The following is a 576,716-nucleotide window of genomic DNA, read 5'->3' as shown; positions in this document are numbered from 1 at the left end:
ACTGCTGGAGAGCCCAACAGCCTTTTTGTATTCTGCATATATCTTCCTGAGAGAAGTATATGTAGCCTTTTATTACTTATAGGGCACGGGCTCAACAGATGCCAGTAGATATGACTTACCTATACATGATAAAATCCAGGAAATAAGCCACAAGTTAAATACCTCAGCCTTCTCCCTCTGCCGTGCCTCATGATCATAGGAAAGGCACTGGAGGTAAGGGATTAGTAAACTGAGCACACAGAACATTATCTTGACATTTCCTCCTAACCATACAACACAAAGTCCTTCACAACTGTAAAAGCACGTTTGGAACTTCCCAAGCAGGTTCAAGGTAAATGTTTGGCTGAGGCCTGTTTAGGGTTTCTATCAGCGACTTGAAGAGTAATGTAAAAGGTTCACAGATTCTTCAGGGGACAAAAGCTGGGTGGCGTAGCTAATAGCTGTGTGTAGTTACAGAGAGGAGAAGCAGCCATGTCAGGATGGGCGACCTCACATCTCGGCCGCTTCCGTATCCATGTGGATCACCCATCCGACGCGCGCAGCCCTCAGGTCCTCGACCGGCCCATTTCCAAGGATTTCATCTTCTTCAGTATCATTCTGGACCTTGCTGTTCCTCAGGGCTACTCCACGTCAGATGCTTCCAGCATCACACTCTCTAACCACTGTCTTCCATGACTCCAGCGCTTGCTTTCTTCCTCTCCCACTACACCTATTCTCAACTCATTCTCTTCCTATTCCTTCCCACTTTGTTTCTCTCTGTGTTAGGGAATGCGACCACTTCTCAGCCAGTCTCCGAGTCAGAACCTTGGGCATGTTCCTCCCACTCTCCTAACCACCCCGGACTGGAATATTGAAGGGGATCAGGATTTGCTACCCCCAAATATGCCATTATGGCCTAGGGATTGTTTTGAGCTGAGGACAGTTAAGAAGCCGCTAATGCAGAGAGAGCTCTGCAGCCTCCTATGAGCCTAAAAGCAGGACGTAACTTTCCCTTCGTAAAGATGATCTCCTCACCCTTCCCATATAAGGGAGAACAACTCTTATCGCTAGAGACAGAAAGTTGGTACTGAGATAGGTCTGTACGAACAGGCCTTACTTGTTTCCCCTGTGTAGTTACCCTTCCACAATTTACTGCCTCTAGAAGCCCAAATCCCATTTCCTTTGTCTTGTCGCTTCTCCAATTTGTGTCAGTTTTCACAAATTTATCACGTTTGTTAAAATGGTATATAATCCCCTGGGTCTAACTGCCTCTTTGGGTCTTCATTTCCTTTCTATTAAGGCCTCTGAAGCATGTAGAAAAAAAATTAAAATATTAACATCAAATACAATTTTTATGCATTTTCTCCTGTTAATCTGTCATTTGTCAGTTTAATTCAGAAGCCCCAGTCACTGAACTAGAGGGTAGACGAAAATCACTTTTCCTCCCCTACAATACGAAATTTGTGTTTATCAGGTCCTTTGCTCACCACCCCAATTGGTTACCAGATTCTGCAGACGAATCTATTTCCTTTCCCTCGTCTCCATTCCCATGACACTCTATTTCAACCCTTGAAATGTAACTGATGCATCTACCAGGCCTGCTGGAGGATCTCACCCTAAGCTACCAGGAGCCTCTTCTATGACGTTTAGACTCTCTTGACCTGCTTCCTGCCTTCCGAGTTCCCTGATCTCTCAGCTTTGATTCCATCTAGCTCTTGGGTATGACCTTGGCATCCCTCAGGGGAAGGGGACTGAACACCTACTAGCCCTGCCTGGATTATAGCAAATATTCTCTAATCTTCCTGTCTGCATCCGATTTTTTTCCACCTCACTCTTCTGCCTAAAACACCAAGAGTCACTGGAGGTGGAGGAGCCGACTGAGCCGAAGCACAAATTCTGAGCATCAGGAATAATCAGAATGGAAGAAAAAATCATGGAGCCAGGAGTCTAGCAACAGAGAAAGGAGGTCAGGAAATCAGAATATTCCTGGAGTCTAGCCATGCAGGTGGACCCACCTGTCTTCAAGGGGGCAGAAATGAGTTAAACAGGGAAGCATGATAATATGTGGAAATAGTAAGAAATGTGTTTATTTTGCAGTCTTTTTATCATTTGTGGGGACTGTTTTGGAGAGGAACTGATAAGTGAGTAGACAGGGTGGGTCTCTGATAAAAGGGCACCTGGCAGCCTGTCCCTCCGTGGGGCTCAGCCTTCCTTGCAGGACCCATGTTAGGAATGGCTTTGAGGTATGTTGAGTTAGGGGCTCACTTGGCCTCCTAGCACTTCCCATGACCCCCTGAGAGAGGTGTGGAGACAGGGAGATGGGCTAGGGGTTAAAACATGGAAAGAAGGAGGTAGCGAGGGGAGGAGAGAGAGAATATCAGACGTTCAGAGCCCTGTGGGAGAGGGGAAGAGAAGGATGGCTCAGCAGATGTTATGTGCACCAGAGAAGCTGACAGTCAGCTCGATAGATGCAAGAACAAGCAGATGACAGCAAAGTTCCAAGATCTTTTTCTGGATGCCTCTGGAGACTCCCTAGAACCTAGATACAACCCAGGGAAAGAGCAAGGGGAACTCAAACTGACTGAAGTTGAGTTTCTGTCAACTGGGGGATCCTACTGGAAATTAAATGGAGATTGAAAAAAAACACAAAACAAAAATCCAAAGAATTTTGTTTCTTTTATTACGGAAAGAGCTTTGTACCCTCCTCAGGAATAACTGATTTACTGACAGGAAGCCCTCCTGAGAGCAGGGAGTGTGCATTACTTCTTTTCAAGGAAGTGCATTACTCCCGAGACCCAGCAGGCTACTGGCAACTGTAGGTGATCGCTGACTTTGACCGTGAACAGGAGCTGCCCTCCATCCCTAGATGTATACGTGCCCTAGGCTGGTCTCACCAGTTCTGGACACTTGGTTTCTAGAGGCTGAGAACATGCAGTGTGTTCAGAAAAGGATGGTTAGGATACTGAGAGGTTATGAAAATTTCTAACTCCAACCTCCCGCTGTCCCCTGAGCTCCAGAAACTTATATCCACTGTCTTCTGGACAACTGTTTTTGAATGTCTTACCCTTCCCTTAAACCTAAGAGGTACAAAAATAAACTCAACCTTTGATCGCAGGCCCGTTCCTCTTCTTGTGTTCCTGTCTCAGTAAATGGTTCTACCTTCCACTCAGTTGTTCAGGCAGAACCTTCAACATCATCTTTGATGGCTTTCCTTCATATAGAATCTTTAATTTCCCAAAAATAATAATGGCAATAAACATGGATGAATTTCATGGAGTCCTTACTGCCAGGCACTGTGTAGAGAGCTTCACATGTATTAATCCACTTAATCCTCCATGCCAGTGCTATGAGGTAGGCATTGTTTTTAACCCCTTTTATGAACGAAGAAACTAAGGTCAAGAGACGAAATAATTCAAAGAAAGACACAGCTCATAAGTGGGTGAGATGGGATTCAAGTCTAGGCAGTACAACTGTATTTCCTGTGCTCGTGGCCTTGGTACTCAATTGCCGGTTTGTTGCACTCGTCCTATTGGAGAGACTTTTCCTTATCTTTTTTCCCATAAAGCATAAACTCACGCAGCAGGAATTGCCCTGTTTATTGTTGTGTCCCCAGAACCTAGTTAAGTACCTGGCCCCAAATAAATGCTTAATAAATATATGATGATTATATGAATAAGTAACTTATATGAATAACTTATATGAATAAGTTTTTGAAACAACATCACGTAAAGATCCAGGAATCTGTCAGTGTCATTGAATTGTACTGTTAGACAGGGACTTAGAGTTAGTTGCCTAGTCCTAAGGCTATTGGGCCTGGAGCAAACAAGATTTAGGGACGGTAGAAAAAGTTGTCAAATATTGAAAGAGCTGCCCTTGAGGAAGAGAGATACATTCCCTGGTGCCCCCAAGCAGCAAGCCTTGGCAGTGGTCTAGGAAAGGAGATGGGAGAGAAGGTGTGTCGCTGGAAAGAAATTACAGGAAGGCTGAGTTACAGGAAGGCTGATCTGAGCTAGCTGGCAATGAGGAAGAACTTCTGCACCTTCCAGGGAAAGGGTCATTCTACAGACGGCAGGCTGTATTGTACTCCTTGCTTTTGGGTAGCGTCCCATGTGGGGTGTGGGGTTGTGGGGTTGGCCCAAAGCTCTATCAGTCTCTTCCAGCTCTCAGAGCTCTGTCTTCTCTGTTCGTTCTATCTCTTCCCTGCCTCCGGTTCTCTTTCCAGTTAGTGGGTTCCGAAGAAACACGCTTCTTGCCTGTGGGCCCCTGAGCCCGTCACAAGCTCAGACAAAATAACCATCAGTAATGGGCATTGTGGTGGTCCACCCAGCTCTCTCCTCTGGCCAGAGGTTAAGAGAGATACATTCCCTGGTGCCCCCAAGCAGCAAGCCTTGGCAGTGGTCTAGGAAAGGAGATGGGAGAGAAGGTGTGTCGCTGGAAAGAAATTACAGGAAGGCTGAGTTACAGGAAGGCTGATCTGAGCTAGCTGGCAATGAGGAAGAACTTCTGCACCTTCCAGGGAAAGGGTCATTCTACAGACGGCAGGCTGTATTGTACTCCTTGCTTTTGGGTAGCGTCCCATGTGGGGTGTGGGGTTGTGGGGTTGGCCCAAAGCTCTATCAGTCTCTTCCAGCTCTCAGAGCTCTGTCTTCTCTGTTCGTTCTATCTCTTCCCTGCCTCCGGTTCTCTTTCCAGTTAGTGGGTTCCGAAGAAACACGCTTCTTGCCTGTGGGCCCCTGAGCCCGTCACAAGCTCAGACAAAATAACCATCAGTAATGGGCATTGTGGTGGTCCACCCAGCTCTCTCCTCTGGCCAGAGGTTCCTACCACCCCAAGCCCCCAGCTGCTGGTAGTGCTGGAAACTGATGGCTCTCAGCTAAGGCCCTCTGGAACTTGACCTCAGCAGAGGGAAGCTGCCTTACTCAGGGTTTCACCCCATTCCCCGGGCAGTCCTAATCCAATGACAGATCTATGCTGGAGACACAAAGGGCATTTGCTTCCATTTGGTATATTTCCGTAGGGTCTTCCCAACTCCAGAGCTCCTTAAGAACTGAGGATACTTTGTAGCTACATCACAGTCCAACATCTCCCTCTGCCAGGTCCTGCTTTCCTTAATCCCTCACGTGGAGTTCCTGAGAGCACTCCCCATCTGTGTTCCTTTCCCAAGGCTGCCATAACAAAGTGTCACACACTGGGTTGCTTAAAACAACAGAAATTTATTCTCTAATAGTTCTGGAGGTTAGAAGTCAGAAGTCAGATTGTCAGAAGGTCTAGGGGAGAATCTTTCCATGCCTTTTCTTGGCTTCTGGTGTTGCCGGCAATCCTTGGTGTCGCCTGCAGATGCGTCACTCCCATCTCTGCCTCCATCATCATGTGGTGTTCTCCCTGTCTGTGTCCAAATTCCCTCCTCTCATTAGGACCCCAGTCATATTGGGTTAAGGGCCCACCCTACTCCAGTATGACCTCATCTTACCTGATTATACCTGCAAAGACCCCATTTCCAAATAAGGTTATATACACAGGTATGGGGTTAGGGCCTCAATTTATTTGGAGGGAGGGGCACAATTCAACCCACAACACCAAAAACTACCCGCTACGAAGCTCCGTCTCAGAATCTATTTTCCGGATAATCTGATCTGTGACACTATGTAAACCCTAGTGTTCTTATGGTTCTGCGTTCCAGACCCACAGCCATTCTTCCACAGTTTCATGGCTGACCTTCAGCTGTCCGCCTCTTTAGTACCCTTGGGAGCTCCACTTCCTCCAGGATATAAAAATCCCCTCTCCCCTTCCACCACTGCCTGCCCTTTCCCTTTCATGTATTTTTCAGGTGATAACTGCTAAGTGCTTCCTTTGAGCTGATGGCAGAGCGCACTATAAGTCAGCATTCACAGCCACCGATTTACAGAGCATGTGGTTCATTAATGTTTACATAGTCACGCATACATATATTTGTATCGACAGATAAGTCTGTCTGTTGCAGTGGGATAGAAGAGTCCATGCGTGCATACACTCTTGAGTGAAGGTTAGGGTGGAGGATGGGATGGGGAAAACATTTTAGGAGGGGCAAAGCAGAGATGAGAGAAAGGACTATTTTATTTAAAGGCTCAAGTTTTGTTTTTTTTTAATCATAAAAGTAATTCATGTTCATTAAAGGAATTTTGGAAAATAGAGAATAGATAGAAAAATAATTCTACTCACAAAGACAATTATTTTAAACAGTTTTATATTTCCTCTTATTTTTTCCTATTTTTTAAATTTCTGTGTGGCTGAGATCAATTTAATATTCTGCTTGTTTTCATTTAGCATTATTCCAACTATTAATAACTTTATTGACTATATTATTCTCAACAAATGGATATGTTGCAATTTACAGAACTGCTCAGCTAGTGTTGGACATTTAAGTTGTTTCTATTTTTTCATTATTATTAATGATGTGCCTAAACACTTTGTTCTTCATTCCGAATTTCATTAAGATTGATGCATACAAATGTTAAAGAATCTGACTTTCCCCACCATGTATTATAAAGTAATACATGATCATTGTGAACACTTGGGAAAAAACATTGACTTTCTTTTTATTCCCAGAAGCTGCTAGACTTCTTCCTGCCTCAGGGCCTTTGCACAACTGTGTCCTCTGCTGGGCGTGCTCTTCTTCTTGATTTTCCCATGGCTGGCTCTTTCTAACCTCTCAGACTTAGCTGTCACCACCTCAAAGGGGTCTTCTTTGATGATCAATCCAGAGGAGACACCAGTGAATTGTATCAAATTATACTATTTAAAATTTCCTTAATGGTCAGCATCTGAATTTTTTCTCATTTATTTGCCTATTTTCTGTCTCTTCCCAAGGCAGCACGAAACTGGTCTGTTTTGTTGAACATCCTGGCCTCAGCCCCTGACATAATGCCTGGTACACAGTAGCACATAGTAGGTGCTCGATAACTATTTGCAGGATGAATGAGCGTGGGTTCCAGATCCACAGGCTAATCATTAGAGGATCTCCCTTTTCCCTTCCTTCTGGGTGGGACTCGAATCAAAGAAGTAAGTCTTATCTCAACATTTCCACCTTCTGCAAGTTCGCTTTGGCCACACAGAGGCTGACTCACTGAGGCTCTAGAAGGAAGAATACTATATCTTCAGAATTTCACCTGATGAAAAAGAAATGTAGAATATGAGGAATTGTTCAAGGTAGTAGATGGCCGTGAGCATACTGACATAATGAGCATATGCTTTAAGATTAATTAAAAGTTAATTTGTAATTTTAATTTAAGATTGACTATTTTCTTCCAACAATGGTTGGAGTTGGTGGGGTTCCGACTCCAACCTGGTTCCTGGTTCTTGTACAGGCTGGTTCTTGTACAGGCTGGTTCCTCTTCATTGAACTGCTTTGGTCATGCACATTTCCGAGTCTGCAGAATGACTTGGTCAAGTTGACTAAATATAAGTTCTGAATTCTGCTATGACTGACTGTTTCTGCTGTACCCAGTCTGTTCAAAGATAAATTCTAAATGAGGTAAAGACTCAATTTTGACAGCTTAATAAATGCTTAAGCAGTATAATAGTATAACATTTGCTAAAAATGTCAAATATTGACTAAAGCTAAGGTAAATATTACTTAAATTAGGGCAGTCATAAGAACTGAATAACATAAATGGAGATTATAGGAAGATTGAAAAGTACAGAAGAAGAAATTTAATAAACCTTCAACCTGAGAATTGACATCCATTAATTTTTAAAAACATCTTTTTAGAGGACTAGGTTTCATTCCTTGTTTTCTTTACCAGAAGGAGGACTTCAGGAAGGTTCTAGTGAAAAGATGGATTTCTTTTCAAAATCCTCTAATGGATAGCATTAGATATGGTAAATATGTAGTAGTGCTGGCATGTTTATAAAATTAGATGACTTTTGTTATACACATTTCTGGGGTCCCTTAATAAAAATCTTGCTTCCTTATTCAAAGTATTTGAAGGAGTTTATTTCTGGACTATTTAAAGAAATCACTCAGCCAAACTTACAGTTGACAGTAAATTGGAAAGTCAGATTGGCTGGTGCTGTCATCAAAGATGAAGGCTGGGTGAAATCTCAGCATTTAGTTTGTCTTGAGGTTTCATGAATTATGCTCACTTGGCATAGTATTGTAAACACAAGCAGCATTCAAGAGCATGTTTTAAATGAATAAATGCTTTATACAAAGGGTGCCTCAAAAATGTACACACATTTTAAGTAAGCAGAAAACTATTAAAATTGTAATACTCAATATATACCTATAACAAACGATGAATACAAATCACGTTTGACTTCTGCAATTACGAGAGGTGCTCAAAGTGGTTACCATCAGCGTAATTTTAATATAGTTTTTTCCTTTCTTAAAATATGTGTACTTTTTTTTGGCACCCTCTGTATGTGCACTCTCTGTTGATATCTGACATGTGGAATCATGCTGTACTTTAAGATTTTCATTTTTGTAAGTCATTGCCATAAAAATCCTTCTCTATCAAACCCTTGCATTAAGTAACACTACCTCCTTATCATTCTCTGGATACCCACACACACTTGCTCTCCGTCTCTTTGCTCATGCTGGGCCGTCTTCCTAGAATCCTCTCCTCTCTGTGCACCCTTATCCACCTTTCAAGATGGTAGGTCAAGCCCGAGATCATATGAAACCCTCCTCTGTTTGCGGTGATTTGTACGAGTTATGCTTGCCTTTCTTGCTTTCCATTCCCTTGCTGGTCTCCCTGCATTGGTCAGGAGAATCATGTACCATTGATAGCAATCCAACTTCTCATCACCCAGGAGCGTCTACAGAAAGTGGCCTTATGAGTTTGCTAGGCTGCCCAAACAAAGTACCATCACAAACTGGGGAGTGTGTGTAAATAACAGAAATGAATTGTTTCGCAGTTACTGAGGCTGGAAGCCCTAGATCAAGGTTGTTGACAGGGTTATTTCTTTCTGAGGCTGTGAGGGAGAATCTGTTCCATTCCCCTCTCCTAGCTTCTGGTGGTTTGCTGGCAAGCTTTGGTGTTCCTTGGCTTGTGGATGCCTTACCCCAATCTTTTTTATTTTTTACATTAGTTTCTGGTGTACAAAGCAATGTAATAGTTAGACATTTACACTCCTCAAAAAGTGGTAACCTCCTCCCCCCAAGCTACTACCCTCTGACATCGTACATAGCTGTTACAATACCATTGACTCTATTCTCTATGCTGTAGTCCACATCCCGTGACTATATACTGGAAGTGCCAAAAAATATATATACAAGTGGACACTTTGGTCAACGTTGCTCAAGAAGTAGTTTTCCTTAATAATAAGTAGTTCACTCATGGTAACCACTTTGAGTACCTCTTGTAATTGCAGAAGTCAAATATGACTTGTATTCATCTTTTGTTATCGTTATATATTGAGTATTAAAATTTTAATACAGTTTTCTTTTCTTAAGTTGTGTATACATTTTTTGGCACCCTCTGTATGTGTATTTAATTGTAGTTGATGTTCAATGTTACTCAGCTTCAGCTTCAGGTGTACAGCATAGTGGTCAGGCATCTACACCGTCCCTGAAGTGGTCTCCCTAATGAGACAAGTGTCCATCGGATACCCTGCAAAAATCCTTACAACATTATTGATTATATTCCCCAAGCTGTATTTCATATCCCCATAGCTGTATTGTGATCACTAATTTGTACTTTCTAATTCCTTTACCTTCCCCCCTCCCATCTAGCAACCCTCAATTTTTTTTCTCCCTATATCTCTGAGTCTATTTCTGTTTTGTTTGTTCGTTTATTCTGTTCTTTAGATTCCACATATAAGTGAGATCATATGGTATTTGTCTTTCTCCATCTGACTTATTTCACTTGGCATAATACGCTCTAGGTCCATCCATGTCGTTGCAAATGGTAAGATTTCATTCTTCTGTATGGCCGAGTAATACTCCATTGTATAAATGTACCACAGTTTCTTATTTATTTATTTATGTATTATTTATTTACTTTTTGTATTTTTAATTGGGAAACAGTGTGTTTCTCCAGGGCCCATCAGCTCCAAGTTGTTGTCCTTCAATCTAGTTGTGGAGGGCGCAACTCACTGGCCCATATGGGAATTGAACCGGCAACCCTGTTGTTAAGCGCTCACGCCCTAACCAACTGAGCCATCCAGCCACCCACAATACCACAGTTTCTTTATCCAATCATCTATTGATGGGCATTTCAGTTGTTTCCATATCTTGGCAATTGTGAATAGCGCTGCAATAAACATAGGGGTGCGTATATTTTTTCGCAGTAGTGTTTTGGATTTCTTTGGATAGATATCCAGGAGTGGAATTCCTGGGTCACAAGGTAGTTCTATTTTTAATTTTTTGAGGAAACTCCATACTGTTTTCCATAGTGGCTGCACCAATCTGCAATCCTACCAGAGTGCACGAGGGTTCCCTTTTCTCCACATCCTCGCCAGCACTTGTTGTTTGTTGATTTATTGATGATAGCCATTCTGACAGGAGTGAGGTGGTAGCTCATTGTGGTTTTTATTTGCATTTCCCTAATGATTTGAGACGTTGAGCATTTTTCCATATGTCTGTTGGCCATCTGTATGTCCTATTTAGAGAAATGTCTCTTCACTCTGCCAATTTTCTAATTGAGTTGTTTGTTTTTTAGGTGTTGAGTTGTATGAGATTTTTGTAAATTTTGGATACTAACCCCTTATCAGATGTATCATTGGCAAATATCTTCTCCCATTCGGTAGGCTGCCTTTTTGTTTTGTTGATGGTTTCCTTTGCTGTGAAAAAACTTTTTAGTTTGACGTAATCCCACGTTTATTTTTTCTTTTGCTTCTCTTGCCCAAAGGGATATATCCGTAAAAATATTACTATGGGTGATGTCGGCAAATTTACTTCCTATATTTTCTTCTAGGAGTTTTATGGTTTCGGGTCTTACATTTAAGTCTTTGATCCATTTTGAATTTATTCTTGTATATGGTGTTAGAAGGTGGTCAAGTTTCATTTGTTTGCATGTGTCTGTCCAATTTTCCCTGCACTGTTTATTAAATAGATTGTCTTTCCCCCAATCTTTGCCTTTATTATCACATTATGTTCTCCCTGGGCTCATGTCTGTCCCAATTTTCCCTTTTTTATAAGGACACAGTTATATTGAATTACAGTCCACTCTAATAATGTCATTTTAACTTAATCACATCTGTAAAGACAATTTCCAATTAGGTCACATTCTAAGGTACTAGGGGTTAGGATTTCAACATATCTTTTTTTGGGGAAACAATTCAACCCACAACCGTGGTCCATGTGAGAAATGTCTCCATCACAAATTTACCCTGGGGCAGCAGAACTTTGTCCTCATGGCTTTTGGTTTGGGGTTCAAAAGTAGAAAACATTGTAGGTCTCTATGGCTTCCTAGTACCCATGGCCTCAGGGAATGAAGACCTATAGCCTTGAGGTGACCTTCCTGGGGCCCCAAGAGTGATTTTGTGTGTACTTAAATAAAATGAGGATATTAACATCTTAATTTTATTTATAAAGATTAGTCAATGCTACTTGATAGGCCATAGAGTATAAAAGTTAAGAGTGTGGGCTCTGGAGCTAGATAGCCCAGGTTCAGATCCCTGGTCTCCCTCCTACTTGGTGTGCATCCTCAGGGAACATTCTTGACCTCTCTGTGCCTCCGTATCCCCATCTACAATAGAGATGTTTGTAGCCCTAACCTCACAAAATTGTTGGAACAATTAAAAGATTGAGCACACATAGGGCTCTTAGCACACATCTGGCACATAGGGAGTGCTCAATTAATGGCAGCTGCTGGTATTGTCACTTCTGTGTGTCCCTCCCTGAGCTTAGTGCTGGGTCTACAAAATGAAAGACATAGTCCCTGTCCTTCCAGAGCTTATGGTCTGAAGAAGAGACCACCACTCCGTTGTCACACGGTAAGAACTGAATGTTCTAACTCCTCTGTTACTGGCACTTGGCTGGTTTGCTTTGTAGTTGCTCATGGGTGAGGGCCTGCTGCTAGGAGAGCTGGGCAAAAGCACCCAGCAAAGGACGTCAGCCAGGATACTGCCCAGGTCCAGGGGCCCCACGGGAGCTGAGTCGTTGCCTGCCAACTGCCCCGCCTCCCTTTGCCGGAGGCCAGGCCTCTGCCAGCTGGTCCCCCCACTGCTGCCAGAGAGGACTCCCTTGGACAACATCTAGCACTTCACCATGGCTGCCGGTCGGCATCGATGCCTCAGAGCGTTCTGACTCCCATGCTGATGTAGACGGGAGTTTCCTCACATCGACACGACAAACAATTCTTGGACATTAACTGGGTGTCCTAAAATGTCACTCAATTCTGACACTACCTTCCTGGCGATAGCACCAGATCTCACACGTTGAGGGCTCAATGTTGTAAGACTGCCATCTCCCATTTCAGATGCCAGTCACAAGCCTGGATCGTCACCTGTGCTTCTGACCAACTGGCTATAGATCAGAGGTTCTCATGACCCTCTCCTGGAGTATAATTACTTTGCGAGAGTGGCTCACTGAACTCAGAGAAACATTTTGCCCATTAGATTACTAGTTTATTATAAACGGAGATAACTCAGGAAGAGCCAGATGGAAGAGATGCATAGGGCAAGGTATGCGGGAAGAGGCCGGAACATCCATACCCTCTCCACTCTCCTCACGCCTCCACGTGTTCACCAACCTGTCCGTCTGGGTTTTTATGGAGGCTTTATTAGGGTTCTTATAGGCACAATTGGTTAAGTCATTGGCTGTTGGCGATTGATTTAGCATCCAGCCCTTCTCCCCAGCGGTCCAGTGGTGGGACTGAAAGTTTCAGCCCTCTAACCGCCTGGTTGGTTCTCCTGGCAACCAGCCCCCATCCTTAGGTGAAGTCCAAAAGTCACTTCATTAAATAACAGAAGAGACCTTTATTTCTCTTCATTTAGAATATTCCAACAGTTTTAGGAGCTTCATCCCAGAAAAAAGGATGAAGATCAAATACATATATATTTCTTATTATAGATCACAATATCACAATGCCTGTCTGTGTCCGAGACTTGGTTTGGGATCTAAGTGATTACTTTGATTGGCACCCCTCTTAGAGTGTCCACCAAACACCAGAAGCTCCCCCAAAGCAGGGTGGGAACCTCGCACACTTACTGGAGGTCTGGAAGGGAACTTTGTTCTGGTGTGGTTACTGATATGGGACAGTAATGGCTGACAGTTTTGCTCGGAAGAGCAAAGGTTAGAGGCACAAACTTGTACAGAGATGGCTACAGAGAGGGACTGAGCAAGATTGAGGGTACAGGCCCAGAAGCTGCTAGGGACAATGTGTCCCCTAAATTCATATGTTGAAACCGCAATCCCAATGTGCCAGTATTTGGAGGTGGGGCATTTGGGCTGTGAATAGGGGGTGGAGGCCTCATGAATGAGATTAGTGCCCTTACAAGAAGAGACTTGAAAGAGCGTGTTCTCTCTCTGTCCCCTATGTGAGGCTGTCTACAAGCCAGGAAGCAGGTTTCCACCAGACACTGGATCTGCTGTCTTCTTGATCTTGGACTTCCCAGTCTCCAGAACTGTGAGAAATAAAAGTTTGTTGTTTAAGCCACCTGGTCCATGGTATTTTTGTTATAGCAGCCTGAATGGACTAAGACCAAAGGCTTCCCAGAGGAGGTTCTTGAGTAAACCTTAAAGAATAAGGAGGCATTAACAGGCAGATGGTGGGGAGGAGCAGAGGCCCAATGTCAGTAAAGAGTTGAGAGAAGAGGTGAGGCTTGGAAGGGACGACGTATCAGGGCTCAGTGGGCCTAAGAACCTGGTGCTTTGTCTTATACTTATTGGGACTTACTTAAAAAGCTCTGAAGTGACAAAAAGCTTTTTATTTTTGACAGATCACGTAGGCTTCTAAGTATTGGATGGCTTGGTGGTAGAGGAGGGAGTGTAGTGAACAAAACAGAGAGCCAAAACTGGAGGTAAAGAGCTAATTTAAGAGGTGTCTGCAATGTCCAGATGTGAAATATTAAGAATCTGAGCTTAATAGGTAGGTCACCCTAGGATTGGAGAAGGGACCCATTTAAGAGACATTTAAGGCGTAGTCCTGGCAGGAGTTAAGGGATGACTGAATATAGAAAGAAAAAATATGTCCTGGATTTCTGGTTTGGATGACAGGGCATGTGGTGATGTTTATAACCCAGACAAGCTATATGGGGAAAGGAACCAGTTTAGGGAATAGGGAAGGAGATACGAGCAGGCAAAGACAATGAATTGTCTATTGAAGTTCTTATACTGCCTGTTATAGGTTTAATTGTGTCTCTTTGAAATTCACATAATGAGGTCCTAACCATCAGTACATCAGAATGTGACCTTATTTGCAAATAGGGTCTTTGCAGATGTCAGCAAGTTAAGATAAGGTCATTAGAGTGGGCCCTAATCCAATATGACTGTGCCCTTATAAAAAAAGGGGAATTTGGACAGAAACAGACAGGCACGCAAGGAGAACACCATGTGAAGATGATGGCAGAGATGGGGGTGATGCATCCACAAGCCAAAGGACCAGAAGCTGGGAGAGATCTGGAACAGATTCTTCCTGAGCACCTTCTGAGGGAGTATGGCCCTGTCAGTACCTTGACTTTGGACTTGTAATCTCCAGAACTGTGAGATAATAAATGTCATTATTCTAAGCTTCCCGGTTTTTGGTATTTTGTTATGCAGCCCTAGCAAACTAACATAGTTCCCAACACCTGTCCAACTGCAGATGTCTGGGAGCTGGTTGACGTACAGGTCTGGAGTTCAGAAGGCAGCACTAGGCCAGTCATGGAGGCTTCCATCCATAGACAGTGTGGTGGGCAGATGACATTCCTATCTGCCAGTCATCCCTTCTTTTGCAGAAATATTTCTCTACCACTCCACGTGGTCTATGTGGGACTGACCAACCATGACAGTGCCATTTTGTCCCACTTGTAGACAGAGTCTATCTGTGTCAGGAAAAGAATGCAGCAAACACTCAAAGAGAAACCCAAAGCAAGTAGAGATAAGAGGTGGTGAGAGATAAAATGTTGAGTCCTGGGTTTCAGTCCCTGGGGCCCAAATTCCTGCAGATCTCTTAGGAATTCTGTGAGCTATTACAGCCATATTTTCCCAACCATATAAGGCAATGCATTCTTCACCCAATTCTGAGAGTTTGAGTTGTCACTTGCCTTCAAAAGAACATAAATTTTCATCAAAATTTTGAGAATGGATGAGGCAGTGTATGTAGAATGAAAAAAAAAATAGGGTAAAGACATAACTCTGGGAACCCCACGGAGGAGGAAGCCAAGAAATATTGATGAGAAAATTGGGATTATAAGATAAGGGAGAAGGATGCTGCATGATTCTTGGAGAGAATATGGAAAAGAAAAAGAAGTGTCACATATAACAGAACTTGAATCAAGTAAAGGGTGAAAACACAGTCATGAGCTCTGTCTCCTAGAAAGCTGTAGTCCTATAAGGAATCACCCCAAACCTTAGCAGCTTAAAACAATAAACATTTATTATCCCACATAGTTTCTGAGGATCAGGAATTCAGAAGCATCTTAACTGGGTGGTTCTGGCTCAGAGTTTCTTATGGGTTTGCATTCAAGTTGTCAATAAGGGCTTCAGTCTCTGAAGGTTTGGCTGGGACTGAGGATGGACTTCCAAAATGGCCACTCACATGGTTCATGGCTGGAGGCTTCAGGTCCTCCCCTGTGGGCCTCTCTAAGGGACTGCTCAAGACATAGCTTTCTCCATGGCAAGTGAGCCAAGACAGACTGTAGTCTTTTTACGACCTAATCTTGGAAGTGATTACCCATCATTTGTGCCATAATCTATTCACTAGAAGTGAGTCAGTAAGTACAACCCACACTCAAGGGGAGGGGAGTTATACTCTACCTTTTTAGGGGAGAAATATCAAAAAATTTGCAGATGTATCTTCCAAACCACTTCAAAAGCCTTGGGTGATTTCTGCCAGAGCCATATCAGGGAAGTGGATGGAGAGAAAACCTGACTGAGTGGGCTACTGAGTGAGGTGAAGGCAATACTACTCTTTAGAAACTTGGCTATAAAAAAAGAGAGATATATCTTCATTGTTGGAGGAGAGAGAATTTCTAAACTTCCTATAATATCTATTTGTTAGCATAGGGTCTGTATTTTTATATATTTATAGTTCCCCAAACATTAACAGGTTGAATTCAATATGGGTTAAATAGATTTGGAATTTTGAGTGCACTTTCCCACAGAATTGCCTTCCACAGGAAATGGGGCAGTCCCACAAAAATCTATAGAACCCATACTGTATCTAGAGTACAGTATGGTGCCAGCTACTGTAGAATCTACTACCATGTGTAGGAACTCACTGTCACAGGTAGGATCTATTGCCCATTTCCACCAGGATCCCCAAGGGCACTACTACAGGGAATGCCAAACACAAACAGAACACTTTACAGGTGGAACCGTTCATCATGTAGACCTCAATGTTATGTAGTCTGCCAACATTTTCTATGAGAAAATATCCTCCTGGCATTCCAGCTTCTGTCCATTAGAGCACTTCTCATCTCCTGGGCTCCAGATAGCACTTCCCTGGGCCTGGGTCCTTGCTGGGGTTGTGCCTTTGCAATGAGGAGGAGGAATGAAGGTGCAATACGGGAAGGGAAAGAGGTGAGAGACGCAGGACTGACATGAATTGAAAACTTTATGTGCCTGTCATTTGGATTCTCACAACAATCTGGAGAAATGTTTTTTTGTGTGTGTGTGTGTGTGTTTTTTAACCATTTTAAAAAACAAAGAAAGAAACTGAAGCATGGCTATAAGGTATTGGTCAATTGTAGAGCTACTTACCAAAATGATAATAATAAACTATAATAAAAGCATTACAGTTAGTGGCATGGGGGAACCTGCTCAAACTAGCTCGTGAGATTTGATTGTGCACGTCATTCCCCAACTCTGCATTCAGTGACATCACACTGGTAGCTTGAAGTTGGCCATAGTGAAAGTATTTACACCATAGAAATCAACAAATGATACAGATTCTTTTTCCTCATAGAGCCGGTTGTTAAACATGTACCAGAACACTACTGGTTACAGTCCAAATGTGGGGTGAAATGTTAATTAATCTGATTAACTGAAGAAACAGTTGCACCCGTCGGCAGAGAGGGCAGTGGGATGGTGCAGAATTCCAACAGCCTGAATCGGGCAGCAACATCTGAGTAACATCCCTCAATACAACTGCAAGAAGTAATGTTCTCTTCCACCCCTGCTTCCTGCCCACTTTCAGCACATGCAGGTTAAATTGGGGTGTGAGACTGAGGAAATGGACTATTTGGGGAGCAGGCTGGGAGACCTTTTCTTTGGACCAGCTAACGTGGTCGTTTGCTTGGGGATTGAGAGCGGTGGTCTCCATTTGAAAGGACTAAGTGGGACGTTTGTCTTAGGAAGAGATTATGAATAAGAAATTAACATGTTATTCCCATTTGGGGTCTAGACCTACAAAGATTATATACCCAGTCCTCTTACAAAAAAGAGAAACTCTAATTGTTCTTCTGGATTCTGGACCCTGAGAAGTCTACGGTGTTCTAGAGGGTTGGCGAGGTAAATGACTGTTTGTTCGGAGCCCTCTACCCTCACCAGCCCCTCTGCTTCTTCTAGTCTAATCTTAGGGATTCAAGGAATACAGAAAGGGCTTCTGGACTTATCTGTTCGGCCGCTCTGAGAGGAGAGCATCTTGGTTTGAACTGGGAGGAAGCTGTGGGTTTCCATTACTAACAGTTTTCACGCCCTTTGCTTAAGACTTTACTCTGCATTTCAGACTTTATTGTACTTTGTATAGTGCAAATTACTCAAGAGGCTCTTCTTGCCGTCTTGTTAACACCAGCAACTTCACTTGTTTCCCCTGGGGGTGTGCTTGCAGGCTCTTTGTTGCTTTTTAAATGGGGATTAGAATATGCTTTCAAATACTAAGATAAAAAAATGTGGAAGGATATACAAACAATGGTGGGGTATTGCACTGGAGATCCAATATATTTTATGTGTTTCTGAACTTTTTCAATTTCTTTTTCCTTTATATTTATTTCCTTGGTTATTTAGACATTTTAAATTTTGCAATAAGTGCCTCTGAAGCCACCATCCTAAACAAATGCTAAGACCTTTCTCATAACGTACATTTAACCATGTCATTCCCTCATTCCCATTTCATCGCCCATGAGAATCATCCTGAATTCATCGTTCTCTTGCTTTATTTTTTACAGTTTTATTGCAGCAAATGAATTCCTAAGAATTCTATTGTTTTTTATTGTAGTTGTCTTACATTTTATAAAATGTTTATATTTTATGTGGAATTTTGACACATATTTTCCAGTTACCATTTGTTAAATTGTTAAGATTCATCCAATTGTTTGGTCCATTTGTTTTTCATTGTTGACTAAATGTTTTACCAAGAGTATTTCATACATTTTTAATAACAACTAGTGTAAATTCTTTAAAAATTAATATAATTATCAAAGGGAATATCATGTATATTAGCAGATTATACAATAGTATTTATATAATCTTTCAATAAGAAGCGAGGGGGAACAGTTTGCCACCCCAAAATATGCATTTTTGGGGGATAGGGATTATTTCAAGCTGGTTGTTTTTAAGAAACAAAAGACTCAGAAAGAAACTTAGACCTTCCCCCTAAATGCCTAAAATAATTTAGATAGAGAACCTGCTCCAGGAAGTCAGCTAGCATCGTAGATAACTATAGTTTAATATGAACTAAGTGTTATAGACACGAGGAACCTAGCAAGGCCCATTTTTTTCAATGTTCTCTCTGTGTTCCATTGTTAAAGAAGGATTTTGCCAAACATTTACTTCTCTGTCTCCATGTAAATTGCCTTCCTCCCCTTTGAAGTCCAAACCACCACCCTCCTGTCTTCTTAGCTCAAGATGGCATATAAGCCTCAACTGCCTGTTTTGTCCTACGCCCCATATTCTTACAGATCCCCATATGTACATACGTAATTGAATTTGGTTATTTTCTCCTGTTAATCTTTCTCATGTTAGTTTAATTCTTAGGCCAGACAGAACTAAGAGGGGAAAGAGAGGAAATCTACTCCCCACCTCACCACAGAAGTAATGTTGCCCCTCTCCTCTGCATGCACACTACACAACCTTTTCAGATTCTGGACTTTTGATGTCCAGTCTTAACACCTCAGTGCACTCAGTTTTCTCTTGTTCTGCTTTCTAATCAAGAAGTCAAGCTTATTGGAGGTATTATATAAAATTGAACATACCAGAAATAACTAGAAGGGCAGTATAAAAACATTAGGATTTGTGTAAAGTTTACATTTTAAAGATAGCAAGGGACCTTTCAATTTTCTACTTGCTTATGCATTGCAAAGTATTAAGAATGTTAGAGTAGCTAAGCATCCAGCATTTTCTCTCCCCTTAATCTACCTTATATTCTGGTCAGGGAAGAAAAACGTTTCTTCTCAACTCTTCGGTTTAGTATTTGGATGCCTGTGAATTAAACTGACAAAACACATTATCAAGAGACAATTTAATTTTAATCACATATTTTTATTAACGTATGTACAGGAGTTCACAGAAAAATGTGACTCAAAGGGACAGTTAAAATTTGGGACTTAGATACTATCTTATTTAGGGAAAGGAATGGAGGGAAGGGCACTTACAGGGAAATAAATGATTTTCTGAAAATATAAATGAGCCCTTAGGAGAATATATGGGAGTTATGATAGCTTCATGGCAATGTCTGTTTAGGTGTGATGTGGAAACTTCTTATCTTCAGTTACTCCTGAGGAAAGAATTTATGACAATTGAATATTTTGGAGTTCTTTGGGGAGGCTCTGCTTTTCGGCAGATAAGACCTTTCCAGAACTCAAATGTCTTCTGGTCAAAATAGTTTTCATGCCACAGTGGTGTGTTCTGGACCCCTTTCTTTCAACCCCAACCTACAGTAATAAATTGTTCACCAAATTATCACCAAAATTTCTAAATTATCTCAACTCTTCTCTTGCCATTTTTAATATGTGTTTGGTAAGGTATAGGTAAACAAGAATGCTCTTTTTCACTTGTAATTCAAAACAGCATTTGACAGAGTCTCAGGCAGATTAGTGCTAATGAAACTATTTCTGATATCTATGGCAACAACGGGAGAACTGACTGGAAGCTCTTTCAAGGGCTTCTAGGCTTTTCCCACAAACCCAATTACTCTAGGTCAACTGTCCTCAGGATCTCTGTCCAGGGTAAGGCCAGCCCACTCCCAAGGCACCGTTCTTCCCAAGGAGACACATCCATGTGACTTGGAAATTTTGGGTAGATGCTCAAAGGTGAGAGCTGGCTCTCTTTTCTTGGAGGGGGAATTGGGGGATGGCAAGAGATAAGAAGTTTCTAGGAAGGAAAGAAGGAAAAAGGGAACAGTTAGAGGATAAAAGACCTCAGATAAGGGGCAAATGAGAAAAGCATTTTCTACCAACATCATGAGAAGTGGAAACAATAAAAGTAAGCTTGCTTTAGGGCCAGGACTAAAAACAACTGGGCTAAAGAGCTTAACTTCTGTGGTAGAGGTTTTGTAACAATGAGGAAACACCCAAAAGTGTAATCCATGATTTTGGTTCAGGAATGCTGAACCAAATAGAACATGGTCTATTGTAGGTAGCCAGAGAAGACACACACCTCTGGGGAGTGGGAGGTTTTCAGAGGCACCCAGGAAGCTCCCTGACCCCCAAATGCCTCAGTTGTTTTTTGTGACCTACACAAAGGCCAGCTGAGGGGTGAGTGGGGCAGAAATCCAGCTTGATCATAAGGCTGCTTCCAGCAGAAGGAGGGAGGCAATCTTTGCCAGGGGGGTGTGTGTATACCCAGAGGAGGTGTCTCTTTGTGATCCCTACAAAGCTCCCCAATTCCTGAAGGACAATCCATAGAGAAAGGGCCATCCCACCCTGCAGGGCACCTTTGTGCAAATCAAAAAGTGGCTCCCCTGCAGGTCTCCTAGTGTGGCAGGCACACGGGAGACAGTGACACAGCAGGTGAGGGCTGCGGTGTGGTGGGCAGGAGTGTTTCTCAGAGGTGTGTTTCCCCAGCACCTTCAGATTTACTCCTGTAGTTCAGGAGAGAAGTTCAATTTGAAGCTTCCAGTCTTTTCCACTTCACTGTGAACCAGTTTTAGAATCTGTCCTGTGCTTTGGGAGAGGACTGGGTCAGAACCAAGAGAAGTCACTGAAGGGGAGCAATTTTGCCCAAGGCAGCCTGGGCGTGGATCAGGGAACTGTCAGGAGTGGAAATCCGGAGGCCACAGGCCAGGTAGGGCCTGTCACGACTAAGCTGAGGAGACTCGTGGGTCAGCTTCCATTGGAAAGTTGAGAAAACACAGCAAATGAGGAGATCTGACCGAGGCAGATCATGGGTCACCACTGAGAATGGAGCGGACCGAGGCCTGGGAGGGAGCCAGCTGTGGGCAGACGGGGCCAGAACCTCCCGAGCCAGCCTGTCTGTACTACTTGTTCTGTGTTTATTTCCCTTTTACTGTCTCTAATGTTCAGTAAGGTTTTCCCAAAGTCCCACCCCGTTTCATCTTAGCAGAGCAATAAAGAGTGGAGTGTTGTGTCATGGTGGAAGGAAGTGAACAGAGGCTGAATTGAGGCTCGTTGGTTCTACCGGCTTTCCCTGTCCACAGACGCTCGTCTGGCATTAGTTTTTATTAACGGAGATGTTATTGCAGCTCGCTCCTCACTCTGGGGAATGCCTCTCTTTGGGCTCCAAGGTGCTGTGCCACTCAGTACCTCCAACCCAGGACAAACATTGAGCAATGATTTCCCGCAAAAGTTTAGGGAAAAAATACTTTTTGTTTTTTTTAAACAAGCAGATACATTATGGAGTAGAATATAAAGCTCATATGAATTTTTAAAATATTCAACACAGATTTTAAAATACATTTCTAAAAAAAGAAAAAAAAATTTTACATTTAAATACATTTCTAGCCTCTAGTCCTCACACTTGCTCCCCAGGCTGTCTGAGAATAGTAAGTCGTTCACTCTCTTCTGCTTTGGGGGGCATGTCAGCAGTAAATGTCTGAGAAACAGGCGTTCGCAGAACCAAACGAGGTAATTAGGCAGAGAATCACGGAGAAGAAGGCTCTCAAGCTCAGTTTGGGCCTGGAGTGTTGAGGACAGTTGGCTGAGATCACTGACAGGAGCCAAAACTTCCCATCAAAGCAAGTTTTGAGTTTAAATGAGTTATTTAAATGGGTTACCTCCTAGGACTTCAAGCAAGACCTGGAACACTTAGACTGAGAAAGGTCCTTATATTCCTTCAGGTCCAGCTTCCTCTTATTACTGGTGAGGACCCAGAGCCCAACACATTGAAGGATTTGCCTGAGGTCACACAGCTATTAGCAAAGCTAGAACTAGAACCACAGTCTCCTGCCTCCTAGTGCCCTAATTGTGGTAATAAGCAAAGCTCTGTCTCTTATTTTACTAGTCTCCAGGTCGGAGGATAAATGTTCTTACTGTGTTTCCCCAAAAATAACACCTACCCTGAAAATAAGCCTCAGTTAAAATTGTCAGCCAGACGGATGCATTTAGTACATTATGACGATGTTCCAGAAGAAGATGACATGACTGTATTTGAATAAATGTACATTGTTGTACATGAAAAAGTAAGACATCTCCTGAAAATACGCCCTAATGCATTTTTTGGAGCAAAAATTAATATAATACCCAGTCTTATTTTCGGGGAAATCTTGTAGTTACATTTACTCCTAGGTTAAAACAAACCCGTCAGGGCTAAAAGCTGCTTTGGAATCATGACTGGGCAGCATTCCAAGCACGGATGAAGTAAGATCTTCACATTTCATTCATTCATTTATTCACTCATTCAACAGGTATTAATTGCTTCCCTGTTGTATACCAGACACTGTGTAAGTGTGGAAAAGATAAAGATGATTTATTTCCTGCTGTCAAGGCGTGTAGAAATTAGACTGGGAGACACACCAGCTTAACAGAGTTGGTGACAATCCATCGCAGCCCCTCACAACGACTGTGGGACAGGATTCTGGGGAAGTACAGAAAGAGGTTATCGAGCTTAGGTGGCGATGTGGGTCAGGAAATTGTTTTCAGAGTTGTCAGTTTATTAAACAAGAAGGATACAGTTGGTAGACTGGAATTTACCTTTGGATATGATAAAGGTCACTCTGCCAGAGTCCTTGAACCATTGTGAAGAAACTTGACAGCGTGCTGTCCTTGTATGGGTCGTATCACCCAGTGTTAGATTCGTTGGCGTCTCGTGGGCCACACAATGGAAACACCCATCACATGTAGCAACAAGATCATTCGGGATAATTCTCTTCTCATGTTACTCTCTTCTTGTTCACCCTGCTCCAACCACACGCCCAACTCACTCCCACCTCAGCGCCCCTGGACTTGTTCCTCCCTCTGTCCCTTGCCCACATGTCCCCATGTGCTCTCCACCTCATTCAGATCTCTGCTCAAATATCCTTTTAATAGAGAGCGCTTTCCTGACCTCCTAGGAGAAACAGTCACAGCAACCTGTAGTGGGTGGAATGGTGGCCTCCCAAAAGATATCTGTGCATTCAAATGCCCAGAACCCCCATATTTGGGAAGAGGGCCTTTGTGGATGTGATTAAGTTAAGGATTTTGAGATGAAGCCATCATCCTGGATTATCTGGTGAGCCCTAAATCCAATGACAAGTGTCCTTATAAGAGACAGTCAGAGGGACACCGGAGACAGTGAGAAGGCCATGTGCAGATGGAGGCAGAGATAGGAGTGACGCAATCATGAGGAATGCCGACAGCCCCCAGAAGCCGCTGCGGCAAGGAAGGGAATCTCCCCGAGAACTTCTGGAGGAAGTGAGGTCCTAGTGAAAATCTTGATGCTGGAAGCCTGGCCTCCAGACCTGTGAGAGAATAAACTTCTGTGATTTTCAGCCCTCAGGTTTGCGGTAATTTGTCATGGCAGCCACAGGAAACTAATGTACAACCCTAACCCTGACACGCTACCCCATTAACCTTACCCTTCATTATCAGCATCTAACATCACCTATTAGCTAGCTGGCTATATGTAAACTTGTTTACTCCCCATCTTGAAAGGAAACCAAGGGCTTTGTCTGGCTTCACTGCTATATTGCCAGCATCTAGAACAGCACCTGGCACATGGCAGATGGTCAGTGGTCACTGAATGAATGGATGGCTGATATGCTGGGTTACGGGGCTCTGCAAACACTTGGAGTTACTTTTTCATCCTGTGTGTAACTGAGACAAAAGGATCCCAGTTCTGGTGAAGGACAGAATTGAGAAATGGGGAGTTTCACTGATGGAGAGACGTGGATTTCAATCATGGCTCTGCCACTTTTAGCTGGTGACTTAAAGCTCTGAGTCACCATCAGTTTTGTTAACAGTAAAAGAAGTCCTGACTTTCCAAGGGTGCCGTAAGGGCTGCAGGGAAAGAAAGTAATAGAATGGTGGGCTTAGCCCCTGCGGAATGGTGCTCAGTGTGATTCTCTTTCCTCCTCCATTCATGGTCCTAAGATTCACAGTAGAGGCAGGAAGACTTTCCTCCCTTTGGCCATTTTCTCTGCATCAGCCAGGTAGGTTCCTGAATACATCAATATTTTATATCAATTGTAAAATTTACATGTGGTAGGATCCCAATTGTGTTTAAAACAAGATCACACACACACACACACACACACACACACACACACACGTGGATCTAGCTCTTTTTCTTAAAAATATTGGCTGGAAACACCTGAAATATTAGCAGGTATTATATCTAAGTTCCTGGGTTTTTGGATAAAGCGTGGTTTTAATATTTTTGATACTTTCCTTCATTTTCCAAAATGTAAGTTGAAGATGTTTATAATTCATTTTTCCATCAGATAAAACACTAGACTTTGCCTTTGAGATTTCATTCCTAGAACTGGCTCAGAATAGAAATGCTAAGGTTAGTTTCAGTGCCAGTGGCTGGGGATTTCCTCTAGTTTCTGGCTGATCATGTAGAAGTTGTGTTTCTCGTTTTTTTTTCTTCAGCCGTCATACCAGACTTTCATGGTGAAGAATTCTAGGTTGTTCAAGTTGAAGAGTGTAGGAATACAGTGGATGTTTCCAAAGTTATCATTTCTTAAAGAAGTTTAACACCCATCTTTGGTAACTGTGTGGACCTGAACCAGTTAAACTTAATCTAATGGAGATAAATTTGATTTTGCATGAGTAGGGCAGCATTTGCAAAAGCTATTAATGGAATGTTTCATCCATATTCAGTTCCAGCATCTTTTGCTTTTCTTTTAAGGTTGGGAAGAAAAGGTTTTCAACCACGCGTTTTAGGCAAATGTGTTATATGCTTTAATGTGGAGGGAGCATAAGTTGTTATGATAATGTTAATAACACTTTTCATGTATTACATTTTGGTTGACATTTAGTCCTAATTGAGAAAAATCTAAAATTAATCTTTGTAAGAAACAAGCCCAGAGTGGCTAATCAGGTTTGGAAGTGGGACTAATTGTACCATAATCAGATTGATGGGCTGTTAAATATCTGATGTGAAAACCATGTCATGAAACAGTAAGAAAGAATCTGTACAAAAGTCCCCTTCAATTTTCCACTTGTCCTTTATGTTGCAGTTTGTTCAAAAAACTTATTACCTCAGCTTAAAAGCACAGATCCATGATTTCTGCCAGCTGGTTACTTTTATTTATTTTTTAATCAGCTCAGTTTTCCTGGGAACGATGCAAAAGGAGGCAAAAAAAAAAAAAATCATTCTTTATCACGTATTTGTCCAGAGTAAGACGCTACAGTGATGCTGCAGTGGGGACTGAAGACCTGGCTGGTTCTGATGTTTTATAGTTAATTTTCAAGTCTGCTTCTGGTTATATTATTGCTTATATGGAGGGTGGCAGGGAGAGAGACAGCAGAAATGGGACTGGGAACTTTGCAGAATGGGATAGGTCTGAGCAGCGACAGTTAGGTCTTTCACTATCGTTAAATCTCTCCCATCATCCTTCCGCTGGGAGTCGGCTTGGTCCGAGCAGTGGTCCTTAGGATGCCCCAGCCCCGTAAGGGTCCCACCAGGAGATGCCAGACATGAAATACTAGTGCAATTTTTGTTTTTCTCCTGGAAGAGGCCGTCAGAGGTAGGTGTTCTATAGAAGGACTCCATGAGTTGGTCTCAGAGACCGTCTAAAAATCCCAAGACCGCCCAAACCCGTGAAGAAAGATGGTCAATGTCATCAATGTGATGACACTGATGAAGTCAACAGCCAAGGGCTCACTGCTCCAGAGTCTGTTTCAGAACAGACTGTTGAAGTACAAGGGTTGTAACCCCGGACTGAAGTTTTCAAACAATACTGAGGGATTGGGCATCAAGTTACAGAGCTACCTAAAATATCCAGACTCAATGTATGGGTGCAGGATGTGAGGCTCAAAATAGTAGAAGCAGTAGGAAGCGATGAGAAAGGAACAAGAAGCAGGGTTCCCCAGGCGATAGGAACATTGGAAAGTCTAACCCAGAGGATAATTCTGTGTATTTGTACATACAAAATGCACATGCTGAAAATGTCCACAGATAATTTCATTTTAACTTGTGGGAGGGGAAATGTCACAACTTAACTATAGGAGAGATTTAAATCACAAAAATTCCACTTCTCTCTATCCTCCTTCCCTGGCAGGTGAAAAAAATTGTATGGATGTCACCTTTTAACACAGAATTTTGAAAAGAGACTTAATGAACTAAAACAAAAAACAAACAAAAACCCAACACCTGTTAGCTGGGCAGGAGGATCCGTGAGAATACTGCTCAGTTGCCCAGTCCCTGGGGGCTGGGTCAGAGACTTATCTTCACCTTGAGTCCATCTCAATGCTCTTTTCCAGGGCTGGTATCAAGACCTTCTCTCATTTCTCTTAGCAAGAAATCTGCTGCATCTCTGAGTTTCTCTGGCTTTTTGCAGGGGAAGCCCTCCCAATTGTCCCCCACCCCCCACTCTCCTCCCAGCACCCCTCCCTGCCCCATGGGTTCTCACTCACCTGGAGCCAGCAGACATCAGAAGCTCTGGTTAGAGAATTGGAGACAATTCTGGCCAAACCCTCCTCCCCAATGCATTGTCACAGCACCTATTTGTTTCATAGAGTTCAATGACTCAATGAGGTCTTTTAAAATGTTTTTGAAACATTTAAAGGGAATAAAAATATTATAAAAAGTAAAGCACATAGAAGTGGGTAAGAAGTGAAAGTGTCCATTCCTGTTCGCCCCCCGGTCCCAGCCTCCTCCCCCAGGGAAAGCTTTGCTAGGATTTACAATGAGCCCTTCCAGGCCGTTTTCTGTGCAATATGAATGAATAGCAATTAGGTCTTTGAGTGCCGAACTGTTATATCCACAAATGTAGAATCTAGTAACTTCTTGGACAACCAGAATATGCTATCGGGTTATTAATACCAAGACCTCTAGATACTGAATGTGAAAGCGTTCAGAACAAGCCTCAGAAGGCAACTGAAACCCTGCAGGCTCAAGATAAACTTTTACTTTTCCCTTAAAGAATCTAAATTGGGGCCTTGCTCATACTAAGAGTTATCAGCAGAGATAATTTTTTATGATCTATATGTGGGGCAGGGCAAGCTTCTAGTTACCTGAATAGCTGTTCTTATCATCCTGTGAATAACCTTCCTCCCCTCTAACGCCCCAAGGCTCTTTCTTATCTCATTCCTTAGCTTAGTGCGTATTTCACTTTCCCTTTCTATTGGATTCTTTCATGTATGGGGGAGTTCTCATACATCTGTATATAATTAACTTTGGTTACTTTCTCTGGTTAATCTACCTCATATCAATTTAATTATTAGACAATGCAGAAGAGCCTAGAAAAGTAGAGGAAAATGTCTTCTTCCCCCACTAAGGCTCACTTCTTTTTTTCCTTTTACTTCTCTATAGTATCTAAAAATGTAAAGTCCTAATGAATATGTCTAAAGAGAACCTGCACTTGCTCTGAAAGTCACATACATCAAAATTCATAGTATTTAATGCTCTCCATTCCCTCTCCGTAATCCCATTTGTATCTGTGCAGCCATTGAAGAAATGAACTCTTAGCTAGACTCGTTCAAGTAAGACTCTGGGCTTCTAATTTCAGCTTCTGTTGTGTGTGAAATGTGTGCTTCTGGATGCCTAGAAAACAATCCTAATTATTTAAAAGAAGAAAGAGAAGGAGAAAAAAAAAGCAGTAATCTTTCCCATGCTCCAAATTTTCAACTCCTCTTGTGAAATAACTTCTTTAAGAGCTTCCTCCTGATTTGGTTGCTTCAGGGTGGAAACAACTGTCACCTGTATTCTGCACCCTTGGCTGGATCACACAGCCTGCATCCAAGGCTCCCCGAAGTGGCCCCTTTTCATTATCAAGAGATGAACCCAGAATTTCCTATTTTTTAAAGGTCAAATGCTTTCCAGAAACCACACATGCTCATGTCACTCAGTTGTAGCATCTTGGCTGAAAAGAGAAGCTTGTTAAGGCTGGGTGGCTACTGTAATTTACTGTTTCTTTCAAAGGGTAAAAGCCAAGAAGGTGGGAGACTCTATTAGTTTCATGAGAAATTTTTGAAAAGGCTTTTGAAAATAATGACAGCATAAAGGAGGGGCTTTATTCTAGAGTCCTGATCCGAAGCTTCTGGGGCAAAGCAGAGGCTAGAGATCCTCAGAGCATGAGAGAATCTCACCAAAGATTCCGTGGGAATTGAGAAAAAACCTTGGAAAAAGGCTATAAGGCAGTTCTGAAATCTCAAGTGTTACTGCTGAAGGAAACACAGGCTTTTTCTAGCATAATCTCCATATTTTATAAATCAGAATGGGAAAACAGAGGCGAGACTTGTCGAAGGCCCCACAGCTGAAACAAGAGGCCAGGGCTCTGGCTTTTTTTTTTCACCCAGGACATTTCGTATTAGATTCAGCTGCCCCTTGTTTATGACACCCCCAAATTCCTTGTCCTTTAAGTTTGTGCTTCAAAACTGTGAATGATGTTGTATAGACTGCTTTTCCCACATCCTTCACTGTGCTCATTTTCGAAGTGATGTTTTCATTAAGAGTTTTAATTGTGGCTGCCAAATAGTAACACCTTAGGAGCCACCTCAGGCTGGTGGCGTGGAGCCCGAGTGAGGAGGGCGTAGGGTGCCCCAGAGATGCCGCTCCTTCAGAAAAGGAAGTGCCTCGCCAAGAAGGGCAACTTCCTTTCAGAGTCACGGCGACAGCGGAGGCGTGTGCTGTTTCCCAAGTTCTATACCCTAATGCTGACGTTGTTTTGGAACTGTGGCAGCTTCTATCAAAACGTGCTTTCACTCAGTAGGGAACAGGTAGATATTAGTCAATAAATGGTCTTGGGTTAAATGACTAACCATTTCATTAAAATGCATCGCTGTCTTCTTATTCCTTACACCAGCATAAATTCCAGATGGAGCACAAACTTAAGTGTAAGAAAGTGAAATCATGAAAACTGTAGGAAAAAAACATGAAAGAATTTTAGAATTTAATAATCTCACACTGGGACCAGACTTTATTGTGTAAGACACAGAACCTAGACGCCATAAAATAAAAAAGACTAGTAAGTTTGACTGCATAAAAACTTTAAATTTCTGCATAGCAAACATTAAAGAAATTATAAAGAAATTCAAAATTATATGTATTATATGTATTATAAAGAAATTCAAAATACAAACAAAAATTAAGGAATATGTATCAAAGAGCGAATATACTAAACGTGTTTTTAAAAAGTTTTACAACTCAATAAGAAAAGGACCCACAACTCAATAGAATAACGGGCAAAGGACATGTAGAGGCAGACAAAAAAAATACAAATGATTTATAAACATAAAGAAAAATGGCCAAGCACATGCATAATTAAATAAATGCTAACTAAAACAACAGCAAGATAATATTTTTCACTTATTAGACTGTCAAAGATCAAAGTGTTTTTATAACAAAGAGCTAAGGCGAGGCTGCAGGGGAAGAGGCACTCAAACACAGTTGGGAGTCATGGAGGTTGGTGCAACCTGTTTGGAGGAAAAATCGAAAATATTGACCAAAATTTAAAATTCAAATACATTTTGACCTAGCAATTTCTCTGTAAGGAACGACTCTAAGAGATTTATGTACAAGGCCGTTCATTATAGTACTGTTATACAAAAAGTTGGAAATCACCTAAATGATTTTCAATGGTGAGTGGGCGAAATAAATTACATTCCTTTTCCTGATGGAATAGAGTGCTGGATATAGATATACATCCAGCTGTGAAAGGACATTACACATACGTGAAAGGACATTTATATAGCCATAGTTATCGCAAAGTTGTTTGTACATTCCAAAAGATGGAAGGGACAACCCACGTGGCCTTCAACAGGGTTCTGGTTGAGTAGGTTCTGGTACAGACCTGCAGGGATGGGAAGCCACTGCCACGATGAAAGCAGGTGTGCAGTGCTAGCTGTCAGTGTGGCAATCACAGGTTTGTATGTGCTTCAACCACTTCAGGAAGAAATCACAGGAAAATGGTGACGTGCCTGCCTGTGGGGAACAGGGCAGAAAGGCAACTTGTACCTGGGACCTGTATGTTACAGTCTTAAAAATTATTGTTTATCCCAAAGAGCTTTAGTTCATACAGGTTCTCTTTATTGATATTTACCATATTAACTAAAGCTGAGAAATTCTGAAACCACAAGACAATACAAACACATTCTCTCATCCATCTGGGCACTGATGATGTCAGAGCATTGTGTAGCCTCTGGAAATCTCCACTGTCCACTAGCGAGAGATTTAAAAAACAAAAACAAAAACCAGAACCCTATAAAATACACTCGCGAGAGCTTAAGTGTGAAAAGAGCGAGAAACATCTTAATATTCTTAGGAAAATAGTTTTGACTTCATGACCTCCTACTCCAGGGATCCCTGGACCACACTTTGAAAACCACTGTCACAGAGAATGACACAGGAACTTGGTAGGTGGTGACAGAACCAAGCACACCGACCAGGGCTCTTGACACCAGGGCAAGGCTTGTGTCCCACTTAAATGCTATTGCCTTGGGTCTCCCCTCCTCCTAAATGACAACAAAGAACAAAGGGCACTCTGGTCCCCTCCTGTCACCTACCTCCTCCCTGGGCTGGGTGCTTGCATGTGACTGTGAGTAGCAGCCTAGGAATGCGGCTTCACCCAGCTGCTTTGTGTCCTGGCTTCATAGGCACACATGTGACCACCTGGCCTGGCAGCCCAGCCTCAGCCTCCTCCTCAGGTGATGCTGACAGGATTTGTGGGAGCTGGCTCTACAGCACGTGTTATTTGGAAGTGGGATTTGGGGCCCGAGACTTTTGAGAGGCTCCACCTCGGCGGCCTGGACAGTAGTAGAGCTTAGGAAAAGCATCCTGCTCCATTAAGGGAAGGGCTCCGCGGCTGCCTGTCAGGAGGGCTCCCAGGCGGTGAGCTCAGCGGGAGCCCAGCCAGGCTCCTTCTGCCTTTTATCTTCAGCATCCCAGTTTCTGCCTCAAGTTGGCTGCGTTACAACAGGGCAGGTGAAGCCATTCCTAAAGGTCTGGACCAAGATTTGAAGGAATGAGACCCTAGAGAGATGGGTTGGAAAGAAGTCTATCCTTGACTGAATTTTACTCTAGGTACTTTGCAGTCGTTCGCCTCACAAGCACACTGTGGGATGGCTATTATTATCATCTCCACTTAATAGATGAGGCAACCGAGGCTCAGAGAGGTTAGTTCACCTGCCCATGGTCACACAGCTAGTAAGTTTTGAAGCCACACTCTGTTCTGACTCAATGCCTATGATCTTAACCAGTCAGCAGTACTGTCCAGGAGCCCTCACCCAGAAGGTTCTCTTTGAGTTTGGCTTCCTTGCCTTACCCAATTTTGGAAGAAACCATCCAGAAATACCTTAAAAATGTGATGAGGCAGGAGATAGCACATGTGCCTTTCTTTGAAGTCTTGATGAAGTTTTATTTGTGGGTAATCCTAACAAAATGAATCAGACCTCATCTCACCACTCCCATTATCACCTTTGGGGAACTAAGGAATTTAGCTCGTTACTAGATATAGATTCCACATTCAGCTCAGAGACATGACAGAAAATGTTAAATTGATTGATCTCAGAGTCTCTGGGATTGTGTCTTGTCTGCACTTTGCTGTGTGACCTCAGCGAATCACTGACTCTCTCTGTGACCTTCAGTTAGTTCATGTGTAAAAAGGTTTGGACTATGAGTTTTTCTTCATACAAAAACGAAAATTCCCCAGTTAATTCCACACTCCATTTTAAATTCCAAATTTAATATGAGTGGTGAGACTAGGTCTGATTCATTTTGTATAGAACTACCTGCAAAAAAGTCTTCATCCAGAATTCAGTGTTGACTAGTGGAGTGTTCGTTGTTTTTCTTGGCATAATTGCTTTCTGACCAACCTGTGCAGGTGGATGACACAATCTTTCACTGTGTGTTTGGTTTTCACAGTATCTACATAAACAAGGTCTTTTATTTTTTTTGCAAAAGTATTCCAGGACTTTATCAGTTATCCCACGAGCTTCAGCTCAATCCTTTGATATTTAAATTATCTCTTTTGAAGCACCTATCTCTTGTCATCACCCCCAGATTTTCTCTTCTTCATATGTTAGCTGGTGTCGCTTTCCCAGATTCTCATTTGTTAATGGCTTCATGTGTCTGATTTAATCAGTTTTCCAATAACACTTTCACCCACTTCACAAAAAGTTTGTATTTCCCAACGTCGGTCATCTGTTTGCATTTTTGCATGTATACTATGCATAACAGTTGATAGAGCATAATATTTTTCACCTCAGGGGAATTGCCTAGTGTAAAAAGGGGAGTGATGGCTGAGGAGGTATGAAATAGAAAACTGGTTCATTCTTTTAGTGAATATTTTTGTGTAATGATGACTTTTCTTTCTCTCTGCAACCTAGTATCTGAAACTTGGATAGTTTTCTCTATAACAAGGACCATGGGAAAGCACTCAGCAAATAGGTTTCACCCAGTGTGCCAACTCTGATTGATTGCTAGTAGTTATCTAAAACATTGTGTTCAGAAGGATCCTGAGGCTCTTCTCAGCCTTATTAGGGGAAAGTATTATATGATTGATTAATGATGTCTGACGAGGTGTGGGAAGGGTTGAGTGGCAGTCTGTGTGCTGACATAGCCCATACTAGATGCTCAGCAATTGACAATTTTTCTCTTACAATGTGGCCCTGTTGGGAGGGATATAAACGTGAAAAATTATGATCATTACTCAGAAGTAGTTCACAGTCTGAAAAAAGATAGAAAGAAACCAGAGTTGGTTGAATATTTCTTCTGGTGATACCTGCTTGGCTGCTTAGCCAGCCAGATGGTAAAAAAAAGAGGCCTAATGGTTATTGGGAACATACATGACATTTTTGTTTTGATGGTTTTTGTTTCTCTCTGCTCTCTTGCAATTGTGGAATGTAAAACAAGGAAGTGAGATAAGGCAGAAATGTTACCTCTTGTATCTCAGGCTCTGGAGACAGAAAGATTTGGACTCAATTTCAGCTCCAATGTTTATTGAATGGTAATGGGAAAGTAACTAAATCTGTCTAGACCTCAGTTTCCTCAGCTGCAAAATAGGAATAATAATAGGTGCCCCATTGGATCGTTATGAGGACTGGTGTGTGCTTACAGCAATTCTCCCCCACTTCCTGATAAGGGGATAGCAAATTTCTCTCCCAGGAAAGGGGTGTGATGCATTGGTATGGATAATGCACGCCTAGTACTAGGGGCTTGAGCAGCCACCTAACCCACACATCAAAGTCTTGCTCCTAGGGTCACCCGGATGTCACAGAAGCCAGAGAGAATATACAGGTGCAGAAGAAGCCAGCGAGCCAGTGGGGTTACGTCTCAGGATTCTCAGCTCTCTCCTTCCTGCTTCTCTCCAGGAATGTGGTCCTTGCTCAAGCAATACTCCCATTTCCACTAATTATCTTAAAAGCTAATCAGAAGATACCAGGAAATACAGCATTCTCAGCATGCCTCAACTTTGCTGAACTTTCTTAAATGCTTTTGTTTGAGACAAAGTTTTTTTAATTCAAATCTATTCCATCTTTCAGTTTCAACCTTCTCGGTTTCACTCAAGCTAAGGGTGTACTTATTCTCCAGCCTGGGAGGGAGCCTGAAGCTCACTTGGTTTCACTTGCACTAAAAAAAAAAAAAAAAAAAAAAAAAAAAAAGAAGGCAGGGAGGAGAGGGAAGGGGGGCGTGGAGAGGGAGAGAGAGTGGTTAGTTATTTTATAGTCTGAGAACGAATGGGATGTTTGATTTACCATCTCATTTTGAGATTTTTTTCTTGTTGACACGAAGAGTTAGATTTTTCAGGGGTGAACAATCAAATGATTCAGAAGTGAAGGAGAGCGAAGATTGTACAGATCACAATTGAAAATCTCAGTAATGACTTTTGCAGTCAAAAGGGTAGTAAGATAAATGATGTGAACATTGATTACTCTCCTAACATAAATTGTCTATGAGTACCCTTCGTAAACCTGATTCACTTGTAATTCCATCTTCAAGTGTGGGAGCATTAATTACAGGGCAGAGTAGAGGGAAGTGGGAGGGAGAGAATGCCTTTAGTGCATCAAGGTGATGGTATCAGGTTTAACCATCTTCTGCACTCTTGAGAGACAGACCTGGCATCTCCGTACCAGTCAGGGCTTTGCCACTTTCTAGTAGGACATTGAGCCGTAACTGTCAAAGGTTTAGCCTTCTCACCTGCAGAGCTAATAGTGGAGCTGTTACTAGGCAGGTCAGGCTAAGCTATGCTGCTACACTTCCACTCAATGATGAGAAATTAATTATAATTAACACTCAATATTTTATACTTTACTATCTCCACTTCAGGAAATAAGAGACCTACTTGCCTAGGGTCACTGTTAACTAGAATAGCAAGAATTCAAGCACAGCTTTGAATGAACAAAATCTCTTTCTTGGTTCGGTGCAGCTCACTGATCTTACAGGTGGGGTTGTAAGTACCATGAACAATTGCAGTGTAACCAGGCTGAAAGCAAAGTAATTATCTTGGATAGTCCTGGTGCAGCCTCTTTGGAAAAGGAAGCAAAAGGAAAATTACGTATGTGGCATATACCACCAAGCACAATTTTTAGAAGGTGCCCAATCCCCCTTGTTAATCGGAAAAAGAAATGTTTTTTTCTCTTTTGCATTGCTTAGCCTTCTTTTGCATGATCTACGTTACTCTGGGCCTTGGCTTTCTATGGATAAAGGCTGAGAATGTATGACAGCACCTAGAGGGGGAGGTACTTGTGTTGTTCTTTTAGCCATGAGCTGTCTTTCTCTACCTCTCCGTTACTCACCAGCTTGCTGTGGCCCAGGGGCTGTTGCTAATTCTCCTGGGGGGGGGGTGGGGGAGTGGGGGGGAGTGGAAGTGGGCACTGAGCTGGCTATAAGGTTACCCCTTGCTTAAAGCAAGCCAGCAGATTCTCCAGTGGTATCAGGCTCCTGGGAGGTGCCAATGCACCTGAGCCTCAGACCATACTTGGATTACGAAGAACATTTACCACCTGTTCTGGCCAGGGCAAAATGGAGCGTTTGGAGCCGTGTAGTTCTAAAAGTGATTTTAAAAAACGATAATGATAAAACCTGCAACCATGTACAAAATAGTTTACTAAAACAGTTTGCTTTTTAAAAATACTGCCCCTCGCCCAGTATTCAAAAAATGCGTTTAGAGTCAGCTGCCGTGACAATTTTTTTTCTTGACTCTCTCACTTGTGTTTTATTTCCACGTGTGCTTATATTAGCTTTTACCTACTGCTTCAACTGTGGGTTTCTCAGAGAGCAGTGCCTCTAATTTGACCTCCAAGTTCACCATCGGCTGCTGATGGATGGCAAATGAGGCTGACATTCTCCTGTCTGTGCCTTACAGTGAGCTCTGGCCTGGGCCGCTGTCTGCAGTTGTGAAGTCTGGCTCATGGAGCCATGGTTCCCTCACCAGGGGCTCCGCGTCCTGTCTCCTTAACATGGATGACAGGCTCCATCCAGCACTTGACAGTCCAGGATCTCCCACTTACAGCTTTCTCTATGTGGTAGTTTCTGTGAGTCGAGGGGCTTTGGCTGTCAGCAAGCACTCTGGAACATTAGCCCCAGTGTTTTTCATAGTTTCATTTCCTTCCCAGCAGATCTAAGCAACGACTGGCCTGCTTCTGTCAATCAGACAGGAACGTCCCTTCAGGGGGAGGTACGGGAAGTTCAGTTACTTCAATCATTTCTTTTAACCGCATCCTCTCTCCTGCCACCCTGGCTGTGAACAGCTGAAAGCACAGCAAGAAGTTGGAAGGACCTCAGAGAGAAATCCTCTGCAACATGGCTTTATGAACATTATCCAGGTCTTACTTTCTGACTGAGTCTCAAAGCCATAATCAAATGCTTTCTGCCAGCATTCTGATGATACCTACTGTGCGGATTTGAGAAGCTTTGTGGGTCTCAGTAGCGCACAACACAGGGATGAAGAAGGAAGGTGTGAGGTGAACTCTCCATTTGGTCTTTGTGCCCCTCCCACAAAGCTGGGTGCCATGGTAACCACTTGACCCTTGGAGATGGATCCAGGAAGGGCTTTCCTGTCAGCCAGCAGCATCATTGATGGGCCGCTACAGGGACGAGATAATTAAAAAAGAGTTTCCTGTTAATCACCCAGACCTGTCACTTCTTCAAAATGCTTTCCATGCACTGGCTCGCCCCTCCATTCGCTCAGCCTTCTCCCACTTTTGTTCAGCCCTCCTCCCTGCATCTCCTTTCCCCGTGCCTTGAGGCCTGCCACCTCTTAGCACATGCTTGCAAGAAAAGCCTCCCTAAAGTACTGCTCTCCTTGTGCTGTTCCTCCACTTAGAAACATAAAATAGCTCTGCATTGCCTTGGAGATCGAGTGTGAATACTTCTGCCCGTTTCTAGGATCTCTGAAATCTGGAGTTCCCAGGTTGTCGGCCTCATTCCCACCACTCTGCAGTGGGGCTCAGGTCAGTTTCTCCATGCTCTCCGCCCATCTGGGCTGCTCTCTGGGCCTTGGGGTGCTCCCTGTACTCAGTTCCACTCTTTGGGTGCTCTCAGAACCTCCCTCCGTGGCTTGCCGATGGCCGCCTTCTCGCTGTGGTCTCACATGGCGGAACCTCTGTGTCCACGTGCATCCCGGTGTCATCTTATGTGTTCAAATTTCTTCTAAGGACACCAGTCCCATTGGCCTAGGACCCACCCTAGTGGCCTCGTTTTAATGTAAGCACTGCTTTAAAGGCCCATCTGCAAACATTGTCACATTCCGAGGTCCTGGGGGTTAGGGCTTCGCTAGATGAGTTTGGGGAGACACAACTCAGTTCTAACAGGCATTATCTTTCTCTCTCACTAGCGTGTCCCCAGCACCTATCCCCAGGTCCGACTCATGGAAGGCAAGACTCAGCATAGGTTTGTTGCTGGAATGATTGTGTGAAAGAAGCTACTGTCTATCCCTGAAGCATCCTGCCCCACTTCCCCCATCATTTGAGGCCCACTCCAGCCCTGCCCAACCTGAGAGGATTTCCCACGCCCTGGCTGACTTTCTTCTCTGACCTTCTTTAGCCTACACTTATGCACAGGCACATGTTGTTGACTTTTTCAGAGTTTTAGCCTTGACCCCTTAATTAGAGTGGATGACTGAAGCTGTGCCTCCATGGATAAGACACAGAGAGCCTGCTCTAAAACAAACACCCTTCCCCAAAACCAAAGTGTGGGTGATTTTTCCTTAGGAATGATCTGGATTCACCACAACTGAAATCTTTGTTGAGATTTTCCTTGAGGGAGCTCCAGCCAGGTCCAGGGACACAGCCCACTCGAACTCATCCGGCTCCCCCGAGCAGAGGAAGGACAGAAGCTGTGGATTCGGGCACTTTAACAGATAAACTTTTTCCTTTGTCCTGGAGATCATCACAAACCAAGGTGGGACACACCACATACACCTCAGCTTGTCTCACATGGTGGATTGACATATGTTACTACCTTGAAGCATTTCAACTCTGTGTGGATCTTGTTTTGTTTCCAATCATTCTTCTCTTCCCAGCTCTGGGAGCATGTCTTCTGAAATATAAAGAGTTAAGGCCGGTTATGCGTTGTACACATTCCCCGACAACTTAATTATTGACCCAGTTTGTAAATCATTCATAGCTTTCCAGAGGTATCCATATACCTCTGCTGGCAGCAAACGGGACCCTGGGCTATTTGCGGAATGGAGGCTGGGGTCAGGGGGAGTGTGAAAAATTAAGAATAACAACACTTTCTTTCCTCCTTGAACTTTAACTGCCCTTTTAAATAAAGCCAAAGCTTTCTTCCTTTGCCACCTGCTTTGAGAACCTCAGTTAACTGCCAAAACAGCTTTAGTTTCACTCACCATTCTCCACGCCATGCCGCCCCAAGGAAACCAGGTGACTTCGATTTCATCTAGGAGTGAAGTAGCTGGGACCAGCCATCTTGCCTAGAGTCCCTGTGGGGTACAGCCATGGCTTTAGGAAGGCAACATTCTGACGTTTTAAGTAACTCTTCTAATCATGTCCCTTAGGGGCTGGATAAGAAGCAACGGCTTTCAGCTGGCCTGCCAGTGAGGCGTTTAGGCGGGTTTGTGGTTAACCAAGGCCACACACCCAGTAAGCAATGAGATGGGGTTTAATGGTAGCAGTGTCTGGTGGGGGGCCGGCCCCTCTGTGGTGTCGCGTATCAGCCAGGCCTGCTTAGTTTCAAATGAGAGGAGAGGTGCAGTCAGGTCTCAAGGCTGGCAGCAGGGTTCAGCTTCAATGCCTGTGAAAACAGACACCAAAATAATCAAAGCGCTGCATTCCTGTGTCTAAATAGCAGCTAATCCCCTCTCTTTGGAAGGAGCAGAAACCACAGGTGACAGTCAAGCCCTTACTAGAATCAGCCATTTGTCCCTAAGTCCTGTAGTTCTCTGAACTGAAAGGAACCTTAAAGATGTCTCAGTTCAGCTGACAGCCGAGGACATGGAGGCTGGCCCGTGTTTATGAATTGTTTCTGGTGTCCCCAATGAGGCACCTGGAACCCGGCTCTGTAGTCTTTCCGTCTAGTGCTTTCTTTACCTCATACCATGAGTTGTTTTTCTCAAATGGGTCTTATAAGGCTTTTTTACACAAGAGTTTAATACAAGGTGAAAATGGGCCTATTTTATTCAATCCAGAAAAGAAATGAATGGCAAGAAGCTTGTTAATGTAAACAACTGAATATTTAAAATGCCAAAAGATGATGTCATAATTTCCCAAAGCTAGAGACAAATCATTCTCAACCTGTTCAGTGAACGTCGCCTGATTCCCAGTCAGTTCCAGCCAAGCATGTCTGGAAGCACGTTTTCGCCGCCTGGGGAAAACTACTGGGCGAGTTGGGCAGCTCCTTTGTGCTTCAGAATTGCTTCTTTGTTTCCCTCGCACGTGCACTGGCTCAGTGGGGTGGGGCGGGGAAGGAATCCAGGGGAAGAGATCTGCTGGGAATTTTTAATAAGCTTTGCGTGTTTTACAAGCATCCTTGCAGGCCGCACTACAAGATGCTGCTTTGTGACTACTTGTCCCCTTATAGAAGCTTCAAACAGACTGAGATTGCAAAATCAAACTTTTCAGACAGACAGCCCTCAAAGCCCCGTATCAACAAGCCACTGTCTTTCTCACCAATCTAATTTTTTGCCTTTGGAGAACATCTGCTAGAGCCAAGCAAATCCTTTTTCTAAATTCGAGTCTCTCTTGTTACCACTTCTGGCTATTGCTTTTTATGTATTCATCCGTTTAGTATTCATGAAAGGCCTACAAGGTGGGTTTTGTCATCCCCAATTTTCAGGTGAGAAAACAAGCTCTGAACAGTGGCTTCCTCAAGTTCATATAAGTAGTGGTATCATGGGACTGTCTTAACAAAGCATGGTATCCTAAAATTAAAAACAAAAACAAAAAACTCTCGACTTTAATATATGAAGTTCGGAAAATTAAGTTCGCAAACTTTCCACTGTGCGCTTATATGACTTAATTGTTCAGTAGAACTCTGCTGAAATAAGTGTGTAACCACAGACTGTTTTGGACCATCAAGAGAATTCACACCGTGTGATTTAAGAGTCCCGTGCCTACAAATTGTGTGTGTGTGTGTGTGTGTGTGTGTGTGTGTGTGTGTGTCTGTGTGTATAACGGACTGAATGTTTTGGTCTCCCCCCAAATCTGTATATTGAAATCCTAGCCGCAATGTGCCAGTATTAGGAGGTGGGACTTTTGGGAGGTGACTAGGTGATGAGGGTGGAACCCTCGTGAATAGAATTAGTGCCCTTAGAAGAAGATATAGGAGAGCTTGCTTCTTTCTTGCACTCTGCCATTTGAAGACACAGGGAGAAAGTGACTGTAAACCAGGAGGAGGGTTCTCAGCAGAACCCAAATCCGCTGGCACCTTGATCTTGAACTTCCAGCCTCCAGACAGAAATAAATGTTTTTATTGTCTAAGACACCTGGTCTATGGTAATTTGTTGTAGCATTTGATCAGACTAAAACTACATACTCATATATATCTCATCATCCCTTTCCTGCCGGGAGGAAAGCTTTGTCCGTTTGAGGAGGAGGTCAGAGACTGCTGGCTGCAGGGCTGCGTCAGCTTATTTGCAGGGCAGAGCTGTTTGCAGGGGACCCTGAAATATACACGGTGCTGAGTTGCACTGGTGAGCAGGTCGGGGGGCGGGGCATCTCCCCGGGTATGTGCATACTCCGCAGGGATATATGAGCTTTTATGTAAGGGAGGCCTTTCCCCAAACAGATGGAAAAAGCTGCCTGAATGCACACCAGAAATGCCACTTCAAGCTGTTAGGTTCCTGCTGTTCCTTCTCTCCACACCTTTTTGACTTCGAGTAGTTTGTTGGGGCTCTGACTCCCAGTTCCTTACCAGGCCTCTCTCCTCTGCCAGTTTTGATGCTTCTGCCAAGCTGTGCAGATGAGCTCAGCAGCCCTCATTCCTTAAGGGGTCCTGCCCTTCCCCAGTCTCCACTAGGATCAGAGAAGTTAAAAACCTGTCCCAGAGTGCATGTAGAATAATAAGATTTTACTTAAAATTTTGCCTTAGAAAACTATAAAACTGGCTTCACAGATGTTAGAACATTGGTATGGCCCTAGGAGCTGGCACAGCAGCTTGGGTTTAAGATGGATGAATTATATGATGTTTTCCCATGCTGGAGTTAGGGTGTAACCTTTATATAAGTGAGAACATTGTTTTATCTGGCCCTTCACCCCCTGCAAATTATATAGCATGGAATCTCTATTACACTGTTAAGAGATGTCATTGGATACATATCAGCATTTATAATTTGTTACAGTTATTTTTATTTGTTGCATTTATTAAATCCAGTTTTATGTTGCCTCACCTTAATTTTCAAAGCATATGCTATTTAATATCTTATATGTACTCTCTTACAATAAAGAAATAATACATCAACCAACAAAAGACGGTTGAAAGGTATTTTTTAATGATGCGAGACTCTGGATTAGTTTCTATCTCTGAATTGGGTTTCCTGCTCTTGATCTCAGTATACATTAAGTTCTCTTATCACCATATAGCAGGGAGGTTGCTCAATGGAATAAAGATTGTTCTGTGGGAGTGTCTGCAGGTAACCAAAAATAATGCTGCAATGGCCTCCTGCCTCATTTCCTCCCTCCTTTTTCCACCTAAAAAGGAAGTGGTTTATTATTTTATTTTTTAATCACTGGGAGAGGGGTTGTATTAATGTACACAATCGAGAGGTAGAAAGAAGAGAGGCAATAAAGGGAGGGAAGACACAAGTGTGGAGCTCAGTTTGGTGAAAAGCTTGGGGGAATCGTGGAGAGAGACGCTTGAGAACAAATGTAGGCGATATGAGTGAAATGGACAGAGAAGAAAGGAGAATTTATGCATGTTTCCATGTGCCATATATTTGCCTTCTTTTCCTGGTTTCCAAGAACCTCGAATAAAGAATGTGAGTCTTTGAAATTCCTTTTTTGTGGGGACTGTGTTCTTTAACCACCACATCACTAGGGGACTGAACCACGTGGAACCTGGCTTTATACAGATTAGATGTGAAAAGTAATCCCATGTTCCCTCCATTTTTAGGGCTTTCTACTACTTTGCTCCAGTTCAGAGGCATAATATTACGATCACACAGCGTCATGATTTGGCTGTCCTGAGGTTGACCACAGTCCTTTGGATGGGGCTACAATAAATGTAGACATAACTCATCTCTACTTTCATTAATCTGATGAGGCTGAGAGAAACTGTTTTATTAGCATGAATGAGAAACTTTCCAATCAGAATTTATTTAAATAGTGAGGATGTGTGGAACTTACGCCAAGTATTGACTAGAATGATATTTGTTAGATGAGCTTCAAAATATTTCGAGTTTGCTCCATCCTCCTGTGTGGAGAATCCTATGAGGACCACACCTGTCTTGTAGAAAACAGTCAAAACAATTTTTTAGAGGGAACAGTGATTTTGCTGGTGTCTTTTCAAACTATCTTTTTTTTTTAATTCGAGAAATCCCCATTGCCATAAACTGTCTTAAAACTGTGCTGCTATCTTTATTTATAACAGAAAGATCTTCAGTACCTTTTTCCCCCTGTGTGTTTTACTGGAGGAGTTGTCTATATTACCTATCAGGTTGAAAGATGCATTCTCCGGCGGTGTTCACCAGCTCAGCCTGTCAGGAGAGCTCACATAGCCTGGAAGACGCACCGTGCTTCCCTTAGCGAGCTGCCAAAGCCTCAGAGTTGGGACTTTTCTCCCATCCTCCTGAAAACGGTGCACCCTTAATTTGGGGGCAACTGACTCACACATAACGTTCATCTGGATTTTCCTTTTTCACACGTTTAGGTGTTTGTCACCCCAACAAGAAGTTTGTGAAAGACTGGTTTTAAGCGATTAATGAACTGAAGATTTATTTTGGGTGTTTATAGTTTCCTTAGTCCTTTGTAGAACAGAAAATTGAAACGTGCCTGTATTTCCTAACCTTTTCTCTGCACTATTTTAATAATTTAATTGCTTTTTACCACATACTCCAATTCTCTGGCTGTCTCCATTATCTGAAGCATTTTTCCCTTCCTACTTTCCTCATGCATCTGGACCTTGAAAGATAGCTGGGGTTATGCTAGATTTTTACAAGTCCTACAAAGGTCATCTAATCCAGGCAGACTCCCCTGCTTACCTTGGGTTGGGTGTAAGGGATTGTGCTTTTCTGAGAACTTCTGGGAGGCTTACTTTGTATTTCTGTATATGGCTAACTCCCCCTCCAAATCATGGGCCCCTGAGTACGGTATCCAGAGATCAACTACCTCCTTCCCACTGGAAAGCTCCCTCCAGGTAGTCAAAGGTAGAAGGTGACTTTGGGAGGAGCTGTGGCTGTGAGCTCCTGCCAAGGTCGTGGAAGGTGGCAGGACCTGAAGGACCAAATCAAGCCAGAGTCCATAGGAAGACTGACATCCACACCAGGGTGCACATGAATGAATGTGAAACCTAAGGGTTCCTACGGCAGAGATCTGAGTCAGGGCCTCAGAACCCAGAGTTTAGATTTTAGGAGATAAAATTAAAGAAGACTCGGGCCAAGGTTAGGATGAGAGGAAGGAAAAGGCCTAAGCAAGCTTTTGGAGCTATAGCTACTATTATGTTTCTCCGAAATTAAGACCTAGCCAGACCATCAGCTCTAATGCGTCTTTTGGAGCAAAAATTAATATAAGGCCCAGCCTTATTTTACTATAATGTAAGACCGGGTCTTTCATATCATATCATATCATATCATATCATATCATATCATATCATATCATATCATATCATATCATATCATATCATACTGGGTCTTACATTAATTTTTCTCCAAAGACACATTAGTGCTGATGGTCCTGCTAAATCTTATTTTTGGGGAAACATGGTATGTATTTGAATTCAGTTGGAACATAGTGTGTGGGGCAGACATATCTGAGAGGTAAACAATACATAATTTGTCAAACGAATGAATGAGTTGCATCTGTAAAGCTGCTTCCTGGTTGGAGAAAAGGATATTTGAGTGTCCGAGTAGAAGGGCCCGACGTTACCTAGGATATGTTGTTCAGGGTAGAGAATACATATTTCCATGCATCTTCACACGGCATTTTTATTTCTTGCTCATCTTCTACCACTCCAATCAATATACAGTTAAAACTTGATCTTCTGTTCAGTCAACAAATTCCAAGTTCAGTCAGTTATAGCTTCACTGAGAGGTAATCAATACATAATTCTCTGTATGTCAGGGTTCAATCAAAGATAAAGAACCACTGTGAGTGACATAGAATAAGGAGTGCAGGTGTCCTGCCTTTGTACTCGTAGGAGTTGGGGGCAGGAGGCCTATGGGTGATGTTGGCCCTGCATCTGGTGTTGAGCCTGAGGTCACTATGGGTCAGCCAGATGGGCAGTGAGTAGGGAGCTGGGAGTGGAGAAGAACCAGGACGCACAGACACTGCAAAGGCAAACTGGAACCTGTATCTCCCTCCATCAACTCCAGCCTCAAAGCCGCTGTCACCTGCGGGAGAAGCTGGTGCTCTTTGCCATGGAGCCACACTTTCACCTGGCCCAGGGCTCAGAGAAACTGATAGAGGAGATCTGGCAGGAGCTGGAGGAACTGTGTGGTCTGGGTGTTGCCTTAGGATCACAAGCCAAGTCAGCAGGTCAGCGACAATGTTCGCCAGCTGCCGCCACACCTGCTGCCCTGCAAGTACCTTCAGGAAGTAAAAATATGGCTACTCCTTCACTTCCATCTTCCAGATCTGATGCAAAACAGCTCTTGTGGCCAAGTCTAACCTGGAACTCTACAGGGAAGGAAATTCTGAGAAACATAGTTACAGTTTAGCTCAGTTACATGGTACAAAGCCAGCACAGTCTATCCCTTGTCAACTTGGCAATCACACACTTTCCTTTACTTATGTTTAACTTCCAAGTAAAGACAATAGCGACATTGTTCTTTTGCCTACCATGATGCTGTTATTCATGTGCTACCTAAAACATGCTACCCTCTCCTGCAAAGAGGTTCTAGAGTCCTTGTATCTACCTTTGGTTAATTCCTCTCCAAAGGAGATGTTAATTCTCTCTTAGCTAACTCACACCTCCCTCCCCCACTCTTGCTATTCTGTGGCTTAAATACTGATGTATAAACTTAATTACCGTGAACACATCTCATGTTAGAGGGGAGGGGAATGAGAGAGGGGAATTATCTTCTTTAGACAATCAAATAGTTTTGACCAAAGGTAGACTTAGGAAAACCTTTTATTTTGAATGAGAATCTGGATGTGCTAAACTGATGACTTCGTCCCTGGGCTTAAATTGGCTATTTCATCATTTTTTAATGCCATCAAGTTTATCCTGAGAGGAGTGGGGGTTTGCAGCCAAACCTAAACTGTACTTTTGCAATTTAGTCTAGCCATAGCTAATGAACGTGTGTGCAGTGAATCTCCTGGGCAATCCTAGAGAAACTGAAAACTGATGAGGAAGCTTTGAACACAGGCTCCCTGAGGCCACAGGCTGATACCTAGAGAAGGAGGAAGGGCATTGTGTGCCCTGCCTATCCCCAGGGCTTAGATGTGACCTCCAAAGATAAGGGAACTGCAGTCGGAGCAGGTGGGGGGTGTGCTATGGGCAGGTACAATCTGCTTTGGGACCCAAGTGACAAAGTGTGACTGAACTGGAGAGTGGGCAGTCTCTCTATTTCTTACAGATCATCCTGAGTAAATGACACATGTCACAGCCCCATGTAGCATGTCTGAGGTTTGTCTGCTTGGGAATCCTGGAGGCAGTGTCCTGTGCAGTAGGGCATGGGCTTGGGGAGAGCGACGGCAGAGGGGCAGCCCTGGGCCTCCCTCAAGGGGCCTGTAGGAAGCTCCAGCATCACGCAGGCTTGAGTGGGAAAACATCTCTGAGATTTCTCTGTGAGACACCTCCTGGGGACTCAAAAATAAGTGGAGGACTGGGATTAAGGACGGTGCAAGGAGGTGAGGTAGCAGAAGGATCTTTGTGGTGATGGAAGAGAGTGAGTCTGTATCTTCATTGTGGTGGTGTTACACAAATCTACACGTGTGGTATAACTACACACATACACACACACACACACACACACGAAGGCATGTAAAACTAGTGAAATCTGTGGATTATACCCAATGTCGATGTCCTGGTTTTGTACAGATGTTACCAGTGAGGAAAACCAAGGGTTCACAGTGCTGTTCTGAACTCTTTTGGCAACTTCCTATGAATCTATAATTATTTCAAAATAAAAAGTATATTTAAAAAACCAGAGGAAATCATTGAATCAGAATCTTTAGGTCTGGGCCTGAGCATCAATGTGTTTTTCAAAGCTCACCAGATGAATCTAACTGAACCAGGACTGAGAATCATCACTTTCTGAGACCCTGTGGGTCAGTTTTTGAAGGATGTATGGTACATAAACCACATATTTTGTAACATCTCTGGGTAGTTCTGGGGCAGCACTCTGTGAGCAAGCATATAAATGCATAAATACTCACACCAAGTGAGATAGACAACAACATAAAAACTGGTGGAATCTGAAGACAGCGCCAGTGCCCGCCTGTGTGCTGGGGGAGGGGCCCGGAAGCTGTCACTCTAATTCAGGCAAAATTGCTCATTGATCTTATTGGACCCACAGGTTGTTATGAGACCTGAGGAAATGTGGGAACTAATGAGAGAAGTATATACACATTTATATATGGCCATATTAAAATTGGGAACAATTAGAAACAATCTAAATACACAACTATGTGGAAATAATTGTGTAAATTATGTTATAGAGTTATTGCGGAATATTATACAAGTATAAACGTTGTGTTTTAAAAGAATAATGATATGGAACATTCTCATATAAAATGCAGTGAAACTGCGTTTACTTTGATAAGTAAAATAATTGTTTAAAAGATAAGTTTGTAATAAATCAAAGTATGATTAGCGAGTATCTCTAGATGGTGGGAGTACAGGTACCTCTTATTTCCTCTTTTATACTTTTTATTTGAAAATACCCTACAATAAATAGGTTGGCTCTTATGATTAAAAATAAAAGTTCCTAATTTAAAATATGCCAAGAAATTGTAGTGTATCAAATATACAGATAGCTAAATGATAGTTGGGGATTTTCTTAAGTTATACCTTGTGGTTGTCAACATATTTAATGAACAGGCTCCAAAGGTATTTGGGAATACTACTTAACAATGTAAATCTATATTGAAATGATAGCAATAGAGAAAAATAACCTTATTAGGATTTCTTGGTCCTTCCAAAATCCATACATTTTTCTTGCGATGACTTTAATACCTACATGGTGCACAGTATAACTTATTTTGAAGTATAACTTTATTTTTCTTCTATGTTTCTGGAATTTAAGGAAAATAATCTGTGTCTATTAAGTAGGCAAATAAAATTAATTTTTATTGCAAGCTAATTATATGCAACACACTTTACTTTTCCCTCTTTTTTCTTTTTGTCATTGAATCCTCCCATCAATCCTGTGAAACAGATATTATGGTTATCCATTTTACAGATAAGGAAACTGAGTCCTGGTGGTGTTCAGGACACACAAGTAGGCTATGTGACTTGAGAGTCAGGACTTCTAAACTGCAGTCCCCAGAGAAAGAGGTTTCGATTGCGCTGGCATGGAGAATAAGACAGAAATGAAATTCTACCAAATTGCTGCCGCTGGACGCCTGTGCAGGAATGGATGGAGTTTGACGGCAGGTTCAAGTTCTCCGTGTGAGAGCAGCTCTCGGGTGGAGCCGGGCAGACACAGCCTGTGTCAGGGCCCCAGCTTTTGGTTCCAGATGACTTCCACCTCTTAAATGACTTGGGCTTACTTATGTGCACAGTGGAGAAAATAAGTTATTTCCCTCTTTGGGTGGTTGTTATAATAGAATTACATGAGGTACAACAGAGGGTTTCCAAATTCAGCCTTCTGGGAATCACTTTCCTTTCATATCCTGACCAAATGGCTCAAATCTCCATCCCAAATTACTTGGGGAATTTTGCTTCCTCCCAGTATTTTCAAAGCTTCCAAGGGTCTTTCCATTCCCATGGCCACCTTCTCCCTCTAGTTACTGCTCAGAACAAATTCCAGAGTGGGAAAGTTCAGCAGCCTTGTTCAGACAATGCAGGCACGAGAGGCAGGGTAAGGACGGCAGAATCTGCTGGACGCCCTTCAGCGCTATTCAGGCGCCACGGTGGGATGACCTCTTGATGTCCAGCAAGTCGTGGGCCCACTCACCCCTTCCTGGATGCTGGGGTGCAGCCCCTCCCTCTTAGCTGCCTCCCCAGGACAGGGTGGAAGTTGGGCCCAGCTGCTTCCTACCCTTCTGTTTCACTGGAGACTGCACTGCTCGAGTGTTGGTTACCGTGTCCAACAAGTGTTTTACAGTGTGCCTGGCACAGAGGGCTGCCTGCGTGCAGGAATGGGAGAGAAGGGCTTGCATGGGCACTTTCTCTAGTCCAGGAGATCACAGAGTAGCCTTCTCTCTAGCCTATGGCCCTCTATGTTCCCTGGAGGAATGGGGTGCCAGGTGCGGGGGCCCCATATGGAAATGGAGCTTGGAAACCTAGCTGGATACAGAAATGGAGCTGCCCTGTTGGGCAGGGGACTCAGACAAGAGAGGGAAGAGCTCTCCTTTTTCTGGGGGGTCTGGGTGCTCCCAGGTGGCCCGTAGAAGAAGGGAACAAAGCCCCCCTGCTTTCCCGTGGGACTGGACACCGAACCCTCAGGTCTTACCTGACTTAGGAAAGGGAGGAGGGAGAAGAGGAGAAGGAAGAAGAGGGAGAAGGGTGCTGTTGGCCACCTGCTCTGGGCCAGTTGCCATGCTGGGCTTTAAGGAGATTGTAGGAAACACGGGATAGCACTTGGCACACACAAATCCCTCAGTTGTTAAGGCTGTGCCATTACTGCTGGCTTTTCTGCCCCATCCTCAGGACCATGCCGTAGGTCGGCATTATTATCTCTGTGTTTATAGATGACCACATTGAGGTTCAGAAAAGAGAAGTGATTGGTGTAGGTGGAGTCAAAATTTAAACAGAGCCCGTTGGACTCTGAACCCTGCAATAGGGAGAGGTGCAGGTCCTCTGCCAGGCCTGGCAAGGCCACAGCTGGCGTGGGTAAAGGGCCAGCTTAGCACGGAAGGTGGGGAGGTGGGGCGTGGAGGCAAAGGAACCCTCTCCCTTGAAAAGCTCCCCAGGGTTGGGCTGCCTCGTGAAGCTGCCCACCCAAGGAGTAGGGGACCGAGGGAGGCCAGAGGTAGGCTTCTTCCTCCACTCCCAGCTGCCCCACAGACTTAGAGTTGGGAGCCAGGCGTAGGGCAGCTCTGCCCAAGAGGCAGGGCTCTGGGCCTCAGCGGGAACATGCGCCACTGCAAGAGAGAAGCAGCCTTGGCACCTGGGCAGGCTGCCGACCAAGGCAGGCACAGCCTCTGAGTCATCTATGAACCCGTCTGGGATGGCGCTGGGGTTCCGGTGGTGCTGGGCTCCCAGGAATGATGCCAGCAGTTGCTAAGCCCGAGACTATAGGTGTATTTATTTGTCGTCGTCGTCGTCAGCATTATGGTGGGTCACAGTCTTGGACGTTTACGTCTTTAGGCTAAAAGGAACCTAAGGGAACACATGATTCCAAATAAAAGTGGGTTTATCTTTCCAGGTCAAAGAGTTACAAAAGTGTCAAAACTCTCAGGCAAGATCTGTCAGCGGCCTCATGACCACATGCCTTTATTGAAATTCCTCTTTGCAAGGCAAGTGTGATGTGCTGTTCTTTCCAGCAGTGGAAACACAACTGATTCATTCCAGAAACCTGGGCTGTTTCACTGATAAGTAATTTATTTGCTGATAAATGAATACCCAGGAGCTGTAATGGGGACCCAGAAGTCAAACTGTAAATATCATTAAGTTCCCTCTGTGTTCAGACCATGGTGCTAAGTGGTTGGGGTGCTGCAAAGGATGTGGGGTGCAGACCTTGTCCAGTCGAGTTCATAGGATAATACCAGAAAGAAGTCGGGAAGAACAACTTGATCATGTATTACTGGGAAAGACGAGATCTGTGCTGCGTACACTGGCCACGGTATGACTAGAATAGGTTCAGAGACATCGGGGAAGACGTCTCAAGCCGTGAAGGAGGTGCTCAAGCCATGTTTTGGAAAAGAGACCTCACGGTCTGTCAGGGAGAAAGGAGGAGGCAGGCCGATACCGAAACTACTCGCACGTATTTTAAACGATGCCCTTGTTCTTATTGGTCCATTTAGAGCAGCCGCAGTACAAGAGGGTAAGGATAGTTGATTTAAGTCATCAAACAGGATCTTCTAAAATTAGGTCAGAACTTTTGCTCAGGCAGAGGTCAGAGGTGGGTTTTGGAAATGTTTGGAAAATTGTTAGTTTTGTTCCTAGGACCTGACGCCTTCGTGGTTGGATAGTCCACGTAAATGTTTGCTTTCTCTGCTCATGCAAATAGTTGATCTCCCTGACGAATGGCTCATCAGCAGATCCCAGGACCTCACTTGTCCAGGGGAGAGGACCTTGTGCTGCCTTTGTGGGCAATGTGGAACCACTGGAGGATTTGAAGTAGAGCAGTTAGACAATCACGTCTGCATTTTAGAATGACAATGCTACCAACAGGCTCATCACACACACACACACACACACACACACACACACACACACACACACACCCCTTAGACAAAGACATAACCTTGAATTCATTGAGATAAAGTTTTGACTCCTCTGGTGAAATGAAGGCTAATATAGAAGTTGTGTTACAAAAAAAGAAAGAAAAATTTACATGTCTGTATACTAAGATTTGTACTGCTACTGGCCGTCGCTAAATGATCAAGATTTTCTTCCAGTTAATTCATCTGGGGTTCTAAGTGACTTTCTAGAGAATTTTGGATAGAACTCTGGGAGTTTTTAATGTCACGGGTTTTAGTTCTGATGCTTTGTTTTGGGGTTAATGTTGCATTCTCACAATGCCTGAGAATATTATAAAACAATTATTAGAGTTTCCCGTTTCTGTGAAGAGCGGCTAGAGCAAAGAGTTGGAAAATCAGCATGTACTGAATCGTGGCCAGGCCTGCCCATGGAAAGCCCCTAAGCGGATGTAAACAGAAAATTCTTCAGTCCTGTAATGTATGTGCAGATGAAGAGAAGTTGCTTGACTAGTAGCAGAAAAAAAGAGAGCTTGCATGAATATTGTGCAGTAATTTTGAACCCCAAATCTGGATATAGGCTTGTGGGATGTGCCTTGTTGAGTGACAGAATTATTGCCTGATACAGTTTTATAAATCATCTTTGGGGGCTGGCATGGCCCTTCCAGAGGGGAGAGGATAAAAGCCAGGGAGCCCCTAACAAAGGGCCCCTGGGGCCCCTGGGGACAGGTTGATTCCTCATCTCAAAGGGCTGCTGCCCACAGTGCCAAACTAGCTGTGTCCAGTTGAGGAACAAAAGAGGGACCCTGCGAGACTGGCTGTTCTGCTGTGTTTGTGATCATTTATTTTTAAATATTCCAGCATGTGTCATGTGCTCTGGGTAGCAACCATTGAATCCTAATCTGCTCTAACTCTTTGGGGGTGGGTTAACTATTGGATAAAACAAACAAGTCAGTTCTAGTCTCTGTCAACAATTTAGGTTGCTTTGTTTGTATAACAAGTGTTAGAAGTAATTCTTGGTTTGGTAGAAGCTGCCGATGTCTTGGTCTGTGTGTGGTTACGAGTAATATAATAGGACTAATTGCCTTGTATGAATGCAGGATAAAAATCAGCAAGCCTGATAATGATGCCATCATTTTAGGGCGGGTTAGAGCCCACGGGTGTGATGTCTTCCAGGATAAGACTCCTCTTCTCTCTCCCCTGTCCCTACCATCTGACCGGAGGAACTCAGTCTTCATTTGCTTCAAAAAGCCTGCCTCCCTCATTTGCAGACTGGGCAAGAGTGCAAGTGGAGACCCACATACCGTGTCTCTAAATATTTAAAAACTAAATCCAGCCTAGAAACTGTACTATAGAATATCTTTTATCCTCTTGCCTTGAAAAATATATCATCGGAGGGACCCAGAATGCCAAGTCCAAACATAGAATTCTTGAACCCCTTAGAGTTCTACCTACTCTCCCAAACCTCTTTTCTCTGCCCACCCCTCAGCTCTACCTCACTTGTTAAAGACACAGCTCAAGTGTCCAGCTGTCTGTGAAGAGATGTCCCCTGGTCACTCCTCAAGCCTGGGCATGAGCACACCCCTGGGCCAATCCATCCTCGGGACTCAGACCCCAAGGAGAGGCCTATGGAGATTCTGAAGATGGGTTCAGGACTCCTGGGTAGGGCATTCTGGGTACCAACAGGTGGCCTAGAAGGCAAGGTACCAATAGGTGGCCTAGAAGGCAAGGTGTGGGCTTTGTATGGACAAGTTCTGGGCCCGTGACTCATCACCAGGTGGGGAGAGGGAGCATGAGAATGGCCAGAGAGGGACGCTTAAGGACAGGCCCAGGACAGTAAGCCCTCTGCCTGAGTGTTTTTGCTGTCTACTGTGTGGGGCTGAGGAGAGTTGCAGGCAGAAGAAAGAGAGAAATCTCTTCTGAACCACAAATGAGTTTCTTTTAGATTATTTTTTTTCTGCTCTCAAACAAAAGCCCCTGCATGAAATTTGGTGAGTTGAGAGTTGCTTTTATGGCATCAGCTCCACTTGGCAGCGAGCTTGTCAGGGTGGGAATATGTAGCTCCCATCTGTGTCCAACCACAGGATACTACTGGTATTTTCTACAGTGAAATCTTAACTTCCGGATGTGGCACCAACCATGGCTCGAGAGTTTTGTTCTCATCTGCTCACTCCGTGCTGGACTTAGCACGTGCTGAATTAGTTGGGTCCAGTAAGAGCTTTCATTTCTCTCCTTCAATTTGAAAATAGAGTTCTCAAGGGTATGAATTAAATACAGGAACCTAAGGCCCCTCTTTCCCACTCCACTAAGGACCTTTGGCAAGGACCCCTTCCCCACTGGTCTTCAAGCCTCATGTGGCAGCGGGGATGATAGCATCATCCAGCCCCAGCCAGGCAGCTGAGGAAATGAGGGTAGGGGAATGTGAGCTCTGGTAATTCTTGGGTCTTCAGAAAATTGCAACAAGCCAGGAAAAATGTCATGTTCTCTGGGGCGGCAACAGGGGGAAGGGAGCAGGGTAGGTGTAGGAGGCAGCTGGGTTCTGGACTCAACTCTGCTGAGATTTTACCAGTGAATTTGTACAAACCTCTTTCCCTTTATGGACCTCAGTTTCCCTACCTGTAAAATGATGAATGTGAATTAAATGATCTAAAGTCCCTTCTAGTGCCAACATTTTTAGGTCACATTGCTGTCATTAGTGAAGGTGACTTCTAAGGTAAGCAAAAGTAAACCTCTCCTTTTCTCCTTCATTCTGAAGGTGCCGCCGGGAGCCTGTATCCAGGAGGGCCTGAGGAAAGGAGCCACAGCCATTAGCTCTGAGTTAACAGGGACAGGAAACCTTCCACCCATCCCTTGGTGACAGGCCTGGCCTGCCCTGCTCAGCCAGGCAGCAATCCTGCAGGCGTCAGTGGAACAAAACAATTCCCTTTCTCCTCTCATTAATTGAATCGAGCATTCACTGTGTGTCTGCTCTTCCGTTGATACTCAGTGAATCATGCGGTTTGTAGAGGTGTAGATAGCATTTGAATCTGGAACTCCTTTCCTCTTACGTCCACAGCCTAGTGCTCTGTATGCCTGTCTTCAATGCTCTCTCTTTTCAGGAAAGGTAATTAAGAGGTAAAAGAAAACACCTTGAGAGGGAAGTTGCTAGAGCAAACTCTTCCAGGCTTTAATGTCCTCTCAGGCTCCCAGTCTGTCCCTGCTTTTAGAGATTGTTCCCAGATTTTTTGTACGTAGCCACTATGCCCAGAGGCAGAAACAGCCTGAGCAACAGCCAGATGAAAACATCTTCCCACTGCTTTGTGGCTTTCCTTGAGTATGGGTGTTACGAGGCTCACAGTTTGTGGGGGAAACTGCATGGCTTAATTGCTGGAAGAAAGATAAATTTCAGCCTTGTTTATAATGTGTCTCCAACGGGCAGTGGTGACCTCGAGGTGAGTTACAGATTAGGAAGAGGTTGTGTTCCTGAGTGGGTGAGCCCGAGCAGCTGCTCAATGGCAGAGGCGACACTGGTGTATTATGAGGCCCCTTCTCTTCCAGGAACACACCCCTCCTTCCTCTTTTTCTAGCGTCCCCATCAGTTTTCCTGCCCGACCCGCTCTCCCTCCCTCAACCTCCTTGGTTAGCTCAGGCCCCACAAGCATTTCTCCTCCCCAACTTTCTCCTCGCTGGGACCCCTTGTGATATATTAGGGAGCTCTTTGCAAAAAGACTGTAGGATGAAGACACCTTAGGGCCTCTTACCTGAACACAGGAAGTGAGCAATCATAGGAATTGGGAGGTGTGTTTTTTAGGAAGACAGGTAAGTGGAATTGTTTTAGTTAATGGTGGCAGCCTCCTTTTGACAAAGTTAGGAAGATCAAGAGTACTTTAGCCCCTGGCTTCCCTTTCTGAAACATCTTTCTCATTCTCTGTGCCAGCTCCAACCCTACCCTCGGCCCCCAGCCCAACTGTTTCCTATGGAAATCTCTTTCCATGAAAATATCCCCATCATTTCTTTTGCTAATATTTATAGTCAGTACTTTACCCTCTTCAGGAATATTTGGATTTTAAGCCTCATCACTAATTATGAAGCGAGTGAAAAGCTTTCTCCCTGTTAAAGGAATTTCAGGCCTATGTCAGCCCATGGAGGATCTGGAGATGGAGGAGAGTCCCTTCTGTGACGTTCAGATCACGCTCAGCATGGAGCCTCCCATGCTGCACAAAGTCAGTTGAACGTCTTCTAATTGGTTAAAAAGTTTTCTGGTCTAAGGATTTTTGAAAACTCTTTTTAACATTGTACTCTGGGATGCTAACCTAAGGGGAATAAATCCTCCATAGATTACTTTAAAATATCACTTAAAATTTATAAATGAAGGAAATAATTCCATACTCTATCATCACAATTTAACTTAGCTAGGTGATCTTAACTAAATGTGGACTATTTTTAATGGGTCATCTTATATCACATTATTCATTAGTAACTGATGTAATGGAGAATATTTAGCTGAAAGAGACTTAAAAGTCCTTTATTTCTGGCTACTGGGAATGTGCTTCATGGATCAGTAGCATTGGCATCAAAATCTATACCTTACCGAGATCGCCCAGGTGATTTGTGTGTGCACTAAAGTATGAGAAGCAAACTTGGCCCCCTGTCAGAATTACCTGACATTCTCTAAATCTACAGATACTTGGGACCCGCTCCCAAAATCTGTTTCAACATGTTTGGAGTGAAGCTCAGTGAACTCTGTATTAAAAAAAAAGAAGCTCCCTTGGAATAGCCAAATTTGAGAACAACCAATCTGGTCCATCTTCTGTTGTGATGAGAAAAATGAGGCCCACATTGGTGAGATGACCTATCCAAACTACCAGCAGATTAAAATCCAGAACCCCTGACAGTTCAGATCTTATGAAGCCGACCAGTTTGGTGCTATTTGGACCAATCAGATTGTACAAATTTGAATTCCTCATTTGCATAAAAGTGGACCAATCAGGGACTAGGGTGGAGCTTTCTCTATAAAAAGCAGCCTCCCCTTTATCTCTGTGGGGCACTCCTCAGGTTTCCACTGGAGGCTACATCTCCCCGTTTTGCAAACTGTTACATGTGAGGTAAAGTTTCTCCCCATATTGGGAATTCCTGTTGGCATGAAATTGCTGGCAGCGAACTTTTGTTGACACCATGGATAATATGCATTTCCAAAGTGGTGAACAAAGGTAAAGTTCTGAACAAAACAAAGCACAGTCTTCCCTGAATTTGCACAGAAGTTGAATTCCTAGAAAATTCAGTGTATATTAAAACTATGCAAGCAGTACTTTGCGTCTATATGTAAAAAGGAACTAGGTTTCAGGCCCAGATAATTACAAATAGGTTTTACACCTACCTGATTGCCTGGCAGCACTTTAGAAAATCATACGACTTATGACTGAAGTCTTCCTTATGTGGAGCTGCCCTCCACACTGCACGCACCCAGTATCGTCCCTGCCCATGGATGCCAGCAGTGCTCCTGCCCGGCAACCATCATTGTGACAACCCCCAAAATTCCCTCTCCATTTCCAAAACACCTGTGGGTAACATGACTCCCATTGAGAGTCACGAGTAGAAAAAGTAAGTGTGGATCCAGCAAGCCTTCTCAAACTTCAGTGTGCACAGGTATCCCTGGGGATTTTGCTAAAATGCAGATTCAGGAGGGCTAGGGTAGGGGCTGGGGTTCTGCATTTCCACCACGGTGTTAAATGATGCTCACACCACGCCTGGAGAGATCAGAGGAGGAAGAAATGACCTTGGATGTAGGCAGCAAAGACTTCACAGGAAAGAAGGAACCCAAACAGGGCTTTGAAGAATAAATGGATGTGGAGCCCATGATATCATGAGGCCCAGGCAGTGGGAGGTGGACACTGGAGAGGTAACAGCAGCAAGCGGTGCCCACCACGAGTAAACAGCCTCGAGCTAACAGCAGAGGTACCACTGACAGGCAGGGTAAAAATAACAACTCCCCGTCGGGGTTGGGCCTGCCAGGCCCTGGCGAAGTTCATTTCTTTCAATAAATCCGGCAGCTTCCCCTTTGATAAATACTGTCAAGGCTGGAACATGTGGTGCTAACAAAATATGGTTTTAATTTGGGGCCCACTGCACTCATGGTTAAATACTGTGCGTGTGTGTACAAAAGCAGACGCACAGTGAGTCAAGTTAATATGCCTGGGCTGAAAATGGCTAAACCCAGGAGGATTTAGTTATACAGATTTTGCTGCTCTGAAAGGCAACCTAATCACCATCATCAATTTTAATGCTCCAAGACTTCTTGCGAACATGGAAGCTTTTAAAGATCAGCCATTTGTGCATTTGCATCCAGTGCTGAAGCAGCACACATTTGTTTTCCTGATATGTTATGCCTGTTTTATTGTCATATGTTGTCTGACATTCAGAAAATAACACGCTGTTTTAATCAACAACTCAACACTGCATTAAAACTTGATGGTCCATAGCTTTGTAGCAAAAGGTGGGGGAGGGCAGAGTGGGGAGAGGAAATGAGAATCATAGTTTAGCAACAGACCAAGGCTTGTTCTGTGAGATTTATTCCTGGGAACACAGAAACTCTCAGTGTTTTTCTCAATCTGCGTGTGTCAGTCTTGGAACAACATAGTGAAAGAAGGAAACTGGCTAAACAAGTTTCTGTCTGGCCTCGGAGGTGGACACTGCTGGTAACTAGACCTCCAGCACATTGTGAATAATGAAGAAGTCTGCTCTGTCCAGAGTGTGGGTCACAGGAGCTGTGAGGCAATTGCCCAGCAAACCAAAGATTATAGCACCTGGCCAGTAATTTTATCAGGGAAACAAACAAAGCTGAAAATGAGGTCAGCGGCAGGTGTGCTCAGGGCGGTGGGATAAAAAATAAAGTAGTTGGGTGGGTGGTAGGAGGGCAGGAAGGAGGAAGAATCTACCAGAATATCTCTACCCTTCAAAAGTCCAGCTCATCAGGAAGGTGAAACGGAGGGAAGTGAGCTGGGTGGTTTCGTAAAACAAGTAAAGAATGGACTGATTTCCTAAAAAGACTATAAGTTTATCACAAAGGGAATATGGGTATGAAAAGAGCTGGCAGGAATTCTTCTTTCCAGAGGCATCTGCCATGTTAGATTTTTAAATTGGTCAAAAGTCTATTTCTCTTTTTATCATTATGTATAATTGTAGTGACAGAAAAAGCCTGACATGCTGTGAGCTGTAACCTCCCAGGTAGTCACTAGCTAGGAAACTTCTAAGGGAACAAAGCTTGGTGGGAATCCTTAAACTTTGAATAGCCATACTTATTTTAATTTTTTTTGTGGCAAAAGGGAGGCATGCTTATTGTAGAAAAATGTAAGATAATAAAAAGTGCAGACATGTTTTGAAAAATCAGGGAGAGTCCTCCAAATTACTGAGGGAAGTCTTTCCCTGGGCTATCTTAAAAAGATCAGGTTCAAGTTAGAAGGTACTTGGGAGCAACGAATGAGGCTGGAGTGAATTGGGAGACGCCCAAGGTATTCTTCAGTGGTCTCTGGGGTCCTCTATGTTTTCTTTGGTTTTCTGGATGGGGAGAGAAAAGGCAGTCTCCACTCCCCTACCCCAAATGCTGCTAGATGCTTTGGAGCCACGAGAGATGCAGGTGTTGTCCAAGCCTAGGGAACATTTGGAAGAGTTGCTATGTTTGGCACTGTCTTCTTTTTCCCCTTGGGTTGCTTCCTTACTAATAGAAGAGATTGACGGAAAGGCTGGGCAACTTATCTGGAAAAAGAATTCATACCCTTAATGGTATAGCGATTATGTACCATGAGGAAGGGCGGGGAGAGGAGGATTTGTTCCCGAGCCTTCACCCCAGTGATGTAATGGTATAGCGACAAGAGGTCACTGGGCATTTAACCCAAACCAAATTTAGCAAGTAGAACAAGACTCTAATTGGAGGCCTGGATTCCACATTAAAAGCCATTCTCCACCTGATACCTTTTTAAAGATACCGCTGTGGTATCTAAATTTCATGGATTTCACTCATTGCAGGTCCCCAAGCACCTAACTGTGAAGCAGTGATATGGCACAGCACCTGCTTCCAGCAGCCCTGAGCAAAGGGGATAAGTGGAAAAAGAGGCAGCTTTTCTCTTTCAGGCTCCCTGCCTCCACAGTTTGTAACCCTTTAACCCCCTCCATGTTCCTTGGTTCCAGTCTCCTCCAATAAACATCTTAGTGGGCTCCTGTAGTTTCTGTCCCAGTGTGCTTCTGCTCGTCCAGTGAATAAGGACCCAGATATGTATCAGGAGGACTACCCCTCCCCCACTCTCAGTCAGTTGGGGTCTGGTTAAACTGACACCCCTCTGACTGTGGGGCGGAACAGGTGAGCCACCCTCAGGCCAATCATTTCATCCCATTTCATGGCCATGTGATTGGTCCAGAGATGGGCACACTGCCCAAGCAGAAACTGTGAGAAGCAGGGAGATTTTCATTGGTGCTTCTGGGAAATAAGCTCTTACTTTCTCCTCTGTACTGCACATCTGAGAGGGGGCAGGGCTGAAGGTGCTACCATCCTCTGGCAGTCACAGGAAGCTGGGATTAATTCTATCAATGCCATAGGCTGGTCTGAAAGCTGCGAACAACAGCAACAGCAGCAACGACAACAACAAACAGCAAAAAAGTGTGTTACTATATGAGTGCTAAATCCATGCCTAAGCCAGCCCTACCATGGAATTTTAACCTAGGCCTGTCAATAAATTGTCCTTCTGCTTAAGCCAAAATTCTGGCAGCTTTTTTGCCACTTACAGTCAGAATCCTCAGCTGACTCTTGATCTGTGCATGTTCAGGGGGATGTACAGGAACCTCTTGTTCTTTCTCATTAACCCATATCAAAACATGCTTTCAGGAAAAAAATCATCCATTCTAAATTATGAATGGCTGATAATGCTTCAAAATATGACTCCAAGAGAATTTTCAGTTTGCAGCATTCATTCGGCAAATATTGAGCCTCTTCTGGTACAAAGAGACATAGAAAGTGTGCTAGGAGGAAAGGATAGCCAAGATTTCCCACCAAACTCAGTATTTTTATGTCTAATTTTGTCCAGTCAGATCAGTTTCAACTTCTGATAATGGCAGAGTAAATTGTATCTGATTAACATTCCTGCCAAAGACAATGATAATTTCTGGACCCAAACCAAAATTATAATAACAAAACTTGTTTTAAGGTCCTGGAAAGCAACCAAAATGGTTTGTTTCTGCAAATAAAAACTGAAGAAGATGTGGCCCTTGATAAAAGGGAGTCACACGGGATGAGATCCACGTTGATCAGACTTTTCCTCTGACAGCAATATCTACTTCCCATGGTGGGTGGAGACAGAGCCCAAGCAGAAAGTGGCAGGCCTATTGAGATGAGGAGTCAGAAGCTGGAGTTTGGGGCTTCCATAGCAACTGGAAATTGGGGAGGAGGGTATACCAGAATGGAGGGAACCTCAGAGGGGGAGCTCCTGAATCTATGTATAAACTTTTCTCAAATCCTCAGCTAATTCCTGATCTATGCATGTGCAGGGGGAGGCATGGGGGGGAAGCTCAAGGAGCCCAGGCGAAAGCAGCAGCTGGAGGGCTGAAAGAGCAGCTGTCCTGTGTCCGGAGATGGAGTTTTACGTTCAATTCCCTCGGAGTCAGAGAAACATGGTAAACACCTAAGACTTTCCATTGAGACTACAGGAGGGCACACCGTAGGGGTAAGAACGACTTCCCCAGACTAAAGGCTATGCCCTAGGAATAAAGGCAAAACCGAAATAGACCTGCCCTAAAAAGCCTAAAACAAATTTTTCACAGTTGCACTATTCAATATATTATAGTAGTAACCTCTGCGCACATGTGATCTTTGAAATTTAATTAAAATTAAATAAAATTTAAAATGTAGTTTCCTAGTCACACTAAGCACATTTCAAATGTGTATGACCACATGTGTTTAAAGACTATTGTATTGGACTGCAGATTATAGAACATTTCTATCATCACAGAAGTTCTATTGGATGGTGTGGCTCCGTAGAATACACCAATAATTTAACTGCTTGGTAGAACAATAGGAAAATCTGAGGAAGATAGCAGAATCCAAAGTCTCTTTAATTTATCATTCACAAGGCTTAATATACAATAAAAAAAAATTACTACGTGTACCAAGAAGCAGGAACATGCAACCCATAGTGAAGAGTAACAGTAGTCAATAAACACCGACCTGCATGTGACGAGGATGTTAGAATTAGCAAAGACTTAATAACTATATAAATATGTTGAAGAATCTATAGGAAAATTTGAAATAAAGTAGGTGAAGAGATGGGAAATGTCAAGAGAGATGAAAACTTTCAAAAAGAACCAAAAGGAACTCCATATCTGCAATTGGAAATTGATTGGTTGGGAATTAACAGCACAATGAACACAACATATGAAATTATCAGTGAACTTGAAAACAGGTCAATGGATATTATCCAAACAGAGAGGGGGATAAAAGATGAAAAGAAACAGAACAGGGCCTCAATAATCTGCGGGAGGGAATCAAGAAATCTAACATACATGTAATTAGAGTCCCAGAAGGAGAAGAGAGAGAGCATGAAGAAGGGAAAGTAATTGAAGAAATATTGGCTGGAAAATTTTCAAATTTGATCAAAGCCAGTAATTTCAGCAAACCCCAAATAGCATAATTCTGGCCATTTAGATGTCTTTGACCCAAATCCCAGCCTCATCCATTTACTGACAAGATACAGGAAAACTTCAATAAGTACAACAGGGCCTCAATTAAGGATAAAACTATTCAGAAGCAATGCTGGTGCTGACAAAATCCCAGAGGTTTCTTCTCAGAAAATTGCTGACTCCGGAAAATAACTCTAAGATACACTTTTCCTACCTAATGATTTGACATCCTCTTTCAGGCCACCCTGTGATGGGTTCTTCACACATTTTGAAAGTATTAGTTTGATTTGGCTCCAGCTTAAATTCAATTTGAAGGAAATGCTGTATTTCTGAGAACTAGAGAAAATGGGGTGGGAGTTGGGGAAAAAAACAAAGGAAAGTTAACTCAAAGCACAAATAAGCCCCTATCAGGAATCAGGTTGAGTAAGTAAAATGAAGAAAATATTGGCAGGAATTATCCCCAATAACTCACATATTCCTGCTTGGCCTTCCTATAGCTCCTAGGATGCTTTTCTTGGAAAACACACACACACACACACACACACACACACACTCCTGAATCAAACTGATTTAATAAGGAAATTTTTTATCTCACAAAACTGAAATTCCAAAGGTAGGGTGGACTCCAGGACTGGTGGATTCTGCAGCTTAATGAGGTCAGCAAGGACCCACATTCTCCCCTTCCCTGTTCTGCTCTTCTCCACAATGTTTTCATCTTCATGTTGGTTCCCTTTGCATTTTAGAGAGGCTTCTGGGGCACAGGCTACATATGTAGGTTAGTTCACATCAAGCAGGAGAAAAAACAGCAAGAAAACTCAAACAAGGAATATAAGTCCTTCACTTAGTCTGATTCAGCTAACTCAAGTTGTACCTATAAGGAGAAAGGTATTTATCTTAGACACTAGCAATAAGATTTTAGAACAGAGATGTGTAAGCTGACTTCCAGCCCGAGTTTCTACCCAGGTTCCTAAGAAAGGCCTCTGATATCAGCGAAGTTCTGGAGTTACATATCTCTATAATTTAGAAGTAAATCTCCCATACAACAGGAAACCACATTTTCATTTATTTTATGTCACTAAAGAGCAAACGGACGAGCCCATGAAGCTGCTGTTGAAACTCTGTCTGAGTGCCTGCACCATGGGGCTTTTTCTAGTGTCAGACATTTCTCCAGCCCCTTAAGACAGGTCTGATAGGCAGCAATTTCTGTGTCTGAGACAGTCTGTAAACATTTTAGATGATAGGTGATAATAAAAATAGAGCCAATAATAGAGTCAACCCACTCACAGTACCAGCGAGAAAATACTGAGGGCTCTACCACCACCACCACCACCAACAACAACAAATTAAAACAATAGAACAAAAGAAAATGGAAGACAGAAAACTGAACTGAAAATTATGATTAGAACTTTGATCAAAAATATCCAAATGACAATAACTTCTGTGAGTACTCTAAGTCATCCTGTTGCACAGTGAAGCCAGTTTGCTAAGTGTGTTTTTCACACGTATCTGGATGTGTGTTGTAGGTTGGCCTATCCGCTATAGTGCATGAGTATACTTCTGGGGAATGGGGAGAAAAAAATGACAAATGCATGTGATCTTTTCGTCAAGGTCGGGTCACAGTTTGCATTCTAAGAATCAGTAATCAAGTCATAATGAAAGGAAAAAGTCTTCCCGGGAAGGTGAAAAGGAAAATTGGTACTGACTTTTGTTTTATTTAATGATATCTGCAGAATTTGGTTAGCCATCCAAGGTACAACTAACAAGTCCCGACAATTTAGTCCATGTCACTTCTTTTATTAGTAACAAACATTGATTACACTGCCACCCACCTGGTGACCTTACAGGCACCCTGGCTGCCCAATAACCCCATTTGTTGCCCTGAGAATAGGTAAAGGCCAAGGGTGGATACCCAAGCAGAAGGGAAGCAGGGGTATAACAGCATAGAGAAATCACTGGAAGACAATAGCAAGTACAAGGCTGAAAGACGTGGTGAGAGGCAGACATGGAAAACCATCCAGAGACCACTGGCCGAAAGCAATCCTTGGTGGGAGGATTTTTTTTTTTAAACCACGGTATTTGGCAAACTAGGGAATAAGGAGAAGAGGTGAAAATCATGTCAGCCTCAGCAAACAGCAGCTGGAAGGCCAGAAGCCCAAGGACAGTCCTGAGCATGGAGAAAATATTGCTGGTTAGGCATTGTGCTCTAGAGCCAGACCACGCACTCAAGGACACCAAAGAAAATGAAGGACAATTAAAAGTTGGCATGTGTATGTCTTTGAAATGCAGGAATAATGCTTTCTGGGCACAAATTTATTTTGAAATCTTTCTAATGGCAACTCTTCTCGCAAGCTGGGACCCAAACATGCTCAAGTTGAAATCTGTGCTCTTCCTCCCTGGTCACTTCTGCTGCCTCTGCTCGTGTCAGGGATCTTGGTATCTCAGCCCCATAGAACTCCTCCATTTCCTTGCCTGAATGGAAACCCATCTCGATTGCTTCTTTTGCAGCTTCTTTTGCAATGGAAGTATTCTTCCACACTCTAAACACCCAAGAGAAGGGGATGGGAATAGCCTGCTCCTTATTCCTTGGTGTGGCATCCAAGCATTTCTGTGAAAATGGCTGCTCCTCTGGAGTTCTGGTGGTGGAGTCCTCCACTGACCTCCCAGATACTCCCTCTCATTCCCTGAGGACTTTACCTCCTAGCTCACAATCTTCCCTCATACTTCAGCCCCACTTCCTCCTAGGAGATGTTACTGTACCCGTGGATAACCTAGTCAATGGGGATGACTAGTCAGAGAGGATGACTCTGGCCTCTCAGATTCCTTAATCTACCCCTCCACCGTCGGCACACGCATCTCTGTCACACCTTGGACATTGTGACCTCTCCAATCTCCCACTCTGACTACAAGTCCTTCTTATTATAGTCTAGTCTGCTTACTCACTTCCCCCCTTATCTTACAGAGGCCTTTAGCCCCAGGGCCCCTCTACTTTTCCTTATCCATCAATCCACTCTGTCTTTGTTTGCCTTTGAAGCCACGTTAGATGTCATGGTCCATTATGTCAGCCTCTATTTTGTCAATACCCTAAACCTACTGACCTATTTTGTCCTTTCATCAAACTGGCCTGGGGGAAAACAATGATCCTGGAAGAACTCAACAATATACCTTCTTCACATGTCCTCCTAGGCAGCAAAGCACGACTGAAGAAAAGTCCCCAGCTTAGCAGTCTTTCCTGTCATTGCCACAGAATCTCAAACCACCTCCACCCCTTGGGAACCCCACTGTCCTCTTGTCCACTCACCTTTCAGTCTCGGAAATGACCATTTCAAACTTTCTTCTCAAAACCTTGAGTCCCCATCTCATCCCTCACTTGTGGGAGATGTCTGTGCTCCTGCTTCACAGAGGAAATAGAGGCGCTTGGGAGGGAATTACTTCACTTCCTGCCACCTGCACCTATAAACCAACTTGCACCTGTGTCCATTTTTCGTTCTTTCCTTCTGACGAAATGGAAGTGATGTTCCTTCTCCTAGAAAGGTCAACTCTTCCTCATGCCATGGATTCCAACCTTCTCAGGAAAGGTGTGTTACTAATTATCCTTCCTTTCTATTTTTGATTTCTTCCCCTCTAATGGATTCTTTTCATCATCATCTAAACATGCTCTAGTCACTCCCATTCTAAAAAATCCCATTTCTGGATCCCACATTTTCTTCATGGATCTATTCTTTTCCTCTCCTCCCCTTCACACCCAAACTGGTTGGAAGAGTTGTGCATAATTACTGTTTACCCTTATTCAACAACTTACTCAACAGCCTTCTCCAACTGGTTTCCTTCCTTCCTTCTCTGTTCAAACTATGTTTGCCAAACTATCCACAAACCTCCATGCCCTTACATACCACGGATACTCCTCAAACTTCATATTGTGTGACCTCTCAGTGGACTTTAACAAAGTTGACCCTTCCTTCATTTTGAGAGAAACTATTTTTCTTAGTAGCCAAACTCCCATGTGCTTTTGGATTTTCTTCCATCTCTGTGACTATATTTCTCTGTCACTTTGCCAGATTTTTCTCTCCTACTAGACCTTTAAATATTGGAATTGCTCAGGTTCCACTTTAGATTCTCTTATTTTCTCACTCTATTCTCTCTGCCTAAGTCGACTTAGCCACTTTCATGGCCTCACCTCTGTGCTGAGAGCTCTCAAGTATGTACAACTGCCCAGAATTTTCTCCAATCTCCAAAGCCATTTGACTCCCTGCTTTACATCTCTGCTTAGATACCACAGGCACATTTGTTTAGAACTAAACTCATGGCCTTTCTCACCATGCTAGACTAGAGATCTTGCACTTTCCCCTCCAGGTCCACTCTGCACCCAGGGGGCTGACTTGATCAACTATATCCACTGGCTCACTTGCCTCTGGATTCCACTTAGGTTTGGCCACTGGGATACCTGGCGCTGGAAATAGGGGAGGGAGTGAGTTCAAGGTGTTTATTCTCTTAGCTCACTCTTGGTGAGGTTGCCACAGGCTGTCTGAGTCCCTTGACTGGAGGTCAGTGCTCCTGTTAATGGGGCCTTCTCCACAGGAGGTAATGGGAGGTAATGCTCAGCGGCCACTAGCTCCTGCTCATTGCCTTCTCTCTTGTGATTTTCTGACACACCATCTATGCCATTGTAAATAGTTCCCTCTTTAAATTATCCTTATGAAATTGAGCACATCACCTGCTTCTTACTGGTCCTTTAACAGATACAGTAACTGACACTGGGAGTTGCACCAGGAAACAGATCTTCATAATGGGATTCTGGGATTGGGTTGATCATGTATGAGGAGTTGAAGGGATAACATTGTGGGGGATGGGGATGCTGAAAGGACAGAAATGGACACTAAGAATCCATGCGTGCAGTAGTATCACAGTCATTCAGGTCGTCAGTGGTCATAGTATGGGGCGACAAGCAGGTGGAAGGCAAGACTTTAGAAGCTCAAGAAGCTGTGGCACTGAGCTGCTGAGTCGAAGGGAATGAATTTAAAGATTGTGGAGTTACCTGGTTTCCTCTTATAGTTCCAGAGTGCAAAAAGATGAGTTAAGAGATATGACTGTATATGTGTTTAAGAAAACCTGTGGAGAATTAAGTCTCCATGGCAAGCTTGAAGGAATCCCTTGTCCTATAGTCCTACTAGTTAACGACCAAGCCCTGGGCCTCATTGTAAGGGTTGCAGAGTTAAAGTGCCAATTAAATTTCAAACTTTATTGCTAATGGGAAGAGGATAAGGCTGAGAACTTCGAACTCTAAATACCCCCGAGCCCTTTCTGCACTAAAGCTCTTTCATAACTATGTCTGGAGCAGTTTCCTGAAGAGCTGATGCCTACGCTCCTTAGACCTGCCCACTCTCTCTTTGCCTCCCGCTTTGTAACAAGAATTAGCTCCCAATCTAGTCCAGAATCCAGAAAGAGAAATGTAAAAGATCTGCTCCAGGATAAAATATTCTATTCTCGAAAATATTCTATTCAATGAAAGAGTTACAAGATTTTGACAAACGGTACCCACAGGAGTGAGAAAAGCATATGTGAAAGGAGATTCCAAGGTGTTAGGCCAACGGGGAAGACAGTGAGTCTCCATCAGGCTGAATTAATTGACATGAGACATCACCTAGGATTCAGGATTGGCTCAAGTTCTAGGGAGTGGTGTTAATAGTCTGTTAGATTGGCTAATTACGGCCTGGAGTCTAGGATAGCCTACAGTTATTTAGGTTAAAATTCTTTGACGTAATGTAGAAGAGTGGTTCATACAGAGTGGTGACCATGTCACCTGGGACCATCAGTATCAACTGGGAACAGGTTAGAAATGGAAATTCTTAAATCTTTCCCCAGATTTACAGACTCAGAAATGTTGGAGATGAGGTCTGAGAATTTGTGAATCCAAACAATAAAGCTGATACACATTAAAGTTGGAGAACCACTGCTGTAAAGCAAATTTTAATGTGCTTATGAGTCACCCAGGATCTTGTCCAGATGCAGATTCTGATTTGGCAGGTCTAGGGCAGGCTGAGATTCTGATGTGCTCTCAGGTAATGCCAAGGTGCCTCTGTGAACCGCACTTTGAGTAGCAAGGCTGGCTGTAAGAGAGGAAAAACTCTAGAGGCTCAAGGAAATGGGAATGTTGGAATGGATCAATTACTCTAACCTGTGCAACCATCACCTAACCAAATGCTCTGGGAGGGTCTGAAGATCGCTTCACCAAGGCAGTAAAAACACATTGGTAAGGAGGTGGGGAGGTACCAGAATTTTTGAAGAGCATGGAGGTGACTCCCTGAAGGCCAGAGATGCCAGTACTGATGCTGCAATGGAATGCTTTCCCTGGTCTCAACGGGGCCATCAGTGACAGGGTAAACACAGTTACCTTCATAAACCTCAGGGATGGAGAAATGGAGTTTTATATGCAGGGATCTGTGGCAATGGCTAATTGACCACCAGATTTCTAGAAATGAACAGGATGGGCAGTTTGCTATGTTACTTGTTTACATACAAAGGAGAAAAATTCTAGCTCTGCTGGGTAGAGATTTAACTTGCATCCCCATAGCAATACATGGCCTCTTATCCAGTTCCCAGACCTAAGCCAGTTTATAGAACCAGGGTCCTTTGAAAAAGGACCCTGCAACTTCCCCAAGCCGAGAGGGATCAGCAATCATTATCAGGGTGAGTGGGCACTGGAGAAAGGTAACTATCCAGCTCTTTTTTGTGGGGGGAGGTGGGAGTTATCATCCCTAGACCAGAAATGCTCCTACTTTCGCAATAGGGGCTGTGGAGATCAGATGATAGAATCTTGACTTGAATTCATCTGACGAGGGGTCCAGTGAGACTACAGACCCATGTGATTCCCCTGTCACAGAATGTAAAGTTCCAGGAGATGTGTTCAATATCTGGCAGAATCCTCATGTTGGTTCCCTAAGCGCTATTATGGCACGAAGAACCAAGGGGAAGCCCCTGGTAGGAGCTAGCTGCCACCTCCCTAATAAATGATAAATATCCTACCTGAAATAGCAAACCAAAAGCCGTATTTTATTCCTGTCCCCATTGGAAAACCCAAAAGGCATATCTCTCCAGCTTCCCTCTTACTTTCGACACTCCGCATTTCTTCCCCACAACTCCTCCTAGGATACTCTCCGTCTCTCAACCCTTCCCTCAGTCCTGCAGATCACCCCCCTTTCTACATCCTCCTGCTCCTCTCTGAGGCTCCTTTTGCTTCATTGCCTTCATGGAAACGTGCCTTTCCGCAGAATGCCTCCTTGGTCCCAGTTTGCTTGAGGAGACACTGCTCATACTCTAGAGCAATTGGTTAATGCTCATTATAGGTATATTTAACCTTGCCTTAACATTTAAAAAAATACTCAAATCACAAAAGTTAGACATACTGGTTGTACAACACTGCAACAATACAGAAGAAAATAGACTAAAAATTCTCTTTTCCCTTCCTCTTCTCCAGAGGCAATGAGAGTTAAGTTTTCTACTTACACACACACACACACACACACACACACACACACACACACCGATACATGGCATTGTTTATCACATATAGAATAATGCTCTACCTACTATTTTGTGACATGCTTTTCTCACTCAATGGTATAGCATAGACCTCTATTATATCATATAGATCCATTTTCTATTATTTTAAATCAAACTTTCCATTTTAAGACAATGGTAGACTCACATGCGATGGTAAGAAACAATACAGACAGATTCTCTGTACCCTGACCCAGTTTCCCCCAATGATGACATCCTACAGAGTTACAGTACAACATCACAACCAGGATATTGGTATCAATACAATCCATCAATCCTGTTCAGACATCCCCAGTTTTACTTGTACATATTTGTGTGCATGTATGTTCTATGCAATTTTATCATGTGCGTAGGTTCATGTATGTACTGTCGCAATCAAGACACACAGTAGTTCCAAAGATGAGAATTTCTTGTGTTGCCCTTTTATACCACACCCACCTCCCTCTGGCTCCCTCTCTCCCCCTAACTCCTAACCACTTCTCATCTCTTCTATTTGTACACATCGATCATTTCAGGTATGTTATGGTCACAGAATCACATAGTTTATAACCTTTTGGGATTGGCTTTGTCATTGAGCATGACTCTCTGAGGATTTCGAGTTGTTGTGTATGTCAACTTTTTATTGCTGAGTAGTAGTCTATGATATGGATGTACCACGGTTTATTTCAACACTCAGCTATTGAAGAGCATTGGATTGTTTCCAGTTTTTGGCTATTATAAATTAAATCGTTTAGAACATTCATGTATAGTTTTTGTTTGAACATAAGTTGATGTTTCTCTGGGATAAATGCCCAAGAGTATAATTGCTGGGTTGTATGGCAATTGCATATTTAGGGAAAATGGGCACTCTCAGATTCTATAGATGTAAGTGTAAAGTTGCACAATATTTTAGGAGAGTAACTTGGCAGCGTTCATCATTTTAAAAAATGTATGTAAATTTTAACACAATTTTGCTTTTGAAACTATTTTATAGAAATATTTGTGCATTTGCTAAAAAAGTATGGATCAGGATGTTCATTGCAGCATTATTTGTATTGGGAAAGATTTTAAAACAAGTGACATGGCTATATAATACTGTATGTTATGGCTCTTTTTAGTTTTTTGGCATTGAGTTGTGTGCAAACTGTTATCTTGTTTTAATCTGAAACTCCTTCAGTAGGAATTAGAGTTTAAGCATTTTTTCCCACAGAATTTTGATTATTTGTATTGCTTTTTGTGGGCAATCACCATGTTCTTTACACAAAACACACACTTGAGTGGTTGGTTTTTTATTGATTTTTAGGCATTTTTAGTTTATATCGTGGGTCTTAACCCTTTATCTGTTGGTCTGCCTCTTGACTTTTCAACATAGAACTTTTAGATTTCTGTGTAATCAAATCTGTCACATTCTCCTTTAAGGCAACTTTGCTTGTTTGGGGAGAGCTTTCCTACCTCTCGTTCTAGTTTTATTCCTATTTTATTAGAGTTAAGCTATCCATATTAGTTTGTAAGTTGTCTCAAATCGTTTTAGAAAGAAACAAAGGCTACATAGATCCCAATAATAGATACAAATGCTGTATGAGACATAGGAAATAATGTTTATTTATTCATAACTGTCATGTTCCTTGACAAATATAATTCTTGCTGTGCCATATACATTTTAGAGTGATGCTGGAAGGAGTAATTATATCATAACTTTAAAGGATTATGAACACCTAAGGGAAAAGTGCTATTTAAACATGTTGCTAATAATGTGTTTGCACATTTTTCAAACTGCTCAAATTACATTCATGTGGATCAGCAGCATGACTTATACTGCCTTCTCTGAGAAGGACAGAGAATAAAAGGAGGTCAGAATATTATTCCATGAGAGGTTGTTTAGGCAAGGAGGAACTCACTTACCTCGCTATGGAGAGAATGAATAGCTCACCAGGCAGCCACTGTAATTGATCACAATTATGGTGCAAAATGAAGGAACACATTTGGTCAAAGTTAAGCACCAATATCAGAGTGGTTAGTTAGATCCGCAATTTAAGTTGTTTTAGCAACAACAACAAAAATGAAATCATTCAGGAGAAATAAAACTGAAACAAAGAAAGGAAAAAAGAAATTTATTCCACATGTTGTGGGCTGATGTTTCCTTGGAAGGCGTGGTCAAGAATTTTTGATCCTTAAAGCAACCACATATTAAAGTAATTTAACTAATTTGGACATGTTTGCCGGTACCACAAAGAAAATAAATTATAGTGGGCTCTAGACTGATAGCTAAAAAGCCAATTCACTGAAAATGGAAATGTGTTGAAGGTACTCACATTATGTAATCGGTACAGTATGTCAGTCCTAGTGGTCTGCTTAACCAAACGAATGAACATTTAGTGAAATTCGGTATTATTTTTTCTTAGAACTACCCTGCTCAATTACAGCAAAATGGGTTTTACTGATCACAGGCTGCATAACTTGGAGACTGAGCATGGTTTTGGGGACAGAGATTCTCTTATTATACCCTGTGGTCTTCTGTGGTGCATGAGAGAAGATGTGTCAGCAAGGTTAACATGGTTCCTTTCTTTACTTCCTTTATTTAGGAATCTACTTAAGGGTTTAACTGATCATAGAACTTGAATAAACTTCAATGCTCATTTAGTCAACTCCTTTCATTTTACAGAAAAAGAAAGAAAAGAATAAAGGTTGTTGCTTGTCTGAGGTTACGTTGTTAGTTCATGACAAAGCCTGGAATATACTGACACCCAGACCAGTGTTCTTTCCATCGTAGGAGAACGCTGCTCCAAAAGTCCGGGCTGGATGGGACCTCTGGCCAATTTCAGGCATTTTCATAATCTTTCCTAGACATAAAGTTAATTCCATTGAACAATTGGAGAAATAAAGAAGGGATCCAGAAACTAGGTCTCTGAACCTGAGATTAGTTTTTTTTTTCTTCTTTCTTTCCAGAGCTGAGTTTGATTATTTGCTTCAGACAAAGATCAAGATATAGCCATTCATGATGGAGAAGCCAGGCCACTTGCCTCTTCATTTCTCTCTCTCTCTCTCTGTCTGTCTTTTTTGTTCTCTTTTAATGGTGGCTTTGTAATTTGGAACAATGCACATGCGCTGAAGTCTGGAGGAACTCTGAGCTGGGAGTAGAAGCATCACCAAAGAGGGAAAAGGGTGTCTAAATGCTGATTGAGCATTAAAAATGTTTTAATTTACAATTTTCTTGATATATTTTGGAACCTGTAATATCCCCCAATTCTCAGATAGTTTCTTAGGCCCCCGAGATGCTGTAATCTTCTCCACTCAGTTTTTGCAGTTGCCACCCCTCCCCACATCCAGGATTCCCTCAGTCAGGTTTGACTTCACTGCAAGAGGATCCTCGAGTGACTCAGACTTGCTGAAAATGACAAATTAGGAAACTCTGAGTCATGCGATCTCTTCTTATTCAAGTCATTTGCAAACAGGTTAGCAAATGGGTTTTATTATCACATCAAATTCTTTTTTCCTTCTCCCCCTTTAAGGTTAGGCCAGTTTTCTTTCATCTCCTCTATTATTATTAACATATACTGTGAATGTAATACTGTTGAAGGCAGGGCTGTAGTGAACATGTGGTATTTTTTTGACTACTCAATATCCATTCCACTTTCCAGATGGCATCATTTCTTTTAGGGCATTTCCTCCTCCCCATGTATTCAGTCTTAGTTGGGTATAAATCCAGGAACCTGCTCCCCACCGTGGAAGCTCTTAAAGAGACCACCAGATCCTACCTCTCCCAGCCTTGAGGGTGGTCAGGTGGTCTATGTGTAACCAATCAGCATTTCTGGGACTTATCAGACACAGGAAAACTGACACAGGACTTCAGGAACAGTTATCAGGGAGCCACACTAAACAGACTGACTTGCCTACTCCTGACCTTCTAGATCCTCCTCTGTTCCTGCCCATCTCTGGGCCTGGCCCTTTACTCTCCTATCAAGTCTGGGAGTACCCGGATCCTTTCAATACATTTCCATGTCATCATTTTAGCTCAAGCTGGTTTCTGTTGTTTGCAACCAAGAATCCTGATATAAGATTACTTTCCGGCTGGACCATCACAAATGGGTCCTTAGTGTTATCTTCAAGTTTACCCTGTCTGGAGTGTTCATTCTCCTAGAATTAGCCTTAATTAGCTTTCCTTCTCGAGATACAGCCCCCAGGATTGGTTTTCTTTTGGCTGGTACTGATAGAAAATATTTCTCTATAGCTTTCTAGCCTTTATGGTTTCTTATTAAAACAAACAAAACTTACCAGCACTCCATTTCCACATCTGTTACAAATGTGAGGTTCTCTATCCTCCTGCTCAAGACCCTGAGCTTAGGAATCCATCTCTCTCAGGCAAACGTACTGCAAATATTTCTCTACCAAAATAGTGAAAATGGCAAAGACTGACAATGCCCAGTGTTCACAAGAAGGTGGGACAACTGCAACTCGAACACATTTGCTGGCGGGAGAGCAAAATTGTACAGTCACTTTGGAAATCTGTTCAACCGTGTCTAATAAAGTTACATATATGCATCCTCTTTTACCTCACAATCCCACTTCTCAGTCGTTGTTGCTAAAACAACTTAAATGTCTTATATGTCCAAGAAAAAAATAGTGCATATGTTTTTGTACAAAACAGTTGTACAAGAACGTTCACATCAGCTCCATTCATAATAGCCAGAAACTGGAAACAACCCCAGTGTCCATCAACAGAAAAATGGATGAAAAAATTGTAGTCTATTCATACAATGGAACACTAAGCACAAATGGAAAAGAACAAATGACTCATACATGCAACAATATGTGTAAATATCAAAAAAAAATATATTGTATCAAAAAAGCCAGGATCCACATGATTCCATTTACATGAAGCTTGAGAAGAGGTCGAACTAATCTATGGTAATAGAAGTCAGAACAGTGGTTATATTTGGGGGAATATTGACCAGGAAGAGCCTTCTGGAGTACTGGAAATATATTTAATATACTCATAGGTGGTAGTTACATGGGTGTATACATATGTAAAAATTCATTAAGCTGTACACTTAAGATTTGTATACGTTATTGTGTGTATGCTATACTTCAATGAAAAAAAGAAAAAGACAACATAAAATGATTGTGTGGACATCAGAATTCTATAATTTAAATATGTTTTATTAATTTTGCACCCAGTCAAATTCAATTTATACCTTAATTGATTTTGCGACGTTGAGAAGGGTTTGGAAATTTTTGGTACGTTTCCCTTCCATTCTTTGTTTATATCCTGGCATTAGCAAGCTAATGTGCTTCCCCTTCCAGGAGTGTTTTAATGTACACAGGAAAACCATGGGGAAAAAGTAATGATTAACACAAAGGAATGACTGGCTTAATGGTGGGCTTTCAGGCATCAGTAGAGGAGGTATTTCAGGTCAAGGGAGGGTGAAGAGAAGTTCCCAGAGTATTCCACACAGAATGGATAGAAATGAGCAGTAAACTCCTAAAAGACATTTCTTCTGACCTGCTGGTGTGGCCAACAGCCTTTGGTGTTCCGCTCTCCTGGTGGAAAAATCAGCCTACTTGTTTCCAACAGACAAGAGAAAGGGTTTGTCTCCTGGGGCCAATCTTTTCTTCCAAAGCTGGAGGATGGGGTGTTTCCTGGGCAGCTTTCCCTCCCCACTGAGGATGAGACCAGAAAGCAGGAAAAGGAGAGGTGAGGATAGTGGAAGCTGAAGTGAGGGTGAGAGCAGAAAAGCCCAGGAGAAAGTGAGTATGGGACAGCACCCATGAGGAAGAGACAGAAGACACAGCAAGGACAAAAAGAGGGGAGGGGAACCCAGCAGGAAGTACAATGAAAACAGAGATGGTACAAGTGGAGGAGACCCCGAAGCCAGGGCCCCTGTGCCCTTGGCACCTGCAGCCTGTGACTCCCCTTGCTCCTTGAGGGACAACTGTGCAGGGTGAGTGGCCCCCTGGCTCCTTTCTTTCAGTCTCCAAGCTCTCCACTCCCTTACCTATGCTGACAATAGCAAAGTAGTTTTCTGGAAACCTTATCTGATCCCATGATTCCCCAGCTGAAAATTGTGTCATTGCTCAACATTATCTCCTTAAAAAGTTCCAGCTCCTGAACATGGCCTACGGAGCGGCTCCAACTGGTCCTTGGGGATCCTGCGGCCTCATCTAGTTTGTGAATAACGAGGGAATGTTTAGTGAATTTTAGTTGCAATCCTCTTCATGGATTTCGACTGTCTGGTTCCACTTGAAGAACCCTAGGCAGGTAGCAGGTGTATTTACACAACCCAACTCCAGAGGAACACTGTGGGTGAATACCTGTCTGTGCCACAGGGGCCCTGGCAGGACTTGATTCTTCCAGCCAGGACTACCCGCACCCTTACCTGCTGAGCGGGGACTGGAAGTTGGGATTACCTAGTTGAGATTGGAATAAAGAGGTCTCCTCAAGGCCCCTGGTTCTGAAAGAGAAAGTCTCTCTTCTACTGGAAATCCTGGCTGCCCTTCAAGACCCATCTCCCGTAGACCTCTAGTATAGCCCACTCATGCTGCAGAATGAGGCTTTCTGGTGTTTTGGCTGCAGCCCTGGTTTGTAGGGAGAAGGGAGAACTAGGAACCAGACGCTGACAGGCCTGGGGCCGGTACCATGAGTAGGTGTGAGTGGCCCAAGGGGCCCACTACAAACTGTGAGCTTCAATCAGTTATCTCAGGGGCCCCGCCTCCTGCTGGGACATAGAAGCAGACAGTTCTATCAGGGGACAAGAGCTGAAAGTAAGAAGCCTGGTTAGGGTGGTTCCAGGTGACCAGCCCATTTAGAGCAGGAGCCCATCTAGGGATATGGAATTACAGTTCAGGAGCCGGAGGGAAGAGGCAGGCGAAAGCAAAGCAGGAGGCCAGGGCCGAAGCCTGGACTAGGAAAGTCAATCAGATCCCAGACATGCCAACTGCGTTGACATCCCAGGGAGAGCTCGGCGAAGGCGGAAATTCTGTGGGTCTCTGTTAAAGGCCCAGTGGATGCTGCAGCAGTAAACTGTCAACAAACTATTGGTTCCAGCCGGACCAGCTGCGCGTCTCCCCAGCTAGAGCTCCAAACAAGTCTGGTTGAGCTGGAGGGAGAAGAGCGCTGTGAGCTGCAGCTGCTCTGAGCTGGGGAGGCTGGGGCTGGACTTCCTTTGGGAACCTGTCCTGCCCTCTTCCTGCCCCTCACCGCGATATTTGCTGGCACCTCTCCTCACTTTGTCTATGTTCTCCTACTGTAAATAACCGTTGCAGCACGTAGCAGAGGGCCAGGCACACACAGGAAATGAGAATTAGGTTGGATCGAATTGCCTTTAGCTACTTGGCAGTGCAGTTCTTGGTGTGGGCTATGTTCTCTAAACCAGCCCTTTCCCATATTTCTTATATCATTGATCAGGACCCCTCAACCTTCACGTGTAGTAAAAGGTAGAAACAGTCACTCTCCCTTCTCCCTGGAAGTAGCTGGGACCCCTAAGGAAATGGAGGGCCGTACGTGTACCCCACACCCACCTTCCTCTGCCATCTCAGGGTTCAGCCCCTCAGCAAAAGTGATCCATTCCTTCTTCCTTTCTGCCCCCGACATCAGTGGAAAAATTTGCTCTGGTTGCTATGGAGACCAGCCACTGACTTCAGAGTGCCTGTTTATTAAAGATGAAAGTAATGTATGCCTGGCTGATCTGAGCAGCTGTCAGGCTGTTGGTAAAGGAAGTCACTAATTTCGAGGCATGATCACTCGCTTAAGAGAGAGGCGGCCCCTTCATCTTCTGAGCGGAGCTGGGCAGGGTGGGTAAGATGTGCCCCAGCAAGCATGTCTTGTTCAGGTCATTTTTGTGTATGACTAGCACTGTAACTGTACTATTACCCCTTATTTCCTCCTGAAAATATATAGCCTTTCAGTGGTGTGATAGATTAATTGGGCTTTGTGGGTAGGCCCAGGAAACCCAAAGCCTCTTATGACGTTGCTTCCTTTGGAAAATGTATTCTGGATTTCAAGCCACCTACTTACAAATGAGGTTGTCTGTTTATTCATTCAACAGTCCTCACCAGGTGTGTGAGAGGAAAAGAGGTGGTGTTGAGAGCCACACAGAGCAGACTTGATGTATTTTGTGTGTGCTTTGACAGGTGGGAGAGAAGCAGGTACCTTCCGGGGGGAGGTAATACATTATGAAAAGAGGTGGGAAATCTCCCATCTCTCAGCCAAATAAGCTGTGCGATCTTCGAAAATGAGTCCGTTTGTTTTTCTTTCTAGTCTTTTTATCCCTTCAATAATAAGTTCTGAGAGAAAATGTGAATTCTGAGATTCATTGTTTTGATTCACCAAGTATTTTCTAAAACTGGCTAAGAACTGAATTAACCACTGCTGGGCTGTGAAGGTACAGTCCCCATGGCCGTGCTCTAAGATGAACAAACCAACGAGGGAGGTGCGTGGTGCAGGGAGGGGGCTGCTGGTAGCTGGCTCTCAAGTCCACGAAGAGAGATTTTCTCACAGTCCAGCCGAGTTGCTTCTCCTTTCTGACCTCGGTTTCCTCATCCGAACATGAAGTAGTGAGCAAGCTGATCCTTCCCAATTCTAACTATTCTTTTGTTCTTGGTGGAGAGTATAAGTGTAGGTTTCCATAGACAGAAAGGACTCCTAACCTTGGACAGCTGAGCAAGGGGTGGACCTGGTCATTGTTAACCAAATATAACTTGTGCCTCTGGTCAAAGATGTCTCAGGCCAAGGCAGGCAATTGTTCCCAGTCCTTCTGCATCCCCATCCAGGCATGTACGTAGTGGGCTGGGCAGCAACGCCCACCCTGTTTATTCTGAGCTGCCTGGTGTTTGGGAACAAAGACGGAGTATGCAGCTAAGGAGTGGAATTGGGCATTGTCAGTGCTGTCAGGACACGGGGCAGCAAGAACATAGATTGGCCTGGAGCTCTAGAAAAGAAGCTTCTAGGCAGGCAGGCAGGCCACTAGTTCATCTCCCTGAAGCTTTTATTTCTCACCCTCTCCATACCTAGGGCAAGTAGAAATGCTGTCTCATGTCACTGTAATGTCCTGATTTCATCCTGGAACCATGTTTTCTCCAAAGGACATGCATGGAGGGGTCCTTTAGTTTCATGTTGCACTAAAGGAAATTTGAATCCTGTTCATAGCATGCCCAGGTAGGTCATAACGTAATACTTTTTTTTACACATCTATATTTTAAAATTTTTTTGCCAACTGTACAAAACAGTAGGGGGAAAAGAAATAATATTCATTTATTCATCCATCCATTCATTTAACAATGATTTCTCATAGGCACTTACTATGGACTAGGTGCTGTTCTAAGCATAAATCTGCCCTCAGGGGGATATATTATTATTTATCTTAAAACCAGCTTTATTGAGGTTTAATTTCTACACAGTATATTCACCCATCTTAGGTGTACAGTGTGATGCATTTTGATAAATGCATAGGTTCATATAACCACCACTACAATCACACTACACATTTCCATCACCCCAAAAAGTTTGCTTGGCTGCTTTGCAGTCAATCCCCTCCCCACATCCTCAGTCCCTGGCAACCACTGATCTGCTCTCTGTCACTGTATTTTGCCCTTTCTAGAATATCATATACAGAACATACCTTTTAGTAGAGAATACAGCTAAAATAATAAATAGGTATTTGCCGTCCTAAGTGAGGCAAGAGCTTTGAAATGGGACACAGAGACTGTACTGTTGGAGCACATAAGTGCTGTCGGAAGGGAATTTTAACCTGGGATCTTACCGACTAATAGCAGTGAATCAGGTGAGGAGGACTGAGAGTGAGTGTTCCAATCTGTAGAGACGGGACACACAAGGCCAAGAGGAGAGAGAGGACCAGGCAGTTTGTCTGGGAACCGAAAGTTTTCACAGCACAAGGATGGGGTTTGAGGGGGTAGGGGTGGCAAGCCAAGAATCAGAAGAAATAAACCTGTTCACACACAGAAGGTCTTTAAAAGCCTTGTTAGGCCCTTGTTTCCAAACACTGAGGAGCCATGGAGCAGGAAAGTGAGGGGATCAGATCTGCATTTTAGAAGGATCACTCTCCCTGCATGTAGGAAACCTGGAGGGCGAGGCAGGAGGCAGAGCCCTGATTAAGAGGGATCCAGGTGAGAGGTGCTGGCAAACTTGGCTGTGGTAGTGGCAGGTGGTGGGAATGGAGAGAAATAGATAAATATGGGAGAGATTTATGAAGCAGAAGTAACAGGACTGAGCAACGTATTGGGAGTGGACAGAGTGAGGGGGAAATGCATCAAGGAGGATTCCTTGGTTTCTAGCTTGGATGCCGGCGAGGCAGACAGTGGCGGTCACTGAGATAGAGAGCTGTTGGTAAGCAGGGGGGAGGAGCGGGCAGAGGAGACCGTGGGTTCTGCTCTGGACACGTTGACGGTGGGGGCATCTAGGAAGATGACGTCCACAGCTGGAGGTGTGAATCTAGAGCTCAGGTAGGAGATCCGCACCGAGCTTACCCTTCTCCACTCTCTGAAAACTAGTTTCCGGGTTCTTCCATAGAATTGACCTACAGAAGACCAAAGGATTTATTCTGTCAAATGGACCATTTCCCCCCGCTATGAATAGGATTTGCTTCTTGTGTGGTTAGGTCTAGGGAGATTTGTTCCCATGTTACAAACCTTTGAAAAACTAGGGAATTGTTCCTTTTGGCGGTATTCTCTGTCCTCCCCTTTCCCACTACAACTGACCTATCAATACTTGAGTGTCTCTTAGATGAGGAAACAAATGGAGTGAAGTGAGCACATTGAGGCCAATCATTTCTGAGCTTTCTCATCCTAAATTGCCTGGGGCCTGGATGTTATGTGTTCAGTGATGCTAATAGGTTGCATTTGGTTGCATCAAGAAAATGAAGCCCATAGACGTGTTTCAATCAGCAGACACTACAAGGAGATTAAACAGTCAAGGGAAGTCCTTTTCTTTTCCAACCTTCTTTTCTTTTTCGAAATGAAAGATACTAAGGAAACTCATTTCAGTGATGTTGCTTTGTTTTGTTAAAGGATGACTGGAGAAAGCTCATTGTAGGTACGACCGTTGGGTAATGAGGAGCTGAGGCTGACACAGCAAGTTTTGGGTGTGGGGCAGAGCTACGTGGAGGGAAAACTATTGTCACGGAGGCTGAGGGAAGCCACAGCCTTTTAAGAAACTCATAGAAATTCCAATGGAAAGAACATGAATGTGGAATTCCGAAAGGAATTTCACTCCTTTCATAGAATTCACAATCTAAAATGTAAAAGCCCATTCTTTTATAGCCTTCCCATAGAGGTTTGGTGTGAGCACACAGACCAGACTTGTTCTGGGTCCCTTTCCTTGCCACAGAGGGGAATGAATCACAGATCCTCTACTCCCAAAGGCAGATACTGTTTTCTCTCATCTTAACAAGAATGCGGGCAACCGTGATTTCATCAGGCGGATGTCATTAGTCAGCTTATCAAAGTCTCAGGTGGGACTACCCTCAAGTGCTCTGTGTTTAAAAAGGACCTCTCTCCTATCCCTCCATAACTAGGAGGATGAAAAAGGGTCACTCAATCACCTATGTAAAACCTGTGAATCCTGAGCAGTCATCTTGCCTGCCTGAGAACTCGAGCATATTATATATTTGACTCTTTTTCTCTGCTCTCTTGTAGGCTGACAGTCATAGCCAGGTCTTACATTTATCAGCTGTTTGAGGCTATTTTAAAATATTTCTGCTTTCATTATAAGATAAGTCACATTTTTCTTGCATCCCTTGCTGCATTTTCCGAAGGGGTTATGTCAAAGGAAATTTAACACCCACTTTTCTCATTATTTGCTCATCAGCGTGCTCACTCATCAAAAGACCAATGCTATTTGATACTTCAGAAGATTGTTTTCCCTGCTAGGTGATGTGTCAAGGGAAGGAGAGCTGGCCCCTGTGTCAGGTGACTGAGTTTTGTTCCCCCTTCTACTGTTGACTCAATAAATGCCCTTGGGCAAGTCACTGAGCCTCTTCGTGCTGCGGTCTCTGGGGATGAAATCTGCCAACTGCATCATGTGGATCTGAACCTTAGTGCCCTCTGGGGTAAGAATAGGAGGGGGGCAGGCGTCCGTGTGGCCCTAAACCAATGGGAGGAGAATGACCACAGGACCTCAAAAACGTCCTTGAGTTGCAGACTCTGTAACAGGGTCAGGCCCCACCAGTGCCCTTGGACATTTGTCCAATCGCCTGTGGGGTCAATTCTAGCACATGAATTTTTCCAGAAAAAAGAAGGAACTTCTTAACCTACCCGTCCTGTATATTCTGTCTGCTCTATGTCCTCCTCCTCCTCCATGTACTTCCCCTGCCATAATACCACTGATTGTTAATACTTGCTGAATCACTTGCCTCTTGGACTGGAAGCTTCTTGAAGGAGGGGATCATGTTTGCTTCATGCCACATCGTACCCTCGGTATTGAGCACATTTCTGGCAAATAACAGTTATGTGAGAACTATTTGCTGAATGGATAAGTAAAGGAGGGTTGCCTAGCTTCAGTAGAATATCCCACGTTTGACTCACTGAGGTTGCCTGTTTCTGGCCAAGATGTGGTGGGATCTGATAAACCCCATCTCCTCACACACCCACTATGGTGTAATAACAAAGGCAAGCCTCAGACCACACTTTACATGAAAGATTCTCTTGAGAGTTACAGGACAGTATTGCAAAGACCAGATTTTAGTTAGCATCAGGCAGCCAGAATTGTCTAAATTCATGGCTGAACAGAGGGCAAGTTCTGAATCATGTCTCTGATGCCATTCTGACAGGCGAACCAGTGAAGGAAGGGCTGGCTAAAACCTTGTGCTCAGCTTAGGTGAGAGTGAAGAGGGTCCCTAATGTTTTAGCCGCTCCACTTGTTTTGAACACCATTAGGTTCAACAGTAAAAGCCCATTTTAAACATCCTTTATGTTAATAACAGATTGTTAATTTTGGCAACAGAAGCCGTTTCTAGCATTCATTTTGCTAATTAGCTAAGCTTCTGCTGTTGACTCAGATAAACATAGTTAAAGCACTTGGGGCAACCACCTGAATAATTTTTTCGTAGTGAACTAACAGAAGCAACAGAAGCATCTCAGACTTTTAAAGAGCGATTAAAAAGGCCCATGAGGCCCTGCTCTTTGGAAATGAAGAGAAGAGTACCTTAGCCCTACACCGTTTCCTCCTCACATGTTCTTACTAACCCGCAAGGGGATTTGGTCCACAAGCTGGCTTTCCTGGGTGGGCCTCAGCCTGTGGGTTGTAACTGGGAGTAATTTACCTTCTGGGTTCCCTTACAACCTGCTTAGCTATGGAGGTAATTTCGAGCCCAAGGGTACGATATCAGATGGGCCCCAGAACATTGTGAGTCTACTGACCAAAGAAGGTTCTTTACCTTCTTCCCTTTACTTCTGATACTTGTATCAAGGTCAGCTGAAAAATCATCTGTGATGGCTCCCATGATTTCTTACAAACTCCTCTCTGCTCCCAACTTCTGTAGCATTTCAGCTCTCCACATGGATGCCCTGCACAGCTGACCCCTCCATACTGGTTAGGAACCTAAGCCAAGTCTCAGGTGGAGGTCTTCGAGTTATTTGTGTTGCTACTGATCCTTTGTGTTATTGTGGCTGATATACAGAGGGTGCCAAAAAAATGTATACGCATTTTAAGAAAGGAAAAAACTATTAAAACTGTAATACTCCATACAGACTGACAAACATAAGACGAATACAAGTCATGTACATACATTTTTTTTTGGTATTTCCGGTACGTCCCTGGAGTTGTATCAGTGTTCTCCCCTATAAACACGCACTCCACGCACATTCTGTAAGGGTAGACCTCTGTCTTGGATGTCTGCTTAGCACTTCAGTTCCCCACTGGGATAAGTGGTTTGTTCTGAACTTCAGACAACGTGGAGATCCTGCCTAGCTCTTGTTGCCACTCCCTCTAGGACTAGAGCCAACCCCTAGTATGGTATATGCCATCACCCAGAACCATGTCATCCTGCCCGGCTGGCTGCCGTGAACCCTTCTGGATACAACACACAGAGTGAAGCTGTCAAACAACTCCGGATATTGCCCACCTAGCTACCCCTGGAAGAGCCAGCCTTGCTAACAAGAGATTCCCCAGACCTAATTCTACCTGGTTATGGGTTCTTTTCTTTTCCCACCATCTGTGCTGCCAAGCTTGCCCTATGAATTTAGCTCTTTGTCTTATTACAGCATAGGGTTAATTTTATGTGTGTCTCTTTCCATGGTAAACAAGTCATTCATACCCTGTCATTTCCACTAATCCTGCTAGGGGAACCCCGAAGGGGCAGCTTTAATTGATTATGCTTTGCCCTGTCTTACTCTGCCCCTAGAGCTGATTGGTTCAGGGTGGGCACCTAACCAACGGTCAGCCAATCAATGGGCTGTTCAGCCATTCATTTCATTACCTGGCACACACACACACAAAAGCTGGGTTAATCCCCATTTCTTTCTTGGAAATTTAAACAGGGAAATTGTCAAGAAAAAAAGACTTGGCAGGATGTTTAGAAACAAGAAAGTAAGAGTTGAGGTCACAACGGGTCATAAAAAGTCCAAATTACAAAATATTGAAACTATGAACAAGCTAAAGTGATGGACAAGAGGAGTTTCAAGCCAAGGGAAAGAAGAAGCTTGGAGGAAATTGAGCTAAGTCAGTCAATTGAGCTAAGAGTTGGTCATGGACCTCCAAACCCTGCCACAGAGCCCTGGAGTCTCCCACAACTAGAGTAGCTCTCTGGGCTGTGAGCCTGCCCCCTCCAATGCCTGTTTCTGGGTGAGCGGGGAGACCTATTCCATTCATGCCCCACAGTCAATTTTACGAAAAAGAATTAACCCTCCTGAATCTAGCCTCCTGAATCTAGCCTCCTGAATCTGCTCCTCATGACCAAGAAAACGCTCCTGTATTTTGACTGTATTTTCTCTGTGGGCAGAGACGGCGGCATGTATCTTTGCAGCTGTTTGCGTCCAATACAATGCATGGTAGGTAAGTAAGGAACGCATTTTTGAAAGCCCAAATGAACAGATAAGTTCATTCACTTACTGTCTTATGTTGTAATGTCTTCAGTTTGGCTCTCTCAAAGCCGAACAAAGAATGGCCACATTTCCTAGCATTTCCCCCTACCCCTATTCCATGACATTAGAGACACACTTCTAATTTTTTAAATCCTTGATCAGATTCAAAATCTCCCTCAAGAAGGTAAATTCTCCTATTCCCGTTCTCAACCCAGTTTATTGAACTGATCAACACACACGCACACACGCACACACACACACGCACACGCATATACGCTGAGGTATTAATCATTTTGATTTTTAGATAGTCCTCAATATTTTTAGTACCTGAGTTTGTGGTTCCAATTGTCTGATTCATCTAAAAACGAACTAGAGCTGGTCTGAGATCATCTTCCTGCTCGGAGGTTATTTATCAATTCTCTCTTTCGTAACTTTGAAAAGTGTTAATTTAATATGAGAAAGATACAGGAAAATGAGTTTGGTTATGAAGGAAACTTTTGAAGTTGGAACTGTTGAAAATGATTTACCATAGTCGGAATACGTATTGATCCCCTAATACAGTGATGAAAGCCGTGGTCCCAACTCTGGTGTCTATGGGTTGGCTTTTCCCCACCATTCTGAGAGCAATGGTAGTTTTCACTGCACAGGTCCTCAAGAGAGGGGGGGAGAGGGTAGGCTTGTGATGGACCAGAAGTCAGCAAATGTTTACTGGGAAGGGCCAGATGGTAGGTATGTTAGGTTTGGGGGGCCTTACAGTCTCCGGCACAACTGCTGACATCTGCTGTTGTACCACAAAAGCAGCCATAGACAACATGTAAATGAACGAGTATAGCTGTGTTCCAACAAAACTTTATTTATGATCACTAAAACTTGAATTTTATTTTCGTGTCACAAAATATTATTCTTTGGATTTATTTTTGGGTTCTTAGAAATGTAAGAGCTATCCTTACCGTGTGGGCTGTACCAAACAGGATGAGAACGTGGATGTAGGTTGGAGGTCCCTGCTTGCTGTCCCACCTGAGTGCTGGGGGTTCAGGGTATAGAATAGATGCCTCAGATAAATGTAGGGGCCCCAGGGTACAAAAGCCTTGGGCTCCCCTCCCAGGGCGAGTCCTGGCGAGACTATGAACCTCCTAGAGAAGCTTTGTATCCCCCATGGCACAGGAGCTTCAGAACAACAGTGGCCACGGAGGCAGCTGAGCTGGCTCTGTGACCAGCACCCAGAGTGGTGAGAGCAAAGCAGTCAAAGTTCCTGAGCCCCCATTTGAAGGGAGCCTTGGGGAGGCTGACCAGCGGCCAGCATATTCAGAGGAAGACTGGACTGAGAAGAGAGACCTGACTGGATCCACAACCAGAGGCCGTGGCCGGCCAGGGTCCCCTTGGCACAGGCAGCAACTGATGCCCAAAGAGTGAGTGGGACGAGGTTCTCTTCAGAGGAGAAGCAGCCGACCTCCACTCCTCGGGGTTCCTAGCGCTGGCGACACAGAGGGAAGAGGGGCCCTTTACGTGCTTGTGCTAGAGGTATGCGGAATCGCATGCAGAGCACACTCAGAGCTCCTCCAATGCCAGAACTGAAACAGAGCTAAGACTGAGTGCATCTTCTTAGCAGAATATTCCTTAGAGAATATTTCCTTAGAGAATATTTTTATCCACACACCGGAACGGATATCTAAAAGCCAAACCCACCTCTTACCATAGCACAAAGAGGGCTTTCCAGACCAGCTGCAGGATGGCTGACCACCCAAGGGGCTGCACATTCTGTCTGAGACGGGGTAACACCTGGCAGTGGCAGGAGACTCAGCTGGCCCTGCTGTGCAGTGACATCACCCTGGGGATAGGAGTCCAAACCGAAAAGCTCCCCATTCTGTAATTCAGCATCTTACACCTACCAGAGCTCTTGTGAGCAGAGCTGTGGTCTTGGGGGGAGAGGGGGGTCATTCCACAATCCCCTCAAGGTACTCATGTAAATTCAGAGCCAGAATGCACACTGGAAATGACACGATACTCCACAATTGTCTTTCATTAATTCACTTGGCTGAGTAACAAATCTTCTGGTTTCTTTATGCCTTAATTTCTTCACCAGCCTTACTATTGTTGTGTCATATTTATTTGTTTAATTCACCCAGCCCCTCCTTTCCAGATTGTTTTCTACTGCCGAAATCCAGTCTGCAGAAAGTAAAAGTGTAGAGCGGATATGAAATTTATATAACCACCATAGTTCGATATCTCAGGGGTTAAAAACTTGCCAGTATTTATCTCCACAAAACTGAACTTAACAATTGGAGATAACTTTGCTTTGAAACTCAGACTCCTCTGAATAAATAGTCAATTTCTGGATTCCTTCCCTGCCCCGCGCCTTGTCCCCGGATGCCACCCCAGTTCCTGTGCAGAGGGAGAGAGGGCGCTATAGCACCCAGGCGTTGGTGAGAGGGAACTCTGGCTCAACACTGTCCTCTGCCTTCTACTGCCATGTCCTCGTATTCATGGATTGGCGTCTCCCATTCGTGCCCCCAGTGGTCTCCAGTCAGTCAGCAGGCCTAAGAATTTGCATTCTTTCTATCCCAGTCTCAGGCTCCTTTGGCTCTGCAAGCCTGCAATGCTCAGCTGCAGGAGCACACTGGGCTGCTTTCTCTTGCCCCTGCTGGGGAGTCGGGGCTCACGGAGTCACTCCTTTGGCCCCTTGCTCTGTCATTGCTGGTGCCGCGCCAGACGGAGATGAGCTTGTCTGCCTGCATAGCCCCAGGCCCAACCCTGGGAAGCGAAGCATAACTCCCTCCGCTTCTGGTTCCTTATTGACCAACGTGGGGTTTTCATTGCCCCATCTCCCCAGACTGAAGTAAAGAGGTCAATGGTGAGAACAGAATTTGGGGCCCTCTCAAAGACATTCATTAATATCTATTTTACTCCCTTCTCTCAATTCTCTCCCCTCAGACAAACCAGCTCTTGGATTGTATGACTTAAATTACAAAGATGTTAAATATCCCCAAATTAATTTATAAATTCAGTGCAATCCCAATCAAAATTCTAGTTGTAATTTTTTTAAAGAAATGATATAGTTGTTGAAAATACATAGGGAAAAATAAGTTCCATAGATACCTAAATCGACCTTGAAATGGAAGAATGAAGAAGGGGGAATTGCCAACCAGACAGATATGGAGACACCTACACAGTTGTTTTTAATGTGGCAGTGAACTGGAATGTTTACTTGTAAACTTATCTAACATAGAGTTGTCACCACAGATCAATAAGGGGAGGATAGATTGTTTAGAAGATGGTGGTGGGGAAATAGGCAGAGAAAGGATGGAGAAAAAGTTGGATCCCAAGTGAACCCCACATGCAAAGGAGATTTCCAATAGATTAGAGACATAAATACAAAAGACAAAAACTATAAAGTTAACAAACAGGAGAAAAACATTGTAACCTGGGATGTGTAAACCTTTCTTAGACTTCAAAACTGCAAACCACAAGGTAAAAATGATAGATCTGATTACATCAAAATTAAGAGTTTCCATTAACAAGTGACATCACAGTTGAATTATTTAAGAGACAGGTGATGGATTGGGAGAAGAAATTTATGACGTCTGAAATTTATGACAAAAGATCAACATCTAGAATATACAAGGAACTTCTAAAAATCAAAAAAAGAAAAGATAGTACACGGAAAGAAAAATGTGTTATATATATAAACAGACAATTTACAAAAAAAGAAACCCAAAAGCTTTACAAGGACATGAAGGAAACTGCTCATTAGTAATCAGAGAAATGCAAATTGAAGCAGTGATAAAAGATCACCTTACGTTCTAAGGGTGTGTGAAGCTGCAAGGTTTACTTACAGTTATTAGCCTGGCAAAGTTAGAAAGTGGGATAACGCCAAGTGCTGACAAGTGTGGAGGGATGGAGATTCCTCTTGCTACTGGTTGGAGAATCTGGCACTAGCTAATCAAATTAAGTCTATGGACACATTATGCCCCAGCAAGTCCACTCCCGGCATAAGTCCTTTAGAAATTTTCACACAGGAACTTCAAGAGACTTACAGAAGCAGGGATCGATCAAGGATTTGTGGGGCTTGAAGTTTATATAATCTGGGCAGCCTAATTAAGAAAAAGAATACCAATTATGAATATGAAATTAGGTACGGAGCTTTGGGAAGGCCTTGTGCACGCGGGAGCCCCAACGCTTAGGTTTTATCAGTCTCTCTGTGAGTTTGTCTCTGTACTTGAGGAGATACACTGCCATGTTGCACACATACTGGGGACCTGACAGCTTCTTAGCCCACTTGGTTATCACACCTACTGTGCCTGTTGAAGTAAATAATGGGTAATATTATCTCAGCTTTCTCTTTAACAGTAAGACATTCACCTAAACTTTTTAAAAAATGTGACCCTCCAATAATGGGGATCCAGACCCCCAAACTGACTTAAATAATCTATCACTAAGGCTGAGGGCTGCCAGGTACAAATATGCAGATGGACCCATAGAGATAGAGTCAGGAAGTCCCTATGCGTCTGGCATAGCAGGAACATTCAGTTGTACTTGTAGAGAAACAATATTTTGCAGCACTTCCCAGCTTACTTTTAGAAATGCATTTCCACTAAGGAGAGTGCTTGAGGCTCCATGAGAGTCCTGGGGGAGTGGCTGGGCTTGTTCCACTCCGCAGGCTGACGGTCTGGGACACGGCCCTGGCAGCGTCCTGGGTTCATGTGCCCCAGCAGCTTTCTTGGAATGGAGGGTAGTGAAAGCTGGGAACACTGGGCATCCCTGTGAAGCAAGGTACTCAGAAAACTGGACAGAAGCTGGATGAGTACGGGCTTCCCCTGAGTGAAACCAGATCTAGAGACGCTACTGTGGGGCCACGGGGAGGTGATTAGGGCCTGAGAATGGAGCCCTCGTGAATGGGAGTAGTGCCCTTATACAAGAGGCCCAAGACAGCTTCCTCTCCCCTTCTGCTGTGTGATGACACAGCAAGAATACAGCAGTCTGCAACCTGGGAGAGGGGCCTCACCAGAACCCGACCACCCTGATCTTGGACTTTCAGCCTCTGTGAGCAATACATTTCGGCTGTTTTCAGCCATGCCTTGTTTTACTGCACTTCACTTTATTGCACTTCACAGGTGTTGTGTTTTTTACAAATGGAAGGCAAGACCCTCCACCAGCAAAATATTACTATTCACTTTATTGTAGTACTCGCTTATTGTGGTGGTATGGAACCGAACCTGCAATACCTCTGAAGTGTGTCTGTGTAAGCCACCCAGTGTACGGCACTTTGTTATAGCAGCCCAATGACTAGTACGCCACTATGGAGAAAGCTTCTGTGAGGGCTGCCTGCAGTGGACTCACTGGTCATTTGTGCCCTACAGCTAATAGCATTTGTGATGGAGCATGTGACAGAGCGCCGGAGAGGTTCCCCTGGCCATTCTGGATGGGGTTCAGGACAGAGGCCCAGTGACATGGAGGAAGGGAGTGCTTGGCCAGTGCTCAGGACAGATCGCCCACCCTTGTTCAAGTGCCATCATGGTGTGTTGTGAATCTATGGTGTGCATATGTGTGTGTGTGTGTGTGTGTGTGTTGTATTGGGAGGTAGCCATTGCTGCTTCAGCTCTCTGGGTTCACCTCAGGTTCAGAGCACAAGGCCAAAGCAACTCAACAAATTCTAGCTGCCATCTGCTGGTGCAGCTGAAACTTCTGGTCAGGAGCTCAGACTCTAACAAAGGAGAAGCTGAGCAGAACTGGACTGAGTTACTAGACCCTAGAGAGGGTATGAATTCCGGCATAGGAGCTGAGGGCATTAACTGGTAACACTGCACCTGGGATTTGCCTAGCAGGTATGGAGAAGGAGGAAACGCCATGAGTCAAAATGGAGGAGAGACATTTTGTGATTCCCTTGGGGAGCTCCCGACTGTGGTGTGGGCTGTATGGCTCAAAATGGTAGAAGAAGAACATGGAGGAGAAATTTGGGGTCCTGTTGGCAAGGGTCTTGAATACTTGGGGGCCACAGAGTTGAGGCAAAGAGGAGCAATAGGAGATTTTTAAAGAAAAAAAGGAGGAATTACATGTTTTAGAGCTATAACTCGGGAGGTGGGAAAGAGGGAGAAGTGGGATAGGAGAGGTTTATTGGAAGCAGGAAGGCCTGTTATGAAGATGCCTGCTGAAGTCCCTGGAAGAGATAACAAGGAACTGAGCTGGAGGTACAAGAATAAGAGGCCCAGATCCTCACAGTAACTAGCGTGGAAAAGGTGAGAAAACAGTTCAGTATAGTGGTCAGACAGAGCCATGGGGACTTTGGCAAGGTATAGACAAGCATCTCACCAAATGTTGCGCTCAGAAATATCATCAAGCGATGGTACACGTGCTGTGTTCTGGAAGGCCGAGCAGAAGGCATCCAGGTAGGAGGAACAGCATGAGTCAAGGCACAGAGGCCTAAGAGAACATGGGACTTTCGGGAAACTGCAAGGGATTTGCTGTGTATGGCAGGTGTATGGAGTGTGAGTAGGGAATTTCAATGGGGCTGGCTCACAAAGGGCTTGTACTCCCATGCTACGCGGTTTACAGAGTGCAAGGAGGAGCCACTGAAGGTCAGGATGAAATATGGGTCTGGAGCTGACAAGCCATATTGGGGCAGAAGATACAGATTGGAGGGTCAGTGTAAGCAAATACTGGTTTAGAATAGCTGGAGGAAAACTCCCAGATTGCTTCTCTCTGTGCTCCATTTTTCAAATTCTACTTTATGTGGCAATTGATTTACTGGTACTTTCCCCCAAGTCTAGATAATTACTAAGTGTATGGATTTTGCCAGTATGCAATTAGTCTGCTCTGTGGAGCAAATTGCTTGGGCAAACTGTTTTTGCCCTGGCAGCCCCCACCCCAGAGGGTCTCAGGATGTGCTGAATTCGACTGTTGACTAAGTCCCAGGTGGGCTACTAAGCCAAGGCTGAGGAGGGAGGCGGCTCCTGCCCTCAGAGGAGGCAGAGGACAGCGCTGCCCAACTTGTACCTAAGCTCTCTCTGGGCTGCTCAGAGGGCACAGGGTCCTGTTGCAGGCAACTTGTGGGAAAGCAGGACAGTGAGAGGGATGGGAAGAATGAGACTTCTTTCCTGCTGGTTCTGCAGTGACGGTTGAAAAACGATTTTTCTAGCCCACAGGAAACTGAAACGCACTGAAAGGGAAAAAAGCTTGGCATTGCTTTAGCAAATTTCAAGTAGACTCCACATTCCACCGGAACAATCTAGAATGCATGTGCTCGTTGCTCCTATATTGCAAGTCGCATTCTCTGGCAGGCCCGCCTCACTTGGCATTAATACATTTAAAGAGAAGTTGCTTCATCTCCAGATTCTGTACCCCAGCCTTGCCGAACAGAGAAATAAAATTAAAATAGGATTTGAACTTTGTAAAACATGAAAATTGCTGGCGCAGTTCAGATCGGCTTTTCTTAAAGTATTGCTCTCTATTCACCATTCTGCTGCTAAGGTACTCACAGTGACCATCTAGCAGCTTTGGATTAGGACAGAACTTTCTTTGGACTTCAAGGCTCTCCATAAGCTCTCTTCAATGTTGTCTCCCACTTCTGTGAACTTCTGTCCTATAATCTAGCCCAGCCCATGATCTTACTGATCCACCTAAACACCAGACACTGCGCTTGTTTCTGTCTTTGCATTCTATTGGGTTGCATTCTTTGCAAGCTAAAGAATGCAAAAATAGAATGCATTTCTACTCTTGATTCTGTTTTACGTTCTCGTTTATACAGCTTTCGCCAACCACCTCTCTCCTTCTCCACCAGCCCAAATATGTCAAGATTCAGATTTGAACCCCACCCTTCCATAGCTGACCATACTGGTGGCCTCCCCATATCCATGCCCCCCTTCTCCCTGGCAAACAGGACCTCAGACCTGTTCAAGGCTCCAGCTCTCTTCTACTCAATGTAGTGTTTCCTTCAATTATGAACGTCGGCAGCAAGCCTTAGCAATATTAGCAGAACCTGTGACTTGGTCCTAATAGGTATCATGGATATTTTCATATCACATTTTGGTTGTTGCAGGTATCTTGAATAGGGCTGCATTATGATTTTCACAGGTGCTAGAACCTTTGCCTTTGTGGGTACCTTGCTCTATGAAAATTATGTTTTGCTACTGCATCAGTATATATATATATACCTTTTCCTCAACTTAAAATTTATATTTTCTTTGGACTTCAAAAAAAATCAAAACATTTCCAGGGCCCCTTAGGCAGTGTGGACAGTGACTATATGGATACATCAGGTCTGATCTTAGATATCATTAATACTCTCACTACTTCAAAATGTGGGTATTTATTAGGCCACTGCTTGATCTTGTTGTTCAATGCATTAACTGAGAAGCACACATTCATTGTGTTATAAATTTTGTTTTTAAAATATTTTGATAGCTTTATTTCAATATAATTGATATATAATCATATCTATTGAATTTTTCTGCATTTAAAAAATATTATTCTGAGAGGGGTCCACAGGCTTAACCAGATTGCCAAAGGGTCCATGGCACAAAATTGGTAAAGAATGACGACACTAGCATTCTCTATGAGCATTTTTCCATCAAAACTCATAGTGTTGTGCCAATCATTTTGGAAAATGGTTCTAGTTGACTCAGTAGTTGAAAATATTTGCTCTCCCCATGAATGAGCTTCGTGTTTTATTGTTTGTGTGCATGAGATCTCCTCTTCCCGTAAGCTCTTTGACAGCAGACAATTTGGTATCTATTTCCTTGTACCCAGTAGTTCTAGCACAGTCCTATTTACCCCAGAGATGCTCTCAAATGCTTGCTGACTTGACTTTTCCTCTGAGCGTGACCCTGAGGTAAGTGACGTGGAAGGTATGGTTACCTTTTGTGACATGAATCAGCAAAGTCCACAAATGTTCTGGTTTTCCTTAATCTGAGTTGCAGGCTCAAAGGTCTTATTTCCCCAGAGCAAAATCGATTATAATTGAACAAAAGTTCAGTGTTTAGGATTATACAAGTAGAAGCAGGATGACAAGATGCAAAGAAAAAATAAGAACTCTCACTTCAGGGCGGCAAGGAGGAAGAGGTGTTACTTAGAGCTAAAAGCTACACCCCCTTTCACATAAGTGCTATAGGAATTCAGGTCCCCAAAGGCCAATTCCAGAGTCCAGCCCTACATGTTTTTAAATGCCAAACTCCAGCTAGAAAAATAGGGGGGCCCCTAGAAACCCTGGAAAAGGCAAACACAAAAGAAGAGGCTGAAAAGGAAGCTCTTTCTGCTTGTCCCCCATTTGTCTATAGCAAGGCCCCAAAAATGATGATGTACGCCACTCACTTGCACACACCTTTCTCACATTTAATCCTCGCCAACCCTTTGAAGTAGGTGTTATGTTCCCTACTATGTAGATGAGGAAACAAGTCCAGAGAGATTGAGAATAAGTTACAGACCTCCCTCCTTTCTTCAGGGTGTATCTCCTAAGAGATCCATACTTCATACAGTCCTACATAGCAATGGTACATAGTCAGTACAACGCTAACTCAGAAAGGCTAACATCGGTGAAGTGCTATTAATATACAGCTCACGTTCGAATTTCCCCAATCATCCCAATTATGTCCTCTGGACCTTTTTTTCTCCTGAGCCAGGATCCAGCCAATTGCACATGGCATTTAGTTCTCACATCTCTCTTCTTTAATCTAGAACAGTTACCCAGCCTTGGTGCTGTTGTTATGATTATCTTGTATAACAATGACATTTTAAAGGAATTCAATTCAATTGTTTTGTAGACTATCCTTCAATTTGGATTTGCCTGGTTGTTTCCTCATGATTAGATGCAAGTTAAACAATTATTGGCAGGAATATGGACAATTTCCTCTTGATTAACAAAGAAGGCAACTGGTATTTATGTCCCTGAGTCCTTTAAAGTGTAAGAGGTGCCACAGAATCCATGTTCTTGGGGGTATCTTGTTTATTCGTGAGGTCCCCAGATACATACCAATTGTGAGGATCCTGTGATTTTCGTGTTCCTTGATCCAAATTGGTGAAGAGTCTTATGTCAAGACAGGCCCTTACTTCTCCAGGCCCTTAAAAGTCCTGCATCATCCAGACAGTGTCTGCATCCAGGGCCCAGGGGCTGAGCGGCAGCTGCTGCCAGGGGACGGCCGTGGGTGGAGGTGGTCAGGGGGTGGCAAATGCTTGCGATATCGCCACAACCTCCTATGCAAGCTGCTCCAGGGATTTGACAGAGGCTCAACTTATAACCTCAAGGGCTCTTTGGTTCTGCTTTCTTTCTGCCTGGTAGCTCCCAGCCCTGGCCCTGAAAAGGCTGAATAGGGAAGGGAAAAGGCCACGCACCATTACAGCAGGTGATGTAGGTGCAGAATAAACATTCCAAGAGTCAACACTTTGCATATAGAAACCCCATCAACTCTGCAGATGGGAAAGAGTTTTAGTGATGGTTGACTGGCTGCTTTTCAGATCAATGCTGTGAAATAATACAAACAATGACAGTAAATTCAGTTGTTTATTATTTTGCTTACCAACATTCTGGAGCATTAGGCAAAATTGCAAAGGAGCTATTTTTATTCTTTGATTCCTTAAAGTTTCCCTTTCTGGTGCCCGATAATTGTCCTCTGTCAGATGCCAACGGCTAAAAAATTATTCCTATCAGAACTTAGTTTCAGTGTCTGTGTTCATGCTAAAATGTAAATGACTAATCATGCTTTAAAGTGTTATTTCTATGGAGATAGTGGCATTTTGCCAGGCTCAACAGCCAGTGGAAGAGATGGAGCTTAGAATGTTTTGTATCTACCAGATGGGGAAAATATCTGAGTTTGTGTGTGAATCCTCCTAAAATTAATTTATTTGTTCAGTAAATATTTTTGGATGCCTGTCATGGCAAAGCCTTAGGGAAATATAGGGATGGATATAAAAGCACACAGGAAAGAGTTCACTCAAATGGGGAACTGTGGCATGGAAAGTTAAATACATGTCTTGGCTGAGATGATCAAATTTACTTCTGCCAATCAATTCATAAATCACTCAAGTATTTGATTAGTTCAAGATGTGCCTTTCACTATAGAAAGAACCACAGGGGAATATTGGAGAAATGTAACTTGGTCTGTGACATGCATTTACAATGTAGTTTGGGTTGCAAAAATAATATGTGTGAAGCAATTCACAAATGAGGCAAAATAATCAGTAATTAGGCATTAAGTTGTATGATATAAAAAACAATAACTTCAGCAGACAGCAAAAGTAGGCTTTTGTGAGGACGTCCTCAGCACCTCTTCTCACGTACCACACATTGGCTTGTTTTGTTTTTGGAGGAGGGTACATGTTTTTTAAATTCTAGGAAGTACGAAGACTAATGTAACAAGCAGCTGTGTTCCCATTTCCAAGAAGTAACAAATGTTGGCAAGTTTTCACTTTTGTTTCATACATGGTTTTATATAAAATGAAGAAAATGTCTTCAAGTTGAGGCTCTTTGTTTTGCTCCCCGTTCTTTCCCCAGTGTTGCCCTTGTGGGACACATCAGCCGTGCATAGTGGATGTTTGTTCCTTTTCAGTGCTGAGTAATGTTCCACTGTGTGACCAGAACAACTTTATCCATCTGCTGTTGATAGACATATGCACTGTTTCCATTTTCTTGCTGTTGAAAATATCCCTTCTAAGAACATGTCTTTTAGTGACCAAATGCATTCATTTCTCTTGGGTTTATGCCTTGGAGTGAAACTGCTATATCATGGTGTATGTGTCTGTTCATCACCAGTTTTCTGAAATCGTTGTATTCGTTGTTCTACATCCTAGCTAACATTCAGTATTTTACATCTTTTCAAATTTTAGTCTTTTGATAGGTATATAGTGACATCTCATTTGTACTGCCCTGATGACTAATGAGATTAAGCTCCTTTTCATATATTTTCAGCCATTTGAATTTCCTCTTTGTGAAGTGCTTATTCAAGCATTTTGCCCATTTTTCTAGTGTGTTGTCAGTTTTTACTTACTGATTTGTAGGTGTCTATATAGCTTGGATACAAGCTTATTGTTATATGTGTCACAAATAATTTCTGCATCTCTGTGGCATGTTCTCTTAATGGTTATCTTTTGATGAACAGGCATTCCTAGTTTTAGGTTGTCCAAATTGTCAATCTTTTTCTTACAGTCAGTGCTTTACAATTTCTGATTAAGAAATCTTTGCCTACCCCCAAGGATGTAAAGTTATTCTCCTATGTTATCCTCTAGAATATTTTTGGATTACTTTTCAAATCCAGATCTGCAATCCACCTGGAATTAATTTTTGTGTATAGAGTAATACGGGGTCAAGTTCCACTTTTCCCCACAGGACTGTCTCACCGACCTAAGACCATGTATGGCATGGCCACTCTTTTCCTGCTCCTTGGGGCCACCTTTGTCACAATCAAGTGTCCATTCAAGTGTGCGTCTCTGTCTGAACACTGTTTCCTCGGTTCCTTTGGTCTGTTTGTCCTTGGGCCTTTCCTCCACACTTCAGATTTGTCCCACCAGGGGCAAAGGAAGCTGGGTATTTGTCCACCAACTCCTGTGACTCACTGGCTGAAGATTGCTCCTGGGGACAGTAACTGCCTAGCCCCTCTGCACTGCTCCATGCAGAAGCCAAGAACAGTCTTAGGACCAGGGAAAGCGTTAGAATCCATCTCCCCACTCACATGGTTATTAGCAGCACATAATTCTTGTAGTTGTAGAACTGAGAGCTTCAGTTTTTGGTTGGCTGTTGGCCCGAGGCAACCCTCAGCAACTAGAGGATACCCACCATTCTTTGCTACTTGGGATTGCCCAACATGGCCACTGACTTCCTCAGAGGGAAAGAAAGACTCTTGCAAGATGGGTATTGCAGTTTTATGAAACTTAGTCACATAATCACGTGTACTTAATCACATATGTCCTGCTTCTATTCTCTTCAAGTCACCAGTCCCCACACTTACAGGGAAGGGCAACCCACAAGAGCGAGAACAACAAGAGGCAAGAATTATGGGGACTACCGTGGGCGTCTATCTGCCAAAGCACGTATGGGAATTATCTACCACACTGAGGGGACCTCCAGGGTGTGCCAAATAGGTATTACCAAGACGTGGTCAGAGCCTGCCATATATCTCTATCCTAAACCTCTTCTGAATTTCAGACTTACATATACAACAGGCTACTTAACATCTCTTGGACAGCTAATAGGCGTCTTGTCCTTAATATGTCCCAAGCCAAACTTAATTCCACTCTTTTGTACCACCAGTAACAAATCCTGAAAATCCTGCATTCTTCCAATTGCAAAAATTCTGGAGCTGTCTTTGACTCTCTTCTTTCTCTTATAACACTGTTGGTTCTGTCCTCCAGATACGTCCAGGACCCGAGCACTTTTTACCGCCTCTACAGCTATCAACCTTGTCCAAGCCACCATTATCTCTGGCCTGTTCACTTAACTCCTGTGATCAGCAGCTAGAGGGGTCCTGCTCCAATACAAGTCAGAATAGACCGTGTTTTCCTGAAAATAAGGCCTAACCGGAAAATAAGCCCTGGCATGACTTTTCAGGATGACATCCCCTGAACATAAGCCCTAATGCGTCTTTTGGAGCAAAAAATAATATAAGACCCCATCTTATCTTCGGGGAAACACAGTAGCACTTCTCAGGTCAAAAATCTCCCAGTGGTTGCCCAAGTTTCCTAGAGTACAGACCAAAGACCATACATGCCCACAAGCCCTACAAGGTCCCCCTAAGCCCAACCCTCCTGCCCACCATCACCTTTCTCCCTTGTCCGCTCAGCTCCAATCACATTGGCTGGCTTGCTGACCTTTGAGCATACTGAGCACACTCCTACTCTACTTCCTTTTCCCTCTACTAGACCACTCCTCACCCCAACAAACATATGCGTTACTCCCTCTGCTCCTTCTGGTCTCTGCCTAAATGACCCCCTTCCCCCCACGTACTAGTGAGGCCTTCCTTTCCCACTCAACATAATACAGCACTCTATTCCCCCTTACTCTATTTCATTGTGCTCCACAGAAGTTATCACATAATGTGACGCATGGTGTATTTATTTTCTTATTTATTATTTCTCATCTCCCACTAGAATGTGAGTTCCATTAGGTTAAGAAACTGTGTCTTTTTTGTTCACTGTTGTATCCGTTAGATACAGCCTAGAACAGTGTTTCACATATAGGAGGTGCTCAATAAATAATTGTTGAAGGAATGAATGCTGTCGCCCAAAGAGACCTTACAGGTCACCTGGTCTCAATTCAGAGAAAGGACCAGGCTGCCACACATTAGTAAGTGGTAAAGCTGGAACAAGAACAACCCAGGTCCGGTCCATTGTTCTTCCTACTCCATTACTTCCCTCTCATTGATAGAAGCTCAGTACTGATAACTGATAAGTAAAATGGTGGGGAATAGCACTGAAATTGTTCCTGAACATTTTGCCAAGTAAAATGCTGCTGCTCTTTTAATCTATTAACTTGTCCAAAGCAAATGTCAGTGGTGAGTAGAAGGGGGTGGTGAGGCATTAGTTAGTGTAACTGATAAAGCAGCAGGTTACTGATCAAGTGAGCCATTGTCCTGCCCCAGAGAACAATGGTCTGAGTTGTCTGCAAAGGTAAATGATTCTGGTAAAGAACTCGGTTTGTTCCTTTGATGAACAGGTGAAGGAAGTGTCTGCTCAATGGCCCCTTTCACTCTCTTCTTTACCTGAGTAACGGCTCCATGAGCCACTATTAATAAGCTTGGTGTCTGCCTTGCAAAGCCCAGAAAGGGGATCCCCCTTCCACAAAGAGGCAGCGGCACAGGCTCCTTTTATAGAGAGGTTGCATGTGGAGAAGAATGCCCCTCTCCATCTTTTACCCATCCTTTCTTCTGTCCCACCTCTCACAGTCCTTTTTGGCAAACTGCATTGCTAAGACAACTTATTAAACTGAAACAACTTCCTAGGTCCCCAGGTCATTTCTTTTCCCACCTTGTTTTCACGTGCCTTCCTTTCTCTGTACTCTATTCAAATATGTTTTCTGTAATGGCTGGACATGGAGCTGGGATGCAAATTCCAAAAGAATGGTATTATTTTATTTGTAAATTTTCATAATTTCTTCAGCAATATGATGGATGGGAGTGGTGGAGGGGTTTTAGATGTCAAATTTGTAGATAGGATATGCGAGAAAGTTGTCTCTTTGCAATTTTAAAATAATTCATTCTATGTGACAACATGGATGGACCTGGAAGGTATTATGCTAAGTAAAATAAGTCGGACAGAGAAAGACAAATATCATATGGTCTCACTTATATGTGGAATCTAAAGAATAAAACAAAACAACAATAAAAAAGTCATAAAAGAAACACAGGAATATAAAGAATTACAGAGAATAAAAAGAGATACATTCATGGTGTAATTCTTAGTGAAGGCAAATAATTAGATTTGTACAACCAGACCAGTCAGAAATGAAGGAATGGAATGGTGGTGACAGGATGAGTATCTAAAGGAAAACTAGAGAGGGTAGATTTGAGAGGCTGCTTGAATATGAAAGAAAGCTTTCATTTCACATTTCTCTGTAATTATCAACAGAGGAGACATCAAAAATAAAAGTCACCTCCTCTAAATATAATAATTCCTTGTATACACAGTGATGCACTTATGTGTAAGTTAACTCCAGTCTTCACTCTAGAGGTCATGGATAGGATAGGAAGGAAACTCATCAGGAAACCATGATCTAGAAGTGGTTATGTAAGTATTATAAATATTTATGGAAAGCTATTCCACAGGGTGTGTGTCAATTAGCATAAGTGATGTAAGCAAGACTTTTTTATTGGCTAAATAGTCTTTAAGCTATGAATTTGGTTAGAAGACTGTACTAGGTCCTGCTATCCTTGCATGGGAATAGTGTACATTTCCAGGAAGCCTATGAGCCTTACCCATTGTGGCACCGCCCTAAGTCCAGAAATCCATCTGGCCCTACCTCCTTCCGCTGCATGGGAGGCTCCGCTGCCTGCTCCTGCCAGAAGCCCAACTGAGTTGTTGTCAGAATATTGGGGTATCTGCCTCCTTCTCATGTTAGAATACTTGTTAGTATCTGCGCGTGGGACTTGACCAAGATTAAAGGAAGGATTCAGTAATGTTTTTGGTGTTTGCTTGTTAATGGTTTCTATGTGTGGCAGAAATTGGCCTAAGATTAGCTTTCATCATAACAAACTGCCTGTGGGTAAGGTGGTACAGGAAAGGGATGTAAGAGGCTCCATCCTCCCCTTACCCCAGGTGTTTACCACAGGAACCAATAATAACTGAATGGTCAAATTGACTTAGGTCAGTTTACAACCCACATCTTGAGCCATATATTACAATTGTTCTTGATAAAGATAAAAAGTAAATATGTTCTAGTGGCTAGTGGAGGATGGCAATTATTAGATTTGGGATTCTGACATCCCAGATTTCTTGGTGCCTTTCATTTCCATCATCTCAAAACATGGTGGACACAAAATGGTGGAACTTGGGTTTTCCAAGGTAATAACTGCTGTTGAATAAAGAATTCTGTCAATGGTAAATGAAAGTCAGACTGAGGAGTCGAGGACAAAGAATCAAAATATTGCTTTCAATTGTGATTTTTTGGCAATGACCCTTTTGGTACCTGAGGCCAGGATGGGGCTACTGAAGGAAGATAATGAGATGAATTTTAAACCAACGCATCATCACAGAAAATGTTCTTCCTGGCCTAAGTGCCCCCTCAGTCGAGTGGCTGAGGCATAAATGGTTTGGGCTGATGAAGGGTGATTTGCAGAAGATCAGTGATGACATTTTAGGAGCGGCCAGGTTTCTGAGGGCCAGATGCAGATGGGACTGAGCCAGGTGGTGTCCATGCAGACTGACTGATATGTTTTTACTGATACAGATGACCCTTAAACACAGAGAGATAATTATCTTTGCCCTTATATTACTGGGAGGTTGACCTTCCCACAAACATACATTCAGAGTCCAGTGGTGGGTATGTACAAGCAAGGGTCTCTTCTGCCCGGTAAGGGCATGGAGGGAGAGAGAGCTACAGGCAGTCTTTGTTTTTTCTCTTTTTCCATTTGAAACATTTGGGGGCAGATGAGTTTGCATAAAGCAAACATAATTACATGTTAACTTCAAAGATGGAAAATAGCATGTATGTTAAATTCCATAACCTGCCAGGAAGGAAATTATTCATGTTGGCCTAATTTTATTTCTGATCTACCTACCATTGTTTAGAATAAAAATGTTGGTGGTTGACTTTATAATTCAATATAATTATTGGAAAACAATTTTTAAAATGATAATATGCTACAGAATAGAACATGTCTTGCTCCAATTACATATTTTGTAAGTAACATAATTATGGATAGTAGGTGGCCACTTGGTAGAGAATTTAAAATCTTTTTAAAAAGAAAAACTATATGATCAGCACTTTTTGTCTTTAATTTTTTAGTCTTTTCTTATTATTATTCATTTATCATTTTTCATCACTGTTTGTTTACCTTCCTGTTTTTAATGCATTGACTCAACCTAATTTGTGTCTAAATTGCTGGCTAGATATGGCATTATTTCACAAAAACTTTCTGGTTCATTTTATTTTAGTTGCTAAGGAAGACACTGAAAAGTAGAGATCAAAGGAATCTTAGTAATCATTCAATCCAGTTCCATTACTTTAAAGATGAAGAAACTGGTGTCGAAAAAAATGATACAGCTTATCCAAGGTTGTTTAGCTGGTTAATGGCAAAGATGGATTTAGAACCCAAATCTCGTGACTTCTGGGCCAGAGCTTCCCCTACACCATATTGCCCCTAATTTCCCTGTCCATTCCATGTTTTAAAATTCTGACTCTATATTCTGAATATAGACCTTTTTAATATTTTTGTGTCAAGATAGAATTTTCCTCAACCCAGTCTCTTGTCTTTCCTCCTTCCCAAATACCTTATGGGATCTTTGGGAAGAAATAAAAGGTGATTCTTCTTCTTTTTTTAATTTTTTTTGTATACCTAATAAAAGTCAGTGGAGGAAGATAGCCAACATAAGCAAGACCTGTTTGTCTTGTAGATGTGGCAGTTTGAGGAATCTGAAAGATACAAAGGTTTTAAGATGAGGTACAGGCTTCCAGGTGGAAGTCCCGACACTGAGGTAGGATCTTGAGTACAGGGTAGAGAATAATAACAGACCAACAGGATACTAGAGGAGGAGTCAAGGAAGGAAAACTAGAAAGAGAGAAGGGAACAGGCTACCCATCCAAGGAGGACCCTATGTGGACTGATAGAAGACACGGCACTGTCTTTCAGACTCCATGTGGTTGAGGAATTGGCTAATGGTAGGAATCTTTGGTAATAGGAGCTATGTGTATGGACAGTTATGGGACTATTTAAAGAGTTACATTGAAAATATAGGCATTTTGGCAAGTTCGGCTTTTCATACTCTGCTATTTGGAATCCTGCCCCTTCCTCCAGCTAACCTGGCCTTCCTCAAACAGCTGTTATCAATATGTCAAGCCGTACCATAGGGTGTCTGCTTAAGAATGGTTCAGAGAACTGTGCAGGATGTATAACTGGAGCGATGCTTGGGGAAGTCCACTCCCTTTTCATCAGTCCACTCCTACCAGCTGACTTCTAGACCGTTTTACCTTACACGAGCATGAGGTAGTATAAAGATTGTAGATTTTGGCATTAGACAGATCTCAATTCTAATCTCAGCTCAATACTTCCTAATTGAGGACAAAGGTTTTTTAACTACTCAAGTCTCAATTTTCTCATTTCTCAAGTGACAATAATAAGATGTGCTTTGTAGGGCTGTTGTGACAGTTAAATACTATAGATAACACACTTGGGACAGTGCTTGGCACGCAATTGTCAGTAATTGGTGAACTTGATTTTTCTGGCACCACTGAGGAGAGGAGGAAGGGAGATGATGTCTGATGGGAAAAAGGGCAGGCATTTCTTTATCCCTGACTAGAAGAGGGTTGAGAGTTGGCAGGGATACCTGACAGGAATAATGAGTCGGCCAAGAAGATGCATGAATGGAGAAAGGGAAAGCATAGGAAAAAAGAAGAAGAAGGTGGAAAAGACCGGCAAGATCTCCAGAAAGAAAAGCAAGCCATTCCTTGAGCAGTGATAGAAGGAGTTTTCCAGAGCCCTTTTCTACTGAAATTGTGGTTCTTGGGCCAGCATCATTTCCTCACCTGGGAGTTTGTTAGAAATGCAGAGTCTCAGGCCCCTTTCGAGACCTTCTGAATCAGAATTCATATTTTAACAAGATCCCCAGGTGACTCCTATGTCCACTAAATCTGTTGATGTCGTTTTCATCTGCTGGGGGTTGAGCAGATTCAATTCAACAGGAAGGTGCTGGAGCTTTGTGGTATCTCTGAATTTATCAGGAATATTTCCCAACTAAATGAGTGGTGCCCAGGATGTGTCACTCCCCTTGGCACACTGATCTGGACAGAGTTTCTCTAAGCCAAGTCAGGATGGAAGCTCTGGGGGATTCTTAGAACATTTTTTGTCTGGATCCAAAATAACATGAGTGGAGGAAATAGGAAGTGGTGTGGTTGACCTACTTTCTCTGAGGAAACAGGAAGAGAATTAGAATTGTCCTTGAGGCACATCTAGTAACCAAGGATGCCTTCCTGATTGGCATCCTGCCACCCACCCCTTCAACTCCTTGTGCCTTCCTTGCCTACTGCTCTTAGGGTCTTCATCACAGGTGCACGAGAAAGAACCATGAACTAATGGCTTCAGGCAAACCTCTTCACCTCCTTGTTCCCTGGTCCCTTAAATGTAATAAAGACTTTAAATTATGTTTGGTGCCCAATTTCCCAATGCAGTGGGGACCAGAACTGTGGCCTTCTGGTGACTCTTCCAACTGGATTATACTCCTAAGTTAGCGGCCAGGCAGGCAGGGGATGAAACTGAGAGATGATGTAGGATGTAAAACAAGAAAGCGTTGGGTTTGGGGCCAATGGGAGAACACTTGCCCCAACAAAACAGGGACAGTCTCCATTCAGTCCTGCCAGTTGTCACGGTTCAGGGTGACCAGACGTTTATGTTAATTTTCTAATTCTAAAGGCTGATGGTGAATTCATTAAACAACAACAACAAAAATGAAAAAAACCTGCTACTCATACAAAACACATCTGGGAATTGGATGCAGCCCCCAGGCCGCCTGTACGTGACTTCCTACCAAAGTCATTTCAAAGAGAAAAATTGAAATTTTCCTCAGACTGGACATAGGCAAAGACTCTTCAATTGCTGCTTGCCCTGGTGATGCCTGCCCAAAACAGACAAAGGTGCCTATTTACCTTTCTAGATAGGCACGGTTTGAATGAAATATGGTTGTTATACCCTTTCTATGATAACTAAATACAAAAATACAAAATAGTCAATAAGTCACGTATTATGTGATGAAAGAAGCCTGTCGTAATTAGTTGATTAATTATTGTAGGTCTCTTGTCATGTGCTGATACATGAGTAATGTATGTTCTTGGTATTGATTGCATTCAAGCTAGGATTGCTTTGAGGCCATCACCTGAAGGACACTGTGACCACAGAGGTCCACCTCAAGTTACTGCCTTTTGCAAAGTGATAATGGGGTGTACAGTCAGGTGTAATTTAAGCACATCTTCCTACAGGCAGTGGGTGGTTATAGCTGCACTGCTGTAGCTGTATTGCTTTCAGTTTTAATGGGAATCTTTATTGAAACAGAAACCTAATTCCATTTAGGTTAATAATATGCCCACTCAATCTTCCTTTCCAGAACCAGCCTGATCTTTAAACTTTCTGAGGGGAGACTGGCAGTGATTCCTCACTGCAGGTGGATATCTCATCAGATAAAGCAGGGTTAGGAAAGACTTACATTTTTCATTCCGAGCCATTTTGATTGCTTTTTTCCATCATGCAAGTGCAGTAACTCTCTCTTATCTCTGCATGCAGTGGTACTAAAATCATGGGGTAGAACCACAGTAGTTGGCATTTGTCTCCCAGGTGGACCAGCCTGAGGTTCAGCAGTGGTATGAGCTTGTATTCACATGTTGAACCAGGATGATAGCTTCATTCCAACCCTGTGTGATTAATGGCTATGGAAATAATTTAGGGGGACCAAAAGTGGGTCCTGGGAATATGGCAACCTGGATGCAATTTCCATCTTTCCCACTCTTAAACCCCAAATTTCTTCCTCTTCAGAGCCAAACAGCTGCTAACTCCTATGGGTGGCTAGGTGCAATTAAAGGCCTTGGACTATAGTGGGTTCCAAGCTGAGAGAATTGTGAGGTTCTTTCTTCCACTGGTCTGGGCAAGTGCCCAGAGAATAGTAATGTCAAAGTCCAGGAGTGAAGATGGAAGGCAGAAAATCCTGGGAAGAGTTGGCCTGTCAGGGCTAGAAGCAACACAGGCTCAGTGTGACAGTGTAACTGTGCTGGGTTTTCCTACCCCAAGAAGCTAAGGAAAAGCTGAATGGGAACTAAGTTCTCTACCCTTCGGCTGGGGCAGTCCTAGAAGTCTGGAGGGAACGGGTTTCCTGCAGGTGCCTAACAGAGTACTGGCACTTTTTATAATTCAGCCTTCAGGCACTGAGATTTCTTTACCTTCAGCCATCTGTGGGACTTCTGCCATTTAGGACACATAAACCACCATGCCCTGAGTCCTAAGGAGCTCACACAGAGAAGCACCATACCATTTTAAAGGGGCCAGCAGCCAGAAAGAAGATGATGAGTTAGAAAAAGCAAAACACATGCCCAGCAAAATGAAGCTGTGAGAGGAGTGTCTGAGTGGAGCAGGGCAGGGACAGGAGCTTAAATGAAAAAGGAGCAACTGTTGGTGGGTGGAAAGAGAGGGGAAAATAAACGAGCTTCCAAAGTTCCAAGGAAAGGAGGAGAGAAAGTAAAATTATTCTTAAACTCTCATCTTCTTAGTGTGAGGGAGAATCAGGAGGGAGCTAAAGCATGGCTGTGGGAAACCAATATATGTTGGTGAGGATAATAGTGTCTTGTTTTTAGAAAAAAAAATAAACAGATTAAAAAAAAAAAACCTATATAAGAAACAGGCTCCCAGGTCACCTCCCTTGTCTTACACAGATGAGTGGTCCTCTACTGCCTCTTGGCAGAAGGTTGTCTGAGAGGTTGAACCAGAAGGTTTCTGGACTCAAGGACACCAGGCACACTGAGGCAAGGATACCACACTGAAAATGGGAATTAGGAGGAATATTAGTTACAAAAAAGTGGAACCCCTGGGCCCTGGTCTTCTTCTGTTGCCTCACCTTCCAGAATGCTAGCAGCCATTCTTATTTCTCCCAGGAAAGGAATTAGAGGTTTCTTCTCTAGGGATCTGACCAGCTCAGGGGAGAGGACCTAAAGATACCGACAGGTGGAAACCCCCAATGAAACAGTGCTACAGGGAAGCCCACCAATCAACAGATTCCATCCATACCCACTAAAACCCTAAACTACCATTTAGTGTATCACTCTTAAATATGAGCAGACAACCAAGGATCACCAGATGTGAGAAAGTCCAACATGAAAGGCAGAGAGAAAAAAGAAAAGAGAAGGGGGAAAAAAAGCAATTTGGGGGAAAAAAAAGAAAAAGTATATGCAGCAAAAGTAAACTTAAAAAATCCCTCAACACTTCCAGAGAGAAAAGATAGGATATTGTATTCAAGAAACAAGAGGAGTGACTATAAAGGAACATTTAGAGAACAATTCAAAGAGATCTTGGAGATTAAAAATAGGATAGCAGAAAGGAACAATTCGAGAGAAAAGTTGAAACAAGTGTTGTCAAATATAGCAAATAAAAATACAGATACCCAGTCTGATTTGAATTTCAGATAAACAACAAATTATTTTTTAGTATAAGTATGTCCCATGTAATTCTTGTTTGAAATTAAAATGTCTCTGGGTATTTTATCTAGTAACCTTACTTGGAAAACAAAGTTGATGAAATCTCCAAGAATATAAAACCAGAAAGAGAGAGAGAGTTCAAGGATCGGTTGAGGAAGTCCAATATTTGAATGATAAGGAATTGCAGAAAGGGAGAACAGAGAAAAACAGAAGGAATAATTTATCAAGAGATTTCCCAGAACTAATTTAGAGAGTCTACTCAGAGCTAAGCACAAAGGATAAAATAATTCCTGGCAAAGCATGTCATTACGAAATTGCAAAGCACTGGGGACAAAACAGTGAAAGATCAAACCACATACGGAGGATCATGAATGAGAATGGCAAATTTTTCTATATGCCTTCTGAATTCCCAGAGAAAATTTATTTCCAGTTTAGAATTTTGCACCCAGCTAAACAGACCATCAAATCTGAAGACAGAATAAAAACCTTTTCCAGAACCTTTAGTATCTCAAAAAATTTAACTTCCCTGTACCCTTTCTCAGAAAGCTATTGAAGGATGTGCTCCATCAAAATGTGAGCGTTAACCAAGAAAGAAGATAAGGACCCCAGGAGGGAGAGGAAGGAAATCCCTGAGATGATGAAAAAGGGAGACCTTAGGATGACAGCTGTGCAGGAGGCCTATAGAATTATCAGTTCTGAATGCAGGACCAAAGGCTCCAGATAGGATATCTATTTGAAAAAGATGGATTTTATAGGCTTTCTGATGTTTGGAAATATTGAGATGAGATTTTAATTCTGTCTGAGAGTCTGGGTATGAATTAGTGATTGGTACATAGGTAAATTAAGAAAGTGAGAAAATTATTAACATTGGAAAAAACTAAAAGCTGTACAACAAGGTAATTTAATCCAAGTTCATTTCATGACTTAGTTGAGAATATTTTTTACATAGTCATAATAATGGAAACTGAATATTTATCAACCAGTATGGTGATGTAACTACATGGCCTGGGGAAGAGTGTGTATGTATGTGTGAGAATGCCTGTGAGTGTGTGTTTGTGTGTATGTGTGTAGAGTTTGTATAGGTGAAAAAAGCTAAATTCCATAATGCAATAGTCAGAAGTCTCTACAAGATAATCAAAAACTGAAATATCAAGAAGTAGCTGTGTAAGCATGCCATTTAGAAATGGAAAAGCAAATACCAGTAGACACAGATATAAAACTTGTAAGTGCTTTTCTTCTAGAGGGTGAGAATTGAGGGGTAGGTAGGGCAATGCAAGGACTATTATTTTGTATTGTAAGTTTAATGGAACCATTTGAGTCTTTAAACCAATTTACCTTAATAAAAAATAAAATTAAAAAATTTTATATGCAACAAATTTTATTTTACGTGAAAACTAGCAATAAAGCCAAAGAACACCATCCTTGACCATGCAGGCTTTATTCTAGGAAGTCAAAGGTGAGACAATATCAGGAACTCTATCAACATACTCTATCACATGAACAAACTGAATTTTTTTAACGATCAGATCAATAAAAATATTTTTATAAAATTTAGCAGACATTCCTAATAAAATTTCTAAGTCAATTAGACACAGAACAAAAAGGACGATTTATAAAAATTATAAAATATATTAAAGACTATAAAAAATAGGAATAAATGTTATCCTAAATGTCAAAAGGAGAATGGTAGCAGATTGTTTTTGAGAGGTAGCAGCTCCCACATCATAAAGAAAATTGCTTTGTGTAAAGTGAAGAAATTTAAACTATATCTTTCCAGTGGTCACCAAATTGGAAGGACTACCTGCCTTAGAACCATTTGTTTTAGGAGCCCCCATTTTAAACAAGAGCCCCAGGGAATTCTGTTCTGGATTAATTTTGAGAACCATTGCTTACGCCAACAGAGGTTACCAGAGGGTTCAAACAGAGGCAACAAAATCAGATTTTCAAAGGCCTCCTCCCTCCTCTTCTCCCCACAGCCCACCCACCCCACATCATTACAATGGAGGACCAATGGGGCGGTTACTCTAAGTCAATCACACCATTTCCTCCGGAAAAGTTGGGTCATGTTGCCTGCAATGCCAGAAAAGTTACTGGAAGTGGCCTTGCTTCCTGGAGCATCATGCTTTGTCTGATTCACCGTAAATAGCAAGATAGCATCTTCCTGGGACAGAGAGAAAAATTAATGTTGTGTCTTGTCTGAAAGTCTGAAGCTGTTTTATCTTGGTTTTGAAAGTTTTGTTTTTTTTTAAATTCCATAATAACAAAACTTAAAATAGTTCTCCGAGGTAGTCTGTGCCATTTTTCCAAGTGCTGGAGGAAGTAAGCAGGACAGAGGAAGTCCCCTGGGTGGGTGTCAGAGCCCAGTTGGAACTGTGTTCATTCAGAATGCATTGACACCAGTGTAGGAGGTGGGATGGGCTATCTATCTCTAGTGATCTGGGGAGAAACAGTTCCAGAGAACCAGCCCAAGGGCATCTCAGGAAACATAAATAGCAAAAACAGTCACAAACTGTCTTTCTGATAAGGTGGTTCCAAGGAGAGCAAAGGAAATGACCCAGGTGACTAGTGAAGCCTTCCCCAGCCCTGGGAGACTTTGTGAACAGAAACTCCAGGCAGTGGCTTTGAAACGTTAGCAGGCATCAGAATTACCGAGGGCTTGGAGAACACTGACTGCTGAGCCCCATGCCAGAGTTTCTGATTCAGCAGATCTGGGTGCAGCTTGAGATTTGGCACTTCTAACAAACTCCCAGGTGCTGCTGCTGCTGCTGCTGCACATGGGATCACACTTCCAGAACTTGTGCCCTGTAGAAAGCAAAGGAAATCCACTCAGCAACATTTATTTATGTGTTTATTTCGGGGCAATGGCCTTATGACTCTATTGAAGGGAAAAAGCTATGGGTCAATGGGATGCGTGCTGGGGTCACATTTAAAGGTCTGCAGGACTGTAATAAAACATTCTTTTGAGACCAAGGAACAGACTTAGCGTACTGGGACAGATAACTATTCACCTGTTTACATCAATCAAGCTGCAAACATCTGGTGAGTGCCTATCATAATTATAGCTATCATTTATTAAATGCTATCTGTATGCCAGGTACCTCGTACACATTTAATCTTCACAGTGGTCCTACAACTCCCTCCACGATGACCTTGCCAGGCATATCCTGCCTCAGGGCCTTGGCACAGCCTGGTCCCTTGGCCTGGAACGTGCTTCCCCCACACAGCTCTCTCCTACTCTTATGTCATCTTCTCAGAGAGGCCTTCCTTGGCCACCCCCACTAGAATCTCAACCCACATTCAGGGATTTATTGTTCTCCCCTGAGCACTTATCACCAACATTATATAGATTTCAATTCTTTTGGCTATTCTCTCCTCCCCTCACTAGCACCTAAGCACAAAGCAGGGACTGTGTCATTATTTCTCCAGAGCCTAGAACCATCTGGTACATAGTAACAGTCCATACTTATTGGTAAAATAAACAAATGAAACCTTCAGAGAGCCAAGCCTTGCTTTGCAGTGAAATGCAGAACTTGATGAATAGAGCCCATCAATTAAAAAGCATTCACATCTGGCATTATTTCAATGGAGCTGTTTTAATATGAGAGAAGAAACAAGTAGAAATTCAAACAAAGAGCAGGTGAGAACTAGGGATTAAGAGAGGCAACAGGCTGGGCTGAGTAGAAGCTTGAGCTGTGGCACCCCTCTCCTCAGCCCTGGGGGGAGCTTTTCCTCACGTCTCCTGCCAAGGATGGCTCTGAGGGGTGGGTGTATCCCCTAGGTTCTTACTGGGGGCAGAAAACAGCTGCTGCTGTCAGCAAGCATGGAAAACCCAGCCCAGCCCAGTTGCTAGAAAGCAGGAGTGATTTCTGAAATGACAAAGAAGGGTTAATTGAAAAGAGTAGCTTTCAAAGAGCCAAACCAGCTGACACGGAGGGAACCAGAACTAGGTTTTCACCCAGAAGTAGCAGCTGGCACAGCAGCATGGCCATATGGAATATGCGGAGTTAAAGGGAAGCCAGAGGCAAGCTAGTGAACAGACTCCTCAGGCAAAAGGAAGAACCTAGAGCTATGATTTAACCGCATAAACAGACTCAGTTAGGTTGGCAATACTGTCTGACAGAGTCCATGCCACATGGAAAATATTAAACATTTCCTCTCTTGGCACCTGTTTCTAACGGACAGGCTACAGTGCTGACTGTTTTGCAACAATATATAAATTCAGTTCCTTAATGAACTCCAGGGAGAGGCCATGTGCCCTGGCCAGCGGGGCTTGTCTCGGATTTGAATATGAAAAAAAGAAAGTGCCTGAATGCTTGAGTTCACAGTGCTCACAGGCAGGTGCTTGGGTCACGCTTCATAACACAGCACCCAAGAGAAGAAAGAGGAGAAAGAATATAAAATGATTTCAGAATCAATGAACAGACTTCACCCACAGTGATCAGCTGACCCACAATTAGATTCAATTCAATGTAATTCCACAAATACTAATTATAGAAGTCAACTTAGAGTGGAAAAGCCTTCTTTAAAGAAAAGCCCAAGTACAATATGATGATTGGGTCCCCGATGTTAAAAGTTGTCAAACTGTAGAGCAGGTAATTTGACAGACCTGACTTCCTGTCTCCATCAGCATAACGTTGAGAACCTACTACGCACTGCAGATTAAAGTCTGCCTGTGTGTGGCTGCAATCACAGTGCTAAGATGTAGTAAGTTAAGTGGAGCCAAAGGGAGTAGCTATCAGGCTGAGGGTCTAGGCGAGTGCAACTGTTATTAGCGGTTGTTTAATAAACAGTCCCAAGGTCAAATGTGTGGGGGTCATATCAGGTTAAACAGAATTAAGCCAGCTTCTTTACTGTACTCTTTTATAGGCTTATGTGCGCTGGGACTCTCTGAGAGGACTGCAGTATAGAGTGTTTCTGAAATACTTGACTATAGGAGACTTTTCCTTTCTTTTTCTTTTTTTATTTTAAAGAACCCACATTAGAAAAAACTCGAAGCCCATTCGTCTCCCTGCACCTATGTTGGGAAGAAGGCTACGGGCTAAGTATGAGTGTTTATAAGCAACTTCTTTTACCCATAGATGGGCAGGGAAAGATTTGGTCACCACCCTATTAGTGAGGTCTTGAAATGGACATTAAATTTCCTCAAGCCTAAACCTGACTGTGACAAGAAGTGACCTAGAGACTGAACTCCCTCCAGACTGGAGAACTCAAGGTAGGCCTTTCCTGATATGCTCTGCAAAGCTTTGAATCACACCTGCCATCGGAGTCAAGTTTCTTTCAAGTGCTGTTTGCAACTTACCAAATTGATTTTCTTAATCTCTAAAAGGTTGCAATTTGCCGTTTGAAAAATACTAAAGTCTACCTAAATTTTAGCATATTAAAATTTTTATACCTCTTTCTCCAAAGAATTTGTGCTCATTATCTCACATGGCAAAAGGGGGGCAGGGTTTTCCTTCAGGGGACGTAGTACCTAATAGAAGGTACTTACTTCATGCCATACAAGATCTTGACGAAGCCCCTGCATTTGGAAAAGAACTGGGAGAACTGTGGTCAAAACTGTTGTTAACACGGTGCTTCCCAATTTTAAATGTGATTCCATATTCTAATCTTATTCTGTAAACAATACACAGCTCTTCCGGCTCTTTGCTCTAATTGCGATCACAGGTGAGCGCCCAGATAAAGGGGAGCATGTGCGGCAGGGTGGTCTGCACGCAGCCCAGGCAATCCCAGGGCAGGTAGCCTAAGCTGGGGATGCTCTTTCTTCCCTTCACATCACAATTAGTGTCTTAATTTTACTCTTTGACACCCAGCCTGGGCTCAGACTCTGAGGGAGGGCGGACCTAACTAACCAGACCAAATTCAGGAAACCAAACAGTCTCCTGGTGCCTCGAGAAAAGTGAGAAAGATTAGCAATTAAATAAAAAAAATTCATATATATATATATATATATATATATATTCATATATATAATCTTAATACCTTTCTGCCATACCAGAAAGGCCTTCGCCTCAAGGCCCTCGCGCAGACTCCAGGGTGTGGTTCCCTAGGCCAGCCTGTGCCTCTTCCTCACCCTGTGGTGCACAAAGGGCGCCTCCAACATTTTTTTTTTTTTTTAATTTATTGGGGTGACAATTGTTAGTAAAATTACATAGATTTCAGGTGTACAATTCTGTATTACATCATCTATAAATCCCATTGTGTGCTCACCACCCGGAGTCAGTTCTCCTTCCATCACCGTATATTTGATCCCCCTGACCCTCATCTCCCACCCTCCACCCCTTCAACATTTTTTTTTTTAAACTAACAATTGAATGTGATATTTTGCAAAGCACTGAGGTTTTTCAAGCTTTAATTTTGTAGAAAATATTTGTGTTCTGATTTTTCTTTTTCCACTCTTTTGCTTCTCTTCTTGATCTGCTTGATTTCCTTTTGAGTGTTTTGGCTGTGGAGTTTCCCATTATTGTCCCTTGGAGTAATATCTAAAGTATAAAATACAATGTTGTTTGGGAAATTAAAAGAAAAATAGAAGTGCAGATAATGGGGCCTGAGGAGCAGCAGGAGAGAAGTGAGGTGGTGGCGGGGGCAGGAGACGGATGGTTGTCCAGACAGAACGGCAAATAATTCACCGTCATTTCCAGACTGAAACAAAGTGGATTCTACCACGCTAAGTCAATTTAACTGTTCAAATGGTTACTGCTCCCCTGGTGTTTATGAAAACATGAAATGATAGGAGACAGACTCACACAGACTTAAAAGAGTTTACAGAAACCATTCTATCCACAAAGTCTGTTTCGGTTTTGCCCAATGTGACGAAGCCAAACTTATTCATTACACTGTCGACAGCAGTGAGACATCAGAGCACAGTGGTCAACAGGGGGTTCTGCCACGGACCCGCCGTGGGACCTCGGGCAAGGCGCTTCACCTCCCAAGCCTCAGCTCCCTCAGCTTTAAATGGAGATCATTCACAATGGTACTTCCCATTTAGGGTTGTTGTCAGGATTTAATGAAGGAACGTGTAGGAAACCCTTCTGAAAAGGCTTTCATGTGGTGAATGCTGAATGAATTTTGTGATGAAATTCTACATGGATGGAGTTACTGCAAGTAAACCGAGCTTCAGGCATGGGCAGAGTTCCATGAAAGGCATGCAAAGGGGGTCCTCTAGGACTGTTGCTCCATAGACCAAGACCAGCATATTTCAACCAGGAGTGATTTGTTCTTCGGGGGACATTTTCAATGTCTGGAGACATTTTTGGTAGTCATGTGGGGTCGCTAACTGTCAGGGTCCAACTATATTCCCTAGTCATCTCATAAGAAGCAGTGGACAATGGATTGTTCTCTTTTCATGAGATGCAGACCTATGTACTACTTACTTCAGAGCCGCTCCTTACTCTTGTCTAGCAGAGAGAAGACCGGGCAACAACAGAACCTCTAGGTTGGCAGCCCTGTCAGGACCAGCAGCATTTTAGGCCACAGTCTCTTTGGCATCTAAGGGCCAATCCTAGGACTAGTGAAAGGGAGGTTGAAGGATGACATACATGTCTGACCAGAGTAGCAGATTCAAAATACCGCTGCGAAATGGCACATGACCATCCCATGTTAAACTTGGAAGGTCAGGGCATTACTTGAACTGCCATTATAGCTTATTTCTTTTTACGAAATCCTCTTTTGAAATTTTTCTCACATTTAAATTTCTGTTGAAGCTTAACCAAATGTATAACTTCTCCAATGGCAATTTAAAGTTAAAAACATTTCAAACGGACACAAAAATTGAATAAGCCTCTTGGTTTTGGGAGGGGGTGCTAGCCAGATAAGGGGCACACTGACCTTGCCACTTTATGGGCAGAAGGCAGGTGTGAGCTAAGAAAATAATGTTCCAGAATATCCACAGGAAGTGAATAAAGATTACCCTGTTGTCCCATTTGAACACAATGCCATTAGTAAGAGTGCCAAAAAGTTTAATTACTCGATCACCTTTGTTGCAGGAATGGAAGTTTGAGTGATCTTCATAACACTGACAGAAGTTGGTGCAATAAAATATTTCAAAGCTAGAATGCCCCTCAGAGCACTGAAACTTTGGGTCCTAGAAGGAAACATGTGCAAGCAAATGACTTTATGTTAAGCATTGTATTAGAAGGGCTCCCTAGCTGACCATGATGTAATAATGACCTCCTCGAAATACTTAGCTCCAGAGAGGCTCCTACAGAACCTGGAGATCTGTATGGTCAGAAAAAGTCTCCTTGAGTGAAAAAGACAGCATGGAAGAATGCACTGTGGGAAAAAGAGCACTGGACCAGGAACCCGAAGACCAGGTCAATTTCTTACTTCCTGCCCTTGTGATCTCAGACCTTCTGCAACCCCTTAGAGTTCAGCTCCATCAGTAAAATGAAGATGGATGCTTGCATCTGCTGTATAGCCTACTGGGCTGTGAACATTTGAGAAAGCTTCATGCACTGTTGACTAAACAACCTATGTCTTACTGTTCTTGTCAAAAAGTAATGAGAGTTAGAATCGAATTGTATCCTATTAAGGAAATATGTTTATAACCAGATTACTTCCCGAGAACTTCATATTTCCTGGCATGGTCTTTCATTTTTCTCCTAATATAAAATTTGTCAGGAAACCTATGTTTCACTGTGTAGAAAATTGCATAGCCAGTAAATATATTTTAAAATGTCTTCTTTTATGGCCATCTCCTTTGGTCATCTCGATGTGGTCTTTTGGAGGGGGATCTTTTGATTTCAGGGGACAGAAACCCATCCAAGTTAGTTCAAATAACAGAAAGCTTGTTACAAAAACGAAAACAAGAACAAAAACTCAGCAGGTCATATCACATGCATCCCAATCGAAGTATAGCCACTTCTCAAGCAACTGGGTTTGCAAAACCAAAATCAAAGTGGTGCCTTTTCTGGTTTTCAATGGCTTCATGGATTATTTTTCTCTTACACATACACCACATACTCATATACCACAAAACTGATACAGTCAATGTGCACAAGTCTATATGACCTTATCAATTCAATACCCATGGACTATAGTTTCTGTGTCTCTTAATTTAATCTCTTCTTCCTGGAGTATATGAGTCAGACAATTAAGTTAGTGAACGCATCCCAGAAAAAGTGCTACATACCTCATTGCTGAATATCACTACGGTCACCTTCAAAGTACTCCCCTTGGGAAGCTATGCATGACGCCAGTGCCTAGTCCACCCTTCAAAGCAATTTTAGAACTCTTTTTCTGGAATGACCATCAGAGCTGTCATCGTATTACCTTTGATGTCCTGAATGTCATCAAAATGTCTTCCTTTCATTATTTCCTTTATCTTCAGCTAAAGAGAAAGCCATTGGGGGTCAGATCAGGTGAGTAGGGAGGGTGTTCCAATACAGTTATTTGTTTACTGGCTAAAAACTCCCTCACAGACAGTGCTTTGTGAGCTGGTGCATTGTTATGATGCAAGATCCATGAATTGTTTGCGAAAAGTTCAGGTCATCTAACTTTTTCACGCAGCCTTTTCAGCACTTCCAAATAGTAAAGTTGGTTAACTGTTTGTCCAGTTGGTACAAATTCATAATAAATAATCCCTCTGATGTCAAAAAAAGGTTAACAACATCGTTGCAACAAGTTCTCGAACTTAATTGTCAGACCTCACAGCTACAACGCTATTCTCTCCACATCAGCCTCTTTTTTACTGTCTAAAGCTTAGCTTGCGTGTCACCAAAGCTACAGAATGACAAACAAATTTGGAAGTGTACTTTTTACAGAACTACCTTTGGGCAAGCTACTTAACTGCTTTGTGCCTCAGTTTCCTCATCTGTAAAATGGGGATAATATTATTTCCAATTATAGTTCCTGGTTCATGATGCTTAACATTATCCAGTATCATTATTAATTTTAAGGAGCCATTAATTTATGAAACTAACCCAAAGCAGGCATAGGGCTACAAGATCCAAGCACTGTATCAAGTTCTAAAATAAGATGAAGTAAACATTGTCAGGTACATTTCCAGAGAAGATGACTTGACTTAGGTCTGGAAGGAAATGATTGAAATGACTTGGTGAAGAGAGATGTTTTGGTTTTCAACGACTCTGTAACGAACCATCCAAAATTGAGTGACTTAAAACAACAATTATTTACCCACAATTCTGCAGCTTGGGCAGTGCTGGGCAGAAACGGCCTGTCTCTGCTCCACAGGGTATCTACTGGCTGGACCATCCACGATAGCCTTCGTATCTGCCTGGCATGTCAGCTGGTGTTGACCAAGTGTCATCCTCTTTCCAAATGGCCTTTCCATGTGGTTAGTGTGGGCTTCCTACCTTCATGATGGCCTCAGGGTGCTCAGACTTTTCACATTGTGGCCAGCTTCCCCCAAACACAAGAGGAGAAGTTTCCAGACCTTCTTAGTATCTGGGCTCACACGTCCCAGAATGTCATTTCCACCACATTTTACCAGTCAAAGCAGTCACAGGGCCAGCCCAGCTCAAGGGGAGGGCACAGCACCAGGCATGAATACGAGGAGGCCAGGCTCGCTGGGGCCACAGGTAAAAGAGACTGTGACAAGCAGTTAGTACAAAAGTTTTGGTGCGAGAACCAGTAGATGCAAAAATACCCAAAGCAAATGAAAAACGCAGCATAGGCCATAATAAGGGTAAGAATCACAAAAGACACTGGCCTTGCTGTTTTGGCGGGTAGGAATAGAATCTGAGGGTTTATTTGGATCTCAGACAGTTCTATTACATCACCTATACTGGTCCAAAGGTTCCAACTAGAAAGTAATAGACACCTCCAACCCCCACCTCCAAGTGTCCCTGGAAGCTGTCATCTTTGGGGAATGTGAATCATTTCTTCCTTCCAACTCCAGGTTAAATCCATTTAACTCCTGTCAAGGTTTTAAATTGGCACGCACGCCAGCAGAGCCTAACAGTGACAAAGGCTCTGGGCTGGGTCTCTAATGACATTAATTCCCATGGTGACTCTTTTTATCTCTCATCATTAGCATTTTTTCCTTTCAAATTTTCCCTCTGTTTATATTTCCTGAAGCAGTAAAGCCCTTCATTTTCTGTGGGCTGATTATATTCCAGTGGGTAGATCTGGAAAGTTTCCCAAAGAATCGGCCTTTTGGTTTGATTGATTCTGGGTGTTTGGGGATCTAGTTTCTGCTCTCATAGTTGGGGTTGGGGTTGGGGCGGGGTGGATATAAGAGGAGTCCGAGGTTGGCTCGGGTGACTATGATGACACTCAATGTGGCTGCTTAGATGGGGCTTGCCGTTTCTGTCCCAGTGCTGCTCTCTCCTGCCCCAGAAACAGGGAGCTCAGGTCCTTATAAAGTGACCTCTCTTCCCCAGAGGCCTGGGAGAGTCCCATGAACAGCAAGGCCTTCCCACCACAGAGAACCTCTCAGCATTGGTTCTGAGTGGGGGCCTGCCCCGAGGTGACAGCCTCTTCCATTCACCGAGGCTGCCTCTTCCTTAGCCGCCATCTCCCCATCTGCCGTCATCTCGGCCTCCTCATCCGCTCCTGCCACTTAGCTCCTGGGAGTTTAGACCTCTTCTCCCCATTTCTGCATTATGATCTCCACACTTCTCTACGGTGTCTTCAGAATGTGTGGTTTAAAAAACAAAAATGCACAACTTCATTTTAAAGCATCGTTAGACTCTGGGTTCATTAATTATGACGTCACCCTTACCTAGAATGTTAACTGATTCTTGGCTATGTCCTCAGTGTCTGGCACAGAACCTGACGCAGAGTAGGAATTCAAGCCCTAGGCACTGAATGATGCATGACTAGCACCCTGCAAAGAATCACCCCCTGCTTGAGAGTTTCTATTTTGTTTCCTAAGTTTGTCCCTTTGGACTCTTCTCCCATCACAGAGTGTATCCAGGGAAAACAAGAGATGAGTTTCTTAGAAACAGCTTCTGTCAACAGTCGTTCTCCCTCTGCCCCCTCCTCTGTCAAAAGTGGTGAGGCAGTAAACAGCTTGCACCAGAAAACAGGCACTTGGAAAATAGAAAACCAATTAGGGAGCTGGGAAGTGACTCAGGAGAGCATTATTAGAGAGCCGGTGGGGAGAACACATGCGTTATTGGACAAGAACATTTCAGATGTAACCTTTTGGAAGACAGCGTTGATTGTAAATAGTCAGGCTCTCAGTTTAATCATTTAGTAGTTCCTGGACTCCTTTATATATAGCTGCTTGTGCTTTGTGGAATTGCTGGACTGAGGGGATTTATCAAGGGGAACGCCTAGATAGTTCCTCCGGGAAATGTTTTGTGTGATATTCTTTTGCCTGTATAGTAATCTGTTTGGGCTGTCATAACAAAATTGCACAGACTAAGTGGCTAAAACAACAGAAATGTATTTTCTCACAGTTCTGGAGCTGGAAGTCCGAAGTCAAGGCGCAGGCAGGGTTGGGTTCTTCTGTGGCCTCCCTCCTTGGCTTGCAAATGGCCACCTTCTTTTGTGTCCTCACTTGGCTATCCCTCTGTGCGTGTCCCCCAGGACCTCTTCCTTCTCATAAGGACACCAGTTTTATTGAATTAGGGCCCACTCACCTCACTGAACCTAATTACCTCCTTAAGGGCCCTATCTCTAAATACAGTCACATTCTAAGGTAGTAGGAGTTGACTTTAACATCTGAATTTTGGAAGGACACAGTTCAGTCCATAACACTTGTGGAGGGGAAGAGTAGCGGAATATGCCACCCCGACATATACCACATTGGCATAAGGATTATTGTGAGATAAAGGCACTTGAAAAACAGGATATGCAAGAAGGGCATGATGACTTCTCCTTTTCTTTCTAAACCTGCCGTGTGAAAGATGCCCTCTCTATACCAGGAGGGAAAAAATTCTTATCAGCAAAGATGAGGAGTCGAAACTGAGAGCAGTCTGTACAAACAGACCTTGTTGAAATGGTCCTTAATATTCCTCTAGTCTCCCCATATATGTTTAGTTACTTTTCCACCATCAACCATATAAACACTTTGGCCTAACTGCTTTTGGCTTCTTCATTTGCCTGTGAAGGCTTCTATATTTCCTAGGTTGGTGCAAAAGTAATTACGGCTTTTGCAATTTTTTTTTTTTAACCTTTTAAACTGCAACTACTTTTGCACCAATCTAATACGTGTAAAAATATAAAGTAAGTTATGTGCTTTTCTCCTGTTAATCTGTCTTATATCAACTCAATACTCATGCTCAGCTAGAGACTTGTAAGAGGGTAGAAGAAACGTTCTGCCTCCCCTACAGAGGCTTGCTAAATACTTTGTGTTGGATGAAAAAAAACAACATCCTTTCTCCCTGTTACCCACTCTTTCTGCCAGTTCCTAGGATTGTTGAAACAGAAATCGACTAGAAACAAGGGAGGGGATTGTACAGGGAGCTCCAAGATCGAACGTGTGAATATGGATGCCAGTCCAGGGGTCCTTGGCAATATTTCTGCTTTGCCTCTGTCGCCCTTGAGATCATTTGACTCTTTCCTTGTTCTGTTTGTCAGAGCAAAAGAAATTAGATTTCAGAGTCATTTGATGGGAGGTGCAAGAAAACAATTACTTAATTATTAACCATTATTTCAGAAATCCTGTAGGTTTACCACTCTGGAAAGCCCATGGGAGGTTGCGTTACAGTATTTTCTTTTGAATGTAGGGCAAGGAATTGGCTTGCTAGCTACAGTTTCTCCACACATCTTGGGATGCATAACATTTCTAATCTTTTGGCTGAGGAGTGTCTTGTGTTGCATTGGAAGCCAAAGCCATGAACATAGGAGAGGCTAGAGCAAGTTGTCATGGGATGCAGCCAACCTGCTATGTCATGACCTGCTGGGTTTACTCACTGTGGCCCCACTGCCCAGTGGCTCCCTCCCAGGACGACCTCTTGCAAAAGGCTACCCTATTGACATGCAAAAACTGGACAACAAGCTTTGCTTTTCAAAGAAAAGGGATTACATCAGGACCTCTGGAATGAAAAATCAGATGATTTTAAAAGGACAGAATACAGTGCTATTTTTGTAAAAGTTTTTTCTTCCTATGTTATGTGCATATATTTTTTTAAGGTGCATAAAATTATATAATAACCAGAAGAATATACATTAAAAAAACAGATCATCCCTGCTTTCTCTGGATAGTGGCATTACAGATTTTTTCTTTTATTTATTTATTTAAATTCAAGTTTATTGGGGGTGACAAAGGTTAGTAAAGTTACATAGATTTCAGGTGCGGAATTCTGTAATACATCATCTGCATATCGCATTGTGTCCAGATTTCTTCTTTTAATTCACCTCTGTTTTCTAATTTTCCTACAAAGAGATTGATTTTCATAAGTAATAATAAAAATTTGTTTTATCAAAGGCAGGGGCATTTTCAGTTTATTTTAGTCTCTCATTTACTCCAGTAGCACTTGATAGGATAGAAATATTACCTTTATTTAATGAGTTTGCTCATCAACGCCATAGATTAGAAATTTAATGAACTATCTACGTGTCAGATGGGAGTGACTGGACAGAATGACTTTGGCATGGCTCTGGGAGATAGAGTTTTGGTATTGCCCAGGTTATTGGAGCTCTAAGTTTCACTTCCTGGTCACAGGTAGACTTCCTCATTTCTAAAAAGGAAACAATTTCTTGTTGGTTTAAAAGCTGATCAAATCTTACCAAACCAATATGCTTTATTTGAAATGCACTTGCTTTTACTTTTTTTCTTCATGAGAATGGGCGATGGCATCCGAGATAATTGACCTGGTATGTTTTTGCCTTTACTTTTACAACAAGAACTACTAAAATAATTTAGTTTCAGAATCATTTTATCTATAGGAAACACTATGACGACTGTCTTCCAATTTCATTCCAGGCCGCCTCAATACCTTTCTCTCCTATCTAAATAATAGCAAATGGAATTATTTGTGTAATTGAAGCAATTATTTAATACTAAATATATAAATTTATCAAGATTTACTTATTGACGTATTTCTCTCATGTTTTTGAGAACTAGGGACGTTTTCATGGAAAAGGACACATCCAGAGATCTTGGGGGGAGTATGTACATGATTTTGAATGAAAGACTTAACTTTTATAAATGGCAGTTTTAATTAAATACATGTATATACATATATATATATACAATTTTAATACAGTTTTTCCCTTTCTTAAAATGTACAGAGGTGCCAAAAAAAGTATACACATTTTAAGAAAGGGAAAATCTGTATTAAAATTGTAATATTCAATATATACCAATAACAAAAGATGAATACAAGTCATGTGTATACATTTTTTGGCACCCCTGTATAAATAAGAAAAAGCTTAAAGTTAAAAAAATATTAAAGAATAAATTTACAAACTGCTCCTTAAAGCTTCATTTTAACCTATATTTTATATGTTTGATTTCATAAAAACTTGCCAAGCTTACCTCGCAGAGGTATGTAAAATTTATTCTTGTTACCACACTGGTTCTTTTACTTAACCTGATTTTTTTTTTCTTCATAGGACTGTATTACTTTCCCAAAGACCAACAGAAAAGTAACAATGATAAAACTACGTGTTTTTAAACCTGCTTTCTAGTCCAGAGCAATTTCTAATTAGACTCTGCGAAAATAGTTTTAATTCCATGTAAATAAAAAAAAATGGGTTTATTAATGTGTCAAGGACTTCATGCAAGTGTTATACTTTCAAATGAGATGCAGTATAAGAGACCAAAATACACGAATATGCCCAAAAGCTCCCGTTGGCACACAGAGCTTTAGAGTGGTGAGCTCACCCCTGTGGAGGAAACAGAGTCTCTGCCTGAGAATAAATTAGAGCCTCCATTCTGCATTCTTAGACGTAGTTCATTGAAAACTTCTTTATTGCTGGCTTCCCAGGCTCCTGTCTGCTGATTCAGAGTAAATGCAGTAAATTCTACATTCTCTAGCTTCAGTCTAAGCAAACTCCACTGACCAGAACAACTGATGAGAAGTGCCATTCCTATGAAGAAAAAAAATCAGATTAAGTGAGCATGAAATGCCAGAATTGCCTTGGCAGATGGTGGAGGAGGATGTAAAAGACTCAGAGAAGTGGGCATGATAGAGTAAGTATACTATATAAGGCCTAGATGACTGTGCTCCACGGGAGGGTCCAGAGTGTACACGATTCACCAAAGCAACAGGAATGTGCTGGCGAGAGGGGCGGCAAAAGCTCCAGGATTTCAGTGGTAGTTCGTCTATTTAGACCAGAGATGAATTTCTGTTTTTGTAGAACAGGGCTCACTGACAGCACTGAGATTAACTGTGCCCTTCCCCTCTACCCCCACCCCCCGTAGAGGCCAGGTGGTAGTACTTAACCATCAGAAGGCAGGTGGATGCAATTATTGTGATGGATGTAGAGTTGGAGTGGCAGCCAAGTGGCCTGACCTACATAAAGTTATGGGTATGGTTAATAAATGTCGTGTTCCTAGGGACAAATACATGAAAAGTCAAAACATGTACTACTTAACTGTACAAACGAGAAAAATCAAGAGTGGAGGGTGAAGGCAATTATCCTAATGAAAAGTCAGAATGCCTTGCCCATTTTTCTGAACCCAGCCAGTTTTGGGACCCAAAACCCATCAACTGAAAGAGGCTAGGTGCCCAGGAAGGCACAAGTATTCACAGTAATGTTTTCCTGGACCTTCCCCAAAGGGATCCCATGGCCATTTACGTGGGTAATTCTACACTGGGGAAAAGGGGAGGTCTAACCATTACAAGGACTGTTGGACTCTGGTCCAGGTTGACATTAATACCCAGACCTGTGAAACATCGTCATGGAACTGTGTGAGAGTGCCGGGAAGGAGAGATTGTTGACCAATAGACTTCACTTAGGCTGTAGGGTGATCTGTCCAGGGCAATTCACTAAATCTGAATAGTAATAGATCTTTTTTCTTTTTGCGACTCCTCTGGTTGCCTACCTGGAAAAATATATATCTGAATGCCAGTGCTCTTCGACCCGTGTTAAGCAAAGAGCTCGATAGAACACCACATATTTTATTAGATTTTTATATAATATCCACATTCAGTATAGAACCTCATCCTCAGTTGTGCCAAGTTGGGGGTCTCCCACACTCAGCTTGTCCACAGAAGGAATCTCTAGTAGAGGGGATATGACGCGGCTAATCTCTCTCTTATACAGATCTTCAGCCAATCCTGTTTGCTGCCTGTGCCTCTAGTTCCTGAGCCTGTTGGGGTTCTCTGGCCAGAATAAGCCTGCCTCTGTCTGGACTGTACCTAGAGGTACTTCTAGATTTCTCATTCCCTGAATCAGTGGTTTTTCAACCAGGGGCAATTTTGCCCCCGGAGACATTTGACAATAATTGGAGATACTTTTGGTTGTCACAATTGGGGAGGGGGCACTACTGGCATCTAGCGAGTAGCGGCCAGGGATGCTGCTAAACATCCTACACTGCACAGGACAGCCCCTGGACAGCGAAAAGTTATTTGGCTCAAAATGTCAATAGTACCGCGGTTGAGAAAGCCTGCCCTAAACCATGTAGCGCAAATGCCTCCAGCTTCCAGTTTTTTGATGCTACCTCATTTTTCTTCTATTCACTTTGTTTTTGTGCCTTTATGTCCTTTACTGTCATTTAAGAATTATTTCCAGCAGGAATGATAGTAAACTAATTTAATTGGCACATTTAACCAGCACTTACATGGTGGCATTTGAATTTATATTTGTTGAAAGTATTTTAATTCCTGTCCCAAATGCTGGCATGGATGAATGTTTAGTGTTAGCAAGAATGTGTGAACCAAAGAGTGAAACAGAATGCCTGTGGAATTAGCTAGGAATGGATTTTGGGTCTTATGGAACATTCCATCCATTTGTTCTGAAGGTAAGCAGTTTTTTTTTTTTTTTTTCCAAATTAAAAAGATGAATAAATAAAAGCTGCAGACAATAATCGTTGCAGATTATTAGTTGAAATGTATAAATACTTTTTAATCTTCACAGGATTTGACCAGAATTTTTGTGAAGGACATTTAGCACTACTTGCCACTCCACACATCATTATTAACAGTTACAGTGCTTTGCTAGGAGTTATTGACAAAAAGCAACGTAGATCATTGCTTTTCCCTTGCCGTCTTCTTAGGGCCCTGTGAACAGCATGCTTGCACCATCTCCTGGGGTCCCTCCCAGAGTGGTAAATCCTGCATTCCAGGACAGTGCTCCCAAAACACACTTCAACTGTCCTTTTAGTTACCGTTTTCCCCATCTTGCTCAAATGCCTGATACAATGCTGGTGTCTTTGCTCCCACCAGTGAAAGTTTAACGACTGCACTGCTACCTTTGCTGTCTGTGCTCCCCCTTCCACCAACCAGGGGATACTGCCAACCCGATGGCAGGTGATCCAGCTCCAAACTTTCATCTTAGCATCTGCTTTCTCAGACCATTTTGGTATTCGCTGTCACGGGTTGGATTCCTCAGTAAGAGACTGGAAGACAGAGCTCGGCAGGTAGGAGGTTTATTGAGAGTACTCTTGGGATCAATACCTGTGGGAGGGGTGAAAAGCAAGGAAGCAGGATTGGGTAGAGGGAGAATTTGGCTGTGACAAAGGCCTTAGCTGACCCCACAGGGAGCTCTACAGCAGGACTGGCCCTTGAGAATTGTCCCAAGTTGCAACAAGGGCCTTTTACCTCCATGGTGAACAGTCATTGAATGACAGATGCCCTGGGAAGGGGTCTTGACCATGGATGAGGCAACTCTCAGAAGCTGAATTAGTTCCCAAGCAGGCTGTTAGCAGAGAGAGGTCTTCCAGCAGCTGGGGGAGAAGGTCTTCCGTACTGAAGAGGGAGCTGGGTGGCTCATCACCGCATCTGCTCTACCTTACTTGTAATAACGTAAACACTAAATTTTGATCTAAGCAAAAATTATGCTATAATTGAGAGAAGAAATGTGTGTGTTTTTGTGTATGTGTGTATGAGGCTGAAGAGTGTGAAAAGAAAAATCCTCTCTTTACATGATAGGAAGCCAATAAATTAGATCTCAAATTTTGTTTAAAAAATGAAAACAAACAAAAAAATCTACAATTAAATAGGTTGTACAGATGGTACAATTTACTCAGGTATTCCTGTCTTCCCCTGACTAAGGATGCTGCTTTATCCACCCACCAGAATAATGCTCTATTTCTAAAAAAAAATTTCCCAATAATTTTGTTATGATAAAGGCATTTTGCATCTAGGTTTTAAATTTTTGTTTTGCTGGACACAAAGCTAAACCACCATTTCAGTGCTGGACTCTTGGTAATTTTAGTGCCAGTGAAGAAAGAAAAAATTAAATCTGATATATTTAGAAGAAATTGATGACCTCTTTCTTAACAAGGAATGATAATGGTGGATTTAAAATTCTTTGACATCTTTCAAATCACTTTCACATCTTCCGTTCTCACAGCAATCCTCCAGTATTAGTAGGACAGATATTATTATCCCCAATTCAATGGATGAGAAAATTGAGGCTCAGAGGTTTCGCCAGTGAAATCTGTATACAAATACTGGATAATACCTTTAATTATAAATAGATTTACTTTATGTTTCAATTGGTTGTCTCGAATTTTAAAACCACAGCTGATAAAAACAAATTGTTAAATGTTAGATTGTGTTACATGGCAGATTTTTTTCTACCTAGGAGTTTTCTAGGGTAGTCTTTGACAGAAAAACTTGTTCTAGAATAATTTCTTCAGCCTTCAAGAACATTGTGTTAATACCCAGAAAAACTTACTCTGCCTTTTAAAAGATCTAAATTGTCTGAGCTGTCAAACAGCAAATGGTGTAATTAGATAAATGCATTCCTATAGGCCAATGAAGTATAATTTGTGTAGGAAATTGTTGGGTGTAAGTTTAGAAACTATGAAGCAAGGCACAGTGTTTAGGTAGGCAGTGGGGGCTGCCAAGCTGTAACAGGTTCTTAACAGTGGTGGTTGCCTATAGTGATATATATGCTAGAGTACTGGGGAGAACATTGGAGATTTCGTTCCACTCTATGAAGTGCTCTTCTATTTAGAATTCTTAGAACTCATTCCTCTTCCCATCACCATTTATATTTTTACACTGTGGAATAGCGACTATAGACTACATTGGTTTGGCCCTTCATTTTTGCTATATTCCAAAGTACCACCTTGCTAAAGAGTCTTCTTAAATAATATAAAATTCCACCTGAACAAGTACCTACTAAGTGCACTGATTGATATTGGGTCCTCCTTGCTTACTAAACACTCATTAAGCAGGTTGCCAAATCTTAACCTTCTAGAAAGGAGTTTACTGCATCGTAGCCTGAAATGACTGCCCATAGACCTTCTGCAGCTCTTATATAAGAAATTAAAATAAACTTGGGATGGGGTGGGAGGTGGGGGAGATGCAATCTCTTTCTAAATTTTAGGTTTTGGTTTTTACAAAAAATTATTTGATTTATTTTAAATATAGTTAATTCAAACATATTGTGCAAAATTCAATGGTACAAAAGAGTCATTGGTGAAAACAGTCTCTACTTACCCTTGTCCCAGAGCTACTAGTTCTCCTCTCCAGAGGAAACGGATTTCTTGTGTTCCCCCTTCCAGAGATACTTTCTACATTAAAAAGCATATATATATATATATATATATATATATATATATATATATATATATATATATATATATTCTACACAAATGGCAGCTTACTAGTACGTACTTCTTCCTACACATATACTCCTTCTAAGTCCATATAAGAACATAATAGAACTACAAATTGTCTTTTCCAATGGCTAAATAGTATTAAATTGAATGGATATGCCATGATGTTTTTAATCATTAAAGAGCATTCAGGTTGTTTCCAATCTTTTGCTATTATAAGCAATGATATAATATAGTTTTCTTTTATGTTTATGTCTTTGCTATAAATTAGAATTTATTTTGGAATAAGGAGTGAAATAGGGGTATAAAATTTTTTTCTAGATGGCTATGACATCCTAACATGATTAAATGAATAATTTGTCTTTACCACTGATTTGAAGTGCCTCCTTTATTACATGTAAAACTTTTATAGGTGTTGGAATACATTTCTGGAATTTCTATTCTTGTTTTATTTATATCTGTCTATTCAAACATTTTAATTATTATAGCCTTGTACTATATTTTAATATCTTTAAGGGCCATTCACCTTATTATTATTCTTTTCCAGGATTTATTTTAGTACCCAGCCACCTTACTCAATTCTTCTATTATTTAGAATTTTTCAGTTGATTCTCTTGGGTTTTCCAACCATGTAAATATATAATCTGAAAGTGATAATTTTACCTCTTTTCCTTCCAATTAATATAACTTCTATTTATTTTTGTGTTTTAGTTTTATGGAAACAATGGTACATTGATAACTTCAGATATTAATTAATTAATTCAACAAACATTGTATCCTAAATATTAGATCTTGGAGGATACAAAATAATTAAGACACATCCATTGCCTTCAAGAATTTGTAGTATGTAGATAGGACAGAGAAATATAATATAGTATAATAAAACCCATAATAGAAATATGCAAGAGTTTTGAAGGGCTAATGGCATAAAAATGCCTTGAGTAATGAGTGGTGTGTGTGTGTGTGTGTGTGTGTGTGTGTGTGTGTGTGTGTGTGTGTTTAGGCAGCGGCAGACTTTTGGAAAGGGGATGCCTGGGCCAAGTAATAAAGAATGAGTTTGAATTAATCAGATGAAAGGTGGAAGAGAAGATAAGAATTTCAGACTAAGAAGATAGTAACTTATCAATAAAATCAGTATTTTAGTATTATTTTTCTTTTTGACTTACTAAAAATGTCTACTCTTTCGATATGATCAAATATTTATACAATATATAGATCAGGTATATTTTGAAACTACACTTATGTTTAGAAAGTGTGAGGGGTTTCATAAAAATAATGCATGAAAAAAACAAGTGTTATTTACAACAAATGTTTAAATTACCTGTCTATAATGGTGGCAGTACAATTTAGCTGATAGACTATTTCCAAAGTTAATTTTATCGTAGTCCTGGTTTCTTTGTTAGTAATTATTTCATACTATCAATTCATTAAGACTCAAAATGTATAATCCTTTCCTACTGGATGTGCTCTTATACCAGGAGATTTTATGTTCTATATAGAGCCAAGGGGATAAACTTAAATTTCCTTTGAAACTGTTAGCTAAATTGTTTCTTTTAGAAATATTGAAATTCTAATTTTTCATCATCAATCAAAAAAAAATAATGTGTATTGAAACTCTTTGACATAATGCAACTCCTTTCTCTTTCCCTAATATTATCTGAGTTATGATTATAAAAGCTTCAGTATTATAAAAGCTCTAGGTCAAGATAGCAATTTCCCAAATGATCAATTTATCAAATTATATATACACCCACTTTGTTTATATTAATTGCTCATAGTTTATAACAATTTATATTTTGCTGAGGCCTCAATGTTCAGTGTATTTTGAGACTGGACACAACATGAATGTCAAGAGTTTTGTAAATGTCCACTAAACAGAAACATAGAAGGCCATGGAATAGATTAAAAATGGTAAATATGTATCAAATGTGGTGAATTAATTTCACATTTATTTATAGTGATCTTTCTGGGCTGTGTTGAAGGTATTGCCATATACTGAAAATTGGGGGGGGGGGGTTCTGTAAATTATTAGCTATCCAATGAAATTACATACATGTTTCTTGTACTTTTTATGGAAATGTTAAATTCCCAGGCATTTTACTTTTTGAACACCGGAGCACTTCTGGAACACTCAACTTCTACATACACATGGTGGGCTTACCCTAGAATGTAGTTGAAGTTGTCATGCCTATGAGAAGAGTGAATGAAGACATAAGTGTGAATTCATTTCAGACCCCATTTCTCATGCTACACCTGAAACCCTTCCTTTATCTTTGATTCAGGAAACCAGTGAATTAAGAGTAGGACAGTGATTGGTACGTTGGGTGGGACAAGCTGTTATACTTCATTAACTTTCTACTCAAAAATCTCAATGCCTTAAAACAAGGAAAGGTTTTTTGAAGTTCTGTTTCTTGCTCATGCTACCATCCACTGGGTTGACAGAGGAGCTCTGTTTTCCTTAGTCACTTAGGGACTCAGGCTGATGGAGCAGCTACTCAGAGAACACCAGCACAGCAAACTCTGGCCCAGGCACAGGACACTTCCACTCACAGTGCGTTGGCTGGAACTAGACACATGATCATACCTGACCACAAGGGGGTCTCAGCGTGGAGAGAACTGGAAATATTTGACAAACAACACTAATGATTACCATGATTGTATTGAAAATGTGTTGGAAGAACAGTTTTGGCAAGAGCAGAGATGACCTGAGCAGAAATGGAAACAATGTGAACTATGCTGGATCACACGTTGGCTATTCCGTGATTGTTCACTCTTTTCCTCCTGAAAATAATTTCCCAATTCAATTCAGTCCAATCCAATCCAATCCTCATTTAATAAATGCCTTAGAGTACAAGATACTTGGTTATACCTGGGCAGAAGCCAAACTGTAGGTAACACTATTTCTTTGGAATGCTACACTCAGGCTACTTCTGAAGAAAAACTAACAAAGCTTTGACAATGAACCAAAGTCAGACCTAACTCTATATATGTTATTTAGACTATAATAATGATGTGGACAGGTACTGAGTTAAGTAGTATTTTTTTAAAGTTAGATCCCTTCTTCATACCATTTACTAAAATATATTACAGACACATTTGACATATATGACAACAAAGGCAAAATACAGAAAAGCAAAAATAGATAAATTAGACTTCTCAAAATTAAAAATGTTATTGCTTCTAAGAAAACAATTAAGAAAGTGAAAAAACAACTCACAGAATCAGCAAAAATATTTACAAATCATATATCTGATAAGGGACTTGTATCCAAAATGTATTATTAAAAAATCTCTTAAATGCAACAATAAAAAGACAATCCAATTTAACAATGAGCAAAAGAGTTGATAGACATTTCTCTAAGAACTATATATATATATATACATATATATGTGCAGTAAGCACATAGATACTCAATATCATTAGTCATTAGAGAAATGCAAATCAAAATCACAGTGAGATATCACTTCACACTCACTAGGATGGTTGTAATAAAAAAGGCAGACAATAATGAGTGTTAGGAAGGATGTGGAAAAATTGGGACCCTCATTCATTGCTGGTAGGAATGTAAAATGGTGCAGCTACTTTGGAAAATGGTTTGGCAGTTCCTCAAAAAGTTAAACACAGAGTTACGATGTGACCCATCTATTCCACACCTAGGTATATATTCAAGCAAAATGGAAACACATTCACATAAACACTTGTACATGAGGGCTCATAGCAGCATTATTTATTCCAAAAAATGGAAACAATGCAAATGTCCATCAAATAATAAAGAAAGAAAATGTGATATATCTGTACATTGGAATATTATTCAGGCATAAAAATCAATGAGAATTTTTTTTTAGGGGAACAGGACATTATTGGGGAACAGTGTATACTTCTGGGACTTTTCCAAGTCAAGTTGCTGTCCTTTCCATCTTAGTTGTGGAGGGTGCAGCTCAACTCCAGGTCCAGTTGCCATTGTTAGTTGCACGGGGCACAGACCACCATCCCTTGCGGGAGTCGAGGAATCGAACCGGCAACCTTGTGGTTGAGAGCCCACTGGCCCATGTGGGAATCAAACTGGCAGCTTTGAGCACGGAGCTCCAAACGCCTGAGCCACCGGGCTGGCCCCAAAACAATGAGATATTGATACATGCGTCTTTAACAGGATTGAACCTTGAAAACATTATGCTAAGTGAAAGAAGCCAGCCACAAAAGGTCACATACTATATGATTCCATTTATATGAAATGTCCAGAAGAGGCAAGTCCATAGAGACAGAAAGTAAATTAGTGGTTACCAGGGACTGGGAGGAGAGCAGAATGGGGGGCCACTGCTAATGGGTGTGGGGTTTCTTTGTGGAATGAAAAAGTTCTGGAACCTAGTAGTGATGGTTACACAACTGTGTGAAGTATGACATTAATTTTATTAATAAAATGCATATATATCATATATATATACATACGCGTATATCTAGATGGTGAAACAATAGGTGATCCGTGCGTGTTTACGTGTGCACACATGCGCAATATTGCTCTTCTGTTGTTTCCTCCTCCCCATCCCGAGAATTTGCATTATCTTTGTAACTTGAAAACTACAACCTCTTAAAATTAGTTCAAATCAAATCCAAAAGCTGATATCTTGCATTTCTCTAATAATCTTTTAAGTGACCGAATACAGATTACACTAATTTGAAATTCTAGAATAAACAAGACTAAATTGTATTGGGGAGAAAAATCAGAAGAACAGTTGCCTCTAGAGGGGTGGGAGCAGGCATTGACTAGGAAAGGGCACAAGGGAATTATCTGGGGAGATAGAAATTATAGAATGGTCTATATGTTGTAGCAGTTTGGATTACACAGCTGTGTTTATTTGTCAAAACTCAGGGAATGTACAATTAAAGTTTGTGTGTTTCATTATGTATATAATTTTTACATTAAAAATACATAAACAAATATTGAACTCAAGTTAATGATAAGTATGCTTAAGTTGTCAGGGTAAAATGCACTTTGAGATATATATTTTAAAAATACAGTGAATTAATGGATGAATAGAAATAATAGGATAGATATGTGATATAGTAAAATGTCAATGGTAGAATATAGATGGTTGGTATGTGGGTGTTCACTGCTTTATATTTGAAAATTTTCATAATAAAACATGGGGGAAGAACGGACCCATATGAAGACTTCACTATTTTCTGACTCCCCAAACTCCATCTTCCCTACTTGCCTCTTTTCCCACTACCTGTGAGGTATTTCCACTTGATTGTGTAATTCGTCTTCAGCCCCTTCACATCATTCTTGCTTTCCTTGTTTTTATCAAAGGTAACATCATTCTTCTAATTGTGAACAATACTCAGGGTAAAAATCACATTTCCTTCCTTTAACCCATACCCTCTAATCCAATTGAATTCTTCTAATTTTCACTTTATAATATCTCCCTTCTTTTCCCTTTAACACAACCTTAATTCTGCACCAATTACGTGCATCCTAGTAGCTATTTCTATGGAGAAATAGACTGGTATCGCTAAGAAAATAATTCGCATGTTAATTTGATGCTCTATGTCTTTTTACATGCTTGCTATATTAGAATGGTTTCTGACAGAAGACTGCATTAGAATTTACTTGGTTATTGTAAGTCTTAAAACTATGAATTCCAGCCTCTCTTCCTTTTAACTTGTATGTTAATGACTTGAAATCGGTTTTGGTGATTTAGATGCATACACCCCATCACAGAAAATGGGCAAAAATTCTATACTACGATTGGCCTCTATAGACAACTGGTTCTGCTAAACGAAGTATGCCACAATTGTCAATTATCATGTTGGCAGCTATCTGATGTCAATTCCATCTATTATTCTGCAGGTCCATTTCGCAATTAATTCATCTTAGAAGATTCACCAAGGAATGAAATTGTTGATCATTAGATGCCCCATGGGTGGGTACTTCATTAACTTTTCGTTTTCCTGATGGCTATACTAGCTGGCCACTGGTAACATCAACCTTAAAATTTTCCCATGTTAAATTAATTGCACCTAAGATGTAGAATTTCAGGGCCTCAATTATCTATAGTGGAAGTGGAACTTAGTTTCATGAGAAAGAACTTGTCTCAGTCAAAAGCATTTTCCCCACAGAAATATGGGTTAGGCATATTTTGGGAGGCTTCTTTCTTAAAAGAACATCTTAGTCCTACTCCTCATTTGGTTGGCAGAAGACAGGGTCCTTTGGAAGACCTCCAGGTCTTTGAGCCCTCTGTTAGCCAGTTCATCAAGTTCATGGAAAGGGCTTTAAAAATATACAATCCATCAGTTCTTACAGACATGTTAAACTTTATCCTCAGAGGAAGCCAGGTTATCAGGGAGCTAGCTATGTAACTTGTTTCTAGTTTTCAGTAAATTGCAGTTTGGCCATATACCTTTAGTTTATCATGTATTTATAAGAAAATTACTTGAATTCATCATTGGATACATCTATTTATAGCTACAAATTATTGAGTGCTTATTCTGTCAAGCATCATGCTAGGTGCTGTCAGTGCATCATTTAAATTTAATCCTCCCATCCATCCCTTGGAGTAAATATCTTCATTTTATAGGTAAGAATACTGACGCTCAGGTCACACAGCTCAGAAACGGCAGTAAGAGGATTCAAACCCAGGTTTATCTGATTTTTAAATCTGGGAAATTTCTACTAGGAAATTCTAGGAAAGGATTTTTCTACTAGAAAAATCTAGGAAAGCTACTGGGTAATTTCTCATATCACACTATAGAGCCTTAAGTATCTGTATAAAAACCTTGACGAGCATTTTTATTTTTAATCTTATTCCTGGTTTTATCATTTCTCCCTACTTTTATCACTTCACTGATTTTCCTGAACTATTTACTTTTATACCATTGTAATAATATGTTTTTAATAAATTGCCTAAAATCCTTTTGGATTTATATCCCATTAAGATATAAAGAAAAAACCCCTCTGAAATCCTGTAGTAATTACTTTGATTAATGTCGGCTGGGTTTTCCTTGTATTATTTGCCTTTATTACATTGTCTGGTTTATGTTCTAGTGTATACACTGCTTAAGTTATGAAATAACTGAGGAAAGCCTTAAATTTTAAACTGTCCTCTGGTGCTTCTCAACACAATGAATAGTTTGCAGGCTTGCAGTGAACACACATTTAACCTTGGTATAGACAATCAGATGTTCGAGGAAAGGATAAAAAGTAGTTAATGAGTGAAAGTTCGTAATAGAAGCTATTGTGAAAATTCTGTTAGTTTGCTCTCCTGCTTTGAGGGCAACAGGGTGTGGCACAATTTACAGAATCCCTAAGAATCTTATTCGCACCCTGTAACTATCAGGTTGGTGCAAAAGTAATTGTGGTTTAAAAGGTTAAAAATAATTGCAAAAACCACAATTAGTTTTGCATCAACCTAATAGCTCTTTTCACTGTCCTTAAGATTCTGTTCTAAAATCTTAAAGATATTTCTTGTACACATTAGAAGGTACAAGTGATTTCCTAATAGGAGTCACCATTCTTTGTTATTTTCAGAAGCTCCTCTTCTGTACCACGCTGTCTTTTCTAGATGACCCAAGGTCCTGTGTTCCGGACAAGCTGGTGTCAACCAACCATTCAAAGAGAACATTCTGCCTCTCTGGTTTCAAGTGATTTTCTTGGTAAGGCTAAGTGTGGGCCAAGTCTGTGATCTCATCACATTTTTTCACTCTAGCAATGCTTTTGTTGTTGAATCTAACGTTTACTGTTTTGCTGAGTCTTACCAAGGAACTCATCTTACACTTGTAGCCACCTTCACTTTTCAGAAGTGCTCTGCTCTAGCCCCTCTGCAGCTAACAATTTCGGGGTTTAGCTGAGACACAGAAAACATTTCCCACTTAAATTCCCAGAGAGCAATTTGGCAAAATGAGATCTACTAGATCTAGGGTAAAGATGGAGAAAGAAAAACAGATTAGGTGTCATTTCCTGCTGGTTATGTGAGAACAATGTTTCACTTCCCTATTTCCAGATTCAAATCGTTAGTGCAGCTTAAGTAGAAACACAGGAATGAGAGATACAACATTAATAAGAGTCATTACATAAATATTCTTTGAAATTTTTTTATGTCAAATTATACAAACATAAAAGAAGACTGGGGCAAAGATTTGTTTATTTGCTTACTTTTTACATCATACCAACTCCTTCAACCAAGGTGATTTCCTCTTGTTATAAAAGTGATGCAATTCTCTCATGTATTTCTTTCTCCTTCAGAGATTCAGTCAAAATATATAAGGGCCTGCGGAGAAAGATTTTATATGAAGTATACTGATTATACTGATTGAGTATTTGGGAATAAGAGGATCCCAGTGAAGAGGGAAAACTATTAATGGAAGTTAACAGGCACGTTAAATTTCTACCATGCAACATCCCACCGGTTTTACCTTTTATATTTTTCCCTCATGTACTCCATATTTAGAAAAGATTTTTTTCTTACTAAACAAAGTAAATTTATTAAATAATTCAGCTTCCTACTTATACTTATCAACAACATACAGAGGGTGCCAAAGAAACGTATATACATTTTAAGAAAGGAAAAAACTATTAAAATTGTAATACTCAATATATACTGATAACGAAAGATGAATGCAAATCATGTGTATATGTTTTTGTGGCACTCCCGGTATTACTGCCAAATTAGATCAGCATGTGATGGCAATGGTGTTCTGGCAAAGACAAAAAAGTCCAATGATGAAACTTTATGGTGGGTAAATGTATGATTTTCATTATAGATTTTTTTTCCCTCCAAAGTTTGAATACAGATTCCCATTAATATCTCTTTGGGCTGAAGGAGCCCAAACAGAGAGCACTAGGACAGAAAGTCAAGAGGGCAAAGACACCATTAGGAACAGATTCTGGGAAAAGGGAGGAGCCATGGGCCTCCTCTCTTTGGCACCCTCACCAAATTATCTACAAGTTTTTCATATGGGATATTACTTGTGTATAGTAGTCCTCCTTCACCTGAGGTTTCGCTTTCCATCATTTCAGTTACCAAACATTAAATGGAAAATTCTAGAACAATTCATAAGTTTTACATTGTGTGTAATTCTGAGTAACATGATGAAATCTCGAGGCGACCAGCCCAGGATATGAATCCCTTTGTCCAGCATATCCACACTGTATATGCCACTTGTCCGTTAGCTACTAGCCCTCTTGGTTATCAGGTTGACTGACATGGTATCACAGTGCTTGTGTTCGATAACCCTTATTTTACTTAATAATACCACATTCACATAACTTTTTTTTTTTTTACAGTATACTGTTATCATTGTTCTATTTATTAGTTATAGTTCTTAATTTCTTATTGTGCTTAATTTATAAATTAAACTTTATCATAGGTGTGTGTGTATAGGAAAAAACACAGTATATATGGATTTAGTACTGTTGGCACAGTATGTATGGGTTTCAGGCATCCACTGGGGTCTTGGAATGTATTCCACTCAGATAAGGGGGGGACAACTGTATCTGGAAACTTTCTCACTATAACTAGTTCTACCAAGAACCTACCACGTTTCAAGTTGGTGACATCAATGAGCTTATTCGGGATTGGTTCATAGGAGAATGAACTCAGTCTAACATGGAGTTCTTTCGGTACCTTGGCGTGGGGCTCTGGAATAGCAGATGTAAAATTTCAACCTTTAGCATGCAAGTTAGAAAGTTCTCTGCCAGTGCAGGTCTATTTTTAGAGAAATAAAAGGAGTGCTTGCACCTGGGGAACCTCTCCAATGAAGCATACCCCAAATCTTATTTGACTCGGCCCCAGTGGGTTGCACTTCCTCCTGTGATCAGAGCTCCTCTTACACCTGCTTTGCTCAGCACTCAGAGGGAAATACTCGCATTTTGTTGTTTGTGTGCATTTGTAACATCCCCTGAGGCAGCCTCACCACATGCTGACTTGCTGGTCTGCGTGGCTGTCCAGATTCTCTCTGGAGGTACCAATGACTCTTTTCGTTAATGCTTTGGTTACAAAGATGTGTAAGTTTTGAGAGGTTGAACTCTAAACTTATTTTTACTGTGAACTATTCCTGCTTTCCTTTTTTAAAATTAAAATATAATTTACATACAATATTATATTATTTTCAGGTATACAACATAGTTATTCAACATTAACATACCTCATGAAGTGAATAAGCTCTGTTCTTTTTAATGAACATTTCTGCAAAAATGCATCATTTTTCAGGAACATGTGTCTTGTATTATAGTAGAAATCCTGTACTTTGCACTTAGCAGATGCTTAATAAATGCTGACAGATTATTTATAATTAACTGTATCACAAGAATTTTAAAAAGTGATTCCAAGGAATGATTATGTCGACAATGAATCCAATTATAAGAACTTAGCAAGATCACTCAACTTTTCTAGAATAGAAAATCTTTAAAAATCATTTTAATTTGCACAATATGTTCATCACTACTGTTTTAGAGAAACAGAAGTTAACTTTTCATTTTCGAAGATTGATGAACAATCATCCATTAATTCCTGAAGTTGGATAACAGGAAATTGGACTTGTTTTTCAAACCATTTGGCAATTGCGAGAAGCTGCTGGTCACAAAACGCACGTCCAATAAACTGTAGTCCTATTGGCAGGCCGTGGTTTGAGAGGGCCATAGGGACACTCACTGCCGGCAATCCTGAGTAAAACAAAGAAACCCATTAGTTGGTTAATCCTCCCGTCTAAGAAGCAGAAGCTTTTTCTACTTGCCAGTGCTAGTAGGTCCATGACAGGATAAAGTTTAAAAAGTAACACAAATTATATGATATCCATGCTTTTGTACCTTCCTTTGTTCACTTAACAATGTATCTTGAAAATCACTATACGTGTATCAGTTCACAGAGAACTTCTTCATTCCTTTTATAGTTGCATACTATTCCATTATGTGGGTTCACCATAATTTATCCAACCATTCTTCTGCGGTTAGGCATTTAGGCTGTTTACAGTAGTTAGCTATTTTACACCATGCCCCAGTGAATTTCCTTGTGTACATGCTTTTTGGTATTCTTGAAAGTAGTTCAGATGAAGAGGGATTGCTTCATCAAAGGATAAGTGAATATGTAGTTAGATAATGCCAAATTTCCTCCAAAAAGTTGTACCATTTTGAACTCCTATCAGCAAAATGAGTCTTTTTTTCCTACAGCTTTGCTAGTAAAATATATTGTCAAACTTTTGAAGTTTTGCCAATGTGTTAGGTGAGAAATAGTAGCTCAGGGTAGTTTTAATTCCAGGTTTGGGGCAGAGATAGTACAAGATCTTGGGACATCTTGTCATGTCATAAAAGGAAATTTTCAAAAACGAATGGGGACTGGTCTAAATGATACATGCAATTTGAAGGGGACTCTGTTGGCTAAATTTGGAACAATTTGAGCATCAAAAACAGTAATGACAGTAATTGTTTATAATATATCAAATTTTTAAAAAAAGCAATTCTTTAGAGAAGACTGTTAACTAATACATATAGAAGGAATGACAGAATTAGAAAAGTCAGCATTTTATAATTCTCTAGGTAATAATTCAGGCAACGGATCATCAGTAGATGCTACAACTCGCTTCAAGATTAGTGGGGTATGGGATATTCACATGGTCTGAAAGTATCGCTTTACCATTTCACCAATTGCTTATAACTGATAAAAGGAAAAACATCTAATTACAAGGAAAACATCTGGCAGTTACTTCCTTAACCAAGGGTTCAACCTCGTTTCTAAAAGTGGAACAAACTAATATTAATTGTTTCCAGACATGAAGAGTATGCAGTGGTTCTGCCAAAAGTGTTTAGCTGAACCCAGTCATGAGGAAGGAATCTGACAAATCCAGATTATGGATGGGACATCCTACAGGACAAGTGGACTAGACTTCAAAAAAGTCAATGTCACATAAAACAAAAAAATTTAAAGGTGGAGGATTTCTTATCAGAAACTAAGCAGGCCAGAAGAAAGTAGCACAACATTTTTTTAAGTGCTAAAGAAAAGAACTGTAAAAACAGAATCCAGCCAAAAATAACCTTTAAAAAATAAAAGGAAAATAAAGACATTCTCAGAAAGAAAGTGAAGAGAATTAGTTGCCAACAGACCTACCCTAAAGGTAGGAATGGCTAAAGTAATTTCTCTAATGAGAAAGGATATGATAAAACAAGGAATCTTGATACATAAGGGAGAAATGAACACAGTAAGCAAAAGTACAGGTAAATACAATAGACTTTCCGTCTCCTCTTGAATGTTCTACATTGTGCTTGATGATTGAAACAAAAATTATAACACAGTCGTAAAAAACCCAGAAAACTGAGGGGGCTGTTCTGGATTTTAAAAAAACATCATAAACAAATGTAATATATCAGGGGGAAAAACAACTTATAACAGACATTTTTGGTACAATTGATAATTTAATTAATTTAGAAAATTTATTTAAATTGAAAATGAGAAAATTTAAATATGGACTATACTTGGAGTATGATTGTACTTACGTTAGTTTTCTTAGGAGTGATAATGGAATTGTAGTTATGTAGGAGAATGTCTTCATTCCTAGAAGATTCATGCTAACGTATTTAGAGGTAAAGTAGCATGATGTTGAAACTTTCAAATTATTCAGCTAAAAACAAAGTGTGTGTGTATGTGAGAGAGAGAGAGAGAGAGAGGGAGAGGGAGAGGGAGAGAGAGGTGGGGAGGGCAGAGAGCGAGAGAGAGAGAGAGAGAGAGAGAGAGAGAGAGAGAGAGAGAGAGAGAGAGGAGAAAGCAAATGAGGCAAAATATTCATAAGGATGACTAGGCAAATGGCACATGGGTATTCATTATACTATTTTCTCAACTTTTCTGTAAGTTTGAAAATTTAAAAAATATAACTTACAAATATGCTATTAAGTGGATTGACTCTAAATATGTGTGTATGTGGTTAAGTATGTGTGTGCATACACGTTTCCGTCTCTCTCTCTCTCTCTCCTAATTCCAGAAGGACAAGTTACTGCCTTTAGAAAACAATCTAGCTAGAACCTAAGTTGAAGACCAGGGTGCCTGCCTGAAAATTAAATTAAAGAACGTTCTGGAGGGGCCCTCACCCGCCATATTTACGGCCTGTGTGAAAATGTCACCCTGGGCACTTCGCGTTCTGTTGTCTTCTTTGATGAACTCCAGGTATGGCACTGCCTCACTCAAGGTGGTGGGTGTTAGCAAAGCATCCACTCCAGAGTTAAAAACATTCACAAAATCATTAGCAATGAGTCGTCTCACTTTCTGTGCTTTCACAAAATAATTCTCATAGTTTCTGTGGAAAAAAACAGACATTTGAAGGGCGTCTTGTTATTTCTTTGAATCAAGTCTCACACATGAGGCCTGATTGTTGGCCTTTATGAGCAGGTACAACTAAGATTCTTCACAATACATAAAAATAAATTTTGTTCATTTGTGCTGTCATTCAAAAAGTTTGTACATCTGGAATTTAATCAATCAGAATTCAGTACGAGATGCAATTCTGCACATATAATCACAAGATATTAACACTTCCAGGGACACCATCATATCAGAACATTCATTTTCATGTGAGGAAAATCAAGTATAACAATTAAATGAGTTTCCAAAGGTCACAAAGGTAGAAGGGCTAGAACTAGGTCTCTGGAGGCTCATTCCGATCCTCGATTATAATGTCTAATTTCATCTATAGTATAATGACTACTAATTATTATAAGGACTCTGAAGTTTTGCAAAATTCTAACATGCTATCAGAATTAGACACTCGGAAACAGGCGCTGGAAAGAGAAATTGTGGAAAGTATGCAGTATTTGCAATTTTGTATTTTATGGATAGGCACAGCCCAGGAATGGCAATGTGAAATTCAAGAAAAGATGCTTTACTGAAAAGATTAAGGAATTAGCCAGACACAGGAGTGACTATATGTCAATGATGTAAAGAAAGGGAAAAAGAAAACCCTCTTTAGATCCTCCTGGAGATGCTAACTTAGACTGGCGAAAGTACTAACCTTCCAACTTCAGTTTCCTCACCTGTAAATATGGATGTAAGAACGCCAGTCTTATTGCAGACCACATACAATCAGATAATAATGTGACATCTTTTTTACCCTAAAATAATGCTATAGCAATATCAGATGTCCTTACTATCATTTGACCATAGGGTCTATAGAAATGAATGCAGGTATCACCTATAATTTATGCAACAATACAGTTGATGGACTAAATAATGTGTGGAGGAAAAAGGGGCCACGTATTAAACCTGACAAGCTCAGGGGAGACCTGCCTGGCAGGTTCTACAAACTGAGAGACCGAAATTAACCACATAGGATGGCTGAACATAAAATAAAAATTCCTAACTAAAAGCAGGACAAGGCCAGTAGTGACATTCTCGGCCTGTAGCTTCCTTGACAAAGGTCAATCTATCTGAAATGAGCCTGTCTATCGTCTTTTTGCATCTAAGATAACATACCCTTGGAATGTCAGAGTAATCCCTTTTTCTGGACCCCTCAGGGCACAACCCATCTCGCCAGATTATAGAACCCCTCATTGTTATCTTGTTCCCCAAATACCATCTTTATGTGCTGTAAATGTTGTTAGCTATCCTGTGCCTACCAATATAAAAGTATGTGTCTCTCCATTTTACCTTTTATCCTATCCTAGAAATTTCCCTGCTTTGCTTTCTCCCACCTACTTAGTCTACCACAAGTTGATTTCATGTAACCCTCTCACATCTCCTCCTTTGATTCTAATGTATGAAATACACTGTAAAACTGCCATTCTCCAGAGCATTTTCTATATCCGTTGCAGTTTTGCTTCCCAGCAATTGTCAGTTTGGCTCAAATAAACTCAGTAAAGTTCTCTACAGGTTTGAACGTTTCTTACATCAACAAATGTATTAACATCATTCCTCAAACCTGAATTTTATAAAAGAACAAATACTTCCCTTTTCCATGAAATTTCTTCCTACTTTTAAATATGGTTCAAAAGCAGAACTTCTGCTCCTATCAGTGACACAGTAATAGGGATGGGACTTACCCTGCCATCTTAAACAACTAGAAAACAAGACAAAATGACACCACCATTTTCAGACATTAGGCAACAGGCAGGCATTCAGGAGAGGGTGTCCTGAGAAAAGTGAAGCCTTTTGATTTCCCCAGAATAAGGCCGGGAGGCAGTTTCCAGGGCAGGCCCAGAGAGGGGGAACCTAAACGGAGTTTAAAAGTGGAGAGAGGGGATTCTCAGTAAGTTAAGGAGACCAAGACTGGAAGTTCAGGGAGGCAAAGACAGCCAGAATTTGCCAGAGCAGAGTACTGGGTGGGAGAAAGTAGCACACAGCGGGAGCTCCAAGGATTGCTTGAGTGGTGAGAATATTTAAAATCTGCGCCCTTAGCAACTTCCAAGTATATAATACTAACTCTAGTCGCCATGCTGCACATTGATCCCCAGGACTTGTTCATGTCATCACTGGAAAGTTGTACCCTCTGACCAACACCAGTCTGCCCATTGCCCCTGCCCCTAGACCCTGGCAACCACCATTCTATTCTCTGTTTCTATGAGTTTGGCTGTTTAAAAAGATTCACATGTAAGTGAGGTCGTACTCTATTTGTCTTTCTCTGACCTATTTCACTTAGGATAATGCCTTCACAAGATGGTTAGTAAACTTATATTGAAGACAGTCTAAGAGGGAGTCACAATAATTTGAAATTATTTCTTGAAGCAAGCATCCACAATGGAAGGGAAAACTAAGTTGATTCACTAAATTTGTCAAGAGACCAACGTAACTGCCTGCTTAAGGCTCTAAAAGCAATAAGCCATTGTGGCAATCATAGTCCGGGCACATGTAATGAGGCCAAAATGCTTTGAGGCTTCCTATACTTAGTTTGTACTAATCATTTAGCTAGTGCATCAATGTTTTTAAATAACCAGGAACCAAAAGTACCATAAATAGGCCTTTAATTTTGATTTTTAAATCAAATCATAAAGATTTTGCTTCTTTAGCAAATATTTCAACTTATGAGACCTGATAGACATATTACTTTACTCAAGTTTCAAGAATGTGGAAAATTCCTAAATGAATTATCTTACTCTTTTAATAAGAAAAAGTTTCCTGAGAGAATTCTTCCTCTCACCACATCATTAAACCCTTCTCGTCTGGTTGCAGCATACATGGCTTCAGTAGACACATCAATGTCACATCTGTGACCTGAAAACAAGAAAGAGATAAACATTACTTGAAAAGGAAGTAAAGTTTTGGCTGAAAAGCAGACCTAGATACACATTTGTGACCAACAGTAAAATTTCAGGAGATTGCCCTTAATGGTTTCTCGTCTTTGTCTGCCTTGTGACTGACTGACCAATCAGGAATCAAGGAGAGAAGGAAATAACCAAGAGGGAAATCTCCCTTGTTCACTTTCTCATTTGTTCATTCAAATGTTTACTGAGCTACTATATCCTGTGCTACTCACTACATTAGATGGACTGAGAACACAAAGATAAGGTGAACTGTACATACAGAGATATTTATGGTAAATAGTGTGAGTATAATGCTAAAATAACAAAGGTAAAAGGATTCACTGATTTACTTCCCTAAATCATTAACATCATCTTAGGCAATAAGTTTTTTTTGCCACTAATAAATGAAACTTTCCAATGTTTGAGACAACTACCTTAAAAATTCCAAACAAAGCCATCTTACCATATTCTAGTCCATCAAATCTTGCCATATTCGATGCCACTTCCGATGTACATAATACATGGTAGCAGACAATTGAATAACTGGTATGGGGCAGGGACACTTCAATCACTTTGGCCCCCTCGGACTCAAAGAGATTCGCAGCTTTGGACCAAAGAGAGTGTACTTCATTTGATAATTCTGGTACAAGATATTCCTTATTGGAAAAAGTTAAGATACAAAATTACAACATTGATATAGATTATTTTACAAAAATTTGTACTCCAGGACCTTTGGCAATACATTAGAAAGTCTGATTAAATTGCTAGTAGGTAGCTAGAAAGATTGAACTAATTTAAGAGTATTTATGGCATGACAAGCATAGCACTAGATATTATGAACTGGATACAACAATATTAAGGATTAGAGATCTGGTTGGAGAACTTTTATTTGTTAAATGTTCGTTATATATCAGGTATTCTGCTAGAAGCTTTTCAAAGGCTCTCTCAATTAATGCTTTTAACAATCCCATAAGGTATTATCATACTTAATTTTATTAAAAATGTTGAAACTAGAGAAGTTAAGTAACTGTCCTAATGTTACATAGCAGGTAAAGAAAGGATCTAGTATTCCAAAGTACCACGTTTCCCCGAAAATAAGACCGGGTCTTATACATATTTTTGCTCCAAAAGATGCATTAGGGCTTATGTTCAGGGGATGTCATACTGAAAAATCATGGTAGGGCTTATTTTCCAGTTAGGTCTTACTTTCGGGGAAACACGGTAGGTCCGTTTTTACAACCTGTGCTCTTTCTAAATCCTCAAAAGAAGGCAGAGCTATTACCTTTATTGAAGATTTTAAAGAAAGTAGTATTTCTCTACAGCAGTAGTTTCAACTGGGGGCAATTTTATCCTTTTGCTCTCAACCAGGAGACATTTGGTAATGTCTGGAGACATTTTTGGCATGGGGTTGTGGTGGTGGTGGTGGTGGGTGCTACCTCTAAAGATAGAGGCCAGTGAAACTACTAAACACCTTACAATGCATAGGACTGACTCCCACAACAAAAATGACCGCTAAGCTTAACATTTAAAAAAATTTTAAAGGTCAGTAATTTAACATATTTACTTTCATGTATGAATTACTCAGTTGCTACTGTAATAAATGCAGTAGTAATACTAATAATGATAGCAATAATGATACTACTTATTGAGCCTTCACTATGCAACGTTTGGCTCTGGGCTACAACCTTACATCAGGGATTAGTAAACTATGGCCCATCAGGCAGATGGACTTGCCAGCTATTTTTGAAAATAAAGTTTATTAGAACACAGTCACACACTTTCACTTACATATGGCCTATGGCTGAGTTAAGTAGTTATGATAAAGATTGTATGGCCCTCAAAGCCTAAAATATTTACTAATTGATGGTTTACAGAAAAAGTTTACAGATCCCTGCTTAACATGATTATCTAATTATTTTTATTGAGGTATAATTGACGTACCACATTATATTAGTGTCAGGTGTACAACATAATGACTCAATATTTGTATGTATTAAGAAATAATTACCACAATAGTTCTAGTTAACATCTGTCACCATACATAGTTACAGAGGTCTTTTTTTCTTTTGATGAGAATTTTTAAGATCTACTCTATTAGCAACTTTCAAATATGCAATGCAGTATTTTTAACTATAGTCGCCACACTATACATTACATCCCCATGATTCAAACCTCGCCACGCTCTGAGATCAATATTGTTATTATCCAGATTATTATTTTACAGATAGGGAAATTGAGCTTAGAGAGATTAAGCCATGTGCTCAGTTCACATAGCTAATAAAAGTGGCAGAGAAGGGATTCAAAACCAACTAGTCTATTTCCCAAGTCGGTGCTCTGTAGTTGACTCGACACTATTTCTGTAAAGTAATGAAAGGAAGAGTTACCTTCGGAATTCCTATACATAATTTGCTCACGTCTGTCAAATTCGGAAGCACAAATGGTTTAACAGGATCTTGTACTGTGGTAGAATCTTTGCAGTCATGCCCAGCCAGTACACCTGTAAGGAAAAGTACTTGTGAGTGACAGACATATTGTTTTCCAGTGAAACTGTAATGTTTTGAAGCTATGTGGAATCATATAAATACCCAACACAACTGCTGCATCATCCACACATCTGGTTAGGATTCCCGGCACATCCATTGAATTCACCAGGGGAATGAGACCATGACGAGAAACTAAGCCATAGCTTGGTTTTAAACCAACAACCCCACAGTGGGCAGCTGGATTCCTGGTCGATCCTCCTGTGTCTGATCCTAAAGCCCTGGAATTTAAATGGATTCTCTTTAGAAGAATGACATATCTCTAATTATATTTGGATCTACCTTTGTAAATGTGTATTTTTAAATTGTATTACACAAAAGTAAAACATGCTCGTCTCAAAGAATTCTTAAAATATAGAAAAGGGTAAGAGGTAACAAAATATTCCACCATCCTGAGGCAAACACTGTTAACATTTGGCATATTAACTTCAAGTTTTTCTTAAAATGCATTTTCTTTCATAGTTCAGGTCATTCTGTAACACAGTTCCCATCTCTTTTTTTGCTTATCATGAGCCCTTTACTATGTCATTAAAATTACTGAAAATTTAAAATACGTATACTATTCTATCAATTGGCAATTTCCAGTACTTTAAAGTCCATTCTCTCATCAATATACATACAAATCTTACACCTTTCTTTAATGGCAATTTTACAGTATGCTTTTAGCAACTAATCATACCCCATCCCTGAAATTCAGATACAGCCTTTCTGCTACCCCATTTAGAATCATGGATAGAAATGCACTTCAATTTATTTAAACATTTATGTTGTTGCCAACTAGGATAATAACTGCATAATAAATTACTTTGTAATAAACACCTTTAAACATAAATCTTTGCCCATATATCTGATTATTTTTTAGGCTACCTTCTAAGAAGTAGAGTTGACAGACCAAAGGGTCTGTCTATTATTATCAGTTCTTAATATATATTGTCAAATTACTCATCAGCAAGGTTATGCCAATTTATAATCCCAATCACAGTGAATCAGATTACATCCAATATTTCATTATCATCACTGAATACTAGTAGTTCTAAAAATATGGTTAATTTGATAACCAGAAAGCTCTGTTAGTGTGCATTTTTAAATAACTTTTCACATTTTTTTGTATTTGCATTACCCAGCTATGAAGTGTCTGCTCATTTCTTTGCCCAGTTACCTATAGAGTATATGTTTTTCTTACTAAAAAAAAAATAACTTTGAAGACATTATGGTAAGTGAAATAAGTCAGTCATAAAACCAAAAATGCTGCATAATTTCACTTACATGAGGTACCCAGAGTAGTCAAATTCATAGAAATAGAAAGTAGAATAGTGGTTGCCAGGGGTTGGAGGGACAAATGCAAAGTTGTTTTTTAATGAGTTCAGAGTTTCAGTTTTGCAAATGAAACAAGTTCTTCTGGCTGCACAATAATGTGAATGTATTTAACACTACTAAACTGTACACTTGAAAATGGTTAAGATGGTAAGTTTTGTTATGCATATTTTACCACAATTAAAAATTTAAACAAATTTTCAAAAATAGTTAAAAAAGGTTTTTCTGATTAGAAAAGTGTATATGCCTACTGCATTTAATTATATAAAATATTACATAACTATATAATATAAAGTGAAATTTATTATAATTACTGCCCCCATAAAAATCCAGTTATCAATATTGATATACATTCATCTAGGCACTTCCATGCAACTAACATATATACGTACTTAATCATTACTGTTCATAAAAAGTCATGCTATATGTACTACTTTGCAACTTGTTTTCCACTTAACAGTGGTTTTTGGATATCTTTCTATGTCACTAGTGCTCTAGCTCATTCTTTTTAGTGGTGTACAGCATTCCAAAAAATCTTCCCATTTTTAAAACTATTATAAAAGAAATGAATCAAAAGGGGATGAAACAAAGCAGAACACTTGACGGTTTGGTACTTATTCAATTCAGTACAAACTCTGGGTCTGTGCTTCTCTTGATTACACCCAGATGAAACTCTGGATTGAACGCCTTTTCTACCCATCACATGGCCCTTATGGTTTACAGACAATGCAAATTAGACTGCCTTTCTTACCAGGTCCGTGTGAACCACAAAAATCGAACTGTTGTTGTTTTTACAATTTCTAAAAGAATACATTTTCTTATTAGGATTTACTGACGGTTGTTTAAAAGTAAAACTTACATTTCCATAGGAATTATGTGTCAAAATGCCATCTTCTCAAAGCACCTTCAGAAAGATGAATACTAAGTGGGGTGATGAAGATAGAAAAAAAGCACCTAATCTTGCAGTCCTAACTTGTCAGAACTCTCATTAATATTAATGTGGTGCTATAAAATTTCACAGAGATAAAATGAAATAGTTTTACTTGTTAACAAGATTTCAGGGAAACTAAAAAAAATCGGTAGAATCTAAATCTAAATCTCCACAGCTCTAAAAAATATAAATGATTTATTGCTTGTAGTGCCTGTGAAGGAGCTTAGTTTCAGTGGATAATTAAGGAGATAAATATAATAACAGCAATATTTATTTACTCTTCTTTAGTTGGTTAAGAAATGCTTTATAAATGGGGCTTAAGACATAAAGCATGATTGATGCTTTCCAAATACAAAATATGACAGCTGAACAAATCAGCTCCCTTCGTAAACCTTTACCTGATAAACATTTTTAGTTGTGGGTTGATGGAAACACTATTTTAAATACCCTATTGATACCTATTAAGAGCATTTTTTTGTGTGTGTGGCAAAAATCAGATTTCGCTGAAGGATAAACCATAGCTAACAATTTCGCTCAGCAGCACTCATGGTATGTTAGTCCCTAAATATTTGTACAATCAGTAAGCTGACACTCAAATAAATTATTTAAAAAATGAAATTCAATGAAGTCCATTTATGCTAACTGGTTTATTCTGCAAGATACATAAAGTCATGTTTTTAAGAGAACCAGATACTGTACAGAAAGGCAAGTTTAAACGTTACTTTAAAGTTAAATGTATAAAACATACATAAGTGTGCTGTACAGTTGAGTGTATTTATAACATAATTTTGATACACCATTAAGCACAATAACTCACTGACAAGAAATAAAAATACCAAGATATGAAATTCCCTATTGTTGGATTTTGCCTGTGGTTTACGACTATTTGTATTGGGTTGGGTTTTAAAGTACAGAAGGAAAAACATCTTACGCAAAGCATGTGAAGGCTGATACGGCCGCTGCACTCCCTCCTGAGCTTCCGCCAGTTATAAGCCAATCTGAATCCTCTTTGTCACCATGGGGCTTCTGCTTCCTCTTTTCTCTATATTGTTTTGAAAAACTCCAGGGGTTTTTAACTGGTCCGAATATACCATCTGTGCTTCCACATCTGAAGTGAAGAAGTGAAGCAAGATACTTAATAAAATTTTCATTTTATGTGAAATTTTCATCTCCTGATTATTTGCTTCTGACACTGTATAATCCACTTAAGTTGAACTGAAAAAGATAGGTAACTTTCTCTAATTAAATGGTTGAGGAGGTGGAGGATGGCAAGAGCATTTGTGGTAGAAAGTAGAGAAAACTAGTCTGCTAAGAAATGAGGATTTTTTTATCCCATTTGATCATCTGATTTAGCTTAAGACAGTTTCCCTTGTAAATTAAGGTCTTCCGGTTGAACAGTGTTACAAACATTCAGTTAACAAGAAGTTTTTCCAAGGAATCCTTCTTTTAATCAGAAGTTTTAAGAAAAGCATTATAAATGGAATGCTAATAATTTATTTTTAAAATTTTGAAACAACTTCAAGCTTACAGATAAATTACAAAAATAAAAATAGTATGAAAAGAACTTTATACCCTTTACGCAGATCCACCTATTGTTAACATTTTACCTCATTTGTTTCATCATTTGTGTGTTGTGTGTCTGAACTTTTTTTTTTTTTTTCTGAACCATGTAAGGGTAATTATATTGTCATGGCCCTTTATCCCTAAATACTTTATTTAGTATGTATTCAGTATTTATTTCCTAAGACTAAGGGTATTCTCTTATACAGTGATAGTAAAATTATCAATCTCAGTAAATTTAACATCGAAGCAATACTTTTATCTAATGTACTAAGTAATCCAATTTTGTCAGCTGATTCAATAATGTCCTTTATAGCATTTTACTGCCCTCCCAGTACCGGATCAAGTCTAGAGTCAGATATTATATTTAGTTATCATTGTCTCTTTAGCCTCTTTTTTTTTTTTAACTTTTTAAATCATTCACCAGTCAGTGGACACTGACTTATTTTCAGTTTTTGGCAATCTGAATAAAGTCACAATAAATATTGTACTGAAAGGTCCTAGCCAGTGCTTTGCTATAAACCTAAGTCTTCCTCTCTTGAGAGAAGTTCTTCCCAGGATTGAGATTGCTGGGTCACACGGTAAGTGTACGTTTAACTTTATAAGAAACTGCCAAACTATTTTCCAAAATGGCTATGCCATTTCCCTACCAGCATTGTATGAGAGATCCAATTGCTCTGCATTCTTGTCAGCACTTCATATTGTCACTTTTAAAGCCATTCTAATAGGTGTAAGTATCTCATTGTAGTTTTCATATGTAATTCCCTAACGATTAATTATGTTAAGCATTTTTATGTGTTTATATGCCAACTATTTTATCTTCTTTAATGAAATGTCTCCTTCTTTTATCCATTTTTTTTTAATTGAGTAGTTTTCTTATTATTAAGTTGGGAAAGGTTCTATATATACTGGATACTAGCTCTTTCTCACACATGTTTTGCAAATATTTTCTCCCAATCTACAGCTTGTTTTCTCGTTTTTTAACAGTGTATTTCAAAGTACAGAAATTCTTAATTTTAACAAAGTCCAATCAATTTTTTATTTTATGGAGTGTACTTTATGTGTCCTAGGAAGTCTTTGTCGAACTCAAGGTCACAAAGATTTTCTCCTTCGTTCTCCTCTGTAAGTTTTAGGTTTTACGTTCTTTAGCCTCTTTTAACCTGGAACATTTTCACAGCCTTTGTTTTCTGATGTTGACATTTTAATACAACGTTTTTCAGATTTGTCTTTTGTTTCCTTGTTATTAGCTTCAGGTTATACATTCTCAGCTGGAATACTGCATAGGTGATGCTGTATTCCTCCCAGGGAATCACATCTGGAGGTACACAATGTCCACTTCCCCCTCACTGGTGATACTCATTTTGATCAGCTGTTTCAGGTGATGTCCTAATAACCTATGTTCGAGTTTACTCCCATGGATGAATCCATTCAACATAAATTTACTAAGTGCCAAAAGAATGACAAGACAGGCCAGAGCCTTGGAGAAAATATTTGCAAATCACCTCTATGATAATGGACTTGAATCTAGAATATTCGCTTGTATGTGAAAGAACTCTTACAATGCAGTAAGAAGACAAACAACCCACTAAAGAAAAAGGGTAGAGGGCAAAATATTTTGAATAGATTCTTCACCAAAGAAGATATATGGGTGGCAAAACAAACATACAAATGTTTAACATCGTTAGTCATCAGGGAAATGGAAACTAAATCAAAATGAGATATGACCATATATCTATTAGACAGCAGAACATAATCTCACAGAGGGACTGAGAAACTGGCATTAGAGTCCTGAAATCACTGGACTGGCTTTAGAGTAGTGATGATCTCACTACTTTTAGGTACCTATATTTAATGAAATTAAAGACACAGATGGAAGAAATACAAGAGAAGGAAGTTTCGACTTTACTTACCCCATAGCAAACTCATCTAAGTTTGTTTTTCCCATTAGAAGAGCTCCCTGATCCAATAATTTCTGAACAACTGTAGCATTAAAAGGTGGTACATAACCTGAAAAAAAAATCAGTTATTTTTATTATAGGAGAAAAAACAGTGAACATGTAAATCATATTTTCAAGAAACAAGATTTTAAGCTGCAATTGAACAATTTGTATTGACATATGTTCATTATTCCCAATTTGATTAATAGTTACTTTCTTCCAAAACTTAATTTTTTTTCAATTGCTATATGTTTTCCAAAGACAGTCTAGATATTGATTTTAACAGTACTTCAAAATACTGAATGATAGAGGTGTACCCAAATCATTTGAAACTAATCACAAATCATATTTTTGCTTATTGTGCTTGACTTTTTCTTCTCAGATGATGCTGTATCACAGTAATTTTGCTCCATTTCCAGTCAGAAATAGATTTTTATTGTCAGTTAAAATTTTCTCTATCTAGTATATATTCCAAAACAATTAACAACAGTCTACCTATCAGAGGAAACTGGGGGCACACACCTCAGAATATTTCTTTTAATGTGTAGTACTCTGAATAACCTTCTTCCATTTCATTTTCCTCCTAGGATCCAAACATCTTGATAAACATGATTCCTTTTTGACGTACTAAACTGTAAAGAATAAAACTAAGCATCACTATACTTAGATAAGTACGGTGATATAAGAGGCAGAAGAGTCAGGAAATAAAAAATAACAGGACCGTAGAGGATTCCTCATACCGTCCTCAAGAGCGGGATAATGACAGCCATTTCGTACTTATCCCCCTGTTATCAATGAGTAGGAGTTAGAGGTCGCTTAGTGTCTCTGGTGATCAATCACTAAGTCTTCCTGAACAGGACTGCTGAAACCCTAAATAGGATTCATCCACTAAGCTGGCCTACGTCTAAAGAATAATTCTGCATTCTGAAAGAGCAGATAGTAAAGAGGAAATATTCCATCCCAAGCATTTCCTTTGCAGATATAATTAGTCTGAGAATACCTTGGTGCTTTAATATCTTTAATGTAAACTGAAAATGCTTATTTTTATAAAACTATTAATGCTCTAATCAGTTAAACTCTACCTTTCAGCATGTTTGATGCACATGTTGTCTCAATGCCGGACGTGCTAAAGTTGTCTTTTACTGCAACAGGAATTCCGTCTAAATCCCCAAGTGAGTGACCTGTATTAAAACCCCAAAAGAATAGAAGATATATCTAGCACCCAATAGAGACACACATTAATACAGTTATTATAATAACGGTTTGCTTTTAGTAAAGATACTTCTTCAGAAACCAAATTTGTTAGAAATTATTAGCATTGAACAGTACAATACACCACATATCCAATCACCTCATTTTCGTTGTACCTCAGGGCAAGTTCTTTAAACAAGGGAATGTTTTGTTAACTCACTTGCCCAGTGGAGACTGCTACATCCACTAACACTTTCTCTAGTGACATAACAATTAAGTATAATTCGAAGTCATTTACCTTTCTTGTATCTTTTCTCTGATTCTTCAGCTTGCTTTAAGGCCACCTCTTCTGATACAGTAATGTAAGCATTTAGAAACTTGGTCTTCTTGATAAGAGAGAGACATTTCTGACAGAGCTCAGTTGGAGTAATTTGGCCTTGTTTCAGTGCCGCAGAAACCTATGTACAATTCAAAAACCCTTTGCTGAGTCTGCAGAAGTTGCAAAGATTACACTGACGCAGGCAGATAAAGTGGTTAAGTATAGTTTTGAAGTGCAGCTTGGATTCAAAGCCACGAGATCCGATCACGTCTGCACTTAGTGTAGTGAAGGAGGGAACCCACCATCAGCTTGAAGACAGGATGGAGGACAGCACATTCATAGCCCTGCCTAAGGAACTTTGTTTCTAAGTCCGTCTTCAACGAATGAGAGCGATGGTTTAGGTAAGACATCCTGCCTAGAAATAGAGGCCCTCCATAGGTGAACATGGGTTTGGGTGGACTGTGTACAGAGAGCAGCTTAGCGGCAATACAGGCCGGCCATAGTGAGAAGAAATGAACTACACAAGGAATTACACGCCTGTATGGATCTCAGTAAATGATCTTCATTAAAATAGAGCTTTATATCTATTGTAGAATTCAAGCAAAAGCCATTACAAATTGAGAGATACTTATAAAATATGGGTTCAAAAGCAAATTAAAAACCAACTTTTCTGAAATCTTGTCTTTGCTGCATTAGGAAGTCTAGTAAAGAGAGCATTAAATAACTGCACCACAAGTGACCAGAACCTGTCTATTGATAAATGAAGCCTGAGGTGGTGATAACTATTAATATTTAATACTTCCTATGGGGAGTAATAACTACTTTTCAGATAAAAGGAATGAACAACAAGAAGCCAAAGATAGTATCAAATCTTTGGAGACAATATGAAAAGAGCTGGATAAGATGGGAGCTCAGAGATGACAGGGGTGGGGAAGAAGTAATATTTGTCGAGTATTTACCAAGAGACAGGTACTGTTGTTGGCTACATGCATTATTACTTCATTTATCCTTAAAACCACCACAGAAGTGAGGTATTAACATCCTTTTAGAGGTGAAGAAACTGAAGCTCAGACAGGTAAAGTGATTTGTCCAAAGTCACACAAATAGTAAAGGGCAAGGTAACTTCTTAACATATGCCCCTTCACCATTTCTCGCTGTACTAGGGGATGCTTAGTGTGTCCTCTAAGTTGACTGTATTTTCACATAGCCTCTACATCAAGCAACAGGAGTTCGCATTTAGAGGAAACTCTGCGTATGATCTGCTCTCCGCTGTTGAATAAATCACCAAAGCAGTGGTACTCTTAGGGCTGAGGGTTTTAAATGAGGAAAGCTGTGGGAACAGGCCATGGAGAGGACCCCAAGGAGGAAAGGACTGCATGGGGAGCCTGGGGGGGATTCAGGGGTGGGGAGAGGCAGCTGGGCTTCACTGAAAGGAGATAACCCTGTAAAAAGAAGAGAGAGTTCTGTTCAGTGGTTTGGATAAAATGTGAACTCTTTAGAAGAAAGGAGCTGGAAAAAAAGAAAAGATAGCAATGTATTCTAATATTGTAAATAAGGAGTGAGAAAAAAGAAGACAGTGGTAGGCTGAGGGTAAGAGAGTCAGAACAAGCAAACACCAAAAGCTAGAGACAGAGAGGTATATAGGCAGGCCTATCCCACGGTAAAGTTGTAAAATGAAGAAATTATGTCTGCCACTTTCCTTCTTTGCTGCACGTCCCCTGATGCCTACGATCTATCCCTCAAGCTGCTTTCTAACTTGCCAACTGGTATGAGAATAAGAGATAAGGAGTTACGGTTGTGGTTACAAGGGCAAGAAAGATGATTGGAGCACTCATTTTAAATGGTGCTGATTTTTGTTAGGACCATTTTTAGGAAACCCAGATTTGAGAAAATCAGTAAGGGAACTGGAGAAGAGAAATGAAAGCAAAGATGCTAATTAGCTGGAATGGACTGAGCATAAGGAGTGTAAGATATAAATAGTACAGCTCTCCTGGGACAAAACTAAAGGTGTCATATCTGAACATAAAATGAAATCAAATGTAAAAGTTTTTGTTACAAACCAAATTCTCTCTCCCTGGCATTTCTTTTCTCTAATGGAAACTAGGCTTTTCCCTGAGGCCATTGCTTCTCCTGCAGCTTTCTCAAGGGACAGCTGTTTTAGCGCCTACCTACCAAGTCCCACAGCGCCCAGTGGGGGAAGAGAGAATGTGTGGGCAGGCGTCCTCCTCATTCTCTCAAAAACCCCAGCTTACCTGAAGCACGGGACTTGGAAGACATTATCTTACTCTCCCCATGTGTTAATCTAGTTTCCCTGGTGCTCCGTCATGCACTGAAGATTTTAGCAGCTAGCTCACTATAGCTTTCTTTGCTATGGCTCTTGTTGCTAATTCTGTTGCCTTCCATCTTCAAGTCCTGACACCGACCCCTGGCCTCTCTCAGTTCCTGACCTCACCCCAGTTTCCAAGTCTCACGGTCATAGCCCAGGCTACATCATTACCATTATCTGTCTCATCTCCCAAACCTCAATTCTAGTTGGTCCACATCTCCTGACCCCTAAAAAAGATGCTTTATATTTCACTTAATCTTTACATCCACACTCTGGGCAGATACTATTTCCATTTTACAGATAAATCATGAAGTTTCTGCTTGAAATCACATGGCTAGGAAGTAGCAGAGCTGGGATTCAAACAAGGCCAGATCTTATTTCCAAAGCCCATGCTCTGGACCACTATACTACTTCTCTATGCAAGGTGTTACAACATGTACTACTGTGCAACAGAGCAGAAAACATTTTATTAACTTTACAGAGAGCATCAAAGGATCACTTAGGGAAAGAACTGTCTTTAAAAAAAGTTGTGATAAATGCTGAAAGTACTGGAGAGCCCTGGAGGGTGCCATGTCCAGTTGACTGGTATCTTTAACACACTCATTTCATATTCATGTTTCTGTCTCCTTTGTTTCAAGAAATAGCATGTCAAGATCACCAGCAAGCTCCACGTTCCTAAATCCAACATCACCGCTCAGTCCAGCAGCATTCTACATAAGAGATCCCTCTCTCCTTGAAGCACTTCTTCACTTGTATCTCAGGACAGCAAGCCCGCCTGGTTTTCCTCACGTCTTACTGGACATTCCTCCAAGTCTCTTGCGGCTTTGTTTCCTATTGCTGACCTCTAACTGTTGGAAAGTTTTAGACCTTCCATTTTTACACTCAACTTCCCCAGGTGATCTCATCCGGCCCTGTAGCTTAAATTATCTTCCACATTGTTGCCAATTTATAGCTTCATACCTAGTCTCTTTCTCGATCTCCATACTCCTACATCCACCTACTTCACTGACATCTTCACTTGCATATCTAGGAGGCATCTTAAAGTTACCACATCCAGAACAGAAATTTTGATGACCTTATCACCACAAACATGCTCCCTTTAGTCTTCCCATTTTGATAAATGTTACCATTTCCCCAACTGCCCAGGCCAAAACCCTAGCCATCCTCCTTAATTCTTTTCTTTCCCTTAAACTCTTCCCTTAAACTATCCAATCCATCAGCAAGCTCTAACACCCACTTCGCGCGACATCTACTCCCACCACTCTATCCGTGCTGCCAATACAACAGCCATCTAAATGGTCTTCCTGCTTTCTCATTTGCCTTCCTGGACCATAATCCTTATGAGTAGCCTGAAGGAGGTTTTTAAATTTTAAATCAGATCATGTCCACGGACTGACAACTTTTCAGAGGCTTCCCATTACACATAGAATTAAATCCACACTTCTTACTGTGGCCTAAAATGCTCTCCATGATCTGACTCCTGCTTATCTCTCTAACTTCATCTCCCACTATTCTCCTCCTCATTCACTTCTCTATGGGCATGCTGGTTTTCTTGCTATTCCTTGAACATGTCAAGCCTGCTCTTGATTCAGTCTTTGCCTGAAACACTCTTTTCCCAGATCTTCCCAGGGCTCACCCTTTATTCCCTTCAGGTCTCTATTAAATATCACCCACCCAGTCAGGGAACCCTTCCCTGACCACTCTACCTAAAACCTCCAGCTGCCCCAACTAATTCTCACACTATAGCCTGCTTAATCTTTCTTCATAGCACTTAATACTATGTGAAATTATTTACTTAAAAAAAACCCATATTTAATGCCGGCTTCCCCACAAAAATGTAGGTTTCATGAGGGCAGGAGCTTCCGTCTGTCTTCAATGCTAAACCCCAGTGTCTGGATAGAGAAGTGCTCAATAAATGTTAGTTGAATGAATAAATAACTGAGCTGTTTAAACTGTGGAATCAATTTTCCTATGGAACAATAATTAAATGTTCTTAGGCTAGACCCCCAAAAAGCCCATTGGATATATAATTAAACTTCAGGATTAATAATATTAGCCTGGTGCCTGGCGCCTAGAAACACTGGGCTCGTCCAAAAAAAAAGGAAGGTAAGACTCCTCCCCCTTCCTGAATATACCTGGGTAAATTTTACAAATAAGAGCTTTACCTCCTATTTGGCACTTCACCTCCTTGCAGTGCTTTCTCCCAGGGCTCCTGTGTTGCCCTAAGCCTCCACTTACCATAGGTCTCCCAAATTGCCTCAAAACTCCATAGTTTCTTTCCCTTACCCTTATTTTATCCCCAGCAAATCTCCCCTTTCCTCAATTGATTATTGCAACTAGAGTGTGATAAATGAGAGAAATTTGATTGAACTATTATAATTTACAACACGGATGAGTAAATCATTTAATCTTTGCAGGCATCTTTACATATTTAAAATAGAATGTGTACTAAATTAATTTCTAATTGTTAGAATTTGGTTAGAATGATGCGCAAAAAGTACAGCGTGGCCAGAAGATATATTTTGGGTTTGGAAAATAACCACCAAATAATGTTTTGCATGTATTAGGTATCAATAAATATCTGTTAAAAGAGTGATTAAGTGAAAGTAATCATGCCAAGGCAACCTCCTATCTACTTTGGGTCAATTCCCCTAAAATTTTTTTTTAACTCCTTGAGGTAAAAGTCATTTCTCACAACGCCTCACTCAACAACATCAGGAAAGAGTGGCACAAAAAAGGTGGTGCTGAAGGGGAAAGGGCAAAAAAAGAAAACGCCACATTTTAAAAGTTGTATTTCATTTTAAAATAAATTTTCGATTTCTTTGTTTTAAGGAACGAATAGAATTTTTCACTGGCAGTATAGGCCAGATGCAATTTAAGATGGTAAAACAATAATTATTTTGGGGAAGAACTAATTATTTAAAGCTTGTGGACTTAAAAAAGTTCTCAAGATAATTCACAGTTTTCTAAAAGGCTACCAGCCGGTAAGAAAATAAAAGAACTTTCCAGGTGATGATAGAAGGCAGGGTAGGTCCTCAACCCCTACTTATCAAGCAGAATCATCTGGAGACCTGGTTAAATCTTACACGCTGGGCCTTACCACACAGATCTACCTCAGGAACACAGCTGTAGCTTTAACATGGGCGGGAGGTCATTCTGATAGCAGTGGGCCTGACTACGGTTATAATGTTTGAGAGATCTAGGCCAGGAAGCAAGGAGACCTGAATTAAAGCTCTATCAGCAGGGAGATAGCAAGAGAACACATTGCTTGAAATTAGAACAGACATAATTTCAAGGCAGAATTAACAGAGGTTAGTTACTTATTGGATACAACAGATCAGGAAGAATCTAAGGGCAACTAGGATAACAGTTTTCCCATTAATAAGAGACTATTAAGAATTCAGAAATCAGATTTTGGTTAGTTTTTTAAGATGGAGGTTGAGTGGTCGTCGGGTTACAGTAATGAAGTCAACTTTGGTTAAAGTGAGGTTGAGGTGCTTATGGGACATTTGCAAGAGATGCCCAGAGCACATTCACAAGTCTAGTCTAGAATTAAAAAATGATGTCCTGGAAACGCAGACAAGGGTAAAGGAATCATTGGTATCTTAATGGTAGTTAAAGCCTAGGGAATGAATATTTTTCAAGGAGGAAAAAAGCCGAAAATCATTAGTTTGGATTTTGCAAGGGACGGAGTTGCTGGGCTCCTTAGAACTGCATCAAATGAGTGTTGGGGACAGAAGAGAGGCTGAACGGGACCAGCAAAATGCCTCTTATGTGGCAGAAGCCCACTTGGGAGACCACCGGGGCCTGACCCAGCCTGAGCAGGGGTCTAATTGAGAAGCCGGCTGTACACTTCCACCCCACAGCTCCGCGGTGTTGAAGTCTCCCCTGCTGAGGTCCTAACTGCAGAACCGGTATGGACAGGACAGCCTAAGCACCCACTGGTCCTAGTTCCCAATCCTCCACCTAGTTCCAGGGAAGGAGTCGGCGAGGCTGACCGAGATGCGTGGTCAGGGCCGCGGACTCTATGTCAGGGACTCCGCCAATCTTCCCGACCCTGGGCCCTCAGCAGCCAGTTGTACTCACTTCTCGGAGGGTCCGGCCCAGCATGGTCCTCGTGCCCTGCCTGCCACCACAGGGCGCAAATGACAAGGAGGAAAAGGAAAGGTCAACAACAGCTACAGGTATTACATGGGCGCAGCCATCTTTCATCGTCACTGAACCTTGCAACACCGAGTACTTAGATTGGTCGGATTGCAGCCCGAGGAAATGATCTTTGTATGCGATTGGTTAGCGTCCCCCCTAGGCAAGTCCCGGGACGGAGGAGAGCGGGTGGCAAGGAGACTCCTGGCTAGGGTCGCGGTAGGAATCTGGAGGCATCTGATTGATTCTCTGTGGCGTAGGGATCTTGAGCCGAGTCAGCTGGTCCTGCCGAGTGCTCCCGGAACGGGGCCGAGTTCTGGGGGTTTTGTTTTTGTTTATAGGGGAAGGGAGTTGTAAGGGGGGAGGAGAATGGACAGAATACTGCCTGGAACGTTAACTGGAGCATTTCAGATGCGAACAGCCAAATAATTCCATATTGTTCTTCCTTCATTTGCTCCATTAGTTAGGCTAACTTCATTTTTGAATTTTCAGTTTTGAAATCGGCCAGTGTGTTTGGCAGAATCTGGCCGAATTTCGGGGTGACAGTTATCCAAGTGTATTTTAATTAGGGCACGAAAGTCAACCACTGGTTTACGATGGAATTTCTGAAGACCTGTGTACTTAGAAGAAAGGCATGCACTACGGTTTGCTTCTGGAGAAGACAAACTATACGAAAGCCTTCAGTTAGAAATATTAGTACTAGCTCTCCAAGGAGCACTGTCATGCCAGCTTGGGTGATAGATAAATATGGGAAGAATGAAGTGCTTCGATTTACTCAGAACATGATGATGCCTGTCATACACTATCCAAATGAAATCATTATCAAAGTTCATGCTGCGAGTGTAAATCCTATAGATGTCAATATGAGAAGTAAGTTTTTGAAAGATTCCTTGTTACTTTTTTTTTTTTTTTCCAGTTCTTCAGAGAATTTCACCAGGGATAAGTAGTTTTAAAAGATCAGTTCTTACTTGACTACACTTCTTTGGTTAACACGAAAGAATTGTTTAGGTTTTTGACAGTATCTCAGCAGGTATTTCCAAAATTTTTGAAATTGCAATATCCAGGATATACTTTAATCTTTTACAAAATATAAGTTTGAATTGCTTCCATGCTTTCTTAAAATGTTAATTGGGACTTGAGAGCTGTGTCCACAGCTAACTTTCTGGTGTACTTTTCTGGGAACTGTGATATTGGGAGGTACATCAGAGGTTTTAGAGGTATGGTTATGATTTCACATCAGTTCAGAATTTGCATTTATATAATAATTCTTTGCTTTCCCACTGTTCACAGCTTTCTTTATTGGTCCAGTGGACAAAGCAGCACGACAGGATGCCAGGATATGGTGGACACAGTGCTTTCCTCATTTCTGCTTTTTCATTCTGCCCTTGCAGTTAAAATGCACTTTTCCGTTATGCTGTATCCTAATTGGGAATAATGTTATCGTCTTAGTTTCTTCTGGGATATATTGACACAGCTTGGAGAGCACTATATTCCTTACATATATACTATGCAATTATTATAGTGCAGAAAAGATTGATTACTATTTGTGAATTACTTTAACTTTGGAAAATAATGACAAAAATATTGCTTATGGGAACTCATCCATGTCTTCAGAAAAAGTCAGAAAGCTTCTTCTGGGATGATTGGCTAGTTAACCTCTGTTCTAAGTAAACTGCCATATGCATTTTAATTTAATCATGCATGTGTTTTGAAGGCCTTGTGTGTAGACCTTCAGTTCTCATCAGATTACCTCAGTAACAATTGTTTTATTTGAACTATGTGTGATGAATTAAGTTTCTTTGCTCATATACATGTATAATTACAAAATTAAGATTAATGATAGAGTGAATCATTTTGTGGAATTTATAGAGAAATATGAAAGTGTTGATACTTTGACATCTTTTAATTTTTTCCTCTTTGTTTCCAGGAGCTGTGTGATAAATTAGAATAGCAATTCTCAATTTTTTTTGTCTTAAGATCTCTTTACATTCTTAACAATTATTAGGCTTTTGTTTATGTGAGTTATAGCTATGAATATCTACCTTATTAGAAATTAGAACAGACATTTTAAAACACTTAATTCATTTAAAAATACGGTAAGCTCCTTTTGTGTTAACATTACAAAATTAAATCAGGATAAAAATATAATATGACATAAAAAAATGACTCAAAGACAACTATGTATGTGAGCAATTGAAACAGGTAGTATTTAATAGAGCATAGGATCTACCTTTAAAATGCTTACAGTAAAAAATAACTTCCAAAGTAAGCAAAAAAAATAAATTAGTGCTAAAAGTAGCATTATTTACACTTTTACATATCTCTTTGCTTTTGGTTTAATAAGACAGAGGGAACTTCATATGTATTTCTGTATTTAGTCACAATGTGTTATTTGAAGTAAGTGGAGAAAAGCCTGCCTCACATAGGTAGTTGGGAAAGAAAGGACTTCTGAGATGCCTCAAAAAGATCTTGAGGACATAAATCTTGGAGAACGACTGGATTAGGGAAATAAAGTCTAGTTTCACTGTCCTTAGGTCTTTTGACTCCACTTTTTAATGCTGCTATTTTTAATATAGTGAATATATCTAGTAGCCACCAGCTGTCCGATACAGTAGCCACTAGCCACAGGTGGCTGTTGAACAATTGAAATGTGGCTGGTTTGAATTGAGATGTACAGTTAGTGTAAAATACACACTGGATATCAATGACTGAGAAAAAAATGTAAAATGTCTCCATTTTATACTGATTGCATAGTGATCTGATTGTATTTTGGATATATTCAATAAAATATTAAAATTAATTTCACTTGTTTCTTTTTACTTTTTTAAAGGCTACTAGAAAATTTTAAATTACATACATGGCTTGCATTATATTTCTTTTGGACAGTGCTGATCTAGACAATGCAAGGAATAACTATTACACATTTTTTTTGTGGGGGAGGGGTTTGGGGAATGACTTGGAACTCTTAAAATGTATGTAGCTAGAAAGCTCTATTAAGAAAAAATTGAAATGATTTACTATGAATGCCTCATGAAATCAACAGATGTACAGCTTGTCCTCAAATACTATTGTTTCATTCAACACTGGTTGATGAGATGCACGAGGAACCTAACTCTTGTTTATATCAAGTAGCCTATGGTTACAATTGGTTTTATTATACTCCGTACATCATTACACTTAAAGCTGTAGAATGTATCCACGATATTAAGTGAGGACTCACTGTATTTATATTTTATTTTTTTATTTTTTGCTATGAAGTAATAATTGCTACTACTAGTCGGGCATGTTGTTTTATTCCATTTACATTGGGCATGAAGATAATTTAGATTTTACAGGATAAGTTAGTCTTTAAGTAGTTGGTTTATACCCAGTGATCAGTGTGTTTTTTCATCTCCTTTGAGGATAAACTCTTTGCAGGTAGATCCTATGCTCTGTCAACTACTACCTATTTCAGTACTTCATATATGTAGTTGTCATGCAGTCATTATTTTATGGCATTTTACATTTTCATTCTAACTTAAGATTACAAACTAAAATTAGTGATATTTTATCCATGAATAGTTTTTACATTTTGTCTTCATTTAGATCTGTTAACTTTTCATTTCTTTGAATGCTGCTGTAATTTGTATTGTGTACATTTTAATTTCAGTAGAATGGCTGGATCTGGACTTTCTTTGCAGCTGTTTAATAATAAAATATTGTAACACATTTTACTTTTATATATAGTACGTGTATTCTTGAGACATCTTAGTTTTGTTTGTTGTTGTTTTTTGAGACATCTTAGTGTTTCATGACTTGACTGGGTAATATTTGTAAGTTATCCTCTTTATTTCCTTCTCATGGATTCTTTTTGAAGAATGTGTGATTGTTGTTGCATACGATATCTGAAATAGTAGCTTGAGGGAAAAAAATAATGAGTAGAAGATTGTAAACTATAGGAAGCAGATATTTCCCTTGACAAGAAAGCAAGGACATTATCTCTTTATTTTGAAAGATGAAGGTAGGCTGTTTTCATGGAGATGCCCATTATTGTTGGGCATAAAACCATAAATCATATAAATGGCTAAAGAAATTAATTAAAATATATATAGCCAACATAGTTTTACCAACAGTTTGATTTCTTTAGATGGGATTAAAGTCTTTGAAACTGATGGCAAATTTATGATTTCCAAATCGTTCCAACTCTGAATCAGTCAAACTGGCTTCCTCTAACAATGGGATGAAGCTCCTAGGTGCTACTACCAGTTACTACCAGCTGCATTCTGATTTGGGGCTAGTTTAGCTAGTAACCAGTGAGCCCCAGCTACTCAGTTGGTGCATTAGCACATCAGGGTGACCAAGAAAACTTGAAACAATCTTGCCCTGCAGGCTCTGCACCCCAGAGAGGACTGAAGCCTTTTTGCAGCTCTGAAACGGCAGCTAAAATGTGACATGGCTAGTTGTCCACTTCTGTTGCTCAAACCATGTAAGAATTTCAGTGAATAATTATTTAATTATTTTAGTGGTGGCAAAGGAATGTAAGACAGGATAAGTAAAACGTGACTTTTTCCCCTGATAGAGCGCACCCCTAACTAGCCAGATGGCAGATGTGTAATATTGGCATGATGGCCAACAGCTTAGATTTTCGTGGGACGATCCCAACTTTCACTTTCTCCATTGTCTCTTGATTTTTTATTAGAAAAACAACTTCTGCAAGCTACCCACCTGCCAGCATCTCTCCCTGTCTTCTTTTAAATTGTTTTAAGTACCTACAATGAGAACTGATTTACGATCAGTTGGAAGATTTGTACTTTATAAAACTCATATTCAATTAAAATGTGTTTCAATTTCTACCTTCCCTGTTCTCAGATGGATTAACTGTCATCGTTCCCATCTCAGGCCACTCCTCCACTGTTCTAGATTCCATCTCCTCCCACCTACTCAGGAGCGTTGTTTCAGCAGTTCTCTTCTGCATCTTCATTGTTTTCCTTTCTGCTGGATCACTGCCATTAGCATACAGGCTTGCTGTTATTTCTTCTTTCTTAAAGAGGAAAAAAGAAATACTCTGCAGTCGTCTTCCATCTTCGTTGTTCGCCTCCAGCCACCGCTCCATGCCTCTCTTCCCCTTTATAGCAAAACTATTTGACAGAGTTGAATGTTTTCACAGTCTCCAATTTCTTCCCATTCTTTGTCATTCTGCCACAGCGACTGATCCTGTCAAAGTCACCCAAGACCTTTGTTTTTGGATCCAGTCTTACGTTTGTGGGTGTTTTTCTTTGTTTGTTTAAAGCCTATTGGCAGCTTTTGACCTTATTTGAAAAACTGTCCTCCCTGTCAGCAGCATTCCACTTTGTAAATGAACTTCTCTGCTTGGCTTTCTGGACACCTCCTCACTGGCCAAGCCTCTTCAGGCTCCTTTGCTAGTTTCTCCTCATTCTTAAGCTCTAAGGTTGTACTGCCCCTGAAAGTGGGTGTGGGGAAAGGGGAGACACGCAGAGTGGTTTAGTGATTCTGGAGCATCAGTTGTACATGATACTGGAAAGGTAGGCAGGGTGCTTAGCTTGCAGAACCTCACATAGCAGAAATGTTCTCTTGGTACAGATGTCAAGCAGAAGAGACAATTACAGATACTTTTGTGTCTTAGAAAAGCCATTTTATATGTTGAAACTGTAATAAACTACTTGGGATTATTGTAGATAGAGTAGCCACTTTTATTTGAGCCAAAAAACAATTGTGGGAAGAATGTTTTCAGCTTCACTTAGCTGATATTTAAGTAAATATTCTTAAACAAAAGGGTATATATAATAAAGCAATTAACCTGACAACATATCAAAACAGATGTAGCCAAATGTTTTTTTTTTCCCCCCACTGGGGAATCTATGCACTTAATCTAAAGATGGTCTAGAAACATTTTTTTGGGAGGTGGCGACCATTACTTATAGACAGTGTCAGTGTCAAATGCTATCTCCAGGCCTTATTTATTAACTTCAAACAGCTTTAACATTTGTCTTCTTCACCAGACTGGGCACCAAATGACTTAGTTGTTTAAAAAGTTTATGAATGAGTAAATTAATAAAGAAACTATCTTTAAAGAACAAAGTAAAAGTTTTTTTATAAGACAGAAAATACTGAAAGGTCTGAAGACAGTTTCAAAATTGGAAATTAAACATTTGGAGCAACAGTAGCTTTAGTTTAACAAGTAATTATAATTTTCTAAGTAATTGTCTTTGAAAGGAAAAATGCTCATTGTTTCTTTACTTTCCTGTGTGATGGTAAGAAAATTATAAGGTTTATTACTTTATAATGTGCATCTTGAGGATGTAGACTTGTACCTGGCCTATCACCTTTGACCCTGGAGTAGTTTTTCAATCATTCCATTCCTTTGGAAGAAAGAGATGTATTGTATTTTATAGGTGGGTATGGAGCTGCGGCTTTAAATATGAAACGTGATCCTTTACACATTAAAACCAAAGGAGAAGAATTTCCCCTGACTCTGGGTCGGGATGTCTCTGGTGTGGTGATGGAATGTGGACTTGATGTGAGGTACTTTAAGCCCGGAGATGAGGTGAGTTACGAAATGCTGCTGTTCCTTTTCGAAATACGCAAATTTCATTCTGCTTCTTTTGGAAGTATATTCCGTATCGTTGACCTTTTTTCTTCTTTCCAACAAATATACTGAGCTTTGGCTGGACCCCTCATTTTCTTGGTTCTGTTGTTCTTGGTTCTGTTCGATAGCTTGACTGTACTCAAGCTTCCTAAATCTAGTGCTTAAGAATTGCGATATTCTAAAATATGTATGATTGGGACTGTAATTTTTTTTTCTTGAAAGAGTCTTTAAATGACAATTTCTACTGTATGGGCTAGATGGTTTTAAAATAGCTAAAGTTTGGTATAATTACCTGTCACTTGTCAGTTTGAATTTCCATATCAAGAAATGAGAGTGAGCTCATAATAATAGCTAACACTGTTCTGGCTGCTTTTCATAAAATAACTCATGTAATCCCTATGAAGTAAGTCCATTAGGCCCAGTTTATAGATGAGGAAGCTATAAAGAGGTCCCACAGCTAATAGGTGGTAGAGCCAGGATTCAAGCCTCAGAGACTGGTACTCTTAAGTATGTAGTGTAAATAGAGCAGGATTTACTGGCTTCTGCTTCCAGTGTGGCTTGACTTGATAAATCCAGAATCATACTAAGTAATATATTTATAGCATGTGAAAATAACTCTTTTGCTTGGCGTATTGCTGACTTGTGCTTTTTTCATAGGGTGGGGTATGTATTGGGGAATGCCTTCATGTTTAGCTTTGGTTAAAAAAGATCTGTTTCTAATGAAGTTGTGTGTTTCAGGTCTGGGCTGCAGTTCCTCCCTGGAAACAAGGCACTCTCTCAGAGTTTGTTGTAGTCAGTGGGAATGAGGTAACTTACCAGTTCTGTGCTGAAATGCCATTAGAAAGTATGAACGAAGACTGACAAATATCTCTGAAATGATTAGTTGTTTTCAAGATTGGATTCATGTTTAATGGGTAGTTTTGAAAGAGCTAAGATAGAGAATAGGAATTTTTGAAAGATTAGAAAAGTATTTGATGTCATTTAATAACACTGCCTGCCAAAGCAGCATCTTTGTCTTGTGAAGCAGGAATTTGGAGTGAGATCTGGAAACCCTGCTGTGTTTCTTGGTTTTACACAGTGTAAATAGTGGAAACCAAATGTACCAAATGGAGCGTACCGATTAATTATAAACCGAAGCATGGAAGTATCAAGCTGTTTCAAATAACTTTAAAAACAGGAGTCTAATCAAATACAGTCAGGAGGCCTGACAATTTGAATAGAGAAAAAGGGGTTAACATTGAGGAAATTGGCTACAGAGGGAGGGCAGGAAGGGAAGGAGGGGTATTACTGAGATTAGAGAAAGTCTGGAAAGATTACCTTCCAGTGAATGGGAGTAAAGGAAACAGCTGACTTCAAAAACAAATTAGAATGTGTTTATAAGAGCTCAAGGTTTATTTGGATTTATTTCTGGGTATAGTCAGGACTAATGGGATTACTGAATGTGATCTTTTTAGGAAGAATTAGCAGCTATGTCTGATAATGTGGCCTATAAAACATCATGAACCTCTGGCCCCAGGAACAGGTTGAATCATTTGGAGAGTGTTCCATAGGGATAATCTTCAAGTAGGGTATATAAGAAATACTGAACTTGGCATAATGTTACAGACTTATCTATGAAAATAGTTGGATTCCTATAAAGGTGAATGCACTTAATTGTGGTCTTAGGTTTGCAAGTCATTGCTTACTTCTGACTGTTGTCTTCAAATCTAGGTCTCTCACAAGCCCAAATCACTCACTCATACTCAAGCTGCCTCTTTGCCATATGTGGCTCTCACAGCCTGGTCTGCCATAAACAAGGTTGGCGGCCTGAATGACAAAAATTGCACAGGAAAACGGTAAGCATCAATGGTGGCACCTAAAGCTCCCTGCTTTCCTTCTGTAAGGTCTTTGCTGTAGATTTTTCAGAAGCATTAAAACCAGGATCATTTGCATGAGCAGAATTGTAGTAACATTTAAACATTTCCAGAGAACTCTGTTTGTGTCAGTTTGCACTTTCTTAACCTCATTCTGTTGATTCTTAGTCCAATCAAATAGGAATTTAAAAATTGAAATGTGTAGATGGACTTTGGAAGTGTGAACCTTCTAAAATAAGGCAAAATTTTATAGTAAATCTCTGGGAAGAAGATCCATCGCTTTTATCAGATTCCTAAAAATCTGAATGAATTGCCCCATCCAGTTTCTAAAGAACAATGTCAAAGTGCATGTGTTTTTTCCCGACCTCCTAGGAGTTGCTCTCATACTTGCAGATTTCTATGAAAACCAGACATTAAGGAACTGCAAAACACTGCAGAATATTCTTGAGTTCTCTTAGGCTCAATGCGTGGTATCTTTTCGGTCAGTTCTGGTGCTTCAAGGCCTTGAATGTATGCTCGTTTGAGTTGGAAACAACACTGAGTAGAAATGTCTTAGATGCTCTTGCAGTCATACCTGGATTCTGCTGCTTTCTCAGTCACTTCTGTGAGTTTTGTTTTAAGGGTTAAATGAGATACAAGTAAAGCTCGGGGCACAGGCTGTGGCACGGGGGGGTGCTCAGTAAATGGAGACCACCATTATTAGCGATGAGATTATAAGTTGGCATCATAGGGAAAACTGATGATTTTGTTTTTTGGTGAGAAAACTAAGTACTAAGAACCATTTCATGATGGAGGAGAGAGCTATAGGTCAAATTTTAATAAATTAAAATAACTTAGTTTTTTGATTGCTAAGGATTGTGCAGGTAAAAATAACTAAAGTCTGTGTCATTCCATACTCCTGCTGTAATGAAACATTGCACTTTACGTTTAATGTGTTGACTTACAGTGCATTGAATTTAATGAAAGCTTAATAGCTGTATTTCTGAAAGCAGTATGAAGGCTATTCGTCTAATGAGGCGCTACCCTTTAGCATAGATTTCAAGGCAAACATGTATTCTAAAGGTCAGCTCTGTTTATTTTTTGAACTTTGGGGCTTGTCTTTCTTGAGGTTGCCATTTTGGTCCAACACTGTTTTTAATTTAAACAATTTAAGTTATTAGTTTGACCACATAGATTTTTCTAATGGTTTGTCTTAGTTAATAACCTTGCAAAAATCTTATTCAGGATTTTTAGACCTTTATTATTATTGTACACTCTACATTGACCTTGATGCTTTGTTGTTTCGTTTTTCCTTAAAAACATTGGACTTTCTATGCCTGCATGACTATATGTGCACTATGGTTAGAGAGCTGTCGTTCCTTTTGCCAGTTCACGGTTCTCCAGGCATACTTTTTTTTCAGTACCCTGAAGAAAATAATTTAGAAACAGATCTAGCTGTCTCTTCTGAGCTACACAGATGTGTGCCCCCATTTTATTGTTGACTTTTTGGGTAATTCTTTGGGTAATTCTTTGGTACTGTGTTATCTTATGTTTAAGCAATGATGGCTTGGAACTGGGGGAGTAGAGCCCTGTTTCTATTCTCCACTCTGCTGCTAACTAATCAGGTGACTACATGCATGCTCTTTATGGTCTCTTTGTCTAGTGTAGGTTGTTAGGAGAGCGTTGAGAAATGGAAAGTTTTACACCTTATAAGGTGATTATATGTTATGTTGAGTTGGGTCTGTTCATTGAGTTAGCCACATGGTAACCAAACTGGAGTGACATCCATTGTAAAGAGCCTCACTAGTTCACTCCAGAGACTTCTGGCTCATTCCCATGTACCTGGTGACCATAGGACGCCCTTGTTCCAAGTAGCAGTGAGAGCTTGGGCCTCTGCTGCTCGAGGAAGTGTCAGTTTACTGAAATTACCACACAGGAGTGGTGATAATGGCCTCCCTCTCCAACTCCTTATTTGTGAGGATCCCATGAGAGATGTACCTTAAAATACATTTTTAAGAGATGTACTGTAAAAATACTTCTACATGAAGAAATGACTATTATAGGAGGATTTTATTTTATATAAACTCAGAGCTTCCAGTGTCCAAAGTGGCTTTTTTTCCAATTTGACTATTTAATGTGATTGGTGGAGCATATTTTGGCTTCTCTAAGCAATAATTATTCGTTTTCTGTTAGCTATTGGCATTAAGGTATTCTTTAGTCTTCACAAAGCAAATCAGTGTTTGTTATCAAGGACTAACAGTATGTTTGTCTAATCAGTTAATTAACAAAAAATGACAAAAACACCTGTCAGCACCTTAGAAGAATTTATAGGATTTTTAAAATGACAAACAGCTTTTTGAAATTAAGATAAAGCTTTGTAAAGTTTCGATAGTGTTTACCTTTTCCTTTTTTGTTATGTAATTATATTTCTGCAACAACTAAGCATTAGCGAACCAAGGGGATAATTTAATATTGATGTCATATAATATGTCATTTTTGCCCATACTTTGGTATCACTGCTAGAAAATGTGAGATGAAATGATTCCAATCTTACCTTCCATCCATAGTTTCTTCATAATTTATTCAGTAGGAACACGCAGATAACTTAGGGCTCTCAAGATGAATAGAAATTTTTTAAAAAGTGGTTACACCAGATATTTTTACAGCAGTCCAATCTGCTTTATTAGTAGTATCGTGGTCCACCTTGAATAGTTTGTGTTCTGCCTAAAATTCATCTCTTGCTGGGAAAGTTGTACTTTATCCTGTTACACAGAAATAATAGAAAGTGTTAGAAATTGAACCATTCCTCCTCCACAAAGTAAATTTCACTTTTAAATTGAGTATATTTGAAACTCAATGCAGTGAATTTAGGAATGCTTCATTGTTTCTTTTTTGAGATTAGGCTTTATGACAGTAATATTTTGTCATGTAAGGGTAAATTCGGTGTCTGATTCTGTTTATAGAATTAAGCTCAAATTGAAAAACCTTGGATTTAGCCCCGCTCCCCCTCTGTGCTTATATAGGTCATTACAACAGCTTCCTTCTTTCAGCCGCCATCACGTGCCTGTCCTTCACCCACCGCCCACCTGTTTCTCCTCTCAATCCCACCACCCTGGTGGCCTTTGGTTTTTATTTGCGCTTGACTAGGTTGTATGGGAAAGGAGAAAGAAGCCCCTGTAGTTTAACTTGCTTGAAGAAATTGTGGGGTCGGGAAGAGGAGAGGGTGGAGGGCCTGGCCTGGCTGCTGTGATGCATATGAGTGAGGTCTGCACCCCTGCACCGATTTTTCCGGGAGCTCCAGGAGGCACAGTTAAAGGAATTAGTGGGAAGCTCTTTGCTGACAAATTGTGTCTCACCACTTAGTTTGCTAGGTGACTGGGATAACTGTCTGTGGCCTTGAGAAGTCATCGACTCTTCAGTGCCCTGTAATGAGCCTACGCCTGGCCGTTCTAGTGCAGCTGTTCTCACCCCGGTCATAGCTGACTAAGTTGCCAACCCTATGATACTTTTCAGTTCTTATAATTTGACCTCCCTGAAGTATCGGACACCACTGACCACTTCCTCAGTGCTCACTTTTTCTATGGTTTCGGGGACACCAGACCCGTTTAGTTCTCTTCTTGCCTTTTTGACTAGCCTTGTCATTTTGAAAGGCTCCTCTTCTTCCTATAGCCCTTCAGCTGTTGCTCTTTTCAGAGGCCATCATTCCTCTCTGTTTCCCAGGCTTATCTTCTCTGCTCCCAGCTTCTGTTTAGGTTTTGGTCACTTGCAGATTTATGATTCTAACCCGAAACCTCTCTACTGAGTTCCCGTTACATATACACTTTGTATGTGAAATTCAGTTTGTGCAAAACAAGACTTACTGGCTACCGCCCTGACTCTTCCTCTGTATTTCCGATGTCAGTTAACTGTGATTCACCTTAAGCCAAAACCTGATAATTGTTACCAAACCCTGCCCCTTTCCGTTCCCCCGTACAACTCATTACTATTAACGTCATGTAAAATTTAGGATTGTTGTCAAATTTGGGGAAAATGTCTTAGGAGTTTCTTTACTTAGATGAGCTGTAAGATTGCGAGGCATTTGAAGTTTTCTAACGCAGTGAATGAGCCTAAAATCAACAACCTTTGCACTGTAATTGACAGCCCTCATTGTTTACTGTGTTATTGGTGTCTTCCCTATCGTGGTGTCAGATAACCAGAATCACACAGTTTACTAACCAACTTGATGTCCTGTATTCAAGGGAAAACAATCCCTGCGTTTGGGGCCTACGGTCCCTTACCAGCCGTGGAGCTCTCTTCCTGAGAGCGCTGTACAGAGTGTTAGAAGAGGCAACATGGAAACAGGGCACGATTGGCCAGGAGGTTGGGGATTTCCTTACAAGGCTAGCGGGTCCCGCTTTCTCGGGTAAGGTAAGCTAGCCAAAGCCAAGTTGGAGGGCTGTGATTGGTGTTAAGTTTCCTCGACAGTGAGGCATTTCCCGTAAGTGCAGGCTGACTTAGGTTTACATGTGTGATGTGGGCTGGGTCACTGGGGTGGCATCCATTTTGTGGGTCTTGAAATACAAGTTAACTTTATCAGCAGTGTATTGTAAGTTTTTATATGTCTTTTAACTGGAAGAATTTTCTACAGACTCACTTCAGGTTCTGTACATCTCACACCTTGTTTAACCATGTTTCTCCTTCATTACTCTCAGAATCCAGTGGCAGTTACTACGATGCTCAATCATATCATAATAAAATTTAATGATGCCTTATTGTGTTGTCATTTGTTACAGGGTAGTGGAAAAAGATATTTTTCCTCCCCTGCAGAGTCAATGAAGCTTAAGCTTCAGACCCCTCACTTATACAAGACCCTGAGAGAGGCCCCAGCAATATATTGGTGGGGACATATTGGTGGGGAGTAGGAATATTCCTGGAAGGCTTTGTGGGGGAGGAAGAAACTTTCCTCTACCCTTCTAGGTACTTCTGGCTGATGTAATCATCAAATTGCCGTGAGACAGATTAACATGAGAAAATAACCAAATTTAATTATTATACATATGAGAACCCCACATACATGAAAGGTTCAGAGACAGAAAGGGAAAATGAGGTATATATGAAGCCTGACAATTAAGTTCACGAACTTGTTGCAACGATGTTACTGACCTTTTTTGATATCAGAGGGATTATTCATTATGAATTTGTACCAGGTGGACAACCAGCTAACCAAGTTTACTATTTGGAAGTGATGAAAAGGCTACGTGAAAAAGTTAGATGAAAACGACCTGCACTTTTCACCAACAATTCATGGCTTTTGCATCACAACAATGCACCAGCTCACACGGCACTGTCTGTGAGGGACTTTTTAGCCAGTAAACAAATAACTGTATTGGAACACCCTCCCTACTCACCTGATCTGGCCCCCAGTGACTTTTTTCTTTACCCAAAGCTAAAGGAAATATTGAAAGGAAGACATTTTGATGATATACAGGACATCAAGGGTAATACGATGACAGCTCTGATGGCCATTCCAGAAAGAGTTCCAAAATTGCTTTGAAGGATAGACTAGGCGCTGGCGTCATGCATAGCTTCCCAAGGGGAGTACTTCGATATTCAGCAATGGGGTATGTAGCACTTTTTCTAGGATGAGGTCGCAAACTTAATTGTCAGACCTCGTATGACATTCTGAACTAAGAGATGAGGTATGGCACCTGGGGCTTCAGAGCGAAGCAAGGTCATTCACAGGATGATAAGAATAGCAAATGTTCAGTAATTAGAAGTTTGCCCTGGCCTACATATAGGTCATAAAAGTTATTTCTGGTGATAACTCATTTTGAGCGAATTCCCTAATTTAAATTCTTTAAAGGAGAGGTAAAAATTTATCTTGAGCCCACAGGATCTCGATCGCCTTCAGCTCAATCCATGTGCTAATGTGGCACATCCTGGAGAGGCCTGTTCTGAACCTCTTCAACATTTTTAAACCAGGACAGCCTGTAATAATTGAACTCTTCAGAAATTACTATGAACCACATCAGTATTGCCCACTAAACCCAAAGCAAATGTATTTTTAAATCTTCTTTCTTTCAGCCAAATCTAGTGTCACCGGACAAGAGGGGAGGTGTAATGGCGTGTAGGAGTGGAAAGAGACAGCAATTTTAACTGCTTGTGGTTAGTAGGGTAGGAAAACTAATTTTCCCTCTACCCGTCTGAGTTCTCTGCTGAGACCTCTGTAATAAAAGACATTAACAAGAGAAAAACAAATGGACGTTTATTAACGTGTGTACCTTATGTATACATGAGAGGTACCTGGGGGAAAATGAGTAACTTAAAGAAGTAGCTTAGAATTCAGACTAAAATACCAGCTTCAGCTAACAACACAAAAGAGAAAAATTCTTGGGGAAGGCCGGTTGTGAAGAGGTTACCAGGAAAAGCAAGAATAAATTTGTTATGTAGATTTAAGTTGGTGTCTTCTCTGTTAATAAGGGTCTAAAGTTATCTCCAGGGATTAAATTAACCTTTGTCCTTCCTAGTAGAGAGAGGAAGAGGTAAATTTACATCCTGCTTTTAGGGAAATTGGGGGAATGCAGAGAGCTTTCTTATATCTACTTCTTTTCAGCTTTACCTTCAGCTCAAAATATATCTACTTTACCTTCAACTCAAAATAATCCTTATACCAAAGTGATATATTTTTGTGTGGCATAGCCTGCTACCCTTTATAGCATATTCTACTTTTAAAATTTTACAAAGACATATGTCCACCCAAATATATTGCTGGGGCCCCTCTCAGGGCCTTGTATAAGGGAGGGACCCGAAGCTTAAGCTTTATTGGCTCTGTAGGCTTTTGAAGAGTGGCTCCTCCACTCTTCAAAATTCTTGGCTGGTGCCCCTGTAACAAATGACAAGAAAAGGACACAGTGATTCCTTACAAGTTTTATGTGACATAGGAACCTTCATAGGAAATGAAGACCTAAAGAAGTAAACCTGTGTGTTTGTATGTTACATTTGATGAAGAGTGCAGAGTTGTAAAAAAATGTGAGCTAAGTGTAAGTAAACTGGGGAAACAAGGCCTCCTTGTTCTACTTCCTCTCTGTGACCTTCCATCTTGGAGGTAAGGACGCTTCCTCATAGGGAGGACACCTCTCACGTGAGGATTTTTTATGACTAGCTTCAGGGGAGAAGGTCAGAGTGTCCTGCACATGCCATTTCTCAAACTCCTTCAGCTTAAAATATTCAATATGCCAAGGTGCCATATTTTGAGGTAGCATGTCGTGAACCGCATCAGCTCCCTGGTAAATCCTTCTCTGACCACACTACTGCTCTCCCATCCATCTTATTGTTACCCTCTTTCTTCTTTCCCTCTGTTCTAGATCAGATTGAAGGAACCAGTGACTTGGGATGGTTCCCACTGCCTATCCCCATTTGGGGAGATGTGTTCCCAGTACCCGGGGTTGAAATTCTGAATACATTTCCCACAGAACCATTGCTATACTGTGTAGGAGGTTCTTCGTGCTTTATGGATTAACTAAACCTTTTTAAACAGCTACCCTGGGCACCTTGCCAAGACGTATAAATAGCTTTGTTTTCATGGGAAAATGTGTTTAAAAGTTCTAAACAACTAATTCACACATGAATTCTTCTGTAAATTGGGGAATGTCTACATGAATTACAGAGGCTTAAAAGAAGGGGACACACAAATCCATGCTGTCTCGGTCATGTTTGGTTGATTTGTAGCTATATTACACTTACTCAGATTAAGTTTCTCACTCACTTTAGGGAGTAAACTTAGCATATTGTGATACACTTTGCTATCTTTCATCCATTTCCCTCAGTGATTTAAAAGTTGTGTGTGAAACTGAAGAGTGAGATTATACATTTTCAGCATCATTTTTTTAAAATTTAAGACCTTTAATAGGTGCTTGCAGTTTGTTGACTTTTTTGAAAAAAATCAAGTTGTAAACTTTTATTACAAATTAAAAATAAAGTTCTTAAAAATCTCAGCTTGACCAGATGTGAAACAATTTAAAAGCCTTTAAAGGTGTATTGAGAAAAAAACAGTCTTTTTCTCTTTTTTAATTAAAAAACACATTTGTCATTACCAAAAAAAGACATCTTTAGGTAAAAATAATAAAAACCCCATGTTGCATAGATAATGCAGATAGTTCCAGTATCTGGTAAATGAGCAGAAAGCAAGCACTTAAGGTCTTTAGCTCCAATCTTTTGTTCATTTCTTATTGCTGGAATTTCATATTCATTTCTTCTTGTTGGGTGACTACACCAGATGATGGTAGAGATGGTTAGCCAGCATTTGCTCAGCCCCACCCTGCTTCTGGAGCGAATGAATTCTCAGCTGATGGATCACTGCTTTTATCTCTGCTATCTTGTGGTTTAGGGTTTTCTGGGTGTCTGCATTGGTAGTTGAAATTATGGTTGTACCAATGTTGAGGTGGCTGCTGACCTCACGTCTCATTTCCTTGATTTTCCTTATCTCCTTCATTGCCATCCTCTCTAGGCTGTCTTTGGTGAGGAGATCTATCGTGCCAAAAAAATGTACTCACATTTTAAGAAAGGAAAAAACTGTATTAAAATTGTAATAATATATACTGATAACAAAAGATGAATACAAGTCATGTTTGTACACTTTTTTGGCACCCCGGGTATTCTGTCTCACCGGTCTACCTTGTTCTCCTGCATCTGGTTGTCAGACCCTCCATCTCTTCCTGCACAGCAGGGTTGGAATCCGGTGGTCCACGTCCATCGCGTCTCCGCGTGTAGTAAGGTGGGAACCGTGGCCTGTGGTAGGGCCCCCGCTGTTGGGCCTCGCCTTCGCGAGCGCTCTCCGATCCCTCATTCTTTCCCCCACTGCCACTATTCTGGTAACTCTGCTGGTAATTGCGTGGACTCTTGCGCCGTGCATAGCGTCTGTCACGGTTTACTTCCTTGCACTGGAACTCCACCAGGGCCTGTGCCATTTGCTGCCTCCGCCCCCTTTTCTCCTTCCACAACGTCAAACTCCAGTCTCTCCATCTCCGTCGCCGCGAAGGCACTTCCCGGGTTATTCTTTATGGCAGTCTGGTGTACAAATACATCTTCCATGGTGTCATTCCTGTTGAAGACACCATATCCGTTTCTTACTGAACCATTTTACTGTTCCCAAAACCTTCCTTGCAATGATCTTCTTGTCCCCCGGCAGGGGCCTGTGATGTAAGGCTGCCGGGCCGCTGCTCCCTGCGCCGCTGCGGGTGGTGCGGGGCTCGGCGTCTGTAGCGCTGCTTGGGTGGGGGGGGGAGGCTGGGTCTCAGCCTCACGGCTCAGGGTTACCCGGAGGGGGCGCGGGGGCGGGGTGGGGGCAGCTGCGGCCCCTCCCGGGCTGTGATGGTCACTAGGCCTTCGGCCATGGGGCTGCTCAGAGCTCTTTGGGGTCCGGCTTCTCTTCCGGCCACTCATCAAACTCAGCATCATCCTTATTTTTTAAAGACCAGTTGTTTCCACTGGTGGAAGAGTTAGCCATGTTTCAATCACCTTTGTTTCTGAGCCATTTACTGACGTAGTAAAGGGCACTCTGCCTGTGCTGTGGCCGTCCCCCCCCCCCCCCCCAAGTATGTGGTCTGGGGGAATCATGAAGGCCGGTCACTTCTGTGTTAGAAAGGTGGCGAGACTCAGTGTAAGCTTAAATTAGACTGAAAATGCCAATTCTCTTTCATTGACGCCTAGAGTATACCTCCACGATCGTTTCATAGGTAATGAATTTGAGGCCTAAAGAGTCATTTGGTGGGAGAGTTGGGACTAGAACCCAGGTGTCCACACCAGCCCTGGCATTCAGAGATTTCTGGGGCTAAGCCAGAATATAGAAATATGAAAGATGATTCCCTACTCTGGATCGCTTGCTATTTTGTTGAATGTTTCTTTTCTTTTTTTTCTTTTTTTTTTTTGGTAAGATAATTATGGTGTTGATGCCTCATAAGATTGTAATATTGAAAAATAGGATTGTAGAGGAGTTAGGTGCCCAAATGCTAAATAAAAAGTGACTCAGTCAGAAAAGAAAGCCAACTTTGTTTTAGTACCTTAATGTATTTTAGGGAGAATTCAGAGATTGGGCAGAAATGACATAAACGTAAGAGTTTCGGGTTTCAGGATACATAAGCAGTGTAATAATTATACTTTCCCCCATATTTTATATATCTTCCACAGTGCAATTCTCACTGACTTCAAAAAAAGCTCTATATGTGGACTTAGGAAGTAAGAGAGGAATGCAATTAAAAATCTTGGCAATTTTCAATTATAGTGCTTTTTACAAATAGAGTATTTTTACTCTGTATAAACAAATAAGCAATACAGCACACCTTTCTTTACTATAACAAATTGGCTTCTACTTCAGTGAGATTTGAATAGCAACTGGGTAGAAAGTATTCCCACTGTATAGCACATAAGTGAAGGGCCGCTGGGGGTAAGCGCAGCAGTGTTTTCCCTTTGTACTGAAAGTGCTTTGAAGAGTACAACAAGTATAGTTAGTTCAACCACAGGACTTCAAACCGTAGAGGACCAACCGACTGAGTGCTGGCTTGAAAATTTATTTTGCCTGCTGTCCCTTTGTGGAACTTTCTTTGTTTGAAGAAAAGTACCGGGCCTGGTTGAACCTGCACAAAACATGGAATTTGCTTGACCAGAGAATGATGTGTCCCCAGGGCTTCTTTACAAGCTGACTGGTGGTATGTAGCTTTTGGCTGGGCTTGCTCGGTGCGGTTTTTGCACTTGGGGGCGCCATCAAGTGGCAACATCAGGAACTGACGCGGCTAGTGCTGAACCACTCCCTCTTCTGCCAAGCGTTGCTGAGAAGCAATGCTGCTTTATTTGAGGGGATGAGTTTTGCTTCTTTATTTGGAGGAAGGAGGCTGCTTTGGATCAAGAGTTATGGGGAAGTGATGAACTGCCAGTAATGAGGTGGGAGATGTGTCCAGCCGTTGGATCCTTAAGCAGCCATTATATTTGGCATCCTCTTAAATCCAGCATTCTCAGAATTAGAAATTAATTTCAGGCTTTTCTTTACTGGAAAAAACTTTAATGTAATCTTTCAAATAACCAGATCATTTCCTCGTTTGGGGTAATAGCAATTGTTGCCTCAACTGTAGGATATACATAATGCTGGCTTAGATGATTTTTAAAGTCAAGAAACACTGATGAGGTATCTGCTGAATTCAAGGTAATATGCCCAGTGCTGGGCGTAATCTGAGGTCTCTGTCCTCGAAGCCCTACAGAGTAGCTTGGGAAACAAGCGTATGAATGAAAGGTAGCAATGTGCCAAATGCCAGATACGTGGCATGTGTATCAGGTTTGGGGCTATCTCAAGGGTATTGTGCACAAAAACTGGGACTTGAGCCTTCAAGGGAAGAGAAACCTTAGCAGGTAGTGAAGGTATTTGAGAGCCAGAGGAATGGGCCAGTATGCGTGGGACTTGGGGATAAGAAGTGAAGGGGCCAGGGTGACTGAGGGTTCTATTCAGGAAATAGCGAGTGGGGTCAGAGTTGAGATAAAGTTAGATTGGGAAAAACTGAAATGAGAGTTTGACTATATAAGAACGAGCCAAAGTAAGAGGGTAAACGATTCCATGGATGAATTACTCTTTGGATGTATCTGTGAGGCAGTTTTAATGCTTTCCCTCCCCTCTTTAGGAAGTAGTAAAGCTATTAAATGTGTGAGTTGAAGGATTTGGGAGGAGTCGATCTTTAAAGTTTCTTCTATTCACAATTTATAGTTCTGTGAAATTAAATGTAACTCTTCTAGAAGAAACACATGTACAAGGAATTACATTTAGTGGTATTAACTTCAGTGGAAACAGCTGGCTCAGAAATTATACTAGTAACTTCTAAGATCTAAAGGGTAACAACCAGACTTCTGTGATTTGGGTAAGAGAGAAAAAAATAAAATGAAACGAGGGTTAAGACTGTAGACAGAATGCATATTCCAAGACCTGGTGTACTTGCTAGCGAGATAGGTGGCAAAATTCTCTGCACTTTCTAGCTGCCAAGTCAAAGAGGGAACCACAACCAGCAGTCGCACAATTTGCAGTGACAGATAAATAGAAGCACAGCTACTCCCACACCTCAATCTTCAGAAACATGTCTTTCTTTAGGGACTCATACAGAGAATTCTCACAAAGAATTCTCTCAACAATATCACCTTAGTTGATGTAGTATCAAATGTCAAATAGTCATTATAACGTCCCCCAGCCTCGACTGGTAGCATAACAGCAAAATGCAGTTCAATGCAAACAACTTTGTGGGGACCTGAAACTATGCAGTCCAAGCAAGGCCATTTGCTGGAGCTCTAATTTAAGTCAGGAATAAAACGTAAGAGTATGTAAAGCAGTGATTCTTGTCCAGTGATTCTCTTTTGGGTCATACGTTTGTTTGGGAAATGGGTAATAGGTTTGGATCCCTCTCCTCCCCAGTGCACATATTTTTTATGTTATTTAATCACACCACATTTTCCCGTTAGTCCACAATTTCAGAGGGTTCACACCATTCTTCCTTCCCCGCCACCCCATTCCTTCGTAAACTCCTGGCTGCACACCCTTGGTCTAGAGTGGCAGGAGGCCTGCAGTGATCAAACGTGGGAGAAACCTGGAGTCCAAGGCCGTTTGTGCTGACGGGACAGATTCATCTGCTTTCACAGGAAGCCAAATTGAAGCTAAGATTGCTTTCCATTTATGAAAGTCGATGAGCTTGATGGGACATGTGTGAACAAAAGACGTTTATTCCACTTTGACAGGAATGTGGTCAGGAATGTGATTTTTCTTAGAGAGCGACTGAATCAACGCTATGCACTAAAAAGGATCCCAAAGCTCCCTCTTACAGGGAAAGCTATGGTAATTGTAGCCCAGAGAAATTCTAAGGCAGGTGTCAACCAACAACCATCTGCGCTGCTTTAAAAAATACAAAAATGTTGGTATTTTTGGTGTTTGGTATTCTTGGAAAAGAGCTCATAGAATGTCTGACTTCAAGCATGTGTAGCTTCTTGGTGAATTTAAAATAAAAATCATTGTGTAATAGGATCTTGGGAAGCTGAATGACTTTATTTGCTTTGGGGATTGTTTATCTTTGAGCCAGTTGCATGTTGAAAACATCTTGTTTATTTATCCAGTTATATTGCCTTAGTATTTTCACTAACTGTAGTTTCTTTTGCATTGCAGTGTTTTAATCTTGGGTGCTTCAGGTGGAGTTGGTACTTTTGCTATACAGGTAAGACCATTTCTTTTATTCTTTTAATTTTGAAACGTGATTTATACATCCTATTCTAGGGCTTCATGTAATAGGAGTAGTAATACATAAACAACAGAAATAATAAGACATGATGATGATGATAGCTTGAGACTTATTTTGAGCCACATGCTAGCACTTCACAAACATTAGCTTATTTAACCCTACTAGGCTGTGTTTTTTTTTTATTGTTTTTTTTTTTGAGGCAACATTGGTTAATAATACAAGTTTCAAGTATATAGTATTATAATTCAATATCTGTATACACTAAAGCATGCTGACCACCAGAAGTTTGGTTTCCATCTGTCACCATATGTTTGACCCTCTTTACCTATTTCACCGTCCACCATCCCCTCCCTCTCTGGTAACTACCATTCTGTTGTCCATATCGGTGAGTTCATTTTTATTTCGTTTTGTTTGTTTCTTTTTTTTCTTTTATAGTCCACATGTGAGTGCAATTATACAGTTTGTCCTTTTCCTTCTGACTTACTTCACTTAGCATAGTACTCTCGAAACTTATTCATGGCGTCACAAATGGCAATATTTCATCTTTTTTTATAGCAAGTCATATTCCACTGTGTATATGTGTGTGTATGTATATCTATCACATCTTTATCCATCAATGGACACTTAGATTGCTTTCATATCTTGGCTATTGTAAATAATGCTGCAGTGAACACAGGGGTATAGATATCTTTTCGAATTAGTGTTTTCATGTTCTTCAGATAAATACCCAGAAGAGGAATTGCTGGATCATATGGTATAATTCTTAATTTTTTGAGGAACCTCCCTACTGTTTTTCATAGTGGCTGCACCAATTTACAATCCCCCAACAGTGTATGAGGGTTCCTTTTTTCCCACATCCTTTCCAACACATGTTATTTCTTGTCTTTTTTATAATAGCCATTCTAACAGGTGTGAGGTGGTATCTCATTGTGGTTTTGAGTTGCATTTCCCTGATGATCAGCGCTGTTGAACATCTTTTCATGTGCCTGATGACCTATATGTTTTCCTTGGAAAAATGTCTATTCAGATCCTATGCCCATTTTTGCATTGGGTTGTTTGTTTTTTTGGAGTTGAGTTGTATGAGTTCTTTATATATTTTGGATATAATCCCTTATCTGGAATATCATTTACAAATATCTTCTCCCATTCAGTTGGTTGCCTTTTTGTTTTGTTGATTTTCTTTGCTGTACAGAAGCTTTTTAGTTTGATATAGTCCCATTTGTTTCTTTTTGTTCTTGTTTCCCTTGCCATGGGAGCCAAATCCACAAAAACATCACTAAGACCAATGTCCGAAGCTTTGCACCTGTTTTATTTTATGTGTTTTATGGTTTCAAGTCTTACATTAAAGTCCTTAATCCATTTTGAGTTAATTTTTGTATGTGGTGTAAGAGAGTGATATAGTTTTATTCTTTTGCACATAGCTGTCCAGTTTTCCCACACCATTTATTGAAGGGACTTTCCTTTCTTCACTGTATGTTCTTGGCTCCTTTGTGATAGATAAGTTGCTCATGGCTGTGTGGGTTTTTTTCCTGGGTGCTCAGTTCTGTTGCATTGGTCTGTGTGTCTGTTTTTCTTCCAGTATCATACTGTTTTGATTATTGTAGCTTTGTCGTAGAAATCAGAGAGTGTGATACCTCCAACTTTGTTCTTTTTCTCAGGATTGCTTTGGCTATTTGGGGTCCTTTTGGTTCCATACAAATTTTAGGATTTTTTTGTTCTATTTCTGTGAAAAATGCCATTGGGATTTCAATAAGGATTGCATTGAATGGAATAGATTGCTTTTGGTAATAATGGACATTTTAACAATGTTAATTCTTCTAATCCATGAGCATGGAATATCTCTCTATTTCTTTGGCCTTCTTAAATTTCTTCCAACAATGTAAGACAATTTTTCAAATCTTGTGAATAGGAAGATTGTTATTTTTATGAATTTATAAATTCACATAAATTATTTTTCTTTAAAAGCTGAAGGAAAGCCAGGTTTAGTAAATTCACTGTAATTTCAGCTTGATCTTCTAAGAAGGAAATTTTCTAAGTAGAAGGAAGCGTTGATCTTTCCAGTGGTTTTATATGTGAGTTTGTTTGTGGATGTCCTCTATAAGAAATACAGGAAATTTTTTAAGGAGGAAGATCATGGTTGGTACACGTGGATGGAGGTTTGCAATTTGGTAGGAACTGATAAGCTGATTCTAAAATGTACAGAGAGATGCCATAGCAATACTCCCCCAAAGTGATTTACAGATTTAATGCAATCCTATTAAAATGATAGCTATGCTTTTTTTGCATAAACTGTCATGCTGATCCTAAAATGCAAATGGAATTGCAAGGGATCCCAAATTGCCAAACAATCTTGAAAAAAGACAAATTGGAAGACTTGCCAGCTCAGTTTTAAAATTTACTGCACAATTACATTAATCAAAACAATGTGGTGCTGGCATAAGGATAGACATATAGATTAATGGAATAGAATTGAACATCCAGAAATAAACCCATACATCTATGGGTAATTGATTTTTGACTAGGGTGGCAAGGCCATTAAATGGGGAAAAGAGTAGTCTTTTCAATCAGTGGTGCTAGAACAACTACATATCCACTCCAAACAAAAAAAAAAAAAAAAAAAAAGAACTTGAACCCCTACCTCACATCATATATGAAAACTAACTCAAGCTGAGTCAAAGAGCTAAAACCATAAAACACTTAGAAGAGAGCATAGAAATAAATTTTCATGATCTTGGATTTGGCAACAGATTCTTAGATATGACACTGAAAACACAAGCACAGAAGACAGAAACGGATAAATTGAATTTCATAAAAATTAAAACCTTTGTGCATCTAAGAACACTATCAAGAAAGTGAAAAAGCAACATACAAAATGGGACCAAATATTTGCGAATCATTTGTCTAAATGAGGTATAATATCCAGAATATGTAAAGAGCTCTTACAACTCAACAACAGAAAGACAAATAATTCAATTAAAAAATTGAAATTGGAAAAACTCTGAAAAAAAGTAAAACAAGAAAACCATTTATCAATAAAGGCTAAACTTCATAGTAATTATACCCTAGTAGAAATAGAATGTGTAAACAGGAAAAATTTTAAATTATAAAAGAAACAATGAGATTAAAAACATTTAAGAGAAAGCGTCAAATATGAAGATAGGAAAGAAGATTTTAATATATGGATAATAGGAGTCTCTGAAGAGGAAAACCAAAACAGGGGACTAAAACAAATACTAAAATTTATTATTCAAGAAACTTCCCTACTTTCCTGAAATTAAATGATTTTAAACTACATATTAAATAACCATAGCACTTATCAAACTAAGAAGATGGACTCAGAACAAGCAATATCAAGGAAAACTCTACTACAATTATTGGCCTTTAAGAAAAAGAAAAAAAAATCCTTGGGACATCTTAAAAGAAAGAGCATATATCTTAGAAAAGAAGTAAAATTAGATTATCAGACTTTTGACAGCAATGCTTTAATGTCAGGGAAAAATACTGTGGTAACGTATCTAAGACACCTGAGAAAGAGTACGCTAAGAATTTTATATTCAGCCAAACTGGTCTTCATGTATAAAGGATACATACAGACTGTTAATAACATGTAAGAACTTGGGCCGTATATTCTTCTGATCCTTTTCTAAGAAATCTATCAGAGAATGAGTTTCTGACAACTAAAATGACTAGAGACGTCAAACTAAGGACTGGTGGTAAATGTTAAATGTAGTTATCTGTAGAACTAAAACTAAATGAAGGCTTAGAAAGAGAGTATATGCTCTGACAGAGAGCCATATGCTCTGGCAAGGTAAATAAATATAGAATAACTTTTTTAAAATGGGGAAAATAGAACATATATTAAAATTATTTTAATGCTTCCATTACTCATATTGATAGTAATAATAGTATTATTCAGAGACTATTATGTGTGTAATATACAGTAAAACAAATGGGTATTTATGACATATCATCTACCCATTTATGACTTTTAATTCTATCATCCCTTGTGTTTTGACAGCCAGGATTTTAGGTGTGGAAGAAAAGATACAGATATAACAGAAAAGAGGTTAAATAAAAGCTTTGTAGTCTTCAATTTGAATTGGAAGTATCAATATGAACTCAAGAGATATTTTATGTACGTAAAGCTATCTCTTGATATGTCACTGCTAGCCAAAAGAATGCAGAGCTTCTTGGAGAAATGGTAGATTCCAGATTTAGGGCACAAAATATACAAGAATGAGCCTGAAATATGTTAGATGGCAAGGAAACTATCAAAGATTAGTTGAGTCATGTCAAAAACACTCAGGAGCCAACTTGAAGAAAACTCCCAAAGATATGACAATTTGAGCTTCAGTAATAATAATAATTACAATAGATTGATACCCTTCAAATATATTTAAATCCATGAGTTCATGATGAAATATATATTTATGAGGTTTAATGTATTGAGCCAGTGTAAAGTTTTACAATTTAGAATTCTGGATTCCAAGTCATTTAACATCAAAATGTGAAGTTTCCTTCAGAAAGTTAATTTTCTTCTTCTGTTGCATCTAAGTCCTCACCCTGTTTATCATTTTCTGCTTGTTGATCTTTTCTTAGTCAACAATGGTTAACTGTCTTGTTACGGGTACACACTTAGTTGACCGTGATCTCTGAAGAGGTGACTTTGAATTTGCTCTTACAATATCTAAATGAGATGAATAATCTGGTGGATACAGAGAATTTCAGAAAACTTCCAAATCTTCTTCATCTATCTTTTGTATATTTTGGTTGGCCGCAGTGTAGACGTCTAAAGCTTTGCCATGAAATAGCATTCAGTAGTGATCATTTCTGGAAATAATAGCCTTTATATCCTTTATTTTCTGCCTTTCAAAATTGTCAATATTTTCTTCCAGATGACGAGTTGTTCTGGTAGCATCCATTGTAGTTCTCTGTAATTCGGTTTCTGCCTGTGAAATAACATGTCCATCAGATGGGTTTCGCTGTTGTGTTCTTTCTGAGTTAACTGTTTAGCTTCTTGATTCCTTGATGTTAATAATGTTCCTTTGAGATCATCTCGTTTCATTTTTACAATGGTTCCCTAAGCTTTCAGTGGTTCAACTATTTTGGCTTCATCCTGAAGTTGGCAAACTCAACAGCAAAGTTTTTCAGACCCTGCTTTAAATTTGAGGTGTTTGTACAGGCATACATGTTGATTTCATTCACCAATAGGTCTCCTTTTTCTTGCATTCTGGCAGTTTTCCACACATGAGCAGAGAAGATTTGGCACAGCTCTCCAAAATGCTTCTCCATATTTGTGACAGCATCTTGCACTTGCCTGGTTTGAGCATCACGGTTTCCCAAGCGGCACCTCAGTATCTTGCCTCACTCACTGCTGGGACCCTGGACTGGGGCCCAATGACAGAGCTCCAAGTCACCCAGACACGCCCTGAGGCAGGAGCTGCCGCTGGCAGCTGGGAGCCCGCCCCGCCCATGATGATACATTTTTTTAACTGGTCACTTTTGGAAGATGACAGGGAACCAAATTATTTTATAAACCTATAAAGGAAAACAATTATTTGTCTTGCCTTTACTATATGAACTACACACCTGAGTGAACAAAACAGCGTTTCTTTATAAAAGTATGCCAACTAAATAAAAAAAGAAGAGATAGAATATCATCCTTTTGCAACCACCAATAGACAGCTGCTAAGATAACAAAAAAGAGCAACAATCAGACATAACGTGCCTGCTATCATTTTGCCTGATACTATCTATCTTCTTGCTAAAGGGATTGAAACAGAAAATACAGAGGACAGAGCAGCCTGACTGGCCCCTGCATGTGAAATCAGAAATTCCAGACTGTGGGAAACTCTGCAGGGTAAATGGCCAGGATTCTTTCACAGATAAATTATAAGGAAATGAAAGTATAGAAGAGGAGCCTATAGCTTAAAAAGAGACTTAAAAGAAGACATCATATTTTTAAAATATGTGAGACTAAACTATAGTGTCTAGGGAATGCATAATTGGGTGATCAAACAATTTTTTAAAAAATACAAGGAGATGGTTACTATAAATAGCAGGATAATGATGAGTTTCCAGGAGGGAGGAGCTTGTGTTGGGATAGGCCACATAGAAAAGCTTTTGGAATGGCTGCTGACTTTCTGTCTCAGAGTTTTGTCTGCTGTATAGGCATTTTATATAGTAGTGTTTCATTTTACATATATATATGTGTAGTTAAAGATAAAGCTGTTTTTAAAACCGTTTTAGTGGCGTTCAAAGATACTACATAGTTCTAAGTGGGAGAGGAAAGACTAAAAATTTGGAAAAAATTCATGGAACTGTTTCAACATATGACAAATTCTTCCTGAGGATTTAATACTATTTAAAGAAAACACATATTAATTGTAGGGGCTTAGAACATAATTTCCTGCTTTTTCAACAGTTTCTTTTTTTTGTATATAGATACTGGATATTCATTATGTTCTTCACATATTTGAATTGGGTTTGACACTTGCAGTTGAAAGCAGTGTGTCATACCCAAGTGTCTCTGTTTGCCGCCCATACACGTCACAAATTGTATGTGATGTCTCTCCTAAATGTTTTAACTCCCCTTAGATTTCTAGGGCATATAAACCCTTGGTCAATATTGCTTTTAAAAGTGAGGAATTAGATAAGATTATGAATGGTTTTAAAATACTTTATTTATTTTTGTATTTAACAGATACTATATTAGCACCTTTGTGTGCCATGGAATGGGGGTTTAATAGTGAATAAAACAACCATAGATCTCTTATATTCTAGTGAATAGCTTATATTAAGGAAGCTCAGGAAACTGATAACTCAGGACAGGATGAACAAAACAGCTGATCTCTTATGACCTATAACTATCAATACAAAAATTTCTTGGTGAACTTCAAGTAATTATTCTCAAATTAGGTTGATAAGGGCCCCCTTTAATTCTACAAAATTGTCATTATAGAAAAGAATTATAGCAATTTTAGAACAGGATGCTTTCTGGATACTTAATCCCGAATAACATTACAATTTAGTTTTTTCCCCTAAATATAAGTCTAGTTATTCCTTATTATTTTAAAATATAAGACATCTGCATTTTAAGTCTTGGGAACTATTTATTTAGGTCTTCTTACTCCAAAGGTAATCCATGTATAAAAATAAAATGCCCGTATTTTCTTCCACTTCTATTTAAAAGCACCTTTTCATTTATTACCTTAATATAGATAGTTGTGTGCTTTGAAACAGCTGACTGACTGAAGACTGTACTAATACCTATGAGATGAAAATGAAGAGGTGTTGCATTTTTATGTTCTGGACACATGTAAAATTCTCACTTTCCAAAGACCTGTGCCTTTTTTTTGGTTTTTGTTTTGGCTGCTTACCTTTGTCATCATTGAAAACACTAAACTTGAGGCTATCAATTCCTGTCTTTCTGATACTCATGAGGTACCCAGCCCTTCTCTAATTGGATTGGTTATAATTTCATGACAACAAGGAGACTGGCTGTCTGGTCCAGGAAAAATGAGATCTATTTCTTGGAATTGTCTTAGTGAACAAAAGTTTAATCATTTTTACTAGTCTCTGACAGATGGCTTCCTGTAGTTCTTGTTAAGAGTTCTCTAGAGATTATAATGTACACATAATGCCAACTATTTTTTTTTTTTTTTAATGCAGTCAGTTTTCTACTTTTCCCCTCTTTTTTTTTTTTTTTTTTTGGCAGGTAGTAAAAGCATGGGATGCTCATGTGACAGCAGTTTGCTCTCAGGATGCCAGTGAACTTGTAAGGAAGCTTGGGGCAGATGACATAATTGATTACAAATCTGGAAATACGGAACAGCAGTTGAAATCTTTAAAACCGTATGTATTAAAACAATATTCACATTGGGAAGGTGGGAACAGGGATAGTTGATAAGCAAGCCTGAGGTCGTTTGGTGACCTTACAGTCAGTTTGGAATCTTCGAGAAGAATCTATGAAAACACTCCTTGTCCTTAGAAGTCATTGAGGTTGGTTTCTGTTTTAATTCCAGGTGTTAATATAGCATAGTAACATAATGTGATATGGACTGAGGAAGATATTTTGCTTACATGGTCTTTTGCTAATTTTTAAGTTAACTTTTATTGCTGGTTTTTAAGAGGTCTGAAGGCAAAATTGGAAGTGTGTTCCCTTCGCGGCATCTGTCACCACAGGTGAACATAGAGCAGGGCTTGAAAATATATGCTTAGCACTAAACATGCTTTTAGTGTTTTTGGGCTTACTAATAAGGGCTTCAGAGAAACAAAGGCAGCATAACTATTGGTGATGGGAACACTAGAGTGTTCTTGGAGCATCTGAGCACCAGGCTGTGGTTTGGCCTAAACAGGAGCTGATCTGGGAGTTCTGTCAGGCCCTGTGGATACTGACGGGGGTGCTTATTTAATCTGGTCTTCATCTGGCCCAGACAAAGCCGAAGCCGAAAGGATACCTTCCTGCCTGTGTGTCAGTTCCAAAGGCTCTCTGGGCCTCCGAGATCTGCCTTCTAGATAGTGGTAGTTTCGGTTGATCTCATACTTTCTGCTGCTTCTAGGGAATAGCAGCAGGAGGCTGAGGCCGAGGCCAGCCCATCCCCCTCTCTCTGCCATAGGTTTTATTCATGTCTGGGATTTGTCGTCAGAGAACAGGGAACGTGACAGGTAGAAGACTGGAGCCCACCCTATCTAGCCTCCCTCACCTGTGCTACCATTTGTTTCCCGCATCTCTAGCTAGTGGTCTTGTCCCTTTTGCTTGCCCCTTTCCAGTAGGGGAACCTCACTGGGTTACAAATGCAGGCCAATATTTTTTTCTGACAGCTCTAGTGAAAATTGATCTTTGTAACTTCTGCCTGGAGTTTGGCCTCTGAATCCACCTAGAATACATTTGTTCCTCCTTCCAACTTGCAGCTTTTTAGATTTGAATCTTAGAATTTTATAGCAGGAAAGGACTTTGAAATCTTCTGTCCAGCTCTGTCATGTTATAGTTGAAACTATCAGGGGCAGAGGACTTAGGAGTTTCTGCATGCTCGAGGTCATGCTGCTTAATTATTGGTGGGAGAGAGGGGTCGACAACCTGGTGTCCACACTTCTTTTTCAGGCAGTGCCTTTTCTGTAATACCAGGCTGCCCTTAAATTTTATTTAAAATAAGTGTCATTTTTGTTTATTTAAAATTTGGGAAGGAAGTAGAAACTTAAAAGCAGAAACTTTAGAAACTTAAACTCATAAAAAGAATGTTCTATTCTTTTTTAATGAGAACAGTAGCCTTCTGGTAAGGTCCCTCTCCTGCACTCATATCTTTCAGTTTTTACTTGCCCATCTTTTAGTCCCAGGAAAGACTCAAGAGAAGATCCTCATAGATGGCCAACGCTGGTTTTAGAAGCTCTGATGTTTGACTTCATCCAGATGAATTTAGAAGGGAAGAGGAACTTACCAAAAAGGAATTTATCTATTAATTTGCTTAGTTTATAAGTATGTGTTCTCTAAACAGATCTTTGTTCTCAAGTATTTAAAAGCTTCATTGGGTTTGATCTATTCCTTTTAAGTAGAATGTTGTGATTTATAGCAGTTTTTAATTCGATTTAAGGGGTTAAATATCTGTCAGTTCCTGTGGATTTTCTTGGCATGTTAGAGGAGAATCGAAGACTGAGAGCAGGCTGTTGATTTCTCTTTATACATTGTCCTTATGCTGTGCATAAAACGAAAAAATAGAAAGTTGCAGAAGGTGAAGAGGATGCTTCTACAAGCAGTTATGACTGTGGAAGGAATAAAAGCAAATCATTCTTGTGGGTGAAAACCATATATACTTGTCTTTCAACTATTCTTGGGCACTGTACTTTGACTTATATTGGCTGGATAGCTTTGCAGTTTTCTATAGAGCTTGAGTCAGGGTTCCTCAACCTTGGCAACCTTAGTTTTTCAACTATTGACGTTTTGGGCTGGATAATTTTTTTGTTGTGAGGGGCTCTTCTCTGCCTTGTAGGATGTTTATCATCATCCCTGGACTATAGATACTAGTAGCCTCTTGTCACCACCTTCCACAGTTATGACAACTTAAACTGTCTGTTGACATTGCCTAATATGTCCCGTGGGGGCTAAAATCACCTTTAGTTAAGAACCACTTGTTTAAGTCATTCGTTTTTTATTATTAAATTTATTGGGGTGACACTGGTTAGTAAAATTATATAGGTTTCAAGTGTACATTTCTGTAGTACCTCATCTATATATTGCATTGTGTGTTTACCACCCAGAGTCATTCTTAATGTATTAGAAAATAACATGATTTTATGCCAAAGGAAAAAAAATCAGTCACATTTGACTTACCTTGGAGAAAAGCCAGGGACTTGGTGAGTGGGTATGCCCTTTTCTCCTTTGCAAAGTACCACCCCTCTGTTGGATGGCACAGAGCAGCTTAGTTTGTGAGCTGTCCCTGAAATGTGATGGGACTGAAGGGGGATTGGAGCGCTGGGAAGAGACTCACAAGAATGTTTTGATTTGATTCTTTCTCTCCAGGTTTGATTTTATCCTTGATAATGTTGGTGGATCCACTGAAAGCTGGGCTCTAAATTTACTCAAGAAATGGTCAGGAGCCACCTATGTGACTTTGGTGACCCCTTTCCTCCTGAACATGGACCGATTGGGCATAGCGGACGGCATGCTGCAGACAGGCGTCACCGTGGGATCGAAGACGTTAAAGGTAGGGAGGAGTCTGGGGTGGGGAGAGCAAGCAGGTGTCTCCTGCTTCTGGAAATTGACTTCCACCTCGCCGGTTTCTTTTATCTTCGAGGCAGCGTAACACATGGGCTCTGGAGTCGCACCCTCACGGGGTTCAAATTCTGGCCTCCACTTAGTAGCTGTGTGACCCCGTGCAAGTCACTCCATGTCTCTAAGCCCCAATGTCATCACCTGTAGAATGACACTAATAGGATATCTGCCTTACTGCATGTCGTAAGGATTAAATGAAATAATCCATGTGAAGAACTTGGCACGATGCTTAGTACGTAGAAAGCTCTTGTTAAATGTTAGCCTTTAATTGTTAGCGTGTGATTCACCCTCTGCTTTTTTCTTGCCTGTACCTGAAGGCGCTGTCTCTGTCTTCACCAGTCTTAACACATACAGTCTCCTGTACAGGAAGGTGGAAACTTTATTTAAAGACAGTGTGCAGCTGCCTGTTTTTATGGTGGTAGGATTGGGATATGCCAGTGATTCCCAGACTGGGGCTTTCAGACCTTTAGAAGTCCATGGGCATAGTTTGAATTTCAAAAACCTGAAGGAAATTGTAGTCTTACTTCAGTCAGGCTGCAACGACTCATAGAAGCCTGATGCCTTTTCTTGAATGGTATCAACTTGTCCTAACTATGCATATCCCATGTGAATCCGAAACTAGCTATTGATGGCATTCTGAGAATTTCTGAGACTTGATTATTCAGCCCGACTGTTAACAAGGCCACTGTTCCCAGTGCTGTAGGGAGTTTTATCACTGAACTGAACACATTCAGTGTGCGGTGGGCCTCGGAGACTAGACTCGATCAGCCTTAGTTATAGGATTGATGCAGAGCTGAGAGTCTGCTCTCTGCTTGCCATGATAGCCTGATGTCATCACAGTGGTGGCAGGGGCTCAGATAATTCTGTGTGCTACACTGTTGGTAATTATAAACCATTGGGTTGGAATCTGAAATTAGTGTTGACATGGAATAAGTGATACAAAAAAATGAAGGTAAATTCTGTTTTTCTAATTAGACAAAATACTTCAGACTCAGGAAAAAAGCAGTAGGAGGTTCCTCTTTGGTAAAAAGGTTGTGAGTCACTGTGTCAATCCAGCCCACGCTGACCCGTATTTGTGAGATGACTGACTTGATACTTATCTATAGCTTCTTCTATGTTCTAGAAATTGGGACCTTTCCGGGAGTGGAATTTAGGGCTTTGGTCTCTCAAATTCTATGTACTCACTGAATATTTAGAAGTCGTAAAGAAGAGCCATGATCGAGGAGACCACAACTCAATTCTTAGGAACCATGCATGGATAATAGAGATGAACAAACCAGCTCTGTACTCCAGGTTCTTTATTTTCATTTGATTGAGACAGCAGCCAGAAACAGTGTCCACAGGGTGCTTTGTGGTAGAGAAAGGGATCTTAACTGTCCCTTATCTCTTCTTTCCCTTTTCACAAAATCCAGGCTTTCCAAGTGCTTTAAAATATAAGTTTAAGTTTTCTATAAGATTTTACACTTTGTGCTCCAGTGAGAACTCTCACAAGTTAACCTTCAGCGTTGTTCTCAGAGAGTAAAACAGGCCCAGCTCTCTTCATGTTCCCTTTCCCCCTGCTTGAAAGATGATAGTGGTATTCTCATGTGAAAACCTTTTAAGTAGTTTCTGATGTCGTTCTGAGAATGTGCACAGTTAAAGCCTCATTGTAATGCGTCAGGCCCTCCTGCCTGCTTCGGTTTACTCTCTCCTGCAATGGCCTGGAAAAAATACAGACCCCTTAGAGCAGAATATAAAAATTCTGCTGTTGCAGACCAAAAGTTTCACTTTATAGGGCATGCTGCTGTAAAGAATTATAGACGTGGCAGCTGTTCCTTCTTTAAAACCCGAAACATTACCAGAATGTTTTAATTGTAGTCTCTAAGGCCAGATCTTAGCAGGAAGAACATGAACAGGTCTTCTGTGATTATAATGAACTGGGCTGCCTGTGAGCTTGGGACGGTCTCAGTGCTTCTGGTATCTAGCTACACGAGACTTCAAACAGTATTTTTCTTTTTCTTTTTTAAGCGTGTTACCTAGACGAATGTTTCCCAACCTCTTCCATGCTCTGACACACATAGAAAATGATAGCATTTGAAGGGCATATTGAGGCTGCTCTGAGCCAAGAGCAAACTACCTGGAGACTCTGCCAGCCCAGGTTCTGCCTGGCTACCCCAAGGGCTGCCGGGAGTCCAGGTGTCATCACACCTGTCCTAGGGTAAGCTTGGCCGTGTTTGCATCTATGGTCCTGGGATAATGATTAATGGTGCCTTCTTTAGCTTGCACAATTGTCCCAGGTCAGACAATAAACTGTAGGGTCACTCAGCCAAAACAGTAAGCCAGTACTGGCACACCTGTTGCAATGCTCTGCCTAGACAACAGCTAGGCAGCTTGACTTTCTTTCTACAGTCTTAACTCTGATTTGATATTGCCCCAGTCTTTCCTCAGTAAGCTTTACTTTTTAGCACTAGATAAATATGTATTGAAAACTTTCTGTGTATCAAGCACTTTACATACGTTTTTCTCTAATCCTTCCAACAACCCTGTGTGCTGGGGATAGTATCACCATCGGCAGGCCAGGAAACAGGCTGAAGGAAGTAGCTCGACCTAAGTGACACAACTATTAAGTGCCCGAGCTAGAGTATCAGGGCTATTCTGTTGCACTTGCCAGCTTCATGCCATGGTAGTGGTTTCTGTCATGCTGAAGGGTGGTGAGACAGAGGTGAGCTCGGGCAAAAGACGTGTGAGCTCTCCCAGTAGTTGTGCGCAGGTGCGGGGAGGGAGGCAATGTGGTAGTGGCTGGCCCCGTACTACCTCTGGCTAGCTCACATGTGGTGTAGTGTAGTCGGGCAGGTCATTGAGGTATTATGGAGAACTTCAGCTCACTTGTTATGTTGATCATGGCCTGCCCTACCTCCCACATGAAGAATAACAATCAAAAGTGGGGATGGCAGGAGAGTGGTCTTAGTGTGAGACTTTTGCTTCTCTTCACCTGGAGATGTTTTGTCCCCTAATAGATTAGATGGCTTGGGACACGCTGTAACTCTAGGGGACGACCCAGCCATGATGCATAAGAATCTTTACACTTTGTTTTACCTTAAAGCCGTCTTATTATTCTCAGAGCCAGTAACAATTCTGATTGGATTTCTTACCTAAGATCATATTTTGGTGCCTTACTGCCCCCAAAGAATTCTTGAAGTAGGTAAAAAAACTGTTTTTACCTAATTTTTTTTTGCCTCTAGGCTTTATTCAGACCTTAATAGGGAAAGCCTAGTAGGGAATTGAGGGTGTAAGACTACTTAGACTATCATTTTAAGGAGGTTCCTGTGCTTACTTGCTTGTCAGTCACGGCTTAGTGAAGAAGCCTGAGTTCACGTGGATATTTCTTTGTTCATTCAGTGATTTATTAAACATTTATGGAGCCTCCACTATCTGTCAGTCATGTGCTCAGGTGCTGGGCATACGGCTCATTGTGTCAGCGGGAAATGGATAATCCGTTTGTCTTAGTCATCCAGAAAATACTTTTCCCTTAATTTGCATTTAATGAGATTTTGTTCTTTCCTGTATTTGACATGTCTTTTTTCTTTCTTTTATTTTTCCCCAGCATTTCTGGCAAGGAGTCCATTATCGCTGGGCCTTTTTCATGGCCAGTGGTCCAGATCTAGATGACATTGCAACACTGGTGGATGCAGGAAAGGTATGTGCAGCCCATTGTATTATTGCTAAAGCGTTCCTTGTGCTGTTGGTGACCTGCCCACCAAGCCTCGTCAGTGGGAACTGTCCAGAGGTAGTCTCAGCCAGCACACATGCTGCCTTACACGGCCAAGTTTAAGTGCTGTGTTTTGGGTCTGTCTCCCTGGGAATCATAGGCATAGACTGCTGAACCTGAAAAAGAGCTCACACGTTCTAGTCCAATCCCGTTGGTTGATAGACGAAGACACCGGCCCGGAGAAGTTGTGTGGTTTTCCCAAGGACAGTAGTTGTTAGCAGACCGGGGATCTATAGCTGAGCGGTTAATATTTTGGTGATGGTCCTGAAAAGAAGGCACCAGGAAGGCCTTCTGTACAAAGTGGGGGCACATGTGTGAGTTTACACTAGACCTGCTTCTGGAGCTTCTTCTGTCTGAGGGCGAGGCCGCTCTGAAGGTAAGTGGGTTTCCAGATGAGCAAGGAGAACAAACACTGTGGAACCTAAACCCCAATAGGGCTGGACTAGAAGTCAGGTCCCTGGGTCTCCTGTTCCCAGGCTGGTATAATAAAATCAAGGGCAAATAAATGGTATGCCTGAGAGAGTCAGTGAGCAGGACGTGGGTGAGGACGGATGGAGATGCGGGGGACAGCTGGTTGTTGTTTTCTGACTACTTGTGCCTGTCCTGCTGTGAGCCTGGTGGGGAATGGCCGCTGCTTATCGTCTGGTCGTTTCTTTTTGGGTGTCAAAGGCCTTTCGGGGAGGCTGGGGGTTGAAAGCCTCCTCAGCGACTGTCCACTTGTTTTGGTTCTTACATGGCCTTAATGGCCCTGACATTCCACCTCTGGAGGAAGAACCCAGAAGGCAAACTCATATTCTGGTGCTGAGACTCATGACTTCATTGAGAGATTATGGAATTATAGGACGGAGAACCTTATACAGCACAGAGGGTTCCATGAGGGTGTAGATAAAAATGATTTTCATGTTACAGATGAGAAAATTGGCTCAAAGAGATAACGGGACATGCTCACATTTGCAGAAGTGGGACCAGAACTACACGTCCTGGCTCTCAGTCCTGTGCTTTTCCCTCTCCACCATTCAGCTGCTTTCTTTGTGCTCGACACTTACCGAGGACCTCAGTTTAAGTTGTCTTATCCTTGTCATTTTATACTGGGCAGGGAAAGGGGTGAGAGCAGGGCCAGCATTACCGCCACATGATCCATGCTAAGCCACTTGCAAAGAGCCCTTTGCGATGTGCTTTCTTCTGCTGACACCTGCCCCCTGCTGGCCCATTTCATCTTTCCATTTCAGTTTTGGAATCGAATGTTTTTAGGAACTACTGAGTGTTTTTTATGCATTCTGGTTTCTTTTTTAATTCGTTGAGTGGTTGGTGCAAAAGTAATTGCGGATTTTGCACTTTTTTTTTTAATTTTTTTTTTCTATTGGGGAATCTTGGGGAACAGTGTGTTTTTTCGCCCCATCAGATCCAAGTTGTTGTCCTTCAATCTAGTTGTGGAGGGCACAGCTCAGCTCCAAGTCCAGTTGCCGTTTTCAATCTTGAGTTGCAGGGGGCACAGCCCACCATCCCATGTGGAAATTGAACTGGCAACCGTATTGTTGAGAGCACGCGCTCTAACCAACTGAGCCATTCGGCTGTCCCTCCAGAAGCTCAGTGGCAGCTCGTTGTCTTCAATCTAGTTGTGGAGGGCGCAGCTCACTGGCCCATGTGGGAATCGAACTAGCAAACCTTTTGTTCAGAGCTTGTACTCTAACCCACCTGAGCCATTGGCCACCCCTGCACTTACTTTTAATCTTTTAAACTGCAGTTACTTTTGCACCAACCTAATACATGATAGAAAAGGCCTGCTACTCTTTCCCAGATTGTTTGGTTTCAGGTTTGCGTGCCTTTTCTCAGATTTCTGAGTCATGATGTGTCCTGGGTAGACGGGACACAGCTTTACTGTGACTGTGCAAAAGTTCCTCTTTGTGGGGTTCTTCCCACATACCACAGCATGCTTGTTTTATTTCTAGGAAGAAAAAGTGAACTTTCGTCAGGTAAGTTGGTCCGTAGTTCTGCACAGTGTTCATGTGGTCAGAGGCTCCCTAGCCAGAGGTCGCTGTCCTCCGGAAGTCCACCCTGTAATTATGCTTGTCCTCATACCTGCTCTAGGCTGTCCGCGTGCTTACCACTGCTGTTCTGCATTCAAAAGATTGTGACACATTCTCACTCTACTCTTTACGAAAAGAGAACAGAGGTGACTTGTGTATATGTACCTATTAAATATGGCAGATAACTGACAGAATGGCTAAAAGAGGACATGATAGAAATAAAGATACCCTTGAAGTGTCCTTGAACGAGGGGGAGTGAGGAAATGTTTCTTTGGTCTTTGATTCTCTCCTCTCTTGACCAGGATTACTTGAGCTCCGGACTAATTTCTGACAGCGAAGGGCTCAGGGGCTGTGGGAGTTGATGCCATGGTGAGGCCAGCCGTCCTGCTTCTTTGTGGGTGTGACAGGTCACTGACTGTCTACACTTGGAAATTGGAAAGGATTACGGGACAGATCTCCTTACACATTGTGTGGTTAGGAAAGACTGTTCAATTGGACAAGGACTTTGAAATTCTTCCAAGCTTTGGCTGAGTGCTTAATGAATCTCATTAGCAGCTGTCTGATAGAGGAGCTGTGGTTGTTTTTTGACAGTAGGAAGCCATGAACCGAAAGAGCTTCCTACTCTTTTAAAATACTTTAAGTTTTTGAATAGAGATACGTTTGCAAGGTTCAAAATTTAAAAGGCAGGAAAAGTAATTCCATGAAATCTTCCTTTGACTCCTGTCCCTCCCTCGGTCACTGAGCTGCTCCCTGACAGAAACAACCAGTGTTACCAGTTTCGTGGGCATTCCAAGGACGTTGTATGTATCAGTAGGCCGCTAGAATACAAAGAATGATTTACAATTAGCACACACTGCGTAGAATAGGCTGCTACTGAAAATGTTCCTAGTGCCTACAGCTTATTGGCATTTTCTCCTAAGCACAATAAACATTTTCTGGTTTTACAGTATTTAGCAAACTTTTTTTTCTTTTGATGGGAAGCAAAAATTATATTCAGGTCAAACATATGTTATTGAATAGCATACTCAGAGATTAGAAACAGGAAAACCTAACACATATCTAGTTCACTGTCCCCACCTCCCCTCTCTCCCCAGCCTATCATTGTGTCATATTTGGAAAGACAAAGGCCTAAGAGATTAAATGACATGCTCAAGGTCACACACCTAGGAAGGGCCCGGGTCTCCTCTAGGACAGTTTCTTCCACCACTCTTTGCTGCCTTTAAGATCGAAGAAATAATAGTTGAACAAACAAACAAACAAAATCCCTCATAGAACCTTCATTGTTTTCTGCTTGCGTAGTCATCCAAACAAACATTAGATAGGTGGAATTTGAATTCTGTCTACAAAATCCTCTTCTTGAATTTCTCAGTGTCTTTCAGGCCTGAGAGGAGGTGGTGAGACAGTCTTTAGACCATAGTCAGCCACTGATAAGAATGACTGTGCTCTGAGGGAAGATATTTATACATAGGTGCCTACCCTGTTTCCCCGAAAGTAAGACCTAGCCGGACAATCAGCTCTAATGCGTTTTTTTGGAGCAAAAATTAATATAAGACCCAATCTTATATTATCATAAAATAAGACCGGGTCTTATATTAAATTTTGCTCCAAAAGAGGCATTAGAGCTGATTGTTCGGCTAGGTCTTATTTTCGGGGAAACACGGTATATATACATGTATTAGTTTCCTTTTGCTGCTGTAGCAAATTACCATAAATGTTGTGGCTTAAAACAACACAAACTATCATCTAACATTTCTGGAGGTCAGAAGTCCGGAGTGGGTCAGCAGGGCTGTGTTACTCTAGAGGCAGCCTGTGTGTGTGTGGGGGGGGTTCCTTGCCTTCTCCAGCCCCGAGAGGCTCCTGTATTCTTGGCTCATGGCCTCGCATCACTTTGACCTCTTTCCATCGTCATATGTCTTTCTGACTAACTCTCCTGCCTCCCTCTCATAAGGACCCTTGTGATTACATTGGGCCCACCCAGATAATCTCCACATCTCAGATCCTGAACTTAATCCCCTCTGCAAAGCCCCTTTTGCAATGTAAGTTATCCTACTCACAGGGGATTGGGATGTGGACATCTTTGGGGGAATCAATTCTGACTACCACAAACATAAAATATCTCAAAAGATATGAAAGAAACTTGAAATATCGGTTGCCCCTGAGGAGGGGAACGAGATGGCTAGGGTTGAGTATTGGCAGGGAGACCTTTTATTTGTACCCTTTCATCTTTGTGAGTATGTTTCTTTGCACACATATATTCTTCATATAATTATTAAAGACCTTCGATGTCATGTACTTAATGTCCACAGGTCTATTCAAGATCCTAGGTGACCAGCCAAGCTTCTTGGTTGAATTGATGATATAGATATCTCAGTTTATTTCTTTATTTTAGCCAGCATCAGAATAGCTCATATGTAATTTATCTGAATTTCATTTAAAACATTTACTGAGGGCCCGCTAACTCTCTGCTTTACCCAGGAGGGTGTGTGGAGAGATGCATTGGCAACACTGAGTTACCTTCCAAGCAGTGTTGTCTGCTAGAACTTTCTGCTGTGATGCAAATGTATTCTGCACAGTGCAGTACGGTAGCCTCTGGCCACGTGTGGCTACTGAGCACTTGAAATGAGGTTAGTGCAACTGAGGGTCTGAATTTTTTTATTTTACTTTTGATTAATTTAAATTAAAATAGCCACGTATGGTTAGAGGTTTCCATGTTGGACAGTGTGGCTTAAGAGAAAAATATACTAAGTTCTGAGTCAGGCAATTTTTCATACCCCTGTTGGGATGGCCTGGCCCTAGTTTAAGCAACTAATTACATTCCAAAACCTTAAGCTCCTTGTTTACAACTGGATTTTTTCCTCCACAGAAAGACTGTAATGATTAGGGATCGAATCCCCAGAACCCCTGGAAGAGGGTTATCTTGCTAGATATGGCAGGAACCTTATGGCTCTCACAGTCTCGATGCTACTGAAGTTTTTCTGATGCTATTGAAATTATTTCTGTGGGGAAATGGAGGCCGAGTTTCTCTTTCCTCCTTCCGTTAGGAAGAGGAATGCCTTTTTTCAGGGGGACCTAGGGACAAATTCTGGATGTTTTCCAAAACTGGGCACATTGACTCCCTTGGAGAGCACCCCTGTCCCCATTCCCCACCCCCCATCTCACCACCTGTCTTCCAGCTTTGTTTTCCATTTGGGGCAGGAAGTTCCAGAAATAGGAAATACAAGCAAAGCTCACCTCTTCCTTTTGTCTTCTTTGTATCTCCTTAGTTTAAGAACCCTTCTTTCCCTTTACCCTGACCCTGGAAATATTGATCTTGTCACAGAGCTCAGGGCTGTACCGGTTCAAGAGGTAGTGGTCCTGCACCCCCCTCACCCCCCGTCCTGGGTCCCTAGTGTCTGCCCACAGCTGTGCACTTGGACTCATGCCAGGAGCCTTACGCCTCCCTTGGTGTCTGTCATTTGCTTGCCCTCCTCACACTCTCCGCTCTCTGAGATGTCTGGCATCTGTGCCATCGGAGGCCAAGGCCGAGGGTGTGTGGAAGAAGAGGTCCGGCTGGGACTCCGGCTTCCTCCCCACACGCACTCAGGCCTCGCAGTAACGAAATCGCGAGTGCTGGCCTCTGACCTGCAGTTCGCTTTCCTAATCTATCCAACAGGCTCGCTCACATATTTGGATCCCCTTTAAGCTCTACCCGTCTGTGATTCTCACTGGGAAAATGGGAATTGCGGGACACCTCTGCCTCCTGCCACAGCTGCCTAGATGATGGCCTTGCTCCACCAGCTCTCGCGTGCACTTGTGGGGAGAGGGTTTTTCTTTCCTCTTCCCCTCCAGGGGCACAGGGGTTTCTTTCTCAGAGGCAAGGAGACTTGCCCCTCAGCTGGTAAGCGGCGGTATTTGGAGGCCTCGGAGGGAGGTCTCTGTGTTCTCATAGAGGGATGTCTGGACAACAAGTGCCAAACCCTGGGGACTGGCTTCCTACAGCCTTTGTTTAAGGAACATAAGGCACAGTCAGGACACCCCACATGGGGGTCCAAGCCTGGAATGAGTGCTGCTGCCATGGCATCTCCTGGTCAGCTGCCAGCCCCGTGAGTAGCCAGAAGTGTGGTGTGGAGCCCATCTGCGTATAACAGGGCTCCCCTGTGCTAGGTGGACTGCAGCAGTGTCATCACATAACTGTCCACACATCACTGCGAGTCACCTTCCTTTCCCTTCTCTGGGTTTTTGCTCTGATCCTTTTGTCCATAACAAACAAGTATTGTCCGTCTGATGTGAGGCTGTGGGTCGACACTGCCTCATTATCCAGTTAATCTCCGCTTGCTGTCACATATTCAGCCAACAGTGGCATTTGCCTGCTTATTAATGGAAAGCCTTTTTTTCATTGTCACTTATGGGAAGAGCTGAATGACTCATTATGCCACAGTCAGCCTTCTGGGGTCATTCGTCGCAGTGGCCTGACCAGCCCGATTAAAGTGCAGGCACCATGGGCTGCCTGTGTCATCAGGTCCGGATCTGCGTCTCCCGTCAGAACTCGAAAGGGAGCATAGCTGCATGAGCAGCAGCAGTTCATTCTCCAGTTCAGCAGGTGGATTCACAGCTCCTTTGTGATCTCTGGTAACACTGCTGCTCTGTCAGTTTCGTTACTAGTGTCCCCAAATGCTCAGTGATGAGTTATTATTGCCTCCATTTTCTTGATTTGTCTCTCAGGTGCCCGTTTTGTGTACCTGCTCTGCCGAGCACTTAGAAGGCACGCAGTCAATCTCTGTGGCATGAATAAATGTGTGGGGCCCTAAGAATATGGCAAAAGGCTGCTGCGATTCCCACGCGAGTGTGCAGAAAACTCCCCTGGGAAGCTTATTTAGAATGCACTGTCTCCACTCCTAGAGATTCTGATTTAGTTGTTCTAATGGGAGGTCAAGGACTCTGCATTTTAAGCAGACTTCAAGTGACTCCTTTTCAGGTAATTAGCATCCAGAAAACAATGTCCCAGGAGCTTTACAGAGAGTGGTGGGTTTAGGAGGTTTCATGAGGGACGTGCAGGATGCAGCTTGAGCGCATTCCAGTCTTCCAGCAGAGAAGGCAGGAAGGTTTCATGGAACACGCCAGCTCAGATCTGTGGATCGTGGCTGCGGTGTTGAGGATGATTTTGAGGTTGTGCTCAGTGTGCTGGGGAGGACGACGGTTACTGATCAGTGACGTCCTCCATAGGTGCAGGTGGGAGTGGTGGCATATGTCCCGCACATGTGTCAGCTTGGTGGCCTGGACACGGGGCTTAGGGACCAGATCCTCAGCTGACATGTGTCTTTAGCACGAGGCAGGCTGACCAAGATGTAGGCTGTGATAAATCATAGTCCTTGGCTACCTTTCCCTTCCCTTCACATTTTAGGAGTAAATGTAGAAAGCAGCCAATGATATTTGAAGGTTCAGTGTATCGTGGTGAGAGCACAGACTCGGGTACCAGACTGAATCCGGCCTTATCACTTGGCCGTTGTATGATGTTGGGCAACTTACTTAACTCTGTGCCTTCATTTCTTCATCTGTGAAATGGGAATAATGAATATGATAGGTAGTACCTATCAGAAGGTGGTTTGTAGGGATAAAATGAGAAAAAATACATAGAGCACTTAGAAGAGTGCCTGTCACAGTGAGGTCAGTATGTAGTAGCTGTTACTTTGATTATGAGCTTACTGTGATTTGTGGGCACAAGGGAACTTTTAACTCTTTGGAGAAGGGAACTTTTGGAGTCTGAGATGGTCTTCTGGTGACTAAGCTGTGACATCAACACGAGAGAACGTTACATCGGATGCAGCTGCACGTCACAAGAACACTTCTTCCTCTCGTAGGAAGCAAAGTGTAAGTCATATGCATTGGCTTATGCCTTCTGACAGCGTGTCCCTGCCCGTGGAGGCATAGGAGGCAGTCCACTGAAATACCCCGTGGACAGTGGCTGCTTTTGCTTGAAGTTTTTAGAAGGAAACGTTCAGCATGGTGAGAGGGGGTGCTAACTGGACCTAGTTTCAGGAGGAGGTTGCTGGTAACACTAATGAATATTGTGGTGAAAAGAACCAGCAGTGTCCAGCCTTTTGGAGCGGGCTGAGCTGGCTGTCCTGTCAATTCTAACCAGCTTCTCTGCTGTGTAGCAAAGTCTCCCGGGGCAGGTCCAGCCTGGGACAAGCGCTTCTGAAGCTCAGATTGCCCGCATAAGACCCTTGCTTCCCAATTATCTCATTGGTTTTCACCTAAGTGACATTTAAAAAAAATGTTTAATTAACCTTACCTTTTATTTTTCTGTATTCTTTTTACAAATGTTTTACTTTTCAATTACAGTTGACGTACGATATTATATTAGTCAGGTATACAACATAATGATTAGACATTTATATAACTTACGAAGTGATCACTCCAGTAAGTCTAATACCCATCTCACACCATAGTTACTGTATTATTGGCTGTATTCCCTGTGCCGTACTTCACATCCCTGTGACTATTTTAATAACTGCCCATTTGTACATCTTAATCCCTTTTTTCACCCAGTCCCCCAGGCCCCCTCCCATCTGCGACCATCAGTTTGTTCTCTGTTTCTGTGAGTTTGTTTTGTTCTGTTTGTTCATGTTTTGTTTTTTAGATTCCACATATAAGTGAAATCATACAGTATTTATCTTTTTCTGTATGACTTATTTCACCTAGCATAATACCCTCTAGGTCCATCCATGTTGTCGCAAATGGCAATATTTCATACTTTCTAATGGCTGAGTAATATTCCATTGTATGTATCTAGTACCGCTTCTTTATCCATTTGTCTATCAATGGAAAGTTGGGTTGCTTCCTTCTTGGCTATTGTAAATAACATAGGGGTGCATATATCTTTTCAAATTAGTGTTTGGGATTTCTTTGGATAAATATCCAGAAGTAGAATTGGAATTGCTGGGTCATATGGTAGTTCTGTTTTTAATTTTTTGAGGAAACTTCATACTATTTTCCATGGTGGCTGCACCAATTTGCAATCCCACCAATAGTGTACGTGGTTTCCCTTTTCTCCATGTCCTCACCAACACTTGTTGTTTATTGATTTATTGATGATAGCCGTTCTGACAGGTATGAGGTGATATCTCACTGTGGTTTTTATTTGCATTTCTCGGATGATTAGTGATGTTGAGCATTTTTCATATGTCTATTGGCCATCTGTATGTTCTCTTTGGAAAAATGTCTATTCAGGTCCTCTGCCCATTTTTAAATTGGATTGTTTCTTTGGTGTTGTATGAGTTCCTGATGTATTCTGAATATTAACTCCTTATCAGATGTATCATTGGCAAATGCGTCCTCCCATTCAGTAGGATAGCTTTTTGTTTCGTTGATTTTCACTGTGCAAAATCTTTTTAGTTTGATTTAGTCCCATTTGTTTATTTTTTCTTTTGTTTCTCTTGCCCGAGGAGATATATCCAAAAAAGTATTGCTAAGAATGATGTCAAAGAGTTTATTGCCTGTGTTTTCTTCTAGAACTTTTATGGCTTTAGGTATGACATTTAAACCTTTAATCCATTTTGAGTTTATTCTTGTACGTGGTATAAGAAAGTGGTGGTTTCATTTTTTTGCATGTATCTGCCCAGTTTTCCCAGCACCACTTATTGAAGAGACTGTCTTGAGCCCAGTGTATATTCTTGTCTCCTTTGTCATAGATTATAAATGATATTTATTAAGCTCTTGCCACATGGCTAGCACTGTGCTGGGTGTTCTGAGGGATACAAAAGAGATGGTCTACATCACAGGCACACTATGCTCTGGTTGGGTAGACATGGCAAATATTTAACAAATTAAAACAAAAAATCTGTCCTCATTCTGTACACTGCCTGGGAGGGGGCCGCAGGGATACAAACAGCAAGACCTTGAGACTCCCCCTTTGGTATTTACCATACACAGCAGGGTGACTGAGATGTGCTTGTAACAAGCAGTCTGCGAAAAGGGCCCTGTGGGTCCAAAAGCAATTCTACAAGAGAACACACTGCAAACGGGGAGGCAGCAAGGGTAGTGTGAATTCAGAGAGGCACAAACCTAACAGGGTCAGACAGTTACAGGCTGGCCATTTCGGTGAAGCGTGGAGTCCATGTGAGGGCTGAGGTTGGGACGGTGGTGGCCTTTGAATGCCGTGCCTGGGAGCTATTGAAGGGTTCTGAGTAGGAGAGTGACGTGACCAGCATAGAGCAGAAGGTAGATGGAGCAGTGTTTGGGGTTGGCTGCCTTAGAGAGGAGCAGCAGACGGGAGCAGAGGCAGCCGTCACGGCAGTCATGGCCTGGGTAAGCTCCTGACCCGGATGCACAGGACAGAGGCGACAGACACTGGGTCTGTCTTAGTGACAACACTAATTACAGACATTATCTGCCTTGATCTGTGTAGGTTATTTTATCCACCAGGCAACCTCTTCTTGTGTTTTACAGATTCAGCCAGTTATTGAGAAAACCTTTCCTTTTTCTAAAGTTCCAGAAGCCTTTCTGAAGGTAGAAAGAGGACATGCAAGAGGAAAGACTGTAATTAATGTCGTTTAAATAAATACTGTTTGGTGATTATTGGCTCTCTTACTGGGTGAGTGCCTGTGGGCCCAACCTTTTTTCTAGCCATCCCTTTCCAGAGTAGACTGTAAGTTCTACGATACAAGTTAAAACAAAAAAAAAAACCACCTTTTGCCGGTAATTTCCTGTCTTCTGAACTTCAGAGGCTGATCTGAGAGCCACACACCACCCTCTGTACATCACCCCGCCCTGCCCAGAGCGCTTGCTGGGGTAACCTGCCCTGACACATCCCCACCTTCCTGTTTGCTGAGAGGTCGTGTCTTGCCAAGCACCAGGAATACACAAGACATGATATGAAAACAGCCGCACTTGCACGTGTCTGTAGTCAGTGAAAAGTGTGTATTGGTTTTCTCAAGCTGTTCTTTCACACCAGATTTGCACATTGTGATGACACCTTCTGTCCTAGTAGCTCAGGCTTATTTTATTAGCTTAATGTTTGTGAGACACTAAAACTTTGGGGGGATGGATGGATGGCAGCATGACGAGTTTGCTTACAGCTAGTTCCTTCTTAGATTCATCAGCGAGCACTTTCACTGGCCACCATTTCCTTTGATTTTTAGCCCTCTCCTCTAATGTGGTCATAACAGCCCTCAAAGTTCTGAATCTCTTAGGGTTGTGTATAAAACTCTGGCTGGTGATTTGGTTGTTTACTCTCAGAAATTGAAAGGTGATGCTAAAGGTTCTAACTTTTTAAAACCCTTACATTTTGCATAAGGGCTGGGCCCTTCAACAAGTGAAACGTGCTTCTCTGAGGACTTTTCCATGGAAATAACCAGCATTCCAATGGGGCCCAATTCTCCAGTTTCTGACCTTAAATGTAGGTATTTCACCAGTAAGCCTGTTGCAGCTTTTGAATCTCTGTCTGTGCCCTTCATTCATTTAAGGGAGTGTTTATCCCCTGTTGTACTCATCTCATTACTGCACCTTGGACACTCATAGTTAGCATTCGATATAGACCTGTTTGAGTACCTTCCTACTTGGTTTATGAATTACTCATTTGGTAATGTGTTGGATGAGGACTTTTCTCTAGAATTGCTGGCCTCACCACTACAAATTTATCTCAATGTTTTTTCAGTTGTAAACGGAGCCACTTTTGACTTAATGTCTGAACAGTCTCGGCTCTTTCCCCCTGAGGGCTCCCAGGGGTTAGTGAGGACAAAACTCTTAAGGTAGGACCTCACTTACCCTTGTGTCCATTCAGAAAAGTGGAGTGCACCCTTTCACCACTGATCCTGGACAGGGGGTAGTCAGCAAACCTTTGCCTGCCATTATTCCAGCACCCTGAAACTGGCCTTGTCCCTCGTCAGTCAGACGTTTGTTTCTAATCTGCCATCTGACTCTCTTTGAAACGTTATGAAGGCTACTGAAAAGACTCTTACCAGATTTAATCAATACGGTTGACCAGAAACAACTTTATTCAAGAGATAAATCCAACACAGGCTACTATAGAACGCCTTGCCCCACCATACTTTAACGACTTGCTCAAAGGCCGAAAATCAGCTATCCATCTAACGTCAAGACAGACGTGGTGACTGCTGTAGGACAAACATTCTTTTAAAACTGAAGCTACTACTCTCCTCACCATAATCGCTGGCCACAGACTCCAGAGAGGATCAGCATTTTAGAATTGGAAACACACGGGAACAGATGAGAAGGCAACAGGATTTGTTCTTCCTGGGACAAGAGCACCAGCATCCAGTGTTAAGGACGACGGAGTGAGGACAAAAAGAGGAAGCGTGTAGTCAAGGACTGTCGAGCAGTTTTGTCTAAAACGACTTTGCACTGTGTGAACCGCACCATATGGCCAGTGTATTGTCAGCACTTAAAGCATTTTCAATTTTCATCGCAATGCTTGCTGTATTGTAGAGTTTCCAGAGTTCTAAGATTTCACCAGCAAGACTGCTTCAGGCTTCCTTTCCTTCGTTTTTGCGAAGAGAATCACTGATCATCCTCTTGAGCCTTCCACACCTCTCGTTCTCTGCTACCAGAAAGGGACCACAGGCGCCCTGAGACCCGAGGCTATCCCCGGGGCGTGGCTGTGGGACATGACAGGTAAGGCTGCCCCCATGCAGTTTTCATGCCAGTGCAGCTGGACAGGAGGGCAGGAAATTAGGCTAAACGATCTGGGTTTAGAAAGGGTTGCCTAACATGTCTTCCGAACTAGTTTTATGTGAGGATGGGCTAATAAATTAGGTTTTGGTAGTACCGACCCAGTAGCAGCTATAAGGAAAGCATTACACAACTCTCATTGGTGGCGTTCCAGGGCAGCCCATGGGTGAGTTAAAGTAATCCACATTCTGCTAATAAGTATAAGCAGACATGGACATGAAATCTTGTACATTTACTAATTTTTAATATGAACAGAAAATACTATTTTGTATATGCTTATTCAGTTCCTTAAAATATGTCTATCTAAGGCTTTCCCCACTCTGCTACGCAGCATAATTAATGACTCCAGAAGACAGAAGGTCAAGGACCAAAGCTACAGGCTTCATACATTATTTCTTCTCAGATGCTAAACAGTTTCTCCCTTACAGACTTAAGCTTTTATCCTTCCCTTGAACGTGTAAGGGATTTGTAGGTCCACAAAGTCAGTGAATGTATTCCTATTCTCCCCTGTCACCATCTTTGGAAATAATTTAAAATGGACGTAGTGTTCAAGTTTTGATAAAACTTTTTTTAAAAACACTCCAGTACTGCTTATGAGACAACCTGTTCAAGCAGCTGCTGAAAGGAAATGAAGGCTAGAAATGAAAGAAGGACAAATTATTGGTTTAAAACTATTAGTCTCTTGAAAAGATGAGACAGTTGTCCCAACCCCGGCAGTATGATTCAGGGGTGAGTTTAGAGTTACTGAAGGAGTACATCCATTTTCTTCTTGGCTCTTCCACAGTAGTCTTTTTTTAATAAGGTAGCTGGAAGACCTTATTAAAAATAAGGAAATATTCCTCCCGCATTCTTTATTCAGGCTTATAGGACCATGGCTTCCCACAGTTGAGTTAACTTCTCTTTGCTGACAGTGTTGAGGATGATGTGGTTTTGATCATACTGTGTACCCCCTGAAAAAAAGGAAAAGGGAGATAATAAAAGGAAATGTGCCCGCAGTGACAGGGCTGTACCAGACACAGTTTATCACAATACCAGCGTACCAAAGTAATAACCAAGGTGTAAAACTACGTGCCTCAAGGAAACAAAGTGGGGGAAACCCTCAGACGCCCCCGTGGGCTGGAGGGTCACGCTGTGGGTACCTGTGTTAAAATCCCATGAGGCAGGCACCAGCCACTGCACCCGTGGTGCCCTACTTCCCGGGGCTCCTTTTGCTCAAGTCTTAAAACCTAGTCCACAGTCTGAAATTGGGGGGAACAGGGAAGAAACTAGAGAAGGGAAAAGGAGCAAAGAGACTGTGAAATACATTCAGTGATGGGATCGTGGAGATACCAGTAATGAAAAACAGGCAGGCCCGATGGTGGGATGGTCGTTGGAGGAAACAGGTTTTGCATGAACAGCGGAAACGGGCTGTACTGGGTCAAAGGGGAGGTTTGAATGACACCCAGAAGTATGGGCAGGACAGCGCTCCTGCTCCTGGGAACTCACAGGCTGTGGTGGACAAAAATTTGTAGCATTTCAGATGCTGAGTTCCATTGTACTGTAAACTCGTACGGGATCCATCCACTCCCTTTCACCAGGCTGTTTGTAAGAATATTTTCCAAGGGTGCTTACTACGGTAGATATTTCAGATCCTTTAGCATTAAAAACAGCCTCATGGCCTCATCTTTCAAGGGATAACTATTAACAAAAGGGACATCTGACTCCCCCCCGCCCCCAGTGTGGAATTAACGTCCTTTCAGATACCTTATCCTGTCCTAGTAGCATAAGCCTCTGCACCAAAGTTATATCACCAAGGCGTCCATCAAAGTAAAAATCTGTTCATCTAGATGCAGGGTAAATGTGACTGGTATTGAAATCATACTGCAGCCTCAGGCCAAGAACAATGAAATGTTCTTATTCTCTTCTAAAGCCTTTACAAAATATCCAAAAGGTCTGATAACTTACACCATAGATCTTGGTAGTTGGGGAAGGAAATTATCACTTACACAGTACTCCTCTTGTAAGAAGCATTTTTTTTTTTTTTATCATTGATAATTGAAAGCCTCTACACAGCTGGGTGTAGGACAGAATATAAAGGCAAAAGGCCCTGGATCTTTCCATTTGTAAGTTTGCAGTGGGAAAAAATTACTACCACGCGTAATCCGCCCCCATCTCCATTGGCACACACTATATACACTCCACTGAGATTTCAGGAAGTATTAAAGTCACAGTGTCTTATTTGTTTCATTCAAGATTATAGTATTTTAACATCCTTTTTGTGTATATTACAGCATAATTAGAATCATGAAGATTAGAAAGTTCTTGAGAAATAATCCGATTCACTCTTCTGCCTTTGGGAGAATTAAAATCATCCCCGACTTTTGATATTTTGCAAGTGAGCATGAGTCAGCTCTCGTTGTCATATGTATATGCTCCAGAATACATGGATGTCTACCAAAACAACTCGCTCCCCAAACACCAGGAGAAAAACATTTGTTGTAATAAACCTTTTGGCAATTTCAGTAGGTAACAAACGGTGCCGCAGTTGTAGCTAATACAAATCAGTCTCCTGTTTAGTGCACCAGAGATGTAATAGTATTTCCCTTGCACCGTATGTGTGATGGGTGAGCTACTTGCTATGTCCACTAGATGGCATCATTCCCCCACATTCTGAGAGCTTGCAAGCCACTCAGTCACCACACTAGGTACACTGAGAGTTCACATACAGAACATTATCCTTACTCAAGAGCAGTTTGCCTTATTTTACTGCATTTTAGGAAGGGACTTTGGAACGTTAAAAGTCAAGCCCTAAGGAAGAACCTCCTCGAGTCCCACAGCTCCTGTCAAAGTCAAAACTAGAAGCCAGGTATCCTTACTCCATGACAACTGTTAATGTAGTAAGTAGGGAAACAATCCTGCGCCTGGAGCTTCAAAACTGTAAGCTCTCTGAAGCCCAGTATCCTTTTCCCCCACTTTGCCTAGCACACAGCCTTCCACATAATGGGTATCCAATAAATAAATACATGTTGAAAGAACAAAAGAAATGCTCTAAGAAACTATCTCATAAGGATTATAGTGGCCTTAAGCCTGGACACAGGAAGCTGATCCCATTTGTCAGAGACCTGGATCCATGCTTTCCCCACAAATCCATGTTTCCAATTTAGTCACATTTCTCTGGATTCTCGGGAGGTTTTAAAACTATTTTATAGAGACTGAGGCCATCCAGTTCAACAAGTTGATGAAAATTAAGAATACAGAAAGGTCTCAGTCAGTGATTCTGAACCAGTTTCAAGCTCAGGTTGATCATCTATAGAATGTTTACAAACGATAAATCTTATACCTAATATAATGTGAAGGAGGTACACTTACATTACCATTCATTTTCTGAATGTTGCATTTATTGTCTTATACTACGGGTCCCGCTGGCCTTTCATGTAATGTATGATTTGGGGGCCCAGCCTGTTAATATATAGAGAGCTGGGTTTGTGCTCCCTAAGTGTAGTGCTCTGCCTTTGCCTCAAACTTAGTTTGCCTCTGCGCACCTTTCCAACTTCTCAGGTGCTCTGTGAATTCCAATCCCCTTGTTAGGTGGGATGGCCACTCCACCCACCTGCAGCTCATACAAGTGACAGCCCCTTCTGCGCCCTATGCAGCCACCAAAGCCCCTGATGAAAATGCTCAGGCTTATTTTCCATCCTCTAAAAAAGTTATTTTAAAACCAGTCGCAGCTGTTTCTTTATCCCTAGATCAATTTTTAATGACAGCTTTGGCCGAGAGCCCTGAATAAAGTAAAATGGAACCAACTTTAAAAATGGAGTATGTTATAGTTTGGTTACATTATAACCATTTCCCTGAATTTATAAACACAATCATGCTGGCTTTCCTGAGAGGAAATAGAAAGCTTCCGTTAATAATTTAAAACACAATTGCCCCTGTATGGCATGAATAAAACACACTTCTTCATTTGCTTCTCAGTAGCAACAATAGTTCACTGAATTCCCATGTCTTGGTTAGCAAGTCAGTTTTGTTTTACGTTGTTTTTAAATTATCAGTTCTAGCAGTAAGGGCAACACCTGAGAACTTGTTAAAAATGCAGATTCTCAGGCCCCACCCCAGACCTACTGTATCAGGAACTCTGAGGGTGGGGCCCAGTAAGTCCTCTAGGTGATTCTGATGCAGACAAAGTTTGGGAACCACTGGCCTAAATTTATTTGTTCTCCCCAAGCCCCATCAGCTCGCTCTGGATTAACTTCATTGAACAAACGTTCAATTGAAATCCTCTTGGCTGTGTTGTTTAATTCCTTTTAGATCTTAGATCTTTTCAATGAAAGGTGACATGCATATACATGAGACTCATCAACTATACTGAGATCACAGCCTTTTAACTTGTGGTTTTTAGTCTAACGCGGTTCATAAAACAAATGGTTTGAAGACTGCCCATGTCCGGATTCCACCTCAACACTTACGGGTGTGAGACTGGGGCCAAACTGATTAACGCCTCTGAGCCTCAGTTTTTTGGGCTGTAAAATGGAACAGAGGGAGGAGAAGGAAGGGATAACACAGGCCTGGTAAGGTAGCTGTGAAGATAACCTGAGAATGTATGTAAAGTGTATCCCGGGGCTGCCCCCTGTGAGGCGGTGGTGCTGCCTCTGCTCACACGGCCTCTGGCTTATGAAGAGAAGTGGCAGCAGGACCGGGGCACAGAGCACTTACTGCGTGGGGAGGGATATCTGCAGAGGAAGAACATCTACTTCACAAAAGCCAGGACTTAGAAACAAGTGAAAAGTTAGAGGATAAGCTATGTCACAAAAAAGTATTCCTGGCAGGGCTCTGGGTCTATAACGAGGTGGAGGGGAAGAGAGGGTGTTAGAGGCCTTTTTGCTTGATTGTTTGGCTTGAAGGTCGGGATGGGGAAAAGGCAGGAGGAGACTGAATGCACAGGGGAGAAGGTAACTGCTGAGCAAGCTGTGGAGGGAGCTTTATCCAGTACTTTTTTTTTTTTACTAACAAGTGTGAATATTCTATTTCCCTATAAAACTAAAATAAATTACTTCTAAGAAAATACCCAACACCCAGGTAGGCCTATCTAATTCCCTGAAGTCGAAACAGGAAAACCCTTTAAGACGTTACTTCAATTGACATTAGTATTGTTTTCTTTGCAAGATGCAGCCCCAGATGAAGCACCCATGAATATGAGGGTAAAAACACCCCAACACTCAGATCTGACGTTCATTCTTTGGTACATCTATGACGTAGAGCCTATTTATAACTCATACTTGAGACTCTCAAGAAAATTCCTTACTGTCCTTGTTTAAACATGTCCTGTACACTGTGTATGTAAAGGGTTTGACGTAGTGGCTGACACGTAGTAAGGGATCTCTTAGTATTTCTAACAGTATACTCATCATTCTCAAAAGCAAAGAATGGATTTTTAGTTAACTCAAGAAAGACGCAACAAAGAAAATGAATGCAGCGCTCCTTACCTTTGATATCTAAAACTAGATTGGGCTTCAACTTGCTGTAGATCCTGCCGTCCGACTTCATGCTCCAGAACTGACTCTCCACATTCTGGTCGAGGGCCAGGCCCAGTTTAGATCCGGAGGTTACGAGGCTCCCCACAATCGTCAGGCAGCAGTCTTCTGCTATCTGCTTAGTGCAAAGGACAAGACATCTTAGAGACGGCACATTCACGGAGTTCTGTCATCAGTTCCCTGTTTAAATTGATTTTTCCAGTTATCTGAAATCCTAGCTTCATGTACCTCAGATAAGGCATTTCAGCTTTTAGGCAGGGAAACTGGATCAAACAACAAATATATCCTTTTGTTCAGATGACAGGAGTAACGGGAAGCTCTCCATTCTTGTCCATTGTATAAGAGACGTCTGCCCTTTGTGAGACTCTCTGTCTTACTGGGAAGGGAAGCCTAGGACATGAGAACTGCCAGTCATGGTATTTCTCCTTCTCAGCAATGACCGTGATCTGAGGCTGCGTCTGTAGCTACATCGCCTCCGACACAGCCACCTTTGCTTGGCAGGTCCCTTCTAGAATATGGCTGCATCTCTAATTTTGAAGGCTGCTGTTGCACTGAAGTAGCTAAATGGGCATTTTATCATTTAAAAACTTGAAATTTCTTTTATTAATTTCTCTCATCTTTCCTTCATGAGAAATGTCTAAAATTTTCTAAAAAGGCGTGCTAGCCAACTATGAAAAGAGAAAGAACACACACATGCCGTAAAGTATGTTTTAATGCAAAAATCTTATGGGTCCTTCTCTGAAGTGAATGTAGCCTGAAAGTATAAACAATGTCTGGTACTCATATGTTCACGTGACATTAATACCTATTGCTCAAGAAAATGCTTGTGAAAAGTATACTATTTTATATTGAGATTAAAAGACAGAGATAATCTAGGACACTTTTTCCTCACTGACCTACTGAATTCTGAGTTGTTAAATAACACCATTGAAATGCTTGTTAGAAATAATTGATGAAAGGCACCATTTTCTTAACTTGTTCAAGATCGTTCAAGGCCAGAAATTGGCTTTTTTATGCTTTTGTAGTACAGCTCATGCTATTTCTTCTATGCGTGCCTAAACAGTACTATTGTTTACTTGAAAGGCTGATTCTCCCTCAAGCACAACAGACCTAATTAACACGCCTTTCGCAAGGCTGTATGACTTCTGCTGACTCACGGGGCACCAGTTTAAAAAACAACCGGAAGCAAACAGTCAAGCCCGTAAAATCAAGGCGTTAAAAAGAATATCTGCAATAGAAGCGTGAGCTTTCCTTATAAAAATCTTACTGCAGTCAGCTCTTAAATGTGTGTGATGACAGGAGTGATACGACAGGGAGTGGGGTGTTTTCCATTTCACAAGGTGTGACAGTTAGGAAATGGATTGTGTTGTACTCCTCAATCCTCCTCACTTGCCTCCTCATCCTCCACACACTTCATCCTGGTCCGTGAGGTCCCCCCAAATGGAAACAAAGCAAGAATGATTTGTTTTGATACGTTGGGGCTTATCGGTTATGTCAATAACGAGTAGATTAAAGACAAAGAGGACAGTAACACAGACAGTTCCTTTTTCTATTCCTATATGAAAAAACAAGCCTAGATATAATAAATATCTTGGATCAGTGTTACAGTTACCTACTGTTTTAAGTTCCTAGACTGGTCTATAAAAGCTAAGAAATAGTTTCATGAAAAATCTTCTAACTTATTGCTGAAAGTGCTCCAGGAATCATGAAATAGCATCTACTTGAAGAATGGTGCTGCCATAGACCTTGTCTAATCCTAGAAGCTTACCCTGCATTTGATGCATCCTTCTTGGTAAATCCAAATCTGATCGTCAGCACCGACGTCCTCCATGACCTGTATTCTAAGAAGCTTCAGATCCTCTAAGTTGCCATTGGTTGACATGAATAACCCTGTTGCTTTGTTTCGAAGTCTAAAATAAATTCGTTTCTAGAAAACAAAAACCCCAGCAATGTTATATATAAGTAACACTGTTGGAAGCACTGAGCAAACATTAATAGCAGGGGCAGAATCCAAAGTGAGGTTGCATCAGGGATAATTACTATATCCAAGAGTCAGAGGCTTTAGGATTTTCTCAATGAGAAGATTTTTTGACAAAACTGCAAAGAAGTGTCTGGGGCAGGGAGCCCGCCTGTGGACAGACAACCCAGGGCGCGGACACACCATGTTTTGATGTCAGGAGAGAGAACATTTCTGAAAGCAGTCGCAACCTCTTAGCACCAGAAACAGAGCCCAGATTTAGAAAGTTGGGGTCGGGCAGTGGAGACAGGCCAATTTCAAACTTGAAGTTGAAACTAAAAAGTTGAATTACATTTCCAAAAAAAAAAAATCAGAAAAGAGTCTATTCAAAGCACGGAGAAGAAAAAAATACCTGAACAAAAGGTCGTAGAGAACCTATTTGGTGACAGCCACTGAATTCATACCAATTAGGTACTTCTGCTGGTGACAGTAGGAACTGTCGACCCCTGTAATTACCATATTCATAAGTAACCCATCTGGAAAAAGAAAGTAGATAACCACAAGTAAGCGGCAATATCCATATAATAATGGGCCCCAGTTATTTACAGAATGCTTCCAATTTTGAAACTGAGCTTTATACTTTAAATATACATAGGGGTAAAGGAAACTACCTTATTTTCTAAAAACACTTAAAGCACCCATTTCTTAACAAATAGCAAATTTTTGGTACACGAGTATTTATATCAAAAAGATCAAAAAATAGGTAAGTTTTTTCTTCCAGTCAGACAATGAAATAGAGATGCTAGTCTTAGCGGGACAGCCCAGTACTTCCTGTGAGCTTTTCATAAAACACTTTCAGTTGTAATATGGGTCTTTTATTTACAGAGCTAATATTTGTAAAGTTCTTAGTGTGTGACATATGGCAAGTACTATATAAAGAATAGTTAAATGAAAATAAATAACTCAATAAATTTTTGTTCAAAATGAGTAATCTTCCTTAATTCAGAAAACTGCTAAAGATACTCAGGGCTCCCAGAGATGCTGGTACCCCCACCTGAGGAAGTGTGGGTTCCAGCACACAACAGCATACATGCAACCCAACAACCTTCCTCTCTGGCTGATGTGTTACATCAAGGAAGAATAGTCTCGACTTTTACTCCCAGAACTCTAAAATGTTATCACCGTAGCCATTTTATCGTAAAAAGAAAATATTAAAACCGGCTGAAAAAAATCACCCATAATTCTAGCACCCCAATAACTGTTTTTTAAATAGCTATAGTTCCCTCCAACAGTTGATGTATACAGGGAGACTACCTATTGTTTTTGTGAGTGAAAGAAAAATACTTTCTTAAAAACATTACATTAATGATTTTTACATCTTCACAGTTGTTCAAAGTTAAGAAAAATCTTGCCATGCTGACCTTTAATCGTTCTGCACAGCGTCTGTAGTCACTCCTAGCTAAAGGAAAATCCCAACCCTTACTGCAACATCAAAGGACTTGCTGTTTTAAAGGGGAAAAAAGAAAAATTAGCTCTCTCTTTCTTACTTGCTAAAAGAGTGCTCAGTAAATTTACGGAGCACTGCTTTCCAAAGCATTCCCCTAGGAACTTTCAGAGGTGTGGAGAGGTGTTACAGACAGTCCTTACCTTAAGTAAACTGAAAATCTGGTTGAAAAAAATGAAAGATGCCCCACACCTGGCTTTTCCCAATGGGAAAAGTATAGTGTGAAGGTGCACGGTTGATTATTAAGCCTTACAGAAAAGACGGTTACAAGTCCGCTGAAGGTAATGCAGGAGAGAAAGAAACAGGATCACATTTGATTTTTTAAATCACTTCTTTTACTGAATAAACATGTAGACGACTCACTTACATGCCACCAATGACCTGAACAGAGCGAATCTGTGTGTTGAATCCTAGGGATCGGAGGTTAACTATTTCTGCATTAAGTTCAATCTTTTTTCCTTTGAAGTCTTCTCTTTCAAAAAGAATAATTGTTGGTTCAGAGAATTCCTGTTTAAGAACAAAAATAATGTTCTGTTACTAATCTTTGATAATAACTTGAACTTAGCGAAACTCATCTTGTTGCCAGGACAGAGCATAAGGTCTGGCCAGGCTTGGCCGTCATGAATTCCCTTTCCCAGGACGGCTGGGGGGTTATATACTCCAAAGCTAAAGGAAGAAAGGAGGGAGGGGCAGGAAGTTTTCCTACTGCAGGGAAAGGCAGATAAATGTAAGTAGTGTTATAAAGTGTGTGTGTGTGTGTGTGTGTGTGTGTGTGTGTGTGTGTGTGTGGCGCGCGGGGATAGCCTAAGCATAAAGGAATGGGTGTATATGTCCGGAATATCAATATTTCTAATGAATTTACTTGCAGTCTTGCCATTTTCACTCTTTGATAAGGAGGGGCTGGAAAGCTATGGACATAAATGGCGAGGGGCAGACGGCTACTGCAGTCCTTGGGGTCTAGGGGTACAGAGGTAATTGCTAATCAAGGAACCTTCTTCTTGAGGGCATTTTCAGCTGTCTTTTGCTGCTTTAATTGTCAATAGACAATGATTCTGTGCACTCGTGCTCCCAAACGTTCCTGTAGGAATAATTATTAGGAGGAGAGAAAAAAACAGGATGGAAGCCCCATGTTCACCGTCATTCATTTTCAAATTACAGACCTTATGACCCTAGACCAAGCTCTAAGGATAATAATCTTAAAATCTTAAATGATACATCAAAAATTCCCTACCTGCTTAAAGTTTTGTGACAAGGGTGTGGCACTTACCATTACATTTATATGAATGTGCCCTGACAAGTAGATTTTGTCGGCCAGTAAACAGCAGATTAATGTGTAGCGGTGGTTTGTGTGGTATCTGTAAGCTAATGAACCTATTCCATGTTTCACTGCTAGTAGTTTCACATCTCAAGAAAGGTCAGCATTTTAGTTATATGAAGAGGCAGGAAGGGAGGAGATAAAGCTGACTCACATGCTCTTTCTGCCTTTAAAACTAAAACCAACTACATATATTTAAAGCTTTTTATGAGAGATCAGCTACCAAAAATAAACATTTTCAAAACTACAGACACACTCAGACTAACATGTGAACATTATCTTGCAGTTTAGTTCTATTGCATACTGCTTTGACTACATCAAAATTAAAGATTTCTTTTCAGAAACAAGCACTGTAAAGTAATCTGGATTAGCATATATGTGATAAAGTGGGAGTAGTCATTTCATTGCAAATCTCTAAAACGACAGAGTAATAGATTTAAAAACTAAGGAATTTCTGCAAATCAGTAACAAAAGACACAAGAAGCTCAAGAGCTGGGCAAAGGGTATAAAGAGGCAATTTACTGAACAGAAAACCCAAATGACTAATAAGTATATCAGATACCAATCTCACTAATAGTGAAACAAATTAACAATGAGATAATACTTTCTACTCAATTCCTTCAATTGACAGAAGTTAGTCAGAATACTCAATAATGGCAATGATGTGGAAAACAAGAACCCACATGCACTGCCAGCGAGAATTGAAAGTGATAGAATTTGGCAGTACTTAGTGAAACTGCAAATTCGTGCACATGAAATCCAGCAAATCCACTCTTTAATATATATGCCCAAGAGACTCCCACACTGGTCCACAAGGATACACGTATGAGGAATAAGTAGAATACGGTGATGGAATACTGGTACCAATTAGAATCGATAAACTCGATGTACGCACAGCATAATGGACAGCTCTTCAAATTTTTTAATAGTTATGTTTATGACACAATGAGAACTAGAGCATAATGCTGTATAAAAATCAAAAGCCTATGTATAGGTTTTTTTTGAAAGCATACATTTTATAAGAATGTCCAAGCTGTATCACCAACGAATTAGAATGGGTGCCTGTAAAGGGGAGAAGAATGCAAATGGGGATCAGGTATGAAATGGAGGGGAAAAAAAGGAGAGGGGCCTTGAACTAACCCATGATGAATGTGTGCCATGACTGACTGAATACTGCACCTAAAGTCTAAGAAAAGAGCAAACAAAAAACAATTTATATGTGAAAGATCTAAAAAGAGACCCAAAAGTTACAGGATATAAAGTTCCACTGTAACTGGTTTTTCTGCCTCAGACTTGACAGTAGGTCCTATCTGCTGGTTTCTTGCTCTGACCATCCGCTATGTGAACAATGTATCTCCATAACGCTGTATTCACATTGACATACTTACAACATCTATAAAGCGAAGAGACTTCACATTTGTTCCAGGCAGACATCCCATTGCAGAGAGACAAGGATAGTGACCTTCTTCCAACACGTACTGGTTACCAGAGAAATTTTCTCCATCATACGCAACCCAGCTACAGCAGGAAAAACCATACACACATGTACAATATGTGATTTGACTAGTCCTGTTCCAGAAGTCTGATTTTTAGAGGTAGCATACTATACATTAAACACAATGCTTGTGGCTAACAGTGTTTTCTTTGAAAACATCTGGACATACTGCACTCAATCTTGTAGCAAATAATTGTCCATAAGTCAGTTGTTAGCTTTGCATTTGGGAAATAAAACGTTTTTCTCCAGGAAATTATTCATGTTTTTCACCTCTGCACCTTCCAGCATTCCTTGCTCCTCTCATGGCCACCACCATTCTCCCGGCCAGTGTACTTTTCCGAGCCCAGGAGTCATCTCTGAATAATCCCTCAATCTTCGTAGCTAGTCAGTCACCTGGTTTCCTCCCCCAATTCCTCTCACATTCCTTTCTCCTCATTTCAACACCTCTGCACTGGGCCAGGAGTCAAAGTATTGTATAGTGACTAAGTAACTCAGCCTCTCTGGGCCTCAGCATTATTGATGAAACGGTGAGTTACCAGGCTTCCCTAGAACAGCTGGGCTTGTTTCGTTCTTTTATCCAACAAACAAACGGGTACCAAGAACTAATTGTTGTCAGGTCAGGTCATTTTCCATTGCTGGGGGATCAGAGGCCAAAAAAAAAAAGGTCCCTGCTATCTTTAAGTTTACACTCTAGTGAGCTGAGACAGAGCATAAATGAATTAAAAAATTACACATCCGATGGTAACAAATGAAGCAGAGTAGGGGAATAAACAGGAACCGGCACTGTGAGGCTTTCCCGTCAATCAGCATTTCAGTGCACAGCCCGTGCTCTTCCCACTTTGCGTGCTAAGTACTATGACGGTGCTGTTCAGACCATAAAGAACTACGTGATTAAAGGCGGCGGCAGCATCATCGTCATCATCATCCTTGATTCCTCATCACCTCTGGTACAGGTTGCTCCAAGGGTTTCCTGACTCAGTTTTCCCTAACCGTGGGCTCTCCCCTCTCTAAAGCTTTTGTCAAATTACCGTTTTCAGCAGGAGACTTTCAGCTCACTGCCTTTCCCATCTTGTGTTTCCTATGGCATCCATCTGAACACATATGCTTGGGGGCAGGGGGAGCCCTCAGGGGTATCCCAACCCTCCTGTCCCAACTTGCTTCCTGTCTCCCCAAGACAGAGACCTCCCAGTGAGAGAGGGTGGTGGCTGGCTCCCCCATCAGCACACACACCAACTCCACTGCAGCCATGCACTCGCCTAGCAAGCAGAACGCCTATCCTATCTACCTGTGAAAAGGTTTAAGGTGCCGTAGACATTTAGAGATTATCTAGAATTCGTTTACGAATGAGGGCACAGGCCTAGAGTACAATGAGTACAATCCCTTCGCACAATGAGGTGGTGACCTGTAACGTCCCCAGTCCACACTGAACACTGTCCTCTGATGTCCAGCACCCACATGCTACAAAGCACACTGTGGTTCTCCCAGGGCCTTGTGTTATTTGGTGGTTTCACAGAGTACCAAGCACCTAAAGATGTCACTAAATACTTGCTGATGTGTGAATTCTATTTCCCCCAGTGACGAGGCTCTGCGAGTCCACTATTTTGCTTACCTGCCTCCTAAAACCCTGCAAGACTTGGTAGAAAATGAATCATCAAGTTGACTTGTTGTTTCTTCAAAACTTTGAGTGCAACCTTGAAACTCTGGTTCCGAAAACAAGTGAATCTTTGAAAAAGTAAATGGAAACACATACAATTATTTTGCAAACACATGAACTCATTCCGCCTTTGAAACGATGACCCAAACCCAACCTGTTAACTCGTTACAGTCAGTAAGCTGGTATGAATTTTATAAATCCTTTAATTTTCTACTTCTACATTAATTATCAATTAGAAATACTTTGGCTGCACCACTCATGATTGCTTAAGTCAGAGACATCAAAGGACAATACAACAGTAGAGGCACCTTTCTATAGAATACCCTGTCACAACAAGCTGTGAGGCATTTGAAAGCTTTAATGTGACCAAAAGGAATTGTTTATCTGTTCTAACATTTACAGGAAACTATATTTGGGAAATGTAGTATAGTTTTCCTCTCAGTGGAAGATACTTGCTGACTTACTAGAGTTTGTGTATGCCAATCAAGGAGGCGACAGTGGTGTTTGTGCCTCCACAATTATAGCTGTCTGAACACTTCCAATAAAAAGCCTAAATAACCAATGTAACACTTCGGTTGATGTAGACAGTCAGCATTCAAAGGCTGGAGTGAGAGACCATATAAAAGAGACCATATAAAATGTCTGCCTAATGCAGACACAGCAAATAGGAAAATTCATTTTACTGTTTATCACAATAACTATATGTACTATTTGAAATATTAATCTTAGTGTAGCATATTAATGTAAACCGACTCAATGTAATAACATAAAATTCAGCTTTACATAATAAGAGCATTTTATTGGAAGTATTTAGATATGGGTCAATGCTATCAAGTATTAAAGTTTAATTTAAAAAAACAGTTATGCTTTCAGGCAAAAAAAATAAAAAAATAAAACTAACAGAATGTCCCAAATGTCTGACATTTTACACGCAAGTTAAGTTTTTCAATGGAAGGCCCCTAATTATAAAAAAAAAAAAAAAAAAAAAAAAAAAAAAAAAGAATATTTTTTGTTACCTGATTTCGCCTCCTTGGACCAGTGAAAGAATCCTAAAAAGTTTTAAAAGAAAGAGAGAAGGAAATGAGTAGAGCAGAACATTTTGAAAAAGTTTTTTCTTCCAGATTAGCAATTACTGTTAAAAATAACCTCAGAATAGCTTCTATAGTGTTAAGTATTACACGAACCAGAAGCACATTCAGGAAATCCAGAATCCAGTTAAATATTCTTATATAAAAATATAACTCCTTACCAAACATATGGGTTGAACAGAAGAGATCTTACAATTTTTCCCTCCCCAGTCCTCGAAACTGGTATAAAGGCCTTTATCCAGTATGTACTGTTCTCCTGTGAAGTCAGGATTTTCATAGGCTACCCACCTAAAGAAATAAACACACTGATTTGTTATAGTTCATGGTTTACATATACAGTAAAACTATCACATATGTATCATACAGAAATTGTCATTTGTTTTATTAACCAGTAACCTTACTAGGAAATGAACAGCCATCAAGGAGGAAAAACACTGCAAAAGTCTCAAGTGGTAAGTTAGCTTATGACCACTGACATCTGTACATTCACTTCTGGCCATCTGAACGGAGAAATTGCCATAAGCACCAGTCTGTCTATTTCAGAAAAGAATGTTCCTCCACTTCAGAACCTCTTTAGCAATTTAAAACCTTTACCATTGTGAGGTGAGGAATGAGGAGCCCTGGTTCTAGCTGTGGGCGTGACATTAATCTGCAGATAACTTTAAAGAGGTCACTTAACTTTTGTGAAACTTTGTTATTTTCATTTGTAAGTAAGGGGGTTGGCCCCGACCCTGGGGCTGCCCCCTGTGAGGCAGTGGTGCTGCCTCTGCTCACACGGCCTCTGGCTTATGAAGAGAAGTGGCAGCAGGACCGGGGCACAGAGCACTTACTGCGTGGGGAGGGATATCTGCAGAGCAAGAACATCTTCACAAAAGCCAGGACTTAGAAACAAATGAAAAGTTAGAGGATAAGCTATGTCACAAAAAGTATTCCTGGCAGGACTCTGGGTCTATAACAAGGTGGAGGGGAAGAGAGGGTGTTAGAGGCCTTTTTGCTTGATTGTTTGGCTTGAAGGTCGGGATGGGGAAAAGGCAGGAGGAGAGACTGAATGAATGCACAGGGGAGAAGGTAACTGCTGAGCAAGCTGTGGAGGGAGCTTTATCCAGTACTTTTTTTTTTTTTACTAACAAGTGTGAGTATTCTATTTCCCTATAAAACTAAAATAAATTACTTCTAAGAAAATACCCAACACCCAGGTAGGCCTATCTAATTCCCTGAAGTCGGAACAGGAAAACCCTTTAAGACGTTACTTCAATTGACATTAGTGTTGTTTTCTTTGCAAGATGCAGCCCCAGGATGAATCATCCATGAATATGAGAGTAAAAACACCCCAACACTCAGATCTGATGTTCATTCTTTGGTGTATCTATCATATAGAGCCTACTTATAACTCATACTTGAGACTCTCAAGAAAATTCCTTACTGTCCTTGTTTAAACATATCCTGTACACTGTGAATCAACATTTCTCTGTTTACAAGGTGGGCGGGGGTTGTGGGGGGAGACAGGCCAGTACAAGCACTCGCAGGTCCCGCCTGGTGCAATCACGGCTCAGAATTGAAGGGCAGCCGGGCACACCGGCCCTTCTGTGGAGGGGAAGAGGAAAAGGAATTCTAAAACAACAGGCCTTTTTATTTCTTTTAGCTGGACTCTAGGAATATTTCCTTTTGCTCTTAGTTTGTAAACATTTGCCCAGTTTCTACCATTTGAGCAAGAGTGTGGCATAGAACTAGAGACTGATTAGCAGGGCCGTGTAAAGAAGTTTCCTGGGATATTCCAGTAAGAAACGGGAGGCAGTTCCTCAAACCTCAATTGCTGGATCATGAGCACCCTTCCCGAAGGCTGGTCTCTGTGTAGAGCTTGCGGTGAGGACGCCGCCCAGGGCATTTATTACCCATGTGAGAGTGACCGTCCTAGGAGTTGCTCTCACAGAAGAATCTCAGAAAAGTTTTTTTCTGACTTTGATTTCCATAGTAAGAAAGAAAGAACCAAACTAACATGCCTACTTACCAATAAGAATAAAGTCATTAAAATAATTTTTCTTTGAAACTAATAAAAACAAATAGGTCTGGCTTCCCCCGCCAAACCTTGGCACAGTGTTACCTTCCTATCCCACAGGGCCCAGCTCTCGTGCCAGCCCCTCCAAAGTCTGACCGGTGTGCAAACTGGAAAGTAATCTCTCTGCTGCAGATTCCTGAAGGACTTAATCCCTATATCTTTTGTAGCAATAATTATGTTTTATGTAAATACTGTAACTCCTTTGAGGACATAATATAATACTTTGCACATAATAGACCTTAATAAATATTTGTCAAATGACCAATCAAATATGAGGAAGCAGCTGGCCCTAGTAAATACAGAAGCCTTTCCACAACCACTGAATTTAAAAGGAAGTGGTGGAGTCTGTGTGTACACACACCTCCCTTCAACTTCCCCCAATACCAAAACTCAACTGCTACAACCAGAAAAAAGCTTAAGCCAGGAACTGCTACTAGAAATGAGCAAAAATAGAAATATATGAAAGCAACATATTATAAAGGCAACTGATTTCAAATAAAAAAGGGCTGGGTGAAAAAGGAAGATTGGCTCGGGGTACAATAATTCTACCTGTCCTTAACGGCATAATCTACACAAATGCCCAGCTTCCTCCTGCATGACTGCGCTCTGACTAATAGAACCAACACACCTGGTGAGTATCAAAATGTACAACTGCTTCCCCAGATTGACTTGGTCACTGTATTTTCCTTCCAAATCATTAACTTTAAAGGCGATCTAAAATACTATAGGGCCACAGCAACATTCAGGTGACTTCTGCCATACCATACCTTCTATCTATAGCAGATTCTAAAATGCTAGGGCTCAAGAATAGGACCCAGTAGAAGGTATTTCCTGTTAAGAATGGAAGTTCCAGAATCCCCTGATGTCCTTCTGCTAAGATGGCATCACAAGCAACAACCTACACAAGAAGTTGTTGAATGTGACTAAACAGTAAAAGCATATTACACTGTCGATACATCTCCAATGTCTAGGGCTCTTGTGGGAGGCCCCATAAAATACAACAGAGTTGAGGTTAGAATGGGCCAAATAGGCTATGTTACCACTTGTGACATAAAAACCTAACATCAAACACTTTCAACAGAACCAATGTCTAATGATTTCATATAATCATTTAAGAGTATTCTTACTTATAACAAATTATAACTGATCAGCCTGGATCATAACTGTATAACTCCTTTTAATAAACATCCATTTCTGCCCATCCAGTATCTGTCCCCATTCTTCCTGGTGTTTGTCGGGAACTACTCACCCCAATCATATATAAGTGGCTCCTATGGAACTGAGCATACATCTCAGCTCCAGAGATGGGCACAGAACACAGGCACGGCCACCTCCTTGGCTATCGTGATCGATTCAAGCACTGTGCATGACTCAAGCCTACGGAATCAAAGACCTGCAACTTGCGTGGGGAAGAGAATCTCTTTGCTCTAGAAGTAGTGAGAGGGAAGAACAAAAGCCAGATGATGCGGCCACAGGCCAGCAGATGGAAATGGCCTGCGTAAAATGAAGCCAACACAGAAAAAAGCCCAGGCAAGTGACACAGAGAGAGACCAAGTTCTCATGACAGTGTCTGAACTCCTGCATCCAGCTCTGACAGATGCAAAATCTTCTCTTGGACTTTTCAGTTAGGTAGGCCAATAATTCCTTTTATTAATTTTTATTTATTTAAACATTCACCATACTGTTTGACCACACCTCTTATATATGTATCCCTTTGATGAGTTTTAACGACAATTTTTTTCAAGCCAGACTTGATCTACGTTTTGTAATCTATTTTACAAGAGCTAGATCCCACAGGTTAACAGTTCAGTCTCATAAGACGGTTCCCCATTTGCCAGTCACAAATCCCCTGCCAGCTATAAACCAGGGTTCCCACAATCCCCTCCTCAGGTTCAATGATTTGCTAGAATGGCTCCCACAACTCAGGAACACGATAAAGGATATAACTCAGGTACAATCAAATGGAAGAGATGCACAGGGCAAGGGCCGGGGGAAGAGGGCACGCAGCCAAGCTTCCAAACCCCTCCAGGTGCACCACCCCCACACCCGGATGGATTCACCAACCTTCAAAAACCCCATTATTATCACGCCAATTTAGGTCGGCCTGTAGTCACTTGTATCCCAAAGAGCCTTGACTAATCATCTTTCAATAAAAACTTAATTTAGCAGAATAAACCATTCAAATGCTAACTCCAGGTACAGTAAAACAATTATTTTTATGTCAAAATAATAGTGAAGAAATACAATGGCGCAGGTATAAGTCCACAGGAAAATGGAAAGGGATTTTGTCCCAACTTCAGGTTTCTAATGTTAGATCACTATTATTACTCCCATCGTAAGAAATCCATGAGAGCTTTCCTTGCAGAATGACAAAGGCAGTAGATTTGTAGATTTCTATCATGAAACCCAAAAGCCTAATCCATTGTTATATTTTACACATGAAAAAAGATTATATACGAAGATTTTTAAAAAGCAGTTATGAAAATACTGTGGCAGTAGGTATTAAATGATTTATTTAATGTTTAGTTGAGCTATTCATTTCTTGAGTGCCTACTCTGTCAGAGAATCTATTAGTTTAACACAACCAAGGTGAAACCCATGTTTAAAATCCCAACTGGGTTATTTTACTTACACTCCACTCAGGACATTAATAGACTGTGTCTTCACTCCATATCCGGTCTCCTTCAAATTAGCAACAATTCCTAATACATCAATACTGGAACCTTTGGATCCAAAGTTTTTTTCACTGTACATTATCATGTGAGAATTTGAAAAATCCTATTGAGAAAAAAAATCAAAATTAAAAGGCTAGCCATTTATTATCCAAAAAAAAACAAATATTAGCCATTGGCTTTCTTTAACTTACACCTAATATAGGTCGTAAAGACTGAAGTTCTCCATTGTAACCTCCCCAATCTTTCCAGTCCTTGTATTCTCCTTCTTCAAGCAAATACTGATGACCTGTAAATCCAGACTTTTCATAAGCAACCCAACTACAACAGAAAGAACATGAAGGAGTAGTTAATTGTCAGGAGTATTAAAATTTTTCCAATATATATACCAGTTTCACTGACAAATACAAATAGTTATAAGCTAGACATGGACTCAATTGTTAGGATTATTGGAATTCTCTAAAACTTAAAGAGACAAACAGAATGGCCCTAAGGAAAAAAATCTAAGAAATACACATCAATGTTCTGTAAAGGAGTATAGGGAAGTCAGAGTGTGTATGTGTGTGTGTGTGTTTATGTGTGTGTGTGTGTACATGTATGTGTGTTTAAGAAGAAATGATTCTAAAGAACATCAGCAAATAAAACTGGATAAACTGTCTTCAACTAGCTATTAAAATATTATGTATTTTTTGGCTATTTACAACACCATTTTTAGTGTACACTTCCAAAGGAAATGTGTAAGATTTATAAAGTATAAAACATGATCATAAAAGCAGCAAACTGTGTAACAGTTGAATAGTTGGGAGCATAATATTAAAAACAAGATTGCAGATTTGATCAATCAGGATGGGCCAATTTATCAGCTTTGCTCAGCTGACTGATCCCAAACCAGGCCCTGAAACTGGTATCAAATCCAGGTCACAACTGGCTGAAGAGAACGCGTTTGAAATTCACTACTACAATCTGGAATTTTTTTTTTTTTTGGTGGTTGGGGGCGGGCATATTTATTATTTTATAAAGGAGAAAAAAAAAATTCTTACAGGTTATGTCTAACTACTTACACGCCTCTTAGAACTTTCATAGATCCCACTGACGTCAATGGCAAATGTTCATCTCCAGTCGTTTCTTCTGTTTCACTTCCTTCCACGATAAAACTATACATATCTGTTTCTAGTTCCATACATTTTCCTTCAAAGAAAGGCTTTTCATAAATCACTACCTGTAACAGAAATGAGATATACCAGTAATTTTTAAGAAGTTAAATATCTCAATAGCTAAACATTAAATCAGTCATTTAATATCACCAAGTCCTAGAACACAAGTTAAAATGTCCTATTTTTAAAAATTAACTAAATAACAGTATCTGATCATTTTAAACATCAGAATTTTTTTCCTGATGTGGTATAGCCCAAAGCCAAGGTCTAAAAAGACAATTTATAAATAATTGGTTTTTGTTTCAGTGTCTAGAACTGATATTTAGAATTTTGCTTAGGCCAAACCAAAGAACCAGAGGATTCAAAATTGCTTTAAAAATGAAACAAATTACAGATTAAACTATTTGATGTCCAAAGTAGAAAGAACATTTTGGAGGAAGGAGAACTTGTCTTGAAAGTTTTTCTCTGGCTCACTGGCAAGCAGCAATTAGTAAACACAACTACAAATTATCAACATAATACAACAATGAACCTTTTGAGCCATGGCTACACATGCTTTAGTGATCACGAGTGCCATTAGCATCTTTTTCCAGCTTGAAGGATGGCAAGTGTAAGGATGGTAACTTCCTTTGGCTGCAGTTACGTTTTATGGGGGCTGATAAGTAAATCCACACAAGTATCTTCTGAAAATGGAGTGGGAATCAGATTTAAAATATATATATATTTTACCTTTGGATCTGTAGGGAGCTCAACTTTACGGCCACCCTGAAAAGAAAATAACACAGAAAAGTGGTTTTTTTACTGATACATTACCTTTTTACATTATACATGGCAGTTTATGGTAAGCCATCGAACCTCACAAGGTTTGTTTTAATTTACGTTGAGACGGTTCTAAAATTACCAACAATGCAGATGAAAACACGAGGAAGACAGTCTAAAGCAGAATCTCACAGAGGTGGTCTGTAAGCTGAATTTCCCTGTTAAGTGTGGTTTTTGTTGTTTTTTTCATTTATAGACTTTTATTTTAGCTTGGACACCATACTTGGTAGTTTTATACAGATGATAAATTGAGGCTACTTAGAAATGATAGAATTATATAATGATATATAGCAATAGCTGTAACAGTCTCTTATATTTCAAAATTTATCGCTTGGAAATCGTAATTAAGAATACTTTGAAGTACAAATACCAATATATCCTTTTTGCTCTGGGGACTTTCAGAAATCTCAAATCACTTCACAATTGGAGTAACTCAACAACAGAGAAGGAGATGAATGAGATCACCTCATAAGGTTAGAGTAGAATTCTATGATATCTATGCCATGTTTGATTGCTTGACGCCCCAGAGCATAGACACAGGGAACCGAGGCCCAAATCTAGCAGTTCTCGTCATTTAAGAATCACAAGGTAACGAGAAGAAAGACAAAGTCAGCTGTGCTATCCAAACTCTCAGTAGTTCACAATGCAGAGTTAGTAACAGCACTTACTAAATTTTAGTAAGCATGTGCCATGTTTTTAAAATTAAATTATAGTTATATATAATATTAGTTTCAGGTATACGACGTAGTTATTCAAAGTTTATGTTTTGAATAACAAAGTGATCACTATAATGTCTAGTAACCGTATGACACCATACAAGGTTATTATGATATTATTGATTATATTCCTTATGCTGTGCATTATATCCCTATGATTTATTTTATAACGGGAAATTTGTAAATTTTAATTCCTGTCACCTGTTTTTGTCCTTCCCTCCACCCCCTTGCCATCTGGCAACCATCAGCTTATTCTCTATGTTCATGAGTCTGTTTCTGTTTTATTTGTTTGTATGGTTGTTTTTTAGATTCCATATTTAAGTGAAATCATACGGTATTTGTCCTTCTATAGTGTTTTTCTTTTTTTTTTCAATGGATACTCAGAAGTGGAATTGTTGGGTTTTATAGTAGCTCTAGTTTTAATTTTTTGAGGGACTTCCATACTGTTTTCCATAGTGGCTGTGCCAATTTACAATGTACATGCTGTATTTCTGACACTGTTAAGTGCTTCATGAATTAATTCACTAACTTTATAACAATGCTATTAGGGAGATGTAATTTCTACCCCATTGTAGAGATGAAGGAATTGAAATACAGTTGACCCTTGAACAACCTGGGTTTGTCCATTTATATGCAGATATTTTTTTCAATAAATATAGTCAGCCCTTCATATCAGTGGGTTTCCCCATCTTCAGATTTAACCAATCATGGATCACAACAGTTAGGTGTGTTTTTTGATCCAATAAGTTTTAGTGTTTTTTGGGTTTTTTTTTAACTCAGTATATTTTTCAAAAAAAGGAAAAAGTATATTTCTCTCTTCTCTTCAAAAGCAGTGTTAAGATCTGACGTCTCTAGACCCAAATTGTCCCTGGCAGCAACCTGCATCTTCTGCACGAACTAACCCGACACTGGGCTCATCCTCCAGCCAGGACACGGGCTCTGGTTTGCCTGTCCCCACCCTCTCTTGGTTCACTTCCCAACTGGCCTCACTCATGTCTTTTTGCTGCCTGGTCCCCGGAGGCATTTGATTGTGCAACCCCTGGCTTACAAACATGGTAAAGTTCACAATAGGATCTGGAGGACTCTTGAAACAATTAGATAAATTGTTAAGATCCCAAAGGATGGGTCTATGGAGGTTGTTATACATTTATAATAAAACCTTTTTTTAAATCCCTAAAAACTCACTACATAAACTATAGAAATACTAAACAGGGTAAGAGTTAAAATCAGCAGTGGGAAAAGCAGAAGGATATTTTTCACCAATATATATAACAACTTTAAAAAGTACAGCCAAAGGTGCTCAGATGCACCAAATGAACTACAATTAAAAGGAACATGGCTGATTTTGTCAACAAACCCAAGTTTGTACAACCAAGCACCCTTTTCAAAAGTAATCTATTTCAAATGCCATAAACTTCACAGTTTCGTAAATGATTAAAAACTGCCTTCTAAACTGGGGAGGGGAGAGCAATTCTTTGATACCTTCACAAAACTAACAAACCTTTGTTCTTTGAAAGTGGATTTACCTTTAGAAAAAAAGCCCCAAATCATTTGCATTAAGGCCAGCAAAACATGCAGGTAAGTAAACCACAAGCTTTAGCAGGAAGGATAAAATTAAGATGAAAAATGATCTTCCTCACTGTCTCATTTATTTCAAACCAACTCACAAGACAAACACAAAGTGGAATTTCAAAACCACGTGTGTAACGAGAGCCGCCCTCATGCCACAGGTATGTAGTGAGCGCCTTCACGATGTGGCACGTACTGTGCTCAAGTCCCAGGACAAGACGGAGCCAGCCTGCATCTTCCCAAGGCTTCGAGTCCAGCACAAGCAAGAAAGACCAGGGCAAAACACAGGGGTAGGGCAGAGGAAGCACAGGCTCCTTTCTAAGGCAAATACTTGGGAAGACAACACTCATTTAGACAGCCAGCCCCAGTGCCCCCAAAGCTGCCACCCAGCCCAGGCTCCTGTCCCTACAACAGGGCTGGTCCGGAGCGTGCCCGGCCCTTTCCCAGGGCCACCCGGGCTCCTGCAACGCATTCTCTGACATCTCCATTTAAAATCACCCTGCATAGTTTTTAAGACCCAGCTTGATTCATCCTGAAGCTCTCCTAAGGATCCCCTTCGCTGTCACATCACCAAGGTGTGCTTCCGCCTGTTTTTCCACAAATGTTGAATACTTCGCTTTCTTCACTTCTGATACCTGCCCTGGGCTGCGGCTCTGCGAGGCTGAGAGAGCCTGGAAGGAAAGGACTCAGGCTTCTCCACGCTTTCTTCACCCATAGCATCTAGCACATTATCCTTTCTTTTACTTCTATCTAGCAGTAGGTCCTAGCAACTACATATTTGTTTTTTAAAAGTGCTGTATTGCTTCAAAGTCAGATCCTATGAATTGTCACGCTGGCAAAGAATCACTGACTCCAAGAACACTTGGCCAGATTTCATTTTTACCATTTTCAGAGGCCGCATGGATCCAATGTACGCTACTTCTGTATTCCAGAAGGATAAGTCGGGGTATTCCCCAGGCTCCAGGATGAAAGGGACACCTTGAAATCCAGGGTCTTCATAAATCAGCCATCTAAACAGGCACCAAGGAAGGAAAGAAACAGAGACAATTCATTATTTAGTTGAGTGGTACATAGGACCCCATTGATGAGCAAGGAAGAGAACAGGAGAGGACTGAACTTAGACGATGTACGGTCATACTTAGTTATTAGAGCCACGTTAGACTCAAGGAGGAATAAGTCATTATATGCATCTCTTCTTAAGAGTCTTCTGCTTGTCTTCTTGGCTGGCTTTGTCCACTGATTTTAACTTATATTGTTAATTGCTTCAAAGTGTAAACGTCTCTCTTACTTCCAAGGAATAAAAGTACAGTTGACCGTTGAACAACATGGGTTCGAAGTACACCTATAAGAGGACCCGTGCAGTTCAAACCCATGTTAGTCAAGGGTCAACTGCAGTTATCTGTGTATTTAGAGAGGCCCTACCTAGGAAATCGCAAGCTTTGTTTGAAAAGGCAACATCTGATTTGTAACCAAAGAATAGGATATTCCACCTACTCAGAAATTAATAACAGGGAACATCCACCTACAGCATAACAAGGAATGACACCCAGAATTTCTTCCAACCCCGACAACAAGGCTATGCAGAAGGAACACTATTGTCCCCACTTTACAGATGGGGTTAAGTACATTCCCCGGGGCCACACCGCTGGAAGTACCAAATGTGGGGCTGACGCAAGCTGACTCCAGAGCCAGGTTCCTAATCACTTTTTGATGGCACTGTTTCTCAGTCCAGGGAGTACTTGTCAGTTACGCCTTCACAATGACTCAGGATCAGCACCGTGAACACGAGGCACAGTGCTGTCCTGGGGGCTCCAATGGTCTGTCAGGCCGCCTGTTCCCAGGCCACAAAGCTGAGTTCTTGGATCTGATTTTTTATGGCTTTTCAATACCATCTCCCTTTATCAGGCTTGTCAGCGGTCGCTGCGGCTGCAGGCAGGGAAACAGCAGCCCCACCCTCCCCTAACGAGCTAGAAACGAGGAATCCTTAAAATCATGCCTGTTAGAACTCTCTAAGGACTGTGCAAAGTCTTGTCAACTTCCTGATTCCTGGGAGGGTTCTGGGAAGGGAAGGCTGCTGGAGAAGTGACGCTTGAATAAAAGCGGTGTTATATACCCTCGTCATAAACACAAAGGATTCTCAGCGATCACTGGTACTCTCCAGTTCTTTGTTGCTCTTGCTAGTGTCCTGGCTGAGGCACTCCACATGTTCCCCAGAGCACCCGACCAAAAAGGATGGCTGTCAGTGACACCTCTTAGCCCTCAAAGGGGTCTCATTCTCCCTCTTTGCTCTTCTCTTGCTCGCCATTTTAGCCCAAGGATGGTGATAGTTTTCGTTAAAAAATTCCCCTGGATAAATCAGTGACTTCTTTAGATTCACTAATTATATAGGGATTTACAATCAAAATCCTATGAAGATCCGTCCACACACACACACACACACACACACAAATGTTGAGAGGCTGTGGGTGGTGTACATGTGAGGGATCAAAACAAATCTAGGTGTTAGAAGACGGGATAATAGTTACAGTGGAGGCAAGGGGCGACCAGGAGGAAGCATGAAAGAGGAAGGCTTCTGAGATACTGGTTATGCTCTATTTCTTGATCTGGATAATGATTATACTTTGAAAATTCACTCAGCTTATACACTTATGATTTGTTGTGTACCTTTTTGTACAAATATTATATATATACATTATATATTTCAATAAAAAATTAACTTAAGGATAAAAAGAGGCTTATCTTTAAATACCACTGCCATGCTCCTAAACCACAAGAAAACAGAGGCTAAGTAAGCAGGGTCGTTTTAAACCTTCTTATGTTAAAGCCTGACAGTTCAGGGTGCATTACGTATTTTTTGAAGCTCAAAGGCACTTCACACATTTCTTGCCCTGAGTAAATAATGGCAGTTTGTCATAAATTGTGTTATTATGCGGACAAGCCAAGGGCCTCGACGTCTGACACTTCACAAGTGAATGCGCTGAATTTTTCATAAACACAAGGGATGGCTCACAAATAAGGGATTCTGAGATTTTGAAATGATGCTAACTGAAGTACCCGTTCATGAAATCATTCCTTTTAGAGGGGATTTATTCATCTGATACTAAACATTTCACTTTCTTGAAGCATGTGATTTAGTGACCTAACACTGATAGAAGCAAGGTCATTTTGGGTCAAGAGGGATTTGTTAAAAAACTGAACACAAACTGACACACCTGAAAAGGCCACTGTTCTGAGACTACTTCTTTGGTGAGTGCTAAGGGCCTGCTGGGGAACTCAGACTGACAGCTCTGAATGTTGGGTGGACCTTGGAATTTGAAAACTCATTTATAGAGCATGATTCATTTTTCCTAAATTCTATTCCAACCAGATAGTGATTCATTTTTCCTAAATTCTATTCCAACAAGATCTATTATTCATGAGACCATCGGGAGAGAGGGAAAGTCTCTTCAGGCAGTGTTACTAACGGTACTCTTATTTTACCACATACTTAGGCAATGCGCTTTTGCCTATATTATGAATTAACAGTATGACTATAAAGTATGAGCTTTTTAAAAAAACAAACAAATGTATGCATATTAAACAATACTGTTTAAGTAATAACAGAGCCCATCTATATATTTATTAAAAGCATTTGTATAATTTCTTTTAGAAATACCCTTTGAGTCACACAAGGAAAATTGGTTTTATCTTGTTAACTTGTTCTTAAATCAAAAACAGTATTTCCAGCTGGATCCTGTCTTATTCTCTAGACATGGGCACACATGAATGTTGACTATGCACAGAAACCCACTAGATACTCAAAAGACTAAATATAAATGTACCGACTTCGAGGTTCATCATAGCTTACCCAGAAGAGGGTAAGCTATGATGAACCTCAAAGGGAAAAATGTACCTCTACAATGGAGAGGTGTGGGAGGCACCAATTTAACCAAGAGGTCCAACGTGGTATCATTAATGGGAAGCTGGTTAGCACATGCCACCTTTTGTGATGCAACCTGAATATGTGGCAATATCTACATGAAGTATCCTTTCCAAAACTGTTCAGTCTGCATCTGATCATACCTCTAGACCTAATCCCTAATATACAGAAAATTCAGGCAACAGAGGAACAAGTTAAATGGTATCATGAGGAAACACTCAGAGACAAATCCAGAATGTGGCATAATCTCTGAGACAGCTGACTAAATTCTTCAAAAGTCAATGGCACGGGAAACAAAGACGGTGGTACTTTAGAGATCAAAAGAGACAAAACAACCAAATATATACCGGGGATGCCAAATAAGCATACACGCATTTTAAGAGATGTTATCTATGTATTACTTTTTGAAGTTGAATTGAATTATGTAGCCATGTGTAGTATGACGTTTGCTCCAAAGACGGCGTTAATCAAATGAATGCTAGCATCATTCATTGTGTTACAATTTTAATACAGTTTTTTCCTTTCTTAAAATGTACATACATTTTTTTGGCACCCTCTGTATATATACTTAAAAGAATCTATGAAAGACATTCCTGAGACAATGGGGAAAATTGGTTATGGGCTGTAAATTAGATGTTATCATGGACACGTTGTGAATTTTCTTATGTGTGATATAATGATAGCTATGCAAAAGAATGTCATTATAGAGGGATTTAGGCTAAGGTATATAGGAATGAAAGGTCATAATATCTGCAACTTACTTTCAAGTGCTCAGAAAAAAAGATAAAGCAAATGTGGCAAAATGTTAACAATTACGGAATCTAAGTGGAGGGTACATGGATGTTCACCGAACCATTTCTACTCTTGTGTATGTCTGAAAACTTTCATAATAAAAAGCTGGGCTCTGATATGGTATACACCCCAAGGAAATATACACAGTGGCTGTTATATGGTAATAAAAAAGAATAAAACAGCTATATTGATCAATATGGGTAATCTTACTAACAATGTAGAGAAAAAGGAGCAAGCCACAGAGAATTTTGATAATATTTTTATAAAGTTCAAAAGCAAACACAACTAAAATATTGTAGAGCCACTATAGAGTGAAACTGCAAAATAAGGGTATAAGAAAAACACAAGATTCCAGAGAGAGGTTATGTGTGTGGAGAGGAATCGGGGGGCTGGGATCAGGGAGGGTGCTGTACTCCCCCCCAAGGGTACACAGGGTGCTGCATTGTTGGTAACGGTGAGGGCTGAGTTGGGTGCTGGGTACATGCAGGTTTGTTTTATTATTAGGCTTCATAACTCACATATATATCTATCTATATATATATATATATATTCCTGTATGATCAATTATTTCATAATAAAATTGATCAAAGAATATTTGGCTATTAAAAACAAATGTCTTTTCCCATAAGCATTCTAGGACCAGGTTTGCTAACAAAAAAATCCTAACCTTGAGAAAATGACCAAAGCCTGCCTTTTTAATTTAAATAATGGTGTTGAAACAGATGTCCTTTATGCTTCCTTTGAAGTTCTGAAATTCTTTGTTTTTTTTAATTAAAAATATATCCCCCCAAAAGATACACCCTCACCTTTGGGAGGGTGGCTGCTGGCATCAGCCAACTATTAAAACAAAGGTTTAAAAACAGATGATACTCAATAGAATGTGAAAGGAACATCTATCTAGAAACCACTCATTTTCCCAAATAAAAATCTGACAAGTAATACCCTTGTTTTGTGTATGTGTCGGAGAGCCCAATCCAGAGTAAATCTCCTCATGAAATCTTAAAAAAGTCCCTCACCCAGCCAAGACGTCTCTTACACCAGTTCTGGGGACTGGTGCACCAGCAGGAGCAAAATGAGCTTAGGTTCTAATGATGAGTTGAATTCTCCCAACCCATTGCGACTCCCCTTGGAGATCTGTAAAAGTACTGATGACCCGTTCCCAAAGCTGACCAAGCCAGTTCATTGAGGACACTTTGAACTGACATCCAAGGCAGCTTTCTATTCTCCAAGCAACAGAAACGAACGGCCAGAAAAAAAGATGTCCGGGCTGTGTGAGCCCATCAGAAACGGAAAACTATGACAGGTTTGCAGCCACCACCTGCGAGACAAGTACACGTACTGTAAAGGTCGGAAACGTTGAGGGTCGTTCACTAGGCTTCCATGTAGCCCAAGCCTGAGTCGCGAAACCTCCCAGTCACTGCGATTAAAATAGTATGGCAGACGCCGATTTCATTCTTTTCTAAGGAAAGTGATGTTTCTCAACTTAATATTAATACTTTGAGGAAAAAAGAGATAGAGATCTTGTGGATGTGAAAAAAAATTAAATGCAGCAAGAGAAGAAGACATTTTTTTCTTTTGTTTAGATTCCTCTTTTTCCTCCCAATCATTAAGTGTGAAAATGCCCAAGTCTCAGAAGGCTTCTCTGCTCTTTATGCTCACGCTGAGATCTCATCCAGCACATGGTTTAAATACCTTTTCCACGCTGATGACTTCTAAGTTTATACCTCCAGCCTCCCTCCTGAACTCTGGTCTCGCATGTCCAATCTCCTCCCTGACCTTTGACTTGAGTGTACAGTTGGCATGTCCAACTTCACCTCTCTGAAACTGAACTCCTGAATTTTCCTTTCCCTCCTAACCTGCTCCTCCAAGTGTTCTCCATCCCAGTAAAATGCTGAGGTTCCAAGCCCTGGACATTTCTCAGCCCCTCACAGCCCACATACAATGTGTTAGAGAATGTTGTAATTCTACCTTCAAAATGTGTCCAGAATCTGACACAATTTTTCCCCAGCACTGTCACGCTGTCTAAGCCACCCAAACTTCTTGCCTATATAACTGCCATTGCCGCTGTTTCTTTCTTCCACCCTTGACTCTTTACCATCTATTTTCTATGTAGCAGCTAGAGGGATCTAAAACACAAGTCAAAATCTTCCAGTGATTACCTGTGTCACTTCGAGTGATCTAAATTCCCTTCCAATGCCAAAAGGCCTATTCTGACAAGAGGCCTCTCCCATCAGCGTCCCCTAGTTCACTCTACTCCAGCCACCTTACCTCCTAGCTGTTCCGCAAGCATGCCCAGCAGGGCTCTGCCAACGCTGTGCTTCCTGCCTAGGCCACTTCCCGTGCTCCTCCTCTCTCAGGTCTCCCAGGGCTGACTCTCTCACTTCCTCCAGGTGTCTGCTTAGAAGTCACCAGAGACCTTTCCTGACCACCCTGTCTAAAACAGCACTACCTAATAAAAATTAACAATACCTAAAAAATAAATAAAACAGTATTACCACTGTCCCTCTTTCTAATTTATGTTTCTTGTAGTATATGTACCATATGACACATTATATAGGTGTTGTCTTCTGCATATCCCATTAATAAAAACTTTGAGCATTCTCTGAATGCATGAGTATTTGTAAATTATATATTACCACTGAATATATGATGAATTTATTAGAAAACATACACAAAAACTAAAATCTCAAAAGGAGGAGATTTTAAATAAAGTATAAAAAAACAAAAGATAAATGTAGTTTTTCCCTGTATCTTTCAGCGGATGTCGCTCACATGCCCTGCGCTGTGCACTCCACTTTAGAGACCCGATTTTCAGTATTGCAGCCTGCACCTTCTGTCCTAATTTCTCCTCTGAGACATTTCCATTTCCTTCAAAATACTCTTGCAGTTTCCTGTGATTTGTGAACCCCACATCTTAGGGGCTGTGGACAGCATTGTGTGAAAACGGTAAAGGAAGTACCAGGTGTGTTGGCCTCTGTCCCACCTGAAATATCAGAGGCACGTGCCCTGAATTACCAAGAAGGTAAAACCTCTTACTCAGCTTTGAATGAATCAGTTGCCCTGTGATAAGGAAATCCCTACATTAAAAATGCAGTTTTTTTTCCTCCTGTACTTCCTCCAAGAAATCCTTGTTTGTAAGAGCTGAATCAGAGTGATATAGCTATAAGAGAAGCAGAATTTTATGTGCCTTAAAAAAAACCTTTTAGTCAATAATTACTGAATAGGACAATAAATCAGAGAGGATCTTAAGTCTTTCCAGTACTACACTCACAAAGAAAGCTTCATTAAAATCGTATTTAAAATAAAGTACTTACGTGCCCCAATGTACTTGAATGGAACAAGTCTTCTGCATTACACCAAACCCCTGCATTTCTTCAGTGTCGTCAAAGTAGGAATTCAGGAGTCCTAACCCTTCTGGTTCAGTAAACAAGTCAATGTGACTAACTCTGTAATCCTGAAAAGCAAAACATACATATATACATGTATCACAATAATTATACCATGTATGTAAGTCTACAGTAAGCTCACTATTCTTTATTTTCAAGTGAGTAAAATAAGCTTTAAATACACACATACATTTCACAGAGCACCTGCCATTTTGCCCTTTTCCTGTTTTCATCGTGACTTAATAATATGTGGTCCTTTTTGGCAGACACGTTGCTTGAGTCATATATCTGAGTGTTACAGTCAAACAAAGATCACCAGCAGTGTATTTAATTAGAGTTTTGGAACACACGTATTTCTCTCATCCTCACTGTAAAAACTGCTTGGCTGTCTTTGATGATAGGAGTTTTCATTCCTTTGCTCTGATGTGACCACCCAAGTCCAGAGAATCTAGTCTACAGCGCGGTTGCACCAGGAGTCTTTCCCCACTGCAGTTCTGTGCCCACAGCCCCTGTGGTAACACCCCTTGACTATGACTAATCTCTGTGATGTCAGTTTGATCCAAGTTGTTAGCACAAAGGCACACATTTATGGCGATTCATAAATCTCTGTACTTTAGTCACTGTTCAATGCCCTGCATGTCCATGCTCCATCAAACACTCTTGAAAAGGCCTCTCCTGGCCAAGCACATAAGTGCTAATTGAATCTTTATTGGTATTTGATTGCTGAGTTAGGTGAACTGAAGTATAGAATAACAATACTTGGGTTAGTTCAGGGGAGGCTCTTTCAAACATTACCAAAAAGAACAAAATTAATGAACTAAAAAGGTGACCCCTTTGAATATATGTTGTGACTTATGTTTGTGTTTCAAGAAACCATAAAATGTGTAAAACAAAAACAAAAACAAAAAACAAAACATGATGTATCAGGAACCACAGGTGTTCCTACCCTTTCACATGACATGATTCAGAAAAATTCACCCCAAGGAAATAAATCAGAAATTTATAAATTATTAAGGGGCACAAAAATGTTCATGCAGCATTATTTAAAATAGTGAAAAACTAGAAACAACCTTAAGTTCCATGAAAGTAGAAAGGTAAAATAAATAATGGTACATCGGTTCAGTGGAAACCCCAAAGCATGTAGTGACATGAAAAGCATTAACTGCACCAAATCTGCTAGGATCAGGCAAAACAGGAGGCCTCTGTACCAACAAGCTTCATGTACCCCACTTTTCTGAAACTGCCACCCCACCAGAGTCTGATACCTCCCTCCAGCTACACATCACTGAGAGATGTTACCAATGTGAGTGTGATCCTCAGGAAAATGGTATGGAGAGAAAAAAGGTTGAGAACCCCAGTTTTAAGTGAAAAAAAGGAAAACAGTACTGTGCCTATATTATGATTACAACTACAGAAAAATACAGAGTAGAATATGGCCAAGATAGAATAGAGAATTCAGAAAAATGAAGAGAGGACACTTCGTGATGGTGGGATCCAGATATTAACTGTTGCTTTATTACCAATGTTATTTGACCAATAAATAAAAACTGCAGGTAAATTATTCCACTGTGACACTTAAAAACATGATTCCTCATGTCTGTCTTAAGGTTGCTCACATCATGAACTTACATAAAAACTCTTTCTTATTCTTACTCATTCTCATCTTAGAACATTCCTTTTCTCCCTATTATACCCCAATGCTGACCTCTATTACACAAACGAGGCTTTAATTTTCCACTTGGAAGACACCATTAATTACATTTTTAAAAGGTAAAGAGTCATCAAATCCCAACAGCCACAAAGAAAGACTGATACAACTTTCTCGTCAACAAATATCGAACCAAGGAAATTTTACCCAATCCAAAAAGTAGCCTCAAGAACCTATCTTTTTTTAAACCCACATGAAACCCCACAGTTCAACTACCAACTGAATTATTTTTGGATTATTTATATTTCCAAAACAGAGCTCCTATATGCCACTCAAGGTAATTAGAACTCACACAGCAACCAAAAAACTAAGTAAAAGAACAATCTATTCATACAGAACTCATCAAAACCAGGTTATTATATAAAATTCATTTGGAGGAGGGTATAGGGGTCCAGGAGTGAGAAATTAACCTTCAAGACTTATTGTGAAAAACTAACTAACCAATAAGAATGTTTCTTTTCTAATTCATTTAAAATGTACAAAAACTTAAATTATGGAAAATATATCCATAAAGTACCAATCAAATATTTTTCTTAGTCACTTATTTTATAAAATGAACTTTTCTCTCAAAGTAAGAATCATCCCTGGCATTCAATAAATATTTGCTGAATGGAATAATGGATTCTGGGTTTCCCATAACCTACCTGGACCACAAGTCTGATGGAACCAATTACCACAGGCTTAGCAGATTCTGCCTCCTCAGACTCTGCCTCTGCAGACTCTGCTTCCTCGTTTCTTTCCAAAACATCTTCTATACCCCAGAGACCAGTGAGTTCCAATTCTCCTTCTTCTAAAGGAATGGAGTGCCCTTCAAAATTTGGTTTCTCGTACAAAATCCAACTAAGAATAAAACACAGCAAAACTATTAGCCAACATTAGTGAGAGAGAGGTTTAGATTACTCAAATATTCTGGCAAATAGCCACTCTCTCTCGCTATATATATATATATATATATATATATATATATATATATATATATATATATATATCCAATTCTCTAACAATTAAAATGTATACAGTTTCCCTAAAGCTAAAATTGACTAGGCATAATTATGCCTCTGATAATTCAAGAAATATATCAGGATGTTAGAGAACTTTTCGCTTATCAATATGAATGTTATAGAGATACTAAGGTTCTATAGAATTGCCAGTTAGTGGAGACTTGTAAATGGTAATACATCGGATAAATGGACTTTTACTGTAATATTTTTTCTTTATATGTATAGAAAATACTTCTCTTAGAGGGATTTAGAGTTACATTTTAGAGCCATATCAATGTACTATGTTTCCCCCAAAATAAGACCTAGGCGGACCATCAGCACTACTGCAGCTTTTGGAGCAAAAATTAATATAAGACCCGGTCTTATTTTACTATAATATTTAATTAACATAATTTAATTAATATAAGACCGGGTCTTATATTAATTTTTGCTCCAAAAGACACATTAGAAATGATGGTCTGGCTAGGTCTTATTTTTGGGGAAACACGGTATATATTGATACAAAGGACTATATGCATGTTAATGGAAAGCATTTTTAAAATATCCTTCCCAACAACATCCAAACACTAAGGAAAAACCTCCTGTCAATATATGACTGCACTGCTCTTAACTGTTTATGCAAAGAAAAGAGAGAAGCCAACAAAAGTTGAAAAAAAGCACGATTCTATTAAAAACAATGTTACACAAAAATTTTAGTGTTATTTTCAGTCTTTAAACAAAAACTAATTGTATTTTCTAATGAATACGTTGAATATATCAAAAATATATTAAAATATCTAAAACCTAATAGGAAAGATGCTGCATATTTAATCAAATGGAGACCAAAAGAAAAGCTTACGAACTTTTTACACCACAAATGTCCTATCTTTTTTATTTCAAATAAGTTTATAAGTATCAAAGTATTTATGCCACATAAGTGATTTTTTTTAAAAACTGCTTTTCTTAATTCAATTTCCCGTGTATGTTTTAAGAAGCTGTTAAGCTAGTAAAATAATTTTTTCACTGATTTCTTTACTTAATCAAAACTGTCTGTTGTAGAAAAGTTGGAAAATAAAATTTAGGTTTGTCCTTCATTGATCTGTCATTAAAAAGGTAGCAAAAATGTCTTTTCTTACAGAATTTTAAAAATTCTACCAACATAACTAAGTGCAATTCTTATCTGCCTCCCTGAAAACTCGCAAACCAAAAGTATATTATGGATTCTGATGTTCGTTAGCCCAAACCAATGTTACGTGGGGATATACGGGAAGAGAAACATACTGCTACACTTTTCTCATTTTTCTAGCACAAACATGTATCACCCCTATAAGCAGAAACATTAAAAGAAATATTTCTTTGATATGAATTGCTTTTAATACTCACCGTGACTAGTATTTTCTGCCCTTTACATTGCTAGAAGAGTAATTTTAAATAAGGACTGAGGCCCAAAAAAAGTAATTAAAAATGGAAAACATAAACCCTGTAAGTCAGGAAGTCAAAGTGCCATTCTTACCATCCCCTAACAACTTTTATGAGTATCACAGGGGACAGGCTCCACGAGCTGCAATCCTCAACATCACTGAAGACTTCAATACACTCCTCAGAGACATCCGGCTCACTGTAGATCACCACCTACAGGAGAATGAGAGTGGTAGCACAGGTTACTACACTTTATGAGACCAAAATGAAATCTGCGCGAGAAAATAATCTAAATAGAAAATAATCTTACCTTTCCAGGTCGGGGATTGATTTTATTTTGGATGCTTCCTCTAAGCATCTGTAATCAGATGAACAAAGTACAACAAATAACTATAAACTGCGTAACAGTCCTTTTTCCCCCGCCTCGCATGATCCCTTAAGTAAGATCATATTCACCTCACAATTTATCCATTTGAAAACAAGTCTCCCTTGATCTCAGCCAAAGCTGTATTACACTCTCTTTGAGTCTACACTATTAAATCCAGCGCTTACCCTCCCACCCCAACCCCTAACTGAATTCGCCATTTCAATTTCTTCTCATTTAAATGCCTAGGCTATTGCCACCAATCTAGAAAATTCAGAACTCAAGAGTCAGATTTACTAGGTTTTATGTGACTTTAGGGAATAAGAACTCAGCTAAGACATTATACTTCAAACAATCTCAGTATAATCTCAAATAAAGAAAAAGAAATCATAATATATTTCACAATGTACACTGCACATGGTACTTCATCACTCCCTTTTTAGAGACAAAATACGTTTTTATATGGCTACAAAACTAATCATTTTCAAAACCACGTGACAAGACCAGTAAAACCAGAAATGTATAGATGATAAAAACAGTAATTATACATGTAAAAATATTATAAAACATGCACTACTTTCAATGCTGACCAGGAAGCCTATTTGCAGGACTGCCTTTGATCTGATCACTCTTGCATCATGCCAAAGTGGAATATGCCCAAAAAGACAATGGGAAGGCCTCAGTAGAGTAGTATTAGAAGTCAAAATGGCATTTGCACATATATACACACATTAGAAGTAGATAAGCTGAAGAAAAAGCCTGAAATTTAAAACAAAATTCAGGTAAGACATGGAAGATAGAATCGTTGTATGGTCAACAAAGCCCAAAACCTAAAGAAAAACAAACCCAAAAAATTTAATCCTAAAAAGACTTAGAGGAAGTATAAAGCCCTTTGTCCTTTTTACTCTATTTGGGTTAGTTTTTCAAGGGATTCCACAGGGAAACTGTATATTCTGTTGTCAGACTCACCAGACTGCTGTCAAATAAGAGAAGTGATTCAAGAATGATTAAAAAGAGAGTGTAAGGCTGTAACAAATGGGAGGTAGAACAGTGGAAATTTTGTGCTTGAGGGAAATACTGAAAAACTTTATGATTTCTGAGAGCTGTAGGCTGAGTCAGTTTTGTCTACAGTAATGGTTCCCAAAGTGTGGTCCAGGGACCCCGGGAGGGGTCCCAAGATCCTTTCAGGGAGTCCATGAGGTCAAAACTATTTTCATAAGAAGAGGATATTTGCATTTTTCACTCTCTTTATCTCACAGTTTTACAGTGGAATTTTCCAGAGCATCCCTGATATTATTACTATGATGGCCAACGGAATGTGTACTTGTGTGTTCTTGTGTTTTAAACTTTTCTCACTGTTAATGTCTAATAATAAATTCTGATAGGCATAACCCACATGAACAAAAGCTCTTTGGGGTCCTCAATAATTTTCCAATATAAAAGCATCCTGAGATCAAAAGTTTAAAAATGTTTGAAAAGAGGGATCTGAACCTCTGCTGGAAACCCAACTATACAGTTTGAAAGAGCCTCCAGAATTACATTCTATGATAGGCTCCTAGCAAAAGCCAATACAACAGATGGAACCGTGTCTCAGCACCTTATACAAATGAGAAGGGTGAAGGGTATTTTCTGCTTGGATATACCGTTTTGGATGATGGTCTACAGTTGACAGACGGCCTGGCTCACAGGTGGGCAACAGGAATACAGTGGTGCACTCGTGCTTCTGGGCTAACAAAGCAAACCTATAAACCTTATACTCTGTTTTCCTCTTTCACTGTCCTTCCTCAACTTGAGCATCAAGCTTGGTAACAGAAAAGCACAAATTCACATCAAAAACTAAATAAACAACTTCAGCAGTCAGAAAAAGATGGAGCAATTGCTGCTCAAAAGCACATTTTGCTGCTCTCTCTAAAATATTAAAGGAAAGAGCCAATGTAGACTGAAATTCTTTACTCCTCAAAGTCTTTGCAGTAAAAAATACTTCCCTGAGAAAAACTAATCCCAAATAAAAAGAAAGTACTTTCTCAACAGGAGATACATTTATTGCTACTTATGAGAAGAAAGAGTGAACCTCACAGGGCAAGAGAAGGGATTAGGAATAAGATTCCTTGGCAGAGGCTTTTCCAAATAAAGAAAGCTGCTTCACAAATCTTCAAAACTCTGAGCATTTTTATGCACAACTAGGTAAGAAAAAACATCTTGCCTGTCTCTGAACTCTCAAAGTACTTTAGTTATACCTTTCACAATACAACATATAAATTCACAAGTGCCTTAAAATATTGGTAGCTTATTTTCCCTGCTAGACTATGAACGAATACTTTGAGAACAGAATCTGAGTATCTTTTTCTTAGATCCTAGGGGTCCCTTGTACATAGTAGGTTTTCAAATATCTGATGAATAGAAAATAGTAGACAAGCCTAACTAACCATTTCTAAAAGAACAACATGAATTGCTCATCATCCTTCTGTCACTTTGCCCAAATAAATATGTTGCTACTTACTGTTGTATCTGATAATGGCATTCCAGAAAACGGCATGTTTGGGTCAAACCGGCTGGGTTTGAAAAGACCCATGAAATCTGTGTCACTGTTTCCATAGTTCGGCAAGTTCGATTTAAGAACACTTTCAACATGATTAGCCTTTTCCACATCATCACCGTTCTTTAGTTTTGATAATTCAGAAAATTTAGTTTCTGGCAAGTGTAGGTTGCTTGGTGAATCCAGATCTTTTTTGGTTTCCTCTTTTTGCAGGTACTTTTCCATGTAGCTTGGACTTCTCAAGCCTGATGCAGACGTATTTGACGAGTCGAAATTGAAGACCTTTAAAGAGTGGTTGGGAGGAAGATTTGGCTGATCTTTGTTTAAAGTGCAGGGTGGGGCACCCTCAACCACGGGCTGCAACACGGAAGAGCGCGAAAGAGAAGTGTTCTGTGACGAGCTGAAAACTGTGGTCATAGTAGTGACTGACGTTACAGAGGGAGAAAAGACTTTGTCTTGTGGTAAAGAAGCTAACATGCTTGAGAAAAGGGCACTTTTTTCTAGCCTAGATCTCTTCACTCCACCGTTTGTGACATCCCTGTTCTCTTTGTCATTTATTTCTGGAGTCGCCAGAGGTTCATCTTTCCCATTAGTATGAGTGTGTAAGGACTTGAAGAGGATACTCTGTTCAGTGGACACACGTTTGGGCCTCAGTTTGGATTTGGTGTCAAAGTTCTGCATCAAATGTAAAGCTGGTGACATTTCTAGCTGGCTTTCCTTTTTCTTCCCCAAACCAATGGTAAACAAGTTGGGATCAAACACCTTTTCTAAATTGTCCTCGTGAATCGGAGGCATGACGAAGTGAGGGGCAGGAGAGTTTGGCACCCTGGCCTTCTTTTTCTTCTGAGGCACACAAACGGTGCTGTCCATCTTTTTTATAATTTCAGTGAATTTTTCCATATCAGAAGAAGAATCAAATACACTATCATCACTACCAGCAGAAATGTTCAAAAGACTGGCAGGGCTGTCCTGGCCATTCACAACGTTATGATCTGGCCTGCAAGGAGTTTCTAAATGATTTTTGCTACCAGGGGAGTGGGTGGGGCTGGATTCAACCGTCAGGGGTGTTGTGTTGCCCTGACTCTGAGCATAGATAGGCAGAGTTCCCTCTGATTCCAGCAGCATGACTGGTGGGCCAGCTTTTGCTACATGTTCTTCTTTGCAGTGAATGTGTTTGAGTGATGTGCTGTTATTGACCGGTACTTCCTGTTTCTGGGGAGCACAACTTGCAACGGAAACCACTTCAAGTTCATTATTGTGACAACTTGGCAACTGCACTTCTCTAACTTCAGAGCTATCGGAGAGAAGCTGGGAGCTTACGTCCTGGGTGCTTTCCACGGGGAGCACGAAAGACCTGACCTGGACAAGAACCTTGGAAGGACACTCAATTCTGTCAGCTTCTGGGCTGTGCTCTGTAGACAAAGGAGGGCTTGCTGCTCCTCCTTCTCCTCCTGCTGCAAGTCTGGAGGTGGGCATTTTCTCATTAGTCTGATGAGACACAGGCAAAATACATCCATTATGGTTTTCTGACACTTTGAGATCAGTGCACGGAAAACTGCTTATGGCAGCTTCAGCACATGTATCTTGGGAAACACCCGCAGGAATGGGTACAGGCAGTGAAAGAGGAGGCTGATTAGATGACTCGACTGGGGGCTGTGAGTCAGAAAATGTATCCTGTAGCTTGGGGATGGTTGTTGGAGGTGAATCTTTGGTATGAAGAATGGTGGGGATGTCTTGTGCTGAATCAGTCATATTTTCAAGTACGAGTCTTTGGCTGTCAGCAGTCTTTGAGTCATCCTCTCCGACGAGCGTGTAGTCCTCGACAGGAGTCAGAGCAGTAACCACTGGCTCAGGGCAGCCAGCATCTGTTTGCACATCGGCCATATCACCTTGGTGATGCTGAGAACCAAGAGCTGGATCCTCGGTAGGCTTGCCTTCCATTTCTCTTACACCAGGACTCCCGGTCGCTGGCAGAATCTCCTCTTCAGTGAGAATAACTTTGGTTTCTGCTGAGGTTTCCTGCACCACCACACCATTCTGGTGACTATTTGGCATTACTTCCTTTTCAGGTTGCTCCATGTCTTTGGCTTTTTTGGCTAAATTCAGCTTCGCCCTCCCGATATATGTTTTATTAGAGGCAGGGGTATTCCGTGTGCTTCGAATCTCAGTGTGTCTTGGGCTACTATTTGCCCGTTTGTTCTCAAATAAAGAGATTTTGGTGGCAGTGTTTCCTTTATGAACTGGATGGCCAAATGGACTATGCTCATTTCCCAAACTGTCAAGATTCTTGGGGGTTTTAAGATTTAGCTCCACATGTTTGGGCTTTGCAGGGCTGCAAGAATAAAGCAGTATGGTAAAGTTATTGACCTAGTTTTAAAAAGTGAACATCTCAATTTATTACAAACCTATCAAAAACCAACATCTTTCTGGTATGTAACATTTTTTTTAATGAAACTATCTTTGAACAATCCTAAATACACTATCAACTATTTTTCATGGATGTTTTGCTTCTGTATGAGGGATGAGAAAATTATATAGTTGCGAAAGTCTAGAGGTGGGAGGTTAACAAGTTTATCGAATACCTAGTATGTACGCACAGTACTTGGCACTAGAGTTGGAAAACACCTTATGGCCTGCCGAATATTAGAACAAATTTAAATATTTAGTGCACTCCCCTACTTTAAATATGTAAATGATTTCCCTCAACAGCAATTGTGTATTTTTTATTTTATAGTAACTTTTTTTTTTCATATCTCAAAAAGCTAGATTATAAAAAAATATTTATCTATCATTTACCTCTTTGGATATTTTATTCCCTGCATCTTTCCCCCATAAAAATTTTCTCTGATTATATAAGTATGTTCATTACAGAAAATATGGAGAATATCAAAATGAGAAATCACTCACATAACATCCCTGTTAACATTTTAGTATAAGTCCAGTCTTTTTATATGTATAGTTAAATATTTTAAATAGAATTAAGATTATTCTGATCATAGAGCTGGTATCTTGCCTTTTAAAAAAAAATGACTTAACCTTATAGTTAACATTTTCAACATGTTTCAAGTTACTAAAAAATTTGTTTGTATGGTGTTCTTAATGTCTGCATAAAAGTCTATCATAATTTACTTATCAATTACTCAGTTGTGGTTTTGTCACCATTTCTTATGCGAAGAGACTCTCCCCTCTCATTTGACTTTCTTGGATGTAAGAATGCACATACTTTTTTCTTTCTGAGAAACAAAATCTTCTCTGATATCAACTGGCTCTGGTCCTGCTTATGCAAATTATCTGTGTGAACTTGGTCAAGTTACTTTAACTCTCTAGACTCTACCTTCTCTATCTGTTAAAAAAATCACAAAACACTAAATAGTTTAGAACAGAGTTGATTTCCCATCCCCACACTCTCCCACCCACCAAGTTCTGGTTGAAGTAATCCTTGGAGTTCTCTTCAGGGGCTGCAGTTGGGGATAATAGAGACTGAGGGATTGGCTGTTGGCCAGCCATCCTCCTTTCAACCAGAGTCACTCCTACTTATCTGTTTTATATATCCCTTTTACGTAAGCTTTCCTAGAAGAATGGATTCCAAAGCTAAAAAACAAAAATGTCTAAACCATTAGTCTAGTGGTTTATAAAATGGAAGAGATAATAACCGCTAACATTCACTGATTGCTAACTTGAGAAACCCTCTGTATGGCTTGCCTAAAGTACAATTTTATACATTTTCTTTTAAGATGATGAAGTTGAGGCTTAGAGAACATAAGTAATTTGCCTGAGGTCACACAGCTAGTAAATGACAGGGCATGATTTGAAGTCAGGTGTTCTGGTTTCAGATGCCATGCTCCCGACCACTCTGCTATTCTGCTTCCCCAGAAAGGGTCAGACTAGACTTGCCTCAATGACCTCCTCTGATTCCATCCAGCTTTATGATTCAAGGAGCCAATGGTTTCTCATGAGATCCCTAAGATAAAGGAATCATACTTTATGGAGGCCACTGCGATAATGAGAACACAAAGTAGAGAAGCATTGAATTCTCATGCTATCCCCCACATGGACTCATTGCCCTTCAAGAAGATTGGGCCTGAGGAGTGAGTGTTTTGAAGGAACAGGTAGTATGACATATCCTTCTGGATAAAATGAGAAGACTGAGAAGACTTGAGAAGTCTTTCCAAATGCAGAATTAAATATTTAGATTTTCATTTACTAAAATTTTATTTAAATACTAAATTTGATATAGTCTCATTAATTACTCCCAGGCATTGCCTCCCCCAATATCTCCGTAAGATATCTAGGCATCCACATTGTGGGCCCATATCTTAAATTTAAAAGCAAATTCACTTATAAGCACTCCCTTAAAGATAACATTCTAAAACCAGTGGGATGATTAGAAATAGAAAGCTTACAAATGCTATCAGTTAATGAGGGATATTCACATACCAGGGAATATACATTTTAAAAATTCTCATTAATCAGCTCAAAGAACAGTAAAACATCAAAGTGTATCTTATGAGGTAAATAAAAAACGCTACAGGTTAGCCAACAAGCTACCTTAAGGACAGGAAACACACATCTGCACATTAAAGATTTATAAAGATCAAAATACATTTTACAACCACAGTTTCTGTGCTATTAACTTTTGCTACCAAGAGTCCCTACAATTAACCTAGCTCAAAGTGATTAAAAGGCTCCTATAATTCATGTTGTAATACCTTCGTTATAATGTGAGGGGGAAAATAATGGAGTCTAAAAAGCTGTGGCTATAACACAAGAGGAAAATTCTCTTATTTTAAATATATTATTTAAAACAACAACAACAATCAAACAGTACCACACACAAAAAAAGAATCTCAACTTTTGATACTTGGTAGAGAACTAACAACAATTTTTCTAACACTGTCAAGAAACATGATGCTTCATAGTCATTATTTTTGAGGGAATATAAAATAGTTTTAACTCTAAAACTTCAGATTCAAATTGTTTTTAAAAGTAATCTGAGTAACATTCTTTTCCTGAAATACAACCAGGGGAAAAAAATCAAAGAGTCTGAAAAAACCCATCCATCAGTCAAACAAAAAAGGACTAGAAAGACTTATTAATTTTCCATTTCAACAGTTTGCCAATTCACTAAGTGTGAGGCCCTATGGAAAACTAAATTAAATAAACTGAGTGGCAAAGGAAAAGTTTTAGGTAAAAAGTAATCAGTACTGAGAAAAAGACATTTGGTTTAGTTCTATTGCAGACAACAGCACATAAAGAGGAGTTTCATTGTAACATTGGCTCCCCCAGGTTTGTTTACCATACTCTTAACAGTGTAACATTTCTGGTTTTTCCACTGGTGTATTCCTATTGGAAGGCAAGGGCCTCCTTAATCAGGGTACACAACAGTTTCTCTAAGACGCACACTTAGGAAGTCTGAATGTTGGCACACTGGCTTTCTACAAATAATGGGCATCATCCAATCTGGTTATTTCTCCAACACTGCTGCTACAGAATAAATAGCTGACTCTATCAAAGGTCTCCAGGTTCGCAGCTGGTGAGGTAGCTCAAGTTATTCATTAAGCAGCTTTTCCTCTCAAGTATTTACCAAACAGACCTCCTACTCTAAAGTTTACTTATCCAAGAATTCAACTAGTCATAATGGACTGGTTTAAGAATGATAATGTTGTGAAAATACCAGCTCTCTTAATAAATGTGTGAACACAGAAAAAAACCTAAGCAGTTTACATATGTATTTTTACCTGTGTTGACTGGGAGAGGAAGAAAGTGTGGGAAGGGGGAGGATCTTAAGAGTTTCATAGTGCCCTCCCTATCCTGTCCAACTATACAACTCACATTTATCATCAAGGCACAACATGTCCCATCCCCTCCAAAAAACCAACTGATTTTTCTTCCTCCTTTGCACATCCTCAGCCTTATAGGGATGGTCACCACCATCCATTGGCACTTTAATCAGACATCACTTCATATTGTTATTTGATTTGTCAGCATCTTGTGTGCCAAACTGGCCCTTAAACTTTTCAAGGACAAAATACTGAATCATAGTTGTGATTTTTTTCCCATAGTTCCTAGCACAATACCATGCACAGAGGATACTCAACAAATATTTGAAAAATCGATCAACTCAAGCGCAGGTAGTCACACAGTCTCTTGTTGAGCTTGATTCTTCCTATGTGACTTTTCATTTAGCGAATAGTCTCCCAGTAAGACTGACCTTTCTTAATTTCAATAACTGAAAATTACTTTTCAACCCGGGGGGGGGCAAAAATATCACCAAACTCCCTAATATTATAAAGGGGAAGAGTTTTGTTTGTTTGTTTGTTTTGTTTTTTAGGCTTTAGGTAAATAATGCACTAAGTTCCATAAAAGTTTCTGTGAATTCTCTTAAGCTCATACATGTCAAACCTACTGGGACATAATGAACATATTAGTGTTTGCTCTGTGTTTTCAAATTCACTATATGAGTTAGAAGAATGTTCTATCCAAGAATGCCCGTGTGCATTTTGAATGAAGAATAGAATTAGCTATGTCAAGCCATACAGCCTTCTATTGTTTATGTAAACACTGCGCCTCAAGACATATCTCATTTTTACACTCATTTAACTTAAATCTTACGTTACAACAGGAATTATCAACCCACTAGTCTCCTGAATGTGTCATTCTAAACCACAACTGTGTCAATTAGCTCTTCACTATCTTAATTTCAACATAGAGGAGAAATTTCCGTGCACTGATAGTCCTTCCACAAATGCAAAGACCCCGAGCTTCTCAGAGCGGCTGCCCAGCACGCCCGGGACCCGGCATCTCTGCCCAGCCCAATTCCAGTTACTTACAGGGTCACTTTAGTGGTCACCGTCGACCTGCCCGCACCGAAATGGCTCCTGGGCTTCAAGCCCTCGGCGTCAGGGCCGCCGGCCGATCTGCCCAGCTCTTTGCTTCGACTTCCTTCTCCTCCTCGGCCGTCGAAGTGGTTAGGCAGCGGCCCCCTCTTGTGCTCGGGTTTGATCTCCGGCAGCAGCGAGCTGCTCCGGACCGTGAGCTCCCTGGGGATGACGCGGGCTCCCTCCTCCCCGTTCTCCCCCGCGGGGCCTTTGGCGGCGGGACCCGAGTCTGGCGCGGGCGCCCTCTTGGGTTGGGCCTCCTTGGCGGGAGCCCGCGGGCCGCCAGCGGGCGGGGTGGGCACAGCCTCGAGGACCCGGCTCCTGCCCCTCCTTTTGGTGGGAGACGAGGCCGGCAGCGGCTGTTTGCTGCGGTCCGGCTCCGCTCGGAGCTGCCCTCTGGGGCTCGGGCTGGCCTTGGAGTCCGGGCTCGGGCTCGCAGCGGAGGCAACGCCCCCGTCCGGGTCCGCCGGCGGCGATTTCACTTTCTTTTCCGCGAAGTTCTCGGTGGCCGCGTTTGGCGCCACCTCGTAGTGGAACACCTCGTGGTCCCTCGGCGCGCTGTCGGGCAGCGCCGTGTCAGCTCCGGGAGAGTCCGTGGATTTCTGCGACTTCCTCCGCTTTCCGGACCTGCGGCCGCTTGACCTCCTTTCCATATCGTCTTGATCGCTGGAATCTTCTGCGGCGGGAGTAATCAAGACCGGCTCGTCCACCTGCTCCACCTCAGTCTTGCTCAAGTAGATGTCCAAAGTTAGCACTTTGGCAGGCTGGGCGCGCTCGCCAGGCCGGCACTCCCGTCCTCGCGGCCCACTTTTGCCGTTTGCTTGCGTGGAGCCGGCCCAGTTCTGTGCGCCCTCGACAGGAGGGTCACCTGGCGGAGCAGATGCGTCTTCTGGGGGCTGGCTGTGCGCGTCTCGGGGCTCCAGAGAGCCTCCTTCAGCACCCACGCGGGGGGCTCTGTCAGCAGCTTTGCCTAGTTCTCCCGAGGGCCGCTCTTGGATGAGCGACCCCGGCACACCCCCCGCGCCCTGGGATGTCTCCTGTTCGCAGCTAGTGCAGGGCGAGGCGTCCTCCCCCGGACTGCGGGCGAGAGCCTCTGCGTCCTCTTGCCTGGGGGAATTCTCTAGTAAGGAATGCAGCTGCTTGGCAGCAGTGATGGCATCTGGGAAGGACCCTCCCTCTGCCTCTAGAGGTTCTAATTGGGATGAATCACTGTCACGGCACTGCTGCACAGCTGCCGCTGCATGGTTTCGAGAGCAAGGTGACAGCTCGGCGTCAGGGGGGACTACCTGGACACAGGTCTCGGAGGCCTCGCCCTCGGGCTTCTGGGGCTTCTCCTGAGGGGAGCCCACCTCGCACGTTTCTGTTTGCTTTGAGTGGCTGCCCTGAGATTTCCTCTTCTCATTCTCTCTTTCAGGGAGTTGGGAAGAGGTTACATCTTTGGGAGAGAATGATTTGGCATTTGAGCTAGTGGGACTCTCTAACCCGTTTCTGGAACACCTTCTTCGTCCTGCCGTGAACAGATTGCCAAGTTTCCCCAAAACTGGCTTCCTTTTGTTCTCTTCTGCTGGTTGTGCTCTAGACTGAAAAATAAAAGGGAATGGGGGAGAGAAAACATGAGAATCGTTTCTTTCTCCCGTTAGTAGTACATTACAGAACTACACGCCAAAATGATAATAGACCAGTGTTTCTATTTGCAAATGAGAGATTTTTTGTTACATGTATTCCAACAAAATAAACTGATTTTACCTTATAAATTTTTTCTTAAACATCATCTATGTTTGGTGCCACTTAGAATAACATCTACTTTAACTGTAATTCTTGTTTTAAAGGTAAATTCGGAAGGTCCAAATAATCACTTATACAAAATAAACAATTCCCAGGTCGCTCTAGCTTTTGCTTTTTACCTCCTTCCTCAGCAAAGATGCAATTTCAAAACCTCCAACCGTGACTACAGGGCAGCAGTAAACCCACTAAAGTATCTCAAAGCAGAATTTTTTTTTTGAAACACCATCCTTTCTCTTTTGTAGAAGGTAAGGAAGACGAGGAAAAACCGTACTATTAGTCTTCTCATTTAGAACACTAAGAAGCCACCTGGCTTCAACATGATTGCAAATGAAAACTTGAAGAAAACAGGGATTCCAGCACGTGGGCCTCGCCTTGGTGGAACCAGCAGTTTACCGCGGGCCGGGCCTGCGCTCCTCCAATGGGAGTAGCACGCGGGCATTCAAACGCCCGCTGTTCCGCATCCAACCTATCCGATCACTTCGGAGTTCACCCGAGAGGTTTTTCCCGGCGTGGAGTTCCTAAGAGTGTGAATACCGGGAGTACACAGGGGAAGGAGGGCGAATGCCCTCTCATCCTCTCCGCTCGCGTCGCAGCGGCGTGGGGGGACAGAAGCGCGCGGGGCTTTGCCCACGCCGACCTAGCTCGGGGCCGGGTTCTCACCACACCACAGGGCGCCGGGTGCGCACCGGCGGGAGCCGCACCAAGGGTCCGACCCACCCATGGGAGGGAGCCCGCACCTCCTGCGATGATCCGCAGCGGTCCCGGGAAGAGGAAAAACCTGCTTCCCTTATCTCGCTTAGAGCAAAACGGTTTGCACCTGGTGCCCGCGCTGGCAGCCAGAAGGGCGCGCAGAACAGATCAATAAAAGCAAACCAGCCAATAGGCGCAGCGGCGCGTGGAGGTTGCCTGGCGAGGACAGAGAGTCGGTGGGTGAGGGGCCTGAGGCCGGCAGGAGGGGGAGGGAGGATGGAAGCACCCACGGCGGGAGCCCAGCCCTGGCTCCTAGCCCACGGAAGCGTATTCCGGGTAACAACCCCCCCGAAACCAAGCCCATACGTGTGGCTACAATAATTTAAGAATTACCAATTCCACTTCAAACCCAGGAGCTAACTTGAATCCCCGTCCCCATTCCTGGAAGGTGAATACAGGGAGAGTGTTAACAATATTGACTGTTTAGACGGAGATTCCTGAATCATTCTTTAAAACAGCTGCATTTCATTTGAGTTATATGCAGCCAGTGGACTTTGGAAATGGTGGGAAATAGGAAAGACTTTGTAAGATAAAACATGGAATTAACAGGGTCGATAAGCATTGTTTGAGACGGTACTGCCACTGTAACATCACGGGATTCTGCGACAGCCTCGTGAGGTGCTGTTAGCCCACAGTAGACATGAGGAAAGCGAAGCGTAGACAGGGAAGAGACTTAAGGTGTGTGTTGTGGGGACGGCAATGAAGTCGGGATTCAAACCCAAGTCCTCAGCTTCCAAACCTGCTCCTTGGCCTCCACCACAGGAACCCCTTTCGGAGCATGTGGAGGAGCACTGGGCCTCTGACAAAGCTTAGCGTAATAGATTGCAGGCCACAGGCCCGCAGGATTGGCTTCTGAGGAAGGGCTCATGAATCCGACGTACTGACAAACTCCAGAGGTGACTCTTATAGTTGGAGAAGCACCTGGTGGGAGCTTTGGAACTAGACAGCTGCTGCTGCGTGAGATGCACCATTGTTGCAGCCACTGGGAGTTTTTGTGACTTAGCTGATAATGCTTCTAAAATCTAAGCAGATTTTGATCAATAATTCAATTCTTCAATGGTGATATAAATAATGTAGAAAGAATTTACCATGTAATTAAAAAAATACATTAAAATATTCCAACTCCGTAAGGAATATATTTGGGCTCTTTTACTATGAGTTAAAGGTGTTACATGATTTTAAAACATAATACAGTAATTTATGCCTACTGAGCACTCCTTATGCACTAGACACTTGCTAAGTGATTTACATACATTCTCATCTAATCTTTCTAAAAGCCCTTAAAGTAGGCAGTCTTTTTATGCTCATTTGCCAAGATTACTTATCCCTAGCCAAGGTCCCACAGCCAGTAGTTTTCCTAACTCTGGAGATGGAGTTCTTTGTCCCTGATGCCTGGACAGGCCTTCAAACATATCCTGAAGAAGTTGCCAGGAACATAGGTTTGCATCTATTGGCTCAATTCTAGCCCATGTCAAAAGAAAGCAACTAAGTGCACATCTTATTATGTCCTGCCAATGGTGTTGCAATCTATTTTCCCATTTTCAGGACTGCCTGATCAGGAGTCCTCTCTGCTCAGTACAGGCTTTTTTTTTTTTTTTTTTTTTTCCAATTTTGGCTATTGCTACTTTTGAAAAAATCAGTTGCTCTTCATATCTCAGCCTCATCAACTACCTGACTCCTCCCCCGCAGAGGAGCAGCCAGTTGATCACCGGTCGGGCTGCTCTGTCTATTGAACTTCCTGGAATTGCAGAATTTTGTTTGTTTATACAGGAATGGTCACAGTAGCTTCATTCATAATAGCCAAAACTCGAAACAAATGTCCACTAACTGATAAATGGATAAATTGTGGTATTTCCATACAACAGAATACCACTCAGCAATAAAAAGGACAGAACTTTTGAAACATGTACCAACATGGATAAACCTCAAAAGTGTTATACTAAGTAAAACAGGCCAGACTTAAAAGATTACATACTGTATGGTTCCATTCATATGCTGTCCTAGACAATGCAAATCCGATCTATCACCTTGGAAAGTAGATCAGTGGTTACCCGAGGGCAGGGTGGGACTGGAAAGACGCACAAAGGGAATTTGGGGAGTGATCCCAGGGTTCTAGATCTTGATTGTGGTGATAGTTACACACGTTTACATATCTTTCCAAACTCATCAAACGGTACCCTGACAATGGGTACAATCTTTATATATAAATTGTATCTTAATAAAGTTGATTTTAAAATAAAACTTTTCCCTGGGGAATAAAGAGCAGAAACACAATCCATCTGGCTCAGGTGCACATTTCATCGTTCTTAGTCAAATGGGGGCCTTCAGTCATTTCAAAGTCGAGGTCCTCGTTTATAGGGAAATGTAGGCATCCCCTACAGGGCCGGGTCCCTGTGTATCTCCAGCATCATATCTCTACACAGATTCCTCTTAGCAGAGTTCAGAATGCCCCACTGCTCCAAAATAAAATGTTCATGGAAGAAGAATGAGTATGGCAGATGGAGAACGAAACACTGGATGGTCTGGGAGTTGTCCAAAGAGGAGCAGTAGGAGCCTCTTAAGTAGGAGCCTTTGAGCTTCAAGTCCTACACCCAGGATGGGAGGCCACAGACCTAGCTCCTTCTCCCTCACCCTTGACCATAACCTGTTAGGAAGAAGAGTGTTTTCCAAAGAGGCCATAGGGCCCATCTGTCTTCTTTCTGCTTCCCCAGCTTCCTCTCGGTGCTCTCCTCTGGGGTTGGGTGGGGTCCTAAGGGTTCTCAGACTCCAGCAGAGCCAGTCAATCCCAGGACCCCCACTGTAGTTAGCTTTTTTGTCATGTACTTTCTGCCCACCTTACTTAGGGCAGTCTGCCCATCTCACTGAGCAGACCGACATTTAGAATCCACCTCTCACCCATGTCCTACTGGCTGAGTGCAGTCCACAACAGGACTATTTTGGAAATGGTCCGTGGGTTGTGTGCTGGGATCTGTTTTAGAGTGTTCTTTTTGGCTAATATTAAATGTGGCTCACTAGAGACCGTGGATAAGTATTTCTGAAACGACCATATTCCAGGCAGTGTGTAGAGGTCCAGGCACCACTGGCTGCAGTGCTGCTCTGTGATTTTCAAGCTTCTTGTTGTGGCAGCATCTGCTATCAGCGGCTGCCACTTACTAAAAGCTACCTTGTATCATTATATGTAATTTCAGAGATCTCTGCTATCTCCTCAACTAGTGGGGAGCAAAAGGTCAGGAAGTACAGGATAAATTGTTCATATGCTACCAAATTGTTACTGTACCAACAGGTCTAGACATATAGGCAAACTACTGCGCTTACTGCATGTTTTATTTCAGATTGCCTATTTCAGTGGAGTCATTGCTTTATATTGTGAAGTACTTCACATGAAATCATGTTTAGAGGTTGAAGAAAAATATGTTGAGCACATTATTTGTAAATGTAAGTAACATACTTTAAAAATAAGTCTTTCATATGTTTCCCACCTTTTTGTTGCCCAGTGGAATATAACCCCCTTCAGAGAAGGCAAATTGTCCTGTCTGCATTCCCAGGACCTCAGCACAGGGACTTATAGCTAGAAGTGGACAGAATATTTGCTGCTACAAAAGAATTCGTAACATCCATCCTCTCTTCCAAAAGGGAGCTACCAACACTCCTAGAGGTAACTAAGCGCGGTCACGGTTTGGTCTAAATCAAACAAAACAGAATGAATATCTTTTCCGCACAAGACGGAGTGTGCTCAAGAATTTGCAGCTCTATTTTGCCCATGTGAGGATTCTGTGTGGTGACACAGCTACTGGCACACAAACTTCAAATTCTTCCGGTTTACTGCTGGCTCCTAACCTGACTCTGAGTTGAGAAAGCAGATCGAGATCTTTCTACATGTACTCACCTGTGCATCCTGCTAAAACGTGGTCATTGATGTACAAAAGTAATTCTTAAAAAAAGCAAACACAGAAGAGACCATGTGAGTGAGGGAGGCAGAGATAGGAGCCATGCAGCCGTAAGGGAAGGAATGCTGACAGCACCAGAAGTGGACAAGGAACGGATTCTCTCCTAGAACCTCCAGAGGAAGTACGGCCCTGCTGACACCTTGATTTCAGCCCAGTGAAACTGATGTTGAACTGCTGGCCTCCAGAATAAATTTCTGTTGTTTTATGTCAAAAAAGCAAAACAAAAAGCAACAACAACAAAAATCCCAAAACTTGTGATCCTCTAAGAGCTCACTTTGTTGATTTCTGCAATATATCTTAGCTCCTTAACTTCAGTTCGGCTCTGCTGAGGAAGGAATGAGTCCAATGAACATCACTGTAAATGATATGACTGGCCGTGTTACTCTGATAATACTTTAGGTTCACAACATATGTGTATGTGTGCTTGCATTGGTGAGGACATTTTTTTTCTGCATAGATTTTTTAAAAAATAGCTTTAGGTGTGTGGCTTCAAAAATATAGAGATTTGAGCTACTTCACCCTTCTACTTTTAAAAGTAAAAACAAGGGTGAAGAAATAAAAGAAAAATATACTTTTGAACCACGTGATGACTAAAGAACAAAGGTGGGGTGTGGGGAAGGAGGGGAAAAAAAAGAGAGACATTGTCAAAACTGGATAGAAAATCTGCTGCAGAGTTAGGTTGAGAGGAAGAGAAGTTAAAAAAAAAAAAGTTAGGAAGACTTTCATGAGGAGACTTCACTCTTTTCTTACAACTTCCAGGATATTCATGCTGAAGAGTTTTAGACTTAAAACTGAAAATCACATTTTCCCACGCTAAGTGTATAGCAAAATATCATCTCAGTCTCAGAACCCCTAGACAGATAAAGTTAAATTTAAAGGAGGATCCAGAAAATGGATCCCTGATACTACATACTTCGATTTAGAATAGACATTTAAAGTTATCTATTCTCCTCCCACCTCTCCATTTTGTGTATTGCTTATGCTGATATAGATGGTCCACTCTAAATACATACAACACACACATACACACATACACAAAATGCAAAAGCAGAAATGTCCATATAAATACACCTCGACCTATTAAACACTGAAACGTTTTGTTTTAAGTTTTTAAATAGATATTTTCCTCTTATATGTTAACAGTTCTCTCCCTCAGAGTATACTAAATATAATTTAGCTACTTCTTAATGATTCTGGAGACAAAACTATGGACCTCCATTATTCCATTTGTACTATAATAGTGATTTCTTTTTTGTTTGTTTTTAATAATTTTTTTAAATTACAGTTGATATACCATGTTATATTAGTTTCAGGTGTACAACATAGTGATTAGACATTTATATACCTTACAAAGTGATCACCCTGATAAGTCCGATCCCCATCTGACACCATACATAGTCAGTACAATATCATTGACTATATTCCCTACACTGTACTTTGCATCCCTGCGATTTCTGCCAGGGCTGTTACAACGAGTGAAGACTAAGGCTTACACTATATGACCCACAGACTATAACACTGTTTAGTAGTGAACAGGCCTCTCATAGAAAGAAATATGAAAATACTACATTCAACCATTTTTGATCTATAGTACAATTTCACATGGTGCAACCAATAACACTTTATATTAGACCTTCAGAGTCATCCTCCATTGTCACTGTTCCCTGATCTCTCAGGATAGAATGCTTTCGCTTGTCCCTGGGCTGTTTCTAATATTTGTCAACATTCCATCTCTTCTGCTCATTATTGCTTTCCTTGTTTTTTATCTCTTCTCTGTCCTTTCAACTTCAGGTGACACATACTTCTCTACTTACAACCGCAATATATTTGTTTTCTTCTGATGCTACCACTACAAGCAAAATGACAATCACGTCCTGTTCCATAAAATCATAGTTATACCATTGGGTGGAAAGAACAGTAACAGGTTTTTTTCTTTTTAACTTTCAGGTTTAACAGTGTCCTGAAAGAGAGGCATTATTAAATATGAAAGCCATCATTTATTAAATAGTTAAATGTTCATTATTCCAAAAGTATTTTCTGCTCTTCCAAAGGGTTTAATGAAGAAGTAAAGAGTTTCTTTTAAAAAGTCAATTCCTAGTTCCAGGTAAGAATTGGCTTTAGGTCACTTATTGTTTGACAGAAACAGCGTACAACCTAACTTTAAAGCCACCGAGATGTGATCAATCGGAAAGGAAGAAAAGATCATAGAATGTTTGAATCGTCGGATCATTTACTCATTCATTCCACTAATCATTATTGAGATCTGCTTTGTGACAGAATTTTCTCCTTACCTTAAAGAGGCAAACCATGGCCCAAATTATTTTCCTAAGACACAAGTCAGCTCTGTTTCTACCAGTTAGCTCCCATTTGAGGTTATAATATATCATTAAAAAAATGAGATTTCATTGACTAGAATATGATTTACATACCACTTTTATGAACATACTGACCACACAGAGTATGTTACCCCGTGTGGCATGCTCATCTCTAGACCTTGCCATACACTAATGGATGGGACAGAGTAAACAGCATCGAAGCTCTCACTATTATGGAATGCTGTCTTCAAAATGCGGTAACTCTGTGGACAGTGTGCGCTGGATATTTCTGTTGGCTGACCCTTCTCTGTGCCCCGGGCCCTTGACCGTGATGAAACAGAGAACCTGACTCCCTTACTCTTTGGTTTTGGTTTGGTTCAGGCAGGGGAAGGCACTGACGGAATCGAAGGGAGAGACTGGAGTGAGGTGGTTTTTTGCAGGAAGGGACAATGTTGTTGATTTTTCCCACCCCTCCCTCTCCTTGTTAGGCTCTGAGTTGGGTGCAGCAGGGTTTGACCACGATTCTGTCAGGCAGCCCTCCCTGCCCCTTCAGGCCTAGGATGGAAAGGGTCTCTGCTGGTGTGGCCAGGGAGTTGCTTCACTATCCTTTGCTTGGGGTAGAAGCAGGTTGTGTGGGGCATGAAGCATATATAATTTGAAGAGCTTTCTTTAAGAAAAGAACCCAAAACATGGGATTGCAGATGTAGGGACAGAGCTTTGGAAGAGGCCCTGTGAGCGAAGAACCCTGAGGCTTAAGCTTCTTTCACCTCTCTCAGTGTCTTTAAAACCTGTGTGCACTTGGTCAAGAGTCCCTCATTAACTTCCCTCCGTTACCCAAGTTGAGTGTGCTGTTTCCTGTGCTGGGATCCTAATACTTACTGCCTGCCTACTTACGGGTAAGAAATAACTCAGATGTTTCTCTACATGGAAATTGAAGTTTCCCAAACATTTTATTTTCCTCACAAAGATGACCATCATGCTGAATTAATTTGCTTTACAGTAGAGATGTGCATTCCTACCTTGGTGAATATTTTTTTCTTATGCATAATGTGTAACTAAGAGGAGATGTAGGATTTGAAGTGTATGTCGAAGTATTTCTCACTGCCTCCTAGATTGTACACAAGCTTGATGAGTATAATCAAATCACTGACTAGTTAGTTCCTAATTAAAGAAATTTAGCCAAGCTGGGAAATGGAAATGTGCTCATTGTGAAGGAGTCATATTAGTTCCTTTTTCATTGACATGAGACCAAAAAAGCATGTTCATTATGCAGTTTAAAAAAAAGTACTTGCATAATAACTCATGTCAAAGATCAAGAATACATACTTGACAACACTGAAAACGCATCAGTGAGTCTCAGAATCTAAGGACTAAAATCCCAAAGAAGAACTTTCAGTTAGGTCATCCATATATAAAAATGATGGGATCGGGGAGAAGAGGGTGAAGTAGCCCAGGAGGGGACTGACACAGCACGCCTGTCCCAACAGGCGCAGTCAAGTCTACTGTAAGGCAACCAAGACCACGACGAGAGAGGAACGTGGACTTGGCAGCTCTACAGAGAGTGAAGTCCCTCCAACACGCCACTCTAGGCTGCCTCTGAGCCTTCCTAACTTAAGGTTAGTTTAACCACATTTAAAAGTATGGCAGAAAACGGAACGTGCTTTAGCTTTTCAATTAATATATACTTCCCAGAAATATCTCTGCTTTCTGTAGTTTTTGGTGAGAATTTGGTGAGACTTCCGGGCAATAATTTTCAAAGAAGCAGAATGCATGTTTTCATGAAGAGAACACATAATACTACTAAATAAAGATCAAATTATTTATCTGCTCAAAAATACCTCCTCTTTAATAGGGTATTGAGAAATTCACATGAAATGATATATGTGAACATGCTTTGAAAATTGTAAAGCGCCCTAAGACAGTGATGGTTGGCATAATTAATAGCCTGATATTTTGCTGATGTTTCATGGTACAAGTTTAAATTACAGAAACTAAGTAACTAATAAAATTAATTTATGATTCTCAGTTGGTGAGATGAAGATGAAAATAGCCATACTGAATGCAGTTTGTAAAAGAATAAATGTGTCGGCAGAACTTGACATATCATTCCTTGAGCACTCATTCTTCAATGTGTCATGACTAGAATAAAGGAAACAAAGAGAAGCCTACCTTTTTAAAAAACTATTTCCCTCTAGATCATAATGTATAGAAGATAATACAGCAGGCTAGAGAGAACACGTTTGGAGCACACTATGTAAAATAGCACTTCACTTTCTATAAACTTATCCTCTTTTATTTTCCTTCATAGCACTTACTGTACTTCATACTTATTACTATACTTTATTGTCTGTCTTTCCTTACAAAATGTTAGCTTCATGAGAACAAGAATGTAGTTTTGTTCACCACTGTGTCCCTAACCCTTCCCCAGTGCATGGTACGGACAGGTACATCGATCATATTTTTCAGAAATCCCTTACTCTCCCACCCATCAACAAATGAGCGCCAGGCGACAGTGTGTAATGCAAGGGCCAAGGGTTTGGGGGCAGAGAATTATTCCTTTAGCCCTCAGTGAACAATTCTCAGACAAGAATAAAGGCCTGTTTCTAGCCTTCTCAAATGAGTCTCCCAAAATCCAGTTTCTGAAATATTCATCTTTTGGATTGTTTTGAGGATCAAATGAGATGTTTGTAAAACACCTGGCACAGTATCTGGGGAATAGACACGGAATGGAAAAAGAAACCTTAAAGCAAAATTAAAAGAAATACATATTCACATTTGAAACTCAGAATATATAAATGAGTACAATGAAAAAAATATAAATTATTCTTTAGTTTTCCATCCCAAAACAGCATTATTACTATTTTTTCTTTCTGACTGCTTTTAGGTCATTACGTAATATCATTTTGTACATGCTGTTTGGTATAGTGTTCTTTTACTGAATTCATGCCAATAAATATATTTCTATGATAATATTGTTCATGTTTGCATTGGATCCCATCATGTCAATGTACCACAATTCCTATAGTTCTTATTTTCAATGAACTGCAGGCAGCAGAAGACATATCTGTAGCTTATCTGTACACATATCTTTAATTATTTTCATACGATATGTTCCTAGTTAGTAATCAAGGGAATGAAAAGGCAAACCACAATGAGATATCTTTACACTCTCACCAGGTTGGAAAATAATTTAAAAGAACAATAATTCCAAATAGTAGAGAGGCTGTGGAGCAGTAGAAATTGTCAGATGCTGGTGATTGAAATGTAAATTGTACCACTACTTTGGAAAATACTGTAGCGTCATCTAACAACTGAAAATACGCAGATCCTATGAGCAAGCAATTCCTCTCCTCAGTGTAATCCCTAAAGCAGCAGTTCTCAAAATTCTGGTTTCAGAACCCCATGACACTCTTAAAAATTAAGGACCCCAAGAGCTTTGCTTATGTAGGTTATATTTATCAACACATATCAGGATAGAAATTAAAACTGAGCAATTTTTAAAGTTCAACAATACTCAAGATACCTTCTATTAATCATCGAACAAGACATCATTGCATATCATGTTGCCTCTGGCTCTCCACTATACATCCACGAGAGCATGAAAGTGAAAGGCAAATAATATCTTAGCAGTATTATGAAAATTGTTCTGACATTATGGACACCCCTGAAAGCCTCTGGAACACCCAACAGTCCCCAGACCTCACTTTGAGAACTGCTGTTCTCAGAAAGCTCATAAACATTGTTCCAGAGCCTATGTTCCTAGCAACGCTGCTTGTAATAGCCCCCAAGAAAAAACAGACCCAGATGCCATGACCAATAAAATAAATACGTTAACTGTGGTGCATTCATAAAATAGAATATAGAAGTAGAAATGAGTGAACTGCAGTTGAACACAATCCACGGATGAATTTTTTTAAACATAAAGTTGATCAAAAGAATCCAGACACAAATGAGAACATACAATACAATTCCATTTATATGAAATTCAAGAACAAGACAATTAATTTGCATTGTCTTGGGATATATTCATAGGTGGTAAAACTATACAGAAAAGAAAGATATAATGACCATAACAGTTAAGATAGTGCTTATGTCTTATGGTGCAGATCCTGTCTTTAAATTTTTTATATTTTGTTCACCATGGTTTTTTTTCATTGAGTGTTATTTTAAAAAATATTGCAATAAAATATTGATTATCTGTGTTACTGAGGTTTTGGGCACCCCCTTAATCTGTGCTCCTGAGGCAAGTGCCACACTCGTATCACCCTAGTACTGGCTGTGGTGGTGAGGGAGGAGTAGGGGGTGTGATCAGAAAGAGACCCCCAGGGAACCCCAAAGGGACATAAGAGGTGACAGCAATATGCTATTTTTTGACCTGTGCCTAGTTTATGCAGGTGCTTGCTTCATAATTATTCATTATACCTTACATTTATATTTTATATACTTTTCTGAGGCATGCTGCATTTTACAATAAAGCATTTCTTTGCTTTCTAATGGCACTAAACATCTTTTACATACTTATTTTTCCTCTTTTATTTTTCCTCTTTTGTGTGTATTCAGCTAACATTTCTTAAGAACCTACCATGTGCCAGGGACCTCATAATAGTCCTATAAGGTGGTAAATGCCATCCTCATTTTACATTTGATAAAACTGCAGTGTGAAAAGTGATTTGCCCAAGGTCATTCACAGGGACTAGAAGAGGCATAGTAATATTTGTGCCATTCTTCTTCCATTTCCTCTCTTCCTTTTGGCTGCATTTGACACTCTTCACTCTCTCTCTTTCTCTCTCTCTCTCTCTCTCTCTCTCTCTCTCTCTCTCTCTCTCTCTCTTGCTGTCTCTCTCTCTCTCTGTCTCTGTCACACACACACACACACACACACTCAGAGAGAAAGGAAGTAGGTTACCTCAGACACAGAAAGAGTCTAGAAGCAAACAGTGCTGCAAAGGAAGGTGGGAAGAGGAGAAGCAGATGCAGGGACTGGAAATGGATGGTGGAGACCAGGAAGTAGGGGCTGGGAGGGGCAGCTCCAAGAAAGCCCAGAGAACAGCATCAGAACTAACAAACTGGGAAGAAATTCACACTTCAACTCACGGGGGCCCATAAAATTGTGGGTTCTCATTCAGTGTCTAATTTCTTTTTCCAATCCCTGGGTCTGGCCCTCCACTCACTTCCTTCCTGCCCTCAGAAAGATCCACTTGATTTCCCCTCCCACGGAATTGGGTCTTATTTTTCCCTCCTCCACTAGACTGTCCTGGGGGGGCTGGGACCCTGTGTGTGCTGGAGATGGGGAGTCTGTGAGAAAGTGGCTGCTCCTTCACTTTTGCAAAGTAAACCATTTCATCACTTCTCACCACTCTTCCTGGCAGGCAGCATGAGCCTCAGACGCTTTCTCTCTGCCTCGGCATGCACGTTTGGATTGCATTTTGCAAACACTGCTCCTGTACAGGCTTGAGGTAGACAAGTCTGTGCACCCAGGATGAGTGCTGCCCTAGTTACGATTGTGCCTGGAGACACAGACAGCAGGTTCCTGCCCATTTCAACATTTGAATTAAAACGAAAATGCCGTCTCACTAGCCACTACACTATTACTACCTGCAGTGCCATCCCTGCACCTTTACCTCATATTGCAGGGAAACGCAAGGGAGAGACAACCTTCAAAATTATCAGCCTGGCCAATATACTCCCTCTGCAACTCTCCCCACCCTATTCCAAGCTTACTTAGCAATGCACATAGGCTATAGTTAAATTAACCTAATTAGTACATTTTTTAGATATTTACAATGAAGCCTTAATAAAATGGTTGACCAAAATATCAGTAATTTCACTTATTCAATGTACAATGCTTTTTGAAGGCTCATGGTCATAATGCTCTTAAACCTAAATGTTTCCTTTCTTTTTTTAATTTGGCAAATCATTTTAAAAAGGCATTTCGTGTAAAAACACAAGGTACTAGTTCTGTTAAGATTTCTAAGGGAAGATTGGGAGCTCATATCTTCGTGTAAAGACTATTTGTCAGTGTAGTTATTAAGCCATTGCGTCTAAAATATCAAAGAGTGGGGGAAAGTGTTAAGTATGAACAAAGAAAACAATGGCAATAACACCCAACATTTTCTCGGGCTTTATATTTATGCCTCCATGATCAAACTAGTGAGCAAAGTTTAATAGACCTTATAAACGTCTTTTTCTTAAAAGTTTACAAGATTGCTTTTTTCTCATAAATTATTTTAAGCCATAGCACCTCTCCAATGGTAGGGTTGTAAGAAGCTGAATCTGTCCCATAAATTTCTGTGTCCTAATAAAATCTCGTTTGTGGAAAGTATGTGCAATACATAATAACTTGTTATAGGGACAACGCCCACTGGAGAACCCATTTGAAAGATAACCTACATTTTAAAAGAATGTGTAATAAAGCTCTACCTTCTCTTGACCATGAAGAAAAATAAAGATCATTCGTTACTCTCAACAGTATTTCCCAACTAGTTTCCTCCAAGGGGTTAGCATCCATTTGCCCTTGACATTTGGAAAAGGGGTGGGGAGAAAAGATTTTGTTTTTTCAACTCAAGGGAAAAAAAGGATTAACAAGTTCTTTATAGTGCACTCAACAAGAAATCTAAAGAACTGATATGGTAAGAAAGGCTGCTGGAACTAACTCAAATATATTTAATAAGAGTAGCTTGTCGAGGGTTACATGCAGTATTTTAAACATCACACACTAGGCATTTTCATTTCTATGTCATGCCAAAGTCTCCCAGGGTAATCAGCCCCCCGTTATATCCCTTTTACATACAATCACTTACAATTTTTAAGCACAGAGAATATTCCAGCTCTAGACAATAAACACACAGTGAAGTTAATGGATGTCATTAATAATAATACCAGATAAGTTCAAAACAGTGTTACTTAATAAAGAGACGACAAAACTCCAGTTAGTTTCTTACCATAATGTTGCTTCCTGTTTGCTTTCTAGAGAAACACCAAGTGAATATGAGGAGTAAAGTGTAGCTCTGTAGGCATTACCAATATCAGTCTTCTTACTTCTCAAAATAGCCCCATCCAGTCCTCCTCCTTCCAGCCTATCCTGTTTAACTCTGAGCAGCTCACCTTCTGGCACCGCTGCTCTCTCCCAGGCTGAGCTGAATGACAGATACTGACTGTTTATGTGAAAAGCACATTTAATAAGGGTGTGTTTGATTCAAGAGTTGAAAGGGTTAAAGAGGTGCGCCCTTCTTTGGGTGTGACACTGAACCAAAATTGCTAAAAAGACAACAGAGGAAGGTGGGGAAAGTTGCCCTGCATGCATTAAGTTATACGGGAAACCTGATTGTAGGAGATAGGAAGTAGAGAAGAAGGGTAGTTTAGCTTTAATTTTCTTTTTCTGGTTAACAAGGTCAACTTTTTTAATGCTGAGTTTTTGGTATGTCTTGTTTTAATTCCAGCTTTTATCGACTAATGCTTTTTTAAAAAGATATAAAGTATATCCCATCAGCCACATACCATGTAACATTACAAAAAATGTAAGCGTGCGACATAATAATTAAAAAGGCAAAAATTATGTCCATTTCATTAAACCCAAATACTTGATAACTGTATTTATTAATAAATATAATTCAGTAACTACTATAACAGTTGCTCCAGTAGATTCTAGTTGTATCAGTCTTATCAGAAGTTTTCAGTATTTGATAACAAGTTTCATTCTTCAACGAAATAGTCACAATACCATGAGACCAATCAATTACCTACGTCTTTATTATTAGGTGACATAAATCAGAAAAAAACATGCTCTCCTAGTTTTTTCATCAAGACCATCAGTATTAGAAACATTTATTAAGCATCTGCTGGCTCCTGTGTAAGCCTGTACTGACGACGGTGAGGGTGTATGTGAGGTGCTATTCTCTTTTCTATTTTTATTTTTAGCTTAAATTATGGTAAAAAGCATATGACATAAAATTTACCATCTTATCCATTTTTAAGTGGACAATTCAATAGTGTTAACTATATTCATGTTTTTGTGCTGCAGATCTCTCGAACTTTTTCATCTTGCCAAACTGAAACTATACCTATTGGACAACAGCTCCCCATTTCCCCTTCTCTGTAGCCCCTGAAAACCACCATTCTCCTTTCTGTCTCCACGAATGGGACTACTTTAGGTACCTCATGTAAGTGGAAACATACAACGTTTGTCTTTTTGTGACTAGAGTAGTTCACTGAGCCTAATGTCCTCAAGATTTGTCCGTGTTGTAGCATAAGACGAGATTTCCTCCTTTTTAAAGGTTGTGTAATATTCTATTGTACGTATATACCACATTTTCTGTATCTATGCATCTGTTCATGTACGTTTGGGTTGTTTCCACTTCTTGGCTATTGTAAATAATGCTGCAATGAACATGGGTATGCAAAGATCTCTTCAAAATCTTGCCTTTAATGCTTTTGGATATATACCCAGAAGTGGAACTGCTGGATCAAATAGTAGTTATATCTTTAATTTTTTGAGGAATCTTCATGCTGTTTTCCATAGTAGCTGTACCATTTTGCATTCTCATCAATAGTGCACAAAGGTTCCAATTTCTCCACTTCTTCACTGACACTTGTTATATTTAGTTTTTTGATAGTGCATTTTAATGGGTGTGAGGTAGTAGCTCGTTGTGGTTTTGATTTGATTTCTCTAATGACTGGTGATGTTGAGCATGTTTTCATATTTTTGTTGGCCATTTGTATATTTTCTTTGGAAAAATGTCTATTCACGCCCTATGCCCATTTTTAAAAATCAGATTACTTGTTTCTTTTGTTATTGAGTAAGAGTGCTATTCATAAGAAAAGTTATAAGAAGTAGATGGCTATACCTATCTTAAAAATATATTAAAAATTTCTCTAGCTTTGGCAAGAAACAATTCACTTTCTCCTGGTCTAAACTCAGCTGTAATTTCCTCTGTGATTCTCTATGTAAAAAGGTATATTGTGAATAGATTGAGAGTTAAAATCTCCTAAAAAACAAAACCAAAACAAACACAAAAAAACCCTACTTATCTTAAATAGTCACTTAAAAATATAGAAAGGTTTATTTATGATAAAACTCAATGGTCATTTGCCAATCATAAGTGTACTTACAGAATGTCACACTCCTGACTACACGAGGGCTCCATCATTCATTCATTCAACAAGAATTTATCGATTGCCAGCTCAATGTCAGTTTCTGTAGATTCAGGGATTAAAAGACAGTCTCCGCCATCAGGGAACTCACAGTTTGGGATAAAAGGGAAGGAAAGAGGACAGGTGTGTGAAGACAGTGCACGGTGATGTTATTGTTTAGAGAAATGCATAGGGTGCAGCAGGCATATGACGGTACCTACCATTTACAGATGGCCCATGTAGAAAAAGGAGTGCTTTATCGAAGCGGTGGCATTGTAATTAATATGTAAAATGCATGTATCCTAGCTCTGGGATTTTTTGTTCTTCGTTTCTTTCTTCCTAAAGAAGTATTATGGCTGGTAGCAGATACAACGCTTATAATCTAATATTAATCAGTTCTGTGGCAATCACTTAAATTAAAAACATTTATTACTTGATAACATAATCTGAAAATAAGAATTCTTCTACTGACCCTACCTGAACAGAAAAAAACCATGAAACAATATCTTCTATGTATTCACTATGTGAGGGATAGAGAATATAAGGCTTAGTTTGACTTCTAGAAGCTTATAGACTTGTCTATAAAACAACCAATGTGCAGGCAGGCATATAATTAAATGCTAAAATGTGTAGAAGAGATAGTTGTAATGCTTTAAGAGTTCAAAGAATAAGAGATCAGCGAGGGTGTGCCAGAAGACTGCAGGAAAGCCATAGGACGAGAGAGATTTAATGAGACAAGAGTTACGGAGTGGTATTTCAGGTGAGGGGATCGGCATAAAGAAAGGTACTACAGTGACAACAGGCACAAGGGGCTCCCTGGAGTGATGGGACGTGATGAAGGGCAGTGGAGTAAGTCAATGGGAGGTTAAATCAATAAGATGAATCTAGTCTGGGGAGGGCCCTGCAAGGCAAGTCAAGAAGCCCAGGTGTGATGTCATGGGAAACGTGAGATCCTTGTAGGTTTCTGAGCAGGGAAGCGACATGATTCAAAGCAGTGCTGGAGGAAGACAAGCCGATTGTGGAAATAGAAGAAAAGAAAGGACTGAGGAAAAGCAGACAGGACTTTGCGAATGCTGAATCCAAAGACCTCCACGATTCAGTCTCAAAGCCTCGGAGAACACTGGGGAGCGCCATCGCAGGGTCAGAAGTCTGGCTTAGATCATGTTGAACTTGGGGGACAGTTAATACCTCCAAATGGAAATGTCCACAAAGCCTGCAGTGTGGACCTAGAACCCATTTTCATTCTCAAAGCTATACATCTATACTTTATCTAAACTCTAAACCAGTCACATATTAGATCACAATTTGGTGGGAAAAATATAAGTGACCATTTATAACTGGCATCGTTGGCTCTATTATAGGGCATGAAGTGCTATGATTCCCTGTAAAACAGACAAAAGACACATTTATTTGCGTCAGCCTCCATCAGCATTTTCCGGATTTTGATCAGGAGTCAGTCCTTCCGCTTGCAGCCTCTCCACAGGTGGTTCATGCTTAGCCACCTTTGTAGTAACAAGTTCACTACTAAGCATATGTAATAACTACTCTGACATGACCTATGGGCATTACTCATTTTGTTTAAATAAACTGTTTAAAAAAAAAGGTTACACTTTGTGATTATCATAATAAATAAAATAAAAATAGCAAGCCTGTACTTTTGTTTTTAAACAAACCAATGAAATCCTCTTGCAAGAGGAGACTTCATTAAATTCACATCAGACAGAAGTGAGAGGAAGAGCTGCCAGTTTCATTTATTTTCCAGGCTCACTCAAGGTATTGTACTATTTCATCAGCACACATTTTTTTTAAGTACAAATTGGAAAATGGGCATGTGCTCTGCTCGCCACTAGCAACAGGATTTTCACAGGGTGTGGGGAAAGGCACGAGAATTTGGCATACATTCTCCTTCCCACTGCCTCAGCCAAGTTCCCCAAGGGTCATTCCAGTTTCCAGAACTTTCATCACACACTCATTCTTTCTCTACCTGTGTGAATGCATACTCTGGAGCAGGAAGGCAGGGACGGGGTGACAAATTCCTGCCCCTGACTCTGTGACTGGGAGTCTGCAGGGCACGGAGGTGGGGCTAGCTGCAAAAGAAAGCAGAATTGCCAACACCTGACTTTCCTCCCACATTCGTTGGCCCTGCCCTTCCATATCACATTGGAAAAAATTCATATAAACATATTTCAGCTACTAGTCACCGACAAGGTGAATATAGATAAATGTGGAGCATGTGTTTATAGCGCCCAACACATCTTCCCAAACATTGCAAATAGTCAATGTTAGAACTTTAAAAATTTCCAAAAGAAATCGTCTTCAAATTGCCATTCTTTGATTTTTTTTTGTCTACTCACCCTGTTCTTACATTAGGTTTCAACTAGTTCCTCTTTTATAAACTCCCACCCCACCCCCACCCTGTGAGATGTTCCCCTCATAAACTAAACTGCAGAATCTTCTTTCTGCCCTTATTCGTTTAGCAATCCTCAGTCCAGGCACCAATCTGGTTTAAAGATGGTTCTGTCACAGCTGATGTTCCCCCAAAGCTCATGCTCTTATAGGGGAGACAGCCTCCATTCACACCAGGGTGAGCTAGGGATTCTCCTGGCTGTTTTGAGAAACTGATAGTATTACATTACACCACCCCCACTTTATGGATCTATTTGACTAAAAGGCTGGGTGGAATTCTGAGAGGGAAATGACAACTATAATTTGAGCTCATTAGATTAAGGACTCCCTGTGACTGGCTTTTCATGGCCTGCTGGAGGCATTAGTCTCTCCACAGAAGATAAAATCTTCCCATAGTTCTTTACATGTTCCTCAGTCTGTGCACTGTTTAGACAGTTAGCCTGTTTCCCCAGCTATTAATTAACAAATTCAACTGTGTCACTTACATAGGATAATTCTGTGTTCTTGTTTCTAGCCTGAATAAAATGAACTGAAACCTACTCTAAACAACATCAACTGCAACAAACTAAAATATTTACAAATTATTGTTTTCAATCTAAAAAAAAAGAGAGAGAGGGAATTATATAGTCTTCATAGATATTATTTAAAGCTTTTTATATTTAAAACAATAATTAATTTGAAGATTTTCCCTACAGTTTTGAAGCAATTTGCGGTCTTGTGACACAGTCAAATAAAAAACATGCTATTAAGATCATTCCGCCCAAAATATTTGGGGTAGGAAGAATTCTAAGGTGGCTCCCCAAAATCCCTGCCCCTTGGTGTACCAGCACTGTGCATCCACTCCCTTTGAGTGTGGGCATGACCTGCGAACATGATGGTGTCACTCCCATGATTAGGTACATTACAAGGCAACGGTGAAGGGATTTTTGCAGATGCAATTAGTTCCCGAATGAGCTGATTCTGAGTTATCAAGAGGGAGAGTATATCCTAGGTAGACCTGACGCAATCAGGCGAGCCCTTTGAAACAGGTCAGAGACTTGAAGCATCAAACAGTGTCTTAAAGAAGCAAGTTGCCATGAATTCTACAGCTGCAAGGAAATGGATTCTGCCAAAAACCCCATGAACTTGGAAGAGAACCTGAGCCTTAGATGAAACTATAGTCCTAGTCAACATCTTGATTGCAGGTTGTGAGACCCTAAGCAGAGAACCCAGCAGAGTGGCGCCCTACTCCAGGATGACGGACAGGTGGTCTGAAGGGCAAGGAGGGAGCAGATACGAAGACAGCAGATGGAAGGAAAGGGCTGTGCTGAGAGGACATGGTCAGCCTGCAGCAACCCGACAGGGAGGGATCCCGGAGAACCAATGCCTGCCTCAGCTCTCTTCCTCTCTCTGATCTACTTCTAAGACTCCCTTTTGATTGATCCATCAGGAAGCCGGAGGCCAAAGCAAGACACAGAGCAGGATGGAGAAGGGTAGAGAGTGACTCAGGACTAAAAGGAGGGTCTCCAGCAGAGAAGGTAAAGGATCTGGAGGGGCCACAGTGAGCTGGGCCTCTGCCTCTTGCTATTTCTGAAGGAGATGCAGATGAGCTTAGAGAAAGGAAGGGTTGGAGGCTTCATCACCATAAAGATCAGCATGCAGTATTGCAGACATATGAGTCACGATTTAATTCGACTGTCTGGTAAATAGGATTATCAGCTGGAGAGATTTTGTAATTATTCTCTTCATAAATTCAGTTTGTCAGAGGGACAGAGTTCTAGGCTACACTTTCACCTCTGTGGTAGCAGTCAAATTTCTTTTAATACCCAAATCCTCTTGATAACTCCAGAATGCAGTGAGCAATCCTAGCGTGGCCGCAGGGTCAGCCAGGCCCTTCCATGGCCTGCACCACCTTCAGCGGCCATACTTCGCCTAATCAGAACCACCAGACTGCAGGCCTGATGAGCTTTATACCTTTATACGTCTCTTAGGTCCTGGCAATCAGTTCTGCAATTATGTCTTCCCGGACATCATGCCACTGGGAAAACGGACTGTATTTCATTTCTAGCCAAAAAAAAAAAAAAAAAAAAAAAAAAGTGATGACCCCTGCCTTACTCTGTATACAAAAAATAACTCAAATGGATCAAAGATCTAAATGTTAAATGTAAGATCTAAGACTGTAAAACTCTTACTAAGAGAAAGCATAGGTGAAAATCTTTGTGACTTTGGATTTGGCAATGGTTTCTTATAACATGTAAAGTACAAGGAACTCGCCCTCCCCAAAAATAGATAAATTTGACTTCATCAAAAGTAACAGCTTTTGTGCTTCTAAGAACACTATCAAGAAAGTGAAAAGACAACCCACAGATTGCAAGAAAATATTTGCAAATCATGTATCTGATGTGGGTCTAGTGTCCAGAGCTCTTACAATTCAACAATAAAATTACAAATAACCCAATATAAAAATGGGCAAAGGACTTAAATAAACATTTCTCCAAAGAAGATACATAAATGGCCAGTAAGCATATGAAAAGATGCTCAACATCATTGATCATGAGGGAAATGCAAACCGAACCACAGTGAGACACCACTTCACACTCACTAGAATGGCTATCCTCAAAACGATGTCAATAAATGTTGGCAAGGATATGGATAAGTTAGAACCCTTATACATTGCTGGTGGGATTGTAAAAAGTGCAGCCACTTTGGAAAACAGTTTGGTAGTTCCTCAAAAGGTTAAACATAGAGTTACCACATGACTCAGCAATTGTACTCTTAGGTATATATCCAAGAGAATAGGAAACATATGTCCACACAAAAGCTTGTACATGAATGTTCACAGCAACATTTTTCTAATAGCCAAAAAGTGGAAACAACCCAATGTTCATTGACTGATGAATAGATAAACTATATGTGGCGTATTCACACAGCAGAATATTATTTGGCAATAAAAAGGAATGAAGCACTGATGCACGCTACAGCATGGAAGAACCTTGAGAACATTATGTAAAGTGAAATAAGTCAGTAACAAAAGACCACATACTGTGTGATTCCATGTAGAGCATTATATCCAGAATGGACAAATCCATAGAGACAAGAAGCAGATTCATGGTTGCTGGGGACTGGGGAAAAGAGGGAATGGGGAGTGTCTATGGGGTTTCTTTTAGCAGTAATGAAAATGTTCTGGAATTAGATAGTGGTGATGATTGTATAACCTTGGAAATACACTAAAAAACACAGAACCAGTATAGACTTTAAAAGAGTGAGTTTTATGGTATGGGGGTGATTTCTCCATTTTTAAAAATGGATGATGGACAATAATAAAGTGAGACTATTTCTGGTCTCCTTATTGCACCAGCTCTAGGAAACTAATGAAAGTAAAAAAAAATCTGAACTTGTGAAAAAAGTTATGGGGCCCTGGAACAATACTACGGCCAAATCTATTAAAGCACCATGTGAGTCTTTTTCAGTTGTTCTAGGGCAATTGTAGACAGGGAACTGGAAAGAAGGGAGGGTGGGAATTAAGGTCCAGGAGTGCCTCCTACAAACTAGGAGCTTTGGCAGAGTCTGAGGTCTCTAATAGGGGCTGGGGGACAGCATTCAACTCAAGCCTCACATTCCTGAGGGGCCTCAGACACAAACTTGGACAGTATTTCTAAATGCCGTTTAAGACCCAGGTACACTGAGACAATTACAGGAATTTTTGTTCCTTGTAAAACTACATCTCATGAAATATAAACTATCACTTTTAGTATAAATCTTTCTTACAAATTACAGAATTATATTGCATTATATTTGTGCATGCTAAGAACACTAATTTGTTAAAAGAAAACATTTAGAATGTATCATTCTTTTTATAGCGCTATTTTGGCATTTGGTCATTGCTTTTGTTCTAATATAGTAGAACTTGCTAAAATGGAAGTGATCTAAGCCTCTCTTCATTTCTAAGAAGACCTGATTATATTTAATCCCCAAAACTACCCTCAGAGGTAAATATTATTGTTCCATTTTATAAATGAGAAGAGTAAGGATCAGCAAGGTTCAAGTTATTAACCTGTTTTACAAAGTTATTAAGTGATACAACTGGGGTTTGAATCCAGGTCTATTTAATACCAAACTCGTGGTGCTACTTTTACATGCTAACTAAAGAAAAAGAAGGTGGACATGTATGTTTCTCTCCTTTTACAAGCACCACAGCACCCTCTATGCCCAGGTCCTAGGTACCACATGGTGGCCTTACAGCCAGGCCGCTGAAACGCTTCCCCAAAGCTCTGCAGCTCATGCAAATGTGTCAGGACTACTTTGAAGAAGAATATACAACTGAGAAACTTCAATCAAGGCCTGCATTTGCCAGGAAATATAGAAATATCTTTGCAGACCTTCCCTGCCTCCTTTAAAGAGAGAACCACCCACTAAATAGAGCAGAAAGGCCACCTCAGTTTGCTTGCTAAGCTAGAGCATAGCTCAATATCTATGCTGGATGGATCTTCCAGGATCTGGAGTACCTGAAGTAAAGAGACTTCGGCTAGCGTCGTGGAGGAAAGAAAGTAAAGAAGGAATAGAAAGGGCCAAATCTGCCTGGATGCATGACACAAGAATGCAAAAGTCCAAATGCATGATCCTCATTTTCCAGAGGAAGAAACTAGAGGTAAGTAAGAGTAACTTTTCCAAAGCCACATGGCAAGTAGACCTGGCAAGAATTCATCCCAGGTCTGCCTGACTCCCGAGGGGATGCCCCTCCCCCTATCATAGCATGTGAGGCAACATCATGCAGTGGTCAGGAGCACACATGTAGCTTAGCTACACAGGTTCAAGTCCCAACTCGGACACTTAGTTGTGAGTGACCTTGAGCAAACTGAGAGATGTGTATTCCATAGCGTTCTCATCTGGAAATACAGCAGTTATAATTTTGTCTACCTCCCAGAGTTGTTATAAGGATTGAACCCTCCTGGTGAACATGTGGAGATGCTAGGAGAATAGCAGGCTTGGAGAGGGCATGGAAGCTCCTTGTCCCTTTCCCCACACCTTGCCCTACAGCTGTTCTTGAGTTATAACCGTTTGTAACAAACTGGTAATCTAATTGATCCTGAATTGGGAAAAAAAAACTGAAAATGAATAAAGTATCATTGGAATCAGAGTATGAGAAAATAAAGGACTCCACTCTTGATGACTGGAAGAATATTCAAGGGTCCGACCCTTGGGAAGATCCTGACTTCCTCCAGGGACGAAATCCAGAAATCCTTAAGACTAAGAAACTTGACTATGCTGATTTTTTAAAAATAAATATTTTCATCAACTATGATTCCCACTACACACTCCTATCCAGTGGGGAGAGAATTCCAGATGTGCAGAAGCCTGGATATGAGAAATGTGCTGGCAGATAATCTTGAGAAAAAAGAGAAAAGGCCAAGTGCAGGTCTCTATACTTCTCAACTCTTCCATTTGCAAATGAAAATAACAGCATTGACCACATATATTTTATACCTCTTAATAAAAATGTGAATATTGCTAAAAAATGTTGGTTTTGTTTGTTTTTTAAAAAGGACTAAACAATACCTGGACTAGAACAGTGCCTGGCATATAATAAATGTTATATAAGAGTTTGCTATTATTGTTTTATGTAATTTCTGCAAATCAAACAGTACAAGATAATGAGCAAGGGTTGTAAAAATATCTACATGTATATATATGTAAAATGAAATGCTTTCTGCTCAGTTTCAGCTAAGCCTGCAAATCTGAGAATAAACCCACAGATACTAAGTACCTGCACATTCCAAAGTGAGGCGCTGGACCACCACCTATGCTAGGACTTCCAAAAGTGATGTCTCAAAGCCAATATAAGAAAATTTGAAGTTAAAGGAGCTGAGAAAGAGATATCATTTGGAGAAGGCTGCTGGCGGGTGGGATTTTTCTTCCCCAGTCTCACTTCCTCCCATGAAAGAGAGAACACAGGGGCTTCCCCTCTTCTCAAGCCTAGTGAGAAGCATTTAGGGGGACTAATGGAGAGCTTCACGTGTGTCCCTTGGAAGTTGGGGGACATAAAGGACAAGTGTCGGATTCACGCTTGATCTAAAGCAAGGGACTGAGATTATTAGGTTGAGGCAAAGAGAAAGGGGAAGGCATTGGTACTTCAACCGGGGCAAAGAATGTGATAGAGTTTTCCGTGGAACAGATGTGGACCCTGCTGGAGAAAGCCAATCTGGAGCAGTCTTGAAAGAGACTCTGGCGAAGAATGGGGACATTATAGAGGAGGGACAGTGGGACTCTAATAAGGTCTGTGTGAGGTGAACTCAATTGCCTGAGGGCTAAGGGTAAAGTTATGAACTGTTAGCCCAAGGCATTGGCCATCCCTGAAATTACAATGAGATAAATGTCCAACAAAGGAGCCTTAGAGAAAAACACAAAAGCCCCTGCAGAGAAGCAGCTATAAATATCCACTTAATCCAGAGAACAGCTTCAACATAAGTACGTGCCCCGTTGTTCCCTGAGGCCCCACTCCTTCTGGGTCTAACCCACAAAAAGTGAGTAGTGTGAGCTGGGACTGAAGGATGCAAGAACGAAATTGGGAAGAGGGAGCAAAACAACAGATGCCAACTATCCCCCTCCCTCATTGCAGGCTGCCCGCTAAAACCCACCCAAATTGGGCAATGTGCACTTGAATGAAATTTAGAGTTTTAATTACTACATTCAGCTAGGCATTTTAATCACTGAAATAAAGCTTTTTACTTTCTAAGAGTGACTGATAACTCCAGGGATGGAAAAGAAATGGCCCATAGAATGTGTTTGAAGGGACAATGATGACAAAGAATAAGGTTATTTTCTGCCTTCAAGTATTGAATTCCACCCCTTCAAAGTTATGTCACTCCCTTAAAATACAGAGAGTGGGGCTGAGTTGGGTTTCAGATTGAGGGGATGACCTGGACATGAGAAATGCACCAATGACAAAAGGATTACCTTCTAGATTACAAGGGGAGGAAGTATGAGATCCATATAGAAAAAAGTGACATCTATACGACACGTTATTGTTAGGCTGCCTCCTTGATTTTTTTTTTTTTTAAGTGGCTCCTCTGTACATTTTGTTCTCCTACCTGCCCTCCCCTTTTTAAAAACTTTTATTTATTATTTAAGTGTGTTTTTGCAGGACCCATCAGCTCCAAGTCAGGTACTTGTTTCAATCTAGTTATGGAAGGCGTGGCTCATAGTCGCCCATGTGGGGATCGAACTGGTGACCTTGTTTTTAAAGCACTGTGCTCTAATCCACTGAGCTAACCGGCCACCCTCCCCTTGCTTTTTGAAAATAGGAAGAAGAGGGTGACCATACAATCATAGAATATGTATAAAACATCATGAAGGCTACCTCCGTTTAAGTGGTGGAAAAGATTTTTGATTAAAGTATATGCTCTATCCAGAGAGCCCATGAGACTTGTGTTCATTCAGTCATTCAAACATGTATTGAGCATCAACTATTATCTAGGCAAGGTTTCTCTTGGCACACATTTATGTCTAATTAGAGGTGCATATTAATTAGAAAAAGCCTCTCTTAACAGTAAGCTGGAAAAGAGGCATGGTTCAAAAGTAAAGCTGTGGTTGGTATTCAAAGTAGGAGGCTTACACGTGATCTATGTTTGGGTAGAAGAACGGTATGTTTGGGTGGAAAATACATCTGATGTGGGCACACTTTCCATTGTTTTGTGCTCTGCCAAACATCAAATTGTCCTTAGCAGATGTGTGAAAAGCACAACCCAAACCTTCAGGCATCGCCCCAAATGGCACTTACTTTCAGCAAAGGATTTCAGAATTCAGCATGTGTATTAGTTTCTAGATTGTAGCTGTCACCAGTCTCAGCCCAAACCATAGTTTAACTGGCTTGTGTGGTTATAAATGTAATTGGACTGACGTTTTAGAAGGAGAGATAGGACAGCTCCATTCTTCTTGACAGGAAAGAAAACACGTTCACACTCATTATTTTCTTTTTCTTTTTTGTGTACCATTATTATTGAGGGGCTCTTCCATGGTGCACAGATCAAACCTAAGAGGGCAGCATGTGAAGGGTTATCCTGAAATCTAAGCCTGAGGGAGAAGTAGAAACCATCGCTATCCCTCCACAGTGTGGCTCACACGGTAGACAGCTACATCCCAGCTCAGGGGCACAGTCCTGGCACGTGTGCTGATGTCGGGCTCCCTGCCAGGGAGAACAGCCATGCCCTCCTCTTTTGTACAAGAACAGGAACCTCTGCTAAGTTTCCCTTGCCCTAAGGGAAAGGAACTGGTTCCTTGGCGCACCCCTTCTAAACGGTCCTGTGTCCTACTCTGGATCAACTGAAGACAGCATGAAAGGAGCTTTTCATGGTTTGAGATCCTTCACACAGGAAGAAAACCCTCACGCCTGTTTCTGATGAGTCCCATAATAAAAAGGTTCCTTCTCAGCTGAGGAACAGAGAGAGACTTCAGGAAAGTCTTGACAGAAAATTGCTCACCAGTATGGCAAGAGTCTGAAGGAAGGGGTGGGAACACAAAAAGAACCATTGTCCACGTCCCTTCCTCTTTTTTACTTTTCTGGTTATTTGGTCACAGCTCAGATCACCGGGGATGACTGAGAGTGAGATGCTTTGCTAGTTTTCTAAAACAAATAAATGAAGCTTAATTTGAGATAATCTGAGGTAATTCATTAACTAGGAGTTGAAGACTAACTTTAATTTGTTGTCTAATATGAAGTAACGTGAATAGGACTAGTCTTAGAAACTGACTCACTGCCTCAGCTGAGCTTGAAATCTTAGTTCCTTGAACTACAACAGAACTTTCCCCAGTAAAAGCCTTTTAAATGACTATTCACTATATACTGAAAGTACGAAGTGAACATAAGATCCACTTCCTTCATTCACTTTTGCCTCTAAACCTCCTCTTCCTGTAATTCAATTTACTGTAGAACAATTCCTCCTTGAAAGGAAGCATGAGCCCCAGACAGACAAAATATAATCATCTTTAGTAAAATGCAAATAGGATAAAACAATGATCAAAACTATGTCATTTTTGTGGCTTTAGAATTATAAGTATTGCAGAAATGGCTGAACTGACCTTAAAGAAAAAATATTGGCCTACATAATTATGCCTACTGCTCTACATGCCTAAATATCTAAATAAATGTCATTTTTCTTGCCTTGTCTAAAAGCACTGTGCTCTAACCAACTAATAATAATAATAATAATAATAATAATAATAATACTTTACCAAATATAATAAGAATACTCACTGCATTTACTTGTGGGGTGTGGTATTCTAAGTGCTTTACATGTAATAAATTCCCTCAATCCCCACAACCCAATGAGGCAGAGGAGTAAACTGAAGCACAGGAACATTTATTAATTAGCCCAAGGTCATACAGCTGTCAAGTAGCAGAACTCGAATTTGACCTTGAGTTGATGTGACTCCAGAATGTATGCTTTTAACCAATTCACCAAACAGTCACTCAGCCTTGTGGTTCTACATAAGAAACTGGTCTCACTTCAAGTCCTTCGTGGGACGTCCCTAAAAAATTCACAGAAGGAATATTGTCCATTAAATCACATCTACAAGCTGACCCATTTTTAATGGTGATTCATAGGGAACGCGAAATGTAATTTCACATACTGAATAACATAATAACCTTAATTCACAATCAATACTTAAAAAGAAAAAAACTCCTCATCAAGTTTCCCATTCGTTATTCATAGATAAATCCATCGCTGCGTCATTCTTTGGTGTCACCGCCACCCGGAAACTTCATCAGAGTCTGACTCAAAGTGTATTTATTCAAAATCCATTTTATAAAATGCTCTTTTGGTGTTAGAACTAACTGACATAATTATGGAACGTCAGAGCTGAAATGGACCTTGGAGTTTATAGAATTGAATTTCCTTAAGTGAGGCTGTCCAAGAAGAACAAATGAGTTGCCCCAGGTCCTAGAACCATTAAGTGGAAGGAGCACCATGAGAACAAGGTGACAGACTTCCCAGGGTCCAGGGCTTTCCTCCACTTTACTATGCTACCTGCCCACCCCATGTGACATTTTTATATAAAGAAGTAGTATGTCCTCATTACCTGGGGCTAAAGACACTTTCCTATGCTCTGCAGAGATATTCCACTGGTTGAATTTTGGAAATATACTTGATCTATTTATTAATAGGTTAAGAAAATTAAGAAAACAGGAACAGATGAGTTAGGTGGTGCTTACCTTTCCTTCACTTAGAGAAGAAGACAGGTTCACATCATAAAATGCTAGGAGCCCATGAAATATGAGTGTTGCAAGTGAAAACTGTATATTACTTTTTATCCTACTTACACTTACATGGATACTCATTGTCTATTGTTCTATCGTATTTCATCACTAATCGTTTGTTCTCAGTGGAAACTGGTCATATCCCTGAAAACCATTAGAAAATGTTGTAAGTTCTGTGAAAGAGAAAACATGTTTCTTTTCAGAATATTAGATCCTTGGCCTCAGGTCCAGTCCATGAGCTCAGGACCTTTGTGGTCTGCCTGCCTCTCAGCTCCCTCTGCCTCTCAGCTCCCTCTGCCTCTCAGCTCCCTCTGCCTCTGAACATATCTATTTGTTCATTCCTTCCAAATCACAGATTTTATCCTATATGTATCTTGAAAACCTTCAGCAACGATCCACTGTCTTCATGACAAAGCCCAAACTTTCAACCCCTAAACAGACGGCACTGTAAATCTTACAAGCCCATTTGCCTCTGTGTACCTACACAAACTGTCTGCTCTAACCAAATTAGTATGACCCCAGTTCCCCAAACACACACAGTATTTACCTGTACCTTTGCCCATGTGACTTCCCCGCCAGGATATCACCTCATCTGTCTGTGCCAGTCAAACTCTGACTCACACGTCAAAGCCCAGCCTGGAGTTCTCCCTGATAATCCAAGCTTACGGAAATCCTTCTCTAAAAACATTTATTACTGGTAACACTGATTTCATATTTGGTGTTCTATTTAAAGTTTTCCATGTACATTTCTCTCGCCTTCCCATCCATTTCATAAGCTCCTTTAGAGCAGGGAACATTTTTTTTACCCTAAAAATATTTCCTCTGTGACTTAAACACATAAAGAACTAAGCGAGTATCAATAGATAATAATTTAATTGCTTTTCCATATTTTCCCCCTTTGTCAATATTCTCCTTGAAGAGCTGGCATTTAAAACGTTTAGGGTGATTTTATTTTAAGAATCTAAAAGCTTATGGAATGTATCTTTATGTAGAGCCTTTTAGTTGTAATTCATGGTTCAATTCAAAGATAACCTGATAAAGTATTTATTAATAGGTTAAGAGAATTAAGGAAACAGGAACAGATGAGCTTAAACTTTTTTGTTTTGTTTTAAAAATCTACCTAAATTTGCCCCAACATGGGTGGCTAACGGGGAACAAGAATATAAATGGAGGCTCACATATCACATGTTTAAATATTTCACAGTTATAAATCAAGCTAACAAACTATTAAAGTATGTTCTAATTTCTTGCCTTTAAAAATACACCTTCAGAATGACCTCAAGCCCAGGTTTTCACCCTTCTCTTCTTCTCCTGTCTCCATTCTACACCACAAGTGGCCTCCCATGTCTGCAAGTTGGCATCCAAGCTTGCACATCCAAGTTCAGAAAACACTCCCTGCCACCTCTCAAGCTGGGGGATATCCACCATGGGAGCAGGGCCTGCCCTCTGACGGATGGCAAAGGGAAGCTCCTTTTAAAAGTGGAGTCACTCTTGCCCAAGTCTAGGGGAAGATACTGAATCTATACTTTTTTACTTCTTACATAAATTCACTCAGAATTTTTAGCTGCATTCAAAATACCAAATGAAAAGTAAAACCTTTATGCCTTTCAAAAATCAGTTATATTGTTAAAAGAACTTTCACCTTCTTAAATGTAAAAGTACATAAAAAGAGAAACATATAGTACAATTATTAAAATTAGCTAGTTACTATACACTGTAACTATTCCTAGTTACCTATCAATATTTTAACAGCAAGACAGTTTATATTAAAAACACGTTGGCAAAGGTGTAACAGTCACAACTGACAACATCTAAATGTATATTTTTTTAAACATGACCACAGATATACTACTTACATTACTTAATGAAGAGCAATACAGTTTCTTTTGTCTTTCTTTTTTGCCCCCAAATTTTCAGTCCTTCTCCATGTTTGCTTCTGAGTCATGTTTAGTTTGGCAAATGTAATAATACTCTCCATCTTTTCTAAGCCTGCAGTGCTCTTATATAGGTATAATCATATATAAACTCCTCATAAATTGGATTTCTCAGTGAATAAGTAAATACAGGTTTATCCCAGTTTATGTAGGAGAAGCCTGTTTCCTGGTTAGTGCAGAAGATGACAACAGCCCAACATGTGTTTTGAAATTTCATGTCCAGAAAATTATCTTATCTACTACAGAAGTAAAAGAAAAATGTCAAGATAGAGGACTCAGTCTTATTCTGGTAATTTTTAGTTAGCAGTCAGAGTAAATAAGGAATCCAAGAAAGAGATGGCAAAACAGAGATTGTCTAGGTCGGCAATTAACATTATTGGAGCACAGGATACTGTTAATAACAATCTCTCTCTCTCTCTCTCTCTCTCTCTCTCTCTCTCTCTCTCTCTCTCTCTCTCTCTCTCTCCCCTTTTTCCTGTTTTCCCCTCTTTTTAAAAATTCTCTTCTGCTGTATCCATCACCTGGTTCTGTCTTCCTTTCAGCCATCTTTCTTCTCTCTTGCTTGTGCTTAAATCTGCCAGCGATGGTCACTTTTGCTGGAAATGTAATCCTCTTCCTGCTACTCCCCTCTTCTGGAATTGACTTTCTTAACAATATTATAACTTACACTTTTAAAGATCATAAGTCCACTGGTGTGGTTTAAGCCTAATACATCCTTGTTTTTCAGTTTTAATTTTAATTTAGCATAATTTTTACACAGTTGCAATCACTGTACAGACAATAAATATGAAAGTACCTGGCCACACTTCACTTGGAAGTTTCTAAAGTAACAAATCATTATTCTGAAAGTGGTAAATAAAGGGAAGGGGGGAATCAGCAGTTATCCTGCCTTTCTTATGAACTATTTTTCAGAGGAACAACATAGCTGATGTGGGAAAGTTCTTCTAATAGAAAAATGTCAGCCAATAAATAAAATAAGTTAATGGATCTAGGTAATAGTGATCAATAGCTACTAAAACAGGTAAAAGGCATTATAAAGATAGGTTACGATGATAATGTCAATCTTTACATAAAAAAGAGAGTTCTACATACTTTGTGATATGATGCAATAGTGTAACGTATAAATAGTGTAACATATAAAGCAAATATATATAAAACACCTCTTGTGAAATATTCTTGCCAAAAATAATCTAATCAAGACCTAACCAGTTTATATTTACCAGTAAGTACTAGGGATGGAGGAAAGTGTTAAGTGATACCATGAGGATAAAACCAATCAAATCCTGAATGTGGAAAATTCTATAGAAAAATAACCTAGTTTCTTCAACAAACAAATGGCAAAGGACAAAAAAGAGGGAAGATTTAAAAAGGCTCATGAGACATACTAATCGAATGCAATGTGCAGATTTTGTTTTGATCCCAATTGAAACGAACCAACTGTAAAAATGCATTTGAGGTAATCAGAGAAATTAGAACACTAGATATTTGATAAAAAGAAATTATCAATTATTTCTTTAGTGTGATAATGATATTGTGGTTATAGTTTTTATTTTCTAGTTTATTAGCAATACATACTGATGTTTCTATGGAAGAAATGATATGTCCGGGATTGGCTTTTTGTAGTTTAAATTTATATTAGACTTTACATTTTCGAAAAGTTTTAGATTTACAGAAAAATTGAGATGATAGTAAGATTTTTCCATATTTGCTATGCTTTTACTTATTATTAACATCTTACATTAGTATGGTACTTTCATTACAATTAATGAATTAATATTGATGTATTATCATAATCAAAGTGCATATTTTATTCAGCTTCAGATTACTTAATGCTCTCTCTCTTTTCTGGGATCCCTCCAGGACACCACATTACATTTAATTGTCACGCCTTCTTAGAGTCCTCTTAGCTGTGAGCATTTCTTAGACTTTCATTGGTGTTGATGACCTTGACAGTTTTGAGGAGTACAGTCAGATGTGTTGTAGAATGACCCTAAAAGGGAATTTTTTTCCTGTTCTCATGATTAGACTGGGGTTACGGGGTTATGGGTTTTGGGGAAGAAGACCACAGAGACCAATATGATTTCCGTCACAGTATATCATATACTATCAACATGATTGATGGCTGTTGATGTTGACCTTGGTAGTGTTTATCAAATAGATCCACTGTAAAGTTATTCTTTTTATCCCCTTTCCATACTGTACTCATCGGGAGGAAATCACTATGTGGAGCTCACACTGAAGGAGTTGGGGGGTGTTATGCTCCCCAACCTTAAGGGAGCATAAGTATCTATAGAAATTATTTGAAATTCTTCTGCATAGGAGATTTTTCTGTCTATCTGTCTATCTATCTATCTATCTACCTATCTATCAATTCAATCATTTATTTCTATCAGTATGGATTCAAGGATATTTATTTTATACATTGAGTTACAATACAATGCTTCTTTGTTTTCGTAGCTCAAATTGTTCCAGTCCAGGCTCATCTTGTATATTTTGTATCCAGTCTTACAATTAGCCAATTTCCAAGGAGCCCTGGTTCATTTCATTGGAGAATGACATTAGAAGCCAAGATCTCGGTTCTAGGTATCCTCATTGCTACTAGAGTGACATTGCTTCTAAGTGCTCTCAGCTGACAAAGAAATAAAACTACTGGAATATACACAAATATATCTAAATATTTCCATATGTGCCCATCTGTATTTATATTAAGCTAAACATGAGTTCATATTGATTTGGGGATTGTCTTTTAATTCAGTTGCAAGGTGAGTGAGCAAGGAGTTATAGAGGAAACAAGATTGTCCAGAAGTTGGTAATTGTTGAAACTGGATGATGTGTAAGAGCACTCGGGATGGTACAGTGGCCCATTACTCTGTTCTCTCTACTTTTGTTTATGTTTTTAAAATTTTATAATAAACCTTTTTAAAAATAAGAATATTTTGGATTAGAGGGTACTTTTGGCCTAATTTCAAGCCCATTTACTCTTCCCTTATACAACATTCTAATGAGCACTTTTAGTTCATTTCCAAACACATAACTAATTGAAATATTTTATACACTTTAAAATCTTTTTTTAAAGTACTCCGTAACAAACGTAACAAAATAACAAGTAATAAGAAGGAAATTTCTAGAAAAAACTATTAAGAATAACATGGAAATGATAATTTACTGCAACAGCAGATAGAACATACACTTCAATAAGTTCTGAGAACATTACTGTAAAAAAGCTATTATCCAGGATAATCATGCTTCCTCAAGAAGCTAAATTATGTTGAGCATATTCTACTTTAAAAAACAGGAAAATGACTAAACATATGTTTGGATAGTTTTTATTCAAAGCAGAAAAAATTTCTAACCTACAAGATAGACACCAAGTCATCTATAAAACTCAACCATCTAGAACAACTCACTTCCCAAAATTCCAGACAGCTAAGTCTTGCAATTCAACGATAGACATCCAGTTATCCAAAATATTTAAATAATTTGTATTGCCACAGAAACATACATTTAGTGTTAATGAGAATCTTCGATTCAACTTAAAAAGAAAATAATTCAACAAAATCAATTCCTATTCTAATAACTCTAGAAAGGAAAATACTTGAAAGATTTTTTTCAAATTCTACTTGTGATTAAAGATGTAAAGCAGGTATCATCTTACAGTTGCAAAATTTTTCATAGAATACTATGATCTTTTTTTTTCCCTGCAAAAGAAAAGCTAGAGCCATACTGACATGCCCAGTGTTCAAAGAGTAAATATGTTTTGCTTAAAAATATACTGAACAGTGAACTTTTTATTGAAAGAAATCTGTTGAAAGAAATGTTTTGAGAGTTACTATTAAACCTCTCCCTAAATCAGACCAAAGATAAGGGGACAAGGGGCAAAAGTCTATCTTTCTTGTCTATATTATCTATTTTTGCTTATTCTATCCTTTTTGTCTGTGACATGTAAATAAAGAGGAGTCTTTTTCTTTTTTGAGTGCCTGGCATAAAAAGTACTTAATAGGGCTCCAAAACTCGCTTTGGGAAGGGGAGAGGTTTGGAGAATTGTAACAGCCCAAAGCCTGCTTCCTCACTTCCAGGCTGACCCACCCGCACTGTCAGTTGGCTATTGGTGCGCAGACTCCTTGGGAGAGTAACTTGCATTCAAGATATTGTGCCAAGCACTCTCCTAAGAGGACTCTTCTTGGGGTGGGATGTTCCAGAAATAACCCCCGAGGTACTTCTTTACCCACGTGGTGCAGAAAGGCTTTTGGGTTGATCTGAATCATTCACAGAGAAGATCCTATAAAAATGTGAATAGCAAAACCAGGTCAGCACTACCTGTCAGTGGATCAGGCAGGTACCTATGACACGCCTGCAAAGACCGGCACATTGATACACACGTGTTCTCTCTGTTTTTCATAGTTCTTGCTCTGCCATTCCTGGTACTGAGCTACTTCCTTTAAGGACAGGATTTGTGTGCATTTTGCTTATAGGATTTACCACACACATTCTGGAAAGAGAGGCCAAGTCACATGTTCAGTCCTGTTTCCTGGAGACCAACATAATCCTTCAGACTAAAGAGACATCCTCAAAAAGCTAAGTTCAGGTAACTTCTCTCTAAAGACCAGAAATCACATGATACATTTCCCTTCCATTTCACCATGCTATACAACCCCCTTCTCTCTAGTCCCTCTCCTCCAGCCTCCAACCATGCCAAGCAGAGAGCGGTCTCCTTTCATGTAGAAAACCACAAGGGTGGGACTGAAATACTGGAAGAACAACATGTATTTGAGTCACTTCCATTTGGCTGTCTTCAATAACATAATATATTGATTCAACAGTGCAGGAAACCCAAGTGCAGGCTGAGAGGAATTCCAGGCTTCTTTATTGAGCCCAGCGCCACACTGCTTGGAGTCTGGGCACCAATACCCTTGCTTTGCCTTGTTTGCCTTGTTTGCAAAACAGAGATAATGATACCAACTCAGGGGCTTGTGTTTGAGCTAATTAATAATTGCGTAATGCTGAATAAACAGAGGCTTCAGGGTATAGGCAAGTAATATGTTCCTTTAGGAGTGACACATATTAATTACACTGTGAGAGCCCAGCAAAGCTGTCAATCGTTCTGAGGAAGGTGCCCTCAATAGACCCGCCCTATTTCATTTTTATGATTATATACTTGCGTTTTGCTTTCGCCATCTAGATTCATCTTTTGAGTCATGCAGAATTATTTTATTTACATAGTTTTACTCTTTATCTATGGTTGCCTTTCACTCAGTTCAGTTTCCCTGGGTATGTGTGATAGGACACTGTGGTTACCAGGCTGTTGTTGGACAGCTTGAGAGGAGCAACTACACCTTGGGGACCAAGGGAAGCACCCCTCCCCGAGGAAAAGTCCAGGGCTTGGCCCGGCAGCCTGAGGACCTTCCCTAAGCAGCAGTGTCAGCTTCTATCTCTACATGGGAGGCTCTGTGGGCCTCGAGGCAGAGTTACCCAAGCTGTTACAAAACTGGTTCCTAACCCAAAATATTGACTTTCTGTTATGTAAGATTTTTTTTTTCTTTTAATGACATTAATTGGGACAGTGTATGGGAAGGTTGTGTGTGGCACAAGGGAACAAGCAGGTTTTGGACTCGACTGCTTAGGAAACATTGCAGGGATAGTTAATCCCAACAGTTACCAAACTATAGAAAAGGGAAGCAATGTTCTGTACGTACTGTGTCAAACTGAAATTAATAAATCAAACCAAATTAAGAAAATTGAACAAACTACTGCATACCTAAGTATTAAGTAGTCATTGAGAAATAAAATAGTCAAGAAAATTAAATGGCAAGTGAAAGGTACAGGGCAATATTTATTTGTTCATTCAACAAATATTTATTGAGCACCTCATATGTGGCAGACATTGTACTAGGAATAGGGACACAGCAGTGAACAAGAGACAAAAATCTCTGCTTCCTGGAGTTTACATTGTAGAGGAGAAAGACAAACAATAAACACACAAAGAAAGAAGCAGGGACACATATAGTAATATGTACTGTGCAAATAATTCATGTAGCTGAAGTGATCACGATTGAGTGGCCTTTCTGAGGAGGTGACATTTAAGCTAAGATGTGAAAGACAAGAAGGGATCAGTCCCGTGAGGACTGGGAAGTGCATTCCAGGCCAGCAAACAGGTAGTGCCAAATACTCACAGCAAGAAAGAGTCGGCTGTTCTAACAACTGTTCCAGTGTGGCTGGGGCAGGGCAGGGGCAGGTGGGGAGTTAGGTAGGGGCAGGGGCCGGTTCACGAAGGGCCTGTAAACTCATGTAAAGACAGGAGACTTCTCTTCTAAGAGTGATGAGAAGCCACTGGAGAGTTACAGGCAGAGAAGTAGTGGGATCTGACGTATGCCTGTAAAAGATGACTCTACTGCTCCATGCAGAAAGAAGTGTAGAGGGTATGAGTACAACAGAGGCAGGGCAGGGAGACCAATTAGGAGACTCTCGCAATGTGGCAGTTCTGTCTGGGATAACTACTTGATGATTACTGGGAAAAGTAATGGCAAATGATCATAGCGCATCATTTCATGTGCCACATCAACATATCTGCTGGGAGAGTGAACAGATATCCCATTTTAGTGTACTGGGAAATTTTAGATCGCATTGAATAACAAGAGAGTTGTGGCCAAAAAGGACTTTGTGCACATCTGGACTGTACATTTATGGTGTTTAACTCATTCTGTCCTTTTCAACAGCCGTTAGTTTCCTCTTGACTTCCCTACCATGCTTTCGTCAGTGGTTACTCCAAAACCACACTCTTCTCAACCATCACTTCTCCTCCAGATCTATTTTTGGGGAGTAGTAACGTTACTTCTTTCTCTACAAAGAAAAGTGAAACTCCTGTGTCAACTTTCCATTCTGATACTCCCTCTTAGTGTGACAACCTGTGTCTCTCCTCCTCCCCAACACTGTGGTCCACTTGTGTTCAAGGTCCGCCTCTCAACCAGTTTGACTCCCAAATGATGCCCTCATTCTGCAGCACATTTAGTATTGTCCTTTCTCCTGTCTGTTTTCTGCTTCTACAACTGCATAGAGTGTCCTGTTGTAAGGAGTAGCCCTTCCCTCTGCCAAAGAGGTAGTGGCCTCTAACCTTCCCCTTCCAGTCTTCGCCTCTCTTCCATCCTCTAAATAAACCCCAGGCTCCTTCTCCAGTTCCCAGTACCCATTTTCCTCCAGTCCCATAAACTTCAAGAACGGTATGAATTCAATCAACCATATCCTTCTTTTTGTCAAATCCACTCTCTCCTTGTCAACTTAATTATTCCTCGAATTCCCTCTTTGATTTTGTACTTAGTACTTCAGTGAATTATTATGTCTCTTTTCAAGTTTATTCGCTCATTATAAGTCTCTTATTGTGTATTCAGCACTTACAGGTGACTTCCTATTATGTATGATTCTGTAAGGCGTGACTGGCATTCTTTCTCTAAACTTTCTACAGGTCCACAATCCCTTAGGAAAGTCCTTTGGAGCCCAAAGTATTTTAGTAGGTTGATGACAGGATAAAAGAAAGAATCTTCAGATTTTGGAAAGGTAATACGCGTATATACCATACTACAGTAATATTTCTGCAGCAAAAATGTATGATATTTCCCTCTAAGTGGGATAAAGAGAGTAAATTGCTTTGTGAGAGTTCAGGTCAGATTTTGCTGGCAAATGGAAAGAAAAAAATTTGAAAATTTTCAGCTTCTAATTTGTCCTGATGCTATCCCAAATCTAGTTCTCAATACTGTTCTCCCTGGTATTCTAACATTTTCTTCCTAGTTTTCAAGTTACTACTTCAAATTCAACCTTTCCTAAAAAGGAAAAAAATCATTTTTTCCTTGCAAGCAGTCTCTTTCTGAAGAATTTCATTTGTCACCAGGAACACCATTTTTCTAGCCTCCTAAACGAAAAACCTTAAAATCTTTTCATTCTATCCACTTTTGTCCCTATGTGTAATCTATCATTAGATTTCTTGACTTCAGCCTATTCAACAGCCTCTATTTTAACACAAACCCATACAGTTTCAATAGCCTTTTGGGCAGTTTCTGAGACTCCAGTCCCCATCTATATTCAGAGCTTTATATTTTACTATACCCCGCCCGCCCAACACACGCCCAAATCTCAATGCCACTACCTCTGAGGTATCTCCTTCATCCTGAATACTTCTTTCTTAAGACCTTACAATATCTCTGTCTATATTTAAAGATTGACTCTCACCCCACACTTATTCCTGAAAATAATTCTACCTCCTAAGGCTTCTTTCTGTGCCATTCTCTCTAACCAAATGCATTCTACTTTGGTGAATTTATAACATCTTCTCATATGTTCAACTATCACCTTGATTCTGATACCTTCCTTAATTATAAGCTAGCACAACATAGTGTCAAATGTAACTGATACACTGTATCTTATACTTTAGTCTTAAATAAAATTAGTTTATCATTTCTCTTAGATTTGTTTTGGGGTAAGTTGGTACTTTGTGTGAATGAGTTAGTCAGTGTACCTCCAACAATTCCCTTTTCATTCCCTTCTATTTTTGCTGAAAGGAGAAACTCCCAAGGTACCTCATTAGCAAACATGAAATGAATAAATAAACAGCACATGTACCAAAACATAAGGAACAAAGGATACGCCACTGGCAGAATGTTAGCATTAAAATTGCAGAAGCACTAGGGATTTTTAGTGAGCTCTGAATGAATGTTGAGCACATGGGTATCTGAATCCCTTCCTCTATTTTGTGTACTTTGACCTTCTAGTACTTCTTTCCTTTTATCCTATAACCTATCTACTTATTCCTTCATTACTGCTTATGCTGTGAAATATGTGATGCTCCATTTATTACTTCCGATGACAGTCAATAAATATTTACTCACAACCTTGAAAATATTTGCTATTTCACTTATTGTTTTTAAAAAATATGGTAGAAAAGACAACTTAATGTAAGATCAGCTAGTAATACAGGAAGGTCAGAATATCAACTTATTCAACTATCCCCTCCAATAATTCCAATGTGAATTTCATTCTACTCAGTGACTTTATAAATGACCAGAAAGAAGTAATCAAAAATATCCTCATTAGGTGTATAGATGAAACTACATATTCGAGGTTGCTAATGCTCAGAAAAATATTAATACAAACCAAAACAATGCATTAAATTGAAGAGTAATTCTACAAAAAAATTTACAAAAAAAAAGAAAGAAAAGTCAACAGGGACAAGCAGTTTATTCAGGTTTAAAGAGTAACTACAAGATGTAATAGACAGGTTGACTAGGAAAAAATAGAAAAGATCCGTATTGTGGCGGGGAAGGGGCATATAAATAATGAGCTAATGAGAGCGATGTGACAGAGTTTCTTTTAAAAGGCAAGAAGATGATAATGAGATGAATTAATAAAAGTGTTATTAGAGATGGAAGAACATTATATGGAATTTTAGTCCAGTTGTTTTCATGAATTTTTTCAGCAGTAAAACATTTTCTTTTTCAAATTAAGAATAGAATTACCATATGACCCAGCAACACCTCTTCTGGGTATCCACTCAAAAAATCTGAGAACATTTATCTGTAAAGATATATGTACCCCTATGTTCAATGCAGTATTATTCATGGTGGCCAAGACATGGAAACAAAGTGTCAGACAGATGACTGGATAAAGAAGATGTGGTTCATGTAATTTTTTTTTAATTTATTGGGGTGACAATTGTTAGTAAAATTACATAGATTTCGGGTGTACAATTCTGAATCACATCATCTATAAATTACATTGTGTGTTCACCACCCAGAGTCAGTTCTCCTTCCATCACCATATATTTGATCCTCCTTACCCTCATCTCCCACGGTTCATATATTATATAATGGAATACGACTCTGCCATAAGGAAAAATGAAGTACTGCCATTTGCGACAACATGGATGGATCTTGAGATTATCATGCTAAGTGAAATAAGTCAGACAGGAAAAGTCGAGAACCAGATGATTCCACTCATATGTGGGATATAAAGTTAAAAGGAACAAATAAAGAAAACAAACAAAAACTTACAGACACAGACAACAGTTTAGTGGTTACCGTAGGGTAGAGGGGGGTGTTGTAGAGGGTAAAGGGGGTCAGATATATGGTGATGGAAGGTGAACACACAATGTGGTATATAGATGTATTATAGAAATGTAGACTTAAAACCTATATAATTTTATTAACCAATGTTACCCCAATAAATTTAATTTTTAAAAATATTTAAATGTTATCTCAAATATAAACCTTTATTGTAAATAAAAAACCTTACTCTATTTAAACATTTTTAAAAACCCCTCTTTTTTCCAAAAGAATTTGTACACGGATTCAGCCATAAGCAGAAAACAGAAACAAGTGATCTTCTCTGAGTGAAAACATGGCATGAAACTTGCAAGCTTGAGTTCCTCTCTCATCCAGCTTTCCATTCGTCCCTTTCTTCCTGTTGCAGCCGAGGCACCACAGAGGATCCTAAAGCTCCACACAGCACTATCTAATTCAACTCTCACCCCCTAATTTACAAATATAAAACTGAAGCCCAGGAAAGATAAATAACTTACCCAAGACCACTCAGGTAGTCTAAAGAAGACCTGAAGTCAGAGCTCTGGTCTTTTGGCTACATTCAGTGCTTTATAATTCATGTTTCTATCATTGCAATTACATGTACTGAGTGTCCCCTATATGCCTGCGTTAGGTATAAATAAGATGTAATACCCTGCCCTAGGGAAGTCTAGTGGAGAAGAGATATAATTTCTGAATGATAACACAGAAAAATTACTTGGGACACTATAAAATTCCACAAGAACATGAGAGAAGTTGGACAATACCAACTGGGAATCCAGGGAAACTTCACAAATAAGATAATATTTCATCAAAGTTTTAAAGACAAATAGATGTTGACATTGATCAGGCTTAATTTTTTTGCATCCAAAAGATACGAGGATTGCTATAGCCAGTTTGGATTATTGCAGTTTTGGAATAAAATAGAAAACCAAAGAGGAGTTTTTAAATGTATATTTCAAAACTGAAAATAATGTATATTGTCATTTTTGAAAATACCTGCAAAAAATTCAATATTTTGATTCAACATATACATTGTGGTCGAACAGACTTAATTGCAAAACTCATAGAAGTTAATTCTTAGATGTATTTTGATATTCTTCTTACTTATTTTAGGCAAAGCTTATAGGATAAATACGGGCAAAGAATCTGCACTGGTTTGAATAATACCATCACCGACAGGGAGATGCTTTAAAGCAGGAGTTTTAGCATCAACGCCAAAAACGTCCCTACTTCCCTCATTTTCTAAGTTGGTAACTCTTCATTTTAGATTCTAATAAAACAAAATCAAATAGGGTAAAAGTTCCTCATTAGTTAGGCTTCTCATTTGGATCATCTAGGTGAACAGCATGTTAATGAATAATGTTCAGGTTTCTAAGATTTTCCTTCAAAGTCAACAGGGCATTAGGTTAGAGGGGTCCAGTGTCTACTGAGGTGACCCAGGTTGCCCTGGAGATGTAAATTCAGGCTGCATTCATCAAAATCACAGCCGTCTCTCATTACCATACATCACCTGAAGGTTCTAAGCCTTTAAGTTTAGTGAAATCTGTTTGTCCTCCAGTCACAAATTTCAGTTTTCCCCCATGTGCTTGGGGACATTTTCTTTCATGTTGCTGGTTGGAAGTCATTAAATATACCCCTTGGTAGCGGTAATTAACCAATAATTAGCAAAGGACACAAATGTATGCATAGTGAGTTTTTGACTGCTCTATAGGTGGTATTTGACTAAAGCTTCCGGAAGAGAAAATCATTAGCGATCATGGCAAAGAGAAATCAAAGCTCTGCTAAGAAGAAATGACAGTAAAATCAATAGTCATAGGAATAAACACAGAATTAAAATTGGTTTACATCCCTTTCCTCCAGTCCAGAAACAGCTAAGAGGGTTTATCTGACTGATATGGTCAGCAAACTGCCAACTTCAGATGTTTTATTCCACCTTCAACTGTCACTTCAGCATTTAGATTCAAAAGTGTGTATGTATAACATACATACATGCGCGCACGCACACACACACATATATAGATATACAAACACACATGCATACATATATTTAACTCTATTTCCTATTTCATTAAATTATGGGTTACACTCTAATCAGTACCCTGAGATCAAACAACAGATCAGAGGACATAGATCATGCCTTTCCCAAACCACATGACAAAACTCGTCTGACATATACATTTTACACATTCCAATAGCTCCAAAGCTATCATGTGCAAAATAAAACAAATGTATAATATTACCGGTGGGGAAGAGAGAAAAAAATAAGCATCAGAGGGAGCTTAGGCCCGTGCTGATGGCTACCCCACATTTTACAAAGTAGCACAGAAGATTTAATACTAAAACACCACACTTGCTTTTACAAACAAGGACAGGGGATAGGGAATAACCATTGAGCTTAAGACCTTGATTCACCTGTCAATTTAAAGACAACATCTCTGTCAAATCAAAATGCAATTCTGAGCTATCAATTTGGAATCTTAAACTAATCATTCCACTTCTCAAAGCACCTTTACGTGATTTACTAACATCTGATTCAAATAAGAACTTGGTAGGCTGCAAATGAGCCTAGTCCAAAGAAAGTGGCTTTTGAGACAACATGAAGTACATAGCTTGGTTCTTTTCCAGCATTAGAAGTTCTGACAAGCCTAGAGTAGAGAGGACTAAGTCTCAGCGGACAGTACCCAGCAGGAACTACCTGCACTGGCATTTAATTTGTTAGTTAAATTCTAACCACTGGCAACCTCACATACCCCCTCCAAAAACAAACAAACAAAAAACCCTGTTTAACACTCAGGAAAAAAAGGTACCTAAGTGAGTATATTCATAAATAGTGCCCAGAGTACTTTCAAATATATGAAACTAGCATGGCATTAGCCTTGCATACTAGTAATAGATACTAATTCACAATCCTGTGCCTCATACTTAAACGTTATTAAAGAGACATCGGCATAATCAATGCCTCAGAAGGATTCCCCTAGCAAGGACTTACCTCGAGATCACGGTCATAGTACCTGTTTCTGGAATTTCCATATCTATTCCGGGAGTCAACACTCCTGCTGCGATTGTTGGCACAGCCATGACATCTGCCACAGCCACACCTGCAGCAGGTTTGACCCCCCATCGAGGTTCTGGGTTGGAAAATCTTCAGATTTTCCTCAAGAGAGAATAATAAGTATCGCAGAAAAAGTGGGGTATCCAGAGCTACAGATGCAGCCGGATACGATTCCAATTGGCTCAAGTGTCATCAGAGGCCTTTGTTCTTGGCAAAAGAAGGGATCCCAAGTGAGGGATTTCACCAAAACCAATATTCTGGTATGATTAGGAAAAACCCTTCATCGATTCAAAAGAAGACAAGCCCCCAATTTTTCATCTCTCCACCAGCCAAAGTGATACGATCCTCTCTTGACGTCCTCAGGAAAACAAATGAGCATCACAGTCCAGTGACTCCTCTTTATTGTGGGGATGATGTCACAGAGCTTTAATTTTTCCCCTGTACTGCATTAGCTCCTAGGAATTTGGCTTGAAATACAAGGATGTCAGAGAACAATTACAATAATTACTACGTATATAGAGCTTTGTAGCTGCTCCGAGCTTTGCAATCCTAAGTGGCCCCTTACAGCACGATGGGCGTGCTGGTCAAAATGATCACCACCCAGGTACACCTGAAGGAAGTGGATCTGTGTTGACTAGAGCTGGAAACAGAATCCCAAAGGAGGTCACTTAAATGGTTCCATCCTTGATGTTTTGAGTCTAAGACTGTTTAAATATTATTAATAGTAAGTGCAAGAAATTCCTTTGAACAAAGGGACTGAAAGACATGCAGGAGCAGAACTGTGGTGAGAAGGAAGAGCATTTCAGTTACTCTTCTGACACCTTCATTTAATTCCATTGCATGAGTGACCAAAAAAGATTATTTTAAAAGTCCTACTCCTGCTCCCCATCTCCTCGGATACCCCTCTCTTGTGAGGGCAGAGAAGCATTTTGGTTTCTCACCGCTTAACAGCTCCTCCCACGCAAAACTCCCACTCCACAAACACACAACAAATTTAAACTCTACTTGGATAACAGAACACTGAAGTGATTTAAAAAGAAAAAGAATACAAAGAAGATAAAAATGTCCCATATCAAAACACAATTTTTATCAATCCTGAATACGAATGATTATCACTTTTTCACAATATCTTCACCAAGATAAACAACCGAACACAAAAATGAGCAAAGACCATGAAAAGATAATTCACCACCCAGAAATACAAATGGTCAATAAAGATTAAAAAAAAAAAAGAGCTCAACTTCACTCTTAATTGAAAAACTGCAAATTTAAACAATGAAATACCAACACATTGTCAAAATAAAAAAGACTGATTACATACAATATTCATAAAGTGGTAGGAAAATAGGCACATTCATTCAGTTTGGTTGGGAGCTTAGGTTGATGAAACATTTTTATGGGCAATTTGATAGTATCTATAACACTTAAAAATAAGTGTGCTTTTGATTCCATAATTCCATTTTGGGGGAATTTATCCCACAGAAGTACTGACAAAACCCCATAAAGACAGCGTTGTTTATAAAAGAAAAAAGTGGAAACAACTTAAATGTCCATAAAGTTTGGTAAACTATATGAGTGTAATGGTACATCATATTATACTACATCATCATCATATTATACATTTGAAACACTATGTGATAAATCAAAAGAGGCATATTTATCGACACTGACTTGGAAAGATGATCACAAAGATTGCTTAGTAAAAAAAACAAGGTAGAGAATTATATGCAGTGGATGATCCCTTCAGTAGCACAAATTAATTAATTCTGTTTATATAAGTGCATAAGAAAAAAGTCTGACAGGCAGGCCACACACCAAACTGGTTACATTTAAAGGTGAAGAGAGAATTTAAGTCTTTATTTTGTGTTTCAGTACTGTTGAAATTATTTTGCAGCAAGCAAATATATTTGGAAGAAAAATTAGTAAATATATTACTACACTCTAAAAAAACCACCTCAAAACCCTACTACAGACAAAGCCTTCTAGTTTGGGTTAATAAAGGAAATAGACTGGCTGACATACATTTACATGTTTATTTATACACATGTAAATAAACAGCACTCACAGTCACTACCTCAAAGAAAGACAACACATGCACTTGGGGTGGAAAGAAAAACAAATCACTCGTTGATTTCCTGCTACATCCTGGTGCTAATGATACCTTCAAATGCAAAGCATCACAGATAGATACAGATAACCTGGATTTTTCCAAAGCTGGCTATACATAGGCAATCAATCCTTTTCTTATAAGGCTGGACACTTAACTTTTATGAGAAAAACAACTCATAAAAGGATATACAAAGGATAAACAGGATACACAATATCCTTTTGTTTGTAATGCCATACTTAGGATATTAAAGCAACATTCTCCAGCCTATAGATTGTCGAACATGTGAAAATTCACATGTAAGAAAGGCAGCTCTTGCTGCATCCAATAATATGAGGCTTTTTTGGAAACAAAGAACTGTTTGTTCCCTAGGCCATCATGCTACCTTGATCTTTGCAACTCCACAGCACAAGTGCTGGAGAAGGGTGGAGTCATGCTCTGGAAACCACCATATTCTCCATCTGCTGCCTTACACATGGCTTATTTATGTATATATGTATGTGGTGAGCTTTCCTGCTCTACCTTCCTAAATAAACATTAAACTAATACTAGAGCTGAAATGCTACACATTTGCAACAGCATTGTTTTCTACCTTTTTTTTTACTGCAAATATACAGCATTTCATTCATGCAAAATTTATAATGTTCTGGACATCCAAATGCAGTCTGGGGCAAGGATCACAAAGAAAGAGCTGATTGAGCAGGATCCTAAAGGATGATTAGAAGTTTGCAGGTAGACCAATAGGGAAAGACTTTCTAGACGTGGGAAAGCAGACATGCACGTAGAATGGGGGAAACAATAGCAGCCCCGTCAGGCCATGCACTCAGAACTGGTATAATTTATAGCAAATCAGAGAATCATAAAATAATCATACATGCATAACTAAACCCTTTCAATTTAACTTTAATCACAATATACCTTAAATCATATCTATGCATTCCTTCACCTTCAACATTTTTTGAATAGATAATACCTTCACCAAGCTCAAAACTCAAAATGTGAAAAAGTACATGGTAAAAAGTCTCTCCCCCACTTGTGTCCCTTATCGGCTCATTTCCCCCGGCCCCCTCACAGGTAATGATTGTTAGTTTTCCATGTATCCCTCCATAGATTCTTAATGCATTTACAAACAAAGCTATATATTCTACTCCTCTACTTTTTCACAAAATGTGACATGCCATGCACTCTCTATCTTGACTTTTTCCCCTAACAGTATGTTTAGTCTTTTAGATCAGCACTGACAGGGCATGGAGAGACTCAGGCTATGCAGTTAGTCTAGAAAGGGCTGAGAGACTGAAGCTGGGCAATAGACCTACCCGTGTAGATAGGACCGGTGGCGGGTGAGAGGGAGTGAGTGCGTGTTTGCGTGTATGTGTGTGTGTGTGTGTGTGTGTGTGTGTGTGTGTAATGATGGCAAAATCTGATTGATGATGAAAGCAGAGATTTGCGACAAGGTAGGTCCACGGGCTCAGCCATCTCTAATCACACCACGAGATAGGACAGACAATTTAAAATGAAGTACCAATAGGAAGGTGGAATGTGATGTTGGAATGGATGGATGCTACTCTTAAGTCCTTTAAGGAAGTCACTATTGGGAAGGTGACCTTAGTTAGTAAATGACTCAGTCTCAGGGCTAGGGTTGGGGGTCAGACTTCAGGTTTTGGAAGGTCCTACGATGATTTTAGAACTGTCCTGGGTGAGATTAGCAGCCTGAGTGACTTGAGACAAAATGCGCGAGCTCAGCAATCAATGTTCAAGTACTGTGTCCTAGGCCAGTCCAACAGTGGAGAAGATACGACACTGTGCCCCAAGGGGTGGGCAGGGGTTAGTGGGGGTGAGCAAGTCTGAGGCTGCTTAAGTACTTCATATTTTGAACCTGTTCTGGTCTAAGAAATGGGGTAAGGCTGGGAATTGGGCATTCCGAGAAAATCAGTGGACCTATATGGAGCAGGAACTAGATAGAGAGAGAGAGAGAGAGAGAGAGAGAGAGAGAAAGGAGAAACAATGGGGGTGGGATAGGAGATGGGACACCACCTCTCAAACTGGCCAACCACCTGGGAAACATGGAAAATGAAAGCGATAGAAAATGTGTTTTCCTCTTTGCTCCCTCAGCAAAGGCTTATCAGAGTGAATTGTTTTTACTTATTGACTAAACTAGAATAACCAGGCAGAAAACTGGAAAACGCTCCACCTCGACAATTATAAGATTAACTGGGCAATGAAAAAAACTGTCAAAAGTGATTGTGCTAGAAACATCTCTGAGATGGTTGAAACTGAGATGGTTGAAACCTGACTGTTTTGGATGATTTGGGAGCGTTCCGATCTCAAGAGTGAACTTAGAGATTCACAGACGTCTCCTGAATGATAGGGCAGAGGAGCTCTAACAAGAATCAAAATCTGTACACCTGACTTCTGAAGCTGCAACACTGATTTGGCAAGATTTCTTCTCATCTATAGAATATAGTTACTTTTGTCTTTTTGGGGGGAGAAGGGCTCATTTTTCCTCTTAAAAAGTACACACACACACACTTATACCCATGTACATGCACACACACTTACAGACAATGGGAAACAGAGGCTCCAACCAGCTCGTCGAGAATGAAAGAATCCAAGCGGTCAAAGCAAAATTGTTTTTTGCTTGAATTAATCAAATATTTGCTGTCCCTGTTTATTCCATTTTCCCTGTTTGAACTTGGCTCCAGAATGATCGAAAATATGACTGTTTCACTTATAATCACTATAGTCGCATACAATTTTGTAGACCAAAATAAATGATGAGAACTGAAGTGGGATTTTTATACTAGGAATCATTGAAATTCTCGTTAAGGTAATATCCTCTTTGAAGACGCTAATTTTAATTAGTAACACATAAATCACTGTTCTCGCTCTATTTCTTTTTTAAAAAAATGCTTTAATTAGTAAAGGGTGTTCCTTCATGTCCTGGAAATACCTCCACGGAGTGGAATTAAGACATTTTCTTTTAGGAAATGAATTAAGCAGAAAATATAACATAAGTATAAGTGTATACATATGAAAATAAATATAGCAAAACATAATAATAATCTACAGTGTTAATTCCCCTTCTATGCAAAGAAATAATTATTCAACATATTTGTCACAGATGATACATAACATACATATGTTTCATTTAACGATACCATTTCCTTACGCATTTCTCTCATGAAAAACTAGTCTGTTAGAAATAAAGATTTTACGTAAACATGTTCTTCTACTCTAAAACTGACTAAAGACTTTATGTAGCCATTTAAAGGAAAATTTTTTTGTATAAATAAATATAAAATCCCTTGTGATTTTTTGCATCTGAGATTTAAATTCTAGTAATGTTCTGTTTCAGTTTGTAGTTACACTTTTTTCCTAGTTGATGTATATATGCATTTGAGTGGCAGTAACTATCATTATAATTATAAATCCATATTTCCGTTTACACAAGCAGATATATATCTTATTTTAATTGAAGGATTCGATATAGTATTGGCAGCTTTAAGGAATGCCTAAGGAATTTTAACAGCATGGTAAACAAACAAATATAATTAGAAATGTAATAACATAGTATGTACAGCACTAATGTTGAGAGGGAATAAATTCTGGTTGTTGGGGGAAAGGCAAATTGCCTAACTTTAATGCAAATAAAAAATTTAAACATTCATTTGAATAAATAGATATAACTGAGAGGGCTAGATCAACTCAGGGATCTTAAGAATTTATGGCCCTCTGCCGTTGAAAGAGTATTCCTGACACGACTGTCTAGTAAATCTGTGAATCTCGTAGGAAATGACCAGGCTCACTATGGAGAGTGGACTAAGAGAAGGGTACTTTAGAAGGTATGGGGGAGCTCTGGCACCCTGGCACTCACAGTAGGTACAAACTGCCCAAAATCTAAGTGGAGTTAACCATTGCTGGTCAGGCAGTGCTGTGCGGCATCTTGTGATTTTGAGAACAGTCCAGTTACTTCTCTCAGCCATGATCTCAAGAGACATAAAGTTGAGAACACATCAGTAGGGAAGAGAAAGTCTGTTCCACTGCCTCTTCCTTTCTTCCAGCCCAAGTGGAATATACACATGAGAAAGATCAAGAGAGCCAGAGGCAGGAGAGCAAGAGTAAGAAAGAGGGGTGAGGGAGGAGGAGAGAGGGGGGAGAGAGAGAGAAAGAGAGAGGCAGCAGGCAGATCCAGAAGTGGACCCCGGAGCCATTTCTTCCTGTTGTGGATATCTGACCATCTCTGAGGAGGGAGGAGGTCGTGGTACAGGTAGAGAGTACAGGAGTGCCTGGCTGACCCCATTTCAGGTGACACTTGGAGACAGTGTAGCCAGAATGACACCCTGTCTCTGCTTGCTCCCTTCTCTAAGTTTCTGCCCTTCTATCTACTCCATCCTACACTGGGTTCCCAGGTCATTTGTTTCTGACTCCAAGCCTCTGCCTTTCCCAGGGGTACCAACTAGCCTCCTTCTCCCTGCCAGTCATTGCAGTACTGGCTGTCTGGCTTGGCTTTGGGGCTTCTCCTGTGGGCTGCCCAGCACCCAGGGCCCCTAGATTGCAGCCTGGGACCGTGAGCCAGAGTCGAGAGACCGTATTTGGTGGGATATTTTTCATTGCGGTAAAATATGCACAACATATAATTTGCTATATTAACCATTTTAAGTGTATAGTTCAGTAAAGCACATTCACATTATTGTGCATCCAATCTCCAAAACTTTTCATCTTGCACTAAGTAATTTTTCACTTTTCATATAGCAAATTTCTAAAGCAAATTCCTTTGTGTATGTGTGTGGGGGCGATTTCTTTCATGACAAAATATCTTTCATTTCTAACCCTCAGGAACTTATAATATGTTGTAACAAGAAATGTATTGTACAACCTTCAAGGCCTGGCAGCTAAATCAGCTCTCCCCCTGTGACTAAAGACGTTATTCCACATTCCTACCTGCAGACAAGTGGAAGAGTCAGGTCTTTTCATGAGTGAATGCATGCAGTCAACATGTGTACACTTCTTTATCTCCCACCTTGGGGAAAACCTTCCTCTTAAAGCAATGTAAGTAATTCAGAACTTTCCGTACAAACATCTAGATATTAAGAAGCAATTACTGATATAACAATAACAACTCTAAATGCCATACAGTAGGAAGGAGTAAAAATACTTTTCATGGGAAAGAACCACTGATTCCAACTATTGATATCATCTCCCTTTGTGTACTTTCGATTTAAAGCACAGCCTGTGAGAAAGGAAACAGGGCATACAAAAGGCTCCATAAAAATGACAATGAACACCTGAAGGCAGCAAAGAACAAATATTCAGCAAAGAGCAATATTCCCTTGAGACTCTTGATTTATTATCATGGTGCTTTGATATACAATGCCCTCTTTACCATCTACATTCTGTTTAAGTATGTGTTTGTTAATCAGACAGGGGTTATTTTACAGTGTTTTAATTCATGAAAGTGTTTATTTCCGAAAGGCAAATGTTGGAAATGTAGCATTACCTTTTTACACATTCCAGACTCCCCAGGAAAAGGACTGGGCACTTCATCGGTGGTGTGAAAGAACTGGGATTCCCCGCAGTGCAGTGTAAATTCCTGGCACTCTCCATGTCCTTCATCCACTACATCCGAGGCTCTGTAAAGAGTGGAAACACAGTTACGTCAACAACCTGTCAAGAACACTAGAAACTCAAGAAACCCAAAGGCACATTTCTTCATGTGTGTAGTTGACCCTTGAACAACATGGGTTTGAACCGTGCAGGTCCACTTATACGCAGACTTTCTTCAATAAATACAGTCGGCCTCTGTATCTGTGGGTTTCACATCCATCGATTCAACCAATCTGAATCAAAAACTGTAATTTCAATCAGCAGTTGGGAGTGCATGGAGATGGAGGGCCAGCTGTACGCAACGTTCTCTGTCATTTTATGGAAGAGAATTGAACACCCTAGACTTAGCATCCGAGAGGGGGTCCAGGAACCAATCCCCTGCAGATACTGCGAGCCAACTGTAGTGAAGACTTTGGGGAGTTAAAAGATATAAGCAGATTTTGGCCTATACAGGGATGAGTGCTCCTAACCCCTGCATTGTTCAAGGGTGAACTGTATTTCCCATCAGCCAGAATAAGGAGTCATTCTTCAAAACCTGCCCAGGATTGTAGATAATTTGGAACTCTCATAACATGCTTACAAATAAACTTTGATGACTTCACCATGTGGCAAATAGAATTCTTTTAAACCCTATACAGAAAAAAAAAATAGAGATAGGTAGGTAAACAATTAGATGGGCAGACAGCTTTTGGCAGGAAAGCAATCCAATTTAATTCGATGATTTCTTGGTGGCTCTACTGTCATTGCTCTTTTTTTATTATTAGTTTCAGGTGTACAAGACAATGATTAGATATTTACACCCCTCACAAAGTGATAACCCCAACAAGTCTACCACCCCTCTGACACCGTACATAACTGTTACAATACCATTGACTATATTCCCTATGCTGTACTTTACATCCCATGACTCTATATACACATATTTTTTTAAAAATTATAGTTGATATTCAGTATGTTAGTTTCAGGTGCACAGTGCAGTGGTTAGACATCTACATAATTTATGAAGTGATCCCCCAGATAAGTCTAGTACCCATCTGACACCACACATAGCTTTTACAACATTATTGATTATATTTCCCATACTGTATCTCACATCCCCATGATTATTTTGTGACTACCAATTTGTATTTCTAATCCCTTCTGTCATTGCGCTTAAGAAAAAATTTGTCAGTTTCCTAAACATTGGAAATGAAAGGGAAACTGAATCCCAGTTAGGGAGGGATCTGGGCTGTGCCAGGAAAAGAGAGTTGTTCCTAGGATTACAATTTTATTAGACTTACAAGGAATGGAAACCAATGACGGCAGAGAGTTCTAGCACACTGGTGGTTGCTTACCCAAAGCCCATTTTCTCTATCCAAACCCCCAGCCTTGCCTCCGCCCCCTGACATTTTCTTTGCTAATAACCTTGATTTTGTTTAGATATCCATCCTCCATGTACGTGTCTCATACACACACATACAAGAGGAAGCTGCTTTGGCCCGGTAGTCAGTCGTGATTGAGCTAATCCTGGCGTCCGGCGATTGATTTAGACATATGCCCACACATATTTCTCTTGCTGACATCACCACATTGATTTCGGTCTCCCTGACCCTCTAAAGTGTTTGTACTTTGCCCTACTTATCTGGTCAAATTTTTGCCAATGAGATGTGACTAAGTCTGCTGAAAGAATCAGTGGAAGGGCTTTCTTTCAGAAGGTTTACAAAAAGAAATAGCGCATTGCCAGTTCTTCTTCCCGGCAGGCCAGTGTCCAGCCTACATGTGATAAATGTGACAGCCATCTTGGGACCATGAGTGGCATTAGCCTAAGGAGAATATATGAAGGAGAAAGCAGCGCAGAAATATGAGAGCAGTTTGAGTCTTCAAACATACTTTTGAGCAGCTGAATTAACCAATCCTAGATCTGCCCTCGCTCTAAACTTCTTGTTGTGTTACATAACAAATGCCCTAGTCTTTAAGCCGTTTTGACTTAGGTGTTCTGTTATCTGCAATTGAGCATCTTAAGTGATACAAGATTTGATATATTTCTTATGTGTATAATTAGGGCTGGGGATAAAGATACTGAAGCAGGAGAAGAGCTTCGAATGGAGAGGAAAGGAACTAAAAATCCAGGGCTTTAATATTTCACAGAAGATGCAGAAGCTTTGGTGGAATTTCTACAATGTGCCAAGGATAAAAAGATAAGTAGGGTAAAGCATTAGTACTTTAGAGGGACAGGGAGACATAAATCAATGTGGTGATGTCAGCAGAAGAGATATGTATGGGCATAATTTGGAGAAATCCATCGTGTACATCTTTGTTTTGGAAAACATTCTCTGTATCATAGAAAATGTGAAGGCTATACTAGCATCAATAATTCCTTTTTGTCTTCTCCCAACTTTATACCATAAAAGTATTATTTGTATCTACTAAAGATAATTCAATCAGTATCAAAGGGAACTGAAATAAAAAATAATTTCTTTAGACCCATCATAATTTTATTCTGGGGCTGGCCCGGTGGCTCAGGCAGTTGGAGCTCCGTGCTCCTAACTCCGAAGGCTGCCAGTTCGATTCCCACATGGGCCTCTGGGCTCTCAACCACAAGGTTTGCCAGTTCGATTCCTCGAGTCCCGCAAGGGATGGTGGGCTCCGCCCCCTGCAACTAAAATTGAACACAGCACCTTGAGCTGAGCTGCCGCTGAGCTCCAGAATGGCTCAGTTGGTTGGAGCGCGTCCTCTCAACCACAACGTTGCTGGTTCACTCCTGCAAGGGATGGTGGGCTGTGCCCCCTGCAACTAGCAACGGGCCACAGACCTGGAGCTGAACTGCGCCCTCCACAACTAAGATTAAAAGGACAACAACTTGACTTGGAAAAAAGTCCTGGAAGTACACACTGTTCCCCAATAAAGTTCTGTTCCCCTTCCCCAATAAAAAAAAAAAAAGGTGAATTAAAAATAATAATAATAATAATTTCATTCTGCATAAGTAACCATGCAGAACAGTTTACTTCCTGCAACATTTCATGCCATATATAAGCACTTAAAAAAACAGTTCTACCTTCTGAAAGAACATGTTGAAGATAACCTTTGAGGCAAATCTCTCCTCAGAAATTAGAGTCCATATGTGTGAAGGGAGAGAGAAACAAGTGTAGCTCAGGAGAATTTAGATAACAACCAGAAAGTACGTTAAAACCGAGAAGGTGTTACAGTCTTATCATGGATGTGCATCAAGACCTGGTTTTACTACAGTAATTATTCCACTGACCCTGAACCACAGTGCTCACCTGTCTTTCTGCTCACAAATAAGCCAACAGGAACGGGAAGCAAGAGAAAAGACCATTAGAACTTAAAAATCGAGTCCAACCATTTGTGGTCTTACAAATTGTAAAAGTAAACAGGAAATGTATAGGAAGTCTGCCACTTTTAATATTCTCCCTTCCGGGAGAAAATTATATGTGTCCACTGAATGAATGAATCTAGAGAGTGCCGAGATAAACACAATCTTCGCTTGCTTCCCACGTCTTGTGTTGTTGGAGGTGGGCCCCCAACACAGAGTTCGCTCTTCCTGCTAGATACTTATGCTTTGTGTGATTAAAAGCCTGCAAAGGTGCACTTTCTATATATTTTGATTGTGATCCAATCCCTGACTATAGGGTAGGATCCTTTTGCCTGCAAGTAACATTAAGTCCAACTCACAGAAGCCTAATCAAAAATGAAATTTATTATCACATAGCAAGCAAGAGGGGTGCCTTTAAATTGGTTTAATCAGTGTCTGTTTTCAGTGGCTGCTACAATTCTGGTCATCATGTACAGATATAGTAGCTTCAGAGGATAAAAAAGACTATCTCATCCTGTGTATCTCTCTTAGAAGTGAGGAAGTCTCTCTAGAAGCCACCTAGCTGACTTCTCTTCATGTCTCATCCTGTACCAAACCAATCGCTGGACCAACCCCTGGCAGCTGGGACCAAAGGGCCTCACTGTGCAGAGTGGGCACCTGAGCAAATTGGGGTTCTGCTCGGAACAAATGAGTAGGGCAGGGAATGAAAATGATGTTAGCATGTGTTACATCACCTCCCTAACTTTGTCTGGAAACATTTTCCCCCCACTTAGTACATACATTATTGGTAGAGGGAGAGTTGATACATGTCATGACTGAATTTGAATCTTCAAAAGAGAAACTTTCTCGATTTTGACCTCATAGCATGTTGAACCCAGGGAGCCTGCTTGCTCTCCTAATTTGAAGATAAACTAATAAGACTTAGCATGCTCTCCAAGAGTGTATTCTATACGCTTGGGGTCATGACATCCCAGATGAAAGGTAGCTTTCATTTCTCAACGGCCAGAAGAAGGAGAGGACTATTACAGATAGTCCAGGGAAGGTCCTTGCTTCACCCATGGTTCCGAAGCCGGAAATGCTGAGGGTTATGGTACAGCCAATAACCTCCCTTTGAGGGGGGAGGAGGAGGATGAAGTGTTGGCTGACACCCCTTTCCTCCTGACCCAGATCCAAGCAGCATGGCCGTACACTTGGTCACAAGGCCATTATTTCAAAGTTGGCTCCAGGACTTGGTTGGGAGGTAAAGCAAGGCCAAAGGATGTGTGGGCCGAGAGGGCTTCACAAGCAGAGCTCAACTTCAGGCCAGATTCTCACCAACCCCACACACTCGGGCCATTCCAGGGGCATTTTCCCCTTCCCCCCTACCGTCAGACGCAGATCTCCTCCTCAGAGCAAATGTATCGCACAAGTTGGCCTCCTGAAGCACAACCTGCACAAAATGTTACATAGAAATAATAGGCCTAGAATCATGCTGGACGGTCCCTGCGCCTTAAGTTAACTTTTTAAACAATATCTAGCATTCATTCTTTCAGAAAGCATTTTTAGCTCTCCTACTCTGTGTCGTATATCAAAGCACACAAAGGTGAGCAAACCCACTCCCTGCCCTCAAGGATATTAAGGTCTTGTAGACATAGTGACTCATCAGGTGGGCAGCAATATATTAATTCTGAATAATAGTTACATATGGAGTTAGACATAGATAAGTCTCCCTAACCTAAAAGCCAACCTTAATAAGTATTCGCTACAAGAAAGGCCAATTGGAAATTTTGTTAATTTTTCTTTTCCAAAGGGTACATTTTAGTTTAACTCCAGATGAGTAAGCCATAGGTGGTCATAAGAAAGCCTGAGCCTGGCTCCCTGGTGAGAAAGTTAAGATTTGTGAATGGAAGTACTGTTTCCTTTGAATTGTCACTACTGGTTCTTATTAAAGACAAGATCTCTTGGGTTAAAAAAATAAGACAAACTAAAATAAAATTCCCCAAATGCTACATACTGGTGTGGTGTTTTAGCAGAGGATCACTTATTAATTTCTAATTATAATCTGGACTTTTCTTTTTTTTTCTTTTTAACGCAGATACTATGAGGCCAGAAGTGAAAGACTTCCAATGTTATGAGTGTTTTATTTTACTCAGACTCATAAATAATTGGAATATCTGCCAGCTCATTCAATTATTCTCTATGTTTCCTTTTTACTTGGCTTGCTTTTAAACACCAGACTGACCTTCTCCCTGAAGATTAAGTTGCTGGAAAATTAATAATGGCAAGATTGTTTACCCTTTCCTGAGTTAAAAGAGCCACATCGCTATTTCTAGACAAATCCAAGCTTTGTGAGGCTTAAAGCTTACATAATTTGGGTGGCCCTCTTTACGAAAAAGAAAACCAAATATCTTGCTTTTTCAAAATTTCTAATACTGGGGCTTCTCCTAAGGCCTTGGGAGTGGCCCTTGAAGCTTAAGCTTCATTTGCTGCCTGTAAATCCACCTCAGGTTCTCCGATTTTGGTCTGCTCCATCATATTGTTTCTCTAGCATTTAATATGTAGAGCCCAATATTAAGCAAGTCAGACGAGTGTTTTTTATCTAATCATTCTTGCTTCAAAGATAATGAACATATAAAATAAAATAAAAATGACATTAAAGTAAAGGTTTAGGGTTAACTATAAGGTATAAATTGAGGCAGTACTGCCATCTATTGTCTACTCAGAGTTATTAGCGTGTTCTAATGATTGGAGTTGGAGTTGAGATTTGAAAGTTACCAAAAGATGCCTTCATCTGCACTGAGTTATTTCCTCAAGAGAGCTTCAAACACCAGATATTAGAGTCACTCTACTGAATTAAGGCAGTGCTTGGAAGTAAGCCTACAGAAGTTTCCTGGCCACAAAGAAATGGAGAAAACTTCTAATTCACAACAAACAGCACTAATAGTACCTGTAGTATTTCTTTATTGCGACTGCTAAAAGGTAGAGAGTGACCATTTACTGAGCAACTTCTATCCTGCTAACATTAGACCTTATAGCAAATTACGGACACACACCATAAGATCATTCTAGACCTGAAAAGGCCCCTAGTGATTACCTGGTACAGTCCCCTCAATGCAGATTTGAAGAGACATTGGCTCTAAGAAACCATGAGACTGACCGAGTTGTTCCACCCATGTGTGTGTGGAACCGGAAGCTAGGCTCTTATGTCCAGGCTCACAAAGAAGCATCTAATGACAGTGTGACAATAGAGCCATGTAAATCTGTCCTGTCTTCAGGGTGGAAAAAAATCATAAATCTATTTCCCTTGGAAAAATCAAGGGTTTCCAATTTATAGCATAGATTTTTCTTTCAGAAGCAATGTTGTATTCAAATTTATATTTTTCTCAGCTGAATAAGAGGCAGAATATGGCAATGGTACACACAGAGATTTCAGAGTTATACTAGCCTGGCCGTCAGCTATCTGATCTTGGGCTAGATCCTTAACTTCCCTAAACCTCAGTTTCCTCATCTGCAAAATGGGGAATACAATTAGATTGTCATGGGAATTAAATCAGGTAAGATTCATAAAATGCTTAGCCTAGTACTGGCACATAGTAGGTGCTCAATAAGTATCAGCTATTTTAATTATATATATGGATGTCAGCTGACATTTCCTGGATAATATCTTACTATGGAGCATGTGGATGGTACTTTGAATAGCAAGTTTATCAGGTTCAACTATGAAATGATATCGAAATGAAAATGTCTGAGTTGGAAGATACCTTAGAGATAATCTAGAGACCCAGCGATCTCATTTTTCATATGAGCTCATTGAGACCCAGGACATTCACTGTTCAAAGTCACAGGCCAATTAATGGAAGAGTTGGGGGTAGACAACCCACCTAATTTCCCAGTTCAGAGACTAACTTTAAATTCTCTGCAGACGAGTTTCATGATCACAAAATCCCCAGTTGGATAGAGAAATGAATAAAATTCTCTATGCTTATACAAGTTTAAAAAATCCAAAACATCCTCATGGTTTTAGCTATATACCGAACACTGTATCATCAATGCAAGTACTTAGCGTCAGCAAACGGTCGTCAGTTTTTAATGCAGATACTCTGCCATCTAGCGGTTGCACAGGAGCAACGACCCTTTTTAGGAGTATTTTTGTAAAAACGTGCACACACTGGTGCGGTTGGGCTCTACTCCTCCCCATGGCCTCCGTCTCCCCGAGGCCCTTGATTTCTTTTATTTTTTTAAAGCAAGAAAGATATTTATTGCCATTCACCGCTAAGCAGATTGGCAGATGCCACTAACAAATGGTAAAAGAAAAAAAAAACTTCTATGGCTCATTATTTCCATAAAAAAAACACTATTTTTCAGTTACCATTTCTGAAATAGAGTATAAAACCAACTATAAATAAAACAATACACTTGCCGTCAAACCCCAGTGCAGTGTGCATCTCTAACCTTGGTGCTTTAAATGGTGGCTGGAAGGCTGGGGGCCGTCTCCCTGGGTGCTGTGTGGGACTGAAATGTCCAAATTCCCCTCAGTTCTGACCAGTGGAATGCAGGTCATCTTCTCTCCAACAAAGACCGGGGACCTTTGCTATAATAATTCCATTTTGTGAAATCTAGGCTTTGAGTGCTACAGGGTTTGTGAAATTTAGCCAAGCTATCGCAGGACTAATAAGGTGTCAAGGTTCGTCAGCAGTCACTCCACATGACTAACCAAACATGAAGCTCACCCAGAACCAGGCTGGGCTCAACAGGTTTGGCTTTATTAGTGGGCTGGTCTCAGAGGAAGGAAGGATTCATTCTGAACAAAAGCAGAGGACTGGGGAACAAAATAACCTGGGCAATCATCACCCAAAACCCCAGGAGCATTGGGGAAACGAGGTCTGTGTCTCAAGGAAGGGCGCAGGTTTATTGGGAGTCTCAGGTGTCATGCCTGATTGCACATGCTCTCCCTTAGAGGAACTGCAGATCATGGCCTTTTTTTTCAGCGTCTCTTTATAACATTCAAGTTGGACAAGTTTAGTTCTCAGTCGTCAAAATGTAAAAGAAGTTTTCTTGATTGTTGGTATTTTGTTTTTAAGGCTACCCAAAGTCCTACCACCTAATGGCAGAGAACAGAGAATGTAACTTGTCTTTTGGTGGCATATATAATCCCCAAAGAAAGACGAAGAAAGATTGACTGACTTTACTAAGCTCCTAAATAACACATTAATCATGCAAGAGAGTATTTTAAATTGCCATCCTTTGCAACACAAAATAAAGCTAGTGGTGATTATCTTACCACGGAGCAGGCAAGGAGCAGGAAGCCAAGCAGATGGTTCTACAAGGGTAGAACACCACTGCTAAATCACCAAGGGTAATTCTGGGGAGTCATCCCTGAGCACTCCTGCGCCCATCACCCCACTTCTGATCACTGGGTAAGAGGCCCTTGTCATGAGACTAAGCTGCTTTGTATAAGAACTCTTTTTCATGTTTTTTTTGTATAAGAACTCTTTGTCCGCTATATTACAGGGAAGCCAAGGGTGTTAGCCAGCTCTTAATATAGACAGTCCCCAATTTACGATGATTCGATTTATAATTTTTTGACTTTGCGAAGGTACAAAAGCAATAAGCATTCAGTAGGAACCATACTTCGAATCTTGAATTTTGATCTTTTCCTGGGCTAGCGACGTGAGGTACAAGCCGCGGCTTCCAGTCAGCCCCGAGATTACCAAGGTAAACAACCAGTACTCTATAGTGTATTCATTGTGTTAGATGATTTTGCCCAACTGTAGGCTAATGGAAGTGTTCTGAGCACGTTTCAGGTAGGCTAGGCCAAGCTATGATGTTCGGTAGGTCAGGTGTATTAAACACATTTTCAACTTCAAATATTTTCAATTTATGATGAGTTGATGTGGATGTAACCCCATCGTAAGTCAAGGAGCATCTGTATTCCATCGGGACTAAAAGGAGAAATTTCTCTCCTTCTTAAGTGCTAAGAAACTTTCTTTTCTTTACCTGTTGTCTTTAGACGATGTGGACTGTATACCTGATCGTCAATCAATTTTAGTTCTATATAGAACTTTATGAATGTGTGTTTCTGTAAAGTATTGTCTACTCTGGCCTTACCACACTATTATTCCTTTGGCTTTCTGATCTTTACCTATGTGCACTGATAATTGGATGCAAATGACTGTGAATCCTTTGGAGGACGAAGGAATGGGGTATCGGTTATAAATACATGAAACATGTTGCTTCCACCTCATCAGTATCATATCCTGGTTATATTTGTCCATTCCAACTACCGCTATCCTAGTTCCAAACTTAATTATCTCTTCAGTTTAGAGTTTTCCAGCTATTCTCGGCCATCTCGTCTCTCGTGCATCCTCTAACCCATTCTAACGTTAAAAATAGATCGAACATCTTATGTTCTCTTGTTTGGAAGCCATTAGATGGTTCAGCACTGCCTACAGAACAAAGTCCTCACTTCACAGTGTAGTACTGAAGCTTTTCCACCACAGTCTAACTTTTCAAACATAGCTTCCTTATGTGCCCCGTGTTGCAGGCAATTTTGCTATGTTTTACCTTCGTTATAGTCCTTGATGGCTTTCTCCCATCTCAGAGAATGAGTTCCTTAAGGGGCTCATGTATATGACTCCCTCCGTTTCAGCCACCACACAGAACCACATCTGTCACATCATAGATGTTCAGGAGGGGTTTACTGGGTGACAATACAAAGCTCTTTCGGCAAAGATGGTCTGACTCATAACTACAGCAGCTGCTTGCATGTCTGTTGCTATTTATGACTGTTTCAAATACTAGAAAGCTTGCATTCAAAGCACCTCTTCCTAATCATGACAGTTGCATGCTAGGCTGGTCTGTCTGTTGTTATTTTCCAGAAGTCTATGGTGATGTCACACACTTTGAAGTTGACTTTATAGCAGCTTTAATATGCATCATCTGCTTCCCTTGTTTACCTCTGCTCCACCTTAGCTCACTGGTCCAAAATGATTATAGTGCCAACAACAATTTAAAAAAGTCTGTGAGCCTCTGGGGTCCCTAAAGAACCCGCCATCAGACTTGTCTGCCTTAGTGAGTCCTTCCAGGCACTCAAAGAATTATCTTCATCATTCCTGAGCTTTGATAATCCTTGCATTGTTGCAAATATTATTACATACTTCAGAGCATTTCTGGACACAATAAAGCTTCAAGTGACATTTTGTAATTGTTCCTTGTATCAAAAATTTTTATCATTTACCATATTTGCTTAACTCACAAATACCTACTTTTTCTTACAAATCATATACTCTCAAATTTCTCACAGCTATAATTCGGAGATGTAAAGGCTCTACTCAATATATTCTTACTATGTGGTGGTATGTAAATCTTATAAACCTAGAAGTGAGAAATGAGTCTTTAAATGTTACTTGTAAGACATCTAAAACATTCCCACACATACTATTGTCCTTATAATAAATGTCCTTTGATAATAATACAAACCTGAAAAAAATATTTTCAAATAGCAGAGTGAGTCTCTTTCTCTTTTTTTTCACTTTTTCAAGACGGTAATTCTTATGGAGGTTAGTTTTTATGGTAATTTTCATAACTGTCAATTTCATCATGTTTGACTGCTCAATTTCCAAATACCTGGCAGTTGTTCAATAATTAATGTAAAATGCTCAATAATTAGTACATAATTGCCTAAATCACATCTTTGGCTTCCCCCATCCACCTGCATCAGATGGGAAAACTCCACAAGGGACCAGAGTTGCTTAAGAGCCTCCTAGATACATTCTTTTGAAGTGACTAGAATTATCATCATTTACTTAATGAATGAGTTCAATTAGTGTCTTTAACTGGTGCTAGTGTTACAAAAGAAAACTCTAATTAAAAATCATTTCTAACAAGAAGTAATAATGCAAAACATATTACGGACACATCAGGAATACAGATTTACTGACTGAAGACAATGAAAAGGTTATCAGGAGAACAGGCTGATATTTATCATCTCACCTCTTACAAACTGAAATCCTCTAAGGGGTGTGAGGCAAAAAGAGATTATCACTGAATCCCTACTCTCCATCTAGCTTACTAAAGTTGTCCTTACAGAGATGTTAGTAACAGGTACCAAATATCAGCTTCAAATTCCCCACCCTGGGGGGTACTATAATACCGCTCTAACCTCATTCTCCTCGCTCTCCAAACTCAGCTTTTCAGTTGTGGTCAGGAAGATTTGTTTGCTCTCCCCTTATGTACAATTTGCTTCATTATTTATATGTCTTTGCTTGGGTTTCCTATGAATTTTTTCTCCTTTCCTCTTTGCAATCTTGGCTATCAAATTCCATCCTCAATTTTCAAAATTCACTCTCTCCGGGACTTCACTGATTGAAATGAATCTTGTGTTTCCTTACCCCTTAGCGATCCTGTTTATACTAAAGGAAATCCCAACTTACAAAAAGGTCGTATTCCAAAAATCTTTTTTTTTTTTTGAGGGAGAAAGAAAAGAAAAAAACGTTAATGTGAATCACAGAATTGTTCCAATATTGGTTTAAAAAAATAAGAAAGCAATAAAATAGTCTGAGAAATAGTGCTTATTTTTCTCAAGTGCAGATTATTTCTCAACAAGTATTATTGAGAAAAAGTGGATTCAGTTAGAAAGAGATGATTAGAGAATTTTTCAGAGATTATAAAGTGGCTTTACAGGGCTTTTGTTGTTAGCAGATCTAGATTATTATTTCTAATTTCACATCAGAACTCATGGCTTCCCCTTTCCTTCATACAAACATATCACTAGCTTACTTTCGGGCTGTCCAGCCATCAACTGCATGATCGTGATGAAAGGAGACACAAACATTGGAAAGAAAAGAAGAAGAGGAAGGTGAGAGAGGAGGGAAAGAGGAGAGAGTTTCCTGGGCCAAGACTAGAAAGAAAGAGGAAGAGAGGAAAGTATTCAGAATAAGGTGAGGATGTGCTTAGAAGGAAAGAAAATGCCTACATGTGGAAATCATATAGCTGAGGAAGGAGGGTAGAGACAGAAGAAAAGAGGCGGCACAGCATGTGCACAATTCTCTAAGGGAAAAACCACAGGCCCCCTGGCCACCCATGCTGAATGCCGAGGTACGATGAGGCTCAGGACAGGCATTTGTGCCCAATAGCTCTTTATGCCTAAAGGACTATAGGGTGCGCAAAATTCAGGTGAATGACAGTAACTGGTCTTGTACTTTTAGGTTGAGTGTTATGAAGGACCATATTTGTAAGTCAAAACCAGTCAAATATGACAATTTCACGTGGTTCACACAGTATTATTCATTAAGGGTTCATATTATTATTTCCTGTGAACATAGATCATTTCTCAATTCAATTATGGACGTTTGCAGTGTCAACAACCATGTCATCTATCCCTATAACTTGAACTCAGTAGGTATAAAATAAATGGTTTTACTTGCTCAGGGATGATAACAAAGAAGGTTTTTCTTGTGGCACTGACTGATTGAGACGCCAGGCTTTCAGCACCGAGAATTGAGTCACTAAACCACAACATATTCTGCCCCAAGAAAATATTTATTTTGTTTAACAGGATTTTAAATTAGGGAGTGTTATCTCATCAGGTAGGCTGAGGACTTGCGAGTCAACAAGCTCTGTGTACACAGGAGATCTTTATTTCTGCACAAGATGAAGGTAGAGACTTTCACAATGCTTGGTTGTGCAAGTCAGGGACAAGATAACAAAGAAAAAAATGACTGTATTCATATTTTTCACTGAAAAATATCTTCATACTGCTTTTATAATAAAAACATTTAAATATTGCCAATACTTCAAAAAGAAATAAGCTTGTTTCTTATAAATCAGATAATAGGACATATCAAAATGCCTCTAAAACATGAGCAATTGATAATATCAAACAGTAGACATACAAAGTTATTAAAATTTTTCATTTGCCATATTGTTTAAAATGAAAGAAAAAAGCTATTGGCATTTCCCCAGCTTTAGCAATTGCTTTTTACTTAAAAAAAATCAAAATAATATTATAAGTAAAATTAATTTCCCAATCTGTCATATTTCTTCCCTTTAAAATGATAGAAGCTTAGGAAATGGTCGAAATGAAGCTTTTCTCTCTTGTTACCAAATTTAACAGTTATAACTCATGTCACCAGACTTCAAATATGAGGAAATCATGTAATTGTAATTACTATTAATTTATATATTTTTTGAAAACAGAAAAGGTTTGACATGAAAGCATAACACGAATTATTCCAAGGATTACTCATTTTATCCTGTCACTTCCCCATCAAATAGTTTGTGTTACTGATAGAAAGGGGAGATATTGATTCACCTAACTAATCACTTGGATTCCCCACTTAAAATGCAAGCAAGTTACTGAGAAGGCAAAACACACAAGGATTTACTGTTTATCTGGGTATCAGCCCAGCCAAGACAAAGGGATGGAATCTGACTTTCGTCCCTTCGCCCTCCGCCATGGCTCTTTGCATTTTCTCCCTTTGCCTCCTCACTGCAGATCCCCAGGATTTTCTTGTGGTTCCATGTCAACTGTTAAGCAGAAAGGTGATCGGATAAAACTAAATAATATGCAAGAACATTCACTGGCTCTGTATACTGAGATGAACAGTGTCCCTCCAAAAATCATGTTCCCCTGGCACCTCGGAACGTGACCTTATTTGAAACAGTCTTTGCAGATATAATTTGTTGAATTAAGATGTCATACTGGATTCAGGTGGGGTCTATCTAATCCAATGACTGATGTCCTTACAAAAAGAGAGACATCTGGACACAGAGACACAGACACACACAGATATGGAGGGAAGGAGGCCCTCCGTGATGCTGGAGGCAGATGGGAGTGATGCAGCTACGCGCCAAGGGACTCCCAGGACCGCTGCAACAGCCAAAAGCCGGCAAGACGCACGGAAGGCTCTTCTCACGAGGGGGATGCATGGCCCTGCAGACACCTTGGTTTTGATCCGGCCTCCAAAACTGTGAAAGAGTAAATTCCTGTTGTTTTAAGCCAACACATTTGTGGCACTTGGTTAGCAAAGTAATACATGGTGCTACTCTGCTGAGGTGAATGTGCATTGAAAAAAGGACGTAGGAGAGGGCCATGTTTAACGCAAAGAAAAGAAATAACAGCTATATTTGGCATCAATAAAAACCCAAAGGAGAAGAAATGTTTAGGAAAGTGGGCCTTCTGAGTACCTTTTCCATGCAACTGGGCATGTACCAGCCTCTTCCCTGGAGGTGTGGGCCCGGACTGGTCCGAGTGGAGCACTTTTGGAGGGAAGACAGAGAAATGAAAAGAATGCATGCACTTTGCCATCCAGGGCACTCCAAAGACACTCCTAAGATGAAAAATGCTGCCTCAGGAAATAAGAAACCCTGACGCAAAACCAAGAACAACAGGAGCACAAAGAGGGAATCTCTGAGTTAAAGAGAACATGGTATATCTCTATACCATGCATCCCTTTAAACCCAATCAAAATTACACCATATATCAACGTTAATGCCAGGTGGCTGAAAGAATTAAATGTAAAAAGATCAAATCACAAAGAGGTTTAGAAGGCATAATATGGCATGTTAGGAGATAATACAGTATGTGAAACAACTTCCTAAGATTAAAAGCAATGGATGAAATTCAAAAGAAAAATACTAGTAATTTCACTAGGTAAAAATTTACATTTCTCATACTTTTTTTTTTTTTTTAATGAAAGGCCATCACAAGCCAAGAAAATATTTTCAGCAAAAATATCCAACAATTGGCTAAAAGCCATACTGGGTAAAGAAACCATACAAGCATATAAGGAAAATATCAAACCCAGTAAAATGGGTAAGAAAGATAAATAAATTTCAAAGGAAGAAAAGAAGGGTTAATGAAGATATTTTCCCAACCTCACTAGTAATCAAAATATGCAAATTAAAGTAACAATAGATACAATTTAGAAATTAATAATGCTCAAAGCTTTTACATAGTATTGGGTGATATATCGTTACAGTCTTTTAGTAAGCAATTCATTAGTACTTATCAGGAGGCTTAAGAATGTTAATATACCTATACTCTGTGATTCTACTTCTAGGAAGTGTTTATCAGAAAATAATCAAAGAAGCATTGAAAGATTTATTTACCAAGATGTTTATGGCTGTGTTATTTGTGATAATAAAATTTACAAACAACTCAATCAATTCAGGTAACGATTAAGTAAATTATGGAATATCCATGTTATGGAATGCCATTTATCTTTTAAGTTGTAGGGGTCAAGCCTGTAATATAATGGCAAGTTGAAAAGTGGAATAAAAAATTGTGCATCAACTATGTTAAATATCCAAAAATATACAGAAAGAATATACGCTAAATTTTAACAGTGGTCATCTCTGGCTAATTGGAGTAATTTATGAGTAATTTATGTTCTCTTCTGTATTTTCCACAATTGTTATACATTCTCTTATAATAAGAAAAATATTTAAGAACATAAGTTTTAAAACTCGTAATAGGCTCCTCAGGGAAGTCTAAATTAGGATTTTGAGTGGCAGTAGCAGAAGGTAAAACCCAAATGACAGAATAGACCTTTTTACATAATCTAATAAAATATTAATGCACAGATTCCCCCTGCCCATCTCAATGTTTTCTCCCCAATTCCGCAGGCCAATACCCCCAGGTTATTGTTAATTATCTCATGAGAGTCACACATTTTTTTCTTGGATAGTTTCCAAGACACAATTTGTTTTTACAATTTGCAAGGAAAAAAATACTTGCAGGGAACCTCACCCTGTTTAAGGCAATCAACATCTGTTTTGATGTTTGTCCGAGAATTAAAAAGTAATTATTGAAAGGTAATTTTGCAGCTAGATTGAGAGCACAGAAATTGACGAGAATAATTTTGTTTTGTTTCTTCCTGTGCATAATTTCAAAATCATTTATTCTACTTCAACAGGGGACAGAGTACAAATAATCAAAGGGTATCCTGATTCCATTCCTTGTGTCAGTTTTCAGTGCTCTGTATCTTTTCATTCCTCCTGTAGCTCCCTTTTGTCATCTACATACATTTCATAGAACAAATCAATAAATTCACAAAATGAAACTGGTAAAGATTTCCAAGTAACATTTTTTATCTTTCACAATGATTCTGGATAAAATCTTCTGATTTAGTATTCTATAGTTCTCTTTTAAATCAGGGGTTGGCAAGCCATGGCCTACAGGCCAAACCTGGCCCACCGCCTGTTTCCATAAATAAAGTTATACAGTAACAACCACACAGTAGCTGTACTACAGAAGTGTCCATGGCTGCTTTTGTGCTATAATGGCAGAACTGAGCGGCTGCAACAGAGACTGGATGGTTTACAGTGCCCCAAATATTTACTATCTGGCCCTTTACAGACAAAATTTGCTGACCCCTGTTTTAGATCATAAACTCCTACCAGCTTCCGTGGCAGAGTATCTTCTTTTTTGCACTGTTATAACCTTCACTGAAGAGGAATAAACACTCCTAAAACTCGAAACAATATTAACGTGTAATTATAATACAACATAAGCTCAAGTTTACCCAAGTCTGGATAAATTCAAACACAGGAAAAATTCTCCCACAAACCTAGATGTAGGTCCAAATCTGAATAATTCTTTGATTTACTTAATTTGCTTGACTACTGTTGCAGTTTCCCCTCAAAGATGCTCTCCATGACCCTCTCCTCCAGGTAGTCATGCCTCTGTGTAGTTCCCTCTCTCAGACAAGTGATGATTTCTCACTTCCAAGACTCGGTCACAACGTTGTGGCTTCTCTCTCATCACTTGTTCTAGGGGAGGCCAGCTTCTGTGTCATTCTGGAGAGGCCCACTTGGCAAGGACCTGGGACCTCCAGCCAATAATCAGGGAGGAACTGAGGCCCCCTGAGAAGAGCCACGTGAGTAAGCTTGGAAATGAATCTTCCAGCCCCAGTCCGCGCTTTGTAGGACTGCAATCCTGATCGACACTTTCATTGCCACCTAAGAGAGACCCTGAGCTGCATCCACCCAGCTAAGTTGCTTCTGAATTCCTGACCTGCTCAAACAGCGAGATGATAAATGTTTATTGTTTTAAGTTCCTAAATGTTGGTGTCTTTTGTTACTCACCAGTAGAAAACGCATACACTGATCTCTGCTACCACTCCCATACCCCGGTTTCTAGCTATTAAAAGCCATCTGCACGAGACTGTCAGGCCTAAGACACGGTCCTTGAAATGGACCATGAATTAGATCTAGCTCAGGTCACAAGAGAAATATCATGGGCTTCCAACAAATCGGAGAGTTTCCTCTATACTATAAAAACTCCAGGTTTATGCCAGCCATTAAGGCAGTTCTTGATTATTCCACTCTAGCTATAGCGACAATAGTCAAAGATCGAAATGAGTGAGACAATGGGTGGGACCGGGGAACAACACAATGTACACCCCAGGAGGACTGAAAACCCACCAGAAGATGTCATTAACCAAACTCCCACAGCGTTGGGAGAATTCAAACTGCAACTTCTCAGACCAGTTTAGGCTTCCAAAGAGCTGTCAGTCCCTTTTCTACTTGTTCCAGAAGAGGTGAATGATATCAACAACATTTACTTTTGTGCAGCGCTTTGTAATTTGAAAAGTAGTACATTTATGTATATTATATCTTTAATCTGCACAGCAACCCTGACTTGCAGGTTTAAAGTAAGAGTCATCTTATTTTTTGTAAAGAGAGAGAGAATATTAGCATAACAATAGAAAATAGCATCTAATGATTTCTGTGCAGTATGAGGATGTTTTGCAGAGAAGGTGTAAAGCCCAGAAGTTTAATGGAGGGGACTCAGAGACCAATTCAGGGGTCCAGCGAAGACAGGCGGAGGTGCACCTGGGGGGCCCCATGGTCTGGATTCTACCAGAGAACACCATGTTTTTTGACTGGTTCAGTACCCAGAGTATACTCACCACGATAACCTCTGTTTGGATGGGAGTATGACACCCCTGACCCTCATTTGTTCAAGCCCCCCTGATTCTCCTGAGAACATGCTTAACTTCCTGGAGGGTACGTGTTGGATGTCCTTCATCTTTGTATCCCCAACGCTTGTAGGACAGTGAATTCACATAGAAGGCACTCAATAGATAGGTGTCTGAGGAAGGAAAGGAGGGAGGAAAAGAGGAAGGGGGTAAAGAAGGGGTTTGAAGTACAACATGGTTTTGTTCAAGCGACAAACCCTATTGTGTTATAAAATATATTAAACAAAGTTTGGGTAATTTCTCTTGATGGACCTCCTTGTGTTTAAATTTTCCGAAGTGGACAAGATCGGGCAGAAAACATTAATGGCAGTACAAAGTTGGGGAGAACAGCTTCTATTTGAATTAATGGTGACTCAGCTCCTAAGGAATCTAGGTTAGGAGGCACAATTAAGCGACTGTTTACTGGACTGTTTCACTCTCAAAGGGCTTCAAGAGACAAGAGGCATCTAGAAGACAGCAATGATTTTGCTATGCTGAAATTAATGTTCCGGTCCATAAAGAACATAATTGGTATTTATAGTGATGTTACCTTTAAAACAGGGCCCCGCCCGCAAGCACGGGTAATGTGATTGATGCCTAAACAAACAATGTAAAGAAACCCCTCCATGTCAACACAATCTATGGGTGGCAAAGTCATCATGTCACTGGTACCCACTGATAACATCAGTTCCTCGAGTCTAGAGTGGACCCACACTAGCTCTTGGCCTTGAGAGAATTCCTAGGGAGCCAGTCAAGCCTCAGCGCAGAGGACCCTGCAGGGTACAGACACATTCCAAGTGAGTGTGCACCTTCACAGCACAAGCCCCATGACAAATCATTTAAAGTGCTCAAAACAAAGCTACAACAACCCATTGAGCAATGTGGCTATTTCCGCATATGTCTTACCCCGTCCTGATGTAATAGTCCCACCTACAGGTAGAAAGATTAAGTCAATAAAATAGAACCCAATGCCATGTTTCAGGTTGGAGTATTTGTTTAACCGGAACAGACAATTTGTTTGACCATCTGGGTCTATAATCCCCTCGTCTTAGAGTCCACCTCAGACGTAACTCCCAAGATGGTTTGGCACCTGTTTGAGTTTAGAAAGACTGTGTGAAGAAAGTATCGAATAGAATGAAAGTGTCTACTTAAGAATGTATTCATATATCGCTTAGAAAGGTTGTAGACTATTTAGAGAGAGGTTTATTCCAAAGTAGGGATTAGGAGACTGACTGCCAGAGGGCCACATGGACACATTTTTAAGAGGCCGTGGGAACTAGTCTACAAAGGTGGCCCCGAAAATTCCACCCCATCTTAGTACTGCAGGCTTTTCCCCTTTTGAGCTGCCTTGTGAGACGTGTTAGCTACCCTGGGGGAGAGGCCACCTTTAGAGGGGTTGTGGGGGAAACCCTTGGAACCTGACCAACAGCGCGAATTGATGTCCTGGACATATATGGCCCCAGTGAAACTGTTCCCACTCGCTCCCAGCTGTTTTAGCTGAGTTGTCATTATTGTGACTAAAGGAGCCGTCTTACAAGTCCCAGCCTCAGCAGACATCACACAGAGCAGAGACAAGCTGATCCCATGTGCCGTGCTCAAATTCCAATCACTAGAAGTGATAAAATCATTGTTATTTTAGGTCACCAAACTTGGGGATGGATGTTACACAGCAATAGATAACCAAAACAGGCTAAAGTCACGTAGCCTTCTGCTAAAATCTCTTTTTTAGAAAAATGCCACAGTTGGTCATTTTTTACAGAAATCATCCACAGAAAACCCAGTTGTTCTAAGAGTTTATTAGGTAGAACCTGGAGTCTTTAGAAGAAAGACTTCAGAAAGAATAGAAAGATTCATACTTCTATGACATTGTATATATTTCATAAGTTTGATCTCATTTTAGACGAATAGATCAGTCGGGGAGAACAAATAGAGAATCAGCTCAGCACTACTAAGTACTTAGGATAATGGTTGTTTAATAGTTTCACTGGGCGATCACTACATCCCAAACACTGTGCTAAGTGCTCTGCATTCATTGTCTCACTTAATCCTTACAACAAACCTGTAAAATAGATGTTATTACCTGCATTTTACACAGATGAGGAAACTGAGGCTCCAAAAAATTAAGCAATTCGCCTCAAGTCACACGGCTAGGAAGTTGTGGAGCTGGGATTTGCACACTGTCAGACTGACTCAAAAGCCATTTAACTAACGAATGTATTGTATACAGCTTCCACCTGTAGTAATAAAATAGTTTCATTATCCAGATACCTTTAGGTTCAGAGACGAATGTGTGCTGCTGTAATAATAGCTAAACTAAAAGCCACTTTTTGTTCTTAAATAAGTGACTCAAAGTACCTTGCATGCAATTTGGCACTGTTTTTTAGCACAACTACGGTATTTGGTCCGATGCAAGCGATATAATTCTGGCAGGAGACAGGAAAGTTTCTCATATACAGTATGGACATCTGTCCTTGTGTTAGATTATCTTACATTTCCTAAAACACTGTTTGTTATGTGAAAGGGAAACCTGAGGCACAAGCATCTGATTCCAATGATTTACCCAGGTCAGCCCTCCTGTGAACGTTAGCACTTAATTTGCCCTCTACTTTAGCCGGCCCCACCCATCACACCTATTTTTCCCTTCTTTCAAAAGCACACAGTCTTTCCTACACAAATACATGCCATCTTTTGATGACTCAGAGAGGGTCCCTTACTAAATAACCCCATTTAACAAGACTATACATGGCAACATATACCACACAGAGCCAGAAAATGGAAGGAAATGAAAAGGACATATTTTTGTCAAAGGGTAAATTTTCCAGGTTATCAACTCTGCCAGCCCTACAAAACACTGAAACCGTCCCCAAAAAGAGTTGTTCTAAAGCCAAGCGAATGGCTAGTTTTGGTTGCTTCGAGAACTTTAATGAACAACTTACTTTCACAAAAGATCAAGGGAAAGCATCTCTTGTTTATCTGATAAAAAGTTGGAGGAGAAGCCACCACACCTCAGAATACCTGATCTGTTCCTTCCACAAAGAACCTTCACAGACTCTCAGGTTTGCGAAATTGCACTAGAATTTAGGATGATGCTTTGATTGGTGGAAAGGACAATGAACTGAAGGATTAATATGCTTGCTGCATGCCAAACATTTGTGTGTCATTGCATCCTTAGAGTAAAAGGAGAATGTGGTTTGGTATCAGATGTAGCCATCTCTGCTACGTCTAATATGGGCAAGACACTTAATCTGTCTGATTGTCAGATTCTTTACCTGTAAAATAGATATGATGATACAACATACCACAGAGTTGTCAAAAGATTTAAATGAGATGGTCCTTGTGAAAGCACTTTCCACCCTCCCAGCCCCACCATGATGCCCCTCAAGTTGCAGAGGACGCAGCGAAAGAATTTGGGGAGAGTTCAGATAGTATGGAGAGAAAATTCCAATGACAAAAAGTGACCAGAGAGGCGAGACTTCTGGTGATGACAGAAACAGACAGCCATGTAGGGTCTGACAGGGTTAGTCCTGATGGTCTCTTTAGGGGAGGTGAATAATCAGTTCTCACTATAGCCTTTTCTGGGCACTGGTCATCTAGGCCACGTGTACTGGGGATGGGGGAGGAGAAGATGGGGGCTATGAATGGTGGCCTTACCAGGAGGAAGGGAGCTCTTTGGTCTTCTGCATGCTCATTTAATATGTGCTCAGTGAGGGAAAGAATAGAAATAATTCTGGCTTTTCACTGGAGTGAAATGGTCATGTGAATCTGTATCATCATTAGATGTTTATTAAAATGTACATGTGAACTTCCATATTTTTATTTGGAAGTTCAGGAAAAGCCAGCTGACTATCCTTTAAAGAGGGTACCAAAGAGGACAAAAAAACACATTTTATTACGCTTGTACTCTATGTTCCTAGAAAAGTTGCTTGGACATGGAATTTTATAAACCAAATATTATTTATAGCTTGCTTGTTAAAGGAAGTTATTTTGCAAATTGCAGAGTACTTTGCAATATAAATGGTCCTAGGTTGCCTTGTTTCTGTAGTTTTGCTTTTGATATGTTAGGTTATCTTACGTCATAGCATATGAGAGAATGAGGTGGAAGAAGGAGAGAAAGGAGAAAGAGAAGGAAGTGAGAAGAAAGTTAATCTGCCAGTATTTTAAAAAACAGGACCCCCATAGTTCAATTGGAAAAGTACACTAGAGCCAAACTTAGATCATTTTAGTGCTTCAATGCATCTCTTGTACTGACAAATAAATAGGCATGTGCTATGTTTATATCTACATTTATAACAGAAATAAAAATGTTTGTGCTGCAGAGAGTTTTACATGAAAACCGCTCTATAGATAAAAAAACTTCCTATAAAATTAATCCAAAAAAGCTAAAGAAAGAAGTTAAATGACTGAACTGTGGCTGGGAGATTTAACAAAATGTATTTGTTACGAAAATGTCTTGTTCATAAAAGCAACCAATTCCAGCATTTACTTTCATGAGTCAAGCTCCTTTTAGTCTGCAGATGATATCAAGACTCTCTACTATTTCAACCCAGATTATGATTCTCTAAGATCACTTCATGATTTTCCACAGATGAAGGAGTCATTATAATGTCAAAGCATTTTTCCACACATCAAAAATTACATTAAGGCAGCAAATTACCAAATGGTGGCCTGGTAGCCTCCAAGAGTTAGTTGAACTTGTCTATAGGAAAACTTCACTTCTAGAGTACGCTAATCACCATTCTCCTCTGAAGGCCTTAAAAACTGCTCTTCACCTGTTTTACCACTGCAACATCACTGTTTTAAAGTGAAGCTCCTGAAAAGGGGGATCGTGTGAGTCACATTTGTTTTAGGCACCCAATCTCCAGGCTTGTTAACGGCATTTTCACATCCTTATCCACCCATTGAACCAGTCCCATTACTTGAAAAGAATCACTCGGGGGCAGGGACCATCTTTCGTTATCTCCAGTAGTCCACATAATAAACATCATGGAAGAGACAGTAAATGAAGTTGCATATGAATTGTCCCAAGTTAGAGTGGCCGAAGAAGGACTGAAATATGTGCTTTTATTCCTGGAAAAAAATGAAATAAAACAAAAATCTATTTCCTAGATTCTTGACAATGCTGCTACCCACAGAATTGTATTTGCCAGTGTTGCCCAAATAATATGCAGCGTACCTTTTAAACGAGGAAATGGGAATTCTAAGCATTTGTGTTATTTAAAAAAAAAAAAAAAAAGGGAGAATCAGATGAAGGAGAAATGGAATAGACCAGAATAGCAAGAAAAAAGGAGCACGATTATCTGGGAAAACAAGAATTATTTTTAAAAGGCTACTACAATTTTGAATTCATAATATACAGTTTGAAACACTAATAAGAATAATGTTGACAGAAGAGCTAATTAAGGGCCAAACCACAAAGTTATTTATACAAAATCTACTTAACTTCTTCTTAAAATATTAAATATGAGATATCAACTTTCGTAAGGCATGCAAACAGTGATACTACACTTATAAATAGAAGAAATGGGTATCGTACTGAAATAAGAAAAGTCCTACAGTTTTTTAAATTTAGTTATTATCGTGTTTCCCCAAAAATAAGACCTAGCCGGACCATCATCTCTAATGCTTCTTTTGGAGTAAAAATTAATATGAAACCCAGTCTTATTTTACTATATTATAAGACAGGGTCTTTATAATATAATATAATACAATACAATATAATATCAGGTCTTATATTAATTTTTGCTCCAAAAGACTCATTAGAGCTGATAGTCCGGCTAGGTCTTATTTTTGGGGAAACACGTATACTTCATAGTCTAGAAGTAGACACAATCTACTCATTTAACTAGAGATAGTATTCAAAATATTTAAAACTAGTTAGACACCAAGTAATTAAAACAGACACCTAATCAATCCAAATGGAAACTGGTCAGTATGTTTTATTGGTGGGTATCTGCCATGTATCAGTTCTGCATACAATGAAATGATTTGCAGCCATTAACCTTTTTCTAAAATTTTTTTTGAGAAATAATTAATCACACGGAAAATTCTCGTCATATCTTTGAAGTGAAAAATAAAGGGCATTTTAATATATACATTTACTTACAAACATATATACACCCATATACATAGAACAATTGTAATTTTTTTCAAAAATATAAAACACAATATGCATATGGCAAAAAAGCTGGAAAAAATACCTACCAAAATGTTGAAAAGAATTCAATGATTATTTCTGAAAAATGAGATTTCTTTTCATTTCACCTTTCTGCATTTATATAATTAAAAAAATAAGTACATGTTATTTTTAATAGAAAAATATAATAAAAAAGAATAGAAATAAAAAATGTATCAGTCATCAAGGCTTCCTACACACCTCTACCTCAAACAGGAGATATCCATTACATTCCAAAATCCTCCTTGTCTTCTTTTCATTTCCACACTGGTAAAATGCATTATTTATACTTACTGCCTGCATTTCTTCAGCATCTATTCATACCTTAACTCCTTACTATCCAGCCTCTGGCCCTGTCATTTTACCAAAACATAACGCTCAAGTGTTTCCAATGATCTATTCATCATTAAATTCAAGTCTTTGCTCAGTCCTCATTCTTCTTGAATTCACTGCGCTGTTTTGACTTCATTCTCAAAATTCTTTCACCCCATGCTCCCCACAATGCTACGGGTCCTGGCTCTCCCCTCTTGTGCTAATAAGCTCTGATTTTCAGGTTCTCGCCCTACTACCACTTCCCATCTCCAAACTGGGCTCCTCAAGGCTCTCTGGCCTCTTCTTCATCCTCCATTCCTTGATGTGTTTAGACCAGCTTCTGTCCTGTCTCACCCTGCAAGACCCCCTCTGAGAAATGGGTACGGACAGATGAACAGTGAACATGGAAATAGGGTATGCACTTAAATCGGGGGCCATTCAGCCATTCTGTCATTCATCAAACATCTATTGAGATCCCCTGGTGCCAGGAAATATACTAGGGACTAGAGATTCAAAAATATTGTTCCTGCCCTCAGGAGTTTACCAACTGCTAAAGGAGACAAACGTGCAAAGACTAAGTACAAATGGCTGTATGCGATGTCAGAGGGGTAAGTAGATATCACACAGTGATATAAATGATATCAATGTGTGAGGGATATAAATGATAAATGTCTAACTATTAAGAAATAAATGAAAAAAATGATACAAGGGAAAAAAATTATGCTGATGGCAACCACTTTGAGCACCTCTTGTAATTGCAGAAGTCAAACGTGACTTGTATTCATCTTTTGTTGTCAGTATATATTGAGCATTACAATTTCAATACAGTTTTTTCCTTTCTTAAAAAACCCCACACTAAGTACAAAGGAGTTCCGGGCAATATAAGAAATATGTGTATAGGCTGCAGTGGAGTACAAGAAGGAGTCACCAATTCTAATGAGCAGAGGTCAGAAAAACCCCATAAACTGACATCCAAACCCAGAGCACTGAAAGAAAGCTGAATTTGGGGTGACAAGGTGAGTGCAGGAACCTAAAACCAAGGGAAACTTGAGACCTTAGTGCACAGACTAATAGGATAAGACATTGAATTACATCTGAGGTAGGGTCCAAATGACTTCCTGTGCCCTCTACTTTGGAGGGCCTCTTATGAAGGCTAGAGGCTCTACTCTCTCAGGCTTAGCCCCAGTGGTTTTAAAGGCACTGGGGACCCAAACTCCCAAGAAACAGGAGATCCATAGGTATGGGTCTCTATCATCTTGAACTTGTCACATATAAAACCAAACGCTTTTCATCACCCATCTCCCCCATTTACAAAAATGATTTTACATCAAGTTCCATTAAGGATATGACAGGTGTAACTTCATTTTCCAAACCTGAAACCCTGAAATCATTTTCTACTCCTGGATGCTCCCGTTACCCATATCATCACCTGCTAACTTGTCATGATTCTCCCTCCATTATTATGCTGATGCATGACTCTTATTTTCCATTGCCACTGTAGCCTCCCAAATCCAGGATCTTATACCCTGAGGCCTGAATAGTGACAATCATCTCTCCTGCTCACTTTCCCTGGCCTCCTGTCCACTTCATTACTTCTCTCTTGGGTGTGTCGACTCCCTCAATTTTCCCAAGTGGCACGGCTTCCTGTCTCCATTCCAGCGCAGACCCACCCCTCATGAAGCCTTCCCGCAATGCCGGGAAGCCTCCTTAGAGAACTATCCCTTCTGCACGTGTCCATGGTTCTCATTCTCCTCACTGCTCTGTCCGCACATCGACTCTTACCCTAACTCCTCTGGTCTTTGGCATTATCAGCAAATGGGGCTTCCCCCATAAGTGAATGCACCAGAAAATGGAACATTACCAAAAATGTAACTTTACAAAAGACATAAACATTTTGACAGCAATTTTGGCCAAGTGAAGTATGTGCTTCTTTGCCCTCAAAATATGCCGAATGTAGTTCACCTTTTCCTTTAATATTTGGAATCAAATTAAAATGTACAAAATGACTACATTGTACAGTCTGAACTGGCGGGATAACTTCTGTATGATCTCATGTGTTGCTGTAAGTCGATGTTAAAGGTTTCTGATCTGTTAGACTTAGGAAAAACTGCAGAGTAAATCAGAGGGCAAAGTTTGTTAGATTGGCACTTGTACAGATGCAACTCTAAGTATTATGGTCTGGCCTTAGGGACGGCTTCAGCTTTCTGTACAGAAAGGAACAGAGACTTCAAAACATCTATATTCTCTGCTCAGAGGACTTTTTTCCCTGTCTTATTTTAAATTATAAATTTAATTTTATAATTAAATTTTATGCATTTCTAGAGGCTGTATTTTAAGTTAGTGGAGTAACATTTCTGTGCTTAACTTTCCAACATGACCATCTTGTCACTTTAAAACTTGGAAGGAACACAATGTTAATTATATTTCTTTATCTTTCTCATGGTACTATGCTTATTGTATACATGTAATCAATGTCTACTGAATCCATAATTATGAACCCAAGTCATTGCCCAGCTCTTGTCATTATGGCTATTAACAGGATGGAAAATAGCTGTAAGTTGATGGTGAGGTTGTTCAGGCCGAAACAAAAGTGGAGTTTGGAAAAGGAATTTAGAATTAATTTTGAGGTGTTAACAGTAAAGAACTGATAAGATATGCACTCCAGCCCTGCACCAATGATGGAAGAAAAAGCCACAGAGAGAGTCTAAGAGCCTTTGATTATCTTTACAGAAATTGGACTTTGGGACACACATGCTTAGGTTGGTAGGCGGATGGACACACAGAGCAAATCTTTCCATTTTGCTCTTTTGGGTTTCTTTCCAACATACAGGGCTAGCACTAGGGTGAGGCAGAGAGGCATGACCCTGAGAGCAAGCGGCTCCCTACGGTTCACACCCTAGGTGCCTCTCCTGACTCACCCTGGTCTCAGCTCTGCTGCCACAGTCTCTTCCTCACTTTTCGACATCTCAGTTGCCAGTTTGTAGGCCTCCTTATAAATTTCTTAAAAAATAAAAAAATCTAGTTTAAAAAAATGTAAATTCCACTATTGCTTTTTTCTCTGTCAAAATAAAACATGCTCAATGTAAAACAATTCAAGAATCACAGTATATGTAGAATCTTAAAAAAAAAAAAAAAAATCATAGAAAAAGAGGTCAGATTTGTAGTTACCAGAGGTGGGGCCGGGGGAAGAGGAATTGGATGAAGGAGATTAAAAGGTACAAACTTTCAGTTATAAGATAAATAAGTCCTGGGCTGTAATGTACAACATGATGACGAAAGTTAACACTGCTCTATGGTATATTTGAAAGTTGCTACGAAAGGAAATTCTAAAAGTTCTCATCACAGGGGGGAAAAATTTTTTTTTCTTTTTTGTACCTATATGAGATGATGCACGTTAATTAAACTTACTGTGGTAATCATTTCACAACATACATAAGTCAAATCATTATGCTGTCTACCTTGTACAGTGCTGTATGTCAACGATATGTCAATAAAACTGAAAGGCAAAAAGAAACACAGAAATAAGGTGGAAATTAAAATCCCTATAATGCCACCCCTAGGGATAACCATCATAAAGGTTTTTTTAGTGCACATATACACATACACATATTTTTCAACATAATGAGATTAAACTATACACACTATTCTTATTTACTTGACAGTGTATCATGAGTACTTTCTATGCCCATAAACACATAATATGCTTAGGGAATACCATAATTTGTTTAGAATATCCTCGATTGGGGGACTTTTAGGTGTCAGTTTTTTGCTTTTAAAAATTACTCTGAGATAAATATCCATTTATTCAACTATTTATAACTCTCCTCCTTTTCTCAAAATTTCAGCTAAAGTCCCATATTTAAGAACAATGGGCAACATGTTCTAAAGAAAGATATCAGAAAAACCTGTATAAGACTTTCTAAAATACAGTAGTAGAACCAGTCTAGCAACTATCGGCCCCGTCTTTTACCTCAGGCTTATATAAAACAAGACTAGAAATCTGAGAGGAGACTGAAGGACACCATCAAAGTACAGCCTATGTTTGCGTGTTTTTTTCCCTTCCCCAAGGGGAGAAGAGAGACTGCTACCTAACCGCTGCTGCAAACCAAGCGAGGGAAGCCCCAAGAAAACCAAAAATAAAAATTAGGAATGCCTGCAAGAAGGAAAGACAGTACTTCCTCCCCTGATGTTTACTGTGCTATAATATTAGGGCCCTGGAGCTGCTATGGGTCCACGGTAGAAGCATTCTCGGGAGAGTCTGGGCAGCAGGACCTGGAGTTTGGGGACATTCATAGACACAGGGGGCAGTGCTGGCTTCTTGCCAGAGGAAGTGGAGTCACTCTCAACAGTGAAGCCAAGAAAGGGAGCAGCAGAGGGGAGAGTCTCCGGACAATTTGCAGTTTTCCTAGAACAGGGGGGTGCTGCAAAGTTGCCAGGCCTGCGTTTGTCTCGATTGGGCCCCGCAAGAGACCTTCCTGCTCTGACAACAGGAACTCGGAAAGAAGTGGCTGTGGGGTTGACTGTGGGCAGAGCCCAGGGAAGCGATGCTAAGAGGAGAGACACATTATTGCTCCCATCAGGGAAAGCTGTAGCATAGAAACACCTGTCGGGTGTTTCCAAGGAACCCACAAAAGCACCCCAGGAGCAAAACAGCCAGCATTTGAATGTCTGCCATATAAAGAGGCTAACAGAGGGCAGTCAAATTGTACCAGCTAAGCAGTACAGTTTGCTCCTCTTCTGCCAACCCTACTTCCCCTGACCAACCATGAGGGCAGAGCTGGAGAAAGAGTCATGGACATTACTTTTATAAAAATAGATTTTTAAAAGCATTTTTAAACAAAGAATTATGTTATCCATTATTTTTATGCAAAAAAGTAGTGGCTATTTCCTGAAAACAATCAAATACATCTAAAATGTATAAACATCTTAATGGGATACTTGATGGTATTTAACCAGAATAAGAAGTGAAAATCATGAGATGGTCTTTAACATTCTATCAATTTTGATTTTGCATATCAATGGCAACCACAGCTGAAAACTTGGACACATAAAGGTTGTAGGAACAGATAGAATCAGAGTTTTTCTTGTATGTCGATGATATCATAATAAAACTGGAAAGAAAAAAAAAAGAGCTCTCATCTTTCAGTTTGCCAGATTAAAGGCAAATTTACGTTTAAAAAAAAATCAGGATTTCTTCAAAATTCTGGCAGTTGAATGCATTTGCATTTTTTCTTTTCTTCTCGAGTCCATAAGGTCATCTTTGACCAGGTCTATGTAGCTGATGTTGCTTCTATCAGAAAGGAAGGGATGATAAATCCACTTTCAAATTTTAAGTCATGTGGGTTGAAAAGAGCTCAAAGTGTTTCCAGGTGATCTCTTCCTACAAAGAAAATGATGAAAGGCTGCCGTAACTCTGCCTCCAGTCCTGGAAAGTCCATGTAGTTGTGTGCCTCCAATTTCTTCTCCCAGAGCGGCAGTTTGGACTTGTAGCTCATATCACAATGTTTACCTCTGCTCTACCAGCAGCATCCTTCACATTGCCTGCAGGGCTTTGAATAATGAGGTTCACATGACTGACAAAGCCAAAACTATACACCAAGTGAAGCCCAGTCAAGCATTTACTGCTCCTAGTCAATGTGCTCTGAGAGTGGGCTTTCCTTTTCTCTCTCTCTCAAAAGAAAGTGAAATTTTTGAAGTAAGTCAAGTAAGCACTTTAAACTTGTCTTCCAAAACGAGTGGTCCTCTGGGTAGTAGAGAAAGATTTGATATCCTTCTCCCTGTTCTTGGCCAATATTTCTCAAAGAGGAGGTAATTCCAGTCTCTGGCTCTGGAGTTGTAGACAGCGGTAGACAAACCTTTCTTTGGCCAGGTCCGCGGTGGCAATCCATTCCAATGCAGAAATCAGCGAGCCATCATGGTTGCAGAATGTCTTCCTCACCAAGGAGCTCACCAGGTATGTTGCTAAGCATTGAAAGAGTTCCAAAGGTGCACAGAAGGTCAAGATTCACTTCCATTTGAAGTGTTGTTTAGAGAAGTAACATTTCATTATTTCAAAGATAATGGAAGTCTTTGAAGTATCCAAAAGAGGCTCACAAAACAGAAATTCTTATCAGGTGAAAAAGCCTACACAGGATGGAGGAAAACCAGGAGTTGGTGGGACTAAGTAATTTCATCAATTTCATTTGGTTCAATGCTAAAGGAAATGAGATAATTGCCAATCTCTCCAAAATCTGCTTTAAACAGAAGAAATATCAGCAATTCCGGAGTTAGTATAATATGACAGAGATTCTGGTCAAATTTTCTTTCTCTACAACAACCCCAAACTAGGCTGTAAATCTTACAATCACACAGCTTTCCCATGGCCTCTCTGATTGAGTGTAGCTTCTTTTACCCACCAATACAATATAAACTTTCACAATGTTTAAAGATAGGACTTTTGTGATGGAGTGAATCTAAATCTTGATTAAGTTAAATCCTTTTAAAATTCCTTCTCTTTTCATATAAGACCCGCTCTGTCTGTAGTGGGCATCTGTTCCTTTTTGCTTGCCCAGAACTTCATCAGCTTTTCTTCAGTAGCACATTGATTACTCTTGGGAGAATCACCCCTACCCCATTCTGACTGTGTAGCTCTTCTGGGACTGACCCAATGCTCAGCCCTGGGGCTGGGCACAACTGCTATGGCCAGGGGGATGGAATATACTGACTTCACAAGCACGGACAGGTAACCCAAACCAGGCCCATGAGACACAACACCAGATCTTTGGTTGGAACAAGTGGGAACAACTTGTTCTTTTTGCTGGGAGGGGATGTAAGCCTACAGCTGAGCGGGGCCACTTTGTGGCAGGGGTTGGGAGCATGGTTACCTGGGAATGTTGCCCTCACAGAGGAAAATGGCCAGTAGGAGGTGACATGGCTTTAGCCTCTGGACCCAGCTATTCCTACAGCCAGGACCACCTGGGATTTTTCAGGTGTATGCGCCAATCAAGTCCTTTGCTACTTTTGAGAATTTGAGTTGGATTTCTGTACTTGCCACTGAAAAAGACATGAATGACACAGAAAGTCCGATTCACTCTTATATGGACAAGTACAGACACTTCTCCAGTTTCACTGGCCACATGTGTCCTCTGGTAAGAACTTGGCCACACATAAGAAGAACTGAAATTTGAAGCCTCATCTGGTTCAGAGTTGAAGGTGACAGTAAGGAGTAATAATCTTTGTCTTATTTATTTATTTTTTTGCTTTACCATTTCCCAACTTATATTAGGCCATGGTAAACAAAGACAGATGTCCCTAATCATAAGAGCAGGGCATGAGTTCTTTATTCCTATCAGTAGCAAACTCTTCTAGAAATCATACAATGACCCCCACACCCTACACGTGTGGGGAATAAAACAATAACGTGTAGCATACTTTTTTCTAAAAGAGTCAAATTTTAAAGTAACAGAAAGGACTTTAGTTGAGGTGATGAAATAGAAACAATTCAAGAAGTCACTCTCCTCCCACTCCAACTACGCAGAAAATCTGGATCAATTATAAGAAAATATTTAAAATACTTAATTACATTCAAAGCAGGAAAGAGAATTTTAAGGTGCCAAACAAAGAAAACTCAGCACAAAAAAGAGAAAAGCTATCAGCACAGTGTGAAGCTGCCTGGCAGGGGAGGAGGGGAGTATACACTCCTTAGAGGCGGGTCTTTAATGGTAGTAGAGGATGGGCACGGCGCCTCCGGCCTGACCGTGAGGACAGTGGAACTGGCTTTCCCATGTAAGTATGAGTGCTGAAAAAGCTGTCCTGTCTGTGAATAAGGACTAGAAGAATTTCACTTGCGGGCTTGGAGACAAGATGCAAAGAGAATTATGAGTGAAAAAAACCACTGGAAAACAATTTAAACCCCAAGACCCTAAGACTGTGTAGACACAAATATGTGGTGGCAGAAGCTCTGAGCTAAGTCAAACACTAAACTAACATCAAAGTTGTCCAGTCCTGAAGAGACCAGTAGGCAAATGCTAAGCTGCCTCCTGGGTGCACCTCCGCAGGCCAGGGCCACGGAAATCAACCCCTACCTACAGACAAGCTCGTTACAGAAACATTTTCCCATCAAAAGTAGGTCAATATTAGTTGAACATCTTGTTATGGCTCAAAGTGCCCCATGATAGTTCAAAAAGCCAATTTCCTTTAGAAACTCAGCAGCTTTTGATAGAAAAAATATATTTCAAACTGATTTTATCTCATGTCAACATACACAAATGCTTTCTAATTTATATACATTACTTATTAACCACATTTTATCTTTCATCTTTTTACTCAGGTCTCAAAGATTAAAATCAATCTCCCAGGGGTTTTCTACAATTAGCATTTGTATGATAAATTACATTTCTTGATTTACCCTCCTACTCTTTCAGCCAAGATATCAATGAAGACATTATGTGACTGAGATTTGGCTGTTCAGATATATTTGTTCTTTTCATGAAATAGATGAATTATTATGTTCCTAGATTTCCGAAGAAGCAGTTTGTATACCTCAATTTTAATTTTTAATACCAAACTGATTAAATGGTATTAGCCGTGGAACTCATAGTTCTAACACTGGAATAGTTCTAACCTGTCAAAGTGCTGCATTGTTACTTTATAATCCCGATTCTTTTTTCATGCATATGTATGAAACAGCGCCGTATAATGGAAAGATTGCCAGAGCAGTGATAAGGGGTCCCGAAATACAGTCCTGCATTGTCCTGTTAGTAGGCATCTAACCTTGAAGGAAGTCCTGTAACCTCCTTAAGCTCCAATTTCCAGGCTTATAAGATGGTGATAATATCACCAAACTTCCAAGCCTCACAGCTTGTTGTGAAAAGCACTGACAAGAGAGGCTGATGGGAATCTCGGAAAGATCACAAACGTGGGAGGAATCTGGGCACCAGTCTGTCAGTACTCTCATGTGCCCTTAAGCAAGTTTACTCTACTTTGATAATTTCCATCTGGATTTGGTAACTCCTAAAATCCCTCCCACATTAAACATTCTGTTAAGTTCCTTTGGAACAAGCATCCCTCCAGATTTCTGTTTTGTATATTGTTTTTAAGCTAGCCTCTCTCTTTCTTAGATCACCTTCATGTTTTTGGTTTCTATAATTTTATACACATAGCCTCCATTATTAGAGTATCCAGTCCCCACAGGAGTATTTTTCAAACTGTACTTATGACCCATGAGACATACTTAGTTTTGACCAACACTTTTAAAAAATACAAATACAACATAAAAAATGGAGCACATCACATTTAATTAGGCTAAACACTACTCATAAAAAATTATTTCAGTTATGTGTATGTGTACGTGTTTTACTAGGTTATAAAATAAAATGTGTTTCTTACTATTGGTCATGATCAAAAAGTTGGAAAGCATCGCTCGACACTGTAGAGCAAATCTAATTATGTCACCCCTTTGCTTAAAATGCTTTAATGGTGCCCCACTGTGAGGACAAAACCCCTGATATTTAAGGTGAGCTACAGGGCCTTGTGTGGCCCTGCCTTTCTCTCAGAATCACTTTACTCCACACAACCCCTTGAGCTCTGTGCCCCAGCCACAGTGGGCCCTATTCAATTCTTTCTTCAACAAACATTTCTTGGTTAAGAACCTACCACGCACCTGACAATGTTCTAGATTCATGCGCTTGCTCTGTGAACAAACCAGACCAGTTTCGTGCCCTCCAAGAGGCTGTGTTCCAGTCTTTGAGTGCAGTGTGCTGCTTACCCATGGTGGCTCTGTTTGTCACACTGCCTACACTCTTCTCCCCCTCCTTCTTCTCCCACCCCCCATTCCACACACTCTCGAGCTAATGATATAGTGATTACTCCTTCTTCAGGCTACACATCAACCATTCAGGTGTCGTTTCCTCAGGGTCACCTTCTCTGACATGTCCCCATTGAACAATCCTGAGTGAGTCTCAAAGATGCATTTAGAATATAAGAGAATAACGGTATCACAAGTGATAGAAAATATAACTGAAACATTCTCAGAATCTAATTTTCTATTACAGGGAAGAAAAACGGAGATTAAACTCTCCATAGTCGATAGCATCTACAAAATCCAAGTAAAATCCAAGACATTCACCAGTTCTTACTTAAGAGTCACTTGTTATAAATGAATCCAACTCTATTATTTGCTCTGCAGGTTGTAATGAGGTTAAGAAGACCTTCACAATTTTAGATTTAATATCAAGAAAAAAAAAACGATTCTCCTCTCTGCACTTCTTTTCACCTGAAAACTTGATTATGATCAGAAGGTCATTAGATGATCTAGGAGCTTAAAGGAGGAAAGGCAGTACCTGCCGGACGCAGTCAGAGCACAGCGCTGGGCCACTGACCAGTATCAACTAGTTAACAAGAAAGATGGCTCCCCCAAAACGCCATGCACTTTCATAACTCTGGTCAAGGTGCTTTCTTTACTTAAAGTGATCTTCTCCTCACCCTCCTCTGTGTGGCAAAATCCTGCTCTTACTTTAAGATTTAGCTCACATGTCTCCTTTGTGAAACTTTTGACTTTCTCTCAAAGAACTGATCATTCTCCTCTATGTCCTCATAAACACCATGGGTGTTATAATTTTCACATGGCATTATAGATAGTTGGTCAGTATTTGTCTGTCCCACTGGATCAGAGGTCAGAAATTGTATTGTAGGCAGATATTATAGTGTATTCATTTTTTGACTTCAACGTCTGGTTCTTTCCACAGTGCTTGGTTTATTCTTTGTTCTATATATATTTATTGAACCATTAAAAGGCTCTGCTAGTAAGTCTTTCATTTTCTTCCCAAACCAAGGAAAATCCTTTCATGACTACCTAAAACTTCTACCCTTCCGTGTGATCAGGTTTATCTTCCTGTTGCATTTGTTTCTATTCCTACCCTTTTGGAATGTTTTTTCTAACCATTACTAGGACCCAGTAAAGTAAAATAAGAGATGGAGAAAACATAAGCACAATTACACTAATGTAAAAAATGAAAGAAACATGGCATTGCCTCAAGTAAGATTTGACAACGTCTGTTACACGTGCAGGTGAATGTGTTTAATTGTGTCTTAAAGGACAGATCTGAAAAACCTAAACTGAAGTAATTACACAGAAAAATTCTTTCCAAACCATAAAAGAATAAAGACTCTCCTAGGTCTACATGGTCTTTAACGATTTTACCATGTCTGTATTATACGTTGATGAAATGGAAGGTCTCAGAAAGTTCAAAACTACCTAACATAGACATGAACTTAACTTTTTAAGTTCTTGATGTTTAATGATTGAGATGCAACAAGAACATCAAATAAGTTGTAAGGTAGTAGTGACATATTTTTTTGTCTAGAAAGTTGGAAGGGCAAACCAAAGCACGTAACAAATTACAACCTAGAAAATCAAAGATGAAAAACAAATCCCTTTTAAGCAGATTGCGAAAACTGGCTACAATGTTTGATCTATTGACTCATGTCAGGATTTTCTACATACAAAATTATCAAAGTGATGACAAAAATGTTTTTCTGAGGTGAGAGGTTTTGACGGGAAGTGGTAAGGTGATTCATCAGGCTTTTTCAGTTATTTTTTTAAATGCATGAACTCCAGTTGGAATTAAATTGGGCAATTTTAAGTATTCGTATATTTTTGGATGCTTCTGTTATGCAAAATAAACTGGTGCTTTGGGCTAACTTCCTCACTGAGAAGGGTTAATGGAAAGGTGAACTTAATAGAACTGAGGTTAAAAAAAAATTCAGACTAGTCCTTATTCTTCATTTCTTCACTCAACCCGTCTTTATGGGATTTGTACTATGTGCCACAGATCATTCTGCGCACTAGGGAAAAAACGAAGGCACTAGACTTTAAGAAACTTATGGTCTGATAGAGAGAAACAGGCATGTAAAAAAACAAATGCAAGAAAGCATTATTGGAGTTATGATAGACGGATTTAGAAGATATGACAAAAAAGAAGGGAGGGGGTCAATTTTGCTTGGAGGAAACCAAAAAGATTTCATAGAAAAGGTAACACTCTGAAATGATAACATTGAATCATGTGAGAAGTAGGATAAGAAAATGAAAGAACAAGAGTTCAGGATTGTTTTAGAGGTTAGAATAAAAGATCACCCAACAGAAGTCTTTGAATATTTAGAGATATTTTCATGTTCAAAAGAATGTACTCCCTGTGTGTTTTATAGGAAATAAATTTTTGCCATCAATTACCAAAATCCTTCTGAATTCACTGGTTGTTGGTTTGTTGTATTTTTGTTGTTATTCTATTATCTCAGCTCAGTATGCCCATGTCTACTAGGCCTGAGAACCTTTAAAAGCAGGGAAAATGAGCAAGGGTTCAATCAATACATTGTACTTCCTGATTTAAAAACAAAACCAAACAAACTATTGGGTATAATAGCTAAATGAGACAGTATTTTGGAGCTTATGGTAAACTACAAGATGAGTACCTCTCATGATGACCCTCTCATAACCAGGGAACGTGGAGCCATATAAATTTGATATAGAGACAGTCAATACGTAAAGGCTCCATTGACACAGATACAGCAGTTCAAATTCCCACATTTATATCAGCAAAGGACAGAAACATAACATTTCCTGGAATTATACAGGAAGTAGGTGACTATCACAATTTATCTCTAGTTAATCCTTTGTTAGAAGTGTTCCAAATGTAGAGATTATCACTCAGTGGTCAGGGAGTTAGTGGTGACACACTCCACTGATATCATAGAGGCAGGCATGGCAGTGGCCTTCCACTGACCCCAACTCAGTCCGGGAATAATGCTCTGACTCCTGTACCCTGTGTTCCTTGATCACACCCTCTTTTTTTATCAGAGATTAGGAACCTAAAGCTGAGGATTATAGAAGGATTCTGTTGCAGGCTGTGAACTGAATTGAGTTTATTAAAAGTACCTAACCCTTCTAGCTTCTAAACTCTAACGTGATGTTTGTCTTATTTGAGACAGTTTCTGAAACAATGATGCCAAGTCCTCTTGGAATCTATAGTCATATGCATATTAAAATGAATCAAGAAAAAAGCCATTTAGAAAAATGTAGCTCTTATATAGTATGACTTTATGTAATATCACAACTTATTTGGGATATCTTTGCATACCATGATGTACTCAGTCAAAAATGTCAATGTTCAAATAATGGGTGTTGCCCTGAGGTCTTGTTCTTCTGGAAGAACAGGGTATAAGTAAGTCCTCAGTCTGCACATTTGGTCAAGAAGCAAAACCATTACATTTGACTTTTCCATTTACCCATACTAAGAGTAGCATGCCAGAAATTTTAAGTGCTGGTTTTTCTGACTCTGGTTCTAAAGTTGTCAAAGAGAATAAATGCTCTAGTTGAAATGCTAGAAATCAAATTACATATTCTGACAAAAGTTGTATAGTTCTCCTTTGCTAGAGGTTGTTGAAGTCATACACATAGATGATAATACTATAACTGCTTGATGGTAAATATGGAAGAATTGTGACACGCTCTTTACTTTCCACTGAATTTATGAGTTTATTCAGTGTTCATACTGAAACAGGGGTCAAAATTCTGTTGGGAAAAACCTCTGGGAGGCTAATCAAAGGTTGACACCCTTTCACTACAAATACATAAAAATGTGAGATAAAATTTAATAGATTAAAATTCAAAAGAGTTCAAAAGAAAGACAAAGAAATACCCTAACATCAGAATTAAAGAAAGAGCTCAAAGCAAAAGTAGTAAGTGCACAGGCTGACACCTTGGCATTCTAGTAGGGAAAGCAAATCCAGAAATAAGCTCTAATATCTCAAGACTGCTTCTTTAATGACGCTGAGGAGATAAGAGACATAGCCCTGGGATCACCCAAGGCATAGGGCTGGAAATAAGAGACCCTCATATAAAGCTATATCCATGGATGGTATACCTTCTCCATGAAAATGGAAGCAGAAACAGTCTTCGGTGGCCCAGGAAAAAATAAGGAAGTTTGCTATGTACCCAGGGCTCGGGTTAGGGAAAAAGTCTGCCATGGAAAACAAAATGCCAAAGCCTGTGATCCATACAGATGTGGGGTCTGAATTTATAGTGCCTTTGTAATCCAATAATCACAAACTGAAGAATTAACATAAAAACTAGTCTTGAATAGATGACACTCTTGGGGGAAGGCAAAAGCAAACCCATCACTTAAAGAAAACAAACAAAAAAATACTATGTCTTTGAAAGTTTATAATCTCACTTCCAAATTTTTCATGGATCCAGGGAGAACTCATAACTGAAACTATAAAACAGAATTGAACAATGAAAATGCTATATAACAAATTAAAGATACACAGCTAAAGCTGTATTTCGAAGACAATTTATAGCCATATATATATATGTACATATACATGTATAAATATATATATGTATATATATATTTAAATATATATATGAAAAAAATGAAAGACCAAAAATTAATGAATTAAGCATTCAACCTAGAAGCTAGAAAAAGCATAGCATAAACTCAAATGAGAATGAAGTGAATATAAAGATAACATCAGAAATTAATAAAATTGAAAACAAAGAAATAATTGAGAGGAAAAGGAAAAATAAACATAAGGAATAAAGACAGAACTTTAACTACAGAAACAGAAATAGTTTTTAAATCATGAAAATATTACACGAATATATTGGAAAATTTAAAATTTGAAAATAAATAAATGATCAAAACTGACTCAAGATGAAACACTGATTAAAGTCCTACTAAATTAAAGAAATTGAAACAGTATTCCAAAATTACTCAGAAACTACTAGGCCCCGATATTTTTACAGGGAATAATCTTTACCAAAATTTCAGGTAATCTTCATCTTTTCACCCCTCTTATATAAACTGTTCCAAAGAGCAGAGAAAGAAGAAAAGCTTACCAATTAATTTTATAAGGCTCATATATACTTGATATCCAAAACAGACATGGGTTATAAAGTGAAGAAAAACTGTGGTCCAGTATCAATTACAGGCATAGCCATAAAAATGCTAGATAAAATATTAGCAAAATGAATTGATCAATGTATAAAAAATACAATATATCTTCACCAACAAGAATTTACCGCAGATATTATAGCCAGTTTTAACATCAAACAATTCATGTTGCAATTAATATAACACAGAAGAGTAACCAATTAAAGGAGAAAAACAATATGCTTTTCTAAACATATACAAAAAAATCTCGTAATAAAATTTAATAGCTATTCATGTCAAAATCTTCTAGCAAACTAAAGATAAGGAAATTCTTACTGAGAGAGACAGTCTGCCATGAGTTCCAAACATGTCCCTTCTGAGTATGCCAAACCTCAAGGCCTTAGTCAACCTGTCCTTGAGCCATTTCGGTAGCTAGTCACGTTGGCCATCATGGGACAGCTAGTCACTTATGTCAGGGCAATCATAACATGACTGACTGCAGTACAACCACTTGCTCTGCAGGAGAGACTGGCTTGTTTATTGCTTAATATAAAAGGTGGTGGGCCCTTAGCCTTGGGTTCCCCAGCTGTGGCACGTTGAGCCCATCACATCACAGCATGGGACTTGGAGTCAGGAGAACTAGTGTTGCCATGCTGATGCTTATGCTGTTAGCTCTGCTCTGAATAACAAACTGTCTTGCTCTGATCCTTTGAGTCTCATTATCTACTTTCAGCATCTATGGAGTTATGGCAAAACAAACTGCTCACTTGCATCTCTTTTGGAGTCTGGTTACTTTTTGTAATTCTCAATGAGGTTGGAGTTTTTTCGCTGAAAAAGAGTATCTGCAAAAAGCATATAATGAGTATTATACAATAGTAAAATGTTAGAAACAGTCTGTTTAAAGCCTAGAATAAAAAAATGATGCCTTCATCACCATATCTATTCATCACTGAACTGGAATTTCTAGCCAGTGCAAAAGATAGGAAAAATTAATGTTGTATAAAAATTAGAATGAAGAAACAACATTGTAATTACTCATAGATTAAATGATTATCTACGAAAATCCGAGGTAATCTACAAATTACCAGAAATAATTAAGAGAGTTTACCAAGGTTGTTAGATTTAAAATAAATGTATAAGCCAGTAGTGTTTCCATATACGAAAATGTATAATTAGAGAATGCAAAAAACTTTTAAATCCTATTGCAGCATTATTTACAATAGCCAAGTTATGGAAGCAACCTAAGTGCCCATCAATAGATGATTGGATAAAGATGTGGTACATTTATACAATGGACTATTACTCAGCCATAAAAAAGAATGAAATCTTACCATTTGCAATAACATTGGTAGGCCTAGAGGGTATTATGCTAAGTGAAAGAAGTCAGACAGAGAAAGACAAATATCAGTTGATTTTACTTGTATGTGGCATATAAAGAAGAAAATAAATGGACAAACAAAACAGGAACAGATTCATAGATACAGAGATTAAACTGACGGTTGCAAGATGAGAAGGGGTTGGGGGACAGGATGAAACGGTGAAGGGATTAAGAAGTACAAATTGGTAGTTACAAAATAGTCACGGAGATGTAAAGTATAACATAGGTAATATAGTCAATAATATGGTAATAACTATGGTGCAGGTGGATACTAGACTTATTGGGGGATCACTTTATAAATTATATAAATGTCTAACCTCTATGCTGTACACCTAAAATTAATAGAGTATTGTAATTGGAAAAAATAAATAGATAAAGATGCAGATAGGTTTCCTCTTAAAAAACAAACAAACAAACAAACAAACAAACAAACAAAACCAGATGGCCAAGGACTTCAAAAATAAAATTATAATCTTTCCTAAAGGATGTGAATAAAGACCTAAATAAATGATGAGATATAATTATGAATGAGAATAATTCACAGATAAAGATGTCAGTTTTCCTCCGAATTATTCTATGAGTCCACTGCTTTTCTAATAAAGATGGCATTAGATCTTTTCAACAAACTTACCAAGCCAATCCTAAATTTATAATAGAGAGCAAAAGGCCAAAAATAGCCAAGGCAATTTTGAGGAAGACTAAGAAGAAATCTTACACAAAAATATTGATAAATGTTATTACATTGAAAAATTTAAACTTTCATATTACTCAAGGAATCATTAAACAATAACAACACAAATGCCACCGGCTGAGAGGAGCTGTTTACAATACATATAACAAGCAAAATATTACTATTCAGAATATTGAAAAAACAATAAGGATAACTCAGTAAAAAAATGGGCAAAGAATATGCATAATTAATTCACAGAAGAGAAAATTTAAATAACAAATACACATATAAAAAGATTTTAACAGGAAAATGTAGATTAAACTACATTAAAACTCAAAATGATGAACATTTTATTAGAACATGAGGACTATATTCTTCAAAACAAAGAAAGCCTGAGAAACTAATCCAGGTTAAAGGAGACTAAAGACTGGTGACAATAAAATGCTATATATGATCTGGACTAGATCCTGGACTGGGGAGAAAAATGCTATAAAGGACACTACTAGTCAATAGATAAAACTATGGTTGGCAGATTGGATAAAAGTATTGCATGTTATGTTAATTTTCCTGAAGTTGATCATTACACAGGGATAACATAAAAGGTGTTTTTATTCTTAGGAAATACACATTGAAATATTAGGTGTAAGGGGCATAATATACACAGCTTAATCTGAAGTGATTCAGAAAAATATGCATATAGGTAGAAAATGATAAATCAAATGAGGCTAAATGTTAACAATTCATGAATCTGGCTAAAGGGTATATGAGAGTTCTTTGTACTCTTTTTCCAACTTTTCTGTAAGTTTGAAAATATTTCCAAATTAAAAACCCAACAACTACATTCAGATACCATTTTACACCTATCAGAGTGGCAAAAATGTAAGAGTTGAATAATACCAATGTTGGTGAGCATGTGGGAAATGGGAACTCATCCATTTTGATAAATCCATATTGGAGAAGAATTTCAAATACTTCCTAATGAAGGTTTAAAATGCACATATCCTATGACCCAGCAAGCCTCTTTCTAGGTAAAAACCGTAAAGAAACTTTTATACGTGAGCCATAATGAGAAATAGACAAAGGTGTTCTCTGCCACATCATTTGCATATTTGGTCAAGAGGCAAGACCATTAAAGTTGACCTTCCACTGACCATGCTAAGATGGCATACTCGAGATTTGAGATGCTGGTTTTTCTGACTTTGGTACTCAAGTTGCCAAAGATGAAAAATCGGTCCTTCTTTAAATCGTGCTAGAAATAAAATGACATATTCTGGCAAAAGTTGTAGAATTCTCCTTTACTAGAGGTTGGTAAAATAATACACATAGGTGCTAATGCTAAAATTATTTGATGTTTAAATATGGAAGAATTATGATGTACTCTTTGCTTCCCACTGAACTTATGCGTTCATTCAGCATTCAAACTCAAATAAAGTGGTGTTTCTACACAGTGAAAAATTAGAAAAATCAGGAAAACCTGAATGTCCACCAATGGGAGACTGGATAAATAATTATGTCATTACAAAAAAAACGTAAAGCTCTATAGCAGTTAAATTGACCAGATATACTTATAACACTATAAATATATTTGAAAAAATATAATACTGAGTATTTTCAAAAGCAGGTTGTAAAAGGATAGATGAAAGTAATATGATATTATTTATGTAAACTTAAAATACTTAAAGCAATAATATATATCACTTATGGGCACATACACATATGACAAAAGTATTAAAACATAAGCAGAAAGGATACACACAAAATTTCAGTCTTATAGTAATAACTAAAGAAAGACGGAGGGTAATGAAATATATGGAGCCAACTGTAAAATACATCTGCAATCATTTTTTTCTTAAGAATAAAAAAGGAGACACATGGCAAAGTGTTAACAATTATTAACAATTGTTTATCTGTAAAAAAAAAGACAATATTTTTGTGTGAAATGCATATTAAATAATTTAAAACAAAAAAATTTTAAAGAAAGACATAGTTGTGCATTAACACTCTTTGGAACTGCATAATTTCAAAGGAGATGCCCTATTTAAAGCAGTTTTAAAACTATGACAATAATAACACGTAATATTTTTAATATCTGCAGCAAGAATAACTTAAGGAAATAGACTTTTTAGGTTTACCCTTTCAGGAGTTGATGTAGGTGATTCCTTTTTCTTTGAATTGTGTTTCACAAATCATCAGGTATATACTGAACTATATTTAAAGTCTAATAAGATCTCAAGTGCTTCCACACTTTTCCTTTGAAGTTTAAGTATTTTCAGAAAGAACACTTTAAAATGTGATTAATATCAATTCCTGCTGTATGCATTTAACACACTACTGCTGTAACCTCTTAAGGCATTGCACTACTAAAGAATAAATATTCTTTTTATCTTCTTTAAAGATTAAGCCTGTCAAGTTTCTTTTAAACAATGTTTGCTGTTAACTTAACATCCATAAGCAGAAATTACATGGTTCATTGAACTCGTATGTACTATTATGAAACAAACTTAACTTACTTGTCTAGAAACTGCTTTACTTTCCAAAACAAGCTTATATCCTAAAAAAACAACTTAAAATCAGTTTATGTCTTTTTTACTAGGTGGGGGACTTAATACTAGGAATAAAAATTAAAACTGATATCCAGTTTTCCCAGAATTCAGCTTCTAAAACAATCCCTTGATAACAACTTTAAGATAATCTTACAAGAACATAAGAAAAGCTTGCAGGTTTGAAAGAAAAAAATGTTTATTGCTACAACCTCAATTAGCTGTGATAAATGGAAATGCACATGATACAGAACACGTAGATACTTAGTAAACAATGAGTAACAGACACCCATGAGAGTAAGATGCTGTTTTGTACATGAAGAAAGGGAGAAAAAAAGGAACCTTCAGAAAACTTGAGAGTAAAGAGGACAAAGGGACGGATAAATAAAGTTAAAGACACTTACTAACAAGCTGTGCTCAGAGATGTCAAAGAAATAAGGTATTGGAAAGCTGAATCAAGTGTAGGTGCAGGATAAGGAGATATTACACAGCCTTACGAATCCACAAATGGAATAAGTGGTCAACAATGAACAGTAACCCTTTGGAGTTGAGAACAGTGGGGATCGTCAAAATATGGAGCACAGGTAGGGTTTGCTGAGCACCATGTAATCCCTGTGGTTGCCGGGCTCAGGCACTGGAGGTCCCCCTGCAGTGCCCAGTAAGGGAAGGTCAGGAGAGTGTGGGCAGCCAGGGTGCAGAAGGAACGCCCAGAAGACTCTGAGCAACATCTGCTTGCTCCCTGGTGTACTAGTGTTATAATACTTGAACATCGGTGAGACTATACAAGTGCACACAGGTGAGTGCTACCTGCCCTGATTAGGCCTTGCCTTCTAGACAGACGTACCACAGCTCTGCTGTGGTCCGTCTCAGAATATGGAGGAGCTGGGCCAATGTCTACAATTTAGAAACCATCAGCATATTCTAGAATTAAAATAATACCTATGAATAAACAAGATTCTAGTATAGATATTTTGCTGTTTTGAAATCTAAAAATTGTAGATGTAGTTTAAACAAAAACTTCAATCGTTAGAGTATGGAACAGCACTATCCAAGTACCAGCAGTAAGCATAAACAGCGAGCCAATGACAAAGAGATGATAAATAAAGTCAATGATAAAGAGAAAAATCTACTGTCCACTAGAATTCAGCATGTAAAAGAATGATGATCATAATATTTGTTTTGCATAAATACTACAAAAGCCTCAGCTAGTCAGTTTCCAGGGCTAGAATTATTCTGCATAGCTGTTTTTTCAAAACAGACTTTTTTTTTTTTAAAAAAAACCAGGCTTTTAGAAAAAGCTCTGTAAGTGTTAAGATATTTTACAATGTAAATATTTTAAAAGAAAATGTGTTCCAAGTGTTCTGTAAAATTTTCTCACCTTCTCAAAAAGGATAATTTAATCTTTTCTCAGTAATTCAGGATAACTATAGTGAATGTGAATATAATAACTCTCTTCAGTCAGTATAATGAACAACAATAAAACTGTAGAAACAAAACATGTTACAAATACAGTTTGAACATTCCCAACTCTATGAAATCCTTCATACCAACAAAATCTTTTTCGTTCTCTCTTACATAAAATATCACCTGTAAACTACATAAGAATTGATATAATAAGAATCCCAAAAGTGATGACACAGATTGTTACACAATTACTGCAGTCACTAAATGTACAATATAAATATGCATGTGTCAGTTATACTAATTTAGCATAGCTAAAGAGACATTAAGATGTCATTCAAATAATGCCCTTATGCTGAAAGGTAAAGAGACATTCCTGGTGAGCAAAAACACAAAACAAAACAAACTTCACTGAATTTCTCTTTCAAATAACCAAAAATTCTAACGGGTCTTAGCAAGACTGCCTTTTGCACAAGGGTGACATTTATTTGTGGAAGTTCTCACTGTCGTAATCCCTTTATCCTCATCTTTCTATTTTATTTTACGGGGGGGGGGAATTTAATCTTACATAAATGCATTGTGCTTGAATTGATTTTCAAAATTACAAGATACGAGATTCCCCTCTTCTGGTCTCCCTTTCTTTCCTGCGTCCTCCCTCCTCCTCTTTTCTTCTGTCCTCGGCTGGTGATTCCCTTCCCGGGTCCTTCCTCAAGCCTGCTTCTGTTCTCCTTCCTCTTCCCTCTGATTCTTTGCCTCCTATTTTCTGTCCTGAGATGAGAGAGATGATGTGAGATTAGACAATGAAAAATACTGTATCAAGGGAAATATTGTAGAGTCCCCTTTTTGTGGTGTTGCTTTTCAAGAGGATGGGGTAGGTGTCCTCTGTTACTATTTTGTGTACGTGAAGGGGGAGCAGCAGGCTTGAGGAGTAAAGGGAAGTACTGTACACCAAACGCACAGAATAAGGGTTAGGGTGAGGGGTCAGGTGCATTCTATTTCCTCAGCATTTCCTATTCCCCGACATAACTTCTACAGCCACACGATTTCCTGGACTAAGTCCCATCCCATCAAGACTCTTCTTCGAGTTTTTTTATGGTGGTTATCAGCTAATATGCTGAACCACTCTGAATGCGCACAGCTGCTCATCCTTTCCTGAAGGAAGGTTAGCTCCCTTGCTTTCCTTCTCTTCCCAGGACACACGTGCACACACACACACACACACGCACACACACATGCATGTTTTAACAATGAACTTCTAAAAACAGCCCCACCTTTGTGGTCTAGTCAGTGGGAATGCCTCTGATTCTGGCAATTGGAAGTGAAAGAACGAAGCAAGGACAGTGTCCTGACAGCTGAGGTGAGCTCTGTCCCTTGGCTTCAGCATAGTTTATATAAGGAACCAAAACCACTGTGTATGTATCTCTCCTAGGCCTGCGGCCAGCCAGGCTGTGCGCACTCTCCCTTCACTTCATGTGGCCAAAATGGCAGTCACTTTTATATAATCGTGAAATGGAATTTTAGAATTACATTGATCTTTTATAACAGCTTTATTGAGATGCAAGTCACATATCACACACTTCACCTAAAGTGTATAATTCAATGGTTTTTGTATATTCACAGTTGTGCAACCATCACCACAATTCCAGAACATTTTCATTACTCCCAAACAAAACCCCATACACATTAGCAGTTACTCCCATTCCCCTTTGCCCTCGCCCCTAAACAACCACTAATCTACTTTCTATCTCTATAGATTAGCCTATTCTGGACAGTTCATAGAAATGGAATCATACAACTTGTGGTTTTTTATGACTGCCTTCTTTCAAGGTTCAGCCTGTTGTAGCATGTGTCAGTACTTCATTCCTTCTTATGGTGGAGTAATACTCCATTGTGTTGCCACCTTTTATTTATCCACTCGTCAGTAGACGGACATTTGATTTTGTTCTACATTTTGGCAATTGTAAGTAATGCTGTTATGAGTATTTGTGTACACATTTTGTGTGTGGGGAATTAAACTGCTTCTAGAATGAAATCTTATTTTAAAATGAGGCGGGACTCCCTCCCTTTCCAGTTCCAACGCTGTAGAGAGGGAAACTGTCCTTCACTTCCTCCTTGAATTTTCCAAAGCGGGAGTGAAGAGAGCCATGTCCCCTCCGCAGCTTGGAGGTGGCTGGCATGTTGCCTATGTGTGTGTGGCAGTGTGTGGAAGCTCACCTGCTCCTCCCCGTTCTCATTCCCGCCATTAAAATCTAGATCTCAGAATCCGTATTCACAGTCAAGTTTGGGGAATACCAATTCACAGGTAAGCAAATCACATTCTGGAAAAACTTCCAGGAAAAGCAGACTATTAGGAAGTGGGAGGCAGAAAAGTGACTCATCTATGTATAATTGTAACTACCAATTCTACCAACTTATGCCATGAAAATATGTGCCAATATAAATTACTTGGGATATGGTTCTGATTCAGCAGGACTGGGGGAGGCCTGAGATCCTGCATTTTTAGACAGATGTCCACACTGCCGACCTGCAGACCACACTCTGAGTAGCACAACTCTGTGGACAACTCTGTCCTCAATTTTCACTTGAGAAATATACTCCAGACATAGCCTTCCTGTGCTGTGTCATTTGGTTATTTACATACCAATGCAGCCTAAAAGATTTTTGTCATGGTGATTTCTCTTCTATCCTCTGAGGCTCTGATAATTCATAAATATAAATGGATATCTTCCAGAATAATTAGGCACAGAGTCTAGAAAATTCATATTCGAACATTTTTCTTTTTCAGGACGTGGGTTTTCTGGGAGAGTCTTTTTCCCCCAGTAAAAACTCTATTGATTGTTCACTGAATGAAATATTATACAATGGTGTTTAGTGTGTTTTGTTTCTGAGGAGGGTGATGTAAAAACATTTGAGAAGAAGATAGAGACAAAAGGTGAACATAACAGCATAAGGGTTTTTAATTGGGGTGAGGAGTCTTTATTATTTTCTAAAATTTGGGACAAACCATCCAATTTCTTCCCCATTATTCAAAGTTTATCATAAATTAGAACCAGGGCATTAGAGAAAACAGAACCTCCTGAAAGGAATATTTTTTTATCTGAAGATAGAAAACAGAAAGTGAGTGGAGGCTGAACACAAGGAAAGGTGGTGAAGGAAGAAAACTACCATTAACTGCACCCCCTCTTGAAAGGTACTACGGTAGAAACTTTCACACACACTGCCTTGTGGAACCTTCGCTTCAATGCTCAACTCACACATGAGGAAAAGGAAGCACATACAAGCTCAGTAATTTGCCCACAGTCACAGAGACAGTCAGCATTTGAATCTTAATCAGTCTCAGCCAGGATCCAGTGCTCCCAAGTCAGCACACAATCTCCCATGCAAAAGTATCCTTTTAATTTTTGCTTACTTTATAATATTAAGAAGCATATCATACATGCAAAAAGCCATATTACGTCTATATGCAATTTATAACATAATAAAATCAATACCTGTGTACCCATCCATCTTGATGGAATTTTACCCAAATATTGGAAGCTCCCTCTGTCCCATCCCCGATTGTGTCCCCCTCCCTCCCTCCATCCCCAGAGGTACTGAATTTTGTGTTAATTATTCTCTTACTTTCCTTTACATTTTACCACACACCACTGGAAGGACCCTTTTTAATACTCAGCTATCAGGTCACGTGGGTGAAATTGGAATGACAAAAGCAATAGGTAGAAGTCCGTTTTTAAATAAAAAGGAAAACAAGATCAGAACATAGTTTTTTGTTTTGTTTTTTCCTTAAAAAAAAAAGTGTTAGGAGACTAGTGAAAAAGTCAAGAGTACCCAGTGGCACATGTACGCAGAAATTTAGAGGGGCCAAACATGAAGTTTAAGACAAATGAGAGGGTGGCTTTGGCAAATGCTCTTCCCTCACCTATATTCCCACTTCCCTCCTTCGCTCCCGCCTCTTTGACGTCCATACGGAGCCCTTCCTATGGGCTGGATACAGGTAGGGTGGCCACACATCCCAGATTGCCTGAGAATATCAATTTATGCCTGTTGTCCTCATGTAAACATAAAAACATTCCCTTACTGTCGAAACTGGGCTGGCTTAGATGATGTCACCCTCAGCACTGGCAATCAATCAGCGAATAAGACAGGTTCTCTTCTCTCCTGGAGTTTAGAACCTAGTTCCCACAATTCTCATGATTTCTTTTCGTTGGCTCTCCTAGACCGCAAGCTGGGATATCGATACTCGCAGCTCATCTGACCATGAGGGTCTTTATTTCAATTTCTCTAACATAATGTGTGGGAAACCTTTCTTATCCTTGATATTTTAGCAAATATAGGCTCTAAGTCCCTAGTTAAGCTGCTTCGGGAATGAGTGGGCAAAAAAGCAGAGAAGAAAGATGACATCTACCCAAGACATCTAAGTATGGAGTACTTACAAAGTGGAAGGCATGGGCGGCTCAGTCAGGAGCCAGGAAGACACCGGTGATTCATCACCAGTGGAGAAAGAAACACTTGCTCTTATTCAGCTGCAGATTAGCATACAGAACCCCACCCAAACTTGTTAGCTGTCCTCAACAGGTGTTTTCCAACCTTCTGAGGAAGGCAAGAGGCATTCCCATACAGCAGTGGCACAGAGTTTGAGGGAAATGGCAATCAAGAAGGTTGGAGAGCAGATATAAATAATACAGACACAAGTGACTACAAACAGAAATGAATGCCTCTGAATGGCTCTGAAATGAATTTAGAAAGAAAACAATTTAGAAAAGTCCATTTTCTAAAGTGGATAAAATATTTGAACAGTCACTTCACCAAAAAAGGATATCTAATGGTTAATAAGTTTATGAAAAGGTGTCCAACATCATGAGTCATTAGGGAAAGATAAATTAAAACCTCAGTGAGATACACTATCAACCACCAGTGCACACCAGAATGGTTAAAATTAAGAGGACTGACAAGCAACCGGAACTCTCCACTGCTGGTGGGAGTGTAAACTGGTACAATCACTTTGGAAAACAGTTTGGAAGTATTTACTAAGCTAAGCATATGTTTGCCCTGTGTCCAAGCAATTCAAATTCTGAGTATACTCAACAGAAATGAGTACACATTTATGTTCACCAAAAGACACATACAAGAATGTTCATAGGACCTTTCTTCATAATATTGAAAAACTGGAAACAACGGAAATGTCCAGCGATAATAGAATAGACAAAATAAACTATGACACAGGTGCGTCATAGTTTATATTTAACATCAATACTACTGATATGAAAAATATGGATGACTCTCGTAGACATAATATCGAGTGAAAGGAGCCGGACACATACTGCATGATTCCAATGATACGAAGATAAAAAACAGTAAAATTAATTCATGGTGAATAGAGGTCAGAATAGCCGTTGTTTTCATGACGGGTGAGGGAATGCGGTGGTGCACAAAAAAGCATCTGTGCTTTTATCTGGATGGTGGTTACATGAGTGTACACATGTGCAAAAAAAATTGAGTTACACACTTAATATTTTTATTCTTTGCTCTGGGTAAGTCACACCACAATTAGAAAGGAAAGGAAGGGAAAGAAGAAAGGAAAGGAAGAGAGAGGAGGGGAAAGAAGGGGAAGAGAGACGACCAGAGCTAGTATATTATGCCACTGCTGTAGCAACTGTTATTTAAGATGGAAGCACCAAAGAACCTATGGCAATTTCTATAATAATATTTTCTGCTTTGTTACCAAGTCCCTAAAACCCAGCATTGTCAAACATTAGAACATTTCTTCTTTATTAGGTCTGATCATAACATAGTTTTCTTCATAGGTCCATCTCACAAATGATTCCTCTTAATGCTATTTGTACTTGAACAATAACAGACTTCATGGATAAAATTAATTAACTGTTTATCTAGACCTAGGGATTATTGTTAATTAAAATCAATTACAGACATAAGAAAATAACAATTTCTTCAAAGGTTTACTAAAAAAAATGTATGTTCTACCCTAAGAGTGAACACCTAAGTTTTCTTCATAGCTATTATGAAATAAAGTAAATTTTAACATTAATGACAAGTTATAGCACCTGAAAAAAGCCGAAATATCATAGAAACTTTTCATTATAGGAGTCAGACTAGAAAATTATGCAAAAATATAAAAAGTGATAAAAATATGCTTTAATATATATATTCATAAAAGTAAATACTAAAAAAGGCTGAAACATCTCACACACAAAAATATCCAGCTAACATACGTTGCATGATTTATTTCAAATTCCTGCTCAAGAAAGAAAATTCACACTTCAAGTCTGAAACAGAAGTAAATAATTACTATTTTTCTAAAATATGATTTAAGGAAACAAACTGAAAAATATAGGAGATCACTAGTTTTACCAGAATGACATGAATTTTGAAGCAATTGATTGGTTTATTTCACAGTGTATTTTTGAAAGAATAAATTAATTTTAGCAAAATGTGGAACACTACTGTGGTTGCTAAAAAAATGTTAAATTGGATATATAGAATTGAATTTTGTGAAAAAAAAGAAGTTCCACTCACCATAAATAAAAAGTTTACTACCAATAAATGCTCTCTGCCTGCTTTAATTTGACTCCTGAGCTCTTACAAATCACTAAAAAACTCACACACGACAATATTGAAAAAGACATAGGACATTCCACAAGAGAAAAAATACAAATAAATAGCCAGTAAGCATATGAGGCAATTTCTACTTCCCTAGTAATCAAACAAACACAAATCACACAGCAAAAAGCAATTTTTAACCTAAAATATTGGAATAAATTTTAAAAATTATAAAAATTATAGATGAAACTATGAAGGAAGATTTAGAGAAAGGAATTTTAATTCCAAGTGCAACTTCAGTACTCAGCTGAGGATAAATAAGTACACAGAAATGCAAACTAAACTCTCTCAATTTAGAAATTGGTGAAATTGATACCAACTTTATGCCAGTATTTATTTCTTTGCTTAGGTATTGTCTTTTTAAAAGTTAAGTACTAAATATATCCAGCTATCATAATGAAGAATTCGATTTTTAAATAATGAATAAAACTTTAAAAAGTACTGATTTTTCTCTTACCTAGTCTCTTTTATGGTATAAAACTAGTATTTTTACAGGATAGCTATAACCCAAATATTATTTCTTATATGGTGGCATCTTACTCTAATTGCCAGGAGAGTGCATAAAAAGAAACGACTTGAGAAATAAACTTGCCAATCTGAACCTATAAAGTGAAAAGTGTAATTCAGAAAGCCATATATCAGGTGGTATCTTTCTCTGCACCCTGATGGTTCGTTCCAGAAATTACTCTTCTACTCTAGAATTAAAATATATTTTCCACTTTTAAGAGGCTTCTGCTTTAAATGGTGCTATTTAATACACATAAAACATATTCAAGATATTTTTAAACGATAAAAGCCTTTGCTCTTAAATGCAAATAATAGAGCTAGAAGAAAGCAATTCAATTAAACATTTGCCAACAAGTCATGAAGAATGATTAGGGCCTCGCTGGGGATGGAGGGAAAGATCAGGATGGAAACGTGGATCAAATCTTCCCTCCCTCCCTCACACTTAAGTGCAATGCAAACATTCTGTGCTCTTGCATTAGCCCCAAGATAGTTCAGGACCCAGATATATTTGGAGGTGCAAAGATGGAGAGAGTGAGACTATCCAAAAAGTGCTTTTCAGACTTCTGGGGAAGTTTTTCAGCATACATAGAAAACATCCACGTGATTTTCTGCTCTACCAATGTGACAGCAGGGGCTTGAATTTAGAAAATGCAGTCGTAGTCAGGCTCATGGTGGGATGACTTTATAACTTATCATTCAAACAAGGATCTTTTCAGAGTGAAAATGGGTGCTAGTAATAATTGTGCTGGGACAATAGGCATAAGTCAAAACACGTGGCCCTCCCACTGGTGCCCAGTCAGGGCATGACACTCCAACATCTCAATAAACATTTCAAGAGTGTCAGAGGAGGGAGGGTGCTTGTAGGGTCAGATGTGAGTATAAAGGAAGGTACAGTCACCCAGCCCCCTCTTTCAGGGAAATGGAACCTCTTTCATTTCTCCTGCACATGAAAGGCAGGTTTATCTTCCTCAGCCTCTTTTTCCTTCCTCCCTTCTCCTTGTATTTATATCAAAATGTTTCTTTCCATTTAGAGTTCAAAGCATTTTGCAATTGCAATGATCATTAATCTCACTGTTTGTGAATAGCTTTACATGTTCTTTAAATCCCTACAACTTCATATTGCCATTTTATTAATTTGTACATCAATTCCTAGATTGTGTTGTATTGGTCCCCTGCAGGATTGCCTTAAGTAAATTATGTTCCAAGTCAATATTATGGGCTATAAGACGCATCCTCAAGAAAATTGTTGTTTAGTCTATATTAAGAAATTGGCAATAACATTGTTCCTGAACTCACAGAGTTCAATCTTTATAAGGATGCCCCAGAGAGAATTCTGATCTTAATACAAAGAAGTGTTATAATTCTCCTGATGGGTCTGTGTTTATCTTAGGGATGGAATTGGGGTGTAATTTAGACCAACTTTTTGTTTTACTGAGAGTGTTAGAAAACTTTGCACCAAATTTGAGACCCTGTCATACTAGTGGTTAGGTCATTACGATCAGCAGCTTTGCCTTTATTTCTTATTAACTTGGGTCCCACCTTTTTTTTTCTTTCTTTCTTTTTTTTTTACTTTATTTGTAAATCATGCTACTTTGTCATGTTCCCTGGTATGTCCTCTGAAATCCTTACTCTATTAAGATACAGTTATAAGAATAGGAAGAAAACGAAAGAGAGGAAGACAAAGTAGAGGTATTGTCTCCACATTTTATTTTTATTTTAATCAATGTCAAAATCAACCCTGTCTCAACTCTGTCTCCTCTAAAGAAGAGGGCTCGCGGCCCTGCGAGAGACTCCTAGAGGGCCAGCGGGTCACAGAGGACTCTCTGCAGCCTTGTTTTGGGTCAGAGTTTAAACTCATGCTACCTCCCATTCTAAAAATGTTGACACTAACCACCCACCATCAGCAGGAAGTGCCCTGCAAGTTGCCTCCTCCTAGAGGTGCTGGGCTGAGCTGAGCTGAGCTACACCCTTGCTCTCACCTGGTGTCTGCAAGGCCATCATTGCACATGTTCAGGAAGACTTGCCTTGTTAGAAATATAGCTTATGAACAAGGAAGCATTTTTTTTTTCTTTGTGCAAGGCTGACTGGCCACATATAGGGATGAAAACCGCAATCACAGCCTCCCTAACCCCATGTCTAATCACACAAACTCACCAGCCCAGACAGTCATCAACTATCCAGCTCTAAGCAGTGTATTCGCTGGTTGGAACACGTAGAAGATTGAATATGAAAAACTGCAGGAGGAAGTTCTCTGTATCAAACTTGCCAAATATGAACAATAGATGTGGAAATAAAGAAGCGATCAGAGGAAAAATATGTGTGGCAAACCATATAATATATTCATATCAGAGCCTTGTTAGAAATCCATTCATGCCAGAACTTTACATTTGTTGTATTTTGTGGGGTTTTTTTAGGATCTAAAGCCCAGCCTTCCAAAATTATTCTTATTATTCTAGTCTGCATAAATTTCACTTACATATTTACATATATAAAAGGATCAAGACTTTACACATCTGCTATATTTGATTCTGTGGTAAATGATTACTTATGCAAAGAGTAAGTTTGGGACATAAGTTAAAATATAAAAATTATATACATAAAATAAAGAAATGACAGTTAAACTCAAAGAATCTAGGCTTGACCCCAGTTCTGCCAATGGAAACTAGCTGAATGGCCTTGGTAAGAGCCTTTTGAGATTTCTGTATTCTAATCCCTGTTGGGCTAGATCCGTGGTCCTCAAACTTTAATGACTTTAATAAGAGGTTGATTAAAATGCAGACTCCTAGGCCCTAATCCAAACCTACCAAATTTGAATTTCTGGAGGTAGGGACAGGAACCTGATTTTTCTTTTCCAGGTGATTTTGATATGGATATTTAAGCAACATAGTTTGTGAAATACTAGACTACACTTCTTCACATACTTTTTAAAAACCCATAAAATTCTGGTTCCATGATTATGTCAAATTGAATTTTCAACATCCTTTCCCAAAAAAAGCTACCTAAATAGTCCAACTGCCCTCTTGATTTCTTTCGGCCTTTCATGGACATGAGATGGTGATGTAAGAAAATGATTGCAGGATTTCCTATTAGCCCTACCTGGACATCAATAATTCTGTATTAAGCAGATTACCTAATAGCAATGTAGTTATGATGCCTTAATTATAATTTTCTTTCGCAATTTGGCTAACTCAAGGACAATGATTCACTAGGTCATATTATTGTTAATAATACCTTTTTTATAATTACAAGTACACAGATTATCAAAGGTCTTCTGCTGGCTTTAGCATACCAGTAGTATGGAAACCATTTTTAAATACTTAGCTTTGCATTCTGACATAAATATTAAAAATAAAATCCAAATTATTACAAAAATAGGACACAAAGTTATATTTCTAACAGAAATACACTTACATTTCTAACACATATTTTTCCACAGTATAAATAGTAATACATAGAAAGATTGACTTTTTAAAAGCCCACTTTACCTAGAAAGCAATAGAGTAGTCACAAAATTTGGGGGATACTGAAGGAACAAAAATTTAATGCTTATGCCAAAAATTCTACTTCAAATCCCAGATGTTTCAAAACCAGTCAAGGATGCTTTTGATAGCTGGTTTGATTCTCCACAAAACCCGACAGAAAATTCTGCATCTCCTAACATGCTTTCATAACACATCAGAGAATTTGCATCCTCTACCAAAAGAAGACAAAATAAAATCATGTTCCCCATGGAGTTTCACCCTTTGCATCACAAACACAGTCCTCAAGGATGCTACTCCCTGTCAAGTACTATGTCCTAGGTGTGGCCAGCAATTAGGCCCTGCAATTTTGATGACACTGACTGCACATGTACTGTCAACATGCCTTTTTGCAAGGACCATGGCTAACCTCCCCAATCTAAGGCTAATAGGCTCTCAGGAGCCTGCCCCACCCTGGCGGCCACACGTCATTGTGTTTAGAGCTAGACAGGAAATCACTGCAGCCAAGGAGGGCTGCCCATTGCTTCCTGGTAGACGGCTTCCGTGTCCCTCAGTGATGTTTCCTTCTAAAAATGAATGCACACCTACCTTCAGCTGGTGCCTCACAGTACAGTGGTTAAAAGCACTGCTTTGGCTGTACTGCTGTAACCAGGTTATGGAGGCACTGTAACCACCCACACCCTCTCAGGATATTGCAGTCTGGGACCACTACACTTCCAACCACCTGGGGGCTTTCTGGCCCACAGGAGCCCACACTGCCCAAGGCAGGAAGTGCCAGAGAAACAGTGCCCAGCAGAAGCAGCACTCAACCAGTGACGGGCAGCACTTGGAGTTCTAATACCCCAATTACCTCTCCCTCAGGGATGCTACAGCTCTGACTTCTGCAGGAACCTTTGGAATTTCCCGAGGGGATTAACCTCCATTTACCGACAGTGGAGATGAACTTGATAACTCCCCCTTTACTGGCTGGCTTCCTTTCCCACCCACCTCATCACCCCCTTCATCACTCATGTATTTCCTGAATTCCAGCTGTACTTGAATACGTGTCACAGGGTCTGCTTCTGGGAGGACCCATTCTAAGAGACCGTCTCCTAAGGAATCTTCCCTCAGTAACACTACCTTTCGCTGAATCTGGTTTTTAACATTTAGGATTGGCTGGCATGTAAATGTTGGGGGTAACATTTGACTTTCAATTTTTTTCAATCCCCTCAATAGCAAGTTGGAATCTCTACACAAATGGAATATAAAATCTGGAAAGAGATCAATAAAGATCACTTCATCCTTCCACTGGTTTATTTTTCATATTTAAAGGAACTGAGGTCCAAAGAGATGAAATGATTTACCTAAGGTAAGCCAACTAGCCAATGGCTGAACCAGGAGCAGAATTTAGGTATTTTGGCCACAAGCTCGGGACCGGAGACACTATGCCTCAAACCTGTAAAGACAGCAGTACGCTATTTTACTAAGTCAAAATATACATTATGAATACATAGACGCCAAACCTAGAAATTTTCTAAATGTTTGTTTTTTCCCGAATTTTTGTCATTAGTAAGCCCTTCTAGGCACAAATAGGAATGTCTTCAAACATCTGTGTTTTAGTTTTATGATCCTATGCTGAATTAGTAAAAAGATGATTCAGCATAAAGTCACAGATGTAAACATTTAAAGAGAGTCCTCAAAACAGCACCTATATGATTTACTCTTCATGTTATATATCTAAATTAAATGCATAACTCTTGCAGTTTTCTTATTTTCCCTATATTGCAATTGTTCAAGATGCACAAGGTTTGTATTCAGAGGGATTTAGAAACTCTACCTTTGCCAATCTACCTTGTGACTTTGATGGCTCTCTACTTTTCACCAAGGGACACACCCACTGAAAAGGGTGGACATAACTACTTATCATTAGAACCAATTCAACTTCTGTATGTATTAGACATTATTGTACTTACACCTTGACCAACTTTCCTAGAAAAAATGATAAACTCTAGTATGTGATTCAGAGGATTTAATCAAGAACAAACCTTATGCAGGAAGACCAAGTTCACTCCTCCTACTATAAATGTGGAATCTAAGCCCCAGGAAAGTCAACTTTTACTGAATTAACATAGCTAATGAGTTTAGTGAATTAACATAGCTAATGAGTAGACATCCAAGTCTTCAGATTTCTGGTTTAGTTCTTTCTCCAAATTGTTATTAATCTTCTTTTTTGAATTCATCTAAATGATTGGTACAAACATCCCAAAAGTTGTGATAGAAACAGCTACATCACTTGATCAGTCTCCATTGTGCTAATAAACCATCAGACACATTTACGGGGCTCTGATCCACCAACAAGCTTTGATGCCTCAGGGAACTTGCATGCAGCCACTCTGGGTGCCTGTCCCAGGCCCAAGTCCTGGCTTTGGGGCTCCAGAAACACTTAAGAGTTCAATAACATATCTTTTCAAATCACAAGTTCCCAAAGGAAATCATTCTATGGATATTTTAAATTGTTCAGTATTTGAATTTCCTAAATACATTGTGTATAATGCTACTTAAAAACAAAACACAAAAATAAAACCTGAAGTTACGTGTTAGGACCTGAACATGAGCAGCTCTTATAGGAAACATGTCTGGTGGGGTAACAACTTCTGGGATTTTGCTCCTTTGAAGTTGTACAAGTCAGGACAGTGTCTTTGGTTATCAAACTCGAACCACTGAAATGCCCTAGAGACAACTGTCATTCAAAAGAGCATTAAAGTAGGCAAGAGTCAAACTTCAGGACTCAATAGCCGGCCATTTGTTACCAACAAAATTCCATCATTTCTACATATAGAATTTTCTTAGAAGTGTTATGGTAAAAATTTTTAATATGTGTAACAGTGTCATCTTTAACTAGAATGTGAAGATCAATAACCCACTCAACTAATCAAATACTTTTCAATTTCCTCTTCTACTTCAATATTTTACTCCATGAACTGTACCCATGTTAAATTTAAAAAAGAGAAAGAAAAAAGGACATTGCAATAAATCAGTAAAGCTACAAAACATGTTTGCTCTCTTTCTAGCTACTCCGCTGGGATATTTGTGGTGCAAGAGTGGAAAGAGCATTGGCTAAAATTCTGGAGTCCTGACTCTCATTAAACAACGTCATGCCTCCATAGCTTAATCTCCAGAATAGAGACAACCAAACCAAACTACCTCTCCCTCCCCTGAGGAGGAAATATGGACATGTCCAGTCAGCTGAAGCAATCCCCACAGGCATTTAGGTGGCGGAAGATGGAGATGAGTGAGGAAGAACACAGACAAGGAAGGGGCCATACAGTGCAGCAGCAACAGGAGCCACAGAACCCTCCACTTTGACCCCCTCGCTTTGCACAGAGACATGGATGGGGGTGCTCCATAGTAGCTTCCGACCAGAATTCCAGAGATGGGGAGCATTGGACAGAGCGGAGATTAGGATGGAGAAAAGACAAGGGAAAGTGAATACCGCCACGTATCCACTCACTTCCAAAAAGACCATAGGAAAACAGAAAAGAATTTACGAGGCTTCCAGAAAAAGAGGTGCTGAGAGCCAAGGGATGAGTCCAGGGGTGATGGCGCTTACTCTGTCTAAGCCCTCACAGTTCTCACCACACTTTCACACATTCTTTCAAAGGAGCCTCTCAACTGCCTGGTTGGGGACCTGCCAGATTGGTATCATCCCCATTTTATTGATAAATAAATACCCTGAGTCACAAAGAGCTTAGATGATTTGGCCAACGTCACCTAACAACTGAGAAATTTACAATTAAAACCCAAACCTTCCTTCTTATTTCTACATCAGTGGGGTTTTGTTTCGTTTTGTCTTTTTCTTTTCTACCATCACAGGTCACTGGTAAATGGTGAGAATTTTATATATTGAATTTTAAGTGAAATATCCTTATTTTATACATATAGTAGAATATACTCACAGTAATTCACATTTCTAAGAGCATGACATATAATCTGAGTATCAGATCAACAGACACTTCTTAAAAGATAAAATTTATTTTAAAAAGCCAACAATAAGGACTAGGACTTTTGCGCAACCCAGTGTGGTTTTGGATGAACCTCAATGCTCTTTGTCAGTCAGGGATCCTGTCAGTGATGACTCAGTGACTATAGAAGACATTGTCTTTCAATTTTAAAGATCTGTAAAGTATTAACAGCCCCTAGTAAATTTGCTGACTGCTTTGGCATTTATTCTGAAAAAATTATAGACTTTTGGGATTTAGAACTGAAGCAAAAATGATGAAGTTAACTGTTTGCCACATGCTTTGCTTTTCATTTAAAGACTAAGAAAGTTATCTCTCACATACGGAGGAATGTCAAAAACATGGTATCCACTCAGCTCACAAAATCTTGAGTGTGCTTTTTATTAGGAAGAGATCACAAGCAACCATGTGGATGAAGAAGGACTATATAAATGGATACAGAGGACTATATATGTGAATATGCAAACTGCCAAGAACAGGAGAAAATATATAAGTGGTGAGCCACTAAAATCCCAGAATGAAAAGAGAAATGAAACAATTGAACCAATAATATCCAAATGCAATAAGAGAACTGGGAACATTTGGCAGCAAATTTATCCTCCTTATCTCTTAAGTACAAGGGTTTAACACAGTGCATAGAAGAATTTATTGCTCCTTTCTTTCTGTTTCAATAGCAATTTGCTTATATCTTTCTGAGAGTACTTTAACTCAATCTATCTCCATTTTTCACTAACACTAGCTCAGACCTGACCTAATTCAATTCCCCTACCCAATTCTGAATGGTCTTTTACCCTTTTGCAGTACAAAGACTCAAACATAAAATATAATGAAAAGAGCATCCCCCTTATATTTAGATGTTGTCAGCCAGAATAATCAGCAGGAAACAGATGGCGTATACCAGAGTGTTTAAGGAACCGACTACTGTTTACAAGATGTGGGCAGGTGAGGGAAAATCAATAAAGAATGGTAGTAGAGCAGCCTAGGGCCCCCACCAGCAGGAAGCCATTACTACGCTGGACGCAGAGGCAAGGAGAGTAAGTGCTGGAACTGGCAAAATCTGAGCTGTAGAAGAGGTCCACGCATCAGAGTCTGGCCTTCAATGGAGTAACAAAACCACTAACACACTTTAGCATTATCTCCTGCTCCTGCCCTCTCCTCTAATGCCTCCATTGGCTGAACCTAATTAGAAGCCAGAGGGCAAAAGAGCGTGGTTCTTGCAGTCTGTAAACAGAGCTCCCACAGCGAAAGGAGGGTGGAGAGTGGATCTGGAAGGGCAAAAAGAGAATATTCAGAGATTGAGGCTCAACACAGAGATGTTCACTGCAGCATTACTTATAATAATGAAAAATGAGGAAGAACCTAAATGTCCAGCAATGAGTAAGAAAATTATTTTATATATCTTAATTGAAATGAGAAAATGTTTATGGTATAATATTAAGTGAAACCAGAAACAAAAGGCATCTAAATTGCTGCCTTTGTAATTTCATCTTTAGTGCTAAGTTATTTGAAAACATGCACAGAATGTTAATGGTGTCACCCATAGATGGTGAGATTATTTATTATTATAACTATATGGCAAATCTGCCAAAGTAGCCAAGGGGAATGTAAACCACATCAATAAATAAAATTAGAGCCTCAGAGTCACTCAGTTTTCCTGGGTCTCTCCCATGTATACAGGAGGGTTACATGCTATTAAACTTTAATTCATTTTTCTCTGTTAAAAAAAATATTAGAGGCTCAATCATAAAAGAACAGTCCCCCGCAAGGTTCATTGCTCTGATCACTTCCACAGAATTGAACATGACATTTAAAAAGTGGCATCAACCAATCAAGCTTCTTCAAAGAAGATAAAGTGATACTTTGGGGCCTAGAATACAACTCATGCAAAGAACATGAGAATAAACTGGGTTCATTTCTCTATTACTTTCCATAGTTCACGTTATACTTTCTCATTTCCCCCCAGCAGCTCTTTAAACAAGGTATATATATATATCCATATATATCTGTATTATGACCATTCTAACCACTAAAGAGATTATGCCTCCCTCATCCTAACAGGTCATTAAAAATAAAAACAATTCTAAACCCTAAAACAAAATTTTAATATCTTGAAATAACATGAAACTTCCAGGCTTCTTCCGGAAGTTTTTCTCTCCCTCATTCCTGCTTTGCTGACATTGTAAACACATGTTTAATTTACCAAGTAGGTAATCTGGCACTAGTACATAAATAAGTGTAAAGAACTTAGTGCTAGAACGTATGTCTGTGTATACATGTACATATCTATAGAAACAGACATATGAAAATATAACCATCAATTTAGAGACTTTGTATACACATAACTGGATCACGGGTATACACACACACACAAACATTGTCAGGTGTTCTTTGGAATTCCAGTAAGTGTTGAAAGCTTTCAAGAATTATCAATCCTCTGGGCCCTGTGAGGTTTAACTTCCTGTATCTCTCAGCCTCTGTCTTGGACACATTTGAATATTTTCTCTTCTTCCTTGTTATAACAGTAAGGATGGAAACTTTTCATTATTTTAACGGTGAATAGTGCAGCTTCTACAGAAGACAGGCTAGTGAGACTCAGTTTCCCAGCAATAGCGCTTGAACCGGTTTGCCCGCCCACACCGCAAGGCCTCACATATAGCAGGTATCCGTAAAAAAGTTTAACAAATGCATTGCACGAGAGCAGTTTCACGCTCATATTTACTTATCTTCCGGAGTGTGATAGACAGTCACTTAAGAGTCACATGTCAAGACTGCTTTTGAGAGGTAACATTTGCTCAGTTACTTGAGTCAAAAATGAAAGAAGCAAACCTCATGCTTCAATTACCATTATTCTCAATAATTGTTTTTAAAATTAGAGAAAGTCTACAATAAGCTGAACTGAGCAGAGAGTGTGGTTTAAAGTAAAGTAGCAAATTTCTAGTTGTACTCTGGAAATTGAGCGGCACTGATGACTATAAAAATGTATACTTTAAAATCACTACAGTAAGTCTAAATACCAGAGCATATGCATTTTTAGGTTAGTGTAATGGAAGCAGAAATTAAGTCTCTTCTATGATGTACTGTGAGTTAGTTCTGTGTATATAAATACGCATAGAAATCAATGAGCATTCTTAAATCTAATATTTAAATCCCTCAAACACATAAAAGTCTAAATAAAATACAATTTTGAGAGATATGGGCGCTAAAGACAAACTTACTACCTCCCATAAAGACAAAGATTATTTAAAGAATTTTCATAATCCTTTTACATCTAACTCTCTAGATCAGGGGTGTCCAAACTTTTTTCAACAGTTTTCACACCCAGGGCCATATGCAGTAAAATACACAAACAGCCGGGCCACTCACTCGAGGTGAAGTACGTATTGCCTCACCTGGTTTATTTAAGTAAACTAAATATATTTTTGGAATTTGCTGCGGGCCAATTAAAAATGGATTGTGGGCCGCAGTTGGCCCGCGGGCTGCAGTTTGGACACCCCTGGTCTAGATCCATGTCTTTCAAACCAACAGTATCTCCTATAAATTTGGAGTTTTGGTCACCAGCACTTTCTTTCCTGTTTAAGGGCTGTGATTAATCTTTACGCAGAGTGAAAAACCCTAAGCATTTTTCTCCTTAGATTCCTTTACATATTCTGTGAATCATCCCAGTAGCAGGTAATATATGTCTGTGGCTTTTAGAGTAGATTGGAAATCAGGTGTGACAAGTTTAGTTAACACTTCAGGGACTGAGTCATTGATTCTCAGCAGAAATATCTCAAGTCAAGGGTTCCCAGGAAAGCAAGGTGACCCATGGACTTCCCGATGCACATGAATTCTCTGTTCTTATATGTTCTCCTTCTCTACAATGGGACGAAGCAGGGTGCAGATAATCAAAAAGGAGTAATGCTTCCTTCCTGGCTCTTGAAAGGGTTATGGCTCTGAGAGTAAATGGATACTACATTTTTTGGATGTGTCTATTCTTTAGCTAGCTAACTCCCATACACACACACCCTCTACCAACATTCAATGAGCTTCAGTTTTCTCATGGTGCAGTGAAAATATTATGAGCCTTGGAGTCAGAAAGACCTGGGTTCAAATACTGCTCTGTCATTTACTAAGAATAAATGAGGCTCACCGAACATGAAAGCAACTGTCACATATTAGGTATTTGATAATTGTGCCCTTTGTCCTATTTATTCTTGACAAAAGTTTCTTATGTTTACTTAAGTTATAAGAGAGGTTGGGGATTATATGGCTGAAAAGAATTCTCCTCCTCCATTCCCCTATGCCATGCCCATTTTCCTCAGAAAACATGCCCAAACCGAACTAACTGTTTGCCGTTTGTTGATCAGTTATTGAGTGGCATAAAGATAAAAATTGGTGCCCCTCTTTGTTTAACACCTGCTGGCTTTGTAAATGTGTGGAATCATAACCAGGGTGTGATTACACACACGCAAAAGCAGCCAGGAATCCTGTAGCGAGCAAGAAAGTTGATGCAAAAATTCCCAAGGAGCTTCTTTGTAGGAAGAAAGTACATGATGATGGAGACGAAGTCTCCCAGCATCTTCAACAGTTATCACCTAGACCTAGCACTGGTTGTTCCCTGATGGGTGCAAAAAAGCTGTTGATAAAAGTGAACTCAACAGGGAAGGGTACTATTAAATGCCAACAATAAACTGGTTACAGAGACTTCTTGGTCAAATGACTTGAAACTTCTTACAAGGTGAGATTAGGACAATCACAAAGTGCAAATTGGTAAAAAGAAAGTCAAAACTTTGAGCAAATGCCAGACATTCAGTAGTACTTACTGTGCTTTTCTCCTGAAAAAAATCCAAAACCTAGTTTTAGACCAGCTTGTTTAAACATGTCTACTGACTCATTCGGGGAATACCAAGGCTCTTGTTTCAATCCAAAGTATGTTCCTATGAAGAATTCCTGATCGATAATCGAGTCTATTCCAGACAAAATTGTTTTGGGTAGCTAATACTGAAAGAGAATAGTTTTATAATCCCACCTTGGAGCAACTATACTTTCTTGTTTTGTAGATAATAACCACCACTTAGTTCATGGGAGCTAACCAGTGGAGAAGCAAGCCAACTTTTGCAAGGCAGGAGAGCCAAGAATGGCTGGCAAGGCCTGGGGGAACCTCCACTGCTCAGGCTTCAAAAGGGCCAGTTCTTAGATTTGCACATGGCACTCGTGATAAAAGGAGACACTGTATTTCAACAGGAATGTCAACAGTTTGCTTTGACTGTCATATCTTTCTCAAATACCAGATGTAAAAACATCAAGCTGTGCTTTCATAGGATATTTATGAATCCATTAGTATTATCAAAACATTTAAATCATAAATAAAACATATTACATATCAAATCACCAGCATTATTTCAAGCCCCATAAAGGGAGTTCTTGCATGGCTACAATACGATAGACTCTATAATTATAAATGACATTTTGTTATTATAAAATATGGCTTCTATAAGCTTTAAATTTTTTTGAAAACATGAATTAAGTTATTTTAAGGTTTGGGGGGCTGGGTTTTAGTTAGTAAGTGAAGTACTAATCATAGCAGAGACTCTGAAAGTATTCAATATGTCATAACCAGACCTCTAGTGTATTCACCAGCTGAATAGCTAGCAACTCAATCGAGAAATCAGACAGTCTCATAGTTGTTGGTTTATGAAACCAGGGGAAGATTTCCAGGAGAAGAGTCATCAGGAAGTTAGATGAGTCAGTTGGGCTCCTGTCAAAAGTGGATATAGGCCAAGAAAGGAGAGGTACAGTCTACAATCCAAGAGAACCCAAAAGAACAGCTGACCAGAAACTAGAAAACCTAAGGTTTTGTCCTGCTTCCTCCATCTGCATCGGCTTCTTTGGACTTCAATTTCCTCATCTGTGAAATGAGGGTGTGGGCTTACTGCACAGAGCCGTTAGGAGCCTCACGTGGGAAGAAACATCAGCAACGGTTTATAATCCTTGAAGAGTAAGGTCAACCTAAGGTGAAGTGTGTATTTGTTGCCAGGGAATTGTCAATGATAAATCAGGTAGTAAAAGCGAAAAATTCAAGCAGCAGGACTTCTGGAGACCTAACGTTAGAGTGGCTACTAGCGGCTCTGCTTGAGAAATTCTGATACCCCCACTTAACCCGAGCAGCAGCTATAAATGTTGAGGGCTACCCATCTGGCCACTTATCTCTGACCTTGCATTCTGCTGCCAGTACCAAGACTGCAGGGCAGGAAGGAGGATGTACAAACGAGGCCCCCTCTTGGTTATGCTGCTTTCTGACAAAGCTTAAGCAGGAGCCCAGAACTCGGGATCTAGACCCAATACTTCTGCATATAACATACACTTTAGAATTTCTGCTTTAAAAGTGATTTTTCTTCAAGATTTTAATGTACTTATATTTCTATGAATTTACATGTTTTCTCTCCACTACTTAACAAAGAAATTGTCTAGTACCAAAAATATACTCTTTGTGGGAATATAAAGAAGGCAACATTAATCACAGTGATTGATATCAATTTGCAGTGATTAATCGCAGGACTCAAGACCACCAGGTGGGTAATTCCAGCACCAGCCATTATGAGCTCTGTGATGTTGGTTAAATTACCATACACCTCTCATTTTCCTCAAAATGGGAATAGTACCTCAGAGATGTTATGAATTAATTGTACTGAGTTAATATTTGTAAAGCACTTCGAACAGTGTCTGATACACACAGTATATGTAAATAAACTGCATCTTTCCATTAAATATTAATGGAAAACAATGTTTTCACAGATATGGTGTGAAGTAATTATTATAAACCAAATGCTTCCTCTATTTTCTTATCATATTCATAGCACATATTATTTTGCCTTTTGACTCCAATTACAAGACAAATAACTATCCAACTAGCAAGTCCAAAGAACTATCTGGAGCTTATGCTACTGCTTATTAACTACTTTGAGAAAAAGAAGTGTATCACGCATGGTGTCTTTATGTAACTGTTGGCCAAATCTCTTATTCGAGCTGTTGATATTACCTTCAGGATGCCATAACCCTAACTTCTTTTTCTTCTTCTTCTTTTTTTTTTTAATTTTGAGGGTCAGATGCTTTTATTTATTTATTTTGTTTTTTAAAATTTGGGGGGAATATTGGAGAACAGTGTGTTTCACCAGGGCCCATCAACTCCAAGTCATTGTCTTTCAATCTAGTTGTGGAGGGCACAGCTCAGCTCTAAGTCCAGTTGCTGTTTTCAATATTTAGTTGCAGGGGGCGCAGCCCACCATCCCATGCGGGAATTGAACCGGCAGCCTTGTTGTTGAGAGCTCACGTTCTAACCAACTGAACCATCCGGCCACCCCTATAACCCTAACTTCTAATACATGAGACACCTAGGGTCATTGGTTTGAAATGGCATACAGCAAGAATAAATACAGCCAGCAGCCAACTCTTTTCACCATAGAATATTAAGCCAAGCTTAACAGCAACTTTCTTTTACTCATTTAATTTCCATCTATGGGAAAGTAAAAACAAAAGGCACTTGTTAATTCCGCGTTAGCTCCAGGTTCAATCTGTACTGATGTATAACTTGTTGATGAGAGAAGCTGGAGACACTGTGAATGGATTTTGAATTCTGTCTCACTTGTATGTTCTGGGATCTCCGATACTTTCTTGAAATGATTGCTTGTTATAAAGGGTCTCTATCATTGCTTCATTTCTAATGAACAGGCCAACCCAAGAGACACACAGTCTTGTAAAGACAGTACTAAGCAAGTGCTCATTCTGTAAAATGAAGACTTCTCATAAATCTGAACACACACAGGTATTTTGATGAGGCATGTGGGTTGGCCCAATGCAACTGGGTTAAGGGAGCTATAAATGAGCTAATGAGACTCATAAACAATTAACTGGTCTTTCTGGCCAAACTCCCCACAAGTGTCGAACATTCTTACATATTTTATCTTGAAAACTCAATTTAGGACAAGATATTAAATTCACATTTCCATCCTCTCTTGGGTAAAAAGCCCAGAACTCATTTTTCTAAAGTGAATATATGGAAAGATACCTATTGGATGTGCCAGGCAATTTGGTATGAAAATGAAGACAGTATATTTTTAAGGAAGAACACCTTGCTTGGAGAACATAGGCAATGCTGGACTCTACTTGACAGACTCCAAAACGATTTTGACAAAGATTGAGTTAGCCATGTATCCTAAACAGCAATCCTCTTTGGATCTTTAAATCTAAAAAACTGTCAAGAACCAGTCATTTTTAGCCTATTTTAGAGTATCAGAAACACGTTTGCCTATAATTTCAGCAAAGGTTTTCAAATCAGTGTGTCACATTCCCAGACCAATCTTCCTAGGTGCCAAAATATGACAGAAGACCTTAAGTAATATACTCTCAGGCTCTAGATATTTTAAGGAACTGGAGAAAATGATGTATGCATAATCCTGAGTAAATGATTCTTTTTCTTTGTTTTAAATGCCACTGTGAAAATAAAAGTTTCCATGAGGTTCCTTTTGGTTCAGTATCAGATATAGTTTAAGATGATCATAACCTCAAGAAGATTTGGAGCCTTTGATGATCTCCATATCAGAGAATAAAATTTCTCATTAATTATTCAACATGAAACTTCTTCATGAGAGAAAAAGTTTTCTGCTTCTTCAGGATAATCCTTTTTCTGATCTCAGTGTGTCCGATTAAATCATCTATTTCTGCACTTAATGCATCATATGCTACTTTATTCATCTTCATCCGTATGCCCCATCCTCCACTAGGCTGGAAGTTTCTTAGGATCACCTCTAATTTCATTGTTCTATTCCATAGTGACTAATACAGAATTAGTGCTCAGTGTTTATTAAACATAAGAAACTTCTCTTTGAAATTTAGTTGGTAATAATTTCAATAAGAAGATACAGAAAGGAATTTGTGCCATAGAATAATCTATCGCTAATCCTAGAAAAATGACTCTCTAGATCAGATTGCACTGCTTTCCATGAACAGGATCTCTGGGTCTTCTATACAATAAATACAGCATAAAATGGAGATTAAGCAATTATTTGATAAAGTTTTCAAGGTAAACAGAAATATACACAACTCAAAATTCAAATGATCTCTCCAGAAACAATTTTTAAAATAAATAAGTCACTTTTTCTGCATGAACATTCCTAAAACACAACTGATCCCTTAGGTGAACTCAAACTTTAAGACAGATCCTTCCTTATATAGTCAATTAATCTATGACAAAGGAGGCAAGAATATACAATGAAATAAAGAGAGTCTCTTCAATAAGTGGTGTTGGGAAAATGGGCAGATACACGCAAAAAAAAAAAAAATGAACTACTGTCTTACACCATATACCAAAATAAACTCAAAATGGATTAAAGACGTAAATGTAAGACATAAAACTATAAAACTCCCTGAAAAAAACATCGGCTGTAAACTCTTTGACATTGTTCTTAGCAATATCTTTTTGGATATATCTCTTCTGGCAAGGGTAACAAAAGAAAAAACTAAACAAGTGGGATTACATCAAACTAAAAAGTTTTTGAAGAGCAAAGGAAACCATCAACAAAACGAAAAGACAACCTACTGAGTGGGAGGAGATATTTGTAAATGATACATCAAATAGTGGTTAATATTCAAAATATATAAGAAACTCAAAAAGCTTAACACCAGAAAAACACAAACAATCCAATTAAAGAGAGGGTAGAGGACCTAAATATGTATTTCTCCAAAGAGGACATACAGATGGCCAACAGACGTATAAAAAGATGCTCAGTGTCACTAATCATCAGAGAAATGAAAACTAAAACCAAAATGAGGTACCACCTCACACCTGTCAGAATGGCTATCTTCAAAAAATCAACAAATGACAAGAGCTTGAAAGGATGTGGAGAAAATAGAACCCATATACATTGTTGATGGGATTGCAAATTGGTGCAGCCCCTATGGAAAACAGTATGAAAGTTCCTCAAAAAATTAAAAACAGAACTACCATATGACCCAGCAATTAATTCCATTTTGGGGCATTTATCTGAAGAAATCCAAAACATTAATTCAAAAAGATATATGCACCCTTATGTGCATTGCAGCATTATTTACAATAGCCAAGATATGGAAGCAACACAAGTGCCCATCAACAGACAGATGGATAAAGAAGTGGTACATATATAAAATGGATTACTTGGCCATGAAAAAGAATGAAATCTTACCATTTGTGACAATAAAGATAGACCTAGAGGGTGTTACGCTAAGTGAAATAAGTCAGACAGAGAAAGATAAATACTGTGTTATTTCACTCATATGTGGAGTCTAAAAACAAAATAAAACAAATGGAAAAAAAGACATACATTACATGTCACTTGCTAAGGGAAGCCTTAAAAAACAATAACTGTAAGACAGATATGTGGCTTTTTAAAAAAGATTTTTATTAAAATATAGCTAATATACAATATTATATTCATTTCAGTTGTACACCATAGTTATTCAACAGGACCCACCTGACACTATACATAGTTATTACCATATTATTCAGTATATTCCCTCACAGATATGTGCTTTTTAATATTCATAGTAAGATGGGCATTTTGAATGAATATGAGGAGTTATAAATGAGTTTCAATACTAATATCTTTGCTACATTGTTTAATCATGGATAAATAGTAAAGCAGATTCACTGTCTCATCCATGCAAACAAGATTTATAATTAAAAGCTAAAGAAGAAAAAAAGAAGTGAACCCAAGCCCAAAAGTTCTAAAGGTCCCCAAAAACATTTACGTTACTTGTACATGAACTAAGAAGTTTATGACCGAGGGTGGCCAAATGGCTCAATTGGTTAGAGCGCGGTCTCTTAGCAACAAGGTTGCCGGTTCAATTCTTGCATGGGATGGTGGGCTGCGCCCCCTGCAACTAGATTGAAAAGGGCAACTGGACTTGGAGCTGAGCTGCGCCCTCCACAACTAGATTGAAGGACAACAACTTGGAACTGATGGGTCCTGAGAAACACACTACTCCCCAATATTCCCAATTAAAAAAAAATTTTTTTTTTAAAGATTATGACTGAAAGTGTGGAAATAGAGGGTAGATAGAGTGATACAATGACAGAGATAAGTGGCAAAGAATGATCCTATACCACACTTAGACTCCAAAATCACTTCAGGAGAAACTCCTCTAACTCCAAAGGCTTCCTAAGGCAGATGTATTCAGACTTTTCAGTCTCGGAACGCACAAAGGGCCACCCGTTAGAGACTAACATGACCATCCAGATACTCAAAGACACTTCAAGGCTGGACAGACCCAATGACAACTTCTTCTGGGCTTCTGAAGTTGATTGCACGTACAAAAAAAAGTATTTATCAATGCCACTACCATTACTATGAAGACAACGGCAATTACAACTATCACTGCCCCTAACACTCCTGCTCCCAGCACTTTTCACCTGTCAAGCACCTGCTTTGGGCGAGGCCCTGTGTCAGGTGTTTTACACTGTAATACTGAATCCTCATAGAGTCCCAGCCAGGAAGTGGGATTATTTCCATTTTACAGGTGAGGAAGCTAAGCTAAAGACTGAGGCTTATCAAAACTTACCCAAAGAGCCGAGGCAGATTTGAAACTGAGTGTCCAGCACCACAGTCTATGCTTTTTTTCACTGCAGTGTGCTTTCAGAGCTACTATTCACTGAGCATCTGTTATCTTCCAGGCACTGTGATAGTCGTTTTAAATATATAGAAAAATATAGAAATCTCAAAAGCAATGCTAAGAGGTAGGTCACAGATCATGAAACTGAAGTTAGAGCAGTAAAGAAACTTCCCCAGGAACTGATAGCTAGTGAGTGATGGAGCTATAAAATTTAAATTCTTGGTTTAGCAGTGGTGAAACAAAATACACCTAAAATGTCAAACTCTTGCTTCTGTAGCTTTGGCATGAGCTAAATAAGAGAAATAACCCAGTATTAACCAATTTAAATGCAAAATTAGATTTAAAAAAAAAGAAGAAGAAGAAGGCTTACTTACTAGGTCCTTTACGTTAGAAATAATTAAACCTGTTTAGAATCTAAACACTAAAGCTGCCATAAAAGACTGAAAACTAAAATCAATTTTAAGTCACACTCTATAGTTCCAGAATGCTTACAAATAACATTTTAAATGATTGTTCTTTTTCTGACGGAATTAAACAACAGTTTATCCTCACAACACTCCAATGATATAAACAAGTAGTAAGTTGTTTTCCTTTTATAAAAGGGAAAGGTCCATTCAAGTACAGAAAAACTGAAAACTAAGGGACTGCTTACAATCCCAGAACTTGAGCTTGCACACCCTGGCATGGAGGTAGGTCTCTGCCCACCCAGTGAGGATGCTCTGCCCTCTGGCCCTAGCTGCATTTTGTCTCCAAGTGAAAGTAGGTCTGCTGATTTTCAGAGGATGACGAGGACCTCCCACCACTTGAGTGTGGCTCTCATGCAGAGAGTATTAATGCTTGCTTCTAAGTTTGGGGTTCAATTCAGTTCCAGGGTGATTTTTTTTTTAATTCACTGCATTGACCTTTAGCTAAGCACCCACTTCTAATCAAAGTAACACTGGGTGCCTTAATTAGGGAAAATAAAAAGGAAGTACCATTTCCATCATAGAGCAGGAAATACACACATAAAATTGCTGCTCAAAAGGAGGTAGAAGCAAGATACCAGCAAGAAAGAAAGAGGAACGTCTCCCACTTATTGAGTGCTTAGGTATCCCAGTCACTTTTCTGAGCACTTGATGTGTATTAACCTGTTTATTTTTATAACAACTTATTACGGCCTTTGGTGGATTAGAAAACCGAGGCAGAAAAAGGTTCATAACTTGCCCAGGGTGACATGACTAAGTGTCACAGTAAGTAGAACAGGGACATTGTTCCTGAAGAGCCCATACTCTGAATAAATTGTCTACAAAATAGAGTAAAATTCAAAACCTAATAAATGATAGTGTCACTAGTGGCTACTAAGGAAAGTTGGCCAATAGCTCACCATGCCCTCTCCACACACACCACCGGGCCGCTGATCTCAAGAGACTAATGGGAGACAGGAGGCGTGGCTGGCCCAGGAGGGTAACAGCTCTGTTTCTATGAAAAATAACATTAACATGTTTACTGAAACCAAGGTGAAGAAAACCTTTAAGGGTGAATTTTAGGAAAACAGGCAGCCATGTTCAAGTCCTTTTACGTAAAGAAAGAAAGTAACCATCGTTAATTTTCAGAACATCAACACTAAAGGCCACAAATATTTGCAGAATACAGAAATCTGACATCAATAAACTTTGAAACATCATTGGAATAGTAAGCTCTTCTAGGAAGAAAAGCATTTCCCCCCATCTAACCCTGTTTTTTTTTTCCATTTCTTCCATTAAATCTTTGCATTAATAATGATGATGATGATGATGGTTTTTACATTTACTGAATTCCTACTTTTTGCCCAGAAGTGTGATAAAAGTTTTACATTTTATAACATAAAAACTCATTTGATATTCACGACAGCCCTGCAGAGTCAGTATTACTATTTCCTCCATTTTCCAAATGAAGAAACTGAGACTCAGAAAGGTAAAGAAACTTGTCAAAGGTCACACAGCCATTTCATTTTTTTAAAACCTAAAAGCTCATAATATTAACCGTATGTGCCCAGCAAATGCATGTAGCCACCTGACTGTCCCACTCTCATGTAGAGACAAAGGCCACAGTGAGGGCTGCACATTCTGCCCGAGTTCCACCACCTCCAAGTCCTGGACAGGGTCAGATGGCTCAAGAGAGCCACACTGGCCAAAGACCGACCAACCTAAGAGCACTTTGACCACTCTCTTTAGACTAGAAACAGGTATACTCTCTCAGAAGTAAATAAAATATTTTAAAAGATGATTTAACTAGAAAAACATCCCAAAGACAGACCAGTATGTTTAGTTTTCAGAACATTTGTCCGTACAAAGTTCATCATAGTTCTGAAGGGAAGCATAGAGGGCTCCAAGACTGAACTAAAATACAAGAGGCTCAAGGAGAGAAGCAAAAGTTCCTGTTTTAAGTTTTAGTTTAAAATGTATTTGCATTTGAATAAATGGTCCATAGGTATGAATGATTACATCTGGATAGACAGCAAATGATAGGGCTACATCAGATAAGAACGACCCCTATGGAAATATTTAAACTATTTACTGAGGGAATAGGAAAACTAGTATGAAGTAACATTTTGTTAGAAATTTCAATTCGTAATGAAGCACAGCATGTCTTTGAATAGATAAAAATATGTTCTATTACAACCAATTACTGGATAATAAAGTGAGAAAAAAATAAAATGCCTTCTCTCTTAGTACTTCTCTCCCTACCCCCTCACACATACTCAGATCACGCTGAACCACTTGCGCTTCTGAGGAAGTACCATGCTCTTCCGAGTATTGGCGATGCTTCCAGTATCGCCTCTGCCTGGAACTTGTTGCTCCTCCCGGATCTGACTAAGCCACTTCAGCTATCCTCCTCCACGAAGCCTTCCTGGATCCCCTACTCTGCGCTAACATCTATCATAGCATTTATCCCACTGTTCACTTTTTGGTCTCCACAAGAGACTAAGAATTCTTTGATGGCATAGACCCCTCTCATTGTTTTTTTTACAGCCCAGCATTTAGTTAAGATGCTCAATAAAATTTTTACTAAATGATTGAAAACATATTGCAAAATTCAGACTTTTTTAAATCTGAAAGGAAAAATATATCTAAAATGCAAATCTTGTACAATTTTACTCTGGCCCTCATTTTTCTTGAGAGTGTATTTTAAAAACACACACAGAAGGAATTACTGGACATTGCCCACTGTCCTTCATTAAAAACCTTTTATACCTCCAAACCACATAAATATACTGTTACTTCAAACTGATTATTATGCAATAAATGTAACAATTCAGATAATGCAATTGAATAATTACACATATAGAAGAAAATCACCACAAAATCATGATAAAGATTTAAAAAGCACAATGACAATTATACTTTGAATAACTCGGTGCTGCCTCGTTTTTGCCAGGTATTCCAATGGGGACAAGCCATTTAACCCTTTGGCCTCAGGTTCTCCACCCATAAAATGGGGGTAACCACCCCTGCCACTTCCTTCTCCGTTCCGATATCGCCAGGAGAATGGAGATATAAGAGCTGTAAGAGTGGGGATCTTCACAATGAAAGCCCCATTATCCAACGTATTATGTAATCCCAAGGTAGAGTTGCTATCATCATTCATTACGACCTTTCACTCTCCTGCTCTTGTTAGCAAGTTGGTAGGGTAGACTTGCAAAATTCTTTGCCAGTCAAAATCAAGGCCACCTGGGTGGGCACAAGTTCCCCTCGCTGGTGCTTGGTCTGAGCGAGAGGCAGCAACGAGCCTGAGCACCCCGCCACCCCCCACACAGAGGCCACGACTGCGCCCGTCTGGACCCCGTTACACTCCTGCCGGATGAAACAGACCCTGGGCTTGTGCCCTTCTCTAAAGGGGTTAGAGCGAGGCCACCGGTGGAGAGGACCCAAGCGTCCATGTAGCTGGAGTACCTCGGAAGGAAGAGGAGGTGCGCCTGGAGGGCTGGGGCGAGGAACTCACCTGGCCTCGCAGAGGGCCGCCGGGGGCGGGTGCGGAACGAACACCCCACAGTCAGACGGCGGAGGCTGCTGCTTCTTCTTGGGGCGCCAGATATGGAAAGGGGTGTGCTTCTTGGAGCTTCTGGAGGGGCTGGACTCCCCGGGGTCGCCCTGAGATGGCAGCGACAGTGGCATCTTCTTGTCTGCCTCCTCCTCCACCCGCTGCTCCGATGCTGCTCTCTCCGCCGCCCGGCCCTTGTGAAAGAACATACCTGGGCGCCGGCTCGCCTGCCTTTACCCAGCGCGCTCTCGGACCCCACCCCCTCGCCAGGGAGTTAGAGAACGAGGATAGAGCCCAGCAAGAACAGCACCGCTGTGCGTGCTTTCCCCGCGGAGACCGCCCTGGCGTGGCACAGTGCCCCCGCGCGGCGAAGGCGGCTCTGAGCGCCAGCCCAGGTGAGGCGGGCGCGCCAAGAGCTCCAGGTAAGCACGACGCAGTCCGGGTCTCCGGCTCCCGGGTCACGGCTGCTGGGGGTGGGGGCCCCGACACCTACTGGAATCCCTGGGAACTGCGTCTCCAGACTGCATCCCCTCCTCTAGACTGGGGACCAGAGCTAGGTCTGATTTTGACAGCATCTCTAGTGCATATGCCATCGGTCGCCTGCAGAGTTGGCCGCTTGCGGCCTGTGCCAGTCTGGCAAGATGAGTGGCTTTGCCATGAGCCCCGCCTGACGAAGGATGGGAGAGGCGCATCCCTTGGCCGGCCCACCCGACAATTAGGACTATTCCTATCTGGCCCTTGGGTGGCTTGGGCAATATAGTCGTATGCTGGCTGGCTTCGGTTCCTGTTTGTAAACACGGGTGCCAACTTCTCTCCTCTCCCTTTGAGAGTCAAATAATTAATTTGTACTTGCATCTCATAAAGCACAAAAGGCTAAAAAACAGAAGGTAATTAGGCATATTGCCCCGTTCCCAAAGGGCTTAGTAGATCCCTCATTGCGAATTAAATGCCAGTCCCACAAGGTTCTAGTCTTCTGCTTTACTACTAATGATTTTCTTTTCTTAACCTCACAATCGTGGTTAAATAATAAAGGCAACTAATATTTAAGCAAAGGAAGTACATGAACAATTGTTTTGGGCATTATTAGAGTACAAAGAGCTCAAGATCTAAGTATTGCTTAAAAATTCAGTGCAGTACAAAGTCCCTCTTAAACTGTCTTACCTTCTTTCTTTTCTCTTGAAAGACTCAGCTCATTCACTCACTCACTCATTCAAGGAACATTTATTTGATTATTTTTATATTTATGTTTTTATCAAGGTATAACCTATATACAGTAGAAAATACACAGATTATTAGTATATAACTCAAATTTGTGGTTGGAGGTGTAAAATTATTTTAATGAAGGACAGTTGATATTGTCCCAGAAAATCCTTCAGTATGTGGCTGTTAAATAAACCATTAGAAAAATATACAGTATTTCAAAAATTTCAGAAATCTCTCTCCTGTCCCCTTCCAGTGTCTTACTCCTTCCTCCTATAAAAGTAAACAATTATTCCAACCTCTATCATCATAAATTAATTTTGCCTCTTCTGGAAGTTCATTTAAGTAGAATCACCATATGTACTTTTTTGTGTCTGGTTTCTTTTGCTCAATATTAGTCTATGAGAATCATCCATATTGTTACATATAGCTTTTCATTTTTAAGAAAAATTATTATGCACTATTCCATGATATGAATATACCTCAATTAATGTATCCATTCTGTGAATGGATACAATTTATGTATCCATACTGTGAACGGACATTTACAGTTTCCAGTTTGGGGTTATTACGAATAAAGCTGATGATGAACCTTCTTAGACATAAGCATTCATTTCTTTTGGATATATACCTAAGAGTTCAATCTCTGGGTAGTAGAATATGCATATGTTCGGTTTTAGTAAATTTTGTCAAGCAAGTTTCCCAAATGGTTGTACCAATTTATACTCCTTTCAGCAATGTTTGAAATTTCCAGTTTTTCTGCATCTTCATCAACACAATATTATCAATCCTTATTATTTTGGTCATTCTGATGGGGGTGTAGTGGTATCTCATTGCAATTTTAATTTATGTTCCCTCAAGAAATATTTGTTGAGTTTATTGAGTACTGATTATGTGCCAGGCCTTGACTTGGGAGAGGGGCCTGACTGACAGATACATGAAAGGGTAAGAGAATAGGTAGAGGTATGTACCAGGCATTATGCGAGTTTGAAAACATTACTAACCCAGCCTGGGTGTTTAGGAAGGAGGAAGAGGCGTGATCTGTAAGGATTTAGTATTAATATAAAAGCGGCCCTTGAATTGAACCTTAAAGGGCAAAAGGAACAGCAAGAAAAGGGGAAGAGAGGGAAGAGGGAAGAAGAGAAAAGAGAAGCAAAGGGGGAAAAGAGAAGAGGGGAAAAAGGAAGTCTTCTTGTGCACACTTGCTGAAATATTTACAAGTTCAGTAATTTAGTCTTTCATTCCTGACTCCTCCAAGCAGAATTCTTTATGCCACCCCTCCTTTGTGCCACCAGTGAATCTGGAACACATTTCAGTTATCACACTATTCACATTACGTGGACATTATTTATTTACATATCTGTGTCTCTTATTAGCCTGAGAGAAACTTAAGGACATTTCTCACTGACTTTTATATTTTCAGGACATGAATCCCATTAAGTGAAATAATTAATCAAATGAATTGGTATACTAACCTAATTGGATACCTAAAATGTTTCAGGCACAGACCTTGTATACTGTACACTTTATAAGAGCAAAGATCACAATGTGTCTGTTTTCACTATTACATCCCCAATGACTAGCATATTGCATGGCACAAAATAGGCACTCAATACATATTTTATATGAATCATAGAATATATTGGAACTATGCATAGAAGCGTAAGATACAGTATTTGTGATTAATCTAGTGAGGGATATAAACACTTAAATACAATACAACTTGGTATAATAAAACTTGATATGTTCTAACCAAACTGTTTCACTATTTGTCAGTCATTGCAAAAGCAGATCCACTCAAGCTTGTTTAAGCAATAAATTAATTTGTCACAGCATATTAAGTGGCTTATAGAATACCCCACAGAGCCAAAGAGCGAGAGACTCTGAAGCCCAAACATGCCCTGCCACCCCATAAAGCTGGTCTAACAAACACCACTCTCACCACCTCTCAGCACTAGGGGCTACGCACCAGCAGCCCTGCTACTGCCACCCCAAGAATCAAAGTCCTATTCTGACCATTCTTGGCATATCAGCTCCCCACCTTAACCTCCTGACATACATGTTGCTCACTTCTGGGGAGAAAAAAAAAGTTCCATGCTCGTATATCTGACTGGGGAAGCCTGGGCCATTTAACAGCTTTTTAGCTACACGGGAAATTTAAATTTTCTGGTTTCTACTTCAGAGAGATGGAATTCACGCAGCTAAAACATAGCACAGGTATTCAAAAGAGTAGGTGGCCAAAAGCATGAAGATGGTCACTGCTGAAGGAAAGGGCAAAAGGCTATGGGAACATAGAAGTGACAACTCTAGATGGCTCAGGGAAGTCATTAGCAGGGATGTGACAGGTTCATGAGCTATGCTGATGAATAAGAATTTACCAGATGGCGATGAAAGTGCTGGCAATTCAGAAAGAGTAAACAACATGGGCGGAGGCCCAGGATTGTGAACGGGTATGTGTTGTTGGTGGGGAATAGTGTCAGTGAGATTGGAGAAAAGGGGGATGGGTGGGGCAGAGTGGAAGGAGATGACATTGGTAAAAATCAGGTGGGCCAGATTGCTAAGCACTTGCTAAACCATGCTTTTAAGGAATTGGGACTTGACTTTGTAGGCAGTAGGACTCCGCTTACATTTTTTAGTAGAAGAGTGACATGATCAAACTTGGGTTTTATAAAGTGTACCCTGAATGGAGTGGAGTCAGGAGAAACGAGTAAGGTAAAACTATTTGAGGGAGATCCGTTAAGGGGTTGCTGTAAGAAGTCAGGTGAGAGGTGATGGGAGCCCGCACTAAGGCAGTGGGGTGGGAGTGGAGAGGAGGGTATGAATACAAAATACATGTAGGAGATGCAATCACCAGGAATTGTAGTGAACGAGAGAAAAGCAATCTAGGATAACTATGAGGTTAATTTTCTAGCTCAGGCAAATGGATGGAGGTGGAAGCATTAACTGAAAACAGGAAAACAGGAGAAACATCAAGGTCTCTGGGCATAAAAATAAATTTGGTTTTGAACATATTGAGGCTGAAGTGCTTGGAGGCTGCTAAGGCAGAGATATTTAATTCATTGAAAAAATATGGTTCTGAAGGTCACAAGCCAGGACTGCACAGGTAGATTTAGACATCATCACTAAATAGGTGGGAGTCAATGCCATGAAATTAGATGAGATTATCCAGAGGAAATGTGTAGAAAAAGGAAAAAAGAAGAGCAAGGACAAAACCCTAACATTAACACTAACATTTACGTATTTTGCAGGTAAGGGAGAGCCTACGTACAACAGAGGCCAGACATAGCTGCTGAAGAGGTAGAAGGATATCTGGGGCAGAGCGTAGCCCCTCAACAAGGTCATGTGATTTCTATTTTCAAGATTTTGCTAGATAGATAGAGGTAGGGTCCTCTATCTTATAATGCCCTGTTCACTTCTCTCCCTCTGTCCAGCAATCTGAAGTCCATTTCAAATCTCCACTCATCCTCCCTTCAACCTACGCTGATTTTTTTCTCTCTCTCTAATGTTCTGTTACACTTTCTATCTGAACTTAAGTTGACATTATGGTAGATTATAAAAATGCCCACAATTTTTCACTCTTCCCATAAAGAAGCAGAGTCTATTTTCTCACTGCCTAAATGTGGGTTGGCCATGGGACTTGCTTTGGCAAATGAAACGTTAGCACATGTGAGGCAAAGCAGTACTTGAAAAGAGCTTTTACATTGGGCTTATCTCCTTGCTTCTCTTGGAATCTTGCTACTACTAGATGAACATGCCTAGACTAGCCTGGTGGATGACGAGAGATGCATGGCTAAGTCATCTGCACCACTGCCAGCCAATAGGCAGCCAACCATTACAAATATGAGTGAGACCATCTGGGACCACCCCCAGTTAAGCCACCAAAGGGTCCCCTGACACAAAGGATATACCTGAAGAACCAGGCTCTTATGACCAAGGAGACGGCACCACTGGGTCCCACAGGACATCCCCTACATAAGGCCACTCACTAAGACCAGTAGGCCTAACAGCCACTACTTAATACATAGAAACAAACACAGAGCAGTAGCCAAAATGGGGAGACAAAGAAACAATGTCCCAAATAAAAGAGCAAAACAAATCTCCAGTAAAAGAACTAAACAAAATGGAGACAAGCAATCTACCAGACACAGAGTTCCAAACACTGGTTATAAGGATGCTCAATGATCTCAGGGAGAATTTCAACAAGGAGATAGGAGACATAAAAATGGGAGACAGAAAACATAAAAAAGAACCAGTCAGAAATAAACAATACAATAACTGAAATGAAGAATACCTTAGAAGGAATCAACAGTAAATTAGATGATGCAGAAGATCAAATCACTGATTTAGAGAATAAGGTAGCAGAAAACACCCAACCAGAATAGCAAGAAGAAAAAAGAATCCAAAAAATAAATAAAAATGAGGATAATTTAAGAGGCCTCTGGTACAACATCAAACATACAAACATTCAAGAATAAAATCTTGTCATCTGCGACAACATCGATGGACCTGAGTGTAGAAAGTCAGATAATGAAACATGAATGTGCTGCGTGTAGAAAGTCAGACAACGAAAGACAAATGTCATATGATTTCACTTACAAGTGGAATCTAAAGAATAAAATAAACAAATGAAACAGAAACAAATCCATAGATACAGAGAACATTTTGATGGTTACCAGATGGGAGAGGGGAACGGGGTGGGTGAAAAAGAGGGGATTAAGAAGTACAGATTGGTTGTTACATAGTAGTCATGGGGATGTAGGGTATAGCATAAGGAGTAGAGTCAATAATATTGTAATAACGATTTATGGTGTCAGATGGGTACTAGATTTGTTGGGCTGATAGATGGGAGGGGGTTTGGGGGCAGGGTAAAAAAGGTGAAGGGATTAAGAAGTACGAATTGGAAGTTACAAAATAGTCAATGGGATGTAAAGTACAGCCTAGGGAATATAGTCAATAATATGGTAATAACTGTACAGTGCCAAGTGGGTACTAGACTAGTTAGGGGAATCATTTCTTAAATTATCAATGTCTAACCACTATGCTGTACATCTGATGTAACATACAGCATAAGGAATATAGTCAATAATATTGTGATAGCATGCTATGGTATTAGATGGTTGCTGGACTTACCATGGGTATCACTGTTTTAGGTTTATAAATGTTGAATAACTATGGTGTACACCTGAAACTAATATAATGTTGTATGTTTGCTATGTTTTAATAAAAATCTTTTTTTTTTTTAAAAAAAAGAGCTCCTGGTTTAAAAGACCTTATCCACCTGTTGTATCCTATTTATCCTCTAAGATTTCTTTTATACATTGCTACTAGTTGTTTTTTTAAAATTCTTTTTCAATTACAGTTTATATTCAACATTATATTAGTTTCAGGTGTACAGCACAGTGGCTAGACATTTATACTTATGATGTGATCCCCTGATAAGTGTAGTACCCACCTGGCACCATACATAGTTATTACCATATTATTGACTATCTTCCCTATGCTGTACTTTACATCCCCGTGACTATGTTGTAACTGCCAGTTTGTACTTCTTAATCTATTCACCTTTCCCCCCCCAGCCCCCTAACCCCCCTCCCATCTGGCAACCATCAGTTGGTTCTCTGCTAGTTGTCCTTGAAGCTAGGTTCCCATGACAGTTGTACATGGTTCTAGGACAACCTGTTAGGGACTTTTGCAGTCATTTGTTTACTAATTGGTTCTCTGCCATATTGGAATGTGAGTTTCTTGAGGGAAGAAATTATATCTAATGCATCTTATTATCTTGAGTACCTTGCACGACCTTGCACATAAAAGCCTATTTAGTGAATGAACACACTGTTCTGTGAGAACACTAATCATTTTATAGGTTTCTGGGAAAGCGTGGAGAGGAGGGAGAAAATGATACTTTATTGTAGCTGTCTTTCAGGAATGCAGAAATTTCATGTTATGGTTAGTGGATGACAAGAATGTTAGAAAACCTGCCTAGAATAAGGCAGTGAATAAAATAAAGGTGCATAAATGATGAATAGTAATGGGTAGCTGGCAGAACAGGAAAGATTCCTGTTTAATTTTGCCCTTTGTGCTAGTGACAATACAACCAAGATGAACTGTTTTTCTGTGGAGAAGATTAGATCGTGGGCCAGAAGCAGTCTTGGAACCTGAGAGAGGTGAAGAGTCAGACTGCCTGAAGGTTACTTCTTAACTTTAGTCTCTCAGTGATTAGAAACAGGTGGGTTTATTGTGAAGCTAAACTTTCAGGGCACTTCACTGCCATGGGACCTTTCTAAGGTCACTTAATTTTGTATTTGTAAGTTATTTGTGAGTATGTGTGCTTTCTGAAAAGGACCTCCCAAATTGTATAAGCATTGAGACTCTGGTTAGAATGTTAGAAAAATGTTACAGCATTGTGCCTAGCAAATGGTACGTTGTGCATGTGTTAATTAAATAAATTGTATGCATATGATGAGCTTTCTAACCTCTTAATATTTGCAGAAAAAAATCTTATATTTGCAGAAAAAAAGTACACTCACAGCATCCCAGCATGAACATGAGTGTTTGGTCCTTGCTTTTGGTCATTCTTTTTGACTTTCCTAAAATATCTATATCTTTCCCTTATCTCTCAGCCTCTGAAATCAGGCCGATCCTTTAAAACCCAAGGTAATGAATGGATCTTAGGAACACAGTGATAGTTATAGAGTGGTTCACTTGTAGTGTTTAGAAAAACATGAAAACTAAACCATGGCATGTGTGTGGCAGTGACAGCACTAAAAGAGAAAGATAAGGGAGCCAGATATGGGCTGGCTGTGCCATCAGATCTGGGAAGTGAATGCAAAAGCATAATGATTATAAAATGGGCTTTTCAAAAATTCAGCAGTTATTCCATGACAGACTTTATTAGATAAACTGAATAGCTTACGTTTTTTTTAAAAAAAAAAAAATTAGAAGTTTTAAACCATGCTACTTGTTCCTAAAATTCAGAGAGCCTTTAGGAACATGCCATCTCTGGGATGGCAATTCTGATAATTAATGTATGTGGGCAAATTATCCCACAGAAAGGTCCCCGACACAAAAGTTGTTGATAGAAGTCTGTGTTAAATTTCAATTAGTACATTTTAAAGTAAAAAAGAGAAACCATGTAAATATTGGGCTCTGTGTAATTGAATGTGATTTTCATTTAAAGTTTTAAAATTTTATTTAAAAAAGCATTGCACCCTGAAAGACACGGTGGACACTTAGATGCATGTTATTAAATGAAGCCAATCTGCAAAGGTTACATGCTTTATGATTTCAACTATATGATTCTGGAAAAGGCAAAGCCATGGAGACATAAAAAAATCCGTGATGGCCAGGGATTTGGAGGAAGAGAGAGATGAATAAGCGGAGCACAGAGAATTGTTCAGGGCAGTGTAACTATTCTGTATGATACTATGATGGTGGATACACGTCATTATACATTTCGCTAAACCTGTGGAATGTGAACCCTAATCTAAACTATGGACGTTAGGTGATTAGGAGGTGTCAGTGTAGGTTCATCAATTTTAACAACCCAGTGTAGTGCAGGATACGATAGGAAGGGTTTGTGGGTATGTGGGAACAGGGTATATGGGAACTCTCAGATTTTCTGCTCAATTTTGCTGTGAATTTAAAACTGCTCTGAAACATAAAGTTAATTTAAATATATATATATATTGCCCCATCTTTTAAGTTCAGCATATAATAACTTAAAGATATGAATTTTCTTTTTGAAAAAGAATTCATGGTTCTTTCCAACTTGGGCCCAGCAGAATGGCTCCTTCAAAGAAAGGTGGAGAGAAGAAGAAGGGCCATTCTGCCATCAACGAGCTAGTGACCAGAGATACACTATCAATGTTCATAAGCGCATCCTTGGAGTGGATTGCAAGTGTGCCCCTGAGGCACTCAAAGAGATCTGGAAACTTGCCGTGAAGGATATGGGAACTCCCAACGTGCGCATTGACACCAGACTCAACAAAGCTGTCTGGTTCAAAGGAATGAGCAATGTTCCATACTGTATCCGGTGCGGATGTCCAGAAAACAGAATGAGGATGAAGCTCATCCAAAGAAGCTCTACACGTTAGTTACCTATGTACCTGTCACCACTTTCAAAAATTTATAGAGAACTGACTTTTGATTGTTGAATAAAGTTTATGAAACTGCAACAAAAAAAATCCATGAAGCTATGGGTTTTGACATATATAGCATATGGTCTATGCATAATACAGCAACTATTAAGAAACGGAAATGAAATGCTTAAAAAAGTGCTTCAGTCATAACTTCTACTTCTTCTGAACTTTTATGACATGCTTTTCTTTGACCAATCTTTTCATCGTGTCTTGCATTGTTGCTCTATCTCTGTGTAATGTTCTGTTTCCCAGTGTAGATTGTAAGCAACTCTAAGGCAGAACTGTGACTTTGATCCTTGTGTTTTCCCTACAGCCCTGGGGAGAGGGCATTTCCAGGAGAAGGAACAGGGTAAGCAAAGGCACAGGGTATGAGGCAGAGGTCAGAGAGAGACCAGGAAGCTACATAGGTGACAGGTGCCTGGTGATGAAGCTGGAAAATTGGATTTGGTTTACACCAAGAAATCTGGATTTTATTTTGTAGGCAGTGAGGATTGGTTTGTGTAAAACCAGGCCAGGGGCATAATTAGAACTGTGTTAAAGTTAAGATTGCTCTGGCAGCAGATTGTAAAATGGGTTGACGAGGGGGAGGAGAGGAGTTTGATAAAAGACAAAAACAACAGCTTTCATTAACTGAGAGCTTACTATATGCCAAGCACTGTGATGAATGTTTTATGAGCATCATCCCACGTAATCTTCACGAGAAATCTTTGAAGCAGGTGCTATCATTATCCTCATTTTACCGCAAGGAAAATGGAGAAATGGAGACTTGGGAAAGTTACATAAAGAGCCAGGTTCTTGGGCGAGTGACCTGTTCAATGGTACAGCGCTTGATTTAACACTTTGCTGTCGCCATCTTGAAATTCTTTTTAACAAAGGGTCCTCATTTTTGTTTTGCACTGATCAGGGTGAATCACATTATATAACCAGTCTTGGTTGAATGCTTTTGCCTGTGGCCACACTGCTATGGCACTGAAGGGCCCCTATTCTCAGCTATATGCTACACTGCAGTATCTTATGATTGAAGAACAGAATGTGAAGGCGAAGAAAATGGATTTTAAAGAGATTTTGTCAGTTAGTATAGACAAGGTTTACGAAGTGGGTTTTGTCTTGTTTGCAATTAAAATAATTTGGTTTTGAGAAAATTTTAAGGCTTTCACAAGATCTCTTGAGGTAACCAGAGGTTTCCTATTGGGAAATACATCATTGAGGGTGCTGTTGACTGGCCTTGCTGGTTGGGGAGCGCTGAGCTTTCCATCAGGTCGTTTGTGACATCTGGTGACAACAACATGTTATTGCAAGGATTTATTTTGCTGTTTCAAGAATCAGCTGTTCAGATTTTTTAAAAGAGACTTCCCCTTAAGTTTTACACTTCCCAAGCTATTTTTCTTTTGTACTTTTTGAAAAAAACAGATTGAAAACTGCCTGATTGTCCCACTTGTTAATGCGTTTTTTTTTAATAGAAAAACATTCATTAGGAATAGTCAAAAAATCTAATTCAAACATTTTTAGAATATTAATTTATGGGATCAAATATTGAACCAAATGCATAAGAATTATGAATATATATATTTCTAAAGTATATTTGGCATATTGCTTAATTTATTCCTACAGAATCCATCTCTGTAGTCAAGTAGGTAAAGAGTTCTGAGTAATTGTAATCATAGTCTTATAATACAATATTTTCAATAGAGACCCACATTTTATCTGTAGCAGTGATAGAATCACATATAGTACATGACATGATAGTCATTGGAAAACTGTTCCAAATTGTGATTTTTAAAAATATATTTAAATTTTGGGGGTTTCTTTGTTGTTGTTTAAGAGCTATTTTCACTTTACCAAACACATAATAATTTGAACTCAAGAAATGTTTAAATGACTGAATGAAGACTTGACAAGGTGAATTAAAGGCTGTCATTAAAGCTAAAAGAATCTATCCATCCAGCTTCTGTATTGATTTTAGAATGCCAGTTAAATAGATACAAATGGAATTCCTATCCTTGTTGAGCATTGAAAGTCTCAAAATAATATTGGGATCCTCCAAATGTTCTCTGACCTCACAGGAGAAAACACTAATAATGATACAGTATATAATGATACTTTCCCAACTTTCAAGCATGTGTCTTAGAATTGCTTAAAAGTAAAATCTTGGAACCATAAACATGACCACCGTCACAATCAAATGTGTGTTAAATTCTTCAGTGTAATGACTTCTGGACTGGTTGTTTTGGTCTTTTGTTCAGCCTTAACATCTATGTGCAAAGAACAGAGGTAGGCAGTGTGTTAGAAATATGAAGAGCTATACAGGAGTGTTAGGGTTCAATACCTCTAGTGTCCAGATAGGTAATTTAATGTCCAAATAAATGATAGTGTGGGTAGAGTTGTAAACTGGGGAGGGCATTGTCCAACATAAAAGGTGGGAGCAGCAGCTGCTCCACTCCAGCACCTGGTAATCATGTGGAAATGTGAGCCCAGACTGTCAGGTGCCAAGATAAGCTAGAAATCCAAATTTTGTGAACCGTGTTACCATTATAATTTTTTTGTTTATTTGCTTTAAGAACATTTTAAGGGACAAAGAATGCAGTTGACCCTTGAACAAAACAGTTTTGAATTGTGGAGGTCCACTTATACATGGATTGTTTTTCAATAAACACTGGAAATATATTTTTCTCTTCCCTATGATTTTCTTAATAACGTTTTCTTTTTTCTATCTTACTTTACTATAAGAATACGGTATATTAGAAATGAACTACAGGAAAAAAACGGGAAGACACACCAATTCATGGAGGCTGAATAACTTATTACTAAATAATGAATGGGTCAAGCAGGAGATCAAGGAAGAAATCAAAAGATATTTCGAGATAAATGAAAATGAAAACACGACGACCCAAAATCTTTGGGATGCCGCGAAAGCAGTCCTAAGAGGGAAATTCATAGCTTTGCAGGCCTACCTAAAGAAACAAGAAACATCACTAATCAACAGTTTATCTTCACATTTAAGGGATCTGGAAAAAGAACAGCAAAATAAGCCCAAAGGGAACACAAGGAAGGAGATAATAAAGATCAGAGCAGAATTAAATGAAATAGAAACCAGAAAAACAATACAAAAGATCAATGAATCCAAGAGTTGGTTCTTAGAGAAGATAAACAAAATCGACAAACCATTAGCCAGACTCATTAAAAAAAAGAGAGAGAGGACCCAAATTAATAAAATCAGAAACGAAAGAGGAGAAGTGACAACGGACACTGCAGAAATACAAAGAGTTTTAAGAAGTTACTATGAGCAACTATATGCCAACAAATTTGACAATTTGGAAGAAATGGACAATTTTCTAGAGGCGTACAACCTTCCAAGGCTAACTCAAGAAAAAACAGAAAACCTGAATAGACTGATTACCACCACGGAAATTGAATCAGTAATCAACAGTCTCCCAACAAACAAAAGCCCTGGACCAGATGGCTTTACAGGTGAATTTTACAAAGCGTTCAAAAAAGAATTATCACCAATTCTCCTCAAGCTCTTCCAAAAAATCCAGAAGGAGGGAAGACTCCCAAACACTTTTTACGAAGCCACTATCACCCTGATCCCAAAATTAGACAAAGACACCACAAAAAAAGAAAACTACAGGCCGATATCTTTAATGAACATAGATGCAAAAATCCTCAACAAAATATTAGCAAACAGAATTCAGCAATACATTAAAAAGATCATTCACCACGATCAAGTGGGATTCATTCCTGGTATGCAGGGGTGGTTCAACATCCGCAAATCTATTAATGTGATACACCACATTAACAAAATGAAAAATAAAAATCACATGATCATATCAATAGATGCAGAAAAAGCATTTGATAAAATCCAACAGCCATTTATGATAAAAACCCTTAAGAAAGTGGGAATAGAGGGATCTTATCTCAACATAATAAAGGCCATATATGACAAACCCACAGCTAACATCATACTCAATGGGGAAAAGCTAAAACCATTCCCCCTAAGATCAGGAACAAGGCAAGGATGCCCATTATCTCCGCTTCTATTCAACATAGTTCTGGAAGTTCTTGCCACAGCAATCAGACAAGAAAAAGAAATAAAAGGCATCCAGATTGGTAAGGAGGAAGTAAAGTTATCATTGTATGCAGATGATATGATACTATATATAGAGAACCCTAAAGACTCCACCAAGAAGCTATTAGAGCTGATAGATGAATTTAGTAAAGTGGCAGGATACAAAATTAATATTGAGAAATCAGTTGCATTTGTATATACCAATAATAAAACATCAGAAGGAGAAATTAAAAAAACAATCCCATTTACAATCGCTCCAAAGACTATAAAATACCTGGGAATAAATTTAACCAAAGAAGTAAAAGATCTATACTCAGAAAATTATAAGACACTGATGAAAGGAATGAAGGAAGATATAAATAGATGGAAACACATATCATGTTCATGGATAGGAAGAATTAATATAGTTAAAATGTCCATACTGCCTAAGGCAATATACATATTCAATGCAATTCCTATCAAACTGCCAACGTCGTTTTTCACAGAAATAGAACATATAATCCTAAAATTTATATGGGACCATAAAAGACCCCGAATAGCAAAGGCAATCTTGAGAAATAAGAACAAAGTGGGAGGTATAACAATACCTGACTTCAGATTATACTACAAGGCTACAGTAATCAAAACAGCATGGTACTGGCATAAAAACAGACACATAGATCAATGGAACAGAATAGAGAGTCCAGAAATAAATCCACGCCTATATGGCCATTTAATCTACGACAATGGAAGCAAGAATGTACGATGGAGTAATGACAGTCTATTCAATAAATGGTGCTGGGAAACCTGGACAGACACATGCAAAAAAATGAAGTTGGACCACCTCCTTACACCATATACAAAAATAAATTCAAAATGGCTTAAAGACTTAAATGTAAGGTCTGAAACCATAAAATACCTAGAAGAAAACATAGGAAGAAACTTCTCAGACATTACCCGGAGTAAGATTTTTACTGATATACACCCTCGCGCGAGGGAACTAAGAGAAAGAATAAACATGTGGGATTATATCAAACTAAAAAGTTTTTTCACAGCAAAGGAAACCATCAATAAAACAAGAAGGGATCCTACTGAATGGGAAAAGATATTTGCCAGTGATATATCTGATAAGGGATTAATATCACAAATCTATGGAAAACTTACTCAACCCAACTCCAAAAAAACAAACGATCCAATTAAAAAATGGGCAGAGGACTTGAAGAGACATTTTTCTGAAAAGGACATACAGATGGCAAACAGACATATGAAGAAATGCTCAACCTCGCTAACCATCAGAGAAATGCAAATAAAAACCACAATGAGATACCACCTCACCCCAGTCAGAATGGCTATCATCAATAAATCAACAAACAACAAGTGCTGGCGCGGATGTGGAGAAAAGGGAACGCTTGTGCACTGTTGGTGGGATTGCAGACTGGTGCAGCCGCTATGGAAAACAGTATGGAGGTATCTCAAAATTCTGAAAATGGAACTACCTTATGATCCAGTAATTCCACTCCTAGGTATCTATCCGGAGAAATCCAGAACTTCAATTCAAAAATCTCTATGCACTCCTATGTTTATTGCAGCACTATACACAATAGCTAAGACATGGAAACAACCAAAATGCCCATCGGTAGATGACTGGATTAAGAAACTGTGGTACATTTATACAATGGAGTATTATGCAGCCATAAGGAAGAAAGAAATCTTACCATTTGCAACAACATGGATGGATCTAGAGAACATTATGTTAAGTGAAATAAGTCAGACAGAGAAAGATAAGTTCCATATGATCTCACTTATTTGCGGATTCTAAAGAAAAGAATAAGTGAATGAACTAATCAGAAACAGTTTGGGAGACAATGAGGAAAAACTGAGGGTTGCTAGATGGGCGGGGGGAGTGGGGGGTGGGGGGGAAGGTGAGGGGATTGGAGGGCAGTCGGTGACCACAGGATGGCCACGGGGTTTGAAAATTAATCTGGGGAACGTAATTTGGTGGTTACCAGAGCGTAAGGGGGTTGGGGGGTGGGGGATGAGGGTGAGGGGGATCAAATGTACGGTGATGGAAGGGGAGCTGACTCTGGGTGGTGAACACACAGTGTGATTTATGGATGATGTGATTCAGAATTGCACAACTGAAATCTATGTAATTCTACTAACAATTGTCACCCCAATAAAAAAAAAAAAAAAAAAAAAAAAAAAAAAAAGAATACGGTATATAATACATATTATATACAAAATATGCATTAATCAACTGTTCATGTTATCGGTAAGGCTCCCAGTCAACAGTAGGCTATTATAGTTAAGTTTTGGGGGGAGTCAAAAGTTATACTCAGATTTTCAACGGCACAGCAAGTCAACACACCTAGTCCCCACATTGTTCAAGAGTAAACTGTATATCTGCCATTCTTGCTAACTGACCAAGACTAATTTGATCATGTATAACCCTTAGTTTATTTTCCATAGATAGGTGTGGCCACCAAAGAATTTGAGGTGAATGCGGATTAATTACTTCCACATAATCTGGATATGAGATTATAAAGGAAGCCAGTCTTAGACCAATTTCTGATGCACACACAGATAATTATTAAACAAAATAGTTCATACACCTGTTCTATAAGCTTGATGATACCCCAAATCGCTATCCTTTAAGGTGTGCTCACTGTCTCCCTACAAAAAAGTTTCTCTTAAGGCAGATGTAACACCATTCCTGAGGCTGAGTTCTGTAACCTTTATAGAAGATATAAGAAAATTTAGGGATCCAGCTGCAGGCTTCATACATTCCTATACTCTGTTCATGCAAGGGTGGCAAGAATCTCCGTTCCAGAAATGTTTTCGTCAAGCCACATGTCTTAAATACTGCTAATTTCATAAATGACATCCCATTTCTAACATTTATCATACTTTTAAGCCAGTCAAAAATAAAAACTCATCTCTGACATTCTCTATGATAATTAGCAAACCATGTGGTATAGATCAAGATAGTGATAATAGATGTCCTTGTGATAGCTGCTTCTGGAGTGTGGTCTTTTTGATGTTGGTACCTGATCTACTCAGGAGCATGGAATTCTCAGTTTGGGCAACTAGAATTGAAGCTTAAATTAGCATGAGCATAATATGACAGTGTGTGTTCCAAAGTAGGTTTGAGTACATTACAACATCATACTAGTGATCCAGTTCTAGCCTGTGAAAGCCCAGTTTGTAGTCTTTCATATATAGGCATTCAACCCTGCATTCTAGGAGTTTCCATTCTAGCATCATCTGGAAGGAGTCTTTTGAATAAGGATAAAAGGATTGAAGAGCAGAAATGTCATTGTATTCTGGGAATACACTGCAGAGTGCATAGCCAGATGGAAGAAGCAATGATGCCTCCCATGCAGATCACAAAACTGGCTCTGAAACAGAATCAAGTAGTGGTGGAGGCCCTTGACAGCCAGGCGACTGCAGGACACTGCTAATGGCAGTGTACCTCACTTTCAACTTTCCTTGCTGATAATTTTGAAATTGATGAAGTAATAAAGGAAACCACTACTCTAAGCTTTGAGGAAGAATTTAGTTCTTAAGGTGAAAATCATGGGACTCATAGAAGAAAGCTCATGTTCAGCTTAGTTTATTGCTTTTATTGAATGCCAGGCATTATGCTGGCATTGAGGATTCAAAAAGTGATTAAGGAAACTATGAAGAGCAACTAACACAAACTGGGTGGATCCGGGAAAACTTTCCAACACCTGAACTGAGTCTTGGAGAACAAGTGGTGTATACCAAGTGGGGAAGAAGGTAGGTAGCAATGAGTCTGGTGGGTATAGCATTTTAGGCAGCAGGGACAGCAGGAACAACAGCATACAAACATGACATAGCCTGAGTGCACAGAACTACAAAACATTTGATACTACTGGAGTTTGAAGTGCAAGGCAGGGAATAGCGGGAAATGAGGCTTTAGAAGGAAAGAAGGAACCAATTGATCACGCTAAGAAACTAGGAATTTGCCCAGAAGGAATCACTAAAAGGTTTTAAGTATCAGAATGGAATGGTTAGAGTGCATTTTAGATAATCCACTCTGATTGAAATTAAAGTCAAATATAGATGGTCCCTGGGGCATGTGGAGCAAGATTAGAGTAGGAAGACCAGTTAGGAGGCTATCCTAATAATTTAGGTGAGAAGTGATGAAGGATTTTAATAAAATGGGATTACATTTGAGCATGTCTATAGGGCGAAGGAAGAAATCAGGAGTGAGGGAAATTGAGGAGAAAGGTTAATTGGTTGGAGTGCAGTCAGAGGAGCTAGAGCTGAAGTAGAAGAATTAACTTAGCTTAACTCATCCTCTGAAACTCTAGCAGGTTGGAGAGAAAAGAGAGTAGGTGGCACCTGGGCGTCAGGAAATAATGGCATGTCAGAGTTCATGGGAGTAATAGAGACATCTTAGAATTTAGGAAAGCAGATTTAAGTAAATATAGAGCAATGAAAGTTATGATCCTACGGCTTTGAGTCTTACAAGTTGTGAGGCATGCAAAAATAAAAGCCAGACCTTACAACTGCAAACTATTACAGTGAGAAGAAAAGAAAGCATATTATTAACAGAGGCTTTTCTGGAGTCTCTCCTTTGAACCCAGAATTTTAGAGGATGTATTTGACATTTGGTGAAAGGAGGACTTTATAAGCCAGTTCACATATGTCAAATAGCTGCCTGAGAGTCACCCAGAATGAATTGAGGCTTGGGGGAAATGGTGAAGCCAATCAAAAGGAGCTCTTCAAAAGTTATTGTCATAGAAAAATAAATTAAAAGACGCAGTGCCACTGATTGAGAGAGAAAACATAATGTTAACAATTGGAAATGACAGAGAACAAATACAGAATTCTTATTTCCCAATTTTTGCCCAAGGCACATAATCATGAGAAGAGAAAGAGCACAGCTATTTTAATAGGGACACTGATAACTAGACCATATCCAAAGGAGAGATATGTCATGTGAAGAATGGTTGAAAAAACTTATCCCTGAGTGGATGATGGGGCACAAGAGCTATTTTTTCATATCTGAAGTACCATCTATTAAAACAGGGGTTAAATATTTCTACTGTAGGTTGTAGCCTCTCCAGGTAGGGGAAGGGCAAGGGGAAGAAGGAAGAAAGAGGTCAATTCTTAAAAGTTATGTGAAGCTGGATTTTAGCTCAATATAATCACTTTCTTCCTGTTAGGTTCTCCATACATAGTTTCCCTCCCAATATTTTATTAGAAAGATTTTCAAACATACAGTAAATTAGAAAGAATTTTACAGTGAGTGCCCATTTACTCACCATCTAGATTGTACCATTAACATGTTACTGTGCTTGCATGATCACATGTTTATCCATCTATCCCTCCCTCTATCCATCCATCTAATTCTAGGGATACATTTTAGAGTAAATTCCATATAGTTTTGGTTACCTTTGGAAGGTGGGGCATCTTAATGCCAAGAGTTTTTTCTTACAGAGGCTAATAGCTATCTGTTGGGGACGCTGTAAGAGGAGATTTCTGCATTGAGTAGGTGGAGTGAACCAGACTGTGACTTTCAAACTTTTTTGACTGCTGCCCAAACCCAGAAATGTATTTCACATTCCAATCCAGTGTATACATACCAAAGTGATAATTTCAGGAAACAATATTTACCCTGAACATGTGTGAAGCATGCCAATATTTCCTATTTTATGTCCTTTAAAAAGTACTAGTCATGACCTAACTTGATTTGATGACCATCTAATGACACACCATTAGATTGTGATTCACCATTTGAAAATCATTGGATTAGTCAACCTCCAAGGAGAGTCTTCTTTTTAAAAGAACCTATTTTGAATGTCAACACAGTATTTACTTAGCTATAGCATCATGTTGTGTGGTAAGCATAATTAAGAGAAAAACGTTAAATGCCTGAAAGGGCTTTGGATAGATCAATTAAAACACTCTTTTGGAGTAAATTTATTAATTGCTTGCTATTTTCACAAACAAAAAGCTATAGATATACACTATTGGATGGGTTGCAGGACTCCAGAATTTTGTATTTTAGTCTTGTGTTAAATGCAGCTATTAATCTCTGCTGTGGCTCTGACAAAGTTGAGAAGATCAAATGAGAAAATGGATATAAAAATACTTTGAAAATCAACGTCTTATTAATATTATTCTATGAAGGTAGGAGAGGGATGCAGCAATCAAGATCCTGAAGCAGTGTCTAGTATTTTTAAAACTCTCTGCTCTTATATAACTGTTACGTTAACCTCCCCAAACACCAGTGACTATGCCGAAGGTGCGAGACTGTGTTAAAAAGGTACAAATTGTGGATTTGCCAGGATTTTGACCCCACATTCAAGGGTTCCCCTCCCTCTGCGCATGCTCAAAGCACGCCTCCGGCCTCCTCGCGGGGTTGGGCCAAACTCCGAGGGCGGAGTGCGGGCCACGTGGGGTCCCGTGACGTCATCTCCGGGCGCCGGGGTGACTGGACTTGGGGTGGGCTTCTAGGGTTCCACTGCGCTGCGGGTTGTATTGGCTGGATAACGGAGGGCGGAAGTGCAGCAGGGCTCGGCTCCGACCACCGCGCCGGTGCCTTCTGCGGCTGCGCGGGCTCTGGGGACTCCTGGCTCGCGCGCCTCTGCGGGACTGTGTGTCAGGCAAACACCCTGCGCCGACGCCTCGCCAGAGCCCGGGACTGTATCTTCTTTCCCGGTGCTGGAAGCCGGAGGAGGAGCCGGCGCTTCTGGTAGGGGGCGGGTGGTGTGTGTGTGTGTGTGTGTGTGTGTGTGTGTGTGTGTGTGTGTGTGTGTGTGTCCGTCCCCAGAGTGAGGAAATGCCCGAAGGTGGAGGGTTGGGGAGATGCCAGGTAGGTGTGGTAAGAAGGAGGGGCGAGTGGCTGGCGAGAGGAGCGCTCCCCCGGGCGGCAGTGGCGGGTAAAGAGGTTCCTCCGGGGCAGGTGGGGCTGGCCAGGCGGCGCCCCCGGAGCCCTTCGGCTGGTCGCCGGGTTTATGTGGCCGTTGCGTTCTCTCGGGGACCACGTCTATTCCTCACCAAGGTAGGAAGCCCACGTCTCATCGCAGGGTCTAGAGTTTAGTTCAGAACCTGCATTTTTCGTGTGACAGTTATTTAAATCGTAATTATTTCACAGGCAGTCCAGTTCTATCCGAGTTTGGTGGGGACTTCCTCCAGTTTATCTCAACGGCATTAAGTCTCGTTTTAGTAATAATAATATTTAATGCTAGCAAAGCTATTTTCTGTTGGCAAAGCATTTTTCACATACTTTATACTTTGGATTATTTTCAAATCATACCTGAACTTGAGGAACCTAGGGAAACCGGATTGGTTCTTGATTTTTCTCAGGGGGTGGGAGGCACATCAGGGCTTCAAGAATCAATCCAACAGCACGGAAGACTCAAAACAGCACTGAACTTCCAAGGCCTTCCAGAATTCACTTGATAAATCTCAGAGTTTGGGGGACTGTGGGGTACTTTGATCTGAACTGAATTGTTTGTGATTTCCATAAAGGGATTTGTTGGTTTAATTTTGAATTTGAAAGTAAAGGTATTGGGCTGAGAGTAGTAGTTGAGGGGAATCTTAGAATTTTACACTAGAGTTAAGCATGTGCTTTGATCCTCAAAGGTATGCTGGTTAAAACTGGAGAAAGATGAACACAATGGTACTTCCTATATGGGTATAAGATTTTAGAATAATGTTTACACTTCAGATGTAGATTAGCTTTATTAACAAATACTGAGTGCCTGTTATGTACCAGGCACTGAGCAAAAAGTAAACAAAACAGTGATCAAATCCCTGCCATCGTGAAATTCACCGCGAGGGCAGGGTGGAAGACAGTATAAAAATTAACTAAAATATATATCAGGTGAGAAGTGCTACAGAGAGAAAAATAAAGCAGTGAAGGAGAATGGGATATGTGGTGGCATGCATAGGAAATTGCAGTAGTGGTCTTGGATGATATTTGAGCAGAGACCTAAAAGTGATAAAAAAAGGGTGCCAAGTGGATGTGATGGAAAAAGCATCAGAACAACCACCACGTCCCTGAGTCAGGAGTATACAAGCTAGTTGGGTTGGAGTGAGCAAGGAAGGAGAGAAGCAAAGAACCAGGTCAGAATGGGGCCAGGTCATATAGGGCCTTGTAGGACTTTGTAAGAACTTTAGTTTTTACTTTGAATGAGAGTAAACTGATCTGACTTGTGTTGAAAAGGATCTTTCTGATTGCTGTGTTGTCTGTGCGGCAAAGGCAGAAATGAGACCGACTTATCAATAGTAGGCCATTGCATTTATCTAGGTTAAAGGTCATGGTGACTTGGGTTAGTAGTAATAGTGGAGGTGGTGAGAATTGGCGGATTTTTTTATTTGTGTCTAAGCTAGAGCCATTAGGTATGAAGACGGATCAAGGATGACTCCAAGGTTTATGTCGTGATCCACAAAAGAATAGAGTTACCGCTTAGTGATTAGGGGAATACCACAGAGTAGTAGGGAGAGGAGGAAGGAAGATCTGAAATCAGTCAGTTTTGCAACATGCTAAATTTTACAATGAAATGTCGATACACAGTAGTATATATGAAACTAGAGTCAGAAGAGAAGTCTGGGCTGAAGATATAAATGTGGAAATTGTTAATGTATATGATATTTGAAGCCTGGAGATATCTCCAAAGGCATGGTTCAAGGACTGAGCCTTGGCGCACACGACATTTGGAGGTTGGTGAGATTTACAACTCCCCCAGGGAAGGGATGGTGCTATTTACTAAAACCCTTGTTGAGGACCACTTATTTAGGACTAGAAGTAAACAGAAAGCCAGGTACTTAGCTTTCTTAGCTGAGAGTGAGTGAGGAAGGAAATGTGAAAATTTGAGGAGAGAGAAGGTATGAAATGGTGATTTAGGACACTGGGAGAATAGACTAAATGGACTAGGGAAATGTAGGAACGCTGGGCAGTATTCAGGGCCCACTTTGGAAGTTAGTGTTCAAGATTTTAAAGGGATACCAGCCAGCACAGATTATGATGTTTACAAGTTTCTTACTAGTAGGCATTTGATATTGAATAATTTCTAGGTAGTTGGGAATTTTGTCAGCAAAATAGCTTCGGGTGATAGGTTAGCCTTTCTCGGTTTGTAGTGTGAAAGGGACTGTTAATTGTGTATTCACTATGCTATTTGCTAAGTGTTGTTGGTTGGGCACCTACTCTTCTAGGCTCTGAATTAGATGCAGAGAATACAGCAGTCAAGAAATAGCCTCTGCCCTCAAGAAGGTTCTAGGAGACTGCATCATGGGTTGAGATTTCCGTGCTTGTAAAACAATGCCTTCAAATTGGATGTATGGTGTATGTATGAGAGGGAACAATAGTTTTCTAAAATAGTGAAATTTGCTGAATTTAAAATGTGATTGTACTGATTTGGAAAAGCATTTAGGTGGAAAAGTTTGTTAAGTAGCTAGTACAACTTTTGGATTTATATATTTTATATGATTATATATTTTTTCCAGTTGTTTAACAAGAATTCCAGAACCTGCTATGTACTAATTATGCTAATATTGTGGATACAGAGGTAAATATGACTCAATTTCTGCTGTCAAGGAACTCAGTTCAGTGTGGGGAGGGCCGAGAGACAGATAAGATAAACGCAAATGCATGGTTATAACGTGCTATTATAGAAGTCATTAGGTTGGAGGCTGCATAGTGGAAGCTTCCCAAGGAACTGAGGTTAAGCTGACTCATAAAAGAGAATTAAGAGTTGGCCAAAAGGAGAGGGAAAGGGTGTTCAAACAGAGGGGTCATGGAAGCACCAAGAGACCTATATGTAATACGTATACCATTTATTGAGTGGTTTCCAGGTGCTAATCACTCAACAGCGTTGTGAAATTAGAATTACCTTTAACTTACAGATACGAGGTTCAGAGATACCAGGTGTGTTGTCCAAGGACACACAGCTTATAGGTGGAAGTCAGGGTTTAAACCAATGTCAATCTTGATTTTAAAACCCCTTAACTACCTTACTCTGTTGCCTGCTGTCAGCATTTAAATCTTCCCTCTCCTTTTTCTTTATCCCTCAGCCAGTTTTTCACCACCTTCTATTCATTCTTCCTTGGAAAGACCTTGTATCTGTCTCTCATTCCACTACCAGTCTAGGTCAGGCACTCATTAGATGCCTTAGTTGCTGAATTTGCTTCCCGGCTGCGTTCTCTCTGACTTGGGATCTCCTTTTGTGCACTGTGACCAGCTGGTTGTTTTTATTTCTCCATTGTAAAACCTTACAGGCTCTCTAGGCTGATTGGATGAAAATGAGAACCCACGGTCTTCTCTTTGGCATGCCTCATCATCTTACATACAGATTGGACTTTAAAAGAATAATAAGTGCTTTTATTTGTCAGCACTTACCTGTGTGCAGTACCATGTCAAACACTTTACAGGGTCCCCCCCCCCCAGAATAGCCCAGTGAATGTTACAGGTAAGGAAATTGAGATTTAGTGAAGTAAAGTGACTTACCAAGGATCTACATGTGAGATTAAGACTTTTCACAATGTCAGCTCTTTAATTATCTATTTCTCCCAAGCCGAAGTTTCCTAAAATGTTGGCACACATATTGCTTCTGCTCAACTCCTGCCTTTGCCTATGCTATTTATTATATTTTGCCCTGTGTGGAACATTTGTATTTTTCTTTTTGCTTGTCCATATTCTACCCACTCTTCAATTTCCGTGTCTTTTAAAATTCTTCCCTGTACACTATGGGATACATTAATTTTACTTCTTGCCCTCCTCCCTCCTTCCTTAAGGTCTTTCAAAGTAACATTTCATTATACCCATGGACATTTTGGGGTCGGAAGGGACATTGACAATTGGCATGGTTTGATGGAAGGAATATGACAATGGAAATCAGAGATAAAAAATCTTTACTACAAGCTTATAAGTGCTGTAGTAGTAGAGGAAAATAAAGGTGCAGTGAGGAAACAGTTTGTCTGAGTCAAGCATTGAAGAAAGGGTGTTTGAGCTCGGTCTTGAAGGATGTCTAAGCTGGAAAGACACAGCAGAGAAGACTGCTTTAGGGTGAGGAAGCACCGGCATGAGCAGAGCCATGGGAAGGACAAGAAAGTGCACGGTCTGTCCAGTAGCTTAGAGATGCTACTTTCTGGGCAGTGTAGGTCGTAACCAAGTTGTTATCGTCGTCATGCCCATCTTGTATGCTCTCAGCACCTGCCACAGAGTGAGCACATCAAATGATCAAATATTTATTGACTTTATATTGAAGGTTACTAGCAGTGTCCAATGCATACTGTTTTTTATTAAAATAAAAAATAAAATAAAGTTATTTTTCTTTACTTTTATAATTCCTGCCTACATTGTATAATGCTTTTGATTGTTCTTAGTTCTTGAAGTCTTTTATGACTTTCAAACATTTTTTGAGACATGCTCTTATTAGTTCTGTAAATGATAATGATTGATATACTTTATGTTACTATATTATAGGTATTGTTCTAAGTGCTTTACGTGTGTTAATTTAATTTTTGTTTCTTATGTGGTAAATGCTGTTATCTCCATTTTACAGATGAGAAAACTGAGACAGAGAAGTTAAGTGACTGACTTGAGGTCACAAATAAGTGGTGGAGCTAACTTTTAAATCCCGTCAGTCTGGCTCTATATTCTACATTTTGAATCCCCACATGGTAGTGCCTCTCAAGAGTTCAGTTTTGTTTATGGATATATTTTAATAAAGGTTAAAACACTGCGGTGTGCTGGTAGAGCACTGGACTCAGTTCAAGTGACCAGAGTTCTTAGCCTGGTTTGACTGTTAATTAGTGCGGTTGCTATGCAGGCAGATTTTTTCAACCTCCTTCAGTTTATTTGCCTGTAGATGACATTGCACCCAGTTGACCACCAAGGTGCATTTAAGTATAGTGATACAAAATACAGAACTCTACTTGATTTTTTTCTCTCTGACTAATTTATGGCAGTCTTGATGTACTTGGCATTGGTCAGTGGAAGAGAAAAGAGAGAAAAGCTCCTTGAATAATTCAGTGTTAATTGATATTTGGCTAAACTAATATGGTTATTTAAAATGTTTCCACAGGACACATTATGATAAATCATGAATTAGCTAATCTATGAAAGATGGTATATATATGTATATATATACACATACATATATACACACACGAAGAGGGAGGGAGAGAGAGAGCGAGCGAGAGCACACGCTATTGAATCTCAGTATTCAGGTACCAACAGTATTTATTTCAGCGTTTTCTCATACAGTATACTCTGGTGTTATCCAGTTGTAGAATATTAGTGCTAGAAGACACTTAGATATTATAGAGGTCAAAAGCATATCCAGAATATTTCAGTTTGCAGATTTAGTGCTATATTTGTGGTATAGGGGATATTCTGTGTTCAGAGTAGAACTTTTACTATTTTATCGGGTAAGGCTTGTGAGCTAGGTTTGCATAGTGCTTAGGATTTGAACAGGTGAGAGAAGAGCATACTAGTCAGAGGGGATGGTAGAACAGAGGGCACCATGTTTAAGGGGCCAATGTTGCTACAGGGTTTAAAAAGAAGTATGTAAACAAGACTGGAAATAGTGGTGGTATCAGATCGTGGGCAGGATGAAATTTAGAGTGGAAAGAGGTTTATACAAAGATTTTTTTCCAAGGTGAAAGTTTTTGTTTTTTTTTTCCAGAAAGAGAGTCTGAACTATCTGGAGTGGGAGAGATTAAAATACGGGGCAGGGATAAGTGTGAGGACGATCTTTTGGAGTTGGGGATATAAGGATCCGTAGGGCAGAAGCAAAGACTTCACTTTAGATGAGACTTGAGCGAATGATACAAGTAATAATTTCACTTGGGCTGTGGTTCATTAGTTGCATATCTTAGCAGTTTTGAATGGGTTACTTCTATGATCCCTTTAAATAAATAATAGCTCTGCATTTAGAATTTGTTGTACTGATTTTGGCATTCATTTTTTCCTATAATCTTTCTTTGTTTTGGAGCAGGTTTATTCATCCTTGCAAGGATCTGATTAATGCTCTTCATTTTATTTTCAGTTTGGCTTTGGTTGAAAAAAGAATTTAGCCTATATGTACGGCTTTAACCATTGGAAGAATGACAGATGACAAAGATGTGCTTCGAGATGTGTGGTTTGGACGAATTCCAACTTGCTTCACCCTGTATCAGGATGAGATAACTGAACGGGAAGCGGAACCATATTATGTAAGTATGTTGATGGTGGCAAATGGGATATCTAACTTTGCTCATTTTTGTAAATACAGCTCTAAGAACCTAGAGGCTGTTATCCAACATTTTATATACAAGTAATACATACTTATAGAAAACAATGAGAAAATACAGATCAGCTAAAAAGAAGGAAATTAAAATCACCTCTGTTCTTACCACCAGAGGGAAAAAAACCATTGTTGACATGTTGTTATGGGACCCTCTTGACTTTCTTTTTCTATGTGTATATCCATAGTATATGATAATGGAATCATAAATTATGTGCTGGTTTTGAACAGGAAGCTATTTTGAAAATAATAGGTTCAGATTTGATTCTTTTGTATTAAGGTGGTTTAACAAATTCTTTGTTACAGCTCAGTGAACATATGAACATGTGTGTGTTTTCAATATGTCGATGAGCTAATATATGTTATAGAAAATATATTATTTAGTAACATAAATTACTGTATATATATTTGTAGATTTGAGTTAGTGTATTATCTGTTCTAAAAAAGAGTGTCAAATATCTTCTGAATTTAGCCAAATTTATGTCTGTCCATCAGAGATAATACTATTCTGCCTGTTGACTGAATAGCCCCGAGTAGGCACAGACATTCTCAGTTGGGATTATTTGAGTTTTTTCGTGTCTCAGGTACACATATATATAGTTTACCAAGGAGGATCTGGATAAGTGGAAATGTGTTTGTGGTGCTGGACTGATTCTTGTTTCACCTCAGTAAAGCTTGCCCTTTGCTTTCTCCCTTGTGTGTCTGGGAAACAGCGTTGCTCCTCAGCCTGCTCCCGCTGTGGGAAGTCAAGACGCTGGAGGAAGCTGCTTAATGAGCCCATTCACTAACTTTTTGGGTACAGGAACCATTTCATTATTCTCTGTGCATCCTCAGCATCTGACATAGGTTGTGTAAGTGGTACATACTCAGTACATGAAAACCTCCCCACATTCATGTTGGGGTTTCTTATAAGTTGTCCCTTTGAGTTTTCTTACTGAAAACGATAATTTCAGAGCAATTGGGCAGTCTTTTGTTACTAGTACTCACGTTATCATAACTGATTATATACATAATATAAAGTTGAGTCACTTTAACATTGGAAATCTCAACAGTTTCTGACTTTAGAAAAATTTCCATGGTTAAAAACAGAATGTGTCCATAGTTAATTTTAGAAGAATTTCATTTGTTAGATGTATTTTTCCTCTTCTCCTTCTGTAATATGGGTTAGGATATCATTTATGTTTTGTTTCCATGCTAGTTTTTTCTATTTTAATTAATACTTTTAACCTTGTGGGGCTTTCTAATGAGTATCTAAACAAAGGAGTGTGTGTGTCTAGTTGGTCGAAGTGGCAAAAAAACTGAGAAATACAGAATTAAAACTGTTTACTTTTAAATCAGAATATGATGTTTGACACATTTCCCGCAGTTAAAATTATTCAAGTAAATAATACAATATTGTTTCTTCTTTATATATAAATCTGTTTAAGTATGAAAAGATTGTTGTGAGAACTGGAGTGTAAGTTGTTATCTAGCTATTTCTAATCAAATTGAAAGTGGCAGAAAGTATTGGGGATAACTGTAGGAGGAAGAGGATTGTTTTATCTGATAGATAATTATTTTTATCTTGAATTCTTCCTACTCTTAACCCAAAAGAAACTATATAGTCATTATTATGTTTTTGAAGATATTGGGTGACAGGCATATAATAAATATTAAACACTAGGGTTTAACATCATGTAGCATAATCCAGATTTGGCTCTTTAAATACACAGATACTTAAGTATAAGTTAGTACATATAGGAGGAAAATACACAAAAACGTTAGCAGTGGTTAGTCTTAGAATTATAGGTGAGCGTTTTGGTGCCCATGTGGTTTTAGTTTACATGTGTCTTGGTTATAAATTAAGTTTGAAAGTATTTTTTAATTGCTTTACTTTATAATAATAATGTTTTAAAGATTCTTGGTGAGATGAGGTAAAAATATCATCGCCTAAGAGCCAATGTACCTCTTTCCCAGCTGTTCTGATAGCTCAGGGTTGTCACCATAGCCTGAAAAGTCTATTCGTGTTCAGGTGGAGGTGCAGTAATAGGTGATAGGTGAATGGGAGTGTAGTTTACTTTTTATAATGCATATAGCTTCTTTCTTAGAAACTGGATTTTAAAATATCCACTCATACCAAATTTATAAATTAAATATTTATTTATTTAAAGAGTCTTCTGGAATTTTCTATTTCCATTGGAAAAGCTTACTGATATTAAATATATCCTCGTTTGTTTCTGATTTTGATTTGTTGCCTCCACATAAATCTTTCAGCCTACATTCTGTATATATATCATTGAGAATTATATCTTATTTTGCAGGAAATGTTAGGGAGGAAATTTGTTAGAAAGTAGGCAATTTTTCAGTTTTTGTTGTTTCTGTTGTATTCATTTCAACTGTTGCTTTTTTATTTAGATTATCTAATATGAAAACCCACTAATTTGCATTCGTATCTTGTGACTTGTTACCGGAGGAAATCACACAATCACACACATGGTCATCAATTGCCTTTTATGTTTCCGTAGTCAGGTGTCTGTTCTCCATAATGATTGTCTCTCTGATCCCTGACCTCGCCTTTCGCTTGTAACCAGTGACCTCACTTCCTACTTCACAAAGAAAATAGAAACCGTGTAATAGAACTTCCCTTACCTTTATGCCACCAAGTCTGCAAAAACCTATCTGCACTCACATGTTTCCTTCTCCTGTTTTAATGGAAGAGGTATCCCTCCTCGGAGGCAAGGCTCAAGCTTCCTTCTCAGGAAGGAACCCATCTCCTGCCTTCTCAGAAAGCTGGTGGTTTCTAATATTCTCCCATCCCCACTGCTGCCTTCTCTATTTATTTTACTTTCAATTTCTATTTACTGGCTCCTCTGCAACATTTTATTTACAAATCCTTCAGATACTAAAACAACCCTCTGTTTACCCATCTCTCTTTCAACCTCTTGCTTGCCCTTCACAGCCAGACTTACTGAAAAGGTCGTCTGTGTCTGTTGTCTCCTCACCCCCACCCCATAACTTCACTGTGATCACATTTGCACACTACTCCAGCAGAACTCGTCTTGCCACAGTCACTAATGACATTTTTTTTGCCAAACCTAGAGTCTTTGAATTTTCATTTACTTGATCTCTCAGCAGTATTTTATATTGTTGGCTGTTTTTTCCATTATGTGGCACTGTTCTTTCCTTCTCTGCAGTGCCTTATATTACTGGTTTTGCTTCTACCTTTCTGGCTTTTGTTTTGTGTTTTTGTGGTCTTCTTTGCCAGGTCTCCCTCCTTTGCTTGTTCCTCAATGTTGGCATTCTTTGGGGCTTTGCCTTTATTATTTTTCACTTCACTTTTTCCCCTTAGACCTCTCATCCATTTTTATGTCTTTCATGAACATTTTTATCTCAGCTCCCAAAATTTTCCTCCTGAATTCCAGACCTTTATGTCCGTCTGGTGGATGTCCTCACTTAGATATCTTGAAGGGAGTCAAACTAAATATGTTTCAAACTGGACTCGTGATCTTTATGCCCAGACAGACTAGTCATCTGCCATACTTCCTCCCAATTTTGCCAAGTAGACCTATCATCTGGCTAATTAACATGGACTCATCCTTTCATGCTTCTTTCTCCCAAATCCCTGACGTTCAGTCAATAACTTAGTCCATCTGATTTTACATCTCAAATATTTCTCACACTTCTCCAGTTCCTTTCACACACTGCTGCGACCTACTTCAGACCATCATTTAAAAACTGATGGATTGCTAGTACTACTTTCCCTGGTTTTAGTCTTGCGATCTTTCCATTTTCTAGTCTGCAGTTGGAGTAATCTTTTCAAAACACGTCTGATTTTGTTACATACCTGCTTAAAACCTTTAGTGGCTTTTCATCATCTTTAGGATCCTTAATGTAGTTTACAAGGTTCTCTGTGATCTGGCCCCTTGCTGCTTCAGTACTGTTCTGTCGCAACCCTCTACATACCTGTCATATTCATTTTCTTATAGTTCCTCACATGTGGCAATCTCTGTCTTTTTATATTGACCTTACGCCTTCTCTCAGTTTCCTTTGTCTCAGTTTCCACTGTCTCCCACCTCTGCTCATACCCAGACATCCACACCCACCCATATTTGGGTCACTCCTCTGTCTTTTGACTCTTGCTTCAAAAGAGACTTCTTATCAGGGTCTTTCCTATGCCCCTAAAGATTAGGTTAAATTCCTTTGCTACTTGTTCTGATAACAGTCTTTACTTTCTCCTTGAATATACCACATTTGTAATTTTGTTTTTACAGTCTGTCTTCCTTTCTAGCCTGTAAACTCCATAAGAGGAAGAATTTCTACGTCATTCAAGTTCCTCTCTTTATTGCTTGCTGTGATGCCTCACACATTGAAATGGAACAGAATTCTAGTATATTTTAATTCTGTTTTTGTTCTAGATAAGTAAAGCTCTAATTTTATAATTGAAAATTATTGGACATAAGTAATCTATTCAACTAGATGAAACATGCATTCCTTTACAAGCTCTATAGAAAAAAGTAAATTACTTGTGTCATACTCACTGAGTACTTGACAGTGCTAAATGGGAAACAAGAGGACATTAGATTCTATGTAGTTGACAGTATCCGCAGAGGGGGTTAATCCTTTTCATATTAAGAGAACTTAAAGAACTGTGAGAACGTTAATGGAAGTGAAATAAGCCAGACTCAAAAGGACAAATATTTTATGATTCCACTTATACGAGTTACCTAGAATAGTTTAACTCAAAAGACAGAAAGTAGAGAAGTGATAACCAAGGGCTGGGGGGAAGAGGAAAATGGGAGAGTTATTGTTTAGTAGGTATGGAATTTGAGGTGATGAAAAATTCTGGATATGGATAAGTGTGATGGTTGTACAACAGGGTGAATGTATTTAATGCCACTGAACGATACACTTAAACAAACCAATGAGATACATCTAAGAAAAACAGTGAGTGGTACAGTCTGGATGTGAAGGGCAAGATGTATTTTTGCTGTTATTTTCTTTTCATTTTTACCTGTTTATTTACTAGCTACTTTACCATATTTAAAATTTACTTGATAAATTGTATCTAGTATAGTCATTCTTAAATCTTAGAGCTATTATAGATATTTCTATCAGTTACGGATTTCTCCCATGAGCCCATTTGGAACAGAAGATTCTAACTACATTTCACTGTGGATTCTGTCTTAAGGATGGGCATTCTTTAATAATTAACTTTTTTGGCCTTTTAACCTTTAACCTTTGGCATCTCTGGTTTATTCATCAAATATTTATTGTGTGCCGACTATATTGTAGACACTATTTTGGAGATTGGGAATGTAGCAGTGAACAAACAGACCAATATCCATGGTGGTGGTTGTTTTTCCTTAAAATTAAAAAAATCTATTATATATATATTTTTAAATAGTAAGTAAATATGGTTTTACAAATTTTCATTTCAGTTGCTTTTGCCAAGAGTAAGTTATTTGACGTTGGTAACTGACAAAGTGAAAAAGCACTTTCAGAAGGTTATGAGACAAGAAGACATTAGTGAGATATGGTTTGAATACGAAGGCACACCACTGAAATGGTGAGTGAATTTTTCTGCATTATTAAGCATTGAGTATATGCTGGTTTTAAGAAGGTATAGTCCCCTGAAGCAAGTTTTTTAAAAAGTTCTATTAAAGAAATCACTGGTCTGTCTCATATAATACAGTAAATTTTAAGCTATTGTTAGAATATTTTATTGAAAATATTTCTGCCTTGTATTTGGATGCCTGGGAGACTGGACAAATTTGTTTATTTTCAAAAAATTTTTTTTTGTGGCATGAAAATAGTGTATTTGGTTATGGGGTTTTTTGTTTGTTTATTTGTTTTGCAGTTATATTTAAAACCCCTATATGAGTAAGTCACTCTGTGCCATTATTCAATAGTATCTTTTTTTATATCCAAAATCTTTATAGATCTTTATATACTCATGATTACCTACAGTAATCATCTTTTAAACTGATTATCACATTTAGTTGGTAACTGTGCCATAAGCATATCTGCTGTAGCCGTGGTTTAGTATTTAAAATATATTGATTTCCTTTTTATGTGAAAGGTAATTTTGGTATATTATTTTTAAGAAATGTATTGAAAATAAATCCTAAATCTGGGTTTACTAGATGATATATTTTTGTACTTCCTCTGTTATTGGGAGTTTTGTTTATTGTGCTTCCAAAAATATGTAATGAAACTGGAGAAATTACAGAGAGAGCATAAAAAAATGATTCAAGGTATGCTGGGATGTGTGTTGGAATGCGGCCATATGAATGTAGTTGAATGAAAAAGATACCGACTGAGTCAAAATTTTAATGAAATCGCAAAAGTAGAAATAGTTAAAAAATGGACTTGCTCTCTGAATCTTGGAATATTAAAGTGAGTTTTTAAAAATGTAAAAGGAATCTAGTAGGTGTTTAATAAGTGCAGCTGAATCCAAAGATTACTTAGAAACAAGGAAGGAACTTTTGGGACTCACCTTGTGCTGATGAAATCCCTAGAGTGAGTAAATTTTTTCAGAACGGTTTAGAAACATAAAAGATGATGTTTTGTATTGAGTACCCTCTTCAGGTGGTTCTGGGAAGAGATGACAAAATTCTTTTTAACTTTTTAAATCAAAACAGAATAGTGAGCTTCATTATCATATATTGTACTCATGACTCGAATAGTTCTAGACCTCAGGCAGCATAGATAAGTCAATGTTTTCTATGTCTTTTTATTTCTCAGAAGATTTGGAGGTTTTGGAATGGGAAGGTGACTTAAAAGAAGTTTAAGAGGAGCAAGGATCAGGAGAGTAGAGGGAAAGGAAGGAGGGGTAAAGATTGTGGGTGAGTAGCCATAGGATATATCCATGTTCTTGACAGATTTCTCTATATTATAGTTGGATATTGTAATTTTATTGCTTTACATGTATTAGTTATAGGTTATTGTAAGTATTTGTGCAACTGACACCAAGCTTTTCAATTTTACCATTGTAAAGCAGGGTTTCTCAACTAGGGCGCTATTGACAATTCAACCTGGATAATTCTTTGTTGTGGGAGAGAGCTACCCTGTACATTGTAGGATAGTTTGCACTAGCCCTGGCCTCCATCCACTAGCACCAGTAAGCATTTACTTCAGTCATGATGATAAGTGTTTTGCGTGGGGTGCAAAACTACCCCCAACTGAGAAACTCTGGAAAAGATAGAAAACCTCAATTTAGGTTTGATAGTAAATGATTGTTAAATTGTCATCCTTTAGCTGCTATTTTAATCGATGCTGTGTGAAGGTTATTTTTGTATTTGATATGGTTCATATTCTATTGTATTCTACATATGATATCAATTATAATGTTTGGACCCATTTCTCCCTGTTACTATAGAGTAATATTTTTGGCTTAAATATATCATGTTCTTACTCTGTCAGTTTTTATCCCTCTGAAAGTCTTTTATTAAAGAGTAAAATTATTTTTCCTTTTAGAGAGCTTATGTGAAAGTAATTGTGTTCACGTATCTTTCCTCACTTTAGTTTTGGGGGTCTTAACTTTTTATGCATGATATCACTTGCATAGGTATGTCTTGCTATAAGTTCATTGTATTTAATGGCTTTTGGTACAACTTTCCTTTAGTATTGTGGGGTACTTCGTATATTTGAGGAGTGAATAACTTCCAGAGGTGTGAGTATAATCCAGGACCTCGGTGCTAAGTCCTGATCTTTTCTCTCTTTACTCCCAATAACAGCAGTTTTCTCCTACTATGTTAAAAGAATTATCTTCCTGGAAATAGGCTGTCAGTATCTACTTGGCATTTAATTAAGCAGTAGGTTTCATAAGATAGAATAATCATTGTACGCAGGCAGCTACCACTGAAGCTTTGTAGGACCTGGGCTTTTGAGACCATGCAAGCGTCTTAAAGAGTCGAGGAGCATTTATTTGAGTAGGATAATACCATCTTTCTTACACTTGATCCTTTGGAGTTTTAAATAAATTCAAGTGAGAAAGGAAATTGAACACCAGTTTAGATAATTCATAAAAGGAAGAAAGTGTGAATGGATATTCTTTCTCCTTCTGTAACTCTTCTGATTTGTATTTATTGTGATTATAATTGTTTAAACACCTGTGTGAGATGCTTGAGCAGGGGCTTTGTACCTTAGCAGTAGTGTTAAGAGGTGCTAAGTTAATGTTTGTTCAACAAATTAATGAATTTAAATCAGTCTCTTTTTATTGAGAAAACTGAGACTAAAATAAATAAAATAACTTGTTCAAATAACTTGATCAGATTTTGAGTCTCAATTCAGGGCTCTTTCCACCACACCTGCTGATAACTGTTTTTGTCAGTTGTTATTGTTTTCTCCAATTCTATATTTTCTCTAATTGCTTATGTTAATTTGTCTGTATTAAAATAGAAAAATATTTAAGAACTGTGGCATACACCTAATGAATACTTAATATATTGTTGATTTGTAGCGAGATTTCAAGAAGGTTTTATCTGATTAGTGCTTTATCCTCTACAGTGTTTTGTCTGTTTAACTTTAAAAAACTACATGGGAAATGGAAAGGGCTGATCTCACCTAAACGTAAGGATTTTGTGTGTGTGTCTGTGTGTGATTTGAGTTGATTAGTCAGTCAGCAGAGGGTGCTCTAACATTGCATTTTAAGGGGTGAAGTCTTCACGTAATTCAAGTGTTCAGAATTTGTATTTGTTACTTTTATATTAGACTTATTTTCAGAGAACAATTCTTGGTTGTTCTAAAGAATACTTCGTTAGTATACCATAATACTGGTTTAGATCTTAGGCCTTCGGGTACAAAACTTAGAAAAAGCTTCTCTTTTTGTGAACTATAAAACTAGTATCTCTAAGGGGATATAATTTTGTGTAAATTGACTTATTTTTAGGACTGGTCGTTTAAAATAAGAAGTTGAAACTACCTTTTAAATGAAAAAGAAAGAAGGAAATAATTGATGTTGGTTTTAAAATATTTAAACATAGACTTAAGAGAATGACCCAGATACTGTACCTATGTGATTCAAAAGTAAATTTTGTTAGGTACTCATATATTTGGAGTACCTATGTGATTCAAAAGTAAATTTTAATGAAATAACTTTAACATCTTAATCATAAATACTGTGCAAGTTCTTCTCTCTTATGTCTAATCATTTTTCTAAGGTTGTGAATTTCTAGAATCTTATAAATTATTCTGTAAAGTAGATTTTTGAAGTATCGTTTACCTAGCATTTACATGTAGTAGTCCCTTGGAAATTGGTTATTTCTGTACGTAAGAATAGGCTTAGAAAGGTGTGAAACACTGCTCGCCTGCAGTTGTTTGTACCATAGATAGAGTAAGGCAAAATTGGCTGTAATCATTAAATTACTTCAGTTTACATTTGAGTTACACTCCTTTTTATTTAATGAAATGTAACCCTGTTTCCAGTGAATCACTAATGTAGCAAATGTATGAATAGGATGCATTTATCTCAGTGAAATGGAGTGGGACAATCGTTCTCTAGTATATGAGGAAGACTCCTTTCATTGCTGATCTTAGAATACTGGTTTGCTGTCTGACTGCAGGTGTTTAGACTAGAATAAGCACCCTTGGCTGACTTCAGAGCATATCCATTATTGCCATGCTGTGTGCCAATATGTATATATATATATTTTAGCAGTAATGAAGGCGTAAAGAAGAAACAGCCTTATATAAAGAAAAATGAAAATATTATTGATTTTGAGAATTGAATTTAGACAAGACTAGAGCAACTGAAGGAAGAGAAAGAAAACGAATAAAATGTAAAAATAGACCTAACTAAATATTCTGTTGCAGTCAATTTTTTTAGGGCAATAGATGGAACCTTTAACTAGTTGAGTCCTCTTCTGGGATATATTCCAGGTTTAAATCCTCACCACTTCCTTTGCTATTACATTTAGATTAGATTGGCAGGAGGAGCAACATAACAGCCAAATGGCTACATTACGATTTACTTATAGTTATGGCTTATGTGGTTTCTATGTTGTGGGTTAGGAGACTCCTGACAAAACTATACAGAAATCTGTTTAGAGGAGTTGTACAAGTTAGTACTTTTGAAATCCTTGACATAAATCAGATTATAGTGTTAGAGAAATTCAGTAATTTTAATTTTTGTTCGTTCCGTTTTTTAGAGATTTTCTTGCATATTAACAGTTTCATTAGAAACAATCTTAGAACCAGTTAATTCAGATAGTATATTTGTTTGGAGTTAGTGTCCTTGTATCAAAATCATTCTGACATACGTATCTGCATTGAGCCACATATGAACCATACATAAACACTTTGACAATTGAAATAATAGTTATTTTACTCCTCAGTTTTTATATTTTTAGAATGCTTTAATGTTAATTCGTTATATATATTTAAATATTAAGTTTTAGAAACCATAATAGTTACATTTCCATTCTAATCCTTAGTATATAAGGAAAAAAGAGTCATCATTTACCACTTGAGATCAATGAACTTTAAAAATATATATATTTAAGTCATTTTATAAATAACTTAGAGAAGTAAGAATAAGGGAATAATGTATAACAACTTTAATTAGAAATGTTAATAAGCATTTAAATACAGCAAATTTATATTTTAACTTCATATTTTCCTACTTTTGAAGGTATACAAGGTGTGATCAAACAATATGGTGAATGTTTAAATAAAAAAAATGTATTACAGTAAAAGACACATTGCCATTAACCCCCCTCAAAACCTTCCCCCTTGCTTTGAATACACTTATCCCATCGTTCTTGCCACTTTCTGAAGCAATTCTGGAAGTCCTCTTTTGTGAGTATCTTTGGTTGAGCTGTTGTGGCGGCCTCCGTGTCCTGAATCAATTCAAGGACATGGTCAATTCATGGTCCTTTTGACTTTGGGGAAGAGAAGTCGCACGGTGCCAGGTCTGGGTGAATAAGGTTGATGAGGACACACCATAATGTGTTTATTTGACAGAAATTGCCGTACCAGAAGCGATACGGTGTTTCCTCGAAAATAAGACCTAGCTGGACCATCAACTGTAATGGTGTCTTTTGGAGCAAAAATTAATATAAGACCTGGTATTATATTATATTATATTATATTTTATATTATATTATATTATATTATGACCCGATCTTATAATAAAATAAGACCGGGTCTTATATTGATTTTTGTTCCAAAAGACGCATTAGAGCTGATTGTCCAGCTAGGTGTTATTTTTTGGGAAACATGGTATGTGACACAGAGCCTTCTGTTATGATCCAAAATACCGTGAATGTTGCTGCCGAGTCCCGTCCAACAGAATGGCAGGGATCTTCAATATGGGAAGTGGTGCATCGAACCTTAGTAACCATGTGTGACAAGTTTCAACTTGTTTGGTGCAGTCAGTCGGGTGTGAGCTGCCATTGAGAAAAGGTGTGTTTTAACCTTTTCGCCGCGTTAATGAATTTCAGATTTGTTCTCCAAAATGTGTCAAAGATAATTACAGTATTTATATTTTTAAGTAAATACAATTAAGGTGCTACATTTTATTAAAATAAATGATTACTTTAAAGTATAAAAATTTCCTATTATTCATTCTTGAAAAACACAAAAATATAGAAAAAGTACATCTGCTTTCGTAAACTTCCTTTCTGGAACACTGAGCTCATGGGGTAAAGTTGAACGCTGCAGTCAGCGGCATGGAAATATCATTCAACTATAGACGAACGTCTCAGCAAAAGGTGTGCCATAAATCATCCTCCATCATGACAATGCTCTTGGCGCATATCACTTCTGGTAGAGCAATTTCTGTCAAATAAACACATTACAGTGTGTCCTCATCTGCCTTATTCACCAGATCTGGCACTGTGACTTCTGGCTCTTCCCCAAAGTCAAAGGGACCATGAAAGGTAAACATTTTGAATCGATTCAGGACATGGAGGCAGCCATTACGGCGCTACCAAAGACACTCACGAAAGAGGACTTCCAGAACTGCTTCAGAAAGTGGCAAGAACGATGGGATAAGTGTGTTCGAAGCGAGGGGGAGTAGTTTGCAGGGTATTAATGGCAATGTGTCTTTTACTGTAATAAATTTTTTCTATTTAAAAACTCACCGTTATTTTTTGATCACACCTCATATATACCTGAAATGGGCAACGTCCTCTAAATGCATCTAACTGCTCATTAATTGGCATATATTCAAATGGACCTCTGAGAGGTTTTAGCTTATCATTCCTTCTGGCTCTTCTTGTACCTAATAGCAGTGCTTGAAGAAATTTTGAAAACCTTGGACAGATCATGATTTTGTTGTAAAATATTCTCTTTTGTACATCAGTAAACACCAGTTAGAATGGTCAGTCCAACACTTTTTCATTTCTACGCCATTTGATTCCTTCTAGTTTTCTTTGTGTACAAATCTGCTGTTAGCATTTGTCCACTTACTATCAAGCAAATTACGGTGCACAAATGGCATAAAAGATGAAAGAATACCATTACACATCCTTTTAGCAAAATGGGATGGTCCAGGTTCTTGTCATAAAATATTGTATGATGAAATTCTTTCTGTTGAATGACCAAATGGATAAGAGTGCAATATGTCCTTAGAAATATATTGTTTATTCATTAGTTCTTAAGTTCTATAAAATTCATCTGGTATGTCATCATCTAAAGACTCATAGTCTGAGATTTCACTTAGTTTTACCATTGTCATTAAAGTCTAAAGTAGTGCTGTCTCTCCAAAAATCTTCTGATTTATCTAATAATTGGGTAACATCTTCCTCAATTTTCTTTTTCCCATGATAGGTGGAAAATAAGACAATTTGAATTTGTAGCTGTATTAATGGTAGCTAAAAGCAGACTTCAAAAGTGAGGTCTGCATCTTTTTTAAAATTTATTGAAATATGAGGTAATATTTTAGGTGGCACAGTAAGAAAATGGAAGAAGGATGCATTATTATATCCTTCTAGGCATGCCATTATTCTTTCAAATTCTTACTATTTTCTTTTTTAATTACAGTTGGGACTAATTGGTGAGGAATGGTGAAGTAATTCCTAGAATGACTAACGAAATATTTCTGGATAGAAGGAAAAAAATACCATCACCAAGATCCCATAATATATCGTAGATTTATAAAAGGGTCCAATGGATCCATATGGAAATTACTCGGCAGAAAAGTTTTCTTTTTTTTCTTTTCTTTTAAGTGAGTTTTTCGGAAGACCTTTAAGAAAAAATAAAAGTTGTGAAGTATCAAACCTAAAATAGAGCTGCTAAGAAAAGAAATTCAGAACCTAAAATTGGGTCCATTGGATCTTCATGGTATACTGAGGGTTAGCTATTCTGTGGCTCTTTGATTTATGCATTCACAGCTATTTATTATCTACTTTGTTCAAGATTCCGTGCTCTTACAGTCTGTTTTTTTAAATATGAGGGTAAAAATAATTGATGATTATGAGTCTTATGTTTAACTTGGTTCTAACCCAAATACTTACTATTTATTTTAAAAATTGTATTTCATTTTATGTGACATAGATTACTTTACGATAACATTTGATTTAACTTTAGAATTTGCATACAGTTCCATTGTGAACAGTAGAGAATGTGTACAACACTGAATTGCTAGCCATTGTATGGGATCACCGGTGAATTTATCCAATAGGTCAGCTCTTAATTTGCAAAAGAGTTCTGTAACTGTATTAGCAGTACTGTGTAGAGTTTGGAAAGCAGTATGCTGTTAGTTTAAATACCCACATTCATTCTTAGTTGTGGATACCTAAGAGGAACATTATAAAATAAAAAAGAATGGGGACTAAAAAAAGTCGCTTTTGTAAAAGTACAAGGCAGACCTTTTACAATTTTAATAGTTCAGAGAGAAGGACCAGAATTGGATAGAATCTATAACTTGTCTATAGTGTAATATTTTTGTTTTTCAGATTATTTTTATTTTAGATTTTGATTGAGGCCAGAGATTTTTCTGGTGTTAGAATTTCCTGAAGGAAAATCCTATTATTTAGGTAGTGCAAAATTTCCTTCAGTATTCATTTCTATTTATGAAAGATTCGTGGTAGGTGCTGACTTACGAATAGAGAGAAGTTTAAGGGTAATTATGAAGAGGTACAGCTCATATGACTAAAGCTACCCACTGTTTTATTTTACTAGCAGGATATTCATTCTAAATTCATTCTAAATATATATATGATCTCTAATTACGATGAGTTTTCCACAATTATATAGACATAAGCAAGCATAAATAGTAATAGCTAATATTGAATCTTGGTCAGGTAATGTATTGGGTCACTCATTTTTAGGGAAATAAGATGTATTTTCATAATTTTCAGCTCTTAAATCTAGGAGTAATTCACTAATATATTGGAAAGAACAGGACTGTACATAACACCAAGCAGTGCTCTTTTTGCTTTTGTTGGGAGTGTTATTTAATTCTGAGTCACCAGTTAAACTACTTTAGATTCTTCAAAGGGTTGATTTAAAAAATAAAGTTTGTCTATTGAAATCTGCAAGGTTTGTATTATTTTTGTTTATAGCTAAATAATTTGCTTCTTTGTGAGTAATGGTTATATTAGGAAATGTTCTCCTATTTAGGAAATCCAAAATGTATTTTTTTAAAAAGCAACAACTTTCGAAATAGGCTGCAGAAGAATATTCAGTGACTTTGGAAAATGTTACCATATTGTTATATGAAAAAAGCAGGTTATAGCAGTTTGTGAAGGAAAAGCCTAATCTAAATTTAGATATGTATGCTTAAATAAAAGATTGGAAATTAAATTTATGTTATAATGTTGATATTAATAACCAAAAAAATAGATGATTGTATGTTCTAGATGCTCTTCTTAATTCTTAAAATTTCCTAAAATTTTAAATTGTTTTAAAAATCAAAAATATATTTAAATAAACTTTTTAAAACTGGATATTGGGATAATAATTAGATACTATGTTACTGTGACATAACAGTGCTCATGGATGATCACAGATGCCTTGGCACAATCCCATGTGTGCATCGAGGTTTCTCTGGGGAATGAAATGATTAGAAGAAAAACCACCTGATGCCTGAAAATTATACCACATTAGTCCAGGCAATAGTGGTATAAAATGTCACCTTCCTGTGATTTGTGGTTAAAGCCCCCTGATATTTGATGTTAAAACATGCTGGAAATTTATTTTGGCATTGTAGGTATAACTTTAAATATTTATTCTTTCTTAAAATATACTCTTTCATTTTTAGGCATTATCCAATTGGTTTGCTATTTGATCTTCTTGCATCAAGTTCAGCTCTTCCTTGGAACATCACAGTACATTTTAAGGTATAGTTTAAATAGCATTTCCCATTTATCCCACTTGTGGTACTTAGTAAGGAGGCTTAGAATAGAATATTTTTAAAAAGTGAAGTTGTTTATTGCTTTTCCCAGGGCACTTTTTAATTGCTAAGCTGCCACTAGTGTTTATCTATAAAATACCTTTCAATTTCTTCCTAATTCTTGGCAGAACCATTTAAACATTTAATATATAAACACTTATTCTAGCCAAATATACTATGTTTAAAATTTATAGTATTTTTGGGGTACTTATATTCATTAAAAAAATAAATCTCCATAGGAAGAACAAAGTCCTGAGTGTAGACGTGGGCATGGGAGTAGGAAGGACATAGTCTAACACTGGGTAACTCTAAGGCTATTTTGATGGAATTGAGAGAAGGGTTAGGAGACAAAAGTGTAAAGAACTGACCTAATTCTGTTTTGAGAAATATTAATTCCTGTAGTTTTAAAGAGACAGGCTAGATTTATTGTAACCTAGTTTGTCTCAATATTTTATATAGTGCTGGTCCCTCTTTCCCCTAACCACCTTGATTCTCCATCCCCACCCCCCAGGCAGTTCACAAACACCTCTGAAGGATTGGACAACCTCTGTTATTTGATCACTAGGCAGTGATTCTCACATGGCGAAGGATGGAGGGAGGAATGTGAAGAGTTTGAAAAGTCATTTAGTTTGATTTGCTTTCCCATAAGGGACTTTCATTCAAAGTCCCTGCCCAAAGTCACTCATTCTTCCTGAGATGCTTTCCTTCCTGTCTTACTGAAATTGAGTATGTGAGTCATTGGAATTTATTTCCCTATTTGACTAATGTGCTTTGCACAGTGCCGTGTTACCACAGATTTTAGTTACCACAGAACCATACAGAGTGCGGACGTGACTCTGATGTACATGAGTTTCAGTTCCTGTGGTAGCATACAAAGAAAGTAAGGGCTATCTGCATATATAATAATTCAAGTTTATACTGGTGTGAAGGTAAAACGACAAGAGTAATAAGGGTAGAGGTCCTGTATTTCCTAACAAGACTTTCCCATTTTACTGAAAAATAATTCCAATAATTAGATTGTGTGTGTGTGTGTGTGTGTGTGTGTGTGTGTGTGTGTGGCGCACACTAAAAGATTTTGAAATCTAGGTTAAAATATATCATGGCTACACATTTATTTATTCATTCAACAAATGTTAAGAGCCTGCTGTGTGTCAGCCGGGCACTATTCTAAGAGCTTGGGATATATGTGTGATTGACACAAAGACACTCAAACACTCAGACACTTTGTGGTATCTACCTGGTACTATATACTAAGCCCTCCGTAATTATTGATTGAATGAGTCAGTGGGTAATTATGATAGGAAAGACTTAGAATTGTTAGGATAGCTATAGTGTAACGATTCTTAAAGTGGATTGTGGACCCATGGGAGTTTCCAAAATCCTGTCAACAGATTCATGAGGTCAAATCTATTTCCTTAATAATATTAAGATACTATTGGGGGTGGCCGGTTAGCTCAGTTGATTAGAGCGCGGTGCTCTTAACAACACGGTTGCCGGTTCGATCCCCACATGGGCCACTGTGAGTCGCGCCCTCCACAACTAGATTGAAACAGCTACTTGACTTGTAGCTTATGGGTCCTGGAAAAACACACTTAAAATAAATAAAAGTTAAAAAAACAAAACGATGCTATTTGCCCTTTCCATTGTTTTTACATTTGTACTGATCTGCAAAAGTATTGGTGGGTAAAATTGTTGGCACCTTCGCACAAAGTAAGGCATTGCACCCAACTGTACTAGTCGTCATTGTATTCTTCACTGCCACACTCTGTTCTAGATGAAGCAGTACGAATTATTAATTTTTATTAATCTGACTCTCAAGTACATGTCTTTTTAATCTCCTGTGTGATGAAATGGGAAGTACACATAAAACGCTTATGCTTTATGCCAAATATCATGGTTGTTCTCAGAAAAAGCACTTGTGCCCTTGTTTGAGTCGCAAGCTAAACAAGCCACTTTTTTTCATGAAACACCATTATTTATTTGAAAGACTGACTGATAGATGAACTGTGGTTATTTAGACTTGGGTATTTGTCAGTTTCTTGAAAATAAAGTGAAACTCTCATGGCAAGTGAAACAATTGACAGTATTTATTGCCAATGACAAACTTTGAACTTTTAAGTGAAAATTAGAATTTTGGAAAGCATGTATCTGCTACCATGAACTTGACAGATTTATTATTCTTAAAAGAATATTTTGATGGGGTTGATTGTCATTTTAACATATCTAATTTTTAAAGAAATTTTATATAGTGAAATGTGTGAACATTTAGAGAAGATCTACATTAACTCAGTAAACACATGTTTTCCAGATGACCAATGCATGATGCTCCAAAATCATGCATGTGTAAATGGTCCATTCAAAGTGCAAGGTTACAATCAGGGATTTTAACATAACAGAGGTCAAAATGTTTATTGATATAGTTTCAGATTCCACATTAGTGTTATAACAAACTATACTTACTGAATTTAGTGTCAAAAACCAATATCCACAGATCTGAAAAGACTGTTAAAAGGTTACTCCTTTTTCCAACTACATATTTTTATAAGCCTGTATATTTATATACTTTAACCAAAACAACATTGCAGAATATTGAATGGAGAAGCAAATAAGGTAATCCATCTATTTTTCTGTTAAGCCAGACATAGATATTTGCAAAACTGTAAAATAGTGCCAGTCTTCTCCCTAGATTTTTGTTGTTGTTGTTCTGGAAAATATAGCTATTTCTTATAAAAATAGGATTTTTTATGTTAATATGTAATGGGCTTTTTCTTGGTATTTTTAAATGAATCTTTCTTTGGGGTTCTTAGTAGGTCATACATTTTTTCCCCAGATGGATAGTTTATTAGAAAAATGAAATAGAAAGTAGAATCTTAGAGCTAATAAGGAAATCATAGAGGATGTTACAAATTTTCTCAAGCTACCAATGTATTTCTCTCAGCTGCTCTTACTCTTTCTGACCAGGCCTATGTTGGAAGAAAATTATTGCCCAGATTTCTTTCTGTATACTAAATTGCCTCTATTTACAGTTGTAAGACTTAGCTTATCTCAAAGATTGTCCTCAGATACTTAATTGATAGCTTATACTGATTGATGTAAGCCCACCTCTGTTGTACTGCCTTATGGCTTTCGACTGAGTGTTAAATTTGCGGGTAGAAAAGCAGTGCTTTTAGAATGAGGAAACAGGTTTTAATTTTTAAAAAATAGTTTATCATCAACAGATTGAATTTATCAAGTAACAACTTTGTCAATTGGTGTGTCAGTATTTGTTTTACCTTTTATGATGTTGTAGTAGGTATGTCAAATGATGCCTGTTTTTGCCAGACTGCTTAGGATTTATTTCTTTTATATTTGCTTTCAAAAATATTAAATGATTTTGATTAGATTTTGTGCAGTACTGGTACTAAAGTCTCCAAGAGACCCTCCTGCCTCCACCCTACACATGTGAGTCAGTTTGTATTTTAGACTGGATTGGGGGTGAGGGCAAGACTGTTAAAGAGTTTTCACACAGACGTATTTTCTCTGATTTTTAATTGACTTTGATGTTGTTATTTGAACAGATTTATGTTTATAGTAATTGAATTTTAATGTCTAGAGAATGCTTTTCAAACTTGAATGCACATGCAAATCACTTGTGTGTCTTGTTAAAGTAAGATTTTGAATCTGATTCCCTAAGTTTGGGTCTAGGAAGAAGTTCTGCATTTTTAACAAGTTCACAGGTAATGCAGTGCTGTTGGACCCCCAGACCGCATGTTGAATAATAAAGAGTTTAGAGAATAATGCACGTTTAAAAGTTCGTAATATTGTGTGCAGAACCAAAAGGTTGTAAGGAGGAGTCAGAAAATTAATGTTTTTGTAGGAATTTTTACATTACTTTTTGAATTCTGAGAGAGAAATATTATGTAATTCTAAAGTGTTAACTGCTTTAAAACATAAAAAGCTGGATGGATGTTCACTTTTATTTCTTTCTGTATTTATCAAAACAGCGAAAATTGTATTTTCCTCAGGCTTTTCTAAGCTTCAAGGACATTTTTGATTCCTAAACTTGATTAGCCTACTGAAAAAATTATTTCTCTTTCCTCAATTTTTTACTTTGAAAAATTCAAACCTATATTAGAGAAGCTGAGAGTTATTCAATGAATAACCACATACTTTTCACTTGGATTTGCCAATCGTTAACATTTTGCTACCTTTGCTTTATTTCTCTGTGTTTTTCTTCTCATATTTTCATTATTTCTATAGACATGTTGCTTGCAAAGCTGCATTATAATCAAAAGGTTGTTTACAGTGTGTGGAATTTTTAGAAGGGGAAGTTTAGTAGTGTGATTAAAAATTTGGTAACATCAGGTGAAACTATCAGGAGCTCTTTAGAATGTTCAGTTCTGCATATCCAAACTAAAATTTAGTAGAATAAACAACGTTAATAATAACTTGGTGTTTTTCTCTCTTTCTTTCCTGGTAACATGGTGCTAAATTGTATTTTGGTATCGATAAGAGGAGATATTTTAATTTTGAATTTTCACAGTGATTTTTAAGGGTAAGAGCTCACATTTGCTAGGCAAAATGGGTCAGCATTAAGGCAACTGGTTCTATGCAGAACATTGTTGAATGATTGTGACCAGATGAAGTTAGTTAGGGTTTTGGACCGAGGAGCTCTGTCTTACTTACAGTGCTTGGGAAGGCACTCCCACTGGTCCTGACTGGTACTTGTTCTTTAAGTATATGTGTATGATTGGTCATACCCCTTTTCGGATGGACAGTTCTTTCTTGTTAGGCCAAGAGCCACTCTCTCTCTCTGAGGTAATTTACCATATCCCGGCTTCTTTCACTGTATGTTGATAGGTCTGAGGTAGCTTTCCTTGAGTACACTTCAGAGTCTCTCCCATGTTTCTGATACCTGTACTTCCTAGCTCTAATATTGGTGGCTGATAGTATGTATCAATAGTGTATGATATTAGTTATTACTGCTGTGTGGCAGATCACCCAAATGTAGCAGCTTAAAACAACAGACATCTATTATCACAGTTTTCTGTGAGTCAGGCTCACCTGGATCTTCTGCTTAGGGTCTCACAAGACTGCAGTCAGGGTGTTGGCTCCATTCTTGCCTGGAGACTGGAGACTCTGCTTCCAAGCTCACTCCGGTTGCTGGCAGAATTCATTTCCTTGTGATTATAGGACTGAGGGCCATACCTTCTTGTTGACTGTCCCCTAGAGGCCGCACTTAGCTGCTTGTTCAGTTCCTCGCCAAGTGGACTTTCCCAACATGTCAGCCTACTTGACGGTATCAACAAAATGAACCTCTAGAGCTAGTCTCTTAACAAGACTGCAGTTTTATATAATGTGACCTAATCACAGGAATAATATCACATAACCATTGCCTCATTCTTTTGGTTAAATGCAAATCGCAGGTCCTGCCCACACTCCAGGGGAAGGGAATAAAGAAAGATGTAAGCACCAGGAGGTAGAGATCATGGAGGGTCACACATACTTAAAACTTTACGAAATATGTTTTTTTTAATCATTAATTTATTCATCAAATATTTGTTGAGGTTAATATCTGCTTTCAGCCATGACGGAGTAACTGGATTGTTTTCTCCAGCCAGAAACAGCTATAAAAGTAGACAAAATGAAGTAGAGCGTTTCAGGCACTGGACATTAGAGGGAAAGAGAGAGAACAAACAAGATGAACCCCGCATTCAGCCCATCTGAGCTTCGGGACAGTTTTCTGACTGTCATAGGGAGTTGAACTCAAGCAGAGCAAGAAAGTTCTACTGAGCCGAGGATGGAGCTATTGGAGTTCTGGGCTGCTGAAGCAGCTGGAACTTGCCGGCAGGGTATCAGAGAAGAGGGAACATATATGTAAGTGTGAGAGTACTTGGCTAGGACGGGGCTACACAGACATAGGTGATATATCCCTCCAGGCCTGGTAGAAAGTGTATATTAGGGGGTTAAGAGTGGGACAGGTTTCATGATGCCTGGAGAGTTTGGATCCCAGCCCTTCTACAGTGGAGAGAGACTTAGTTAACATATGGTGCACTTATCTGAAACACCATAAAGGCCACGCTATAGGAGTAAGGATTATACTTTGAGCAGGGTTAGCAAATTGTGGCCTGTGTGCCAAATCCAGCCCACTGGCTGTTTTTGTATGGCCTATGATCTAAAGATGATTTTTATATTTTTAGTGGCTGAAAAACAGTCAGTAGAAGAATGATATTTTGTGATACATGAAAATTATGTGGAATATAAATTCTAGTGACCATAAATAAAGTTGTATTGAAATTCAACCATCCATGCTCAATTCATTTCCATACTGCTTTTGGACTACAGCAGAGGTGAGCACTTGTTATAGACATTGTATGGTCCACAAGTCTAATACATTTATCGTGTAGCCCTTTACAGAAAAAGTTTGCCAACTCCTATTATAGAGTAAGGATTTCTCAGATCTGCCCTAAGATAGCCTAAAATTAAGCCTTTTTAGGATTATGGAGAGGCACTAGGCAGAACAAAACTTGGCAACAAAGATAGCATAATCTAGATTCCTTATACCATATTCACAATGTCCAGCATATAATCAGCTATTACTAGAAATGCAAATAAGCAGGAAAACTTGAACCGTATCAAGGGGAAGAAATGCTGCTGATAGAAACTGACCCTGAGATAACCCACATTTGGAATTAGCAAAAAATGAATTAAAGCAACTATTAAAAACTCAGTGACTTAAAATAAGATCACAAAATTGTAAAACAGAAAATAACAATATCTGAAATGCAAAATTCACTGGACGGGCTTAACAGTGAATTGGAAATGGCACAAGAAAGGTTCTGTGAACTTGAAGTCAGATCCATAGCAATCATCCAATGTGAAGAACTAAGAGAAGAAAATGGAGGTGGCTTATGTGGGGCAGACAGAGTCCCAGTGACCTCTAGAATAATATCAAGCAGTCTAACATACATGTAATTGGAGTCCTAGGAGGAGAGGAAAAGAGAATGGGCCAGAAAAATATTTTAAGAAATAATGGCTAGACTCACATGTCTTGGTGTCAAAGCTACAGTAACCAAAACTGTGGTACTGGCATAAGGATAGACATATAGATTAATGGAGTAGAAGTGATAGTCCAGATATAAACACACATTTATGGGCAGTTTATTTTCTGTATGGGTGCCAAGACAATTCACCAAGGGGAAGAATAGTTTTTCAACAGATGGTGCTGGGATAACTGGATAGCCACATGCAAAAGAATGAAATTAACCCCTATGAAAAATAAGTAGGAATGGATCAAAGACCTAATGTAAGAGCTGAAGTTATAAAACTCTTAGGAAAAAAAAAAAAGGTAAGTTTTGTGACCTTGGAGAAGGCAGTGATTTCTTAGGTATAACACTTAAAGTACAAGGAACCAAAGAAACAATAGATAAATTGAGCTTCATCAAAATGAAAAACTTTCATCCTTCAAAGGAAGTAAAAAGACAGCCCACAGAATTGGAGAAAATATATGCAGAATATATATCTAAAAAAGATCGAGTATCCAGATACACACACACACACACACACACAAAACTTATAATTCAGTAAAAAAAAGGTAAATAATCCAATTAAAAATGGGCAAAGAATTTGAATAGACATTTCTCCAGAGACAATATAAAATGGCCAACAGGCACATGAAAAGATGCTAAGCATAGTAGTTAGTCATATGCAAAGAAAGACCCCAATAAATTATTCCTTCACACCCACTAAGACAGCTATAATCAAAAAGTTGGACAATAACAGGTAAAGAGAGTGGACTAATTGGTACTATCATATGTTGCATGTTACTACGGGGATTATAAAATGATGCAGCTGCTTTGGAGAACAATCTGACAATTCCTCAACTGATTAAACATAGACTTGCTATATGACCGACTAATTACACTATAGTTACATACCCAAGGGAATTGTAAACTTATGTCCAGCCAGAAACTTGTACATGATATTCATAGCAGCATTAGTCATAACAGCCAAAAAGTAGAAGCAAGCCAAATACTCATAATGAATAAACAAAATGTATATCCATACAACAGAACATAATTTGACCATGAAAAGGAATGAAGTGCTGATGGTGCAGCAGTATAGATAACCTTGAAACATCATGCTGAGTGAAAGAAAACAGACAGAAAATCTGCGTATTATATGACACATATGAAATGTCCAGAATATGCAAATCTACAGAAACAGAAAGTATATTCATGATTTTCAGGGGCTGGAGGCAGGGCAGAATGGGGAATGACTGCTTATAGATACGAAGTTTCTTTCTGGAGTAATGAAAATATGGAAGTAGGTAACAGTGATGGTTGCATAACCCTATGAATATACTAAGAACCACTGAATTGTACTCTTTAAAATGGAGAATTTTAAGTGATTGTTTATGAATTATATCTCAATTTTAAAGTAATGGTTACTAATTTCCCAAAGTTGGGAGAAAGGAAATCAGTCTGTGTGTCAAAGAAGCTCAGCAAATTCCCAAGCAAGTAAATATATAGAAAACTATACCCAGGAACATCATACTTAAACTGCTGAAAACCAGTTATAAATAGAAAATGCTGAAAGCAGCCACCAAAAAAAAAGACACATGACATAGAACAGTAAGGTGAATGATGGCTGGCTTCTCATCCAACAGTGGAGATCAAAAGACAATGGAATGACACCTTAAAGGACTGAAAGAAGCTACCAGCAGAAATGAAAGAGCACTGGCAATGGTAAATAAATGGTAAACATAAAAGATTACGTCTTTTCACTTCTTTAAAAGAGAAATGATTGTTTAAAGCAAGAAGAATATAATTTTAAGGAAGGTTTTATAACGTCTGTATAAGTAAAATATATGACCACAGTTGTCTAAAGCAGGGGTGTCCAAACTGCGGCCCGCGGGCCAACTGCGACCCACAATCCATTTTTTATTGGCCTGCAGCAAATTCCAAAAATATATTTAGTTTACTTAAATAAACCAGGTGAGGCAATATGTACTTCACCTCGAGTGAGTGGTTCGGCTGTTGTGTATTTTAGCGCATATGGCCCTTGGTAAAAAACGTTGAAAAATGTTTGGACACCCCTGGTCTAAAGGATGGGGCCACTGAATCCTCAGTTAGCTATGGGTCAAAGAAGAAATCAGAAGGGAAATTTAAAAATATTTCAAACTAAATGATAATGGAAACACAACATACTAAAGTTGGTGGGATTTACCTAATGCAGTGCTTAGAGGGAATTTAAAACTTTCTCTTTCCAAAATAGGAAAACAATTTACTGATAATCAGGAATGAAAAATGGGATATTACTAAAGATCCTACAGCCATTTAAAGGGTAGTAGGAAATATTATGAATAACTTTATGCCTTCAAATTTGACAAATAAATTCAATGAAAATACAGTTTACCAAAACTGACAAAAGAAGTAGCAGATAGGAATAGCTCCTTAATATTGGATTTGTAATTAAAAACAACTTTCTCACAAAGTAAAATTTCTTGCCTAATTTCATTGGTGAATTCTAATATTTAAGGAATAAATAATATCAATGTTTACAAATTGACAGAAGGGAGGGGAATATTTCCCAATTTGTTTTATAAGCCAGAATAACTCTTATACCAAAATCTCTTAAAGATATTAAAAGAAAAAAAAATTGCAGACCAATATCTCTCATGAGCACAGATGCAAACACTCTATAGGAAATACTATAGAAAATACTAGCAAATTGAATCTAGCAATATATAAAAAGGACAACACACCATGACTGTTGAGACTGTCCCAGGAATACAAGGGTGGTTTGACTGACTTTTCAAATATCAATGAATCAGTGTAAGTCAGCATATTAACAGAAAATAGAAAAAGCATATGATCAGATAAATAGATGCAGAAACAGCTTTTGACAAAATTCAGTACTTGTCATTGAAACTCTTAGCAAGCTTTTGAATAGAAGGGAGTTTCCTCAGTTTGACAGAGAGTACATATGAAAAGCCTACAACTAAAAATCATGCTAAATGGTGGTTTATTGAATGTTTCACTCTAAGATCAGGAGGAAGGCAAGGATGTCTGCTCCCACCATTTGTACAGGCAGTTTTGGTCTACTGCAAAACACGTATTCCTAAAAAGGACTATGCTGGTAAAAATCACAGGGCTTAACGGGGAAAGTGTTTTAGGGGCATAAAATCCAAAAACTTCATTAGTGACAAATGAAAAAGATAGGAACCTAATAAAAGCACAGTTTTACACATGTTAAATGGTTGACCTAAAATCTTTATGTAATTTTACTAACAATTGTCACCCCAATAAATAAAAAAAATTTTAAAAAAATGGTTTAGAAAAATATAAATACTACAAAAATGGCTTTTTATGTTGAACAAGACGAGAAATTTGCTTGTAGAAATGAGCATCAGTTTTAGAAATGGTTTGCAGCTTTTCAGTTTTTGTGAAGTAGTGGAAGGAAGGTTATCTGAAATCAGACGCAATTGTAACATCAGATATGGATAGCTCATAAGGAGAATTGAGGTAGCAGGTCCATTTCTGAGGTGTGTGTGTTGCGTATTCCTATGGGGCTCGGTTTAGCTGGGTGCAGTTTTCTGTGTTTACCTAGCATTTCTTGTGGACAATATTTACAAAAGTAAACATGAAACTTACATTCCTCGAATTGTTTCCTAATATTTCTTTCACTTTGGAACAGATCCAAAAGATTTGAACACATAATTCATATACAATATGTTCTGATATACTTGTATACAGAGGGTGCCAAAAAATATATACACATTTTAAGAAAGTAAAAAAACTATTAAAATTGTAATAATACATACTGATAACAAAAGATAAACACAAGTTACGTATATACATTTTTTTGGCACCCCTAGTATAGTAATACGTATGTTCTGACCTTCTCACATTTCTGCGTGAGGTCAGATTGCATTTTAGGAAGATCACCATGCCTCCAAATGTGAAAAATGAATTAAAGAGGATAAAACTTTGGGCATGGGACCCAGTTACAAGGTTTTCAGCAATGTCGTAGTTGTTTAGTTTGCAGTAGTTGTTTAGTTTGTAGTAGGAAAGGCACTGGGAATGTTTAAAGTGAATGGATTTAGATCTACTTAGAATGTAGTCTCAATAGAACTTGAGTGGATGTGTGAGTGGGGAGGAGGAGTCGTCAAGGGGGGAAATCATTTGTTTACTTTTGGATTTGTTGAGTTTCATACAGACACTGACTAGTAGATATGTCTACCTGATTAATAGATACATGGGTTCTAGGGTCATGAGAATGATCTTGGCTGGAGACGGCATTGAGACTCTTTAGTTCATACACGGTATGGAAGCTTCTTCAAGGTGAGTATATGGAATGAAAAAAGCGAAGAGGTCTTAGGTCAGAAACTTGAAAAATACCAACATTTAAGGAATGGCCTAGAAATAGGCTTTTGCAAATGAAAGAGGGAAAAAATAAAGAAAAGGAGAAGTGTGGTAACACAGATTTGAGGATGACTGCTTCATAGTCAAAGATGTTAGATGTTTGGTGAGGGCTTAAAACAGTTAAGGACTGAGAGGTATCCTTTACCATGAAAAGAGCAGTTTCAGTGGAGTGGTAAGGGTAGCAGACAGATTGCTTGAGTGATAAGTTAAGAGTGAAATGCCTGCTGGGTGAGTTGAAAGATTGGCCCAGTGAAGTTGAGGGAAAGGTTTTGTTTTTTTGCTTTGGGGGGGGGGGTAGTTTTATTTTTAAGGACAGCTAATGGGAAATGGTAATTACAGAGAAAATGGTTAAAGGGAATATTACAGGAAGTGGGGGGATAATTAAATGAGCTGGGTTTCAAAGGTCCAAAAAATGGGATCTAGTAAACAGGATGGAATATACCCCTTAGATTGTACCAGGAAAGGAGATAATTGGTTGCAGGTAAGTTTGTAGATTGGATCTTGGTAAAATTAGAAAATTTTTAAACAATCAAGAAAGTTTAACAAATTTTAGTGTTGATTTTAGCATTCATTCAACTAACTTCTATTAGCATCTCTTTCGTAGTATGTTATTCTTTTCTCATCCTGAAAATAAGAAAAATCCTCTCCCTTTCCATTTCCACATGCACACGCACCAACGTGATTTTGGAAATAACATTTTAGATTTTATAAAAGTAAGCCTTTAAGCTATCACCTCATATTTTCCCTGTCAGAATGCTGAGTCTACTCTTTGAGGTGATTCAACAGTAAAATAAAATCACATTGCTATGTATATTCGTTTGCTTGATTGCATAACAAAATACCACAGAATAGGTGGCTCAAATAACAAATTTGTTTTCTCATGGTTCAGGAGGCTAGAAAGTACAAGATCAAGTCAAGGGCCAGCAGAGTTTGGTTTCTGGTGAAGACTCTATTCCTGGTGTCCATGTGGTTGCCTTCTCACTGCGTCCTCACAGGGCCTTTCCTCCTGGTGTGGGGGGAGAGAAACACTGGTCTCTTTGTTGTCTTTTCCTATAAGGACACTAATCCTATTGGATCAGGGCCCCACCCTTATGACCTCATTTAACCTTAATTGCTTCCTTAGAGGCCTCATCTCCAAACACAGCCACACTTTAGGGCTTCAACAGGGGAATATTGGGGGACACAAACAGTTCATAACACTATTATTAGCAACTTTTGTATTTTTAATGCAATGTTAGATCCTTTATTGATCATATGGAAAAAAATTTTTTTTCTTGCTCCATTGTCTTAATAGAGCTTGCAGTATTATTAATAGATTGAAAGGCTTTTTTCCTTCCCCACTTACCTCTTAGGCAGTTTCAGTTTAGTGTTATTTGGTTATCTCTAATATGTCTGGACATATTCCAGACTGTCTGGATTAATATTTTAATTAAAGGGCACAGGTGATAATATCTAAGTGAATGAAACCTTTTAGATCAGTTCTATAAAATTAGGTTTAGTTTATTAGGCATTCTGACATGGAAGATTACTGAAAGCAAGTAAAGCTGGTGTCAAACTCTCCTTTCTTTGCAAGAATTTGCTTGTAATGTAAAGATACACACTTATACACAGTGGCTAATATATATATATATATATATATATATATATATATGAAGAAATTAGAAATGTAATGAACCAAGGGTCCGCTTAATTTTATTGTGAAGCTATAGGGAAAAAAAAAAAGAAAGATTTTCCCTCCATACTCCAACCTAACCATGGAATAGAGCATTTCATGAGTAGGAGCTGAGGGGACTTTGAGACATCTGTCACTTTATTCATTGCCACACTTAATTCAACCGCTGTGGCTGCCTAAACAGATACCTCCTTTTTCTCATGTTCTCCCTGAGTTCGCTTCAAGAAAGAGTTCACCTCCTTCCTGGATAGAGGTAGAGCATTCTCTGCTGAAGAGTAGGCATGCAAACCTCTGCACTCTCTTGTAAACCTCTCTCGTTTGCTAGAAAGACTAGTCATTTGTAGTTCTCTCACTTCAGCTGTCAACATAGGTGTCAATATAGCATTAAGTTTAGAAACCTGTAAAGCAATGGATGTCTGGAAAAAGCAAAACTTGGGTACCTTCTCTGATTACAGGAGCCATTGAGGGGGCTTAGTAGCCTACTCTGAAGCAACACTAAAAAACGGTGCGATTTCCCCCCCTGACTTCTCAAAGCACTGTTTTGAGAGACCGTAACTCCTTTTTTCCTTAATCAGCTTGTATGCAATTTTAACAAGTTCTCACAGTACTTAAATAGGTCATAAATTTAAACTACATGAAAATAATATTTTCTCTGGAATATGAACTTTCATATTTTCTGCCACCCATTCATAACCAAAGTGGATAATTAGCAGTATAGAGAACTACAATAGCTGAAAAGGCCATTTTACATTTATACATCAAGAATAACAAAGTCAAATTTTTCTTAAATAAATATCACAATACTAATTCATTGACATAGAATATAATTGATATGATACACATTTAATTCTTCATTTTGGTCAGGGAGCCAGGACAAATCCCCTTAAATCTAGCTAAATCAAAGCAAATACAGCTGACTGTAAAGTTGTTTAAGGCCAGGACGCTCTTTTTGCTACCCATGTCCTCTCCCATCTTTTTCTTTGGTCTTTCTCTCATATTCCGCTTTTGCTTTTTCATTTTTATGAAACTTTACATTTTCTCATATTCTTTGCCTTTGTGTTCCTGTAAACATATGTAAACATGCACCTGAGTTTTTTATGGACCTCTAGTGCAAGAACACCATGAATCTGAAATCCCTTTGTACCTAGGGTAAAAATTTGATTGTCTCAGCCGTTTCCTTCTGCTCTTGGGCAACTGTGACCAGGGGTAGTTTATATAATGGCTCACCTTTTACTCTGCGGAAACTGAGATCACACTCTAGAGAACACAGAAGGTATAACTGTTCATTTGCATTTATTTAAAGAATTTAGGAAATCGCTATAGGTAGTCAAGTGCCTTTTCTCTTGGTAGAAGGGCATCTACTGTCAGTTTTTTACTCATTCAGGAGCTTTTCATAACTTGAATAATTGAATGTTGTCTATTAATACAGCAACATGAATAGGTCATGACTAAATGGTGTTTTCTGCCATTATTATTTTACTCTTTTTATTAAGGGACTTATAGAACAATGTATTTTTCTGTAAAATAATGTTGTGATATAATCATTAGGTAGTAGGTGTTATGGAGGAAGTGGTATTGCATAGTGTTTAAGAGCTGGGACTCGGACACAGACTGATCCCAGCTCTACCACTTGCAAGCTGTATATCTATCCACTCCCTGAGCTTTAATATTTTAAATCTGTTAAATAGCAAGAAGAATAATGTTCATCTCAAGAGTTGTTATACAGATTAAATTATAATCGTATAAAAAGTTTGGCACAATGTTTGTCACTAAGTATTCAATTAGTGTTAGCTATAGCTTCTTTTCAGTGAAAAGTGCATTAGTCATCTCACTTATATAACTGCTTATCTGACCAGTGATCATTGCCTCAACTGCCAAAAAGATGCACTGAAGGTATAGGATATAAATTGAGCTATTTGACCTGAAAAGCTATATTTTAACAGCTTTATTAAGCTCCAGATGACCTATAGCAAACTATACATATTAAAAGTGTACACTTTGATAAGTTAATACCACAATTTATGTATTCAGTTACTTTTTGACATTTAGGTTTCCTGTTTTTTGGCCATTAACAAATAAAGCTGCTGTGAACATTTATGTGCAAGTCTTTGTGTGGATGTATGCTTTTTTTCTCTTGAGTAAATACTTAGTTGTGGAGTAACTGGATCATCGTAGGTGTATGTTTACATTTTTAAAGAAACTACCAAACTATTTTCCAAAGTAGTTGTACCATTTTACATTCCAACCAACAGTGTATGAGAGCTCCATTCCATGTTCTTGCCAACGCTCGGTATGGTCAATCAGAAAGCTATTCTTAAAATTATTCCTTTCATATCTTTTTTTATGTTGTTATAAACATACTATGTAAGGATTATTTGGAAAAAGTGTAAGATATTTCAGATAACTAAAGATTTTTAAGTTAATTTTAAAAGTATTTGGAGTTGTACTGAAATCTCTTTATTGGGAAGGTAAGAGATTGTTTGCTAAAAGTACTGGGGGAGATACAGTTCTTTAAGAAGTTAATTTTATAATGTGTGTACCTGTTTTATATGTATTTTTTTTTCCTTTGATAGGGTTTTCCAGAAAAGGACCTTCTGCACTGTCCATCTAAGGATGCAATTGAAGCTCATTTTATGTCTTGTGTGAAAGAAGCTGATGCTTTAAAGCACAAAAGTCAAATAATCAATGAAATGCAGAAAAAAGATCACAAGCAGCTCTGGATGGGATTACATAACGGTAAATATAGCAATGTTTAATTTCAGAATACTCCTTTATAAAGTACCCATAATTCTAGGAGTAATTGGTGCATCGTAAGATTAGTAGTGCAAGTTTAGATTCTAGTCTCCACACAAAATTTTATAAAGAAGCTACCTTTAGTCATCCCTTTCATTGTACCAACCAACCAAACCATACCACCCAAACCATAGAACGTTAACCAAACCAACAGCTCATATTTATCATTGACCAAAGCATGACTCAAAATGTCACATATTCAGACATTGGTATAACTTAATGTATCAGACTTAGTCTAGTAACTGCCTTCATTGATACTTTTTGGAATAAAATTTCTTTTTTGCTGTTTATGTCTTAACTCATATTCTTTCTTGGATATATGACCGTTCTAAAGTTATCTTTATTAAGTTAAATTTTATTAAATTACTTTTCAAATTGAGTTTCATTGAATTCAACTTAAAATGGTGTGCATGTGTTGTGCTCGCTTCGGCAGCACATATACTAAAATGGTATGCATGTGGTTAAAATATATTTTATTCCATTTTTATATTTAACTGTAAATTATTTGTGTAGTTACTATGTTTGGTTTTGTTTGCACTGGTAATTATTGAGCTTGCACGCTCAAAATCTTGTATGTGGTATCCTGTGGATACTGGAGACATTGGTAGTTTATTTTCTACTTTTTAAAAATGGAAATATTCATTTAGGAAATTGTTACTTGGGTAGAGAAGATAGAAAATGCATTTTGGGGTAAAAGGCTGAATGTTACCTACATTTAGGTAAATTGGTGAAAAAGGATGTAGTTGTTGATTTGTTCCTTCTGCCTGGAATACCCTTTCCCATCCCTTTTGTCTGTGTAATTCCCACTTAATGTTTTAATGCTCATCTCTTTTGTCTCTTTGTCACCTTCTGGGTGAAGCCTTCCCTCTTCTTTTAGCCAACAAATATTTATTGGACACCTAACATGTACCTGACACTAGGTAGGAGTAGTACTCACCCCGCAGTGATGGAACACAGACCCCGAGCTTACAGCCAGGTGGAGGCAGAACTATAGTTTTCATACCGTTGGGGCTCTTATTCCATTTATATGCACTTTTGCTCTCATATTTTATCGCATCCTGGTATAGTTATAGTTTATGTATTCTGCTAGAATATAAATTTCTTCTAGTTAGAGTGGATTATATACATTTTTGTATCCCCAGCACCTAATCTAATCTTAGGCGTAGAGTAGACAAAATAAATACTGACTGAATGACTCCTTTATTTTATTCCTCTCTAATACTATTAGGAAGTAATATTAACAGCTTTTTATAAATAATTTAATGTTAGTATAAAATAGAGGAAGTGCCATGTTTGAATTTATTTACCAAAATAGATTTTACGTTCAAGAATTTTACCATTCAAAAGAAAGTTCTATTAATTTGTGAAGTCAGAGATAGTTCACCTTTTGGTTAGTATAATTGTACATTGGTCAAAATTGAGACATAGCAGGTCATAAATCTGTTTCATTCAGAACTGCACCTGTAGAGCATAACATCTAAACAACGATTTAAACAACTTTTGAATACTTTCAAATGCTAATTTTAATTTTTCAGATCTCTGTGAAGGAAATAAGAAAAGCTTTTGAAACCAAGAAAACTCATTTAAGACATACTGTGCCTTTCAGTGTTTTTTATGGGTTTTCATTTTAGATACAAAAGTATTTAACTTCCCTGTGAAGCAGAGTTAGTGACCACAAATAAAAGAAAAGAAAGTAGCATTTTTACTATTTATGAGGCAGTTGTCATGTCAGGCTATTTTCTATTAAATGTCAAGCTGTTTTTCTTATAAATTAGAGACTTGAGGAAATCTTTAAAAATATTTTTAATATAATATATGAGTTAGTTTTCAGTCTTGATTTTCTGTATATACTAAGAAAATAAAAGATGGCATTAAATAAATTCCATAGACCTTCAAATAAATGCAATTTTGATTGCTAAATATGTTGAAAATATACATTTTTCTAAAGTGTGGTTAATCTTTTTGAGCTAAGTAATTCTTTAGAGAAATCAGTTATTTGGTAGTATACCATTTTAACTTAAAGCTCATATTTAAGAGGAAATAGTGATTAGCTAAAGGTGATTTTTATAACAAATCGTAACATTTTGAAAGTACTTTTGTTTGGTAGGTGATATAAAAGATAAATACAATGGTTCTAGCTCTTTGGAGGCTTGTATGATAGGGACAGTTGGGTTGTAATTACATTGCTTTTTGTTTTTATCAGTAGCATATAGTAGATTAAGTATTTGAGAATCTTGCTCAGAGAAGGAGCATTGGACCTAATCTTTACTATCTCTTATTGGTTGTGTGGCCATGGCAGATCACTTTCTGTCTAAGCTGGAATTTCTTTATGAATGTGAAGGTGGGAAAACCACACAAGACTCAAACTCAAGGACTGTAAAGGGGTAATCACATATACCTGAATTCTGATGATTAGATATTCTCAATTGTTTCCAGAAGGGCTTCTTGGAAAAACAATTATTATTCGTAATTTCTCTGTTTTCCGTCTTTCTCCCTCTCTTCCCTCTCTCCCTCTTACTATCTTTCTTTCCCTGCCTCTCTCACCCCCTTCTTTCCCAGTCCCTTTTAAGTAGGACTTAAGTGGAAGGTAATAGATAACATTCCAGAAACGTTTAGTAGATAGACTACTAAAACAGAGAGACAAGAGATTTTTGGACTCAACTCTGTATTTTTAAGCTTAAATTTCTGTGATTTTGTTAAGAGTGTCAGATGCTGTTCTAGCTATAAGTGGTATGAAAGGAGATTCCTAAGTAGAGTTGTCAGTAGGAAGCGTAAGTACTGTTCTTGAACCTTTTGTCTCACTGAAAGGTTGATGTTTGGTAAGCTTCCTGTCTTCTCTAGAAAAATTCAGATTTCTACCAGTTGTGAGAAGGCTGGAATCACATTGTAAAAATAAGAGCAGAGAAGGCAGCGTAATGAACTGCCATACACCTATCACCCTGTTACCACTGTGTGGCCAGTCTTGTTTTGTGTATGACTTCTCACCCCTCCCCAACTTTCAGTTTATAGAAATTTTTATTCTTTCATCCAGTGCTACCAGTATTGCTCACAGATTTATATTCTTCACAGATTTTTATACTCTGATGTTTAATCAAGTCTTGGAAACAATGTTCATTATAGGCGAATTATACCCAGGTCCTGGTAGTGTGGGTTAGTCAGTTACAATATCTGCCATGTGCTGGGCACAGAGGACACTGGGGTGAACGTGACAGGTGTGGCTCCTTCCCTCAGTTTACAGTCTAGTAGGGGAGGCAGACATTAAACTGGTAGCTTTTACATAACTATTTCATTTATAACTGGAGTTGTAGAGGAAGGGATAGAGAGCAGGGTGGTTGTGCTGAAAATGTTCCAAGAACAGGAAATCCATCATCTGAATTAGGCTCAGAAGCAGCAAAGAGCTTAGTAAGTTCTGGGAGCTCAAAGAAGGCCACTCTGGCTGGAGCCTGGTGATCAAGATCGAGAGAGGCAAGTAGGTGACACTGCAATTTAGGCAGAGACCCTGTCTGTTCAGGGCCTTACAGGCCCTTTTAATGATACGATCTGAATCTGCAGGGAATGAGGTGAGGTAAATAGGGGACCACAGGAAGGTTTTAAGTAGGAATATAACAGGATCAGTTTATCTTTTAAAAACCATCTCTCTGGCTGCAGTATGGTTAACAAATTAAAAAGGGAACGAAAATGGAATTAAAAGACCAAGTAGAAGTCCATTCCAGTGGTTAGGTGGCAGATGGTAATTGCTCAGACTACAAATGGTAGCCTTGAGGATAGAGAGAAGTGGACAGTTTTGAGAAATATGGGAGATATAGAAAAGTTAGGACTTCGTGTTTGGCTGAATATGGTGGGTTATAGAATGGAACTGTCCAGGTTGATTCCCAGATGGTTCAGAAACGATTTGAGTATTCCTGTCTACTCTCATCCAGCTTACACATATTATCCAGAAGTAGATCTTGGTTACATTGTACATTTAGGGTAAATCACTTTTGTGATACCCAGTCCCTTAATACTATCATAAAAAGGAACACTGGTCACTTTGATGTCATACATATTTTTAAATTTATGTTGATCTCTGCTGATCACTGCCTTTCTGAATGCTCAAAAACATTCTATAACTTTGCTAGAGACTGACGCAGGCTTACCAATTGATAAAATCCATTCATTTTTTTAAGTTGAAACGTTTGCCTGTCTCTGGACCTCAGGCACCGCACATTTTCCATTGTGTAATAAGATGATTGGAATTGGTTTTGTAATCCTATCTTTAAGTTCTTTTAGTGTCCTCTGAAGTAATTTCCCTGTATGCAAAGACTTGCATTGATTTACAGCAGCGTTCCTACCAGAACGGACAGAGTTCCTACTATTATGTTTGAGCCTATTGAAGCATCATTTTTACTATATGGCTCACCTTGTGCTCGATACTGGCTTTCCTGCCACTGTTTTTATATGTTTCTTCTATTAGGGTTTTCCAGAGAAATAGAATCAATTAATAAAGTGTGTGTGTGTGTGTGTGTGTGTGCGTGCGTGCGTGCGTGCATGTGTGTGTATCTAAAAGGAGATTTATTATGAAGAATTGGCTCCTGTCATTGCCATGATCTGCGCTCTGCAAGCTGAAGACCCGGGAAAGCCAGGCCTGAGAACCAGGGAGCCAGTGGTATAAATCCCAGTCCAATGGCAGGAGAGCATGAGATAAGAGGTCCTACCTAGCTCAGGCAAAAAAGGGGCAAATTCCTCCTTTGGCTGCCTTGTCCTGTTCGGGTCCTTGACTGTTTGGAGGCTGCCCACCCACCTGGGCCGTCTGCCACGGGCTCAAATGCAGTCTCATCCCAAAGCACCCTCCCAGGCGCACCTGGGAATGTTTACTCTGCACACCCCGTGGCCAGTCAAGTGACCCATAGAATTAATTGTTACATTCCTGCTATAATTTGCGTCATCTTTTATGGGTGTCATTTTAATATTCATTCTTTGAACAGGTAATTATTGAATTCATACTGGAGATAAAGTAATGAACAAAATAGACCGAAATTCCTGCCCTTATGCAGCTTAAATTGTAGTGGGGGGACAGACAATCAGTATCAGTAAAATGCGTTAGGTGTTGTATGATGATGAGTGAAACAGGGAAAGGTGAGAAGGGGCTGGGTTGGGAGAGGGCTTTGTTATTTTAAATCAAATGGTCACAGAAGGCCTCACGGATTGGATGGCGTTCAATGGAGACCTGAAGCAGGACCCTGCGTTTATTTGGGGGTAGCGCCATCCTAAGGGAGAGCAAGGACACAGGCCCTGAGGTGGGCGAGGTGCTAGGTACTTTGCCAGCGCATCGTCCTCTGTAGCTTTGTACAAGTAGTAGACAACACAGGTCTTTTCCCCTAGGGTACCCTTTTCCTCTAGTGTACCTGTCATATTTCCCCTTGACCTGTGACGCCAATCTGTAGTATAGTCTCACCATTTTTTAGAACATTCTGTGTAGCAAAAATGACACCTTATCTAGTTCTTTTTCTGTGGGACACGAAACATCCTTTTGGCAGTTGATTTTACACCATTTTGAAAGCAATTAACAAAATGCTGAGAATAGAGACCCTTGGGGACTGAACCTGTTTACGTAAATGTGATCAGGGAAGACCTCTTTCTGGAGATGATATTTAAGCTGGATTCGTAAGGATGAGAGGGAACCAGTCCCACCAGGGAATAGCATGTTTCAGGGACATGAGGCAAAAAAGAGTTTGGTACATTTAAGGAATTGAAAGACTAGTACGTCTTGGCTAGTGGCCAAGAAGGAAGATTGACGTGAGATGAGGTTGGAGAGATGTGAAAGAGCCAAAGGGTGTAGGGCCACTTAGGCCAAGGAAAAGAATTTAGGTGTTAAGCGCAATGGGGAGCCACTGGAGTTTTAGGCAGGAGAGTGATGTAGAATGTGATGTAAGAACATTCTGGCTGCCGGATGGAGAACGGAATAGAGAGAGCCAAAAGTGGGAGTGGACAGGCCTCTCGTAGTACGTCCAGGAATAAGATGATGGTGGCCTTTATGGTGACAATAGTAGAGACGGAGTAAAGTCAATAAATCAGGGGCTTTTTTTGGAGACAGAATTGACAGAATCTGTTGTTAGATTGGATGTAAGTTTAGAGTGAAAGAAAATCAAGAATCATTCCTGGGTTTTGACTTGGGTAGTGAGGTGGATAGTGGTACTTTATACTGCAATGTGAAATAACTAGATAGAGAATAGGTTTGGAATGGGGAGCAAAGCCTAATTGAGAAGGTCAGCTTTGAGGTCAGAAGTTTGAAATGTCTCTGAGACATTTAGGTGGAGATGGATTGAGTTAGAAGTTAAGTATTGTGAGTATGTGTCAGTAGATGGAGAAGGCTTAATAGATTTGAATCAAATGCTGTAGCTTCTCATTACTTCCTCGTTTACTTTCACTGTAAGTGCCATCTTTATTATTTCGTCTTGAAGATATGTCAGCTAATGTTCCCAGTGATACAAGGCAGTGAAATATGGGGCAATCCCATATATTTTGTATGTTGGGCAATTCTTTGTATCCACTAACCATCATGTGCTTTTCTTTCTGCTTACATCTGAGTTAGTCAGTTCCATTGTTGTTTTGTCTACAGTGCAGTAAGGTGAGTAAGTTCAGTCTGAAGCTGTATGTGTGTGGCATTCAGGAGTCTACAACTTTGTGAGAAATTTGCTTAAAGTCAATTTGTAACCTGCTTGAGCATTCAGTTACATTTTACTATGAAACAAATAAGCATTTTACTGTTATTACATTACATGTTTTAAATCTATCTCTCATTATTCCACTTTCTATAATTAAAAATAATGATGGAAATCTATAAAGTTTATACATTGGCGTTTTAATGTAAAGCCATAGAGATACTTTGCTAGACTTGTGGAGAAATACTGTTCTTGGAAATTGCATGATTTAAGTGAATAAATGTGGCAATAATTTGGATCATAGCCTCTTAGAGTGCTTTGGATATACTTGGCAGTGAACATCATGGATAATAAAACTTGGTGAAAACATTTAGACAGTTATTTATAATATACTACAAATTATACTAACATTAAGTTTATTGGAAAGACTCCATTAATAACAATGAGTGGCCATATATCCCAGAGTTTATCAGTGGTAGACAATACATTTTGTATATGAGATTCAGTTGACACACACACACACACACACACACACACACACACTAGATTAATGCTTCAGTCTTAACTCTGATTAGTAATTGAAAATATTTTTAGTGAACTCAGTGTTGCAGGAATACAAAAGTTTAGTTTGTAAGTTCCTTTTAAATAAAATTTCAAATCTTCCATAGTAAAAAGACTACTTTATATCTTTTATTTATATTTGGTCCAGTTAAAAACTTTTTAAAATTTTATGTCTTCTAACATACTGTCATTTTTTAATATAAGTTTGAGAAGATTCAAGAAGCTAGGTTTTCCTGTGAATGTTGGTACACTATATAAAGGAGATGCAAACAAACATCTATCTGATCAGTGATTTCCTCTCTTGGAGTTATGACTAGTTATGACTGTCATTAGTGTTTGCATTTACAGCATGATTCCTCTTTTCCACTTCAGAAATAACCCACAAATGTACATATATGTGCAAATATAGTTTAACTTACTTTGTTTTTATTTTTTAATTAAAATCTTTTTTGCTTTAAAAAAATTAGGTATAATTGACATACAACATTAGATTAGTTTCAGATGTATAGCATAATGATTCAATATTTTTATATGTCGCAAAATGATCACCACAACAAGTCTAGTTAACATCCTTCACCTCATAATTACAAAATTTTTTTTCTTGTCATGAGAAAAAAGATCTACTTAGCAACTTTCAAATATGCAATACACTGTCATTAACTACAGTCTCCATGTGGTATCTTACATTCCCTGGAACTTACTTATTTTATAACGGCAATATGTACCTTTTGACTCCCCTTCATCCATTTCTCTGACCTCCAACCCCCTGCCTCTGACAACCACCAGTCTGTTCTCTGTATCTGAGCTTGGTTTCTGTGTGTGTGTGGTTTAGATTCCACATATAAGTGAGATACGCAGTATTTATGTTGCTCTGTCTGACTCATTTCACTTAGCATAATGCCCCAAGGTCCATCCATGTTGCAAGGTCTCTTTTTTATGGCTGAATAATCCACTGTGTGTGTGTGTGTGTGTGTGTGTGTGTGTGTGTGTGTGTGTGTGATATGTATACACACATGAGTATATAATCACATTTTCTTATCCATTCATCCATCAGTGGACACTTAAGTTTTTTCCATATCTTGGCTGTTGTAAATAATGCTGCAGAGAACATGGGGGTACAGATATCTATTCAAGTTAGTGTTTTCGTTTTCTTCGGATACATACTCAGAAGTGAAATTGCTGAATCGTATGGCCGTTCTATTTTTAATTTTTTAAGGAACCTCCATACTGTTTTCAATTGTGGCTGCACCAGTTTACATTCCCCCCAACAGTACACAAGGGTTCCCTTTTTCCCACATCCTCTCCAACACTTTTTAACTTTTTGATGGCAGCCATTTTAACATGTGAGATGATAACTCATTGTGGTTTTGATTTGCATTTCCCTGGTGATTAGTGATGTTGAGCATCATTTCATGTACCTGTTATATGTCTTCTTTGGGAAAATGTCTGTTCATCAGATCTGCTGCCCATTTTAATGAGATTGATTTCTCTTTTTTGTTTTGCTGTTGAGTTGTAGGAGTTCTTTATGTATTTTGGATATTAACCCCTTATCAAAAATATCATTGGAAAATATCTTCTGCCATTTGGTTAGTTGCCTATTTGTTTTGCTGATGGTTTCCTTTGCTGTGCAACAGCTTTTTCGTTTCATGTAGCCCCATGTGTTTACTTTTGCTTTTGTTGCTTTTGCTTTTGGTGTCAGATTCAAAAAGTCATTGCCAAGACGTACATATGTCGATGTATATGTGCATATATAGTTTAACTTACTTTGTTTTTAAATGAATGCTTTGTTTCAAAACTTAATTTCATGATTCTCCTTAGGAGAACAGAAAACCCAGGTGTACGTACTTTCCTAATATTTTTGTTTTGTTTTGTCAGTTAGCTCCTCATCCTTTTTCTCTAGAGCAGTGTCTCAAAGTGTAGACAGTGGGCCTGAAGCATCAGCATTCCCAACGGCCTGATTAGAAATGCACTGTAGACCAATGGAACCAAACTCCGGGGTAGGTCCCACAGCCCCTGGTGCAGCAGGCCCTCCAGGTGGTTGCGATGCTCTCAAGTTTGAGAACCGCTGCTCTGGGGCCACATTTCTCAGCCTTGATGCGCGTAGATATTTTGGACAGCATACTTGTTTGACGTTGGGGTAGTGGTAGGGAGGGGGCTGTCCTGTGCACTGCAGGGGGTTTGGCGGCATCCCTCACCTCCACCTCCTCACTAGAAGCCAGGCTCACAGTGCTCCCCATTTTCAGTCATGACGGTAAAAAATGTCTCCAGACATTGCCAAATAGCCCCTCAGCAGCGGAAGCACCCCATTTGAGAACCATTGCTCTGAAGAGAGGTGATAGAGTTAATGGATAAAACTGCTTCTTCTTTAGAATAGCAGTGACCACTTATTGAATCCCCAGGTTCTGTTCTGAGCACTTTACATGAAATATCACTGTCATCACAAGATGTGTTTGAAGGTGTAAAGCCTAGGCCCACCCATTTCTGAAGTTTCTCATCCGTTTCACCAGCTCAACCCTTGAGAACTACTAGTAGGTTCAGTTTTTGCAATGACTCATTTAGACTGTATTTGAGACTATATTGTTTAAACAAGGAAGTTTAGCATATAAACAAATTAAACCGTTATTTTAATCAATTACCTCTTCTAATATGTAATCCTAACCATGTGAACTTATTGTAAATTTAGTCATAATTGTTTCTGGATTATGAAGGTTATTTTACTTTTGCTCAGGTGACTGTTGAATGACAAATGAATCAATAGTATGCTGTCATTTCAGTAAGACTAATTGTGCTTACATTTGTGAAGTTACATGTGTCTTCTATATTTTTCCTTTTCCTTCTTTTGCTTCTTTTCAGCTCCCTCTCTAGCTTTCCATGTGGCACTTGATCTGATTCTGCGTATGTGGATAATACTTCTTTCCTTGTCTCTAACCTCTCATTTAAATTGACCTAGTCTCAGAGCTGTCTATTCCTTCATTATCTTTCTGGGGTCTCGATGGCCAGATAAACATTTTAGCTCAGCTGTCTAATTAATGCTGGTGAGTGTGTCACCTATTCCCAGGTACCTATTTCTCACACTTTTACACAAAGACATGGAAATTACTTTATTGAGAGTTTCAGAATTTCAGGCCTCCCCTTCCCCACTCTCCCACTGACGTTCTGTTTCCTCCATCTCTGCCTGTGCAGAGCAGTCCTGAGTTAGTTCTGGATGTCAGAATTCTCTATGTTAATGAAGTCTTTTCCTGAACCAAAGAAGTAAATGCAGTTCTCTAATAGTGCTAATTTTTATTATTCATTGCATGTGTCTTTTTTGCTTTAGAAACTGTAGAAGATTCAGAAATCCTTTTATGAGAAAAATCACATTAAATATTAAAGTACGCCAGTGTTTTAATTAGCATTCAGAGAGTTGCAAGATTTTAACCCAAACACTAGAAAACTAGAAAAGAAACAGTCCATTAAAAAAATAAGTGCAAAATAAACAAATTTTTTCATCTAAGATGCAGCGTGTTCAGTCAAGTTCTGATTATTATCTGCAACGTGGCTTTCTACTTAAGCATTTCTTCCCAAAGGGTCCGTTTAGGATTCAAGACTATCCTTGATATCTTGGCTTTTTTACATCTAGCTTATTTCTATTAACAATAGGAGGATGTGAATAAAATATCTCAGTGTTTTTAATTGGAGTTAATTTCCATAAAAGATTTAAGCAATAATATTTCACTTGATTTCAAATTACCATAAGTCACACTCAAAATTAAACTTCAAAATAACTATGGCTGTTTTTCTTAAACGAGCTTCTTGTTTTTGTTAATATACTTCTTAAATTTTTTTCATAGGCTTATTGAGTTAAGGGAAAAGGTTTTACATTCAAGTTTTCCCACCAATATTTTTTCTCTCAAATTAATGATATTACACTAAAAAAATGTTATTATACTCAAAAGAATACTGTGTGAGATTCAGATATTTGAGTTGTAAAGGAATAAGTTGAGAAATACTTGCAGAATGATTTCAAATTTTAATAACTAATCTCACTTTTACTCTTCGGATTCTTGGAAATCCTGATTAAATTTTTGTGCCTTGTAGAATACATTATGTGAAGTAATAAAGTTTAGTTTATAAAATATTAGGTGGGCCCTATTTTTTTGAGGTATGTGTGTCATTGTAAAATTGAACTTTGTTTTGGGCGTGAATGAGTTGTTAAATTAATTTTGTAGTAAATGCCCCCTGAATAATCTTCGTAGCTAAAATTTCAGCTATGATTTTCAGTTTCACTCATCACTGCCCTTGTCTTTTAAGAGGTTGATCCTAACTGAGTGGTGTTTTCAATTGATGATCACAGTGCATTTCCCCTTGTTCTCACTGCAAAATTATGCCTTAATGAACATGTTGAAGCAAATAGTATTTATTTCTGCAGCAGTGACTGCTAACTGTTCAGGTTTGTCATCTATAACTGCCAAAAGAGACAAGATTTGTTAAACTATTGTGGGGGCTACAAAAATTACTTTTCCTCCCACCTTCTAAGTTCTTCTAGCTGGGCTGGTAATCAAATTAGACAGAGATACAGTGACAGGAGGAAAATGTAAAGTTTATTATAAAAATGCACATGGGGGTGCCGTATAAAATGAGGCCCCAAATGTATTGGGCAATTGAGGTTTATATGCCATTATGGACAAAGGAGAAAGGGGGCAGGGGCCTGAGATTTCAGAGGAATAGGCAATTCACAGGTAGCTGAGGAAGAGTAGAATGCAGGTGACAGGCAAATTTTTGCTGGGTAACCCAGAAACAACAGGCCACTGCCTGGAGCTTTCCTATCTAATGGTAAAGTGAATAAACTAAGTTTCCCTTCCTGGAGCAGGCCTTTCCATCTGAATCTTTTAGGCAGGAAAGGAGGAGGGCCCAAGGTTCTTTCTGAATCTTTTGTTTCTGAATAACCAGCTTAAAATCCATTTCACAAAAGGCAAAGTTTTGAGGTGGCAAAACTTTGGTCCCCTTCACTATTAAACCTGACACTACCATGAATTTTGTAGTACAGAATTGGAATTTTTGATAATATGAACATCCTATTCATTAATGGTTTTCCAGATTCTGGTTAATCATAAGTTACTGAATTGACTTACCTTAGAGTTTTACCAAGCAAGCAGTGTTTTCACTTGTAGAAATGTAACTCCAAGTTTTCTGTGATATGGTAGCATCCCTGAGAGCCTACTGGCTCAGTGACCTCAGGCAAATCCTTTACCTGCTTTGAACCGATTTCCTCCTGTGTAGAACGAGGATAGCCACCTCTGTAAGATGCTGTGAAAACCAAACAACATAAAACCCATATTGGGTTTTATAAACAGCTAAACTCTGTTCAGGTATATTATTAATAAAAATTATCTCTGAGGTCTGCCTGTAATCAGACCCCACGACTTTTCAGTCTGGCATCACTTTAGTGTTTTTATACCCCTTCTTTACCAGCTTAACCTCTTACTTAACCATGTGTCACTTGGTCATTGGCATTTGAGGAGATGGGGGTGGGGTGGGGAGGACTTGAAGCACCAGGTTCTACTAATGCAAGATAAGGGATCTGTCCTGCTAACCGTTGTCTGTGTAATGTTATGTACGTCAGCTTGGCTTCTCCAACGGCACGTGAGGTGAGTCTGTTGTATACTTGTTTTATTTTATTATTTATTTATGTTTTTAATTCTCTAGAGCTCCCAGTACTCAATTAGGTACATAATAGGAGCAAATAAAGTTTGATAGATTTAACTCTATGCAGAGCCTACAAAGGAAAAACTTGTTTGAGCACACTTTTCCTTCTATCAACTATTTTATTCTATTTTCTTCCTTACTTAGAATTAAACTGGAGATTCATAATGTGAACTGTTGGCAAATTGGGAACTTCTTTTAAAGGGATATTTTTCATGTGGCCACCATAGTGACGTTAGATGACTTTGAAATAGAACAGAATTTACCTGGAATTACACTACATTTACTAAATTCCTGTGATGTCCCAGGCCTGGATACTTTTATATGCATTATCTCAGTGATTCCTCACAAGAATTAGATCAACATCAGCTTTGAAAATGAGGAAATGAGCTCACAGAGCTAGTTAGAGATGGGATCAGGATTTGAACCTAGGTCTCTGATTCTAAAGTAAGAGTATTTTTCTTTACATCTGGAGGTTGTTAACTCTGGATACATGTTGGGATCATCTGGGAGCTCCCCAAAAGTAAAATTGCCAGGGAATCTGAAATAATTGGTGTAGAGTGGGAGCCTGGCATGAGTATTTTTTAACACTGCTCTGGTGATCCAAGTGAGCGCCTAATGCTGACAAACGTTGCATCAGTGACTGTGTCTCCAGTGCCTGCTGGTGCCCCCTCCCACCCCATCCCCATTTTAAAGATTTTATTTGTCAGTGAGTTTTTAATAGGACTTTCTCATGTGCATTTTCTCATCAGAAGCATGAGGGATTTGTATTAGAAAAGACAGAATATCCTGCCTGATAAACAGAGAGTGACTGTAATGGAGCATCTTTTTCTCTATTGGTCTTTCAAAAATAGATTTTTGTTTTTGTCTTACGACTTTGGAGTCGTATGAGTGAAACGGAGTTGTATGACTGAATGAGTGAAAATGAGCTTGATTACTCCTTAAATTTGTTTCTGGCCCTCTGAATTTAGGGAAGTGATAAGCTGTAATTTAGCCTAAGAGGAAAAACATTTTCTCAATTTACAGTAGTTTTGAAAGGTAATAATAAATCATTATTGGTTATATATCTATAGGTGATTTACGTAGGAATACATTTAGTTAATCAGTCTTGGCCTGCCACTGTGCTACAGCTCTGTAAATTTCTTTTTGGCAAGCAAGCTACTTTTTAAAAAGATTGTCTTGGAGTAAGTGAAGGCTGGAGTATAGATCATTCTTCCTTTTTTTATTTTTAACATGAGCACATAAAATAAGTTGGAGTTTTTTTACATTATGAGATTTTCGAGTTTTGAATTCCTTTTATGTTCATACTGGCCCAATTTCAAAATAAATTTGAAATAAACTTTTCTTAATTGGTTAGAATACAGTAATTGAATTCTGTCTATTTAAAAATAAAGTCAATTACTGGGATTGACTGGTGGAATACATTAAAGATGTTGTAACTTGCAGTTATGGTTTATTGGCTTGTGGTGTTGAAATTAAAATTTACAGCCTGCTTTTTTCAATATTCGGTAAGATTAGTTTTCCTTAAGTTTCCAGCAATATTTTTTTAACTGTTTGAAAAGTAACTAGTTTTGACTGGCTCCCTTTGTAGGCTAATGCTCTAAAGGTGTAACAATTGTGAGCCTCTTCCCAGATTATTAAGAAACGTGATTTTTTTTTTCACTCTGCTATCCCCTAATATTTCCAGACATGGTAGGAGAAAGGGGTTGAGAAGGAATGGTTAGTAGACTTTAAAGGTGGTAGAGGTGGAGCTCAGACTAGCCTGCCAGGCCTGGAGGGCTCGTCAGAGGTTGGTCTGGATGTTCCTGGACCGCCATTCCTGCCCCACCACTATTTCATGCTATGGCTGGAGATTAATGCCGTCGAAGTTGATGAAAGGTAAATGGCAACTAAATTGTTCCCACAGAGTGAGAAAGAGGGCCCTATGTGGCAGTAGAAAGGATTGGAGGAAGCAAAAAGGGCCATGCAGGGAATTTGGTGGTGTGAAGTATTGCAGCTGGATTGTGTTATGGCTCCTATGCTCCCCACCGTGGCTGGAAGAGGCCACACGGCTCCAGGAGACAGAGTCACGTAGGATTTGATGTGAGTGGCTCACGCTCCCTGGCCCGGAGCCAGTCTGAGGACTCCAGGGATCTTGTGACGATGGTGTTTTGGCGGGACCGCTTTGCCACACTGGTTGTGGCCTTTCGTGTACTTTGTTGCTGAATCTAGAAGCTCAGTGTCGTGTTGAATCTGTGGCAGGCTGAGAGACAAAACACTTACGTAGCACTTCCTTTGTGCCAGGTGCTGTTGGAAGTATTTTGCATATATTCACTCATTTATTTCTTCCAGTGACTTTATGAATATATGCTATTACTATTTTTATTTTACAGATGAGGAAATTGATGCAGAAAATGTAAAAGTATCTTACTTGAAGTCCCCACCTATTAATAATTGGCACAGTTAGGAGGCAAACCCAGGCCGTGTGGTGCCAGAGCCTGCTGTTTGCACCGTGCTATGCTACATTTGGGATTCCTTCTTTCTGTCTTTCTCCATTTGCCCAAGCCAGTCATTCCTTTAGTTATTTAGTCATTTAACAGCCATTCACTGAGCATGAACTTTGTGCCAGGAACTTTAATAGGGATGAAGACAAATGCCTTGCCCTCATAGGACTTGTATGTTAGTTCAGGAGAGAGACGGTAAATAATTAAACATGTGAATAGAGTAATTTCAAATAAAGTGTTTAGCAGAAAATTGAGTAATGCTTTAACTAGAATTATGAGAGAAATCTCTGAGAAGATGGCACTTCTTTTGAGACTTGAATGATGAGAAAGAAGCAGCTATGTGAAGATTAGAAAAGTGGAGATTCCAAGCTGCTAAGCTGATCATGGGAACGAGCGTGGTGTTCTCTAGGGACAGAAAAAAAATGGCGTGACTTGGAGCTTAGTAAGTGAGCTGATTGGTAGGCAATGAGATCTCAAATGAATGCAGGAAACAGTGCATTCTAAGAGGGTGACTGGCGGCTGAAAGGAGCCTGCTTCTTGGGAAGGAGGTATTTTACTGTGGACATTGTGGTTGCTCCCATGCAGAGTTTGGACAGGGAGCAGTCTGCCCCAGTTGCAGACAGGAAGGGGGTGCAATGGATTGTTTTTTAAAATAGTGATTCTAGTACTTAACTTGAAATAACCATATTGTTAAAGTACATCATAAAACACTATTCCTTATGACCCATTAGAAAAATGTTTGGAAATTTATTCATTAATGAAATGATAAGATTTATGTTTTAGAAGAGCATTCTGGGTGCTGTGTAGCAGGGATACAAGTGGAAGGGCGGAGACCAATTAGGAGGCTGTCACAGTGGTTCAGATGAGATTTGATAGTGGTTTAGATGCAAGTCGTAGCAGTGAATACTGAGAGAAATAATTGCACTCTAAATATATATACTGATTACTCTCCTTGACGCCAATTTTCCAGACTGTAGGACTTCTTTTGTAAGGCAAAGAAGTAAATAAATACCATCTCTCAGTTTATTCTGAGACAGTAATAGTCCAACTCAGAATTTTCCCAGGATCCAGGTTTTATTGCTCTTTTGATTCACTCAGGCAGCCACCTCCCCCAGACTGGAGCTGACCTGCAGTCGCTAGGCAATCAGGACCATCTGAGTGTAGGCCACCAGCACCAAGTGGCATGGGCCTGCTGAGGGAGTGGGAGCTCTGTGGGAAACCACAGAAAAGCCGCCCATATGGGCCTCCTAGGAAATCAGGGTGCTGACAAGAGTAAGGGGCTTTCACTGTGCCTATACACAGGCAGGAACCCCTTTCTCCTGCAGTGTGCTTTCAGCACTCTGGACTGAGAAAGCTTAATGTGGTTGTCACAGGAGAGATGCCTAACAAAACGGTATCCATTATGGCAGTGCATCTGTAGAAGGGTGAATTTGGAGTTGAGAGTCCTTAAATTGATAAAAGCCACCGTGTAATGTTTCTTTTCCGAGTTTTTGGGTTTTTTTGGTCATATAGGTGTGTAAAAACGTTTTTACTAATTACCTATCTGTACTTTTTCCTGTATGTTTACTGTATATTTGCTTCCCGTCCTTGAGCCCTATTGACATTTTGGGTCAGATAATTCCTGGTTGTGGAGAGCTGTCCTGTGCATGGTAGGGTGTTTTAGCAGTATCCCTGGCCTGTATCCACTAGATAGATGCTAGTAACACACACATACAGTTGTGACAACCAAAAATGTCTGTAGACCCACCAGGGAGCGAAGTGTTCCCTGGTTAAGAACCATTGATTTAGCCTATGTTTTTTTTTTTCCCTGTGAGAAACAGTATACATCTTTTATTTAATAAAGTTTTGTTTGTGATTCTTAATAAATTCTACTTTAATAAAAGAGGGTGTCAAATAATTATAAAATTTTATTTTTAGAAGTTATTAGAAACTTCATTTTTTTAATGCCTTCATTGTTTAATGCCTTCATTTCATCTCTATGTGAATTAAGGTAAATTTTTCAATTGATTTGTTTCTTATCACCTAGCTATTTAGTTGCAGATTTAGGGTTAGAATCCCAGATTTTCAATGAAAAGTTCTGTACATAGTATTCTGTTATTTGTTGTTTGACTCAAGAGCATGTTATACATGCACTGCGGTAGGTGCTGGAGATTTAATGATGAGGCAGTGAGTAAAACTTCAGGTAGCATGAAGAATCGTTTAGCATTTTACCTGATACTTGATGGAAACAAGGTACTTTTAAAAAGCATTGAAAGAGTAATTAATTCATATATGAAAAGACTGTGGTCAAAGGAGCTCCTTTGTGGTTGCAAAAAAGATGCAGTTTTGTGGTTGCGACTGTTGAAACGGTTGTGGACTTTGAATCAGACCAAGAGTCTGGTCTTGCCTCTGAATTAAACTCAACAACCTGGACTTAGTTGTCATTTGTGGAGTTGCACTGAACTGAATGGATTCTAAGTTCCCTATCCCACCAGTTTTAATGTAGTACAAGTCTTTTCCCAGATTGGAGTTGAGGATGGGAGTAGAGAAGACCTAGAGCCTTTTACAGTCTTCTAAAGGACAGGGGTATAAAAAGAGAGAACTAAACTTGATTCTTGTATGTAATTACGATGGCCTAAACAGAACGAATAGATTGCCAGTAAATTGAATTGAGACAAGTCTCGTAGTAGAAAATGGGCTTTCATGCCAAACTGATCTGAAATTCTGAAGCTATTCACAGATACTTGTTTTACAGGTATTTGATTCTGAGATAAATTTCTGAGAAAAAAAATACTTTAAGATAGAACTCTGGATGAGTTAAAAAGGAGTTAAAAAATGCCCAGAATGGGGGAAAATATTTGCATATCATTTGTCAGCTAAGGGACTTGTATCAGAATGCATAATGAACACTTACAGTAAAAATACAACACAACAATAAAAAGAACACAAGAGGGACAAAGGATTTGATAGATACGTCTGTAAAGAAGATACATATATAAATGGTCAGTAAACAAATGAAAAGGTGCTCAGCATAATTAGTCCTTAAGGAAATGCAAATTAAAACCATAAGAAGATAACACTTCACACCCACTAGGATGACTATAATAAAAAAAGATGGATGATAACAATTGTTGGCATGTGTTTGGACAAATTGGAATCATTATATATTGCTGGCAGGATGTAAATTGGTGCCGACACTTTGGAAAACAGTTTGCCAGTTCCTCAAAGCATAGTTACCATATGGATGTTGAACAGTTACCATGTAACTCAGCAATTGTACTCCTAAGTATATATATACACAAGAAAACTGAAGCTATGCATCCACACAACAACTTGTTCATGAATGGTCATAGTAGCATTGTTCATAATAGCCAAAAAGTGGAAACAACTCAGATGTCCATGAACTGATGAATGGGTAAACAAAATGTGTATTTCCATACAATGAAATATTACAAGGCCATAAAAGTGAATGTTCTGATACATGCTTCAACATGAATGAACCTTGAAAACATTATATATATATATATATATATATATATATATATATATATATATATATATTTTAAAAAGATGCAAAAGCCCACATACTTTATGATTCCATTTATATGAAATGTCTGGAATAGAATAGAGATTGGTGATTTCCAGAAGAGGGGAGGGGAATAACTATTAATGGATATGGGTTTCTTTTTGGGATGACGAAATTTTTCTGAAATTAGATATTGGCAATAGTTTCTCAACTCTGAATATACTAAAAAACAGTCAGTTGTGCACTTTAAAATGGTGAATTTTATGGTATGTGAATTACATCTCAGTAAAGTGGGGTTTTTAAAAATTGAGCCTGAAAAAATTTTAAAGGCGTTACTTAATCAGTCTGAGAGTAAATGGCAGTTGACAGTTATTTCTTAAGTCTCAGTTTCACATTTCTTTCAAAGCCTTTTGTATAATTTTATCTTTTTATCTGTTTAATGTTTACTGTGTTTGGTATTTTTACTTTATTTCTTTAAACAAAGTCTGGTTAATATTTAGGCCATTTGAAGCTGTGTCTTTATAGTTTAGATGGTGGGAGTAGGACAAAGGGAATCAAGGCATTCATCCCTGCCTGATGTTTTTTGCCTTGATAACAAAAGTAATCATAATCTGTGAGGAAAAAAAAAGTCTATGCAAATATCTAGAAAGTGGAAGCAATAATGTACAAAAAGTTCATTTTGATATCTTGCTTTATGTTTAGTTATGGAAACATAAGCTTAAGAAAAACTAACATAGAAATGATGCCTTTTCAGAAACTTTAAAGAGGAAGTTTAACAACTTTCATCTCTTCATGTGAGGTGTTAAATTATAATGTTGTTCATTTTTAATAAATAATTTGTCATTACAGACAGATTTGACCAGTTTTGGGCCATCAATCGGAAACTCATGGAATATCCTGCAGAAGAAAATGGATTTCGTTACATCCCTTTTAGAATATATCAGGTAGGAAGTAATATTTTTAACAATACCAATTTATGAAAGCCTCGGACATCTTACTTTTTGAAGCAGTCTAGTCCAAAACTCTTTAAGTTTGCATAGTAACTGAATAGTATTTATTAGGGCTTTCCAGATCTCTCTCTCTCTTTTTTTTTTTTTTTTTTGGTAGCAATCAGATGAGAGAGTGCATTGAAATATTTGACTCATATACAATTGATTCTCATTTGCAGATTCTGTATTTGCAGATTGCCTGCTTGCTAAAATTTATTTGTAACCCCGAAGTCAACACTCAACAGCACTATCCTGGATATGTACAGAGGCATGAAAAATTTGGTTCGCCCAGTGTACACATTCTCAGCAAAGCTTTCTTGTTTCTGCTCTCATACTGCAAACAAGTGACTTTTCCCAGTCTGTTTAGTGCCACATATTACATATTTTTGTGATTTTGGTTGATGATTTTGATATTAAAAATGACTCCCAAGCATAGTGTTAAAGTTGCCTTTAAACAAACACACATAAAACGAGGTTATAAATTGATCAGTTGAACAACATGTGACCAGAGAGGCTCACAGTCACCTAACCCTGTTTCTCTGGGAGGGATGGTTCAGTGTTGCTTATTCAATGTTTGTGGTAACCTTGTATAGATAACTACCAGAAATAAAGAGAATCAACTGTATTTGTTTTAGAGGGTGAGTCTTCATTGTTGTACAACAAAATAGATAGTAAGTGTTCCTTATAGCATACTTTCATAGGGTAAAGACACTCCATGTTTCTGTATTTTAAAACTCCTATGTGTTTTTGCATATAGCAAATACTCAATAAATATTTGTTGAATGAATGGCATTCCGGAAATCAAGTTACCTACTATCATGAAGAAGCAGTTAAGAATAGGAATTGGAAACATAGTGTTAAAGAAGACATAGACTAATCGAGCAGAACTTCCATTCAAGCTCAAAGAGGCTATCCTAACTTCCCTTTGGAGCCATTTTCCGTATCCCACAGTCTTTACTCATAGTTACTTGGATAGTTATTTTGAAATGTGTTATAGAGCCATCATACAACTGTGTGTTCAAAGAGGAAAACAAATTATCTAATTTTAAAACAAGTAAACAAAAATCCCAATATATTCAAAGAATGAAAAGTTTTTCTGACTTAAAAAAAGTTACTTTTCATTGATTTCATTAAGGCAAATAGACTAGTTTTGGATCATGGATTCATATGTACAATAGGGATAAAATGAGAAAAATGCCCAGTGGAGTAAGACCAGATTATCTAATTAGCCACACTCCTTTTTTTAATAGGAAAATAAAGTGTTAATTCTACAAGTCTTTGTTAAGCACAGATTTATACCGTGGCTTTGAAAATACCATAGTTTATTTGTACTTTATCTTGTATCATGAAGAATCTGAAACAATTTACAAGAATATATAATCACAAAATAGAAAAAAATTTAAATTTAAAATCAAAGCCCCTGAAAACATAAACTCAGCATGAAATTAAATAAGCTATGAATCAGTGAGACCCCCAGATTTCTTAAAATTGACCTGCAAATTGACCCTGAGCTTCTTTTGTAACCAGAGCAAGGAGGGCAATGTGATCAGATTTGTTTCCCCCCCAATAAGATGAAAACCTACTGGGTCGTCAGGGAAAGCTACACTTTTTGGACATTACGTAGGAAAGAAAATTCATTTAGAGGGAGCAGAGCAATATCCTTTATACCCTACCCACAGTAAAAAAAAATAATAATTTTCATAAAGCTGCTTCCTAAAGTGTCACTGAATGATAGATAAAGGCAGTGTATCCATGGCTTCATGGATCATCCACAGTGTAATAAAGAATTGGTGAAGTAATAGGGAGGCTAAGGCAGAAAAGATTTTTAGGTTATTTTATGGAAGAATGTGTCTCTCAAATAAGAAAGAAAATAATTGATGGATCATGATAGTTGAGGATTGGGATTAACCAATAAAGGTTGATCCAACAGAGGAGCAGTTTGCAGAGAACTGTTAAGGAAAATGAGGGGGGAATTGTTGCTGCCCATATGGGAAAGCCTCAGTCTTCCCTCTATAGCACGGAATAAAGCCATCTTGCTGAGAAGAAGAATCTAACAGTTTTGGCAACTGTTCTGTTTGACAGTGGCCAAATAGAACAGTTCCTATATTTGCATTAAAAATGTGGGAAACAAAAAAAAGTTGTTTGTGTTGAGAGAAGAAGTCTCTCACATTAAATGAATTGGTACTGACCACCTAGGAGTAACATTAAAAGAAACATTAGGAGTAATTTGCAGAGCTAGATTCGGTAGTGATAGGCTTTAGCTATTCCACAGAGAAAAACCAAGTAGAGTCAGGTTTTATGGGCTAAGTTTAATATTTATAGTAGGTGGGATTCTTTATGTAGTCTGTAAATCTCATCGTGAGAATCTGCTTCTTCACCATCACTGACATAGATATTGGTGATTAATATATAAATTAAAAACAATAACAGGTTATTATAGAATTTTAGGGTAGTCCTTAAGTTTTCTGAGTGGATTTCCAATTTTACCCACTTTGGTTATAAGCTTAGAAGGGGTGGGTGGATGGGGACAAGTGGGGTTGACTCGGGTGGCTTGACTCTCCTCCTGGGTCTATTAGTTATATATAGTTATCAAATATTTATGGAAATTCTGAAGCACAGTTTGAAAATCAGCTCTCTGTCTAGGCCTAGACGGGTTCAGTGCTTTGCCCAACTTAGGTAGTTCTTTATCTAGCTGGCACTCGGGAATCACTAATACCCTCAATATGCCAGTGATATCTTTAAAGACAAAGTCAGATTTTTTTTTTTTTAATCTGTGTAGTAGGGTTTAGCACAGGGTTTCATACACTGTAAGGGGTTCATAAGTACTTATTTAATCGAATCTTGGGGTATTAAAAGCATCAAAGATCACATAATTTTAAAGCTGAAAAAAGACTTTATAGTTCAAATAATTCAAAACTGTAAAAGCTGATAGAGTTTCTTTGATTTTAGATGTATGGTGGTTTTAACAAGGGCAGTGCCATTGAAAAACACAAAACACTTTTAAAATGAATTAGAATGATGGGAGCAAGTGGAAAAGCACTGTTGGAAGGTTTGCATTAAAAAACAATGCATGATCAAGATCACAATTTTGTCTTACTCAGTAGAAAATTCTTTTGACCTCTTTTTGCTTCAGTTTCCTAGTCTGACAGTTTGTGACTACATGTCAATCTCACTAAGCTCTGAAAGTTGTAAAATATTTGAGATGTACAAGATAAAGCAGTTGCCCAGGAAAAATCTTGTTTCCTAGTAGTTCAGTTTCCACTGAACTACTGTGTTTCCCCGAAAATAAGACTGGGTCTTACATTAAGACCCAACAGATGCATTAGGGCTTATGTTCAGGGGATGTCATCCTGAAAAATCATGCTAGGGCTTATTTTCCAGTTAGGTCTTATTTTCACGGAAGCACGGGAGAAGGGAGGCTTCTAAGGCTCTGCGAGAGAAGCCTGACAGTCGAGCTGTGTGACCATAGAAGGTTACTCAGCCTGGCTAGGCCTCTGTTTGCTCATCCAAGCAACGGAAGGGGTGTGACTGAATGAATCTGCATCTGGTTGCAGTTCTTTAAAGAAGCCATATGACCAGTTTATATCATTGTGTCAGTAACGCTCTTCTTTTTAAAAATATTTTAGACTCCTGTCTTCAGAGCAGAGTTATCATGTTTACAACACACAGTCCTTTCCTTTATGGTACTGCTTGACTGAAATCTTTTATGGTGCTGTATGACCTCTACTCACTTAAAAATGAAACTTACACTTTTCAAGTGGTCCATCGGTTTATGAAGGCGGAATAATTGTTTTGTTCATGCTTGGTGTCCAGGGTCTAGAAAGCGCCTGGCACATAGTAGGCATTTGTGCATATTTGTTAATTCATTAAATCATTCATCAGTCATTAATAGTTAATTTGGCTCTATTCTGTTATGCCAAGAGCTTCATCGTAGCATGCTGCAGTGCGTCCCTAGAGCCTAGCAGAGTGTCTTATTTGCGGAATTTAATTGAATAAAATATATCAGACTCTGACGACATCTTCAGAAGTAGAGTTCCAAAACTAATTTGAGATACAGACCTCCCAGCACTTATTTGGATAGGTTAGGTTCTGGCATGTATATTTAACTATACTGTAATTTCTGTATTTTGAATACTTTAAGCTCCTGTAGGAAAAGTGTGTTATATTATTATTAGGCTGGTGCAAAAGTAATTGCGGTTTTTGCAGTTATTTTTAACCTTTTAAACTACAATACTTTTGCACCAACCTAATACTTAACATAGGGATTATTATTGTTAGAATAGTGTGGATGTACAGAACGGAGGTCTTACTTTTTTGCATTTATCATTCTGTTGTGGGGAAAATTATCTCTACCTCTTACTGTGGTATCATAACACAGGATTTTGAGAGAGAGAATGTAAGAGAGAATGAGAGAGAGAGAGGGAAAGAAAGAAAGAGAAAGAAAGAGAATGTGTATGTGTGAGAGAGAGAATGGTTTTTATAAAGTTCTATAATTAGATAGAAAGTGGGAAGCTAGAGAATTCTCAAAATTTGCTTCACAAAACCTGGCTGCCAGGTGGTGCCTCTGTCAGGGCAGAGCTTGCGGCCTGATCATTCCTGAATCGAGGCAATTGGCAGTTTTTCCAAAGAAGGTGAGACAGAGCCTGAGGTTCTCAATTGACCTGTGTAACCATCTTGTTGGCTTTACCCCTTTCCAATTTGTTTCTTACTTGAATTTGTTAAAAGTTTAGAAGTGAGATACTTAAGTGATAAAAATAAAAATTTAGGAGCCTTAGTTTTTGCCAATAGTTCATTTCCTGGCTTTTTCCATTCCCTATTTTGTATTTTTGAATCTTCATTCATGCCTTGACCAAAGAAAGATGGGCCCTGCTTTCCATTTTCCTAATTCTACTACATGATCTAAAGGTAACACCAGGTTTCTGTTGCTGACTCCTTTGTAGCTGACTCATTTGTATATTGGGATATTCCTTTGATTTACATAACTTATTACTTATGTGGCATTTTGATTAATCTGCACCTTATATTTCTTTAACATGGTGGATATAAGTCTCTGTACTATTTGAGACCTTAAGTTAGTGAGTAAATGTAAATAAAACCTGAAAATCTAGGTTTATTAATAAGATAAATGAAGGGCATAGTTTTGCTCAAATACTTATTTTTCTTCGCAGAATCCTAATAGAATTCCTCTCTGTAGCAGAGGGTAAAAAAATGAAGAGCACTGAGAAAGCTTGAGCGAGGCCCATTTTATCCGTTGAAGCATCAAAACCATCTTATGAGATAGGGATCACTGTCTGATTTTACATAGGAGAAAACTGAAGCTGAGGGATTTTAGGTCACTTGTTCACAGGCACACAAATGAAAAATGGAAGAACTAGAATTCAGACCAAGGTGAGACTTACAAATAAAGAGTGATGTTATTCATAAAAAGTAAGTTTACAGAGTGTTTAGGATGTAATTGTCACATAAAGCGAAGACTACCTTGACCAAATAAGTTGCTGGAAACCTAGAAAATCTCCAGCTAGTGATATTATTTAAAAGCTGACTTTTGTACAGGTTGTTGGAAAACTTTAGTTCTTTTTCATTTGTAATTCGATTATTATGGGCTCAAAATGACTGTAATCTAGTGACAGAATTTTAGTGGTAAAAGTAAAATAAGTCCGAAAATAGTCTAGAGATCCCTTACAGACCAAAATGTGTCATTTCTGCCATTTACATAACAGTTTAGTTTGGTGTGTGTGTTTCAGGTCTGTGTTCCTGAAATCCAGGTGCTTCATATTAGCCAGTATTCTAGAGATGAGGTTAATGGCAGGAAGTGTTTCAGAAATGAAACTAAAATGGTATTTAGAATAGCACATATAAACAGGTGGTGATTAATGAAGATATCTGTTAAAAAGATAGTAAAATGGCTGTGAAGTCCTCAGGCGTTGGTATTTAGGTTGTAAAGTGAGTATTTGGCACATTATTTCTGTTTTCCAAGGAGCAATGGATTCACAGAGGTTATCCTGCCAGCGTACTTAGTGTAAGAAAAATTGGTCTTATCCGTTCATTAATTCAACACGTTCGTTTACTCACAAATATTTGCATGCCATGCTGTGCACACCCCTGTGGTGGTTAATTTCAGACATTACCCTTTATAGAGTTTATAATCTAGAGGTGTAAAGAAACTAATCAAACATGTAGACAAATTAATGTAAAGTCAGAACTGTGATGGATGTTGTGAAGGAGGTACGCAGTGCAATAAAAGCCTGATTCCTCTAAGGGGAATTTGATCTAGTTTGGGAGGGCAGAGAGGGCTTCCCTGATGAAGTGTTACATCTCTTGAGAGCTGACAAATGGGTGGAATGAAGGTAGGCACTGAGTGACGAGAAGACCTCTGTAGGCAGAGGGCAGGCACAGTGTAAGTCTGAGGACAGCCTGTTGGTCTTGAGCACAGAGCTGAGGGATGGCAATAAGGCTGTAGAGGTAAGTGTCCATATTAAGTGTCCAAATATTTAGCCTAGAAATATTTTTAATAATTTGAATATATATTCATATTTATGAGTATACAATGAGTATGTAATCACCTACTTTGTTCTGTGTGTTATTCTAGAGGTTATAAATAAATTCAAAAAATCCTTTTAGGAACAGTGTACCAATATTTCTAGTTTTACACAAAAACAAAGTTCACCAATTTACATCTTATTCTCATCTGAAAAACACATTCACAGAAACATCCAGAATAATGTTTGACCCAATATCTGGGTTCCATGGCCCAATCAAGTTGACATGAAGTTAACTAACTATCACGATAGATATGTGAATATTTCTTTGAGACCCTGTTTTCAATTCTTTAGAGTGGAATTCTGGGTTGTATGGCAGTTCTATTTTTAAGTGTTTAAGGAATGCCGTACTGTTCTCCATAGTGGCTGCACCATTTTATATTTCTGCCAAGAGTGCACAAGGGTTCCAGTTTCTCCACATCTTCACCAACGCTTGTTACTTACTGTTTTTTTCTTTTTCTAGTAGCCATCCTGATGGGTGGGAAGTATTAATAGTATCTCCTGATGGCTTTGATTTGCATTTCCCTACTTAATAGTGATGTTGAGTATCTTTTTATGTGCTTTTTGGATGTTTGTATATCTTTGGAGAAATGTCTATTCAAGTCTTTCGCCCATTTTAAAAATAAGATTGGGCTTTTTGTTGTTGAATTGTAGGACCCAATTTATTGTTTTTAATGGCTACATTATATTCAATCTGTGGGTATACTACAATATGTTCAGTATTCCCTATTGATGAATTAATTTCCAGTTTTCTATTTGTTTCCAGGTTTTGTAGCACAGAAGTGCTACAGTAAACAGCATTATATGTATTATATATGCATTCTTTTAGGACTGTGGAATAGATCCCCAAGAGTGGACTTTTGAGTCAAAAGGCAGAGATTATATACGTTTTAAAAATAAATGTTGCTAGATTACTTTCCAAAAATGAATGAATTCAGATTTCTACCCAATAGATAACGAAAGTATGCTTCTCCCCGTATATCTCTGCCAGCAATAGGCATTATAACTCTTTGACATACAGTAGTATTATAGGTATAAAGGGGTAATCTCATTTTTACTTTAGTTAGTATTTCTCTTACAGTTAGTGAATTTATGCATCCATTCACCTTTTTGGCCATGTGGATTTGTTTTTCTGTAAATTGCCTCATGTTTTAGACTACACATTTTTCTTTTGGGTTATTGATCTTGTTTTATAAAAGATTATTTTTTATATATATTAACCACTTTTCTGTCAAACACTTTGTAAAGAAATAATCACAACTGTAAGATTTGACTTGATTTTTATGGTGTCTTTATATAAAACAAGTTTGTTTTTTTTTTATCGGGGAAGGGGAACAGGACTTTATTGGGGAACAGTGTGTACTTCCAAGCCTTTTTTCCAAGTCAAGTTGTTGTCCTTTCAATCTTAGTTGTGGAGGGCGCAGCTCAGCTCCAGATCCAGTTGCCATTGCTAGTTGCAGGGGGCACAGCCCACCATCCCTTGCGGGAGTCAAACCGGCAACCTTGTGGTTGAGAGGACGCGCTGCAACCAACTGAGCCATCCAGGAGCTCAGTGGCAGCTCAGCTCAAGGTGCTGTGTTCAATCTTAGTTGCAGGGGGCGCTGCCCACCATCCCTTGCGGGACTTGAGGAGTTGAACCGGCAACCTCGTGGTTGAGAGCCCACTGGCCCATGTGGGAATCGAACCGGCAGCCTTCAGAGTTAGGAGCATGGAGCTCTAACTGCCTGAGCCACCGGGCCGACCCAAATAAAATAAGTTTTTAACTCTATAGCCAATTATCTTTTCCTCAGTACTGTATGGATTTCTTTATTTGTTAGGAAGGCCCCTCCCCATATACCTGCAAGTTATACATACTTTTCTTACCTGGCTTTTCTTGTAAGATTGATTTTTTTTTTAATATATGTAAGTCTTTAATTCATCTGGAACTCATTTTTAAATACTGAGTGAGATATAGGGGTACAGCTTTATTTTCTTCCAGGTGATAGGTTGTTGTAATAGGATCATTTATTATATAAACTAAAGGTTGGCAAACCTTTTCTTTAAAGAGCCAGATAGTAAATATTTTCAGCTTTGCAGGCCAGATGGTCTCGGTCATAACCGCATAACTCTGTAGTTTGAAAGCAGCTATAGACAATTTGCAGATGATGGGCATGGCTGTGTTCCAATAAAACTTGATTTACAAAAACAGGCCAAGGGCACAATTTGGCTTTCAGGCCATAGTGTATTGACTCCTGATATAAACTATCCTCTTCCTATTGGATAAAAATGCCACCTCTGCTTTACGTTAAAGTAGTTTGACTACTGGTACTTATTTCTAGACTCTCTATTTTTTCTTATACCAGTATTATTTTTATGTGATTTTAGTCTTCTGATATCTGCTGAGGCAGTTCACCCCTTTTTTTCATCCTTTTCATGGTTATTCTTCCTCATTAATGTTTCCATGTCACTTTTTAAATCATTTCCTTCAGTTCCCCATAGTGTCCTGTTCAGTTATAAGTGGACTCAGTTTCTCTATTAATTTTCGTAGAATTCATCTTACGTTATTAAATCTTCCCACATCTTTCTAATTAGTCATATTTTGTTTTATGTTCGTATAGATTTTAAGGTTTTCTCAAATCAAATATGCAGAGATTTGTCGCTCCCTTCATACAGGCCCACCTGCCTACTCACCCTTTAGCTCAGGAGAGCTGCTGTGTTGGGTGGGAGATAGAACTGTGGGTAGAGGGGAGAAGGGGAGGCATGTAGCTTCCACGCTCCCAGAATCCCCTCCAGGTAGAGTTGTTAATATGTTACTGTTTATGTGAAGAATTGTACAACAATAATCTTGGGGAAAGATGTCTAATTCTTAATTCACACCTTAGCTGTGGCAGTAGCATGCTAAGGTGCATGTTGAAACATCTATGCTTAAAAATAGGATTTCTATCTCATGTGTAAAGAAAGACAAGAAAGTATAGCATGGATGCTCGGTTATTAAAAAATTCTTCACTTCTGATCCAAGTGAAAATAACAATTCTAAAATGATAAATAACTTGCAAGTTGAAGACATAGCATTCATTCTCATATTTTTGTGTAAATATTAATCTATGGTCAGTTTATGAAGTTAATTTCTTCCCAATACAATAAATGTACTTTAAACATTTATTAAACAGCTAAGGAGAAATCTTGTATAGTAAACCCGAAGAAGAAGCTGAGCCTCTGTACTGTGCTTATATCTTTGTGCTCCTCACAATGCTTTACACATAATAGATGCTCAATAAATGCACAAACTATATGAACAAACTAAGGAAGTACTAATCACCTGTGAAAGCAGTGGTCATTCTGGGCTCATAATAAATTACACTGTTAACATTCATACCATACATTTTTACTGTAGAGTTCTGGGCTGGATTTTCTCATAGGCAATAACTATCATTCTCTGCGATAGCTTTAAAGTTGTAGAATAAAGTGATGGGATGTATAATAATAAAAAGTCATATTTGTATATATAGCACTTTATATTTTGTAAATACTTTCACGCTATTTCATTTGATTTTCACAACATTCTTATATAGATGAGACAAATACTGTTGTTATAAGGTGGGAATTAATGACCAGATAAAGGACACACACAGCTAGTGAGCAAGTGGAGCGGGGGGACTAGAGTGCAAATCTATCACAGAGTGGCATATGCACTTGCACATATTATTAAAAAGTATCTTTTTTTGCAAGAAGAAAATTGTTTATTGAGGCTTCAGTAATTGTATGAAATTAATGCTTTATGGACATAAGTTGGTTCAATTAATGAAGACTTCATTGGCAGCATTGTGATTTGAACTTTTAAAAGGATGTGAAAAGAAATAGAGTCCAGCATTCTTTTTTATTTGGTTTAGTTTTGCTTTAATCTAAAATATGCTTTTTATGTACAGTATTTCAGTACTAATTAACTCAAATTAGTTTCTGAAATTAGTTGGAATCTTAATTATTTAAAAAATTGAATTAATGAATTTCTAGAATAGACAAGATTAATCTGTAGTGACAAAAACTAGTTGCCTGGGGTGCAGACCAAGCGGGGAGAGTAGAGTGGAGATGGACTAATAAGGGGCAACAGGGAATTTTGGGGATGATGGTAATGTACCTGTACCTTGTTAGGGCGATGGTCTCAAAAGTAACAGTTTGAGCTATACACTTAAAATGTGTTCATTTTATTGTATGTAATGTTGTACCTCAGTAGAGTTAAATTTTAAAATTAGATAATCAGATTATATACTGGGGAGAGTCCTGGGAATTTCTTACATGGTGCTTGTAGCCAAATGGTAAACTAATCAGCGTAAGCCCCTCTTTGTTCCGTTGGTTCTTGTGATATGCTTAGGTTCTGGGTTGTTTTTCATTGTTTTTGTTGTTTGTTTTTACCTTAACCTAAAAAAATTTTTTGCTGCCTGGTTGTTTGAGTTAATTCCTTATCCCCTTTCCTAGTGTAAATTGCAACTAATCTCTTTCTAATTTTACTTGATAAGATTTTATATCCTATTCGTATTGCAGTCATCAATTTGTGGTCATATTTTGACAAATCAGAATAGAACAAGAACAGTTAAAGGGTTATATGTAGTTATCAGACAAACCTGTCTTAATTTTCTCGTATTCCTAACTATTAAATTATTTCCACAGTGTAGATATGGAAACTCAAAGCAACTTCAGAGCCATAAGGCACTGATCCGGAAATGAAGAGCAGTATTATAGATAGCAGTAAACAACCAGAATGACGTTAGTGTAAGGGAGAGCTTAACGATTTCTGGAGAAAATGAAAGTACTTGACACTAGAACAAAGATTGCCATAATCTTAAATATAAAAAAGGTTGTATGAAATTTACTCAGATATTCGAACTTTTGAGGTATAATTCACATACCGTAAAATCCCCCTTCACAGAGTTGTGTAACCATTACCACTATCTAATTCAGAATATTTCATCACCTCAAAAAAGGAACCCCATCTTCATTAGCAATCACCCCTATTCCCTCCTCCCTCTGGCCCCGGCAACTACTAATCTACTTTCTGTCTCTATGGATGTGCTGTTAATAACATATCAATGTAATCATATCATCTGTGTCCTTCTGTGTCTGCTTTCTTTCACATGGCATAATATTTTCAAGGTTCGCGCATCTTGCAGCATGTACCTGATTCTTTTTTATGACTGAGTAACATTTCATTGTATGGATATACCACATTTCGTTTATCAGTTCATTAATTGGTGAACATTTGGGTGGTTTCTACTTTTGGGCTATTATGAATAATGCTTTTATGAAATTTTGTGTACAAGTTTTTGGGTAGACATATGTTTTCAGTTTTCCTGTGTATATACTCGTGTACTTAGAAGTGGAATGAGTGAGTCACATGGTAACTCTGTTTAACCTTTTGAGGAACTGCCAAAGTGTTTTCCAAATTGGCTACACCATTTTACATTCCCACTAACAATGTATGAGGTTTCAATTTCTCCAAATCCCTGCCAACACTTGTTATTTGTACATTTGTTTGATTAGAGTCATCCTACGTGAATATGAAGGGGTATTTTCATTGTGATTTTGATTTGCATTTCCCTAATGACTAATGATGTTGAACATCTTTTCATGTGCTTACTAGCCAGTTGATATTTTCTTAGGAGAAATGACTGTTTAAAACCTTTGCTCATTTTTAAATTGGGTTGTCTTTTCGTTGTTGAGTTGTAAGAGTTTTTTAAAATATATTCTGGATACTAGACCATTCATTACTAGATACATGCTTTACAGATATTTTCTTCAGTTTTGTGAGCTGTCTTTTTACTTTCTTGGTGGTGTCCTGTGAAACAGAGTTTTTAATTTTGATGAAGTCCAGTTCATTTTTTCTTTGGTTACTTATGCTTTTATGTTGTCATATCTAAGAAACCATCACTTAATACATATGATGGAGATTTTCTCCTGTGTTTTCTTCTAAAGTTTTATAGTTTTCTTTCATTTAGGTCTTTGATTCTTTGTGTTAACTTTTATGTATATGGTGCAAAGTAGTTTGTCCAACTTCATTCTTTTGTGTGGATATGCATTCCATTTCTCTCAGCATGATTTGAAAAAACGTCTCTTTCCTTCATTGGATTTTCTTGGTACTCTTGTTGGAAATGAATTGTCTGCAAATGTGTGGGTTTATTCTAGACTCTCAGTTCTAGTTCATTGATTATATGTTCTATGCCATTACCACACTGTCTTGAATTCTCTAGCTTTGTAGTAAGTTTTGAAATCGAGAATATGAGTCCTCCATCTTGGTTTTCTTTTTCAAGATTATTTTCACTCTTCTGGAACTTTTACATTTCCATATGAATTCTAGGATCAGCTTGTCAGTTTATGCAAAAAAGGTAACTGGAATTTTGATAGGAATTTTGATAGGTATTATGTAGATCAATTTATGCAGTGTCACTATCTTAACAATGTTAAGTCTTCCAGTCCGTGAACACAGGGTTTCTTTCCATTTACTTAGCTCTTCAGTTTGTTTCAGCTATGTTTCATTATATTTGGATTGTGCATTGCTAGTGTATATAAATAATACTGATTTCTGTATATTCTTGTATCCTGCCGCTTTATTGAACTTGTTTATTACATCTTAATAGGTTGTTTTGCTGGCTCCTTAGAATTTTCTGTGTAGATCATGTCACTCACTACAATTAGAGATAGTCTTACTTCTTTCCAATGATTGTCTTTTCCATTTTTGGATGCCTTTTATTTCTTTTTCTTGCCTTATTTTCCTGACCAGAACCCCAGTATAGTGTTAAAATAGCAGTGGCAAAAGCAGACATCCTTGTCTTGTTTTTTATCTCAGGGAAGAAAGCTTATAATCTTTCACTATTGAGTATGATGTTAGCTTGTAAGTTTCACATAGATGCCCTTTGTAATATTGAGTCCCCTCCTATTGCTATTTTGTTGAGTATTGTTATCAATGAAGGGTGTTGGATTTTTGTCAAGTACTTTTTCTGTGTCTATTCAGATGACTATGTGTGCTTTTCCCTTTTATTCTATTAATTTGTGTTGCACTGGTTTGAACCAGCCTCGTATTTCTGAGATAGATCTCATTTGGTCATAGTATATAACATACAGGTATGTGGATGAATTTGGTTTGCTAGTTTTTTGTTGAGGATTTTGTATGTATATTCATAAAGATTATTGGTCTCTAGTATTCTTAATGATGTCTTTGTCTGGTTTTCATAACAGGGTAATACTGGACTCATAGAATGCGTTGGGATGCGTTTTTTCTAGTTTTTGAAAGAGTTTGTGAAGGATTGGTGTTAGATCTTTAAGTAATTGGTAGAATTCACGTATGAAACCATGTGGTCCTAGGTGTTTCTTTGTGGGAAGTTTTTCGGATTACTAATTCAGTCTTTTATTTGTTTTTCTTTTATTTGTTGTTGATCTATTCAGATTTGGGGCAATTTTTGCCAGTATTCTCGTTGCTCTTACGGAGAAAAGGATATTTGAGGTTCTTACTCCACCATTACTGATGACATCACCACTTCTAATGATTCTTAACCTTCAAATTTAGATAGGTGAATTTTGTAGAAATTTGGGGAAGAGAATAGAGACTAAGGAGTTTTCTAGGGTTTTAAGAGATGTGTTCTTTCTAATTATTTCTAAATATAAAAATTTTAACTCACTATATTGCTTAAGAGCATGAATATTAAATGATAGATTATTACTTTTCGTAAGTCATACATTCTTGATTATTTTGAAATTATTTTCTACAGTGTCACTGATAAATTGGAAATTTGAAAATTTTTGAAAGAATTGAATATGTAACACTCATGGGTATAGCAAATGGTTAAGATAGGGGTTTTCATTTAGTTTCTATCCCAGCTAGCCGTGTGATTAGGGGCATTCACCTCACATCTCTGGACCTCAACTTTATCATCTGTGAAACAGGGATAGTAATATTTCATGTGATTATGAAAATTAAATGTAATTTTTTAATACATTGTTGTACCTGGTACATAGTAAATAATTTGCAAAGTATTTGCTGTATTATTACTAGATGTTATTGACTTAAATCATTACAATTATGCTGTTTAATTGTTCTATCAGCAACGATGATGGCTTGCCATGCCTCCTGTATTCTTTTATTTTTATGACTAGTGGAACATATCTGACACGTAGCTCCCTCCTTTTATCAGTGTATTTCTGGTCTTAGTATAGTCTCCTCTGTGAAGCTCTATCTAGTTCCCCAAATCTGTTTCTTGTAACCACCGTGTTTCCCTGAAAATAAGACCTAGCCGGACAAGCAGCTCTAATGCATCTTTTGGAGCAAAAATTAACGTAAGACCTGGTATTATAATATTATACCCACTATTATAGTATAGTATAGTATGGTATACCCGGTATAATTATATATATCATATATCACATCACACATCACACCCGGTCTTATAGTATAGTAAAATAAGACCAAGTCTTATATTAATTTTTGCTTCAAAAGACGCATTAGCGCTGATTGGCTATGTCTTTTTCAGGGAAACATGATAACAACTACTCACAAACCTATCTTTTCTGTTTCAGTTCCCTGTTTTCTGTACCACTTTCCTTCAAGTTCTTAGACGCAGTAAATACCTAGGAATCACTTTTGATCTGTTTCTTAGAATTGTACATTGTAGTTTACCAGAACCATTTGTATTTATCCCCTTCTTGCCATTTGTACTTGTAGTTCCTATTAGTTTGATTTTCTTAAACACAGCTAGACCCCAACCAAAGAACATTACGCATTCCCCAAAACATGACTGATGTTTCATTTTCTTACAGTGTTCACTCCTTCTAGGAATAGCGTTTACTTCCAGAATGCTTCTAAACTTACCTCAAATGTCACCTCCTGTAAAAGTCTTTTTTGATTTTCCATATATGCTCCAGCGCTTCATACCACGTAGAAATTATTTCTTTCTTTTCTTTACTTTGTTTTAAAATATTTCCTTCTAGCTTTTATTATGGCAAATGTAATTATAGAATATTAGAACCAGGGGAAGCCTTCAGGAATCATATAATTCAAAACTCCTAATTTTAGATGTAAGATAAGTTGCACAAAACTCTGACCCAGTGTTCAACTGGATATTTGTGGCAGAGACGGGAGTAGAACTTGGGTCTTGGATTTCCAGCCTAGTTCTTTTTCTGTGCAGCATTGAAATATAATAAACATTTCTTAAGTCACTTTGCAATATTTTACTGTGGATCTGTTGAAATCTGTGAAGTTTCTCTGTAAGTAGTAACATACGGATTCTTGGAGGCCAAGGAATTGTTTCATTTCTCTCTGTTTCTGTATAGATGTTTCTCAGAGACTATTTCCTGCTAGAATGAATGAATAAATGAACAAATGAATGAATAATACTTTGCTTAGTATTAGTATTCTTAATGTGAAACTTAAATGATACTCCCTACTTAAACACCTTTTAAAAGACATCGGTGGAGCAGCTGGTTAGCTCCGTTGGTTAGAGCGTGGTGCTCTTAACAACGAGGTTGCCAGTTCGATCCCCACATGTGCCACTGTGAGCTGCGCCCTCCAAAACTGGAGTGAAACAACCACTTGACTTGGAGCTGATGGGTCCTGGAGAAACACATTTAAAATAAATAAAAGTTAAAAAAAAAAAAAAAAAGAGAGAGAGAGATTGGTAAATTGAGGCCAGTAGGGGGCAGCCCAACACAGCAAGTTTCCATTGCTCTTGCTAAATAAAAATAAGCCAGCTCCTATTCCCCTAGATGGTTTTAGAGTTAAATTGCTTCCTGTGTGGGTTTTTGAAAAATGAAAGCAACTATTAACAATTAGGTTATTTGGCAGGTATATTTTAAAACTATTGTCATATATAAGAATGGGAACTTTAATGCAAATTTACTGTTTAGTTTTAAAGTATTGGATGAGAGCAGATGGTATTTATTACAACTTCTTAAAAATTTGCCTCATTTATTTCAAAATAACACAGATAATATAACGGCAAATGTTTACCCTCATTTATTTTCCCTCATTATTCAAAACAAAAATATAGAAAGTTATTATCCCAAACTGCTAAAGTTATTATTAAATGAAGTCAACATTTTCTCATTACTAATTGTGAAATCAAGGCCATTGTTTCATTTAATATTTCTGAGATTAAAAAATATCTCTGGTAATTATAGACAAATAACAATAATAACTAACATTTATTGAGTACTTTACCTAGTGCCAGATACTATTTTAAATATTTTAGATCTACTCATTCATTTAATCCTCACTGTAGTCCTCTGAGATATGTGCTGGTACTGTCCCCATTTTATAAATGTGGTTATTGAAATAAAGATGGTTATTGAAACTTGCCTAAGATCACTCAGCTTAGAAGTAGAAGAGCTTACGTTTGAACCCAGGCAGTACTGCTCCAGAGCCCATACTCTTAATCACTATTCCCTTTGATATATAAAGTTCATTACTTTTATTTTCTTACTCCGTTGTATCATAACTTTCCATTTGAGACTGTGTTCCACATTTTTCACACATCAGGCTTCTTATTACTCTTTTGGTTGCTTCTTGCCTTCAGTCCTTTTTTCTTCTAATAGAGAAAATGCATGGACAGAAAGTAATAACATAATATCCTGCCTTTAGTGTGAAGAAATTGAAACAGCTAAAATTACGTGGGTTTCTTTCTCTTTTATTTACAGAATATTTATTTTCTAATTATCAACTAAGCAATTTTTAATGATCATATTAAAACCTGAACTCTCAGACTTAGAAACAGAATGAACTTCACTCCCTACGCTTAAGCATGTAGTACTATGGGGTAATTTTAGAAGCCAAAATATTAAGTACCTCATTTTGAAAGACACAGATGGTGATAAGATGGTCTTAATTATTTCACTAAAAATGATTTTTTTTTAGCTTCCTCCACAAAGAAATTCTTGATTGTAATAAAACACTTAATGTTTTATTATGAGTACTATTCTAACATATGTAAAAATTAATCTTACTGTCAGTTACTGGTATGCATTTTTTTCTCATTCTCTGCTTTGGATAATTTCACCCCTTCCTAATACCTCTTTGAAAATATGAGTAGATACAACAAGTAAAATTAAGTTCGACTCCAGCTGGTTAGTTTGAAATTTAACAAAAGCTCAGGTTAAATGTGAGATGGTTTATTAAAAAGTTTTAACTGTTGACTAAAATGAAAATAGAACTGTTCATACCTTAAGTATTCAACGATATTTGTATCACAAAATAAGATAGTGTATAACTCTTCTAAGAAAATATTTTTTAAGTTTACTCATTGATTTGTTATTTTTCATTAAGCTACCTCAGATTACACTAAATGTTTGAGTTCCTTGGTAACATATGCCAGAGACAACCTGTACCTGTAGGGCAGTCAGCCACAGTCTTGCTGCTGCTTTAATGACTGACATACAGTCCTCCCATCTTTTCCTAACTTTCCCTGACATGGGTTTTAGCTTCTGGATTTACTGCAGGCCTAATAAGGTCTTGGCAGTTTCAAGCCTAAACTTAGTTCCCACACAAAGAATGTTCATTCCTTCAACCTGCTATTCAAAAAGATCTCTAAGACCCATATTGGTTTCTTTGTGTCACTATCACATTTTTCTTTCAGTCCCTTTCCTTTCCATCTCAGAGAATGCCAACATCCAGAAATACTGCCCCTTAGGGTGGTCATTTAGTCTATTGACAATTTCATAGTTCATAGTGTAAGAAAATTTGCTTAATCACTTATCTATTCCAATAGTGAAAACTACCTTCTGATTTTTTTTTCTGTTCTTCTCATAAATGATTTTCATATAACATGCCAGAACACACAACACCTGTCTGCTAAGAACAGAATTACTAGGCTTTGATTCTTAGTAGTGGTTCCTGCTTTTGGGTAAATATGAGAGTTGCTTTTGGTCTAATTACTCATACTTTTAAAATAACTACTTGCTAATAATTTCAAGTAGATAATATAAAGGATGATTATTTAGGAATATTAGAAGGAAAAACCAATTTGAAAAGTACAAAAGGCAATATCCTCTTCTTTATTTCTGACCTAATCCTGGAAAATTTTGTTTCACACTTCATATCCTGGTATCATACTCTTTGCTGAAATATGTTATGTCTTAGTTGTTGGGTCATACTTGTTTTTTGTTTTGTTTTTAATTTTCAAGGTTTTGTGGGGGTTTATATAATACTTCTGTGATCCATGCAGATTGTTTATAATAATAAGACAAGTACTGAGGAGATGGTGTAAGTACAGCTATATGTATAGATATATTGATGTATGTATGTATCAATTATATTGGTATTACATATAGATACAGATATTGATATATAAATATTTGAAACTCCTAAAATATTTAGGCAAGTTGTTTCTTTTGCAGATTGTAATATATTAAAATGTTAATTCTCAGTTAAGAAATATGGCACAGTTTAAACATTCGATTGTATTATCCTTACTTTGATGCCTTGGGAGCATTTTACAGAATACTGTATATCTTGTCTTAAACAGGATGTATCTCTCAAAGGTCTGCTTCAAAAAACGCTATAAATTTAAAGGAAGGTCAATGCTGGTTCAAAGAGCCACTGTTTGAGTGTATTGCTGAAGTGGTAAGGGTAGAGAGAGGTCTATATCAATGGAATGATGAGTCTGATCATAATTAAGTTCAACAGGATTGTATCTACATTTGGAAACCATATTTGAGTAGATCATATGTCTACTTTGGATGTGATCTTCTCATGAAAGTCACCTGTCTGCGTGCATATGTTGTGAAACAGTTATGTACAAAACATAAACTAATTAAAATTGTACTAGTTGTGAAATTACATGAATTAGTAAGCTGAAAATTTCAAATGATTATTAAATTCACTGATGAATGGTTTATATATTAGATATGTGGCTGTGTTAATGTGCACAAAACTGAGAAATCAAACTAATGTATGTTACATATTATTGAACTCCATTTAACCATGTTTTACACCATATTTAACTTGTCTTCCAAACATCCTTGTAAATGGAACTTATAATACATTTGAAATGTAGAAAATTAACATATATTTAAAAGAAATAGCATGTTTTCAAAGCTAAAGATTTAGAAATCCAGTGTAGTACTTATTAACATTTTGTCTGGATCTCTCAAAGCATAGATAAAAGGAACATTGATTATTTCATGTGAAAAGGAAAGAATTACCCCTGCTAGTTTAAAATTTCAAAGACTATATTTTAGTAGGCCCTTCTGTCTTTTCAGTCTTCCTTCCTTCCTTTTTTCTTTTCCTCCTTCCTTTTTCTTCATCTTTCTGTCCCACCTTTCCTCCTTACAAAGTCCTTCCTTTTCTCTGCCTCACTAATCTGAAAAGTGTTTCTACTATATAGTAAAACATTTCCTATTTTAATTAAAGTTTTGAAGTTTACTTTTAAAAGCAGAACTTTGCTAAAGGAAAAATACCTCTATTAGCTTACATTTAAAATCCTTTTCATCATGATGAGGGTAATTATCTGTTACTTCTAAGAAGTAAACCATAGCTAATTTCTGACTCTACGTATGTACATGTTTAAAGTAACTTAGAATCAGCTTGGGACAGTTCTGACGTCTGCTTATGTAATGTAGCATCCGTACTCTTCACTAAGGTGTTCATTTTAGCTACAGATGCTTCATATAAAACAGGGTAGAGTAGCTTTCAAAAGGATCTGCACATCAAAGTGTAACTTGAACTCTGGCTTTTACATTGCTTGAAGGATCCTTAATAGAGTAGAACTAACAAATTTGCTTTTCTCCCTACCACATTATCATCGTTTTCAAGTTTTAAAACTTGACTTCCATGCCTTCCTAAGCTGTATCACATATGAATGAATAGTTCTATCACTTTGGAATGTTTTAACAACATTCACATTAAATAGTATTGTAATTATATTCCGTGTAATAAGAAAGGTTTTATTTAATTGTAAGTAATTCTGGGGAATAATGATGCTGTTTTTGGAACAGTAAATAAAGTTCCTTAAGTAAAGCCTTATCTGTTAAGTTGGAATACCACACTCTTGCACTCGTTTTGTAGTTTGGCTGATAACTATTCACGAGGCCAAGTTTATCATCTTTTAAGACCTGGTTCCTGAGAGGGCTTTAAAATAAGTGCAGTGATTACAACTTTTAGCCACAATGTATCTTCTTATGCTAGTGAATTCTTTGGAGCAGTTGTCTTTTGTTCAGCCCCTCACTGTAGTCTTCCATTTCTCAGATGATTAAATTGTCACTTAAATTATGCAAGAATTAATCTTTGATGTCCTGCAATCCTCTTAAAACCCTATTTAAATATCACCACTTCAGTTTACTAAATAACAAAGTATTTATACTATTTTAAAACTTTGATTATGGAAAAGAAACCTGTAATTTGACTTGCTGAATTGGTGATGTTGGATTATTATCTTCAAATAAAATGCTGTTGGGGTATCTCACCCTGCTTTGAATTCTGTAGACAGCCCTCTCTTCATATACTGTGTTCCAAAAATTTGAATTTTTATGGAGATAGGACTTGTATTATAAATAATAAAATTCCTGGGATAGACTATGTAATTAATAATGAAATTGAACTGTGATGTCAGTGCTGCAAACCCTAACTGCGTTTTATAGTATTGTTCCTTGTCATTCCAGATTCTAATTCGAGAATCTGCAAGAGGAAGAGTTCCCTCTTACTCAGAGAGCCTCCTCCCCGGTCAGGTCACAGCAGTGTGGGTGGGAATCTGAGGTTCCAAGCTAGTAAGGAAGGAAGTAGGACGCTGAGGCGTTCCTCTGCTACCTTGACTGGTGGAGAGGGTTCTGGGGAAACTCAGAAACAGGAGACATAATGAGCCTACAATCTGGGCAGCAGTTTATCAACAAGGACATTTTTTATGATCCAGGCACTATTTGGTAAGATAGATTACTTCTATTTCATATAACCCCTTATTATTAAATTCTGTATCTATTTTAGTAAACCTTCCCCCTCTCTTTTAAACTAGCATTTGTAATTTCAAAACTTTTTGGTTTCATTTTAAATGTCAGAACATGAATTTTAAATGTGTTTTGCTGAACAATTAAGGCAAAGTTATTTGAATTCCCACAGACAGACAACTTTAAAATTGCCATGATGCTGTACAACTTGATCTTAAAAGAAAAACCTGTAATTTTTCTGAAATGATGAGGGCAGGAATATTTCTCTGATCCTTATTGTTTGGGGACTCTTGACCTCCTTCAAAAATTTAAAAAATAATTTTTGGGAATATAATTATTGTTTTTAAAAAAACTCATAAAACAAACATGTTTGGTGAATAGTTGTAAATTAAACTATGATGAATTTGGGCACTCAACCCAGAAGGACTCCTTGTACCACCCACATGAGGACTTTTTACTTATATTTTCTTTTTAATAACAACTTTCTTGAAGTATAAGTTTGATACCATAAGTTCGATACCTTCGAAGTGTAGTATTCATTGATTTTAAATTTTTTTTTTAGAGTATTCACAGAGTTGATGTAACCATCACTACTATATACAGGAGTTCTCACTTACTGTCAAAAACAGTTCTACCACGGGCTAATTGATATAAAGAAGAATTAAGTTCCTACAGCATCGGATCAATGTTATAATGAAACAACATTATTTGAGGACCTGCTGTAATTCCAGAACATTTTTATCACCCCAAGAAGAAACCCCATACATACCCCTTTCATAGTCACTCCTCATCCCTGATTCCCCCTTCCTCCCAGCCCATGGCAACCGCCAAGCTACTTTCTATCTTTATGGATTTGCCTATTCTGAACATTTTGTGTAAAAGGAATCTTATAGTATATGGCCTTTTATGTCTGGCTTCTTTCACTTGCGTTACATTTCTGTGGTTTGTCGATGTTGTAGCATATTCCACTACATCCCTTTTCATGACCAAATAATATTCCATTGTACGGAGATAAAATCACATTTTATTTATCCATTCACCGAATGATGGAGATTTGGATGGTTTTCACCTTTTGGCTATTATGCATAAGTGCTGCAATGGACATTAATATACCGACTTTTTTGTGTGGACATATATTTCCAATTCTCGTGGGTTGATACTTAGGAGTGGAATTGCTGGGTTCTGTGGTAATTCTTTGCTTAATCTTTAAGTCTGAGGAACTGCCACAGTGTTTTCCAAAGCTTCCGCACCAGTTTGCATTCCCACCAGCAATGTATGAGGGTTCTAATTTGTCCATATTTTTGTTAACACTTGTTATTTTCTGTCATTTTAATTTTAACCATCTTAGTGGGTATGAAGGGGTATATCATTTTGGTTTTGTTTTGTACTTCCCTAATTACTAATGGTGTTAAATATCTTTCCATGTGCTTATCATTTTTATATCATCATAGAAGTATCTTCAAATTCTATGCTCATTTTTTTAATCGTGGTCTCTTTTTTTATTGAGTTGTAAGAGTTCTTTACATATTCTGGGTACTAATCCAATATCAGATATACGATTTGCAAATATTTTCTCCCATACTGTGGGTTTTCTGCTTTTCTTGATGGTATCCTTTGAAGTAGAGGTTTTTAATTTTGAAGAAGTCCAGCTTGGTTGTTTTGTTTTTTTCAGAGAGGCATTGCTTGTGTTTTTGGGTTGTCATATCTGCCGAATCCGAAGCCAATTATTTGCGTCAGAAACAAAATTATCAACATTCCTTTATTATAAACTTTATTTAGCATTCACTATAAAACCCAGAGACCATGCTCAGAGAGCTGAGGATCTTTATAGAGCTTTCTAGATCCTAGTCCAGGTTTAGAAACATTTTTCTAGTGGATAAGACACTTGAGTGGGAATCAATAGAACAGAATTTCAATTCTGAGTTCAGCACTACCTTTTCTTCAGATATTTGTTCGTGCTACTTTGATTTCTTTATTTGTACAAATTAAAAGTGCTGCTTAATTATTTTATGTAAGTATACCATAAAGATAGAAATAGTCCATATATGAAAGTGTCCTTTGATTCTTCAGTGGAAAACAGTTTATTAATTATATTACTCTTGTATTAGCATACCTTTTTAGTGTGGCTTTGGAAAAATTAGCAAAGATATTTTAAAGCTCTTATAACAAAATTTAAATTGATTTTCTTCGTATGGTTTTAAAATGTTTTTGAATAAACCTTAGAAGAAGTAAGATAATTATTACTAAAATATCAATTTGGCACTTTTACAGGAAGCTTCTCATTTGGCCACTCTACTAATAATTTCATGTAAAAAAAATTTAAGGCAATATAAACAATATAAAACAATAACTTATTTTATAAATTGGTTCATAAACAGCACCAAATTGATCTCAATCTTGACCAAAGGAAAATGGTGCTTCCCTGGAGCACATTTTATTCACTGAAAGGATATAAGGAAGACACAAACTGTTGCCTGTATTTGAAGAAAATTTGCCTTAACTATTTATGTGACAAAATATATTTGGCATTGTCTAGACAGAATTATAATAAATGTAACAATTTAAATAAGACAAAACATAAACTTCAAACCAGATGTGTGGATATAATTCTGATGGGTGCTTTCATTTAATCATAGTCTCAATTAAAACACTACTGCTTTGAGGATTAAGTGTCCCTGACTAAAATAATGACAGCTTTTCAAATGTTAATTATTATTTTTTAGAGTTGTCGGGAATATTAAAAGTGGACTTTAGACTCTGGTAGCGTAACTACAGAAAGTGCTTATTTTCAAGTCTCCTATTTCCCTACGTAAAGGATAAAAGTAGTCTGATTAAGTGGCACGGACTCCCCACCCCATCGTCCCCTCTGTTGCCTCACTTCCCACCACCAAAAGGACTGTTTACTGTAAAGGTCTAAAAGCATTCATTTGAAAATGGTCTGTTCTTTTTACTTAATGAAGTATTGTAATTGTGTATATTCTTAAGCTAATTTTAATATGAGGCTTCTTTTGAAAAGCATGTGATGCAAAATTTGACATGCATGAATATGTCTTAGGCCAAATATGCATGTGACAGTTTGAAGCACGTATCGTGTCATTGTTGGTAAAGTCTGGGAGCATATCCTGTGTAAACCCCTGTTTTTATTTGTGCTACATATTTATTCTAATTAACAAGACTTCAAAGGGAACTGATGGTTATACCAGTTATTGTTCATTCTCTGTTGTTGGTTCTCTAGAGACTAGTGTTACCTTTCGTTGGTTCCACACTTAACAGGAGTTTAAAAGGGAGGAATGAAAATAAGTAATGATTGTGAAGCACCTGTTACGTGAGGTGTTTTATGGATCTCACCTTATTCAATTATCACAGCAATTATTTAAAGATATATATTATTTCCATTTTTCAAATTTGGAAGCAGACCTCCAAAGATTGACGTAATTTGCTATAGATACACAGTCAGTTGTGTTGAGTTGGGATTCCAACCAAACCTTTCCTAATCCTACTACATTTGACATTACAGGGTCTGCATGCTAAGCTCTTAGACTACTTTGCTTCCCTTATCCATTAATTTCTCACAGATCCCATTGTATTCCAGCTGCCCTCTGCATTCTTTAGTAGCAAGAGGGGCTTATGAAAGGGAAGGATTGGTGCTGAACTCTGCCTGAAAAACCGTATCTCTGCCTCTGTTTTAAAAAACATGTATTTCAAGTTGCAACCTTAAAGACATTCTGTATTCCTTCCTTTGTTTTTATCCTCTTTTAAACTCCCTACTGTTTTAATACCTGACATTCTATCATACTTAGCATATTTTACTTTGTACCTACTGGGTAAATCTTCCTCTCTTAGAAAATGAAATTATGTAACTAGTTAAGGTTTTTTGGGTTTTATTTTTGTTTTTGCACTAGCTGCCAAAAAGTCCAGAATTAAACTTTGTGCTTGGGCTTCTAAATTTTCTCTCATAGCAGTTTATACATATGTCTGTTATCACTTAACACTGTATTACGATTAGTTGTTTATGTGTGCGTTATTCAATTTTGTGTCCCCTAACAGTGATACTCTCGTAAGTACGCAATAAATGTTTAATGAATGAAGATTTATAATATGATTTACTTCTGCCCTCTAGTTACTAGTCCTTAGAGATCCTGGACCAGGGTGCTACTATTGGGATAATTTTTTTTTCAATGGCTGAACTCTGAGTGCCTGGTTCTAAGCTATTTGGCGGGGAAAGGAGGCAGCCATATGGACTGTGCTTAGTTGCAAAGACCACAGGGCTTGGCTGAACTAGGCAATTTATCCAAAGCATATGAAATCATCTCTAACCCAGAATAGGAAGTAGGAAGTGAATCTAAGAAGTGAAGCCACAGATGAGAGCTGGAGTGCTGCCAAGAGAGTGGGGTGGAACTATAGTCAAGAAAGTAAGATGTGATCAGAAATTGGGAGGTTTGGGAACAGGCTAGGCAGCAGAATTTAAAAGGATGTGGGGTGAATGGTTGTGCATAGAGGCTGTGAACACTTAGGGAGTGGGACTAATTTTTAAATTGCTAGATTAAAGGAGCTACTTAGGGCTGGTCAGAGAGCTTTGTGAGGGCAGAAACTGCGGTACTCACTTTTTGCTGAGTACCTCTATCAAGTACTAAGAAATGATTAAAGTACCATGAACAAATGAATCAGTGAAGGATATCTATTTTTAGATCACATAACTTATCCACATCCCTTATATCCATTCTCTCCGTTTTCTTTGCCACCATACAAGTTCATAGCCTCATTATTTCTGAAGCAAACCAAAGGGACTCACCAATTTTCCAATCTTCCCCCAGTTTCAATTCATAGTATAGACTGCAGCGTGATTTGTCCTTTTTTTTAAAAAAAAAAAAAGTCAATTTATTGAAACTAAAACAAAAACAGTTCACCCATCCCACCACCACCACCATTCTGTTGTCTGTATCAATGAGCTTGGCTGTTTTATGTTTTATTTTTTTATTTATTTTTAGATTCCACATATAAGACAGATGGGATAATTCTGTTCAACTATAGATGTGTTAATAGTTTGGGTTGTTGTTATATGCATTATATGCATGCTTTTATTACAAGCAATCTTACATCTTTCCCTCGTCTCTCATAGCATAGGCAGGAAGTAAATAAAATACCTTTCATTACAATTTATTTATCTTTATATCCTTGTAATGCCTGTCACCACTATTAATGGAATATCGGCAACTACATGATTCTCAAAAGTAAAGTGTTTCATTGTGGTTTTGTTTTCTTTAAGGATCTATAAGAAAGTTTTATTGATATCACTGTCATCATTTTGATATTAATGAAGCTTTCACTACTTAGGTAAAGCTTTTCAAATATAGTAAATTTAGTTCATTAATTTAAAACTGTGTGTCAAGTGAAAATACACTGATTTTGATAGCCCTTGTAATTATTGGTGAGGTTTTTAATATTGGAGGTAGCTTTTCTGCATGCACGGAATACTTAACAGTTAATTATTAGCTTCATTAGACTTGTATATTATAAAATCTAGTTTTTCTAATACTTTTCAGTTCAATTTATGCCAGTTATAAATATAATAATTTTTGTATAACAATGAGAGCAATCTTTTTCACTTCTTGATAGTCATATAATCCCTTCTCCAGATGTTTTTTTTTTTGACAATTCAATATTACGTTATTAATTTCAGGTGTACAGCACAGTGGTTAAACATTTGTATAAATTAAGAAGTGATCCTCCTGATGTACCCACCTGGCACTATATATAGTTGTTGCTATGTTCCCTATGCTTTACATCCCCATGACTCTTTTGTAACTACCAGTTTGGACTTAACCGCTTCATCTTTTTCACTCTTTCTCCAACCCCCCTCGCATCTATCACCCCAACAAATCTAGTACCCATCTGACATCATACATAGTTATTACAATATTATTGACTATATTCCTTATGCTATACTGTACATCCCCATGACCACTATGTAACAACCCATTTGTACTTCTTAATCCCTTCCCCTTTTTTCACCCACACCCCTCTCCCATCTGGCAACCATCAAAATGTTCTCTGTATCTATGAGTTCGTTTCTTTTTTGTTTATTTAATTTTTTAGATTCCACATATAAGTTAAATCATACTGCATCTGCCCTTCTCTGTCTGACATACTGCGTTCAGCACAATACCCTCCAGGTCCATCCATGCCACCCCAGATGGCGAGAACCCATTCCCGTCCATGGCTGAGCAATATTCCATTGTATATATGCACCACCTCCTCTTTATCCATTCCTCCATAGACAGGCACCCAGGCTGCCTCCACATTTTGGCCATTGTAAACAATGCTACAGCGAACATACACATACACATGTCCCCTCGAAGTAGTGTTTTGGGTTTCTTCTGATAAATACCCAGAAGTGGAATTACTGGGTTCTTCTTTGTCTCTGTGTTTTAAAGTCTAGTTTGTCTGGTGTAAGTATTGCTAACCCAGCTGTTTTTGTTTCCATTTTCATGAAATATCTTTTTCTTTTTACTTTCCACCTGCGTGTGTCTTTCAATCTCAAGTGAGTCAGTTGTAGGCAGCATATGTAAGGGTTTTGTTTTCTTACCCATTCAGCCTTCCTGTGCCTTTTGATTGGAACATTTAATCCATTTATATTGAAAGTAATTGTTGATAGGTATGTAGCTATTGCCATTTTATTATTCATAATTTTGATCTTTTTTTCTCCCTCGCCATCTTAAAGAAGTCCCTCTAAGATTCCTTGTAATACTGGTTTGGTGGAGATGAACTCCTGTAGCTTTTTCTTATCAGGGAAGCTCTATCAGCCCTTCAATTCTAAATGACAGCTCTGCTGCGTACTGTAATCTTGTTTGTAGGTCCTTGCTGTTCATCACATTGAATATTTTGTGCCAATCCCTTTTGGCCTACAAAGCTTCTATTGAGAAATCAGCTGACAATCTTATGGGAAATTCCTTATAAGTTACTAGTTGCCTTTCTCTTGCTGCTTGTAGTACTCTCTCTTTGTCTTTAACCCTTGCCGTTTTAACTGTAATGTGTCTTGGTGTGAGCCTGTTTGGCTTTGTCTTGTTTGGGACTCAGTGCTTAAATGTCTATTTCCTTCATCGGACTAGGAAAATTTTCAGTCATTATTTCTTCAAATAGGTTCTAAAACCTTTGCTTTCTCTTTTCTTTTTCTGGGACCCCTATGAGGTGAATGTTGTTACACTTGATGTTGTCCCAGAGGTCTCTTCAGCTAGCCTCAATTTTTAGATTCTTTTTTCTTTTTGCTGTTCTGTTTGGGTGTTTTCTGCTATCTCATCTTCCATATTGCAAATTCAATCCCCTGCTTCTTCTAGTCTGCTGGCGATTCCCTGTAGTGCATTCTTCATTTTAGTAATTACATTCTGCACTCTGACTGGTTCTTTTTTAAGGTTTCTATGGCTTTTTTTTTTATGCTTGCCTTCTCTGTTGAAGTTCTCACTAAATTCCTTTAGCATCCTTATAACCGTTGTTTTGAACTCTGTATCTGATAGGTTGCTTGCTTCCATTTTATTTAGTTCTTTTTCTGGAGTTTTCTCCTGTTCTTTCATTTGGGACGTATTTCTGTTTCATTATTTTCGCTGCCTCTCATTGTTTGTTTCTATGTATTAGGTAGGGCTGCTACGTCTCCCAGTCTTGGCCGGGTGTCCTTATGTAGCAGGTGCCCTGTGGAGCCCTGGCACAGTCTCCCTGGTCACCTGCTCCAGTGCTCTCCGGTGCCCTTGTGTGGGTTGTCTGTGCCCTTCTGTTATAGTTGAGCCTTGATTGCTATTGGCATGTCAGTGGGTGGGATTTACCCTCAGGCTGATTGGCTGTGGGATCTGGCCACATCCACAGAGCTGTTGTGAGGGGGCTTACCCCACTGAGTGGGATTCGCCCCAGTGGGCTCTGGTGCCTGTTGAGACCGCCCTTTATGTGTGCCGCTTGTGGGGCTACATAGGTGGTGCTCTGCGTGGTCTGAAGGCAACCTCTAAGTATATTGCTTCTGGGGCCTCTTGGGAGCAGGCCTAGGTCACCCACTGCCTGTGACCAGCTGGGGAGTACTTGGTAGGAGCTACAAAACAATCTGCGGTTGTTCGCTGCCTGTGCTAAAACCGGGAGGCACATGGGAGAGGCCACACTGTGAACTGAGAACATCTGCCACCAGTTCTGGGCCTGAGGTAGCTCTGCAAAAAGCCAGGACACCCCGAGGCCTGCTGCCACCTGCTGGCTCCCTTAAGGTTCAGCCACTGATAAAGCCTCCTGCGTTACACAAGTTGGGTGAGGCAGGTTCTCAGGGAGTCACTATAGTAGGAAGAATTGTGGTCACCAGGTTAATGTAGATTCTGGTTTGGTGTCAGTGCTGAGGCTTAGCTACTCAGCACAAGTCTCAGAGCACACCGAGGCCAGTTGCCACCTGCCTGGGGCCCACAGACTCCGATGGTGTTCCCAAAAAGAGTGTGGGAGTAGCTGGCTGTTCGCCAAGAAAGTGCCTCCAGCTTTGGCGGAGTTAGGTGGGGTGGCGTCCCAGCAGAGCTCACCAGACCAATTCAGATTCAGATTTGGCCCTGTTGTGGCGGGGGTTGGGGGGGGTTCAACACAGGAAAGACAGCTCCCGCCTGCCAGCTGCACGGAGGACCCCACACAGAGGAAATGGCAGTTGTCCTCCCTCCCTTGCACCAAACCCACACACCTCAGTCTGGCCCCTCCCCCTGCATGCCTGTGACACTTCTGAGCCATTGTCCCACTGCCTGAGCCCTGGGTGAGTGCTTGGGGGTGAGCAGGTCTGTGTGCTGGCTATTTAAGAGGATGTTGGGTTTCCTGCAGCCTTCTGTCCCACCTGCATGGTTGGAATCCCCACTGTTTTTCACAGGCAGTTGTTGTGGGGGCTCCTCTTCCCAGTTCTAGTACTCCAGGCCGGGGAGCCTGGTGTGGGGCTGGGGTTCCTCCTCCTCCCGGGGCAACCCCCACAGCCAGGATATCTGTCCTGATTCTCAACTGCCACATGGAGGTTTGGGCCTAGCCCGTTTCGTGTCTCTGCACCTCCTACCAGTCTCAACGTGGCTTCTTCTTTATATCCTTAGTTATAAAACTTCTGTTCAGCTAGACTTCAGATGGTTTTCCAGGTTGATTTTCGTATAATTTAATTGTAATTTTAATGTATTCACAGAAGGAAACAGGCACAGGGTTTATCTACTCCACCATCGTGGGACTTTCTCCTTCTCCTGATTTAAGTCTTATAAGACACAATACTAATGTAATGAAATAAATCTAATTACATTCCTTATTAATCAATAAGTAGACATTGATAATTCCAGTTATAGTTTGATATAGCTGTTTTTTTATGTTTATAGTTTTCTGTATTTCAATATAGCTGATTTTTTAAAAACACCTATAAATCTAATAAGTAAAATCTTTTGATATACTTAAGCAACTCTTGTAAATCAAATAATTTTTTTTTTACTTATAAATGTAGTAAATCATCCTATTTCAGAGGATATGAAAGCAAAGCATACAAAGTAGCTGATGATATCAAAACTTGTTGCTACACTTGGAAAAATACATTATATATATAAAGTATTAATATAATATTTGTTTCTTCAGCCCAACCAGGTTGACTGGAATGTCCATCTCAGACTCACAGAAGCAAGTTATATTATGGGTTCACTTTATAGTGATTTAGGTCATTGTTGGCGATCCTGAACCTGGGTACTATTACTAGGATGATTCTGTTCAAGCTGTTTTAACAAACTGGGCCCCTTGTCATTATCAGATTCTGCCCACTGTGTCAGTAGGAGCCACCACCACCACCACCACCACCGCCGCCATTACACACAGCTCGCTCCCGCCTTTTAGTTAAGGCCATTTGTGAGTTTCACAACCCAGTGAATCATCATGAATCTACCGGGCATCTTTTAGGTTATATCCCTTCTGAATTTTTGTGTTTTTCTCATAACTTTTAATCACTTTGTTTCAATGAGTAGAATCTCCCTTTACTATCTGATGTGATCCTCCTCCCCTTTATGGTCATTGACTCCACGGTCAGCAAGCCAGATACGTACCCTTCTAGCTGTAAATTGTCATTTTAAACAAAAACCACATTTCTAATTCATATTACATGTTGATAAAATGTATAAGACCAAAACAACAAAATTATCACTAATATTATGTAGTAACAGAGTGACTACAAGATTAATAATATATCTTCTTATAATCATCTATGTTTTATATTACAACTCAATACGAAATACATACTAGTATTTAATAAATTTCTATTGAGTGTGAAGTCGCATTTAATAAGAACACTAACAACACTTACTGATTATTTACTGTGTGCTAGGCATTGTTCTAAATGCTTTCATGAATTAACGTATCATCTTCACATGCAGTTGTAACAAATAATACAGAAAAATCTATATATTCTTCACCAGTTTCCCCCATTGGTGACATCTTGTATAACTGTAGTACAATGTCAGAACCAGGAAATTGACATTTATACAATCCACAAATCTTACTCATATTTCATTAGCTTTGTTCCATCACAGAGGCTACCCTTTTATAGACACAGCCAGCTACCTCGCATACCTTACTTGCCCCTCGCCCTGACCTCTGAACCACTAATTGGCTCTCCATTGCTAAAATATTATCATTTTACTAATGTTACATAAATGGAGTCATACAATATGTAACCTTTTGAGATTGGCTTTTTTTAGTGCAATATAGTTCCCTTGAGTTCCATATAAGTGTATTAATAGGTTTTTAGGGGCGGCCAGTTAGCTCAGTTGGTTAGAGCGCAGTGCTCTTAACAACAAGGTTGCCGGTTCGATCCCCACATGGGCCACTGTGAGCTGCACCCTCCACAGCTAGATTGAAACAACTACTTGACTTGGAGCTGATGGGTCCTGGAAAAACACACTTAAAATAAATAAAGGTTTTTTAAAAATATGTTTTTAAATTATTATTGCTGAGTAGCATTCCAGGGTATAAATATACCACAGACAGTTTGACCATTCACCTGTTGAAGGACATTGGAATTGTTTCCAGTTTTTGGATATTATGAGTAAAGCTGCTATAACCATATATGTACAAGTTTTTTTGAGAATGTAAGTTTACATTTCTCTGGAAATACTCAAGAGTAAAATTGCTAGGTCATATAGTAAATGCATGTTTAGTTTTATAAGAAACTACCATACTCTTTCCAGAGGGGCTGTGCCATTTTACATTTGCACTAACGATGAATAACAGATCTACTTTCTCTACGTGCTCACCAGCATATGGTGTTACTACTATTTTTTTCATCTTAGACATAAGTGTGTAGTGATATGGCATTGTGGTTTTAATTTGCATTTCTTTAATGGCTAATGATATATCAGTTATCTTTTCATGCTTATTTGCCATCTGTTATATCCTCTTTGGTGAAATGTCCCTTTGTGTCTTTTGCCCATTTTGTAATTGAATTCTTTGCTTTTTTTTTTTTACCTTTGAATTTTTAGAGTTCTTTGTATGGATATATGGTTTACAGATATTCTCTCCCCGTCTGTGGCTTGTCTTTTTATCTTTACAGGAATTTTTGTAGAGCAAAAGGCTTTTTTTGTTTGTTTGGTTGGTTTTTGATGAAGTCAAGTTTATCAGTATTTCCTTTTATGGATCTTGCTTTTAGTGTTAATTTCTAGACCAGTTTTAAATTTATATAACCTGAAGTTCATATAGACAAGTGAACTTAGAGAAAATATATTGAAACTAAAAGGAAATAAAACTTGAATCTGCTAAATTGGAATAGTATTAATTTAAAATATCAGTGTTTTAAAACTGTTGATCATGGTTGTGGTCTGTGTTTTAGGATGTGTTTAGGTGGCTATGTGTACTATGATTTTGCTGTACATATATTTTATCTCAAAAAAATCTGCAGTATAAGATATCTCCATTTACACTTATGCCTATATGTGTGTACGTATACATACATAATTATTTCTGTTTTACTGTTGAGGAAACTGAGGTTCAGGAAAATTAGGTAATTGTGCCCACGGTCCTATAATAAATGACAGAACCTGGACTTGAAGCCAGTTCTTGCTGGCCAAAAAGCTCTTTAATAACTGTCATATTTTTTGTTGCAATATGTACCTTATGTAACTCAGAAGAATCAGACTTGATCTTAGTGATGTGGTTGTACCTGCTACATAATATTAAAGTCCATACATTGTCAGCTGTAGTAAGTCAGCATTGCTTGTTTTTTGAACTTTAATGTTAACCTATTTGGCTATATTGGAAATGCTTGTAGACCTTTTCCCTGTATTTTATTTCTTAGATATAAAACTGATAACATCATGATTAGCCTACACTGATGTGTAGTCATAGCTCACATCTATAAGAATTTAAGTGTCACTCTTGAACTGTCAGTTTAAGAAAGTATGTAAGAGTCTCTAAAATGTTACAAATTTAACTTAAAGTTTTTACAAATTTGGTTCTTCTGCTTCTGGTCATTGTATCTCCAAGGTAAATCAACAATGTAATAACTTCCTATTGGAAAAAATTATTGCATTGGTGAGGGTGCATGACTAGAGGAGAGATGGGAACAGCCAGCCGGCAGCACCCCAATTTTATATTTCATTTGGTATACTTAAGAAGTGACTAACATGTATTTTAAAAAGTAACAGGGGCAGTTTCAGAGATGACTTTACCAAGTCATATTATTTCTCATGAGAGAAAAATACTCTTTCTTGGAAGTCACTGAAATAGTTTGCATATTTACAAATAAACGGTTAGATTAAGTAAGTATTGGCTGTATTCCTGTTACAGTGGCCTTCTTGTATGTCACACTGACATTCGGGTTACCATGGTGTTGTGAGCATCGTCTGGTTTCATGCAGACCGAACCAAAGACGAAAGAATTCATGTTCGTGGAGTTTTTTGTATTTTTCAAATTCTTGCTATATTCAAAAAGAAGGTAGTTTTAAAATGCTTCCTAGCATAATTTAGTCTTCTCTGCTGAGCTCCAACTTAAATTTAATGAGATTTGTTAAGAAATTTGTGTGAATTTACCCTCCATTCTCCTAGCCCTTCAGGATCTCTGTACAGTCCTTGCATGCACCATCTGTCTGTGGAGGGCTTTTGTTTTAAGGGTAATTCCCGAAATTGAGTATTTTCCATGTTTGGTGTGACTTACTCAGACACTTAATTGATCTTCTTTAGCATAATGAATTATTAAGAATAAGAATAAGTTTTGGGGGTAGGGAGGGAAAAAGAATATAAGTTTTTAAAGGCGTGCTAATCAATATTAAACAAAATATTCGTTAGATTTTTGATTGAGGTATTTGGGTCTTCGTCTTTTCGAATAAGGTTTTTGTTATATGAGAAACAGCACTCTACTTGGATGAGAGTTTTCTTGGTTGCCATTCACAGAATTTTCTTAGATTAGGTTAATGGTACTCGGGCTTCCCTGCTCCCCACAAGCGAAGAGCATCATTATAAAGGTTGTCATACCTTTATTATAACTGCTCAGAATAGAAAAAGAAGTACAGAGAAATCATAGGCTATTTTTCTAGGAATGGGGGTAGAAGAGAATTTCTGGATTTAAGACTAGTTGGCCTTTCCTGTTTAGCATATTGTTTTATCATATTATTATATATTATATGTTGTTATTATAGCTAAGCCATCTCACAATTCTGTCCCTATGTAAGGAGCAATTGAATGTTGAAAAGATTTCTTTGACTTTGCCGAAAACGTGAGTATTTTCAGATGGGACTATGGATGATACCCTTGAACTTTTTTTTAACTGAGGGTACAGTCCTGCCCCTCTCTCCCCACTGGCCTAGTCCCAGTTTTCACCACATTGGCCTGCATCAGTCAAACAGCCCCTCACCAATCATTCTGATGTTACCTCTTAACCAAGTCATTGTACACAGTGCTGCTTTCCATTAGGCTTCAGAAAAAGCCTCTTTCATCACGTCACTTCCTTTGCTAAAAAGTCTTAAAAGCCTCTTCATTACTTGGAAGATTGAAAGCCCAAAGTGGGTGGGGACTATTTTAAATTATTACTTCATTCCCTTATTCATTTCTTTCTGCTCTGAAGTCCCCTAACCTTTATTATCTTCATATAGTTAATCCTTGATTGTGCATAATATCTTTCTCAGTTTCATTTTGCGTGAAAAGTATGAACTTCCTAAATTGAAGGGTATTATTCAGACTTTAAAAAAATAACTAGTTCAATTATTGAAGTGATTTGCATTATAGTCTATGCCAACTAATGATCAAGGTTTTAGTTTTCTATAGTTTTTTTCATACTTGCCACAGACACGCAACTGTATTAGTGGAATACCATTTTTAACAGTTGTTATATATCCACTGAATGCACAGTGTAAAGCTAGGAGAGATAGCTCTCACATGCTTGCACCATGTGTATTTTTTTTCTTTCATTCTTCTGTGCGTCCACACTTAAAACTAAATTGTGTTTTACCAAATCTGTAACAGTTCTATCGAAGAAGTTGAGGTTTACCTCTGTGATAAAACAAACGAACTAAAAAAACGTTGTTTTTAATAGCCAGATAGTTGAGATCATTTTGTTACAAACTATGAGGTATTATTCGGTACTTGTAGGTTTTTATGCGTTTCACTGCAGGAAGCTTAAAATACAAACCGTCTTAAAATAACAGTGAAAAAATTGGGGAAGAGTTTTTATTCTCTTGACCATTTCCTTACTTTGTGCGTGGAGCAGTTTCTTCAATTATTTCCACAACAAACTTAAGAGATAGGGAATGTCCCAAATTTCCAAAGAAACAGAGTGCAACATCATAGAGGTCATAAACGGTAGCGCTGTTCATAGATTGGCTGATGCCAGAGCCTCGGCCTCTGTGTCAGGGCAAGGCTTCCACCATTGCTGACAGTTTAGGAAAATGAAACTTAATTTTAAAGTGGGTAAAATGTTGAAATTATTAGCAATAAGTTATGACATAGTTGTCAGAAGAAATGCTGCATCAACAATTTTGAAAAATTTTGAACATACAGAAAAGTTAAAATAATAAAACAACTAACCCTATACGCTTCATCTCCATTCACAGTATATAAGACCTGGTCTTATTTTCGGGGAAACATGGTATCATACCTGAGAAATTTGACATTAATTCAATAATGTTATCTAATGTTCATTCCTCGTTTCCCAAGTTATTCTAAAAATATCTTATAGCTGATTTTTAAAATTTCCTTCTCCAATACAGTATTCAGTCACAGTCTGTTTTTTGTATTTAGTTGTTATAGATACATCAATCTCTTTTAAACTTTTTGTATTGTTTTATTCTTTTAATGCCTTTGAAAATTGTTTTTGAAAAGTCCAGGCCAGTTGTCTTTAGAATGTCACCCATTCTGGATTTGTCTGATTATTTCCTTATTATTAGATTTACTTGACTTTATGTTAAGCGTTTTTGGCAATAATACCACATTTGTGATATATGCTTCATATTCCGTTATATCAAAAGGCATCTAATGCCAACTTTAAATTTCTGATCTGTTAATTCGAAATTCATAGCAACAAAGACTTAATTGTTTGAATTCTTTATTCATTTTTCAAATAGACAACGACTGAACGGCCTTTCATTCAGAAGCTTTTTCGTCCTGTGTCTACAGATGGACAATTGCATACACTAGGAGATCTCCTCAAAGAAGTTTGTCCTTCTGCAGTTGCTCCTGAAGGTAATATAATCAGCAACAGTAAAATATTTCTTTCATTTCTCTTTATTACTGAGGTAACATAAACATTCTGTATTTATAAATCACATTAGTACTTCAGGAAGATATTTTCATTATCTTATAGGGAAAAATCTTTTAAGTAGAATCACTTAATATTTAATGTTTGGGGGGACCATTTCAGTATTTTTTTATTAAATGGTGACATTGGTTAGTAAAATTATATAGGTTGCAGGTGAACAATTCTATAATATGATAACATCATCTGTATATCACATTGTTTGTTCCATACCCAAAGTCAGATCTCTTTCTGTCACCATATATTTGACCCCTTTCACCCTTTTCTACCTCCCTCCCACTTCCTTTTTCCTCTAATCACCACTGTACTGTTGTCTGTGTCTATGAATTTTTGTTTGTCTTATTTGTTTGTTGCTTTCAGTGTTATATCCCACATATAAGTAAAATCAAATGGTTCTTGATTTTTTCCGTCTGATTTATTTCGCTTAGCATGATATTCTCAAGCTCCATCCATGTTGCCGCAAAGAGCAGTATTTCATGTTTTCTTATGGCAGAGTAATATTGCATTGTGTATGTATACCACATCTTCTTTGTCCAGTCATCTAGCAAAGGATACTTCAGTTGTTTCCATGTCTTGGCCACCGTGAATAGTGCTGCAGTGAACATATGGGTACATGTATCTTTACAAATAGATGTTCTTAAATTGTCTTCTTATCACATCTTTGGTGCCCTGGGTCTTTTATTTGTGAATTCAATTCTGGTAAATATTATTTTTAATCTTGCATTGTGTTTCTTCATTGTAAAAGAATAAGGTAATTTAAAAAAATTTTTTGTACCTTTTCTTTAATCAGATATGCTTGCCTTTCCTAGCATTCCTATGTATCTAACACTTCTGCATTGCATAAAGACCAGTGAGGGGGAGAACCGGCAGAACCAATACCAGAAGAGATTGATTAAAAAAATAGATCATTGACGACAACTCAAAATTACTGAAATTGAACAGGGTTCATTGGTTCAAGGGTTATAAATGTATTTGATAAGGTCTTACTGTCATTTGTCATCACTGTACGCTATTGTCTATTAGACCATAGAGTCAAGGTTTTTGACGGTATCTTACACATCCTTGTATCTCTAATGCTGGGGTTAAGGGTTTACTCAGTATTTCAGTTACTGAATTCATTCTTCGTGTCATTACCTGAAACATTCTTTATGATCATTAAATCATAGCATAATCAGTATGAAGTTGATTATAATACTGTCTTAGAATCCTAATCTATTTTTATTGCTATATAATTTTAATTTTCAGTAAGATTTCAGTTAAATAAATTTGGGGGCATTTTAATGATTTTTATTTTTAGTAAATTTATAGTGTTCAGTCATCACCGCAGTCTGGTTTTAGAGCGTTCCCATCACCTCAGAAGTTCAGTGGTGCTTGTTTGCAACTAATCTGTGTTCCCACTGCCAACTGTAAACAACTGCTAGTCTGCTTTCTGTCTCTGTAATTTTCCTCTGGGATGTTGTACATAAATGGAATCATACAAAATTGCAGCTTTTTTTTCTTTCTACTTAGCACACTGTTTTGGGTTTTATCCAGTTTGTAGCATGATTGATTCAGTAGTTTGTTCCTTTTTATTGCCGAATAGTATTCCATTGGATATATATGTCATATTTTGTTTATTTGATAGGCATTTGGATTGTTTCCACCTTTTGATTTTTATGAATAATGCTGTTGTGAACATTCACGTACAGACCGTTGTATGGACATATGTTTTCATTTTTCTTGGGTATATTCCTAGGAATGGAATGTCTGGGTAGTATGCTAAGTTTTCTTTTAGTTTTTTAAGAAACGGCTAAACTTTTCCAAAGTGATTGCACCATTGTACAGTCCTACCAGCAGTGTATGGGGGGGTTCTAGTTTTTTCACCTCGTCTCCAAAGCATACTTTTTATCTTATAGCCATCTTAGTGGTTGTGTAGGGGTATTTTATGGTGTTTTTAATTTATATTTCCTTAATGACTAATGACATTGAAAGCGTTTTCTTGTACTTATTATTCATGGATATATTTGACGAAATGTCTATTCAAACCCTTTTCTCATTTTTTCACAGATTTTTTTTTTGTCTTATTACTGAGTTTTCAGAGTTATTTATATATTCTGGATATAAGTCCTTTATCAGATACAATTTGCAGTTATTTTCTCCTAGTGTGGCACTTGTCTTCATTTTCTTTTGAAGAGTAAAAGTATTTAATTTAGATGAAGTCCATTTATCAAGGTTTTTATGTGTTGTATTCAGTTAAATAATTAAAAATTGTTTTCTGATAGATAATGCATTTATATAGTTCCTAAATGAAATAGTATATAAAGGAATACAGAGAAACGTTTCTCTTCCAAGTTCTATCCACCAAACCATAACCCAGTTCCTCTCTCCAGAGGCAATCAGTGTTGCCATTTTCCTGTATATCCTTACAGAGATAGTTGAGTACACTTTAGTTTTGAAGTTAAGTCATAGAAATTTTGCCTGGGATACTCCCAATAATTTTTATTGATTCAGGAATACTTACCGTTCCAGTTTATTTTCTCAATTCTGTAAGGGTTTGTTTAAAAACAAAAAAAAATTTTAATGTGTTTTGCTACATTCTTGAAGATTTTGGAATATAGACTAATTTTTCCATTTGAAGTATAATTAAGAAATTAATCTTTTTTATTATTAGCAGAAATGGTACCCATAAGCCTCATAACTGTCCCCACTGTTAGCATTGACTTTCAGTTATTAATTTCTCTGCGCTGTATTTTTTTCCTCTGTTTTTGAATACTTGGTAGTATTTTAAAGAACATTGAAATAATGCCTTTGTCAATTAAGAGTAATCGAAATTTAAACTAAAGCTTAATTTTCAAATGGCTACCTTATTTTTCTTAGATATTTTTTGACAATCTTTCAAAAACATAATGTCATTTAATATACTTTATAGGATCCTTGAGTGAGAATATCACAGTGAAACTCAAAACCTTTGAAGAAAACTGTTCTACTGTAATGATCTCTCTCTCCAACCGGCGGCACACTTTGTCAACAAATACACAAAATGATGAGAGAAAACTTACTAGAGAAGAGCAGGAAGAAATTGGGTATTAATTTTGTATTTGACGTCTTTTAGGAATAATATAACTGTAGAACCTTAGAGTTATTCGTTCATTCTCTTAATTTTTTTAGATGATTTGCTAAAGATTTTTTAGTTACTTAATGCAGAACTAGGTTTAGAACTCAAGTCTTTATTTCCTGGGCCATTGGTTTTTCCACATTACTATGTTACTATTTATTTTTGCCTTTACTTTTTCAACCTTTTAGCTTTTTTGTTTCGTTTAAAGTAACATTCTGAAATGTTTGCTTTTCCCTAAGTCTTTATTCTATAATTTGTGTTTAGTACCTAATCTCGCCTATGTGCTGTTCTCTCTTACAGTATTTCCTGGTATGGTCTTAGGAACCTGAATTTCTGCTGTTTTTATTTTGTTATTTCCGAGTTCCTGTATATAATTCTGACCACTCTTCTTGATGGATTTTTCTTTCAATTTATTGGGGTGGGATTTTTTTTTTTTAATGGTGGCTGTCACATTCAGGCATGTAAATTAAAAGTAGTCACGTGGCTTGAGCTGACATACTATCAGAACACAACCTCATGATCTCTTGCCATTCCTACACCCAGATCACAACAATAAATGCAAGATTAACATGGCACTACACAAGAATGACACACAAATTTTGTGAGGTTCTTTATTCTTTTAAAGATTCTCTATTCTCTTCGAAGTTTTTATCTTGCCGTACCTGGGCATCTGTTCCTGAAGAATACACAATGTGACTTCCCTTGTATTTTTTCTTGAAGAGGGGCAGTTAGGTAGCCACTCACAACTTAATCCGTAATCCTTCCTCTTAGGTGATTTCAGGTGCTGTGACAGACTTCCCACCCAAATTGTCACATGCTTATATCAGGGAACACACACCCATACACACACATCATTGAAATGATATAAATAGCACCTATACTTCTGATTGCACCTTTAGTACTAGGAGGAAGCCACATTTCTAACACCAATATCTTAAATAAAAACTTTTATTTACCTCTTCCTTTGGTCATCTCATATCGAAAATAAACTGTCATTTCAGGATCTGTGTAGAATATCCAAAACAAGTCACTATTTCAGTAAAGAACTGTTTACTGTCTGGTTCAGTACACCTGTGGCATTGTCAAATGTGAAGCATTTTGAAACACCTGCACCCAACTTAGGTTGAAAGCGAAAGACTTTAAGATTGGGTGTGTATGGATAACAACTGGCTGTCATCACACGATAAAGAGAGAAAGTACTTCATAAAAGTTATGTGGCACCATTGTCTGCTACTCCTTACAACAAGTGATTCATACATGAAGGAATTTTGCCTTATTTCATCACATGACGGTACAATGTCCTAATAATTATGAAGACGTGCTTTAGGTCACTGTTCTTGTGGAGTAACTAATGATGCTTTGTGTGTTTCTTTTGTTGTTGTTGTTTTATAAGTGGCCAGAGGAGTTGGCCAAGTTAGAGGTAACAGGAAGTAACCAAAGGTGAGCTCAGGTAAATTTTTTCTGTGGTGTCAGCTTTCGTTAAAATGACTCTGGGCTAAGCTTCTGTACCAGACCTGAAGAGTGAAGTATTTTTTTCTTTGTTCATTAAAAACAACATACAAAAAAAACCCAAAAAACCAGAAGTTTAAAACCATAGCTTTTATTCTTTTACTTGGGAGAATACAAAACACCTTTAAGTTTTGCCCAATCATATTTTATTTCCCAGTTTTCCAATGTAATGTATAAAAACCTAGTAGGTTATGCATATGAGAATTAAAATGTCTATTCTTGCTTTTATAGATTTATTTCAAAGTTCTAGTTGATCAGTCCTCTGTAACAGTTGGGCCGCTTTAATCCTAAACTTATATTGATACTGTACAAGTGAAGTGGATGTATAATTTGCCATTCCATGCTAATTCCATGGCAAATTAGTAAAAATTCCCTGCATCTTTGTTACCAACAAGTACAGTCCTGTAGTCCCATTCCCATTTCCATTCCTGCCCTGCTCCCTGGAGATTTATTTACTTTGAGACCCTTCCCAACTATTATTTTAACTTTCAGTTTCCATTTGATGTTATAGATTTCATTGTTTATCATTCCGTTTCTTTGCACCATACTGTCTTCTGGCAGTGGGGATATTAAGATGTGTAAGACATAGTGTAGTCCCTGATTTTAAGTAACTTTGGTCCAGTTGGAGTGAACAGAAACATGTACCGCTGTGGTGTGTACAGGAATGAAGATACGCAAAGAATACTAGGAAGCTCCTAGAATGGCTATCTTATCCATTCTGAAATATAATAGGTAGTGAAGACTGAGCAAAGTCTTCAAAGATGAGCAGAAATTAGACAAATGAAAAGGAGGGACCAGGTCACATACCACATGACCACTGTAGAAGCAGAATCCTTTACCAGCTCCCCAGCTGGTTGCTAAGGGGTAGTATCTGGTCTAAAATGTCCTTCTCCTGTTTGCTGAGGGATTAGCCATATTTTTCTACTTCTCTCCTATAAATATGCAGAAAATTTTCAGTGAAGTCAGTAATGTGGGAAAAACACTGAGGAACCAAGTGACTTAAGATTGATCTATGTTTTGCTTAGTACATCGAAAGATTATTTTAACAACTTGAGGCTAGGGGGGTCATAGTATCCCGTTTAGTAGTGTAACTGGAAATTTATATTTCTCTATTTTTGATATGCTGTATAAGAAACCACAGAATAGTTTCACAAAAGGTAAGGAAAAATGGTGTATTCACATTTTTTTCTCCTTTGCTCTATGACATGATTAGATTGTATTTATAAAGTGACTTTACTGTTTGGTGTTATGATAACTTTTTTCAAGACATAAAGCAATTAGAGAAAAGAAATACGTATGTAAATCTCATGTTATTTATCCAAGGTAAATCTTTTGATTTGAAGTTTGAACCAGCAATAGTCATTTTTGTCAGCATGATGGCACTACTCCCAAAGAGGTGGCATTGCAATTTGCAAACTCATACCACAGAAACATAAAATCTACAACACCCCCCCTCCAAACTTTGAATTTGTTTTCATTCTAGTATCACTTTGTACCTTCCCACTTTGATTTGGAAGATCATTAGATCATTTAGTAAGTTTTGATTTTCTTGAATGGATGCAGGTTTCTTAGTCCATAAAATAAGGATGCTTCCTACTACCGTCCTCAAAGGATGGGGTGGTTGTGGGGTTTAAATGAACACTTTGTTTAAATGAGATTTCATAATCTCATATTACTCCAGGGTTTTACAATTGACATTTCTTTTTTGTTTTCTTATGTTTTTGTTAGCATTTTTCACAAATAAATGTACTCATACAGAATTTATGGTTAGTAAGGAGTTGTGTTTTTTCCTGTTGTGGCTTGTTGATAAATCCACTCTGCAGAGACAAGTACTTGATGATGTTCAGTCTCTGCATAGCAGATGTAAATTATGGTGAACTCTAACTGTAAACTGATACTGTAACCGCTTATACTTAGGTTATGGAGAAAGTTCCATGCCCCTGATTTTCACTTTTTTTAGAAATGAACTTCTGGATGTGATTCGAAATGCCAGAAGTGTGGCTCTTTTAAGGATGAAATAAGCTTATTTCACTAAGGCATCTCCACAGTTACTGTGGCCAACTTGCTTATCATCTACTGGGTAAAGGCTACAGGTCTGAAGGTGTTGCTGCTAGTGAAGTTTTTCATTGAAAACTAAGCAACAGAACGCACGTTTATTTCAACTTTCTAGCTATTGAGTTACTGTGAGCCAGACATGTGGGACTGGTCACTGGACTCTAATAGAAGCCCCACCTTTTCAGTCCCATTCTAACTTTCTCTGCTCTTCATTGTTTTCTGTCCCTCGTTGGATGCACATTTTATGTTAAAAAAAAAAAAGTGATAAAGTGATACAGTGTCATTCACAGTGGAAATTCAAAGAGTTCTTCAATGGTAGCCCTCATAAGCAAAGATCTTCTATACTCAAGTTTGGACAGAAGCAATTTGTTAGGTTCAGTTTTCACTTGGTAATTTTATCTTCTTAAATTTAATATTACGCCACCAAATTCTCAACTAAAATGAGTCAAATTCTTTGCCTTGATTGTTTCACTCACTATACCTCCTCCTTCTCTGTGCTCTGTCCCCACACATGGGTAGCATGGACTAATCTTGGTGATACAAAATCTGTTAACAAGTTAATCCATTGACCTACCTCTTTTCTAAAAGCAAAGAAACAATAAACTGATTATTTTCATTATTCTCCGTTAATGAAGATGAGATTACTGGTTCTGTCAGAAGATGCATCTTATTTCCCTCAATTATTGTTATCTAAATTTCAAGAAGTTAAATGAATTAACATGACTTTTTCAATAGTGGGAACAGACGATTAAGATTTCATCGTTAGCACTTCAAAACAAAATTCCTTTAACAAAATAATAACACATGCAGGCGATTAAAAGCTACTCATTTCTTCATTAAAACAAGTCCTGTGCAGCCTCAGTCTGGCCATATATATAAACAGTGTAATTATCACCTATATTTTAAATGAAACAATTCTGAAGTATTCTGTAATTCATACTTGACAAGTATTAATGGGCTCTATTACTCCCTATTAGAATTACTGGGTCATTTTATGAAAGCAGATCAAACATTTGAACCTATATTTTCGAAGTTTTATTTTTGGGTGGGTTAAGTGAGCAAATTTTAATTTCTAGCTTTTACCACATTTTTATCTTATCAGGAGGCTTTTAGTTTATTAAGACAGTCTTACAATCACTTAATACAGGGCTCTATTTATAATTATAACTAATTATACGTAATTTTTTTTAGTTTAAATTTTGGCTTATGTTCTCCTTAGTAAGAAATGGAAAGATTATAAGCAAAAGTCAATGAAAGAATTAACATGGACGTGTTTTGAAAATCTTGTATGAAATGTTAAGAGTCAAGGGCAGAAATAATAAAAAATAGAAAGTTTATGCATCAAAAGAAATATGTTATATATATTAACTGTGATATTATATGTTCATTAAGACCTGTACTGCTAAGTTAGTATAGATCCGGAAGAAGTTAATGTAAGTATTTTTAAATGGGTTTGTATTTCTCTGATAAACAGCACTCTCCTTCTGTTTGTGATCACAGGATAAAAGCTCTGTAAGCTTGTATATGTTCATTTTTACTGCTACATCATGTAGTGTGCTCTTAAGATTGAGATCTCATTCCCCAGGAAGCATTTCTGTCTAAGATTAATTGCCCTTTTAAAATCAGCGTTTGATGTATTCCTTTGGCTATATCCTGGCTTGGTTTAACCCCCTTTGACCTCACCTCACTGACTATTACCGCTGAGGCTGAGTCAGAATCCTTCAACATGATGTATGCACTTCAAATTTCAGCCTGTGGTTTTTCATGTCGATGGATTCAATTAGTTGGCGTTTTACTAATGAACATATCAGAGGTTAAAGAATTTGTCAGAACAAAATTGTTCAAACTGGTGGTAATCGAAAAGCTCATCTCTTTATTTGTTTGAAACTTTTTCAGAAGTATTAAGTATATTTTTAGAAGTTTTACCTTCAGCATCACACATTCCAAAATAGTAAATGAAATAATTTTCTGCTGAATTATAAAATGTAAATGTGAAGCCACAAGATTAAACACAGTGGTTATAACACGTGGCCTTAAATTTCTATTATTTCCATATTCACAATTACGAACTTAAAAAAAAAAGTTATTTAAACCGAAATTTTCTGATTGAAAGCATTTTCTCATGAAGATACACCAGCCATTTTTTTTTTAGCTTCCTTTAAATTCAGAGAGAGTTCACATATTTACTATACTTCTTAATAGTAAGAATGAAACTCATGCATCTCTCTAGAATCTCAAGTGACCTGTTTTTGAAGACATTTAGGTCATATTCCTTGTTGAAAATTGGCTAAAAAAATAAGGACTAAAATGCAGATCTGTTAGCCATTGCTAACAGATATCTCTAAAAGACAGATTCATCACATACTATGAGTCCTCAATGATATTTTTAAATTGTATGACAACGATTTTGGAAATCCCCCCCACCTGAATGTTTTCATCTTTTTAAAAAAAACAAGAACCTTACCTAAGGCCTATTAAGCAACATAATCATAGTACAATAGAGCTCATTGACTTGGCATGATGTGCTCTACGGAATGTACAAGTTGCAAGTGCTGCTCGCTTAATCCAGAGGGTTTACAATGCTTAAGGAATATTTGAAAATGTCATTCATTCTGTTTGCATAATGATTGAGTCTTTGGATTTTTGTTTTCATCTTTTTTTTTTCTTAACACATTCATAAAATTTATGTGCCACGCTGCATAATACTGGGGCTGAGTAATGCAGAGTGTATATTAACATGAGGCCAAATTCTTACAGCCCTTTGCATGCCAATCACATAATTGAATCCATGGTTTTTATGTATCTTTTGATATATCTAGTACTAAGACAATGAACTCATTTCCATAACTTTGTGTGCAGGAAGAGAATTTCAATGAGTGTTTATGTTTTGTTACTAAACCATGATCTTTTACAAACTGATCTTCTATCTTCACTTCGTAAGTAATATATTTGACACTGTTGTTTTTTTGGGAGTGAACAGAAGGGAGGAATGAGAAAGAGAGTCCCTCACTTTTTGAATGCCTGCTATGTCCAAACCCTCGGATATCCCATTTAATCCTCCATGCAACCTTGGACATTAGAATTGTTTATCTACACTATCAGAGGTAGAAACAGACTCAGAAGGTTGAGTGATTTGCCTGTTAATTCAACGCAGTGAATTATGCCGATTTTAACTCTAAAATATGTTGCTGTTTAGGCATAAAAGACTCATGTACTAGAACTGGAAGACATGTTAGTGGTCCTCATTCTAGACCAGTGGTTTATAAACTGACCCACACAGTTGTATCAAACTACCATGGGCCGTACGTCAGTAAGCAGGGCATTGGCAGGCAAGGCCAGTCCCACAGCAACCAAAGCTACCCCACCTCACCTGTGTTAGTTATATGCATAAGATTTTGTTTGAACTAAACTTCTACACACATAAGATTTATTCAAGGGGACATTTTAAAACACACTTTACCCCAGGGATTGATTCAGAAAGTATGGAGGGGGCCCAGCTTATGTATTTTTAAGAATCTTCCAAATTATTCTGATCATATGCCTGATTTGTTAGCCATGGATCTAGACAGACATCTTCATTTTGTAAAGAAACACCCTAAAAGATAGGAGGCCTGCCCAAAGCCCTTCATTACCAGAATTGCAATTCAAATTTCCTACCTCCCAGTTCGTCTGTCTTTCAGTAGCACCTTATTAACTATCAGTGCATAGCTGGTCCTTTCTCCTTTATGTCTCATTTCTATTATTGTATATCATATTCATTGTGTGTGTGTGTGTGTGTGTGTGTGTGTGTGTATAATATGTGTGTGTGTATGCATCATTTTTTATATGTACATAAGAAGTTAACCATTGTTTTGGGTTCATAATGTTCATTAATGACTTACGTGGCTAATGTAAATTTTCTTTCCTTTTTTGCTTTTACATGTAATTCTTAAACATTGCAATCATACAGCCAAAATCTTTCTGAATATGTTTTCTTTAAAATGTCCCACAACTCTAAAAATACTCCCTTTAAAGTAGATGCTAGTTCAGAACTGAATTTGTTTTTATTAGACTATTGGTGATAATACAAAATTATATGATACATTTATTTTATTTCATAATAATTGGACTTACAAGGAAGATAAATATAAGAAACGAAATTTTGTTGTGATAGTCTCTGTGTTGAGAGACTACATAATCTCTTTAAGTGAATTGAATTCCATCTCTACCTAAAGAAAATACATGTCTTTGACATTTGTTTCTATCCTTTTCCATAAATCACAAACCCAAAGTATTTATGAATTACTATTTTTATATTTACAAGAGGGGTTAAAATAATTAGTTTCAAAATTTGCTGTGTGGAAATTCTACAAAATAATGACATGTACTCTTCAGAATTGTCAAGGTAATTGTCAAAGGCTTCAAACTGTCTTAGAGTATAGAGAAATGAGAATTAAGTGCAATGTATGATGCCTGGACTACATCCTACACTGGAGTAAAATAATTGGGATAGTTGATAAAATTTGAAATGATTCCATTAATAGTATTATATTGTAAGGCCTAAAAAATACTTTTCCTCCCACTTTCTGAGTTCTCCTAGATGGGTTAATAATTCAAAAGACACACAGCAGATTTAGGAGAAAATCAGAATTTAATACATGTGCATGGAGAATTCACATAAGCATGAAAATTCCAAGACAATGAGGCAAATTTGGGTATATATGTCATTTTGGACAAAAGAGAAAAGTGGGGAACAGGGGTATTAGATTTTAAAAGTGAAAATGAGCGATTAACAAGTAGCAAGAGAGAGAGTGCCAAACAAATTCCTGCTGGGCAACTCAGAAAACAGTGGGACCATGGAGTGTGTGGGGAGGGTGACCCTGATTGGGGGCTTCATATCTCGTGTTTAATTCACATTAGGCTAAGGTAAATATGCTAAGATTTTTATCCTGGAAGAGGTCTTTCCATCGGGATCTCTTTTGTTTCTTAATAACCAGCTTAAAATCCATATTCCCAAAAGGCAGTTTTAGGGTGACAAAACTTTGGACCCCTTCCATATCAGTGTTCATTTTTTTTTTTTGGATAACTATACTGTGGTTATATAAAAGAATATAGTACACACTAAAATATTTAAGGGTAAAGGGTTCAACATTTCTAATTTACTCTCAAATGATTCAGAAAAATTATGTATACACAGAATAACAAATGGGGCAAAATGTAAACAATTGGTGAATCTGAGTGAAAGGGAATTTCTTATACTATTCTTACAACTTTTCCATAAGTTTGAAATTATATCAAAATTAAATAACCCAAAAACCTGCCCTGTTTGAGAGAATTTCATATAGAACTAGTTCCCTTGATTACTCTCTCAAATGGTTGCCTTTAAAGCAACCGAACTAACTTTAAAGCAACCGAACTAACTTTAAAGCATCGAACTAACTTCTAAAAATTATGAGTGGGTGAAGTGTGGAGTAACATTTTTCTCCTGAGTCATTTGCTTTGTAGTGACATTATTTCTTATTCCCAATTATTAAATTCTAGATTCCCATTTTGAGACACAAAGACATATTTACCAAAAACATGATTTACTTTAGCAATATCATCAAGTGTTTCCTTTCTACTGTTAGTAGAAAAAGAAACCAGCTAATTTTTCACTGCTCCATTTTGTTCTGATATTGCCAGAATGTACAGTCGTGCTTTGTTGTTATTTATGGTAGTGAACAGGGAACCAAAATTTTGCCCTCCTGAAGGTGCTTTTTAGGATATTGATTTTAAGCTGTTCATTAAGAAATAAGACTCAGAAAGAACTTTTGGCCCTCCCCTGTTTCCTGCTCAAGAGATTCAGACAGAAAAACCTGCCTTGGGAAGGGAGCCTGGGCTTAAACCCCTTAAGAAAAACTCCCAGCCTGTTAGCTAGATACCCCGTGTCCCATTGTTTCAGAGCTGCCCAGCAAGAATGTTCCTGCCATGTATGTACCCCTCTTCCTCAGCTGTCTGTAAATCGCCCCCTGAAATCTAGTATCCCACCCTCCTTTCTCCTTTGTCCAAAATGACATCTGTACCCAGTGATTCCTCACTGTCTTTGGAATTTTCATGCTTATCTGAAATTCCCCGTGCGCATGTATTAAAATTGTGGTTTTCTCTGTTAATTTTTGTGTTAATCTGTTTCTGGTAATGTGATTATTAGCCTAGCTAGAAGAATTTAGAAGATGGGAGGAAAAAAGTACTAATTTTTTTTTTTTTTTTAGCCCCCACAGTACCATGAATTTAGGTGGTAGCATATAAACTTCTTGGCTTATTTGGAAACATTTTGATTTTTTGCTTTTTTAATAACCAAAACAACAAAACTGTCTTTATAGGTAGGACTCTTCTACATAGTAGTACCAGCCATCAAAAGCCATTCTCAAAACATTTATTTTGGCAGGGACTTCTTCTACCAGCAGCAAAATTATCCAAGCTCTGAAAACATTTATTGACTAATTACTAAGTATCTGGCACTATGCTAGGAACTGGGGAACAGTGAGGAATAAGAGAAACTTAAGTTAATAGTTCCAAGGACACTGCTGCCCCATTCTAAGAATCCTTCTGGTGACAGTGTGTTGTTGGAGCAAGTCAGGAAATAAAAAAGATAAATATACACAAATGAAATATTTGGACCAATGTAGGCAGTGACAAAATAATTAAAATCTGAAACTGTCGTATTGAGGGATATGACAGTCCTAGATCCACTTCCTTCGTTGTCTAAATTTAGTTAGTGACACTTTCACGTCGCAGGTTCAAAGTGGCCCCAATTTAAAGCACAGAATCAGTGCTGCCTATTCAGGTTTCTGATAATGTGCTTTATTGGGTTTGCTATACAGTGTTTGAATCGCTTGCGTTCTTCAACTTCTGTTGTATAATTCTATCCCTTTGTGTAACAGGATTGGCCTTTTGCCTTTCAAACACACTGTGCATGAGTTTGCCATAATGTATTTGCTCCCACATTTAAATACCTCTTTAGGTATAGTACTTTGGATACTGAATTGTGACTTGTTTCTTCTAACCCAGTTTCAGAATATCCAAAAGGGACTCTGGCTTAGGGAAAAACTTTACAGATAAGGAACTTTTACTCTTACACCACTGCTCTTTCATTTTTTGACTCAGTGCTAAGTAAGTAGGAGGAAGATTCTGAGAATATTAAAGTATTTCAAAGAAATATATAATAAGAATATAAAGAGAACTACACCGGAAATGTTTTCAAATATTCTAAGAAAGATTTAATACAGTAAAATTTGGCAGTGTAGAACTGATGAAGAATGAATCATGCCAGATAGCGGAGGGTTTATCCATTTGAATACCAACATTTCAAAGTCTTCTCAAAGTACTAATACCCCATTTTCTATAATATTCTGTATAAAGCTTAATCTTTTATTTATAGATGATACTCATTAGAAAAAACCCTTGTTGTATTAACACTGTGATCACAACTGTGTACCAAGCATGTATAGATGCACGATTGGCAGACAAAACATGAAAGCATTTTTCAGGTTAGTAGTAGTATGGGGTGATATCTTTTTCTAAAATTGTTTTTAACTATGACAGTGATTCAGGGGTTTGGGACTTTTGTTTGGCTCTCTCTGAGATGGGTACTTTGTTAGGTTTTTATTTTTGGCATTTTTTTTTTTAGCAATTCTCTGTAGTGTTTTTGTGTCCTCCTTATTGTCTGTCTGTTGATTGTCACCTCCCAGGACTGTGCTGCTTCTAATGGGAAGTTTAAATATTTCTTTAAAAAGGGTCTCTTGTTTCAGGTTCCAACCAAGCCAGTATCAGCATACATCATCAGCCCATTTTGCCTAGACATTAGAGCACTAGAGATGCAAAAGTCATTTCAAACGGAGCAAAAAGGGGGGAAAGTAGGGTATTTCCCTCTCATACAGTGTAGTTCCATGAATTCTGTTTCCTTGTTGCCTTCTGTCTCCAGGAAGCTGAGAGGTTTAGACATTGTATTTTAAAGAGACTAAAAGAGACCAAGAATTGTGCTAATGGAGTGACACACAGTTTCTTGAAGGTTCTTTTTTTGGTCCTTTCCAAAAGAGGAGTTTGATTTTGCTGTCTTTGTTTTCCTACAGCAACCAAGGGTACTTCTGTTTACTTGAAAGATTGTCAGTACATCATACCAAAATCTTAAAAGACACAAAACTAACTTGAAATTTAATTTGTGATACAATTTTGAATTTAAAAGAAAAGTGTGGACTTATTATAGCACCCTTTTAATTAGGGAGTTGGTGTTAACAAAAATCTGTCAGGTTTCATGACTCTAAAGCAGAAATCCCTGAGTCAGACTCTTAGTTCTTTCTCATGAAAACTCTAACTCTTGTTCTAATAGTGTCTAAAACTTTCTGATATACATTTGAACAGCTTTACTGAAAATTCACCTATAGCTCCCATCAGTTTTATTAAACATGTTCCTAAACACTGATCTTATGCTTGATGATTTCTACTCACCTTTCTATTTTATATATTTTTAATATATATTGACCTACTTCAGATACCTGTCATTTTTAATTGCCATATAGGACAGTTTTTAATGTTTAACTAAAATAAATTTTGGTCAGTGGGTACGATGGGCTGTTTTCTCCACTATAGTTTCATTAACGTCAGTCTTAGGTAAGCACAGTAATTAAGAAAGAATGAATACTTTCACATATAGCAACAGCATTTTTATCAGAATTCATTGTAACCCTCAGGTTTCTGTTTTGGATGATACATATTGCAACATTTGAACTTTCTCCATGTCCACATTTCCTGCTCAGGAAACAAACCAGGTTTAACCTGTTAAAGGCGTAAAATCCATTTAATTCACTAAGGATTCTCCAAAGGCAGCAGATTATGTTTTCTTCAACTGTTTTGAGTCTTACTGATTATTATTGGATTTCTTTGTTGGAATAGATGGGGAAAAAAAGAATCAAGTGATGATTCATGGAATTGAGCCAATGTTGGAAACACCTCTGCAGTGGCTGAGTGAACATCTGAGCTACCCGGATAATTTTCTTCATATTAGTATCATCCCACAACCAACAGATTGAAGGATCAACCATTTGCTTGAATGGAATCACCCTTAAACAGGATTTACCAGAGCATGTCACCCTTCTGCTTCCGTCAGGTTTGGTGGAGGTAACCTGACCAGAAACACTGCTGCAAGCCAAACAGGAAAAAGATTCCATGTCTGATAAGGCACTCGGGCTGGTCTTACTTTGCATCACCACTGCTTTCCTCCACTGCCGTCATTAAACCTCATCTGCAACATGAAAGACTTGACAGGACCACTGCAAGTCTTCTGTTTTCTTGTAAAATATAACGAAGCTGAAACCTTTGGCCTAAGAAGAAAATGGAAATATGTGCCACTCAATTTGTATTTCTGATTAACAAATAAACAGGGGTATTTCCTAAGGTGACCATGGTTGAACTTTAGCTTGAAGGAATGGAAACATTGGTTTAATTTTCAAGAGAATTAGACTTAAGAAAGTAAAAGAGAAATTCTGTTATCAATAACTTGCAGTAATTTTTTGTAAAAGATCAAATTACAGTAAACCCATCTTTCCTTAATGAAAATTTCCTATGTTTACAGTCTGTCTGTTGGTATGCAAACAATCTTGTAACTTTGATAATGAACAGTGAGAGATTTTTAAATAAAGCTTCAGAATATGTTTTGTCATTTAATAACACACAGTTTTGTCACTTTTCCAGTACTTTCTGACACACATACAGTAGATCACTTTTTTCCTCTGTATGTTACCGTTCAGAGTGGTCATCGTCAGCATGGAATGAATAGAGCATAGGATAACTTGTCTCAGGAGCTACCATAGAATTTCTAGCTGCCAGTTTTTAAATCTGTGTTCTTCACACACTAAAGGTATAAATAATGTTATTCTCATTGCTGTTTGGCCCTTGTAAACCTGTCAGATCATAGTATGCTAAGCATCTGGATAGGATAATTTTACATTTTTGGAAAAACCCATTCCTTCCCAAGCTACTGTTTGTCACTGGCTTCACATCTTACTATTTCACTGTGGTCCCTGGCAGCCAGTCTTTGAAGTCTGAAGATTATCCATTTCTTAATTGCAGTAGCTTTTCCTTACTTTACCAAAAATATTCAGAGGTTACTGGATTCTTACTCAATATACTGGATTCTTACTCAATGTAAGGAAAGTTTTGCTGCACTTCATTCCCGCACTTCTGGGGTTCTACCAGCTGAAAGTATTTGTGCATCACACTTTGTTTCTTGTAAGCTAGCTTGCTGTCCGTATTGAATGTCGACCCACTTGAGTATGCTAAAAGACAGTGTATCATACAGAAATGGTTTTAGACTGAAGAATAAAAGGGAATAAAAGTCACACTTCTGTGATTTTCACTGATTAATAGCAGATATTCACAGAAAAAGATAAAGTTAGTCAAAGATCAAATATTCTGGAATGGAAAGTATAATGCTCAATCCAAAAAGAAAAGCAGGGTACTGATGTGATCCCAAAAAATAGGAACAAATAGTAAATCACTGGTCTAATGTCAATCAAATGAAAAGTGCCATTTTAGTACAGGCAGAAAAAATAATATTTGAGTTACTTAAGGATAAAAACCCACTGACTTGTATTTTTTCAAAAGAGGTTGATCTGAATATGATTGTTCACATTAAAAGTGTTTATTCATCTATTCAGTTTGGGGATTTTCCCCCTTGATGTTTTGACAGACTGAAGTGAGCTTCAGTGAGCGAAAGGATCAAAATGCCAGGGAGTGCTGAGCTGTGAAGAAGAAAGTGTGGTAAGAATGGTAAGCCATACTTTTCCACAGATAGACCCTCGTGAGGTCTCTGCAGTGGGCTCACGTGAGCTACTGATGATCTTTACTTCCAGATTTGCAAGTAAATTTTGTCAAGCCATTGCCCATTTTTACTTACTTATTCATTATTATACCAGCATCATAACTGTATTACTCTAATCCCAGGTAAGTCAAGCCTCCGATACGCAGAGGAAGAATGGAAACAGAAATTAGTACTGGCTTAAATATCTATTTTTGTTTCTTTTTATTTGAATATTTAAATTTTATGGTTTATTAAAAAATTAAATAAATTTTGTGTCTGTCTTTATTTTTAGACGTCAGAATGAAATTTATATAAAGCAAGTTACCTATTGGGGAAGTCATTAAAATGTCCTTAGCCTTACACCAGACATAAAAGTTTTTCTAAGAAATAAACACTCTGAGGGATAAAGGGGAACATACGAAAGAAAATTGGGGAAGTCCTTAAATCTCTATATGCTTATTTAACTCATCCTTGGTAGTGACAACCCTCCCGCCCCCCCCACGAAAATTAAAATATGTTTTAAAATTATTGGCGTTGTTAGCTAGGAAGGAATAAGTTCAGCTTAAATAAAGGAAACCATTGCTTGTTTGCCCTTCATAATGTTTTGCATTCAGATGATCTTCGTTCTAATCATAAATAGAATTCAATTGATGAGCAGCTTACTCATATGTATCTAGACACCCAGAGTAGCCTGATCATAACTGCATAAAATTGACCTACCATTCTTTACAGCATGGTGATGTGTAGACTGTATTCCAATCAGAAGTGAACCATGAATGGACTAGTCCGATTATGTTTATACCCCTGCCCTCATTCACTGGAACCTCGGTAGGAATTGGTAAGAAAACAATATACAAGATTTGATATTGAGTGACGGTCATTTTTAATGGTTCTTTTTCTAGGGTAGGTTTATTTTTATAGGCTGCATAAGGTAACCTTTCCTTTAAATTTTCAGAAATTTGAGTTATGTGGGTCATGCCAAAGAATGACAGTCTCACTTTTTATTTATCATACTGTTGATATTTAGATCTGAGGTAAGTTGGGTTTCCTGTTAGAAGTGCTAACGTAGTTGAAGTAAAAGTGTGGAATCTTGGGGGATGGTGGGGGGAAATCAAGTGTGACAATATTTATAGTGTGGGGGCTAAACAATGATACTTTTCCTCCCACCTTCTAAGTTCTAGCTGGGCCAATAATCAAATTAACAGAGACAGATTAACTGGAGAAAATAAAACTTTTAATACGTGTCCACAGGGGATACCCATAAGCACAAAAATTCCAAAGATAGGGAAAATTGGCTGTGTATGTCATTTGGACACAGAAGAAGAGGCATTAAGGGGTCTGAAATTTTCAAGGAAGTAATTTACAGTTAGTTGAGGAAGAGCAATATACTCGGCAGGTAAATTTTTGCTTGGCAACCCGGAAACAATGGAACACGGCAGCTATTAAATGGACCCTGCTTGGATCCTTCCTATCCTAATGCTTAAGGTGATTATGCTAAGTTTCTCTGCCTGGAGCCTGCCTTTCCATCTGAATCTCTTAGGAAAGGGGGGAGAGTCAAAGTTTCTTTCTGAGCCTTTTGTTTCTTAATAACCAGCTTAAAATCTATATCCCAAAAGGCAGCTTTAGAGTGGCAAAACATTGGTCTCCTTCAATAGTCAATTCCATTCATAGTCAATCACTAGGATGGAATCAGTCAAAATACCTCTTTTGAGTTCTGTCATCCTCTTACATGTTTTCTAATTATAGTCATCTGGTCTAAAATATTAAAACTTACCCATGAGGGTGCTGGGGAGGAGAGGAGAGAGGCATGCCTTTTTCCAGATAATTTGAGATTAAAAGATAACTAATTATAAAATTTTATTTCCAAATAGCTTTATTTGACAAAAGAATCCTTTAAATTCTCTCAAACGTGAATTACAAATTTGATTCTCCACACTTATTAGCAAATGTAATACTGTGGAATGTAGTAAGCATGCTATAGTAACCACAGAGTAAAAGGGACTCAATTTTTAGGTCATTTAGGTGGTTCATTAAGTGTTTAGGTTTTCAAATACTTAAGTTTTGTTAACTGATACTGTGCTAGAATGGCCAACATTGAGATAAAGACAAATCTGAAGATTTCTAAATGCCAGCATGCTTTGACATACGAGGTGATTTCTTCTGAAAGTGATTAATTTGCATTCCCTCCGTAGTGGCCCCACCCCCACATTACAAGGAGAAATAAAACAACCAGGCTGTTTCCTCGTTGTTTTTCCCGGTTCTTTGTGGTACATCTAGCACATACTTGGGTCTTTGCAAATGTGCATAAAAAGAAGAAAAAGCTCAAGATTATTTAATGACACTTTGGAATCGTATTTTCCTGTTAAAAAATACCAGCTATAAAAATAGGAAGAAGCTTGTCATTTAGAAATTAATATACCAAGTGCAGTTGGTTTAGGGTTGCATTACTGATGAAGACTTGCTTACTCAAATCTACTTTCAGTAGGAACCACTGTGGATCAGATCCTTGCGTCAGTCCACATTCATTTTGGTTGCAGCATAGACCGCAGTACATAGCTTCTGTTTCAACATCACTCTAATTTAAGCAGCCCCTAAAGCTGGAGCTATTCTCATCAGGCATCTGGAGGTATTTATTAATTCTGACCTTTTCATAAATGAGTGGTTTGTGTCTTGCTTTTGCCTCCAGACTTTACTTCTGAAAATGTAATGCATTTTTAGCAAGGAAAATATCTTAGACATATGAGCAAGGTTATTCAAACTAAGGTAGAATTTTAGAAGCATGCTCATGAAAAGCTTTAAGAGAAATATTTGGGTTCCAATCTTTTGTATCGAGTGGAAGAGAGATCTTCTTTGTGTTATTACTTAGAAAATGCTGAACTTTTCCTTCATAATATTTACTGGGGTTTGTAATAAGTATTTGTAAGGTATTTGTTTCTCACACTGAGCATAAGCTCCGTAAGAGCAGAGACCACGTCTGTTTGACTCAGTATTGTATTCCCGTGACCTAGCACTGTGCCTGGAACATACTGGACTATACTAAGTATTTGTTGAATAAAAGTTTAGAAAAAGCTGTGTAGTGTATCTCCCTTTTAGAATCCAAAGCACATTGATACATCAAAGGCTTTGGAAAGTTCTAAGATTAAGATACCTGGCGTTTCCCAAACTGTCTTGATTATAGGATTTTCCCCTTAGCACCACGTCACATTGAACTGTCACATTGAACTGTAGTTTGGGAAATGCTGCATTGAGTCATTAGATCCTAACGACCCAGAACTTATAGCATAAGGCTTAATCCCTCCTTTTCTGACAACTCTATTTGAGAGAAGCTCTCAAGCTTCTGACTCCAAGCAAAATATCTCTAGCCCGTTCATTCCTTCCTCCAGCTCTGTCCCATTTGGTCAGTGTCACTCTTGAAATGCGTTCACAAAGTGTATTGTGGGTACCCAATACAATGACAAACTTTGTGCAGGGGATACAATAATCGAGAACTCACGATGCTAGTATTGGGTGGATAGTCTAGCTACTCAGCCATGCTCTAATTCGACAGGGCATATTCAGAGTAAAATTTAGTAAACGTACTGGGAACCACAAGTTCTCCTTACAAAACATCTACAAGTACAAAAACTAAGGCACATGGGCACTGGATTGGAGAAAAAAACCCTTCTCAGTCCTTAGGTATGAGAGGAAATAGGAATCAAAGATAATAGTTATTCCCAGGGAGCCACCATAAACCTAGCCAAAAGATCCATGGAGCTGAAATGTATTCTAGGAAAATCACTAGGAGCCCCAAAAGGCCAAGAGAGAGGCTGGCTTCACAGATGGCACATGTGGCAGGCATTTCTGATCTCTAGGCTGATACTGTACTTGTTTGGGATGTGACGACTTTGTCTTTGTGAAGTTATCTCCAGCACATTTTCCAAATAACAAGTTATGTTTCTGAAAGCTTACATCCGAAACTTTGATGTTGATATTCTTGTTACTCAAAACTATTGCGTTTTAGATTTCTTTTCCAGAGACAGTAACTCAGTGACCTATTAACTATCTGATTCATTGTGTGCAGGCCTGGGGAAAAATGTCATGCCCTGACTAGCCTTTTTCTGGGTATGGCATCTCAACCACACCTCCCTTAAGAATTTGGTCATTCCTAGTGCCTATATTTCTATAGCTCCTTTTGTCATGGTTTTGAAATTAATTACCATGTAATATGAAATGTCAACATAGTCTGATGATATGATGTCTCTGATGTGCCGTAATATTAAGTGTGACAGAGAAAGTTACTGGTAACCACTGAAGTTATCAACTGGAGCCATCTTTAGATGAGAGATAGTCAAGTTGGGGAGAAATTTTATATAAAATACATATATACCGTGTTTCCCCCAAAATAAGACCTAACCGGACAATCAGTTCTAATACATCTTTTGGGGCAAAAATTAATATAAGACCCGGTCTTATTTTACTATAATGTAAGACCGGGTCTTACATAATATAAGACTGGGTCTTATATTAAGTTTTGTTCCAAAAGACGCATTAGAGCTGATAGTCCAGCTAGGTCTTATTTTCAGGGAAACGGTGTATATATATAGATAGATAGATACATAGATAGATAGATAGAGAGATATATCTATATCTCTATATATATGCATATATATATGCAAATCAAGTAAAAGCTGTTACTTTTGAACTGCACCGTGCATGAAACACTAGAGTGCAAACATAGAAATGCCAGGTAGGTTATGGTTAGCAGTAGTCTAATAGATGCATGGTGAATGTCTTTCCTTCTAGGCAGAACAAAGCCCACCCATAAGTATTAAAGGAAAATGTTCAGGACATCTTAGTAAAACTGGCTCTAATTTCAGATTCTGTGTTAGGTATATTCTCCTAGATTTTATAGCATTCCAAATAATTCATCTATTCATACATTTATTGAGCAAATAGGGTAGTGGATGTCCTGGGAGGAACAAAACGTGTTCACTGACCTTAAGGAGCCTCTATTAGAGAAGACAAAAACAACTATACAACGTAATAGTTGAAAATTGCAATGCAAGGTACAAACAAGGCACTATGAGAAAAATAGAGCTGAGAACGATTTACTTTTAGCTAATAAATGGTACCTTGCTTGACCTCTCAGAAGCATTTGACAGTTGATCACACCTTCCTTCTTGAAACACTTTCTTCACTGGAGACCACACCCTCCTACTTCAGCCCCTTTCTCGGTTTCCATCAACGATTCTTCTCCACTCCTAAATGTTGAAATGTCCAATATTATCTCCAATATTAATTTCTCTCCTGAGCTAGACTTCTACCCAGCTACCTACTTGACATCCATCTCAGATGTCTAGTAGTTTAAATTTTATTTGGTCAAAGCAGAACTTGACTTTTCAAATCTGTACCTCTCCCACTCTTTCCTACTTAAATCAATTCTACCTAGCCCCAACGCCTACTGTTTTTTATTTCTAGCCTAGTTATCTTTAATTCCTCTTTACTTTCCACAAGCGTATCTAATCCATCAGCAAGTTCAAATGATTCTACCTTAAAATATACCCTGGGTATGTTCACTTCTTACCACTGGCACAGTTACCACCTAAGTTTAGGCAACCATGACCTCACCTGGACTCCTACAGTATCCTCTCACCTGGTCTCCCTGTTTCCATTCTTGGGCCCCAGTCTTCTCTTCAAAATACAGTGTCCTTAAAGCCTAAATGGCCCATGCCAGCCCTTTGATCAAAATGTTCCAGTGTCACCATCTCACCGAAAACAGACCTCAGATCCTTCCCAGTGTGTGCTTCATCTAGTCCCTACTTCTGACCTCAGCCCTCTCCACCTTTGTTACTCTATTATGTCTGGACTAGCCCATGTTGTCACTTGAATATGGGTAAGGTCATACTCCCCCCACACCTCGGGACTCCACACGCTATCACTATATAATTGACAGCTATTGAATGTTTACAATGCCCCAGGCACAGTTCTAAGTGCTTTTCAAGTGTTAAGTTACTTAATTTCAGAACTATATGAGATAGTTACTCATCTTATCCCCATGGGGAAACTGAGGCACAGAAAAATTTACTAGCATCAGAACCAGGATTTAAACCCAGGCAGAATAAGCCCACCGCCCACACTCCTCCCCACTTCCTGCCGGTGCCTTGACTTCACTTTTGATCTCCATAGAATATAAACTCTATGAGGGCAGAGACATTCTTCTCTTTATTCCCATATTTCTAACAGTGCCTGACACATCACAGGACCTTATTAAATATTTGTTGAATGTGTATGTTTCTGTAACTTCTGAGTAGGTTTGGAAAAGCTTCTTTGAAGAGACTTTCTAACTGGGGCTTGAAGAAATTCTTCAAGAAATTCGGAAAAGAGGGAAAGAAAGTGAATGACAGCCAGGGAGAAAGAGCCCTATGAATTAAAGCTCGGAGAAAAGTTTGCCCGATGGAACTGGGACCTACATCACTGCAGGAGAGAAGGAAAGATAAGATAGGAGATACTCTGTTCTGACAAGATTGTAGAAAGCCTTGGGTACCAGGTTAAGTAGATGAGATTTCAGATTTAGTGTGCAATCAGAGCCACTGAATATTTTTTATAGTTAAATCATACGTGTATGTTCAGAGCAACCTTTTTAGATGACGGCTCTGGTGGCAGCTAATAGGGCAGTTCAGAGAAAGCTGTCATGATCACATCACTAACATCTCTTGACTTATCACAGTAGCCTCAGAAACGCAGTTCCTACATCCATTCCTGCCCCTTCGATTCCTTTCTCCATCTGGCAGCCAGACAGATCATTTAAAACTTCAGCGTAGGTCCTGTGATGTTGTGATTTATAATACGAAATATATATTTGGTCTTTACCCTGTTTCTGGCACAGAGCTCTTAAAACCCTTGGAATTTCCTAGTGATGAGGGCCATCGAGGTGTCTGTTGTTATTTGAATGAGATGACTTTGGGAGAGCACCTTAGAATGGGAGGCTGGTTGCCAGGAGAACCAACGTTGTGGTTAGAGGGTTGGAACCTTCAGTCCCACCCCGACCTTTGGGGAGGAGTGACGGACTAGCCGATGGCCAATGATTTAATCTGTCATGCCTTAATTGAATCCTCAATAAAACCCCAAAAGGATGGGGTTCAGAAAGCTTCTGGGTGAGTGGATTCACGGACACTGGGGAGAGGGGTGCCCCTTCCCACACACTTTGCCCTATGCCTCTCTTCCATCTGGCTGTTCCTGAGTTACATCCTTGCACAACACACTGGTAATGTAGTAAGTAAAATGTTTTCCTGAGTTCTGTAAACTGCTCTAACAAATTAAGTGAACCCAAGGAGGGGGCTTGTGGGAACTCCCAATCTAGCTGGTTGGTCAGAAGCACAGGCAACAATCGAGGCTTGTAATTGGCATCTGAAGTGAGCTGGGTTGGGGGCAGTGTTGTGGGACTGAACTCTTAACCTCCAGAGAACTGCTCGGTAGTGGTGTGGGCAATCCCCGTTCCACACTGAAATTGGTACCAGAATCATCTGAGGTCCATTTTGTCCTCTGCTTGAACTCTGTAAATGGCTTCCAGTTGTTTTTAGGGTACTTCAGATCCTTACAAGCTTTGCAAGATCTGGCTTCCCCCCACTATTTATTCCCCCGTACTCTGCCTTTCTCCATAATCCTCCTGTACTGTGTCTCTTTCAGATACCCCAAAGCGTGAAGCTCTCATAAACTCTCTCTGGAATGTCTCCCCTCTCCTACCACCCTCTTTTGCTTGCTAATTCCTACTCATCCTTTTAATTCCTCAGGACTTTCCAACTGACCAATCCCTTTTTGGTAGGGTTGCCAGATGTAGTAGATAAAAATATAAGGCTCCTAGTTAAAGTTGAACTTCAGATGAATAAGAAATCTTTTTTTTTTTTTTTTTTTTTTTTTAGTATAAGTATATCCCATGCAATATTTGGGCATACTTACACTAGAAAGAATTTGTTGTATATCCGAAATTCAACTTTACCTGGATGTCTTACGTTTTATCTGGAAACCCTACCTCCTGAACTAGATTTGGTTCTGCCTTCCCCTAGATCACTCTGTACTTATGCTCAGTATTTATCGCACTTGTATTACTTGCTCCCTGTGGATGTTACCTGATAGGCTGTAAGTTCCCCGAGGGCAGGGCTGGGTCTGCTTCGTTCACCAGTGTCTGGCACAGAGCACTAGCACGTCAGAGGCTCTCGGTAAAATATTAAACGAATGAATGAACCATTGTAGGTCCAGAGACTAGTGCAGAAGATACTGTCTGGGAAGTTTTCTGCGTGGAAATGAACTTTGAAGCAGGAGGAGGGTGGAGGGAGTGAGAGAACACGTAGCAAACGTATAGAGCAGTGAAGGGGCCCAAAGTTTTGCCGCCCTGAAGCTGCCTTTTAGGATATTGATTTTTAAGCTGGTTATTAAGAAACGAAAAGACTCAGAAAGAACATTTGACCCTCCCCACTTTCCTGTCCAAGAGATTCAGACGGAAAGGCCTCCTCCAGGAAGGAAATCTTAGGATGTTGTCTTAAGCTAATTTAAATTAAGTGTGGTAAATAAAAGGGCTTCAGGCTGGGGCCTGTTAGCTAGATACCCCGTGTCTCATTGTTTCTGAGGTGCCCAGCAGAAACTCACCTGCCATGTATGTTCAGTTCTTCCTCAGCCACCTGTTTATCGCCCATTCTCACCTCTGAAATCTAATACCCCCCCCCCCCCCCCCCCCACCCCCGTAAGCTCTTCTCCTTTGTCCAAAATGACACATATACCCAGTGTTGTCTCACTGTCTGGAGTTTTTGTGCTTATGTGAATTTCCCATGTGCATGCATTAAACATTTGATTTTCTCCTGTTAACCTGTCTCTGTCAATTTGATTATTAGCCCAGCTAGAAGAACTCAGAAAATGGGAGGAAAATTATTATTATTATTATTTTTTTTTTAGCCCCCACAGTAGAAAGAGAAGACCTTGGGCTAAGCTGAGGGGAAAGCCCATGCTTAGGGAGCAAGAAGAAGAAGAATGGCAGATGCCAGAGACAATAGTGCTAAAGAAAGAACTCCTAAACTGCAGAGGGATCTAGGGAAGTAGCAGAGACCAGGCCATTGGATTTGGCAGTTAAATACTTGGGACCTTCAAGAGAGCTGATTCTGGTCGATAGCTGTCAGATTGCATGCAGACTATTGAGAAAATTAGTGATGGAAGAAAAAATCAAATCACCATAGAGGAGCTGTTAGCATGGTGGAGAGAAAATGTGTGTGTGTATGTGTGTCTGTTTTATGCATAAGGGAGACCTCTGTGTGTTCATTGGTGAAGGGGAAGGAACCAGTGGAAAAAATCTGACCGTTTTGAGGGGAGGGGTAATAAATGATCTAGGAAGAGTGGAGGGGATTTTTGTTTTGTTTTTTTAAGGAGGGCACAGCTCACAGTGGCCCATGTGGGGATCGAACCGGCAACCTTGGTGCCATCAGCACCATGCTCTAACCAACTGAGCTAACTGGCCACCCCATGGAAGGATGTTTCCCAAGTAAGAGGAACAGGGTGGGAGCAAGGATTATTATAGTCATTCCTGGTTAAGTGTGACTGATTGCTTTCAAAAACAGTCACATAGTTTTTATTGCTAAAGATTATATACAGTGTTCACTAGAGTATACCCTGAATTTGAACATAATTAAGGTTTCTTAGCCCAGAGCTTCTCCAACTTTTAACAGGTGTAGGAATCACCACCTGGGCTCTTGTTTAAATGCAGATAGTCATGAGTAGGTGGGACTGGGCCTGAAATTCTGCATTTCCAACATACATGTTGCTACTTTAGGTTTTAGGTCTTCCCATCCTTGTTTATGTGACAGCTGAATGTAAATGTTTTACATTTGGCTTCACCTTGCAGTGAAATTGATGCAAGAAAAATTGAAAATCTTTTCTCCCGCAGTTAGCTGAAATGTGACAGAATATATTTTCTAGCAAATTCATTCTAGTTTTAAGTAACACAAAAATCTTATGTGTTAACTTACATTCCCTGAGAACTAAGAAATTATCTTGAAACCATGTTGTTTTGGAATGTAAGAAAACAGAAAATTGCTTAAAAGCTGAATGTGATCTTGACGAAATATTTATAGTAAATTATTGGTCATTTATTTATTTGAGGTGTCTATTGTGTGTTAATTCAAAGAGACTTGAGAAATTTTTTCTGCAAATGTTTTTAGGGTAGCAGTATGACTCATTATTAATCGTCTAGAGATGATTTTTATATTTTTACAGGTAACAAGATAATTTTTAACAGATTTTAACAAATTTTTAACAGAAAACCACAATGTAATACGAGTGTGCTATTTATACAATGACTATAGGATTATTTTTAAAATTAATTCCTAGTTTAGAACACATAAATTATGATGAATACCTTTCTTCCCTTTTCAATCCCATCAGTGTATGCCTGTCACTTCATATAAAGCCTCAACTGAAGATGTTAAAAGCAAGATCCTAACAGGCAGAACTGCCTACCTGTCTATCACCCAATATGTTAAAGATCCCGCAGAGAGCAAAAGGCTCAAAGATAATCCAAGCCTAAATCGGAAAAAGCCAAAAATCAAGTTTTCCTTCCCCTGGAATCATTTTTTTAAGTTTTTTTTTTTTAAAGTTTCAAATACGTTGTATAAAAATCAAAAGATTCCAAGAGGGTATAGTGAAAGTTCCCTCCTTCCTGTGCCTCTTTCACAGAACTCCCTCTGTTCACCAGTTTCTTATGTGTATTTCAGAGAGCAGCTAGATATGTATAATACCTGTGTGAGACATACATCCCACATACAAGATAGTGACATATATACTCTGCTCTGTAATTCCCTTTTTCTTTTTATATATTTTGGAGACTATTTCATATTGATACACCTAGTTTTTATTAAATTTAGTGAGATAATACTGATTAATAACATGTTTCAAGTGTACAATTGTTCGTCATCTGTGTATCACATTGTGTGCTCACCACTCAAAGTCTAGCCTCCCTAAGTCACCATGTATTTGACCTCCTTTACCCTCTTCATCCTCCCCGCACCCTTTTTCTCCTCTGGTAACCTTTATAGTATTGTCTGTAATACACATATTAATATACAGTCTACCCTATTTTTGTTAATAAATACGTAATTTGTATGATTTTCCCAAAGTTTGAATTTGTTTCATAAACAAGGTTATATGCAAGTGAATATATTGAGCATTTAGGACCAGTGAGGAGGAATGTCAGATGTCTACAGGAAAATTCAATGCCCTCTACACTGTCTTCTTACACTTTCTCAGATCATATCCAGACCATAAGGAAAAGTTGAAGCCCCTGCTGACTATCCATTCCCACAGTGCTGAACCCCTGCTGGGTTTAACAGGACACTAGAATAGAGCAGTAAATGCCATTCATGCCTGCTGAAAAGCACACCTATCCTTTAATACCATCAAGAAATGCTTCAGGGAACTAAGCTCATGTCCTAGCACATCAGGGCCCATGGATGAACATTAGGGCCATTCAAAACCGATGCTAACATCTGCACGCTTTCCAGAAGACCTCTGAGGATGCTAGCACTGTCATCCCCATGTACAAAAATGAAAATCCAGTAGGCATCTGGGAAACCTAAGGTTACTACGGTGGTTCTGGAATTCAGGTGAAGTTAGCAAGACCTCGTCCATTTATACAGCCACTCATCTATTCAACACACACTTTGAACATTTACTACAGTGTTTTCCCAAAAATAAGACCTAGCTGGACAATCATCGAGTATGTCTTTTGGAGAAAAATTAATATAAGACCTGGTCTTATAGTATATTATATAAGACTCTGTATTGTATTGTATTATATTATATTATATTATTATTATATTAAAAACTTAGTCTTATATAAAACCGGGTCTTATATTAATGTTTGCTCCAAAAGACACATTAGAGCTGATTGTCTGGCTAGGTCTTATTTTCGGGGAAACACGTTATGTTCCAGGTATAGTTCTAGGCACCAGGGATATAATTATAAAAAGACAAAGTTCCTGCCTTCAGGAAGCTTACATTCCAGCAGGGAATACCTGAGTCTACCTTACCAGAGCCAACCCGGCCCTGTCTTACTTTCTCATTCTTACCACTTTCTCCCATTACCATCCTCTGCACCCACCCCCAACACCCCTTTTTTCTCTCTAGTCAGCCTGTAAGCCTGTGTACTTTGCTTATGGTTTTCACCACCCTGGTTACTTTGCTTGTCTCTACTCATCTACTCACATTCTAACTGCTTTAAGTGTCTTCTTTGTGCCCAACAATAGTTGAATTACTTTGCGTGTTCCACAAAAACAACTGAATGAAGGCCCTTCTCTTGGTAGTAAGACTAGACTTTTGTTTAAGTAAAATTTTAATTTTAGGGGTGGCCGTTTAGCTCAGTTGGTTAGAGTGCGGTGCTAATAACACCCAGGTTGCTGGTTTGATCCCCACTGTGAGTTGTGCCCTCCTTAAAAAAACAAAACAAAGAATTTAATTTTAGAACAGTTTTATACTCACAGAAAAGTTGTAAAGATAATAATATTCAGGATTCCCGTATACCCCATTCCTCCTATGTTAGCATCTTACATTATAATGTTATATTTGTCACAATTAATGAACCAATATGGATACATTATAATTGACTAAAGTCCCTATTATTACCGTGTTTCCCTGAAAATAAGACCTAGCCAGACCACCAACTCTAATGATCTTTTGGAGCAAACATTAATATAAGACCCGGTATTATTATATTATATTATATTATATTATATTATATTATATCCCAGTCTTATTTTATAGTAAAATAAGACCGGGTCTTATATTAATTTTTGCTCCAAAAGACACACTAGAGCTGATTGTCTGGCTAGGTCTTATTTTCCAAGAAACACAGTATCCCTATTATTCAGATTTCTTTCGGTTTTCCACTAATTTCCTTTTTCTGTTCCAGGGTTTCATCTAGGATACCACATTGCGTGTAGTTGTCATGTCTCCTTAATCCCTCTGGTCTTTGACAGTTTCTAGTCTGGTTTTTCATGAAGTTTTCACAGATTTGAGCAATAATAAACAGATATTTTGTAAAATGTCCCTCTATTTGGGTTTGTCTAATGCTGTTTTTTATGCTTGCATCAGCGTTATGGAAAGTCCACAGAGATGAAATACCCTTCTCATCACATCCTATCAGGAGGTACATGCTATGCATATAACATAAGTGGTGAAATCAGTCGGTGGCCAAGGTACTGTTTGCCAGCTTTCTCCAGAGTAAAGTTACTTTGTTCTTCATTTCCTACTCTGTTGTTTGGAAGCAAGCCACTCAGTGCAGCACCTCCTCCACTCAAGAGGGTAGGGATGAAGTGGGGAGAAATAAGCTCTACCTCCTGGAATTATATAAATTATTTGAAATTTTTCTGTAAGGACGATTTAATCTCTTCTCCCTCATGTGTTTTTTCAGTCAACCATTTATATCAGTATGAACTTTTGTGGATATTTATTTAATGCTTCAGGTTATAATCTGACAGTAGGTTATTTAATTTGTTGCTTAAATTGTTCCAGCTTTGGACATTGGGAGATCTTTCAGGTTGGCTCCTGTGCCCCATTCTTTCATTTTTGGGCATTACTTTCTGGCATTGTATATTTCTTGCCTCAGCTCTAGAATCAGCTGTTTCTCCAGGGAGCACTGATTCCTTTCATGGGAGAGGCTTGCTTTAAAATCCAAACCTCAACAGTCAGTCAGTCTGTCAGTCAGTCAGTCAATGAATATATGTATTCTAGTCTAATGCTAATCACTGAACCAAATGCTGGACATAAAATGGAGAACAAAGCAGACCAAGTCCCTGCCTTCAAAAGCTAGCAATGTTGTGTGGGAGACAATGAGCAAATCTCATCAGAGAAAAATGTAATTATAACTCTGACACGTGCTGTGAAAGGGAAGGGACAAGAGACTCAGATAAAAAATAACCTAAATCTGGAAACTGGTTTAGATCAGGTGTCCGGAGAAACTCCCTGTGAGAGGCTAACATGTAGATAGACAATTGAAGAAAGATTCGGCCACTTAAAAAGCAGAGGGAGAAATGGTTTCAAACTGCAGGTTAGTGGGTCTTAACTAGCTTTTTTTTTTTTTTTTTTTTTAAAAAGGCACAGAAAATACCAGAAGTATTATCATATAAAACTAATGTTAATGTAGAGGTTGATGTACTTACTGTTTCATGATATAAAATACATTTCTAACTGGGAATTATTGTTTAAAAAAAGTTTGAAAGCCCCTGTTTTTGGAGGAAATAAGAGCCAATTGAAAGCTCTGAAGAGAGAAAAGGCCTTAACATACTTGAGGGGGTCTGCAAGGCCGGTGTGCCTGTGAGGAACAAACGAGATGTGAGAAGAGACCGACAATGTACGGAGGCACACAGCCACCCCGCAGCCTAGGAGACCCTGGTGTTTTAATTAAGTGATAGGGAGCCATTGGAGGCTTTTAAACAGGGCAGTACTGATATTTCTAAAAGACCCTTTAGGCTCCTAAGTGGAGACTGGAAGGGGAGGGCAAAAGAGGAAGCAGGGGCAGTTAGTGAGACAGCTCTCACAAGTGGCCTGAGCAAGAAGAATCACTACAATGTGTGGTTCACGCTCCATTGTCAGCCGTGTTCTCTCAGCCACTAGAGCAATGCCTGGAACACAGCAGGCCTTCAGTGTATGCGTGTCGAAGGAATAACTTACACAACTGCAGTAAAGATGGAGAGAAAGGGATGAGGCAGTCAAGACATGGAAAATAATACATAGAAACATAAATAAAGCCAATTAAAAAAAAAAAGACATGGAAAATGGCAGGTCTTGCTGCTAGACTGGGTGTGGGGGAAAGGGAGAGGGAGAGAGGGAGCGTTCTCCTCCACACATCCAGGCCTGCAAACACTTGCTTATGCTTTCTTTCTCTACGTAAGGTAGTTACAGGATTCTTTTAGCTGCTTTGCCTGTGTTTCTACCTCTGTGCTTAGTCAGATTGGCCAGAAGTGGAAATAACAGAATTTTTCAAGAGAAACTGAGATTGAGTAGAATTGCAAAAACCAGTTGTCATAGATTATCAGACCCATGGGAGTTTATAATTTTTGATGCCAAATCTCTGAACTTCAGTGAGAGTCAACCACTAGCAAATAAAGATCCTCTGAGGGTTGCCAAGACCCCTTGGGATTCCTCATTCTGACATTGAGCTGGTGAGATCATTATTTATATAACTAACTGTTTCAAAGAAACTTCTCACCTGATTTTCCACTATGATAAAAATATGTCAAGAAAGTATGTCCTTTCTTGACATACTTTTCTTGACAGTGCCAAAGCCCAAGATGTGCAGCTGGCTGTCCATTCCTCTTCTGGGTTCCTCAGCAGACTGCCGCCATCTCTTGTCACTGTGCAGGGACTTGGAAGAGGGACGGGCCTAGCGGGAGCCCACATGGAGCAGAAAACTGAAGAAGCCAGACCCTAGGAACAGAAAAATCTAAGCCCTCTCTAAAAAGTTGGGCACCACAGATGGGCGTGCTCTAGAAACGCTGATGAATTTTGAAGGATCAGTCATTTTGGTCAAAAAGGTTTATGCTATTGGCTGACAGGCCAGAGCAGCAATCAGATGATACAGGTAGTGATGCTGGTGGTGATTTGCATTGGTTAAGAATTCTCCTGTGACAGAATAGCAAATTCAAACTGGCTTAAGCAAACAAAGGAATTTCACTGGTTCATAGCATGAAAACTGCAGAGCACAATCTTGACTGTGTACCCTCCTCATGATACAAGCTGTCAAGTCTGTTTCGTTCATCGCACTGCCTCTTCTGTGTGCTGGCTTCATCCTCAGGCTGACACTTCTCTTGGTGACACAAAGGCCGAGGACATTTTGGACTTTGTATTCTCTAGTACACCCTCCAGGAAAAGAGAGATTATTACCCCCTCTGGTATCCCAACAGAGGACGGAGGAAGCTTTTTCCCAGAAGCCCTAGCAAACATTTCCTCAAACCTCATTGGCCTGAATCGGACCATATGTCCACCCCGAGCCAATCACCATGGCCAGGTGATGGGTACTCCGATTAGCTTAAGTTTAGCAGGGTACCCCTGGGAGCTGGATATAGATCTACCTGTTAGAGAAAGGGGAAGAAGCAAGGAGAGGGTGGTTCCTTCAAGGCAAAACGTGGGTGGTGGCAGGAGAAGGGGAAAATGGAAACTTGGGAGGCAACCTATGTATGTTTACTACATCAACCTCATTATTATTGTGATAAAGGCCAAATTGGAGGCAATGCAGATAGAGATAAAGAAAACCTTTCTTCAGCACCCCAATCAGCCTGCTTCTAGGTAAGTCACTTAACCCCTTCAAATCTCAATTTCTTTATCTGAAAATAGGTGGATAACAATATCTCAGGGAAGGTCAAATTCATGTATCTCAATATGTCACATGTGTATAGCAAAATATATAAGGTTATGTCTTTGAAAAAAATTAAATATAAGGCACGTTTGGTATTTTCTTCAAGTGCCAAATATAGTCAGTCCTGTCCAAGCCAAGATTAAGCCAACGTTTTCCCACCTAGCAGGACAGCAGATGGAAGGAAGATTTCCCTGGCCACCACGAGTGCTGAACAAGTCGGGGCTCATCACATGTCTTCATTACAAGAAAGAAGTTTCACTGGTTCAGAACCAAACTTCAGCAGCAGGTGTTCAGGGCTCGGGTGTTGAAGTTTCAACTTTGATTTTTCTATGAAATTGTTCAGGTTATTAAAATGTCGGCCCTATTCTCTTGTATAAGAGCTGGTTTCATTTCTAATGACACAGCACCATCGTGCCATTTCTTGATTTAGTCACGAGAACTAAAACTAATGTGTGGCTAGTTTCATGTCATTTTTATAGCAGTTAGTACAGAGAACAACAGGCTCTTGTGAAAACAGATGTATTTGCCACCGATTTGTCTATCTGCTTCTTCTCAGACTCGAAACCTGTTTTCTGAGATGGCTTGGTCCTCTCTGGTTTGGTCCTTGCAGGAGAGGCCCTGGAAACGACAAGAAGCTGGCTATTCTTCTCAGTGGGGAAATGTTTTATAAAAAAGAAGAGTGCCATTCCCCCAACATTGTAAGAATTGTAAAGGAATGTCAGAAAGAGACCTTTCTTCTCTTGGCATTATTATCTATTTTGAACACAAGGGAGGCTTCTCTCCTTGATGAGCCTCTGTAAATTTCTTAAAGGCTTTATGGTTTTGCATGAGAAAGTAAGCATGCACTTAGTATGTCTGGAAAAAAAACATTGCCTTGATAATGCCAATACTCTCATAAGGACAATACAGCCAGTCTCTTCACAAAGGCTTTATCATCTACATGTCTCTATAAACAGGTTAAAGGTTAAAAAGCAAATGTTTACATATGAAGAAACAGAGACTGAATTTTCCATGCCTTTAGAGAGAGAGAGTGTTTTAGGAATTAGAGTCCTGTGCTAACCTCTACTCTGAAATGGCTTGATCGCTGTGTCTGAGTTTCTTACTGTATGAAATGTGAATGGTAATAATAATAAATACCAAATAGAGTGACAGTGAGGGTTATGTAAACTAATGTGTGTAAAGTGCTTGGGACAGCACGTAGCGCACAGTCTGCGCTCAATAAACGTTAGTTGTTGTAATTATCATCACCTTCACTATTCATTTTTCTCAGTTGCAAGTTGGATGCCCTTGCCTTTTTGACTCACATATATACAACCAACCTCTTCCCCTACCTGGCCTCCCTCCAATCTCAGTTATTCATCTGATCTTTGATCTCAAATTGTCTTCCAGTATCTGTCTTAGACTAAGGCAAGTCTTGCTTCCATGCTAGCAAACTGGTCTCCTCTAGAGCCATCTCACCAATCTTTCTTTGTTGTCTTTTAATGCTAAATATGACTCCTAGGGGGCACCAATTTTTAAAAAATGTTTCATATTGAATTGAATATCATGTCTATATAGATGCAGCTCACAGGAAGTTTGGATTTGTAATCAAGCCCAGGTAACCTTCTTGGCCCAGTTTAAAATTTTTCATCCAATTCGACCAACATCGTTTAACTTAATTCCTGCTTTTTCATTTTTTTCCACAAGGGGACATTGTCAAGAAAGCCTTTCTGTATTTCATTTCTTTGATTATTTATTCATTCTTTCTTCCAACCAGCATTCTCTTACTGTGTTCATCTGAGCAGTCCCAATAATATCACTGTTATTTATTGCTTGTGTACTCACTCGTATGTACATCTTGTCCCTTCTCCTAACTTTCTTGAGGCCAAAAACTATGGCTTCTATTTCTTTGTATCACCCACAAGACCATGAGCAGGTCAGCTTGAGGATTAACTCATAGAAGGACTGTGACTACACATACGGACCTCCCTTTGATCATTTCCCTCTGCTTACATCTCCTTTTTCTCCTACTAAGGGTCTCACAGGCCCTTTCTGCCTGAATGTACTTAGGCCTTGAGCAAGCAGAAACATACATTTATCGTTAGGGGCTGATCTGTCCTATACTTGAGGCTTTGAAGGTGACATACCCAGGGGTTTACTTAGCCATGGCTTCCCATACTGTGTGTTGGCAGATTACCTGCCCTTTCCTCAAACAAACGATCATGTCTTCTCTTCATGTCTCATTGTTTTCCTAGTCGAATTCTGTTTCCTCCCACAGTTGCATTCTTCTGCCTTTCCCTAATTCTGTCCCATCCCATCCCCAGTCTCTGTTCAGAAGTTGGCTGTTACTGTTGCTTGATCCTACTACATGTCTCACTTTGGTTTCAGTTCCCCCTGTTCTTTTTCTTTCACTTTCCCCCGCCCACCAGCCATTTTTAACAGTGTCATCATGGCTTGCAGTGTGGGAAGATGGCCCTCACTGTCTCCCACATTACACAGCCGCCCCTGGCTTTCAAGTAACCAACATTCCTTCCCTGAACCAGAGGGCAGGATGGAAGCTCCACTGCTGCCAGACGCCAAAGCCCAACTCTCACGGTGAGTCCTGCTTCCTCTCCACTTCAGGAAGCAGGGCCAGGCCAGAGGATGGAGGCCCCAGACACGAGTACCCCAGACCTCTCTTCTCAGCGTCTGCTGAGCAGTGTGAGCTGGTTGTGACCCAAGACACCACTCAGAAAAGCTTTGCTCTGTGAAAGCATGAAACAGGGAGGTCTCTCTTAAAGGAATGGTATGGGCTGCGGGGAAAAGGTGGGGGCAGCACATGTAACGGAGACCAGCGTGGTTTCTAGTGCTGACATGACTTGGCCTCCTAATCCACAAAACTCAGCTGAAACACCCAAGCCAATGAATAACAGGGTCCCAGTCATAAGGAGAAAACACTCTTCCCTTTTTCTTCCCTCTACCTCACACATGCTAGCTTGTGCAATCTGTTCTTATGCAAAGGTTTGCAAAATTGTCCAAGTGGAGGACAGGTCCGGTTACTTGGCCACACGTCCCCTCCTGGAGGATCAGTGGTCCACCAGGAGAGCTGGAACAACCTGGACTGCCAGAGTGGGAGGGAAAGTGGATGTCAAGGCTGCTGGAAATGGGGTCTTCTAGGACTCAGTTTCAGAGATCAAAAAATGGTCTTATCTCAAACGTGCAAACCAGATTCCGTGAAACACTCCCTGTGAGGCAACTGCCCTTTGAAGCTGTGGACCAGGGTGGAAACAAAGCTCCTGTCTGAGCAAGGATAGTTTTCTTTCTGACCCTTTCTGCCGCCTGATGTATTTCCTGCTGGTTTGCTGCACTGACCCTCATGCAGCCGCATGGAGGGGGGTGGCTGCAGCAGCCCTCGCAGCAGCAGAGTGAAAGTGATTAGCAGCCTGAGCTCCACCTTCCGTCTGGGTCTCTGCAGGCTCATTTCGCCAACATGACCTCCCCTTACTGTCTTTCTGCTGCTGCTGTGTGAGCCAAACTCGAGAACCAGGTTGAACAAGCTAGTTGAGAAAAGGCGTGAGCCAGGTCTCTTGGCATCTTCTCAAGCCCCAGAAAAGAAATGCAGGCCTAATCCTGCTGCCCAATTTCCTTTTTGTCAGGTGCATGTGGTTAAAGCCCACCCACGGGTACATCTCACCCTGCTCAGGTGGGGACACAAATGTAGCTAAACTCAGGACGGGCATTTGTAGTCAAAGATCTTTTGCATCCACCCACAATACCTAACATAGTGCTGAGAATGCATTTAATACTTATGGAAACTTGATATTTAAATAAGGCCAGGCCAAGGTAAAGAAAAGGGAATTTTTCCAAACAGGATCAAAGATTGCAATATTTTTGAAACTGTTTTTAAAGAACTATTTCTGTAGAACCCTATCTTTAGTTGATATCAGCCAAAATGTGTCAATCTGCTATTTCTGATTATCTTAGTTTACGACTAAATGTATAGTGTTACCCATATCAAGTATCTTGGATATCTTTGTCAATTTATTTTGAAAGTTCACAGAGCTGGACTTCTAAGGCCTTCTCCTCTGGACCTGTGGAGTACGTGGGTGATCACATGAAATGCAAGAAGAAAATATTTATGTTTCAATCTACAAATGAAGAAAGACATTAAATATGATTGACATTTAGTATACATATTCACAAGTATATGTGCATATAATTTACAATTAAATATAAATATCACGGGGACATAGGATCTAATCCATTTTTGATTGGATCATAGGATCCAAAATGTTTGGTGGGACTTTTGTTTCTGACCAATATGGAATAATAGAGGTCAAATTTGCCCTCCCGTCTGAAACAGCCCCCACCAAAGGAAAAGACGAAATATATGAAACAACAGTTTTCAAGACACCACACGTCAGGCAATGAAGAGGTCCTTGAGAGGCAGGGTAGTAATGAGGTAAGCCCTACAATTGTCTCAAAGTTTGGTGAGTTTTTACTGGACTATAGACTCTTTGAGGATAGTAGCCACATTTTGTTCATAGTCTATTGCCAGGCGCTAGCACCGAAGTTGTCACGTGATAGCTGCTGAATAAACTGTGCTAAAGGAATAACTGAAGCTCTCCAAGGTATACAGTGCCCCAGAATGGTTAGATCATAGCTGATGGGATGTTAGCGCCCACATGTACCTTAGAGGCAATCTAGTCCAGTTTTCTTATTATCTAGATGAGAAAGTTGAGGTCCATAGCAATACAGTGACTTGCCCAAAGTCACTCAGTCCCTTAGTTGGGGGGTTCCTGGGAACCTTTCTATAAACCAACCCTTGAGTTAAGCAAACTGCAGAAGGGCCTTTCTTTAAAAGGCTCATTGCTGCTACTCACAGAGCAGGGGCATGATGGAGTTGTCGATGATACAGGTAGTGTGTTCGGAAATAAAGGTAGGCACCAAGAATAACCACAGTGGCTAAGCCAAACACTGCTCAATTCTAGAAAAACGTTGAAAGAAACTTCCAGGTTATGCAGTGAGGCCAGAGGAGCATCATTTTTAACATGAGCTCTGGCTGTCACCAGAGATTCCTTGAGACTCTTCAGGAGACCTTGGGCTTTGAATCTAGACAGACCTATCTACCTGGAAACTCCAGAAGATGCTGGACCTGCTCCAGCTACTCCAAGTGTGGTCACAGAGCTCAGTACTTCCTGGCCAGTCAGTACTTCCCAGGATAGCCCTGCAGACCCTGGGTCTGTCCTGGATGTGGGGCGAGGGGCAGCAGGTAGGTCCACAGAGAACAGTCTCTTGTTGGGACCTCACTGCCCAACTGCTTGGCCTAGTTGGGCTCTGGGACCCCACATGGAGAAGACCCAGTCCTTAGGGGCTGCTCATCAGTCAGTAGAGAACCATCAGGTCCCAAAGTGTTCTGTCATAGAGGGACCCTCCCTCCTGCTCAGGACCGAAGGAACCCCTGACACCGTGTACGCATCAAGTTGGAGCAGAACCCCACGGGTTGCTTTGGGCTGCTCTCTGAGGTTTGCTGCATTCTCAAGGGTCTTGCTACATCCCTTCTCTGGCAGGGTGTGCCTTGAGTCCTGCTGGGAAGTGGGAGCTGTCATCGGACCTTTTCACTTCGGGGTGTCTCAGTTCAAATCATTTCCTGCTCCTCAAAGTCCTTGAAAAGGCAGCCCAGATCTTTCTAAACACTACTGGGTCTGGAAAATTCTAGGACATGTCAATGACTGCCTGATATTGTCTTGAGAGTTTTAAGACTTGATCTGAGCTCAGAGTAGGAACGGCCTTCCACTGTCTACTGCCTTTACTACCATCCAGACTAGTCTATAGGATATACCAGATGGAAGCTAATGCTTGCCTCTTGTTTCAAAGATTTTATGTTAGCCTCACGGTCTCACACAGCTTTCAACAGTCACATTTGGGCTTTACTTGACAAAATGAATGACATGGTCTGAAAGTGAATGGTGATTTAAATGCGACTTATGGAGCCTTCTTCACCCTGGAAACCCCAGGAGAGTTCCTTTCGAAAGGACTCTAACAGGAGATTATCATAGCTTCAAGGGAGTCTCCTGAACAAGAATTGCTATGTGATTTACACCTGATTTGGATGTGAATCTCCTAGGGCCCAAGCCCTGAGAGGTGTCTGCATAAGCGCGCCCCAGGCATGGGCGGTTGCAGGCCAAGCTGCGCCTGTGCTGTGCTCCCCCTCAGCACTGAACCATTAACGCCAGTCACTAGCAGAAGCCACGATGCAGAGTCCTGGAAGGGGAAGAGCCATGGTCCTGGCACCCAGGGACAGCGAAGTGCTTTCTGTGCACTAATTAAGCCAAGCAGTAGCAGCAGGGTTGTTGATAGTCTCCCTTTTATAGACCAGGAAACAAAAGCATTGAAAGATCAAGTAAGGAGCCCACTGTCACAGAGCAAGGCAGCAGTACACTGGGTCCAAGACATAAATGTTGCCTCCTGGGCCCACGTTCGTCTCAGGGAAAATGTTTCCTGTTTTATCCATAGCAAGGATAATCTTTTCTGTGATACTCTTTTCGTGACTTTCACCCTAACACTGTTTGTTCTCTGCCAGCCTGCCCGACAGCCAAAGGCCCTGCCTTCCTCAGCCTCCCTTCACCTGGGCCCTTGGCCATCTCATGGGCTATCCAGCTCCAAATGCCTCTTGTAAACTCATCCCTCTTGCTCCAGCATGTCCACCAACGTGGTCCTTTGTGCCCTTGGCCTTGGCCATGCCAGCAACTTCCCCACCGACTATGGATCAGAAGCACAGGCCTGATCCAGGGCTCCCAGGCGTGTTTTCTTCCTCACTGCTTCTGCTGCCCACCCTGGTCTCTCCTGTTCCTCCAGGTTTGGCAGCTCCTTCATCCCTTCCTGTCCCCCCTTCCTTATCTGCATTCTCTGGGAAACCCTCTCCTTCTTATACCTTTCAGGATCTTTCAGGAATTCTAGGTCCCTCCCAACATTTCAAGAACTCTTAAGTTTTCCCTTCCCTATAGTGTCTTCCTCTACTCATTGAAGAAACATTGTGGTTTCTGCAGCCACCATTTGCCTACAAAATTGATTTGGCCTCAACTCTCTCACCATGGCTCAGATTGATACTTAAGGTGACGTGGTAGGCAGACTCCTAAAATGGACCCAAGATTTCCTGTTTCCCCTGTTTGTATGCACATCCTGTGAATACTATGTGTGGGGGTTCAGAACAAGCCACCCCAAAATGTGTCTCAGTGGTATGTGGATTATTTTGAGCTAAAGGCAACTGAGATCTTTGGCTCAAGAGAAACTTCTGTCCCCTGAGCCCTTAACTATGTAAAGGAATTTGAATTAGAAGCCTTGCCCATAATAAGAGATTATCAGAGATAAACTTTTTTTTCCAACTTTTATTTATTTTACGTGTGTTTTTCCAGGACCTGTCAGCTCCAAGTCAAGTTGTTGTTTCAATGCAGTTGTGGGGGGCGCAGCTCACACTGGCCCATGCAGGGGTCGAACAGGCAACCCTGGTGTTACGAGCATCACACTCTAACCAACTGAACTAACAGGCCGCCCAGAGGTAACCTTTTTTGACCTATCTATATGGCAGGGCAAACTAATTACTAAACATGTGTGCTCTCCCTGCAATGACTTTCTCAACCTCCAGGTGCCTTACCTCATCCCTAGCTCAGAATGTCTCATATGCCTATTTTTCCTTTTTGTCTTTGAACCTCCCATGTATGCAGAGACCCTGACTCTTTCGTGTATGTGGGGTTCCCGGGTGCATGAAATTCAATTTGATTTTCTCTTCTCAATTTGTCTCATTGATTTGATTATTCAACCACCCAAAAGAACCAGAGGAGGGAAAAGGGAATTTTTCCACTTCTCTGCAAGATGGATTTTACTCCCATGATTACATATGACCTTAAGCAAGGGTGATTATCCTGGTGGGTCTGACCTAGTCATAACAGGACCTCAGTCCTACGTCCACAGGGAACTAAATTCTACCACCAACAAGAGCTTAAAGGACAATTTCCCAGTGCCCCCAGACAAGAACTCAGTAGGGCCAACAACTTGATTTCAACATCGTGTTACCCTGAGCAGAGAAACTAGACATGCTGACTGGACTTCTGATTTATAGAACTGGGAATAAACGAGCATTGTTTTCAGCTACTAAATTGGCAGTGATTTGTTATGCAGCAGTAGAAAACTAATATAGGTGAATAGTTGTGTTGGGGTTACAGAGTTTCTGTGTTTATCTGGTACTTGTCAGCCTTAAGTTGCAGATTCCCAGCAGGAGGAGAGCCTGGCTCCCTCTGGATATAATTCAAGTGGGATTGCTGTGTCCCCAGTACTGTGCTGCCGATTCTGAGGCAAAGATGAACTTGGCTTTCCAGCCATCTTCCAATCTAGTAATTTGACCAGCCTATAAAAAGTCTAATTCAAAAGGAGGAGGAGACTTGGAGCAGAATGCTGGGTAAAAATCAAGAGAAGGGAAATCACATCCAGTAAGTGAAATAAAAAACTGCATTTGACCCAAGCCCCGAAGGCTGAGTGAGTTTTTCCTTAGGGATGGTGGTAGGAAATTAAGAGTGAATTCTTAGTGAAACGGTGTATTGGATATTTAACACATCTGGGGTCATATGAGTTAGGATGGAAACAGTATTCTGGTTCCACAGTGTGAAGGCTCTCGAATCGTTGGGAGTAGTATGTTTGGGTTATTTGGCGAGGAATGAGAGGTCATGGAAAGTTTAGAGGCTGGAGCAGGATGGAATAGGGTGGATTCAAGTAGAGGCACTTAGGAGATGGCAATTATTTGCAGACCATGAGAACAGAACAGACAAAAACTAATCAGAGCCTGCATCGTGGCTCTGGCAGTAGGGACAGAAAGAAAGAGAAGAATGTCACAGTCCCTGGGGAAGATATAACTTCTGCCATGGAGCCACAGAATGAACATAGCATGTAGCACAGCTCCAGCCATCAGTTCCACCTTTCTGTGTTGTATGTCTTCTCTAGCCAGTAATCTGTACCAGTTGCTGCCAAAAAGAGAAAACACGACAGTTGAGGAGATAAGAGTGACTGTAATACCAGGAGATAAATGGTAAGTCCTATAAAAGAAGCATGGCTTAAAGAATTACAGACAGGCTCAGATAGAAAGATGGCACCCAACTGCGGCCACAGACTCTTTAAGAAAATGACAGGGTCATTGTTTTGCGTATAGGTGGCAAATTTAAAAAGAAGAGGGGTCTGTGCATTTCTCTTCTCAACTACCAATAAGTCTTTACCTCGTCCCCGTATACACACTCACACACAACTCTCACATGCTCACACTCACTCAGCTGGAGCCTGCTGACTCATGCTTACATGACTTTCACAATGACAAACATGGAGAAACAGTTATTCCCGCAAACACTTAGCTGGGTTGTTCTAGAAGACAACCCATAAAATAGTCCTTTGGGCCATTCCTTCACCTCCCTCTCTGACTGACTGCCCGAGCTATGGTTGTTATCATGATTTTATAGGGTAAGAGACAAACAACATCATTTTTGTTCAACCACCAGCCGACCAGTCAAGGGCAGACTAGGCCAACATGGCTCTTCCTCCTTCCCCCTCGGTTCTGGGTAAGCACACATCTTCCACCCTTACTTTAAAGGCAGACAATTTGTTTTTATCATTTGCCAACACAGCTGAGGATGATTATTAATTAATCAAAAACACTGACTTTTAACTTCCCACGCTCTCTCCAGAGATGCTCCAGCGACAGCTTGCATCTGGACTTCAGAACTGTTTAGATAGAAGTGGGCATCGTGCTGCAGAGACTTGTTTTCTTCTGGTTTATTCTTTTTAAAACACAACTCTAGCTTAATCCTATTTAGCTAGTAAACTTGATTTTAAGATGGTCTCATTTTGTGGGGTTTCTGTTGGTCTTTTTATATAGCTTTCTTTGAAACCAAAAATGCTGTGTCAGAATTTCACAAAAAGGAACAAAGTTCAGAGTACATTTTCTGTTCATCAAAAGCTAAAACCGAAGCATACCAGCAGCATGTTTCCATGAATAATGAAACGCCATTGTGTGTCTTCCCTTGCTTGCAATCTTATGGTCTGGTATTACCTGCCAAATTCAAGGTCTCAGCAGTGAATACCTAACAGTTTCTGAGAGCAAGTTTGAAATGTTGTGCTTGAAATATCACAACAAAGGATTATCTGATTCAGATGGCTGAGGTTTAAGCAACTGAATCCACCCCCCTTTCTAAGATGGCGCTGCTGAGGAGTCCTACCCTTCTGTACTTCAGCTTTGTGGCTATACGGTGGTTTTTGAAGAAAAAAGAAAGGAGAGGCACAAGATAGCTTGCCTCAAATTACACATCAAAGCTGCTGGCTGCCTCTAAAGTGAGATGGGGGTGTGGCCTGGCTTCACCACTTGGCAGAGGCTAGAATAAAACTCCAGTGCCTTTAGGGGCTGCACTGACTGATAAAAAGATTTTAAGCCAAACCAAATTTAGGAGGAAAGCCTGTTTCACTTCCATTTAGTGAGGGCCACGTCTTCAAGATCTCAGATACCTGGGAATGTGTTGTCTTGTAAATGCAGCAATCCAAAGTTGGGAAAAGTGTTTTGTGAAACATGGAGCTAGATGCCCAGGCACGATCAGGCTTCAGGCCCCACCCCCACCCCCTTTCCCTTCCTCATCGTCAGTAGTAGGTGTTCCTGAAGCCCTCCAATGTTAAGACAACTCCTGGGAGCTGGCTGGTTGGTGCTCCAACTATCCAGGGTTTTGTTTCTTCTCTTTATCCTCATGCCACCTGTGTTTTCTCCCCTGTCATTGTTCATCAGCATCTCCACTGGAGGTGTGTGAGGGAAATAAAAGCAGATAAAAACTCAGATGCTCACAGTCCATTTACTTCCTGTCAACACCTCTGGTAAAAAGCAGAAGAGGAAGCTATTGGCCAAGAGTTTAGATAAGGTTTGGGGATTATCTGTAAAATTCATTTATTAATGGTTACCCTTCCAATCACCTGAGGATAATGGGAGCATCTTTATCATGCACCTCTTTTTAGGAAGTTAAGAGCAAAATTCTACAGTCCTTTCTAAGAATTGGTCAAAATAACTCGAGATGAAACTAGTATAGCTACTTTATACCTTGGTGACATAAAGCTCGCATAGCAGCTAAAAATCCACTCCACTGTTTAACTCTCTGAAGCCAAGTGCCTCTGGCAGTGGAGCATATCCTATCTCTGGGTGGGGAAAGAATTTAAATTATTCTCGGGTTAATAGGGGTCCCTGGACGGCTCTGCAATGCTTTTGAAAGGCTGGGAAGAAGCAAATTGAATAGATAAGTTCGCGTCTTTGATTGAAAGTTATAGAAAACAACTGAAACTAATTTAAGCCAAAAAGGTCAATTTATTATAGAGACTCAGCAGGGCGATCTCATGGGACCCAAGGGCCGGTCCTCTGCAAAGGGCTGGGGCTGAGGCCTGGAAGGCTTGAGGACTTTTGGCCCACCAACCACCCCCACGCCTTTAAAAAAACCCTATCCATCCTCTCAGTCCTCTCATTTATACTCTCCGCCCATCCACCTTTTTCCCCTCCAGGCACACAGTAAGGAAAGCAGCTGAGCCAGGCCCCCAAGTTTCCACTTTCACAGGGCCAACCTCAAAGAAACAGACCACTCTCTTTTGACACTCATTTAAAATTCTTAAGAGAGCATCTGATTGGCCCAGTCTGAGTCAAGTATCTGCTCCTGGCCCAGTCAGCTTTGAAGGGAAGATGGGGTCATGAGTATAAATATGGCCGTTGGGTCAGAGAGAGCTAGTGTTCAGAGAAAAAGTGGGTGATGGCACAGGACCACTCAATGTTTACTAATCAAACAAAAGAAAAGGGACATGGTAAGTGTCTTCGTACTCACAATCTGGAGACAAAACCTATACATGTAGGAAGACAGACATTTAAAATCATTTAGTGCCACTTACCATGAGGATAAAAGCCTGATTAGAATGAACTCTTAGGAAATAACCAAAATGGCCTATCTTTAATAGACTAGATAAATACATTAAGGATGTGTATAAAATGGAACCCATAGCACAGTGGTACAAATTAATGAGCTATAGCTATGCATTTCAGTGTGGATGAGTCTCAAAAGGATAATGATGCATGAAAAAAGCAAGTCACAGAAAAATACATACCAGATGATTTTAGTTATGTGAGGTTCAAAAACATGCAAAATTGGACAATATGTAAGTCTATATATGTATATGGTAAACTAGAAAAAAAACGATAGACTGAATTGTAAGGTGAAGAATGAAGAAAACATGCTCAGCAAGAGAAATGGAGAACTTCAAATGGGTTGGTAAAGTTCTGTTTCTTAAGCTGAGTGATAGATTTGATGACAATATTATTATTCAATCTCTACTTACGTATTCTTTGTTTATATGATATATTTTATAATTATAAAAATATATAAATGAATGCCATTAATCAAGAGTTCTGTCTAAGGAAGCCGTTTCCCTGAGGGCCTGGTCAGAGAATGGTAGTGAGTAATTCTTTTTGTCAAACGATTTTCTGGTTTCTATCCATGTGACTTGACAAGGAAAGTGTCTGGGGTGGCCTGTCAGCATGGCAGCCTGGAGAGTGCCTGAAGTACAGCCATGCTTTTCTCAGGTCCTTTGGCCTCTTGTCAAGCTGCCGCAATATTTCATCTCCAGTCCCAGCTCAAATATCCTGATCATCCCTACCCAGGGAAGCTACTTAACTGCTGAGCTGTCCCATCGAAACACAATTACAAACTCTGGTGGTTTCTTAAAAGGCTAGAGATGGAAATACCATGTGGCCCACGTGGAGTACAGCATAGGGAATAGAGTCAATGGAATTGTAACAGCTAAATACGATGTCGGAAGAGTAGTAGGTTGGGGGAGGGGGTTATCACTCTGGGAGAGGTGTAAATGTCTAGCTAGTACATTGTTGTTTGCACCTGAAATGAATTAAAAAATATTGCAATTAAAAAAAAAAGAAATACCATGTGGCCCAACAATTCTACTAGTATATACCCAAGAGGATTGGAAGCAAGGACTCAGATACTTGCACATCAGTGTTCATAGCAGCTTTCACAACAGCCAAAAGGTGGAAACAATGAAGTATCCATCAGCAGATGAATGGATAAACAATATATGACATATCCATTCAATGGAATATTCAGCCATAAAGAGGAATGCAGTTCTAACACATGCTACACATGGATGAACCCGGAAAAATTATGCTTAGTGAGTGAAATAAGTCAGAAGGATAAATATCATACAATGCCACTTATATAAGCTACCTAAAAATAGGCAAATTCATATAGACAGAAGGTAGAATGGTGGTTACCAAGGGCTGGGAGAAGGGAGAAGAGGGAGTTAGTCTTTAACGGGTACAGAGTTTCTGATGGGGATGGTAAAGTTTTGGGTGTAGAAGTGTGGTAGTTACACAACACCGAGTATATTTAATACCACTGAATTGTACACTAACAAATGGTTAAAATGATAAATATGTATATTTTACCACAGTTAAAAAGAAGCACAGTTACAGAGCTCTGGGAAGGACATACATCTTGATGGAGGTAGATAAGTGCACAGCATTCTTTTTCCTTTCTGAGATTTCTTCCTAAGTTATCTTTGATAACTAATTCCCTATAGAGTATCTAAAAAGTTCACTTCCAATCCAGTCCTGCAGTCTGGAACCAGCATTATTTTCAATGTGACAAAATGAAAACAAGCAATTGCCTCTTATATGGAGACTGTCCTCTGTGTAGACAGACAAAGGTCATCCCCACATGCACAGAATGGTGGCAGGAAAGAGTCATGACTGGGTGGGCAGAGGTTGGGCTGTAAGTAACAATGGACAGCTATGGGCGGCCTACGCCAGAAAGCCACCTCTGTAGGGAACCAGGCGTGGATGCCCCCAGCCTTAGGCAGGCACCAGGGCCACATTACTGGTCTTTGAGCACACTGGCCACTCCCACCATAATGTCAATATAAAAATTATTTTCAATATAACTTTAACTCAACATTTTTATCTCTTTTAGGCAAAACTTAATTGGTTTTTATGGATTCTAAATTTTTTTTTTCTGATATGAAAACAGTTTCATAGGCCCCTGCAACTATTTCTGCCCTAGCACAGTGCCTGCTGTGTGTAACCTGAGGACTGGCACATGCCTTTTATTTTATTTTATTTTATTATTTTATTTTATATTTTATTGGGGAACAGTGTGTTTCTCCAGAGCCCATCAGCTCCAAGTCATTGTCCTTCAATCTAGTCGTGGAGGGCGCAGCTCAGCTCCAAGTCCAGTCGTCGTTTTCAGTCTTTAGTTGCAGGGCAGGGCGCAGCCCTCCATCCCACGCGGGAATTGAACCGGCAACCTTGTTGTTGAGAGCTCTCGCTCTAATCCACTGAGCCATCCGGCCGCCCCAGCACATGCCTCCTTATACTTCTTCCTCTAGGGCTCTCTCTTCCGGGGTAGGAAGGGACTCTGAGATCATCTGTGCCACCTTCCATGAAGGCAGAAATCCCACAAAGGCATATGTGACATAGAATCATGCTTCCAGCGTGGGACCCAAGCAGCCCCTCTATGTACAAGCAAGTCCTTGATATTGAGCTCTTGAGCAAAACCCTGCATCCCTGTAACTCTCACCAACTGCTCCTAATTTGGCCCCACTGGATCAACATAGTTCTAAGTCCTTTGAATATTTGAAGACAACTCCATGTGTCATCACTATCCCTCAACCCAAGTTCTCTGCTCCAGGTTAAGCACCCTGAGATCTTGTTGACAGGATTTGTACACCCCTTATCTGCCAAGTGGCCCTCTCCAGACAAGGGCCAATGCCCCCAGACATGGTCTGATCTGACCACACCCGCTGCAGCATCACCCTTCTACCAGCGTCACTTATCACTAGATGGATCACATGGTTGGCGTACACGTTAGACCCCATCGTTCTCTGTGCCCCTCCCAAACTGAAGTTAAGCCCACATCTCCCAATCTTCACTCCAGCCACTGATCTTTCCAGCATGGAAAGATCACAGCTTTCTGTGTCTTGGTTCATGATAATCCTGTCAAGGTCCTTTCTCTGTCGCCCGGGATCCGGAGGCTGTCCTTTCCATGTCTGGCTATCTACAGATTTGACAAGCACACTTTTCTTGTCTTCATCCTAATGTGTCAGGGACCAAAAATTCTATCTTCAAATTTGCCAGCACTTTCTTCCTGTTACTGAAGGTTGAGTCTGGATCCTGGCTGACATGGTTAAAAACCAGGAAATTTCCATTTTTGATTTGTGAGTAATGTTTGCATTCTAGGGAAGAAGGAAATGAGCCCTTGCAGTTAAATTGTCTTTTTGTACTAGAAGAAATCCTTTTGACCAGGGTTTCCATCTTTTTAAGTCGTTAGATGGAAGGCGAGATGTTATGGGCCAGACTTGCAGGAGAGAAATCTATCCTGGCCACCTGGTGGTGGCCTTGTGCTCAACGAGAGGTAGCTGGGGAAAGACAGAGGGGATGAGGGAGGCTTGTGGGGCAGGTGATGTCTACCTAACGTTTATTTTTCTGCTCTGTAATCCCCTTACGTTATGCTGAGGCCTTAGGGGAAACCGGCAGCTTGTGTTGACCGAAAGGAACAGAAGCAAGAGACAATAAGAAACAACCAGGATGGATTTAGAGAACAAAGACATACTCCCAGGGAGTCCCAGGAAAGCGAGAGGGGGAATAGGTGCACAGATGGACTATCTGACATGGCTTACTCAGGAAAGGGTGACTTGTGAGGGCTAGAGAACACGGGATATCCAGGTTACATGAAACATTGCTCACCGGGAGAAGGCACGGATCCAGGAGCTCAGCCACAAGAGGATGTCTGTCAGACACTACCCATTTAACATTAGTTTTTTAGTAACATGCTTTAGGTGTGGATTCATACCTGGGGTATTCCAGCAGCCCAACATTCCTCCAGCTGTACTGTTATCAGCCTCCCCACTTGTCTACATTTTTATTGTCTGCGGATTTTTTTGGTTTCTTTTTAATTACAAGAGTAATCTGTGCTCCTCAGTAAAATCTAAGTGCGGCAAAAGTATATTGGAAAACATTTTGTCGGATGTTATGTTAAAATCAAGGCTTATGGCACTTGCCAGATCCCTTTGACAAGGAGGCCCTTGTTGCCGTGGTGTGCCATCTGCCCTCTTGCCTGGCTCCCTCGCCAGGCTCCGGAATGTGGTCCTGGAAACCAGGACCCTACGCACCCTGAATAGCCGGGGACACTCAAACTAGTAGGAGAATCACATTTGCTTTTCAGTTCCTCAAGGGGGTGTTGTCACTTAGCAATAGGATTTGAGGGCCACGCTATGGTTTTATGAGTGGCAATAGGAATAACAGTTAGGAAAATACTGTTAATGTATATGGTAAAATGTTTACTTTTAAATTCCTACCTGTAAGGTAGACATCTGTTCCTTTGACCTACCTTCCACCCTTTCTTTTTGCAAACAGCACCCCAATTTTCTTTTGGGGGACCACTCCTCCCCCATATTTGACCCCAGTGGTCTGTGAGGGGCCACCCCCATACCCTGGTTTTATGGACAAGCAGGTAATCTAGGCCTAGACAACAAGAGTGACACATCCACCTGTCACAGTGACCCCAGAAAGGGACATGGGATCCAGTGGGTCAGCCAAGGTGAATCCCAGGGTTTTTTGCCTATGCTATCAGTAAAGAAGGTCTTTTCCCCTGCGAGGCTGCTCCACTGGGGGATGTCAGCCTGAACTCAAGTGGCTACTTCGCCCCCACACAGGAGCCCTGACTGAGGACAAGGCCAGGCAGAGAGAGAGGGAGACACGCTGGTGTCGATGACACCATTTGCTCACAAGTCCATCTCTATCTGAAGCTGTTCCTGCAATCCTCCCCTGAAGCCAGTGTGAATGGAATGCCTTTCACTGACAAGTAAGAGGCCAGAATAAGGTTCTCCTTTTAGCCACTGCCCTAAAAACTAGCTCCCTAGAAAAAATAATCGGCTTGGTAGTCAATTTTCTTTATTCTGTATTGACTTTATGAATTATTACTTATATAGAATGTATGAAGGGGATACTTCTAATGAGTCTGTTTTGAATAATTGATAGTATAAGCGACGTTTGAAATTTTTAAGTTAATGCACAATTTTCTGATCCTTATGTTATAATTGGTCAAGGTAAACAGGAGTACAGGTGACTTCCGTGGGCTGTCTACATCATCAGGAGAATACCTTTAGTTCTTTAGTGCATAACAAGTTAAGACACCTAACTAACCCTATCAACCCTTTAGACTAAACTACAAAAAGGAAGGCAGCAAAGACTGATGACACTTACGTGAAACTGCAGTTGGTAGGAATGCTGTGTTTCCTTACATAAAGCGGACATGGCACTGCCAGTTGTCATCTGGGTTAGAGGCTGTCCACTAACAGCAGATGATGGATGGGCTTGCTCTGGACTGACAGGCCAACACCACACTTCTCCTGTCATTTTTCCCTGAACTGGAGAAATGCTTTTTCTGGGGTGTGTATGTGCGTGTGTGTGTGTGTTTGATGTTGTTGTTAAGTCTTTGTTGATGGACAGGTGTGACCCACACCTCAGACCAGGAGACAGGGAAGCCCAAGTTTTAATTTCAGGTGTGATTCTGAATCCTTGTGTGGCCTTATAAAAGCCACTTAACCTCCTTGCCTCAGTTTCCCCGTCTGCAAAATAAGGCTCATAATCCAAATTTAGATACCTCCCCGGGGCGGCCGTGTGCATTAATTATTGTTTATAGTGCAAGTGGAAGTTGAGCTGTGTTAATTATTATTATCATTTCTGGGTCTTCCAGCCAAGTTTAAGCCAAGCCCTTGCCTGGCTTTCAGTTCCTGAGATCTGACAAGCTCCAGCCCTAGGCGGTGAGGAGGGCTGTAAATCCAGGCTAATCAGCAGATTATGCATACCTCACTGCAAGGGACTGGCCCCGGGAGACTCTGCGAGCCACAGGCCTTTGCTGCTAGGGTTCTGGGGCAGCCCAGGGACCCCACAGACTTTATTAGCACCTCATTCTGACAGCTGGAGCTATGAAGCTGCTGCCACACTCCTGTCCTTTGCCGCATTGTGTACCTGCCATTTAATTTACTAAGAAGTCTGGAGATCAATAAGAGAAGCTCACCCTGTCATTAGACAAGGCCCTAAATTGCAAGTTACAGGTGGAGAAGCTTCAGAAGTATTGTGATCACTCATGAAGAAAGATGACTAATCGCTTTCTTCTGGTCACTTCTTTGGCTTATGACTTTGGTTTCTACTCTCTAAGTACAACAGTTATCAGATTTCCATGTAAGCTCGTATGTCAGCTTCATTGAAAACAGTTGTGGGTTCTGCCACTTCACCTCGTCCAAACTGCTTAGTTGTATTTCCGCCACCATCGCGCACGGTTCCGGAGAGGGCTGAGGGAGAGAAAGCTCAGCGCGCCGTCGCCATCGCCATCAGCATCTCCATCAGCATCGCTGTTGCGTGTGCTGTGGGCACCATGTGTTTAACCCTTTGCAGGGAGGTTAATCTCCACGTAGCCAGTGCAAGTTGGATAAACAGATCCAGCAGGTTTGCAGGTTGGCCGTGCACAGAACCCTGGAGTTTAGAAAACAATGCCCAGATATGGGGACATTCTAAAGAGCAGGAAAATACATGTTTGGCAGAAAGTTTGAAGTGGACTGTCCAGGGCATAGAGGCAACTTATTTCCTGTATTAGCTCACTTGGCAGAGGCCAGAGCAATCTGATTTGGGGGAAATTCTAAGCGTCCTGTGAGACACCGTCCTTACCCACCCAGGACTGGAGCCGGTTGTTCCGGGGCAGGTCACGTTCCCGCCTGTGAGCCTCACACAGGAGGCTCACAAGGAATATACCCACATCTGTTTGCACCTATTCATAACTGTCTCCTTCCAAATGTAGTCCTAGACGTTAATAACCCCACCCCCCAACACTCTCTCTCTCTGCCCCACATGTCCCTGCCCTCACTTTCCCCAGCTCTGTAATCCCCTGGCAGGTCCTGCCTGGCTCTTTTGTCTGCTCAGCACAGCAGGCAGACGGCGGGGTGTTGGTGAGTGCTAGTTAACTAATTAATGATTGTAAAGCACTTTGAAAACATAAAGAACCAGATAAATGCCAAGTATTATTGTTATTAATGATGAGGAGGCTGTTTAGTCATCCTTTGCCGTGAACTCGGCTTACTGCCCCCACTGTGGCCGCAGGCTGATCTGTGAACTAGGATGAGAACTTTCCTCCTCCCGGCAGGCGCTGTTTCACACTGAGTCAGTGACCAAGGTGAAGGCCAGAGGCCAGGAAACCTCTCCTCCTCTCCCACCTGCTCTCGAAGTACTGCCTGCTTTGTGGCTGTCATGCTAACATTTACCGAAAGCCAGGCTCTGAAACTGCCTCTCTGTTTCCCATTCACCTGGTTAGCTAAGTTTGATGATGTTTGAGTTCTTGATTAGGTGATTAGACGTCCCTATCTGAGCACAGGATGGAGCCCGCTGAAGCCCCACTTTCCATTTAGCCAAGGACTTATACACACGATCGTTATCTCTTGTACTTGTGTTTAAGGCTTTTTTTCCTTCTAAATGCTTCTATTCACATTTGCTCATTTGATAGAGTAATTTGGTTGGCTAGGGAAGGCAGATGTATTTCCCCCATTTTATAGATGGGAATCCTGAGGCTTAGGGACATGAGGGGCCTTACTTAAGGCACCCAGGAAATGTACAAACTGGTGACAGGGCCACAGTTCACCCCAGCTCGCCTGAGCCCCAGGCTGAATGGTGCTCTCCGACATGTGAAGTGACCCCAGATACCTGGCAGGATGTGCGAGAAAATGTTAGGGGCTCTGTGATATAGTCAAGCAAAGCAAATGCTCTCAGGAGCCCCTGGTCTCCACACAGTTGTCTGGCCTGAAGCCCCAGCCACGGGCCAGCGCAGACAAGTTCTCCATGTCCTGCCTGAGGCTTGCTGTCCTAGAATCTGATGTCCTATCAGAGGCAGAAGGACCTCAGAATCCGTTCATGTGATGCCCGCCCTTCACAGATGATGAAACTTCGGTCCAGAGATGTCAAATTACTTGCCCAGACGACTGAGCCAGTTAAGGAATGAGGCTGGAGGCGTGCTTTTCCCACCCTGCTGCACCGTTTCTTCCTCAGTCGCCACCCGTCCATAACTCAGCACCAGGGTCTCTTATTGGGTGGTGAAGCTTCCGGTGGTTTCATGTTCTTTGAACTTTTCTGTGTTTTCCGAAATTTCTTCTGAAATAATGATAGAAGTAATCAGAAGACAAATGATTGTTATATGTGCATAGAGTATGCCACTGTGGAGTACTGCATTTCTCTTTCCAAAGCACATAACTCTTCCTTGTATTGATATTCTTTCACTGGAGGCTCACTTGAGAGTTCATCGTTGCTGGTTGTCTTAGTTGTTCAAGCTGCTATTACAAAATACCACAGACTGGGTGGCTGATAAACAATACAAATTTATCGCTCACAGCCCGGGAGGCTGGAAGTCCCAGATCAGGGTGCTGGCCTGGTTGGGTGAGGGCTCTCTTCCATTTGGCAGACTTCTCAGTACCCTCACTTTGCCGAGGGGGCTGAGGGGCTCTGTGGGGTCTCTTTTGTAAGACCGCTCGTCCCATTCATGGGGACTCCATCCTCATGAGCTAATCACGCCCCAGTACCATCCTAGCACCGTCACATTGGGCATTAGCATTGCAACATGAAGTTTGGGGGTGGGGAGGCACAGACGCTCACTGGTTATCTTCTCCCATTTTAGTTCCTGAAAAGGAGGCACTTCAACAAACCTACCACTTGTTTCTAGGTCTAAGCCACCAAAGGTGGGGCTGTGGGGCTGTGGGGCCCGGGGGTGGGAGGAAGGATTGGTTAGAACCTGCAGCCGGGGCGAGCAGCCTCTCCTGGTGGGGCCACTGCTGCTGCGATGACAACATTCACAGCCTGGGAAACCATTTCAAGGGCACTTGAGTGACCATGAGTTCAGCTAACATCACATGCTGTGCACTCTTTTGACCAAGCTCTGGGGCCTAGCTCTGTGGCTAAGGTGCTGTGGGATTTCTTTTTTTCAAGTAGTGGGTTTATTACGTAGCTACATTTCTGAAAGTTGCAGTTCAAAATACATCCAAGTTCAAGCATGCTTTAAGAATGCAGCCTGGAGTGGCGCTAGAAGGCAGAGCAGCAGTGGTGCAGCTGCGGGTTCTGCCCTCTCTTGCCCCCGTCTCAGCTTGGAGCAGCCCCTTGAGCTGCCACCACTGTTGTTACTCACAGGGGACAGTGGGATGGCCACAGCCAGCAGCTTTGATCCTCTTCACGTACTTTTGAGCAGATACTTTATCCTGAAGCATTCTGGAGTGTCTGGAGAGAGCAGAGGAGAAACTGTATTCAGGGGAGGAATCCCACTGGTGACGTTGATCCAGTAACAGGTACCGGACCAACTGGTCAGATGGAAAGTAAGGCATGCATGTCTCAGAAAATTCAACACCCCCACCCCCCTCTGGGGTTTTCTGGCATGAGTACAGCATGATCCATGTGGCCAAGTGATAAAAACGAAAATTAGTTTCTCTTAGTGAGAATCACCACCCATCACAGCCATCCCTCTCTTCCTTTCTCGGCATAGCTAACGAGGATTGAGCACTTATAGTTTGTCAGGCAGTATACATACAGTCTCTCATTTAAGCCTCATAGCCTAGGAGCTCAATTTTACAGATGAGAAAATTAAGGCACAGAGAGGGTAAGAGGCTTGCCCAAAGACACACAGCTAGTAGGTGGTACCGGGTTTCCCCGAAAATAGGACAGGGTCTTATAGTAAGTGGTGGTCCAAAAGACGCATTGGTGCTTATGTTCAGGGGATGTCGTCCTGAAAAATCATGCTAGGGCTTTTTTTCCGGTGAGGTCTTATTTTCGGGGAAACACGGTAGAAATGAGATTTGAATTATGTTGTCCTGTCTCTAAAGAACATGTTTTTCATCTTTTTGGTATTTAGACACCATGTAGTCCATCAAAATCTCTCTAATCCAGCAGCCCTCTCAGTCTGAGAGCCAAATGATGGTGGAAAATATTCTGGGATCTCTTGTGATCCTGAAAAAATTGCCCAAGAGATGTTAAAAAGGTAGAGGAGCTGGTTGAGTCACCTGATGGGGGATTTCTTACCAGGGATGTGGCTCTTGGTGAAAGAAGGAAGCCCACAGAGGAGTTTTGCTGCTAGAAGAGCAGGATCTAGCAGGGGGTCTGTGTGTAACTCCCACGTCCATGAGAGAGAAAGCCAGGCTTTCTCAGAAGGTGGAGAAACTAGTGTATAATGGCTTTAGCTGCCCGTGATTTGACACAGCATGATTTCCATTTCCATCAAAAGCCACTTATGGACACTGAGTTAATCAGTCCAACTTCATAAGCATAAAGGCATAGATACTGGGGGGGAAAGGATTCCTGAAACACTGCCCACATGTTTGAAAGCTTTTGTGTAGGCTCTTGTGTTAACACACATGTTCTAGCAACAGAAATTGCAGCTCTTATGTGACCTATGTGAAGAATTTTGGACTCTGCCCTGAATATTGATTCTATTTCACATGTACTTTATCGGGGTGATCATGTTCCTCTCCCCTGATGAGTGACTTTGGTGGAGTGTGACTAGTAGGGAAGCTGAGAGCCACGGAGCAGAATCATGCTCATACCAGCACTTCCCTTTAGAAAGCCTTTTATCTGATGATCTCAAGGCACCTATGGACAGTAATTAATCCTCACACCACCTGTGCTTGTTGTTAAGTGTGATGAGCAATTTTTTTTATAGATTGGGACATGGAGGCACATGGTGCTATTAAATGACTTTCTTTAGGCAGCGCCTCCCCTGAAGAGTTGGGAGTGCATGATGGGGTTGCAATCCTGCCTCTGCAGTGGTGAAACAGCAGAGAGAGTGACACTAGGCTCAGTGAATAGAAGTCAGGCCCTTGTCACCTGGCCACCTGCTGCTCCTCATTACACACTCTCCCCAGTATGCACTAAATGTGGCTGCTAGCAGGGAGGGGTATTAAGAAGAGTCTCAAAGACTCAAGAAACCAAAGTGGTGGTGGTGGGTGAGGAGTAGAAGAGAAAGAGAATGAAAAGCAATAAATAGCGCAGAAGAAGGTTAGAGGTTCTCTCAGACTTCCTGTAAGTACAATCTTACCGCCACATGTGAGGGAAACCAAATGTCATGCAAAGCAGTGAAATTGTTGCCTTTAGGAGGTGGGCCTTGTAGGCAAAGGTCAGAATAATCCCTTCTCAAGCAAAGCAGAAGTCCCAATGTTATTTTTAGAAACTCCTAGAATTTGCCACCTCAACACCATCTGAGAAGAACCAAAGAATTACAGTTCATCACCCTGGAGTGCAGTGTCACGCTTCTTTCTACGTTGGCTCATGGGCTTCTGAGAAGTGTATAGGACAAATGTTGGTAAACTGAATCACACCTTGAATACACTGGGGTTCCTAATGCGTAAGGACTTGGGTGGAGAATCAAAGCAACAATCATCACCCCACCTGTGCAGCTTAAGTGTCATCTAGTGGTTAGAAGTGCTTTGAAATCCTACAGAGCCAAGCTCCAGTCACAGCCCCACCTCCCGCCATAGCCAGGTTTCCTGGACAAGCCTCGGTTTCCTCATCTGTTAATTAGGGCTAGTCATTCCCTCCCTCCCGCGATGGTTTTAAGAGTTACATGAGAGAATACTAGTTCCTAATAAGCATTCAGGGAACAGCAGCTTTTATTACGTTCTTATTTACATATTGGTTTTTCTTTACTAAAACATATGTCTTCCAGTTGACGGGAGGGAGGACGGGAACATGCGGTTTCCTTAGGGTTCTAAAACATGCCGTTCTTCCAAGCTGGTGTAGAATGCCCTCTGCATCTAAGTCTGTGAAACAAGGCCGACTTTGCTTGGCCTAGAAAGTCCTTGTTTTTCTTTTCCCTCGGGAGGAACGCAGTCACTGCTGTCTCAGGGCTGATCCACTGAGCCACTACCATGATTTTTCAAGAGGACTAACATTTTTCTTGTAATAGAAGGTCTGAAGCAATGATTGAACCTTTTCCCAATGCCCCCTTGAGAAGTTGATAAAAGTCATGGTCTTCTCCCTCTCAAAAAATGTACATGCATGCAAAGTTTATACAGGCAATGCTCACTGTTTACAGTGGTTGTGTTCTATAAAGTCTCGGGGAACACTGGATTCACAAATACTGAACCATTGCCCCCAGGGAAATGCAGAGTTAGGTTCCTGGGAGCCTCTGGTCATAACATTTGCATCCACACTGAAGGATACATAACTTTGTGTTCTGTGCCTTTCCGTTCAAGTCACCTTATTTAATATATATATATATATATATATATATATATATATATATATATTTGATTCATTAACATTGAACGCACTGCCAACAGCGCTGTAATTTACGCCTGAACAAATCTTATCTAAGGCATGCATTTTCTCTGTGAGGCAACACAGCCTTCTTGCATTTAGGAACACTAGACAGCACTTCAGCAATACGCTTGGGGCCATTTTAAACAGTGGAATCACTAACAAAAAGTACAAAGAAGTGAATAACATGAAATTAAATAGACTGCGACAAGTCACTTGTTTACAGTGTGAGAGCTGCAGAGCGTTGCCTCATTCAACCTCAGCTGGGAATGTGCATATGGGTGACTCAAATTTTTCACTGCTCTGCACATGTGCCTTTCCACAAATGACTACATCAGTGCCATGAGTATTGATCTGGGAATCACAAATAAATTTTAGCAAGTAGATGAATTTGCAAAGACGGAATCTGCAAATAATGAGGATTGACTGTGCACAGTTTCTGGGCATTCAAAGCCCATGGAAGCCACTCCTGTGGGAATTCGGCAGAGTGAAGTGTTTTATCTTTTGCAACCCTTTGGATCCTGTCTAAAACAGGAACAAGTAAAATGTTTTTCTGTAAAGGTATGGGTATCCTTTACCAGGAATTTCCATTCTTTGATATTTTATACCTCTGGATTTTGCTCAAGGCCCAGAAATTTAAAACCTAGGCATTTGGAAAAAATGAGCATATTATTATAAAAACTCAGAATATTCGGTGCTTTCTTACGTTTATTATTATTGGCCTTAGTGGGAAAATGTTTATCTTTCTCAAATAAGTCTGATTATAACTATTTGAGAGACTATGCATATGCGGGAAAATTGGAAGGAAACATGAAAAAAATGTTGGAGTAGCAGAATATGAAAATGTTTTTCCTTTGTAATGTGTTCTTCAATGTTGATGTTATGTGATCTCAGATATAAATAAACTTAAGAAAAAAATTCAATCAAAACAATATGTCTGGAAGTAGAAAAATGACCAATGAAAATACACTTAAACACAGGGGACTTAATAATCTTTCATCATTTCTCCTTTGGAAGTTTGCCTACATTGGCAAAAAAGATTGAGTGCTCCATCTTATCCATCATTTATGTTCTGCAGGATTTTCTGAGGGCCATATTATTTCTCTGTGGGATGGATTTTAACATCCTAAGCCCTTTGTATGCTTTCATTTCTGCAGACATGTGATGCTAAGACAGAAAATAGAAAACCATAATAGTCAAGGTATAAATGGCACAGGTAACTAGCACGTCATCAGGTGTCCCTGGGAAACAAGGAACTCCGCAACATGTGATTTTGTGCAAACTACTGAGGAGAAGGTCCAGAGAGAAATCGCCAGCAGGAGTGCAGACAAAGTGGCCTATCATAAAATAGATTAGACACAGGTGGGACCTACACCTTTTGAACACCAAATCAGATGCAATTCATGGGCCCAAATGACTTAATATGGTTCCACCTCAAGGTCATAGAAATCAGCCAATCCAGGTTTTTATTGAGCACGTTTGATGCCAGGCTTGACTACATGTGGCAGGTGTCAAGAAAACTCAGACCCAATCCTTGGCCTCAAGTCATGGGCTGCTTGGGAAGATAGGATTCAGTCATCAGAGAAGCCTGTGCTCTTGATGGGCACACAACACTGAGCTCCTGCTGATGCCCTGCCAGGTCTAGGCTCTCGGACACACAGGAGGAGAAGAGAAAGTCCCTGTCTCAGGGGCTCGTATGCTTGTGGGGGAGACAGACAATAAATTTGGAAGCAAATAAATAAACAGGGCCATGTCAGACAGAGATGAAGTGTCATGAAGAAAAACAAATGGCAATGGAATAAGGAGTGCTTGACCTCCTCGGGGGTGACAGCAGTTGAGCACCAGGTGAGGAGTAAGCCAGCGGTGGCAATATCTGGGGGGAGATTTCCATTGGCAGAGGAACTGTGATGTGTGTGGCAGATCAGGAAACCCTTCCAGAGAGAGAGAAAGACACCTGTAAGGAGGGAATCCTATAGGGGGATAGAGGAGATGAAGTAATGCTGGAATTGATTTATGTAGGTCAGGAATACTGCTACTCCCACCTCTGCTCCCATAACAGACATTACTAATCTAACCCAGCACTCTCTCACCAGGCCCAGGGGCAACCTCTCAAGCAGACACTACCAATCAACTGGAGTTGATGTGTGAGTTAAAGACAGTTGATGTGTGAGTACAAGAGACAAATACTCTTGTACTATAAACAACAGGGAGCATTTTTAAAGGTTTTTAGCAGACACTATCAAATAAAGGAGTGTTTTTAAAACAATGAACCTAAACACGGTTTTTAATATATGGAATAACTTTACAACTTTATTCATTTCTCAACATCAAAAAGTAAGTGTTATCTCCTTTGAGCAGATAAAGAAACTGAGGCTCAAAGAAGGTAAGTCATGCAGTTCCAACCAAAGCCTTGCTCATTTCACTAATGGAACACTGATATTTTAAGTGTGAGGCAATAGGAATTTGGATGGAAGACTGGACGATGTGAAAAAAATAAAGGAAAAATTAGTGGGAGTTGATGACTAATTGGATATTAGAAGAAAGGCAAGGTTAGGGTCAGAGATAATAACCACACCGAAAGAAAATATGTCTTGATTGAGGAAAAGTCTAGAATGATACATACCAAACTGTTAAAGCGTTACTTCTGAGGAGCGGGATGGAGAGTGGGGTGGGGAGCACACATTTTCACTTCTTATTTTATAGGCTTCTGCATTTTATTTTGCAATAAGCATTTAATTTTATAATGAAAAATAAATTATTAAAAATTAATTCTAAGTTTTTTTTCCTCCTGGGTGACTGAGAGATGCCACTGACAGAATTCAGCAGATGCTAAGTTTTGGCTTAGGGATAAAGACAATATGTATTGATGGACGTTGTTGATTGAGGCACCGGTGGGAGAGCCACGTGGCAGTGGCTCCCAGCATTTCTAGTTCCAATTCAGGATTCAGGCACATTGGTACTTCCAAGCTCTGACTCTTCATTTTGGGATGCAACCAGTCCGGGTGATCACATCTGCCACTAGACTGTCCATACTAGGTAGGCCACTCAAACCAAGAGCTCCAGGAACCCATGGCAAAACTCCAGTACCAGCATGGCCTCGTGCATTGGGACCAGGGCTGGACGCAGAAAGAGGTGGAGCTCACCACCATTCTGGGCATATTGTCCTTCTTCATTTGTTCACAGTTCTCAAGACTGGTTCCTGGCAAGGTGGACGGGGAGGGAGAGGGGAGCAACATCTCTGTCATCCCTGGCTCCTGGCGAAATGCTAGCACCCTTGTCTAGGAGATGAGCCCTTGCCAGAAGACACCTTTCAGGGGTGCCTGACCTCTCTGTGCTCTGAATGGCATCACCCCACTGTTTACCTCAGAGCAATGGGGTTGTGAGCAATGGCTAATAAAAAGAGCTACTTGACAACTAGCAGTTTATGTAATCACAGCCATAACAAGAACAAAAATAATAACATGTCCAGGAAAAACAATAGTTCACTAAAAATTTGAGAGTAGATTCCTGAGGTGGGAGTGAGATGCCTCCATAATCATCTCACTCAAGATGCTTTTTAATAGAAGGTAATAACCAGAAATGAAACCATCACCATAATGCATGTCTTGTCATAAGAAATAATTGTCAGCTCAGCCAGGCCTCTCCGGAGCAAGACTTCCTCTGGCCTACTTCTTCGTTGCCTGCTGCCGCCTTCATTTTTCTTAGGAGTGACCTGTCCCCAGGTGGCAGCTTTCAGAATTGGAGTAGAGGGAGCCCACTAAGCCGATACATATTGTCCCAGCATCAGAGCAGTCGGGAAGCTTTGAAAGCCTGGGAGTAAGCTGCTTCCTCTGTGGGAGAGAAATGAGTGGGGCAGACCCAGGATGAACACATTTCCCTCCTGTTTGTTACTACATGTGTGTTTGTTTACTATATGTGTGCCTTCCAAGCAATCTGGCCTGGAATGGGTACGTGGCTAAGAAGGCTGGGGTGGGCCCCCCAATACTACAAGGCTGCACAGTGAGTCTCCCTTGAGGTCTCAAGCAGGTTGGTCACATGGTCATTTCCCAACCCCAGAGCCTAGAAATGTGTAATTTCTATAGAAAAATGGCCTGAAAGCAAACACCTACCTAAATGTACCAGCTGTCCGAAAGTACTCATGGTCCTACTGGCACTGAGGGAACCAAATGAGTCATGCCCTGCCATGCCTGTAACAGTGTCCTCTTGACACTTCATGGGCTGACCTTTGACCCCAAAGTCTGTCCCAGTGGTCAACGCCTTGTGACCCTGGAACTCTACTTCATTTTACTTTTCATTCTAAAGTCTCACTTCACACTTGTGGCCTTTGGCAGGGAAATTCCTCCCAAGCAGCAGAAGGCAAATCTTGTGGTTGTGTGTGATGCAGCACTTTTACCTGCCTTGAGATCCCTGGTTGAACCTGTGAAATTTGGGAAAGATCCCAGTTCTCTTTAGGAAGCAGCAGCTCAAGTGCGGAGGCCCTGCCCTGCATTACTCAGAGTCTCGAAGCTGATTCATTTCAGTGATACAGAGACTGGGGGAATCCGGCAGACACTCTCTGTTACACACCTCTGTTGCTTTTAATCACTTAGAATCATCTGACATCATTTGGATTATTTTACGATGTGTTATTTCAAATTTATGAAAGTTAGAGAGGAGACTAGACCCGCCCTCTGCCCCCACAACCAATAAGGCCTTGCTGCTAGAACCAGGCACTGGGCGATTTGGCCACTGGTTGCCTGGCTTCCCCGGCACCTTTATGTTTAAGGAAGCCCCTGAGTCTTCTCTTCCCCTTGAGTTGTTGAGTGGCATTCCTTTCATCCCTCCAGTGAGTCTCTCCCTGGTGCGGTTGGTGGCTCCTTCCTTCCTTGGCAGGCTCCGTGAACCCAAGGTAGACCGGATCACGTCTCAGGAGGGCTGAAGTCGATAATCCCCGCCCGCCAGATTCAGGTGTAGCAAATCCCCTCGCGCCTGCCTCATTTCCTCTTCCTCTCCTGGTTCTGCCTGGGCCTGTCATCCTCTTCTCTGACTGCCCAGACTCCTAACAGCATGGCTTCAGTTCGCAAAATCTCTGAACCCATAAAGGGTTTTCACCTCTCTTCTTTCCTCTCTGTGCCCCAATGCTTTTATTCATTATTGACCCTTCTCTACTGGAGGAGCATTTATTCTGCTCAGCTGGCACCAGGAGGGGAAAGTGTGGGACATTTTTCCTTACTTTGCTTCCCAGTACTAAATTTTTGTGGTTAGGGCCACAAAGGGGCCTCCTGCAACGTTCCCAGATGAGTGACACACCGGCCTCTTTCAAGAGGGGCTCAACCTGTGCTGTCCACTAATGGCAGCCAGTAGCCACTTGCAGTGTGGCTGGTTTGAAGAGAAATGTGCTATACATGTAAAGTATATACCAGATTTCTAAGACGTAGAACAACACCAAAAGAATCTCCCATATTTCATTAATCCTTTTCATAGTGATTATATGGTGAAATGATATATATATATATATTTTTTTAAAATAAATTTTATTGGGGAATATTGGGGAACAGTATGCTTCTCCAGGGCCCATTAGCTCCAAGTAGTTGTCCTTCAATTTAGTTGTGGAGGGCACAGCTCAGCTCCAAGTCCATTTGCCGTTTTCAATCTTAGTTGCAAGGGGGCACAGCCCACCATCCCATGCAGGAATTGAACCAGCAACCTTATTTCTTAAGAGCTCGCGCTCTAACAACTGAGCCATCCGGCCGCTCCTTTAACAGCTCAGTGGCAGCTCATTGTCTTCAGTCTAGTTGTGGAGTGAAGCTCACTGCCCATGTGGGAATCGAACCGGCAACCTTGTTGTTCAGAGCTCTGCTCTAACCAACCGAGCCATCCGGCACTCCTGAAATGATATTTTGGATATATTAGGTTAAAGCATTAACATTTCTTCACTTTTCACTTTTTTAAAAATCTGGCTACTAGAAAATTTTAAATTACACGTGTGGTTTGCATTATATTCCTATTGAACAGCACTGCTCTATAGTGAGACACTCGTCATTACTTCCCAGGGCCCCTGGGTCTACAATGCCGCCCCTTCGCCTCTTTGAAATGGCTCAAAACAGGGCCTGAAGGCTGAGCCTTCAAGCGGTGATTTCTACCCACACAGTGACGATGGCGTGAAGGGGGAAAGTGAAAGCAAACACACACAATTCTTTCTCATACCTGGTTAGCTTATGTTTATAAGTCCCTGGGGCTTTTTAATTGCTATCAAGTGTGGTGGCCCCCAAGAAACATGTTTATTACTGTGGCTATTATAGTAGCCATAAGAATCATCTATTGAGCCAGAGTGAGTAAAATATGCCACGAGACTGACCTATGCACCAGGCAAACTTAGGGCACTGGAGTGTGTGTTTGGAAAATTAGCTCCTCTACTAGGAACTAAATGGTATCTTGAAGTCCTGAAAGAGTTAAAGGGGACAGAATGTACTGCCGGGCAATGTTTCCTTGAACTCCAGGTGGATGTGCAGAGACCACGTGTATGGATCTTAAAATTGCTGTACATGTATCTACGCAACTTCCTTTGGAGTATCAAAGCAGCTCTAGTAGTGTTATCCCTTCTAATGCGGAAGTGGCTGCAAACCACCTGTATGGCTCCCAGCCCTATGACAGCTCCTGGGGAGGCTCAGGCAAGAGTTCCAGGTTGAGGCTTTCCTCCTGGAGTAGCCTCCACTGGCTATTCTCTCTGCAGACCCTCCCTTCTTCCATCCCTCAGCCTCAGTGCACGTTAATCTTCCTGAAATGAGGAAGGTTCCATGTGACTCATTTGCTCAGAAACTTTCAATGAGTTTATGGTCTGAAGGCTAAATCCCAAACTCCACAGGACTCAAGGCCGTCAGCACTCTGGCCCCCAATTCTTCCTCTCACTTTCTTTCCCACCATTTCCTACTCCTTGGAGTCCTACTGTCTAATGAGGAAATAATAACACAAATAATTATTTTCTTGGAAACCTCTATGAAGGAGAAGAGCAGGGGGCTGGAGAAGCATAACCCAGCTCTCCACCTGGAGTGGATGCTCCTTGATGAGGCACGTCTTTACCTACCCAGGAGGACACATGTGGTGGTGCTCAGGGAACTCTAGGCCAGACTATTTTGATAAAATACCAGAAGTGGATGGGCTCTTCCTAGCCGCCTGGGTAGTGGTTTTTCCATGTCTATGCCGAGTAGCTCAGGACTCATAAGTGCCTGGCTGAGCAGCAGGAGAGTCATGGCCCACCCCTGCCAGGCTTTGTGCAAGGCGTTCGACAGCAGTACCCTTCCTGTGGATTTGAACCCAGTCCCGTAGAGATGCTTTTACTCAGTATACTGTGAGGAGCAACACATTGAAAAACGTATTTTAGATCTTCCAGCAAGACCCTCCCTGCAAAGATAAAGCACTGAACGGGAAATGATGGCTCCTCCCCTGTGTGTGGCTCACACACCGCCTGGAAAGTGTCCTGATGGTGAGCGTCTCACCAGGGGAGTGTGGTTGGGGGATACCATCAAGGTCATGGTGTTTCTTCCCTCGGCTTGTCAGCCGAGGAGCACGTACAACAGGAATCAGTATGACACCATCACCCCATCGAGACACAGCATTACATATCCAAGTCCACGAGGAGTTTCTGTGGAACCAGAATGAGTGAGTTTCTTGCTAGCTGCTGTGAGATGTTTTGCGAATTGAAGTGACCATGATCTTATGAAATCATAACTTGCGTTTTCTTCTTAATGTGGATTGCAGCGGGCCACGCAGCAGTTTTAGACACAGGCCCTCAGGCTCCCTTCAGGCCAGAATCATCTGAGGATTTCTGTGTCTCACCTGAAATCTTCAAACGAGGACTGGGTGAGCCCCAGAAATCTGCACTCTACCTAAGCACCCCAAGGGACACTATGCAAACTCAGCCACGTTTGAGAAACTGCTGTTGAGTGGGACCAGCCCCGATCGGTCCTCAATCCCCCACCTCTCATGGCGCTGGCTGTCAGTCTTGCCTCCTGATCTGTCCCGGAGATGGCATTTTACGTTCCCTCCCTCCCCAAAGCTTATTGTGTGCCACCAAAGCTGCCCCCACGGCCGTCATCCCGAAATTTCTAGAGTTGTTAGAGTTGCTTGTTGGTAACGAGTGCCCACTCCACTCGAGGAGGGCTCACCTCTGGTGTGGACCTGGAGAGAAAGGGGAGAAGATACAGGTGCCCTAAGGGGCGAAGTGGATTCCACTACAGCAGGATACTTGGTTGGAAAAACAAAGCTCCTGTTGTCCTTACGTATATATCCTAAATAGAAAACAATGGATTCTTATTGTAGAAAAGGTGGACTTAAGACCCGAAAAAGAATAAGGAATACAACAAAAATCTACCACAATTACAATAATTAACATGAATACACTTCCCTAGAATCTTTTTCCTTTTCATATGTCTGTGACCATTATGCTCTGCTTTACCATTTTGAGCTATAAAATGATCACAATTCTTTTAGCATTAAGATTAATAAGATTTGAGTCCCCCATCCTGCCTCTAAATCTGTCTCTTCCTGTGGTAATTTTAAGAACCAAGATGTTTCCTTGCCTGCAAACACTATCACTCTGATCTTGCTTGATGCAGGTTGTGTTGCTGCTGCCTGCAGTCCCCTTGATTCACACACACACACACACACACACACACACACACACACCCATGGACCCTGGAGTTCTGATGTAGCTACAGGTCCTATCCAGACCCATTTTACCCCAAACGAGACAGACCCGAGTCTGGGTCACCTGTTCAGACTCCTCCTCACTCACACCGAGTTTCCATGGCCCAGGGTAGGGCAGGCATGGGGCAGAATGCTAGGATCCTTCTTTACTAGCTCACCCCAGTCAGGCCTGCGCAGTCTGTCAGAGATGTTCTTTTAACACTGAACTTCAAAGAATAACAGCCAAGAACTCAATCTCTTTCCTCTTTGGCAGTTCTGACAAGGTGCCCACTCCCTGCTGCAGAGATATCCTAAAATAAAGGGAGAGGGACCACGTTTGTCAAGCAAAAAGCAAAACAAAACAAAAGTCCTACCAACCCCTTCTCACAGAATATAAGTGAAAAGGACTACTAAAATGATTCTTCCTTAGGTGACTGACTAGTTGTCACAGCTGCTTAAAATAGGAGTGGCTGGAAAACTTCTGAAAATCATCTTATCTTAACTAAATTTAAAATGGTGTAAATTTGAGCTATCTTTTTAAAAATGATAAAAGACTTTCTGCCTTATCCTTTGTTACTACTCCCAAATACTGATTACTGGTAATAAAAATGTTTCAATTACAAATTGTTTCCCAAGGCAGCTTCTTGAAGAAAATACTACTAAGGCTAATCCCGTCCAGTACTGTGCGTCTGGCTTTCTTACCTCACGTTCTTCTATTCCCTTTCTCTGTTTCAGGGCACTGTCCCATCCCAGGCTGCAGGGATGTTAGACTCTCTCTCCCAAGTCTTCTGTTGTAGAAGAAACTCTTGATAAAAGCTAACTTCCTCTGATTAAAACGAACTATTAATAAGATTTTAGGAACTTCCCAGCAGAAGGGCATTATTAAAAGAGAACTTTAGAGAGGAGTAGTGGTTAGCATGGAGAATGAATCGCCAATGATGTTTTCATCATGTGTGGGGCAAAACAGCCTTTGCTATCCTTCAATGCACACCTCGTGGTTGGATACCTGGCTGCTCTGGTCTGCTGGGGGCCAGCCCCCAAATATTTCCCACCTGCTGGAAGGTTGAAATAGGAGTTTCATGTGGGCACACTAAAGCGTCTGTTTAAGATTGACAAAATATTCATAGTAGTTGAAGCTGGAGGATGGGTACATTGCCATTCGTGATATTATTGTCTCTACTTTCACGGATGTTTGAGAGCTTCCATAATAGAAAGTTTTAAAATTCTCTTTAACCAAAACCTGGGAGTGGTGATTATGTTGGGCTTTTTTGACTGTGTATGGATTGTAAGAGTGAATACAAAGATTCTGTTGATTTTGAAATATTTCATTTGGTCAGCTCGTAACTGACAGGTTCATTTTGAACATGCGGGAATTAAGTTAAATCATTGCACAAAATATGCCACAAATCTAGTTTCTTTCTCTTTAGTAAAATATTTTTATAATCCAGGAAGTAAAGTACCATTATACAAAAAGGGAGGGATTTTAGTACACAGTCCAGCCCAGCTAAAGAGACTTTTCTGTATGCAAAATAACCACAGCCCTAGGCTGACTGCTGCCAGAATCATTCATGAAACCTGTACTAGCAGAAATTCAGGGTCTCCTGAAATAGTCATACATGTTCTAGAGATTTATGAAGTTAAAAGCTAATTAATGTGTCATAATCTGAAAACATGTGACTGGATGACATAAAATGATTGTTATCAGAAACTAGTTTAATAGTGACAGTGTGACTTATCTCTGGGATAACTTTCATGTAAATACACAAAGTAAACTTGGCCATCTAAATCTTGGGGGATGAGTCATTTTTGCTATCTTGATGTTCCTGATATCCTTCAGACAATAAAACTTTAACCATTATGTATAGGAATTCCTTGAAAAGTTGTGAACCTCTTCATCTTGTTACAGTTGATCATAGTCTGTCTTTGTCTTGGTGACTTAGGGACACAATGATGAGCAAGTTACTGTATTTCTTGATGTCCTGGAAGCTGTGGGTGGGCTATCATCTCCTATTCTAAATGGTCTTACATTTGCTTCTTTGTAAAGCTCTTCCTTCTGTTCAGGTATCAGTTACCTTTGCTACCCACTCTGGGATGCAGGTTTCTAAGCTCTGCCGTTTTCTCTTTTTTTAGTATTTTCTTTTCTTAGAATAGTTTTCTTTTTTTGTTTGTTTGTTGTTGGTTTTTTTTTTTTAACTTTTATTTATTTTAAGTGTGTTTTTCCAGGACCCATCAGATCCAATCAAGCAGTTGTTTCAATCTAGTTGTGGAGGGCACAGCTCACAGTGGCCCATGCGGGATCGAACCAGCAAGGCCTGGTGTTAAGAGCATCAGGCTCTAATCAGAGCTAACTGGCCGCCCCTGGCTCTGCCCTTTTAACTTGTCTTTAGTCTTCTATGGACTGGGAAGAAGACCCCTGGCCCTTAAGAATTGCGTAGAAAGTAAGAGTGAATAGAATTTAAATGACTCTGAATGAGAGCTCAACTAATAAGCTAACTACGGGATTTTAGCACTGAACTTTTATGAACCCACTTTCTGGTGGATCAGAGACTCATTCTGAATGGATAAGTCTTACCATCAAAATAACTTATATGGTTTTGGTAAGTGTAACATTGCTGCGTTATATTTTGATCTCTATGTCAATTTATCAAAGGAAGTTAATATTCACTTTTTCAAATTACATCAGATGAATTTTTACAAAAAAATTTAAGTGTTGTGTGTGTGTGTTTGTGTGGTGTGTGTGTGTGTGTGGTTTTAATTGGCCGAGAAGTGCTTAGGCCAGCACACATGTGATGAGAGGCAGGATACCACAGCACTAAGAGCCAGACCACCTCCAAGGTAAAATGGGGACAAGCATACCTTGTTGGGTGTTATATGAATTGGTATTTATAAAGCGTTTTGGTAAACACTGACTCTTATTGTTAGGCAGGGAGACGAATGAGTCAGGACTGAAGACTGGTTGTGGATCAGAACAAGAGTAACCGCCCCTCCCCCTGCCACCTTCTTTCTGCTTCAGGGGAAGGAGAGAGAGAGAGAGAGGAGAGAGAGAGAGAGGGAGAGAGAGAGAGAGAGGAGAGGAGAGAGAGGAGGATCGAGAGAGAGAGGAGAGAGAGAGAGAAACGTGGAGAAGGAAAGAAGCCATGGAGGGTATTTGGTGACTCTTTGTGTCTATTCATAAAGGAACATTACCTTAAACAGAACTGTAATGGAAATACTGATGGCAACTGAAGGATCTGCTAATATCTGGCAAATGAAAATGTAGAAAAGACAAAGGTAGAGTGACAGGATAGTGAAAATAGTCCATGGGGATAAAACCAACAAGGAAGTGCTCCAAAGGGACAGACGGCAACGGTGAGAATGCGCTGCCCCTCCTGGGGGAGTGTGTACAGAGGGAAATCCTAGAGAGAGGAGTCAGAGATGGGTCATCAGGGTCAGGCCAGGGGCAAGCTCTGGTGAGCAGTGAGCTTGGCAGACTTTTTCTTTAATTTTATGATCTCCTGAAACACAAACTCAAGTGCAAGGAAGTGCCGTTCTGTGTTGGTAATAAACACCGATTCAGTAAATAAAAGGACAAGCCTGAAGATGGTTAGTATAATTAATTTAGTGGTGCAGTTCCCCACCTCCACGCCCCATCTGTTAGTTGAGTCATTTCCAAAGATAGAGAGCAAAACCCTTGAGCTGTGGCTGGAATGAAGAATGAAGATTAGCTTAGGTGCTAGCACTGTCTTATTCATCAAGACCTGGGACACTGGACATACAGTAGAACTTTCAAAGCTTTCAATGAAAGCCAAACAATAGTCAAGAAAGTTTCTTCTCAACAGGAATGGATAGGCCCTCTCCCTGCTGCTCAGCTTCCGGGCTGTCAAAACATAAAAAAACAAGATGGTTGGTGGTTTTGTTGTAAACATTCAGCTCCAAACAAATACCTTAATTTGTCAAGCAGTCGTGGAAGAGGAGGATGATCCATTTTGACTCCTGCCGCCTAGATGGCAGAAGTCCCACTGAAAACAGCAGGAGGAATTCGATGAGACTAAATTAACTTAGGTGTCTGTGGAAATGGGTGGGAAGAGACAATGATTCATGGCCAGGACAAAGATAAGCTGGTTCTCGTTCTTATAACCTCCAAGTCCAGAGTCCATTTTCTGAAGTCATTATAAAAGAGGAAATTCACTTTAGTAATAGAAAGTAAAAGGCGTCAGAGCTACAGAGTTGAGATTGTCAGCAGGGTTAGAGGTCAGTGCTCAGAAGGGATGACCTCATTGCCAACCCGACCCACTGGGCTCTGATGCCCAGAGACTTCACTTGATCCCCTAGACACAGGGACTCATGTATGTTGCAAGAAGAGAAATGGTATTGAACTGAGGAGGGACATTTGACCCTTATTACATTTTTAAGGCTCGTCCAATTACTGAGGTTTTATTTATTTTATTTTTTCCTACAGAAAAAAGAGACAAAGTTGTCTGTCTTCCTTACTGCTTTAGTCCTGAAGTACGGTTTCCAGATCTGAGGCTGTAGGAGGTTGTATATAACCCATCAATGATAAAAATTGATATAAGGTGCATCTTGGGGTGGCGATTTTTGATGCTGTAACTCCAGTTTGGACTTGATCTATGGTGGGGGATGGGATTAGGTATTCTGAAGCGTACTGGTCCTGGCTGTTTGCTATGAGGTCTGTGAGATCACTCACCTTCTCTCCAGCAGTTGGAGAAAACCACCTGGTTCACCTGCTCCCACCTCCAACCTGTCCTCAGCAGCCAGGACTTAGGAAACCTTGAGCCCGACTTGTCAAGTTTGCCCTCACAGTGTTCAATCATTTTAGAGGAATTGCTGTCATGGCCTTAGTATCGCCCTTATAGAAAATCCAAGGGGACTGTGACTGTACGCAGTGTGATAAAAAAGAGCAACTGGACTCAGACTTAGAAGACCAAGGGTGTAGTCCCATCTTTGCATCTGATGCCTGATGTGTCTGTCCATGGGCGGGTCACTCTTCCCTATGACCTGACTGTAATATGAGGTTACTGAGGATAATTTCCAGTCCCTCCTACCTCTGAGATTCTTCTAGTCCATGAAGTGCTATCATCAATGGTCACAAAGGTCTGGTAAGCTGCCATACACTCTGGGAATGTACCAGGAAGAAATTAGAACCAAGAAAACATGACCTACCTTATGACAGAAGCCAGGGCTGCCAGCTCCCTTGTTGGCCACATGTATCCAGGTGACAGAAGACACCCATGAGTGCGACAGAATCAGCAGAGGCTCTCGGGGAAGGAAGAAACCTTCCGCTCACAGTACTTCTGACTTACTCCCCTATGTTCCCCAAGTCCCCTCCGTCAGCTCATCCTTTTGAATAATCATGTTGAAACGGTGACCTAAATCTCCAAGCCCAATGTAGGTTACAGAAACCCCTTCTGTCCTGCTCCACGTGTCAGAAAAATCATACTGGAATTGACTTGAAAGGGACAGAGCAGTAGAACTTCCGGTAGGACTAGTTCAAACACTTGCAGAGAATTCACTCCATGTTTCAGACCTCTATGAAAAAAGTTCTCTGTTTCTCATTTAATATTTACCAGTCCTCACTGTGGAGAGCTGGTCTGAGGATTAGGGCACGTTTTAAAAATGATTTTTATTTTAAAAATTTGATAATATATATACTCGTGCAAAATTCAAGAGGATGTTAAAGGTAAAGTAAGATTTCCTCCTGCCCATTTTTCAGCCTCCCATGTCTTCAATATAGGCATTCATTTTTCCCATATTCTTGTGTATCTGTTCAAAGATTCAATGAATATGTAAGACTTGGTGTACATATTCTTATTTTTTTTCATAAATAAATGGTAGAACCGTACACACTATTACTCACTTGCTTTTTCTCTTAAATCTACATTTTGGTGTGCTTCCATTTTAGTACATGTAGAGCTACTCTATTCTTTTTAAAAGGCTGCATAGTATTCCATTGTATAGACGATCATAATTTGTTTAACTAGTTTCTATTAATGGATGTTTAGATGGTCCAAATATTATAAAAAACAATGCCTGCAATGAATATCCGTGTATATACAACCTTGCCTTTTTGACGTTATCATATATTGCCTTGTGCTGTGTTTTATGTTCCTGTGTAAATATCTATATTTACAATTAGATTGTAACTGTCTAGAGAACAGGAGCTGACATTGTGCTATCCTATGATTCCAACAACACAAAATGCAGCATCACGCACATAATTTGGGTTTCATAAATATTGGATGAATGAATTAAAGATCTTCAGTTGTGCCCATGATACTTTAGAAATAAGTAAATGGTAATTCAAAGGTTAAGCGACTTACCTAAAGTCACAGAGAAACAGTCAGTCATGGGAAAACACCAATACAATAAAATAGATGAAAATAAAAGCAGATATTTAGAATATGTTCCAAAAGTAGAATACGTTTTCAAATTTACATGCACACTTAGAAGAGATAACTCCATTTTTGCTCTGCAAGGTGAGTAAACAATGCCTCTGAAAATATTGGTCACCTTGGGAGGAAGCGAATGTCTCCAGCTTTTGGAATTCCACTTGGTACGTGTTGACTCCAGTTCACCAAACGGTGTCCCAGTGACCTAGAAAAGTTAAGCATCACTCAAAGTGCCTGGACTGGTCAGTAAGGAGACATTTCCTCATGTGAGGAAATCTAGTTCACCTCAGAGGAAGACAAAAAAGGAGGAGGAAGAGAAGAAGGAGAAAAAATCAGGAGGAGATAAAAATATTCTCTGCCCATATGACAGCCCTGAATAAATCAGGAAAAAGAGGGAATGAGTCGATGACTTCATTGTGCCACCACCGGCTGGTACATGAAGAAAATGCCCCTTTGTTAGCAAATGAGGGCGTCGTTATCATGATGCTTAATGAACACTCATTATAACCTGGTAGTACGAAATGTGTGGTCTGATTGGTTGATCTCAAAACAATTATGTCAACATCTCATAACTTAAAGATTATACAGCTTGGTAGTTTCATAACTTATTATCCACTAAAACAAAAACAGTTTTCCATACAAATAGCGTTTGTATTAATCTTTACAAAACTTTTCCAGGATTTCCAAGACCCCTACCTACCTACAGTGACTCTAGTATTGACACCAATGTTTTTGAGGTAGTCAATTTCCCTTGCCCTCAGATTGGGAAGAGTGCTGGATTGCTGGTTTTATTCACTCTTCCTTTTTAGAGAACTGAAAGAACAGACCCACTGAGCCTAGGAAGAACATCCTGATTCACTCTTATCCCCACCCCCAACCAATAAAAGCCTTGTCATCAGGTTTATGGGTTGGAAGATAATAAGCAAACTACACAACACCAGGGAATAGGATCTGTGGATGCCACACAGCACTGAAATGCAAGAATAATTTGAGGAGCATAATTATCTAAGGTGGCAGTTTGATGAAGGGATGGAAGTTGACACTCCTAAGCTTGAGTAAAGTGTCCTGGAATTTGAGTGGTTTTAAATGGTCCACATTTCAAGTTCCTGCCTCACCCCAAAGTGCTGGCAGCTCCCTCATAACAAGGCCCACCTGGGCACCTGCAGCCCTGGTCCTCAGGGCAGAGAGCCACGTGCTGAGTCATCAATACCTTCCAAAGCTCTGAGCCAAGAGCTACAGGGCAAGGCCACCCTGTTTTCCTTTGCCGCCCTGACCAAAACATCGTGCTGGGCAGAGTGGCTGGAAGGGAGCGCCATCAGCTGAGGTTTCAACCAGACCTTTTAAGCATTGATACAGTTTAATTAAAAGTGCAACAAGCTTTTACATTCATTGATTTGTAGAAGTGGACTTAAGGGTCATCTAGTTTAACTGCTGCATTTTACAGATGTGGAAAACAGACCCACAGAGGTTACACCTCTTGCTAAAGTCACCCAGCTGGCTGAACCAGGAATAAACCCAGGACTCTGGATGACCTGTTCCCCCCAACCATCCTCCAGTAGAGTGCTTTTTCCATTTCATGACACCAATACACCCCCCCCCCACCATTATTGCTATTGTTCTCGAGTGCATTCTTTTGAAATAAAATAATGACCTGACATGATTTTATGAATCCTTATGAGATACTTGAGATAGTTGAAGGTAACACCTCGGACATCTCAGCACAGAGTGTCTTATATAATGTTATAAAAAAAAAACAACACACAAATGACTTAGTTAGAGTCCTTTTTGTTTATGATCTTATCCAGAAATTCACATTTCTGAAGATCTAGATAGAAATGGTACTGTAGTCCCATTCAAGGAACTGACCACCTATTCCTAAATTATCACTGATTTATAACAAAAATTTAAAAATTTTCTTCACAGGAATAGACAGACTTAATGTGCTTTGTTGATACTCTTCTCTAGCTGGATAGGACAAGTGTAACAACTGAGCATGGAATTCTCTATCGGACACCCAGGTCCAAATATAGTCAGAATGTACACTGTTCTTAATTAAATAATCTCTTTGAGCCAAAGTAAGATTATATGCAGAAGAAATCCTAAGATTATATGCAGAAGAAAAGAACTATAAGATTAAATACTATAAAATGAAAGCTAGATATTAATGTTTCTAATTCAACTTGATCCCTCTCAGCAGATAGTAATAGAACCAATTTATTCAAAAGAGGCCAATAACATAAATCAAACTGTCCATGGCTCTCTTTCTCTCCAGAAGCAAGGTAACTCTTTGAGATCAGGGTCTTGGTCTTATTCATACCTGAGTCTCGCCCTTAGCCTGACCCAACATTTGAAGTATAATAGGCAGACGATACATGTCCATGAAATGAACAAATGAATAAATGCGTAAGTAAAAATGCTGGTTGTATCCTTCATTATTAGGATGAAAACCCCAAATTTGAGACAATCTCCACACTCCACAAACTCAGGACTCATATGTTAGATCGACCTAGCTGATGATAGGATTTAAAAATATGAGGAACAGTAGGCGGGGCTTTCTAAGCATTTTTTTTTTCCTGGGGGGAAATGGGTCAAAAGAATACAGGCTTGCGAATTACATTTAGTGACTCTTCAACAAACTCTCTAATTCTATAGCTAATACATAATAGCATAGAATTTCCAAAATATGTCTTAAACTATATCTCTTGTATTTTGTGGATTAAGGCTACTGTGCTGAGTTAGAGAGAGAGGTTCTCAGACATGGTTTAGGAAGGTTGTAGTCAGAGTTACTAGTTGGGTGACATGAAGCCAGTTACTTAAGAATAGTTATTGTTTGGGAGTATTTTCTATGTCTCTAAGTTAAGGTTATTTTACTGCATCATCTAAGTTATTTCATCTCTTTGGGCCTCTGATTCCTGGTATGTAAGAGCCGGATAACAGAACCTACCTCAAAGGGTATTTGTGAGGATAAAATCAGAAAACGGCTGTGACAGACCATACTAGTGACTTATACAGTATAAATCAAATGGGAGGCATTATTTTTATAATTATGATTGTATTACAGAAGCACCAAAATCAGTATTTAAGGTAGCTTTTTACTTTCTGTTTCTTCTACTGGAACAATGCCATTTAAAATGAATACTATAGAGCAAAAATAGACATGACTCATGAATCATATGTTCTTTGGAACCTTTATCTGTCAGTCTCTTCATTAATCTCACGAAGGAAATGAACCAAAGAAGGAAAAGTCAAGGCAAGAGTGAGAGAAGATGGAAAGTTACTCTAAGAAGTACCCAGCTAATTTCTAGAAAGCTTCTTATCTGCAAGTAGTCTGGTCAAATAGTTCAGTGTGTTTTAAAGCATCTGCATGACTACTGGTGTGTGCTTTGTAATCTATGAGTATTCCTGTATATTTTCCCCCTGATTTCTATCTCTTAGGAATCTCAGAGTGAGAAGTGCATCATAAAAGCCTGGAAGCTTTGTTCTGGGTGGGAGAAAATGGTCTATTGAAAAACAAGCCAACTCCTCCTGGTCCTTGCAGCTTGACAGTGTCATTTATGGAGTGACACCGTCATGCCGTAAATGACCAGAGACATTCCAGAGTTCATGACTGTTGTGTAACAACAACACTTGAAGGGTGGCTGCAGGCACGAGGCACGGCCCGCCCTCCGAGTGTGGTGACAGTGGAGGAACCACGCCCCCTGGAATGTTCGCTTTGCTCAAAGGCCTGCCTTCCTCCAGTCCCCACCACCAAGCGCTGGGGGTGGAAACTGGACAGACTAGAGGGACGACTCTATTTTCAGGGAATGACAAATTGCCGCTGATTGGGTGAGAGTACTTACCTGCCTCCAGCTCAGGCTCCGAGGACAACCTGCAGGGAGGATTTGTTTAGGAGTGACTTGTATGAGGAAGTGTCTCAGGGCAACAGAATCCAAACAACCTGCTACCAAAAAAGATTGCCACTCAGGCTCCCTTAGAGAACTGGAAGCGAGGGGCCTTCTCCCTGGTGTCTGTTAGCTAGCCACCAAGTTGCTGAAGAGGACATTCCATTCCACTGAGAGAAAGAGAAGGAGACAAAATGGCAGCTTGAAATTACATGTGCAATAGGCCAGGAGGCTTGTAAACATTTAAGGAGTTGATTGTTGTTTTCATTCCTGACTGGTTTGGTGGTGCAAATAACAACTCCATAAACTGCTGAAGCTCAGCCTGAGTGCCGAGGACATGCATCTGTGAATGGGATCACAGCGAGTGATGAATATGCATGGCAGAGTGAATCTGAACTGCTCCCCAAACAGGTCGGCTGGTATGAGAACTCAAAACAGGTCTTGGTATGGAAATCAAATTTATAGATTTAACCAAAGAAAAGCATTTCAGTTAGTAGCATGATCAAGAAATGGCACTACACAGGAGCTGACGAGGAGTGAGCAAAGGGTGGTTGCTGTTCAATGAGTAGTATTTCAGCTTTGCAAGATGAAAACAGCCTAGAGATCTGTGGCACAACACTGTGCATATAGTTAATGCTACTGAACTAACTGCACACTTAAAAGAGCTAAGATATGGTAAATTTATTTGATGGGTTTGTTGTTTGTTTCCCAAAATAAGAAAGAAAATAAAAGAAATGTCACTCTAGGGAACTGCCCTAAAACAGCTCAAACCAGATACATAGATGTGCCCCAACCCTCTTTCCTTATCCTTTCCAACCTTGGGATAGGTACTAAAGAGTGAGGTACAGTGGGTCTCAGGCTATACAAAGCTAACTGTGGCCACTCTTGGGGCTTCCCGGAACCACAGAGCTTTTCACCTGACTGTTCTTTCCTTTGTTCGCATGATCTCTTCCTTCATCACCCCAAAATGACCAAGGGCATACAAAGATGAGCTTTACTGCCCTGAGGATGTGCAGAGTCTGGCAGGGGTGGGTGCACTCTAGGCCAGAGAGGAAACCTTAATGATCTCTCCTGTCCCCTCTCCCCACCAACCCTCCTGCCTGGCCCCAACACCTTCTACCCCCACATGCACCACCGAAAGGGACTTTCCCTCTTTAACCACCAGGGTCTCCAGTGGTGAGCAAAGATGATGACAAAAGACGTGATGTGGTTTCTGCTCAGTTTAGAAGCACAGGAAAAACTTTCAAACACCCTTTAGAAGGGAGAAAGAAAACCCAAGTACGGAAGGAAAGCCCGCACACCGTCAGCCTTTTTTATTTTTTATGGTCTTTCAGAAACATGCCTCTTTCTTGGAGAAGCCCACCAAGTGCCATCAAACCTCAGCAGATCTCACGGGGAGCTGGGGTCGAGAGTCCTTACTAGGAAATGCTTGTCTCCATCCTACCACT

The 576,716-nt window shown here is 39.6% G+C and overlaps 4 protein-coding genes, 1 long non-coding RNA gene and 2 pseudogenes across 9 annotated transcripts; 3 read left to right on the top strand and 4 right to left on the bottom strand.

Annotated features, from left to right (window-relative positions):
• Positions 1–35,722: 35,722 nt before the first annotated feature.
• LOC117020747 (uncharacterized) lies at positions 35,723–38,509 on the bottom strand. Its single transcript, XR_004422731.1, has 3 exons — positions 38,370–38,509; positions 37,982–38,059; positions 35,723–36,606 (listed from the first exon to the last, which is right to left on the bottom strand). It is a non-coding gene; the product is annotated as an uncharacterized LOC117020747 (long non-coding RNA).
• A 99,154-nt stretch (positions 38,510–137,663) lies between these two features.
• Positions 137,664–159,821, bottom strand: QRSL1 (glutaminyl-tRNA amidotransferase subunit QRSL1). The gene is made up of 11 exons (XM_033103013.1): positions 159,668–159,821; positions 153,235–153,394; positions 152,828–152,926; positions 151,719–151,815; positions 149,180–149,356; positions 146,049–146,224; positions 145,848–145,960; positions 143,927–144,119; positions 143,317–143,434; positions 140,323–140,528; positions 137,664–137,910 (listed from the first exon to the last, which is right to left on the bottom strand). The coding sequence occupies exons 1-11, from the start codon at positions 159,791–159,793 to the stop codon at positions 137,690–137,692; spliced, it is 1,686 nt and encodes a 561-aa protein (XP_032958904.1). The 5' UTR covers positions 159,794–159,821; the 3' UTR covers positions 137,664–137,689.
• A 90-nt stretch (positions 159,822–159,911) lies between these two features.
• RTN4IP1 (reticulon 4 interacting protein 1) lies at positions 159,912–247,542 on the top strand. 2 transcript variants are annotated; one of them, XM_033103014.1, is made up of 9 exons: positions 159,912–160,594; positions 166,117–166,268; positions 167,049–167,117; positions 168,021–168,145; positions 181,305–181,353; positions 189,095–189,231; positions 191,894–192,077; positions 195,729–195,821; positions 206,348–206,473. In XM_033103014.1, the coding sequence occupies exons 1-9, from the start codon at positions 160,321–160,323 to the stop codon at positions 206,453–206,455; spliced, it is 1,191 nt and encodes a 396-aa protein (XP_032958905.1). In that variant the 5' UTR covers positions 159,912–160,320; the 3' UTR covers positions 206,456–206,473. The 2 variants fall into 2 exon arrangements, with proteins under 2 accessions (XP_032958905.1, XP_032958907.1); XM_033103016.1 differs by lacking the exon at positions 206,348–206,473 and adding an exon at positions 247,415–247,542 and having other exon boundaries at positions 159,915–160,594.
• LOC117018257 (protein FAM92A-like) lies at positions 185,905–188,765 on the bottom strand (annotated as a pseudogene).
• CRYBG1 (crystallin beta-gamma domain containing 1) lies at positions 207,872–383,497 on the bottom strand. 2 transcript variants are annotated; one of them, XM_033103011.1, is made up of 22 exons: positions 383,228–383,497; positions 307,300–307,432; positions 254,032–255,659; positions 247,166–249,533; positions 244,612–244,659; positions 244,396–244,514; positions 242,547–242,742; positions 240,123–240,262; positions 232,981–233,107; positions 229,723–229,758; positions 228,901–229,058; positions 228,034–228,160; positions 227,800–227,945; positions 223,273–223,399; positions 223,040–223,072; positions 221,979–222,091; positions 220,263–220,392; positions 217,927–218,066; positions 216,468–216,591; positions 215,867–216,025; positions 214,051–214,213; positions 207,872–209,538 (listed from the first exon to the last, which is right to left on the bottom strand). In XM_033103011.1, exons 1-22 carry the CDS (start codon positions 383,473–383,475, stop codon positions 209,450–209,452), a joined length of 6,552 nt encoding a protein of 2,183 aa, XP_032958902.1. In that variant the 5' UTR covers positions 383,476–383,497; the 3' UTR covers positions 207,872–209,449. The 2 variants fall into 2 exon arrangements, with proteins under 2 accessions (XP_032958902.1, XP_032958903.1); XM_033103012.1 differs by lacking the exons at positions 307,300–307,432; positions 383,228–383,497 and adding an exon at positions 269,818–269,950.
• An 8,751-nt stretch (positions 383,498–392,248) lies between these two features.
• LOC117020676 (60S ribosomal protein L31-like) lies at positions 392,249–392,597 on the top strand (annotated as a pseudogene).
• Positions 392,598–403,092: 10,495 nt separating this feature from the next.
• On the top strand, positions 403,093–514,483 carry ATG5 (autophagy related 5). Of its 3 annotated transcripts, XM_033103096.1 has the most exons (9): positions 403,093–403,376; positions 406,133–406,194; positions 409,678–409,843; positions 415,332–415,459; positions 425,099–425,177; positions 440,881–441,043; positions 460,822–460,916; positions 497,952–498,069; positions 513,708–514,483. In XM_033103096.1, the coding sequence occupies exons 3-9, from the start codon at positions 409,736–409,738 to the stop codon at positions 513,842–513,844; spliced, it is 828 nt and encodes a 275-aa protein (XP_032958987.1). In that variant the 5' UTR covers positions 403,093–403,376; positions 406,133–406,194; positions 409,678–409,735; the 3' UTR covers positions 513,845–514,483. The 3 variants fall into 3 exon arrangements, with proteins under 3 accessions (XP_032958987.1, XP_032958986.1, XP_032958988.1); XM_033103095.1 differs by lacking the exon at positions 406,133–406,194; XM_033103097.1 differs by lacking the exons at positions 403,093–403,376; positions 406,133–406,194 and adding an exon at positions 403,557–403,685.
• Positions 514,484–576,716: the final 62,233 nt, after the last annotated feature.

Source organism: Rhinolophus ferrumequinum, chromosome 3 (assembly GCF_004115265.2).
Source record: "Rhinolophus ferrumequinum isolate MPI-CBG mRhiFer1 chromosome 3, mRhiFer1_v1.p, whole genome shotgun sequence".
NCBI lineage: Eukaryota > Metazoa > Chordata > Mammalia > Chiroptera > Rhinolophidae > Rhinolophus > Rhinolophus ferrumequinum.
The sequence above is the reverse complement of the archived record's forward strand: the minus strand, read 5'-3'. Positions and strand labels throughout refer to the sequence as shown.

Excerpts from the sequence above, each read along its gene's own strand:
- CRYBG1 (XM_033103011.1), bottom strand. The coding sequence starts at position 383,475 with ATGTTCTTTCACAAGGGCCGGGCGGCGGAGAGAGCAGCATCGGAGCAG. Across the intron at positions 240,263-242,546 it reads CCATCAGACTTGTGGTCCAG|GATTACAGAGTTAGTCACAT; the intron begins GTAGGTTATGGG and ends TTTGCTTTTCAG. Across the intron at positions 222,092-223,039 it reads GTCCAAGGAGGCGAAATCAG|ATTCACTTGTTTTCGGAACC; the intron begins GTAACAAAAAAT and ends ACTTTTTCAAAG.
- QRSL1 (XM_033103013.1), bottom strand. The coding sequence starts at position 159,793 with ATGAAAGATGGCTGCGCCCATGTAATACCTGTAGCTGTTGTTGACCTT. Across the intron at positions 144,120-145,847 it reads TATGTATAGGAATTCCGAAG|GAATATCTTGTACCAGAATT; the intron begins GTAACTCTTCCT and ends TTTTCCAATAAG. Across the intron at positions 143,435-143,926 it reads ATTTGATGGACTAGAATATG|GTCACAGATGTGACATTGAT; the intron begins GTAAGATGGCTT and ends TCTTGTTTTCAG.
- ATG5 (XM_033103095.1), top strand. The coding sequence starts at position 409,736 with ATGACAGATGACAAAGATGTGCTTCGAGATGTGTGGTTTGGACGAATT. Across the intron at positions 409,844-415,331 it reads GGGAAGCGGAACCATATTAT|TTGCTTTTGCCAAGAGTAAG; the intron begins GTAAGTATGTTG and ends TTTTCATTTCAG. Across the intron at positions 498,070-513,707 it reads TTCTGCAGTTGCTCCTGAAG|ATGGGGAAAAAAAGAATCAA; the intron begins GTAATATAATCA and ends TTGTTGGAATAG.
- RTN4IP1 (XM_033103014.1), top strand. The coding sequence starts at position 160,321 with ATGGAATTTCTGAAGACCTGTGTACTTAGAAGAAAGGCATGCACTACG. Across the intron at positions 167,118-168,020 it reads TTGTAGTCAGTGGGAATGAG|GTCTCTCACAAGCCCAAATC; the intron begins GTAACTTACCAG and ends CTTCAAATCTAG. Across the intron at positions 189,232-191,893 it reads CAGTTGAAATCTTTAAAACC|GTTTGATTTTATCCTTGATA; the intron begins GTATGTATTAAA and ends CTTTCTCTCCAG.